We start from the raw sequence: 576,716 nt of genomic DNA, 5'->3' as shown, positions 1-576,716 counted from the left end.
CTTCTTTGGGACACAAGCTATGTTGGGGATTTTCATCGGTTGAAGAAGTATGAAAAAAAAAAGAGCCCAAACAGCCTTCTTCATTTCGTCGACACTTTGTGTATTTTGCCTAATAGCCATTCCATAATAGTTCTGTATTTTGTCAATTACACTGTCAGTTAACCTTCCCTTCCCATCCAACCCTTTACCATCACTGAGTTTTTGTTTTTTGTACGAAGCTTTCAGTCGCCGAAGTCTTGTTCCCATTCGCTTTTGTACGTGTCCAATACACTCAAATTTCTGCACTACAACATCATCACCATAGAGCTTCAGTCCTTGAACATGTTTGAAACTTTTAGAATCACCGCCACCAAGGTAATTAACATATCGCACTTTATCACACGCCTCAGAACCCTGGAATATACTGGCAACACCAGCCACTTCCATTCCTCCACTACTGCCACTATAGTTAGCTTTGCAATTATTTTCATGTGTACCTTTATACTTTTGTGGACATCTACAATACTTTGATATTACTGCTACATCTAAAACTTTCCCTGTATACATACTGGTGGCAGATACTACACCATGAAGAGACGTCTGTCCCCGTTTATGCCAGGTACCATCAAACGCTGCAGTCAAATCTCTGTTACCATTATTTTCCATTACTGCCTCTTCCACAGCGTTCTTCATAGATTCTATACAGACATCTTCTACTTTAGACCCTATTAATTTATTATAGGTCGTAAACTTGGTTGGGGGATTTGGAAGATTCATGATGCCACAGAAAATTGCACCTGCAGTAGCACCCTTACCAACTGAACGCAAGGAATAAACAAATCTAATGTTGTGTTCGTAGATTTTGCTAGCATTTTCTTCAGTTGCAGTTACTGAAACACTGTTCCAAAAGGTGGTCATGCATGAACACTTATCACATTTCAGTTGTATTTCACTAGCAAGTCCTACGTGCTTTATTATGGTGAGTTCCAGACCAACTTCACTACAATGAATACATCTTACACAGTTTGAAAAAATTCCTTTGAGAACCGACATATCAAATACTTCATTCACATCCGATTCGCCCATAAAACATTCATAGTTTTCACTCATTGAACCAAGCTTCTTCTGTGAAGTATTTTCTTTCCCACTTTGACTGCTATGGGCAGGTGTACTTGAGAGGTTAGGTTCACTCACTTGGTTATCGCCTTATTGTTTACAGTAATAACACATACCTTTGGCTTTCCAACATTTCTTCTTTTCTTAAAAGCCTTCAGAGGATTTCTAATAACTTTACTTTTACTCATTATTATACTTCAACAAAACAGAGACTCAAGAAACAGAATTAATTACGAATATTTTCGAGATAATGACAGAGTAAATAAACATGAAACAATCGACAATCACACCAGCGATATATATTGAACCATCACAGGTTAGCCACAACACATACTTTATCTCACATCACTAAAATGTAGCTGATGAACACGGACGTTAATAATAACACCATTTGACAGCAGTTTAACAGCGCCACAGTGGGTCACGCCCATGTAGAACACATTTAAAAAAAAATTTAAAAATAGTTGTAGTCTTCGGAATTGAATAAATTATATATCTATTAAAAGGTAATATTCTGCAGATTCAGAAAACGCAAAAAAGTAAAAATTGAACTTTTCATGATTTTGAGCCTTTCCGGAGCCCCTTAAGTCTTGCCTGATTTGGGTTACATTTACCATTCCGCCAGTGATGACTGTACCACTCGGCTGCGGATACCGATTATGTGTTACAGTTCTATTCCTGCAGATGACACCACTCAACCTAAGATTACAACAAAACTAGAAATTTAATTCAATCCAACATTAACGAAATTCTTCTTCTTATCCTACGAATACGATGTGTAATTTCTCTTTTCTCCGAACTCTGTCGCATGCTATATCGATAAATATGCTTCTTGCCCCCATTTCCCCCAAAACGGGACTAGGTCTCTCCCAATCGACTTTGTTTTCTCTTCAATTTCTCTTTGTTACTGTGGTGAGTATTTTTGACACATGCCAGTTCATTTCCCATCTATCGTTTCTTGCAGGCTTTGGATATGCAGTAATTACATTCTTTTCAAAATCTGCTGGACCTACCACGGATTCATAAATTTCATTCACAAGCTTCTATAGTTCTTGCTCTATCTTGGTATATGTAGGTGCTCCGTCGGCGTATGGTCAATACTTTGATAACCACTGACATACGCTTCATTTGTCAAACGATAAGCTCATGAATCAAAACCTCACTTAAGAAGAAAAACTTAATTGCGGTTCAGAGGCACTTAACACTGAATAAAGGAACGTCGATACGGTTGAACAAAATGTTTCTCGAGAAAGACATAAATCCGAAGAGAATGAGGACTGTTCCTTCTGCTTAACTTTACTGACAGCTATTAAACAACTCAATTAATGGGAGAAAATAAAACTCCGAGTTAATTTCTGGGGAGATGTCATGAATCTCTAGAAGCGCACGTTTCGTTAATGAAACGACATCGTCATGAGTCATACCTTCACCAACTAGTTCTCATTTGTCGTCGCCTCAGTCGTCACTATATTCATCGCAATGTGTATATGATAATGAATTAACTATCTGCGTAGATGAATTAGAGACTTCAAACCCAGCTGACATAATCTGCCTCGCTGAACATCATGTGACCACTGGTATAGAACTTTTAAGTGTTACATGGTTTAGGTTAGCATCTCACGTTTGTAGATCAGAAATGGAGAAAGGAAGAGTTGCCACATTCATCAGGAACTATCATAAATTTAGGAACACAGACATTGATAAATTTTGCTTAGAACGGCACATGGAAGCATGTGCAACAGAAGTAGAATTTCACAAAAAGTCCTTCATTATATTAAGTGTATATCGAGCACCTGCAGGTAACGTTAATCTGTTTGTAAACCAGCTTGAAGCTGTACTGGCCCATTTAACAACCAAAAACAAAGAAATAGTGGTTGCTGGTGATTTAAATGTAGATTTCCTTAAAGACTCACCCAATAAAATCTTATTTGAGTTAGTAACACTATCATTCAACTTAATTCCCACTGTAAAGTTCCCCACCAGGGCAACCAATTACTCATAATCAGCCATTGATAATACCTTTATAGAAAAGTCCAATGAACAAAATTATATTACAAAACAAGTAGTCAATGGCCTCTCAGACCATGACATGCAGTTCCTTCTGTTAAATGTTAATACTGAACAGGATATAAAATCTGTTAAGTCTGAGCTCAAGAGGGTAATAAATAAGCCAAAAATTGATTATTTTAGGACACTCCTCAGAGACATTCACTGGACTGATGTTTACAGTGCTCATGGCATGAATGAAAAATATAACACTTTTGCTAATAAAGTGCTTACCTTATTCTAACACTGTTTTCCCCCAAAACTTATCAAGGTTAGAGCAAAGTCTACAAAGAAGCTATGGATTACTCCAGGAATAGGGGTATCTTGTAAAACAAAAAGAAAACTGTATCTGTCAATCCTAAACAGTTCCGATGTTGATGCTATAGCACATTACAAGAAATTCTGCAAAATATTAAAGACTGTAATACGGACATCAAAGCAAAAGATAGTCATATCAGATAACAAAATAAAGACAATATGGGATATAATGAAGGAGGAGACCAGTAGAACCAGACATGAAGAGGAACAAATAGCATTAAGAGTAAATGATACATTGGTGACAGATGGGTATAGTGTTACAGAACTTTTTAACAAACATTTTATAACTGTTACTGAAAAGATGGGGTTGTCAGATTTGGTAGATGCTGCTATGGAATACCTCAGACCAGACATTTCAAGTAACTTCCATAATATGAATTTGACCCTCGCTACCCCAACAGAAATAATGTCCATCATAAAATCTTTAAAATCAAAAACATCTCTTGGGTATGATGAAATATCAACAAAGTTCATTAAAGAATGTGATTCTGAGCTAAGTAATATATTAAGCTATCTGTGTAACCAGTCGTTTATCATTGGAATATTTCCTGAATGGTTGAAATATGCTGAAGTTAAGCCACTGTTTAAGAAGGGAGATAATGAAATAGCATCAAATTTCCGTCCAATGTCACTGTTGCCAGCATTCTCAAAAAATTTAGAAAAAGTAATGTACAGTCGGCTTTATAACCATCTTATCTCAAATAACACACTGTCAAAGACACAGTTTGGATTTCTAAAAGGTTCTGATACTGAGAAGGCTATCTACACTTACGGTGTAGATGTGCTTAATTCATTAGACCAAAAATTTCAGGCAACTGGTGTTTTTTGTGATCTGTCAAAGGCATTTGTGTAAATCACAATAGCCTTTTAAGTAAATTAGAATATTATAGTGCAACAGGAAATGTTGCAAAATGGTTCAAATCTTATATCTCTTGCAGGAAACAAAGGGTGTTTATTAGGAAAGAGACATATATCAAGCTATCAGGCATCATCCAACTGGACACTAATTACATGTGGGGTCCCACAAGGTTGGAACCCTTACTTGTGTATATCAGTGACCTTTCATCAGTAACATTACCAGATGCCAAGTTCGTTTTGTTTGCCGATGATACAAACATTGCAATAAATAGCAAAAAAAGTGTAGTCTTAGATAGATCAGCTAATAAAATATTTGTGGACATTAATCACTGGTTCCTAGCCAATTCTTTGACACTAAACTTTGGAAAAACACACTACATACAGTTCAGAACTTGTAAAATGGGTGTCCCACGAGTATATGTCTAACATACGATGACAAGAAGGTAGAAGAAGTGGACAGTGTCAAGTTCTTGGGATTACAGCTAGATAATAAATTCAACTTGGAGGAGCACACCACAGAACTGCTGAAGCGTCTTAACAAATGTCTGTTTGCAATGCGAATTTTGTCAGATGTAGGGGATATAAAAATGAAAAAGCTGGCATACTATGCTTACTTTCATTCCATAATGTCATATGGGATTATTTTTGGGTAATTCATTAAGCCAAGCTAAAGTTTTCCAGGCACAAAAACGTACAGTAAGTGTTATGTGGTGTGAACACAAGAACATCCTGCAGAAGCATGTTTAGGGAACTAGGGCTACTAATTAGTGCTTCCCGATATATTTATTCCTTAATGAAATTTGTCATTAAAAATATATCACTTTTTCAAACCAAGAGCTCAACTCATGGAATCATTACTAGAAATAAGAATAATCTTCACAAAGATTTAGTCCTGTACAAAAAGGTGTGCATTATTCAAGAACACACATTTTCAATAACTTGCCAGCAGCTATAAAAAGCTTAACAACCAATGAAATTCACTTTAAGAGAAGCCTAAAGGATTTCTTGGTGGCCAACACCTTCTACTCCATTGATGAATTCCTCAGTAAAATGAACTGATTATATATATATAACTTCTGCACAATTTCAGTGCAGTAATGTGTTCATTGTAAATAAGTATTATAGAAGTTGTATTATATGTTTATTACCTTATAAATAAATAAAAAACTTTTTAATTTTAAATTCAGTGCATTAGTATTTGTAAAATGACTGTTTCATATAGTGTTCATTAAGAAATGACGATCATTCCACTTGGGACCTGTAGAATGGTACATTAGCTTATTTGTTTTAGTTGTAAATATTTATCATGTATTGTTGTTTTTCCGACATTTTCCACATCCTGGAGGACCTCCTCACTATGGATCAATTGGAATGAAAGTAAATCTAATCTAATCTAATCTACAACAGTCGTCTTTCGTTGGCGATGTACAATCAAATGTCTCAGCCTATGATTCGAGCTACTAAACGACCTAACAACTTGGAATTCCATACTGGACTTGTGATTTTACATTCACCTGCAGTTTTACATGGCAAATTACAATTTTCCTTTAATTCATAGTATAATAAACATATTTGTCAATGGATTTCTTTCTTAAAAACCTCAGCTTCTGATATTATGTTCGAAAATTATTTTAGTTTTACACAAAACTGTGTTTTCATTACTATTTCTAGCTCTCAGATAGCTACTAAGTAACAGTTCTTTATTAATAAAATCTGATATTACTATGAAAATGTTACTAAATAAACTTAATAGCATGCACGTACAATGCTGTGGCAGTAAGTTCATCTTCTGGACTGAAGTTAGGCTGACCAGTTAAGTCTTTTATAAGCTTTCAAGAATGTGGTCCATCGTTCCTTTAGTCATAAGGTTGAAAATGGTTATTAGTGGGTGAATGGTTACCTGTAAAGTGATTTGCAAACAGGAACTGGGGGAAATTAGCCAGTGTGGAACTCCGCAGTCTGTTTTAGGCTACGTGTGTCACAACATTTTTCTGGGTCGCCATCCATTTTCATTAAAATTGGAAAAATTAAATATAAGAACTAAATTAATCACTGAACTAATAACTGAAGTGTTGGTTTTAATAAAAAGATCCAAGTGAATGTATGGAATGAGCATATGCGAACAATATATGTACAAACGTTAAATTAAATAATTCAGAACAAGCAGGAGCTTAAGCCTCAACAAAATGTATAAGATAACCAGACAAAAGCTTACAAATACAAGACATACCTTTTGCACTTCACAAACGCCAGCTGCGATGTATTAGAAATAACCTTACGAAAGGGGACGGATTTGTCTGAGAAACAGTCATCACAATTTAACATAGTACATTAAAATAAAATATCGCATTATAAATTCACGAAATAATTCTAAACTATGATCTGCCGTCGCTTATTATTTACTCAATTAACTCACACAGGTTCGAATCCTGCCTCGTGCATAGATATGTGTGATGTCCTTAGGTTAGTTAGGTTTAAGTAGTTCTCAGTTCTAGGGGACTGACAACATTAGATGTTAAGTCCCATAGTGCTCAGAGCCATAACTCACACCTATTGTTATTATATTGAGTGCTGAGATGCATTGCGGTGATAAACGAAAAGTAAATCTTAGTCACACATGGGAAAAGTTCACACAAACATACACGATTCACACATACAAGAACAGAGATAAAAAGAATTTTGCCCATCACAATAAGTCAGAGGTTCAGAGGTTCATCCCTATCGCTGTGATTCAGTTATTGTGAATAATAATACTGTGGAACACTTCCCGACAAAAAAAATTATCTGCATCACCTTCCCCATGAAACTAAGACACGCTGGCGTGAAACGCGCGAAAATGCCGTCAATATTCATGAACAAAGCAAAACTGCTAGGACTCGTGAAAATTTGAAGAACACAGATGTAATCCGTATAGACACAAGTACAAAGAAAATATCACGCGGAATAAAGAATAAAACTTATTTTAAATGGTACTGAAATTACACACGGTGGAATCACAACCACGTGCTACGAAAAAAGCTACAAATTTTAAAATTAAAACTTAATGAAAAGTAGAATAAATGAAACAACTACACGATTAATCTTAGAAAAAAATTAATATCCGGGTCAACATTCGTAAAACGTCAATTCCTCCCTCTCAAACCCCACCCTATGAGGAGAGAGGGGGAATTTTAGTTTAAGGGAATCAAAATTTGCAAAGTAAGTAAGTATTTTTTATTTATCGCTAACCATTTTCCACGCAAAAATGAGAACATGGATTTTCTTCAATTACAGCGCCAACTACCAAGAATCAAAACAAATGTTTGAGACAAAATGTACATAGTTTTTTATGTAGAATCTGATTCTGCAATAAAAATTGGAGTTCCCATTTGAAATTTTAAAGTTGCATCCCGCCCCACCCACAGGGGGCTGGGGTGGCGAGCTAGTTTTAGCACCAGCAGATGTCCCCTTCTAAAATAATCAACTTTGGATTCTACACATTTTTTCGTGTGAAGCCTATTTTGAGAGTGATTCTGGTTTGTCAACTTAAAATTTGGACCCTGTATATTTTCAATTTCGTGACCATTGTCCAATTACTGTTTTTAATTGTGTCATATATGCACGTTGTCACTTCAAGTAATATTATAAAGATATGTGAAGCCATAATGGCACCAACACTAATCAAGAGTATTTCATGGTGTGCATCCTGTAATTGATTCGTGTATATACTCTTCAACCCTGCTACAATATTATGTGCAATTCTGTAAGACTTTTATGTTGCTAACATGAGAAAAAATCTTGTTTTATGTCTTACATCTCAGAAGATGGCTCGGTTGTTAGCCGAAACTAGTTATCAACCCAAATAAATAAGATTTTATGTGCAGACTTGACTTCATGGGTTGTCCGCCCCCGGTAGCCGAATGGTGCCGGCACTGTAGCTCAGGGTGTTCGGTCAGAGGGTTAGTTGCCCTCTGTAATAAAAAAGCTGAGTTTATGGATCAACGACGAACTGAAACGGATGCCTTACGACGTCGGCCCCGAGCAGATACAACGATCGAAAACGAACAAAATGAGATTAAAAAAAAAGTGTTCAGCGCGACAGAATGTCAATCCTAAGGGTTCGGGTTCGATTCCCGGCTTGGTCGGAGATTTTCTCCGCTCAGGGACTCGATGTTGTGTTGTCCTAATCATCATCATTTCATCCCTATCGACGCGGAAGTCACCGAAGTGGCTTCAAATCGAAAGACTTGCACCCGCCGAACGGTCTACCCGACGGGAGGCCCTACTCACACGACTTTTACATTTTACTTCGTGGGTTTTCAGTCCGTAACATAAATAAGAATTTTAGTTGAGCACTACAAGAAAATATTATCAGAGTGCAGTACGAGGTATTAATTAGAGTAGCTGGGTGAAATGTGCAGAAGCTGGTACGGTGAGCGTCGGCGGTGCTGAGGTGAGAGTGGGGCAGGTCCCGCCCAGTTTGCAGTGGCGTGGCCAGCCATTGTTAGCGGCTCCGGCCCAGTGCCTGCTCTCTCGGAGCTGCCCCTGGCGGTGCGTTAATTACCCTCCGCCACTCTGCGGGCAGCCTCTTTGTTTCGCCGCGGGCTCCCGCGGCGCCCCGGCTCAGCTGATGGACGCCGCTGCTCCGTGGAGCTCGTGCGGTCCGAGGCGTCAGCCACTGCGCGAGTTCTCTGGCACACGCTGGGGAAATCAGCAGCAGAGCGGCGGTGGCGCTCATGTGGCCAACTTCCCAGTCCCCGGCGAGCGGGCCAGCTGCCGATCAGGGACAGCAAGTTGCGCGCTTAGTTAACAAAGTTTCTGAATCCCCTAAATTGACCGTGTATGGAGCTCAGAGTACATCATCATCCGTTTGTCAACCATTTCTGGTTAGAGGTCTCTTCCGGAATCATTCATACATCACAATCTCCAGCTTTCGCATCTAATTTTGACTTCCTTCTTTGTCAGCAGTCCATTTCCATCAGCAGTAATTCATTCTTCCATGATTTCCGATCACCCCATGTCCAATCGATTTCTACATCTACATCTACGTGATTACTCTGCTATTCACAATAAAGTGCCTGGCAGATGGTTCAATCAACTACCTTCAAGCTGTCTCTCCACCGTTCCACTCTCGAACGGCACGCGGGAAAAACGACCACTTAAATTTTTCTATGCGAGCCCTGATTTCTCTTATTTTTTCGAGATGATCATTTCTCCCTGTGTAGGTGGGTGCCAACAAAATGTTTTCGCAATCGCCGGAGAAAAGTGGTGATTGAAATTTCATGACAAGATCCCGTAGCAATGAAAAACGCCTTTGTTTTAATGATTGCCACTGCAATTGACGTATCATGTCTGTGACACTATCTCCCCTATTTCGCGATAATAAAATGATTCAAATGGGTCTGAGCACTATGAGACTCGACATCTGAGGTCATCAGTCCCCTAGAACTTAAAACTATTTAAACCTAACTAACCTCAGGACGTCACACACATCCATGCCCGAGGCAGGATACGAACCTGCGACCGTAGCAGTCGCGCGGTTACGGACTGAGGCGCCTAGAACCGCTCGGCCACCGCGGCCGGCTCGCGATAATACAAAACGAGCTGCCGTTCTTTGTACATTTTCGATATTTTCCGTCAGTCCCACTTGATGCGGATCCCACACCGCATAGCAATACTCAAGAATCGGGCGGACAACCGTGGTGTAAGGCGTCTCTTTAGTAAACCTGTTGCACCTTCTAAGTGTTCTGCCAATGAATCACAGTCTTTGGTTTGCTCTACCCACAATATTATCTACGTGATCGTTCCAAATTAGGTTATTTGTAATTGTAATCCCTGAGTATTTAGTTGAACTTACAGCCTTCAGATTTGTGTGGCTCATAGCGTAATGGAAATTTAGCTGATTTCTTTTAGTACTCATGTGAATGACTTCACACTTTTCCTTATTCAGGGTCAATTGCCACTTTTCGCACCATACAGATTTCTTATCTAAATCATTTTGCAAGTCGTTTTGATCATCTGATGACTTTACAAGACGGTAAATGACAGCATCATCTGCAAACAAGACGGCTACTCAGATTGTCTCCTATGTCGTTATTATAGATCAGGAACAATAGAGGGCCTATACAACTTCCTTGGGGACGCCGGATATTACTTCCTTTTTACTGGATGGTTTTCCGTCTTTTACTCCGAACTATGACCTTTCTGACAGGAAATCACGAATCCAGTCGCACAACTGAGGCGATACTCCATAGGCACGCAGTTTGGTTAGAAGACGCTTGTGAGGAACGGTGTCGAAAGCCTTCTGGAAATATAAAAATATGGAATCAATTTGACATCCCCTGTCGATAGCACTTATTACTTCATGAGTATAAAGAGCTAGTTGCGGTTCACAAGAACGATATTTTCTGAAACCGTGCTGACTATGTGTCAATAAATCGTTTTCTTCGAGGTACTTCATAATGTTCGAATACAGTATATGTCCCAAAACCCTACTGCAACTCGACGTCAGTGATATACGCTTGTAATTTCAAATTCCTTACGGTCAATACCATGTCTTCAGCCCCTATCCTGTTGGTTTTTCAGTCCTATTTTGTTACCCCCTTTATCCTAATCCCTGTTGCTCGCTGAGAAAATTTCAGTTATACGATTCCTTGGGTCAGTTAGTAAAAACGGAACCCCTCTACACTGAAGAGCCAAAGAAACTGGTACACCTTCCTAATATAGCGCAGGGCCCCTACGAGGACTAATGTTCAAGCCTGGGAAGTTTGGTGGCCACCACAAGTGTTTAAACTTAGAAGAGTGTTCCTGGAGCCGCTCTGTAGCAATTCTGTACGTGTTGGGTGTCATATCGTCCTGTTGAAATTGTGTAAGTCCGTTGGAACGCAAAATGGACGTGAATGGATGCAGGTGATCAGATAGTATGCTTACGTACGTGTCACCTGTCAAATCCGTATCTAGACGTATCAGGGACCTCATCCCACTCCAACTGCACACGCCCCACACCATTACACAGCCTCCACCAGCTTGAGCAGTCCGCTGCTGACATGCAGGGTCCATGGATTCATGAAGTTGTCTCCATATCCGTACACGTCCATCCGCTCGATACATCGTCCGACTAGGTAATATGTTTCCAGTCCAGTGTCGGTGTTGACAGACCCAGACGAGGCGTAAAGCCTTGTGTCGTGCAGTCATCAAGGGTACACGACTGGGACTTCGACTCCCAAAGACCATAACGATGATGTTTCGTTGAATGGTTCGCACACTGACAATTGTTGATGGCCTAGCATTGAAATCTGCAGCAATTTGCCGAAGGGTTGCACTTCTGTCACGTTGAACGATTCTCTGCAGTCGGCATCGGTCCCTTTCTTGTAGGATCTCTTTCCGGCCGCAGCGATGTCGGAGATTTGTCGTTTTTCATGATTCCTGATATTCACGGTATACTCGTGTAATGGACGTACGGGAAAATCGCCACTTCGCTACCTCGGAGATGCTGTGTCCCATCGCTCGTGCGCCGACTATAACACCACGTTCAAACTCGCTTAAATCTTGTTAACCTGCTATTGTAGCAGCTGTAACCGATCTAATAACTGCGCCAGACAAATGTCTTACATAGGCGTAGCCGACCGCAGCGCCGTGTTGTGCCAGTTTACATATCTCCGTATTTGAACCCAATGCCTACACCAGTTTCTTTGGCGGTTCAGTGTAGGTAGCATCACTTTGTTGTCTGTCTGTTTGTTTGTCTGTCTGTCTGTCCGACTACTAAAAATCCTTTCTCTCATGAACAGAGGGACATATCAAGTCGAAATTTGTGTCACACACTGAGGTGTCTGGTCCCTTCGCGGTGTAAAACATTGAAGCTTGTATAAGTCAATGCAACCAAAAGATACGGTCATTTATGTTACATACTTTCGTATTTCAAACCTAGAAGAATTTTATTGACTGTTGACTCCTATAGGGTAGTTTCTGTTGACCCAGAATCATGAAATTCGGCAAGAGTCGAGGTTTCACAGTACAAGTAAAGGAAAATCCGAAAATTATTAATTTATAATGAAATCACATGAAAAAAATATTTCTTTTGTCATTTCTCATGTGACTTCAGACTTGGAATTAAAATAATCAGTCTGACAGTACTGCAATGTTAAGTCAAACATCATGTTCGGAATGACTTTATAGCTCATATGACGCGCTTCAGAATTTATCCATCATCAGATATCATGGAGCGGTTACTGCACGTAGATATGGTGTTTCTAGTTGTACGTCAAACAAACATTCCCAGACTAGTCTGCGAATGACTTCACCATATTCGAAAATGATTTGTAACCAATCTCCTTTGCAGACTCCCTGACTTTTTCCAGTATTCCGCCAGCAAACCGAAGTCTTCCACTTGCCTTATCTATGACTGACCCTATATGATTATGGAATTTCATATCCGTACATATTGTTTTACAAGGGTACTTGTTTTACAGTTCCGTACATTTGTAGCAACTTGTCAATCACTGCAATCGTATCAGTATCAGACTGAACATTTCTGAAGATATTTTGAGACAGTACTTCACTGTAGTTAAATCTATCATCGAAGAAATATCACAGGCTGCTATTAATATTGTCTTAAAGTTCCTCAATGTACAACATGAACAACAACCGTACCAGTACATTTCTGTGGGGCACGACTAAAGTTACTAAGTACTACCGTCGGTTATTGCCCATCGAAGATAACAAACTGCGTCCTGCCTACCAATAAATCCTCATCCCAGTTACAAACTCTCTCTGACATCCCATCAATCGTCCTTTGATTAGTACAGTTAGGTGTAGCCGGAGTAAAATGGGTTTTGGAAGTCAAGAAATGGTAATGATGAGCCATAAAGGTGCACAGCAAAAGTCAACCAGCTAATATTCCATCAGAGTCTCAAAGTTCTTAAAAGTAAACAGCCACGTCAGGAATCCTGAATTATACAATCCTTCGTAATTCTTAATTTATTGTGGACTGAGGTTGTCCATTTTCTTTTAAGTACTGCTGAGTAGCGTGGTAATTTCGTAGAGGTTAACCACCATCATTGTATCGATGGCCAAAAACGTATATTTCGTATGAAAATTAAAACAACTGCTAAGATTTTTAATTGAATTTATGCAGCCGATGTACTGCTGTAGAAATAACACGACTGATCAGAATGACGTCAAATTGCAAAGGAATATTATCGGAGAAGGGGGGAAACGTAAGGTAGAAGAAAAATAAATATTTACAACATATAGCAACAGATGGTGCTGCAAGCATTATAATTTAATAGTGGTCGACTACAAATGAGAAACGAATCATACACAAACCCCAAGGTTTGACGTTAAATAAACTGTGTACACGTGTGATAATGCTAGTTACATAAGCCTGTCCACCATGGCAACGTCATATCACAGCGGATGGGAACAATTGGTTTTTAATTGTCCTGAGGCCAAAAACCGCATAAAAAGCATTAATCAAAATCAAATCGGATTATTAATTTCCGTGACACTGGCGCAAAATATGTTCAATATGCTGTCCATCATTTCCTGCAACAAGCTGAAATCGAGAAACAGCATATTCCATAGTTTATCGAAGTGTTTCCGGGGCCACGTTCAGAATGTGTTGCGCAATGCGTGCCTTCAGCGCAGCTAAGTTAGCAATCGGAACACTGAACACATCTTTCAGATAGCCCCACAGCCAGAAGTCTCATGGATTAAGGTCAGGTGATCGGGAAGGCCAGGCTGTAAGGAAATGGCGGCTGATAATTCTAGCATTTCCGAAATGGCGCTTCAGCAGCTGCTTAACTGGATTTGCAACGTCTACAGCTGCGCCATCATGCATAAAAATGATCCCATCCACACATCCACGCACTTGGAGAGCTGGAATGACGTGGTTGCGCAAAAGATACTCATAGCGCTTACCAGTGACGGTACAGGTAACAGGGCCGGAAGCACCTGTCTCTTCGAAAAAATATTTCCCAATGATAAATGATGGCGTAAACCCGCACCACACGGTGATCTTTTCACGATGAAGTGGTGCTGGTTGATTTGCGTGTGGATTTTCCGTTGCCTGTATTTGACGATTCTGTGCATCCACATGTGTTGTCAGATAGAAGTGGGCTTCGCCTGTCCGCAAAATATTCCACGGCCAATCATTGTCCACTTTCATGCGAGCAAGAAATTCTAAAGCAAAGGTCTCTCCTGCTGGCAGGTCAACAGGAAGCAACTCGTGCACATGGGTAAGTTTGAATGGATAGCAAAGAAGGATGTTTCGTAGGATTTTACGCACCATGATCACCGGTATTTCCAATGTTCAGGCAATTCTCCGTGCACTAGACGTTTGCACACCACCACTCGTCTCCTCCTGCATTGCGGCGGCCAATGCTTCCACTGAAGTCGAATCAATTTGTTTCCTCCCTCTACCAGGTTGCACACCAAAAGAACTCGTCTTTCCGAATTTCCGAATCATTTTCTCCTGACCAATGGCAGTCATTGAACCTACGCCTTTTTTCAAACCCTTCAGTTCCCGGAACTTCTGCAGAGCGACGTGCGCCCAGTCATCAATCATTCTTGTAATACAACTTTACAAGCAGAGCGCGATCCTGCACTGCGACAGTCATGGTGAACGTCGCAGACGCGAAAAGAGGAAACGCCGTGTACCTGGCGTGTTTATACCAACTTCAATGGGTCGTGCGCGTGACAGGTGCTTTCATTTACGTATTCTGACACACACAGCGCGATCTATTGGTCAATTTTCACACAATTTTTTTCTTCTGCCATATGTTTTCCCCCTGCTCCGATAGTATTCCGTTGCAATTAGACGTCATTCTGGCCAGTGGTGTTATTTCTACAGCGTTTTGAAAATTTTACTTAAATTATAATCACCCTGTACAAAGCCACTACGTTGTGCATGTTGGTTGCTTTTTGACTCGGAAGTGGAGCGAGGGAAAACTACTATCCATGTGCTCCCACACAAGGAATAGTTTCTCGTACCTTGTCTTCGCGGTCGTTACGAGAGGTGTATGGTGGCATGAATAGGAGCGTTGTGTGTGTAGCAAATCCGTTTCTCTGAAATTTCTCAGCGTTGTACCGTGAAAAGAACGTCTTCTTCCTTCTAGGAATCCACATAGAAATACTAGTGTTCTTGTCTAATCTACTGGTAACAAATCTAGAAGCAAGGCACCGATTGCTTCCATGTCTTCCTTTAATCCGATCGGTCTGGGATCCTAGAATTGTGCAGTACGCAATAATAGGTCGCGGGAGCGTTCTGTACGCGGTCTGCTTTACGCACAGTAATCCGAAGAAGACCAATCGCATTCCCCACAGCCGTTCCATTTCATGTTGCCTTCCAACTTACGTCTAGATATTTAACTGACGCGACCATATCAATCGGTACACCACTGATGCAGTATTTGATCATTAATGAACTTGTTTTCCGCACCCGACTTACATTGACTGAAACGCCATACGACATTACTATACATTATTCTGTCCTGTTGCAACTTCCTAGCCTATATACATTCATCTCAACTCAGAACTGCCAGTAATGTAATGATATAAAGCCCTATACATCGACCACAACATACACTCCTGGAAATGGAAAAAAGAACACATTGACACCGGTGTGTCAGACCCACCATACTTGCTCCGGACACTGCGAGAGGGCTGTACAAGCAATGATCACACGCACGGCACAGCGGACACACCAGGAACCGCGGTGTTGGCCGTCGAATGGCGTTAGCTGCGCAGCATTTGTGCACCGCCGCCGTCAGTGTCAGCCAGTTTGCCGTGGCATACGGAGCTCCATCGCAGTCTTTAACACTGGTAGCATGCCGCGACAGCGTGGACGTGAACCGTATGTGCAGTTGACGGACTTTGAGTGAGGGCGTATAGTGGGCATGCGGGAGGCCGGGTGGACGTACCGCCGAATTGCTCAACACGTGGGGCGTGAGGTCTCCACCGTACATCGATGTTGTCGCCAGTGGTCGGCGGAAGGTGCACGTGCCCGTCGACCTGGGACCGGACCGCAACGACGCACGGATGCACGCTAAGACCGTAGGATCCTACGCAGTGCCGTAGGGGACCGCACCGCCACTTCCCAACAAATTAGGGACACTGTTGCTCCTGGGGTATCGGCGAGGACCATTCGCAACCGTCTCCATGAAGCTGGGCTACGGTCCCGCACACCGTTAGGCCGTCTTCCGCTCACGCCCCAACATCGTGCAGCCCGCCTCCAGTGGTGTCGCGACAGGCGTGAATGGAGGGACGAATGGAGACGTGTCGTCTTCAGCGATGAGAGTCGCTTCTGCCTTGGTGCCAATGATGGTCGTATGCGTGTTTGGCGCCGTGCAGGTGAGCGCCACAATCAGGACTGCATACGACCGAGGCACACAGGGCCAACACCCGGCATCATGGTGTGGGGAGCGATCTCCTACACTGGCCGTACACCACTGGTGATCGTCGAGGGGACACTGAATAGTGCACGGTACATCCAAATCGTCATCGAACCCATCATTCTATCATTCCTAGACCGGCAAGGGAACTTGCTGTTCCAACAGGACAATGCACGTCCGCATGTATCCCGTGCCACCCAACGTGCTCTAGAAGGTGTAAGTCAACTACCCTGGCCAGGAAGATCTCCGGATCTGTCCCCCATTGAGCATGTTTGGGACGGGATGAAGCGTCGTCTCACGCGGTCTGCACGTCCAGGACGAACGCTGGTCCAACTGAGGCGCCAGGTGGAAATGGCATGGCAAGCCGTTCCACAGGACTACGTCCAGCATCTCTACGATCGTCTCCATGGGAGAATAGCAGCCTGCATTGCTGCGAAAGGTGGATATACACTGTACTAGTGCCGACATTGTGCATGCTCTGTTGCCTGTGTCTATGTGCCTGTGGTTCTGTCAGTGTGATCATGTGATGTATCTGACCCCAGGAATGTGTCAATAAAGTTTCCCCTTCCTGGGACAATGAATTCACGGTGTTCTTATTTCAATTTCCAGGAGTGTATATGTCGTAGCCAAAGTGTCATTTACGAAGAACACCAAACGACTCAGCAACGTAACGTTAAAATAAAAAGAACAATAATATTCTACAGTTTACAGTGGGATGTGTGAATATTATGAGCCACTTATCGTTTGAAATTCTATGCAATACCAAGACACAGTGGGGACTTTAGGAAATTTTCGCCTAAACCTTTGTAGAAAACTCCGGTCATCAAGAACTGTAAACCACATAATCCTCTGCCATGCTGATAAAATGATGATGATGGAAATCGCGTGCCCCATCATGACTACAACGACTACTTCATGATGGTATACAATAGCGGCCGAGGCTACGAAGGCCAATGGAACCGGCATGAAAGAGACGGAGTATTAACGAGACCCATACGAGTAAATGTCGTGTCATTGGGGTCAATTTCTAATATACCGTACTGGCTCCGGCACTCAAACAATTTTACGAAAGCGATTGGAGTTTAGTGTCAAGTAAGCATCCGTTGCTGCAGCCCGCATTGTGTTCCTCGTTCTCTGGTCATTAGCCCTATTCACAGCGGCGTGTGATAAAGTAGCAAGGCTTGCAGAAACTCAGTCAGTTGCATACGTCTGCCGCGTTGCCTGGTGTGTATGTTAGCTCCTCGTGCTGCAGAGGTAACTTCTGCGAAAAATGGTAGTCGAAGCTTTGCAAAACATCGGGGAGCGTATTTGCTGGAAATTCTGAAAGGTAAGTACGCACGCCCTGTAGTAGTTCTGGTCCTAGACATATGAGTCATTGTAACGTTTCCGTTATCGCAACGTACAGTGTATGTATAGCAGAGGAACGTAACAAGTGACTACGCTCACTTCGCAGCAGAAATGTGGACAACATGAGCGTGAAGCGTGACGTTAACAAAGAACTGCGATGATGGGAGTTTTCAATGTTTATTTTCCAAATCACGTTTTGTGTGAAAAAGGTTTTGTGTTTACTCCTTCGTACATTCGATTCCATGATGATCTACTTTCTTTTAAACATGACAGACAAGCTACTCTTTCGTTATTATTATGAAGAAAAATCTTTTGTAATATTTCCAGTCTTCATTTTTCCATAGTGAGTTTTTCTTCCATTTTAATTGGAACACATGTTTTTATTATTCGCAGTCTTGTTATTCTGGTTGTGGATGGATAAATTTTCGAACGACCCAACAGGTCTTCACCCTACGTTTAGTTCTCCGTCACATTTTCGAAATGTTTACGCTGTTTTGGTATTCAAAATCAACTCTGCTACGAATTCCAATGAATTGAAACTGATGGACGATTCGCACTATGAACACCGTTTACACATTTCCGTTGCCGGTCATTATACTGGAATCGATGGTGTTATCTTAGCGATAATATCCCCGGAGATTCACATATTTTGACTGTACACACTTCCAGCGAGTTCAGTTTCTGCAGAAGAATCTTTAGTATTAAGGCTGTGGAACAGCTTTTCTGGCAGGTTTAGTAAATGCGAAGACTCACTACGGATGATTGCACTTTTATTTTCATCGATAGTTCTCTCGATCGAAGTGTAAATTTGTCATGTAACAAGAATCAGTTCTTAGACTCCCTGTTGGTATGACTGACAATTTCGTTTTTCTACCGTAGAATGGCTCTGTTGCGTAAGTATTCTGATTAGATGTCAGGGTATATTTATGGATAGTTGTTCGGGTCTTTAACTATTTTGAAAAAATAGTATATCAATAAGCGTTTCTCAAAGTATTTCTGTACAAGACTGTTGCCATTCCTAATTTGCAGTAGTTTTTCGACAAATAGGTGCACTCGTTATCTATCCAGACTTGCTGTGTCTCACCTGTTGTGAGACTGATTTTCCCCCTTGCGCTACCAGATTTTCAATTGTTTTACGCACTCATTTATACCTTCGACGTGTTAATCTGGGTATGACTGGCATAATTTGGCGAAAATCACCTAATGATATTAGCAAGAAGCCTTCGATCATAATCGCCTAGTTAGTCGTGGAGCGTTTTTGTCCACTTCATCACACAGATTATTAAACCTCACCCATCTTTATGCATACGTTTATTTGTTGACCTTAAGGACTAACTGCTATAGTTCTTCCAGTGTTAAGGGGGTTGACTAGGGTGACGCTCGCATTTGAAACCGATATTCATAAGTTTTTTTCAGTAAAATAACATATTACAAAACTGGCTTTAGACCTTTATTGTACAGACTCAAGACTGTATTACGTGTTTTTATTAAGGAAAAAAAAACTTGCACCCAGAGGACACAGCACGACATCGAGGTCGTTGGTGAGAGCTCTGAATGCCACAATTTTCAACCTTGAATTAAATTTCAAAAACTGCTTTGAAACTGATATTGTCTAACGTAGTACGTAGCGATGTTTAAAAAATTCTTTTTAATAAAATTACGGCACTGGAATAAAAGTCAATGCTTTCCAATAAAAAAAGGTCATAAAAACGTGCACAATAAATCGCACTGAAATATATTGCAAAACTCGTTGGTACAGCAGTCGTAAAACGCCATGGCACCTGTCAACATGAAGAAATATTGTTGTGGAATAAGAAGCGTGTAAAATTTCAACGTGTGTTTCTATTGAAACTTAACATAACCTTTAATCAGAAATGCTAGCACCGTACAGTTGGCCTTTTATTCGCCGATGTCGGATCACACTTATTTTGACATTCGAAATTACATTGCCAGGAAAAATAGTACACCCTTTCAGAGGTTTTCAATTAACTCAGTTTTGTTATTAGAACAGTGCATATGGAGTACATGAAATGATTACCTTTACCTATCAATAGCGCAAGCTATTCTGTAGTGCGAGGTATCGACCCATCCTGAAGTACCTATAGCCGGCCGGGTGGCCGAGCGGTTCTAGGCGCTACAGTTTGGAACCGCGCGACCGCTACGACCGCAGGTTCGAATCCTACCTCGGGCATGGATGTGTGTGATGTCCTTGGGTTAGTTAGGTTTAAGTAGTTCTACATTCTAGGGGACTGATGACCTTAGAAGTTATGTCCCGTAGTGCTCAGAGCCATTTGAACCATTTTGAAGTACCTATACGTACTAGTACGTGGTGCAGCCTTCATGGGCAGCAATGCAGGCGGTGACTCCGGCATCCAGTCGATGGTACAGACGGCGAATACTGTCCTGGGATACATTACGTTCGATCCGTTCGCATAGTTGTGTAAGTGTTGTTGGTTGCCGAATCGGACGAGTCACTTCTCGTCGTATCACGTCCCACACGCGCTCGATTGGAGCGAAGTCCGGAGATCGTTCTGAACGAGGAAGTTGCTGCACGTCTTGTTGTCTGGCAGTGTGTGTGGGCGAGCATTGTATTTTTGGAACAACACATCGCCTTCCTATTGCAAGAACTGGTCCAACAACATTCTACACGTACCAGTCGCTGGTTAGCGTCCCCTCCAGAAACACCAAATGTGAATGACACTTGTAGCTTATCCAATCCCGTACCACAAGGCCTGTGGTGGGACCAGGGTGTATTGGGCGAATGCACTCTACGAGAGAGCACTCACCTCGTCCACGTCGTATGCGCAGATGAGCATCACTTGCGTGCAGGCAAAATCTGCTTTCACAGCTAAAGACCATGTCGAGTCCTTCGTATCTTCCAAGTGACCCTCTGACGGCCTCAGTCGAGCCGTGCACGTCGATTCTGTGGCGTGGAACACAGTCTAGAGATGTCAGTTCCTGTAGTCCCACTGCTAATAACCGGTTCACAACAGTTGGTGCTGACGTTTGCGCTGTTATTTGTCCTGTGGTAGCTTACGGTCCGACAATAGTACCATTACAAAGCGACGTTCCTAGCGGACGTCCGTTACGTGTGGACGTCCAGAACCTAGTCTACGGGCGTCGGAATGTTCACGTGACCACTGACACCAGCTCATTGCACAACTGACGCAGCTCGTCCAACTTGTGTGCTAATTCTCCGAAAGGACCATCCCGCCACTCGGGTACAATTTGACCCCTTTGGAAGACGCTCAGTTGGCTGTAGGAAGCACGAGTGTGTGTCTGTGGCATGGTTGCCTGCTTGCGTCACACGTTTGCACCACACTGAGCAGAACTCCCGTTATACGAGGGCTAATCGGAAAGTAAGGAACGACAGGTCGCGAAATGGAAACCATAGTGAAAATCAAAACTGTTTTATTTCAAACAGTTAACTACAACTTCCAGCTACTTATCTCCATAGTCACCGATCCGACTTAGATGTTTGTCGTAGCGTTGTACCAACTTTCCAATACCCCCGATATAGAAGGCAGTCGGTAGTGCTTTCCGCCAATTCTCTACGCTGGCCTACAGCTCGTTGTCTGTGCCAAAATGTTGTCTTCATAGCCAGCGGTTCATGTGAGCAGAGGTGAAACTCAGAGGGAGACAATTACGAGCCGTATTGTGGGTAGTCAAACATTTACAACTGAAAACAATGCAGGAGCATCTTAATTGCCCCTGCAGAATGCGGCTGAGAATTGTCTTGAAGAAGAAAACACATGGCAGTTATGTAATGTTGGCTGCAGAGCTTCAGGCGAAGTTTCTCACCAGGGCCTCGGCGGGAGACACTATTGTTCTAGGTATCTTTATGCGCTACCTGTGTGCTCAGAACTAAAAAGAACGGCGTAATGCGATCGACGGGCATACTAGAGACACTACCCAACACACTTGTGCAAAACGTCATCGGATTTTCGCTGTTGCTTCCATTTCGCGACCGATCGTGCATTACTTCCCGATAACCCTAATACTTCATGTAAAAATTAAGTAAGTAACGAGTTAAGCAGACACGAGATGAGCACGTACTTTCAGACTGTTTACTATAAACAAATCAAGTTACTAAGAGAAATCTTGTTGAGAATGGTATTTTAGTTGATACTAATGCCCTCTGTGATTACATCCAAAACTAGAGGGACCTCTGTTCCATCAGTTACTATCATAGTATTATATCGGTTGTATACGAGCCCTCGATTTGTCAGACCCTTCCCCCCCCCCCCCCCCCTCCCCCATGCAGTAAATCGCGGTTTTACATATTTTGAAGTTTATGGAACACTTTCATGAATGAATCTTAAAATCAGACTCTCTAAGAAATAATTTCAACCAATAAAATCTTAGAGTAAAAGAAAATTTGCACACTGTATACCCACTGTATACACTGTACACCCACCGAGCGGGGTGGCGCAGTGGTAAGACACTGGACTCGCATTCGGGAGGACGACGGTTCAATCCCGCGCCCGGCCATCCTGATTTAGGTTTTCCGTGATTTCCCTAAATCACTCCAGGCAAATGCCGGGATGGTTCCTCTGAAAGGGCACGGCCGACTTCCTTCCCCATCCTTCCCTAATCCGATGAGACTGATGACCACGCTGTCTGGTCTTCTTCCCCAAAAACCAACCAACCACTGTACACCCACCAGCTAGAACTTTATGACCGCCTACCTAATAGCTGGTATATTCGCCTTTGGCACAGATAACATTGACGACGTCGTAACTTGGAAGCAATGAGGCCTTTGCAGGTTGCTGCATGGAGCTGGCACCTCATTTCCACACACATATCACCTAATCCCCATAAATTCTGGGGATTGGGGCGATGAGCTCTGACGCCAGCCGATGTGTCCGAGCAATTCTAGGAGCTTCAGTCTGGAACCACGCGACCGCTACGGTCACAGGTTCGAATACTCCCTCGGGCATGGATGTGTGTGATGTCCTTAGGTTAGTTAGATTTAAGTAGTTCTATGTTCTAGGGGACTGATAATCTCAGAAGTTAAATCCCATAGTGCTCAGAGCCATTTGATGAGCTCTGACGTGGCGTTCAATTCAATCCCAGATGTGTTCAATCGGGTTCAGATCTGGCGAGTTGGGGGCCCAGCACATCAACTGCAACTCACCACTGTTTTCCTCGAACCACTCCATCACACTTCTGGCCTTATAAAATAGCGCATTATATTGCTGATAAACGCTACATGATCGTCACGAAGGGGCGTTTGTGGTCTGCATCCAGTGTACGATATTCCTTGGCCTTCATGGTACTTTCTACGAGCTTCGCTGGACCCACAGATGCTCATGTGAATGTTCCCCAGAGCATAATGGAGCCGCCGCCATCTTGTTTCCGTGCCGCAGCACAGATATCAGGGAGCTGTTCCGCTGGAAGACGACAGGTACACGCCACCCTCTCCCCCTCTTCTCCCCCCCAGCCCCCTTCGGCATTATGAAGAAGGTGTCGGGATTCTTTAACCATGCAATGCTCTGTCACTGTGAAAATGTCCAGTCCAAGTGGTCACATGCCCATTTCAGTTGTAGTAGCGTTGTTGCAGAGGCCTGTGGTTAGGAGTGTTCGGTGTACTATGTGTTCACACTTGTACTTCGACAGTATTAATTTCTGATGTTAGTTCTGCCACAGTTCGTCTTCTGTTCTGTCTACCCAGCATACAACGTCCAACATCTGCAATGAGCTGTGACCTCGCAACCCCACGACATCTGGACATGGTTTTATTTTCATCATGGTTTCGCCGCGTCTTGAAGACACGACATGTAATGCTGTTTCCGAAATGCTCGTACTGAGGCTCTGAGTCATCACAATCTGCTCTTGGTCAAACTAAGGTAGATCGTGCGCCTTCCCCATTCTACACACGGGGAGCACGCTCACTGATACTACAAACACTGTGCGTGTGTCAGACGAGCAGTCATTCGTCGTCAGGTGACGCTGGTATCCCATGGACGGGTTTATATCGGTAGTAGCTTTGTGGTCAAAACGTTCTGGCCGATGAGTTTAATGACTGCATGTAGCACGTGTTGGCTGTAGCACTGGGTTCGGCATTTGGATGTGACGACGTCGAGTTTGGAACCGGTTCCAGTGACGAATGAATTGCTTGAACGTGTGCTTTTAGGAGGAACAGTACGTAATGATCGTACTAAAAAGTTTCCAACGTTTGTTTACAGTTAGCCAAAACACCTATTTTATCATGAACGACTAAAACGAGAAAGGAAACGAACAGTAGAATACTCTATGAGTTTACTCGTTTCTTACCGCTGAATTTATCTTCCTGTAAAGTCATCAGATGATCAAAACGACTTGCAAAATGATTTAGATAACATATCTGTATGGTGCAATTGACCCTGACTAAGGAAAAGTGTGAAGCTATTCACATGAGTACTAAAAGAAATCAGCTAAATTTCGATTACACGATAAGTCACACAAAGCTGAAGGCGCCGTGCGGTTAAAGGCGCTGCAGTCTGGAACCGCAAGACCGCTACGGTCGCAGGTTCGAATCCTGCCTCGGGCATGGATGTTTGTGATGTCCTTAGGTTAGTTAGGTTTAACTAGTTCTAAGTTATAGGGGACTAATGACCTCAGCAGTTGAGTCCCATAGTGCTCAGAGCCATTTCAAAGCTGAAGGCTGTAAATTCAACTAAATACTTAGGGATTACAATTACAAATAACCTAAATTGGAACGATGACATAGATAATATTGTGGGTAGAGCAAACCAAAGACTGCAATTCACTGGCAGAACAATTAGAAGGTGCAACAGGTCTACTAAAGAGACTGCTTACACCACGCTTGTCCGCCCTATTCTGGAGTACTCCTGTGCGGTGTGGAGTCCGTATCAGGTGGGACTGACGGATGGCATCGAAAAAGTACCAAGAAGGGCAGCTCGTTTTGTATTATCGCGAAATAGAGGAGATAGTGTCACAGACATGATACGTGAATTGGAGTGGCAATCATTAAAACAAAGGCGTTTTTCGTTGCGACGGGATCTTCGCATGAAATTTCAATCACCAGTTTTCTCCTCCGATTGTGAAAACATTCTGTTGGCACCCACCTACATAGGGAGAAATGATCATCACGATAAAATAAGAGAAAACAGGGCTCGCACAGAATAATTTAAGTGCTCGTTTTTCCCGCATGCCGTTCGAAAGTGGACTGGTAGAGAGTCAGCTTGAAGGTGGTTCATTGTACCTTGTGTCATTTACTTTATTGTGAATAGCAAAAATGGTTCAAATGGCTCTGAGCACTACGCGACTTAACTTCTGAGGTCATCAGTCGCCTAGAACTTAGAACTAATTAAACCTAACTAACCTAAGGACATCACACACATCCATGCCCGAGGCAGGATTCGAACCTGCGACCGTAGCGGTCGCTCGGCTCCAGATTGTAGCGCCTAGAACCGCACGGCCACTCCGGCCGGCTGTGAATAGCAGAGTAATTACGTAGATGTAGGTATATTTATATTCTGTCGATCATAACGTCGTAAACTGCAGCTACATTCAACTTCACAAGTATTTCTACACGAACACCTTGCAGATTTGAATCATACATTTCACGTCCACACGCTTAGTATGGTAGGACATGCATTTCTAGATTTTAGAGAAATCCTCGAATGGCAAAGAAGGCGTGTTTTCTCGCCGCTTGAAGCGCGAGCACCACTTCAGCACTCAAACGGTACCAAATTTCACAGCAGCGTGTGTCACGGCGATACGTGTTACACCGTGAAATTAGATAACTGCGCTAGCTCTGGATTCCGATCAAAATGGACAGCCCACATAAAATATTTACTGTTGCGATTTGCTGCATAGCATCAGCACCATTAGGAATTTTTGCGCAATAGCTCTCAATGAGTATTTTAGTACTTCCTGTTGCATATACATCTTCCTGCTTTGGCTTGCGTTACGGTGTAGACGATAACAGAAGGAGGTGACAGCCTTTAGCTCTGCGGAGGAGAACACGTAAGCATTATATTCAACTGAGCAGCTTAGTTATTATTCTAGTTGGTCTTCGTATAGCTACGTTCCTCCCTCCGCAGCATGCAGCACGCCTTTGTTCCGGAAGAGAGGTGTTGAAATTCCTGTCTGACAATGTGTACTTTAATTTCCCGTACCTTCCCTAAATCGCTTCAAGTGCAGGTCGAGATAACAGTGGAAACATTGGTGAGGGAGCCGCGCGGGATTAGCCGAGCGGTCTAGGGCGCTGCAGCCATGGACTGTCCGGCTGGTCCCGGAGGAGATTCGAGTCCTGCCTCCGGCATGGGTGTGTGTGTGTGTTTGTCCTTAGGATAATTTACGTTAAGTAGTGTGTAAGCTTAGGGGCTGATGACCTTAGCAGTTAAGTCCCATAATATTTCACACACATTTGAACATTGGTGAGTGCAGCTTAGATTTTGGAAGTGCTTCCTGGAAACAAGTTCAGTGGCGCACGAGAACGTATGCTTAAATGTTCGAATTAACGAGCGTGATCGGCGGAGATGCGGACACTGTGAACATAGACATAAAGCCCGCACGCGGACTGCGTCAGATAGTGACTACAGCACATACCATACAGAGACCCACTTGGAGACGCCAAAGTCTTCGTTTGTCAGGCGCAGCGCTTCAATAGTAAACTGCTAGACTTATGTAGCACAAAGTGCTTCTTGATGTACAGAACTATGAATCCCATCTGCCGATCGTTGTAACGTTTCGCGCTTTCACTGTAATGTAAAAGTTTAAATTCTCTCTGCTTGGTACTATAATGACATTTCACAGCATAAGCAGTATCCGCCACTTATGCCAACTGGGAATTCTCGTCCCTCTTTTCCGTCGTTCCCATACGGTTTAAAGGATTCTGACCACAGATTTCTAGGCTGCCACTTTTTGTGTAAACAGCCACTGGATCTGTGAACGTTCTTCATACCAAGAAAAAGTAACGAACGGTTAACAGCGCTGACACCACGATTCTGCCGAACTCAGACAGCTGTACCGACACAAACGCCTCATCGTGATGCTAAATGAAATGTAGCTCTCTTCCGGGTACTTCCGAGAAGTACCGAACAAAGCCGAGTCACAGGCCCGGCCTTTGGCACACTCGCTACACTCGTCGCCGGCCCTGGCCTGTGACAAAGGGATTTTCCAACAGTGAGGGCGTTCTCGCAGCCGTTACCAAATATCTACGACACCAGGGAGTGGATTTACATTGCCGAGAAATTATTCAATTAGTGAAACTTTTCGACCATTGCTTACAAACAAATCGTGATTGTGTTGAAAAATTGTGTCGTGTATCTCTTGTCACCACTGAGTGTGTTGCAGCATTCAATAACAGTTACTTGGCCTACCATAATAATGTGTCGCTTACGTTTTGCAGTTCCCTGATAACACGCAAACAGAAATATATAAAGGTGATTGTTCAAAATTAATGGATGTCTTGTATCGACATCGAGCCAGGCCAGATCGATGAGTTCAAATGGTTCACGTGGCTCTGAGCACTGTGAGACTTAACTTCTAAGGTCATCAGTCCCCTAGAACTTAGAGCTACTTAAACCTAACTAACCTAAGGACATCACACACATCCATCCCCGAAGCAGGATTCGAACCTGCGACCGTAGCAGAAAGAAAAAGCGAGAGAGCGGGTATTTCGATGTCTGATACGGTGCTTAACTATCAGCTACATGCTGAGTATACTGACTTCAGCAACCGGATTTATATCCTGTTGTCTGGCAGGGATTGTCACTTGCGCCTCCTTGAAGTAAGGGCATTAACGGTAGATCGCTGTTGCTTGTTTCCTAGTAACCACAGTGTATGCATGCCAAATATCAGGATATGCGGTTGTAATTAAGATTTACCAATGAACAGAATTCAGTATGGTTTTCAGGATTCATTCTTCATTGTGAGGTATCATCATAACAGACATTAGCGTCTGACATCCTTTGAAGTCGTTTAATAAGGATTGGACTACTTGAATCATTTTCTGGTCATTTTCTCTGACACGTGCATGTTTCTTTCATTACGAATGGCTCAGTATCTACTTACTCGTTCTGATCTACCTTTGGTGTCATTCCTCATCTATAAATACCCTTTTCACTGCAACAAATTTGCTTGTTTTTGGTTTAAACCTTATTTTATTGTTATTCAGTTTCTTTTCATTTCTGTTTTTGTATTCAGATCATCCTAGATTCTTTCTAGTTTCTTCATATCTTCTCTACTTTCCTCGTTCGATCCAATTATTGCTTCAGATTCCAGAACTTCGGTGTAATTCTTCTTGCCAGTCTGGTCTCTGATGTCCCCATCATATGGAAAAAGTATTGCATCTGTAACAGACTCCATTTTGCTGTGGATCACTTCATTTTTAACTGTCCATCTTTTTGATAAGTTTTACACTGGTCAGCCAGAACATTATGACCACCGGCCTGCTACTGATATAAGCCCGTCCAGGCGATAGCAGCATCACCTGCCAAGGAATGACTGCTAGTCAGACACACTTATGGTGCGGGTACATTCAGTGAGCGTGCTGTCCCCGTGTCGAATGGGGAAGGCGTGCAATCTGCCTGGGTCTGACCGATGGCGAACTGTGATGGCCTGGAGGCTGGGCACGAGCATTTCGGAAACTGCACGACTTGTCGGGTGTTCGAGGTGTGCTGTAGCGAGTGTCTTCAACACGTGGCGAAACGAAGGTGAAACCACGTCTAGACGTCGTGGGGTTGGGTAGCCACACCTCATTACCGATGTCGGAAGTCGTAGGCTGGGCAGATTGGTAAAAAAAAAAGGAAAGGCGGCGAATTGTGGGAGAACTAACATCAGAGTTTAATGCTCGGCAGAGTGCAAGTGTGTCTGAACCCACAGTGCACCGAACACTTCAAACGACGGGCCTCCGCGGCCGACAACCCATGTATGTACCAATGTTAACACCGCGACATCGGCAAATACGACTGAAATGAGCACGTGACCTTCGCGTCCAGTGGAGCTCGTGCAAGGCTCTGTGACCTCCAAGCAAAGTCGTACGCTAGTTGCAGGCCACGTACAGTACTTATAACGATCATATTTCCCGACAGCAGTCGCATTTTTGTAGAACATAATGAGCCACGTCACAAGGGCAGGAGTGTGATGGAGAGGCCCAAGGAGCACAGCGGCAAGTTCTAATTGATGTGCTGGCCCTCCAACACACTACATCTGAACCCGATCGAACACATCTGGGAGTTGATTCAACGTGTCGTTAGAAAAATGTTTGCGGTAAGTTACTATGGGACCAAACTGCTGAGGTCATCGGTCCCTAGGGTTACACAGTACTTAATCTAACTTAAACTAACTTACGCTAAGGACAACACACATACCCATGCCCGCGGGAGGACTCGTACCTCCGACGGGGAGAGCCGGGCGATCCGTGTCAAGGGGCCGAAGCCGCTCGGCCATCCCGCGTGGCGTGTCGCCAGAACTCATCGCACTTGTCGCCGGTATTTACTGGAATTAGGTGACTTTTGTGTGCAAAAATGGTGCCAACCCCTCTAGCAACCTACCAAGGCCTTATTGCTTCCATGACACGACACGTCGCCGTTGTTATGCCTGCCAATGGTGGACATGCCGGCTGTTAACTAGGTGATCATAACGTCCTGGCAGATCAGTGTCTTCGTACATGTTCTACCGGTTTTTCGCCCTACTTTTAGGATAATGTCAATTCTGTTACTCAGAGTTTCTTTAAGAAAACTGTCACTTGCGTGTGTTACCTCTGGGTGAACCACCGTCTTGTAGTGTGTTAATTTTCTGTTGCTTGACAACGCTTTTTCAATTGCAAATACACCTTGTTTAGCATATTGTTAGTTTTTTTTTTGCCAAGCAGGGTTTTCATTAAAGTTGTGTGTGATAATTTCTCCAAGGTTTTCAAATCGTTTCACTCTTTTCATTCTTATGTTATTTACTACTATGTGATTTACTTCTAGTGGGTCGCTTAACGTTTCGCTTAACGTTATTCTAGTCTTGTCGAATGGCACCTGGAGTCTTATTTTTGTGCTGTATTTTGTAGGCTCATTATTTGATACCTCTCGTCTTGTATGTTATTACGCAAATTCGTCTGCGAGTCCTGAACAATTTAATTTCACTTGATTTTTCTGGGTTCCAACTTGCATTTTCTTAAGGCTTCCCTCGTGCTATTCTTTCAACAGGTATTCCAGGACTCAGTTGAAGAGTAGTGGTCGCCTGTTTTTGTCCTAAACGGCTCAGACAGTTCTCCAGGATTTTAACTTTTGAGTTTGGATTTTATCATTTCTGTTAATTTTGGCTGATACGGTGCTTAACCTGTTCGATACTGAAGATCCGCGTATACTATCATAAGCTTTTTTGAAGTCTGAAACAGTTACGATTGTTTTTATGTTGTGTTTTGGGCATCCACTACTAATTTTAAAGTGATTATCTGTTCCGAACAGCATCTCCAGGGTCTATATTCTCCCTAGTAGGCGTTCTTTACAGCGACACTACAGAATTCTTGACCGTACTTTACAAGTAAAAACCAACAGGAAAATCCCTCTGTAGTTATCCCAGATTTGGTTTTTCCATTTTTTATGTAACTGGTGTGTTATACCTGTAGTTCTGATAGCATATTATACATTACATACATACATTATATATATTATACCTGTATGTTCTGATAATGCTTCTTAGTTCCAGATTTTCATCATGCAGTTGATCTGTAGATATCTTCTTTGGTTCAACCGCATGTTTCCAGAGATACTCAAATGCCTGATCCTCATCACATTCATTGTGCTTCTTGAACTCTCTGTAACGTTCGTAGACTTCACTGATTGCTGGTGGGTGGTGTGTTTATTGGGGTTCCTGTATTTATTTGAATAAGTTGTGAGAGACGTTCGCAGTTTAGCGGTATGTTAAATATATCCGCTACAATTTATATATTTCCTTTATTGCTGTGGGTTTTCTTATTGTTTTATCTTTCAGCACTAATGTTGAGGATCGTATCTTTGGAGTTGTTTGTTAAATATTTTGTGGCAATATGATGAGTTTGTTTTACCGCTATTTGTGTATCTTGTCAAAAGTACCTCATTTTCGTACCGGCGTTTAACTCTCCCTGTTATTTCTTGGGTTAACTTTCCTTGATTTGTGTGTTCCACTTGCGATTCTTTTGGCTTTTGGTTCTTATATCTTAATCATGCTTTGTGTCTACCTTCCACTATTTCATCACATTCATCGTTCCACCAACCAAGTTGCTTTCTTTGGCTTTATTGGGGCTACTTATTCAACTATTTCTTTCAACTGCGAAATTATTTCTTGTATATTGTTTGTTAATTTTATATTCGTAGCTCGTTCTTCATATTCCTCTTTATTTAGCAGTTTGTGAGGGTCCTAGTTTATCTGCTTTTGAGGTGGGATTCTTTCTTAGTGGGGTGCATTTAATTTTCCTTTAATCACGTAGTGTTGCGAACAAGTGTCTGTTCCTCTCAGGACTTTTACATTGTACATTTCTCTGTGGTAGTTCTTATCCAAGCAAACATGGTCCACCTCCTATTTTACATTTTCCCAGTCTGGATGTTCCCGGGTTTGAGTTTACTTGGTTTTCTCATGACGTACCTAGACTTTGAGATCATGTCATGCTTTATGCACAATTCCATGAGTATTGCGTCAAACTTGGTCGTTATTCCTGGTACTGGCCATTTCCCTATAATATCTCCATATTACATTTCCGTTCCTAACTAAGTATTAAAGTCTCCAAGACAGTTGTTGCTGCCTGATCCAGAAGCATCCAAAACCAACCCTTAGCGTCTCTGTTCAAATGGTTCAAATGCCTCTGAGACCTATGGGACTTAACTTCTGAGGTCATCAGTCCCCTACAGCTTAAAACTACTTAAACCTAACTAACCTAATGAATATACCCGTGGTCTAGGGGTAGCGTCTTTGATTCATAATCAAAACGTCTTCGGTCCCGGGTTCGGTCCTTGCCACTGCCTAAATTTTGATAAATAATCAGCATTGGCGGCCGAAGACTTCTGGCATAAGAAGTCAGCCTCATTCTGCCAACGGCCTTGTCAAAGAGGGCGGAGGAGCGGATAGAGGTTCAGGGCACTCTCTTGTCCTAGGGGTGGGAAATTGCCCCTAAAGGCGGAAGAATCAGCAATGATCAACGACATGAGGATGCAGAAGGCAATGGAAACCACTACATTAAAGACACGTTAGTGTATCCACAGGACATGTGGCCTGTAATTGAAGAAGTGTCATGATGATCTCTCCATTGGCAAAAGATTCTGGAATAGTCCCCCATTCGGATCACCGGGAGGGGACTGCCAAGGGGGAGGTTACCATGAGAAAAAGATTGAATAATCAACGAAAGGATAATGTTCTACGAGTCGGGGCGTGGAATGTCAGAAGCTTGAACGTGGTAGGGAAACTAGAAAATCTGAAAAGGGAAATGCAAAGGCTCACTCTAGATGTAGTAAAGGTCAGTGAAGTGAAGTGGAAGGAAGACAAGGATTTCCGGTCAGATGAGTATCGGGTAATATCAACAGCAGCAGAAAATGGTATAACAGGTGTAGGATTCGTTATGAATAGGAAGGTAGGGCAGAGGGTGTGTTACTGTGAACAGTTCAGTGACCGGGTTGTTCTAATCAGAATCGACAGCAGACCAACACCGACAACGATAGTTCAGGTATACATGCCGACGTCGCAAGCTGAAGATGAACAGATAGAGAAAGTGTATGAGGATATTGAAAGGGTAATGCAGTATGTAAAGGGGGACGAAAATCTAATAGTCATGGGCGACTGGAATGCAGTTGTAGGGGAAGGAGTAGAAGAAAAGGTTACAGGAGAATATGGGCTTGGGACAAGGAATGAAAGAGGAGAAAGACTAATTGAGTTCTGTAACAAGTTTCAGCTAGTAATAGCGAATACCCTGTTCAAGAATCACAAGAGGAGGAGGTATACTTGGAAAAGGCCGGGAGATACGGGAAGATTTCAATTAGATTACATCATGGTCAGACAGAGATTCTGAAATCAGATACTGGATTGTAAGGCGTACCCAGGAGCAGATATAGACTCAGTTCACAATGTAGTAGTGATGAAGAGTAGGCTGAAGTTCAAGACATTAGTCAGGAAGAATCAATACGCAAAGAAGTGGGATACGGAAGTACTAAGGAATGACGAGATACGTTTGAAGTTCTCTAACGCTATAGATACAGCAATAAGGAATAGCGCAGTAGGCAGTACGGTTGAAGAGGAATGGACATCTCTAAAAAGGGCCATCACAGAAGTTGGGAAGGAAAACATAGGTACAAAGAAGGTAGCTGCGAAGAAACCATGGGTAACAGAAGAAATACTTCAGTTGATTGATGAAAGGAGGAAGTACAAACATGTTCCGGGAAAATCAGGAATACAGAAATACAAGTCGCTGAGGAATGAAATAAATAGGAAGTGCAGGGAAGCTAAGACGAAATGGCTGCAGGAAAAATGTGAAGAAATCGAAAAAGATATTGTTGTAGGAAGGACAGACTCAGCATACAGGAAAGTCAAAACATCCTTTAGTGACATTAAAAACAACGGTGGTAACATAAAGAGTGCAACGGAAATTCCACTGTTAAATGCAGAGGAGAGAGCAGATAGGTGGAAAGAATACATTGAAAGCCTCTATGAGGGTGAAGATTTGTCTGATGTGATAGAAGAAGAAACAGGAGTCGATTTAGAAGAGATAGGGGATCCAGTATTAGAATCGGAATTTAAAAGAGCTTTGGAGGACTTACGTTCAAATAAGGCAGAAGGGACAGATAACATTCCATCAGAATTTCTAAAATCGTTGGGGGAAGCGGCAACAAAACGACTATTCACGTTTGTGTGTAGAATATATGAGTCTGGCGACATACCATCTGACTTTCGGAAGAGCATCATCCACACAATTCCGAAGACGGCAAGAGCTGACAAGTGCGAGAATTATCGCACAATCAGCTTAACAGCTCATGCATCGAAGCTGCTTACAAGAATAATATACGGAAGAATGGAAAAGAAAATTGAAAATGCGCTAGGTGACGATCAGTTTGGCTTTGGGAAAAGTAAAGGGACGAGAGAGGCAATTCTGACGTTACGGCTAATAATGGAAGCAAGACTAAAGAAAAATCAAGACACTTTAAAGGATTTCTCGACCTGGAAAAAGCGTTCCACAGTATAAAATGGTGCAAGCTGTTCAAGATTCTGAAAAAAGTAGGGTAAGCTATAGGGAGAGACGGGTCATATACAATATGTACAACAACCAAGAGGGAATAATAAGAGTGGACGATCAAGAACGAAGTGCTCGTATTAAGAAGGGTGTAAGACAAGGCTGCAGCCTTTCGCCCCTACTCTTCAATCTGTACATCGAGGAAGAAATGATGGAAATAAAAGAAAGGTTCAGGAGTGGAAATAAAATACAAGGTGAAAGGATATCAATGATACGATTCACTGATGACATTGCTATCCTGAGTGATAGTGAAGAAGAATTAAATGATCTGCTGAACGGAATGAACAGTCTAATGAGTACACAGTATGGTTTGAGAGTAAATCGGAGACAGACGAAGGTAATGAGAAGTAGTAGAAATGAGAACAGCGAGAAACTTAACATCAGGATTGATGGTCACGAAGTCAATGAAGTTAAGGAATTCTGCTACCTAGGCAGTAAAATAACCAATGACGGACGGAGCAAGGACATCAAAAGCAGACTCGCTATGGCAAAAAAGGCATTTCTGGCCAAGAGAAGTCTACTAATATCAAATACCGGCCTTAATTTGAGGAAGAAATTTCTGAGGATGTACGCCTGGAATACAGCATTGTATGCTAATGAAACAGGGACTGTGGGAAAACCGGAGCAGAAGAGAATCGAAGCATTTGAGATGTGGTGCTATAGACGAATGTTGAAAATTAGGAGGACTGATAAGGTAAAGAATGAGGAGGTTCTACGCAGAATCGGAGAGGAAAGGAATATGTGGAAAACATTGACAAGGAGAAGGGACAGGATGACAGGACATCTGCTAAGACATGAGGGAATGACTTCCATGGCGTTAGAGGGAACTGTAGACGGCAAAAACTGTAGAGGAAGACAGAGATTGGAATACGTCAAGCAAATAATTGAGGACGTAGGTTGCAAGTGCTACTCTGAGATGAAGAGGTTAGCACAGGAAAGGAATTCGTGGTGGGCCGCGTCAAACCAGTCAGTAGACTGATGACCAAAAAAAAAAAAACCTAAGGACATCACAAACATCCATGCTCGAGGCAGGGTTCGCACCTGCGACCGTAGCGGTCGCGCGGTTCCAGACTGTAGCGTGTAGAAGCGGTCGGCCACCCCGGTCGGCAGCGTCTTTGTATTTGTTCCTATTACTGTATATTTCAGCGGGTAAGACAATAGCTGAAGCATCAAAAAAGGCACTCAAAATCGGGATCATCTTGCACGACAGATATAAAACATAGTCAAATTTATATAAATTAAAACCATTGTAAAATAAAGTAAATCACACACCAGTGTATTTAAAACGCTGCATAATCCTCATTGCCATCATCCAAGGAAAGCATCTCCTCAACTACATGCTCACTTCCGTTGTCGAGAACCTCGTGATACGTATCCCATTCTGTACCTTGTGAATCGACTCCCTCTTCTTCATCCGTATCCCATAAGAAATCGTCCTCAGTGCCATCCATAGCATTGTAAATCCCTCACTTCTTGAAGCATTTGCCACTCATCATCCGTTTGTTCCATTCTCCACGCAAAGACTTCTAAAGGTTGCAGCGTCGAGGTCAAATCATCCGTCGTAACGGCAGTCTTCGCGCTATGTGATTTTTGGTAATATCAGTTACGTGACTGTGAAACATGTTGTTTCATCCATATTTTCAATATGAGACAATGTAATGTTGTATTTTTGCCTCATATGAATAACAAACTCATGAAAACTCTTAACTTTGTGGTCAAGATCTTTCTGTAGTTTCTGCGCAGTTTTTTTTTTTCTGCCGTATTACAAGATTTTTTATGCTCGTGAAACGATTGCACAACCTACTATTTGTTCTAAGTCGTGTCTCGCTACCACTTTCGCGCAACGACGCTCTGAACGTGCTTTTTAGGAAATTGACTAGTTTGAACCTGGGACCTGTTGCTGGTAAGGAGACGCCAGATCACACATGACATGTAGAGTTCAGAAGGGTTCAGGGAGACTAGCGATGATATAATCAAATACTTAATGATTTCAGGGTCAGCTCCACTGCACTCCCTGTAAAAGAATCTTAATACTAACTAAATTTAGTGGAAGAGGTTCAAGGCTTTCCTATTTTTCGTTAGCTGGTAAAATAACGTCGAAAAAGCAGTTAAGTTTACCACTGGAATTTTTATTCTACTCACAAAACATTGTTTATAAATTGTTCTATTGATAAAAGGAAATATTTTAATACAGGATGATAAAAACCAACTGCGTTCAACAAAAATGTGAACGAATATTCCCTGAATGGGTTTTCAAGTTCTATAATGGATCGAAGGATGACCTGTGCCATATCACATCTATAATCTAGGTTTAAATTAAGTTTCATAAAAGAGAAAACTATCAAAATGGTCTACAGTGACCCTCAGTTATCTGTAATTACTTAATTAACTTGTCGTAAATTACAGTGGCTGATGTGTCTTCTCAATAATTATATAACAGAAAAATCATCGCGATTCAGATTTTAACTTCAAGTAGCAAATGTGAATTACACGAAGTTTAATTGATGATCGACACTAGTATTACGTAAAAATGGGATGTAACAGATGAGACTTCTGCAGTTCTGAGTGAAGCCTTATGCACCCTTATGCGGCATCGCGTGCATTCATTACCTTGTCAGTGGTTAGGCAGCGTCAGGGGCGGCGGGCGGCCCAGCTCCACGCACCTTGCTGTCTCGGTAATAACTCTCTCAAACTTATCCTTACTACTGTTTACCGAAGTTGGTTTAAGAAAATGGTATCTGGCTGTGTTTTCAACTGACCAATCAGCGTCTCAATGTTAACCTTAAGCTCCGCCTACAAAAATTCTGTCTATCCAATGAGAAACGTTATACTTTTCATGGTGGGGCAATGTTTTTAATGTTTGCTATGTAACAGAGATGCGTATAGTCTCACGCTAAAACTTGCAGCTGGTGTGGCCCTTTTAGTGTTATCATAAGATCTGTACTGTTCTTCTGGAGGGCCCTATCTTTTAACATGGGCTGGGGGATTGACCTCCCGGCAGTCGGCTGGCGATGTGGGTATCCCATTGTCCCGCTCTTATCGTAGGGCCTTCTAGCCTGCTTTCGGCTTCTGTTCTCGTTTCTCCCCTCGGAACTGCGTATGTTTCACAGTGGGAAGTTATGACATGCATTTAGGCGTTCTTGTGTTAGTCCGTGGTATTCCATTTGCTCACTCATTGATCGTATTACTTTGGTTAATTAATGTCAGGATTTATTCGGAGCTATGTGACATATTGCCGGATTTGCTATCATGTCAGGGTTTTCATGGAAGGTGCTGGATTTGCCTGACACATAGTATTTTCATTCTTTCGCCTATCTCTTACCATTATCTCTGTTATATCGAAGGCCCTTGCTGCAGATAGCCCTTGCTTTAGCCATTTTTATGACCTTTAACTTTAATCTTGCGTGGTATTATTTCCTTCTTATTGGTTCCATCATGAGGCACATGCTTTAAAAATTTTACTTCTGCTAAACCTACAGTACACTCTGTTTGAACACACAACACAACCTAAAACAATACATGTTAGCTGTACATATGATTTCGTTATTCAGTAGGTGCTTCTACATGCAAAACCGTAACAATGTTGACAGAGGATTTTGGTTTATGACGTGTGCGATCGTACCAATTGTTCAGTAGCACAGAGTGAAATTTTGCCGGCCGAGCGGTTCTAGGCGCTACAGTCTGGACCGCTACGGTCGCAGCTTCGAATCCTGCCTCGGGCTGATGTCCTTAGGTTAGTTAGGTTTAAGTTGTTTTAAGTTCTAGGGAACTGATGACCTCAGAAGTTAAGTCCCATAGTACTCAGAGCCATTTCAACCATTTGAAGAGCGAAATTTGTCGTCTTGTACTCCCTGTCGAGGACAACATACTGGGTTCCATTATTGAAGAAGTCTTCAAAGCACTCATGTATCTGTGAACTTCTTCCATATGCTCGTACGTTCGTTAACAGCGTGCACTGGGGCACACTGTCAAACGATTTCCGGAAATCTGGAAATACGGAATTTGCTTGTTGCCCTTCATCCATAGTTCTCAGTGTATCATGTGAGAAACGACAAGCTGAGTTTCGCACCTTTTTGGATAGCCTTACCAAGATCCATAAGCTCACGTTTCAAAATGATTGCTTCCACGAGTAATGACGACAGAGCTAAAAGAACAGAAATTCTGGCACAAACTACCCGCTTCTGTACGTGATATGGCAAACTCCTTTCCCTCTGCTAGTGCCGCAGCGCACTTTGATCCACCTCCAGCCGAACCGGTGCTCCTTCACTAATGGATTTCGGTGTCGACGAGACGTTCAACTCAGCCCGCCCTTCCGCGGCGCGCCGTGCAAGAGTTTCGCGTCGGCTCGCCGCCCCCGCCTCCGGTGAGTGGGAGCCAATTCATTACGGACTGTTTAACGCGTCATTCTCGCGCCGCCGCCGCGTTAAATGAGCTGGCGGTAACGCCGCGGCTGTTTCGCCCCGGACCCGCATTACCCGAGGGTGGGGCCGCACCGCCCGCCGGCCCCCGGGTAACGTGACACCGGGGGCGGCGGCGGCGGCGCCGCCTCCACGTCGCCTTATAAACCTGGCCGAGCCCGGCCTCCCCTGTCTGCACAGGGCGGTAATTGTGCTCCGCGCCCCCAGCTAATGGACGCCATTGTTCCTGCACAGCCGCTAAGAGCGCCTAATAGAATGACTCGGAGGCGGTAATGGATTGCAGGGGATCCTCCGACGATTACGGCCACGGCCAGAGCCCCGCGGCGCTTATGAATATTTACCGTGTCCTATGATGTAGCTGCAACGAAATTATACGCCAATGAAGATGTGTAGTAACAGCTCCGCAGCATAACGTGCGAAGGTTCACCCAAAACTATGTACCCATTAAAAGTACTACACCAAGAAGAAATGCAGATGATAAACGGGTATTCATTCGACAAATATATTATACCAGAACTGACATGTGATTACATTTTCACGCAATTTGGGTGCATAGATCCTGGGAAATCAGCACCCAGAATAACCACCTCTGGCCATAATAACAGCCTTGATACGCCTGGGCATTGAGTCAAACAGAGCTCGGATGGCGTGTACAGGTACAGCTGCCCATGCAGCTTCAACACGATACCACAGTTCATCAAGAGTAGTGACTGGCGTATTGTGACGAGCCAATTGCTCGGCCACCATTGACCAGACCTTTTCAATTGGTGAGAGATCTGGCGAATGTGCGGGCCAGGGCAGCAGTCGAACATTTTCTGTACCCAGAAAGGCCCGTACAGGACCTGCAACATGCGGTCGTGCATTATCCTGCTGAAATGTAGGGTTTCGTAGGGATCGAATGTAGGGCAGAGCCACGGGTCGTAACACATCTGAAATGTAACGTCCTCTGTTCAAAGTGCCGTCAGTGCGAACAAGAGGTGACCGAGACGTGTAACCAATGGCACCCCATACCATCACGCCGGGTGATGCGCCAGTATGGCGATGACGAATACACGCTTCCAATGTCCGTTCACCGCGATGTCACCAAACACGGATGCGACCATGATGATGCTGTAAACAGAACCTGGATTCACCCGAAAAAATGACGTTTTGCCATTCGTGCATCCAGGTTCGTCGTTGAGCACTCCATCGCAGGCGCTCCTGTCTGTGCTGCAGCATCAGGGGTAACTGCAGCCATGGTCTCCGAGCTGATAGTCCATGCTGCTGCAAACGTCGTCGAAACGTTCGTGCAGATGGTTGTTGTCTTGCAAGACATGCGGATAAGATGCCTGTCATCTCGACTTTTAGTGATACGAGGCCGTTGGGATCGAGCAGGGCGTTCCGTATCACCCTCCTGAACCCACCGATTCCATATTCTGTTAACAGTAATTGGATCTCAGCCAACGCGAGCAGCAATGTCGCGATACGATAAACCACAATCGCGATAGGCTACAATCCGATCTTTATCAAAGTCGGAAACGTGATGGTACGCATTTCTCCTCGTTACACGAGGCATCACAACAACGTTTCACCAGGCAAGGCCGGTCAACTGCTGTTTGTGTATGAGTAATGGGTTGGAAACTTTCCTCATATCAGCACGTTGTAGGTGTCGCCACCGGTGCCAACCTTGTGTGAATTCTCTGAAAAGCTAATCATTTGCATATCACAGCATCTTCTTCCTGACGGTTAAATTTCGCATCTGTAGCACGTCATCTTCGTGGTGTCGCAATTTTAATGGCCAATAGTGTACAATTTTTGACTTCTGTTATAATTTCGGTGCATGAGTCTGTGGTAGGTACATAAAATGTTTCGACCTTGTCCCTGCAGGACGTTCTCAAAATTGAAACAGTAGCTACCACGTAGAGAAGTTGAGGGACCACGAACTTGTGAGGGCGTTATGGGCTGTTGAGGATTTTGCAGCGCAGTCGTAGGCCGTCAGAACTATCATCATTGGCGATTGTTATCATGTGTGCTAGCTCTGTTCGGTTTTGTATTCGGACCGGCTAGTTTCCAGCTGTACGTGGTGATTTTTTTCCTAATTCTCCTGTATGGCTGGTGGCTGGAGCCGAGCAGGCGGATTACCGGGGCTAGTTATTCCCCAGAACAGCCGGCGTGTCCAGCACTCTTTGCAGAGTAATCTCTAAAGGACATGTCAGAAAGCTGCACCTTGTGGAAGCTTTATTGTTGAGAGCAGAAAATGGGCAACGAAAGCTTACATCCTGTTCCATATTCGTGCTGGCTGGAAAGGGCTAATGCACTGCGTCTTCAGGCCACGAGTGAGCTACCGCGACCATCCGACCGCCGTGTCATCCTCAGTGGAGGATGCGGGTAGGAGGGGCGTGGGGTCAGCACACCCGCTCTCCCGGTCGTAAGATGGTATTCTTGACCGAAGCCGCTACCATTCGGTCGAGTAGCTCCTCAATTGGCATCACGAGGCTTTGTGCAGCCCGAAAGATGGCAACAGCGCATGGCGGCCTGTATGGTCACCCATGCAACTTCCGACCACGCCCGACAGCGCTTAACTTCGGTGATCTCACGGGAACCGGTGTAACGACTGCGGCAAGGCCGTTTCCCCTGTAACGGGCTAAACGCGAAATAATTTCGTCGAGCAGTCTGGTAGCACGGTAGGACATTTTTTGCGACAAACTAAGTTACTGAGTCCAGTACTGAAGGTTCTGGAACGTCTAAGTGGGTTCCCTGGCATGGGAGAGGTGTTCTGCTCAGGCACCCTCCCGTCTCATAAAAAAACAAGGAAGATTGGACATTGTGGTCATTAGACACGGTACGCAAGCCCAGATTGCGAAATGATGGGGAAAGAAATCAGCCATGCCCTTTTCGAAGGAACCACGCCGGCGTTTGTCTGGAGTGATTTGGGGCAACCAGATAAAACCGAAATTTGGATAGCTGGTTGGGGATTTGAATCGTCGACCTCCTGAATCCGACTCCACTGTGCGAGACCTCGTTCAGTTTGTTTGATAAGAAACCGACACATCTGAGCAGAGTGGGGAGCTGGGTACATAGAGATGATGATGGGTGGAAGTGCAAGGTTAAGCAGATACAGTTGATGAAACTTCCTGGAAGATTAAAACTGTGTGCCGGACCGAGACTCGAACTCGGGACCTTTGCCTTTGGCGGGCAAGTGCTCTACCAACTGAGCTACCCAAGCACGATTCACGCCCCGTCCTCAGAGCTTTACTTCCGCCAGTACCTCGTGTCCTACCTTCCAAACTTCACAGAAGCTCTCCTGCGAACTTGCAGAACGGTCCGGCACACAGTTTTAGTCTGCCAGGAAGTCTCATATCAGCGCGCACTCCACTGTAGAGTGAAAATTTCATTCTAGAAACATCCCCCCAGCCTGTGGCTAAGCCATGTCCCCGCAATATCTTTTCTTTCAGGAGTGCTAGTTCTGCAAAGTTCGCAGGAGAGGTTCTTTGAAGTTTGGAATTTAGGAGACGAGGTACTGGCGGAATTAAAGCTGTGAGGACGGTGCGTGAGTCGTGCTTGGGTAGCTCAGTTGGTGGAGCACTTGCCCCCGAAAAGCAAAGGTCCCGAGTTCGAGTGTCGGTGCGGCACACAGTTTTAATCTGCCAGGAAGTTTCATATCAGCGCATACTCCGCTGTAAAGTGAAAATTTAATTCTAGATACAGTTGACGTTCCTCAGAAATATATAGTCTCACCTTTATCTACGCTAAGGATGTAGACTGAAGCAATGAATTAAAATTTGTATCAGTGCCGTGATTCAAGCCCGCATCTCGTGTTTACTACGCAGATGCGCTATCCGTTGCACCATGTTGGCACTCCAGCCCTCACACTTGAACGGAATACCTCAGCACGCCTCCCTCACCGATAAAAATTCCAATTTACACCTCAGACAGTTGCTGTTCCCATTTTAAACTCGCATCAGTGTTGACGAGATCGATATTGGAATAGCACCTTATCAATGAGCAAAATGGGATCAGACCTGCCTGTAGCTCAGGCGTGAATTGGAGTTTACAGAGCACTCCCACTTCGCGCGTCAGGTGACTAGGTAGTGCTATTAGTTGTGCCTCTGGCGTAGCGCTGCGTATTTTCCTGGTGTCCGTTTAGTGTCGTGTTGGTCTCCGTGCGTGTCGCATCGCTGGTCGTCGGCTAGTATTTGGTGTTCGTGCTGCCCTTCCTGTGGGGGCGTCGTCTCGCGGCGTGATGTCCAGCATGGTTCCCACGAAACATCCGCGTACAGCTACTGACAGCTCTACCTTCGACAAATCGACGCGTCACGTCCAGCCCGGTTCTTTTGAGATACATGACTGGTTAGTCGATACCATTAAAGTCACAACTGATCAGGTGCATACCGCATACGTATTTTGACAGCGAATTATATGTGTTTTTTGTTGAGTTTCTTGACCCTCTCCGGGTTGATAGGATGCTTTCTCGTCACGGTTCTTAGGTACCCTTTACGCAACGTGATGGTTGTACTAGTATGGTTCTCTTGGCAAATTCAGAAGTGATATATACAGATTTCTGGGTGTTTAACCTTCCGCCCGAGTTGGACGACTGTTTTCTGAGGCCCGTTTCGCTTCCTTATGGGGAAATACTGCGGCAAGAAAGGAAGAATGAACCGATTGTTGGTGTTAATAACGATCATCCTCGTTTACCTCCTCTGCATTACTCCAGATGACGTCTCACTCTGCACATTTGTTCTGTCCATGCAGTACACGTGAGGCGCCTAGTTGTTTCCACTGCCCTGTGTGGAATACGAAGGTTCTGTTATAGTTCACTAGCCTGCTGTCTTCAAGTTCATGTCCCCAGCGCAGAAAACAACACGTAGGTCGTAGGTTATATATCTTGAGGCTGAACTGACTTTTAGCAAGGTTCTGTTTTGAAATAATGTATCACTTCTTTGGGATGCCATTCGAGTATTTTAATATAGCCACACGAGAAGACTACATGATCTTAATACAGGGCTATTACAAATGATTGAAGCGATTTCATAAATTCACTGCAGCTCCATTCATTGACATATGGTCACGACACACTACAGATACGTAGAAAAACTCATAAAGTTTTGTTCGACTGAAGCCGCACTTCAGGTTTCTGCCGCCAGAGCGCTCGAGAGAGCAGTGAGACAAAATGGCGACAGGAGCCGAGAAAGCGTATGTCGTGCTTGAAATGCGCTCACATCAGTCAGTCATAACAGTGCAACGACACTTCAGGACGAAGTTCAACAATGATCCACCAACTGCTAACTCCATTCGGCGATGGTATGCGCAGTTTAAAGCTTCTGGATGTCTCTGTAAGGGGAAATCAACGGGTCGGCCTGCAGTGAGCGAAGAAACGGTTGAACGCGTGCGGGCAAGTTTCACGCGTAGCCCGCTGAAGTCGACGAATAAAGCAAAAAGGGAGCTACACGTACCACAGCCGACGGTTTGGAAAATCTTACGGAAAAGGCTAAAGCAGAAGCCTTACCGTTTACAACTGCTACAAGCCCTGACACCCGATGACAAAGTCAAACGCTTTGAATTTTCGGCGCGGTTGCAACAGCTCATGGAAGAGGATGCGTTCAGTGCGAAACTTGTTTTCAGTGATGAAGCAACATTTTTTTCTTAATGGTGAAGTAAACAGACACAATGTGCGAATCTGGGCGGTAGAGAATCCTCACGCATTCGTGCAGCAAATTCGCATCTCACCAAAAGTTAACATGTTTTGTGCAATCTCACGGTTTAAAGTTTACGGCCCCTTTTCCTTCTGCGAAAAAAACGTTGCAGGACACGTGTATCTGGACATGCTGGAAAATTGGCTCATGCCACAACTGGAGACCGACAGCGCCGACTTCATCTTTCAACAGGATGGTGCTCCACCGCACTTCCATCATGATGTTCGGCATTTCTTAAACAGGAGATTGGAAAACCGATGGATCGGTCGTGGTGGAGATCATGATCAGCAATTCATGTCATGGCCTCCACGCTCTCCCGACTTAACCCCATGCGATTTCTTTCTGTGGGGTTATGTGAAAGATTCAGTGTTTAAACCTCCTCTACCAAGAAACGCGCCAGAACTGCGAGCTCGCATCAACGATGCTTTCGAACTCATTGATGGGGACATGCTGCGCCGAGTGCGGGAGGAACTTGATTATCGGCTTGATGTCTGCCGAATCACTAAAGGGGCACATATCGAACATTTGTGAATGCCTAAAAACACTGTTTGAGTTTTTGTATGTGTGTGCAAAGCATTGTGAAAATATCTCAAATAATAAAGTTATTGTAGAGCTGTGAAATCACTTCAGTCATTTGTAATAACCCTGTACAGCACCTTCTGATACAGCAAAGTACATGATCAAACACAATGTTTACGAAAATGTATCTTTACACTACTTGTGGCACCTGTGTGTGCCTCGTGACTATCGGAGTGTATCTCTTAATAATGAATACTGGATACTGGCAAACACATCCGAGTGACGAACAGCTCCAAACACTTCGCGCGCCATACCAGAAAAGGCGTGACCCGAGCGCTTCCGAAGTGCTTCGTCTGCAATTTCGTCAGTCTTTTGTTTTTGATTTAAATTGTTCTTAATAATTCTAAAATGACTGATTGATAGTCAGCTGTTCAGAGATATCTATATTAAAAAGTGAAGTCATTCCAATGCGTAGTTTAACCAATAATAATAACTATACTTTAACGTTTTGGCGTCCTTCCTCCGAACACAGCAGCCAATCACAGAGCAGTAGCATTACGCAAGGGGTCTTTCTCACGGGAATGGTACCGAATCTAACATCTGTCACAGGTAACTCACACCACATTTCGTCATTTATATACTTCTTGCATCACCACTGCTCTGGGAACAGCTTCTTGGAGCCTAATATGATGGCTGACTAAGCCAGAAATATCATAATACGTCAGATTCGAAAGGAACGCTGGTCTCCCCAGCACCGCTTACAGGTCTATAGTGGTGTTAGGTCGTTGGAAATGGTGGTCAAAAAACATATTCCTTCTCATCTATAGGTATGTGGTTATGGGATCCATATTACGTACAGTGGCCACGAAGGAACATGCTGTTATTGTAATCAAACCGGTCATTTCCGTACTAATTGTCCGCGGCAAGTGGTGGTGTTAAAATCTACATACGAACAGCGTAATAAATTGCCTTTAGCTGATCTTCTCCCGCAGGGATCTCAGACTGAATCGCTCCCTGTTACTAAGGGACGCAGTGATCCGTTGACCGACAACAGCCGTTACTTCCCTCCGCTGTCTTTGCGGAGGGCTGTTGATGCCTTTACACCAGATGTGCCCGCCATGATTCCTCACAACAAGCATCGCCCAACACAGGATGATTCGGCTGATGAAACTTCCACATTGGCTCACACTTCCGATGGGCCTCCAGTAAAGGACCCTCCTTCTCAGTCTGAAATCTTGGATGAGAACGCCACAGGTGCATTCACGCCTGTGCAGAAGATCCCTGACGCCTTATCTGGCATTGTTCCTGTTGTCGAAGCCGTCCCTTCGGAAGGGGCCCGTGAAGGAACCTGCTTCCGGTTCCCACGCGTCTTTTCCGGTTCTCTCGGACACTTCTCCTGTCGACTCTGTTTCGCATTCCCCGTCTGCGACTTCTATCGCCCCCTCTGGGCCACAGCCTTCTCCCATGAAACAACTGATTGATTTTCAAGAGCCAGTGGAGCCCGTTGTTATTCACCAACCGTCCCTCCGTGAACCCATGTGTGCGGACGAGTGGGATGTAGAGGCCTCTCCCTCGCAATCTGAAACGGAATACCTACATGATGCTCCCACGCGATCGAACGCACCAGCGTCGGCGCCGCGGAGCCGCAGTAGATTCCGTAAACGGCCACAGAGAGCCGCATCACGGCCTAATAAAACGCAGTGGGGAGATGAGGGTTCTGTTTCGTAGTACTTCTTTCCCTGGCTCGGCGATTGATTCTGGTATGGTTACTTGTATGTTGCTCCGTCAACTGACGGATCTCTACCGTTCTTTATTCTTTTTTGGGGGTTTGAGGTTCCATGCAGGCATACACATTTCTTGGAATATTAACAGAATATGTTCTTAGCTTCTCCTCGCCGCTTTGCGGCAGTTCATTTATTTATTTATTTATTTTTGCTGGAAGTCGTATTCGACCAGTTTTCCATTCCTGGGTTCTCCACCTTTTTCTAATGTAGCTTCTGAACTTGTTTTATAGGGAAGACATTTCGTTGATGGATTTCGAAGTACTCGACAGTGGAAGGGGGATCGGGTGCACGTTTTGTGATAGTTTGTGCCCCTTGTGGCACAGGTCGTACTACCGCACGTTCGGGTTTCTATAAAGAAGAAATCATTTACCTGCTACGTAAATCCCCGAAAAAAAATTATCTTAGGTGGGGACTAATTTTAATGTCAGCAAAGAACTCGACGACCTGGTGCGCTCCTTGCGCCTGCGTGACGTGTGGATTTCTCGCTACCCCACACTTTTGCGACATATATACTTTACTCCCATGTCTAACAGTCGCCTCGATCGCTTTAACCTTTCCGATTCCTTTCGTGAGCAACTTCTGGATGTTGATGTGATACCAGCCTGTTTTACTGATCATTGCTCCGTCGCCGTCACGTTTAATTACGTGCAGCAACCGGTGAAATTGTTTCGTCCTCCCTGGATGCTCAATATAGCCTGTTTGCAAGATACCTCTCTTTTTGTCGTCCTGGAGGACGTATGGGTTCATTGTTCTCCTACTATGGACCGGTACTCATCCATTGTCGCATGGTTCACACTGCATGCTAAACCACAAATGCGTAGGGCTTTCATGCGTTTTGGAGCTGCGAATGTGGCAGACGATCGACGAGCGCAAGAATTTTACTACTCAGTCTTACGTCAACTGTACGATAGTGCGAAGCATGAGCGCCTACGAGTTACTGATATGCAGCCAAAGCCAAATTGCTGCAGCTCGAGCGCATTCAAATGGAGGGACTGCAGACGAGGTCTCAACCACGTTCCCTTTTACAAGACGAATTGACGTCACTATACTATCTCACCCGTTTACGGGCGCGCCGGCAACGTGTGCGCCTTGCCTCCCTCACAACCGCTGACGGCCGCATGTTCGCCTCTCACCGTGACACTTCCAACTTCATTTACACCTATTTTACTGATCTGTACGATACCCATGACCCGGCTGAAAACTCTCTTGACGACTTTGCATCCTTGCTGCATCGTGTCGTCACTCCTCAATTAAATGAAGCCTTTCTGCGTCCCTTTCACAAGGATGATATATACACTCCTGGAAATGGAAAAAAGAACACATTGACACCGGTGTGTCAGACCCACCATACTTGCTCCGGACACTGCGAGAGGGCTGTACAAGCAATGATCACACGCACGGCACAGCGGACACACCAGGAACCGCGGTGTTGGCCGTCGAATGGCGCTAGCTGCGCAGCATTTGTGCACCGCCGCCGTCAGTGTCAGCCAGTTTGCCGTGGCATACGGAGCTCCATCGCAGTCTTTAACACTGGTAGCATGCCGCGACAGCGTGGACGTGAACCGTATGTGCAGTTGACGGACTTTGAGCGAGGGCGTATAGTGGGCATGCGCGAGGCCGGGTGGACGTACCGCCGAATTGCTCAACACGTGGGGCGTGAGGTCTCCACAATACATCGATGTTGTCGCCAGTGGTCGGCGGAAGGTGCACGTGCCCGTCGACCTGGGACCGGACCGCAGCGACGCACGGATGCACGCCAAGACCGTAGGATCCTACGCAGTGCCGTAGGGGACCGCACCGCCACTTCCCAGCAAATTAGGGACACTGTTGCTCCTGGGGTATCGGCGAGGACCATTCGCAACCGTCTCCATGAAGCTGGGCTACGGTCCCGCACACCGTTAGGCCGTCTTCCGCTCACGCCCCAACATCGTGCAGCCCGCCTCCAGTGGTGTCGCGACAGGCGTGAATGGAGGGACGAATGGAGACGTGTCGTCTTCAGCGATGAGAGTCGCTTCTGCCTTGGTGCCAATGATGGTCGTATGCGTGTTTGGCGCCGTGCAGGTGAGCGCCACAATCAGGACTGCATACGACCGAGGCACACAGGGCCAACACCCGGCATCATGGTGTGGGGAGCGATCTCCTACACTGACCGTACACCACTGGTGATCGTCGAGGGGACACTGAATAGTGCACGGTACATCCAAACCGTCATCGAACCCATCGTTCTACCATTCCTAGACCGGCAAGGGAACTTGCTGTTCCAACAGGACAATGCACGTCCGCATGTATCCCGTGCCACCCAACGTGCTCTAGAAGGTGTAAGTCAACTACCCTGGCCAGCAAGATCTCCGGATCTGTCCCCCATTGAGCATGTTTGGGACTGGATGAAGCGTCGTCTCACGCGGTCTGCACGTCCAGCACGAACGCTGGTCCAACTGAGGCGCCAGGTGGAAATGGCATGGCAAGCCGTTCCACAGGACTACATCCAGCATCTCTACGATCGTCTCCATGGGAGAATAGCAGCCTGCATTGCTGCGAAAGGTGGATATACACTGTACTAGTGCCGACATTGTGCATGCTCTGTTGCCTGTGTCTATGTGCCTGTGGTTCTGTCAGTGTGATCATGTGATGTATCTGACCCCAGGAATGTGTCAATAAAGTTTCCCCTTCCTGGGACAATGAATTCACGGTGTTCTTATTTCAATTTCCAGGAGTGTAGGATATATAGGATCTCAGTCCCGCAAGACACCTGGTTTAGACGGTATTCCTGCTTTATGTTCAAATTTGGCCACTCATTGGTGACACCTTAACGTCAATGGTAAATGAAGTAATGCGGGGAGTCTCACTTCCTGCTTTTCAGGAAGGTAAACTGGTCCTCCTCCCGAAATCCACAGGTCGCCATGCCATTGACTCCCTCCATCCTATTACTCTCCTTAACTTCCATTATAAAACTGTCACTCGAGCAATTAATATCCGTCTCTCTAAGCTGCTCGATACCATTATTGCCGTCCACCAAAGCCGTATGCCTGGACGCACGATTCTGACTTCTGTTCTCCAATGTCACCATGTAACTTCGGTGGTTGCTGCCGCTAATATCCCATGGGCTGTGCTTTTTATTGATTTCCAAAAAGCGTTTGATAGTGTCAGCCATGATTTGTTTAACGAGAGTGCTCACCGCTGTCAGCTTTAACAATGATGCTCGACAGGTCTTAACTCGCCTTTTTACCGGTATCAGTGTCTCGGAGATTGTGAACGGTCATACTACCCCCCGGATATCAACCGGACGGGGTTTATCCCAGGGAAGCCCCTTATCCAAGTCAGACTTTGTCTTGTTTTTAGAGCGCTTACTTCGCCGCCTCGCCATGCAATTACGTGGCTGGACTATATTGGGGGAACTTTTTTCGGTCCGTGCGTACGCCGATGACGTCATGGTTTTAGCACGACATGTCGAGGACATACCGAGCCTTAAGGGATACCTTGGATTCATTTTGTCGTCTTGCTGGTGCTCGCATTAATGATCGTAAATGGACGTTCCTACCACTGAGAGACTTCGATGATGTCGTCATTCCTTGGGCGACGGTCGTCAATCGCCATAAGACCTTAGGGATCTTAGTGGATCGCAGTCCGATCAAAATGGCGACACTAAATTGGCGTGAGGTTACTAGTCGTGTTCCTTGAACATGAATGCCGTTCCATTAGCCTTCTTCACAAGGTACGGGTGTTACGAGACCTATGTCTTCAGTAAAGTATATTACGTTGCGCAGGTCCTCCCGCTTCCCACGATGATGGCCCGCAGACTGAATCAGCTGTCTGGTCGATTCCCGTGGTGCCGCCATATCTTTCGTGTCCGGTATGAAGTCGCGGCCAGGCCTCGAAAGCTTGGAGGATTGGGTTCAAATGGCTCTGAGCACTATGGGACTTCGCATCTGAGGTCATCAGTCCCCTAGAACTTAGAACTACTTAAACCTAACTAACCTAAGTACATCACACACATCAATGCCCAAGGCAGGATTCGAACCTGCGACAGTAGTGGTCGCGCGGTTCCAGACTGATGTTCCTAGAACCGCTCCGCGGAGGATTGGGTCTTTCCGATATCACAGTGAAGACATCCATCTTATTTGCCCGCCGCAATGTTTTAACCTGTACGCGGGCTCCGCATTCAGTTACCTCTCGTTTACTATCCCGCCTCCGGCCGGTCAGTCTGACCCCTCCTGTTGACGTTGGACGGATTAATCCTAAATTGCGGCACGTTCGTGAATACTGTATAATTATCGATATCCTAGGTGCTGACACACTTTCTAGGACGCGTGTTAATACCAACATGCTATCCCCCCGTTGGGGTGCATCTTTCTTCTGTTGAACTTGCCTCTCCTTCAACGTCTTTGAAAACGGTCTGATCTCATCTTAGTCTTCCTATATTGCCGATCGAAATTGCTTCAACGCTGTGTAAGATCAGTCACCGTCTGATACCTACTGGTGATCGTCTTTTTCGTATTGGCCTTCGTCTGACTGATCAAGTGTGAGGAATATAGCAGGTCAGTAACTGGAAGCAGTTAATTCCATAAATTATCTGGGAGTACGCATTAGGAGTGATTTAAAATGGAATGATGATATAATGTTGATCGTCGGTAAAGCAGATGCCAGACTGAGATTCATTGCAAGAATCCTAAGGAAATGCAATCCGAAATCAAAGGAAGTAAGTTACAGTACGCTTGTTCGCCCACTGCTTGAATACTGCTCAGCAGTGTGGGATCCGTACCAGATAGGGTTCATAGAAGATATAGAGAAGATCCAACGGAGACCAGCGCGCTTCGTTACAGGATCATTTAGTAATCGCGAAAGCGTTACGGAGATGATAGATAAACTCCAGTGGAAAACTCTGCAGGAGAGACACTCAGTAGCTCGGTACGGGCTTTTGTTGAAGTTTCGAGAACATACCCTCACCGAGGAGTCAAGTAGTATATTGATCCCTCCTACGTATATCTCGCGAAGAGACCATGAGGATAAAATCAGAGAGCCGGCCGCGGTGGTCTCGCGGTTCTAGGCGCGCAGTCCGGAACCGTGTGACTGCTACGGTCGCAGGTTCGAATCCTGCCTCGGGCATGGATGTGTGTGATGTCCTTAGGTTAGTTAGGTTTAAGTAGTTCTAAGTTCTAGGGGACTGATAACCACAGCAGTTGAGTCCCATAGTGCTCAGAGCCATTTTTTTTAAAATCAGAGAGATTACAGCCCACACAGATGCATACCGACAATCCTTCTTTCCACGAACAATACGAGATTGGAATAGAAGGGAGAACCGATAGAGGTACTCAAGGTACCCTCCGCCACACACCGTCAGGTGGCTTGCAACCTTACGTCACAGGCCTGCTGCTTGCGGAAGGGATCGTTGGCTCTGGGTCCGCCGTCAATTAGCTTTTCTTTCTGGAGGGCCTGAAACCGTTTTCCCAGACGACATTTTCCTACATCCGTACATATCATTTTTTCCCCAGACGAAAACGAACGCGATTGTTAGCTCTTGGGTACAAGGTGGGAATGACCCAGATCCCCGCGTTTTTGACCATTATCTGACAACTGCGCATTGGAAATGGCAGCGGCTGCCACGATACTGAACACTTTTTGCGAATATGCTTTTTGTTGTATTTAACCGTCAGAGTGTTGGTTAAGTTCCCCTGTGATCCCTGTTGGGACTTAACATCTGTGGTCATCAGTCCCCTAGAACTTAGAACTACTTAAGCCTAACTAACCCATGGACATCACACACATCCATGCTCGAGGCAGGATTCTAACCTGCGACCGGAGCAGGCACGCGGTTCCAGACTGAAGCGCCTAGACCGCACGGCCACACCGGCCGGCCTTTAATAATTGTTTATCAAGAGAAAACAGTGGGGAGGGAGACATGCTAGCGGTGGTCATGCTAGGGTGGTCCATCAATTTTGGTGTGCCAATGCGACACAACGGATAGCGCATCTGCCTAAAAACAGGTGACCCCAGCACTGGTACAAATCATAATTCATTGCTGTAGCATATCGGAGAACCTCACCAATACTGATGAGAGTTTAGAAAAGGAAAAGCAATGGACTGAGACGTCAATTGGATTTTGTATCGGGGAGGAAGACGTACTAGGATAGCCTGTGCAGCTCCGCGCAGGCGACGTGCAAGTGTGGTTTCACGGATAGCGCCTCAGCCTAGGAAGCAGCCGACCCATGTTCGAACCGTGGCACAGTTATAAATTTTAAATCATCCCTTAAGGGTATATCATTATCGCAGGAATGCCAGAGTTGGCTATGGTTAATTGACACAAAACGTATTTCATTTGTTTCTGTGGAAATTGAAGAGTGGTAGTTTTGTGGGAAATTTTTCCTATTCGTACGGGACTGTGTCCCCGTTTTGTTCTTGTGGTATTCAGCGATAGTTTTTAGTTGTCGGTTGAGGGAAGAGTATGAACTGTTAGAGTGCATTTTACAAAAATTTATGCACATAACCAGGTACTGAAGTGTAGAAAAAAAGCATTTTTATTGTGCATGTAGCGTCATAGTTACAGCATTTTTAGCAATAAATCATATTTCGTCCAAATTTTACCGTAATACGTCAAATTTTGATCTACTTTTTGCCAAAAATGCATATTACGTATATGTGTTGTACTTTTAAGGATACGACAATAAAAAACGTGAAATTGTTGCTCACATGACAGTGACTCAGATGATATTGTCACAGTTGTAGAATTTTGGAACACCTATTGTGTTCGAGTATAATGACTTTTCTGGAGACAAGAAATCTACTCTGTAGGAATCAGCATGGGTTTCGAAAAAGACGGTCATGTGAAACCCAGCTCGCACTATTCGTCCACGAGACTCAGAGGGCCATGGACACGGGTTCACGGGTAGATGTCGTGTTTCTTGACTTCCGCAAGGCGTTCGATACAGTTCCCCACAGTCGTTTAATGAACAAAGTAAGAGAATATGGACTATCAGACCAATTGTGTGATTGGATTGAGGAGTTCCTAGATAACAGGACGCGGCATGTCATTCTCAATGGAGAGAAGTCTTCCGAAGTAAGAGTGATTTCAGGTGTGCCGCAGGGGAGTGTCATAGGACCGTTGCTATTCACAATATACATAAATGACCTTGTGGATGACATCGGAAGTTCACTGAGGCTTTTTGCGGATGATGCTGTGGTGTATCGAGAGGTTGTAACAATGGAAAATTGTACTGAAATGCAGGAGGATCTGCAGCGAATTGACGCATGGTGCAGGGAATGGCAATTGAATCTCAATGTAGACAAGTGTAATGTGCTGCGAATACACAGAAAGATAGATCCTTTATCATTTAGCTACAAAATAGCAGGTCAGCAACTGGAAGCAGTTAATACCATAAATTATCTGGGAGTACGCATTAGGAGTGATTTAAAATGGAATGATCATATAATGTTGATCGTCGGCAAAGCAGATGCCAGACTGATATTCATTGGAAGAATCCTAAGGAAATGCAATCCGAAAACAAAGGAAGTAGGTTACAGTACGCTTTTTCGCCCACTGCTTGAATACTGCTCAGCAGTGTGGGATCCGTACCAGATAGGGTTGATAGAAGATATAGAGAAGATCCAACGGAGAGCAGCGCGCTTCGTTACAGGATCAATTAGTAATCGCGAAAGCGTTACGGAGATGATAGATAAACTCCAGTGGAAAACTCTGCAGGAGAGACGCTCAGTAGCTCGGTACGGGCTTTTGTCAAAGTTTCGAGAACATACCTTCACCGAAGAGTCAAGCAGTATATTGCTCCCTCCTACGTATATCTCGCGAAGAGACCATGAGGATAAAATCAGAGAGATTAGAGCCCACACAGATGCATACCGACAATCCTTCTTTCCACGAACAATACGAGATTGGAATAGAAGGGAGAACCGATGGAGGTACTCAAGGTACCCTCCGCCACACACCATCAGGTGGCTTGCGGAGTATGGATGTAGATGTAGATGTAGGCGGTCATTAAAAAGCATTATTTAGCGGAACTATAGTAGACAACAGGGTGCACTCAGTCCTTGTGAGGCAAACTGAGGAGCTGCTTCACTGAGAAGTAGCGGCTCCGGTCTCGTAAACTGACATACGGCCGGGAGAGCAGTGTGCTGACCACATGCGCCCCCCCTCCCCCCCCCCCCCCCCCAATATCCGCATGCAGTGACACCTATGGTCTGAGGATGACACGGCGGCCGGTCAGTACCTTTGGGCCTTCATGGCTTGTGCGGGAGGAGTTTATTTTATTTTTACAATAGGCAAACAGCTTAACACACTAGTCGGTTCGCCGGCCGCGGTGGCCAAGCGGTTCTAGGCGCTTCAGTCCGGAACCGCTTGACTGCTGCGGTCGCAGGTTCGAATCCTGCCCCGGGATGGATGTGTGTGATGTCGTTAGGTTAGTTAGGTTTAAGTAGTTCTAAGTTCTAGGGGATTGATGACCTCAGATGTTAAGTCCCATAGTGCTCAGAGCCATTTTTGAACTAGTCGGTTCGCTGATCTAAGACATTCTTAATCGGGACGACAAAACGCTCTCGAAGCCAACAAAGGAGGCTTCCGATGTGATAAAAGTCACACACTTGGTCACTCTATTCAGCTTGATTACAAAAACAGTCTGGTTCGACGTACCGCCAGTAAGTTGCTCCAACAGCATGAAGTGAGGATTTTGTTCGTGATTTTGGAGTGAAGTTCTTCGGTACTGACGGGGAGATATTATTTTGTAAGCAATGTCAAGCTAAAGTTAGTACAGAATAGTGCTTTAATGTGCAACAGCACTGTAATACCGCCAAACACAGCACGTGTGCAGAGAGGTGCTGGAAATGACAGCAGACATACGCTGTTTTTTGTGCAATCGTTCTTCGCACACTTGTGTGATATTTGCTGTAACATCCCACTTAATAATCTCAGGAACCCACGCTTCAAACAGTTATTGGACAAGGACACAACAAATCCAGCTCCAGATGAAACTACACCGAGAAAGAACTTTATCCCTGTGCTACGAGTAGCTGCCCAACAAAATACTAATTAGTGTTTCTGACAGAAAGATGAAAGCACCGATGTGGGTTGGCCGTTGTGTTGTAAATATTATTGTTGGTGTTCTAAAAGTTGACTGCCTAGAGAAATGTCCCTCCTAACCTGTGAAGCTTTCGAGAGAGTAAGCAACCGTACAACTTCCATTATATCTGACAACTCTTTGAAGCTGCTAAGGCAGGATTGTGTGAACACACTATGTACCTGTTAACGAATAATGCTTCATACATGGCTAAAGCAGTTAACAGGCTTCAAATTCTCTACCCCAGTGTAGTGTGCGTCACTTGCGTTGCACGTGCCTTACAGAGCTGCAAAAGACCTGCAATCACATTGCCGGTCGGTGTGGCCGAGCGGTTCTAGGCGCTTCAGTCTGGAACCGCGCGACCGCTACGGTTGTAGGTTCGAATCCTGCCTCGGGCATGGATGTGTGTAATGTCCTTAGGTTAGTTAGGTTTGAATAGTTCTAAGTTTTAGGGGACTGATGACCTCAGATGTTTAGTCCCATAGTGCTCAGAGTCATTTGAACCACTTTCTTTTTTGCTATCACATTACCTTGACCTGGACAAATTAATTTCCTGTGGCAAGAAAATTATATGAAAGCGCCACAAAGGGGGTAGAAACTCAAGGAACAAGCACCTTTACTGCCCCTTCCCTCTCGTCCCGTTCTTACGCAGTGGGATTCTTGGCTTAATGTTGCACAGTATTACTTCACCAACCACACTAAAACAAAGACAATATTTAGCAAACTTCATAGCGATGAATAAAAGTGCTACCAAAACTGTGAAAGAGGTCTTTACAGAGACAGTGTCTGGAAACATGGCATATATCAACTTCAACTTTTCAGTGATGCCAAAAGCCACCACACGACTAGAAGCTGCTGGTACTCAGCTGTGCGATGCCCTAAATACGGTGCTGAGTCGAGCTCGTGGTCATGTAGCTGAATCCTGGGTATTCTACAATATCCAAATTAGCGACGGTCTTTCTGGAAATAGCACACCATTTGAAGACAATAAACAGAAACTGTGTAGTGAGCTCGCCGCCTCAGATAAATTCCTATGAAGTGGAGAGGAGCTTTTCCAGGTGCAAAACTATCCTTAGCGACAGTTATGGATCTCTGAAAACAGAAAACCTGGAAATCTATCTTCTGATCCAGTGTAACACTACACAAACCGAAGATTGACAGGACGTGCTAACTAATTTTGAATACTTTAAACAAGTAGTGTCCAATAGCAAAACATGGTTTTATTATTTAGATGGGTGTTATTGTTTTCACTACGTCGTGTTCTTTTCAGACAAAAGCAGACATCAAAAAGGTAGTAGTTAGTTTCAACATTGCAATAATTATGGTTGTTCAGACGTGACTTTTGTATTGCACGGCATATACAAAAATGAAAAAGAATGTTTTTAGATAAACTATCATAAAATCATATTTTAGTTATCAACGTCATATTTAGTTTTACGTCTCTAAATGTCTTTATATTTCGCTGTCACAAAATCCAGATCCTAACGATAATTAATTAAGTTTCGCCAGAGACAGGATCTGAAATATAAGGAGTTATCAAAAAGTTTCTCTTCGAAGGACGAACTAACCCCTTGCCTACACGTCTGTGTTTGTAATACCCACATCGGCGTCGCGCTGGGTTGCATACACGTTGCAGCAATGCCCTCAAACGGAAACTTTACGATCACCCCTAATATGTCCACAAAGTTCTTCAGATATTTTTATGATGAAATATCACAAAAATGCAGAAGGACTTTTTGCAATTGGAAGAAGCTCAAAAAGCTTTCCGCTACGGAAGGCCCGTAATGGCTCCTTTAACACGGCTCTGACTGATGTATCTTCTCATTATAACTGAAAAGCGGTAATGTTTCATCCTTAACAACCCTGCTGCCGCTGTAACGTTGAGTTCTTCACAGGAGGAAGAATGAATTCATAAAAGTAGGCGCGTTTCTCAAAGAGGCGAAATACTGAGTGAACCAGAACTATACCGACAAACTTTCAGAGGTTGTACAGGGTGAAGTGTTTTGACCCTCTTCTTGTGTGTTTGAAGCCGTGTCAGAACACAGACGTTTGAGCTGTCACTCGACGTATCGTGTGTTAATTTACGTTTAATGTAGCTCGGTCGCCGTTAATTATCTTCTTTATGCTGAGGTCCACCCCTCTGCGTGGAAATGCGCGGTGGTCGTGGCCACTCTGAAATCCGGCAAGGGGCCTCGCCAGGCATCGAGCAACCGACCCATCAGCCTGATCCCGCCCCTCTCGAAGGTTTTCGAGGGGCTGTACGCGAGAAGACTGATGCGACACGTCACCCAGGAGGGCATCATCCCGGACGAGCAGTTCGGATTCCGAGAGAACATGCCACTTCCCACCAGCTCCTGCGGGTGGTAGAACCGACGATGAGGGCAGTGGGAACAAGGGAATACTTTGGGGCAGTGTTCCTCGACGTCTCCCCAGAGTTTGACTTGGTGTGGCACGACGGTCTCGAGTTCAAACCTTTTGAACAAGGGGTACCGACGTCCCACGTGACGCTGCTGCGGTCGTACCTGTCTGAACGAACCTTCCACGTGAGGGCTGACGACAGTACGTCCACAGATCGGCAGATATGTGCAGGAGTGCCGCAGCGGTCAGTCATCGGCCCCTCGCTGTACTCCCTGTACACTGCTGACGCTCCGAAAGTGGCAGGAGTCGAACTGGCGCTGTACGCTGATGATACGGCCCTGTCCACTTGCAGCATGAACGCCCAAGTGCTGAGAAACCGCCCCCAACGCGGGTGCGACGCCTTGGGCTCATGGACAACAAAGTGGCGGCTGAAATTCAACGCCACGAAGAGCCAGGCAGTTGTCTTCACCCGAAGACGTCTGCCGCCAGGGCTTACGCCAGTCGAAATCCTGGGAGAACCTATCCCATGGAGTGGGACGGCGAAATACCTAGGGGTCACTCCTAGACCGCAGGCTCACCTGGAAGCATCACATCTGTGATGTGAAAGGAAGAGCTATATGACGCCTTCGCGCCCTGTATCCGCTGCTTACCCCCGCAGTCGTCATTGGCACCGCAACACGCCATCACGCTTTACCTAATATTGGTTCGCCCACTGTTAGAGTATGCGGCCGTGGTCTGGGGGAAAGCCGGAGATGCTCGCATTGTGACTCTGCAGCGGATACAGAACCGCGCCCTGAAGACTGCTATGCATCTTGCGAGGCGCTTCTCGACGTGCCAACTCCACGAGAACACCGGGATCCTGCCTCTCCGAGACAGGTTTCGCGCCATCGCCAGGAAGTTTTACGAGAAAGCGGGATACTCGCAACCGACTCATCCGTGGACTGGGCCAACAACCTCTCCACGGGCCAACCAGGCGCTGGCCTGACCTTCTGAGGGATTAAGTTTTACTAATCCCCCATCAGAGTGTGTCTTTCTCTTTTTCAGGCTACACCAGTAAGGACAGATCAGGAAGAGTCATAAGACATTTTTCTCTCTCCCACAGGAACCGCAGGAATGACAAATTTTCGTCCAAATGCACCATCTCGAGCCAAGGATATGCTCGTCTTTCCAGCGTCAGCGTCTTTCAAAGCAACATTTCCGTAGAACTTTGTGTAGCCTTGGAAAGACTTTAACTCTCCTCCTTTGCAGCTATTATTGGTATCTACTCTAATTACGATATGACTTCAACATTTCTTCGTTGGCTGTCTTCTATTTGTTTCATTGGGTATACTTAGTGACTTGGAGCAGATGCAGTATAAGTTAAATACAGCAACCGCCTTGAAGGCTCGACAAGAAGTAAGTGACATTTCACTTTAGAGATTCCTTCGTTCGTTGCTGTTTACATTCTTGGAGAAGATGTCTGCTCCTTGGCAGTAGACACCGCCAAGCCGCGATGTCAAAACATAAAGGGCCCCGTCCACACCAGGTGAAGACGTTTCCTCGCCGTTGCGCCTCGCCGGTTACTCGAACCGCAGACCTATCCGTTCAACTCTGCACAAACGCGAAACAAGTCGACCGCGCACAGTATATGTTTCGCGACTTATTTCCTACCTAATACTAGTTTCCTATTTTGTCACGACCATCTTTCCTTGTCGTAAATAAGGAGTGAGAAATGTCGTTTGCCCGAACGTCAGATAACACTACAGATGCCCCCACTTAAAGGAAAGGCCTGGACAACTCTTTACTCTGTTCGTTACAAGTGAAGTCTCATAACATAAAGTCTAAAACACTTATTGCTAACTGACGTTTTGTTAAGGAGAAAATACTCCCCTCTGTAATAACAAGCCACATGTCTTATATAATCCCATTGATTTACAGTTCTCAACACAATTTTTAGTATTGTCCTTTAAATTTTAACCATTTAAGAAAATGTCAAGTCTTTCATTTAGTTTCAGGTAGATTCGGCTATGCAGCACTAACTTACGAGTATTTTTTTTGTTTTTACTGTATTTCAGTGCCTCATCTGGGTGGGCTGGCAGCACCATATGCGGGGCTCTTCAGCTGAAAGACATTAATCAGACAATAGAAGACATTTAAAGTAACATAAAGGAGAGAATATGGCGTACAGAGATATAAAAAGGGGCAACACCATGGAAGAGAACAGACAAAAGGGTGCCGATTGTAAAAGGGAGATGAAAACCGTAAGAAATTAGCACACACAAAACAAAACCACACATTGGATCATAGAAGTATCAAAAAATGGTTCAAATGGCTCTCAGCACTTTGTGACTTAACATCTGAGGTCATCAGTCCCCAGAACGTAGAACTACTTAAACCTAACCAACCTAAGGACATCACACACATCCATGCCCGAGGCAGGATTCGAACCTGCGACATAGAAGTATCGACGGACAGTGTAGCACGTAACAATCACTGACAATAACACTGTGTACAAGTCCAGCAGACAATTAAAATCACGGCTCTTGACGCACAGGAGAACAGCACCAAACACAACACTGATGTAGTACACTGATGACAGTGAGCAGACAGAGAGGATCTGCCAGTGGCATACAGATGAGGGAGAAGGGAAGAAGAAGGGGAGGAGAGGGAGGCGGAGGGAAGAAAGGGAGGGGAGGAGAGGGGGGAGAAGGAAAGAAGGGAGGGAGGGTAGGAGATGGGGGAGATGGGTGGGGGGGGCGCTGAAGAGAGCCAGAGAGGGAAGCAGTCGAGGAGGGGTTGCAGGAACTCAGGGAGGGAAGAAGAAAGATCTGCTCTGGGAGAAGGAGGGGATCGGAAAAAGGGGTTCCTGGGGAGGGGGGAGGGGAACAAGGCCAGGTTACAGTTGGAAGTAAGGGTAGATGTCACGGCGAAGTTCAACATCTGGGAGTGCGAATTGCTGGAAATTGCCCTGATGAAGGTGATGGAGGGTGTGGAGGTCGAGAGAGGGAGGGATACAGCGATAGAGGTGCGGCAATGGGTGGGGGTGGAGAGGAAAGAGGAAATCAGGGGGTGGGGGGGATCAAGCTTACAGACAGTGTAAAGGATGCAGAGATGTTAAAGGAGGAGGTGGCGGAAGAGGATGAGGTCATACAGGAGCAATGTGGGGGAAGGAAGGATATGGAAGGCAAGGCAGAGTGCATGGTGTTCAAGGATTTGGAGGGCCTTGTAAAAGCGGGTAGGTGCAGAGATCCGGGCAACGCTGGCATAACAGAGGATATTGTGGGGAGGATGGTGGAAGGATGCAATCCCCATGTCCGGCCACACCGGAATTTCAGGAGGTGGAGGTGGGAATGGGCTTTCTGCTGGATGGTCAGGAGGTGAGGGGTTCAGGTGGGGTAATGGTCAAGGGTGAGGCAATATCTCAAGGTGGGGCTCAGCTGGACGGGACAGCCATAAATGGTGAGGTACAAATCATGTAGACAGAAGGAGTGGGTGGTGTGGCCTATGATGATTGCCTGGGTTTTGGAGGGGTTGAGACAAAGGAACAACTGGTTACACCAAGTGATGAAGTGGTCAAAGTGGGTTTGGAGGGTGCATTGGAACTGGTGAAGGGTAGGACAGAGAGCCAGGAAGGTAGTGTCATCAGCATATTGGAGAAGGTGGACAGGTAGGGATGGATTGGGCATATCGGTGGTGTACAGAAGGTAGAGGAAAGGGGAGAGAACGAAGCCCTGGGGAATGCCAACAGTGGGATAAAAGATACAGGAGTTGGTGTTGTTGAGTGTGACATAGGAAGGATGGCGTGAGGGGACGAAAGTGACCAGACAAAAAGAATTGACAGGCAGGGCGTAGGTTTGGAGTTTAAAGAGGAGACTGGGATGCCATACGCGACCATAGGCATTTTGGAGGTCGAGGGAAACAAAAATGGTGTAGCGGTGAGACTTAAGCTGAAGCGAGAGAAGGTGGACGAAGTTAAGCAGATGGTCTTCATTGGAGAAGGAGGATCGGAAGCCATGCTGGGTAAGGGGGAGGAGGTGGTATTGATTAAGGCGCTGATGGATACGAATTCGAAGACGGAGGTGAGGCATATGGGACAATAGGAAGAGGCGACGGAAGGAGGTTTGTTGGGTTTGAGGAATAAGAGGATGCGGGAAGTCTTCCACTGGTCAGTGTAGAAGCCAATAGAGAGGATGACGTTGTAGAGATTTGCATGGATAGTCAGGAAGGAGAAGGGTTTTCTCTAAGGTGGCAGTAGGTGACAGTCGTGACCAGGGGCCATGTTGCGTTTGGACCAGAGGATAAGTTGAATGTCTTGTGCTGTGATTTGAGTGCCCCATGTACTGGAGACTAGGAGCAAGTGGAGCGACTGAGATATTGGCGCGTTCCATGATGGTGGGGAAAAGAGAATAATGAAAGTAGGGATCATCAAGTATGGGGAAGACCTCAGAAAGGTGGGAAGCGAAGTGTTTGGCCTTACTGAGGTTGTCGGGAAGGGGGTGGTCGTTATGGAGGAGAGGGTAATGGGGTGCAGAATGGGAACCAGTAAGGCGATGGAAGGCGGACCAGTAGTTGGAGGAGTTGGTAGGAAGGCGTTAAGTCATGTATAGGTCTGGCGCCAGTTCCTGCGTTTCTTTGCTATAACAAGGTTCCATACGTACCGATGTATTTGCCGGTGGCATTGGAGTGCATCCCTGTGACGAGTGTGCAGGAAGGAGCGAGAGAGGCGGCGGGATTCGTGGAGGAGGAGGACAGCCAATGGACGGAGAGTGGGACGGTGTTGAGGGATGGTTTTAGTAGGAACATGGGCCTCCACGGCGTCAGTAATTACCTTTTGAAGGAAGGACGAGGCGTGGATGATGTCTTCAATATGGTGATAGGTAAGAAGGTGGCTTTCGACCTGGGTGGCGATGGATGGAGTAGGCATCGCAGTTGGCATGATGGTAGTCATGGACAACCTTGGGAGGGTGTCCAGGGCGGGGAGGCAGAGGGGGGTGGTGAGCAGATGTTATGGTGATAAGGATGGGGAAGTGGGCGCTACCTGTGAGGTCAAGGATGTCGACAGCGATATGCCCAAGGAGGTTGGCGGAGGCAATGACAACATCGGCGATGGTGCCGCTTTCGGGATGGGTGTGCTGGAGGATGGGAGCAAGATCATCTTGGATCGTGGAGAGGAACTGTTGCCACCGCAGAAGGGCGGCAGGAGAGCGGCTATGGCTGTTCATATCGGAAGGCAATCACATAGGTGGAGAAGGTATGGTCAATGTGGGGGATGAAGTCATATGGAAGAGGAGCAGTGGAGCGTACATGGATGGTGGCGAACTTACGAGCGTGTTATACACTTTACATTCTGTTTATCTAATACAGTAACTGTTATTTAATTACCAGTCTTTCTAAAAAGATAGATATATCATTTTAATATACAGAGTTATTCTAAACGATGGACCCATTTTCCAAAATTCTTATGTACTCACATACAAATCCAAAATGAACAAGCTTTATAGCAATGAAAACATGAATTTTCAAAGTTCTTGGAGGGCGGTGATGGTTTCACACGCGGCCAGTAGAGCTCGCGCGGCAATAGGGCCGTCATTCCGTTTCACTGTCAGTTGTGAGTGAAAAATGGTTCAAATGACTCTCAGCACTATGGGATTTAACATCGGAGATCATCAGTCCCCTAGAACTTACAACTACTTATACCTAACTAACCTAAGGACATCACACACATACATGCCCGAGGCAGGATTCGAACCTACGACCGTAGCAGTCGCGCGGTTCAGGACTGAAGCGCCTAGAACCGCTCGGCCATCGAGGCCGCCTAGTTGTGAGTGAGATGGCGACTGTGGAGCAGAAGGTTTTTGCGTTCTTGAGTTCGCGAAAAGTTAGTCGCAAATTGTACTGCAGCGGGCATTTCGTATCAAATTAGGTATTCAACCACCAACTCGGAAAAGCATTAGCCGTTGGTTTAAGCAATGTAAACAGACTGGGAGTGTGTGCAAAGGAAAATATACACGTTGACCGCGTGTGTCAGAGGATGATGTCTGACAGATACAAGAAAGTTTTGTGCGCAGTCCCAATAAACCTACCAATAGAGCCAGTGCAGAACTTGGAATACCCCAACCAACTGTATGCAGTTCTGAGACGGCGTTTGCTGTACATGCCCTACCGATTACAACTTGTGCAGGCTCTCAACCCCAAAGACGAAGAGTAGCATCTCGCATTTTGTGGTTATGAGCTAGCAAAGATGGAAGATAACGCATTTCTACAGCGTGTAATTTTTACCGATGAAGCGACGTTCCACTTTAGTGGAAAAGACAACACACATAACGTTCGCGTATGGGGTTACATTCACCGATCCAACCGGAAAGAGACTCACCAAAGATTAACGTGTTCTGTGCGGTATCCCGTAAAGGTTTATGGACCATTTTTCTTTCCGGAAAGAACTTAACGGGAATCACGTACCTGGACATCTTGGAACAATGGCTGTTCTCTCTAGTAATGGAAGATTCTCAGGACTTCATTTTCCAACAAGATGGAGCTCCGCCCTATTGGCACCGCGATGGACGAGGCTTTTTGGGGATGGCTCTGCCCTTCGGGGTACCGGGATCTCCTCACACCCTGCGACTATTTCTTATGGGGTTATATGAAGGAAGCTGTTTACGTCGCATCTCTACTAACCGCGCTGCTGCTGTGGTCGCAGGGTCGAATCCTGCCTCGGGCATGGATGTGTGTGATGTCCTTAAGTTACTTAGGTTTAAGTAGTTCTAAGTCTAGGGGACTGATGACCTCAGCTTTTAAGTCCCCTAGTGCTCAGAGCCATTTGATCCATTTTTTTAAACCTCTACTAACCACTCTGAACTATCTGCGGAACCGGATCACTGCTGCCGAGCACTCAGTAACAGAAGACACGCTTTCGCGTGTGTGGGACGAGTTTGGGTACTGCGTCGATATTTGCCGTGCAGCTAACGGTGAAAACATTGAACATTTATAACGTTTATCGCCTTTCTAATTATTAAATAATTATGAAAAACTAATTGATTACAAATTATTATAGTTATTAAACTGATACCAAGCATTACGAAAAACCTTTGAAACTTCCTCTTTTCATTGGTATACAGCTTGTTCATTTTGGATTTGTACTTGAATAAATACGAAGTTTTGAACATGGGTCCATCATTTACAGTAATCCTAACAGTTCTGGATCTGAATGGTCGTCTGTAACGAGAGAAAAACTTTTCTTGTCTCTTCCTTTAAACTATGATGAAAATCACGAACCAATACCAGATATCTACACTCCTGGAAATTGAAATAAGAACACCGTGAATTCATTGTCCCAGGAAGGGGAAACATTATTGACACATTCCTGGGGTCAGATACATCACATGATCACACTGACAGAACCACAGGCACATAAACACAGGCAACAGAGCATGCACAATGTCGGCACTAGTACAGTGTATATCCACCTTTCGCAGCAATGCAGGCTGCTATTCTCCCATGGAGACGATCGTAGAGATGCTGGATGTAGTCCTGTGGAACGGCTTGCCATGCCATTTCCACCTGGCGCCTCAGTTGGACCAGCGTTCGTGATGGACGTGCAGACCGCGTGAGACGACGCTTCATTCAGTCCCAAACATGCTCAATGGGGGACAGATCCGGAGATCTTGCTGGCCAGGGTAGTTGACTTACACCTTCTAGAGCACGTTGGGTGGCACGGGATACATGCGGACGTGCATTGTCCTGTTGGAACAGCAAGTTCCCTTGCCAGTCTAGGAATGGTAGAACGATGGGTTCGATGACGGTTTGGATGTACCGTGCACTATTCAGTATCCCCTCGACGATCACCAGTGGTGTACGGCCAGTGTAGGAGATCGCTCCCCACACCATGATGCCGGGTGTTGGCCCTGTGTGTCTCGGTCGTATGCAGTCCTGATTGTGGCGCTCACCTGCACGGCGCCAAACACGCACACGACCATCATTGACACCAAGGCAGAAGCGACTCTCATCGCTGAAGACGACACGTCTCCATTCGTCCCTCCATTCACGCCTGTCGCGACACCACTGGAGGCGGGCTGCACGATGTTGGGGCGTGAGCGGAAGACGGCCTAACGGTGTGCGGGACCGTAGCCCAGCTTCATGGAGACGGTTGCGAATGATCCTCGCCGATACCCCAGGAGCAACAGTGTCCCTAATTTGCTGGGAAGTGGCGGTGCGGTCCCCTACGGCACTGCGTAGGATCCTACGGTCTTGGCGTGCATCCGTGCGTCGCTGCGGTCCGGTCCCAGGTCGACGGGCACGTGCACCTTCCGCCGACCACTGGCGACAACATCGATGTACTGTGGAGACCTCACGCCCCACGTGTTGAGCAATTCGGCGGTATGTCCACCCGGCCTCCCGCATGCCCACTATACGCCCTCGCTCAAAGTCCGTCAACTGCACATACGGTTCACGTCCACGCTGTCGCGGCATGCTACCAGTGTTAAAGACTGCGATGGAGCTCCGTATGCCACGGCAAACTGGCTGACACTGACGGCGGCGGTGCACAAATGCTGCGCAGCTAGCGCCATTCGACGGCCAACACCGCGGTTCCTGGTGTGTCCGCTGTGCCGTGCGTGTGATCATTGCTTGTACAGCCCTCTCGCAGTGTCCGGAGCAAGTATGGTGGGTCTGACACACCGGTGTCAATGTGTTCTTTTTTCCATTTCCAGGAGTGTATTTGAAAGCTAGGGGCAACATTTTTATCATTAAATGTCTTGTGTCTTTTCTGTGCCCGTGTACGCAGATTCTCTTGCAGCTTCTCTTGAAGTTTTTATATGTCAGTATCTGGCGTTAATGGCCAGGTAACCATATTCAACAAGGGTTGCCCTATAAATCTTTAATTTTTAATCTCTACCGGAGCTAATCCTGTTGACATATGCAGTAGCTTATTTAGGATTACCTGAACTTCTGGGACTAATAGTGCCCATGTATTATTTTTCGTAAAACAGTAAGTTCTACACAGTCCTCCAGATTCCTTAGTAAGACTTCTTATATGTTAGTTTGTGGATTATGTATGGATATACACCACTGGCCATTAAAATTGCTACACCATGAAGAAATGCATATGATAAACGGGTATTCATTGGACAAATATATTATACTAGAACTGACATGCGATTACATTTTCACGCAGTTTGTGTGCATAGATCCTGAGAAATCAGTACCCAGAACAACCACCTCTGGCCGTAATAACGGCCTTGATACGTCTGGGCACTGAGTCAAACAGAGCTTGGATTCCATGTACAGGTACAGCTGCCCTTGCAGCTTCAACACGATACCACAGTTCATCAAGAGTAGTAACTGGCGTATTGTGACGAGCCAGTTGCTCGGCCACCATTGACCAGACGTTTTCAGTTGGTGAGATATCTGGAGAATGTGCTGGGCAGGGCAGCAGTCGAACATTTTCTGTATCCAGAAAGGCCCGTAAAGGAACTGCAACATACGGTCGTGCATTACCCTGCTGAAATGTAGGGTTTCGCAGGGATCGAATGAAGGATAGAGCCACGGGTCGTAACACATCTGAAATGTAATGTCCACTGTTCAAAGTGCCGTCAATGCGAACAAGAGGTGACCGAGACGTGTAACCAATGGCACCCCATACCATCACGCCGGGTGATACGCCAGTATGGCGATGACGAATACACGCTTCCAATGTGCGTTCACCGCGTTGTCGCCAAACACGGATGCGACCATCATGAAGCTGTAAACAGAACCTGGATTCATCCGAAAAAAAAAAGACATTTTGCCATTCGTGCACGCAGGCTGGCTGGCTCTGAGCACTATGCGACTTAACTTCTGAGGTCATCAGTCGCCTAGAACTTAGAACTAATTAAACCTAACTAACCTAAGGACATCACACACATCCATGCCCGAGGCAGGATTCGAACCTGCGACCGTAGCGGTCGTTCGGTTCCAGACTGTAGCGCCCAGAACCGCACGGCCACTCCCGTGCACCCAGGTTCGTCGTTGAGTACACCATCGCAGGCGCTCCTGTCTGTGATGCAGCGTCAAGGGTAGCCGCAGCCATGGTGTCCGAGCTGATAGTCCATGCTGCTGCAAATGTCGAATTGTTTGTGCAGATGGTTGTCGTCTTGCAAACTCCCCATCTATTGACTCAGGGATCGAGACGTGGCTGCACGATCCGTTACAGCCATGCGGATAAGATGCTTGTCATCTCGACTGCTAGTGATACGAGGCCGTTGAGATCCAGCACGGCGTTCCATATTATCCTCCTAAACCCACCGATTCTATATTCTGCTAACAGTCATTGGATCTTGACCAACGCGAGCAGCAATGTCGCGATACGATAAACCGCAATCGCGATAGGCTACAATTCGACCTTTATCGAAGTCGCAAACGTGATGGTACGCATTTCTCGTCCTTACACGAGGCATCACAACAACGTTTCACCAGGCAACGCCGGTCAACTGATGTTTGTGTATGAGAAATCGGTTGGAAACTCTCCTCATGTCAGCACGTTGTAGGTCTCGCCACCGGTGCCAACCTTGTGTGAATGCTCTGAAAAGCTGATCATTTGCATACCACATAATCGTCTTCCTGTCGGTTAAATTTCGCGTATGTAGCACGTCATCTTCGTGGTGTAGCAATTTTAATGGCCAGTAGTGTAATTACGTGTCTTATCCGTTCCCATCCCAAGAATTCATTAAAATTATATCCGGTATACTGCAGTGAAGTACCCATGGTCTAGGGAGATGAGCGCCGTGGTCCCGTGGTTAGAGTGAGCAACTGCGGAACGAGAGGTCCTTGGGTCGAGTCCTCCCTCGAGTGAAAATTTTGCCGGCATGGTAGCTCAGCGTGTTCGGTCAGAGGGTTAGCAGCCCTCTGTAATAAAAAAACTGAGTTAATCGATCAACAACGAACTTAGACGGATGTCTTAGGACGTCCGCCCCGAGCAGATTCAACGAACGAAAACGAACAAAATGAGATTAAAGGAAAAAAAAGTGGTAGCGTCTGTGATTCATAATCCCAACGTCTTCGGTCCCGGGTTGGATCCCCGCCACTGCCTAAATTTTGATAAATAATCAGCTTTCGCGGCCGAAGACTTCCGGCATAAGAAGTTAGCCTCATTCTGCCAACGGCCTTGTCAAAGAGGGCGGAGGAGCGGATAGAGGTTCAGGGCACTCTCTTGTCCTAGGGGTGGGAAATTGCCCCTAAATGCGGAAGAATCAGCAATGATCAACGACATGAGGATGCAGAAGGCAATAGAAACCACTGCATTAAAGACACGTAACATGGATCCACAGGACATGTGGCCTGTAATTGAAGAAGTGTCATGATGATCTCTCCATTGGCAAAAGATTCCGGAATAGTCCCCCATTCGGATCTCCGGGAGGAAACTGCCAATGGGAAGGTTACCATGAGAAAAAGATTGAATAATCAACGAAAGGATAACGTTCTACGAGTCGGGGCGTGGAATGTCAGAAGCTTGAACGTGGTAGGGAAACTAGAAAATCTGAAAAGGGAAATGCAAACGCTCAATCTAGATATAGTAGGGGTCAGTGAAGTGAAGTGGAAGGAAGACAGATGAGTATCGGGTAATATCAACAGCAGCAGAAAATGGTATAACAGGTGTAGGATTCGTTACGAATAGGAAGGTAGGGCAGAGGTTGTGTTACTGTGAACAGTTCAGTGGCCGGGTTGTTCTAATCAGAATCGACAGCAGACCAACACCGACAACGATAGTTCAGGTATACATGCCGACGTCGCAAGCTGAAGATGAACAGATAGAGAAAGTGTTTGAGGATTTTGAAAGGGTAATGCAGTATGTAAAGGGGGACAAAAATCTAATAGTCATGGGCGACTGGAATGCAGTTGTAGGGGAAGGAGTAGAAGAAAAGGTTACAGGAGAAGATGGGCTTGGGACAAGGAATGAAAGAGGAGAAAGACTAATTGAGTTCTGTAACAGGTTTCAGCTAGTAACAGCGAATACCCTGTTCAAGAATCACAAGAGGAGGAGGTATACTTGGAAAAGGCCGGGAGATACGGGAAGATTTCAATTAGATTACATCATGGTCAGATAGAGATTCCGAAATCAGATACTGGACCGTAAGGCGTACCCAGGAGCAGATATAGACTCAGATCACAATATAGTAGTGATGAACAGTAGGCTGAAGTTCAAGACATTAGTCAGGAAGAACCCATACGCAAAGAAGTGGGATATGGAAGTACTAAGGAATGACGAGATACGTTTGAAGTTCTCTAACGCTATAGATACAGCAATAAGGAATAGCGCAGTAGGCAGTACAGTTGAAGAGGAATGGACATCTCTAAAAAGGGCCATCACAGAAGTTGGGAAGGAAAACATAGGTACAAAGAAAGTAGATGCGAAGAAACCATGGGTAATAGAAGAAATACTTCAGTTGATTGATGATAGGAGGAAGTACAAACATGTTCCGGGAAAATCAGGAATACAGAAATACAAGTCGCTGAGGAATGAAATAAATAGGAAGCACAGGGAAGCTAAGACGAAATGGCTGCAGGAAAAATGTGAAGACATCGAAAAAGATATGATTGTCGGAAGGACAGACTCAGCATACAGGAAAGTCAAAACAACCTTTGGTGACATTAAAAGCAACAGTGGTAACATTAAGAGTGCAACGGGAATTCCACTGTTAAATGCAGAGGAGTGAGCAGATAGGTGGAAAGAATACATTGAAAGCCTCTATGAGGGTGAAGATTTGTCTGGTGTGATAGAAGAAGAAACAGGAGTCGATTTAGAGGAGATAGGGGATCCAGTATTAGAATCGGAATTTAAAAGAGCTTTGGAGGACTTGCGGTCAAATAAGGCAGAAGGGGTAGATAACATTCCATCAGAATTTCTAAAATCATTGTGGGAAGTGGCAACAAAACGACTATTCACGTTGGTGTGTAGAATATATGAGTCTGGCGACATACCATCTGACTCGGAAAAGCGTCATCCACACAATTCCGAAGACGGCAAGAGCTGACAAGTGCAAGAATTATCGCACAATCAGCTTAACAGCTCATACTTCGAAGCTGCTTACGAGAATAATATACAGAAGAATGGAAAAGAAAATTGAGAATGCGCAAGGTGACGATCAGTTTGGCTTTAGGAAAAGTAAAGGGACGAGAGAGGCAATTCTGACGTTACGGCTAATAATGGAAGCAAGGCTAAAGATAAATCATAGGATTTGTCGACCTGGAAAAAGCGTTCGACAATATAAAATGGTGCAAACTGTTCGAGATTCTGAAAAAAGTAGGGGTAAGCTATAGGGAGAGACGGGTCATATACAATATGTACAACAACCAAGTGGGAATGATAAGAGTGGACGATCTAGAACGAAGTGCTCGTATTAAGAAGGGTGTAAGACAAAGCTGTAGCCTTTCGCCCCTACTCTTCAATCTGTACATCGAGGAAGCAATGATGGAAATAAAAGAAAGGTTCAGGAGTGGAATTAAAATACAAGGTGAAAGGATATCAATGATACGATACGCTGATGACATTGCTATCCTGAGTGAAAGTGAAGAAGAATTAAATGATCTGCTGAACGGAATGAACAGTCTAATGAGTACACAGTATGGTTTGAGAGTAAATCGGAGAAAGACGAAGGTAATGAGAAGTAGTAGAAATGAGACCAGCGAGAAACTTAACATCAGGATTGATGGTCACGAAGTCAATGAAGTTAAGGAATTCTGCTACCTAGGCAGTAAAATAACGAATGACGGACGGAACAAGGAGGACATCAAAAGCAGATTCGCTATGGTAAAAAAGGCATTTCTGGCCAAGAGAAGACTATTAATATCAAATACTGGCCTTAATTTGAGGAAGAAATTTCTGAGGATGTACGTCTGGAGTACAGCATTGTATGGTAGTGAAACACGGACTGTGGGAAAACCGGAACAGAAGATAATCGAAGCATTTGAGATGTGGTGCTATAGACGAATGTTGAAAATTAGGTGGACTGATAAGGTAAGGAGTGAGGAGGTTCTACGGAGAATCGGAGAGGAAAGGAATATGTGGAAAACACTGATAAGGAGAAGGGACAGGATGAAAGGACATCTGCTACGACATGAGGGAATGACTCCTACGGTACTAGAGGGAGCTGTAGAGGGCAAAAACTGTAGAGGAAGACAGAGATTGGAATACGTCAAGCAAATAATTGAGGACGTAGGTTGCAAGTGCTACTCTGAGATGAAGAGGTTAGCACAGGAAAGGAATTCGTGGTGGGCCGCATCAAACCAGTCAGTAGACTGATGACCAAAAAAAAAAAAAAAACATACTGCAGGCCATTATCCGTTAATAGGCGTTGTGGTCTTCCTACATCTTGAAAATAGTTTTGTAAACAATACATTTCAGTTGGTATATGGTCATTTAACGGGATGAAGTTTAACATACTTTGATCAACATTCGACTAACACTAATATGAAGCTAACTCCTCCCCTGGCTAGGGGCAACAGGCTAAAGACATCCGCAGCAGTTAGATCATGCAAGCTCTCAGGTATTATGGGATATAGTTTATGGTAGGTATGGGTGTTATACTCTTTGACATGTTGTATATGACCTCAACAAAGCGACAATTTTCCGACTCATATTTTTAAAATAGTAGAATTTACACATTTGTTTAATACACTTTCTACCTGAAAAGTGACCATGTCCTTGGTGTACGAACCATATCAGATTGGTTTCTACACTATGTGGAATACACAACCTCCATCTCGTCTGATCTGACCGTGCTCTCTAAAATAATATATCTTATATTATCACCTACTGAGAAAGAAGGTGTTGACAAATGTGAAAATTACCGAACAATCAGTTTTATAACCCACAGCTGCAAAATACTAACACGAATTCTTTACAGACGAATGGAAAAACTAGTAGAAGCCAACCTCGGGGAAGATCAGTTTGGATTCCGTAGAAACACTGGTACACGTGAGGCAATACTGACCTTACGACTTATCTTAGAAGAAAGATTAAGGAAAGGCAAACCTACGTTTCTAGCATTTGTAGACTTAGAGAAAGCTTTTGACAATGTTGACTGGAATACTCTCTTTCAAATTCTAAAGGTGGCAGAGGTAAAATACAGGGAGCGAAAGGCTATTTACAATTTGTACAGAAACCAGATGGCAGTTATAAGAGTCGAGGGACATGAAAGGGAAGCAGTGGTTGTGAAGGGAGTAAGACATGGCTGTAGTCTCTCCCCGATGTTATTCAATCTGTATATTCAGCAAGCAGTAAAGGAAACAAAAGAAAAATTCGTAGTAGGTATTAAAATCCATGGAGAAGAAATAAAAACTTTGAGGTTCACCGATGACATTGTAATTCTGTCAGAGACAGCAAAGGACTTGGAAGAGCAGTTGAATGGAGTGGACAGTGTCTTGAAAGGAGGGTATAAGATGAACATCAACAAAAGCAAAACGAGGATAATGGAATGTAGTCGAATTAAGTCGAGTGATGCTGAGGGAATTAGATTAGGAAATGAGACAATTAAAGTAGTAAAGGTGTTTTGCTATTTGGGGAGCAAAATAACTAATGATGGTCGAAGTAGAGAGGATATAAAATGTAGACTGGCAATGGCAAGGAAAGCGTTTCTGAAGAAGAGAAATTTGTTAACATCGAGTATAGGTTTAAGTGTCAGGAAATCATTTCTGAAAGTATTTGTATGGAGTGTAGCCATGTACGGAAGTGAAACATGGACAATAAATAGTTTGGACAAGAAGAGAATAGAAGCTTTCGAAATGTGGTGCTACAGAAGAATGCTGAAGATTAGATGGGTAGATCACATAACTAATGAGGAAGTATTGAATAGGATTGGGGAGAAGAGAAGTTTGTGGCACAACGTGACCAGAAGAAGGGATCGGTTGGTAGGACATGTTCTGAGGCATCAAGGGATCACCAATTTAGTATTGGAGGGCAGCGTGGAGGGTAAAAATCGTAGAGGGAGACCAAGAGATGAATACACTAAGCAGATTCAGAAGAAGTTGCAGTAGGTACTGGGAGATGAAGAAGCTTGCACAGGATAGAGTAGCATGGAGAGCTGCATCAAACAAGTCTCAGGACTGAAGACCACAACAACAACAACAACTGAGATTGCTCCGCCTGGGTTAACGGTAGTTCTTTACATCTGTTATACTTATTATTAAAATAATGATCGACCTTCACTTCTTGTTTTGTTATTAAAGCTAAATTTCTTACATCATTGTCGGTGTAGCTTAAACCCAAAAAATGTATTCCAAAAATTACTCCCGGTCCTTCAGATCCTTTTACATTACTCATACCTAGAGTTACTCGTGATAATGCATTGGGTACTACATTCTGTGATCCCTTTATATAATTATTTCGACGTAGTATGCACGTAAGAGTACAGCCCAACGCATGAGTCGTCGATACCATGATCGGCCCTCCATCAACAATGACAATGCTTGCTGTAAACCCCTTATCAGTGTTTGAAATTTTCGGAGACTCCATACAATCTTTAACAAATCTTTCTCTGTGGCCGTGTAATTTATTTTGTACTTCGTTAGGCTTCTACTACCGAAAGCTGTTGGCCTGTGTTCCCCTACTTCGGGATTCCATTCCCTTCGGAATAATTCTGCAGTGATTTCGTTTTCCGACGTATCTGTTGTTAAGTTAAACGGCTCAGTTGTTACAGGATGCTTCAAAATGTTTGCATATATTAGCAACTGTTTAATATTTGGAAGTGCTTCAGCTGTACCTTCATCACATTGCCACATAGACCGTTGTTTTAAGAGATTTAGTGACCGTGGATTGTTTAAGGCTTCCATGTTTCCCAGTCGTAAATAGGGAAGGGAGAGAATGTCGTTTACCTAAACGGCATGTAACACTACATGGGGTGCCTTCTGAGTATTTTCGTATAACGGACCCACAGTCCCCAGCTGCTTGTTATAGAGTTATCACATTTTTTTCGGCCGACATGGGAGTGGTCCTGATAGTCCTATTCCGTGACAAACTCGGTTACCAGACATGTCACCAATGGACTTCCTGTCAGGACATGTAAAGAGCCTAGTTTACAAGACCCCACTCGATACTGGCACGAAACTGGTTGTTAGAATTATAGCAGCTGCGGAAGTAGTACGCCAAACCACTGGAATTCTTGAAGTTATAAGACAATCGGTGGCCTGTAAGCGAACAGTTCTCCATTTGTTGCACGCTGTCCGCTGACCGAACAAACATCCTGTGATAAATTTAAGATCGGGTGTTGCGTCTGGGCGTTGTTGCATTACTCTGTGTTGTGTGTTTCATGTTTCACGTTTTGGTTATTGCATATTACAGGCGTTTTCACAAAAACAAGGGTGAACGCGGTAACAACCCGAATAAATCACAATTACATTATTACGCTGTAACGACCTGCCAGACACTGTTGGTCGCTTACATAAAAATACTCGGAACATATCCCTGAAAAATTAGTGAAAGTTTGTCGGTTAAGTTCTGGTTCACACTACATTACCTGCTTGCTTCGATGCCGAGGTCTGATACAATCTTCGTCTTTTCTCTGTGAGGTGTGACGCAAGACAAAAGTTTCTTGTAGCAGATAAAAATGCGTTCAGCTCGCTACCTTCAGAAATTCACGAACAGTTGAGCATACACGTATATTATTTCCCAAGTCAACATACGTTTTTCTCAACATATGCTAATCGTGCAGGGATGAAAGAGCTATCGTTAGAAAGGTTTTATAAACCGTCCTCTGACATTGCACACCCATTTTCCGTTAAAACTGCTATTTGTCGAAAATTTTAACATAAAAAAGACTTTTAACTATCACAGGGAAAAGGGAATATCGATACACAGCTTCATACGTATATTTTACGAAGATAACTTACTAATCACGAATAAGATACTCGATTTTTACATTATCTTATTACAAATACCATTTTGTTTATTTTAAAATACTTATTAACTAGATAATTTGTGTACAGAATTGTCGTAGATAATAACTGTGACCACTGCAGTGGTCCATCATCTCTGCTCGTCTCGTAAGTTGATTTCTCTACACGAATATAATTTCCGAAACCACTAACATATTTGTCATTATCGCCTTGAATTCTGATTTTCCTATTCCTATTAGGGCCTAACGTGCTTACTGTAATTGGATTTGCCGGACGATGTGGCCGAGCGGTTCTAGGCGCTTCAGTCTGGAACCGCGCTATCGCTACAGTCGCAAGTTCGAATCCTGCCTCGGGCACGGATGTGTGTGATGTCCTTAGGTTAGTTAGGTTTAAGTAGTTCTAAGTTCTAGGGGACTGATGACCTCAGATGTTAAGTCCCATAGTGCTCAGAGCCATTTGAACCATTTGTAATTGGATTTGTTCAGAATTATGTACGTGGAAATGTATATGCAACGCTATATCATAAATTTGTGATCATTATTTCACTTCGTTAAATTCTTTTTTAAAGGTGTTTTCTCTTCATTCCCACAACTGCCCTTACCCCAAAGACTATTCTTATTCCACATACCCTCATTATTTTCAACTATAAAAGGCGAAAATTTCGCACAGGTCACCCGTTTGCAATTAATGATCAGCTGATTTACACCGGGAAAGCTGTTGTAACGGATAACAGCATTTGATCCAAGCATGCATTTGCAGTTGACTATTAAAATTGCATCTGCGATCACTATATAGCCTACACGGCGCAGGGACAAACTATTCAAATAGCAGTACTGTATTTACCAAATCGTGTCTTTACACACGGACAATTTTATGCAACCTTTTCAACGGTAGCTAAATCCATTAACATTTTTGTTTCCCTTGAAGAAAATCAAAAACAAAACGTTTGCGGAGTTACTATATTACGACAAATATCATCCACACTTAGGTACTGCAATACTCAAAATTATGTGCATAGAAACACATATACAAGGCTGTATCATAAATTCATGATTATTATTTCACGTCTTTCGATTTATTTTTAAAGATGTTTTCTCTTCATTCCAAAACCTACACTTATCCTAACGATTACGCTTATTCCAAATACTGTCTTCGTGTAAAACTATTAATGTGCGAAAGTTTCGCGCGGGTCCCCTGGTTCAGATTTGTATTTTCAGTTGCCTCTGTTCTATTTGTGAAATAATATTTAACAGCATTTTGCTTCACTGAGCAAGGATGGCCATGTGAATGCAAAACAGATAATGAAATATCGGAAATTAATTTATGCAATAACTATGTGACTCGAGTGAAGAGTAAATAATTAGTATGTGCCTCTGAACTAAATTACATTAAACAATAATGCAGTCTGCGGCAGTTACAAATGCAGTTGGGAAAATATTGAAATAACATAGTTCCACTTCCACCTTTGTGGCATCCTTGCAAAGGGTAGCAAAAAGTGAAACTGCATTGTTATAACTAGCTGTTCAGGAAAGATGATGTTTGGAACGGATGTCGCTATTATAAAACCAGAAACAATTACCGTAACTATCAAGTTCCACGACCAGCCGCCTCTGTTATTGAGGTTGTCCTCATATGCTATTATTTATCGCATACATTTACGATTGGTATTACATTTTGGAAATTATTTATTTTGCAAGGTCCTGCTACAAATGTATTTTAGCCAGGAGATCTAGGAGATTATCCGGTTGCTCTGCTTCTAGGCTTTACTTATATGCCTTGTGACTGTTCTTAAGCACCAAGCAGAGGGCACGTGTGACTTAAGAACGTCACGGACGCGAACAGTTGTGTTCGGTGGAAGGACATTTACAGCAACTATAGAAAAGACATTAGCTGTTCTGTTCACCCGTTGCCTAAAGCTTCCTCTGAAACTGTAAGCAACATCTGGTTCTTTCAACTTATCCAAGTCCCATCTCCTTAATATCCTACCGTATTCCAATTTCTTCAGTTTCAGTCTACAGTTCATAACCAATAAATTGTGGTCAGAGCCCACATCTACCACTGGAAGAGTCTTACAATTTAAAATGTGGTTCTAAATCTCGTCTAACCATTATATAATCAATTTGAAACCTTTCGGTGTCTTCCATGTAGACAGTCTTCTTTTACGATTCTCCCGGCATTTGCCTGGAGCGATTTAGGGAAATCACGGAAAACGTAAATCAGGATGGCCGTACGCGGGATTGAATAAGACAACAAGTGTCTGGCGCAGTTGTTAGATCGGTTACTGCTGCTAAAATGGCAAGTTATCAAGATTTAAGTGAGTTTGAACATGGTGTCACAGTCGGCGCATAAACGATGGGACACAGCATCTCCGAGGTATCGATGAAGTGAGGATTTTCCCGAACGACCATTTCATGAGTTTCCGTGAATATCAGTAATCCGGTACAACATCAAATCTGCGGGAAAGATCCTGCAGGAACGAGACCAACAACGACTGACGAGATTCGTCCAACTTGACAGAAGTGCAACCCTTTCGCAAATTGCTGCAGATTTCAATGCTGGGCCATCAACACCCGTCAGAGTGCGAAGCATTCAACGAAACATCATCGATATGAGCTTTCGGAGCCGAAGGCCCACTCGCGTACCCTTGATTACTGCACGACACAAAGCCTTACGCCTCGCCTGGACCAGTCAACACCGACATTGAACTGTTGATGACTGGAAACATGTTGCCTGGTCGGACGAGTCTCGTTTCAAGCTGTATCGAGCGGATGGACGTGTGCGGGCATGGATACAACCTCGTGAATGCATGGATCCTGCATGCAGGAGGCTGTTCAAGCTGGCGAAGGCTCTGTAATGGTGTGGGACGTGTGCAGATGGAGTGATATGACACCCCTGATACCTCTAGATACTATTTTGACAGGTCACACGTACCTCACCATCCTGTCTGAACACCTGCATCCATTCGTGTCCACTGTGCATTCCGATAGACTTTGGAAAATCATGCAGGATGACGGGACACCCCCACACGTCCAGAATTTCTACAGAGTGTCTCCAGGAACACTGTTTTGAGTTTAAATACTTCCGCTGGCCACCAGATTCCCTAGACATGAACATTACTGAGCATATCTGGAATGTCTTGCCGTTCAGAAGAGATCGTCAGCCCCCTCGTACTCCTACGGATTTATGGACAGCCCTGCAGGACTCATGGTGTCGTACCCCTTCAACACTACAGCAGACGTTAGCCGAGTCCATGCCACGTCGTGTTGCGGCACTTCTGCGTGCTCGCGGGGGCCCTACACGATGTTAGCCAGGTGTAACAGTTTCTTTGTCTCTTCGGTGTACGTATGCCAAGACGACGCTGATGATGAAGTGCATTACGTTTGTTTAAGCTTACTCATGGGTGGATTGGACCCTCCGTTTCTAGTTTACTCAAGCGTGTGAGAATGAACCTTATGATCGAAACTTGTGTGAAAGTAAAGTGAGTCATCCCAGAAACTGTGTATTTTCGACGTGAGTTTTATGAAGCAGCAGTGGTAATAAAGTGCAACCTTGTAGTATTCTACAATTTATACGCTATAAGTCAGAACATTTTGTGTCATATACGAGGGGCGTTCAGAAAGTAAGCTCCGATCGGTCGCGAAATGGAAACGACTATGAAAATCCGATAAAGCTTTGCACAGATGTGTTGGGTAGTGTCTCTAGTATAACCCCAGTTAGCATCACGTCGCTCTTCTCATTTCTGAGCTCGCAGTGAGTGCGTAAAGATGTCTAGAAAATAGTGTCTACCGCCAAGTACGAGGGCCTGGTGAGAAATTTCGCCTGAGGCTATGCAGCTAACATTACATAACTGTCGTGCTGTTTCTTCTTCAAGACAATTCTCAGCCGCATTCTGCAGGGGCAATGAAGATGCTCCTGCATCGTTTTCAAATGGAAATGTGAGATTACCCACAATACAGTCCGCAATTGTCTCCCCCTGAGTTTCATCTCTGGTCACATGAACCGCTGTCTTTGAAGACAACATTTTGACACAGACAACGAGGTGTAGGCCAGCGTGGAGAATTGGCGGAAAGCACTGGCGGCTGCCTTCTATGATGAGGCTATTGAAAAGTTGGTACAACGCTATGACAAAAGTCTAAGTCAGAACGGCGACTACGTAGAGAAGTAGCTGAAAGGTGTAGCTAATTGTTACAAGTAAAACATTTCTGATGTTCACTGTGGTTTCAATTTGGCAATCAATCGGAGCTTATTTTCTGAACAGGCCTCGTATGATCACAATAGTTCTATAGAACTTTTCCAATCCACACTAAACACCTCTTCGCGCTCTTGGCGTCTATCACTTCCCCTGAACGTGCGACCACACACGTGCAAAAATAAAATAAAATAAAATAAAAACCTGGATAAACCGCTTTCTGATTTATGAAACAGTTTGCAGTGGGTTAACTGGCGTGGCTCGTTCGTTCTCCGCTACGAAAACAGTGGCGTATCGCCTAGGGGCACTGAGTAAATGCTTCTCAGAACAAGTAACTGTTCTCTGGTTCCCTTTCGTGCTCCAAAAGAAAGAGAGAAGAGAAACATATGCATGAAATGATGCAGTTCCGGCTGTTCGTAATGGAACGTACGTAAGCGGGGAAAAGCTTTTCAAGTAAACCCGAAGCATATATCCGAGATAAAAGCTCCGGATATTACTCTGAAGAGCTTTTAGATGTCGGGTACACGGAGTGTATAGCAACTGCTGAACTCGATACCCTCTACTGCTGCCTGCGATGCACACAAGTTTCTGGGTAGTTGAATATGAGCTGCGCTTTGCTTGGTTTCGTCCTTTTGCGACGGGTGCTTTTATTCAGCACACGATACGTACGACTACAGTACCGGCAACTCATTTTATTTATGTTATTCCAACTACTGCGTGTCCTCGATCTGGAAACATCGTTTCCTGGTCAGTGAACGTGCCTGTATCGGATATAAAATATTCTATTTGTAGTATGTTTTATTACTTCGTGAAAAGAGAGTTGTACTGACTGTGTTTGGTCTGTTTTTCTTTGCCGAAGAAAATAACACAAGACACGTGTACTTGGACATGTTGGAGTACACGTTTTTGCCAAATGTGCAGCGAAGGAGAAGGACATTGACCAGTTACTGAACGAGAGGATGAACCGGGACATTCGCGAGTGAATGTTCAACGATTTAGACGTCTGGTTGGTGTACAGACTTAAGTCAGAGATCGCAGTAATCGCCTTGTAACTAAGAGAAACTTATTGTTCTGTGGACCCCTGCGTGTTATTGATTTCAGGGACGCATCTTCAATGGTAAGTTTTTATTATCGCACATGAAGCGACGTTGTGATTTGTGGGTAGGCGTACAACCACATTAAACATTTTTTTAATGTTCGGATAATAAGTTGCCGTCTTTTCATCTAAGAATAGATGATGAATGCAGCTAGCCGCTAACTCTGTGTAATGTCTTGTCTGTATAGACGTGTATCTGTTGCCTTTAAGATCCCTTCACCTTCACACATAAATCTATACAGTAGAGTAAGGGCCTCCCATTTCTTGGCTGATCCGTGATACGACAGGTGAAAAGTTAGACTAATGGTGGATTATTAGTATTATCTATATTTTCATTCGCTCTCTCTCTTTCTCTCCTTTATCTATGTACAGTTTTTAATATAATATTTCATTACGTGAAATCAGCCAAATAGAATCTTTGGTGGAGTCCTTCGTCTTGGTAATCAGCGGCTGGCTTGCTGTAAGAGATCTTTACATTTATTATTACTGTTAAACACTGCATTCAGTCGGGAGAATTAATCGTTTGGACAATTTGCTCCTTTTACGAAAGATTGCGAATTCCAGATGTGTACGAAGCCTTTTTGGACGATTTAACACGGACTCAGTGATTGCAGGCTCTCTTCTACACAGCTGAAACTTCCCCACTAATTACAGGGCCAACGTGATCATCAAATGATTCAGAAAAAACTCATTCGTTCATTCACTCCAGAACAAAAAAGTCACAAACCTTATTTATGAAGGACATTGTGTATTAAATCCATCTCCATTACATGTCCAGATCTCCGGTGATTCCACGTCCTAATTATTTTCCGTTTACAGTCTCTTTCTCTTCAAACAAACTGCTAGCGGCACAAATGTTAATTGGCTCGCTTTAGCGAGAAGAAAAGCAAAGTATGTATCTCTCAGAAACACGTCAAACCCTCAACAGATACTCCAGAAGCTGTCCTAGTTACCACTCTAACAACCATGGAGAATGCATATATGCATCTCTGTTATTTCAAAGAATAAACGCACTAGAAAATACTTTGGCGTCGTCGAGCTGTCGCCGCATATTTTACGAGAAAATCAGATCAGATAACTTTTCCAAAGTGAATGAATGTGGATGGTTTGATTGACAATGATTAATTGGTGCGTGGTAGAGGGTATTTTCTGTGGGGACATTACACACAGCAATCGAAATTACCATACCAGACCATGTCGAGAGGGGTTGGCGGGAACAAGATTACAGCTGGAACATACGTAGTATTGCAGATGAAGATCAGCTACATGTATGCCTACAACCGCAAACCAGCTTACTGTGTGTGTGTGACGGAGAGTACTTCCAGAACCATTACATTTGTCTTTTTCCCTGATCGTTAGCCCGTGTCGCTTGGGAAGAATGATGGCCCCATAATTAGTTTGCATTTATCGCGAATCTCTCACCCAGTGCGTAGTCCCAAGCAACTGAAAAAGAAAAAAAAGGCGCTTATAAACCCTGTATGTAAGAGGGGTAAAAAAACGGAACCGCTACATCACAGACCAATGTCCTCAACATCGATCTGCAGCGGAATTCTTGAAAATGTTCTCAGATCGGATATAATAATTTTCCTTGAGACAGAGAAGTTTCTGTCCACAAAATAGCAAGGTTTTAGAAAGCATCGCTCGTGCGAAACTCAACTTCCCTTTTCTCACATAATATCTTGCAAAGTATGGGTGAAGGGTGAAAGGGAGATTCATTGTTACTACATTTCCGAAATATGTATACTAAGGAACCACACTGGAGTCTGTTACCAAAGGTACGAGCATACGGAGTAATTTCCCAGATAAGTCAGTAACTCGAATATCTCTAAAGTAATAGCACCCAGTACGTTGTCATCAGAAGGTTATCGTCAGGTGTGCCCTATGGAAGTCTGACAAGAGCGCTCCTTTTCTCTGTAAACATAAAGGACCTGACACATTATGAACAACCTGCTGCTGAAACTTCCTGACGGATTAAAACTGTGTGCCGGACCGAGACTCGAACTCGGGACCTATGCCTTTCCCGGGCAAGTGCTCTACCAATTTCATTCTGGAAACATCCTCCAGTCTGTGGCTAAGCCATGTCTCCGCAATATCCTTTCTTCCTGGAGTGCTAGTTCTGCAGGTTCGCAGGAGAGCTTCTGTGAACTTTGGAAGGTAGGAGACAAGGCACTGGCGGAAGTAAAGCTGTGAGGACGGGGCGTGAGTCGTGCTTGGGTAGCTCAGATGGTAGAGCACTTGCTCGCGAAAGGCATAGGTCCCGAGTTCGAGTCTCGGTCCGGCACACAGTTTTAATCTATCAAGGAGTTTCATATCAGCGCACACTCCGCTGCAGAGTGAAAATCTCATTCTGGAACCTGCTGCTGTTTGCTGAAGATGTTGTGGTGTGCGGAGGCGTCATTTTTGAGTGACTGTAGGATGATACGAGATAACTAAAACAAAATTTCTAATGGGTATCATGAATTGCAGCTGAATTGAGAAAAAATGTAAATCATGCAGAAGAGAAGGAGAAAAAAACAGCATTAGTAGTGTGGTGCTTGATACAGTCATATTGGTTGAATATCTACACTTACCGCTGGAATGCGGAATGAAATAGAACCAGCATGTAAGAATTGCACTGGGGAAGGCGAATCGTCAACTGCGGTTTAGTGGGAGAATTTTAGGGAAGTGTGCTTCATCTGTAAAGGAGACCGCATGTAGAACACTAGTGCATCCCGTTCTTGAGCACTGCTCGAGTGTTTGGGATCCCCAAAGGGTCATATTGAAGGAAGACATCTAAGCAGTTCAGAGACGGGTTGCTAGATTTGTTACAGGTAGGTTCGGACAACAAGCAAGTACTGAGGAGACGCTTCGGGAATTCAAGTGGAAATGCCTGGAGGGAAAGCGGCGGCCTTTTCGAGGTATACTGCTGAGAAAATTTAGAGAACCGGAATTTGAAGCTGACTACAGAACGATTCTACTGTCGCCATCGTAGATTTCACGTATCGACCATGAAGGTAAGAGAAATTAGTGCTAGTACGGAGGCATATAGGTAGCTGTTTTTATCTCGCTTTATCTGCGAGTGTAAGAGGAAAAGGAAATGACAAGTGTGGTAAAGGGTACCCTCCTCCAGCGACCAGACTGTGGTTTGCGGAGTATTTATGTAGATGGAGAAACCTCCTTTTGGGCTTTAACTTCTCTCATTTTTTGTCGTGATCACTTAGTGAAACGTATTTTGTGGGAAGTAATATGAAACTAACTGGCAAATTAAAACTCTGTGCCAGAGGAGGACTGGGGCCTGGGAATTTGGTCTGATTTTAATCTGCGAGGAGCTTTCATATCAGATTAATTGAAGAAGTAATTAACATGTTACTCGACTGTTCTGGAGCGTACGCGCTCGGACTGTCAACGGTAAATATTTCCGTCGTGTAAAATGCATTTCATGTAGAGTTTGACACTGGAGTTTGCTGAGAATTCCCGAAACACTCTCTCGCCGACTAAACAATTTTATCCATCCTCCCTGCTAATCAAACCTGGTAAGAGGTCTAGAATAACGAATAATGCTCAAGAACCGGTAGAACACCGTTTTCATATACCAGTTCTTTCGAGTCCCTGCACCAAGCTTCGGCCTTTGCACGCCTTCCTGCATTCGCCGCAGTTTTTTGTATCGAGCCGGCTGGAGTTTCCGAGCGGTTCTAGGCGCTACAGTCTGGAACCGCGCACCACTACGGTCGCAGGTTCGAATCCTGCCTCGGGCATGGATTTGCGTGATGTCCTTATGTTAGTTAGGTTTAAGTAGTTCTAAGTTCTAGGGGACTGATAACCTCAGAAGTTATGTCCCATAGTGCTCAGAGGCATTTGAACCATTTGAACCATTTTCACGATAAGGTACAAGGCAGGCTGCTTCGCTTTCGGTTGCATTCCATTCCATCAGTTCAAATGACCGTGTTACACCAATATTCTTTAGAAGTGGGTGCTTAGCTGAGCGTCTAGCACAGATTGTAATTCCCAAGGAGGTCGCCTTCGATCTTAATGGTGCGATCCCTTGTGGTCACATGGCTCGCCATTTCGCATTGTGTGTTCATGGTGCAAGTTAATAGTTTGTTTTGAACACTTTTTGAATGTTGATGACGTCCATTTTGTGAAGTGTAAATCATAGAAGGGTGATTTCTGCACCTCCTGGACACTCATTTTTTGTCGCCCTGGTGTGCATGGTGAGTCATTAGCAGTTTTTCGTGTCATAACTGTTAACACAACGCCTGTTAACACAACGCTTTCAAATCAGCCTTACTGAGGATTGAACTAGGGACCTCGCATTCAAGGGGCTCCTTTTAAGTGGCTGGCCATCTGACAGTGTGACGGTGCGAAGAGTTCTTTTTTTAATTTTCTGAGGGGTGTGCCCAACCACTTTCGTGAGCGTTCACTGGATTGCAGTTTCTTTAACACCACAGTGTCATGTGGATTTGATTGAACAACACACTTATAAGCTCTAGAATCACGTGTAAAGAGACACATTAGGTCGTTTAGGAGAGACGCGAGTAATATAATAAAATTAAAAATGAAATTATTCTAAATGTCATGAAAACAGAAATTACATACTGCTTTGTGAGGAAAGATTGAAGAATATTGTAAGACTTTGTAATGTCTCTTTCAGCGGTCTCTCCGCGATATTTTCAGAAATTTTATAAATTATATAACTCAGTACATATGTCGAAATATCTCTTTTTATCTTACCGATTCCTAAACTTTAGTATACGATGATTATCAATGCAAAGTAGTTTGAAGCCCTATTATTCCTTGGAGCGTCCATTTACTCCATGGAATAGCATTTCTGCTATCTATGTTTTCTCTTATGAAAAGAATGAAGGAGATCTTGCCGATTAGCCGTGAGAGAACGAACATGTATATGTATGTATTGTTGAGCTAGTCGCCATCTTGATGAGATTCTGTATGAGGAGGAATTTAATACATGAACTAAACGAAAGTAAGTGTGTTCGCGTATTATTTAACTGATTATTATTGACAGTGTCTGCTTACTACACTGTGTTGCACGGGATCAGTGGGGAACGTCTGATTTACACTGGACGAACCTGCCGTTTTGTATGCTCAAGATATCCAGTTTATTACTTCCAATAAATAAGCTAACACGGTCTTACCAGCAGATGTCCGGTCTTCCCCATGTGATCACCGAAAGTTAATAATTATTACAAATGTTTTCAGGAGATCGACTGACAATTTTCGTCGCACCGAGACTTCGAAATTGCTTCACTGCCTTGTGGAATTTAAATTAAGCTCAATTTAATCAGGATAGAACAGTATTGAACTGTGTGAATGTGATAAGCCTGCTTTGTGAATGAAAATTCCCTTAATATACGCATGTTTTTTTTTTACTATTCTGATCAGTGAAGCTAACTCAGGCCTGTGTGAGAGAGGTTTTTAAATTTTAGATCCCACAAAAATATTAAAACATGTTTTGTAAAAATGTCAAATCGTTTTGATTTTTTTGCCTGGAAACTCGCCGTGACTATGAAGAAAATCGATAAGGTCGAGTGAGTGACGTGCCATAGTGATGGGCTGGGTTGCATGGAGCGTACTTGGATTGTGGACGCGATCGGAAGGGACTGCCGCCTGTTAGTGTAACGGAATATTATGGGCGCGCCTGCGCAGTAAGCCGAGGTAGGCAGGGAGGGCGTGGCTTGTGTGCGGTGCTTTGCTGCAGCTGCTAGACTGGGCCTACCGAGCCGCACATACTGCGCCGCCGCTTCAAAGAGCCTCTGTCTGCCTGCCGTGGCTGCGTGTGTGTGTGTGTGTGTGTGTGTGTGTGTGTGTGTGCGCCCGGCGTGTGTGTCTGGCCGATAGGAGGTGCGCGGCTGTTTGTCTGCACAGGGCGCGTATCTGCGCTAATTGCAACCATGTTGCCGCTGACACACGCCGTCCTTCTTTGTTCACTGTGCTGTAGCCGGCACGTCCAGTTATCAGGGTATCGCAGTCGTTAACTGTTCACAAGGCAGAACTTTATCGGAATGAATTCGCCATGTTTCGGATGCTTGGCTCTGTAGATGAAAGCCCCATCTAATTTTGCCAGTTCCGCCAGACCAGGCGCAAATACAGAACGAGGTGTGCGGCGAGAGCGGGTGGGGAGCTTGTGAGGGTCATGACGACATACCCCTCACAAAAAATAATATAACCGTTTGTATTTAAACATATGCCAGTTTAGGAATATAACGGCTTGCTTTTGGAGAATAAATGTTCAAATGTGTGTGAAATCTTGTGGGACTTACTGCTAAGGTCATCAGTCCCTAAGCTTACACACTACTTGACCTAAATTATCCTAAGGACAAACACACACACCCATGCCCGACGGAGGACTAGAACCTCCGCCGGGACCAGCCGCACAGTCCATGACTGCATCGCTGAGACCGCTCGGCTAATCCCGCGCGGCTTTTGGAGAATAAAATGGCATGAAAACTCACGTATCGAAAGTGGCAAGGAATTTTAGAACGTACAAGATAATGTTACTTATAATCCGTCTTGATTGCATAAAAATATTTATTCTCATGACCATGTGACGCAGCATGTGAAGGTTGCTGTGTGTGGAGGGGTTACTCCTGTAACCGAAATTGCAGATATGAAGATGGTTCTAGTGGAACCGAAACCGGTCATGAGAATAAACATTTTATGCAATCAAATGGTTCAAATGGCTCTGAGCACTATGCGACTTAACTTCTGAGGTCATCAGTGACCTAGAACTTAGAACTAATTAAACCTAACTAACCTAAGGACATCACACACATCCATGCCCGAGGCAGGATTCGAACCTGCGACCGGAGCGGCCGCTCGGCTCCAGACTGTAGCGCCTAGAACCGCACGGCACTCCGGCCCGCCTTTTATGCAATCAAGACGGATTGTAAAACCACTGATTGCGGCTATCCCATCAGAAATTATGTCTGTTTTTGCCAACTTACAAGATACTTTCAACCATCAAACGCACTTGTGGGGTCCTTTTCGATACCAATGAACTTGTACACCCCGGCCATTCCCTCTGTTAGTCATTCTGCTGGTGGTTCCATACACCTTGTCGGCAGCTGATAACCGACCTCCAGACAAACTAGAAGCGTTGTCGAGTCGTCAGCTTTTTCAGTGCACAGCAGTAAAATTTGGTTGGTGCCATTATTCACCACACGACACCGCAAGTCTTTGTGTTTTCGATACAGTCAAAATTTACTTAGCAACTAAACATCGATAGTCGGATCCCTCCCCAGTTTAGAACGTTTGGAGTTTTATGGGCAGGACCCTCCAATGAATTCGGGATTTTGACCATCTAACGCGCTAATTGGACAGAATTACTGCTTGCATAAGGGCCAGAAATGGACCAACGCGTCATTGACTTGCTCAGTTTGTGAAGACCGTTTTCCCGCATACATCTGGAACCGCGTGACCACTACGGTCGCAGGTTCGAATCCTGCCTCGGGTATGGATGTGTGTGCTGTCCTTAGGTTAGTTAGGTTTAATTAGTTCTAAGTTCTAGGCGACTGATGACCTCAGAAGTTAAGTCGCATAGTGCTCAGAGCCATTTGAACCATTTTTGAACCCGTATACATTTTTTTTGAAACTGCAATCATTTGTTTGTCTGTCCCTCTACATCACATCTACATCTATATCTACATGTACATGGATACACTGCAAATCACATTTAACTGCCTGGCAGAGAGTTCATCGAACCACCTTCACAATTCTCTATCTCGTACAGCGCGCGGAAAGAATGTACACCTATATCTTTTCCGTACGAGCTCTGATTTCCCTTATTTTATCGTGGTGATAGTTCCTCCCTATGTAGGTGTGTCAACAAAATATTTTCGCAATCGGAGGAGAAAGTTGGTGATTGGAATTTCGTGAGAAGATTCCGTCGCAACGAAAAACGCCTTTCTTTTAATGATTTCCAGCCCAATTCCTGTATCATTTCTGTGACACTCTCTCCCATATTTCGCGATGATAAACAACGTGCTGCCTTTCTTTGAACATTTTCGATGTACTCCGTCAGTCCTATCCGGTAAGGATCCCACACCGCCCAGCAGTATTGTAAAAGAGGACGGACAAGCGTAGTGTAGGCAGTGTCCTTACTAGGTCTCTTACATTCTCTAAGTGTCCTGCCAATAAAAGGCAGCCTTTGGTTAGCCTTCCCCACAACATTTTCTATGAGTTCTTTCCAGTTTAAGTTGTTCGTAATTGTAATACTTAAGTATTTAGTGGAATTTGCGGCTTTTAGATTAGACTGACTTATCGTGTGACCGAAGTTTAACGAGTTCCGTTTAGCACATCTCTCGATTTTCGTCCTATTCGGATAATTCCTTTCTGGTGCGTAGTCCTTTTTTTGTGAGTGTATTTCTATCACACTCTGTATGGGCAGAACACAGTTCGTGGTCATTCCCACTCGCAGTGACTATGAGACCGTACGGAACAAGCAGGCAATCCCTGTGGTTGACGCCAGTGGAGTTCATGATGTGAATAACTAGCCAGTAGCAAGGCCCAGAGTGAAGCGAAAGTCGCAATAATCGTGAGCAAAACAAACCAGCGAACGATCTCAATCTAAAAACATAAACATAGACAAGGTAAGTCACTCCAGTATTAATGGCCCGTATCGAAGTCTTCACAGAACAGGGAGAACTGATCCACGAGTGCGGAGTTGCAGTACCACCATGTCAGTGGGCAGGTCGAAGTGACATGCTCACAGCGGAGATACCCTCCTTGGATGGGGCTGCAACCATGCTACGAAGCTTCGGCATCTTTGACTTTTCGTCCATGTCGGTGCTCAGGCTGGGCGGGAAATCTGAGTCACCATTACGTACTACACAGTCCAGTCACATTAATGTGACCACACCCTATGTCCGACGTCAATGTGTAATAATCACCCACAGACCGCAGGCGGCAGCACTGGCAGTGAATGGTATATGAAGTGTGTTGGACAGGCCAGTCTTCGTCGTAGTGCGGAAATGGAGCGATTTACAATCGCACCAAAAAGTATTGGCACAGTTACATTTTAGTGGTTGTAGGTTAAACGAAACATATATATCAGAGCAGAACCCAGACACGTGCCAACTTACATTACATAGGTTACAAATATGTCCAAAACGCCTATCCGTAAAGTAACACACAGTGTTATGAAAATAAACAACACTCTTCTGCATCCAAAAAAAATTGGCACACGCGTATGAATTGACAGTGTGTTCGTTTTCTTCATTGATGCTCTCCTTCTAATAGCTAGTGTGCATCCCTTGAGCATTTATAACAGCACGTAAACGCCTAGGAATGCTTTGTATTAAATTCCGGGTGATATCAGGAGCACTTTCTCCAGGTCGTTTTTACCGGACGGACGCATTTTTCTGACATGTGTGTCAAGATGAGCCCACAGGTTCTCAATGGGGTTCAAATCAGGGTTCTGAGGTGGTGTTAGAACCCTTCTGTGGGCATTGTACAGTAACCACTCCCGGGTTTTCATGGCGGTATGTTTTGGTTCGCTGTCTTGCTGGTAATGAAACACCTCAGTAAGTCCCAATGTCTGTGCACTAGCGTGTAAATTACCTCATAACACGTCGATGTATCTCGTATGATCCATTGTACCGTGGATTACAACCAGATTTCCAGCGCCGGACACCGCCATACAGCCCCAGACCATGATACCGCCCCCACCGTGTTTCACTGTGGGATGCATGTGTTTCATGTCGAGGTGTGTATTCGGCTTGCGCCAAACTTTCTTTCTTGCGTCAAATCCGAACACATTGAACTTCGATTCGTCTCTAAATATCACCGTGTTCCAAAACTCCATCGGCTTGCTGATGTAGTTCATGGCAAACTGCAGGCGTTTCTGCCGGTTAACTTCCGATATGTATGGCTTTTTCCTGGGAGAACGTTCATGCATGTCGGCCTCATTCAACACATTTCATATAGTTTGAACAGTAACCGTCTTATCGGAAGTTGTCTGAACAACCTCAGCAATAGTTGCTGCACTTGTAGCAGGTTCCTTCCGAGCAGGTGCGATGATACGGTGACGCTCTCGGGTTGTAAGCACTTTTTGGACGTCCAGGACGACACTTATTCACTCTTGTTCCAGTCTCTTTATATTTATGAATGATGGCTCGTACTGTGGTGTAGCTAACAGACACCTCTGCTCCGATTTGTCGACAGCTTCTCCCTTGTGAACGGAGCAATACCACTCTCTCACGCAACGCTAGTGAATGCTCCTTCTTCAGCCCCATGGTAACCACTATCGCGCAATACATCAACATACTAGCTACTGGGCCGTCAACAACACGCAGTGTCCATTGCGTCAGCAGATGGCGTTCCGGTACCTGAAAACCCAGCAGTATACCGAGAAGCCACGCTCTGTGCCAACACTTTTTGTGTGCAGAGGAGATACATGTTTGCCCTTAACACCGCATTTCTTTGTTAATGGTAGGCACTGTGGGCAGAATTGTAATGTCTGGTATGTGAAGTAGCACTTACATGTGCTGTGTACCGGAAAGTGCGGCGTTGTAACCAGCAACGATAAATACGCACGTGTGCCAATACTTTTTGGTGCGATTGTAGGTGACACCCAAAAGGACGTGATCATAGTCTTTCGGACCAAGTGCAGCAGCATTTCCGAAACGGCTACATCTGTAAACTGTTCGTTTGCTGTCGTAAAGTATACCATCCATGGCAAAATCGAGCTATCCTGAACCGGCACCGGTGCAACTGTAGCGCACCGAGCGTCATGTATGAAACAGGGGTCTACCATCACTGCATCTTCAACTACCGTTCAGTGAACGTCGCTGCATGTGGGCGTCCGCAACAGGCTCCTGGTTCATGCACCCATGCTCACTGCTGTTTCATCAGCGGCGAAGGCTGGAATTTGTACGCCAATGCCGCAACTGCACGTCCACTAAGTGGCACAAGTGGTGTTTTCAGATGCATCACGTTTTATGCTCCTTTGGACTGAAGGTAAAGACCATGCAACAATCGTTGGAAGGGTCCAGGCCAGAAGAGGAAGCTTTATGGTCTGGGGAATGTTTTTGTGGGATTCCCGGGATGATCTTGTCATCAATAATTCAAGAACAGTCTTAATCGCAATTATAATTGTTATAATATCGCCAACCGGTTTCAACCCGACGTAGGGGTCATCTTCTCGGCTTTTACACCATTGGTCGACTGCTGGTGGTTTCTCTCCCGTGTACATAACGGCGTACCCAACTGGGAAGAGATCCGACTATCGATGACGGGTTGAAACCGGTTGGCGATATTATAACAATAATAAATGCGATTAAGACTGTTCTTGAATTATTGATTAATCATACTAATCGCTGCTTCTCTCCACAGCCATGTTGTCCAAAAATTTATCTCGTCATTCTGGAAGAAACAGCGGACGAGCACAAGTATGCGTCTTTCGTTGGGCACCATGTACATCCCTACGTGCAGCTGGATTTTGCTCAGCGGCATGGCGTCTACCAGCACGATGACACAACCTGTCACACTGCTCGCTGTTTACGTGTGTTGTTCAAAGAGCACCAGAATGACTTTACCAGACTCCCCTGGCCACCACATTCTCCGGATTTAAACTCAATCGAGAATCAGTGGGACCACCTCGATCGGATCCTTCGCACCGTGGATCCTCAAACGAGACACCTAGCACAGCTCACCATGGCACTGGAGTTTGCGTGGCTCCGCGTGGGACTGGACAGGGCAAAAACTTCTTAGAATTTAGTTATTATTATTATTATTGTTAAAATCGTGCACAAGCTATAATTGGTTTTATTTTTCTGTCATTTGGCGGCGGGCCGGATCGGTCTCTCACTATCCTTTAAACAATCTGTCGGCCGACCTGGATGGGTTTCAGGTTGTCTGCCCCTTCACTCTCCGATGGTAAGTACTCGTTTAGCTGTTAAAAGCAGCGTTGACGAAAATTCAGCGAAATACCTACCACACAATGGCCACAAAACTCCGATCCAAGGGCAGCATCTGAAAGTCAGTTAAACGATCGGGCGTTCGGGAATCTTACAGGAGTCGCTTTACGGCAGTGGCATTTTTCAACATGATAATGCGTCATGTCACAAGGCCAGGAGTGTGATGAAATGGTTCGATTAGCACAGTGGCGAATTGCAATTGATGCGCTGGCCTCCAACTCGCCTTATCTGAACACACCTGAGATGTGATTGAACGTGCAGTCAGAGCTCACCGCCCACTTCCCGGAATTTGCTGGAAATTAGGTCACTTGTGTGTGCAGATGTGGTGCCAACCCCCTCCAGCGACCCACCAAGACCTCATTGCCTCCATGCCACGACAATTAGGTAGGTGGTCATAATGTTATGGCTGCTCAGTGTATATGTTGCGGATGTATCATGCTAATGAAATCATAACTCACTGGTTGGAGATGTGTCGTGAAAATGTAATTGCAGCGCATTGGGTATATAAGTAGAAAAGTTGTGACTGGTGTGTTACGTTACAAAACACGTCGGTGATATCTTATATGCTACAAAGCACAGCGTTTTTGATGTGATCTATACATATCGTCCTTGTTTAAATCTGAATGGCAGACAGACAAGCAAAGCACGCTGAGGTGACAAAAATCTTGGGATAGCGATGTGCACATTTAGACATGGCAGTGATATCACGTACACACACCGTCAGGTGGCTTAAGGAGTATGGATGTAGATGTAGAAGGTATGGAAGGTCAGTGCATTGGTGGGGCTGTCATTTGCGCTCAGGAGATTCATGTGAAAAGGTTTGCGACGTGATTATGGCCGCAATTTGAACGCGGAATAGTAGTTGGGGGCGGACAAATGGCACATTTCATTTCGGAAATAGGGAACTCGATATTCCGAGGTCCACTGTCAACAGTGCGCCGGGAATACCACGTTTCGGGCATCACCTCTCCCCATAGACAAAACAGTGGTCCATGGCCTTCACTTAATGACCGAGATAAACGGCGTTTGCATTGAGTTATCGCCGTCCGGTGTGGCCGTGCGGTTCTAGGCGCTACAGTCTGGAGCCGAGTCACCGTTCCGGTCGCAGGTTCGAATCCTGCCTCGGGCCTGGATGTGTGTGATGTCCTTAGGTTAGTGGGGTTTAATTAGTTCTAAGTTCTAGGCGACTGATGACCTCAGAAGTTAAGTCGCATAGTGCTCAGAGCCATTTTTGAACCATTGAGTTATCAGTACTAACAGACAAGCAACACTGCGTGAAATAGCCGCAGAAATCTATGTGAGGCGTACGACGAACGTATCCGTTAGGACAGTGCGGCAAAATTTGGCTTTATTGGGCTATAGCAGCAGACGACCGACGCGAGTTCCTTTGCTAACAGCACCCTGTAGTGCCCCTTGTCGATTCGTGACCATATCACTCGGACCCTATGACTGGAAAACCTTGCCGTGGTCAGATGAATCCAGATTTAATTCTAAAAGAGCTGATGGTAGGGTGAACCCATGAACCCAAATTGTCAAAATGGCACTGCGCAGCTTGTTGATAGCTCCATAATGGTGTGGGCTGTGTTTACATAGAATTGACTGCGTCCTCTGGTACAGCTGAACCGATCATCGACTGCAAGTTCTTACGCACTCTTCGGCTACTTGGAGGCCGTTTGCAGCAATTCATGGACTTCACCCTCCCAAACAATGATTCGCCATTACACTGGGCCATAACTGTTTGCAACTGATTTGAAGAACAATCTGGACAATTTGAGTGAATGATTTGGCCACCTACATCACCCGACATGAATCCCACCGAACATATATGGGACATAATCGAGAGGTCAGTTCGTGCACAAAATGCTGCACCAGCAACACTTTCGAATTGATGAAGGCTATAGAAGCGGTATGGCTGAATGTTTCTTCAGGGGACTTCCAACAGCTTGTTGAGTCCATGCTTCATCGAGTTGCTGCATTGTTGTTGTTGTGGTCTTCAGTCCTGAGACTGGTTTGATGCAGCTCTCCATGCTACTCTATCCAGTGCGAGCTTCTTCATCTCCCAGCACCTACTGCAACCTACATCCTTCTGAATCTGCTTAGTGTATTCATCTCTTGGTCTCCCTCTACTATTTTTACCCTCCACGCTGCCCTCCAATGCTAAATTTGTGATCCCTTGATGCCTCAAAACATGTCCTACCAACCGATCCCTTCTTCTAGTCAAGTTGTGCCACAAACTTCTCTTCTCCCCAATCCTATTCAATACCTCCTCATTAGTTACGTGATCTACCCACCTTATCTTCAGCATTCTTCTGTAGCACCACATTTCGAAAGCTTCTATTCTCTTCTTGTCAAAACTGGTTATTGTCCATGTCTCACTTCCATACATGGCTACACTCCATACAAATACTTTCAGAAACGACTTCCTGACACTTAAATCTATACTCGATGTTAACAAATTTCTCTTCTTCAGAAACGATTTCCTTGCCATTGCCAGTCTACATTTTATATCCTCTCTACTTCGACCATCATCAGTTATTTTACTCCCTAAATAGCAAAACTCCTTTACTACTTTAAGTGTCTCATTTCCTAATCTAATCCCCTCAGCATCACCCGATTTAATTTGACTACATTCCATTATCCTCGTTTTGCTTTTGTTGCATACACTGGGCAAAAGGAGACCGACACAATATTGCAAGGTATTCTATGCAAACACTTCCGTGTATTTGCCTGTTTCTGTGTGCAAGGTAGACAATTACATAGTTACCATCTCTAGTAGATGAGAATAAAATGTCTCCTCGCATATTCTTGTCACAGGAAGCTGCGTGATTTGCTGTTTCATTTTTATGGCAGTAAAGAGCAGAGGTATGTTGGGGAGATTTAAATTTGTATAATGCAACTGTCTTAGAAATTCTCTGAGTCTACTATATAAAAGAAAGAGGTGTGATTTAAGAAGGAAATGACTATTTCGATTTTATGGCTGTAAAATACTAAGCTCTTATTTAGACAGCATTAGCCTATTTACAAAAGGGGGTTGTGGCTTATGAAATGGAAAGGTGAGGAGACAAAGGGATATGGCTTAGGAGTTCAGGTGGGTGGGGGGGGGGGGGGGGCGGGAGAAGTGGGGAGAAAGGATGAGTGTATGGTGGGAGGGGTTGGGAAGTGGTGGGGTGTAGGAAGGGAGGGGAAAGGGGAGAAGGTGGAAGGAGATTTGTGAGGGAGGGGCAGGCAGAGTGTCTAAGGGGAGTCTCAAGGTCAAATATTATCCAGCATGCCTGTTGTCCACCTACTTAATAATACTGATAACCTCGACGACTTGTTAATCTGCAGTTGACGTAATTCTGATGTGACTATAAGAGTTTACACCCCTGCAGAGTGCAGCATTCCAACATGATGTAATGTGCTTTTGGGAGCATTAATCAATTAATGTGTGAAACAATACGGGATATGCATTCCTCCCTCCATGTAACAACAAAAAGCATCCAACTGGTAGTAGAAATAAAAGAGGAATTCTGTTTCCTCCTCGAGTTTTGCTGCTAGACAGGAAAATAAAGAGAACTGAAATAAGAGGAAGGAAAACAGACTGTGCACTTTATCGTCTGGGATGTCACGGTTAATCTAATAGGTCTCGCCAACTGCTGACCCTTCTTAGATGCACCGACGGGGACATAAAACAGGAGTACAGTCTCCCTAATCTGTTGATGCAACGCTGCGAGCAGTTAAGCTCCTTCCAGACGGAACGACCTGGCAACTGCCCAAACAGCGACGCAGAGTTTTATCGGATCTGCTCTGTGGGCTACACCCGAAGATCTGCAAGCTTTTCATTTGTGGTACGATTAACTAGTACTCTGGTTATCTGAAGAGCAACAGCAAGATGATGAGACGGAATCATATCGTGGGAATTGACTGAACGTTTTTTGCACGCACGGCGAATGTATTTTGGCATACATACGGAGTTTTTGTTAATGATAAGGTAAGTCGAGAGAAGATGCAATAGTTACCAAATTTTCTTTCATAGCGGTTGAACCATTCATTCAAAAATCTTCAAATTACGAGTTAAGAATGATACTGCAAGAACTACACTGAAAATCTAAACAGTAAATGTCTGAATAAATGACAGATACACTTTGATGTTCCAAGCACTATATAGCTGGCGTCTTGCACTGATTACTGGGAGAAGTACTGGGGGCAGAACAACTGCGTGAAAGAAACAAAATTTGTGAATCATTTGGGTATAACAAAACTGAAATAATTTATTTTGACTATGAAAAAACAAATAAGCTTAATCTAACAGTCAGCAGTTGGTTATTGCTAGATTAAGATTTTCTTTTGCTGTTCAATGTTATGTGATTCAAGTTTTATAAATATTGCAATTGTTACTGCCATTTCCACAATCCTCATGCATCCATTTATTACGTCTAATGCGTTGGATCCAGACAAACTGGAGCCTTTTCTTGCCATAAAAGGAGCGCTTACAGGTAAGACGAATATCGTCGTTGCTGTGACTCCCTCAATTTCTGCTATTTAGACGTAAAGATTCCTCACTGCTTGAAGATGAAGTACTTGGTGGTCCCAGTTCCTCCATTAGCAGAGTATGGCGTTTCGAAGCGTTCTTTTGTGCTTTGTCTCTCCTCTGTCTTCATTTAGGGCTGAAATCTGCCTTTTCATCTTGGTTGGCCCAGATGCTGAAGCTTTGGGAGTAGGACATATGTCATCGAAAGAAGAATTGTTAGAATCTTCTCCACGACTACTGCATAGTCCTGCAGCACTTCTGGACGGTGCTACATTGCTTATAGCTGCCGCTGCTTTGGATGTGGATGCTGCTGCCGCAGCAGTACTCGTTGAAGTACGGCTTGTAAAAGATACAGTAGGATTACCAGGTTGTTCTATTTGGGGTATTGCTTTTACTTTTGCTGCATTTCCAGTTCTGTGTCAACTGCATCGCCAATTACTCTGTCGGATATTGCAATATTGCAAATACGTGATCTGAGATTTTTTATGGGTGATATCAATAAATCCCACAGGGTGAAAAATCCAGAAGTGCCATTACACACAGCTGCTGCACGATTCTATGCAGAACTTAACAGTTATCCAGACTGCAGCCGAATAAGTTTGCGGCTTTGATGGTTGTGAACCCAGCTTTTGATACCCTGTTGCCAAAATGTTTTTAAGGGCTTGAAGGCTGCCCGATCTAGAAGTTGCAAGCATTGCGTAATTTCGCTAGGTAGGCAGAGGAGAATAGTCTGATTCTCAGCTTCCAAACCAAGAAGACTGACATCAGAACACTGCAATATTTGCCCAGCCAGAATCAGCAACACTTTGCCAGTTTCCATCATAGGAATGAAGTGATTGTTCATCCAGTTCATACACACTTCTGTATTCACATATGCAGAACCATCATTTCGATGTGGGACAGGGAGGTATACAGTCTTCAAATTCAGGTTCCTCCCTTTTCCCTTTAGTTGTGCTGTAGGGTGGAAGGAATTTCTCTTTGGAATTCAGCAGGCAATTGGAGATACGATTTCACTTTATTTTTACTGACCTTATATGATGGACGTCTTCTGAAACTTTCAAGGCTAGAATTTCCCCAGGTTGATTGTTCAGGTGAAGTCCACATTGCCCATGTCATAAATTATCTCAGGCCGCCGGAACAACTTGTGTTGGCAGGTGGGAGTGCAATATAGTTCTCAACCTTTCCTCTACAAATTCTCAACTCTGTTGGAATGGATATACTCCAGGCATTTCTCATAACAGCAGTGGGATGCCTTTACAAGAACAGATTCAACTAGACATAGCATGCTGTCTTACTTTCGTTAGTGAACCTGTTAAGTTTCCCATTTTTCTCCGGAAATGATTACCCCAACAGCCGAATTGACTTTGGCGATGATGGATATCCAGCTTCTTGTAGTCGTCGTACGTGGTCCACAAGTATGCTTTTATTTTTATAACCAAGGTGTCCTGAAGAAGTTTCCAATATGAATTACGATTAGTATTCTGTAGAATTTAAAATTCCTGCGTCTATAGTACTGACGAAGTTGGCTCCACTATTGGTCATATCCTTACCTGCAGGGCGTGGTCGCCATTTGGTTAAATTTTTGTTTTCCATTCTCTGTTTTAGGGTTCCGTATGGTATTCGGTACAATTTCGATGTATCCCACATACGCAAATTCCCACTATTGACATGTTATGCAACCAAGGGGAGATTATCCTCAGATCTTGAAGCCGGCCGCTGTGGTCGAGCGGTTCTAGGCACTTCAGTCCGGAACCGCGTGGCTGCTTCGGTTGCAGGTTCGAATCCTGCCTCGGGCATGTATGTGTGTGATGTCCTTAGGTTAGTTAGGTTTAAGTAGTTCTAAGTCTAGGGGACTGATGACCTCAGACGTTAGGTCCCATAGTGCTTATTGCCATTTGAACCATCATCTGTTCTATTGACGAGGCATGATAGTTTACTCTGGATGTAAGTTAAAGGTTTACACGTAACGTATTTCATACTGTATAACTAAAGTAAAACTAATTATTATGTCTCAAATTTAAATGTACTAGATACATATGTTAATTTCAGTCATGTGAAATATACACACATCAACAAAAGTTTTGCATCACCTTCGTTCCGAGAGTTCCGAGACCTGTACAGAAAATTGGAATAGAGATGAACATAAAAATCATTTCCACCCTTTTCATTGCTCATGAGAGCCACAGATTGCATGTTATACCACAATACAGTAAAACCTTCAGAGGGGGTAGTCCAAATTGCTGTACACACCGATACCTCTAATACTCAGTAGCACGTCCTCTTGCATTGATGCATGCCTGTATTCGTCGTGGCATACTATCCACAAATTCATCATGTTGGTCCAGATTGTCCTCAACGGCCATTCGGCGTAGATCCGTCAGACTGGTTGGTGGGTCATGTCGTCCATAGCCCTTTCCAATCTAACCCAGGCATGTCCGATAGGTTTCATGTCTGGAGAACATGCTGGCCACTCTATTCGAGCGATGTCGTTATCCTAGAGGAAGTCATTCACAAGGTGTGAACGATGGTAGCGCGAATTGTCGTCCATGAAGACGAATGCCTGGCCAATATGCTACCGATATGGTTGCACTATCGGTCGGGGGATGACATTCACGTATCCTACAGCCGTTACAGCGCCTTCAATAACCACCGGCGGCGTACGTCGGGCCCACATAATGCCACCTCAAACCATCAGGGAACCTCCATCGCCGGCCGGAGTGGCCGTGCGGTTCTAGGCGCTGCAGTCTGAAACCGAGCGAACGCAACGGTCGCAGGTTCGAATCCTGCCTCGTTCATGGATGTGTGTGATGTCCTTAGGTTAGTTAGGTTTAATTAGTTCTAAGTTCTAGGCGACTGATGACCTCAGAAGTTAAGTCGCATAGTGCTCAGAGCCATTTGAACCATTTGAGCCATTGGAACCTCCATTTTGCTGCAGTCGCTGGACAGTGTGTCTAAGGCGTTCAGCCTAACTGGGTTGCCTCTAAACACGTCTCCGACAATTGTCTGGCTGAAAGCATATGCAACACTCATCGGTGAAGAGAACGTGATACCAATCGTGAGCGGTCCATGCGGCATGTTGTTAGTTCCATCTGTACCGCGCTGCATGGTGTCGTGGATGGAAAGATGGGCTTTGCCATGGACATCGGGAGTGAAGTAGCGCGTCATGCAGTCTGTTGCGCACAGTTTGACTCGTAACACAATGTCTTGTGGCTGCATGAAAATCATTATTCAACATGGTGGCATTGCAATCAGGGTTACTCGTAGCCATAATCCTGTGATAGCGGTCATTCACTGCAGTAGTAGCCCTTGGGCGGCCTGAGCGCGGCATGTCATCGACAGTTCCTGCCTCTCTGTATCTCCTCCATGTCCGAACGACATCGCTTTGTTTCACTCCAAGACCCCTGGACAGTTCCCTTGTTGAGTCCTTCCTGGCACAAAGTAACAATGCGTAGGCGATGGAACCGCGGTATTAACCACCTAGGCATGGTTGAACTACAGACAGCACGAGCCGTGTACCTCCTTCCTGGTGTAATGTCTGAAACTGATCGGCTGTCGGACCCCTCCGTCTAATAGGCGCTGCTCATGCACGGTTGTTTACATCTTTGGGCGGGTTTAGAGACATCTCTGAACAGTCAAAGGGACTGTGCCTGTGATACAGTATCAACGTCTGTCTTCAGGAGTTCGGGGACTGCGGTGATGCAAGACAGTCTTTGATGTTTGTATATATAAAATCATAAGCTTTACACCACACAAATCTTTCTAACTTATCTGGCTCACATATGACAACCCTTTAATGACGTGGCATCTTACCCATTACACACTGAAGCGCCAAAGTAACTGGTACAGGGAGCACATTCAAATACAGAGACATGTAAAGAGGAAGAACACGGCGCTGCAGTTGGCAATGCCTATATAATACAAGTGTCTAGCGCAGACGTTAGATGGGTTACTCCTGCTACAGTGGCAGGTTTTCAAAATTTAAGTGAGTTTGAACGTGGTGTTATAGACGGCGCTCGAGCGATGGGACACAGCATCTCCGAGGTAGCGATGAAGTGGGGATTACGACCGTTTCACGAGTGTATCGTGAATATCAGGAATCCGCTAAAACGTAGTATCGCCGACATCGCGTCCGCCGATAAATGATCATCCAGGAACAGGACCAACGACGACTGAAGAGAACCGTTCACCGTGACAGAAGTCCAACCCTTCCGCAAATTGCTGCAGATTCCAATCGTGGGCCATTAACAAGTATCGCCGTGCGGATCATTCAACATCATCGATATGGGCTTTCGGAGCCGGAGGGCCACTCGTGTACACTTGATGACTGCATGACACAAAACGTTGCACCTCGCGTGGGTGCATCAACACTGGAATTGGACTCTTGATGACTGGAAACATGTTGACTTGCTAGACAAGTCTCGTTTCAAATTGTATCTAGCGGATGGACGTGTACGGGTATGGAGACAACCTTGTGAATTCATGGACCTTGCATGTCAGCAGGGGACTGGCGGAGGCTCTGTAATGGTGAGAGTCTTGTGCAGTTGGAGTGATGTGGGACTCCTGATTAGTCTAGACACGACTCTGACAGGAGACACGTACCTGGATCTATTCATGTCCTTTGTGTATTCCGACGGCCTGAACAATGCAACACTCCACACTTCTAAAATTTCTACAGAATGTCTCCAGGAACACTCTTCTGAGTTTAAACACTTCCCCTGACCAGCAAATTTCCCAGACATGAACATTATTCAGCATATCTGGGACACCTTGCAACGCGCCGTTCAGAAGAGATCTCCACCCCCTCGTACTCTTACGGATTTATGGACAGCCCTACAGGATTCATGGTGTCAGTTCCATTAAGCGCTTTAGTCGACTTCATGCCACGTCGTGCTGCAGCACTAGAATCGCATACACGAGTTATCAAAGGGCAGGTGATTCATATGAAAAGGTTACTTACGTGGTTTTGGCTCTACAACGGGAATTAACAGGCTTTCAACCCGGAATGGTAGATGGAGCTAGACGCATGGGACAATCCGTTTCGGAAATCGTTATGGAATTCCATATTCCCAGTCCATAATAAGAGTGTGCCGAAAATACCGAACCTCAGGCATTACCTCTCACTCCAGAGGCCGACGGCTTCCTCAGCGACTGAAAGCAGTGGCGTTTGCGTAGAGCTGTCAGTGCTAACAGACAATCAACATTTCGTGAAATAACTATAGATATCAATGTGGGACAGTGCGGCCAAATCTGGCATTAATGGGCTATGGCATTTATGGATGACATTGCGCCAAAATTGTTTGCGATTAGTTTGAAGGTAATTCTGGACAATTCGAGAGAATGGTTTGATCACCTAGTTCGCCCATTATGAATCCCATCGAACATTTATGGGGCATAGTCGAGAGGTCAGTTCGTGCACAAAACCCTGAACCAGCAGTACATTCGCGATCACGGACTGCTATAGAGGCAACGTGTCTCAATACTTCTGCAGGGGCTTCCAAGGACTCGTTGAGTCCATGCCACGTCGAGTTGCTGCACTGCGCCAGACAAAAGGTGGTCCCACACGATGTAAAGAGGTATCTCATTACTTTGTCAGCTCAGTGTAATGGCGTTAAATTGTGTGGTATGTACAGTGTCTTGTAAAGGGGAGGCAATTAATCAGTAATTGTATTGAAAAGTCTACTTTAAAGACATATGGAAAAATAATAATTATTTTACCAACACATATTTCGGAGAGGAAGCAGAGTTAGTATCACCAACATTACATTTATAACAAAGAAGAAACCCTCTCTTGATGTTCTGCAACAACTTTTTCTAACCTACCCACTGGTTTTCGGAATTTTAGGCCACAATCAGAGAATAAATACCACAGCCGAAAACCTTTAACACAGACCTAAACTAAACTATTTAAATTGCTTGTAACAATAACTGCCACCAAGGCATGTAAGAAGAAGTATTTCTAGTTCCAGAACGTTATTTACTGTCGGATCACATTCGTGAACAGATCTTAACAACGTAATCTTGAAGTTGTCGCGAGTGAAACATGTCATTGTTTAACGCTACTTACGGTATTTCGCTTGGACGCCACCAAGACATCTTCAGGTGAGCCACGCATGCGCCATGGTAGCGTCCTGAATGACTGGACTGTGAACTCAGATGTTCGACGGGTTGCCGCTCGCAGCCGCATTCAGCGTTCTGACGTCTTCGCTGACAAAAAAATGTGGAAATAACTTCTGTGTCATTTCCAATTGACGGGCGCTGTCCCGGATAATATTTTTCGCCGCTCATGTCTCCACAGATTCCTTAATTACAGCAGCCCGAAAACAAAGTTAGCAGCAGGCAAAATTTTTGTTGTATCGTAATCTATTGCAAGCTCGGTGAATATGCAATGTTCAAAACGGTAGTCTTCTTAAGCTGCAAAGATCCAGAGCAGCATCTACGTTCCGCGCAGCATTGGTTCAAATGGCTCTGAGCACTATGGGGCTTAACATCTATGGTCGTCAGTCCCCAAGAACTTAGAACTACTTAAACCTAACTAACCTAAGGACAGCACACAACACCCAGCCATCACGAGGCAGAGAAAATCCCTGACCCCCCGCGCAGCATTCTTATACGGTGCATGTACTATGTTGATTTATTTCGCATGTCTTCCGCCCTTTGAATTTTGATCGTTTAAATATTTGATGGTTTGTATCGGACATGATACTGTAACATGTTTTTGTTACAGTGAAGTTTTGTTTGGACCCTAAGCATTTACAAACGTTAAATAGAAGCAAGATAAGGTACAGATCTTAGCACCAAGTTTGCAGATCTAGAGAAAGTTGATTCAAATAAGCAAAAATTCATTAAAAAGATTATTAAGTTGCAGCTTTAAACGGAATAGCCCTAAATAAAAAACACTGGTTTAATCTTTAGTGAAACAATTGTCACGGGTGTAGTAAAAACTGTTCTTCCTTTTAGTGACACATTTCTCATCGGGCCAACCCTCACACGTGTGGCACTGAATTCACTCACCTTCAAAGGTTTCATTGACCGTAGAATATTATTTCCTCTTCATCACCTACGTTTTCCAGTGGTATACTACTGGGTATTTTTTTAAATTTTTCTGCGTGACTTTACGGTTTTGTCGTGCGCAATTAAGTGGCACCTGAAGATGGGTTCAGCCGACCGTGGTGGCCTAGCGATTCTGGGCACTACAGTCCGGAACCGCGCGACTGCTACGGTGGCAGGTTCGAATCCTGTTGCCTCGGGCATGGATGTGTTGTAAGTAGGCTGTTCATGTTTTCTCTATGTAAGTAGGGTGTTTATGTTTTCTTATTGGTAACGCCACCTCTATATGAAAATCACTGGCTGTACTGTGTGCAGTCTGTGGCTAGTTTGCATTGTTGTCTGCCATTGTAGTGTTGGGCAGCGGCAGCTGGATGTGAACAGCGCATAGCGTTGCGCAGTTGGAGGTGAGCCGCCAGCAGTGGTGGATGTGGAGAGAGAGATGGCGGAGTTTTGTAATTTTTCATGAACTGCTATATTTATATATGATGATATCAAGGTAAATACATTGTTTGTTCTCTATTAATATCTTTCATTTGCTAACTACCCCTATCAGTAGTTAGTGCCTTCAGTAGTTTGAATCTTTTATTTAGCTGGCAGTAGTGGCGCTCGCTGTATTGCAGTAGCTTGAGCAGCGAAGATTTTTGTGAGGTAAGTGATTTGTGAAAGGTATAGTTTAATGTTAGTCAGGGCCATTCTTTTGTAGGGAATTTTGAAAGTCAGATTGCGTTGCGCTAACAAAATATTGTGTGTCAGTTTAAGCACAGTCTTGTATAAATTGTTCAAAGGGAACGTTTCATATGGCGACCCTTAGCCGAGGATACCTCACTGGAATCTTCTGATCTTTTGTTGTAGTTTGTTTAATTAGTGTAGATTTTGTTTATTGCTAGCGCGTAATTGTAGAGAAAATCTCCTTTGTAGTTGCAGTCTTTCATTGTTGTACAGTAAAACAGTTGTGGCATGCATGTAGATTTGCACCAAGTATTTCGCAGCTGCAATTAACTAGATATTATTTTCAGTGCTATTTTAATATGCTTATTTTTGATCTTCAAATTGTGTTTTTCTGTGTTGTCGTGTCAAATACTGTGACAATAATGGCGTGTGAAAAACGTAATACTAGGCTCCAAACTAAACTGAGAAATGACAGTGAAAATGAAAGCAGTGTGTTAGCGCCACCGAGTAATGAATTAACTGATGTTCAAAGTAGTAATTTGGTAATCGTGCATAGGGAAATGGAGCGGGTGGCAAACAATGGCGTGGACAGTGAAACAATTAGTGAAGAGGGACGCATTATCGATCGATCGGTCGGCAATAGCTCGCCTCAGGAAGCCGAAATGACACGACACGATCTCGCAAATACTGTAGATTCAGGTTTTGGATCCTCACCGTTTTCTCAAATAAGTCAAGACACATTTTCTGCTTGTCAAAATGTGAATGTTTCCGGTGTAAATTCACTGCCGAAAAGCACTGAGGAACATGTTTCAGACACCAATGCATTGTTATTACAATTAATACAACAAATGGGACAAACACAGCAAAAGCTTCAAAAGTTAGACACAATGGAACAAAATCTTAAAAAGTTAGACTCATTGGAGCAAACTCTTGAACGAACACGTGAGGATTTAACTGCTGAGTTACATCACATTGAATCGAAATGTCAAAAAGTCTGTAATGACGTAAAAACACAAATTTGTGAGCATTTCCAACCTATTTTTTCGCGTCATGAAAATGCACTACAGAATCACGAAGCAGCCATAAAAGAACTGCAAACTATTGTTCATGAAAATTATGAGACCTTGCTAGCAAAATTTGACTCAGTTGCATCTACCAAAACGGTTATGCAACTTGCAAAAACTCAGGAAAACTTAAAGGTCACAGTAGACACGATTGCAACACAAATGGACACTCTGAAACTTGGTTCAGAAAAACATACAGAGGAAATGATTTCACTATCGGATAAAGTAGCCGAACTTTCAGATCAGTTCACTAACTTATCTACAAAGGTAGATGATGATCTGAATGACACAACACCTGTAGCCTTCATGGACACAGAAGAGTATGAACAAATTAGAAAATTCAAACAAAATCAAAATCAAATCAATACACAGTACAAAAGAGAAATCCGGGAAGTGCAAGATCAGTTGGCACAAGTAGTACAAGAATTACGTATTTCAGAGGACACTCGCGCCCCAATACGGGAAGAGGGACATACAAATACGGAACAGACACAAAATAACAACACAGGGCACTTCGGAAATTGTGAAAGAAGTTGGCAAGGTACGCCGAATTTTGAGACGGAACCGCCGAAACGACGTAACAATGACCGACATGCGCCTTGCCGACATGATTTTGACTATAAGCTGTTCATTACTACACGTAAATTCAAAACATTTAAGAATTCTGGCAACGACATTCATGCACAAGCATGGCTCCATCAATTCTCTCATTGTTTTCCTCCCAACTGGTCGTTAGAACACAGATTAGAATTCATGTGTGGCTATTTAGAGAATGAACCAGCTGTAAGAATGCGATCGGTCATTCACGATTGCCACAGTGAGGGAGAATTTTACCATGCCTTCCTCTCAGCATATTGGTCTCAAGCCACACAAGACCGTGTAAAACATAGCATCATGATGATGAAACACTTTGAACAATCTGAATTTTCCAGTCTTGCCAAATATTTTGAAGACATGTTGCATAAGAATCAGTATCTTTCAAACCCATACAGCCCCTCAGAACTCATCCGCATTTGCTTACTCAAATTGCCTGAACATTTACGGCATATTATTTTAGCAGGACGTTGCAAAGACGACATTGAAGCCTTTCAGGGACTGTTACAAGAATTAGAAATTGACACAGACAGTCGCGGGATGCGAAAACAGGAAAACAATCACTACAGGTCACATCCGTCACAATTCCGTGACGACAGAAACGATAACTGGACGCGACAAGGCTATTCTTACAACGCAAATCGTGACCAAAATAGACACCACCCGTACGACAACCGTTGGCAGAGTAATAATAGTTACAGAGAAAGATCGCATTTCCGTAGTAATGACTATCACAGAGACAATCAGAGAAACAGACAATATGGGAACCAAAACAAGTATTATCAAGGGAGGCAGAATAACTTCAGACGCAACAGTTCGGCGCAGAGTTACGATTCAGGGAGAAATTCTCCACCACATGACCGACAAACAAGAAACTATGTAAACTACGGACAAAACGACAGACGTGAATTTCATCAGAACTGGCGGGATTCTAACAGAGCTGGGCCCTCTCGTCACGGTGAATTTGTAGAAGTTAGGTCTCCTAATCCCAATAACAACGCGCGGCAACAAAGAGACAGACAATGACTCGCGCCGCAGGCACCCACGTGCGCCGGCTGGCTCCGAGAAAAATAACATTGACGCTAATCCTCTGAAAAATTCCAGTATTCTTTACCGACGTATACCGCATGATAATTGCGTTGAAGTTGAAACTCTGCGTACTAGGAAGAGTAAAGGTTTACACCACATTTCACATGTAAAACCGTTTATTGAAAGATAATCTGCTTTTTAACTTTGTCTTTGCCATAAAACTTTTCACTTCACATTTCTAGTATGCTTTGTCAGATTTAGAATCTGTTAACATACAACAATGTTTGAAGTTAAATATCCAGCCAAGAACCAAGAGAACTTATTGAAACAGAAATGACGAATTCATTGTTATAGTGAACAGACGTCACAGTGTTATTGTGTGTGTACATTCTTGCTTGTTAGTTGCATAATTATGGAACGACTATAAGGCTTACATACTTAGAACATTTACCAGTACTGCTAATGAGATTTTAATGCAACATTTTGGTTTACTTGAAAATATATTCTGGATTTAAAGTACTTTCTGTGAGATACCAGATGACACAGTGGTTAGTTTATGTGACAGCTACACGATTTTATCACGACGCTACTAATGAGTGACAATTTACAATGTTGCTTTTGCGGTGTATCTGTTTTATATCTGCACAGTTTTTTTGAATTCTTCTGCAAAGTAAAATATGTTTTAGTAGTAACTTTTTTGGTATAGCTACATGAGACTGCCTTTTCCGTAGCACAACAATACGTTACAGCACAGTACTTTCTTCATCATGGCAATAAGCGTAATAACTAAGATATCTATACGCAAAGCATTTCACTTTTGTTTATCATGAGGTAAGTACATTGACTTCTGCAGAACTTAGCTTTCGGAGGACGATAACTACGATACTTCCACAGAGATTATGTTGCAACAAGACGCACATTTAGCGCTACAGGACACGTATTTGAGTCATTAATTTTGTACTTAAAACATTTATTTTTAAAGATTTTTTAATTACAAAGAAAGTTTTCCGTGATACATTTCATTCCATTGCTGTAATTTGTAACACCTGAGGGTATAATTACATTAATCCTCAGGGGGGTACACGCTTACTTTGTGTACCATGTGTGTGGCAACCACAAGGAACCCTAGCTAATATGGTATTTTGCTTATACAACTTTACACATCGGTACCATATTTCTCTAAAACACAGAATTACACAGCTATCTGATTATTTAACTGAGAGAGACAAACATTTATTTTACTACATCAGTGACACATGTTTACGCAATTATACAGTTGGATAACTTCACACTTATGAAACTGTATTTTGTCTGTACTTTGAAAACTGTTCATATTTTTTCGGAATCATTGTGATACTATGAGAGCTTTGAATGATATATTTGGTATGAGATCATGATTTTTAAAGTACGTTTGAGGCAGCTGACACTTTTGACATGAGCAGAGAAATTTTTAGGCTTAGAAATTATTGGAGGAAGTTACGACGATTTTGAGATTTGACTGAGGTGTTATGATGTTATTATTACAATGACGATGTGTATTATGTTGTTGAGGAATGTTTATTATGCTACGTATTTCTCATGATGAAATATTGAAGAAGTGTCGACGAATATGTATATGTATAATGAGGTAAGGAATAATGAGTAGTGTTTAGGGACTCTGATTTATGAAAAGGATGTTGGAAACCAAGAAACGTACTTTAAGAGTTATGAAATGTGTGTGTATATTCGTGAATGTATTACAATGCAGACGAAAATTTTTTTGGACACTGTTATATCAATAGCATTTTGTTTCTACAGATTTGTAACGCAAATTCTTGACCTGTGAAATATTTTTATATGCGACTGTCACTGTAGCGGAAACTGATGTCGTAAATATTTCTGTAAGAAAGTTAACGGACCACCTACACATAATGCGTCGTGGGCACCCAGCTGTGTCAGACGCCTGGAGAAAAAGCCATTAGCGCGTGCCTTTCAGAGCACAGGAAGAAAAAAAAAAAGGGACGCCATTAACCTCGCTTCTGACATTCCTTTGTAGAAAGCATCGCAAAAACGACACGGTCGAACTTGAAAACATATGATTTTTGTAATGCATTGTGGGCACACAGCTGTGTCAAACACCTGGAGAACAAGCCATTAGGGTGTGCCTTTCATAGCTAATGCGACACCCTCGTTACTTGAAAACATCTGATTACTCGCACTTTGTGCTAATTACTGAAATGCCTATGAATTGATGGGAAATATTCGTACATCTGCACACCTGATTATGACAAGTGTCTTTCTCTGAGAGTTGAGTGCTACTGACTTACGAAATGCCACATGACTATTGAATGATATTTTTATGCTTTGCTTTTCATAGTTGCTTATTTCATTTGACATCTGTTTTCCAGCTGTGTTGCAGCATTGCTTTTATAAAATAAAATGCATTTGCTAATGTGAACACTTTCTGTCAACAGATCTATTAAATAATTATTTTATGATCCACATTCTTTAAAAAAGGAGCACTTGGAAAGGAAAGAACAATAAGAAGGAACTAGTAACTGCATTCATAATTTTCTTTTCAAGTAATTGGTAACTTTTTGGTAGAATAACTTCTTGTGGTGCACCACTTTAATTACTTAGACATTAAGATGTGATTATACATTTCCCTTATCTGCATTTTTATCTCTAGCATACTATTTTTTCTGCTTCAGCTATGTCATGTTTAGGTATAAGTTACTGCCGTTTGCCAGGCATAGTGTTACTGAATTTGACTTTGTGTTACTCTGCTAAGCCAGTTTTACTACTCATTTATTTTTCTTGTTGCTGCAAATTGGCTCATATTAGTTGTAATGTTGCATTGCTTGGTAATTTAGATTTACTGTAGCTTGCTTTGCAATTTTCCATTTTTTTGGTCATTGCTGTTTGTGTTACTTATTTTGTGCTGCTGCATTGCCTCGTCCCTTAGTTTAGCATCTGAGTTCAGTAGATTGAAGTTAGCTTAAGAGGGGGTAGACTATAGAAGAGAATGAGTTGCGATGAATTGGAAGAAATGCATTGAGAATCTATACGAAAAAACGTACAGAAAGCAGGTATAGGTAGGATTTTCTTGGAAATAAATAATGAGGTAAGAAATATGTGAAATAAATACAGAAAGCATGCTTGGATAGGATTTTTTTGGTGGAAACAAAGGATGAAATAAGAGGAAAGATATATGAAGTTTTGGGTTGGACTGCAGTACCAAATGTTACACTGAAAACGAACCCTGTCCTTTCCCATTGGTGTTATCCCACTATGTGTTTGTGTACCCTTGTGTATTTGTTTTCTTCCTGTCTCTGCGTAGTTTCATAGAATTTTTTCTTCTTTTAATATTAAGCTACATTCACTATGATGAGGAATACTGTTATCCTCGAATATAATTGGCATTAATAATATGTTATTTACTTTGTAAAGATGTTAGACATTATTAATTCTGTTCTGTTTCATGCTCATGTGTGAAATTGATGTTTCAAAAGTTATTCTGATCTTTTATGTATTTACTAATGTCACAATTCCTGTAACACTGATGTATATGTTATTTCGATTCTTTTGTAAAGCCCATATTACTACAAATGTTATCTGTATTGTTATGTTTTTAATGATGTATTTTGTACCTTTATTGTATTCTTATGTTAAAAATTGTCATTGTCACCAGTTCATGATATTATTAACTTGTTAGTTACATTTCACTGCACACGTTTCTGTTGGTCGTAGTATATGGACAGTATGTGAGAAGTTGGGACTGATAGTGTTTGCATGTGTGTTAATGATTCAGCAAGGGACTGGATAACAGCATTGCTCGTTCTAAGGACAATTCCAAAAAACTTTGTGAGTGCACAAGTGGTGGTTTATGGACTTGCTATATTCTCCGCAAGACTCTTCGATGGTGAATGTGCACCTGCACAATCGCAACAGATGGCTGCTGGCAATCTCTACAAGGACTACAGTGGGTCTGCACCTCTGGTGGCCCACCAATACCATTATCTCTGCAAGGACTACAGTGGGTCTACATCTTTGATGATCCATCAATACCATTATTTCTACAAGGACTGCAGTGGGTCTGCACCTCTGGTGGCCCACCAATATCGTAATCTCTACCAGGACTACGGTGAGTCTGCTCTGTGATGACCTACCTACCAATATTCGTCAGAACTTCGAATGACACTGCTGTGGGTTTGCTCTGTTGTGGACCATTACCTGTATGCATGTCAAGAGTCAGCACTGTCTTTCCGTTGGAAGGACAACACTACTTCTTTAAGACTGCATGGAAATCCACTACTTCCGTGTGCATTTTCTTCTACTGCTCAGACTTTGAGAAAAACACTATATTTTACCGTAATGAATGATCAGGACTGTCTTTATGGACTGTGAGAAAATTTTAGCTTTTGACCAACATTGTATCAATAAGTGTGTGCATTTGATTTCTTTGTTATTGTAATTATGAAAAATTTTATCAAATCATTATTGGCCACTGCCCAAAAAAAATTTGTAAAATTTTTGTGGGGAGCATGGGGGCTATGTAAGTAGGCTGTTCATGTTTTCTCTATGTAAGTAGGCTGTTTATGTTTTCTTATTGGTAACGCCACCTCTATATGAAAATCACTGGCTGTACTGTGTGCAGTCTGTGGCTAGTTTGCATTGTTGTCTGCCATTGTAGTGTTGGGCAGCGGCAGCTGGATGTGAACAGCGCATAGCGTTGCGCAGCTGGAGGTGAACCGCCAGCAGTGGTGGATGTGGGGAGAGAGATGGCGGAGTTTTGTAATTTTTCATGAACTGCTATATTTATATATGATGATATCAAGGTAAATACATTGTTTGTTCTCTATTAATATCTTTCATTTGCTAACTACCCCTATCAGTAGTTAGTGCCTTCAGTAGTTTGAATCTTTTATTTAGCTGGCAGTAGTGGCGCTCGCTGTATTGCAGTAGCTTGAGCAGCGAAGATTTTTGTGAGGTAAGTGATAAGTGAAAGGTATAGTTTAATGTTAGTCAGGGCCATTCTTTTGTAGGGAATTTTGAAAGTCAGATTGCGTTGCGCTAACAAAATATTGTGTGTCAGTTTAAGCACAGTCTTGTATAAATTGTTCAAAGGGGACGTTTCAGTGTGTGATGTCCTTAGGTTAGTTAGGTTTAAGTAGTTCTGCGCTCTAGGCGACTGATGAATTCAGATGTTAAGTCCCATAGTGCTCAGAGCCATTTGAACCATTTGAAGATGGGATCAGTAGCTTGAAATCCGGGTAGTGTACATGCCTTTATCCAAACAAAGAAACTTTGAAACAGCAAATACACCGGATTTTATCCGCCATTAGCTACCCAAGTAACAGTTGTGTCCCTTTGTTTAATTATCGTTCATTTATGTCGTGACTTCCCCATATTTGCCTTTAAAGAAAACCAATTCAATGATATCTGTTTTTTTTTCTTTTTTTCTGGAGCAACCCGAAACTGCAATATCACACACAAACTATATGTGCCACTGTGGAAGTTGTTGGCAGTCGTAATTTAACATTCCCAGAGTTATTACTTTAGGTAGACAACGTCACATCGTACAGTACAGTACAGTACAGTACAGTACAGTACAGTTGTCCCCCAAGATACAATAAAAAAATGCATTACTTGCAAACAAAATACAGCACCCCCAAGTTAAGTTCGTGCACCAAAAATCTCACTAGAAACAAATATCTTGTTGCCACTCCGAAACGCAGTATTGTTTTGATTCAGAAACGCGAGCCCGATCTTGTTCCTACGTAACTCATACTGAAGTGGCGCTCTAGATGCTTCCATTAGCGACAGTGGTGAGAAACAGCTCTTGTCCGATAAAATCGGCTGTCCGGTACTATCCGAGCTTCCCCCACTTGCCGTGGTAGCGCCCACCAGTTACCTTTTTATGTTGACAATACAACACAACAACCGGCCGGAGTGGCCGAACGGTTCTGAGCGCTACAGTCTGGAACCGCGCGACCGCTACTGTCGCAGGTTCGAATCCTGCCTCGGGCATGGATGTGTGTGATGTCTTTAGGTTAGTTAGGTTTAAGTAGTTCTAAGTTCTAGGGGACTTATGACCACAGCAGTTGAGTCCCATATTGCTCAGAGCCATTTGAACCATTTGAACAACACAACAATACAAAAGTTACTTAATGTCTGCAGTGCCTGAGGATGAGGTATCATAGCATGGAAAGTACTGCCAGTGAATAAGTAGAACAGAAATCTTTGACACAGATAAATACTACGTGACCAAAGAAGTATTTATACTTTACTTTACTTTACATGTGGCAGCCGGCCGCGGTGGCCGTGCGGTTCTGGGCGCTTCAGTCCGGAATCGCGGGACTGCTACGGTCGCAGGTTCGAATCCTGTCTCGGGCATGGATGTGTGTGATGTCCTTAGGTTAGTTAAGTTTAAGTAGTTCTAAGTTCTAGGGGACTGATGACCTAAGATGTTAAGTCCCATAGTGCTCAGAGCCATTTGAACCATTTTTATATGTGGCAAGGGCCTTATCGACTATACGCCTGCTCTCTGAGCCTCTTCCACTTCTGCCTGTCCATTGGGCTGTTTGTCCAGTTGCTGTTGCTGTTCATCCTAGTTGTGTCCTACCGAATGTTATCCCGCCATGAGATTCAGGATCTCCCTCTTCCTCTCGTTCCATCTATTGTTCTGCTGATTGCCATTCTAGGTAGTCTCTTCTCTGTCATTCTTTCCATATGGCCTGTCCAATTCAACCGTCTCCTCTTGAGCACTTCAACGATGTTACGGTGTTTGTACAGCCCTCTTAATTATCCATTTCTTATTATCTCCATTCCATGTTATTTTCGTCGTATACAGGTCCAAAAATTTTCCTTGGTACTTTTCTTTCGGATATTAACAGTTTTTCTTCATCTTTCTTTCTAGATATTAATGTTTCACATCCATATAACATCACAGGTATAATGGTCGATTGACATAAGCGGATTTTGAAGCTACTGCTAAGTGATCCTTTTCTTAGAATTTTGATGAAAGTAAAAAGTGTCTTGTTTGCTGTTGCTAAGCGGGCATCTGTTTCTATATCTGTTCTGTTGTTATTACTAAAAAGACTTCCTAGGTACTTCAAGTGGTCAACAGTCTTGAAATTGAATCCATCTACAGTCAACCTTTTCTGGTTTTCTTACTTATGGACAGGCACTCTGTCTTTTCTTCATTAACATGTAATCCTGTTCATCCAGCAATTTTGTAGTAATTTTGCATCATTCTGATTAATTCTGTTTTGGAACTACTTATTAGTGCTACATCATCTGCATAGGCAAGTCTTGTAATGTTCACTTCCCGTAGCCGGATTCCTTGTGGTCTGGTTTTAGAAAATACTCTGTCCATCTTCTCTAAGACAAGGTTAAATGAAATAAGTGAAATGACATCCCCCTTGTCTCAGTCCAGTGTACACTTTAAAATCTTCAGTTTCTCCTGCCAGTGTCTTTATGCGACATAAAGTTTCGTCTATACACATTTTAACTAATCTGATTAATTTTGATGGTATTTTAAATTCCTTCATTATACTTAGGAGTGTCTGTCGGTGTATGCTATCATTGGCCTTTTTAAGATCCACGAATAATATGTGGACGTCTACACTGAATTCCCACGCATTCTCTGTTACTTGTCTTAAGGTGTGTAAGTGATCTAGTGTGGACCTGTTCCTGCGGAAACAGCATTGGTAGCCCCCAATCAGTTCTTCTGTTATTGGTATCAGTATTTATACTAGAATTTTTTGATTTTGGTTTACTAGTTTTCTTCCAGTGGTGACTTCCGATACAGTTACGATAGCAAATCTTGTTGTTTTACAAAGCACTTAACTTCACGAAATTAATCTCGTGTAAAATGTTCTGCTAGCAGCCAGTAAGAGCTCTTATTGAGAAACAGACCGGGAGGCACTGTTGTTTCGACGCTTTTTTTTCGAGTAGCCGTTATCGCTAAGCCGTTGGGAGGTAGAAATTCCGCGGCCAGCTGCAGGTGTTTCCCACAGTCACAATTTATGGAACGAAAGTGGCCTCCTGTAGCACCGTTCTACGATAAATCATAAAAAGGGGCTGAGGTGGTGGGAGCTACGTACCAAAGTTGTATTGGGCGGAAGATATATGGCCCTGTGCTTCCGCAGCGTCAGGCATGAACAATGCGGCGGCGAAGCTCATCACTATGTCTGCGGAAATGAACTCGGAAAAGCGTACAGAGGTGGCTCCCGTCAGATACATATCAAACCGTAAGATTCGTCATGCAGCGGATTATGAGGAGACACGGTAATTTTTTGTTTGAGAAGAGCGCGTTTCTCACTTTATCCCGTTGTCTTCCCAGACAGTAAACGACATTTGATTCTGTTAGATTAAGAACTGGTTATCACTTCAGCGGAATAGGACAAGTTGTTGAATACTTATTCTATGTTTATACCTGTAGGACAACATTAATGTATCCATAACGTTAGCATTAGAGCTCTGTGGGTGAAGACTAATTTCCCTTAAAAGGTTCACGCACTTTTAGTTTCATTCCAGGCAACTGGAATGTTTATCTGATGTTTCACGTCATAATGGTAAGCGTATTTCAGTTCATATCTCGTGCAAAGTTAATAATAGTGCTTTGATGACCTTCTGAGATAATGTTCAGGCTCCAAATCCAGTTCATCTCACTAGACCTGGTGAGATTTTTTTGTGTTCATCTTTAGGCACAGTCGGATTTGCGTTTGCTAGGAGAAATAATATGATGCTTCATTAGCTTGTCTATTAAATGATGGTACGAGCCTATACAAATATTGTAAATAAGTCATTTACATATGAAACACTGTGTTTGTTGTGGATGACAGCAATAATTTTGGAAATTTTTTCACGTTATAAAGTTCAACTCTATTATTTTCATATAAAATATTGTTATCTTAACTGATTAAACTGTAAAATTATGTTGGACTATAAATAATAATACCAGCAGACACAATTTTTATACTTCTCTTTAACCACATTGCTGTCATAAACAATTTTCGTTGGCTGCTAGCGGCCTTATTCAGTGAAGAACAATCCACTATTTTTTACCATCTGACAGTATGTTTCGTTCTGCGTTATTCCTACGTTTCTCTTACTTCTGTAACTTCTGTTGCCTTCACAAAGAAATTGCACATGACACGTGGCAGGTTGTTACATTATAACAACCAGCCCAACCGAAATTGTAAGAAGTTGCCCCATGCGTTGCCATTTTGTATTCAGGAGTAGATAAGCATCAACTTTCATTTGTAGAGAAACTTTAACATTTTATCGCTCTCCTAGGTTTCGAACTTCGCATGATAAGGGGCTTACACTAATACAAAGGAAGGCTAAGATTTCAAATGTAACTTTAAGAAAAACACAAAAGATATGTACAGTTCATTGCAAAATATCTCTAACAGCACAAAGTAAGACACAATGACACTGAGGTTTGAAAGATAATAGGAAGGGATACATGCTTTATATATGAATACACATCAAAAAAAGTTTTGCATCACCCCGGTTCCCAGAACTCCTGAAGATAGACGTTAACTGTGGATATTGTATCACAGACACAGTCCCTTTGACTGCTCAGAGATGTCACTAAACCCGCCCAAAGATGTAAACAACCATGCATGAACAGTGCCTATTAGACGGAGGGGGTCCGACAGCCGACAGCCAGTCATTCCACCAGGAAGGAGGTACACGGCTCGTGTTGTCTGTACTTCAACCATGCCTAGTCGGTCAATACCGCGGTTCCATCACGACCGCATTGTTACTTTGAGCCAGGAATGGCTCTGACCAAAGGAACTGTCCAGGCGTCTCGGAGTGAACCAAAGCGTTGTCGTTCGGACATGGAGGAGATACAGAGAGACAGTAACTGTCGATGACATGCCTCGCTCAGGCCGCCCAAGGGCCACTACTGCAGTGGATGACCGCTACCAACCGATTGTGGCTCTGGGGGGGGGGGGGGGGGGGGGACCACAACAGCAATGCCACCATGTTGAATAATGCTTTTCGTGCAGCCACTGGACGTCGTGTTACGACTCAAACTGTGCGCAGTAGGCTGCATGAGGCGCAACTTCACTCCCGATGTCCATGGCGAGGTCCATCTTTGCAACCACGACACCATGCAGCGCGGTACAGATGGGCCGAACAACATGCCAAATGGACCGCTCAGAATTGGCATCACGTTCTCTTTACCAATGAGTGTCGCGTATGCCGTCAACCAGGCAATCGTCGGAGACGTAGTTGGAGGCAACCCGGTCAGGCTGAACGCCTTAGACACACTGTCCAGCGAGGTTCAGTGCTGTTTGGGTGTGGCATTAAGTGCGGCCGACGTACGCCGCTGGTGGTCATGGAAGGTGCTGTATCGGCTGTACGATACGTGAATGCCATCCTCCGACCGACAGTGCAACCATATCGGCAGCGTATTGGCGAGGCATTCGTCTTCATGGACGGCAATTCGCGTCCCCATCGTGCACAACTTGTGAATGATCTCCTTCAGGATAACGACATCGCTCGACTGGAGAGGCCAGCTGGGGTAGATTGAAAAGGGCTGTTTGTGGACGACGTGACCCACCCACCACTCTGAGGGATCTACGCCAATTCGCCGTTGTGGAGTGGGACAATCTGGACCAACAGTACCTTGATGGCCTTGTGGATAGTATGCCACGAAGAATACAGGCATGCATTAGTGCAAGAGGACGTGACACTGGGTATGAGAGGTACCGGTGTGTACAGCAATCTGGCCCACCACCTCAGAAGGTGTTGCTGTATGGTGGTACAGCATGCAGTGTATGGTTTTCATAAGCAATAAAAAGGGCGGAAATGATTTTTATGTTGAACTATATTCCAATTTTCTGCGGAATTCGGAACCGAGATGATGCAGAACATTTTTTGTTTATATATATATATATATATATATATATATATATATATATATATATATATATATATATATACAGGGTGAGTCACCTAACGTTACCGCTGGATATATTTCGTAAACCACATCAAATACTGACGAACCGATTCCACAGGCCGAACGTGAGCAGAGGGGCTAGTGTAATTGTTTAATACAAACCATACAAAAATGCACGGAAGTATGTTTTTTAACACAAACCTACGTTTTTTTAAATGGAACCACGTTAGTTTTGTTAGCACATCTGAACATATAAACAAATACGTAATCAGTGCCGTTTGTTGCATTGTAAAATGTTAATTACATTCGGAGATATTGTAACCTAAAGTTGACGCTTGAAACCTCCGACGTTCAGTTGCGTGTTGTAACAAACACGGGCCACGGTCGGCGAGCAGCATCTGCAGGGACATGTTTACGATGACGACCGTGTTTACGAGTGTGGCTGTAGTGCACTGTTGTGGTCTGGTCTAGCTGTCGCAGTGTCCGCATCTAGCGCTTGCTGCTATTGTTATTCTGCATTCGTCTCCGCACGCAGACCAACTGTAGTACACCATGTTACCAGACGTCTGTGATAGTGTAGTGTTGTAGGAACTGTGACCATGGTGGATTCGAACTCATAAAAGGCGGAGATGATACTCATCTATGGCGAGTGTCGACGAAATGCAGCTGAAGCCTTCAGGGTGTATGCAGAACGGTACCCGGACAGAGAGCATCCAACGTGCCGAACATTGCAAAACATCTACCGCCAACTGTATGCAATAGGTATGGTCGTAGCACGCAAACGGGTCCGTAACAGGCCCGTCACAGGAGAAGCGGGTGCAGTTGGTGTGTTATCTGCTGTTGCCATGAACCCACACATGAGTACACGGGACATTGCGATAGCCGGTGGACTGAGTCAAAGTAGTGTCATGCGCATACTGCATCGTCACCGCTTTCACACGTTTCATGTGTCGCTACATCAGCAATTACATGGTGATGACTTTAATCATCGAGTGGAATTCTGTCAATGGGCATTAACAGAGAATGCGTTGCAGTTCTACCTGTTTACCGATGAAGCGGGTTTCACAAACCACGGGGCAGTGAATCTACGGAACATGCATTACTGGTCCGTGGACAATCCTCGCTGGCTCGGACAGGTAGAGCGACAGCGACCGTGGACTGTAAATGTATGGTGCGGAATCATTGGCGACCACCTCATTGGTCCTCACTTCATTGCAGGGGCCCAAACAGCTGCAACATACATCGCGTTTCTATAGAATGATCTGCCAACGTTGCTCGAAAATGTCCCACTGGAAACGCGTCGAGTTATGTGGTATCAGCATGATGGTGCACCTGCATATTCCCCAATTAACACTAGGCTGACTCTTGACAGGATGTTCGACGGGCGTTTCATAGGACGTGGAGGACGCATAAATTGGCCAGCCCGTTCTCCTGATATTACACCTCTGGACTTCTTTCTGTGGGGTACGTTAAAGGAGAATGTGTACAGTGATGTGTCTACAACCTCAGAGGATATGAAACAACGTATTGTGGCAGCCTGCGGCGACATTACACCAAATGTACTGCGGCGTGTACGACATTCATTACGCCAGAGATTGCAATTGTGTGCATCAAATGATGGCCACCACATTGAACATCTATTGGCCTGACATGTCGGGACAAACTCTATTCCACTGCGTAATTGAAAACGGAAACCACGTGTGTACGTGTACCTCGCCCCTCATGGTTGGTTGGCTGGTCGGTTTGGGGAAGGAGACCAGACAGCGTGGTCATCGGTCTCATCGGAATAGGGAAGGATGGGGAAGGAAGTCGGCCGTGCCCTTTCAGAGGAACCATCCCGGCATTTGCCTGGAGTGATTTAGGGAAATCACGGAAAACATAAATCAGGATGGCCGGACGCGGGATTGAACCGTCGTCACCCCTCATGGTAATGTACGTCAGTGAAAAAGACCAATAAAAAGGTGTTAGCATGTGGACGTAATGTGCTGTTCCAGTCTCTTCTGTACCTAAGGTCCATCACCGTTCCCTTTGGATCCCTACGCAATTCGGTGCTCTCCGATACACACGACCCAACAGCGGAGGAGTGGTACTCAAGCGTAAACTTTAGGTTACAATATCTCCGGATGTAATTAACATTTTACAATGCAATAAACAGCAATTATTACGTATTTGTTTATATGTTCAGATGTGCTAACAAAACTAACGGGGTTCCATTTACAAAAAACGTAGGTTTGTGTTAAAAAACATACTTCCGTGCATTTTTTTATGGTTTGTAATAACCAATTACACTAGCCCCTCTCCTCACGTTCGGTCTGTGGAATCGATTCGTCAGTATTTGATGTGGTTTACGAAATATATGTTAGGTGACTCACCCTGTATATAATGGAAATGAAAAAAAATCACAAACGTCCGGTGAAACAACGGTTTCTGTGTAGTACGTGAAGGTGTAGTTGGAGAAAAATATCGTAACACGACGGGATGTGCATGACTGAGCATAAATGACTATAGTAACCAAACCTGTAGGTGGCGCTGTTGCATTTGATCACAGACGGCACGTGTGCGATGTCCTTACTTATTTGCAGGTGTAGGACGTAGTGCGAACAGTGTTGTGTGTAGTTGTGAGTACGTTACGTCGCAGCTATGTGAATACCAACGTGGGCAAACTGCTTGTGCTCATATGGTTCAAATGGCTCTGAGCACTATGCGACTTAACTCCTGAGGTCATCAGTCGCCTGGAACTTAGAACTAATTAAACCTAACTAACCTAAGGACATCACACACATCCATGCCCGAGGCAGGATTCGAACTTGCGACCGTAGCGGTCGCTCGGTTCCAGACTGCAGCGCCTAGAACCGCCATGCCACTCCGGCCGGCTGCTCATATGGTGGATGCTGCTGTATCCAAGGTAGCCAAAGTGTTTGGTATTCCAAGAGGAACCGTATCAAAGTTATATACCGCATACAAGGAAAGAGAAAAAATATCGACCGTTAAGTGACAACGCAGACGAAAGAGCGTTTGCGGTGATCGCGGCGGACAGTCATTGAAGGGTACTGTGGTGAAAATGAAGAGGATGACCGATACAAAAATCATTACAGAACTGAATGTCACACTAGCGAACCCTGTCAGCACCAAAACAACACGAGTCAGCCGGCCGGTGTGGCCGTGCGGTTCTAGGCGCTTCAGTGTGGAACCGCGTGACCGCTACGGTCGCAGGTTCGAATCCTGTCTCGGGCATGGATGTGTGTGATGTCCTTAGGTTAGGTTTAAGTAGTTCTAAGTTCTAGGGGACTGATGACCACAGATGTTAAGTCCCATAGTGCTCAGAGCCATTTTTTGAACGCGAGTCAGCACCAAAACAACACGAAGAGGGCTCCACAAACAGGGAATCGCAGAGCGAGCTAGAATTCCGAATGCCTAAAGCAGGAAAATGTGATCTCGAAACCATAAGACCAAGACTGTGGAGCGAAGGCACAATGTCATTTGGTCAGATGTCTCTTGTATCAAACTGTTCCCAATTTCCGGCCGAGCTTGCGGCCCAAAGGTGAAACACAGCAGGGGTTCGGTGGTAATTTGGACAGCATTGTTGGGGTATTTCATGAGCCCCGTGGTTGCTCTGCAAAGGCGCAGTATTGCAAAGGATTATGTAACCATTTTCGCTGATCAGGTCGATCCAATGGCACAATTTTTGTTCCTCACTGGTGATGCTGTGTAAGACGGAGGGCCTCTATTATCACAGCTCACATCGTCCAAGATTAGTTTTGTGAGCACGAGGATGAATTTTCACATCCCTCCCGCCGCCACGGTCACCAGATCTCAATATTATTGAGGTTTTGTGGTGTACTTTGGAGAGGATGGCCAGCGATCGCTATCATTATTATCTAAATTTGCCACTATTTCGCTGGAAGAGTGGTACAAGCGTCCCTTCAAAACAATAAAGGACCTATATTTATCCATTCTGAGACGGCTGGAAGCTATTTGGTTGTCCTACACTGTATCAAGCATGATAATGTGTCGTGTTTCCTGGTGTTTCAATATTATTGTCCACCCACTGTGTTAGTGTCTGTTGGAAGGGAAGTACATTACTACCAGCGATTTCATCATAGTGAGCAGTGTGGTCGGTATCGGATCTGAAGGATGACGATGTCGTAATATACAGCCGACGGTACGAAATCCTAACGGCATCAGCTAATGATCAGAGGACGCTGTGAGAGCCATATTAAAACGTCAGAAAGGTGGGGAGTCTTTACTGTTACATTACAATTTGTGGATAAAGAAGTCCTAGGTCAAGATCGCTAAAACTCCTTTATTTGGTAAGTAATTTCCGCTCATTTATGAGCCATCTTCAAATCAATAAAAATGGTATTATTTGATTCCGTGTAACACCAGCCACCAGGCATTACACATCGCCATAATCTGTTCAGCTGACTCGCCCTTATTGTCATGTAAAAGCTAAAGCAGGTCGTCAAGGCTACAATACAGTGTAACAACTGCTGTTATGAAGATGTGCAATGTCTAGTGGTTGGTATATACACAATCAAATAAATTTTTCATTGAGCGGGAGGTGGCTCGTTAATGAGGTGAATTATCAAATAAAGAAGTTTTAGCAACACTGACCAAGAATATTTTAGCCACTTATTTTAACATAACAGATCGCATAACTCCAAATTTGAGAATGTCAAATAACAAGGTCTTTATGTTACGTATTTGTTATTCTCTACTCCTGGCAATACCATATACTTCGTTTCCATGCCTTATTGTGTTCGTTAAACAACGACAATTAAAGTACATACCATAGGTAAAATACAGAATTTGAGTTCACCCCACATCGAGTAGCAGTGTGCCCAGAAAATAGCTTTGCCCGTACCTACGCAGACGGCACTGTAAGGAGGAGACAAGGCTCTTTCCTTCGTGCCACAACACACTGGGAGAGGTGGAGATCAACACCTGATGTCTACACATAAGCAGAGCTTCCAAACTACGGCTAGCGAGTGTGCAAGCGATGGTATCAACCGCTACGGCCAATAGTTCGACAAGTCAGACCATAACGGTATTATTTTCTTACAGCGCTGAAAAGTTTGTGATTTTCAGTCGCAATGCTCACATTTTCAAAAATGAGAGAAAGAATAACGGTGCTTACATTTCTCTAATTTTAGATGTGATGTATAGCTTGCTTAAGTGTAATATTTGTAGGTAACAGTGTTCCTTCAGTACCTTTTTCATTATTGTAGCACCTTTCACCCCTTGAAATAATGTGCTCTAACCACAAAAATTTACTTCATGTATGACATCTTGTTTTTTTTTTTACTAGTTTTGGACTAGGATATATCGTGCACTTACTTTGTGTGAATGTATTCTTGGGGACAGTTCCACTGGAATTGGTATTACACTTACATTTCAGCCGAAGCTGAGGGTGTAGGTAAAAATTCATTAAACCAGAGAAATTTGCTACATCACAACTTATCAGAGTTGTTAGCTGCTGATAACGAGTTACTGGGCACCTGAGTTACAATCAACTCGTAGACTATATATAATACAGTTTATATTACAATTTCAGCTTATCAGATACGAGAAGAAAGGGAGACTCCACTACGGTGGTACGGTTTGATAAACCATAGTGACGTAAGACGCGTCGTATTCCTTCACAGACAAAGCGAAACTAGTGTTAACTACAATAGCTCGATCTGCAGCTTGAAAAAGTAAGCTGCCGAAGTGTTCAAGTACAAAATTAGGCGCCATATCATGAGAACGTTAAGAAATAGATCCACTGGGGTGTGTGAAACTCCAGCATAGTAACGAAGGATTTACAGGGGAAGCACGTGGCTCGGTAGGCGGCACCTAAGAATGCTACCCCTTCGGAAAAAAAGGGTAGACTCTTGCAGCGTCTAGAAGAGGAATGCGTTTCTGCGCAGGTGCATAGGCGTCCGCAAAGGATCGGATGGTTGGGGCAATAGGGGGCAACTGCTCCCTCCTGGAATATGGAATACAGGCTTCTCACAGAGGTTCTTCTCGCGAAATTATGCCTCTTCTTTGGCAGAGGGGCTATTTCATCATTGTCTTGCATGCAAAGCAAGATTTACAGAATATTACCAAAACAGTCCCCAATCATTTTCTATCCCTTCCTCGTACACCTCTTATTGAGCTCCAGAAAGTGAGTAATCCAACACTCAGGCTTGTGAATTCCGGCGCGTGTTCCCAAAAATATGGTTACAGTACGAGGGGCATTCAAGTTCTAAGGCCTCCGATTTTTTTTCTCCGGACTGCAAAGAGATAGATATATGCGCATTGTTTTAAAATGAGGCCGCGTTCATTGTCAATACACCCCAGAGATGGCAGCACCGTACGCAGATGGAATTTTACCGCCAGCGGCGAGAATGAGAACTGTTTTAAATACTTAAAATGGCGACGTTTTCCTTACTTGAACAGCGGGCAATCATTCGTTTTCTGAATTTGCGTGGTGTGAAACCAATTGAAATTCATCGACAGTTGAAGGAGACATGTGCTGATGGAGTTATGGACGTGTCAAAAGTGCGTTCATAGGTGCGACAGTTTAATGAAGCCAGAACATCGTGTGACAACAAACCGAAACAACCTCGGGCTCGCACAAGCCTGTCTGACGACATGATCGAGAAAGTGGAGAGAATTGTTTTGGGGGATCACTGAATGACTGTTGAACAGATCGCCTCCAGAGTTGGCATTTCTGTGCACACAATCCTGCATGACGACCTGAAAATGGGAAAAGTGTCATCCAGGTCGGTGCCACGAATGCTGACGGACGACCACATGGCTGCCCGTGTGGTATGTTGCCAAGCAATGTTGATGCGCAATGACAGCATGAATGGGACTTTCTTTTAATCGGTTGTGACAATGGATGAGACGTGGATGCCATTTTTCAATCCAGAAACAAAGCGCCAGTCAGCTCAATGGAAGCACACAGATTCACCGCCACCAAAAAAATTTCGGGTAACCGCCAGTGCTGAAAAAATGATGGTGTCCATGTTCTGGGACAGCGAGGGCATAATCCTTACCCATTGCGTTCCAAAGGGCACTACGGTAACAGGTGCATCCTACGAAAATGTTTTGAAGAACAAATTCCTTCCTGCACTGCAACAAAAACGTCCGGGAAGGGCTGCGCGTGTGCTGTTTCACCGAGACAACGCACCCGCACATCGAGCTAACGCTACGCAACAGTTTCTTCGTGATAACAACTTTGAAGTGATTCCTCACGCTCCCTACTCACCTGACCTGGCTCCTAGTGACTTTTGGCTTTTTCCAACAATGAAAGACACTCTCCATGGCCGCACTTTCACCAGCCGTGCTGCTATTGCCTCAGCGATTTTCCAGTGGTCAAAACAGACTCCTAAAGAAGCCTTGGCCGCTGCAATGGAATCATGGCGTCAGCGTTGTGAAAAATGTGTACGTCTGTAGGGCGATTACGTGGAGAAGTAACGCCAGTTTCATCGATTTCGGGTGAGTAGTTAATTACAAAAAAAAATCGGAGGCCTTAGAACTTGAATGCACCTCGTATAGCTGTCCAAACATCCCTACCCTGTCTCCGAAAGGACACATGCTCTTGCCATCAAATGAAATGCAGTTTTACAATCGCAGAATGATTGTAGCAGACTTTGAAGAACAGAGTTTTGCTGTTCCTTAGGTGTTTTCATCTGTGCCCCGTCACTGCATCAGTTAGGAACAGGAAATACCATTTCCTGTGCTAGAGGACTGTGGAAAAAGTGTGAAAACATACGATGGAGGAATTGTTTTCAAACACCAACAGAGCACAAGATGCTGTCATCTTGGTTCAATTGCAGGCTGTATAGAGTCGACCCTTGACGACTGAGAAACTGTGGTCTGGTCAGATGAATCCAGATTTCAGTTGGTAAAAACTGATGGAACAGTTAGAGTGTGGCGGAGATCCCACGAAGCCGTTGTCAACAAAGCATTGCGCAAGCTGGTGGAGGCTCCATAATGGTACGGGCCGTGTTTACTTGGAATGGACTGGTCCAACTGAGCCGGTTCTTGACTGGAAATGGTTATGTTCGGCTACTTGGAGACTATTTGCAGCTATTCGTGGACTTCACGTTCTCAAACAACTGTGGATTTTTACGGATAACAGTGCACCGTGTCACCTGGCCACAACTGTTCGCGAATGGTTTGAAGAACATTCTGGACAATTAGAGCGAATGGACTGGCCACCCAGATTGTCCACCGTGAATCCCATCGAACGTCTATGGGACATAATCAAGAAGTCACTTCGTGAACAAAATCCAGCCCCGGCAACACTTTCGCAATTGTGAACGTCTATAGGGGCAGTACGGCTCAATAATTCTGCAGGGGACTGCCAACGACTCGTTGAGTCCATGGCACGTCAAGTTGCTGCACTACACCAGGCTGAAGGAGAACAGATACGATGTTAGGAGTATCCCACGACTTCAGTCACCTCAGTGTATTTAGCGTTACCTGCTTTTATTAACTGACGTTTATGACGATGCACCTTATCAAATTTTCTGTTACCCGAAATCTTTATTGGTGCATTTTACGTCGTATACACCACTGCTCATTAAAATTGCTACACCACGAAAATAGCGTGCTACGGATGCGAAATTTAACCGACAGGAAGAAGACGCTGTGATATGCAAATGATTAGCAGTTCAGAGCATTCACACAAGGTTGGCGCCGCTGGCGACACCTACAACGTACTGACATGAGGAAAGTTTCCAACCGATTTCTCATACACAAACAGCAGTAGACCGGCGTTGTTGTGATGCCTCGCTTAAGGAGGAGAAATGCGTACCATCACGTTTCCGACTTAAATAAAGGTCGGATTGTAGCCTATCGCGATTGCGGTTTATCGTATCGCGACATTGCTGCTCGCGTTGGTCGAGATCCAATGACTGTTAGCAGGATATGGAATCGGTGGGTTCAGGAAGGTAATACGGAACGTCTTGCTGGATCCCAACGGCGTAGTATCACTAGCAGTCGAGATAACAGGCATCTTATCCGCCTGGCTGTAACGGATCGTGTAGCCACGACTCGATCCATGAGTCAACAGATGCGGACGTTTGCAAGACAACAACCGTCTGCCCGAACAGTTCGACGACGTTTGCAGCAGCATGGACTATCAGCTCGGAGACCGTCGCTGCGGTTACCCCTGACGCTCCATCACAGACAGGAGCGCCTGCGATGGTGTACTCAACGACGAACCTGGGTGCACGAATGGCAACACGTGATTTTTTTCGGATGAATCCAGGTTCTGTTTACAGCATCATGATGGTCGAATCCGTGTTTGGTGACATCGCGGTGAACGCACAGTGGAAGCGTGTATTCGTCATCGCCATACTGGCGTATCACCCGGCGTGATGGTATGGGGTGCCATTGGTTACACGTATCTGTCACCTCTTGTTCCCATTGACGGCACTTTGAACAGTGGACGTTACATTTCAAATGTGTTATGACCCGTGGCTCTACCCTTCATTCGATCCCTGCGAAACCCTACATTTCAGCAAGATAATGCACGACAGCATGTTGCAGGTCCTGTACGGGCCTTTCTGGATACAGAATATGTTCGACTGCTCCCATGGCCAGCACATTCTCCAGATCTCTCACCAAATGAAAACGGCCGGTCAATGATGGCCGAGCAACTGGCTCATCACAATACGCCAGTCACTACTCTTGATGAACTGTGGTATCGTGTTGAAGCTGCATTGGCAGCTGTACCTGTACGTGCCATCCAAGCTCTGTTTGACTCAATGCCCAGGCGTATAAAGACCGTTATTACGGCCAGAGGTGGTTGTTCTGGGTACTGATGTGTCTGGATCTATGCACCCAAATTGCGTGAAAATGTCAGTTGTAGTATAATATATTTGTCCAATGAATACCCGTTTATCATCTGCATTTCTCCTTGGTGCAGCAATTTTAATGGCCGGTAGTGTAGATATAATTTTACTGGTTTCATGATTTTTATCTTACAAATACGTCATAAGCTTTTAAATATTTACGATTCTGTGCTATATTTAGGCGTGCAGTAGACAATGGTCTTTAGTACAGATGTGTGACTTGGGAGTTTTAGTTTCACGATGGCAGCTGTAACGACCGTCATGCTATACCATGCTATCCATTCTGCGGATCCTCAAAGCGTTGTTAATACCGATGGCCCTTAGAGACCACCAACAGTGCATTCTGGTTAGCAGTATATCGCCTATGTGAATAAATTTCTGCTTCGGAATATGAAACGTGCTTGTACTGGAATTTAAGGGTGCGACAATGAAAGCTGAGAGTTCGTGCAGCGAGCACGTGGACGTGTATTTTACAGGTCGTGGTTGTTAGCGTCTCAGAATCTCATAGGAAAAACCAGCAATGCAATGAATCGTTGGAAGCAAATTTAAGCGGGCTTAGTTTGAATTATGCGATGCTACACGACCTTGGATGGTTGATCTTGAAAGCGCACGCAAAAAGCAGTGTCATGCGCGTACCATAGTATCATAATTTTATTATGCGCCGTTTTTATGGACGAGCATAGAGACGTTTCTCTGCAAATACAGCACTTTTGTAGTGTCACATGGATAAAACTTCCGCAGATAAAGCATTCTACAGATATCGATGTTTCACTGTTAAAATCTTCATCGGGTCTCATGCTGTTGTTGACTGCGTTGCTAAACTGTTCAGAGATAACTTCTAACTAATATCTAAGTTATTAATGAATTAAATTGTTTTCACTTTCAGGTATGCTTCTGTTCAGATTAATTACTGATACTTGACGTCCTATTTCTTGTAACGTAAATCTCACACGCTCTTATAGCTCACAACACATGTAATTTTTGTTTCAGAAACTCAGTCATTGTAAGTTTATAAGGCCACATATGCGATTGTAGTAACATTTCTGTGACATATTTCCACTTCAGCTTTAGGTATGGTATATTAAAGTTGCAAGAAGCATTTCGTCCTTAGGTAATCGTTACTGAGTTCCGATAAAATCTTCAACTAGAATTCAACACAAGACCACTGAACAGTGTTTAACACTCCATAAAGATTTATTCCATCATCGCAACGTACAAACTACTGCCATGGTCCCACGTTAATCTACAAAATATATGTGATCAGTCGTGGCTAAAGTCTTACTGAACTCAACTCATACGCCATTTTAGCAAAACGATGCTTATTTCTTAAAACAGTCAGAAATGGTGTCTTGAAATAGTTGGAGGCGTCATCTCGCGGTGCATGGTAGTCGTCTCTCGGTCGGAAATTGGTCCAGCTCTCAGTGTTCACAAATCATCGCAAGAAGACCCATTAACGTCAAGGCTGTGGGTGGTATACGAAACACATCTATAAAGCCAACACATTTCGTAGCATTTTCAAATGTATGTAATGCAATATTTTAAAAAAATTATAGCCTTCTGTAAAATGTAGTGTGAAGGTGGCATAATTTGTAGTGAAACAGCTTCAGAATTAAAGGACCTCTAAAGGTCACTCCTTCTACGAAGCAACCTTGAGGCCGTAATTATCGCTTGGTACTCATATTATTAACAGCTGTTTCAATAACTTTTACTAATTTTAATTAGCGCGTTAGTTCTTTTTGTGTGCGCATCATAGAAAAAATAACAGGGGCTATTAATAATTACGAGAAACATCGAACGGACAAAAAAGTATTAATAACCGCTAGCAATATGTATAGTTTTTTCATTTTCTGCGAAACGGTAAACATTCGCACAATCAAGTTTTGTGTATTAGTTCTTGCAAATTCATAATGTGCAGGAAGTGTGCTCGGTGTCGATACGGAGGGACAACAGTATCGTAACAAAGAGCCAGCGGTATGAAATTCAAACGGTCTCGTCTAAAGGTCAGGGGACGCTGCGCCGGCCATGTTAAAACGTCTGACAGTCGAGAGCTGTAAATAAATGTCCGCGTGGCGGCAGCACTGTCTCGCTGCTTTTATTTTCGCACACATAAATCCCAATAGCGGCCCGTTTCATATTCCACGGCAGGAATTTATTCCCGCCAGAGAGCTTCTGCCAACCGCAGCGCAACGTCGCTAATCTCTAAAAGCCGCCGGTATTAACAATGCTTATAATTGAGTCCTCTTCTGCTTCCTGATCCGACAAAATTTATAGCCTAATGGATATTAGGACTGTCGCCCTGGAAGTAAATCTCCAAGCTACATAGCAATACGAGAGGGAAAAATAATAATTGTTGTCCGCGAACGTGGCAAACGTATCGCTGGGTTTGCTGTAACGGATGGAAATGCACAAGCGGAAGAATAGGCGCATAGAATTCATCATTTAAGGAAGAGAACCACAATTGTAACTTTTTTATATCATAAGATGCCATTGTCTTGTATATGTGTACAATTTGTTTAAATAAAACTTTCTTAAACTTTGCATGTGACTTGATTATTTTTTATTACGCTAAAAGTAAAGGTAGCTCAAGATATCTATGACGTTCCCTCCTTGAGGTTCTTTCTGTATCCGACACTGGGTTTGCTTCAACCGACGTGTAGGTCAAATAATTCTAACATAAACTTAAAATTTTGTTCACGGTTGTCAATCAGCAGCTGTGAAGTATGTTTTAAGAAGAGATATAATCAGCCATCAGCTGCACAATTTTTTTATTAATCATCTTCTAAGGTAATTAATAATAAATTTGTACAGCTGGCAACTGATTGTTTCTATTATTAAAATAATAGAAACTTCGTGTTCTGTGAACCAAGTGCGTGACAAACTTGAAGGCTGTTAGTGACACACTATCGAGGCAGTCCAGAACCTTCTTCGTGCAGAAATCACTACCGATGAATTTTATTATTTTATCTCCAGAGTATTGTCTTTCAGCCAAATTCTAAGGTTTCATACGGGGTGATCAGTAATTTCTTTCACTGACAGAACGGAATATACTGTCGGACACAGGGGAACATCATTACCGCTTTGTAGTAACTCATGTCGAGAAACATTTGTCAAAGTCTCGCCAACAAACTATGTGTAGAATGGGTCTCGGTATGGGTCTGTGAAGGAGACCCCATGTCGAATGCCAACGACCGATGGTGTTGTTATTGTATTTGACACTGAACTTAGGTTGTGACAAAAAAGATTTAATGGCACATATAAAATAAAAATAACTGAAACAAACTTCCTTTCCTAAACTGTTATTTCCACGATTTCACTAGCTACTGAAATAGCACAGAATACGGAAAGACAGAGTCATTTATTCACGAAGGTTCGTTGAACTACAGTTTTAAAAAACCACTTAAAAAGAATACGATTTCTTTCCGCCCACCGTTCTAATCTGTTTTCAACATTTCTTTCAAACGTGTCCCACAGACATTAGGATGGTGCTATCAGTCTGTATGTCGATAGGATCTTTGTTTGGTTTAAGAATAGGAATTAAAGTTTGCGTCGTCCAATCTTGCAAGGTGGACCACTCGTGTACACTTAGAAGTGCACCAGAAATTTCGGAACGTAGTGAAACTGTGTTGAGTGAACGTGTCAAGCTGTTAATCAGTTATCGTTCTGTAGAAGGAGTACAAATTTCATTCTTTGTTTCATCCCCATGTAAATGAGCGATTTCGTGAACGGTAAAACCCACACGACGCGTCAAATTAAAAATGGTGATATAACACACCTGCTAACTGTGTGCAGCGATTTTTATACGCCTGCAGGGCTACATCCGCTTTCCACCTCAACTGTACAGTGCAGAAAAACCTAAAGGACAACATACTGTGTGCCGTGTAGGAATTAGAATCTCTTCCGTGACTGCTAGTTCTCCCGAGGAATGCAGGAGAACTGCTGTGAAGTTTGGAAGATGATAGAGGAGTACTGGAGCAAGTGAAACTGTGCGGGAGGGTCATGAATCGAGCCTCGAAATTCAGACGTCAGAACACTTGCCAGCGAAATTCACAGTTCCTGTGTTCGAGTACCGGTCCAGCACAGAGATTCAATACGCCAGGAAGTTTATAATTAGTATACACTCCGCCACACTATCACACTATGATAATTGATTTTGGAAGGAACACACTTTTTACCGACGTGTGTCTCAGCTCCGGAGAATGGCACTGTGTTGGGCGAAATGGCACCCAGCCACACCACCAAATGTCAGCTCCGGAAAGAAAGACCTGAACTTACTAATTTTACTCCGGAAAGTCACAGGAAATGTTTTTAGTTTGAAAAATTTGCAAGAGGTCACGATGGAACTACGTAGTTGTGCACGTTCCCAAAAAATGTCTTTGGGCGCAAGTGCATACCTATCTGAATACGTCATTTACGTAAATACGAGGGTAATCCCAAAAGTAAGGTCTCCTATTTTTTTATATGTACATATATCTGTTTATTTCTTCAATGGTTTACATCAGTTTACAGCTTGAACATTTAGCTATTTTTCGACATAATCACCAGTTCTCCCGATGCATTTTTGTAGACGCTGTGGCAATTTTTGTATGACCATGTCATAGCAGCTCGCCGCCATGCTGTTCAGAAAGTTACGAACCTCTTCTTCCACCTCGTCGTCGGAGCTAAATCGCTGGGACCACAATTAACGCTGACAGGTACTGTGACACACTGAAAAAACTCAAATAGGCAATTCAGAACCGGAGAAGAGAAATGTTGAAGGAAGGGCATACACATTCTACATGACAACGCTCACCCACACATCGCTCGGCAAACCGTTGCTCTCCTGCAACAGTTTCAGTGGAACATAATCACCCACCCACACTATAGTCCTGACTTGGCTCCCAGTGACTATCACCTGTTCCCTAGGTTGAAAGAACATTTGGCCGCAAAGCGATTCAGCTCTGACGACGAGGTGAAAGAAGGGGTTCATAACTTTCTGAACAGCATGGCGGCGAGCTGGTATGACATGGGCATACAAAAACTGCCACAGCGTCTACAAAAATGCATCGGGAGAAATGGTGATTATGTCGAAAAATATCTAAATGCTCAAGCTGTAACTGATGTAAACTATTGTAGAAATAAACAGGTCTATGTACTTATAAAAAATAGGAGAACTTAATTTTGGGATTATCTTCGTTGCATTATGGCACATGTTTTAGGGTAGCCTGTTACGAGGTCTTGGAGACTGAAAATCTCACGTGGGGCAATAGACCTAGAGTTACTCGTCCCCCATCGTTCGACCACGTGGTGCAGAGGACGCCCAGGACAAAGTTTTCCTTGACATTCGGAATTCATCCGATACGACTAAGGTTGGATTTAGGAATCGAGTTAGGATCTTCCGTGCTGACTAATTTTGGAAGAGCGGACTGAGTATTTCGACCTTCTCTGTACAGTCTTTCGTTTCCGTGATCACTAAGTCGTGGGATAGATGATTTTGACCTGTTCCCTGATTTTACGAACGACCAAAATCTCTTCCGATTGTTTGTAAGATCGGTCAGCAGAATTTTACCTTCGATTTCATTATACGGTCCTCGTCCAACTGTCCTTTTTGCATAAAGGTACTAATGGTTCCCCTACACTCAGATCTACAAGAGACAGTGCGCCATAATTTTAAATGTAACGTCCGTAGCAACATCTCCGGTAGAGGTATCGAACCTGTAATCAATGCGCTTTTTGCACAGTGTATAGGTAAACAGTGCGACAGCTGAATGTTTCGTTTTGTCGGTTGCAGTTTAAAATGAGTGCAAAATATCTGAAGCGTCACTTATTTATATTTATATATTTATCAAAAATGCCTTCAGAGGTCGGTTAAGAAGCTATTTGGTTCGAACTAACTGAACTGGGTGGAAACAAGACAATGTGGTGTCGATGATGGATGGGCCTTCCATGTCTCCGGATGCAAATCCGATCGCAAATTTTTGGTCGCATATTAAGATGAAGCCTAAAGGATAGCCAATATATGATTTGAAGCAGCTGTAATATCAAATCAAGATGATATGGAAATCGTTACGGAGAGGATATGCAGAAAAGCTAGGAAAGCACGCCAAAAAGGTGCCAAGCTATTATCGATAATGACGGCGATTGGATAAACTAGTAGGTAATTGTGCAATTAGTAATAACATGTACCGAGTGGTCTCAGGCGCTGTAGTCATGGACTGTGCGGCTAGTCCCGGCTGATGTTCGATTCCTCCCTCGGGCACGCGTGTGTGTGTGTGTGTGTGTGTGTGTGTGTGTTTGTCCTTAGGATAATTTAGGTACAGTAGTGTGTAAGCTTAGGGACTGATGACCTTAGCAGTTAAGTCCCATAAGATTTCACACACATTTGAACATTGGAATAACATGTATTTTCATGTAAATATATATTTATAACACCGTCTTTTATTTCATACAGATAAAGGCGTACACTTTCTTGCGGAACTGACAGTATGTGGCATTTGTGCCTAACAAGTCATTCACTACAGTGTTATCAATTATACGAGTAAGTAGAGTATGTGTGGTGTCACCGCCAGACACCACACTTGCTAGGTGGTAGCCTTTAAATCGGCCGCGGTCCGGTAGTATACGTCGGACCCGCGTGTCGCCACTGTCAGTGATTGCAGACCGAGCGCCGCCACACGGCAGGTCTAGAGAGACGTCCTAGCACTCGCCCCAGTTGTACAGCCGACTTTGCTAGCGATGGTTCACTGACAAATTACGCTCTCATTTGCCGAGACGATAGTTAGCATAGCCTTCAGCTACGTCATTTGCTACGACCTAGCAAGGCGCCATTATCATTTGCTATTTATCTTGTGATGCATGTACCGTCAGACCGATGTTCACCAATTATGGATTAAAGTTAAGTATTCCAGCAGCTACGTACTTTTCTTGCTAGTATAACTCCTTTAACTGTTCCAGACCTCACGCCAGCCTGCGTGAGCTTAAACGCGTGCCTTTCGGCTTCCTCTCATAGTGACTTGGCTGTCTTGTCAAGTCACAACAGTATGACTTTGAAATTGTGATTGGGACGGCAAAAAGAGTTGGAAAAACAGTCGAACGGAATGGATGGTGCGTGGAATACAGGTTATAAGATGAGCATCAACAAAAATAAAGAGAAGGCGATGGAATGCTGTCGAATTAAACCAACGATGCTGAGAGAGTTACATTGGGATATGGAATACTGAAAGTAGTACATGAATTTTGCTATCTCGGCAACAAAATAACTAATGATGGCTGAAGTAAAGAAGATATAAAGCGCATGCTATCAACAGCAAGAAAACTGTTTCTGAAACGCATAATTTGTTACAATATAATATAAATTTAAGTCAAAATGAATTTCATTTCAGCGCGCACCCCGCTGCAGAGCGTATCGAATCGAGATTTGAAATCGGGACCATTTCCTTTCGCTGGAAAGTCCTCTACTAACTTCTCTTAACTAGTTCTACAAATCCTTAAATACATATGCCCAATGTACTGCAAATAAAAGTAAGTCTGATCAACATCAGGGAACTGACAAAAGCCAACTGCAGTATATAAATGTATCGATGGAATAAACATAATGTACAAAAATAAATTCAAACACTTATTTGGAGCACTCCCTGCATAATTAATGTCTCCCTGCAGTATTACATGACTTTCGGATATCTATGAAGGGGGAAACTAGTTTTCTTTCGTTTTTATATGAATAACAAATGGCTACGGTAGCAGCACACATGGCAAAGAGAAGCAAATAAGTCTGCAGATGCAAAGTCTTCCGCGAATAAACATGTGTAAGGTAAGATGTTTAGGAGATGAAGAGAAATCATAGGAAGGGGAAAGTTAAGGTCTGCCGTTGGACTGGGGGAGGGGGGGGGGGGGCGCCCTGTCTTAGTTGGCGCATTTCGTCGACATTCCAGTTCCTGAGCGGGTTGGCGAAAATACTCTGTAAATAGTGTTCAAACAAATTTCGGGCTTGCAGCCGGTCGTCGTTCAATACTTCGCACGATATTTCAACTGGGCACCTGCCAGTCATCTTCAGGTGAGCCGTCGCAGACGCAGTTTGTAAAAGTGGCACGTTAGTGTCAGTGTCGGTGTAGGGTGTGGTGGTGTACTTGGAGAAGTGTCCATCAGTCCGCCGGATCGACGATGTCGTCCCTGAAGGGTTGGTTACTTAGCCGAGCCATTAATTTGTGCCATGACGTGCCACTTAGAGGATGGAAAATAGATCGCGTCAGGATATATCAGCGCAGTGTGAGAGGCGTGATGTGGTAGTATCTTATTTTATGCAAGGATCCAGACGGCCGCTGCTGTCCCACGCTAGAAACTGAGTGAACACGTATCTTCGACATGCACTTCAAACACAGAGGCGAGTCCTCTAGCACGGTGCACTACGGTTTCCGTCTTGCATTATCTTTGCCGTTGACGAGACAGCACCACGTGGCGGTGGTGTCAGTTCTGAGATACGTTTGATGGATGGTTTTCCAAATTGCAAGCCATGAAATCTGAAGGTGACGTTTTCGACGGGCTCTCAGTGTGGAGACAGACAGAGAAGACGACAGATGTTGCGAGTGTTCCTCTTTCTGGTCCTGGGGAGCTCGGCGCATTTTACAATGTATCTTTAACCTGTAATCTTGAAATGTTAATCACTGAACTATATTACCTAGAAGAATCTATTCCCGAAATTTCGTTACTATACATTGGTGTTGCGATTTTTTTTCCGTCAATGCGTATCACAATGACGACTCACTTAATGCCTTGCAGCCAGTAACAGTGAAATAAAAAATCTGTACCATCACAAAAGGCGTCTGGTTACAGTTATTTCTGTAAACCTTAGTTTATCACAGGCGCACAGCGCGATATACATACTGGATAAAAGTTTAGGACCTAGCTGGGAAAGGTGTGTGATTCTCTTTCATCTCGTCTTCTGGATAGGTGAAGATGCATTTCCTTGATCCCACGACTGTAAACTCACGCTGTTGTCACCGTCAATTCTAGGGTGTCGTTTCGTCCACGTAGCATCATTAATGACCAATACTGAAGAGACATCTAACGCTATCACGATTTACTGGGCAACAGTTCGCTTGCTTCACAGAGCTTTCACCTACACACGTTGCTCACGTTCAAGATTGGAGTTCTTGTTGCTGCCTGGTTATGATATTCATCGATCTCATAGGTCGTGGAGCGGAAGCTGAAACAAGCACAGTATCTGACGAAAGGTTTCAGATTTTTGCCAATTTCTGCCGACTAAGGAGTGCAGGGCGACGAGACGCTGGAGGTAAGAAACAAAAGAGGCGGAAGGTCATATAATTTTCACAGCTTCCGCTGCTGCCAGGGTTTGGTTGAAACGATCTGCTGAATCACACGCCAAAGCATCGAGACGCTTTTAAGTTTCTTCGCCAAGCACTGTGCTAAAGGTATAAACGGTATAGTTCTTGGCAAAAAGACGAAGTGTTTAATATAGAGCCTCAGCGAAGAGCACTCCAATCACATGCGACGGATAGCTACAAACCAATTACGAGAAATATTCTCTCACAAGACACTGATTCTGCAATTACATCTACCGTACTGTCAGTATAAAGAAAATCAAATGGTGAAGTTAATATTTAGCACAAAATGCTGTAACTCCCACTTTTACCACAGAGAGGAATTCGCCTTCTGTGGAAATATAGGGAACGATTATTTGGTACATCTTCAAATTTTTTTTGTGGGCGAGCCTGTTCCTGAAATGATATTTTATTGGTTGTACTTACAACAATTTGAAATACTATTCCTTTGTGCTAAACTTGAACTACACTACTGACCATTAAAATTGCTACACCAAAAAGAAATGCAGATGATAAACGGGTATTCATTGGACAAATATATTATACTAGAACTGACATGTGATTACATTTTCACGCAGTTTGGGTACATAGATCCTGAGAAATCAGTACCCAGAACAACCACCTCTGGCCGTAATAACGACCTTGACACGCCTGGGCATTGAGTCAAACAGAGCTTGAATGGCGTGTACATGTACAGCTCCCCATGCAGCTTCAGCACTATACCACGGTTCATCAAGAGTAGTGACTCAAGTATTGAGCCAGTTGCTCGGCCACCATTGACCAGACGTTTTCAATTGCTGAGAGATCTGGAGAATGTGCTGGCCAGGGCAGCAGTAGAACACTTTCTGTATCCAGAAAGGCCCGTACAGGACCTGCAACATGCGGTCGTGCATTATCCTGCTGAAATGTAGGGTTTCGCAGGAACCGAATGAAGGGTAGAGCCAAGGGTCGTAACACATCTGAAATCTAACGTTCGCTGTTCAAAGTGCCGTCAGTGCGAACAAGAGGTGACCGAGACGTGTAACCAATGGCACCCCATACCATCACGCTGGGTGATACACCAGTATGGCAATGACGAATACACGCTTCCAATGTGCGTTCACCGCGATGTCGCCAAACACGGAAGCGACCATCATGACGCCGTAAACAGAACCTTGATTCATCCGAAAAAACGACGTTTTGTCATTCGTGCACCCAGGTTCGTCGTTGAGCACCTGCACGATTTGTTACAGCCATGCGGATAAGATGCCTGTCATCTCGACTCCTAGTGATACGAGGCCGTTGGGATCCAGAACGGCGTTCCGTATTACCCACCGATTCCATATTCTGCTAACAGTCATTGGATCTCGACCAACGCGAGCAGCAATGTCGCGATACGATAAAGCGCAATCGCGATAGGCAACAATTCGACATTTATCAAAATCGGAAACGTGATGGTACGCATTTCTCCTCCTTACACGAGGCAGCACAACAACGTTTCACCACAGTTCGCTTGCAGACGCGGAAGTGTTAAGACGTGCTACGCGGTCGCTCGTCCGTGTAATGCTTGTGTTTACCTACTAGTGCACGCGCGTAACAGTTTTCGTTTGGTACGGTTTTCTGTTAGGCACATTAACACCTGACACTACTATCGGTGACGGCAAGCCCCGCCATGTATGGTGGGGTGTATGGAGAAGGGGGTGGTGACTTCGACTCCCCTATGGGACAACATCAACAACAACCACCTGCCCAGCGGCTGCACCCTGATGCAGCACCTTCACCAGCTCCTCCAGGAACTACATTGGACAACACGACGGCTGTGATCAGCCACTCGTTAGCAGTTGTTCGGGGAGAATCTGGAATACAGCCGGCAGAAGAGCATATGGATTTATCGGAACAGGATTCCTCCAGCTTCTCCGCTACGAGAAACAAGCGACAAAGTGAGATCAGTCTGGATCTAAGAAATTCCAAAACCTTCATAGCAGACGCTAATTAACTCTTGCCTGTAACTGACGTTTCAAATGTAGCTGACCCCCTGTAGCAACTGCTTCTGGGCTCACTCCTAACCAACATGCTGCAACTAACACCCATCCTGTGGGACATGCACCTACTCCGAGGTCTCTCAACTTCTACAAACGTACAGATAGGGGACCATTCGTACTTTTCATGGAATGTTTGGACAAAAACTTAGGCCGCTTGCACCCTATGGCACTAGGGAAATTATTGCATATTTCCTTGCCAGAAGTGAAGTATTCCATACTTAACATCCCTTCAGCAGGAAAAACAAAAAAGGTGGAACTGAAAACCCCAGACAGGGCTAATTTCCTAGTTACCAGTGAGGTATTAAAGACAAAAAATATAGAAGCTTATATTCCTTCCTTTGTTGTCCATAAGCTGGGAGTAATCAGGAAAGTGGACACCAACCTTGAAGTCGTACAATCTCCCTTCCCTGTTGTAGGCGTTCGGAGGTTTACGAAGAGATATGGTAAAGACCAAATCGTTAAATTGCAGACCTGTTTGTTAACCTTCGACTCTCAAACCTTACCGGAAGCCGTGTCTATTCACGGAACAAGATGTCCCGTAGACCTTTATGCACCAACTGTCAGGCAGTACTTTAATTGTCTTCTTTACGGGCACGTCAGTAAACAATGTCGATCTCAGATGAGATGCATTAAATGTAGTGGTCTACATAATGTTGAATCCTGTGTCTCACCTATCACTATTTGCACTCATTGCTGGGGACAACACGCATCCACGGACCGTTCCAGCCCGGAATACCATATACGGCGACGAGCTCAAGAATTAGCTACGTTCAACAACATTGACTTCAGGGATGCGCTGTCTATTGCTCGTATGCCAACCTATGCATTTATTTATTTATTTATTTATTGTTCCGTGGGACCACATTTAGGAGAAGTCTCCATGGTCATGGAACGAGTCAATACATGAAATTATAACACGATTGCAGAAACAGATAAAATGAAATATAAGAAACATATTCGGGCGACAAGTCGTTAGTTTAAATAAAGAAAATCAAAAATGTAACACTGGAATTTGCTTAATTTTTTATCTCTTCCAGGAGCTCCTCGACAGAATAGAAGGAGTGAGCCATGAGGAAACTCTTTAGTTTGGACTTAAAAGTGTTTGGGCTACTGCTAAGATTTTTGAGTTCTTGTGGTAGCTTGTTGAAAATGGATGCAGCAGAATACTGCACTCCTTTCTGCACAAGAGTCAAGGAAGTGCATTCCACATGCAGATTTGATTTCTGCCTAGTATTAACTGAGTGAAAGCTGCTAACTCTTGGGAATAAGCTAATATTGCTAACAACAAACGACATTAAAGAAAATACATACTGTGAGGGCAATGTCAAAATTCCCAGACTATTGAATAGGGGTCGACAAGAGGTTTTCGAACTTACACCATACATAGCTCGAACAGCCCGTTTTTGAGCCAAAAATACCCTTTTTGAATCAGAAAAATTACCCCAAAAAATAATACCATATGACATAAGCGTATGAAAATATGCGAAGTATACTACTTTTCGTGTTGAAATGTCACTTATTTCAGATACTGTTCTAATGGTAAATAAAGCGGCATTTAGTTTCTGAACAAGATCCTGAACATGGGCTTTCCACAACAGCTTACTATCTATCCATACGCCTAGGAACTTGAACTGTTCCGTCTCGCTTATAACATGCCCATTCTGTCTGATTAAAATGTCAGTTCTTGTTGAATTGTGGGTTAGAAACTGTAAAAACTGAGTCTTACTGTGATTTAGCATCAAATTATTTTCCACAAGCCACGAACTTATATCATGAACTACATTATTTGATAATGTTTCAATATTACACACAAGATCCTTCACTACCAAGGTGGTGTCATCAGCAAACAGAAATATTTTTGAATCACCTGTAATACTAGAAGGCATATCATTTACATAAATAAGGAACAGCAGTGGCCCCAGCACCGACCCTTGGGGAACGCCCCATTTAACAGTGCCCTATTTGGACTGAACATCATTACCACTCTCAATATTGCGGAGGATTACCTTCTGCTTTCTGTTCTTAAAGTAGGAGGCGAACCAATTGTAAGCTACTCCCCTTACTCCATAATGTTCCAACTTCTGCAGTAATATTTTGTGGTCAACACAGTCAAAAGCCTTCGTTAAATCAAAGAAAACACCTAACGTTCGCAACCTTTTATTTAATCCGTCCAAAACCTCACAGAGAAAAAAGACTATAGCATTTTCAGTTGTTAAGCCATTTCTAAAACCAAACTGTACATTTGACAGCAAATTATGTGAATTTAAGTGCTGCAGTAACCTTGTATATACAACCCTCTCGATAACTTTAGCAAACACCGATGGCATAGAAATAGGTCTATAATTGTCAACATTATCCCTGTCTCCCTTTTTATAAAGTGGCTTCACTACCGAGTACTTTAATCGGTCAGGAAACCGACCACTCCTAAAGGAATAGTTACAGATATGGCTAAGTACTGAGCTAACATACGTGGAACAATACTTCAGTATTCTGCTAGATACCCCGTCATATCCATGAGAGTTCTTGGTCTTTAGTGATTTAATTATTAACTCAATCTCCCTCTTGTCAGTATCATGGAGGAGCATTTCAGGTAACAGTCTCGGAACACTTTTTTCTAAGAGCGCTATATGATTCCCTGTTGGGACTAGGTTTCTATTTAGTTCACCTGCTATATTCAGAAAGTGATTATTAAGTACTGTACATATATGCGACTTATCAGTAACACGGACATCCCCACTACGCACTGATTCTATATTCTCGACCTGTCTCTGCAGACCAGCCACTTCCTTTACGACTGACCATATGGTTTTAATTTTATCCTGAGACTTAGCTATTCTATCTGCATACCACATACTCTTTGCCTTCCTAATAACTTTTTTAAGCACCTTACAATACTGTTTGTAATGGGCTGCTGCATTTAGATTTTGACTGTTTCTAACGTTTTGATATAATTGCCACTTTGTTCTAAAAGATATTCTTATCCCTTTAGTCAGCCACCCAGGCTGCCTGTTTGTGCTAGTACCCTGTTTTGAACGTTCTAACGGAAAGCAACTTTCAAAGAGCACGAGAAAAGTCTTGAGAAAAGCATTATATTTATCGTCTACTGTATCAGCACTATAAACATCTTGCCACTCTTGTTCCTTGATAAGGTTTACAAAAGTCTGTACAGCAACTGGATCAGCTTTCCTAAAAAGTTGGTAACTATATTTAACATGTGTTGCAGCACAAAAATCTTTTAGACTTAAAATTTGTGCATCATGATCTGAAAGGCCATTCACCTTTTTGCTAACAGAATGCCCTTCTAATAATGACGAATGAACAAAAATATTGTCTATGGTTGTTCTACTTTTCCCTTGCACTCTCGTTGGAAAGAATACGGTTTGCATAAGATCATATGAATTAAGGAGGTCTACCAGCATCCTTTTCCTTGCACAATCACTTATACAATTAATATTGAAGTCACCACATATATCTAACTTTTTGTATTTCCTATAAAGTGAACCAAGAACCTCCTCTAGCTTTAGCAAAAATGTTGTGAAATCGGAGTCTGGGGATCTATAAATAACAACAGTAAGAAGTTTAGCTCCACTAAATTTAACCACACCTGCACAACATTCAAACACCTTTTCAGTGCAGTACTTTGAAACATCAATTGACTCAAATGGGATACCGTTTTTCACATACATGGCTACTCCCCCACACCGAAAAGAGCTCCTAGAAAAGCTGCCAACCAACCTGTATCCTGGTAAAGGAAGCCTCTGAATTATCTCCTTATTTAAGAAGTGTTCAGATATATCAATAATTTCAGAGTCAACATCTATAAGCAGTTCACTAACTTTATCTCTAATACCTTGTATATTTTGATGAAATATACTAATTCCCTCATTAATCGGATACCCAAGCTTTGTAGAAAGTGGTTTCTTTGTTAGAGAGACTTCCCTTAAGCAGGAATACCTATCACCTGACTTCAATCTAAAAAAGGTACAGCTCTAACACCCACAACTACCGGAATTTTCCCATGAGTGATCCCACCACCCCCACCTATGCTGTCACCTATAAGTTTTGCCAACCTCCCCTTCCCATACCTGTTGAGGTGCAGGCCATGTCTAGTGAAACCCGTCCTACTGATAGACTCCACCGACACCACTGAAATGTGACTCATGCCTTCTGTCATGAGCGCACCCCCAAGTCTCATGTTATTACGCCTGACGGCTGTATCAAGATGAGGCCGATCGTGACGCTGAAACAGTTCCACGAAATGCACATTCGTGTTGCCAGTCTGAGTGGCTATCTTTTCCAGGTCACCATCTATGTCATACTCCCCATCCCTATCAATACTATTACCAGCCCCACCCACAATCACTACCTGATCCTCTTTAGTAAAATCCCTACATAACCCCCCTATGTTAAAAGTCACCTGAGCCATTCCTGCATTAGGCTTCACAATGCTGGTGACCTGGTACTCACTCCCCAAAACTTCCTGCAACTGCTGGCCTACACCTCTACCATGAGAACTACCTAACAGCAGAACCTTCTTCTTTCTCTTAGACTTGGCAACTGTCCTAGCCACCGTAACTGCTGAGGTCTGCTGCATACTTCCTACATCTACAGCTACTAGAGATTCCTCTCCACTAGACTCTGACAGTTGGTCATATCTATTACAAACACCAATAGTAAAACTATCTGAAAATCTCCTCCTAGCAGATCTCTTGCCAACAGCCAGCTCCCATTCCCCAACCCCCTTCTCCCTCCTCATCCTATCTAGCTCCTCCTGTGCGTTTTTCAACTGCACCTGAAGGGCACAGATCTTACGCTCCTGCTCCTCTATCAACTTACTCTTGCTACATAACCTGCAGTTCCAGGAGAGGATCTCACCAGAATGCCCACTGGCTTCCCCACTGCATTCCCCCCAGTGAAAATACTTCGAACAAGTCTCACACCGCAATCCACTACTCACGAACCTACGGCAAAGCCCACACTTCTCACTCATGGTAAAATTTTACAATTATTGAAACAAGAAAACAACTTTATCTAAGTTCCGCTACTACAATAAGAAGATGTTAAAAACTGACTACAATTATCACAAACTTGCTCTACAAGGGAAGTAACTACTATTATTGACAGTATTAATCAACAACAAATGAGAATATAACAAAATACTAACACAGAAAGAAAATCAAACGTCTAATGACAGTAACGAAACTGAAAGCAGTTCACCGGGGTTCAACAACATCTCTTACCGGCTCCGATCATTCCTGCTCCAACAAATTTGAGCTCTCCGGACTTTCAAAACCCACAACTCTTCCCGCGGCTGCCCGCCGCAAGCATGCAGAGTCAACAACGCGGAAGTGGGGACGCAACTCAGTGTGCAACTGTGCCCCAGCAGACATACGTCGCTTACCGGCCTCCCCGGCGGCAGGCGCAAGTAAACAACCAAAGTAACGTTCGTGAGTGGTCTCAGTACCGCAGCCTGTTATATCCCATGCAACATTCATTCACTCCTATCAGCCAAAATCCATGCCAGCCCGCTGCTCACAGATTAGCAACCCCACAAGCGCCGAATCAACGACAGCCTCAAGGTCATGCTGAACTTATAGATAAGATAATAAATGTGATTGATATTGTCATGCAAAACATAAGACAAAACAGTGCTATGAACAATTCCGATATCCGGCACCTCGTTATTGGCATATTTCAATCTCTCTCTCCCTAAATTATGGCGGCTTTAAAAGTATTGCAGTGGAATGCGAGATCGGCTAATTCTAATAGAGAAAGCTTGCAACGAGAGCTGTTCGTAAGTCAGCCTGATATCGTTCTGTTATGTGAAACTTGGTTCAAATTCGAACTAACTGTTCGCTTTCAAAATTATTCTATAGTAAGGGAAGACCGTCTCGATGGGTGGGGCGGCGTAGCTATACTGGTAAAAACTTCGCTGCCGCATAGACCACACCCGTTACACGTACGTGTCACCAACCTTGAATTAGTTGCTGTGGAGATACGAACTGCCCACAAAACCTTTACAGTAGTCTCGTTGTATAACGCTCCCCACCACAGTATCTTGGAAGATGACTGGAGACAATTAATAAGTCAGCTTCGTCCTCCCTTTATCGTAGCTGGAGACGTGAATGCCCACCATGTAGCGCGGGGAGGAGACGTTACAGACAGGAACGGCAGGACCTTGATAAGCGTTATCGAAGATAATAACCTAGTGATACTCAACGATGGCTCTCCTACTATGATAACTTCACCTCTCCGTAGACCCTCCGCAGTTGATGTAACTCTTTGCACCCCCTGCTTTACTGAAATATCTAACTGGTGAGTTAAAAAGGATTCAATGGGATCCGATCATCTCCCAATAGAGTTTCAAATTAACATCAACGTCGATACTACGCACATCTGTTACTCTAATAGTACGTGGAAAATCAAGAAGGCCAATTGGGCCTCTTATAAGGAAACGGTTCGGCGGGCACTCGCAAATACGAGACGTGACTTACGGGACGAAGACGCATACCCAGTTTTACTCAATGCGATGAACGTCGCAGCTGGCATCAGCATCCCTAAGAAAAAAGAGTTTACAGTAATGAAGCACCGTTCTCCTCCTTGGTGGAATTCTGAATGCTCTCGGGAAGTTGCGAAGCGACGACTCGCCTTCAAAACCTATCGTCAGAATCCTTCATTGGACAACTTCTTGGCTGTGCAAAAAGTGAATGCGCGAGTTAACAAATTCCTGAAGAAAACCAAGAAGGACAGTTGTAAACAATTTTGCCTGTCCCTAAATACGCTACTCTATACTTGCACACCTGCCTATAGAAGCGAAAGACTTTCTCTTGAACATTTTTAATCAGTACTGGATGAAGGAAGACCTCATATCAACATGGAAGACGCAAGTAATAATTCCAAAAGTGGTAAAGATCCAAATCTCGGTACCAATTATAGACCTATTGCCTTGTCGTCGTGTGTTGCAAGAACACTGGAACGAATGGTAAAAAGGAGACTAGAATGGTGGCTTGAAAAAAGTAATTTGTTGCCTTGGAGTCAATACGGCTTCATAAAAGGCAAAGGGACCATGGATAACCTGTTTTTGCTGAATATGGATATCACGCCAGCCTTTCAAACGAAAGAGACAGTAGTGGCAGCTTTTCTTGACGTTAAGGGTGCATGTAATCACGTACAAATACCGATACTCTTGGACAAGCTGGCAGTATTCAGAATTCCTTCACCGATGATCTACCCTGATTACTCAAAGAACGATCTACGTCCGTTTCAAGGTACCATGATCGGATCTTTTTATGTCTCCCAGGGTTTGCCGCAAGGTGCAATTTTAAGTCCTTTCCTGTATACTCTATATACGCACGACCTAGAACGCATGCTTACTCCCCCCACAAAAATCATACAGTATGCTGATGATATATGTGTTTATTCTACTGCTGCTTCATATCTTCAGGCCAAAACGGCATTAACCACAACCATCGCCCTCATGGATGAGTGGCTCTCTATCAATGGGCTGGAGATCTCGGCTGAGAAATCAGCAGTCGTTCCCTTCTGCAAGTCGACGACAGCTCGCACTGAAGATCACATTGCCTGTGGCAAGTACGCCTTCCAAATAAAATCTCACGTTCTATTTCTGGGGATGATTTTTGACTCTCGGTTAAGCTGGGCGCCCCACATCCGATCCACCGTTACCAAGTGTGAAGAAGGTTTAAATGTAATCAGATCACTCACTGGTGTCTGGTGGGGAGCGCACCAGAGTGTTTTACTCACCATGTACCGAGGGATAATTCGATCTCGATTAGACTATGGCTGTCAATTCTACCACACTGTGTCAAAGATTCATCTCTCCAAATTAGATACTCTTCGATATAAAGCCATTCGTACCTGTCTTGGAGCCATGCGATCGACGCCCTCCAACGCCCTTTTAATAGAAGCAGGGGAGATGCCCTTGAGCATTAGGCGCCAAATGTTATCGGACAAATTCTACATTCAAGGCATGACCATTATGGACAGTTCCGTCTATCAAAGTAGAGACTGCATTTATCGACTGTGGATTGCATCCCACAGAAGGAATAAAGTGCCAGCCGTTTGTGCCAGCTTTGACACTTGGTCAACTGTCATACATTCTATACGGCGTTCAGCGCATCTACCTGTTTTTGAATATGATCAAACGCTCTGCTCCCAGATCCCAGTCCATTGTTTAAGTTCGACCTGGCTGGACAGTACTAGTGTCAACATTGGCTTCAATCGTCTCGTTCAAGCACAATGGCCGGGTTTTCTCTGTGTATAAACTGATGGCTCCAAAATTCCGCAAGAAGAGTGTACAGGATACGCTTTTTTCTGCCCTCAGATCCAGATCCACAAAACCTTCAAACTGCCTACTTGCACTTCTATTTTTACGGCGGAGACAGTGGCAGTTTTGGAAGCACTTAAGTTTGTCTCTAGCACTTCCTTCCCCAAGATATTGATAGTATCTGACTCGCAAAGTGTTCTTAAAACATTCAATACAGTCGATTGAACAAAAGAACCAACAGTTATATCTTGGATGTGATATCTGAATTTATTCGCAGCACACGCACGGGCCGGACGATCCATTTGTTGTGGGTACCTTCCCACTCTGATATCCTTTATAATGATGAAGTTGATGCATTAGCCAAACAAACAACAACCTTAGGCACCGTCCTGGATCTGCACCTTCCTTATGCAGACTACTTACGTGAAGTCAAGGATCACGCAAGACAACAATGGCAGGAAATGTGGAACGTTTCTCAACAGACAAAAGGCGGTTATTACGCAGTGCTACAACCTCGGATTCCTTCACAGCCGTGGTTCATGAGGACACATCTGGACCGATCCACGATTTCTACCATCATAACACTCCGCTTCAATCTTTCCCACAACATCTACATCGGATCAACGTTTACAGTTCACCTGCATGTGAGTGTGATCCTGTGTCGGAAGCTGATGTCAACCACATCTTATTTTTGTGCCCCAAATTTGACCGTGAACGGTTGGTCTTTCTGAAGACATTGCTGAGTATGGGCTACCATCTTCCTCAATCAGCTTCTTCTCTTTTGTGGACTAAGGACGTTCGTCTACATAAAGTGATAGTTAACTTCATCAAGAGTACTGGTTACAATCTGTAGGTTTTAATGGTGTACGTAAATTATAAATATGTCTTGCTGATGAAGATATTTCAAAATTGGTGTGAATTGTAAGCAAGACATTTTTAATTATTTTCCAATTCAATTCAATTCAATTTTTAAAACATTATGTACAAAACTGTAACAGTTAAGCTTTTTATTCTTGTAAATATGCATTTCTGTATTTAATAAGATTAAAAACAGCCGACCAGTTGCAATGGATAAAGTAATCTTTACCTAGGTTTCGACAGATTTAAATCTATCTTCTTCAGAAGGCGGCAGTATTACATTAATATGGAATGACATGTCATTGTCGTTTTTACAAATATCACTTGTGAGCTCTGCAACTTCCATGCACTAATTTTTATTTACTTGACAAACCCTATTTTCAGGGCTATATTTTATTTCGACTAATGGATCTATGCAGATATTTGTAAAAACGACAATGACATATCATTCCATATTAATGTAATACTGCCGCCTTCTGAAGAAGATAGATTTAAATCTGTCGAAACCTAGGTAAAGATTACTTTATCCATTGCAACTGGTCGGCTGTTTTTAATCTTATTACGTGGAACCGTTGCTGTTGCGCAGCTATGTTTAAAATACTGAATTTCTGTATTTGTTTATTCAATTATGTGTACATTGTCACTATGTGTTGCCGATGGCTAAATTGAGTAAAAAAAAAAAAGAAAAAAGTTTCACCGGGCAGCGCCGGAACATTGCTGTTTGTGTATGAGAAATCGGTTGGAAACTTTCCTCTTGTCAGCACGTTGTAGGTGTTGCCACCGGTGCCAACCTTGTGTGAATGCTCTGAAAAGCTAATCAATTGCAGATCACAGCCTCTTCTTCCTGTCGGTTAAATTTCGCGTATGTAGCACGTAATATTCGTGGTGTAGCAATTTTAATGGCCAGTAGTGTAAGATGCTAAATAGAAGTTGAAAATGTTAATATTGTTGGTTCCCTGATACCTTTTTTGTCATTTGAGAGGAGCCATTATCTGTCTGATATCTCTACCAGTAAATGGTTAAAACAGTCTCCCAATCCCAGCTGCAAGTTGCCAATCTAATGGCTTCCAAAGGCAACAAACATATGATTTTCAGTTTTTCCTATAATTAATAACCAAGTATGAAAATTAAAATGCTCTAATAATCTAGTCAATAATAGGTATGATTGTGGTGTCACATACCAATTCCATCCTACGGGAGGCAATGTTATTAACGGAACTGCAAGATTCCGTCTAACGCCGATAGCGGTATGCGGGATACGGTGGACTCAATGGTACACGCACACTGAGCCACATTACCAGCAGCTCTGTACTACGACCGCCCTCTGCTGCCGCAGTATAGGACAGCTGGTGACAGCGAAAATGGACTCATTTGCATACTGCATTGTGTATAATGAGCCTTCATACACATAGAGAAATACAATTTAAGTAAATCTTATTGTTACTGTGATCCCTGTGCGCAAATCATTTCTTCTCCTGACCAGCTTTTCTGCACCACTCTGTAACCTACCTCTCCTTACCAATGTATATCAATTCATACATTAGACGCTTAACACAGTAAGTGAAGTGTTTTTTTTTTTTAAGTTAGCAACTGTGTGCATATTTTGAGGCATCGTAATGCAAGGTACTCCGACGTATTCATCAATTATTTGAGACAACAAGAGCACTTAGTGGCTTTCAGCACACTCTATACATAATTTCAAACTTTTCCGAAATTTCGTGACATCCTCCGCAAGATAATGAAAGGGAAAAAAATTATCGCTTACTACCTTTTCGGTGTTCGTGCAGTAAAACTGAAGCATCAGTTAAATTTATTACTTCTTCACTACTGAGCCGTCCGCGGCTCGTTTTCGTGCCATTTATTACTTGACATCTTGTCCTTGTGGTACTGCCGCCCCGTTTCTTATTCGATGTACTGGCGTCACTAAGGTGCTGGCTTGCCTGACCATGAGTGGCAGCAGCAGCAGCGCTTATTGATAAGAGCACTGTCATACTATCTTTGGAGCGACCGCTAGCATTTCCGGGTCGTCGTGTGTCGGGAGTTCAGTCGGGATGGAGCTCCAGGAAGGTATGCACAGCCAGTACTCACCGACCCTGCTGGCGACACACCTGCACTGTCCGACCGAAGGAGACTTGAACGGGGACGACCGTTGGTTGGTCGTTCGGTCCTGACCGCTTCTGGGCCCCTTCAATTGGTCATCATGCGGGACTTGTGTCGGTTCCTTCCTTGTACAGAGATGCCGGGTGGCCAATGGGCCGGTGTTCCCTCTGCATGGTTGGGTCCGAGCCACTGTCTCCGGGTCGTCTTGTGTCCGAGTTGCGAACGGACATCAATGGAGTCGGGGACGGAGCAGCAGTGAGTTCCAGACAGCCATGACTTGGCCGACTGTTGCCGACACTCATGACTTGAGCGGGGACGACCGTTGGTTCGTCGTTCGGTCGGTCGCCTCATCGGACGACGTGTATTTGGTCGCTGACGACTTCTGGGTTCTCTGTGTCACTTGTGATTTGTCCTTGTTGTTGTTCCACAGTGACCGTTTCAATATTGTTCGAGTTGTTTGTGGAAGTGTTTCTTGGAACCGTGTGTAGCTTGCGTCGTTTGACTGAGCAGCTACTTCAATGCGTGCTGGAGGCGGTCGGTCGGTTGGGACGGAGCAGTGAGGAAGTCTCCACGGCGGGAGGTCAGGACGGGACCGCTGGCGGCGGGCACGCGCTGTCGGATCGTGAGGCGCCAGCTGCGAGAGAGACGAAGTTCATTGCCCACCGAACCTGGACGCTGAAGTTAATGTGTTAACCTGTTATGAAACCTCAACTATAGTGACACTTGTTGTTGCTCCCTGGGCTGTTTTTAGATACCAATATTCGAAGACGTAATGCTGTTCGTATCCTCGTTCTCGGCCGATATTTTTCTTCGCTGTGCCGTTGGTCAGACGGAACGGAATTGGTTAAATTGTTGGTCGGTCCTTGGGACGTCCCTAGTTTGGGTTGCCATTCCACTATATAACTTCATTGTTGGCTGCCTGTCTCACCTCACCTTACGTTTGAACTACCTCCTCAGGCCGACCCTTGGAACACTTTGGAGCACCACTGTTCTGTTGGTTTTAGTTTGTGATTTTCATGTTAGTCCCAAGTACTGTGCGAGGCGCTCAGCCGTCTTTGTTATTCAGGATTTAAGCCTCCAGTTCTTCAGTGCAGTAAGTGGCCTTCAGCCGAGTTTTTACGTGAGATATTTTTTAGATAAAGCCTTCACCCATCTTAAATTAAAACTTTGAAAATTCTCGCTTAAATTAATTTTATTAAGAAAGAGGTTTTTGCTCTATTGGAAATCATTATCTAGGCCTTAAGCCTTGAGTCATTCTACGTTCAGTATGTGGCCTTCAGCCGAACTTTTACGTGAAATATTTTAAGTAAGGCCTTGAGCCGCGTGTAATCCTTAAAGCAATTGTAATAACTTGTGTTCTGGCTTTTAGCCGTATTGTTTTGAATCCTTTAAGGGCATGTGTGATTAAGTCTTTTTAGGAAAATAAAGTTTGTGTGTTTGAGCAACTAACAGTAACTCATTACGGCCACTTTCCACAACCATGAGCTGATCCGATCTGCCTGTGAACCCAGATTACAACTACTAACTCTATTCGCAACACATTTTGCAGACAATATTCACGTATACCACTGAACGTACATGCATAATTTCGTCGTTGTAAGGACACATACATTACCATAAAAAATAGTACTCCTAGAAACACGACGTTGATCTTGATCCGATGATGGCATATGTCACCTCGGGATATTAGATGTACTGATAGTGGCTTCAGCACCATCCGCCAATAGACAGCGTATTGGCATACGTACCAGAGCGCCATCTTTGTCAACGCTTTGATAGGGAATGCTCTCAATCAGAAGGCCCAGTGTGAAGCAAGCTGATGACTGGGTGTTGTGTGATGTCCTTTGGTTAGTTAGGTTTAAGTAGTTCTAAGTTCTAGGGGACTGATGACCATAGATGTTAAGTCCCATAGTGCTCAGAGCCATTTGAACCATTGTTTTTGAAGCAAGCAGGCAACCACAGCATGGAGTTGCACCCGTGCTTCCTACAGCCAACTGAGCGAGTTTAGAAGGTGTCAAATTGTGAGCATCCGAGTGGTGACACGGTACCTCCAGAGAAGTGTCACACAAGTTGGATGTGCTGCGCCGGATGAGCAACTGTTCTGGTATCAGTGGTCATTTGAATATTCTCACACCTGTAGACGTGGTTCTGAACGTCCACACAGCACGGATTCTGGACGATAACGCTCGCCGAGGTCGTCGCATAGGAAGGACAGCAGTGGCTGATCGTACACCTACCACAGCACAGAGAAAAGGGCTTGTGAGCCCAAACGTGTCAACGCGAACTCTTGCGAACCGGTTATTTGGGATTATGGGCAGGCACACCTCTATCCCGCCTTGCACTCGCGACTCAGCATCGACGTGCACGGCTCGACTCCAACACGCAGTAGTGGGCAGTGATGAAAGAGGATTCTGTCTGCAGACAAGTGATGGTCGTTTCTGCTTACGGCATGGACCTGGTGAGCACTGTTTCGCTCAGTGCATTCGCTCAAGACAAATGGCCCCACTCCAGAGCTTATGGTCTGGGAAGCGATAAACAACTGCTCTCGTTCACCTTCGGATTTTCTGGAATGGACGCTAACCAGACATCGGTATATGCAGAATGTTGTTAAACTCTTTTTCTTTTGCCGCTCTTGCAACAGCAAGTTGAGGTGTTGCTCAAATATGATAATGCTCGCCTACACATTGACTGTGAAACACAACGTGCTCTACGATATGTGTAGCAACTTCTCTGGTCAGCACGATCTCAAGACTTCGCTCCATTCGAGCACGTGTGGGACATGATGGGACGAGAAGTGACTCCCCGACTCGTCAACCAACAAACTCGTACAAAACTACTTGTACATGTCGAGCAGGTGTGGAATGACGTATCCCAGGAGACTATTCCCCATTTGTACGATCGACTGGATGACAGAGTCAACATCTGCATTGCTGCCGGCCGGCCAGAGTGGCCGAGCGGTTCTAGGCGCTTCAGTCTGGAAAAACGCGACCGCTACGGTCGCAGGTTCGAATATTGCTTCGGGCATGGATGTGTGTGACGTACTTAGGTTAGTTAGGTTTAACTAGTTCTAAGTTCTAGGGGACTGATGACCTACGATGTTAAGTCCCATAGCGCTCAGAGCAATTTGAAGCATTTTTGCATTGCTGCCCGTGGAAGCTATACCACGTACTAATATGGAAGTTTCGACATGGGTGGCTACCTGATACGTCAGGACCGCTTGTGCTACTTATCTGTAACCGTAAGTATTTCATGCACTGTTGTAACAATAAATCTTGGGTCAATTGGAAAACCGTAAAAGAGTGTATTCATCTTTTTTTCCGGCAGCGTAACTCAAGACAAATAACGTCTTAAACATAGAAGTGCGTGTAAAACTTGCTTTTCTTGAAATGTATACGTTTTACTCGTGGCAGTTAGTGTTTAAAGAATCGGGGAGCGGTGGGAGAGGGGTTACTAGTCTCTAGTAATGTACACTACTGGCCATTAAAATTGCTACACCACGAAGATGACGTGCTAAGGACGCGAAATTTAACCGACAGGAAGAAGATGCTGTGATATGCAAATGATTAGCTTCTCAGAGCATTCAGACAAGGTTGGCGCTGGTGGCGACACCTACAACGTGCTGACTTGAGGAAAGATTCCAACCGATGTCTCATACACAAACAGCAGTTGACCGGCGTTGCCTGGTGAAACGTTATTGTGATGCCTCGTGTAAGGAGGAGAAATTCGTACCATCACGTTTCCGACTTTGATAAAGGTCGGATTGTAGCCTATCGCGATTGCGGTTTGTCGTATCGCGACATTGCTGCTCGCATTGGTCGAGATCCAATGACTGTTAGTACAATATGGAATCGCTGGGTTCAGGAGAGTAATACGGAACGCCGTACTGGATCCCAACGGCCTCGTATCACTAGCAGTCGAGATGACAGGCATCTTATCCGCATGGCTGTAACGGATCGTGCAGCCACGTCTCGATCCCTGAGTCAACAGATGGGGACGTTTACAAGACAACAACCATCTGCACGAACAGTTCGACGACGTTTGCAACAGCATGGACTATCAGGTCGGAGACCATGGCTGCGGTTACCGTTGACGCTGCCTCACAGACAGGAGCGCCTACGATGGGGTACTCAACGACGAACCTGGGTGCACGAAAGGCAAAAGGTTATTGTTTCGGATGAATCCAGGTTCTGTTTACAGCATCATGATGGTCGCATCCGTGTTTGGCGACATCGCGGTGAACGCACATTGGAAGCGTGTGTTCGTCATCGCCATACTGGCGTATCACCCGGCGTGATGGTATGGGGTGCCATTGGTTACACGTCTCTGTCACCTCTTGTTCGCATTGACGGCACTTTGAACAGTGGACGTTACATTTCAGATGTGTTGCGACCCGTGGCTCTACCCTTCATTTGATCCCTGCGAAACCCTACATTTTAGCAGGATAACGCACGACCGCATGTTGCAGGTCCTGTACGGGCCTTTCTGGATACAGAAAGTGTTCGACTGCTGCCCTGGCCAGCACATTCTCCAGATCTCTCAGCAACTGAAAACGTCTGGTGATGATGATGATGATGTTTGGTTTGTGGGGCGCTCAACTGCGTGGTTATCAGCGCCCGTACAATTATCCAATCTTTGCTCAGTCCAATTTCGCCACGTTCCTGGATGATGATGAAATGATGAGGACAACACAAACACCCAGTCATCTCGAGGCAGGTGAAAATCCCTGACCCTGCCGGGAATCGAACCCGGGACAACGTCTGGTAGCCGAGCAACTGGCTCAATACGCCAATCACTACTCTTGATGAACTGTGGTATCGTGTTGAAGCTGCATGGGCAGCTGTACCTGTACACGCCATCCAAGCTGTGTTTGACTCAATGCCCAGGCGTATCAAGGCCGTTATTACGGTCAGAGGTGGTTGTTCTGGGTACTGATTTCTCAAGATCTATTGCGTGAAAATGTAATCTCATGTCAGTGCTAGTAAATATATTTGTCCAATGAATACCCGTTTATCATCTGCATTTCTTCTTGATGTAGCAATTGTAATGGCCAGTAGTATAGGTTTGTAATAAGTAATTTTTTCATTAAATATTTGTAATTTAAAAGCAACGAAGATGTCAATATGATGTTCATAAAAATGAAACAATATCTTGAGAAAATGTGTGTATGTTTGTATTTAAACTGACAGACTTCTCTTGCAAAATAATAAAAGGCTTCTGCCTCACACCCAGTAACGTTCTTCACACTACAAACCCTGTTTCTCTAACAACAAATTTGATACATCGAAGAAATCTGTATTTTAATTGTCGTTAGCATCTATATCATCCAGATGATTTATCGAAAGAAAATGAGTGAAAAGCAGCCAGCCAGTTGCAACGAAAGGAGATTTTATTCAACCTCTTACAATGATTTAGACGGCTGTAAGACCGTCTTCTTCACAAAGAAACGTAACAAAATTTCAAATTGCAAATCCAATTAATGAAGTGATCTGATATTTGTCCAATGAAAATATGCGATCAGCGCGCATCACTGTATACATTATAAAAAATGCTTCCCTCTGTGATCAGGGCTTATCAAGTAAAAGTAGTCAGAAACAATACTGTCACGTCATAATAGCCATATACACGTGCTCTTTTTGTCCGAACAACAGCGAGATCAACGCGAGGTACAGCCTGCCGACAACGCGTGGGAGCTGTGACACGCACGTGCGCCCAGCACGCTTTCATTCAGAGCTTATACAACCATCAATTGAATGCATTCGCGTTGGGAGTGACGGAACAAAAGGAGCATCCTGATGTTGGCTATTGTACCTCCTCTTCCAGCGACCTCTCTCAAAGTGCAGGGTAGGGTATCAAAGTCATTTCCAGCTGCATCCGTCACGTTATGTAATCGACTCTTTGGTGACCACGCTTTTTAAACTCCCATTACTCGCCGCCTTGCGCCTGCGATACCCACTTTACAGTTGGAGTCGTTTCCCATATTCATAGTTAAATTACTTACCTTAGAACAACTCCGAATGTTTAAAGATTCGAACTCTTGTGTGTAAAACAGCTCGTTGTGTAAGTTTTACCGCATGAAAGAGAATTTAGCTAGCGATTTATTGTTCGTCGTCATGTTCTTGGGCTGTAAACGAGAAAAAGTATAGAAAACGTGTGAAATTCATATCTGTATGTAAAAGAATCGTGTGTGTACGTACTGACAGAGTTACCTCCATGGCTACCCACTGCCATCCATTCGTGGTTGTGGTGGTTGATAGCCCTGGGTCTCATGCTGCTAGTAAGGGAGTTTGGTCGCGGTGTGTGGCACTGAGTGAGTGTGGCGAGCAAAAATTCGCGAAATATGGAGCAATAAATACTCTTAGGGAAATCATATTCTCTGTGACTTACGAACTTAACCGTAGATGTGAAAATTCGTTTATTGTTTCACTAGCAACGCCCACGGTGTTATCCGCACTTAAACATAAAAAGAACTGTTAATGTCTACACTAACTATCCACGCGTATGTGCCATTACAAAAGTTATCCCCTAGAGGTATTGTGGTGCGAGTCACTTGCGCCTCTGAAAAGAAAAACGAAAAAAAAGAGAAAAGACTGAGTCGACGTGGGAAACTGAAAAAAATACATGTCACTTACAACTCACTCGTTTACTTGAGGAAAAAACTCATCTCTACGCTAACCTTAATGCATTCATTCAATAGTTAACATTCCTGGGTGATTTTTTTAGTCACGTTACTTATCTAACGGGAATAGTAGTCACGATGACCCTCCGAAGGAAGTGCTGATTTTTTTTTTGTCGAAATAAATGGTAGCCTCTGCATTAATTCACGTTGTAGGGTGCCCCCATTCTAAAGTTCATACAAATCCATCCAGCTGCTTCATCGTGAAGAAAGGAAATAAGCAGCTTCTAGTTCGGTGCAGAGCAAATTTTGTAATACACACGTCAAAAAAAGTCTTGCATAATCCCGGTTCCGAGAAACCCTGCAGACAGACGTTGACTGTGGATATGGTATCACAGACACAATCCCTTTGACTGTTCAGAGATGTCACTAAACTCGCCCGAAGATGTAAACAACCATGCATGAACAACTCCTATTAGACGGAGGGGGTCCAACAGCCTATCAGTTCCGGTCATTCCAACAGGAAGGAGGTACACAGGGACCCAACCATCCAACCAACTCGCGCACGCGCGCCCTGACCGTGACATCGCTGGCCACAGTTCCTGTCGCGGCCGTCGGCGTCTCAGGGCGTTACCGCCGACGGAAGAGGTCTCGCCATGGCCGAGCTCGGGTCCGCAGCGCCCTCTGCCTTTCGCATATAAGGAGGAGCGCTGACCCCGAGACGGACAGTCCATTGTAGATTGTCTATTGCCAGCCTTTCGTGGAGTTTATAGCGGAGCCATTGCAGTGTGATATTTGCTGTTGTTTTCGTTTAGGCTCAGTACACGAATTACTCTTGGATATTACTTGGACTTGTATTGCTGGTGCCCGTTTCGTCAGAAATAAAGATCTCTTCATTCTAGCTGGCGCAATTCTTGTCATTAATTATTTTTCGGCCAACAGACATAGCTACATCCTGGTCACTACCCACGCTTTATACAATTTGTGGTGGCTGCCCCAAAAGTACCGCCGAGGACCTTGGGTTTTGGAGCCGTCACAAAACACGGCTTGTGTTGTCTGTAGTTCGACCATGCCTAGACCGTCAGTACCGCGGTTAGATCGCGTCCGCATTGTTACTTTACACCAGGAAGGGCTCTGAACAAGGGAACTGTAAAGGGGTCTCGGAGTGAACCAAAGCGATGTTGTTCAGACATGGAGGAGATACAGAGAGACAAGAACTGTCGATGACATGCCTCGCTCAGGCCGCCCAAGGGCTACTTCTGTAGTGGATGACCGCTGTCTACGGATTATGGCTCGGAGAAACCCTAACAGCAATGCCACAATGTTGAATAATGCTTTTCGTGCAACCACAGGACGTCGTGTTACGACTCAAATTGTTTGCAATAGGCTGCATGATGCGCAGTTTCACTCCCGACGTCCATAGTGAGGTCCATCTTCGCAACCAAGACACCATGCAGCGCGGTACAGATGGGCCCAACAACATGCCGAATAGACCGCTCAGGATTGGCATCACGTTTTCTTCACCGATGAGTGTTGACTATGCCCTCAACCAGACAATCGTCGTTGACGTGTTTGCAAGCAACCCGGTCAGGCTGAACACCTTAGACACACTGTCCTGCGAGTGCAGCAAGATGGAGGTTCCCTGCTGTCTTGGGTGGCATTATGTGGGGCCGACGTACGCCACTGGTGGTCATGGAAGGCGCCGTAACGGCTGTACGATACGTGAATGCCGTCTTCCGATCGACAGTGCAACCATATCGGCAGCATATTATCGAGGCAATAGTCTTCATGGACGAGAATTTGCGCCCCCATCGTGCACATCTTGTGAATGACTTTCTTCAGGATAACGACATCGCTCGACTAGAGAGGCCAGCTGGGATAGGCTGAAAAGGGCTATTTGTGGACGAGGTGACCACTCTCACGGATCTACGCCAATTCGCCGCTGTGGAGTGGGACAATCTGGACCTACAGTGCCTTGATGACGTTGTGGATAGCATGCCACGACGAGTACAGGCACGCATCAGTGCAAGAGGACGTGATACTGGGTATTAGAGGTACCGGTGTGTACAGCAATCTGGAACACCACCTCTGAAGGTCTCGCTGTATGGTGGTACAACATGTAATGTGTGGGTTTCACGAGCAATTAAAAGCGCGGAAATGATGTTTATGTTGATCTCTATTTTAATTTCGCGTACAGGTTCCGGAACTCTCGAAATAGAGGTGATGCAAATTTTTGTTTGTTGTGTATATTTGTTTGTGCAACAAAGTGATCTGCCCCTCACGTGTCTACTATTACCAGGTAATATGGTCGCAATTCATAATCAAATCCAGCCTCACTAAAAGCCTACCAGATCCCACACGTTAAGTCACGACGTCTCTCTGACGGACAGCATTGAAACGACACCGTCGTTGCAAGTCTCTGAAACTGTAAAACACGTCTGGCGCTAAGCGGCTAAAATGCAGCGGGCTTGTATGGAAGTATGGATTAAATACTTTGATGACTGTATAAGCATCGTATATACTACGCTGAATCGTATAATGTAGAACATATTAAACAATAAAAGCATTTTCACAAATACGACACAGTTCAGGAGTCAAAGAGTAAATAGCTTTCTTTAAGAGTAATTTTTGTCCACATTTCGTTTTATATTATTCTAATCAATAAATATCTTGCACTACACACTGTGTGTTAGGGTATAAGCCAATTTCTTTCAAAATTTCTTCCAAATACATTCAGCCGTTACAGCGTGAAGCACGGCATACAAAGCAACGTTCACATTTATAATATATATATGATTCGTCCGACACAATCCGATGCTTGGCCCGTTTCGTCTTTCAGACTTTGATAACGACTTTAATATCAAACATCAGTTTTTAATATTTCAGCGCCATTTCGTTTCACCAACGCTGAACAGACACAGAAAGAAAAAAATCCAGATAGACTCAAAGATCTGCATGGGTACTCTGCAGATCACATTTAGGTGTCTGGCAGAGGGTTCATCGAACCATCTTCACAATAATTCTCTATTATTCCAATCTCGTACAGCGCGCGGGAAAAAGCGAACACCTATATCTTTCCGTGCGAGCTCTGGTTTCCCTTATTTTATTACGATGGTCGTTTCTCCCTATGTAGGTCGGCGTCAACAAAATATTCCACCGAAACGAAAAACGTCTTTGTTTTAATGGTGTCCACCCCAAATCCTGTATCATTTCTGAGACACTCTCTCCCCTATTTCGCGACAATACAAAACGTGCTCCCCTTCTTTGAATTTTCTCGACGTACTCCGTCAATTCCATGTGGTAAGGCTCCCACACCGCGCAGCAGTGTTCTGAAAGAGGACGGGCAAGCCTAGTCTATGCAGTCTACTTAGTAGATCTGTTACATTCACTAACTGTCCTGCCAATAAAACGCAGTCTTGGGTTAGCCTTCTCCCCAACATTTTCTATGCATTCCTCCTAATTTAAGTTGTCCGTAATTGTAATTCCTAGATATTTAGTTGAATTTACGGCCTTTAGATTTGAATGATTTATTGTGTAACGGAGGTTTAGCGGGTTCCTTTTAGCACTCATGTGTATGATCTCACACTTTTCGTTATTTAGGATCAATTTCCAATTTTCGCACCATACAGATATCTTTTCTGAATCGTTCCGCAATTTGTTTTGATCTTCGTAACTAACAAATGAAGAATCCAACGGTACACTACAGTGAGTTCGGATATACATTTGAGTTATTCTTCGTGAGTGTAATCCTTTTAAGCCCGCCCGGTTATCCGTGCGGTCTAACACACTGCTTTCTGGGTGGGAAGGAATGCCGGTCGCCGGTACGAATCCGCCCGGCGGATTAGTGTCGAAGTCCGGTGTGCCGGCTAGACTGTGGATGGATTTTAAGGCCGTTTTCCATCTGCCTCGGCAAATGCGGGCTCGTTCCCCTTATTCCCTCAGTTACACCGTATCGGCAATTGCGGCGCAAACACTTTCACCACGTACGCGTACACCATAATTACTCTACCATGCACACATTAGGGCTACACTCGTCTGGTGTCCGACGTTCCCGGGGGGGGGGGGGGGGGGGGGGGGGGGGTTCCACTGGGGGCCGAACCGCACAATAACCCTGGGTTGGGTTGGGGCGGCTGTGGGGTGAGTGGACTGCTGTAGCCTGCTGTGGGGTTGTGAACCACTGAGGGCTACGGCGGGGGCGAAGCCTCTCCTTCGTTTCTAGGTCCCCTGTTCCATACGATACAATACATTAATCCTTCTCATAATTTAGCATGTTTTCGTCAATCACTTCGCTAATACTTCTTTTGCGTATTGATCACGTGGTAGTATTACTAAATTTGCATTAGCCTCTTTGTGTTACCAGCGGTTAAATATGTCTGCATAACCTAATCTTAATGCCAGTATGGATGGAACAGGGCCAGGATTGCTTAAGCGAGTTTATTCACTAATGTGGAAAAGTTCAAAAATCACAGAGAAAATAGCATTTTCTAAAGAATTTAGTTTTGCACATCGTGCATTATATTGTGATATTCAGAGTATGGATGAAACACATTGAGGACTCTATGACCATTACATTGCATCGTGAATGAGACAATGAAAACATTTTCACATATACGGTAAAGTTCGTAAGTTGTATATAATTTAGCTTTCGTTAGCAACATTTATTGCTCCATATTTCGTTGATCACACTCAGCCACTGACACGCACCGCGACCAAACAGTCTTACTAACAGAATAAATGCAGTCATAATATCCTTAATGAGATAAACGTCTGTATGCATCTCATATCTAGACTGGTACTCATACCTTCTCCCATGACATATATTCTGACCCAGCCAACGCCGTATTTCTCAGCTAAGTATGCGTAAATTTTACTGGAAGTCGCTAAGTGCTCTTATTATGAAACACCTGATCAATATAGACCCAATAAGTAGCACTCCACACCGTTATGGATTCACGTCTTCTGAACTATTGTGTCGTTCTGTGTTACAATTTTTCAAGTACATTCGGTGGTATAAGGAGATACTGTCTGCAGAGCTTGTCGAATAGAATTAGTAGTAGGGGAGTAATAAACTGAAACTTTATGACTTATGTTGACGTTTCATTGCATTAGCAGCGAAAATGTAGTAAGCGATAAATTTGTTTCCTTCATTGTTGCGTGCCGGCGGGGGGATGTTGAAAAGATTTGAAATTACGTCTAAAGTTTGTTGCAATCACTAAGCGCTCTGGTTCTCAGATACTGGATGAATATTCGCGTACCATAGTGGGCCAATTGAGACCGACCGACCGCCGTGTCATCCGCTGCCACTTGCGTCACTGAAGGCAGAATGGAGGGTCGTGCGGGCGGCGCACCGCTGCCCCGCTATTATCGGCTTTCATCACCCAGGACTCGCTACTTCTCACTCAAGTGGCTCCTCAGTTGGCATCAAGAGGCTGAGTGCATCCTGTTCAAGTCCTCACACCAAGGAAAAGTTCCGCGCAGTATCGGGAATCGAACTCGGATCCATCGCATAGCAGCCGACACGCTGACCCCTTAAATACAGAGGCAGTCGGTGGATAAATATCGTCTGGCTAAATTGGGCGACGTGAATTACTCTACGACAGGACATACAATACACAGTTTATAATTTTTTTTAACTTACTGTGTTAAACCTTTAAAGTAAGAAGTCATGATTTTGCGCCAAGAGCTGCTGTTATAAAATTTCTTCATCGAACAAGCAGTTTCCGTCCATGGACCACTACCGTGTTCCTGCATGCCACTGTAAGAACATACACTGACAGAAAAAAAAATCGTAGCACCAAAAAATAATTAATGCAAAGTAATGAAAGTTTGGGAATATACAGGATAAGGCAGCTAAGTCATAAAACCCCTTGCATCTCCCCAATCGTAACGGGTACAAAGATGCCGTTTGGACAGTGAATTGCGGGGTAAATTGTCGGGTAAATGGGCGTGATGGTGTAAGGACGGACTCGCGTCGTTTACCATGTACTCTACAAAACAGGAAGGGACGCATTGGACAACGCCGCTTTGAAGGACGAACGCGATAGAAGAACAGATCTGTGTCTCAAAAGCTATTCGACCAAATTTTATGATACACACATATTTGAAACCATCTTTTTTAAGCCCATCATGTTTCGCTAAAATTTAACATAGGGTTCCATTTAAAAAAACCAAAGGTGGCTTCATATCGCTGTAATAAAACATACCACAAACATGAAATGCGATGTATTCAAGTAGCCTCTGTCCCTGCAATTCACTGTCCAAACGGCATCTTTGTATCTATTAAGGCCGAGGAGATACAAGGGGTGTTATGACTTAGAAGCCTCACCCTGTATTTGTCTAGGTGACATTGCAAGATCGTAGGTTAATGTAAGTGCAAGATAAGCCATCGAAAATGGGAAATATTGGAACATTACCAACCGGTGTGTTGTGTTGTACAGGTGCCGGATGTCAGTCTGTGGGATGGACTTCGATGCCTGTTGCACTTGGTCAGTCAGTACAAGGACGGTTAATCCGGTTTGTGGATGACGCTCGAGTTATAGTCCGATGACGTTCCGTATGTGATCGATTGGAGAGAGATCTGGCGATGAAGCAGACCAAGGCAACCTGTCGACACACTGTAGAGCCCGATGGGTTACAACAGCGGCATGTGGGCGAACATTATCCTGTTGGAAAACTGGAATGCTGTCCATGACTGGCAGCAGAACAGGTCGAATAACCAGTCAAGGTTTGTGGAAAAACCACGACATTTCTCCTGCTGTCATAAGAAATCGTACCCCAGACCATAATTATTGGTGTAGGTCCCCTGTGTCTAGCACGCAGACAGTTTGAGTGCACTTCATCAACTGGCTTCATTCTGACAACTACACGGCCTCGACTGCGACTGAGGCAGAACCATCTTTCACGAGAAAACGGAATACGCTTCCACCCTGTCCTCCAATGAGCTCACCATTGATACCGCTGAAGTCACAAATGGCGGGGGCTGGCGGTCAGAGGAATGCACGCTGCAGTGCGTCTGTCTCCGAGCTGTCCTTGATGTTACCGTTTTGTAACAGTTCGTTGTATCACTGTGTGCGAACTGCTGCTCATATTGCCGCTGCAGATGCAGTACGATGCGTCAGAGCCATTCGCGGAACGCGATGGTCTTTCCACTATGTAGTGCCACGTTGCCAGTTGGACCCTGCTCTTGTTGCGACGGTACATTGTTGCGACCACCGCTGCCAGCAGTCATGTACAGCGCCTCTCTGGAGTATCGGACAAGGTACGTCCAGCTTCTCGTAGCCCTATTACACGACCTCGTTCTAACTTAGTAAAGCGTTGGTAATGGTGTCTTTGTCGCCTTAAAGGCATTCTTGACTAACATCAACTCACCAGATCCGGTCTCTGAGGTAACTAACCCTCCCGATTCTTGCAACGTACATTTGAAACAAACCTGATTTGTATCCTTGCTGTTACGCGACTGGAAAGAAATCTGAACAGATATCGTCTTTCAGATGTGCACTACTGGCCATTAAAATTGCGACACCAAGAACAAATGCAGATGATAAACGGGTATTTATTGGACAACTATATTAATCAAGAACTGACATGTCATTACATTTTCACGCAATTTGGGTGCATAGATCCTGAGAAATCAGTACCCAGAACATCCACTTCTGGCCGTAATAACGGCCTTGATACGCCTGGGCATTGAGTCAGAGCTTGGATGGTGTGTAGAGGTACAGCTGCCTATGCAGCTTCAACACGATACCACAGTTCATCAAGAGTAGTGACTGCCATATTGTGAGGAGCCAGTTGCTCGGCCAACATTGACCAGACGTTTTCTATTGGTGGGATATCTGGACAATGTGCTGGCCGGGGCAGCAGTCGAACATTTTCTGTATCCAGAAAGGCCCGCACAGGACCTGCAACATGCGGTCGTGCATTATCCTGCTGAAATGTAGGGCTGCGCAGGGATCGAATGAAGGGTAGAGCCACGGGTCGTAATACATATGAAATGTAACGTCCACTATTCAAAGTGCCGTCAATGCAAGAGGTGACCGAGACGTGTAACTAATGGCACCCCATACCATCACGCCGGGTGATACGCCAGTATGGCGATGACGAATACACGCTTCCAATGTGAGTTCACCGCAATGTCGCCAAACACGGATGCGACCATCATGATGCTGTAAACAAAACCTGGATTCATCCGAAAAAATGACGTTTTGCCATTCGTGTACCCAGGTTTGTCGTTGAGTACACCATCGCTGGCGCTCCTGTCTGTGATGCAGCGTCAACGGTAACCGCAGATCATGGTCTCCGAGCTGAGAGTCCATGCTACTGCAAACGTCGTCAAACTGTTCGTGCAGATGGTTGTTGTCTTGCAAACGTCCCCATCTGTTGACTCAGGGATCGAGACGTGGCTGCACGATCCGTTACAGCCATGCGGATAAGATGCCTGTCATCTCGACTGCTAGTGATACGAGGCCGTTGGGATCTAGCATGGCGTTCCGTATTACGCTCCTGAACGAACCAATTCCATATTCTGCTAACAGTCATTGGATCTCGACCAACGCGAGCAGCAATGTCGCGATACGATAAACCGCAATTGGGATAGGGTACAATCCGACCTTTATCAAAGTCAGAAACGTGATGGTACGCATTTCTCCTTCTTACACGAGGCATAACAACAACGTTTCACCAGACAACGCCGGTCAACTGCTGTTTGTGTATGAGAAATCGGTTGGAAGCTTTCCTCATGTCAGCACGTTGAAGGTGTCGCCACCGCTGCGTGTGAATGCTCTTAAAAGCTTATCATTTGCACATCAGAGCATCTTCTTCATGTCGGTAAAATTTCGCGTCTGTAGCACGTCATCTTCGTGGTGTAGCAATTTTAATGGGCAGTAGTGTAGAAACAGCCCTACCAACTTTCGTTTATGTCGAACAACTCCTCCTTTGTGTTGCGATTTTTTTTCCGTCAGTCTATAAATAACATTTAAAAATGAACTGACACTGTACGGTGACTAATGTATATGTTAAAAAAATGACTATCGAAATAAAGTTTCACATAGTTTCTTTAAATATTTATAGCGTCCTAGTAAAACGTAAGTCCTCCCGAACAGGCCATGAAGTCCCAACGGTACCGACCAGCCGCTGTGTCATCCTCAGCCCACAGCCGTCAATGGACGAGGATGTGGATGGGCATGTAGTCAGCACACTGCTCTCCCGGCCGTATGTCAGTTTCCGAGACCAGAGCCGCTACTTCTCACTCAAGTAGCTCCTCAGTTTGCCTCACAAGGGCTGAGTGCACCCCGCTTGCCAACAGCGCTCGGCAGACCGGATGATTATCCATCCAAGTGCTACCCCAGTCCTACAGCGCGTAACTTCGGTGATCTGACGGGAACTGGTGTTATCACTGAGCCAAGGCCGTTGGCTTACAACGTTTACTAGGTGCTAAAAACAATAGCGTCCAGTAATAAAATCCATGAATTCGTCACTAGAAATATAAATACAACACATAGAATAATGTAATCAGAGCATATCATGAAATCATAGGTACATCACATTTATTCATAGTTTCCTATTCTGAAATAGTAACACAAATTATATCGTCCGTCACAAAGATGTGCCAAACAGTGCAGTCGCTTGTGTTATATTAGCAGTCAGCATTAACGTTACGAGCGGATGCTTTCTGTATAACATACTGTCGACTACACACACTTTTCTGTTTACCAATTGAATAAAAGTTGATCTGCAGTTCTATATACATCGACGGTTCCAGTAAGATTCCAGTGGCAATAGTATGTCATATTTTACTATGAGTACCTTTGACAGTTATAATAGTTTAATGTTCTACAAGCTGCATGGAACAGCAAACTACGCGTGTTCACAAGAACAGTTGCGTTATGTAAAACAGTCTAGACTTACATTTGCTTCGCGCATTGTTTTTGTCTAAGAGCAATCTTGTACTTAAGTTAAGACTAGGTGGGGTAAAAAAGAAACAAATTTGAGTATGAGATATCCATTGCTCTGTCTAATATGAAACTACAATAAATATCGGTTCTAATTCCGTAACAGAAATAGTAACATACTGAACCTACACAGAGTAAGGTGACACTACTTAAGGATTTAGTTACATTATAAGTACGTTATCAATGGCTCAAGGCACATCCGGTGGAAACTATTGTAGTAAGTAATAGGACAAACACATGACTTTGCCACTGATTAAAACAACAACTGCATACAGTGTGTGGCTAATGTGATGTGACAGAATATTTAACACGGTAAGCACATAGACTCATTAACAACAGATACATAGAAAGTACGCCTAAGTGAAGAACATGGCTAAATTAAAATACAACAGAATGCAAAGCGCTCAATAGACACATAGTTTAAACCAATCTCACACAACTGATCAGAAGAACAGTTATATCTAGTGTATGACTTGTATAAAGAAACAAAAAACACGCTGATTAAAACTACGTTGTATATAGTATAAATTCACTTAATGTTTTACACTATAACAGTTGCAGTGTGGTATCTTAGACAGATAGACTTGGCACTAGAACGAACTACAGCAGTGGCAAATTAGACTCAGATAACATGGAAGCTGTGTTAAACGTGTTTAAAATCGAGGTAACATGATGATATACGTATTGCAGTTATTTTAACTGTCGTTTTAAAATGAATGAAAATAAAAATTTCATTCCTTTTAAGAGATCAGATATCTCTAGCGAAACTACTGCACCGTATTGGGTATGTATCAGCAATTTTCGATAAAGATCACCTTTTTAGACCAGTATTTCGCATTTAAAACAGTGCTGGAGTTCTTTTATAAATGTATTTAGATTTCCAGTTCTTCTAAAATGTCTAGGAGATGGCCTTCGCCGATTATATGCACAAATTTTAAGTTGCCTTCCCTGCTTTAAACAGAATGGTTTTTCTTTCTAAGGAGGAGAAAGAATCTGAACTGACTGTTCTCCGAAATTTGAAAAATTTTATTTGTGTTTTACACGTGTTTTTCCGTCCAGTCCGTCCTATACAGACTTTGTCACTATCACAGTAATTAATAATTTATAGTCCCAACTGCCGTATGCTCTCGACGGTGTTTAAAACAATATTTCCGATACTGTTGTTCGTATTAAAAGCTGCTGCGTCATAGTATTCCGAAAAGTACATCCAATTTTATCGAATAGCCGGCCGTTGTGGCCGAGCGGTTCTAGCCGCTTCAGTCTGGAACCGCGCTACCGCTACGGTCGCAGGTTCGAATCCTGCTTCGGGCAAGGATGTGTGTGATATCCTTAGGTTAGTTTGGTTTAAGTAGTTCTAAGTTCTAGGGGACTGATAACCTCAGAATTTAAGTCCCATAGTGCTCAGAGCCATTTGAACCATTTTATCGGGTATCTTCCCCATATTGCAACAAACTTGTTTTCCTTTTTCATCTTTACACTTTTTACAGTAACTTTCTTCCGTTTTAGGTTTTCATTAGCCTTCAGTTTTCTGTTAAACAACCTATGTACTATGTCAGAAGTACGTCCGTTACGGTGCCGGCCGATGTGGCCGAGCGGTTCTAGGCGCTTCAGTCCGGAACCACGCGGCTGCTACTGTAGCAGGTTCGAATCCTGCCTCGGGCATGAGTATGTGTGATGTCCTTAGGTAGGTTTACGTAGTTCTATGTCTAGGGGACTGATGACAGATATTAAGTCCCATAGTGCTTAGAGCCATTTGAACCATTTGAATGTCCATTACATATTATTATATACCGTAGTGCATGTAACTCATTTCGAATGTTTTCGTCGATCATTGCTTTCAAAAATAAATGTGTGTGTCTCTGTGGGTGGTAAAAAGACTGATGTATGATACCATCAGTGGTCGTTCCTTTTTGAAATATACTGAATTCTTGTTGGCTACCGAATGAGTGAAGTGTTCCACATATTTCTGTGAATGACGCTGTAATTTGTATACCTATTTAACAACAGGTAGGTACGTATAAATATAATGAATCTATGTTTTTCGTGATTCTTTGACATAGTGTGTCACATTCTACGTATTATTTCCAGTCACGAATGTATCTATTTTATCGTTGGATGTTGTTTTCGCCATCTAGTATGATGTAAATATTTTACGTAATTATGCGACATTTCATTACGCGACTTTTTTTCGCAAGCGTATGGAGACAGTTCAGTTTTATAACGCTTTTCATATGTTCTTTCAATTATGTACAGGAATTGGATGATGCTCTATGGGCCGAAACTGGTTGCTTAATAAAGAAATTTTAACAGCAGCTCATGGCGGTAATTCACCTCCTTCTTGAAACATATTTCAACATACGTTTGTACTTGTTAATAAGTCGATTTTTAGCACTTTTATTTTCACAAGTCCGTCTTGATCACATTAATTTCTTTACACTTTATGACCGGTTTCGGCTTATCGCCATCATCAGATCGTTAAAATATTCTGACATAAATCATCGTAAATTACACATCTGAGTGTACCATTCACTCAGATGTGTAATTGACGATGATTTATGTCAGAATATTTTAACGATCTTAGGATGGCGATAAGCCGAAACCGGTCATAAAGTGTAAAGAAATTAATGTGATCAAGACGGACTTGCGAAAATTAAAATAAAAATGATCGCGGACTCGTATACAGACTTCGTGTCTTAAATTGATATGCTAAGTGATTATGTGAGTAATTTTAAATTTTTCCAATATCTAAATGAAATTCTGAAAATCGGATTTTTGTTGCTCCTGGAGGTCATTAGACAGGCAACTTACAACTATTTTGGGTGAGAAATTTATCCGTATAATAATACAGATACTACTTTACATGGGATAACTTTTCACTGTGCACGGAATACGCTTATGTACGATATCGCACGTAAGTCAGTTTTTACGGAGCTATGCTTCACTTTTTTTGTGGCGCACAACGATGTGTTGGCAGAACATTAAACATTGTGACTCTCTCGTAAAATCAACACATCACAGAGATTTTGTCTAGCTCCTTCTTCTAAATGATACGCGTCTTTCGCAGAATGCACAGCCGATTTCAGAGGTGAACTAAGTAACAGAGTATCATAGCTTTGGAGATACTGCACTTCATGAAAGTTCTACTTCATGATTGTTGTCGGTCGATTGTGGCACACGTTTTGTTGTATGCATCAACCGCATACTGTCGGCGTGAACGAAAAGGTTACTATGAATGTCAAGAAACCGACCACAGCCGGCTGTTATTTTAGGTCCATTTTTTGAGCCCCGATCGATTTCATTCTGTACAAACATCATCAGGACACGAGCAACTCAGCATGGCGTGTATAATGTTAAAAGCTAGTAAAAGTTAAGTTACTAAAACAAAATATTTTATGTATATGTTTTAGTAGCTTTCAGCTAAATCTCTGTGTTGTTCAGCCGCAGGTCACCTGGGGATGTTCGTGCAGAATGAAACCAATCGTGGCTCAATAAATTCTCCTAAAATAACAACTGTTGTAGTTTTTTTTCTTAATACATATTGTTCAGCCGCAGGTCACCTGGGGATGTTCGTGCAGAATGAAACCAATCGTGGCTCAATAAATTCTCCTAAAATAACAACTGTTGTAGTTTTTTTTCTTAATATATATTCCTCAGTTTGTCTCACGGTAACTAATAAGCCGAACATACTGATCCCGACATTGCAACTACCATAATGGGCTTATTATTGTTTCTTCTTATTGGTGGTGTTGGATGGAATAAGTTAATTGCATCATAATAACTTTTCCAAGTGGTAACTGCAATTAATCTAAGCATAATCTAAAACACATATATTCTGGGTACAAAAGATTGTAATATGCTATGTTTATTTGCCAGCAGCAAGTACAGCGTTCCATTTATTTGTTATTAACTTAAAATACCACAATAAAGTGCAAATTTTACTGGTAATAATTCTAAATTATGCAAATTAATCTCTTTATGTGAAGATATTAATCACATAGCGTTAATGACTCAGTGCGGGGTTAACTATATTCGGCATTGCATAAGTGACTCCCTACATGTGGCTTAAAAAGATACCCATAATCACATAAAACAGCTGCATAACAAAGGTCCTACCAAATTGGTTATCAAATTAATATTAGTTTCCAACTTATGATGTAGTGGTCTTATTACGTGGACAACTAGGGGGTGCTTCTTGCATTCAATGAATGGGGAAGAATGCCAAAGATACAGATTTAATGTAGCTTATGAAGTTCAGGCCTGGTACAATATACAACATCAGTCAGATCAGTCAGATGAGAGATGGCCGATGTGAGATTGATTGTTGGAAATCAGGAGGCTGTAGTCATTACACACATTTCCAGAGAAAATAGAAATATAAATAAAAAAACAAGAATAAAAATAAAAAAGATAGTAGAGATATGTCACTAGTCAATAATTAGATCAGAACCGAGTGGAACACATAGAGCGCTTAAATTTCCCAGTTTTGAAAGAATGAATATTTTTTCTACAGATTTGAAAGGTATCAGTGAAGAAAATCAAAACTTTTTAAAAGAGGAGAAAGGAACAATGATATTAGCAGAAGATATACGTCATAATGTTACACAGGAAACGCCTAGTGTGTAATGTAAAGCAAGGGCAGCAACAGCATAATGATCGGGTAGTAATGACAGACATAAAGGCAAACTTGAAAGAGCAAAATGTTAATGGTATCTATGGAGAAGTTGTGAGTTGTACAGGACAAGATGAGGAGTTGTCTATATAAATTGTCGTGGAAGGTAAAGAGATTAATATGACGTGACGCAATGTGAGGCTGTGAATTAAATTATCAGTGAACAAAGTAATCATGACTTCCCACGAATTGGCAGTAGCGAGACGTATAGTCGTGACTGGCGTGCTACAATAGCGCTGCATGTCGTGACACGAATGCTACTTGGATTTTTGGTTCCATATTCGGAAAAGGTATGTTTCCCATAGATGGTTCGTTTGATGATACTGCACAGAAAGGTGATCGGAGGTCATGAAAGTACGCGAGTGCTGTAGCGCGTTTCATTACCAGGCAGCTATCGTGTGCATTGCCACCCTGCATGCATGCGCGATGGATATCAGCCTTAGTGTGCGAGTATGGCTGCTGCTTAGGGATGGACCCCGTACAGCATTAGCCACAACGGCTTCCTGTGCCTGTTATGGCCTGCATCCCGCGACCAGTGTCAAGGGGGCAGCAGGCGTCGACAGAAAGCGCCTTACCCTGCAGGGTTTGCCCTCTACAATTATTCACTGGCAACATAATGTCTTTTGTAGTTGTCACTTCTGACTGTCCCCTAGCGTTCTGCAAAATTAGTCCAAAATGCGTCCGCATATCTGACTGTTCAGCTTGTATTTTTCATCCTGTCAATCGAATTATTTTTTAATAAGTTACATTTCTGTTGTGTAACACTCTCTTTCGTTTCTTCACTACGCCTCGGACATGCAAAACAGCAATCCGTTTAACTACATACACAGTCCCTCATGAATACGTGGAGTCAATAGGATCATTGCCCAAGGGTATGGCTCACATTACATAAATGAAAAATGGAAGTTACAAAGCAGTTAGATTGAAGGAAATCATAGCTGCCGGAAACTGCAGAACACACACTTACGCTTTGGACATTATTATTTAAAAACAGAAACGTAAATATTTCACAGATGCAGAAATATTGTTTCTTGGACGTAGAGAACACATACTTTCAATAACAATTTGTCCATTATATTTGGACTGTTGAGCTCCGTGGCCGTGGATAATGATATTTCATTGTAAAAATACAGCAACCAGCCACTTTTTAATGCGTTTTATTTATGCCAATATGCATTTCGGGTTTGCACCCATCTTCAGCTGGCAAATTACATGGATCTTCAGTTACTACAGTAGTACAATCTCGACAGCAGTTTGGATGCTGCAGCAGACCTGTGCAAAAGCAACGATTCTAATCATTTAAAGTAACTTTAAACTCGCGAAATTGAAGAAAATGATTAGAATCGTTGCTTTTGCACAGGTCTGCTGCAGCATCCAAACTGCTGTCGAGATTGTACTACTGTAGTAACTGAAGATCCATGTAATTTGCCAGCTGAAGATGGGTGCAAACCCGAAATGCATATTGGCATAAATAAAACGCATTAAAAAGTGGCTGGTTGCTGTATTTTTACAATGAAACATACTTTCAAGAATTGAAATTTGGAATTAAAAACCATCATAAGAACCACCCATAACTCTTACAAATCCATGAAAGAGAATTTGCTTTCTCACCATTGATGATACTGCCGAAATGCCAGAAAGAATCTGGTTGATCTCTGTATCTCTCTCCCTCCCCCTCTTCCCTCCCTCCCTATCTCTCTCTCTCTCTCTCTCTCTCTCTTTCTCTTTCTCTTCCTGTTGTTCCTCCTCCTCTGCCCTTACTGCGTTATTCAGTGACGTAACTGGTACCACCAGTTACGTCGCTTGTGAAAATTACTGAAACTAAGTTCACTCTCTGTGGTAAGTATAGTACCATTCTCAAACTTTTGTATTCAGAAACTCTAAATATAAAGCGTAATGTATTTAAGTCATGATTAATATTATGAAGTGAGGAACCACAATATGTAATCGACAATGTATTACATTATTAATGGATCATATCGTCATTTCATTTCCTTGTCGTATATTGTCACATGTTGATGTATTTTGGACCCAACTTAATTTCTTTGTTCGTTGTAAATATTTTATTTTGCGTTAAAATGCAGGAAAATAGATTCACTGAAGTAGTTAAACAGCAAGCAAGAATCGTAGTTGCCAAAGGCACATCGAATTCCACAAGGGACTGCTTCAGTGCTACTGGTCGGACGCAGAATCGTATTAAGCTCTGAGATTCGCCGTGAGCGACGCAATCACCCAGGCGGGCTCTCCGCTAAGTGGATTTGAACACAATAGCGGGCGCTGTCCAATGCCTAAGACCGACCAACAGCTAACAGGTTTAGCAAAAGACAAGAGGACCAATTACAAGTTTTGAACGCATGAGAACTGGGAAGGCAAGAAAGTTCATGATTCCCTTCCACACTGTACAAGAATAGAAATATTTGGAAATGAAAGTTTGGCAGTAGAAGAATGAACGCAGAGTGGAATGTCACAGAGTTGGATGAGACCAGATGATATGTAACGAGGTTTGCAATTGGAGCAAAAAGTACCAGAGCCACTTTCTCGGATTCAGGATAAGACTGGCGTCGTGAACGTGCTTCTCCAGAGTTGGGAAGCAACTTAGATGCTCTTCAAATGCATTCGAAGGAACAATCTCATTCAGGTGCAAAGACGCATCGTCCGTTTAATATCTCGAAGAAGGTTGCTCGTCTTACGTTTAAAGGTGACTGTGGCGTTGCACAGTACAAACACCACAACTCTGAACTCATACAGTTGCTCAGAAAGAAATTATCTTCCGATCGGGTTGGTGAACCTCGATTTACCAGTAATCTGTGCATATCCGTAGAGGACAAATACATCCCTCCCTACAGAGAGTCAAAAGTGTTATCAATGCATTATGATGGGTTTACATCATTTTACATGAACCATGGACCTTGCGTTGGGTGGGGAGGCTTGCGTGCCCCAGCGATAGAGATAGCCGTACCGTAGGTGCAACCACAACGGAGAGGCCAGACAAACGTGTGGTTCCTGAAGAGGGGCAGCAGCCTTTTCAGTAGTTGCAGGGGCAACAGTCTGGATGATTGACTGATCTGGCCTTGTAACACTAACCAAAACGGCCTTGCTGTGCTGGTACTGCGAACGGTTGAAAGAAAGGGGAAACTACAGCCGTAATTTTTCCCGAGGGCATGCAGCTTTACTGTATGGTTAATGATGATGGCGTCCTCTTGGGTAAAATATTCCGGAGGTAAAATAGTCCCCCATTCGGACTACTCAGGAGGACGTCGTTATCAGGAGAAAGAAAACTGGCGTTCTACGGATCGGAGCGTGGAATCTCAGATCCCTTAATCGGGCAGGTAGGTTAGAAACTTTAAAAAGGGAAATAGATAGGTTTAAGTTAGATATAGTGGGAATTAGTGAAATTCGGTGGCAGAAGGAACAAGATTTCTGGTTAGGTGACTACAGGGTTATAAATACAAAATCAAATAGGGGTAATGCAGGAGTAGGTTTAATAATGAATAAAAAAAGAGGAGGGTGGGTAAGCTACAGCATAGTGAACGCATTATTGTGGCCAAGATAGATACTAAGCCCACGCCTACTACAGTAGCACAAGCTTATATGCCAACTAGCTCTGCAGATGATGAAGAAATTGATGAAATGTATAATGAAATAAAAGAAATTATTCAGATAGTGAAGGGAGACGAAAATTTAATAGTCATGGGTGACTGGAATTCGGTAGTAGGAAAAGGGAAAGGAGGAAACGTAGTAGGTGAATATGGATTGGGGGTAAGATATGAAAGAGGAAGCCACCTGGTAGAATTTTGCACAGAACATAACTTAATCATAGCTAACACTTGGTTCAAGAATCATAAAATAAGGTTGTATACATGGAAGAAGCCTGGAGATACTGACAGGTTTCAGATAGATTATATAATGGTAAGACAGAGATTTAGGAACCAGGTTTTCAATTGTAAGACATTTCCAGGGGCAGATGAGGACTCTGACCACAATCTATTGGTTATGAACTGTAGATTAAAACTGAAGAAACTACAAAAAAGTGGGAATTTATGGAGATGAGACCTGGATGAACTGACTATACCAGAGGTTGTACAGAGTTTCAGGGAGAGCATAAGTGAACAATTGACAGAAATGGGGAAAAGAAATACAGTAGAAGAAGAATGGGTAGCTTTGAGGGATGAAGTAGTGGAGGCAGCAGAGGATCAAGCAGGTAAAAAGATGAGGGCTAGTAGAAAACCGTGGGTAACAGAAGAGATACTGAATTTAATTGATGAAAGGAGAAAATATAAAAATGCAGTAAATGAAGCAGGCAAAAAGGAATACAAACGTCTGAAAAATGATATCGACAGGAAGTGCAAAATGGCTAAGCAGGGATGGCTAGAGGACAAATGTAAGGATGTAGAGGCTTATCTGACGAGGGGCAAGATAGATACTGCCTTCAGGAAAATTAAAGACAAGAGAACCACTTACATGAATATAAAGAGCTCAGATGGAAACCCAGTTCTAAGCAAAGGAGGGAAAGCAGAAAGGTGGAAGGAGTATGTAGAGGGTCTATACAGGGGCGATGTTCTTGAGGACAATATTATGGAAATGGTAGGAGGTAGACGAAGATGAAATGGGAGATACGATACTGTGTGAAGAGTTTGACAGCGCACTGAAAGACCCGAGTCGAAACAAGGCCCCGGGAGCGGATAACATTCCATTAGAACTACTGACAGCCTTGGGAGAGCCAGTCCTGACAAAACAATTCCATCTGGTGAGCAAGATGTATGAGACAGGTGAAATACCCTGACTTCAAGAAGAATATAATAATTCCAATCCCAAAGAAAGCAGGTGTTGACAGATGTGAAAATTACCAAATTATCATTTTAATAAGTCACTGCTGCAAAATACTAACGCGAATTCTTTACAGACTTGGAAGAGCAGTTGAACGGAATGGACAGTGTCTTGAAAGGAGGATATAAGATGAACATCAACAAAAGCAAAACGAGGATAATGGAATGTAGTCGAATTAAGTCGGGTGATGCTGAGGATACTAGATTAGGAAATGAGACACTTAAAGTAGTAAAGGAGTTTTGGTATTTGGGGAGCAAAATAACTGATGATGGTCGAAGTAGAGAGGATATAAAATATAGACTGGCAATGGCAAGGAAATCGTTTCTGAAAAAGAGAAATTTGTTAACATCGAGTATAGATTTAAGTGTCAGGAAGTCGTTTCTGAAAGTATTTGTATGGAGTGTAGCCATGTATGGAAGTGAAACATGGACGATAAATAGTTTAGACAAGAAGAGAATAGAAGCTTTTGAAATGTGGTGCTACAGAAGAATGCTGTAGATGGGTAGATCACATAACTAATGAAGAGGTATTGAATAGGATTGGGGAGAAGAGGAGTTTGTGGCACAACTTGACAAGAAGAAGGGATCGGTTGGTAGGACATGTTCTGAGGCACCAAGGGATCACCAATTTAGAATTGGAGGGCAGCGTGGAGGGTAAAAATCGTAGAGGGAGACCAAGAGAAGAATACACCAAGCAAATTCAGAAGGATGTAGGTTGCAGTAGGTACTGGGAGATTAGGAAGCTTGCGCAGGATAGAGTAGCATGGAGAGTTGCATCAAACCAGTCTCAGGACTGAAGACCACAACAATAACAACATCATTTTTAGTGATTTTCTTCAGTCGGTGATAACTGACGAAGGACGTCATGCATCATATTTCTTCTTCAGCAATATCCTGGGGGCTGAATGATGGATAAACTGTGTCGCCTCCCAACATCTTCTCGACTACCTTCTTAAGTATCAGTTCTTCGGGTAGAAAGGCCGCTTATGAGCGTTGAAATATTGAAGGATGATCCCTACTATTTTTATAATGTTTCACATTTGTACATCTAGGCTGACCTGCCTACTCCAGATATGAATGCGTCCGATAACTGACGCATAGTGACCGACACTCTCCGACTTGTTCTTCTGCCAAGATTTAACCTATTGTGCCTAGATTAGATTCGTCCAATTAGCACTCGGCAAACGTATTATGACTCTCCATCGATGGCACTGACCTCAACTTCCTTCACTGGTTCGGCTGTCTGTGCACTCACTGTTACATACGAGTTGGAGTTGTTCATTGAAGACAATGATCCATAGCTCTCTTTTTCCATTTGTGATCCTTATGACTGTCACTAGCTGGCTGAACATTTCGTTTGTGAGGGTAATTATTTGCACTTGGCTAGGCTTCATTACTTAACCAAGCATCCAGACCGTTAACTGAAACTCCAGTCATTGTTGATGATGGGATAAGTCTTCAATGGCCGGCAGTCGTCCTGGATAATCATTGTTGTGTGGTCATGTCGCACTAGCTTCGTCTGTCTGGAGCTCCGCTCATCCACAATCAGACATTTCTCTTGATGCATGAAAAAAGTCCCTTCCAAGGATAACCTTATGGCTGCATTCTGGTAAAATGAGAAGGGTTGCCATTTATCATTGATTCTCAGATGTACCTGTACATTCAGAGGCGTGTCGAGCATCTTTCTGTTTTTATTTTCTGGTGTGTTGCCTCGATGCGCTGAAGACCTCTATTGTGGTAACTTGCTTGAAAAAGAACATTTCATAGATGTTCTGTGCCAAGCCCTTCACCAAACGTGAAACTTAGTAGGTTCCATCATATTCAGGTTCACAGTGTGTGACACTGCCAAAATACTATTTATGCAAAAGTTTGTTGTCTTCCCCTGGTGCTAAGCTTTGCTCTTCAGCTACTGGTTGTCTCCAAATTATCTCCTAATTTCCACCAGAAATTTATGCCAGGTTTTTAGCTCTTCCTCTTCGCGTCTAATAATTACCATCCAAATAAAAGATGTTGGAATAAACACGATGTCATTTCAGGTTTTGTTTGAAGAGGGCAAAATGAAACTGGTTTTGAAAATATATACATGCACTTCAAGATAAGCAATCCAGCTTACATCATCCGCCTAGGGGTGTGGGTTGTCTGATCCCAGCTTGAGTCTCCAACAAACAATGATGGAGGCCTGATGTGTGATTGACTCACCGATGATTTTGTGTCTACTGGTGCCCTGACAATGTCGACTCTAGGAAGAATGTACTGCTTGTACTCCTATCTGCTGCCCATGAAGGCTAGGGGTTTTCCATAGTTTTATTGTAACCACACCATTGTGTATACTAGGATTACGTGGAGTCTCCATCAAATATGACACTCATACTCCGACATCGACTACCAGTTACGATATCAGGGCCGTCAACAAGAAATAACATTTCACACTGGAAGCAAATTTATTGAATGTACACGAAAGCTGAGCTGCCGGCTTACATAGAACCTTTTAGCAGACTTTAATAATCCATAATGAATACACTCTAGAAAAGGGCGGAAATTATAAATAATGAATTATTAATTCAGAGACAGGAATCGAACCCGTGACCTTGCACGTCACCAGCAAGCGACTGTAATTGCCACAGCACGGCGAAACATGCATACATGATTGTTTACAAAAGGATGTGGGATTTATATGGAAGTGGATGTGGGATTTATATGGAGGAAGTGCCTAACAGTTGGAAACGTATGACGAAAGTGACTAAGGTTTTAGTTGAGCAAAAGGAAGATGAGTTGGAAGCTGAATCCGGTTGGAGACCTGTGAAATAGGATACAGTTGATAGAGCGGATAGATATCAGATTCGTCACATCAGCGAGAAGACAACTAAAATTACCCTTATGTCGTATGATCTTATATAGGGCGAAAAGTATTCAAACCGACAGACTTTGGGAGGTTGTAGGGGACATGAAAACAAATATTTTTCTCTAATGTCATTTTTTCCTACGAGGAGTATTAAAACCGGTAGAGGAAGATTTCTCTGGCGGCAAATTAATTAAACCATCAAACACTTTACCATTTTTTTATGACCAAGAGACAACACATTAACACAACCCAATTTCAATGACAGTAGATTTTCAAAAATGCCTCCATTGACACGTTAACAAAGTTTACACCGTCGGATCATGTTCTGCCTGACACGAGCAAAAACCCCGGGAGTATCCTGAATTGTTCCTGCTGCTGTTACTATCCGGGCAACCAGATCCTCTTCTGATGCAACAGTAGTTGCGTAAACAAGGTTGCGCATCTCTCCCTACACAAAAAAGTCCAGAGGGGACATATCTGGGGATCGAGCAGACCATGGTACAGGACCACCTCTGCCAATCCACGTTCCTGGGAACCGTCGGTCCAGGAATCGGCGCACACGACAACTGAAATGTGCCGGCTCCCCGCCATGTTGGAACCACATGCGTTGTCTTGTAGGGCGGCGCGGGACGTCTTCCAGCAATTCTGACAATGTTCTGGTGAGAAAATTGTAATAGCGCCTGCCCTTTAATGGCCTCGGTAGCAGATACGGCCCAATTAAACAGCCCCAACAACACCGACCCACAAATGGCTCTGAGCACTATGCGACTTACTTCTGAGGTCATCAGTCGCCTAGAACGTAGAACTAATTAAACCTAACTAACCTAAGGACATCACACACATCCATGCCCGAGGAAGGATTTGAACGTGCGACCGTAGCGGTCGCTCGGCTCCAGACTGTAGCGCCCAGAACCGCATGGCCACTCCGGCCGGCCACCGACCCACACATTAACGAAGAAGCGCACTTGATGAGCGCTAGTAACTGTGGCATGTGGGTTATCCTCACTCCAAACATGCAAATTGTGCATGTTGAAGACTCTATCAAGTCCGAACGTTGCTTCATCGGTAAACAACACAGAGGATGGAAATGTAGGATCCATTTCACAGCTACGGTCGCAGGTTCGAATCTTGTCTCGGGCATGGACGTGTGAGATGTCCTTAGGTTAGTTAGGTTTAATTAGTTCTAAGTTCCAGGCGACTGATGACCTCAGAAGTTAAGTCACATAGTGCTCAGAGCCATTTGAACCATTTTTGCATTTCACACTGTTCCAGGTACCACTGCGAAAACTGTGCTCTGGGTGGATAATCAACTGGTTCCGGGTTGTGGACGCGCTGCAAGTGAAATGGGCGTAACAATTGCTCTCGAAGGACTGTTCTTACATTCGTCTGATTCGTCCGCATGTTACGTGCAATTGCACCAGTGCTGATTGAAGGATCCCGCTCCACAGACTGCAAAACAGCGTCCTCAAATTGCAGAGTTCTTACCGTGCGACGGCTTCCCTGTCCTGGTAATCTGCTAAATGACCCGGTCTCACGCAGACGTTGGTACACAGCAGCAAAGGTCCTATGATGCGGGATAGGGCGACTAGGATATTGTTGATAAAGCCGCTAACAACTGAAGATCGTAATACGGCCTCTATCAACTGAAGAGCGTAATACGGCCTAAACCGATTTAAATAATCCCCATAGGAAAAAATGACATTAGGGAAAAATATTTGTTTTAATGTCCCCTACAACCTCCTAGAGTTTGTCGGTTTAAATAATTTTCACCCTGTATTTTGGGGTAACTTTTCTCATTCTAAAAGGATATTTTTGGCTCAGAAACTGGCGGTTCGAGCAATAAGTGGTGTAAGTACGCGAACCTCCCGTCGCCCGCTGTTCACTAGTTTCGGTGTTTTGACATTGGTCTCTCAAAATACATATTCTTTTGTGTCCTTCCTTGTTAACAATATCAGCTTATTCTCAAGAATCAGTAGCTTTCACTCAGTTAATACTCGGTAGAAATACAATCTGTATTTGGATCGCATTTCCTTAACTCTTGTGCAGAAAGGTCTTCAGTATACCGCTGCATCCATTTTCAATAAGCTACCACAAGAATTCAAAAATCTTAACAGTAATCCACGATGTTTCAAATATCTAAACTGAAGAGTTTCCTCATGGATCACTCCTTCTACTCTGCTGACCAGTTCCTTGAAAAATTAAGCTGATTCTTGTATTATATTGTTGATTGCGTTTACTTAAACTTATGGCTTCACGTTTTTTGGGTTCATAAACATTTTGTTCTATCTGTTATTACTTTTATGTTGTAATTTCATGTACTGAAACGTTCCATGACCTTGGTGATTTGTTCCTCAGTTTGGTCCTACGGAACTAGACTTGTGAATAAAATAATAAAGACAGGACACGAAGTATTTAGAGATGGAGATAGGATGGGATCATGAATGGCTGTAGTGCCCAATTTCTACGCTAGAACGTGTGCATGAAATCCTTATAGCAATAACACCGTTAACACTGAAACAAGATATTTCCTGGCAAACTTCTGGAGGTACTTCCGGTGTTTATGAGCTGTTACTCAACATAAACTCCTGCGTTAGCGTAACTTTTATTTGGTAATGCTTATGGTTCAAATGGCTCTGAGCACTACGGGACTCAACATCTGAGGTCATCAGTCCCCTAGAACTTAGAACTACTTAAACCTAACTAACGTAAGGACATCACACACATCCATGCCCGAGGCAGGATTCGAGCCTGCGATCGTAGCTGTCGCGCGGTACCAAACTGTAGCGCCTAGAACCGCTTGGCCACACCGGCCGGCGGTACAGCTTATGAAATGACTGTTACCTTGAGCGTTTTTTGGGACCACATATTAGTGATATTGATCCAGGACAATCAATTTTGTTGTGCAAGTACGACCTTTCAGCTGAAAAGAGTTTCACCAGCATCGCTACTCTTTACATCAAGCACGTAATCCGTATTTGGAAACTTCAACGTTCAACACTGTTGCCAAAGAATAACTCAAAGCATGTAACGAATTCCCATCACAGACTTCATCCAATGTGTATCTGAATATTTCCAAACTCGTCAACATTCGGTAACCATCTAGTGAATTAGTCTCGTTTGCAGATACTAATCGCAGTCATCTTACACGCACGATTGGTGAAATGTAATAACGATTACGGAAAGAAGGGATATCTCAAAAAGCGAATTTTCCCTTTATTGATTTGCTCCAGCATCACGACAAAAAAAGATATTTTCGTCAGAATTCATTGGAAAACCAAATCTTCTACGACGGTCATTCAATAATTAAAGAGACAAATTGGTCTGGAGAAAAAAGCGTTTATTTTTACAAAACAATACTTTTTCTACTTTTCAACATACTCCCCTTCAACATTTATGCACTTGTTCCAACGGGATATAAGCTTTTTAATTTCAGCTGCAAAGAACTCTTTATCTTCATGTTTGAGCCAATTTCCCACAAACTTTTTGACGCCCTCGTTGTCCTGGAACCTCCAGTGCACCAAACAAATTCAAAATACTAGGTGCTAAATCAGGACTGTAAGGGGGATAAGACAATTGTTCCCAGCCCATTTTGTCGATGGTTTCACGGGTTAGTTGAGCAATATGAAGACGTGCGTTGTCTTCCTGGAGAATCACACATCTCCTCTGAGATCCACGACGTCTCTCTCTCATGGCTGGCTTCACCTTGTTTGAAAGAAAGTGTAGTATTGGCTGTTCGATGTACACTGCGCTTTGAGATATTCATAAAAACTGGACCTTCAGCATCCCAAAACACCGTCAACATGACTTTTCCTGCTGATGCTTCGGTTTTGAATTTTTTATTGACAAGTGGGTTGGTGTGCTTCCACTTCATACTTTGTCTTTTTGATACTGGCTCATGATAGTGAACCCAAATTACATCAGAAGTTAAAATCTTGTTGAGGAAGTGCTCATATTCTTTTTCATAATGTTCCTTTAGCTCTATCCACACTCTCAACCTTGTTTCCTAGCCGCGTCAACTCCTTTGGAACCCATCTTGCGGTACTTTAAATGTTTCAGATAATGTTATGAACTATACCAGCACTAACTTGTACCTTACCAACTATCATTTCCACAGTCACACGCCAGTCGGTACGAAAATGTCATCAATTCGACTTGCAAGTGAGGGAGTTGAAACTGCATCTGGTCGGCCAGAACTGTGTTCGTAAGTCACCGAGTCGCGACAGTTTTTGAACTGCTCTACCTACTTGTAAAAATTTGAACGATTCATACAACCTTTGCCATAAACTTTAGACATTATACAGTATATATTGACTGGTTTCTCGCCTTCAGCAAATAAAAAACGAATAACAAAACGTTGTTCAACTAACGTGGACGTTTCAAGCGGGCTAGCCATCTTGAAATATATTTTTGAGGTTATAAAAAAAAGAATGTTGATACATCAGCTGACCAGGGCTCGTCATAGTGATGCCAACTTAAAGCCATAAAAGTACCAAACTTGCCCTACTAACCGTTTTTTCCCCAGACCAATTTGTCTCTTTAATTAGGAGCTTAGGGTGTGTATCAAAACGATATATATAACCGTAATTTTTTAAGTAACTGTAGTTATTTAGGGTGTAACTCATCCTATGAAAAACTATTCGTGTAGAAGGTTTCACTACTGTGAAATACAGGCTTCAGATCTCTTGTAGTTTAGCATTTTATGATATTCAGTAGTCTTTAAACCACTGTCAAAAGCACAACTCATTAATTGTATAATGACTTTTCTTTTACAATTTTAAGGGAGCAGTGTACTTAAATTGTTAGATTAAAGCAATGGTCTCGCGTCCATCGGGATATGGATAACATGAAATGATTTACCAGACTGCAGGGAGAGTTACGGCTTTAGAAATGTGTGTGACGCAGGAGGCTGTCGGGGACACAGGGGGGATGTAATGGGAACCCATCAATCATGCTGGAAAGCCCACTCGTGCATCTGTTTACGTATTCGGTTTGTATGGAAATGCAGAGGCGCGTAAATACGCGGTACTTGAATAGGCAGTGCTGCTCGTGCTGTGACAAAGTTTCACCGACTCGTTTTCTGCCAGTGGCAGGCAGTACCACCCCCACTAGCCTACAGCAAAACTAATGATGTGAACCGAGTGTAAACTTTCAGTTTCAGACACTTTCAGGTTAGTAGCCATTTTCACTGTTTATTTTGCGGCTCATCCAAGGATAAAAACCTTTACTCACCATCAATAAAGATTTTAGAAAGACGGCAGGTAAATGCTTTGGCACTTCGCATTTTTGAAGCAGCATTTTGAGATAATGAAATTAGAGCCAAAGTACGGTTCTTGGTATCTGCCAAGGCAACACACTAAAACAGATTTGGATAAATCAGGATTTGCATTATTATGGTGAACGGTCAGGATAGTATTCGTTATCATTTTTTGAAATCTTATATCTCAGCTCACAAGCGTGAAGGCAGAACTTAGACTATGCAAGCGATGATTGAAACTGAAGAAGCACTTGTGATGTATACTTGAACTCCCCATCGTGATGAGGCGGGATCATTTCTAAATCGAGTCATGTTTGTTCTTCTATCACATCAGACAAATCATCCTTCTCATAGAGGCCTTCAATGTACTCTTTCTACCTATCCGCTCTCTCCTCTGCATTTAACAGTGGAATTCCGGTTGCACTCTTAATATTACCACCCTTGCTTTTAATTTCACCGAAGGTTGTTTTGACATTCCTGTATGCTGAGTCTGTCCTTTCGGCAACCATTTATGTTTCGATTTCTTCACATTTTTTATGCAGCCATTACGTCTTAGCTTCCCTCCACTTCATATTTATATCATTCCCAAGGGACTTGTATTTCCGTATTCCTGAATTTCCTTGAGCATTTTTGTTCTTCCTTCTTTCATTGATCAAGTGAAGTATTTCTTCTGTTACCCATGGTTTTTTCGTAGTTACCTTCTATGTACCTTAATTTGTTTTTCCCAACTTTTTAGATAAGTCCATTCCTCTTCAACCGAACGGCCTACTGAGCTAATCCTTATCGCAGGTTCTACACCCTTAGAGAATTTCAATCGTATCTCTTTATTCGTTAGTACTTCCGTATCCCACTTCTTTGCGTATTGACTCTTCCTGACTTATCTCTTAAATTTCAGCATACTGTTCATCATTACTACATTGTGATTTGGTGCTCTATCTACTCCTGGGCAGGACTTACAAATATCTGTTTTCGCAATATTTGTGTGGCCATGACGTAATCCAACTGGAATCTTCCCGTATTACCTGTTTTTTTTTGTTTTTTTTTTCAAGTATACCTCATTCTCTTGTGATTATATTACTAGCTGAAATTTATAGCAGAACTCAGTTAGTCTTTCTCCTCTCTCATTCCTAGTACCAAGCCCATATTGTTACGTAACCATTTCATCTACTCCTTCCCATCCCACTGTTTTCTAGTCCCCCATGATTATTAGCTTTTCATCTTCCGTTACGTACTGAATTTCCCCTTCAATATCCTCATATGCTTTCTTTATCTCTTCATCGTCTACTTGTACCGTCGGCGTTTATGTATGAACTATCGTTGTCGGTTTTGGTTTGCTGTCGATTCTGAGGAGAACAGCCCGATCGTTGAAATGTTCGCTGTAACACACTCTCTTTCCCACGCTCCTATTCATAACGAAACCCATTTTGACTTTTGTACATGCTGAGTCAGTCGTTCTGACAATAATTTCTTTTTCGATTTCTTCGCATTTTTAACTCAACCATTTCGTCTTAGCTTCCCTGCGCTTCCTATTTGTTTCATTCCTGACTTGTATTTCTATATACTTGAATTTCCCTAAAAATTTTTGTACTTCCTTCTTTCATTGATCAACTGAAGAATTTCCTCTGTAACCCACGGTTTCTTTGGAGTTACTTTCTTTGTATGTATGTTTTCCTTTCCAACTTCTACGATTGCCATATTTAGAGATGTCCATTCCACTTCAACTGTACTGCCTAATTAGCCATTCCTTATTGCTTTATGTACAGCCTTAGAGAACTTCAAGCATATCTCATCATTCAAATGGTTCAAATGGCTCTGAGAACTATGGGACTTAACTTCCGAGGTCATCAGTCCCCTAGAACTTAGAACTACTTAAACCTAACTAACCTAAGGACATCTCACACATCCATGCCCGAGGCAGCATTCGAACCTGCGACCGTAGCGGTCGCACGGTTCCAGACTGTAGCACCTAGAACCGCTCGGCCACCCCGGCCGACATCTCATTATTCCTTACTACTTTTGTATCCCACTTTGTGTATTGATTCTTCCTGACTAATCTCCTGAACTTCAATCGACTCTTCATTACTACATTGTTATCTGTGTCTAAATCTGCTGCTGGGCATACCATACAATCCAGTATCTGATTTCGGAATCTCTGTCTGTGCATGATGTAATCTAACTGAAATCTCCCCATATCATCTGGCTTTTTCCAAGTATATCTCCTCCTTTTGTGATTCTTGGACAGAGTATTCGCTATAACCAGCTGCAGTTTATTACAGAACTCTTCCCAAACGTGATATAATCCAAGTTTCTACAATCCGATTTAAATGTCGTTAATTTGATTGTACATTCTCCATGTGTCTGTTATCCAGTGCTTTCTGTGTAGGAAATCAGAGTGGTATCATTTTCACCCCAGCGAGGCTTCACACATTCGAAAATTCAAATATAAAAGTTGCAGACTCCAGTCCTCCTCGTAATATCTGACTCGAATCAGCTGTCTGAACAGGAAGTTTATCGACTGCTATTAACAGTTGGAGTGACGAGGTTCTCCAAGCTGCAGCTGCAGCGAGCTGACCCTGGCCGTTGCACTTATTGTTCAGGGCCACCCATTACCTACATTTGCACAGTCCCTAGAAGAACTGCATCGAGCAGGCTATACACCAGCTGACAGGACAGTGATAGGAACATGCAACAAGTGTGTGTAGCTCGTTGGAGGACACAAACAGTCGGGTCGTAGAGTAAGGGCAGGCGAAAAACATTGAACATCATTTGTTATTAAGTACCTCCTCCGAAAACTTGTTAACGAACAAGAAATTCCTTTCTAAAACAGTAAAAAACAGCAACAAGGTATAAGCATCGATGCTTCCTTTTCTATTAAAAAATTCAAGATCAGCTTTAAGAAAAATTATTGAACTCCAAATACCAGACGTTAAACAATTTAGACACGCTTCACATCATTTAAAGGATTACCATCAACCGAACACATTAAATCTTAATGATTTATAACTGATCTCAGATAGGGGCACAAGCCCACTGGCAGAGCAGTGGTGACAACAGGGCAAGCGACGAGAATAACTTGACCACGGCAACACGTACAGCAAACATACTCTTAAACTGTGAGGGAGTAAAACATAACTTAGCTTTTGGCCCAGCTCTGAAAGTTGTAACACTTAGAGCGCAACCCAGAATGAGAGGTTATTTATACTGTAATGTAAAACAAGTATTTGAGTATCATATAGAATATTTCACTTATTTCGCTAAAGAATAAGGAGGGAGATACACTACTGGCTGTGGGAATCAAGTCACTGCCACTTATTAAAGTGGATACCGTTTCTTAAGTTCAAACTGAGCTAGGTAGCGCAGTGGTTAGCACACTGGACTCGCATTCGGGAGGACGGCGGTTCAATCCCGCGTCCGGACATCCTGATTTAGATTTTCCGTGATTTCCCTAAATCGCTGCAGGCAAATGCCGGGATGGTTCCTTTGACAGGGCACGGCCGACTTCCTTCCCCATCCTTCCCTAATCCAATGAGACTGATGGCCTCACTGTTTGGTCTCTTTCCCCCAAATCAATTCAATCCAATCCAATCCAATCTTAAGTTCAACAAAGTGGCAAGATGAAATCTAAACGTAAAGTTAAGCACAGGTTGCAAGGTCTTAAGATCACAAGAGAACAACAGCTTGAACTTTTACTTAAAATCAGGCACCTGAAATTTAAAAAAGTACTCTAAATAAATAAGCCAATTTCCAAAAAAATGGTTCAAATGGCTCTGAGCACTATGGGACTTAACATCTGAGGTCATCAGTCCTAACTAACCTAAGGACATCACACACACCCATGCCCGAGGCAGGATTCGAACCTGCGACCGTAGCAGCAGCGCGGTTCCGGACTGAAGCGCCTAGAACCGCACGGCCACAACGGCAGGCGCCAATTTCCATGTGGGAGAGAGTAGAGCACATGCCAGCGGCCCCTTCAAATGATCACGAATGAAACAAATAATTGCGGGAACGCAGCACAAATGAAGTTGCAAACCAAACGGAAGGCAAGAGCCAAGCCTCTTCAAAGAAACTGCAGATAACTTTGACACGTTTCTCGTGAACATTACAAATCACGCTCACCTATAAACAGGAGGAGGCCTAACATGGCCCTGTTCTAGATCGGAAAACCAGAGTAGGCGCTTAATCGGTATCTTGCAGAGTCCCACATTTGAGACGTTCCGAGCAACAAAGGCAGCCCGGGGCTCCATCCGTACGCTTCGCCGATGCGCCGACTTCCGCAGGAGGAACCCCGAAGCCATTCTAACCCGGGCAGCCAGGAGAGGGTTGTAGGTTTGCCAAGCACGGGACGTCAACAGCCGAACCGTCCAATACGGTAAACGCCGGTTCAGGACACTCGCACCATAAATCCGTGCGCCAGCAGTATTGGCCAGTTGCTCCCCAAGAAGCACGAACTCTACGCCGGACACCGTTAACAGCACACTCCAGCTTCGACCACGAAAGACCCTCGAACCGGCAAAGAAAGTGCCCAACTCACCGGTTGCGAGCTCTCGATTTCGCAGCGGAGCGAAGCTACATTATGTGATCAAAAGTATCCGGACACCCCCAAGAACACACTTTTTCACATTAGGTGCATTGTGCTGCCATCTATCGCCAGGTGCTCAATACCAGCGACCTCAGTAGTCATTAGATGTCGTGAGGGAGCAGAATGGGGCGCCCCGCAGAACTCACGGACTTCGAACGTTGTCAGGTGACAGGGTGTCACTTGTGTCAAATGTCTGTACGTGAAGTTTCCACACTCCTAAACATCCCTAGGTCCACTGTATCCGATGTGATAGCTTACAGGCCGACCTCGTGTGTTGACTGTCCGAGACCGCCGACAGTTGAAGACGGCCGTAATGTGTACTAGGCAGACATCTATCGCAGGAATTCCAAACTGCATCAGGATACACAGCAATTACCATGACAGTTGGGCGGGAGATGAGAAAAACTTGGATTTCGTGGTTGAGTGGCAGCTCACAAGCGACACATCAAACCAGTAAATGCCAAATGCCTCGCTTGGTGTAAGGAGCGTAAACATTGGGCGACTGAAGTGTGGAAATACGTTGTGTGGAGTGACGACTCACGGTACACAGTGTGGCGATCCGATGGCAGGGTGTCCGTATGGTGAATGCCCAGTGAACGTCATCTGCCAGCGTGTGTACTGCCAACAGTAAAATTCGGAGGAGGTTGTGCTATGGTGTGGTCGTGTTTTTCATGGAGGGGGCTTTCACCTTTTGTTTTGCGGGGCACGATTACAGTACAGGCATACATTGATGCTTTAAGCATCTTCTTGCTTGCCACTGTTGAAGAGCAATTCGGGCATGGCGATTGCATCTTTCAACACGATCGAGCAACTGTTTATAATGCACGGCCTGTGGCGGAGTGGTTACGCGACAATAACATCCCTGTAATGGACTGACCTGCACAAAATCCTGACCTGAATCCTACAGAACACCTTTGGGATGTTTTGGAACGCAGACTTCGGAACAGGCCTCACCGACCGACATCGATACCTTTCCTCAGTGCAGCACTCCTTGAAGAATGGGCTGCCATTCCCCAAGACACCTTCCAGCACCTGACTGAACGTATGCCTGCGAGAGTGGAAGATGTCATCAAGGCTGAGGGTGGGCCAACACCATACTGAATTTCAGCGTTACCGATGGAGGGCGCCACGAACGTGTAAGTCATTTTTAGCCAGGTGTCCGGATACTTTTGATCACATAGTGTATGTTGGATTTTCTCTTTTTCTTTATTTAAGTGGTTGTCTGCTGTTCTACTTTTGTAACTATTAAAGTACATGTCACTGGATAAGAGCATCAGACTCTGAATAAATAAATCCGCGCGTCGCTTCGCAGTTGGGATGAGGGGTGTAACAGGCCGTCTCAGCGGAGTATCGCAGGCAAGACGGGCGGTCGGGACCCCTGCGCAGAAGTCTGCCCCCGGTCCTGCTGGGAACAACCCTGCCGCTGACAGGCAAAGCAGCTAATTACGTGGCGGCGTCAGGGGCAGCGCGCCGAGGGTAGCGGGGACGGGGTTGGCGAGAAAGGCTGTCTCTGACGTCAACGTCATCAAGGCGCGCGCGGGAAGGGCCGTCTTGGCCACCATCACTTGCCGAGTGCCTTAAAACCGCCGTTACATAATGGGTTCACTCACACAGTGATCTACCCAAGCGGTGTACCACAAGAAACCCTTTTCTAGTTGTGAACGAAGATACAGAACTGATTCGTGCCTACGAATTATCGCATTGCCTGGCGTTCAGATAGTTATCAAGTCGTTTTAATCAATCTCAATAAATATACGCTGTGTGTTGTGCCCGAGGACGCCCCTAAATTGAGAAATAGAGCGGCAGTGGGGTATGGAGGGTACTGTGGCTAATTTTTGCGTGGTGGCACAAAGGGGACAGCACTTTCCATACTGCCGGCTTTACAAAGTGATGTTCACTCAGCGAGCAGATCGTACGAAGGTCACTCCAAAAGAAATGCACACTATTTTTGTAAAAATACAGTTTTCATTCTGCATGAGTGAAAGTTTTACAGTGTGTAGATACATCCTTCCCACTCGTTTTCAAACTTAGTTCAACCTGTTCCTGTGAGTGGCGCCGTCACAGCACGTCCTCAAGATGGCAGCTACACTTGACGTTCGTCAGAAGCAACGTGCTGTCATAGAATTCCTGTGCTGTGAAAAGGAGACACTGGGAAACATCCACAAGAGGTTGAAAAAGGTGTACGAAGATGCTGATGTCGATCGCATTACAGTTAGACAGTGGGGAAGCAGGTTACGTGATGAAAGCGGGCACGGCAATATTGAGGATTGTCCTCGCAGCGGCAGGCCTCGTACTGCACACACTCCAGACAGAGCAGAGAGTTAACGAATTGGTGACTGCTGACAGAGGCATCACAGTGAACGAATTGACACGCTACGTTGGGATAGGGAAAGGAAGTGTTTGCAGAATACTGAAAGTGTTGGCGTTAAAAAAGGCTTGTGTCAGGTGGGTTCCCAGATTGTTGACAGTGGCTCACACAGAAACAAGAAAAACGGTATGCAGCGAACTTTTGGAACAGTACGAGAATGGTGGAGATGAATTTCTTCGAGGAATTGTGACAGGTGATGAAATATGGCTCCATCATTTTTCACCAGAGACGAAGGCGCAATCAATGGAGTGGCATCTTGCAAATTCACCCAAGAAGAAAAAAAAAATTCAGAACCACACCTTCTGCTGGAAAAGTTATGGCTACGGTGTTTTTCGATTCCGAAGGACTCTTGCTTGTGGACATCGTGCCAAGTGGAACCACCATAAATTCTGATGCGTATGTGACGACACTGAAGAAACTTCAAGTTCGACTGAGTCGTGTTCGACCACATCGGCAAAAGCAGGATGTTTTGCTGTTGCACGACAATGCACGGCCACATGTCAGTTAAAAAAACCATGGAAGCGATCACAAAACTCCGATGGACAACACTGAAACACCCGCCTTACAGTCCTGACATGGTTCCATGTGACTATCATCTCTTTGGGAAACTGAAAGACTCTCTTCGTGGAACAAGGTTGGAAGATGATGACTCCCTTGTGCACGCTGCCAAACAATGGCTCCAACAGGTTGGTCCAGAATTTCACCGTGCTGGTATATAGGCGCTGGTTCCAAGATGGCTGAAGGCAGCTGAGAGGGATGGAAATTATGTGGAGAAATGAAAGTATTGGTCCTAAAGGATGTATCTACACACTGTAAAACTTTCAAACATGTAGAATAAAAGAAGGATTTAAAAAAAGAATAGTGTGCATTTCTTTTGGAGTGACCCAAGTATCTTTACTAAGGTATGGCAACCTGACCACAGTGGGCACTTACGATGAGTCGAAAAATATGTACAGTGGGGAAAATAAAATTGATCCAGAAAATATAATATCGGAAAAATAACAACAACAGGAAGTTGTTCCGTGACATAAACGAAAGTTGATCAGTGTGTTTCTACATCTCAAAGATGATGTCTGTCGAAATTTCCCTCCAGTCGCATAAAAGAGGCGCTAGTTGCGCCACTATGAGAATGGAAATCGGGTTTGCCGTCAGCTTTAGTTACCTTTGAGATTCAACGTGACGAATTGATATTAGTCGAGAATGCCTTTATCAACGCGTCACTGAGTTTGAACAAGGCCGTGTCATTGGGCAACGAGATACTGGACGTTCCGTCTCCGATATTGCAGAAAGGCTTGACAGGAATGTAGCCACTGTACATTAATACTGACAGCGGCCGTCACGAAAATATACGGTCGCAAGAAAACCGGAGTCAGGACTGCCACGTGGCTTTAACGAGAAGGAAGACCACCGTGTTCGGCCTGGGGCTCTAACGCATCGTACTGCATCTGCAACAACAAATTGTCCGCCCCCGGTAGCTGAGTGGTCAGCGCGACAGAATGTCAATCCTAAGGGCCCCGGTTCGATTGCCGGCTGGGTCGGCATACCCTCGACGTGCAAGTCGCCGAAGTGGCGTCACATCGAAAGACTTGCACCCGGCGAATGGTCTACCCGGCGGGACGCCTTAGTCACACGACGACACTACAACAAATTGTTATATATCGGTTACTTCAAGGACAGCTCCGAGCCAGACACACTGCAGCGTGCTTTCCACTGGCCCCGAACTACTTTCAGTTGCGACTTCAGTGATGTTAAGGAATGACTCATTGGAGGGCAGGGTTGAGATATATTGTGTGTTTCAGATTTTAGCCTCTGGGCAAAGAATGACATAGTTTCCAAAGTTTTTTCACTATACATTCACAGGGTGAGAAAAATAAAACTTATGCGGAGTATGTTTCATTGACCGCAACCCAACTTACAATACCTGTCCTGAGAACATATGAACTCACTGGACGGCGGGGTTGAAGTGTGTTGTGTTTTAGTTGGTTGTGCCTCCATGCCAATGACGGTCGTGTGTTGGTTAGAACGAGGTCAGTTGAGAGCTTCCCAACAACCTGTCTCCGTGCTAGCCACACTGGACCTACACCTGGAATTATGGCCTTGAGTGCGATTTCATATGACAGCAGGAGCACTCTCGTGGTTATCCGACGCATCCTGACTACAAATCTGCCCGTTAATCTAGTGATTCGACCGGCTGAGTTGTCATTCATGACCAGCATTGCAGAGTCTGTTTTCCAACAGGATAACGCTCGCTAACATACTACTATTGTAACCCAACATGTTCTACGGAGTGTCAATATGTTACTTTGACATGATTGGCAGCGTGGGACCACAACTCCAACGTGATCTACAACCAGCATTAAATTTTCCTGTGTTGACCGACTAAGTGCAACAGGCCTGGAACTCCAGCCAACAAACTGACATCCGGCACATGTACAACAATGCATGCACGTTTGCATGCTTGCATCCATCATTCTGCCTATTATACTGGTTATTAATTTACCAGCAGTTTCCATTTCCAACGGCTTATCTTGCTCTTACATTAACCTGTGATCTTCCAATGTTAATCACTTAAATGTATTCCCGAAATTTCATTTCGCTACGTTATTTTCTGGTGTTAAGATTTTTTTCCGTCAGTTTATGTCGTTCATCTTAATGTAGGGAATCCAACCTACTTCATATGCTCCCGGGGCAGATGTTTTAAGTGCACTGTCTATTTAAAAGTGAATGAAACATACTTCACAAAAGTTTTATTTTGCTCACACTGTGTACAGGGATAAAAACTTTGATAATTATGTAATTCTTTACCCAGAGGCTAAAATCTGAAATATTTCTTTTTATAAATCAGTACACCATTATTTGCTAAATATACTTAGAGTATCAGCTTAAGAACTTATAAATTTCCTCAAACTAGTAATCAGAGGTAATTGGATTATACAATAGTATAAGTTACCCAAGTATAAAGGGAGATATTATGACAATATTAACACAGTGGTAATCATTGTATGCTATGAAGGGAAACATCAATTCTTCAGAAGATCTAATAACACTTCAATACGCCTCTCACAAAGCCACAACCGCTATAGTAAGTACATCATCGCCTCAGCTTGATGATTGTCCCGCAGTGCTAAAAACTGGTTCAAATGGCTCTGAGCACTATGGGATTTAACATCAGAGGTCATCAGTCCCCTAGAACTTAGAACTACTTAAACATAACTAACCTAAGGACATCACACACATCCATGCCCGAGGCAGGATTCGAACGCGCGACCGTAGCGGTCGCGCGGTTCCAGACTGAAGCGCCTAGAACCGCTCAGCCACAACGGCCGGCTCCCGCAGTGCGATTGCAGTGGTGAAGAGGATACCAACCACACCTTCTTCGCCTGTCTGAACAGATACGATACTACAGGATGGCCCAAAAGTCCCGAAACACCCTCACAAAATTCAAATGGAGTAGCAAACAAGGAAACAAAGTCCCTACCCACGAGGAACTGGAAGGGGGAAACTTTATAGGCTATGCCACCAACATGGCGGCCATCTTGAAAGCCGCCATCTTGGATTCAACTCCAAAATTTCAAATTGGAATGTGGTCATGTGACATATCAAACAGATAGAGAATTTCACCAGAAAAACAATGCCATTGTTATTATAAACATAGCTTTATTCATTGTCGGGTTATAGCCAGTTACATGTGGCAGCGGTGGGACGCTCGGCAGCATGTGTGTTATGTGCCGAAGAGACATTACGTCAATGTTACACAGTCCCGAGAGACCACCAAAAGTCTTAGGAATGGCTCGATATATTGCCCATTATGTTGGATTGTTAATGATATCCTCCGAACCCAGTCCTGATGAACTTTGATCATCTGGCTGAAATTGACGACACCCATGATCAATGCGCTGCTTTAGATGATGCAAATCCCGTATTTTCACAGAATAAACCCATCCTTTGACATGACCCCAAAGATAAAAATCGAAAGGAGTCAAATCTGGTAAATGTGGTGGCCACTGTATAGCACCCCTACGACCAATCAACTTTTGAGGGAACTGCACATCCAGGTATGCTCGCACATTGTGCCCATAATGTGGTGGGGCTCCATCATGCTGGAAGAATTCCGGAAATGTCCCGTCCGCCGTTAACAACGAGGGAAACACTTCTTCATCCAATAATTTCAGATAACCATTGGCTGTTAACGTACCATCAATAAAAAAAGGTCCAACGACTTTGGTACCCCACACACCACACCAGATCATCACTTTTTGTGAGTCGACCGTTTTGGAAGCATCAATCCAGTGCGGATTTGTGTCGGACCAGTATCTGTGATTCTGCTTGTTCACTTCACCATTGATAAAGAAATTGGCTTCATCGCTGAACAGCACCTGATAGGGGAAACGTGGGTTTTTCTGCAGCTGCTGTGTCACCCATTCTGCGAATTGTACCCGACGGTCTGGGTCATGCTCGTTCAGCTGTTGGAGCAGCTGAATTTTGTACAGGTGCCATTTGTGGTGCCCTAAAATTCGCAGTTTGGAGGTACGGCTAACCCCACATTCTTGTGACAGGCGACGAGTACTCCGTTGTGGATTCTTCCTCAGTGATGCCAACACGCTCACTGTTGTTGCTCCATCGGTGGCAGATTTTGGTCTTCCAGCCTTAGGTTTATCTGCGACAGAACCTGTTGCTCTGAATTTGGGCAAAAGCTTGGCAACTGCGCTGTCCGTGATGGGCTGTCTGGTTGGGTGACGACTGTTGAAATCGTCAGGTATGACCCGTGTGCTTCTTTCTACTGATATCAAGATGATTTCAATGCGTTATTCATGTGTTAAGGACATTTTGTAACCTGTAAACTAGGAAACAATGATTTAAACGTTAGCATGAGTAAATGATACCCAACAGTTAAACGTATGTAACATATCAGGCATGGGATAGTCACTTTGCACCGTTTCAAACTCCATTCTATGACATCTCAGTACGTAATACTCACGCTGCCGAGTGTCTCACTGCTGCCGCAAGTAATTGGCTATAACCCGACAATGAATAAAGCTATGTTTAAAATAACAATGGCATTGTTTTTCTGGTGAAATTCTCTGTCTGTTTGATATGTCACATGACCACATTCCAATTTGAAATTTTGGAGTTGAATACAAGATGGCGGCTTTCAAGATGGCCGCCAAGTTGGTGGCATAGCCTATAAAGTTTCCCCCTTCCAGTTCCTCGTGTGTAGGGACTCTGTTACCTTGTTTGCTTGTCCATTTGCATTTTATCAGGGTGTTTCCGGGCTTTTGGACCACCCTGTATAAGTCCTCTACTGCAACGTCTGGTCCACAAGGGCTCCCCTCTGCAGATTTGAATAACTGTGCTATTGTGCTAAAAGACTTTGGATTATACCTTCTGTTATATTTTTTTCATTGAAAGACAAGCGGTTTTTCAATGTCATGCCACCGGTTTTTTATTTGACGTTCGTCATTGATAAACAGCTGAAAATTGTGTGTGTGTGTGTGTGTGTGTGTGTGTGTGTGTGTGTGTGTGTGTGTGTGTGTTTACGAGAGCTATTCGGAAAGTAGTGCTCGATAGGTCGTGAAGTAGAAACAACAGAGAAAATTTGATGGAGGTTTGAACAAATCTATTGAGCAGTGCCTCTAGCATGCCAACCTAGCACGTCACATCAATCTTTGAAGTCCAGAGTGCACATGAGCACGTAAAGACGGCTAGAAAATAGTGTCTCCCATGAATTAAGGGTACCTGTTGAAAGGTTGGGCCTTATTTTATGTAACCTCACGTAACGCGAGTGTAATGCATTTCCTTCAGCATAACAATTCGCGGCCGCACATTGGAGGGCCAATGAGGATGCAGCTCCAGTGTTTTCGACGGAAAGTGTTTGATCCCGCACCATACAGGCTGGACTTGGCTTGCTCACTTGAATACACTGGCGGAACGCACAGGTGGTTGACTTGTGTTGACTTCTGTGACGAGGGTACTGGAAAGTTGGTAAAACGCTACGACAAATGTCTAAGTGGGGGCGGTGACAACACAGAGTAGTGGCTCGAAGGTGTAGCTAACTGTTGCAAATAAAACATTTTTGGTTTGTACTTTATATTTTGTGAGCAATCGGACCTTACTTTCCGAATAACTCTTGTATATGTGTGTATATTTCTGTGCGTGTATGTGTGTATGGGGGGGGGGGGGGGAGGGGTTAAATACGCAACACAAACAGTAGTTGTAAATTTGTGCGTTTACCTTACGCACATTAGTCCAAGTGCATGTATGTATGTTGTTGGCTCTACTCAGATGGACAGAAAAAAAAGAAAGGTACGCCAAATGTGGCTGCCTGGAGCAGAGAAATTATCCCCATATAGCGTCATTCACGCCAAGAGGTGCATAGAAAGCTGAAATTTTACTATCTGTTGGCGATCAGTAGACGTGTAGTACACGCAACATAATTGAGCAGACGGTTTAGTGGGTGCAGAAGATTACGGTAGTGGCGAAGGCTCCATTCTGAACGGTTTCCGGGCATTAGGAGTGGAGCGGTTTGTTGTTCGACAGCTGAAGCCTATACATAAATATGTGTCTAACTTTTAAGTTACAGCTAGCAAGTCCGCAAACGATTGTATTAACACGTTATATCACGACCAATAATTAAACAAATAAAGACATAGAAAGACAATAGTCTGGGGAGTCAGAAAAAGAAGTAGTCACATAACAAAGAGTCGTAGTAAACTAAGGTCGATCACATGCTGACACAAGGCATGCTCCGAATCAGTACGTTGTACTCCACAACAAACTGACTTCGGGGCAGGTGCAGGAACAGGAGAGGTGCTTGTAGCACATGTACGAGTGTGTCAACCTGAGCCCGGAGCAATGAGCCGGCTGGAGGAGTTGGGGAGGACTGCTGGGAGCGGACGGAGGAATGGCAGGGGGAGGGGGGGGGGGAGGCGGCGAGATTAAAGTTCCGCGCCAGCTCCCAAGCTGCCAGTTCATCATCGCACCTGATGTCGGAAACGTGATCGTTTACTGGAATATTGTGGCCGTGCACCCATGAAGTACTTGAATAATAATAATAATAATAATAATACGTACCACCGAACGTGTGCTTTTGAAATAGTGATGGAAAACTGGCATTGACGGATAATGAGAACTGCAAGGTGCTGGTACAGTACTTCTCAGAACTTCTTAATTGCCCAGAACCCATAGAAATGAAATGAAGTGATCTTATGGCAGTTATTGGCCGGAATATCCCCTTCGGGGTTCGGCCGCCGTATGGCAAGTCTTGTCGGTTGACGCCACTTCGGCGACTTGCGTGTCAGTGATGATGAAAGACACACAGCACCCAGTCCCCTGCCGGGAATCGAACCCGGGCCCCATTGCGTGGTAGGGGGCAACAATAGCGCTGCTCTACGGAGGCGGACAGAACCCACAGAGAGATTCCCAGACGAATAACGTACAGACAGACACACAGACTCACTACCCCCGACAGAAGAGTAAGTCCACAGGCAGATCCTCAGCCTCAAAAACAACAGGACATCTGGTGAAGACGGCACAGTGGCCGAACTACTGCAAAACCTCGGACCAGACACTCATATGAGTCAAACAGATCATCGCAGACATATGGACGTCAGAAAAGTTGCCAGACGACTGGGAATGTGCGCTGATCCACCCTCTGCACAAAAAGGGTAACCCCAGAGATGTGAAAAATTACGGGGTCATCTCATTAATACAAGTCACATACAAGGTATTCTCAGTGTCCCGACTCTAAAGAACACTGAAGCAACTGGAACATAAGAACGACGAGTACCAGGACGGCTTCCGACATGGTCACTCTTGAGCAGAACAAATCTCCGGTCTGAAGACTACCCTGAAAATCAAAGCCCTCAGGAAGAGTCCAGTCTTATGGACCTTCGTTGACTTCAAGAAGGCACATGACTCCATCGACCACCAGTCATTGTCCAACATTCTACATGAACAAGGTTTGTATGGCAAGACACTGTGACTGATCAGACAGACACTGTCATACACGACATCTAAGGTGAAGTTCAAGAGGGAAATCTTTGAACCCTTTGAGATCAAGACAGGCGTTCGCCAAGGTGACGGACTATCACCGATTCTCTTCAACTTAGTGCTGGATAAGGTCGTCAAGGAATGGGAGAAAGAGCTGCAAATACAAGGCGATTGGAAGCCAGTTCGACTTGGACGACCCAAGGACAAGCTGGAGGTCGGTTGTTTAGCCTTCGCAGACGGTCTGGCACTTATCACAGATAACGAAACTACAGCAATCAGACAGATAGAAGTGCGCAGAAAAAGTAGGGCTACAGTGATCTCCTTTCCGGAAACTCAGTTCTTCTGCACGAAATTAATCATACCAAATTTGAACACAAAGTATGACAAGATCAACAGGGTCACACACTTTAAGTACCTAGGTGAAGGGCTCGTACCGACAGGAACACTAGGTTCTTGAAAATGAAGGGAGCCTTATGCGAAACACAGGGTATTTACAACAAGAAATGTCTGTCCACCTGCACCAAAATTCGTCACTACAACACTGTAATCAAACCTGACTCGCTATAGGCCAGTGAGACACTGATGTTACACACAAAGTCTGACCTTGAGAACATTCTCACACAGGAAAGAAAAAAAAAATAGGAAAAATTATTGAACCAAAAGTCAAGGACGATGGATATAGGCTTCACTCCAGGGACACTGCAGAGAAGTTCTCCAACATCGCAGCGGACATTAGAAAGAGACGACTAAAATTTTATGGACACCTCAGCAGACTCCCACAGACCAGACTCACCAACAGAATCCTCAGGTACATCCAGGGACTCAAGGACTCAAGACCACTACACCCTGGAGGACGCAAATCAAAATTGATCTGGAAAGGACGTCATGGACAAAGGCGTCTATAGACGCAAGGCGTACAAGTGAGAAGTGATTTCAGAGAAAACAGCACCTAAAGCCCAAAGGCCAAAGTGGACTGAATAAAGGAAGAGAGCCTTTAGTGAACGAATGGAGGGGTGCTCGAATAACAGAAAGAACAAGTATTCATGAATGTTTCGCGTGGTCTGATAAAAGGCCTGTAACGTCTGCAATAATAATAATAATAATAATAATAATAATAATAATAATAATGATGATGATGATGATGATGATGATGATAATGTGATGAATAACAATTACGTGGAACTTAAGATGTTTCAGCCTTCTGACCATTAAGGAATTATTGATCGAATGTCGTGGTGACTTGTTACAGAACTGAATGAAAACAGTAAAGAATGGAGTACTAGGTAGAAGAAGTTGACTGGTGGGATTAAGAGCGAGAAATAATAGGGCAATAGTGGCAGATGGGATGGAAAGAAGATAACAGAAATTGAAATCGATCAGAAAAGCATTGATAATATCCAGTGCCGCAGTGGTTTCTTTTTCACAAAAAAAAAAAAGCAGCTGGTATAGGCAGAGAGGGAAGTTTCAACGATAAAAGACAAGGTTTTAATTTCGAACGAAAAACGGCTTTGGATAATGCGCAGGTTGCAATCAAATTTTACCCACCGTCGTATGGCTCAAATGGATAAGGAGACAGATTTAGTGTTATGCAAAAGTACACGCTCACGTGTCCGATCTGGTATAACCTCATAAGGATATTGGGACATTAAAAACTGAGGGAGGAGTCATGCAAATTGTTGATCTGTGAATGGTTCTTGGCCGACCGCTGTGGCCGAACGGTTCTAGGCGCGTTCAGTCTGGAACCGCGCTGCTGCTACGGTCGCAGGTTCGAATTCTGCCTCGGGCTTGGCTGTGTGTGATGTCGTTAGGTTAGTTAGGTTTAAATAGTTCTAAGTTCTATGGGACTGATGACCTCAGCTCCCATAGTGCTTAGAGCCATTTTTGAATGGTTCTTGCTCCGTATTAAAATAATTTTCATTTTATTTAAACAAGTTCTGAATATTAATTTTCTCGTATAAAACAGTACGATTTAGAAATGTAAAGAAACAGTTATTTTTCCTGATCAGAACTATTACAATATAACTACGTACTACAAATCAGCTTTGTAGCTACTCAACAAGAAGAATTGTTAGTTTCAATGTATACCTTACCGCACGCAAGCGGAATTTAGTAATCACCTCAAGCCGAGAGAGGAGAGAGTTTACAGATATGAGGGCTTTGATATACAGGGATATACAAATGGCGTTTTATGCAACCTGCAATGCCTTATATGGGCTTCAAAAACCACGTACGAGATTCTCGTATTCTCTCGCTTGCTGCGCGCAAACTGTTAGTCTTACAGAAAAAAATGAGCAGTACCTCTTTGTAGGAAATGTAATACAGTTCAATCTTGTAATCACTTACATTTTCACTAGAAGCTGTAGTCCTCGAGTTATTCAAGAAAAACTTACAGAAGTGATCTTCAAACGCACCCACACTCCCACACTCTGTCTCATCGGTCAGAATTTCTAGTATGTTGTTCAGGGCTCTCCTCCCTCCACTGTACAAAAGTTTTTTACCAAAGTCGTTTTCCTTTTAGTATTCTCACGGGCGTGTTTAAATTAATAATTTTAACGAAATATCTGATTAAGCTGGAGACGTAATATCCCAATCAATAGAGACCGAAAAAGGTCGAATATCGGGAATGCTTCGTGCAGTAGGAAATTATTTTGCGGTGGTATGGGGGAGTGCCACGAACTACGTACTACAAATCGTTCTGGTGAGGGATGAGTGTGGGGACAGAAGTGCGTTTAAAGGTCACTTTTGTGGTTTTATCTTGAATAACACGAAAAACATGGCGTCCAACGAAAAAACAAGATTTAACTGCATTAAATTTACTACAAAAAAATCCAGTTCATTTTTTCTGTGGCACTAATACTTTCCGCGTAGCGAGCGAGAGAATATGAAAATCTCGCTCGTGGTGTCTGAATGTCAAATATAACATAGCGGGTAACATAAAACGACGTCGGTAGGGGCAGCTGATTACCCTGCATTTTCGTCGCATTTTGTCTCTGGCAAGGAGCTTCCCTTGATGAATTCTTCTCGGGTTAACAGCCGAGTGATGGCGTCGTCTTGTCGCAACGTTTCGATGAGTTTCGTACCCATCATCCTGTGGCAAAGTGTCGGGATTTTGTCTCTCTCACCTTTTACTTTCCCCTCCTTAGGGAATTGTATAGAGGAGTTTGTAGCCTGCAGTCTTTTACTCCACTATGTGGGTTGTGGGTGTATGATTGTCTTTGACTGTTTTGGCTGTCTGTGCGTTGTGTTGGTGTTCTGGTGGTGTCTAGTACTTGCCTGAGGTTGGCGAGATGTTGGGTATTTTTAAGGATTAAGGATTGGTGTTAGAATTTGGAGATTTTTTTTGGGGATTTTTCTCTTTGGATTAGTCGTCGAAGATCGTCATTGGGCGTTTGTGCTAATCGCGGGACATGTCATACCGACCTAAGGAGTGGATGAGGTTATTTCCAGATCTGGCTCTCATAGAAAGCCCTTGCCAGATACTGGAATCTTTCTTTGAGGAGTGGGATTTCAGCAGTGGCGTGGAGATCGTCAGTGGGGAATCTCATGGGTACGTGCAGTGCCCTCCTGAGGGCGCGGTTCTGCAGCCTCTGGAGTTTGTCCAGGTGCTGCTTTGCCGCGTATCCCCAGACAGGGCCTGATAGACGTTTAGTCCTACAGAGCAGGGAAGGGAGCTGGTTATGTTGAGGACTGGGTATAGGCTGGACATTCTGGCGCAGACCTTCCTGTGGATCTCGTCCATATGGGGTTTACATATTAGTCTCGATTCCAAGTATATGCCGAGATACTTGGCGGATCGGGATCCATGTAGGTACAGGTGAAAAGGGGGTGGGGGGGGGGGGGGCGGGGGCGTTGAAGGGGTCCGCGTCTCCCGAGTCTCCGGGTGATCAGCACAGCCTGTGTCATTTCACGATTGATGGTGATGCACTAGCAAGAGACCCAGGTTTCTTTGTTATCTAAAACCCTTTGTAACCTACGAATGACCAGGTCCTTATTCGCATTACGAGTGTAAAAGGCGGTGTCGTCAGTGTACTGTGTGTTGTGAACCAGGGGGGGTCGTTGGAGTGTCCCGCAGTGTACAGTCTGTACAAAATGGGGTCCAGGACAGATCCCTGTGGCACCCCAGAACGAATATGCGTTTTGGTAAAGGTGGCTGGGTTGTGCATATCTATACAGCTGCTTGGCTGTCGTCCGCTTCCGTAGGCTGGCCAATCACGTTCCTCCGGAAGGGGGTACCGCGTCGGAAGCGGTGGGGTGGGGTGGGGGGGGGGGGGGGGTCGCTGCCCGGCGTCGAGACCCGGTGGCTGTCCAATCTGTTTGCGGACGCCGCTGCCTTCAGATCGGAGCGTTCCTGACGCATTTTGTCAGTTGCGGGATTCCACGCTGCACTGAGCTGAAAATCGCTATCCTTGTTTACTAAATTGTTGTGCAGACGTATCTCCACTGCCTCTTTGAAGGTCAAGTCCCAGAATCCGTTGGCGCTTCACAGCTTCTTAGTTTTTTTAAAATTCGAAGGTGTGTCCCTCGATAATGCTATGTTCTGCTACAGCGGCCTTGTTTGTCAGTCCTAGTCGTACGTTCGTGATGTGTTCAGTACAGCGGTGGGAGGTACATCGTTGTGTCTGCCCGATACATTCCATCCCACAATCGCACTCGGCACTGTAAATGCCCGGCGTTTGCAGTCCCAGTTGGTCTTTGGTTGAGCCGAGTATATGTTTGACTTTTTGCGGTGCGCGAAATGTGGTCGTTATTTCGTGTTTCTTTAATATTCTTGCGCTCATGGCTGTCGGCGGTCCAGCAAACGGCAGAAACGCCTCACGTTCTGCTTCGTCTTCTTATGGCTTCTCCTCCCGCCTCTTGTCTGCACGCAAGGCACGTCTTATTTGTGTCTCGGTACAGCCGTTCTTTCGGAAGGTTTCCCGCAGATGTGCTAACTCACGCGGCAAACTCTCGCTGTCACAGATCGACCTGGCTCTTTGTACTAAGGTGTTTAGTGCCGAGTTACGTTATGTTGGATGGTGGCAGCTCTGAGCATTGACGTATAACTCCTTGTGAGTCTACTTCCTGCAGACCGAATGTCCAAACGTACCGTCCAGATTTTTCTTGATCAAAATATCCAAGAAGGGAAGACAGCCATTCTCTTCTACCTCCATGGTGAATTTTATGCTGTCACGTATGCCACTGAGATGGCGTAGGAACTCCTGTAGTTATTCCATGCCATGGAGCCACAGGGGAACATGATTGCCCGTTCTACGGAAGCGGACGACGGCCAAGCACCTATATAGATATGCAGAACACAGCATCCCGACACTTCGCCAGAAGATGATGGGTACGAAACTCATCGAAACGTTGCTACAAGACGAGGCCACCCCTCGGCTGATAACCCGAGAAGAATTCATCATTGGAATACGCCGAGAAAGACTGCAATTGCATAAAGGAACTTCCCTGCCGATGACGGGCGAACTTATACCAAGCTTCTTTGTCACAGTATTTATGTCGCTCTCTGACGTCCTACCCGTCACTCAGAAGGCTCTTGGAATCACTGGCATCTCTGAAGATGTGTAACCCAGTTCTGGACGAAACGTTACGTACGAGAAAGATTCATAACAAACCGTCACAAAACACAGAAGCTAAGACATACGGTAGTGAGAGCCTTCAACTAGCTTCGTACATGTTATTCTTTGCCTGAACTTACGACATTACGTACACTACTGGCCATTAAAATTGCTACACCACGAAGATAACGTGCTACAGATGCGAAATTTGACCGACAGGAAGAAGATGCTTTGATATGTAAATTATTAGCTTTTCAGAGCATTCACAGAAGGTTGGCGCCGGTGGCGACACCTTCAACGTGCTGACATGAGGAAAGTTTCCAACCGATTTCTCATACACAAACAGCAGTTGACCGGCGTTGCCTGGTGAAAGGTTGTTGTGATGACTCGTGTAAGGAGGAGAGATGCTTACGATCAGGTTTCCGACTTTGATGAAGGTCGGATTGTAGCCTATCGCGATTGCGGTTTATCGTATCGCGACATTGCTGCTCGCGTTGGTCGAGATCCAATGACTGTTAGCAGAATATGGAATCGGTGGATTCAGGAGGGTACTACGGAACGCCGTGCTGGATCCCAACGGCCTCGTATCACTAGCAGTCGAGATGACAGACATCTTATCGGCATGGCTGTAACGGATCGTGCAGCCACGTCTCTGTCCCTGAGGCAACACATGGGGACGTTTGCAAGACAAACAACCATCTGCACGAACAGTTCGATGACGAGTGCTGCAGCATGGACTATCAGCTCGGAGACCATGGCTGCGGTTACCCTTGACGCTGCATCACAGACAGGGTCGCCTGCGATGGTGCACTCAACGACGAACCTGGGTGCACGAGTGGAAAAACGTCATTTTTTCGGATGAATCCAGGTTCTGTTTACAGCATCAAGATGGTTGCATTCGTGTTTGGTGACATCGTGGTGAGCGCACATTGGAAGCGTGTATTCGTCATCACCCGGCGTGTTGGTATGGGGTGCCACTGGTTACACGTCTCGATCACCTCTTGTTTGCATTGGCGGCACTTCGAACAGTGGACATTACATTTCAGATGTGTTACGACCCGTGGCTCTACCCTTCATTCGATCCCTTTGAAACCCTACATTTCAGTAGGATAATGCATGACCGCATGTTTCAGGTCCTTTACGGGCCTTTCTGGATACAGAAAATGTTCGACTGCTGCCGTGGCCAGCACATTCTTCAGATCTCTCACCAATTGAAAACGTCTTGTCAATGGTGGCCGAGCAACTGGCTCGTCACAATACGCCAGTCACTATTCTTGATGAACTGTGGTATCATGTTGAAGCTGCATGGGCAGCTGTACCTGTACGCGCCATCCAAGGTCTGTTTGACTCAATGCCCAGGCGTATCAAGGCCGTTATTACGGCCAGAGATGGTTGTTCTGGATACTGATTTCTCAGGATCTATGCACCCAAATTGCGTGAAATTGTAATCACATGTCAGTTCTACTATAGTATATTTGTCCAATGAATACCCGTTGATCATCTGCATTTCGTCTTGGTGTAGCAATTTTAATGGCCAGTAGTGTAGTATTACGGTCGGTAATGAGCGTGGGCACGGAAGTGTAACGTGACTGCCATGTCTGAAGCTGGTGAAGATACGGATTACTGAGCTTCTTTTCGGGAAACACTAGCACTCTGTGCATGAGCAACGACGGTTCGACAGCATCTGTTTCCATGCGGAACAGACTGCCAAACACCTTGCTCTACGATCTGGGAATGGGCTGCCATTGGCCGGTAGTGACGCGACGGAGACGGCGGAGTTCCGTGCCGCGGCGGACTTATCACGGAGCCAGCTGCTAGCTGGCAGCTGCTAGCTGGCAGCTGCTAGCTGCAGGTAATGAACTGCCGGGCCGTTTATCTCGCGGAGAAATTCGCCAAGAATTTACGACTAGCGCGTGACGAGAATACCGGCCGCGGGAGATACCGCAGCCAGCGGGTCTCGCACCCCATGCACAGTGGGCCTGTAGAGGGAGCTACCTGTTCGCCGCCGCTCTGCTCGGCGCTCATTTTGCCCCACATGTCGGTCTCAAAATGTACCAGCAAGGCGATGGCCGTTATCAACGCGGGAACGGGCTAAAAAGTATGCGGCCTGGCTGAGAGAGCCCTAGGTAGAAAAACACGTAGCCCGCGTCTAGACAGCGAGGTGCGTCTAACACGTTTTTCTAGAGAACGGATTGCATCTATGAGATGTGAGTCTGGGTGGCGTGGATATTCATGAGCGTTCGTTACGCTGCAAAGGTTGCGCAGCCACAAGTTTCTTTACGCACACGCATATGACGCTTGTAAAATTCTATGCTTGTGGACTCCTATCATCATCATCATCACATCATCAGCCAATTCAATCATTAAATGATGTGACCTCTTCGAGTCGTGGATCGACTCCCATCAACTAGCACTTAAATAAAATTTTACTGTAAGCATTTGAATTTTTTACATCCATCAATTTCCGAATTTTTCGACTAGCTTCCAAGGAATAATGCAGCATGGAACCTTAATTGCCTACCGAAGATCTAGTTGACGTAACGGGGTTGCAGCCTGACCTGTTGCAGAAAATATGCCAGCCACCAAAATGCTGACCACACCTGATGCCAACAACAAAGAAGACACGGTTGCAGAGTCCTCAAGTACAGTCAGAAAGGTACAAGAAATTGCGCAAGGCTGAACAGAATCGAAAAAGAGAAATAACAGAAGTACTGACCTGACCCATAAGTAGGTGGAGGCAACGTTCCACCACCACGCCTCATGTGCATATTATAGCCACAGCCTGCAGACGTGTACTCACGATCGTAGTGCTGGTTGAAAGGCTCAGGTATGGGATCAAAATTAAGGGTGAGAAGATACAAGTGATAATTTACGTTGATGACATTGGTAACCTCATTGAAAGTTGAACCGCAGGGTCTGTTGAATGAAATGAACAGTATATTGAATACACTCTATGTATTCAGAGTAAACTGAAGAAAGACAAAAGTATGAAGGAGTAGCAGAAATGACATTAAAGATAAACTTGAGATAAAAATCTGGTTGCCACAAAGCAAACGAAGAAAGAAGAAATTCTGCTACCTTGAAAGCAAAATAACGCTTGACGAACAAGACAAGGGAGACGTAAAAAGCAGACTAGCGGAGGCAAAGAGGGCATTCCTTGCCAAAAATGTCTACTACTTTCAAACGCCGGACTTAATTTGAAGAACAAATTTGTGAGGATGTACGTTTGGAGCTCAGTATTGCATGAAAGTGAACCATGGAGTGTGTGAAACAGTACAACAAGAGAATAGAAAGGTTGGATACGCATTGTTATAGAAGGAGGTGAAAAATTAGATGGGCTGATGGGGTAATGACTGAAAAGTCACTCAACAGCATGGCGTGGAAATATTTACGAGATGAGGGGAAGAGTGGCAGGACACGGGTTAAGACATAAAGGAATAACATCCATGGTACTGGAGGGATTTGTAGAGGGTAAAACGTTTATGGAGTTGGAATACCAAAATATAATATAGGACGCTGGATGTGTTGCGTTCCGAGAGAGTACAGGAATGGAAGGTTAAAAAAATTTCTGTCCCCACAGCCGAGCATGGCATCAACGCTGGAAAGTGTCAACACAAGCCAGCCGCAAGGGGTAAACGTTCTAACGTGGCTAGCCAGTCACCAAGAGTACGGCATCGACACTTCTGTGTGGGAGTGCAGCTGAGCTCAGTGGAAAAGTGTAAGACATGTGCACACCAAACTGCCTTCATTGCGCTAGACAGGACGTAGCAACGACTATCGGAGACCTGTTGGAGCAGCTGACACAAACTGGTTAAGCAAATTTAGCGGGACTAGACATCACTGACCACTCGTAACAAACTGGACTGGCTTGGCCATTACTGATAGTGTCTAACAGTAAACTTCTCCATAGTTGAATCTGAATACCCCGAATAGCTAGCTTAGACGCAGTCGATCAGTAGTATTGATGGTGTCCATGTCATCCGCACTCGATTATCTGATTCTTGTGCTGTAACATCCTGTGTAAGATTGTTCCGGTATTGTCGCACACTGTGTCAGTCACACTTTAGCTGCCTGGCATAATGACAATAGTTCCATAACGGCGGACAACTGACGCCGGAGTCGAGGGCTGAAGCTGCCGCTGATGAGTAGACCAATTGTCCACCAACACCGTTCCAGATCAGGGCCTGGGCTGCTCTGGTACGTAGGCACTTCATCGACTAGAGGAACTACCAAACCGGTGGTTCAGGATCAGCGTACATCGTGACATCAGACATAACGGCTCTCAACACCGTGGTCAATCTCTTGCTTGCGACAATGTGGGGAGTGACAGAGAAGGACAGAGCATTCTCAGAGAAGCGTGTGAATCAATCACCCACGCACCGCAGCCTCGCCTCTGTTACAGCGGATCTGCTGAAAAGAAAGCGCCTACGGATCGGCGTGCGGGCAACCCGCCAGACAAAGAGTCGCAGGCCTGTCCTGTCGACTGACGCAGCACCCTACGGCAGCCTCAAGCCTGCCACTGATGTCAGCAGATTCCACTACAGCCTGTATAGCAACTGGTGGTCGCCGAGGCCACAGCTGTGAGATGTCTACGAGACCCAGGTAGATGTCGTGTTTCTTGACTTCCGCAAGGCGTTTGATACAGTTCCCCACAGTCGTTTAATGAACAAAGTAGGAGAATATGGACTATCAGACCAATTGTGTAATTGGATTGAAGTGGTCCTAGACTACAGAACCCAGCATGTCATTCGCAATGGAGAGAAGTCTTGCGAAGTAAGGAAGGTGTGCCGCAGGGGAGTGTCGTAGGACCGTTGCTATTCACAATATATGTAAATGACCTTGTGGATAACATCAGAAGTTCACTGAGGCTTTTTGCGGATGATGCTGTAGTATATGGAGAGGTTTTAACAATGGAAAATTGTACTGAAGTGCAGGAGGATCTGCAACGAATTGACGCATGGTGCAGGGAATGGCAATTGAATCTCAACGTAGACAAGTGTAATGTGCTGCGAATACATAGAAAGAAAGATCCTTTATCATTTAGCTACAATATAGCAGGTCAGCAACTGGAAGCAGTTAATTCCATAAATTATCTGGGATTAGGCATTAGGAGTGATTTAAAATGGAATGACCATATAAAATTAATCGTCGGTAAAGGAGAGGCCAGACTGAGATTCATCGGAAGAATCCTAAGGAAATGCAGTCCAAAAACAAAGGAAGTAGGTTACAGTACACTTGTTCGTCTACTGCGTGAATACTTCTCACCGGTGTGGGATCCGTACCAGATACGGTTGACAGAAGAGATAGAGAAGATCCAACGGAGAGCAGCGCGCTTCGTTACAGGATCATTTGGTAATCGCGAAAGTGTTACGGAGATTATAGATAAACTACAGTGGAAGATTCTGCAGGAGAGACGCTCAGTAGCTCGGTACAGGCTTTTGTTGAAGTTTCGACAACATACCTTCACCGAGGAGTCAAGCAGTATATTGCTCCCTCCTACGTATATCTCGCGAAGAGACCATGAGGATAAAATCAGAGAGATTAGAGCCCACACAGAGGCATACCGACAATCTTTCTTTCCAAGAACAATATGAGACTGGAATAGAAGGGAGAGCCGATAGAGCTACTCACCCTCCGCCACACACCAGCGGGTGGCTTGCGGAGTATATACGTAGATGTGGATGTAAATATATATTGAACAACTAAATGATAACTAATCCCACAGGTCTTCAGGCCACAAATCCTAGCAAAATAGTAGGAGTTCCGGCCCGGGACTTGGCGTCTCCTAAAAATGCTGAGATGAAAAGATTATCACAGGAGCGGAATTAGTGGTGGGTCACCTCAAACTAGTCAGTATGATGGGAAAAAAGACTTACTGATAACCGTGGGTGCACATTTCGAGTTTATATTACCAAATTAGAACGTTGTCGAAGTTGTCAGAGTTTGTTGCTATTATAGCTCTTAAATCAATGTCATGCCGAATGTCCTTCTCAAATTTGTGGTGGAATGCTCTGCAAATAATGTCTTCTATGAAGCGAACATTGTAGTACGTTATGCTAAAGCCACGTATCAAACACTGATGTACAGAAATTACTGTTATCATGTAAAAAAACATATTACGGTTAAGGTAATTATTGTCAATGTAGACTTCCCGATGTATGCACTTCATGAAAAGCTCTCGCATTTGCAGCAGGCGAGTCACATACAATGTTCTGGCGGCTGGGAACCCGAGAGCTTTTCTTCAGCGTTATTATTACTAAAACACTGTGGTGAATGCCAAGCAAAACGATTTTAGAACAGTGTCACACAAACCAAAATGTTAATGAGCAAATCAGGTACAGTGGTTATTTGATACGAGTAATGTGACTCATTTTGTGAGTCCCACGCGTTTTTACGAACGTCACATATTTCCATTTGGTAGGCATACTGACCACACACCTTTGCAAATGGCCGCACGCCTTAGCACGCGGATACCGGTAGTCAGGGAGAAGCACCAGCTCCGAATCGATTCGGCACCGACTGAACAACGACGAGGGCCGGTGTGCTGGGCAGCATGGATGTGGTTTTTGTGCGGTTTCCAAATCCCCACTAGGTGAAAACCGGGCTGGTACCCACACCAAACATCAGTTAGACGATTCGCAAACACTTCGAGTACGTTCTCAGATTTTCACACAGCATAATACAAGATGCACACAGATGGGGTAGACAAATTCTATCCCAGTGAGGGAGGAAGGTAGAGGGAAGTGGAGCGACAGATGGGTATCTTGCCACTATCTACCACCATCATTGTCATATACAGATTAATAAACCCATCTTGTGAGTATACGGGATAAGGCCGGGTAAAAAAAAAAAAAAAGGACGAAGTGACACATTTGCTAAGGAGTACACGATATCCGTCTTATAAATAGAATTATTCACAGGGGAACAGAATGATCGTCTTCTAAATAAAATTATTTCATTATATTTGCTCACCTCGAGTTCCGCATAACTTTATAGACAGACCACAGCAAGTGATTCTTAACGTAGTGGGAACTTCAGATGTAAAAATTGCTTCTGACGTAACCCATTGGTGTATTACAGGGCAATTACTTTTGACAATGTATATTAAAGACCTAGTAGGTAATGTTGGAACTTGGAAGTTCCATTAGGTCTCCACGGATGATGTTGTTCATTGAGAAAGATAACGGTGGTAGGGGATATACCCGTGGTCTAGGGGTAGCGACTTCGATTCATAATCAAAACGTCTTCGGTCCCGTGTTAGATCCCCGCCACTGCCCAAATTTTGATAAATAATCAGCATTGGTGGCCGAAGACTTCCGGCATAAGAAGTCAGCCTCATTCTGCCAACGGCCTTGTCAAAGAGTGCGGAGGAGCGGATAGAGGTTCAGGGCACTCTCTTGTCCTAGGGGTGGGAAATTGCCCCTAAAGGCGGAAGAATCAGCAATGATCAACAACATGAGGATGCAGAAGGCACGGAAACCACTGCATTAAAGACACGTAACGTGTATCCACAGGACATGTGGCCTGTAATTGAAGAAGTGTCACGATCATCTCTCCATTGGCAAAAGATTCCGGAATAGTCCCCCATTCGGATCTCCGGGAGGGGACTGCCAAGGGGGAGGTTACCATGAGAAGAAGATTGAATAGTCAACGAAAGGATAACGTTCTACGAGTCGGGGCGTGGAATGTCAGAAGCTTGAACGTGGTAGGGAAACTAGAAAATCTGAAAAGGGAAATGCAAAGGCTCAATCTATATATAGTAGGGGTCACTGAAGTGAAGTGGAAGGAAGACAAGGATTACTGGTCAGATGAGTATCGGGTAATATCAGCAGCAGCATAAAATGGTATAACAGGTGTAGGATTCGTTATGAATAGGAAGGTAGGGCAGAGGGTGTGTTACTGTGAACAGTTCAGTGACCGGGTTGTTCTAATCAGAATCGACAGCAGACCAACACCGACAACGATAGTTCAGGTATACATGCCGACGTCGCAAGCTGAAGATGAACAGGTAGAGAAAGTGTGTGAGGATATTGAAAGGGTAATGCAGTATGTAAAGGGGGACTAAAATCTAATAGTCATGGGCGACTGGAATGCAGTTGTAGGGGAAGGAGTAGAAGAAAAGGTTACAGGAGAATATGGGCTTGGGACGAGGAATGAAAGAGAAGAAAGACTAATTGAGTTCTGTAACAAGTTTCAGCTAGTAATAGCGAATACCCTGTTCAAAAATCACAAGAGGACGAGGTATACTTGGAAAAGGCCGGGAGATACGGGAAGATTTCAATTAGATTACATCATGGTCAGACAGAGATTCCGAAATCAGATACTGGATTGTAAGGCGTACCCAGGATCAGATATAGACTCAGATCACAATATAGTAGTGATGAAGAGTAGGCTGAAGTTCAAGACATTAGTCAGGAAGAATCAATACGCAAAGAAGTGGGATACGGAAGTACTAAGAAATGACGAGATACGTTTGAAGTTCTCTAACGCTATAGATACAGCAATAAGGAACAGCACAGTAGGCAGTACAGTTGAAGAGGAATGGACATCTCTAAAAGGGGCCATCACAGAAGTTGGGAAGGAAAACCTAGGTACAAAGAAGGTAGCTGCGAAGAAACCATGGGTAACAGAAGAAATACTTCAGTTTATTGATGAAAGGAGGAAGTACAAACATGTTCCGGGAAAATCAGGAATACAGAAATACAAGTCGCTGAGGAATGAAATAAATAGGAAGTGCAGGGAAGCTGAGACGAAATGACTGCAGGAAAAATGTGAAGACATCGAAAAAGATATGATTGTCTGAAGGACAGACTCAGCATACAGGAAAATCAAAACAACCTTTTGTGACATTAAAAGCAACGGTGGTAAACGTTAAGAGTGCAACGGGAATTCCACTGTTAAATGCAGAGGGGAGAGCAGATAGGTGGAAAGAATACATTGAAAGCCTCTACGAAGGGGAAGATTTCTCTGATGTGATAGAAGAAGAAACAGGAGTCGATTTAGAAGAGATATCGGATCCAGTATTAGAATCGGAATTTAAAAGAGCTTTGGAGGACTTACGGTCAAATAAGGCAGAAGGGATAAATAACATTCCATCAGAATTTCTAAAATCATTGGGGGAAGTGGCAACAAAACGACTATTCACGTTGGTGTGTAGAATATATGAGTCTGGCGATATACCATCTGACTTTCGGAAAAGCATCATCCACACAATTCCGAAGTCGGTAAGAGCTGACAAGTGCAAGAATTATCGCACAATCAGCTTAATAGCTCATGCATCGAAGCTGCTTACAAGAATATACAGAAGAATGCAAAAGAAAATTGAGAATGCGCTAGGTGACGATCAGTTTGGCTTTAGGAAAAGTAAAGGGACGAGAGGCAATTCTGACGTTACGGCTAATAATGGAAGCAAGGCTAAAGAAAAATCAAGACACTTTCATAGGTTTTGTCGACCTGGAAAAAGCGTTCGACAATATAAAATGGTGCAAGCTGTTCGAGATTCTGAAAAACGTAGGGGTAAGCTATAGGGAGAAACGGGTCATATACAATATGTACAACAACCAAGAGGGAATAATAAGAGTGGACGATCAAGAACGAAGTGCTCGTATTAAGAAGGGTGTAAGCAAGGCTGCAGCCTTTTGCCCCTACTCTTCAGTCTGTACATCGAGGAAGCAATGATGGAAATAAAAGAAAGGTTTAGGAGTGGAATTAAAATACAAGGTGAAAGGATATCAATGATACGATTCGCTGATGACATTGCTATCCTGAGTGAAAGTGAAGAAGAATTAAGTGATCTGCTGAACGGAATGAACAGTCTAATGAGTACACAGTATGGTTTGAGAGTAAATCGGCGAAAGACGAAGGTAATGAGAAGCAGTAGAAATGAGAACAGCGAGAAGCTTATCATCAGGATAGATGGTCACGAAGTCAATGAAGTTAAGGAATTCTGCTACCTAGGCAGTAAAATAACCAATGACGGACGGAGCAAGGAGGACATCAAAAGCAGACTCGCTATGGCAAAAAAGGCATTTCTGGCCAAGAGAAGTCTATTAATATCAAATACTGGCCTTAATTTGAGGAAGAAATTTCTGAGGATGTACGTCTGGAGTACAGCATTGTATGGTAGTGAAACATGGACTGTGGGAAAACCGGAAGAGAAGAGAATCGAAGCATTTGAGATGTGGTGCTATAGACGAATGTTGAAAATTAGGTGGACTGATAAGGTAAGGAATGAGGAGGTTCTACGCAGAATCGGAGAGGAAAGGAATATGTGGAAAACACTGATAAGGAGAAGGGTCAGGATGATAGGACATCTGCTAAGACATGAGGGAATGACTTCCATGGTACTAGAGGGAGCTGTAGAGGCCAAAAACTGTAGAGGAAGACAGAGATTGGAATACGTCAAGCAAATAATTGAGGACGTAGGTTGCAAGTGCTACTCTGAGTGAAGAGGTTAGCACAGGAAAGGAATTCGTAGCGGGCCGCATCAAACCAGTCAGTAGGACAAAAAAAAAAAAAAGAAAACGGTGGTAGAAAATTGTGCCGAAATGCAGGAAGACTTGGGGAGGATAAATGCTTGGTTCAGGGTTTGGCAGCTGACCATCATCATAAACAAATGTAACATACTGTGATTAATAAACCTAAACATGTTCCGTAGTAGGCTATAGTGCGATGGTTATTTAATCTCGCGATTACCTAATTTCGATTCTCATTGTCAAGCACATTTGTAACACTTGTATTTCATGTGATTTTCAAATCACTCTTAATTAGAAATAAAAAGTAGCCGTATTTCGTCATTTTACGAAAGGATACACACTACAGTGACACCTTTTAAGATCGTTGGTGTGGGGGTGTTGGTATGGGGTGCGTGTTGGTATGGGGTGCCACTGGTTACACGTCTCGATCACCTCTTGTTTGCATTGGCGGCACTTTGAACAGTGGACGTTACATTTCAGATGTGTTACGATCCGTGGCTTTACCATTCACTCGATCCCTTTGAAACCCTACATTTCAGTAGGATAATGCATGACCGCATGTTTCAGCTCCTTTACGGGCCTTTCTGGATACAGAAAATGTTCGACTGCTGCCCTGGCCAGCACGTTCTCCAGATCTCTCCCCAATTGAAAACGTCTTGTCAATGGTGGCCGAGCAACTGGCTCGTCACAATACGCCAGTCACTATTCTTGATGAACTGTGGTATCATGTTGAAGCTGCATGGGCAGCTGTACCTGTACGCGCCTTCCAAGGTCTGACTCAATGCCCAGGCGTATCAAGGCCGTTATTACGGCCAGAGGTGGTTGTTCTGGATACTGATTTCTCAGGATCTATGCACCCAAATTGCGTGAAATTGTAATCACATATCAGTTCTAGTATAGTATATTTGTCCAATGAATACCCGTTGATCATCTGCATTTCGTCTTGGTGTAGCAATTTTAATGGCCAGTAGTGTAGTATTACAGTCGGTAATGAACGTGGGCACGGAAATGTAACGTGACTGCCATGTCTGAAGCTGGTGAAGATACGGATTACAGAGCTTCTTTTCGGGAAACACCAGCACTCTGTGTATGAGCAACGACGGTTCGACAGCATCTGTTTCCATGCGGAACAGACTGCCAAACACCTTGCTGTACGATCTGGGAATGGGCTGCCATTGGCCGGTAGTGACGCGATGGAGACGGCGGAGTTCCGTGCCGCGGCGGACTTATCACGGAGCCAGCTGCTAGCTGGCAGCTGCTAGCTGGCAGCTGCTAGCTGCAGGTAATGAACTGCCGGGCCGTTTATCTCGCGGAGAAATTCGCCAAGAATTTACGACTAGCGCGTGACGAGAATACCGGCCGCGGGAGATACCGCAGCCAGCGGGTCTCGCACCCCATGCACAGTGGGCCTGTAGAGGGAGCTACCTGTTCGCCGCCGCTCTGCTCGGCGCTCATTTTGCCCCACATGTCGGTCTCAAAATGTACCAGCAAGGCGATGGCCGTTATCAACGCGGGAACGGGCTAAAAAGTATGCGGCCTGGCTGAGAGAGCCCTAGGTAGAAAAACACGTAGCCCGCGTCTAGACAGCGAGGTGCGTCTAACACGTTTTTCTAGAGAACGGATTGCATCTATGAGATGTGAGTCTGGGTGGCTTGGATATTCATGAGCGTTCGTTACGCTGCAAAGGTTACGCACCCACAAGTTTCTTTACGCACACGCATATGACGCTTGTAAAATTCTATGCTTGTGGACTCCTATCATCATCATCATCATCATCATCATCATCACATCATCAGCCAATTCAATCATTAAATGATGTGACCTCTTCGAGTCGTGGATCGACTCCCATCAACTAGCACTTAAATAAAAATTTACTGTAAGCATTTGAATTTTTTACGTCCATCAATTTCCGAATTTTTCGACTAACTTCCCAGGAATAATGCAGCATGGAAACTTAGTTGCCTACCGAATATCTAGTTGACGTAACGGGGTTGCAGCCTGACCTGTTGCAGAAAATATGCCAGCCACCAAAATGCTGACCACACCTGATGCCAACAACAAAGAAGACACGGTTGCAGAGTCCTCAAGTACAGTCAGTAAGATACAAGAAATTGCGCAAGGCTGAACAGAATCGAAAAAGAGAAATAACAGAAGTACTGACCTGACCCATAAGTAGGTGGAGGCAACGTTCCACCACCACGCCTCATGTGCATATTATTGCCACAACCTGCAGACGTGTACTCACGATCGTAGTGCTGGTTGAAAGGCTCAGGTATGGGATCAAAATTAAGGGTGAGAAGATGCAAGTGATAATTTACGTTGATGACATTGGTAACCTCATTGAAAGTTGAACCGGAGGGTCTGTTGAATGAAATGAACAGTATGTTGAATACACTCTATGTATTCAGAGTAAACTGAAGAAAGACAAAAGTAGGAAGGAGTAGCAGAAATGAGATTAAAGATAAACTTGAGATAAAAATCTGGGTGCCACAAAGCAAACGAAGAAAGAAGAAATTCTGCTACCTTGAAAGCAAAATAACGCCTGACGAACAAGACAAGGGAGACGTAAAAAGCAGACTAGCAGAGGCAAAGAGGGCATTCCTTGCCAAAAATGTCTACTACTATCAAACGCCGGACTTAATTTGAAGAACAAATTTGTGAGGATGTACGTTTGCAGCTCAGTATTGCATGAAAGTGAACCATGGAGTGTGTGAAACAGGACAAGAAGAAAATAGAAATGTTGGATATGCATTGTTATAGAAGGAGGTGAAAAATTAGATGGGCTGATGGGGTAATGACTGAAAAGTCACTCAACAGCATGGCGTGGAAATATTTACGAGAAGAGGGGAAGAGTGGTAGCACACGGGTTAAGACATAAAGGAATAACATCCATGGTACTGGAGGGATTTGTAGAGGGTAAAACGTTTATGGAGTTGGAATACCGATATATGATATAGGACGCTGGATGTGTTGCGTTCCGAGATAGTACAGGAATAGAAGGTTAAAAAAATTTCTGTCCTCACAGCCGAGCATGGCACCAACGCTGGAAAGTGTCAACACAAGCCAGCCGCAAGGGGTAAACGTTCTAACGTGGCTAGTCAGTCACCAAGAGTACGGCATCGACACTTCTGTGTGGGAGTGCAACTGAGCTCAGTGGAAAAGTGTGAGACATGTGCACACCAAACTGCCTTCATTGCGCTAGATAGGACGTAGCAACGACTATCGGAGACCTGTTGGAGCAGCTGACACAAACTGGTTAAGCAAATTTAGCGGGACTAGACATCACTGACCACTCGTAACAAACTGGACTGGTTTGGTCATTACTGATAGTGTCTAACAGTAAACCTCTCCATAGTTGAATCTGAATACCCCGAATAGCTAGCTTAGACGCAGTCGATCAGTAGGATTGATGGTGTCCATGTCATTCGCATTCGATTCTCTGATTCTTGTGCTGTAACATCCTGTGTAAGATTGTTCCGGTATTGTCGCACACTGTGTCAGTCACACTTTAGCTGCCTGGCATAATGACAGTAGTTCCATAATGGCGGACAACTGACGCCGGAGTCGAGGGCTGAAGCTGCCGCTGATGAGTAGACCAATTGTCCACCAACACCGTTCCAGATCAGGGCCTGGGCTGCTCTGGTACGTAGGCACTTCATCGACTAGAGGAACTGCCAAATCGGTGGTTCAGGATCAGCGTACATCGTGACATCAGACATAACGGCTCTCAACACCGTGGTCAATCTCTTCCTTGCGACAATGTGGGGAGTGACAGAGAAGTACAGAGCATTCTCAGAGAAACGTGTGAATCAATCACCCACGCACCGCAGCCTCGCCTCTGTTACAGCGGATCTGCTGAAAAGAAAGCGCCTACGGATCGGCGTGCGGGCAACCCGCCAGACAAAGAGTCGCAGGCCTGTGCTGTCGACTGACGCAGCACCCTACGGCAGCCTCAAGCCTGCCACTGATGTCAGCAGATTCCACTACAGCCTGTATAGCAACTGGTGGTCGCCGAGGCCACAGCTGTGAGATGTCTACGAGACCCAGGTAGATGCCGTGTTTCTTGACTTCCGCAAGGCGTTTGATACAGTTCCCCGCAGTCGTTTAATGAACAAAGTAAGAGAATATGGACTATCAGACCAATTGTGTGATTGGATTGAAGTGGTCCTAGACTACAGAACCCAGCACGTCATTCGCAATGGAGAGAAGTCTTCCGAAGTAAGGAAGGTGTGCTGCAGGGGAGTGTCGTAGGACCGTTGCTATTCACAATATATGTAAATGACCTTGTGGATAACATCAGAAGTTCACTGAGGCTTTTTGCGGATGATGCTGTAGTATATGGAGAGGTTTTAACAATGGAAAATTGTACTGAAGTGCAGGAGGATCTGCAACGAATTGACGCATGGTGCAGGGAATGGCAATTGAATCTCAATGTAGACAAGTGTAATGTGCTGCGAATACATAGAAAGAAAGATCCTTTATCATTTAGCTACAATATAGCAGGTCAGCAACTGGGAGCAGTAAATTCCATAAATTATCTGGGATTAGGCATTAGGAGTGATTTAAAATGGAATGACCATATAAAATTAATCGTCGGTAAAGGAGAGGCCAGACTGAGATTCATCGGAAGAATCCTAAGGAAATGCAGTCCAAAAACAAAGGAAGTAGGTTACAGTACACTTGTTCGTCTACTGCGTGAATACTTCTCACCGGTGTGGGATCCGTACCAGATACGGTTGACAGAAGAGATAGAGAAGATCCAACGGAGAGCAGCGCGCTTCGTTACAGGATCATTTGGTAATCGCGAAAGTGTTACGGAGATTATAGATAAACTCCAGTGGAAGATTCTGCAGGAGAGACGCTCAATAGCTCGGTACAGGCTTTTGTTGAAGTTTCGAGAACATACCTTCACCGAAGAGTCAAGCAGTATATTGCTCCCTCCTACGTATATCTCGCGAAGAGACCATGAGGATAAAATCAGAGAGATTAGAGCCCACACAGAGGCATACCGACAATCTTTCCTTCCAAGAACAATACGAGACTGGAATAGAAGGGAGAGCCGATAGAGCTACTCACCCTCCGCCACACACCAGCGGGTGGCTTGCGGAGTATATACGTAGATGTGGATGTAAATATATATTGAACAACTAAATGATAACTAATCCCACAGGTCTTCAGGCCACAAATCCTAGCAAAATAGTAGGAGTTCCGGCCCGGGACTTGGCGTCTCCTAAAAATGCTGAGATGAAAAGATTATCACAGGAGCGGAATTAGTGGTGGGTCACCTCAAACTAGTCAGTATGATGGGAAAAAAGACTTACTGATAACCGTGGGTGCACATTTCGAGTTTATATTACCAAATTAGAACGTTGTCGAAGTTGTCAGAGTTTGTTGCTATTATAGCTCTTAAATCAATGTCATGCCGAATGTCCTTCTCAAATTTGTGGTGGAATGCTCTGCAAATAATGTCTTCTATGAAGCGAACATTCTAGTACGTTATGCTAAAGCCACGTATCAAACACTGATGTACAGAAATTACTGTTATCATGTAAAAAAAACATATTACGGTTAAGGTAATTATTGTCAATGTAGACTTCCCGATGTATGCACTTCATGAAAAGCTCTCGCATTTGCAGCAGGCGAGTCACATACAATGTTCTGGCGGCTGGGAACCCGAGAGCTTTTCTTCAGCGTTATTATTACTAAAACACTGTGGTGAATGCCAAGCAAAACGATTTTAGAACAGTGTCACACAAACCAAAATGTTAATGAGCAAATCAGGTACAGTAGTTATTTGATACGAATAATCTGACTCATTTTATGAGTCCCACGCGTTTTTACGAACGTCACATATTTCCATTTGGTAGGCATACTGACCACACACCTTTGCAAATGGCCGCACGCCTTAGCACGCGGATACCGGTAGTCAGGGAGAAGCACCAGCTCCGAATCGATTCGGCACCGACTGAACAACGACGAGGGCCGGTGTGCTGGGCAGCATGGATGTGGTTTTTGTGCGGTTTCCAAATCCCCACTAGGTGAAAACCGGGCTGCTACCCACACCAAACATCAGTTAGACGATTCGCAAACACTTCGAGTACGTTCTCAGATTTTCACACAGCATAATACAAGATGTACACAGATGGGGTAGACAAATTCTATCCCAGAGAGGGAGGAAGGTAGAGGGAAGTGGAGCGACAGATGGGTATCTTGCCACTATCTACCACCATCATTGTCATATACAGATTAATAAACCCATCTTGTGAGTACACGGGATAAGGCCGGGTAAAAAAAAAAAAGAAAAAAAAAAAAAGGACAAAGTGACACATTTGCTAAGGAGTACACGATATCCGTCTTATAAATAGAATTATTCACAGGGGTACAGAATGATCGTCTTCTAAATAAAATTATTTCATTATATTTGCTCACCTCGAGTTCCGCATAACTTTATAGACAGACCACAGCAAGTGTTTCTTAACGTAGTGAGAACTTCAGATGTGAAAATTGCTTCTGACGTAACCCATTGGTGTATTACAGGGCAATTACTTTTGACAATGTATATTAAAGACCTAGTAGGTAATGTTGGAACTTGGAAGTTCCATTAGGTCTCCACGGATGATGTTGTTCATTGAGAAAGATAACGGTGGTAGGGGATATACCCGTGGTCTAGGGGTAGCGACTCTGATTCATAATCAAAACGTCTTTGGTCCCGGGTTCCATCCCCGCCACTGCCCGAATTTTGATAAATAATCAGCATTGGCGGCCGAAGACTTCCGGGATAAGAAGTCAGCCTCATTCCGCCAACGGCCTTGTCAAAGAGGGCGGAGGAGCGGATAGAGGTTCAGGGCACTCTCTTGTCCTAGGGGTGGGAAATTGCCCCTAAAGGCGGAAGAATCAGCAATGATCAACAACATGAGGATGCAAAAGGCAATGGAAACCACTGCATTAAATACACGTAACGTGTATCCACAGGACATGTGGCCTGTAATTGAAGAAGTGTCATGATGATCTCTCCATTGGCAAAAAATTCCGGAATAATCCCCCATTCGGATCTCCGGGAGGGGACTGCCAAGGGGGAGGTTACCATGAGAAGAAGATTGAATAGTCAACGAAAGGATAACGTTCTACGAGTCGGGGCGTGGAATGTCAGAAGCTTGAACGTGGTAGGGAAACTAGAAAATCTGAAAAGGGAAATGCAAAGGCTCAATCTATATATAGTAGGGGTCACTGAAGTGAAGTGGAAGGAAGACAAGGATTACTGGTCAGATGAGTATCGGGTAATATCAGCAGCAGCATAAAATGGTATAACAGGTGTAAGATTCGTTATGAATAGGAAGGTAGGGCAGAGGGTGTGTTACTGTGAACAGTTCAGTGACCGGGTTGTTCTAATCAGAATCGACAGCAGACCAACACCGACAACGATAGTTCAGGTATACATGCCGACGTCGCAAGCTGAAGATGAACAGATAGAGAAAGTGTGTGAGGATATTGAAAGGGTAATGCAGTATGTAAAGGGGGACTAAAATCTAATAGTCATGGGCGACTGGAATGCAGTTGTAGGGGAAGGAGTAGAAGAAAAGGTTACAGGAGAATATGGGCTTGGGACGAGGAATGAAAGAGAAGAAAGACTAATTGAGTTCTGTAACAAGTTTCAGCTAGTAATAGCGAATACCGTGTTCAAAAATCACAAGAGGACGAGGTATACTTGGAAAAGGCCGGGAGATACGGGAAGATTTCAATTAGATTACATCATGGTCAGACAGAGATTCCGAAATCAGATACTGGATTGTAAGGCGTACCCAGGAGCAGATATAGACTCAGATCACAATATAGTAGTGATGAAGAGTAGGCTGAAGTTCACGACATTAGTCAGGAAGAATCAATACGCAAAGAAGTGGGATACGGAAGTACTAAGGAATGACGAGATACGTTTGAAGTTCTCTAACGCTATAGATACAGGAATAAGGAATAGCGCAGTAGGCAGTACAGTTGAAGAGGAATGGACATCTCTAAAAGGGGCCATCACAGAAGTTGGGAAGGAAAACATAGGTACAAAGAAGGTAGCTGCGAAGAAACCATGGGTAACAGAAGAAATACTTCAGTTTATTGATGAAAGGAGGAAGTACAAACTTGTTCCGGGAAAATCAGGAATACATAAATACAAGTCGCTGAGGAATGAAATAAATAGGAAGTGCAGGGAAGCTAAGACGAAATGACTGCAGGAAAAATGTGAAGACATCGAAAAAGATATGATTGACGGAAAGACAGACTCAGCATTCAGGAAAGTCAAAACAACCTTTGGTGACATTAAAAGCAACGGTGGTAACATTAAGAGTGCAACGGGAATTCCACTGTTAAATACAGAGTGGAAAGCAGATAGGTGGAAAGAATACATTGTAAGCCTCTATGAGGGTGAAGATATGTCTGGTGTGATAGAAGAAGAAACAGGAGTCGATTTAGAAGAGATAGGGGATCCAGTATTGGAATCGGAATTTAAAAGAGCTTTGGAGGACTTACGGTCAAATAAGGCAGAAGGGATAGATAACATTCCATCAGAATTTCTAAAATCATTGGGAGAAGTGGCAACAAAACGACTATTCACGTTGATGTGTAGAATATATGAGTCTGGCGATATACCATCTGACTTTCGGAAAAGCATCATCCACACAATTCCAAAGACGGCAAGAGCTGACAAGTGCAAGAATTATCGCACAATCAGCTTAACAGCTCATGCATCGAAGCTGCTTACAAGAAGAATATACAGAAGAACGGAAAAGAAAATTGAGAATGTGCTAGGTGACGATCAGTTTGGCTTTAGGAAAAGTAAAGAGATGAGAGAGGCAATTCTGACGTTACGGCTAATAATGGAAGCAAAGCTAAAGAAAAATCAAGACACTTTCATAGGTTTTGTCGACCTGGAAAAAGCGTTCGACAATATAAAATCGTGCAAGCTGTTCGAGATTCTGAAAAAAGTAGGGGTAAGCTATAGGGAGAAACGGGTCATATACAATATGTACAACAACCAAGAGGGAATAATAAGAGTGAACGATCAAGAACGAAGTGCTCGTATTAAGAAGGGTGTAAGACAAGGCTGCAGCCTTTCGCCCCTACTCTTCAATCTGTACATCGAGGAAGCAATGATGGAAATAAAAGAAAGGTTCAGGAGTGGAATTAAAATATAAGGTGAAAGGATATCAATGATGCGATTCACTGATGACATTGCTATCCTGAGTGAAAGTGAAGAAGAATTAAATGATCTGCTGAACGGAATGAACAGTCTAATGAGTATACAGTATGGTTTGAGATTAAATCGGAGAAAGACGAAGGTAATGAGAAGTAGTAGAAATGAGAACAGCGAGAAGCTTAACATCAGGATAGATGGTCACGAAGTCAATGAAGTTAAGGAATTCTGCTACCTAGGCAGTAAAATAACCAATGACGGACAGAGCTAGGAGGACATCAAAAGCAGACTCGCTGTGGCAAAAAAGGCATTTCTGGCCAAGAGAAGTCTATTAATATCAAATACTGGCCTTAATTTGAGGAAGAAATTTCTGAGGATGTACGTCTGGAGTACAACATTGTATGGTAGTGAAACATAGACTGTGGAAAAACCGGAACAGAAGAGAATCGTAGTATTTGAGATGTGGTGCTAGAGACGAATGTTGAAAATTAGGTGGACTGATAAGGTAAGGAATGAGGAGGTTCTACGCAGAATCGGAGAGGAAAGGAATATGTGGAAAACACTGATAAGGAGAAGTTACAGAATGATAGGACATCTGCTAAGACATGAGGGAATGACTTCCATGGTACTAGAGGGAGCTGTAGAGGCCAAAAACTGTAGAGGAAGACATAGATTGGAATACGTCAAGCAAATAATTGAGGACGTAGGTTGCAAGTGCTACTCTGAGATGAAGAGGTTAGCACAGGAAAGGAATTCGTGGCGGGCCGCATCAAACCAGTCAGTAGGCTGATGACCAAAAAAAAAAAAACAGTGGTAGAAAATTGTGCCGAAATGCAGGAAGACATGGGGAGGATAGATGCTTGGTTCAGGGTTTGGCAGCTGACCATCATCATAAACAAATGTAACATACTGTGATTAATAAACCTAAACATGTTCCTTAGTAGGCTATAGTGCGATGTTTATTTAATCGCGCGATTAAGTGTCATTGTCAAGCACATTTGTAACACTTGTATTTCATGTGATTTTCAAATCACTCTTAATTAGAAATAAAAAGTAGCCATATTTCGTCATTTTACGAAAGGATACACACTACAGTGACACCTTTTAAGATCGTATTCGGAACTTTGTTTATGTACAACAGCATCGTAACAGTAATTAAGATGTTTTGAAAATGACATGAAATACAGATGTTACAAATGTGCCTGACAATGGCGGTTAGTCGAAATTAGCTAATCGCACGGTTAAATAAATATCGCATTACAGCCCACTACGGACCATGTTAACGTTTATTAAGCATATGGAGGCTGTGGATCCCTACAAATATAAAATTTTAAGTAGTGTGATTAAGTAGGAAAAAATATCTGTTATTACACGATTGCAGAAGAATCATTGGAGGCAGTCACATCTACTAGTACAAATCTTGGAGTATGCGCCCGGAACTGTTTACAGTGAAACGACCGCGTAACACAGACACGCAGATGCCAAACTACGATTCATCTGAAGATTTTCAAAGAAGAATAATCCACGCACAAAGGAGGCAGCTTGCAAAACACTAACTGGGCTAATGTTTGAATACCATTCGTCATTCTGATGGAGAAAATGGAAGACATCCAAACAAGTGCGGAGCGTTCCGCCACAAGTTCATTTACTAAGCGCGTAAGCGTCGCGGAAATGCTCAGCCAACTCCAGTTCAAAGTGGTTCAAATGGCTCTGAGCACTATGGGACTTTACTTCTAAGGTCATCAATTCCCTAGAACTTAGAACTACTTAAACCTAACTAACCTAAGGACATCACACACACCCTTGCCCGAGGCAGGATTCGAACCTGCGACTGTGCCACAAGCCGCTAGAGATGCGTTCTGAATCACATCGTTGTTTAATATTAATGCTGTGGAAACGTTCGTCCGTAAAAGAGTCAGCCAGTGTATATTGTATCCTCCCACGTACATTTGGCGAAAGGCCCTTGAAGATAAAATCAGAAATTTGAGCTCTAACTAAGGCTTACGAAAAATTATCCGCGAGTGAGTGAAATAGGGAAGGAGGTATGAGACAGTGAAACATTAAGTACCTACCGACACACACCATATAGTAGTTTTCGGCGTATAGATGTTGATTTACAATGACGGAAAACAAATTCGCAATAGGAGGAAGGAGTTATGCCACTAAAGTGAAAGTTTGCAGACTTGTTTCTACCTCTGAAAGATGACGTCTACTCAGATTTCTTACCATTCTCATTAGAGAATGCCTCTGTGTGGAAACAAATGAGGATTGCTACAAATACACACCTAAAGTTCGCGAACGTTATTTACCTTTGAGATTACGCTTGGTGAGCTGATGTTTGGCAACAATGCCCTTAACGCGACAAAGAAGGCATTATCAGCACCTCACTGCGATTTGACACGTTTTTGTAGTAGGACTACAGGAAGCTGGATGCTCCCTCTGAGATATTGTAGGAAGGCTTGGCAGCAATGCAGCCACTGTACGATGATTGCCGGCAGCGGCGGACACGTGTTCGTCCTGGTGTTGTGGCGCATCAGCAGCAATATGGGCAACAATTTGCACCACAATGACGCGACGAATTGTTACAAATCGATTACTTCAACGACAGCTCTGAACCAGACTCGCTTTACCGCCCATTCCACCAACCCCTAAGCTCTTCCATTTGCTACTTCAGCAGTGTGAAGCGAATTGGAGGACAGGGTGGAGGTCTGTTGTGTTTTCTGATGAAGGCTGGTTCTGCCTCGGTCTCAGTGATAGCCATGTGTTGGTTAGGTGAAGGCGAGTTGAAGGCCTGCAACCAACCCGTCTGCATGCTAGACCAGTGGACCTACACTGAAGCTACGGTCTGGGGTGCTATTTCGTATGATTTTGCACACACACTACAAATGTGTACGCTATTCCGGTGATTCGACCTGTTGTGTTGCCTTCTATGAAAATCATATCAGGGGGTGTTTTCAACAGGATAACGTCCGCCCACATATCGCTGATGTAATCCAATAGGCTCTAGAGTTGCCTTGACCTACTCGATGCCCAGATCTGCCTTCAATCGAGTACGTATGGGATATCATCGGACAACAACTTCAGCGTCATCTCTAAACAGCACTGACCGCCCTTTAGTGACTGACCAAGAGCAACAAGCATGCAACTCCATCCCACAAACTGAAAACCGGCACCTGTACAACACAATGCTTGCACGTTTGCAGACTCTTTCAACGTTCTGGAGGTCACACCGATTATTAATGTATCAGCACTCCACATATGCAATGTCTTATTTCATGCTTACAGAAATATGTGATCTTGCAATGTTCACCATTTAAATGTGTTACGTAGGCAATTGTACTGTCGAAATTTCATTACTCTACATCAATTATTTTTTGTCGTAGCGATTTTTTTACATCAGTATAGATAGAAAGGCATTTACAGTTGATCGGTTTAACAGAGTGAATGATAGGTAACAGTAATGTACGCGTATCAGCTACGAAATTGAAATAAAGTAGGAGAAGGGACAACTTATACTTCATTGTCGATTTTATTTCTCGACAACAGAGCGTGAGAGGTCGATGGAAGGCGTCGCAGCCTTTCCGCAGTGCTTTTAATAAAAGTTAGTCCTGCAGTTTTCCCGAGACAATTTACCTTCACGGACTGTACGTCCGGCTCAGCGCAGCAGTATCTCGGCCATAATGCAGAGTAGCGGAGAAGACTTCTCTCCACTGTTATTCTGTGCCGAGACACCAACTTTGTCTCTACCTTATGCACAAAAGAGAGCCACAAACTCCCTGGGAAATTACAGACGTTCTGGCCCGTTTTTGCTTTAAATGATGTTTCCTGCTTAAAGAGAAAGGGCTCATAGAAAAAAAGGGGCGGAAGTTTCTCCGCCTGACGCAAAATTGCACTGACGTCATTAAAGTTTTTATTGTTTTCTGCACAATACGTCAAATGACTAAATGGTATTCAGAATAGTTTGTCAACACACTGTCATCATAACTGCATAGCATCTGTATCACAAATTACAGCAATATGAGACCAATTAATGCAATGTTACAGATGATGTTGGATTATATATGAAGCCTTGAATTTTTTTAAAGATCGCAATCTGTGTGGAACAGCCTGTGAATAGCCAGTTATACGCCCACCTAGCGCCTATATCCACTATCTATTCAATGTACCTGCACAGTTATTAGTGCACATTGATACGCAGTATGTCCACTCTTCTACATCTACATCTACATGGATACTCTACAAATCACATTTAAGAGCCTGGCAGAGGGTTCATCGAACCACCTTCACAATTCTCTATTATTCCAATCTCGTATAGCGCGCGGAAAGAATGAACACCTATATCTTTCCGTACGAGCTCTGTAGGTCGGTGTCAACAAAATAGACTACTAGCCATTAAAATTGCTACACCACGAAGGGACGTGCTACAGACTCGAAATTTAACCGACAGGAAGAAGATGCTGTGATATGCAAATGATTAGCTTTTCAAAGCATTCACACAAGTTGACGCCGGTGGCGACACCTACAACGTGCTGACATGAGGAAAGTTGCCAACCGATTTTTTATACACAAACAGCAGTTGAGCGGCGCTGCCTGGTGAAACGTAGTTGTGATGCCTCGTGTAAGGAGGAGAAATGCGTACCATCACGTTTCCGATAAAGGTGGGATTGTAGCCTATCGCGACATTGCTGCTCGCTTTGGTCGAGATCCAATGACTACTAGCAGAATATGGAATCAGTGGGTTCAGCAGGGTAATACGGAACGCTGAGCTGGATCCCAACGGCCTCGTATCACTAGCAGTCGAGATGACAGGCATCGTATGAGCATGGCTGTAACGGATCGTGCAGCCACATCTCGATCCCTGAGTCAACAGATGGGGATGTTTGCAAGATAGCAACCATCTGCACGAACAGTTCGACGACGTTTGCAGCAGCATGGACTATCAGCTCGGAGACCATGGCTGCGGTTACCCATGACGCTGCATCAGATACAGGAGCGCCTGCGATGGTGCACTCAACGACGAACCTGGATGCACGAATGGCAAAACGTCATTTTTTCGGATGAATCCAGGCTCAGTTTACAGCATCATGATGGTGGCATCCGTGTTTGACGACATCGAGGTGAACGCACATTGGAAGCGAATATTCGTCATCGCCATATTGGCGTATGACCCGGCGAGATGGTGTGGGGTGCCATTGGTTAAACGCCTCGGTCACCTCTTGTTCGCATTGACGGCACTTTGAACAGTCGACGTTACATTTCAGATGTGTTACGACCCGTGGCTCTACCCTTCATTCGATCCCTGCAGGATAATGCACCGCCGCATGTTGCAGTTCGTGTACGGACCTTTCTGGATACAGAAAATGTTCGTCTGCTGCCCTGGCCAGCACATTCTCCAGATCTCTCACCAATTGAAAGCACGAGGTCCGTGTTCAGATCTCCTTGTCCGTCCGGAGTCATTGACGTATGTATTCTCCTTATGTAGGCTTGGAAATTATCATACTGTACATTGGTTGTACAACAGAGTCATCTGGTAAGAAAATATTAATCGTCCCAAGTAAATGTGATGAATAGTCAGACCAGACGAGAAATGAAAACAACGAATAAGCTGGTGTGAACTACGTTACAACAAAGGAATTCAAAAGTGAAAACTTCCAAAACGGAACAGAAAAGCCATAACATCTGGTACTTTTGTAGAACAAATAGGAGATACGTATGTCTGGAGGTCCGTTCCTTAAACCTCGTTGTTGCAAACGGACGTTACACCACGACACAGACAAAAATTTGAATACTGCGAACAGTGACCGGATGGATAATTCGTAATTTTGTGGAAAGAAAAGAGCACGAGCGTCATTTGAACACGGGTCCACTCCTTCACAGTCCAACACCGTCACCACATGCACACGACGCTGTGCCAATGTAAATTCGCTCGATATTCCACATCTTGAGCTTGGACTGTTCGCTGTTTTATTTTGCTTCTGTTTTCATATTTCCGTACACCTTCTTTCCTTTTTCATGCTTGATCTGTGTTCAGTTTTTGACGGTCTGTCCACTGGACCATCTTACTACTAAATCTGAGAGGTTTGCGATGGGCAGTTTCCCTGTAACTACAGGAGCAAGTGGCAGCCTAGTCTCGTGTTCGTTGTTGGTTTCATCAGTGTTCTGAATACAACTAGCCTAACACCTTACACCCTGGCGGCGCATACCGCAATATGAAATTACCTTATTTTGTCAAAACGTTAGAAATGTTAACGATAAGCTTCGGCTTTTGCATCGTGTGAAGGTTTCTGCCTGTTCCTCAAGTTTCTTGCCTTCCGTCTTCTTGGTTACTTGCGCCTTGTGCTGTCCGTACATAGCGGGTGGCCGCTTGAGTTGTTGAATGCGTTTACTGCCGTAGTTGTAGAAACCACGCATTGTGAGTCATTGTGTGGCTGTGCAAATGAATTGTCAGGGTAAGAGCACCAAATAATCGGTTATCACGATTTATGTTCGATGTTTTTTTTTTTTTCGGGATTATTTGTATGATATGTCCACTGATAGCAAGTTGTATTTCCGTGGTTATACCGTATGGCAGGTCTGTTGTTCAGCGTGTAGCAAGTTGTCTTCTTTCTCTTGGTGTGTTGTTCTGATTAGAGATTAGATTAGATTAGTACTTGTTCCATAGATCATGAATACGACACTTCGTAATGATGTGGGACGTGTCAGGTTAATAAGAAGTGTCTATCCAAAATATTACATTACACAAAATATTACATGACACATAATATTTTTAATTTTTTTTTGGGTGGGGGGTGGGGAAATCACCCACTTACTATATCCAAAAATTCAACTGATTAGTAGAAGGAGTTGCCATTCAGAAATTCTTTTAATTTCCTATTAAGTGCTATATGGCTATCTGTCAGACTTTTGATGCTATTAAGTAAGTGACCAAAGACTTTTGTGGCAGCATAATTTACCTCCTTCTGAGCCAAAGTTAGATTTAACCTTGAGTAGTGAAGATCATCAAAAATATGCTTCAAATGGCTCTGAGCACTATGGGACTTAACTTCTGAGGTCATCAGTCCCCTAGAACTACTTAAACGTAACTAACCTAAGGTCATCTCACACATCCATGCCCGAGGCAGGATTCGAACCTGCGAGCGTAGCGGTCGCGCGGTTCCAGACTGTAGAGCCTAGTACCGCTCGGCCACTCCGGCTGGCAGTGAAGATCATCCTTTCTTCTAGTGTTGTAGCCATGTACACTGCTATTACTTTTGAATTCGTTTGGATTGTTAATAACAAATTTCATAAGTGAATATGTGTACTGTGAAGCTACAGTGAAGATCCCTAACTCTTTAAATAAGTGTCTGCAGGATGATCTTGGATGAGCTCTAGCAATTATTCTGATTACATGCTTTTGTGCAATGAACACTCTTTTACTGAATGATGAGTTACCCCAGAATATGATCCATACGAAAGCAGAGAATGAAAATAGGCGCGGTAAGCTAATTCACTGAGACTTATATCGCCAAAATTTGCAGTGACCCTAACAGCATAAGCAGCTGAACTCAAACGTTTCAGTATATCTTCAGAGTGTTTTTTCTAGTTCAACCCCTCATCAATGTATACACCTATATATTTTGAGTATTCTACCTTAGCTACTGATTTCTGATCGAGGTTTATATTTATTAATGGTGTCATTCCATTTACTGTGTTCAATTAGAGCCCATTTGCAGAGAACCACTTAATGATTTTCTGAAAAACATCCTTTACAATTTCATCAGTTAATTCTTGTCTGTTGAGTGTGATAGCTATACTTGCATCATCGACAAAAAGTACCAGCTTTGCATCGCCGTGAATATAGAGTGACAAGTCATTAATATATATTAAGAACATCAGAGGACCCAAGACTGAACCTTGCGGCACCCCATTTTTGATTGTTCCCCAGTTTGAGAAATCACCAGTTTTTTGCATATTACGTGAACTGCTTATTCCAACTTTCTGCACTCTTCCAGTTAGGTGTGATTCAACCCATTTGACCGCTGTCCCATTCATACCACAGTACTTTAGCTTATCTAGAAGTATTCTATGATTTACACAATCAAAAGCCGTTGAGAGGCCACAAAAAATCCCCACGGGTGACTTCTGGTTACTCAGAGCAATTAATATTTCATTAGTGAAAGAATATATAACACTTTCCGTTGAAAAACCTTTCTGGAAACCAAACTGACATTTTGTTAAAACTTTGTTTTTACAAAGGTGTGAAGCTACTGTACAATACATTACTTTTTCAAGAATTTTGGATGAGGCAGTCAGGAGAGAGACTGGGCGATAGTTGTTGACATTAGACGTATCCCCTATTTTATGAAGTGGTTTAACAATGGCATACTGTTGTTTAATGTCCGTCAGTAGTACCTTATAGGCGGCTGTCATTTCCTGTTTCAGGGGCGTCGCCAAGCTGGTACTTGCGCTGTTTGCGCGTGTGACGTGTTGATGTTGTATTGGTATTGTTCTGTTCAATTTAATGCTTCTACAGAGCAGTTGTTACTACCTGTGTCGGGTATGTCGATCGCTGGTGCTTATTTATCAAAATTTAACTAGAAAAATTTGCTTCGTTTGGTTTTCACTTTCTTTTTATAGGCTCTTTAAGTTAGGTGATACGCAAACTTATGTGAGTCACGAGTGTTTTCATGGATTCTGTTACGTTGAAGACAATATCTAGAATCAGTATCTCGAGTGGATTGTAAAATGTATGATATCGTATCCTATGGCCAGTCAGTCCTATTCATGTTCACGACCCATTCTGATGGCCTAAAGCCACTGAATCATTAGGTAGACTACATTCGTTCATTGATTTGTGTAAATGAGTAAAATGAGTAAAATGATGTCTTACTATAATTTGCTGAGTGCTTCTTTTACTTCATTCATTTTGATGTAATTGGTACTTGCGCTGTTAATTTTCCATGTTCGTCTGCTAAGTTTGTTTTTGGTGCAAGCTTCTGGCTTTCCTTTGTGTAATATTCTAAACTTCCTCGCCTTTAAAACTGTAATTTGAGTTTTACTTATCGACCAAGTAGAACCTCTTGTGGTCGAGTACCACATAACCTTTCCACTAAATTATTACGAAATGTTGTCCTTCACCACGTCTAATTATGTTACCAATGTTTCCCGAATTTTACTTTTCACAGGTGTTTTCTTTTTAATCACACATTATTGCATTTTACGAGTGAAATATTGCATTCAGATTGGGATCTACTAATTTAAAGAAAAAATGGCTCAAATGGCTCTGAGCACTATGGGACTTAACTTCTGAGGTCATCAGTCCCCTAGAACGTAGAACTACGTAAACCTAACTAACCTAAGGACATCATACACATCCATGCCCGAGGCAGGATTCGAACCTGCGACCGTGATTTAAAGATTTTGTACGTGGATTTCGTTGTGGTTAATTGTGCCAACATTAACCGATTTTTCTAACGGTGTCTGAAGTGTATATTATGCAAATGCGTAAACTGAGGAAGTGTTGGTAACATGTACAGTCAAGTCATCTGTGTTGGGAGCTATTCATTTTAATCTCGCAAGTTATTTCTGATGCCTTTTACGCTACAGATAAAGTCAAAGCTGCAAATCAAAACAATTGTAATTGCATTTGTCATTTGGTACAAATAGCTCTTAAATGTTAGGTGACTCGCCTCACTTGCTTTAGTTGATGGTTAATAAGTTTGTCAGACTGTATTGTCATTTACTGCGTTGTCACTAAAGTGGATATTCGAGTGCTGGGATTATGCTGAAATGTTTTCTTCTCTGTACCTGACTAAATAATAGGTATTTGCAATACCGACCTATAACTGAAGGTCTTATTCGTTACCTACACTGCGTTTGTATATCTTACCACTTACTAAATCGTGTTGTAATAAATTCTGTTTATGTAAAAAAAATTATATTCTCTGGTCCTGTAACTGTCGTTTCACACCACATACTTCGTAATGTGCTGTTGGCATTGAGTATGACAGCGAGTAACGATCTCCGTGTGTTCGCCAAACCCAAACCCTCTCATCAGAATGCCACAGGAAGGAAGGAAGATTAACCTCCAGTCGACAGCGAGGTCATTAGAGACGGAACACAAACTCGGGTTACGAAAGGATCGAGAAGGAACTCGGTCGTGCCCTGTTCAACGGAACGATTCGGGCGTATGCCTGGAGTGATATAGGGAAGCCACAGAAAACTTAAATACGGATGGCTGGACGGATAATGTCCCAGGATATAGTATGATTCATCACTTCAAATCCTATCCAGTCATCCATTACCCACCGACGTCGTTTTTATATCACCTAAAGCACTCCTTAGCACCGACTACAGAAGTTTGTGGCTTGTAAGGAGCTGGTGGGTCACTGCACTCCATTGTTAACCCCCTTGGCACAGCCGTTATGTTATCTGGACCGCTGGTAGAACTTTGGAACTTACTACTGAGTTCTCTCGATTTTTTTGCGATTTTTTACACCCACCCTTCGCAATGATCGACGGTCCCTCTCCGTCAGTTTATCAGGTCAGCCTGGTCTTGCTTTAACCAATTCCACTTGACAGCAGCAACTGTCCACTTGGACAGCTTTAGACGGTTTTAAATGTCCCTGATGGATCTGGCACTCAGATGACATCCGACAATTAGTCCACTTCCGAGGTCACTGAGCTCCTCTGACAGAACGATTCCAGTGTTGTTACCACTTCACTTTCGATAAGGCAATATCCCTCACCTCCTTTCATACTGGCGGGCTGCCCTCTCGCGACACCTAGTGGTCAAGTCCGCGTTGGATAAGTGTATCCGGATAGTTTAAGCGGTATGTACGTGAGACTCTTCACTCTTATCCATTGACAATGTGTTTTTTTTTAATATACTTGGGAGCTTTCTCTTATAGTACATCACTTAGATTTACGATTTTTTTGGCGTAATCTGTGCATCTTTATTTTGAACATTTATGTATATTTCAAGTAGGTCTGAAGATGATTAGTGACGAACGAAAGAGGTAATTTCTTTTTGAAAGCATTAGTGATTGTGTCGGAAAATAAACTTTTATTAAGAACTGGTTTAACGATCCTTTACTGTAAGGGAACCTCACTGACTGTCGCTGTGTCGTATTCTACCGAAAAGATAGCTAAATTTAAGAGTCTGTTATCACTAGTACTTGACATTAATTGGTTTTTTAACATCTTCAGTGTGTTAGAACTAGATTCACCTACATATTCATCTACGTGAGTACTCTGCTATTCACAATAAAGTGCCTGGGAGAGGGTTCAATGAACTACCTTCAAGCTGTCTCTCTACCGTTCCACTCTCGAACGGCACGCGGGAAAAACGAACACTTAAATTTTTCTGTGCGAGCCCTGATTTCTCTTATTTTATCGTGATGATCATTTCTCCATATGTAGGTGGGTGCCAACAGAATGTTTTCACAATCGGCGGAGAAAACTGGTGATTGAAATTTCACAAGAAGATCCCGTCGCAAGAAAAAACGCCTTTGTTTTCATGATTGCCACTCCAATTCACGTATCATGTCTGTGATACTATCTCCCCTACTTCGCGATAATACAAAACGAGCTGCCCTTCTTTGTACTTTTTCGATACCATCCGTCAGTCCCATCAAATGCGGATCCCACACAGCACAGCAATACTCCAGAATAGGGCGGACGAGCGTAGTGTAAGCAGTCTCTTTAGTAGATCTGTTGCACCTTCTAAGTGTTCTGCCAATGAATCGCAATCTTTGGTTTGTTCTACCCACAATGTTATCTACGTGGTCGTTCCAATTTAGGTTATTTTTAATTGTAATTCCTAAGTATTTAGTTGAATTTACAGCCTTCAGATTTGTGTGACTTATCGCGTATTCGGAATTTAGCTGATTTCTTTTAGTACTCATATGAATAACTTCACACTTTTCCTTATTGAGGGTCAATTTCCACTTTTCGCACCATGCAGATGTCTTATATAAATCATCTTGCAAGTCGTTTTGATCATCTGATGACTTTACAAGACAGTAAATGACAGCATCATCTGTAAACAATCTAAGACGGCTATCAGATTGTCTCCAATGCCATTAATATAGATCAGGAACAATAGAGGGCCTATAACATTTCCTTGAGGAACGCCGGATATTACTTCTGTTTTACTCGATGACTTTCCGTCTATTACCACGAACTGTGACCTTTGACATGTTTGTGCTCTGACTGCCATTCTCTTCAATACCTTCGAAACTATTTAGATGCTTGCTTAGGCATGCCTTAACCACAACTTAAATCGTAAACCCTTTCTTACTGTGGAATTTTTGGGGGAGTCTTCGCACCCCTCCAGTGACTGCACCCTTGTAGGAGCCTTAGCTCGCCACACCCTCGGTATATACATTTGGTCACTGAGTCGTCTTTCTATGTAGCTTTAAGATGAAATTTATGCATGGAAAGAACAATAGTCCTGGCGTCGTAATCAGTCACACAGTTTGAAACATAAAATGTGAATGGACGCCACCTCATCGCTGTTTGCATGGTGCAGTAAATGCGTGGCCACATGTTAACTTTACACTGTGCTTTCCGGAAGCTTACTTTGTTCAGAAGCTCGAAACAAATGCACAGTTCTGTGTACAGCTTGTAATGCCAGAAGGTATGAAGGTAATTTGGGTTGGGGGTTCTTTGGGGGTGGAGACCAGACAGCGAGGTCTTCGGCCTCATCATGTTAGGGAAGTTCGGGGAAGGAAGTCGGCCGTACCCTTTCTAAGGAACCATCCCGGCGTTTGCCTGGAGCGATTTAGGGGAATCACGGAAAACCTAAATCAGGATGGCCGGACGCGGGATTGAACCGTTGTCCTCCCGAATGCGAGTCCAGTGTGCTAGCCACTGCGCCACCTCGCTTGGTAAAAGGTCGTTTGGTTTCGGTTCGAAACAGTGTACTGTACCTAGCCGATAACAGCTCTGAATAACCAATTCAGCGCCAGCTTAAATACAGAATGGCCCCCGCTAATCACCTGTGCTCTATCTCCTCGCGGTTCTCTACAGCTGCAGTTGTCGTGTTGCTGTTTTAGCCACAGATGCGCCATCAGAGAAATCCCGAAATGACATTTATGGCGGCCTTCTGCTGCGTGCTCTGCGAAAGGCAGATTACCTCGTTCTTTGTTTTCCGCAGTTGGAACTCAGCAGCCGTTTCGGCGTATGTATCGAGACTCATGACGAAGCCACCGATAGGACGGCCGCAATGCTGAAATTACGTATTGTGCATATATTGTAAGTTTGAATCTTTATCTACCTATAGAGATAACATTCTAGAGGTTTATACGAAAGCTAGGCATAAAGGTTTAGTTGTTACTGTTGTAATCTTCAATCTGAGGACGTGTTCGATTCAGCTCTCCACGCTACTGCACGCCTCATCATGTCCAAATAACTACTAAACCCACATACTTTTGAATCTGCTGACTGTATTCATATCTTGGTCTCCCTCTACAATTTTTGCCTCGCACGCTTCCCTCCAATTCTATACTGATCCCTTGATGTCTCAGAATCCGTCCTATCAATTGCGCCCTTCTTTTAGTCAAGTTCTGGCACAAATCGCATTTGTCTCCAATTTTATTCGGTACCTGTTCATTAGTTACATGATCTACCCATATGATCTTCTACAGTCTTCAGTAGCACCACATTTCAGAACTTCTATTCTCTTTTTGTCAGAACTCTATCGTCCAAGTCTCCACACAAGGCGACGCTCAACACAAATAGCCCAGAAAAACGTCAGTTACAACCGCCTTTTCTTGTTGCAGTGTATTTTATTCCTCGCGGACGCGTTTCTGCGTTTTCACTTTAAGACATCATGAGTGGGTTCTAGATTGATGTAGTTTTGTTGTGATATGTATTATTTGTAGATTATAAAATAGCTCACGTTTCGTGTTTTATGTCAGATAGTGATTACTTACAGTTCTTCGCGTTGTTGGCTGTTCTGCGTTTCCTCTCGTCTGGTCATATGCCAGAGGTCGCTCCACAGCTCTGTTTATGAACTAAAAGCATGTTTTTGTGTTCAGAATTTTTCATCTTGGTTGCCCTTATTGTTGTGATGCAGTGTCAAATATTTGATCGAAAACTGTGATTTCAAGACGTAACTACTACGAGTTCACTGTGTGTCTCATCCTGTTTGGCTCGTTTAATTACATGTCGCCAATGTAACGAAGTATATGTTGAAAAACTAGTGTCTATAAACTTTTGTTACGTTTGTACCTGTGTGTGCGTGTGTGTGTGTGTGTGTGTGTGTGTGTGTGTGAGAGAGAGAGAGAGAGAGACAGAGAGAGAGAGAGAGAGACAACAGAGAGGGATAGTATATACATGTATTTCTTTTTTTGTTGGGTGGGGTTGTTGGTGGTTATTCAAAGCAAGATGTAGAAAATTTAATATGAATCTAATAACTTTTAGAGAATGGTTGAAAGTTTCGGTGTTCAGCTGATGTTAGTTTTGTTTTAAATGTTTTATGGAGAGGTTCACGGAAAGTGAGTGGAAAGAGGTTGTATGGTATTATTATTATTATGATAATACTCCTCGGTTGTATAGTTATGCTATTATTTTATCTATTAGTGTAAACCATGATTTGTTTGGGATGTGTACTTGATCATTCAACAGGGTTTTCTTTTCTGGTTTGGTTTTGCGTGTGTGGTAATTTTCTTGCAGGATAGAGTTTGGTCCTGTCCATTGACAACCTCACGACAGAAACAAACACAATCACAAACACCCAGTACCATAACAATTGCACATAATAATCATGAAACTATAAGACAAAACACAAGATCAATAAAATTTTCTAGGGCTTCTAGCGGCGTCAGGTGGTTAAAATCCCACGAGCTTTCGACGGAGCTCTCCCCAGTCATTGTCAAGTGGTAAGACTGACTGCTGTGTCGCCGTGTCCGCGTCGTTATATAGCCTCACTGCTGACTGTGACGTCACTAGTGCTCTCTACCTCGACATATATGGTAATGTTTTCATCCCGCGTCCGTCGCGCCCGTTTTAGGTGAGCTGCAAACCGCCGTCCTTGTTGATGGTGTTTTGCGAGGTTTTTATTTCAATAGCTTCTTTTGTGACGCTATCCCAAAATCCCTTCGTCCTCATAAAGACAGATGTTTCCTCGAACAGGATTCGGTGTCCATTTTCTAAGGCGTGTGCTGCCACACACACACACACACACACACACACACACACACACACACACACACACACATATATATATATATATATATATGTGTGTGTGTGTGTGTGGCAGCATATATATATATATATATATATATATATATATATATATATATATATATATATATCAGTTCATGGCTTTAGATCAAATATTTATAACTAGTGACAGAAGACCGATAGTGCGTCACAACAATAAGGGGAAACAAGACGAAAAGTAGGAAGAAAAGAGTTCTGATTACAAAAACACGCTTATGTTTCGTAAGCAGATCTGCAGAGCGACGTCCAGCGTGTGACCAGGTGAGAGGAAATGCAAATGCCAATCAAAAACGTGAAGAACTGTAAGTAACAACATATCTACATAAAAAACGAAATGTGAAATGTTTCATAATCTACAAATAACACATGACAAAACAAAATTCTATCATTCTATATACCACTGACGATGCCTTAAAGTGGAAAAGAAGAAACGAATCTGGGAGAAATAAAATACAGTACTGTACCATAAAAAGGCGGTTTTTATTTACAAAACAAATATTTCTGTGCTTGCTGCGGAGGACAGACAAGCCAAAGAACTCGTTAACCTCGAAAGACTTCCTAACACTTAAACCTGTATTGGATTTTGACAAATTTATTTCCTTCAGAAACGTATTTCTTGCCATTGGCAGTCTATACGTGGAAAAACCGTTTTGAGTGTCGTACCCGACGACAAGAAACTTGTTCAGATCTTGTTCTGTTGAATGATTATGATGTGAATTTCCACCTTAGAAACAGTATAATCAAGCTTCAGTCTCTGGCACAAAATGACTTCTCTTCACTAAGCCTTACCAATGCGCTGAAATATGACTGATGCAAATCAGGGTATTTAGAGGATCACCTGTGACAACTTGAAAACCTACTGATTTTTCGTTTATTTTATGTGCATGGCGTAAGAGTAGTTCTGTTTTAAGTATTTTCTTACAGATTGTCATTATTTTAATTATTTTCTGCCATAGTAATGAGTTACTTATTATTTATAGTTAACAAAATACACATACGTAAAGCGATTAACTACGAAAACATGAATGTAGAACGTAAAATAAGAATTTAAAACATGAAACAAATATAAGTAAAATAAATAATTAGAAATTTAATGAATGTTCAGATATTTTAATCAGGTGTATTGAAAATACTTCAACACCACATTGTTTACAGCTTATTTTCGAAAAATGGTATCTCAGGAACCTTCATTGCACATGGATGTATGTGGCTTTAAAGATTCTATAATTTATGTCGTAACAAAAGTTTTCATTTATTTAAGTTAATTAATGGGGGTGGGGTAGTTCGCAAAATTTCAAGTTATTACAAAAGTTGATTATAAAGTTTTCAAGAACGTTAATTACACATCAACTTCTTTGTAAAAATCATTTTTATTATTATTTCGAAGATATTCGTTCCAAACCTAATATACAAAATTACCTTTCGGGGTGTCTTTTACTCTTAAAAGGTAAACTGGGCACAAACTAAAAATACATATTGCATTATTTTGTCCCTTCTGCACACCTGGAAAGTTTCACCAAGATCGTTTATTTGCACTTGGGAACGTTCCCTTGTAAGTCATCTTGGTTCTCATTACTGATCACCTCAGGAAAACGTTGGGAGCTGGCTTTCCATGTTTCGCCTGCCGCGAAATTGTCGCCCTTTGGAAAATTCATTCTACGCAGTCCAGTTCCCATCGACTCACTACTTTCCAATGAAGTTGTCACCAGCCCTGTCGAAGTTTTTCTACAGCTGTGGATGGCCTTTGAGTCCACCAAAAGGGACTAGGGCTTAGGAGCAAGTCATCTGCCGACAAAAAGCAAAAGTGCAGTGTAGAGGACGACTTCTTTACTTAGCGGTAAAATTTCCCACAGGGAAGTTTTAACGCGTGCCTCATGCACCCACATTGCTTGGTAAGAGGTACTCCGGCCGCCAAATCTCTTGCCTACACGTCCTTATCAGGCAAACAATTCAACTTCTCAACCGGCGTTCACACCATCCTTGAGAACAACAGCAATACTTGACAGTAAAAGATATCCTTTGATTTGCACAAGATGGTATCCTGAAGTCCCCCCAAATATATTATTTGAAATGATTATGTCTCAGCTAGATCTTATTCTGTATCAGCGCCTTAAAAGTATTCTCTGTGGTTATGAATTCACCAGCGCAACGCTTCCGCAACTTTTGAAACGCTACATGGGCATGCTGTGTGTATTCCGCGTCACTATCCGTGGCCGACCGATCCTCGTTTGTTTTGTCCAGACGGACCTGCCTTTTACACGGCAGTGTAAGGATATATTCTACAATCAAACCGAATAAGACTTCAAACAGAACATCGACGAAGCTTGTCGTTCTTTCGCACCAGCAACAGTAGCTGTCTGCTGCAGGTCTTTTATACGATAAGTTTTGTTATGCATTCAGGAAACAGGACACTGGTCTGAAGACTTCTAAATGAAGGTCCTTCCACTAAAACATCCATGTGAATACAGCCTATTATGTACGGCATCTTCCACCCACCTCTAAGACTGAATGTTTCTAGCTCCCTAAATAAAACAAATCGAAATTTGAGCTAAAATAATCTTTACGCAGCTGGTTTAAATACATAAGCTACATAAAAAAAGTTCTGTTTATAAAAAATCTTACTCTTCGTTGTAACTTGCTCTATCTAAATAAACTATTTTCACAATAGTGCAGGAAGAATGACATTTCTTGTGATTACGCATCTAAATAGATATTCCTTTCATATTAGATTGTAACTTCCAGAGAAAAGCATCATACATTATTTACACCCTGCTCTGTCAGGTCAGACACAGAAAAACTGTAAACTTAGGGAAACACGCCTAAGGAAATACTCACCAACAACTATTCAAACTACTGACAAAGGGACTGGCCTACATGTCATCTCCAATTTCATCCAGACTTATGGTGTATGCATGGCTTGGCCAAAATTGAGTGTCAAAAGTGGGATCTCTAGATAGCCAAGCAGTTAGAAAAAACAGCATTTTTGGCGCGGTTTGGTGAGGTATGAGCAGTTAATGATAGCATAGTTTCCAGACAACAGGTTCGAGACCTGCCTCGGGCAAAGATGTGTGTGATATCCTTAGGTTAGTCAGGTTTAAGTAGTTCTAAGTCTAGGAGACTTAATTACCATAGTTCTTAGTCATTTGAACTATTTTTTCCAGACAGCATTTGGCGCTGTGGTCACAGTACAGAGCGGTAATCCGAGGTATATATGCAGACTAAGGCGACGAATGAAAATTCGTACTCCGGTCGGGATTCGAACCGGGGTCACCCGCTCACTAGCAGAGTGCGAACCACTACGCCACCATGACACAGTAGCTCTGCGCAGCTGCGTGGACTACCCGACTACGCCTACCTCGTCAATCGAAAACCACATTCGCCCTCATCCCACTTGGTATCCCCTAAACTTGAAGAGCGCTGCAGAAGCTCTCCAACTATAGCTGGAATGCCATCTCAGCTTCGAACGAAATGAGGAATCCTACCTGCAACCCAGAAGTAAGTGCGTTAAACATCTGATACTATATGGTTACAGAAATCTTTTCAAATTTCAAATATCACTGTTTCTACATCTACATCGACATTGTCTGGCAAAAGGTTCATTGAACCACCTTCACAGTAATTCCCTATTACTCAACTCTCGTACAGCCCGCGGAACAAACGAATACCTATATCTTTCCGCAAGAGCTCTGATGTGCCTTATCTTATAGTGATTATCGTTTCTCCCTATGTAGGTCGACGCCAACAAAATATTTTCGTAATCTGAGGAGAAAGTTGGCGATTGAAGCTTCATGAGAAAATCCCGCCACAACGAAAAACGCCTTCGTTTTAACGATGTCCACCCTAAATCCTGTATCATGTTCGTAACACTCTCTTCCCTATTTCTCGATAATACAAAACCCGCTGCTCTTCTTTGAACTTTCTCGATGTACTCTGTTAATCGTATCTGGTAAGGACCGCACACCGTGCAGCAGCTCTCCAAAAGAGGACAGACATGCATACTGTACGCAGTCTCTTTAATGGATCTTACAGCTGTCCCGCCAATAGATCGAAGTCTTTGGTTCGCCTTTTCCACAACATTTTCTGTGTGTTTTTTTCCAAATTTAAGTTGTTCGTAACTGTAATACGTAGGTACTTAGTTGAATTTTCGTCCTTTAGATTTGACTAATTTATCGTGTAACCGAAGCACTGATGTGAATGACCTCAAACTTTTCATTATTGAGGGACAATTGTCAATTTTCGCACCATTCAGGCATCATTTTCCAATTTCTTTTGATCTTCTGATGATTTTACTAGACGGTAAAACTAAACATCACCTGCAAACAACCTAAGACGGGTGCTAAGTTTATGTCCTAAATCGTTTATATAGACAAGGAATAGCACGCGGCCTTTAACACTACTTCGGGCAACGCCAGAAGCTACGTCTGTTTTACTCGATGACTTTCCTTCAGTTACTACAAACTGTGACCTCTCTGACAGGAAACCACGAATCCAGTCATGTAACTGACAAAATATTCCATAAGAACCCAATTTCACTACAAGCCGCTTGTGAGGTAAGGTGTCAAAAGCCTTGTGGAAATCTAGAAACACTGAATCAATTTGAAACCCCTTGTCATTAGCACTCAAAACTTCATGTCAGTAAAGAGCTAATTGTGTTTCACAAGAACGACGTTTTCTAAATCCGCGTTGACCGTGTTAATAGACCGTTCTATCAAGGTATTTCGTAATGTTCGAACACAATATATATATTCCAAATGCTGCTGTATATCGACGTTAATGATATGAGACTTTAATTTAGTGGATTACTACTACTGCCTTTCATGGATATTGGTGTGACCTGTGAAAGTTTTCAGTCTTTTGCTACGGATCTTTCGTCGAGGGAGCGGTTGTGTATGATAGTTAATTATGGAATTATTACATCAATATACTCTAAAAGGACTCTAATTGGTATAAAGTCTGAACTGGAAGACTTGCTTTTATTAAGTGAGACTTGAAACTGGGCTCTGGTACCGTACGGTATCACTTCAGTTATCCGAAGGTCTTCGGGTCGAGTCCCTATGAGGAAACATATTTTTATTTAAAATTTTTACGTCATATACACCGCAAATAAACGGAAATAACGCTCGGTATGTTGTATTTACTAATGTTTTCATAGAGGTAACGAAAAGAAAAGTAAAATATGGAATTGCAAATAAACTTCCAGGAACGGATTGTAAGGGGTACACGAGAACTTCGTATATAGAACAAGATAGTTTTATTATTTTGTAGTTGAGGCTCTACACTTGCTGGGTAATATTCATCGTCAAGAAAGGGGAAACAGTAATTGTGTTGGCGTCTAGCAACGCAACCTAACTGTTCGTGTGCATATGCCGAGAGCTGCTCGAAGGACAAATGAAACTAGCGGAACACAATGTCCTGTATGCATTAATTACAATCCCTTCCTGAAAAGATGTTTGGAGAAACGTCGTGAGCGTCGTGGTAGCTGTTCTTACGGTCCTCTTTTTATATTTATTTGGCTTCCCATACATTGCTTGGCCTTTCCTTTTCATCCCTTTTATGAAAACGTTAATAATTTCAGTATAGTGAGCATCATTTCGATTTATTTCCAGTGTACGTAATGTAAAAATTCAAAATATGCGTTTCCGTGTAGGTGGATTCAACCCTATGACCCTTGGAATACCGTTCTGTACACCTTCTGCTGCGCCAATAGCTGGCTGCAAGGAAAGATAACATAACTAGCTTATGTCTCCTCCGACCCGTGCCAAAAATACTTTTTTTCCCTAAATGCTTAGCACTCTGAAGCTCCTATTTCTTTCACTTTCATTTGTGGCCAAGCCTTGCACATACCACAAATGTGACGAAATGTCTGATGAGGAAGAGTTGGCGTGGACCTCCAGCCAGCTGTCAGCCAATCACCACGCTGAATCGAAAAGGACGTCTGGGAAGACACGTAACTGTATTTCAATGTACTTGCCGGCCGGAGTGGCCGAGCGGTTAAAGGCGCTGCAGTCTGGAACCGCACGACCTCTACGGTCGCAGGTTCGAATCCTGCCTCGGGAATGGATGTGTGTGATGTCCTTAGGTTAGTTAGGTTTAAGTAGTTCTAAGTTCTAGGTGACTTATGACCACAGCAGTTGAGTCCCACAGTGCTCAGAGCCATTTGAACCATTTTCAATGTACTCGTGATAACATGCGTGCAAATATATATATATATATATATATATATATATATATATATATATATATATATATATATATATATTTTGCGCTCAGACAATAAGTGTCTGGCGAAGTTGTTAGATCGGTTACTGCTGCCACAATGGCAGGTTATCAAGATTCAAGTGACATTGAACGTGGTGTTACAGTCGGCGCAAGAGCGATGGGACGCGGCATCTCAGAGGCAGTAGTAAAACGGGGATTTTCCCGTACGACCATTTCACGAGTGTACCGTGAATATCAGGAATCCGGTAAAACATCAAATCTCCGACATCGCTGCAGCCGGAAAAGATCCTGCAAGAACGGGAAGACCGACAACTGAAGAGAATCGTTCAACGTCGTAGAAGTGCAACCCTTCCGCAAATTGCTGCAGATTTCAATGCTGGGTCGTCAACAAGTGTCAGCGTACGAACCATTCAACAAAACATCACCGATAAGGGCTTTTGGAGCCTAAGGTCCGCTCGTGTACCCTTGATCGCTACACGACAAAAGCTTTACGCCGCTCATTGGCCCGTCAACACCGACATTGGACTCTCAGACGAGTTTCAGATTGCATCTAGCAGATGAAAGTGTACGCTGATGGAGACAGCCTCATGAACCCATGGACCCTGCATGTCAGCAGGGGACTGTTCAAGCTGGTGGAGGCTCTGCAGTGCTATGGGGCCTATGCAGCTGGAGTGATATGGGACCCCTGATATGGTATGTAAGCATCCTGTCTGATCACCTGCGTTCATTCGTTTCCCTTTTGCATTCCGACGGGCAATTCCAGCAGCGCCATGCGGCACCTCACACGTCCAGAATGACTACAGACTGGCTGAAGGAACACTCTCCTGAGTTTAAACACTCCCCAGACATGAACATTATTGAGCATATTTGCGATATCTTGCTATGTGTTGTTCAGAAGAGATCTCCACCCCCTCGTACTCTTACGGATTTATGAACATCCCTACGGGATTCATGGTGACCGTTCCCTCTAGAACTACTTCAGACATTATTCGAGCCCATGCCACGTCGTGCTGCGGCACTTCTGCACGGTCGTGGGGGCCCTATACGATATTAGGTGGATGTACCAGTTTCTTTGTCTCTTCAGTGTGTGATATATATATGTGTGTGTCATAAACATACATAGATGCATAGTTTACGTGTCATGTGACCAAAATGTGGCCACTTTCAGTCCATTTTTTGACGCTTGCGCTTGATGGAGTCTTCTGCAATACAGGAGGCTGGACACAGTTGACACTGAAGCATGTGCTGGGCAGTCTGGACTTCTCCACAATCACGCTTAATCCATATTTATTACAGTATAACCTCGTTAGCGTGAACTCGCAAAAGACCAACTCGCAGTTAACGCGAAAAAAATATTGGTCCCACCAGGAATACATTAGTTCTTATGTTATGTTTTATCGGCTACCACGAATTTCGGTTAAAGCGAATTACGAACTCTGTTTCAGTTCCTAGTGTAATTAAATTTCTCTGTAACACGAACTTCGGACCTTAGAGTATTCTAAAGCGTAATTCTTTTCCGAAACGAATGTAGGAAATGTAGCTACAAAGCTAATTATACTTATTGTTGACTCGTTTTTAACGTATTGTAGGTCGGTAGCCGCGATTATCACCTCAACAATCAGCGTATGCTGTACATTGTAAGACATTGAATAATGTGTGCAGCAGCATTTAGGAACGTACTCAGTGCCAGATTTGACAGTTGTTCTGTTAGTCGCAGCCGTATCGAGTTGGAATACTGAATAAAAACTACAGTTACAACCGGTACCGTAGCACGCGAAAACGGCACAGGGGAAACAGACAGCTCTAAATGTATATGGTAGTTAAAGCTTAATATTCTAGATAAAGTGGACCGTGGTACCAAGAAAACAGCAACTGCAGTGCAGTTGGGAATACCTAAATCTACTTTATCTACGATTATTAAGAATTGAGAAAAAGTTATTAATGCTGCGACATCAGGTTCTGGAAACAAATCTAAACGACTTCGTACCGCCAAGTATGAAGACATCGAGACGTTACTGCTAGAATGGTTCAATCATATGTGTGCATCTAACATACCTTTAACTGGCCCTGTGACTCACTCAAAAGTAAAAGATATTGGTAAAGATGTGGGCATCGAAGACTTCTGTTGTTCTGCTGGTTGGTTGTATCGGTTCCAAAAGACACATTCAATTTCATCTGTACAAATTTGTGGTGAAGCAAATAAAGTTGATGAAGAAAGTGCGAACAGCTGGTTGCATGAATTCAACCGAGTGAGGGAAAAGTATGCCTCGTGTGATGTGTTTAACATGGATGAAACTGTATTTTTCTACAATCTTTTTCCAAATCATACCCTGGGGATAAAAGGTGATAGGTGCCACGGTGGAGCACGAAGCAAACAACATGTGACTGTTGTACTGTGCTGTAATGCTGACGGCAGTGAGAAGTTTCGTCCCTGGGTTATCGGTAAATCCGAGAAACCATTTTGTTTTAAAAACATAAATATGGACACTTTACCTTGCCTCTACTCTAACCACAAGAAAGCTTGGATCGATGGCACTTCATTTCGCAAGTGGCTTCTTCGTTTCAACAGTCGAATGGTTGCTCAAAATGGACATGTTCTTCTTACATTGGAAAGATGTACTGCCCATAACGTTCATGATCTGAACCTATCCAACATATAGGTTCAGTTTTTTCCACCCAACGGCACAAGCCGCATTCAGCCTTTGGTCCAAGGCATGATCTCTCTCATAAAGAGAGCTTATCCTAAGCTACTTGTAAGAGCTGCAATTCGTGCTGCTGAAAACAGTAGTGCAAACCCCAAATTGGAATCTGCTTGACGCAATAAAAGCCATCTCAGCAGCCTGGAACTCAGTATCGCCACATCATATAAGGAAGTGCTTTAACAGAGCTTAGAGACATAGCAGTACTGAAGATGTCCACGAGTTAGAAGATTCCACTTCACCTGATGAATGGACAGATCTGCAGGACGTTGCGAACCCTGGGATTAGTTTCGAAGAATTCATTAGTGTAGACGACGATGTTGCCGTATGTGCTTCTGTGGAATCGGATGTGCCAAAAGCTGTGAACGAGGTGTAAGAAGAGGCATCAGAAGAAAGTGAAGAGGATGAGAATGCAGATACCATTCCATATACCCGTTAGGAGATGTTTGCAGTCTTGGACTGTTTAGAACGGTTTGCTTCAACATTCGACGTCACTGCTGGGTTTAAGGACGCTATCATTACAATTGGTAGTGAAATTACAAAATATTATCGTTCCCATCTACGTCAGCGAACCATGACCGAATTTTTTTCCAAGAATGTAATGTACATAACTTGTGAGTATTTGTAATTTTACAATCACTTTATAGTGTTATAAGTCTACAATAACGTGATTGATAGTGTAGTGTATTACACATTAGTGTACTGCTTTACATGTATACTTATTAAAATCTGTGTTTTTCACTTAACACGAAATTTTTTTAACACGAACTCCTGATTTTTCGGTCCCTTCGGATTCGTGTTAACGACATTTTACTGTGTATGGTCTTTAAATCGTCAGGCGCATTCCGTTTATTTTTGGACTCCGCTTGTCGCAACTTATTGGTATCTGATGTACACACAGTTCTTTTGGCACTGGTGTTGACTGCATACAACTTGTAGCAGTTCTTCTTTAGCTGTTTTTTGTCTTCCATGTTAACAGATATAACGATTGACTGTGTCCCTGAAAAGGGTTCGGCCGGCCGGTGTAGCCAAGCGGTTCTAGGCACTTCAGTCTGGAACCACGCGACCGCTACGGTCGCAGGTTCGAATCCTGCCTCGGGCATGGGTGTGTGTGATGTCCTTCGGTTAGGTTTCAGTAGTTCTAAGTTCTAGGGAACTCATGACCTCAGATGTTAAGTCCCATAGAGCTCAGAGCCATTTGAACCATTTGAAAAGGGCTGAGATTCCGAATAAAGATAGCATAATGCAATGAAATGACTATAACTAACGTACAGGGTGTTTCGTAAGACACAAAAGCTCGCTTTAGAAGGACCAGCCAAGAGGGCAGAAGTGCGTTCCCACAGCGCGCAGCCGCTGTCCCACTGCTGCCGGACTTTTTAACGACTGCCGAGCGCGCGCTTTCTCACCCCTCGCTGCCTTCTGCCGCCTGCTGTTAGCCACGACTTTGGCAGAGAGGGATGGCGTGCGAGCTCCATCCGGTGCCAGCCGCCGCCACGGGGAAGCCGCCCCCACCCCTCCTGCTCCTGGCATTATCCCTGTCTCTGGTCACTGCCGGCGGACACGACACGCATTCACCCTTGACCTTAGCACGCCGCCCATACCGCTCTGAAATCAATGAGCGTCGCAACCCTAGTGTGAAACAGTCCACAGATCATAGAACACCGCCAGCAAGTCGCTGATTTATAATATGTAAGGTGGCACTCTACCCACATTCATCTAACGCGCAACAATCACTGCAAACCTCTCGGAGGTCGTAATCTGCAGTACTTCAGTTCCAAATATAGTACACCCGCACCAGCAACTCCCAGCCCATCTCCCCCCTCCCCCCCCTCATCAAAAGAAGAGTATTTCGCAAAAAACCAACTAGTTTTAAACGTTGAAAAAAAATGAAAAATGTTGTCGAAACTGCTCCAACCATTACTAAAGTAGTTGAACAACAGAAATGTGTAATTCCATAGATTTCCGCAGGAAGAGTCAGTTTATAGATAAGTTTTCTGTGTGTTGTAGCGTGCCGTATTGTAAAGAACTATTACATGGTGAGGTATCATACCCAGAAAACTTTTATGTCAAAAAGCATAATACTGAACAGGTTAAAAAAATTTCTATGTATTTCGGTGTGCATATAGGTTAAAACTTAAACTGGAAAGATCAGCTAAAACGTTTGGATTCAGCTACATAAGTAGTAGGAATAATTGTGCAATTTGGTGGCACAAACATCAGTAATTTGACATATTATGCAGCTGGTATCAGTCTCATTAAAATCTTTCTTGGTGTACTGCCAAGTCATCTACCAACTTACCTGAAATACTTTGCAACAGCTTTTCCCCAGGCTTTTCTTTTATTCACTGATGTCCTTTGCTCTTGTGTGCCTGTTTCCTTAGGTAAGAAGTAAAGTATTAATTGCACATAAGAAATTAATTACTGTTACATATCAAGTTCACACGTTCTTCTTACAGCCATCTATTTAAACAATTAAACACAGCCTCGCAGAATATTTATTGACTCTTTTCTGTTAACAATCCATTGGATTTTAAGACTGACAGAAATATTCATCTGCATAATTCTGGAAGAGAGAGATGAGTTTAACTTCTATCCCCATTAAATTAAAGTTAAATTTATATGACTGAATAATTTCTGGTTACTTGAATGGAAACTTTTAGGCGAGAGAAGTTGCTCCCCAATATTTTTAACGTAAGCATCCCCCACACTCCCAGATATTAATTTAATCCCAATTTCAATTCTCAAGTCTATAAAGCAAAATGATGAATAATATCTAAAGGGAAGTTACAGTTCGTAATAATACTCTGTCTGCCTCTCGATGTCAAAGTCAGCACCTGGAATAAAATTTCTGTAGCTCTTCATAATTACGGCGATCGTCAACTCTAAAAGTTCTTAAAACAGTCAAACGCACAATGGTATGCCTTGGGGAAGCCGATTTTACAGTACTATCACAAACAGCAAAGGACTTAAGTAGGTCAGACGGAATGAACAACTTGTCCGAAAGAGGTCATAATATGTACGTCAAAAGCGGAACAATTGTAATGCAGGGTAGTCGAATTAAGGTAGCCGGTGCTAAGCAAATTAGATTGAGAGATCTGCTGAAAACAGTAGACCAGATCTGTCATTTTGGTAGCAAAATAACTGTAAAGGATAGAAGTAGAGAAGATTTCAAACGCAGACTGGGAACTGCAAGAAAAGCTATTCCGAAAAAGGGATATTTGTCAAGTTCTAAAGTAAATTTAATTATTAACTCGTCTTTTCTCTCAGTATTTATCTGGAGTGTAGCATGGTATAAAGTAAAACGGGGACAATAGACAGCGCAGACAAGTAGAGAATGTAAGCCTCTGAAATATCGTGACTCAGAAGAATGTTTAAGATTAAATCGGTAGACCGAGTAATTAATGAAGGGGCAGTGAATGGAATCGGGGACAAAAGAGCTTTGAGGCTCAAATCGACTGAAACAATGGACAGTTCACTACATACATCCCGACACATCAAGGAGAAGTTCATTTAGGAACTGATGTAAGTCGAGGGAATATTGTGAAGGGAGACAAAGTTTCAGCTACAACAATTCTTTTTATGGTCTTCAGTTCGGAGTCTACTCTGATGCGGCTGTCCAAACAATATCCTGTGCATGCCTCTTCATCTTTGCATAACTCCTGTAACTTACATCTCTTTGAACCTGCCATCTGCAGTGAAGCCCCTGAAAGTCTAATCCCCCCCCCCCCCCCTCCCACATACACACTTCTCTCCATTGGTCTAACTGACTGCTGTTAGATGCCATAGGATATGTCACACGAACCCATCCGTTCTTTCAGTCAGGTTGTGCTATACGCTTTTCTCCATCCTTCTTTAGGTATTAAATCAACCCGTCTCATCCCCGAAGTTATTGTGTAGCATAACATTCCAAAACATTATTTCTCGTCTACAGTGTTTGATGACCATGTTTGACTTCCATCGACTTGAACTGCGAAGTTTAAGTTTGTGCTGTCTGTAGTAGCTTTATGGGGATGCAGAATCTTGCTTAGGGTAGACTACAGTAGAGATCTGCACCAAACCAGTTTTCTGACTGAAGACCATGTCGTTGTTATATCTTATGACGTGATGCAGCACACTGACGTAAATGCTACCGCACTGCCTTGTTATAACGGATCATCTTTCTCACCAAGTCTTAACGGCAAGTGTGATCTTCGCACGCGCATTCATTCTGGGACGCGTGGTGCAAAGCAACTGAACTCGTCATGGAGATTAGTCGCAAACCTTACAGATCTAGCGGTAACTTCAGAGTGGGTGCAAGATTCTAATTTCAAATAATTTAGAACTCTTTCAATCATGGAACACAGTATTACACACTCCACTTCCTTGTGCTACTGCCTAATGGTGTCAATTGTTCTCCATCGAGCTGGGTACAGGTACATTCATACTATCATTCGATTATGTACGTATGTCCATGGGTTGTGTGTGTGTGTGTGTGTGTGTGTGTGTGTGTGTGTGTGTGCGTGCGTGCTTGAGATGATAAGGCTACGAGCCTACTAAGTCTGTGTGAATGTTATATGTTCATATGCACGGTAACTCCGTTTGTTCCCAGTGCGTTTTCTGAATAAATCACTTGCAGGTTCGCGTAGACAGACACACACACACACACACACACACACACACACACACTCACACACACCAACGACTAATTAGAGAGAGAAATTACATCGTTGCAGTGATAAAAACCATAGTTTACGTTCTGTCGCAATAGCGCCGATAGCATTATTAAAAACCATTCATAACCCACGATAAGTGGATAAAACTCAGCACATGATAAACATTTGACATCTTGCACATGAAGTTCAGCGTAAAATGAACATGTCTTACTACAAAAATATTTTGTGCGACCTTGGCTTTTGAATGGATTTACGACTAAAGCACATCGCCCTTCAATGCACTCCTAATGGGAAAATTCTGTCCGATAGCATTAATTTTGTACAGAAAATTGCGCCAAACTGTTGCCCATATCAATGTTTACTAAATGCTTCGTTAGATCTAAAATGGTTCCAAGCAAACTATCGAGTCATTTCACTAAATGCTTCTCGCTAACCATCTGCGTTGATGCTACATCATAGGTAAGCTACCAGCATGATATAAAAACTTTCGAAGAAGTTAAATATTTCACAGATTTTAAAGCAGCTTAGTCTTCACTAAATCGTCTTTCGTTGATCTGTAATTCAGAATGTCACCAGCTGCTTTTAGTTATGAACAACAATTAGCGATTGGAGCTCAGTTGTATACACCAAACTAAGCCACACGAACGTGAATTAACCAATAAACCAACAAAAAACTTGTCTGATTCATAGTATTTGAACGAGCTATAATCATAGGAAAACTTGTCGTCACCTAACTGAATATCTTCAGATTGACATGCAATTCATTTCAGTGGCTTCTACGAGGGCTATCCGGAGAGTAAGGAAGGATTGGTCACGAAATGGAAACCGCAGTGAAGATCGAACTGTTTTATTTGCCACAGTTAGCTATACGTTCCAGCCACTTCTCTACTTTGTCGCCGCTCCCACTAAGGTATCTTTTGTAGCGTTGTACCAACTTTGCAATACTCTCGTCACAGAAGACGGCCTCCTGTGCTTTACGACAATTTACGCTGGTCTGTAGCTAGTTGTCTGTGCTTCCTACAAAGCGGTTCATCTGAGCAGAAATGAAAATCAGAAGCAGCCTAGTCTCGGCTCTATGGTGAGATATCAAAAACTTACCATCGAAAACGCTGCAGGAGTTTCCTCAAGCCTTTGCAGTGTGCGATAGAGAACTGTCATGAAGAAGGAAATGCATGGCAGTTACGCAATGAGCGGTTTCATGAAAACAGGCAAAATCTCAAGCCAGGCACGCATACTTGGCGGGAGATAATATTTTCTAGGCGTCTTTACGCGCTCACTTTGCGCTCAGAACTGAAAATAGCAACGTGACGTTATCTACGGGCGTGCTAGAGACACTGCCCAAAACATCTGTGCAATGCTTCATGGGATTTTCACTGCTGTTTCCATTTCGCTATCGATTGTTCCTTGCTTTCCGAATAGCCTTCGTATAGGCTATGAAATACAACGAATGGTCATTTTAACAGGCCATCCGTATGCTAATACAAACCAATCACTTGTTATTATAAACTCCCCAACTGAGAGATTAGAATATTTTTAAGAGATTAGAATTGAGTGGCTCTTGTTAGCCAGAGAATCGTAGCAACGTATTTCAAGATTGTTGATTGTGACCTTTGTATGATTGACAACTGACAAAGTGAGAGCGTTCCTATGTGCTCAGTAAAGGTATGACGATGCCAAGTGATGTTCTAGACCTTAAAATCAAATCCTAATATACAAAGACGAGCCAAAACGTCATGACCACCTGCTTCACAGCTTGTTTGTCCTTCTTTTTGAACGAATACATCACTGATTCTGCGTGTCAGTGCTAGGTTTCTGGAGGTATGTGGCGTCAGATGTCTACGCTCAACTCTTGTAATTCGCGTAAATAACGGGCTGCTGATCTGTGTACTCGGTGATGGCTCCATGGGATTCACATCAGGCGAATTTGGTAGCCGAGACATCAACGTGAGTTCACTACAATGCTTCTCAAATCATAGTAGCACGGTTCTGGCTCTGAGACACGGACAGTTATACTGCTGAAAGATGAGATCACCATCAGGGAAGACTTCAAGTATGAAAGGATGCAGGTGGTTGGCAACTGTCAACGTGCCTTCGACTACTACCAGAGGTCCCATGAGAGCAGGAGAATATCTCCCATAGCATAATACTGCTCCCACCGGCCTGCGTCCGTGGAGCGCTGCGTGTTTCCAGCAGCCGTTCACCTCGAACTAGTGTAGCAAAAATGTGATTCGCCCGAAGAACCAACACTTTTCCATTAGGGGAGGTAGGACGTCAAACGGGCCGACTTGGAGCAGGAGAGCCACCACAGGACATTTTAATTTACACTGTCTATACTTTCACAAATAAATTCATAAAACTTTGAAAGCATTATCAGGAAGGATTCAGTATTCATACTCATAGCATTTGAAGCTCCAAATCATAACAAAATACATTTTTTACATGTGAAGCTCCAGCACTTTTTCATTTACTACTGGCTGCATTTGTTACTATAGGTACACTTTTCTTCCTAAGTAAGAGAGATTCTTCGATGAATTTTGCACAGATTACAAACTATAGTTTCATATGTATGAAACTCTAGAGTTTATTTAATTTATGAAAAAAAAAGAATGAACTGTGACGTTTTAAACTTCATGTTTAGAAAAAACTCAAATTTTATAGTTAATGATATCAATATGAATTTATTTGTAAAAGTATAGACAGTAGAAATTAAAATGTCCTGTGCTGCCTCTCCTGCTCCAAGTCGGCACGTTTGACGTCCTACCCCCGTTAACCGACTGTCGAATCCCGACGATTCCGTACTCACTGTAATCCTAATTAATTATGTCGATGGGTCAACATGTGAACATGTAAGTGTGATCTGCTACGGAGCTCCATGTTCAACAATGTACGATAAACGGTGTGCTCCGAAATACTTGTGCGTGCACGAGCATTATGCTCTTTCGGTAGTGAAGCCATAGTTCACCGTCTATCCTACTTTGCAGGGCAGACAGGCGTCCGAACCCAACCATTTAGCGCCTAGTGGTAGTTTCACTGTCCCACCTCTTTCCGAGATGCTCAAGACAGTAACACGTGAACATTCGAGCACCTTCACTGCTTTCTGGATGTTAGTCGACTGGCTCTGCGGGATAATAATCTGCCCTTTGCCAAAGTCGCTTATCTGAACGGATTTCCACATTTGCAACCCAAATCTTCTCTAGGGTGATCGCCCGTCCATGCCTGCTCAGCCTACATTCTTTTGTTACAGCGTCACGTGCCCGCAACGCTACCAGACGTTTTGGCTTATCAATGTACGCGAACTTACATCGAGAATATCTGCGTTGTATCTCGTCTATATTTCCATCTCGGATAACTGCAGGCTAGAAGGGAGATATAGGCAGCCCTATACGGTATCTCAAAAGAGTGGTTAAGCGTGAAACGAAAGTGAAAGACGCCGGAGTTTACCTCCGGTACACGAGCCAATATAGAGGCGGGCGGTGCTCTCCCGGACGAGGGTATAAAGAGGCTGGCGAGTTATTCTCTGGCGCAGCCTCTCCGCCCACACAAAGGCGCCCGCACCGCATCGCGCGCTGACTCCGCTCCCCGTCAGCTCAATTTTCCGCGCGCCTTGCTGGCTGTGGTCGCCTGCGCCACGTCCTGCTGTGCCCCTGATTGCGGCGGCCGGGCACGCGCCGCGGTCGGTTGGGATGCCTGAACTGCAGGCGCACAGCTTCCTCGCTATAGGAATATTCCACGAAGGCAATGGGGCATGGTCGCGGCGTCTCGTCGCAGCGATAAGGTTCCTCGGTCTCGGGAAACTGTTCCATGTCACGTATCTTGCTTTTTTACAGATGCTTCGGAGTAAACTCTTTTATTTTCTCATGACTACCACAGTGGTGAGTTCTGGAGCCACTACTGTTCTCCCTCTATGTCAATAAGGTCTCGTCGATTATATCCTCCAGTGAATATCATTTCTATGCCGACAACCTTCAGACTTACTCATAAGCCAAACCTGCCATCAAGACCTGTCTTCAGTGGTTGCATAGGCGCGAAACCTGGGGATTAAGGCAAATGCAAAGAATGCAGGTACTTACAATTTTTTTGGGAGTCATTACAGGGTTATTACAAATGATTGAAGCGATTTCACAGCTCTACAATAACTTTATTATTTGAGATATTTTCACAATGCTTTGCACACACATACAAAAACTCAAAAAGTTTTTTAGGCATTCACAAATGTTCGATATGTGCCTCTTCAGTGATTCGGCAGACATCAAGCCGATAATCAAGTTCCTCCCACACTCGGCGCAGCATGTCCCCATCAATGAGTTCGAAAGCATCGTTGATGCGAGCTCGCAGTTCTGGCACGTTTCTTGGTAGAGGAGGTTTAAACACTGAATCTTTCACATAACCCCACAGAAAGAAATCGCATGGGGTTAAGTCGGGAGAGCGTGGAGGCCATGACATGAATTGCTGATCGTGATCTCCACCACGACCGATCCATCGGTTTTCCAATCTCCTGTTTAAGAGATGCCGAACATCATGATGGAAGTGCGGTGGAGCACCATCCTGTTGAAAGACGAAGTCGGCGCTGTCGGTCTCCAGTTGTGGCATGAGCCAATTTTCCAGCATGTCCAGATACACGTGTCCTGTAACGTTTTTTTCGCAGTAGAAAAAGGGGCCGTAAACTTTAAACCGTGAGATTGCACAAAACACGTTAACTTTTGGTGAATTGCGAATTTGCTGCACGAATACGTGAGGATTCTCTACCGCCCAGATTCGCACATTGTGTCTGTTCACTTCACCATTAAGCAAAAATGTTGCTTCATCACTGAGAACAAGTTTCGCACTGAACGCATCCTCTTCCATGAGCTGTTGCATCCGCGCTGAAAATTCAAAGCGTTTGACTTTGTCATCGGGTGTCAGGGCTTGTAGCAATTGTAAACGGTAAGACTTCTGCTTTAGCCTTTTCCGTAAGATTTTCCAAACCGTCGGCTGTGGTACGTTTAGCTCCCTGCTTGCTTTATTCGTCGACTTCCGCGGGCTACGCGTGAAACTTGCCCGCACGCGTTCAACCGTTTCTTCGCTCACTGCAGGCCGACCCGTTGATTTCCTCTTACAGAGGCATCCAGAAGCTTTAAACTGCGCATACCATCGCCGAATGGAGTTAGCAGTTGGTGGATCTTTGTTGAGCTTCGTCCTGAAGTGTCGTTGCACTGTTATGACTGACTGATGTGAGTGCATTTCAAGCACGACATACGCTTTCTCGGCTCCTGTCGCCGTTTTGTCTCACTGCGCTCTCGAGCGCTCTGGCGGCAGAAACCTGAAGCCGAACAAAACTTTATGAGTTTTTCTACGTATCTGTAGTGTGTCGTGACCATATGTCAATGAATGGAGCTACAGTGAATTTATGAAATCGCTTCAATCATTTGTAATAGCCCTGTAGTTCTTTGACAGTTTTGGTGCAGCACGCCACGAATTTCTCTCTCGTGCCAAACTCTTCATCCTGAAGTAGCACCTGCACCTCATCTCTTGAAACATTTCTTGGATGTATTCCAATCTCAGTCTTCCACTACAGATTTTACCCTCTTCAGCTCGCTCTAGTGCCATGGAGATTACTCTTTGATCTATTAATACACGTCTTATTATCCTGTACGCTCTTCTTGTCAATGTTTTCCACAGCTCTTCTCCTCCCCGTTCCCGTGGAGAAACTCCTCATTTCTTATCACCCTACCTAACTTTCATCAAACCGTACGCGTCGATTCTCTTCTTTTCTCTTTTCCCACAGTCCATGGTTCTCTTCCTTTCAATGCTGTGCTACAAGCATACATTCTCATAAATCTGTTCCTCAAATCATGGCTCATATTTGATACTAGGAAACTTCTTTCTCCCTGCAGTGCCCTCTTTGCCTGAGCTATCCCTTTTTTGTGTCATTTTTGATTTCCTTGTCTTTATCTACTTAGTGGTCCCCAATTTTCATGTAAAGTTTGTCGGCAACCTCATTCTATTTACTGTCAATACCTTCGAATTTGTTCAGTTTACCTCAGATGGTTCAAATGGCTCTAAGCACTATGGGATTTAACATCTGACGCCATCAATCCCCTAGACTTGGAACTAATTAAACCTAACTAACCTAAGGACATCACACACACCAATGCTCGAGGCAGTATTCGAACCTGCGACCGTAGCAGCAGCGCGGTTTCGGTCTGAAGTGCCTAGAACCGCCCAGCCACAGCGGCCGGCTTCGATTCACTCACAGTCCATCTTCTGTGCCCGGTAGCCTGTTCATGCCATTCAACAGATCTTGTTATTCTTCTCCACTTCCTCTGAGGACAGCAATGTTACCAGTAAGTTCTTACTGTAGATATTCTTTCGCCATGAATTTTAAACCGATTCCGTGTGTGCTTTGAAGTCAGATTGAACTACAACGGAGAAAGGCTGCATAACTGTCTTACACCCTTTTTAATCCAAGCACTTCATCCTTCATCATTCATACTTATTGCTTCTTTTCGTTCTTACACATAACGTGTATTACCCGTCTTTCCCTATTGGTCATTCCTATCTTTTTAGGAAAAGTTGCACAATTTTAGACTATGAAACACTCTTTCTAAATCCTATGAGTGTGTGTCGGTCTTTCTTTATTCTTGCATCCATTATCAGGCGCTAGTCAGAACTACGTCTCTGATGCCTTGACTTTTTCTAAAGTTATATTTATCGTCACCTAATGCACCCTCAATTTCATTTTCCATTCTCCTGTGTATTATTCTTCTCAGCAACTTGGATAGGCTGTTAAGCTGACTGTACAATAATCTCTCAGTCATATATGTCTTTACTACCTTTGCAGTTGTGTCGCTGATATTCTTCCGAAAGTTTAGTGATACGCCTCTAGTTCGCTTAGATTATGAACACCAACTTGAATAGTAGTTTGGCTGGCACTCCCTCCAATGATTTTATACATTACGAAGAAATTTTATCTACGGCTTTGGCCTTCTTTGATCGCAAGTCGTTCAAAGCTCTGTCAGACAGTGACTGTAGTACTTGGTCCTCTATGTCTCCCGTATTTCGTTTCATTTCTTTTACCGTACTGTCAGCAGACAGTTCTTCATTGTAGAGTCCTGCAGTGTATTTTAATACCCTTGTTTGTCGTTTCTACGAAGTTGTTTCGACTTTTCTCTGTGCTGAATGATTCCTTCCGATGATCACTTCCTTTTCGATATCTTCACATTTATCCTGTAGGCATTTCGCTTTGGCTTCCCTGCACTTACCATTTTTATTTCATTCCTAAGGCACTTATATCGCTGTGTTGCTATATTTTCCTGAACAGTTTTCAGCTTCCTTGTTCTATCAACTAACTGAAGTATCTGTTTTGTTGCCCTAGGTCCCTTAGCCGCTATTTTTTGTACTTACGTCTGTCTGTTCAAATACTATGATTTCCCTGTCTAGAGATGTCCACGGCTCTTCAACTGATTTGCCAATTGTGATATTCATCTTCTCAGTATCTAGAACGTTAGAGAACCACCGACACACAGCATTTCTCAGTACTTCAGAACCTCACTTCATTCCACACTGATTCTTCTGGACGATTTTGTTAACCTCGATCTAACTTTCAACATGGCTAAATTGTTATCTGTGCGTGTTACTTCTCCTGGGAACGAATCACTATCCAATATATGATCTCAGAATGGCCGTCTGGCCTTGATGGTAATCTAGCTGGTATCTTCGCGTCTCTCTACGTTTTTCGAAATACACCTCCTCGTCTTATGATTTCTGAGCTGAGCAATTGCTGTTACCAGGTGAAATTTATTGCGAAACTCAATTTTTCTCGTCTTTCATTACTATTAACAATCTCAAATTCTTCCATAACCCTTCCTCTTTTCCTTCCCATACTACCGCATTCCACGCCTCTTAATCATCTCCTTTTAGATACTGAATAGCGCATCCAATATTCACATACACATTCTGTATCTCTTTATCTTCTGCTTGTGACGTCGACATGTATATCTGGAGTATTGTTGTTGACGTTTGTCTGCCGTCGATTCTGACTGGAAGAAACCCTATCACTGAACTGTTCATGGATCACTCCTTCTATTCATAACGAACGCTGCTCCTTTTATACCATTTTATGTTGCTGTTGATATTTAGCAATTCCAGAAATGGTTTAGTTTAGGTAACCTTTTATCTGGTTTAGGGTGGCGATAATATGGTAAGAGAAATCAGGAACTGTACAGAGTTACGTAGGTAATTAATTCTTCCTTCGTGTATATATGAATCCGAATGAATATTGGTAAGACACTTTCCAAAGAACTATGCATATTACTAGAAAGACGTTATTACCAAGAGATGACAGACAGAAGCGATGTGATATATTTTTAATAATTTTATAAAATAAAAATCTAAAAGTTTTTTAAAAATTTTCTGTTTCGCAGAATACTTTACATGCGCAAACAGAGGTCAATGTTCTGATGGTTTCAAACGGTGACCATATCCTTTAACTTTTATCTTTCCCGCATTGACATGTTACAGTTCTTAACGAGAATATGTCGACACTATAGTCACTAACGAGGATATTTCAGCACTGTAGTCGGTTACACCTGTTAACACGGCATCTTTTTGTTAGATGTTACATTTTTCATGTTCTAATGCTTTTAAAAATAATTTACGTTTCAGTTGGTTTAACGACTTACCTTTACTGAAAGCTAATTTTTCGTTCGTCTCCATAGGTTCAGAATTGCATTTTGTAATCGCGTGAGTAAAGCCAACTGAACTCCGAACAGACCTTGAACGCCCAACGGCACCGGCCGACCGCCATGTCATCCGCAACCTATAGGCGTCACTGGATGTGGATGTGGATGTGGAGGGGCATGTGGTCAGCACATGATACTACCGGCTGGTGTTACTTTTCGTGACCGGAACCGCTCATTCTCAGTCAAGTACCCCCTCAATAGGCATCACCGGACGTGAGTGCACTCCAATTACCAACAGCGCTCGGCAGATCTGGACATTCATCCAAGTATGTGCTGGTCTAGCAGCACTTACTCTTGGTGACCTGACCACTGAAGCAGTGCCTTTGGCTTGGTAAAACCGACAGTATACTGAAAGCTTGGTTCATTAGTGAGCATCTTATGTTTCTATATTTTTTTGCTCTTTTTATTTTTCCCTTCTACCACATATTTAAACAATGTAAGTGTTAAAAATGTTGTCTGTTGATATTAAACAATAGGTATTTTTCATTTTTTAGTGTGCCGTCAAGATACACTTTCAGACGGTAGCGTATCGTAGCCTACAGTGTATCTAGACACAGAATCTCTAACACGAGTGGTACGTTTCCATTACTTAACGGTAACTACTCTGCAATAATGTATGTTCTTAATGAGAGTAAAGTTCATGTAAACCTAAAGAGAAATTTCTCTTTGTTCGTTATACAGATCTAAATCAGGCTGCATAGCAACCGAAACTCTTAAGCAGTTGAAAATTAATGCATTACTGCCAACAAGACAACTAAAAAATTTTCTAAGAAACTTGGTTTATTGAAGTTCAAGATTTGTGTATATGTATATAAGTAGATGTGTTTGGGAAGGGATAGAGGGGGTGATCTCTGGAGTGTAGACGTTGAATATAGCGTTTAATGACGTGTTCTCAGAGGAAGTATGGTCAATATTGGAATGCGTTATGGATCATCTAAATTCTAAGCTGAAGTTTATGTAACTACACATCTGAGCAAGTGAAGTCTACAGAATTGAGACTTCTTAACAATTTAGAACTGCAGGTGAGAGCAATAATCATACCCTGAACCGGTGAATGGGAAGGTTCCTGGTTAGATCCAGGGTCTGCCACTCAACTTTAATCCAGCATCAATCCTTTTGTTGCTGTGGCCATGTACACATGTCCTGTTACGCCGTTCTGCAGAAGCCGCGGACGTGTACACGAGCGCTGATTCGGTATCCCTAAAGTGGTATGAACGTCTGAATTCGTCCTGAACCGACAACCTCTCACTGCTATGGACGAATTACTTCCATATCTCGATGAATAAGAGTGTTTCAAGTGATTATCATCCGATATATGTGCTTCATTTCGTGCTATCACTGCAGAAAACCTCGTTTCGTTACCTTGAATCGTTTATGAGATTGGTTGGTTGATTTGGGAGAGGAAAGCAAACTGCGAGGTCATCAGTCCCTACGTATTAGGGAAGGATGGAGAAGGAAGTCGGCCGTGACCTTTCAAAGGAACGATCCCGACATTTTGCATGAAGCGATTTGGGGGAATCACGGACAACCTAAATCGGGATGGCCGGACGCGTGTTTGAACCATCGTCCTCCCGAATGCGAGTGTTTATAAGGTATGATGATTTTTATGATCACACGATTCGCGATCCGTAAGGACGTAAATGGCGCGTCGCACACAAACATCCATCAGATATAAAGCTCAATAACTCGGGAAGGAAATGAGATATCCTTTTGCTCTCATTGGAAATAAAATTTAAATCTTATACACTCCAATGTAGGAGCTGAAATCAACCGTGCGCAAAGTTTATGCAATGCCTTTTTTACCTCTGTGATCTCTTTAGAATTTCGTGCAATGTTTTACTTAATTTGTTGTGGCACAGTAAGTATGACAGACAACGAAAAAAAATTCAAGTCTTTATCGAGTAAAGATAGACTGTAAGACGTACAAAAATCACATTTTGTCATTGAGACGTGGTACCTAGGGAAAGGCAGGGTTCAGTGTCGACGGGGCCGTACTCAGCTACCATTGGTTGCTCAGTTATTCTTTTTTAAAATCACGTACACTTAATTTGAAAAGAATTTCAAATAAGGTTGACAATAAGGTACAATTATCAAATTTGACTGCTAAGACACAATGTCTAATAAAAAATTTCCTAAGCAAGTTGCACTCACGCCTGAAGACCTTATTGACCAGAAATTCAACGTATTTCTCGGCTGAAGACCGCAATAATAATAACTTAAAAAACAATTTGACGGCTGAAGGCCTGGACAGGAAATTCTTAACAACGAGTTAACTTCTCCAAGAGGTACTAAAATTTTATAAAAAATGGACACTTATGAAATTTTCACTATTAAGAGACAATATCTAATTAAAAATTCTTAAGACAAATTGCACTCACGGCTGAAGGCTTCATTGACAAGAAAAACGGTTCAAATGGCTCTGAGCACTATGGGTCTCAACTGCTGTGGTCATAAGTCCCCTAGAACTTAGAACTACTTAAACCTAACCAACCTAAGGACATCACACACATCCATGCCCGAGGCAGGATTCGAAACTGCGACCGTAGCGGTCGCGCGGTACCAAACTAAAGCGCCTAGAACCGCTCAGCCACAGCGGCCGGCTATTGACAAGAAATTCAGTTTATTTGTCGGCTGAAGTCCCCAATAGTAATAATTCAAAATTAAAATAGTTTTTTTTTTAAATAATGACAATCATCGCAATCTGACCAATTCAACAGAGTGTAAGTAGGCTGTTTAGGTTTTTATATTGGTAACGCCACGTAGCGCTCTGTATGAAAATCACTGGCTGTGCTGTGTGCAGTCTGTGCCTGGTTAGCATTGTTGTAATATTCACTATTGTAGTGTTGGGCTGTTGGCTGTTAACAGCGCGTGGCATTGCGCAGTTGGAGGTGAGCCGCCAGCAGTGGTGGATGTGGGGAAGTGAGATGGCGGATTTTTGAGAGCGGATGATTTGGACGTGTGTCCATCAGAAACAGTACATTTGTAAGAATGGATGTCATGAACTGCTATATATATTATGACTTTTGAACACTATTAAGGTAAATACATCGACATATGAAGCGTCCCATTAGAAAAATTATTGAATTACTGTGCTGATAAATCTCTTACATTATATGATTTTCAAACAGGTGAGCAAAACTGAACGTACTCAGTCATTTCGCTCTGTACCTATTCTGATCAACACTAAACTGACACACAATATTTTTTAGCTCAACGCAATGTGACTTTTAATAATCCCTACAAAAGAATGGCCCTGACTGACATTAACCTATACCTTTCACAAATCACTTACCTCACAAAAATCTTCGTTACTCGAACTACTGCAATACGGCGAGCGCCACTACTGCCAGCTAAATAAAAGATTCAAACTACTGAAGGCACTAACTACTGGTAGGCATAGTTAGCAAATGAAAGATTTCGATAGAGAACAAACAATGTATTTACCTTAATAGTGTTCAAAAGTCATAATATCTATATCAGTCCATGATATCCAATATTACAAATTTACTGTCTCTGTCCAGATCATCCGCTCTCAAAACTCCGCCATCTCACTCCCCACATCCAGCACTGCTGGCGGCTCACCTCCAACTGCGCAACGCTACGCGATGTTAACAGCCAACTGCCCAACGCTACAATAGCGACTATTACAACAATGCCACCCCGCTACAGACTGCGCACAGCACAGCCAGTGATTTTCGTACAGAGCGCTACGTGGCGTTACCAATATAAAAACCTAAACAGCCTACTTACAAGAGAAGTGGGCCTCAGACAGTGCTCCAAGGGTCGACCTGGGAAAGTCGCTCAATTTCGTAAACGATGAGACAGGCAGCCAAGAGTTGTATTCACTTAACCAGATGGCAACTCAAACTAGTGACAGTTTAAACGCAGACCAACACTCTTGCAAAATCTACCTAACGTGTGGTAACCAACACAAAGATGTAATAGCCCAGGCAAAGCGGAACCAGCGGACAGCACTGCGTCTTCAGAATCTGGTGTTTAGAATATCCAGAAGCAGAAGGACCCACTACGACCAAAGTAGTCCAAAAGAAAGAAATATTCGAACTTTAAACATAGCTGCGCAACAGCAACGGTTCCACGTAATCAGATTAAGAGCAGCCGACCAGTTGCAAAGGATAAAGTAATCTTTACCTAGGTTTCAATAGATATAAATCTATCTTCTTCAGAAGACGGCAGTATTACATTAACATGAAGCGATATGTCCTTATCGTTTTTACAAACATCTGCATAGTTTCAATAGTCAGGGCTATATTTTATTTGACTAATGAAACTATGCAGATATTTGTAAAAACGATAAGGACATATCGCTTCATGTTAATGTAATACTGCCGTCTTCTGAAGAAGATAGATTTATATCTATTGAAACCTAGGTAAAGATAACTTTATCCTTTGCAACTGGTCGGCTGTTCAAATATTCGAACAATAATCAAAGAGGCTGTCGAACTACACGTCTTACCGGACAGCAGCAGCAAGGCGGGGAGGGGACACTGCCGCGAAAATACGCTAACCTTCAGGGCAGGTAACTTGGGCGTTAGCGGACACTAGGCAGAAAAATACCGCTGGTCGAACTTCGTCAATAAACACAAGCAATTCAATGATTAATAATAAAAGGTGGAGGACAGCTAATTAATTTCGCCAACTCCAAACACTCCACTCATTGCTTTTCGTCTCAGCGACCCTGCGAGCAGAATGGTCTCAAAATAGTACAGGTTCCACTACTGGCTTAATGTTCACTCAACACAAACGTCCTGGGTCCGGTGGAGAACGAGGTTGCTGCCCTCGCAGCTGCAGCCCCTCGACCCGGCAGTGCCTGCGCTCCGCCAGCGGTCCCGGCGTGTCCTCAGGCTGCCGGACCTCACTGCTGCTCCGTCCCAATCGAAATCCCGACACACTCCAACCCGGAAAACACTTGACGCCCTTCCAAAGACACTACTACGGTACCAGATATCGATAACCGTTGCTGCTGCCACTCGCAGACAGACAACGCTAGCAAAGGTAGTGGCGCCAGTAAACACGAGAAGAAAACGAGACGCCACTATCCCCATTACACGATGCCAGCCTACCAACGGCACCAATGCGAGCCGTAACACGGCTCTGTCACCTAATAGAAAAATCGGATGCTAAGTGTTTCATGTCGGTTGGAAAGTCCTTGGCAAGGCAGTAACATCTTGCGAGCTGTACATCTATAACTAAAGGAACCTCAGCACGGAATGCAAAGAGTTCGTCTCGAGCAGCGAAAGGGTTCAGCTTCGATGTAGCGAGCACTCTGCTGTGGAGTGAAAAATACACTACTGGCCATTAAAATTGCTACACCACGAAGATGACGTGCTACAGACGCGAAATGTAACGGACAGCAAGAGGATGCTGTGATATGCAAATGATTAGCTATTCAGAGCATTCACACAAGGTTGACGCCGGTGGCGACACCTACAGCGTGCTGACATGAGGAAAGTTTCCAATCGTTTTCTCATACACAAACAGCAATTGACCGGCGTTACCTGGTGAAATGGTGTTGTCATGCCTCGTGTAAGGAGGAGAAATGCGTACCATCTCGTTTACGACTTTGATAAAGGTCGGACTGTAGCCTATCGCGATTGCGGTTTATCGTATCGCGACATTGCCAATGACTGTTAGCAGAATATGGAATCGGTGGGTTCAGGAGGGTGATACGGAACGCCGTGCTGGATGCCAACAGCCTCGTATCACTAGCAGTCGTGATGACAGGCATCTTATCCGCATGGCTGTAACGAATCGTGCAGCGACGTCTCGATCCCTGAGTCAACCGGTGTGGACGTTTGCAAGACAACAACCATCTGCACGAAGAGCTCGACGACGTTTGCACCAGCATGGACTATCAGCTCGGAGACCATGGCTGCGGTTACCCTTGACGCTGCATGACAGACAGGAGCGCCTGTGATGGTGTAGTCAACGACGAACCTGGGTGCACGAATGGCAAAACATCATTTTGTCGGATGAATCCAGGTTCTGTTTACATCTTCATGATGGTCGCTTCCGTGTTTGGCGACATCGCGGTGAACACACATTGAAAGCGTGTATTAGTCATCGCCATACTGGCGTATACCCGGCGTGATGGTATGGGGTGCCATTGGTTACACGTCTCGTTCACCTCTTGTTCGCATTGACAGCACTCTCAACAGTGGACGTTACATTTCAGATGTGTTACGACCCGTGGCTCTACCCTTCATTCGATCCCTCCGAAACCCTACATTTCAGGAGGATAATGCACGACCGCATGTTGCAGGTCCTGAACTGGCCTTTTGGGATACAGATAATGTTCGATTGTTGCCCTGGTCAGGACATTCTCCAGATCTCTCACCAATTGAAAGCGTCTGGTGCATGGTGGCCGAGCAACTGACTCGTCAGAATACACCAGTCACTACTATTGATGAACTATGGTATCGTGTTGAAGCTGCATGGGCAGCTGTACCTGTACACGCCATCCAAGCTCTGTTTGACTCAATGCCCAAGCGTATCAAGGCCGTTATTACGACCAGAGGTGGTTGTTCTGGGTACTGATTTCTCAGGATCTATGCACCCAAAATGAGTGAAAATGTAATCACATGTCAGTTCTAGTATAATATATTTGTCCAATGACTGCATTTCTACTTGGTGTAGAAATTTTAATGGCCAGTAGTGTACATTCCGAAATCGTTAGCATTGCTCAATGTACTAGTAATTATGAGTCCCTCAGTTGACGATGTATTATCGCTACTGCAAGAGCATCAGCGGTGACAGCATTAATCCCCACGTATGCGCTAAGTGGACGTCAGTGCGGTGAACCGCTGCCAGCCATCCGCGCCGCGCCGTGGTTCGTGCCACGCCCGCACCGCCGCCGCGGCTGCTGGTAAATTGTGTTTGCACACCTGCCAACGACACGCCGGGGCGCGCTTTCCATCACGCCGGGCGGCCCTCTGCGTTATCGTGTTTCCTCTCGCAGCAGCCTCCGCCGCCACCCCTCCCTTCTTTACGGCCACTTACCGACACCAGCCGCGATGTCGATACCTGATATGCGGCGACACGGAGTGCCCCCCACCCCCACCTCACCACCCCCACCCACATCCCCTTCCACCCCGCTCCCCCTCCCACTCGTGCTGCAACTGGAGCGGCTTGATGTGTGCGTCGCGTCTGACGGACGCCCACACACTCACACACACACACACACACGCTGCCAAACTGGCTCTGTGACCGCCGCTGGAAAGGCCGGGTTTTATTTACAGCCAGCTTCAATTCCGTTTTTAGTACGCGCGATGAGAAAAATGGGACGGCTGTAAAGGAATTGTACAACTGTTTCCTGCCGTTATGACGATTCTTTGTAGTCTGGCTAAATCAGTTTATAAGAATTATGGGGTTTTACATGAAGCAGATTCCTACACGATCTTTTTGAATCACAAAACGCATATAGCTACTTAGTCAGCAGTACAGACTGTATCATAATCAACGGCGAAAACTGACAGCGCCAAAAAACCATTTTTTCTACAGGGCTAATGTGGTCACCGTCTCAGTCAGTCCTGTCCCAGTGCAGATTGTCACTCTAACTTTCAGGGGCTACAAAAATTTAATTATCAGCATTTTGTGTAATAATAATTTAAATTTAAAAACTGAAAGTACTTTCGTAATTTACTCTCTACGAGGTATAACCTTACGTTTAATATTTAAGGTAATAAGTAAAGTATTAAAAGCTCTCCGTCTTCAGGCAACGAGTGGCCTACCGGGACCATCCGACCGCCGTGTCATCCTCATTGGAAGATACGGATAGGAGGGGCGTGGCATCAGCACACCGCTCTCCCGGTCGTTATGGTGGTATTCTTGACCGAAGCCGCTATTATTCGATCGAGTAGCTCCTCAATTGGCATCGTGAGACTGTGTGCACCCCGAAAAATGGCAACAGCGCATGGCAGCCTGGATGGTCACCCATACAAGTGCCGACCAGGCCCGACAGCGCTTAACTTCAGTGATCTCACGGGAACCGCTGTAGCGACTGCGGCAAGGCCGTTGCCAAGTCAAGTTCAAATGGTTCAAATGGCTTTGAGCACTATGGGACTTAACATCTGTGGTCATCAGCCCCTAGAACTTAGAACTACTTAAACCTAACTAACCTAAGGACATCACACACATCCATGCTCGAGGCAGGATTCGAACCTGCGACCGTAGCGGTCTCGCGGTTCCAGATTGAAGCGCCTAGAACCGCACGGCCACAACGGCCGGCGCCAAGGCAAGTATTAAAGTTACTGTATATATAGGTTCTAACGACTATAAGTACAGATGTTTTTATATGTGGTACATACATCAGTGTGTTCGTTGTTTTTTTTTCTCTGTGTCGAAAATTCTCCACAAACACGTCATAAACTTCCTGAGCTGACGTTTTGTGCACTGCTTTAACTTCACCACTAACGAGGGGACTGAGAGAACTCCCCCTCACAGATCTGATTTATACTGACATGCTGTATAGGAAACGACTAGGACTTTTAACATACGTAAACAGGAAGACGCAACTGTGAACCCTTTTCGAGAAAAAAGAGTTTCAATATTACAGACCAGCTTCTGCTGTATGTTTTGTAGCCTCCTTGTGTTCACCGATTCAGCAACCGAGCGAGCAAGTACTTAGTTTTATAACGACAGTGTCTCTGAATCGAATCTCGCTGTCGGTAGTCTTGTTTTCGTTCTCACGTAATCCTAACAACAGATTCACTATCACCGTTCACACTATTAATATTTAATCATTCATTTACTATGTTCCTAATCTTTAACATGAAAAAGGGGAGAAAGATCTGTTTCTTAAAGAGATTCGAAAGGATGTGGTCGATTTCTCTGTTTGTGATCCATGATTCTAGTGTTAACAGATACATAGATTTATTTATGTAATACAGATCGTACCGCCATTTGGATATACTTTTGCCTGCAAACGCATGGCATTTGGTAAATACACTCCTGGAAATGGAAAAAAGAACACATTGACACCGGTGTGTCAGACCCACCATACTTGCTCCGGACACTGCGAGAGGGCTGTACAAGCAATGATCACACGCACGGCACAGCGGACACACCAGGAACCGCGGTGTTGGCCGTCGAATGGCGCTAGCTGCGCAGCATTTGTGCACCGCCGCCGTCAGTGTCAGCCAGTTTGCCGTGGCATACGGAGCTCCATCGCAGTCTTTAACACTGGTAGCATGCCGCGACAGCGTGGACGTGAACCGTATGTGCAGTTGACGGACTTTGAGCGAGGGCGTATAGTGGGCATGCGGGAGGCCGGGTGGACATACCGCCGAATTGCTCAACACGTGGGGCGTGAGGTCTCCACAGTACATCGATGTTGTCGCCAGTGGTCGGCGGAAGGTGCACATGCCCGTCGACCTGGGACCGGACCGCAGCGACGCACGGATGCACGCCAAGACCGTAGGATCCTACGCAGTGCCGTAGGGGACCGCACCGCCACTTCCCAGCAAATTAGGGACACTGTTGCTCCTGGGGTATCGGCGAGGACCATTCGCAACCGTCTCCATGAAGCTGGGCTACGGTCCCGCACACCGTTAGGCCGTCTTCCGCTCACGCCCCTACAGCGTGCAGCCCGCCTCCAGTGGTGTCGGGACAGGCGTGAATGGAGGGACGAATGGAGACGTGTCGTCTTCAGCGATGAGAGTCGCTTCTGCCTTGGTGCCAATGATGGTCGTATACGTGTTTGGCGCCGTGCAGGTGAGCGCCACAATCAGGACTGCATACGACCGAGGCACACAGGGCCAACACCCGGCATCATGGTGTGGGGAGCGATCTCCTACACTGGCCGTACACCACTGGTGATCGTCGAGGGGACACTGAATAGTGCACGGTACATCCAAACCGTCATCGAACCCATCGTTCTACCATTCCTAGACCGGCAAGGGAACTTGCTGTTCCAACAGGACAATGCACGTCCGCATGTATCCCGTGCCACCCAACGTGCTCTAGAAGGTGTAAGTCAACTACCCTGATCAGCAAGATCTCCGGATCTGTCCCCCATTGAGCATGTTTGGGACTGGATGAAGCGTCGTCTCACGCGGTCTGCACGTCCAGCACGAACGCTGGTCCAACTGAGGCGCCAGGTGGAAATGGCATGGCAAGCCGTTCCACAGGACTACATCCAGCATCTCTACGATCGTCTCCATGGGAGAATAGCAGCCTGCATTGCTGCGAAAGGTGGATATACACTGTACTCGTCTCCATGGGAGAATAGCAGCCTGCATTGCTGCGAAAGGTGAATGTACACTGTACTAGTGCCGACATTGTGCATGCTCTGTTGCCTGTGTCTATGTGCCTGTGGTTCTGTCAGTGTGATCATGTGATGTATCTGACCCCAGGAATGTGTCAGTAAAGTTTCCCCTTCCTGGGACAATGAATTCACGGTGTTCTTATTTCAATTTCCAGGAGTGTATGTGAGTCCTGCTTGTCTTTGACCAATGTGAGCTCACGTAATTTGTTGGTCGGTCTGAATAATTTTGTCTCCTTGGTGATGTATTTGCAGAAAGACCGTGCTGTAATTTCCTTCGTTACTTGCGTCTTTTCACCGGTGTTGATCTTGTCGCACTTCGACGTGTCACGTTTCGCATTGTTCTGGAACATGCTGAAAGGGTATTTCTCATGTACCATTCCGTATGCCATACATGTTACATCGTTAGTTTCCACCATTGCTCGTGATTATCAAGTCAAGGAAGACTTTTTATCTTTCTATACTTCCATGGTAATCTTAATGGTGCATGCAGACTCTTTTGTTGTTTCAGATGTTACTAAACCCTTCCTTAGTACGTTTCCACACGATGGAAGTATCATCCACGTAGCGGTGACTCCAGGGTACTGGAGTCGTGCCTGCTTTTTGTAATGTTTTGCAGTGCTTTCTGCAACAATCGGACTTAATGGACTTCCCATGGTCAATAATTCCCACTGTTCGTAGAGTTCGCCGTTCCACGTATTGTCATCCCGTACGCATGAAGAACTTGGTTCTGTCACCTGGAGAATTGAGACTAGCGAGTTGATTCGCAAACAATTTAACTGTATTGAAACAGTATGGAGCGGAGAACATAGAATAGGAGAACTGCATAACTAACGATGCTAGCTGAATAAACGGCTAACTCTCAGTGTGGGATTGTATCCGAATTTCATAATCGTAAATACTGCAAATGGCGTAGAGCAAGTGATGTTTTCCAGTTGTGTGGCAATCGATGTCCACAGAGGGTACAGATACACATAGTCGCTGCGTGGCTCATTACCCGCATGTGAATCGTTTCCACTACCAACAAAAGGTAATTGAACATTTGTTTAAGCTCTTAGGCACTTGTTTCACCTCTGTCTTAATCGAATGAACAATTGGTAGTTTCGACTTGTCAGGAAACTGAAGCGAAATAATTTGCATGACAGGAGAAATATGCACTTAATCAAGGAGTGTAACCAGATAGAACAGGAATTTTCGTCAGTTTCAGGTTTATATCTATAGAAATTTCGGGTAGATAACGCTTCCTTCAGCGTGCAGAATATTCTGCTCTACGATTCGTAACAGAAGCGGCAAAAAGTCCGATGTGGGAGCATATTTGTTGTTATTAGTGTCGTTTTATTGTTAATGTTACTATAATTAAACTATAATTTTGTAATATCCAGGATTTACTGAAACTTTAGGATATCTTACCCGCATGAAATCAGATTAAAAGAAATATTATAAAGCGGGAAAAATGAGAATCTATATCTCATACTGCAGCGGATGATGCACATTTTCAAAACGTCCTAAAAGATTCACACCACGGCGCACCAGGACCATAATGCAGTACATTACATTTCGCAGGAAATGCTTCTACCGGTTAAGCACTGCCTACAGAAGGCAAAGATCCGCAGTCAGCCACGATCTGGCAGACATTTAAAAATGTCAGCAGTTTTGCGGTCACTGTGCTGTTAGGCGCTTTAAGTACGGATAAATGTCACCTAGTTTGATGGGTGGATTTTGCTTCCCGCTAGCACAAGTCGGTGGCAGGAGACTGAAAACCACAATGAGACAACGAATGCCGCTTGTCAAGGCAAGTGGTGAACCTTGTCTAGCAATGAAACAGGATCCGTGATGGTTCTGTCAACCGCAGACATTACGGTGATGTGGATTCCGATCATTTAAATACGTTTTTTTTTACTTAGCGCATTCTTAGCCGAGATCTACGACGTGACATTAAAGGTTTACGAGGATTCACACTCGTTTATATGACAGAAACGTATTAGTGACATGGTTTTCTTGCTAGAAATCCTCGGAATAATTGTCCGACAGTTTTCTTTTCCACAGCAGACTACGTGGACAAAATCGTCTTGTATATATGAAACGTCACCTTTGAAAAATTGTGAATGACAGTGCTGGAAAAACTCTTATGTTATCTGATACAGAGCCAGCTGAGTAAAACTGAACGTACTCAGACAGTTCTCTCTTTACTTTATTTGATTATCACTAAACTGACACAAAATACTTTTAGCGCAACACAATCTGACTTTCAATAATCCCTACGAAAGAATGGCCCTGACCTGTAATAACCTATACCTTTCATGAATCACTTACTTCACAAAAATATTCGTTACTCGAACTACTGCAATACAGCGAGCGCCAATACTGCCAGATAAATAAAAGATTCTAACTACTGAAGGCACTGACTACTGATAGACGTAGTTAGTAAATGGAAGATTTTGATAGAGGACAAACAATGTATTTACTTTTATAGCGTTCAAAATTCATAGTATATAAATAATTCTGTGAGATCCAGCTAAACAAATTTGCTTTTACTGACGGACACACGTCTAGATCGTGCTCACATAGTAATCTATCTCCCGACATCCACCACTGCTGGCGGCTCACCTGCAACTAACCAACGCTACGCACTGTTGACTTCCATCTGTCCAACACTACAATAGCGAATATTCCAGCGGCGTCAACCAGCCACAGACTGCACACAGCACAGTCAGTGATTTTCATACAGAGAGCTACGTGGCGTTACCAACAAAAAAATCTAAACAGCGTACTTACACATTGAGCCGTGGCGCTCGTTACTGGCACGCCAGTCTCTTGGATGTCCATTATCGATCCTTCGATTTTTCTTATCTTTGCTTGCGAGTGGCAGTTGACGTTTGCTCGGGCTACCTGCTGAGACGCCGCGAGGTAGGAGGTGGGGAGCAACTACGTATATGTGAATTTGGTTGTACACGGTCTGCCGGTTCAGGATGGAGGATGTGTGTTGGCTGTCTGCCTGTCTGCTTTCCTGATTTTGCTCGCCTAGCTTGGGTTGCTGCCTGGTGTATCCTATACGAGCCATACCGGACGTCCAGCAAAAGTTAAGCAGCTTTGTGTTTCTTTTAAAGAAAAGGAGCAAATGTAGAGGACTCTTTGTAACCAATTTTGGTGGCCTCTTAAGTATGGCCTTAGCGTTTACACTGCCTTTGGGGAGAGCTAATTCCTTTAAATAGTTGGGGTTCCCTGTCCTTTATAATCTTTTGGGGGTTTTCTTTGAATTTTATCTTTGGGGTTCCTTCCTTGTGCTTGATTAAACGTTTACTTGTATAGCGGGAAGTGACTCCGGATTAAAACTCGGAGAAAGTGTTTGATGTTACTGCCAACTCCGGCATTCGTCTTTTCAATTAAGTGTTGTCATCCCTTCTAGCGACTTGATGTCGCTCCTTGTTAATTAATGCTGGTTTATGTATACTTAATTTTGAATTGGCCATTTGAATTAATATTTTGGAGGCAGTATAGCACTAAGGCAACCTCATTGTATACCACCTTGTGCCCCGGTCTAGTACATTAATTTTCAGTGACACAAGTTAGCTCCACTACCGGTTTTACTGATGTGCTCCCTTCAAAATCTTGTCTTGTATAAGTTTGCCCCATGTGTGTCTGGGAACACAGAGATGAGCTTTAGTGTGACTTCAGTGCTAGTTAGTTAATCTTCATTTTGGCTTGGCTTCCCTACTACTTATTCAATGGCAAGGCTGTTGATTAGTTGGTTACTGTAAGTACAAATTCACGCTATTTATTTGTTGCCGAAATTGTTAAAGTGTCTGTGTCGTGATTCAATCACTAGCTACGTGTTTGAGCTAAACTGATATGAACCTTACATTGCCTCCATAAAATTTGTTGCCAGCAGAAACCTTTAAGAGAACTAAGTTTTGTCACTGCTTATGTTAACCTTTACTGGGAACAAAATTCCATGTAGTTAAATTTTGTCTTAAAATGTGTATTTCTCTGATGTAATAAACGAGTGATAAAAGAAAATAGCGAAGGAGCCAGGTCCTTCCTATTGTGTCCGGTTTGTAACAAGTATCACATATATTTCGTGGTAATGTTGAAGGAACTGTGATCAGAATACAGGGTACGAGAGTTAATATACGGGTCGGCAAGCACTAGCAGGAACAATTGCTCTATACGGAGTAGACATCGAGTCGAACTGTGCTGGGATGACAGATAAGAGTAAGTCGTTCCATGCTGCTTCAGCCATATGTCGGAGGCTATCAAAAGTAGACGTTAGAGAGTAATGGAATTCCACTCTCGCCGGCCGAAGTGGCCGTGTGGTTCTAGGCGCTGCAGTCTGGAACCGCGAGACCGCTACGGTCGCAGGTTCGAATCCTGTCTCGGGCATGGATGTGTGTGATGTCCTTAGGTTAGTTAGGTTTAACTAGTTCTAAGTTCTAGGGGACTAATGACGTCAGAAGTTGAGTCCCATAGTGCTCAGAGCCATTTGAACCAGCCAATTCCACTCTCTCGCCAACCCATTGTAAAATATTTTCAGCGGATGCAGTATCCGGAGAACGTATCACCTAGTGTGACAGTGGAGGAATCTCTTCATTGAAGCAGGTCAGAACAGCATAGATATATCTTGGCGAGAGATAAACGTCACAGGGACCGCGTAGTTAGGGCACGGTCACCGCCTTAACACGACAGAAATATAAAGGCTCCTATCAGTATCACGGGGTATGTGAATGGTGACCCTTACCATAGCTTGAGATGCTGCGCCCATACAACGATTAAGGTTGAAATCTGGCAACGTGTGTCCTCCAGGGAGCCTTCACACACTGATGTGTCCACCGTGGTGCCGTACGCGGAGTCTTTTCAGATTCACGTGTCACCCAGTGTTGTACTTTCGTGGACCATTGTCGAAGCACCGCTCTCTACTGCCGCGTCAGTGAAGCCGCGACTATGGTAGCCGTCCTGACGACCCTTGGCAGCTCCAGATGATGTACCACTGTCAGTGTGGCTACTTGTTTTGCGGTAAATGCCAGTTCCTGATTGAAGGAACAGAACGCGGCTATACGACGCTGCACCACCGAGCAAAAACTGTGTCTGTTCTCTCGGCCGCTAGTCCTGTTGGACCGTTGAGAACGGGCATGGTCATGAGTGGACTCCTCCTGAACCAATCGGCTACATGTTCGCATACGCAGTCTTGAATGAAAACCAGAGCGAGCAGCAATAACGCGAAATAGTGATCTGCAGTCTAGATAGACTCATGATCTAACCGCTGTGGAATTACGACATGTTCTGGAAGACGTTTCCACATCTTTCACGAGGCGTAAAATAGTCTTCTCACAAACAATCAACAGTTAACTGCGATATCTGAGAACCTCGCTATGTAATCTTTCCTCTTATATGCGCTCCTGGAAATGGAAAAAAGAACACATTGACACCGGTGTGTCAGACCCACCATACTTGCTCCGGACACTGCGAGAGGGCTGTACAATCAATGATCACACGCACGGCACAGCGGACACACCAGGAACCGCGGTGTTGGCCGTCGAATGGCGCTAGCTGCGCAGCATTTGTGCACCGCCGCCGTCAGTGTCAGCCAGTTTGCCGTGGCATACGGAGCTCCATCACAGTCTTTAACACTGGTAGCATGCCGCGACAGCGTGGACGTGAACCGTATGTGCAGTTGACGGACTTTGAGCGAGGGCGTATAGTGGGCATGCGGGAGGCCGGGTGGACGTACCGCCGAATTGCTCAACACGTGGGGCGTGAGGTCTCCACAGTACATCGATGTTGTCGCCAGTGGTCGGCGGAAGGTGCACGTGCCCGTAGACCTGGGACCGGACCGCAGCGACGCACGGATGCACGCCAAGACCTTAGGATCCTACGCAGTGCCGTAGGGGACCGCACCGCCACTTCCCAGCAAATTAGGGACACTGTTGCTCCTGGGGTATCGGCGAGGACCATTCGCAACCGTCTCCATGAAGCTGGGCTACGGTCCCACACACCGTTAGGCCGTCTTCCGCTCACGCCCCAACATCGTGCAGCCCGCCTCCAGTGGTGTCGCGACAGGCGTGAATGGAGGGACGAATGGAGACGTGTCGTCTTCAGCGATGAGAGTCGCTTCTGCCTTGGTGCCAATGATGGTCGTATGCGTGTTTGGCGCCGTGCAGGTGAGCGCCACAATCAGGACTGCATACGACCGAGGCACACAGGGCCAACACCCGGCATCATGGTGTGGGGAGCAATCTCCGACACTGGGCGTACGCCACTGGTGATCGTCGAGTGGACACTGAATAGTGCACGGTATATCCAAACCGTCATCGAACCCATCGTTCTACCATTCCTAGACTGGCAAGGGAACTTGCTGTTCCAACAGGACAATGCACGTCCGCATGTATCCCGTGCCACCCAACGTGCTTTAGAAGGTGTAAGTCAACTACCCTGGCCAGCAAGATCTCCGGATCTGTCCCCCATTGAGCATGTTTGGGACTGGATGAAGCGTCGTCTCACGCGGTCTGCACGTCCAGCACGAACGCTGGTCCAACTGAGGCGCCAGGTGGAAATGGCATGGCAAGCCCTTCCACAGGACTACATCCAGCATCTCTACGATCGTCTCCATAGGAGAATAGCAGCCTGCATTGCTGCGAAAGGTGGATATACACTGTACTAGTGCCGACATTGTGCATGCTCTGTTGCGTGTGTCTATGTGCCTGTGGTTCTGTCAGTGTGATCATGTGATGTATCTGACCCCAGGAATGTGTCAATAAAGTTTCCCCTTCCTGGGACAATGAATTCACGGTGTTCTTATTTCAATTTCCAGGAGTGTAGATTGCATCATACATAAGTATTAGGACGACGATATGCGAAGGCAGTGACATCGCGTACACAAGATATAAGATGGCAATACCTTGTCGGAGCTGTCATTTGTACTCACGTGATTCGTATGAAAAGGTTTCCGAAGTAATTATGGCCGCACGACCGGAATCAGCATACTTTGAAAGTGGAAGAGTAGTTGGAGGTAGACGTATTTGACACTCCATTTCGGAAACCGTTAGGGAATTCTATATTCCGAGTTCCACAATGTGAAGTGTATGTCAAGAATACCAAATTTCAGGCATTACCTCTCACCTTGGAAAGCAAGGTGGCCTATGGCATTCACTTAACGACCGAGAGCAACGGCGTTTGTGTAGTCCACGCCCGCACCAACGTGGTGACCAGACCAAAAGTTCTACTGTCATCTCCGTCAACATGTTAGCTATCTAACAGGTGGATCACAGGATCTGGGCTGTCATGTTATCCGTGCGTCTGGGTAAGACTACGCATTAACACGGTCCATCAGGTGATGGATAGTGGACGAAACACGAGTGAGGGTAGCAATTTGAAGAGCTGAGGGAAAAAAGTGCCAAGGCTCGTGGCGTGGTAAAAAAAACATCTGCGACAGTGGGATGGGTAGTAAGAGCAGCAGTGGCTTACTAGCTGCAATAGTTCATGCAAGGTTAGGTTTGTTAGTATGGGTATCATGCATCATTACCATGGAAAGCGATAGCGATGTAGCCCAGTTTGCTGCAGCCGCTGCATTCCTGGAACAATCAAGATCGTTATGTAGTAGTGGGAGATCGGTCATAGATCATCTCACTGTGTGTGTGTGTGTGTGTGTGTGTGTGTGTGTGTGTGTGTGGGTGGGTGGGGGGGGGGTGGAGCTTGTCTGCGTGCAGTGTACGGTACCGCTTCCCTGCGTGCTACCAGTTATTTGGCAAGTGTGTTCCAGCTGAATATTCAGTAATGGCGTCTGATTAACAGGGGCTGACCTGTACCGTTGTGTTTGCGTGTGCTTGGCCATAGATATTAGGTCCTTACAAGTGTGTCTTTTGGTCTTTTATGTTTCCATCTATGGTTGTGGTCGTAGTTCCCCAGATTCAGAATGAACGGGTTCTGCGAATATCTGGAGTTTCTGTATAGTCTTGTGGTGAGTTTGTGGATTACCTCCGTGAGAGTCTCAAGTCGGTATTCCCGGTGAAGGTCCGCGATGCGTGTGTATCGTGGAGCATTGCTTATGATTTTGAGTACTTTGTTTTGTATGAGCTGCAGACGGCGCAGGCGTGTGGGCGCAGAGTATCCCCAGACAGGAGCTGCGTACGTCATCAGGGGTCGGATAAGTGTCATGCACATGGACCTCGACACCCTTCTGCTCACAAGGGGACCTCCCCATCGCACCCCCCTCAGATTTAGCTATAAATTGACACAGTGGATAGGCCTTGAAAAACTGAACACAGATCAATCGAGAAAACAGGAAGAAGTTGTGTGGAACTATGAAAAAATAAGCAAAATATACAAACTGAGAAGTCCATGTGCATGATAAGCAACATCAAGGAGAAGGTGAGCTCAGGAGCGCCGTGGTCCCGTGGTTAGAATGAGCAGCTGCGGAATTAGAGGTTCTTGGTTCGAGTCTTCCCTCGAGTGAAAATTTTACTTTCTTTATCTTCGCAAAGTTACGATCTGTCCGTTCATTCATTAACGTCTCTGTTCACTGTAATAAGTTTAGTGTCTGTGTTTTGCAACCGCACGGCAAAACCGTGCGATTAGTAGACGAAAGGACGTGCCTCTCCAACAGGAACCGAAAACATTTGATCGCAAGGTCATAGGTCAACCGATTCCTCCATAGAAAAACACGTCTGATATATTCTATACGACACTGGTGACGGCATGTGCGTCACATGACAGGAATATGTTGTTGACCCACTTAACTTGCACACCTGGCGAATGGCTAAAGAGATTCTTCTACCTTGCCCGATTTAGGTTTTCTTGTGGATGTGATAATCACTTTCAAAAAAGTGATGAAAACATAAGAGTTTGTCACATAAACTGCAACAAATGAATGCAACAGTTTCGCAGTCGTACAGTTTTCCCTGTGCTCTGTCAAAACATACGTTTTTAACGTTTTCAAATGTTTCCTTGTGTAGACCGTCAAATCCTGCATATGTCCAAGCAAATCTGAACGTGTCCTGGAATTTTGGAGAGCGAAGTTGATTATGTGTGAGTGCCTGAACTTTGATAATTGTCTGAAAATAAAAAATTAAACTTTTCACTCGAGAGAAGACTTGAACCCAGGACCTCTCGTTCCGCAGCTCCTCACGCTAACCACGGGACCACGGCGCTCGCAAGCTCGCATCTTCCTTGATATTGCCTACCTTACGCATGGACTACTCAGTTTGTATATTTTGCTCATTTTTTTCATAGTTTCACACAACTTCTTCCTGTTTTCTCGATTGATCTGTGTTCAATTTTTCAAGGCCTATCCACTGTGCCAACTTATAACTAAATCTGAGGGGGGTGCGATGGGGAGGTTCACTTGTCAGTGTGCTACGCCTGTTGAGCATAGGGTAGAGCCGTTTGAGCCTCGCGCTTGCTCGGTTGGTCATGCGTTGTATGTGGTCCCCCCAGAGTAATTTCCGGTCCAGCCAGACACCGAGGTATTTGACTTCCTCACGTAACGTATTGGGCGTGCATGTAGAGTTATTGGTCTGCAGTGTTGGTGTTTGCCCAGTTGCTTCGGTCTTCTAGTGAAGAGAACGGCTTCGCACTTGTCGACGTTTACTCTAACACGCCATTTCTCCAACCAAGGCTCAGTCACTGTGAGTGCAGTCTGTAAGCGTGACGTAATGTTTGATGGTTACCAATCTTGCGCGAGGATCCGCGTAGATTGCCATCGCTGTGTGTGGTTGAGAGATCGTTTAAGTAGAGGTTAAACAGTAGGGGCCCTATGATGATTCTCTGGGGTACTCCCGCGTGTATACCGTGTCGTGTTGATTGTTTTTCCTGCACGTCAGTGTTGAAACTCCTGTCTGTGAGGTATGAGTGTATGAGACGCACCCAGCCCGTCGGGGAATCCCGCGTCTTCGCTAACAGCACAGACACGGCCTGCAGCGCCTCTCTTGGGCTCGTGACCATCTAGGTTCGGCTTTAGACGACTGGAAAATCGTGGCCTGGTCAGGTGAGTCCAGATTTCAGTTGGTAAGACATGATGGTAGCTCTTGAATGTTGCACAGACCCCACGAAGCAATAGACCCAAGGGCAGTCAACAAGTGACTGTGCGAGCTGGTGGTGGCTCCAATATGGGTTGGGCTGTGTTTACGTGTGTGTCTGCTGGTCCAACTGTACCGATCGTTGACTGGAAATGGTTAAACTCGTCTACTGGCGAACCGTTTGCAGCCATCATGAAGTTCATGTCCCTAAACAACGATGGAATTTTTATGGATGACAATGCACCATGTCACTGGGCCACAATTGTTCGCGCCTAGTTTGGAGAACTTTCTGGACAATTTGAGAGAATGATTTGGTCACCCAAATTGCCAATCTTGTCCCATCGAACATTTACGGGACATGATCGAGGGGTCAGTTCGTACACAAAATCCTGCACCGGCAACACTTTCGCAATTATGGACGGCTATACAGGTAGCATGGGTCAATATTTCTGCAGGGGGCTTCTAACGACTTGTTGAGTCCATGCCAAGGCGATTTTCTGCACTACGCCGGGCAAAAGGAAATCCTGCACAATATTACGAGGTACCCACGTCAGTGTATGTTCTAACTACTTTTGCGGTTGCTTTGAAATGGTAAGCACTTATATATGTAAAGATTTAGTTCAATTCGCGCCAGTATGAAGTTGGTCGCATGCCTTTTTCATGGTGTTACGTTCTCAACGGCCAGGATTTCTTTTTCGGTCCGATACTCTCTCCAGAATAGTTATTTAAAGGTGCAGCAATATTAAGTGGATGCGTTGGTAATTTTGAGTGAATTAGTCAGTTATAATGGAGAATCGAAGAATGTGCTTGTGTGATCAAAGGAAAGCTTGACTATTGTTTTAAGAGAGCAGACAGTACACCATAACACACACCGGAAGAAAGTGAAGAAATGAATGTTACTTCACCATTCCCACCAGCACTGGAAAATTATGATCTTACATCTCAGACACACTGTCGGCGCCAAAACCATACCGGAGCGCTTGTAGGACAAAGCACAATAGTAAAATACACCTTCGATCCTTAGCTTTATATGGTACTGAGCTAACGACTTGTTTAATTTATCGCTGAGAGAAATGGAAGAATTGTCGCTGCGGGAGAAAAAACATCCAGTAAGTCAGATTGAGATAGCGGGCGGGCGTTTTTACGACACAACGAGCTTCTAATTGCTTGGAACTCCGGAAGCAAGAAATGAGGGGACGAGCCTTTGTGTAGGCCAATAGTCTTTGTAATCCCCGTAATTACATTCCACTGGTAACTCGTCTAGAGAGATAAGGGCGGGATAAGTGCTACTGCCCAAGTGAACAGTTGCGATGTACGAAAGAACTTCGCGGAATGGTGGAAGTACTCTTTAGAAAAATCTTCTTGACAGAAAGCGTTGAAAGGGAAAGAATAATCCACAGGGAAGTTCAGTATTTGTGACAAAAAGCAGCAACGTACGCGGTAAACCGCTGTGCGATTTGTCACGACACAAGACCCATCCTTTCCCTTAGATTAGATAGCTTAATTGTACTGTGAGTCTGCTGCTACCATTTTCAAGTTCCCTTAATGAATCCTCTTCTCCAAAAAGGCTATGAGGAAGCCTGTCGCTGCCATGTCCTTCCTCCCCAGGGAGCCATTTAGCAGTTACTGGAGCAGGGACTATTTTAATTAATCGAGAAATATTTCTGTAGGCCGGCCACTGTGGCCGATCGGTTCTAGGCACTTCAGTCCGGAACGGCGCTGCTGCTACGGTCGCAGTTTCGAATCCTCCCTCGGCTCGGGCATGGATGTGTGTGATGTCCTTAGGTTAGTTAAGTTTCAGTAGTTCTAAGTGTAGGGGACTGATGACCTCAGATGTTAAGTCCCATAGTGCTTAGAGCAATTTGAACCATTTTTTTTAAATATTTCTGTTCCAATACAACGCTTGTGTGGTGGCAAATATACTAATGACGTGCACAGACACCAGAAATCTAATCACATTCGATTGTTCACGTCCTATTATTAGAAACGATTATAGTTACCTATTTAGTTCTCGCCCTTTCCAGCAGCTGCTCACTGGAACAGTTTCTTCTTTTAGGCATGGATCACATGAAACGTAAATACTTTTGGGGTTTCATATTCTCCTCTAAATCCTACTTCCCCTTTTTTACTTCTAATTACTCATGCATCATGGCCTAGCAATTTGTTAGCCGTTAAATGAATCATTTTTGATACATTTATTCCAGCGTCGTGGTCCTGAGTCATCACTAAAGCGTAGTCACGTTACTACAATTGTTTTCATTATCATCTTCGTCATCTTTAAGGTTTACGCACATGAGTCTGTTCCTTTTCGAGAGAAGCTAACCTCCTATCTGATGGGTGTCATGATACACTCTGTCACCTTACTGGCTTACACTGCAGAAAACCCTTCTGAATTCCATTACGGTCCATGCCTTTAATATGCGCTGTCCATTGTTTTATTGTACCGTATTCTATCAGTAATATTAAAAATTTCAGATTCCCTCCATACATCATTAATTCTTTTAATTTCCAGATGCATATAGCCACCACGTGTTGGCATACATTTCAAAAATGGTTCAAATGGCTCTGAGCACTATGGGACTTAACTTCTGAAGTCATCAGTCCCCTAGAACTTAGAACTACTTAAACCTAACTAACCTAAGGACATCACACACATCGATGCTCGAGGCAGTATTCGAACCTGCGACCGTATCGGTCGCGCGGTTCCAGGCTGTAGCGCCTAGAACCTCTCGGCCACTCCGGCCGGCGCCATACATTTCTGTGTGGCATGTGTTAACATGGGGACTTACATCACTTTTGAGAACTTTATGCGAGGTTGATTTCTAGATTTTCTCGCTTAGTGTCCTGTTAGCTGTAGTGAAAATTCTTTAAATTTTGCTTATTTTACTAGTACTCTAAACCCTATACTTCATCCTAACTAGTTAAAACTATTTAGCTCCATTATAATTTTGTTATTTACAGCTGTTGCAATTCTCAATTGCCGTTCCCCTCGGGAGACCATTGTCTAAGATTTTTTTAGTGATATCTTCAGATTAAAATCTTTGTCTTTTTCATGTCATTCAATGCTAACTGCCAGTTCATAGGAGATACAGTTAACATTGTACACTTAGCATTCAACACTTTAATATTAAATATTACAGTCAGAATAATATTGAGTAACTAAGCACGTATGTGTGTCACAATTCGAACTGGCAGACTGAAACTTTGAAGTGGATTGTGAGGTACGCTTGAACTGTTCGGTCCGTAAGAGACTAATCATCATTCATCATTTGGCATCCAATATTGGATAAAAGCCTCTTCTAGACTGTTTCACAAATTACGGTGTTCGGCTGCGTGTATGCGTATTGCTACGACTTGGTTCCTCTGTCCTCCATCAACGTTCCACTCGGTCCTCTTGCCGTTCTTTTTTTCTATCTCTTCAAGTGCTTGGTTGGTCAGTATGCCATCAATGCGTTAGGTATCATGTCCGTCTCTAAAAGTTAATTTTCATTGGGCTCACAATTACATCTTCCACACGGGTTTCTCCCTGTTCCATTAACTGATTTTACTGTCTACTAGAAATCCCTCAGTTTTTAATGGTTACCGCGACAAAAATCGACATCTCTATGCGCTGTATGACAGCTGGTAATGCTTACGGAATTTGAACGTTTCGTTCGATAGAAGTTAGTGCCTTTGATTTGATGTAGTTTATCAAAAGCTGTCATATTTAATTCTTTTGCGGACCACGTGTTCATTTTCTTCAAATACTCTAAGTACCAAAACTAAGCAATGTTAATGTATATGTAGAGATCTCCTCCATACTTCTGGCATCACTGTCCTCATTTCTGTATTAACAATGCTTAGTATATATTTTAATGGTCGTTCCAGACAACAGCACTAAAAATCGGTATCATCTCAAAGTGAGATAGACCAACTGGATTTTGAAACGTTCTCTTTCAAGTATTGTGCTTGTCCTCATATCAAAAGCAAGTGTCAATATTATCTGCTAAAAGTTAATGCTACATCACTGGGCACAGCTTTGAACGTCACCTACAACAACCTGCCATTTTCTTCTTCTTCTTCTTCTCACTGGTTAGATGCGGGTCGCCAAGAATTCCTGTACTATGTCATCTTCTTCATCTCAGAGTAGCACATGTAACCCACGTCCTCAGTTATTTGCTGACTGTATTCCAATCTCCGACTTTCTCTGAAGTTTTTATGCTCTATAGTACCCTCCACTACCTGACGTCTTAACGGATATCCTATCATCCTGTCCCTTTTTGTCGTCAGTGTTTTCCATATATTCCTTTCTTGGCCGATTCTTAAGAGAACCTCATCATTCTTTACCTTCTCACTCTATCCAGTTTTCAACATTTTTCTGTAGCACCACATTTCAAATGCTTCGGTTCCCCTTCTTTTCCAGTTTTCACACAGTCCATGTATCACTACCATACAAAGCTGTCCTTCAAACCTACATTCTCAGAAATTTCTTCCTCAAATTAAGGCCTATGTCAGATATTAGTCGACTTCTCTTGGCCCAGACTGCTCTTTTTGTCAGTGTTAGTCTGGTTTTTATGTCGTCCTTGCTACGTCCATTCTTGGCTATTTTGCTGGCTAGGTAGTAGAATCGTTAATTTCATCTACTTCGTGAACACCAGTCTTGATATTGAAGTTTCTCGCTGTTCTCATTCCTGCCGGGCGAAGTGGCCGTGCGGTTAAAGGCGCTGCAGTCTGGAACCGCAAGACCGCTACGGTCGCAGGTTCGAATCCTGCCTCGGGCATGGATGTTTGTGATGTCCTTAGGTTAGTTAGGTTTAACTAGTTCCAAGTTCTAGGGGACTAATGACCTCAGCAGTTGAGTCCCATAGTGCTCAGAGCCATTTGAACCATTTTTTTCTCATTCCTGCTGCTTCTCGTTACTTTCGTCTTTCTTCGATTTACTCTCAGTCCATGTTCTGTACTCCTTACACTGTCCATTCCATTCAGCAGATCTTGTAATTCTCCTTCACTGAGAATAGAAGTGTCATCAGCGAATCTTACCATTCACATGCTCTCACTTTGAATTTTAATTTCACTGTTTAACGTCTTCTCTTATTACTTCTTCGATATATACGTTGAACAGTAGCGGCAAAAGAATGCGTCCCTGTATTACACACTTTTTAATTCGAGCACTTCGTTCTTGCTCTTACACCCTTATTATTCCCCCTTGGATCTTGCACATATTATACAGTACTTCTCTTTCCCTATAGCTTACCCCTATTTTCTCAGGATTTCGAATATCTTGGATTATTTTACAATATCTAACGCTTTTTTCAGGTCTTAATCTTTCTTTAGTATTGCTCCCATTATCAACCGCAATGTCACAACTGCCTCTCTGGTACCTTTGCCTTTCTTGTCAGTAACGTCAGCTGTTTAGCTGATTGTGCTATAATTGTCACACTTGTCGGCTCTTGAAATCTTTGGAACAATTTGTGTGAGATTTTTCCCAGGGTCAGATGGTATATCGCAAGACTCATATATTATACGTACCAACGTGAATAGTCGTCTTTTTGCTACCACCCTCAACGATATCAGAAATTCCGGTGGAATCTCATCTATCCTTTCTGCCCTACTCGATCATAAGGCGTCCAAAGCTCCTTCAAATTCTGATTGTAATACTGGATCACCTATCTCTTCTATATCGACTCCTGTTTCTTCTTCAATCACCTCAGGCAAGTCTTCCTCATGTTGGAGGCCATTATGCTCTTTCCATCCGTCTATTCACCCCCTTGCATTTAACAGTGGACTTTAATATTACCATTCTTGCTTTTAATTTCACCGATGGTTGTCTTGACTTTTCTATATGCTGAGTCAGTCCTTCCAACAATCATATGTTTTTCGACTTCTTCACATTTTTCATGCAGCCAATTCACCTTAGCTTCCATGCACTTCCTATTTATTTCATTGCTAAGTGACTTGTATTCCTGTATTCCTGAATTTCCCTGGCATTTGTATACTTCCTTCTATGATCGATCGGATGAAGCATTCTTTCTGTAGCCCGTGGGTTTCTTCGCAGTCATCTTCTTCCTACCTATGTTTTTCTTTCCAACTTCCGTGACTGTTCTTCTTAGAGATTTCCATTCCTCTTCAACTGAACTGCGTACTGAGCTGTTCCTTATTTCGATATCTACAGTCTGAGAAAATTCCAAACTTATCTCTTCATTCCTTAATACTTCTGTATGCCACTTCTTTGTGCATTTATTCTTCGTGACTACACTCTTAAACGTCAGCCCATTCATCACCTCTACTAAATTGTGATCCGAATCTATATCTGCTTCTGGGAACGTCTTACACTCCAGTATCTGGTTTCGGAATCTCTGCCTGACCAGGACGTAATCTAACTGACATGATGCAATCTTCCCGTATCTCTCGGTCTTTTCCAAGCGTACCTCTTCCTCTTGTGATTCTTCAACAGTGTATTCGGTAGTACTAGCTGCAATGTATTGCAGAACTCAATTAGTCTATCTCCTCTCTCCTTCCTACTACCAAGCCCGCTTTCTACCATAACTCTTTCTTCTACTCATCCTACAACCGCAACCTAATCCCCCATGACTGTTAGGCTTTCGTCTCCTATTACATATTGAATTACCCGTCCAATATCCTCATGTACTTTCTCTATCTGTCCATCTTCTGCTTGCGACGTCGACATGTAAACGCGAACTATCGTTATCCGTGTTGTTTATGTCGATTACGATGAACAACCCTATCACTGAACTGTTCACAATCACTCACACTCTGTCCTACCTTCCTACTCATGACGAATGCTATTCCTATTATACCATTTTCTGCTGTTACTGATATTGCTCTTTTCTCATCTGCCCTGGAATCCCTGTCTTCTTTCCAGTTTGCTTCACTGACCGCCACTATACATTTATTGAACCTTAGCATTTCCTTTTACTACTTAATAGTACGCAAATACTCACACACACACACACACACAAACACAAACACACACACACACACACACACACACACACACACACACACACACAAACACAAACACACATACAGACGGCCGGTGAGGCAGAGTCGTTCTAGGAGCTTCAGTCTGTAACCACGCGACCCATACGGTCGCAGGTTGGAATCCTGCTTCGGGCATGGATGTGTGTGATATCCTTAGGTTGGTTAGGTTTAAGTAGTTCTAAGTCTAGGGGACTGATGACCTCAGATGTGAAGTCCCATAGAGCTCAGAACCAACACACACACATACAGCGATGTCTCTCCAGTGGATCGCCAGGCACATTTGTAGCTGGAGTCAGTCCAGACAAATCCTGCTGAGCACGTTTCACATACGACGCCCAGCCTGGCAGAAAGCTTCGGTTTGTTTATCGTTACAAACAAAATGGTTAATCAGTATTTCAACAACGACAGAGCAGCGCTTTTGCACGGCGGTAATTGCTATGGTACTGTTTATATTTGTGTTTTTCTGTCCATGTTAATATCGATAGAACGAATACCGCACAGGACTAATTCAGGTTCGCTCTGTCGAACAGGCACGTCAAATTGTACTTCAAAAGTAACCATGCGTGTGTGTTTGACGTTGACGATTGTTCAACAAGGAAACAGATTGAAGGTGCCTTCTGCAGGGCGACGTGTCAAACAGTGTGTACTGGAGAGTGTGCTCCGTAACACGTCCGCCTGCAACGGCACTGTACTCTGTCGTCATATATGCAACAGAACGCCGCTTATCCTATTTCACACAACGCGAAGCCCAGCGATCACCAGGTTCTATTTTGAGGCTAGGATATGCTAAACCCTATCGCCTGCTCGTGGTTACACTATGTTTCACCCATAGACTCCCACGATATTAACACTTAAACAGACCATCAATTTCACAGTTTCGGAAATGCCTTTTCCTATGTGCCGTGTAACAACGACCTCCCCTTTTGGAGAGTTGTGACAGTGGATTTCTCATTTGTGGGCCATACCGCCGCTGGAGTGATTTCTCATTCGCCTGTGCTCCGGTTACACGAGGTGCAAGAATAAACTAATGAACGTGACGTCGCTAGCAAAGCTGTGTGTCGCTGATGGCTTGCCAGCTACACATCCTTCGCACGCAATCGAGGCAGTGATATGTGGCTGGTAATTCTCCTACCTTTGTCCAGGTTCAGTTTATTAATGCTAGTCATTACCTGTAGCAAACTCAAGCACTTCACTTGAACATGCAAAACTTGTAACAAACAGAACGTATTGTTTCGACAAACTCATTGAAATTCTCAAAGTCTATGATGAACTAGCTACGACAGGAATACCAGATTTCGCCTTGATATAGGAGGTGCGACAATAAAGTAATGTGATTTTCTTTGCAAGATGTGGCAACCCTGCAGGCTTGTGTAGGCACAATATCTTTGACCTTGCTCTTTAAGCTGCTTCTAGTCCAAGAGGCACATCGATGCAACTACTAAGTCGTGAGTTGTGCTGTAATAAGTTAACACGTGTTTGTGTCTCTCGTCACGGAAATGGAACCGCATAATATTGCGCAACAGTATGCTAATTCTTTTTGCGTTAAATCGGGTGGAAACGCGACGACAAATTACGATAAGCTTCAGGAGGCTTTTCGAGACGAGGTTATGTCAAGAGCTCAAGTTTTTCGTTGGCATACAATGTTTAGTGAAGGCAGAACGAATGTTGAACATGAAGACCGCAGCGGACGACCATCAACCTCACGGGCGGATGTCAACTTGGTCAGGGTGCGTCAACTCGTACGATCTGATCGAAGATCATCCGTGAAAATGATTGCAGACGAACTGAACATCAATCGAGAAACGGTTCGTCTAATAATAACTGAAGATCTGGATCACCGTAATGCGCCATCCCATACTGCTCTGCCAGTACAGCAATTTTTAACCTCAAAACAAATTTCACTACTACCACAGCCACCTTATTCACCAGATATCGCTCCATGCGACTTTTTTCTGTTTCCAAGAGTCAAAACGGCGGTCAAGGGATACCATTTTCAAACAACACAAGATGTCCAAAAATCTGTGCCGAGGGTGTTGGAGGATATTGCAGAAGATGAGTTCCAGAAATGTTACCATCAATGGCAGAAGCGCTGGAAAAAGTGTGTTCAATCAGAAGGGAACTATGAAGGAGACAACACTAAACTTGACTAAAACGGTAAGCAACATTTTTTTTCACATCAGTCTCATTACTTTATTATCGCACCTGTTATGGTGATCTTATCGCATCATGTGCCCTCAGTAGCACAAAGCGGCAGTCAAACTAGTTTTGGGCAGTGGTCATAATGTTTTTATTCATCGCTGTGTGTGTGTGTGTGTGTGTGTGTGTGTGTGTGTGTGTGTGTGTGTGTGTGTGTGCGTGAGAGAGAGAGAAAGAGAGAGAGAGAGACTGAGTACTTGCAGGTACAAAACACATGACCGAAGGCGGCCGTCATAGCTCTGGCGGTGTCTTCGGTAGTGGTGTTGCCTGCGCTGGCCAAGAGGGCGTGTCCGTGGGGTAGCCGTCGGCTTGCGGCCGCGGGGCTGCGTAGCTGCCTATGTCAGCAATACTCAGAATGTCCGGTGTCAACCTGTGAATTAGGAAGTATCACCTCTGCCGTGGTGCCTATGACAAACGAAAACACAAGCAGTTTAAGCGGTACATACTCATTCTGTGAAGAAAAACTCCAAAACGTTTGATAAATATCGGACTAGTGCTTGATGTTGCAACACTCCCCGTTAACATCACTGTATTTCAGTAATTTTAAATACACTACTGGCCATTAAAATTGCTACACGAAGAAGAAATGTAGATGATAAACGGGTATTCATTGGACAAATATATTATACTAGAAGTGAAATGTGATTACATTTTCACGCAATTTGGGTGCATAGATCCTGAGAAATCAGTACCCAGAACAACCACCTCTGGTCATAATAACGGCCTTGATACGCCTGGGCATTGAGTCAAACAGAGCTTGGATGGCGTGTACAGGTACAACTGCCCATGCAGCTTCAACACGATACCACAGTTCATCAAGAGTAGTGACTGGCGTAATGTGACGAGCCAGTTGCTCGGCCACCATTGACCAGCCGTTTTCAATCGGTGAGAGATCTGGAGAATGTGCTGGCCAGGGCAGCAGTCGAACATTTTCTGCATCCTGAAAGGTCCGTACAGGACCTGCAACATGCGGTCGTGTATTATCCTGCTGAGATGTAGGGTTTCACAGGGCTCGAGTGAAGGGTAGAGCCACGGGTCGTAACACATCTAAAATGTAAGGTCCACTGTTCACAGTGCCATCAATGCGAACAAGAGGTGACCAAGACGTGTAACCAATGGAACGCCGTACCATCACGCTGGGTGATACGCCAGTATTGGCATGACGAATACACGTTTCCATTGTACGTTCACCGCGATGTCGCCGAACACGGATGAGACCATCATGATGCTGTAAACAGAACCTGGATTCATCCGAAAAAATTACATTTTGCCATTCGTGGACCCAGGTTTGTCGTTGAGTACACCATCGGAGGCGCTCCTGTCTGTGATGCAGCGTCAAGGGTAACCGCAGCCGTGGTCTCCGAGCTGCTGCAAACGTCGTCGAACTGTTGGTGCAGATGGTTGTTGTCTTGCAAGCGTCCCCCTCTGTTGACTCAGGGATCGAGACGTGGCTGCACGACCCGTTACAGCCATGCGGATAAGATACCTGTCATCTCCACTTCTAGCGATACGAGGCCGTTGGGATCCAGCACGGCGTACCGTATTACCCTCCTGAACCCAGCAATTCCATATTTTGCTAACAGTCATTGGATCTCGACCAACGCGAGCAGCAATGTCGCGATACGATAAACCGCAATCGCGATAGGCTACAATCCGACCTGTATCAAAGTCGGAAACGTGATGGTACGCATTTCTCCTCCTTACACGAGGCATCACAACAACGTTTCACCAGGCAATGCCGGTCAACTGCTGTTTGTGCATGAGAAATCGGTTGGAAACTTTCCTCATGTCAGCACGTTGTAGGTGTCGCCACCTGCGCCAACCTTGTGTGAATGCTCTGAAAAGCAAATCATTTGCATATCACAGCATCTTCTTCCTGTCGGTTAAATTTCGCGTAGCACGTCATCTTCGTGGTGTAGCAATTTTTAATGGCCAGTAGTGTAATAGTGTCAAGAGCGCCTTAGCTGACAGCCACAGTTCTTACAACTCTGATTCCGTGCATAAGAATGTGTGTTTTCCACAAGTTTTGCCTGTCGAGCTGAGTTTCGGCAGTCCACAGTGTTCGGTGACCAGCGCGTGCGCCCATATTTAGAGAATTCCTGGAAGGCGGCCTGCTTTGGACAGCGGATTAGGCGGTAAGCAGCACTCACGCGGCCGCGGAGTTTGAAGCGGCCGGAATGAGGGGCTGGCAGGCCGGGCTGATCCACGGCGGGCCCAGGGTGCCCAGAGCACCGGCAGCGGCAGCAGCAGCCGTAGCCGCGTAATGAGTTCCCGGACCGCCGCCCCGCCTGTGACCGGCGCCGGCGCCGGCATATTGTGTTGACTCTGCGCTTCCTGGTGGCCCGCTGCGGTACAGGCGCCCCGCCTCCCAGCCTGCCATGCCCTCAACTGTGCTGCACCGGCCGTCTCACGCGGCCGCCGAAATCACTGTGCCCAGGCTGGCCACACGCGTGGAGAACGAGGCAGACTAAACGGACAGAACAGCCCCATCCCAATTCTTCATACAATGGAACTAACTTTAAACGTCTGATTACTTTACAAATGAGTCAATGTGTCAACTGTTTAACGTCGAGCATATAAAACCTTCAGGTAGGAAGCTCCAAAAGCCTTAATTGTGTGGCTTCAATTAGTTCCGTACTATTCACTGGATGAGTAGGACTGGCGGAGGGTTTTTGTTTTTACTTTTTTTTTTTGGTAAGATTTTCACACATCCCAATTTATGACGTCATATCACGTAAAAGGGGTGTAAGACAAGGATGTAGTCTGTCGTCCCTGCTATTCAGTCTACACATCGAAGAAGCAATGACGGAAATACCAGGGTTGACCAGAAAGTAATGCACCGCATTTCTTTCCTTCAGAAGTTCTTTATTGAACATAATGAGCACTAGATGCACGAAAGAATGCTGTTTTATCTACTTACTTACTTACTCACTGGTCATACCGGACTCGAGAGTCCACTATCGCAGCAACGTATTTTCGCCACCTGTCCCTGTCTTGGGCTATTTCCTTCCATTCCCTTTCAATACCTAGGCTCCTCAAATCAGCCTTCACATTGTCCTCCTCGGTCTCCCCACGGGACGTTTTCCCTCTAGGTGCCCAACCAGTACCCTGCGCGCTGCCCTCCCCTCATCCATTCGAGCTACGTGACCCGCCCATCGCAGCCTACCTGATTTAATAATACTGATTATGTCAGGGCTTGAATAGAGTTCTTGAACCTCTTCGTTATGCAGTTTTCGCCACTCTCCGCTAATGTCATCCCTTTTTGCTCCGAAATTTTACTCAAAATTTTGTTTTCAAATATTCGAAACGGCTTTTCATTTTGCACAGTGAGAGACCAAGTCTCACACGCATACAGCATAACTGGTAGAATAATAGTTTTGTATATTGTAATCTTTAAATTCCTGGACAATATCCGTGATGAAAGTACTCTATTCAGTGAGAAGTAGCACGCATTTCCCGCCCGTAATCTCTTCTTCAGTTCGGATTCAATCTCATTTCTCGAAGTAATGTCCACGCTTAGATACTTAAATGTGTTCACTTTTTGAAACTGCATGTCTCCAACTCTTAACATTTCCTGATCTACTGCTGTTGGCATTCTAGTCGTAACCAGGTATGTAGTTTTGTCTTCACTTATCCTTAGACCTACATCTTCACTAGCCTTGATTAACGCATTCGCATTTGGTGTTACAGATTCTTTCCTATCGCTAAAACCTAATGATGTTTAGATCATCTGCATACCCTAATATTTCCATTTAACTCCACACCCTCTCAATTATCTGCCGCCATTCGTACAATATATTCTAGGACTAAATTAAAAAGTAGCGGAGACAGGGCATCTCCCTGCTTAAGTCCGTTCTTTATTACAAATTCTTCTGACTCCAATTTCCCCACGCTTCTATAAGTCTAACATACTTTTTTGGTATTCCAAGTTCCAAAAGAATTCTGTACAATTTTGACTGCAATACTGAACCATATGCTTTTTTAAAATCTATGAAAAGATTATGAACCTGGTTTATTGTATTCCCATTTCTTTTCCAAAATTTGATGCAGGGTGAATATTTGGTCTGTAGTTGATCTGTTCCTCCCCCACAAGTTCATCTGCATATGGCGTAAGCCTGCTTAGCAGAATATTCGAGAACATTTTGGAACATACTGGTAATAGCGATATCCCACTATAATTACTACAATCCATTTTGTCACCTTTCTTAAAAATTGGGATCAGAATCGACTCCTGCCACTCTTCAGGTATCATCTCTGACTTCCATACTTTAGTTATCACTTTGTGAACTACTTCCACCAATTTCTGTCGCCAATTTGTAACTAATTCTGCAGTTATGCAATCTACTCCTGGTGATTTATGGTTTTTCAATTTGTTGATTGCATCTCTTACTTCCTTTAACGTTGGCTCAGGTATCTGGGGTTCTGCTGTATGTATTTCTTACGCCTTCTCATTTCCTGCTTCCTGGTGTACATTTATTAGATGCTCAAAATACGCCCTCCATTTACTTAATATAGCACTGGGGTCTGTCAGCATTCCCCCAGCATCCCCTCGAAGTGCATTTGTCCTAGCATTGAAGCCCTTCCTATACCCATTTATGTCTTGGTAAAGTTCCCTAATGTTTTTTCTTATACTCTTTGTTTCCATTTTTGTAATTTGATTGTTCAAATAATCACTCTCCTTTGCCCGTAGCCTACGATCGACTTCCCTTCTCAAGTTCAAGAACTCCTCTCGCTTTCTGTCTCCCATTCTATCCCAGACTAATCGCGCTCTTCTCCTTTACCAATTTCTTGCATTCCTCATCAAACCACTGTTTCCTCCTGTTCTTCTTAATTGTACCTATTGTGGCCTTCGCTACCTCTTTGATATTATTCCTCACAGTGATCCACTGTTTATTTACATCCTCTTCTTGATCTTCGTGTATCCTGAGAGCATCAAACCTATTTGAAATATCTATCATGTACCTTCTTCTAAAGTTTTCATCATTTAGCTTGTCAGTGTCGAACCTAACAAGTTCTGCATTGTGACACCTTGATGTTGCTATAGATAGCCGTTGGTGAACTTTGGCAACAACAAGAAAATGATCACAATCGCAGTCTGCTCCCCTGAAAGTCCTATTGTGCCATCTCAGATCTACAAGAACATGATGAATTTGGTTTCGGGTGTGTCCATCCGGCGAGACCCAAGTTGTTTTATGAATGTCCTTCCTTTTGAAATATGTGCTCTCAACAATCATGTCTTTTGAAACAGCAAAATTGACCACCCCTGTGCCATTATCATTCGAAATGTTATGCAAACTTTCTTTCCCGATTGTAGGCCGGAATGCTTCCTCCTTCCTATCATCGCATTAAAATCACCTATGATTAATTTTGTATCATACGAGGAGAACTCATCCCACAGTTGATCTAGTTCTTCATAAAAGCCGTCTTTAACAACCTCTTCAGTGTCCTCAGTTGGTGCGTGTACATTAATTACTACTGGTCCATTCCACTCGCCAAACAACACTATAACTGATAATCGGTCACTAATGAACCTTATATATCTGATTGCGTGAAGCACTTTTCTCTGTACTGCGAAACCTGTTCCGAAACTGTGAGCTTCCGCACCTCTATTGAAAAATGTATAGTTACCCCTCTTTATGCTACCCTCCCCCTGTCACCGTGTTTCTTGAATAGCTGTAATGTCTACATAGTATCTATCTAATTCGTCTAATAGTGTCTGGAATGTTCCTGGCCTGTTCGAACTTTTAACGTTCCATGTTCCCAACCTGAAAGTCCCTTTTGTCCTGAATCTCTTCGAAGTAGGTTTCGCCCGGAGATCCGAATGGGAACCTAGTTTACCTCCGGAATATTTTACTTCAAAGGGACCCATGCCTATTAATGTATTAATGTTGCTGATTCTTGATGAGTAGATTTGATAGTAAGAGAAGAAGAAACAGGGATGGTTCATCACGCCATCGCCTGCTCCCCACCGGCTGTCCGCGCCTGTTTATTTTTTGTATTCGCAGCTACCCTTCATATCTGAAGGCCGTATCCGCTATCCGCAATCTGGGGACGCGCTGTGCCGTGGTGGTACAGTCCCACGCGACAGATTCGCTGTTTTATCTACACACCCAGTTTTTCCACGTAATCTCCATCCCGATCTATGGCCTTCCTCCAGCGCGAAACAAGGTCGTCTATACCGTCTCGGTACCAGTCTTTGTCCTGGTGACGGAGCCAGTGCGTCACTGTGTGAAGGCATTCTTTAATGGCCTAAACAAGTGGAAGTCCGAGGTCAGGCCTGTCAGGTGTGGCCACCGTGGATGGTCTCCCTGACCGCTGCAAATCGTGGAACTCCGCCTAACAGCCTTCTGATGACCTCGCCCTCCATGTCCAGTGACTAACTGTACTTCTCTCGACAGCGGATGCTCCATAGACTTTGCACAAGCGTTTGTGAATATTACTCACAGTTTCTTTCCATGAAGGCACGTTTCTTATAACGTATATCACCTGCACATACCATTTTGAAACTGTCCCACAGCTACGCTATCTGTCGGAAGTGACGGAAACTTGGCGTGCTCACTCCGGACACTTCAAATACACTCATGCTCATAAATGAAGGATAATGCTGATACATCGTGAAACAACGCTCTGGTGGGAGGTTTGCGGGTTTAAATTACCTCTGGGTATGGCCATGCGGTGCATTTGACGTGTGGTCGTCGCCCGGTGGCACTGACATCAGTCCACACACGCAGAGGTGTGTTGGTGCATGTCAGAGTACGGTGCAGCGAGTAAGTGTGCAGACGTTTTCAGACGTGCTAATGGCGACTGTGTGTTGAAAATGGCTCAAAGAACACATACTGATGACGTTATGACGGGTAGAACACTAGGGCGACTGGTGACTGGTCGAACACAGCAGGTCGTAGCACGAGCCCTCCGTGTGCCACAAAGTGTGATCTCGAGATTATGGCACGATTCCAGCAGACAGGAAACCTGTCCAGGTGCTACAGTACGGGACGTCCACAGTGTACAACACCACTAGAAGACCGATATCTCACCATCAGTGCCCGCAGACGGCCACGGTTCAAAATGGTTCAAATGGCTCTGAGCACTGTGGACTTAACATCTATGGTCATCAGTACCCTAGATCTTAGAACTACTTAAACCTAACTAACCTAAGGACACCACACAACACCCAGTCATCACGAGGCAGAGAAAATCCCTGACCCTGCCGGTAATCGAACCCGGAACCCGGGCGCGGGAAGCGAGAACGCTACCGCACGACCACGAGCTGCGGACAGACGACCACGGAATACTGCAGGTAGCCTTGCTCTGGACCTCACCGCAGCCACTGGAACAGTTGTCTCCAGACACACAGTCTACAGAAGACTGAAGAGTTTTCGAAGTTTATTCGCCGAGAGACCTGCAAGATGCATTCCACTGACCCTGCTCACAGGAGAACCCGTAAAGCCTGGTGTCAAGAACACAGTACATGGTCATTGGAGCAGTGGTCCCAGGTTGTGTTCACGGATGAGTCAAGGTATAGTCGGAACAGTGATTCTCGCCGGGTTTTCCTCTGGCGTGAACCAGGAACCGGATACCAACCCCTTAATGTCCTTGAAAGGGACCTGTATGGAGGTCGTGGTTTGATGGTGTGGGGTGGGATTATGATTGGTGCACATACACCCCTGCATGTCTTTGACAGAGGAACTGTAACAGGTCAGGTGTATTGGGACGTCATTTTGCACCAGTATGTCCGCCTTTTCAGGGGTGCAGTGGATCCCACCTTTCTCCTGATGGATGATAACACAGGGCCCCACCGAGCTGCCATCGTGGAGGAGTACCTTGAAACAGAAGATATCAGGCGAATGGAGTGGCCTGCCTATTGTCCAGACCTAAACCTCATCGAGCATGTCTGGGATGCTCTCAGTCGACGTATCGCTGCACGTCTTCAAACCCTTATGACGCTTCAGGAGTTCCGACAGGCACTGGTGCAAGAATGGGAGGCTATATTCCAGCAGCTGCTCGACCACCTGATACAGAGAATGTCAACCCGTTGTGCGGCCTGTGTACGTGTGCATGGTGATCATATCCCATATTGATGTCGGGGTACATGGGCAGGAAACTGGCGTTTTGTAGCACATGTGTTTCGGGACGGTTTTCTCAACTTATTATCAATACCGTGGTCTTACAGATCTGTGTCGTGTGTTCTCCCTATGTTCCTATACGATTAGCGCCAGTTTTGTGTAGTGCCACGTTGTGTGGCACCACATTCTGCAGTTGTCCTTTATTTATGAGCATGAGTGTAATACACAAGTAACGTTTCGTATTCGTAGCATTGCTTTCGGCTGAGAGAAAAAATGCGGTGCGTTACTTTGTGGGTAAACCTTGTAAAAGATAAGTTCAAGAGTGAGATTAAAATTCGCGGTGGAAGGATATCAATGATAAGATGAGGTGATGATGTTGCTATCCTCACTGAAAGTGAAGAAGAGTTACAGAACCTGTTGAATGGAATGGACGGTCTAGTGAGTACAGAATATGGATTGACAGTAAATAAAAAAAAAAGATGAAAGTAATGAGGAGTAACAGAAATGAGAACAGCGAGAAACTTAATATCAAGACTGGTAGCTGAAGTTGGAATTCTCATACCTAGGCCTCAAAAAATCTCATGACGTACTACGGAAGGAGGATATAAAAAGCAGACTAGCACTATCAAAAACGGCATACCTGGCCAAGAGGATTGTACTCGTATGAAGCATAGGTTTAGATTCGAGGAAGAAATTTCTGACAACGTACGGTTGGAGCACAGCACTATATGCTAGTGAAAAATGGACTGTGGGAAAACCAGAAGAGATGAGAATCAAAGCATTTGAGATGTGGTGCAACAGAAGACTGTCGAAAATTTTGTCGAGTGATAAGGTAACGAATGAAGAGGTTCTCCGCAGAATCGTCGATGAAAGGAATGTATGACATCTGTTAAGACGTCAGGGAATATCTTTCATGGTACTGGGGGAGCTGTAGAGGATACAAACTGTAGAGAAAGACAGAGAAAATACTTGAGGACGTACGTGGCAAGTGCTACTCTGAGGCGAAAAGGTTGCCACAGAAGAGGACTTCGGTGCTTGGCGAGCCGCGTTAAACTAGACAGAAGACCGATGACTCAAAATAAAAAATCTCCTGACCTACTGAGATTTATTTAAAGCCACCGTCTAAATATTTGGTAGCCACATTTTCGATGAGACATACTTCTGCCATATAACAGACTGTTTCGCAGTCGAGTGTTTTCTGATTAACATAGTGTTTATCATACTCCAACTTCATCCGAAAGTCAACCCGTCTGAAATCACATACACATTAACTGAAATTGGTGCTATGTTCTATCACAAAAAAACAGTGCAATGAAATCTAACTCCGACGCTTCACATCGACTGAACAGCGAAACAACTTCACGAAATACTTCCTAGTGTCTCTCTCTTACATGGTAAATCAGATTACTTGCCAGATGAGGTGGAATGGCGCGCTGGTATTCACGTTAGGGAAACGTCCAACGATCTAAGTTGATTCTAAATTTATTCTTATTCACATTATAGAGAGTGCTTCTCTAAAATACAAATCCTAATACTATGATTCGTGAAGGGGAAGCTATTTGTCATTATATTAATCATAATTATTCAGGGAGGATTAGTTTAATTAAGGGAAGCAACATAGGCACTCATGTGCTCACACACACAAATTCAAACATTAAAAAAAAAACCAAACACAGAATTCACCACTTTCTAGTAAATGCTGTGTCCTCAAAATTGGCTTGTAACTCACAGCGAAAAGAAGGATGAAACTTAATCGGTGTTACGATGGCTGAGGTGAAACGTGACTGCATGAAGAGCAATGTTGGCTCCGTCAGTATGTAGTTAAACAATAACAAACTTATCACTCACATGAACCCCATTATTTTTGTGACAAACGACTTTAAAAATTACAGCGAGTTCCTAACACGAAAAACCGAACAAACTCCCATCCAAAATCACCTTCTAAGTGTGTACAGAAGCGGCGCCTCATATTCAACAGATCCCAGAACAAAAACAGACTGACCCTGCACAAAACCCAACCCGCCCCACTTCCGTGAAAAGAGACAGACAGAAACGTGAAGGGGGCGAACTGAGTAATCGACAAGACGAATTTTTCAGTGGTACTAGCTGTCTTGTCCAATCAGAAGACAGGAGAAACAACGTCTAGTTCCTTTCCTCAAAATTTTTCGTCAAGATGGATTGACTGCCACTTTTCACTATGTGTCGTGCAATTACTTAATTTTGCAGGTACATTCAGTGATGTATGCGGATTCTGTCTCCAAAACGTGTTGCGAATAGGGCTAGTAATAAAAAAGTAATAAATTGGAAAGCCATACCTGATGCTAAAGTTACACTGGATAGATAGTAAAAACGTAGTAGGCGATAAACTTTTTTTGTCTTTTATTATTTTCTGTGGGGCGTCAGCGGGAAAATTTGCTATAGTTTTTAAATAAATCTAAAGTTGTTGAAAGTCGCTAGGTGCTCTCACTCTCAAATTTTGGATGAATGTAGTGTGGATAATTTGTACACTGTGGGCTGCTGTACCAGAAGTCATAGATACTGGTTCCAGTTTGACTTACTGTGATAAATGTTTAGCGTAAGGTTATACCTCTTAATTAGCAGATTTTTGAGACCATCTTAAATTTTTAAATTATATCAGTAATTATATAAAATAGTAAGTTAAAAAATGATGAAATTTTCCATGTAAAAACAATTATTTTCTTATGTTTTTGAACTTCCACTGCTATGAGTGTAAATCCTGAATAATTCCTGGTCATGCTGACAGAGTTTTATGAATTTATTTGTAAAAGTATAAACAGTGGAATTTAAAATGTCCTGTGGTGCCTCTCGTGCTCTAAGTCGGCCCGTTTGACGTCCAAACCCCCTTAATTCCCCGTAACTCATTATTCCTACTGTCTGTGCCTGCCTGTCTAGCTGTAACAGCTGAATGAAGTACAGTAGTTAGGTGAACGTTATTCAACACACTTTCTCGAAGAGCAATAGCGCATTTTAATGCAAATAGGAGTGGTCTTCACCTAAAGGTCATCGCTTCGATCCTACCTGCAGTGTTGGACACCAGTACTGTGACCGTGTATCGATTCCCGACCAGCAAAATGGATGATGATAGGAACACACAATCTGGAAGTTTGGCTGCGTGTGCAGAACTCTTTATAAACACAGGAACCCTGATAAAATTTAGATGAGAACCGATTTGAGAGTGAACGGATATGAAGCTAAACTACCTACAAAGGCATTTTGTTTGGTATCATGATTCAGTTCTGAAATTTTTCTTTTCTTTTAAACAGCTTCCAATGTTTTCATCCTTAGTGTTTAGCGTACGTTCTCATGAGTTTCATATTTAGTTTAGCAGATGTTGTGGGAATGGGTTAAACCTGAAATACTTCGAATACAAAACTTTTAACAGCAATGGATCTGTTGCTTTTAAGCGACCTATTGCAGCAACGTATAAGAAATGTTGAAAATTTGATCATTAGATACCAACATGTCCTACACAAAAATAATTCTTTAATCGAACCGTACGTTGTTACGCTCGTCACTCACGTGTAATTCTAAACACTGTGAAAACTGTATAAAACCGAATACCAATTTTCGTAGTTCTAGCTTGAAAACAGCCTTAATATCGGTGTGTTTTCAAAAGTTTTTCATTCCCTATTTCACCACCTTAGGGATGAATTTCGAAAAATTCCTTCTTAAATGGTGCCTTCTATATAAGATAAAGTCTCTATCCTTAGCGGTTTGGGCTGGATGATAATGTCAGTGAATCACTGAGGCCCTATTTCACCACCTTAGGTGTGGAATTTCCGAAAACACTGAAAACAAATATTTTTTTCACTGTCAATCGAGAAATCAGGTACTAGTTTTTATAGATGCACCTTTAAAAACGCATTAGTAATTTTTTAACAATTATTCGTTAAAAAATACCTTCACCCACTTCTTCATCCCCTCAGGGGTTGAATTTCCAGAAATGCTGAAACAAGTATTCTTTCATTTCTGACCAAGAAACCAAACATCATTTGTTGTAGTAACTGTTTCAAAATTGACGTAATAGTGACATATCTCCAAAAACCTTTCATCCCCTATTTCAGCCCCTTATTAAACGATTAGTACAGTACGAGATCAAGACCCTCTAGAAATTTCAAGTTCCTACCCTTAGCATTTGGGCTGATCGATGATGAGTCGGTCAGTCGGTCGATCAGGATATTTCAGTTTAAATGTAGGGATTGGGAATAGGTTGTTGCAGTCTGTTACATGATTATATGTTGAGATGTTGCAAAATATCCTACAAATGACTAAAAAATCTATCATCACAAAAAACTCAATGCTCATTTAGCATAGAATGACTTATTTGCTCATGTGTAGACATTATTCTGTTAGGTACGGCATGTGTAGAGTCGTACTATAACGCTCAGCTAGTTCCGGTGTATGGTACGTGTATTATAGTATTGTGTTTAATGTGTAGCATACCTGTAACAACCGCAGATTTTCAAAAATAAATTTACACAATGGCATTCAAAAAGGAGAAACCGAACGTTTCGTGGCGTAAAAGTATCTGCGTTTTGTAGATTAAAAATATTGTTGTTGGTCGAGGCAGTACCGTTCCAGCTTAATACGCTACCTCAGGGCTTCCCAACGTGTGGTCCGCGGACCCCTTAGGGGTCCGCCGACTCTTTCTAGGAGGTCCGCAGCCACCCTTCACCAAATCGTGTAAAATAATAAGTAAAATTATTGAATAAAAATGTGAAAATCAAATTCATCACTATTTTTTTAATGTGAAAACCATGTGTACTTTTTCTTCAGGTCGTATTCGCAGGCAGCCTTAGCGGTTCCTAAGTGAGAACGCATACACAGCTTCGTGCCGGAGAATGCAGCTTCTCTGATCGACTGTTTCGCAACAATACGCGGGTCGTTTGTGCGCCGGCTCACGGCGCTAGATGCGCTGAAACCTTTTACGAAAGCGCGGAGCGAGCTTTGTCGACCAATCACAGCGCTCGCTAACATGTACGCGGCCCCAGGCATCATTAAATGGTGAACTTGCTTTGTCAGTGCACCACCTATTTCATAAGCCGATTTTTGACCTTCAAGTTGTTTTCATTCATGTCTAAACCAAAGACTATTGATACTACGGGGTGGTGGGGGGGTGGGGGGGGTGTCATGGGACTGGCATTAAAAAGCATTCAGTTCCCATGGGTTTCACTCTGAAGTTTAAAGTTCCTGTGCTCTTGACTGACTAGGGGTCCGCCATGGATTTTCGACTGAAGAAGGGGTCCACCAACTGAAAAGATTGGGAAGCCCTGCGCTATCTCACACGTCTGGGAGAGCTTTGAGTAGCAAAATGGGCAATGAAACTAATTTTGAATCTTTTTTAAATTTTCAGAATATTGCCGGTAAATTCATTTTACCTTTGCTTTTCTGTCAATATTCAGTAAATATAGCACCCAATTAGCACAAAGCATTCTCATAGTTAATACGCCCTCAAATATGCTACACTCATACTTTTATAAATCTATTCCGTGTCGGTACATTTCTATATGTGCCCACTTCTTCCGTGAGACTTTGCCCTTCATTATTAGCTGGTGATGGTTTTAGTTTGTGGTACAAAAATGTGGCGGATGTTTGCAGTCTCGTCACGCCCTGACAGCTCGCATTAAGTTAATGAGCCGCGTTATGCATTCACGTAATTTGGACGTGCGCTATCCGGGCCACACCCGCCGGCCTGCATAGCTCCTGACGTCACCAGGCTTCTGCCAGTGTTGTCGTACTGCGCAGATCCGTGAGCTGTTGAAGGTCACCGCTCAGTTTTATATACGTTATGCATGTTAAATGTGTTACGCATCAGGCATCAATCGTTCCTCTACGGATATAACTGCCCCACTGTAATAGTACTGAGATGGAGAGAACAATGATATAAAATCAATGCTACCCAGGACATTCTAAAATTTTATTCTAATACACATTGCTGTCCTTGTATCAGATACATGTTCTCTTACTAAAATGTTTATGCGTTCTCTGTTTTATTTTAGCAATTGAACTGCATCTATTTTTACTGTCTCTTAGTGTCTCAAAATCTCACACTGGTTATATTATTGTTTCATGTACAGTCTGTTAAGTAAGGGCGCCGCCAGCATTACAAATAGATAGTGAAAGATATCACTGTAGTTCTTTTACAGCCCCATAGAGGGAACCTTCCTCCTTCACGCAATGTCCATAACTCATTAATTTAATTTGATTTCTTGACTGATATACGGAAGATGAGACATGTGTGCAGTTTACCTGTCGCGTTTTGAGGCTGTTTTCCTCTGTGGACACCACGAAGGTCCGAAAATGGGTCGTGCTGCGGTTTCTAAATATATGGGGAAGTCAAATTCATTTGTACAAAAGTGGATAACATGCTATAAGTTATTTATAAACGTGGATGACTTTGAAGAACGTCGCTCAATTGTTAAAGTGACTGCAGAAGTAGAAAAAGTGAGTATTAACCTCTCTTCGGGAAATTCATTCTTACCACTGCGTCAAACGCAAGCAAGATTCACTTTGAAACGCAAATTCGACACATTTGGAGGTATCTTCCTCGTGAATACGCGGAAAACTTGTTTTCAGTCTTGCCTCGGAGATACAAAGCAATTATCTATGCCTCGGGTGACTGGACGTACTATTAATTGTAACGTCATTTTTCTTTTCTTCATATATAATGTATGCATGTGTTTTCGTTTGTAGTCAAATATCAAATACATTTTTGTACCGATTAACACGACCACGATCTTACTTAACAGACTGTAGGTGAAAAGTGTAATGTACTCCGAATACATAGAAAGAAAGGATCCCTTATCATTTAGCTACAACATAGCAGGCCAGCAACTGGAAGCAGTTAATTCCATAAATTATCTGGGAGTAGGCATTAGGAGTGATTTAAAATGGAATTACCATGTAAAATTAATCATCGGTAAAGCAGATGCCAGACTGAAATTCATTAGAAGAATCCTAAGGAAATGCAATCCGAAAACAAAGGAAGTAGGTTACAGTACACTTGCTCGCCCACTGCTTGAATAGTGCTCATCGGTGTGGTATCTGTACCAGATAGGGTTGATAGAGATCCAAAGGAGAGCAGCGCGCTTCGTTACAGGTTCATTTAGTAATCGCGAAAGCGTTACGGAGATGATACATAAACTCCAGTGGAAGACTCTGCAGGAGAGACGCTCAGTAGCTCGGTACGGGCTTTTGCTGAAGTTTCGAGAACATACTTTCACCGAGGAGTCAAGCAGTATATTGCTCCCTCCTACGTATATCTCGCTAAGACATCATGAGGATAAAATCAGAGAGATTAGAGCCCACACAGAGGCATACCGACAATCTTTCTTTTCACGAACAATACGAGACTGGAATAGAAGGGAGAACCGGTAGAGGTACTCAGGGTACCCTCCGCCACACACCGTCAGGTCGTTTGGGGAGTATGGATGTAGATGTACACTACTGGGCATTAAAATTGCTACACCACGAAGATGACGTGCTACAGACGCAAAATTTCACCGACAGGAAGAAGATGCTGTGGTATGCATATGATTGCTTTTCAGAGCATTCACACAAGGTTTCCGCCGGTGGCGACACCTACAACGTGCTGACATAAGGAAAGATTCCAACCGATTACTCACACACAAACAGCAGTTGACGGGCGATGCCTGGTGAAACGTTGTTGTGATGCCTCGTATAAGGAGGAGAAATGCGTACCATCACGTTTCCGACTTTGATAAAGGTCGGATTGTAGCCTATCGCGATTACGGTTTATCGTATCGCGACAATGCTGCTGGCGTTGGTCGAGATCCAATGACTGCTAGCAGAACATGGAATCGGTGGGTTCAGGAGGGTAATACGGAACGTCGTGCTGGATCCCAACGGCCTTGTATCACTAGCTGTCGAGATGACAGGTATCTCATCCACATGGCTGTAACGGATCGTGCAGCCACGTCTCGATCCCTGAGTCAACAGATGGGGACGTTTGCAAGACAACAACCATCTGCACGAACAGTTCGACGACGTGTGCTGCAGCATGGACTATCAGCTCGGAGACCATGGTTGCGGTTACCCTTGACGCTGCATCACAGACAGGAGTGCCTGCGATGGTATAGTCAACGATGAACCTGGGTGCACGAAAGGCAGAATGTCATTTTTCGGGTGAATCCAGATTCTGTTTATAGCATCATAATGGTCGCATCCGTGTTTGGCGACATCACGGTGAACGCACATTGGAAGCGTGTATTCGTCATCGCCATACTGGTGCATCACCTGGCGTGATGGTGAGGGGTGCCATTGGTTACGCGTCTCGGTCACCTCTTGTTCGCATTGACGGCACTTTGATCAGTGGATGTTACATTTCAGATGTGTTACGACACGTGGCTCTACCCATCATTCGATCCCTGCGAAACCCTTCATTTCAGCAGGATAATGCACGACCGCATGTTGCAGGTCCTGTACGGGCCTTTCTGGATACAGAAAATGTTCGACTGCTGCTCTGGCCAGCGGATTCTCCAGATCTCTTACCAATTGAAAACTTCAGGTCAATGGTGGCCGAGCAACTGGCTCGTCAGAATACGGCAGTCACTACTCTTGATGAACTGTGGTATCGTGTTGAAGCTGCATGGGCAGCTGTACCTGTACACGCCATCCAAGCTCTGTTTGACTCAATGCCCAGGTGTATCAAGGCCGTTATTATGGCCTGAGGTGGTTGTTCTGGGTACTAATTTCTCAGGACCTATGCAGCCAAATTGCGTGAATGGCCATTTGTGTAGAAGTAGATTTCACACACATTTGAACATTTTTTTAATTAGTTTTGTTTGGTCGGCCGCCCCGGCGTGCGGGTGGGGCCATTGATGTCGTGCGCACCGATTGATGTAGGAGAATCCCAAACGTCCGTGTCCGCCAGTACGATAGCAGGTGTTGTCACTAAAGTACCACCTAAATACCCACCATGCCCAGGCGTCACGTTTGACAGCAGATTGTTCAGTTTGGCGCGGTCGAAATGAGTTGGGGAAGACTGGGTGTTCCTATCATCATACTGCTCATCGCGCCTTTGGCATGGACACCACTGTTGCCCTTTGTTGGCTGCAATGGATACAGGACGGCACACATCAACGACGTGTAGGATCTGGACGCCCGACACGCACCACGAGCAGGGAAGGCCTAAAGACCGTCTGCCACGCAAGAGCAGATCCTACAGCGCTGACAGGAACGTTGCCTTCTACACAGCATCGTGTGGGTGCTATTATTACTGACATGCGGCTGGACGATCTGGGCTAACCGCGCGTCGGCGACGCCTGCCACTCACACCCACGCAGTGTCGTGCCCGACTCGCCTGCTGTCAGCAATTAGGACACGAGGCCTTGCAGACTGGTACCGGGTCGTCTTGCGGACGAGTCTCGCTTCTACGGTGGAGGTGTGACAAGCACCAGGTCCGTGTCTGGAGGGGCAGTGCGGAGCGCCATAGACGTCCCACCACCCTGGTGTGGGGGTGTGTAGCCCGTTATCCTATGGTCCCCATTCGCCGTTAGTGGTTCTAACGGCCTCGTGACAGCCGCACAGTACATGGATGCCGTCCTGCAACCGATAGCTCTGCTGTTCACGAACTCCTGTGCCCACAGCCTGTTCCAACAGGACAACTCTTATCCTCATATTGCTACCTCTCGAGCGTGCCTTACATTTGCGGATACTCTGCTTTGGCCCAGCCTTTCCCCGATCGAGAATGTGTTTCCTGCCATGGAGCGTGTCGTCTGGTCTGCACCTCAAACTGACAATCTGTAGGATCTGTGCAAACGGCATGGAGTAGAGTATAACAGGACTACATCCGAGACTTGTACAACTGCACTATACACGTGTTGGCGTTTGCATTCACAAGTACGGTTGCCCGCACCATACTAATACGTACGTTTTGTGGACGTGCACTTAACACATGTTGGTTCTTACAAGTGCATAGCGTAACCATTTCATATGTGGGGTGCCATCTATCTATCTACAAACAATGATCACCTTCTGGCTGCAGGTACATTTCATGACATTGCATGTAGGAGGATGGAATAATTAACAACATTAAAAGTATTCTAGGGCACGGTTTTCTCATAAATGCAAAGGAAAACGGAAGTATTTTCCTTGCGGCTCCCCCCGCAGGAGGTTCGAGTCCTCCCCCGGGTATGGGTGTGTGTGTTGTCCATAGTTCTTAGTTTAAGTTAGATTAAGTGGTGTGTAGGCTTAGGGACCGATGACTTAAGTAGTTTGGTCACACAAGACCTTACCACAAATTTCCAAATTTTTTTCCTTATTTTACGTAAACGTGAAATCTTATTCTCATTAAAACGTCCGCAGCCGGTTGCGTGTTCGCAGTGTTAGCCTGTTCCCTGACTTTTCGTTACAGTCTGTGGTAGATATCCTCAGAGATTAAACGATGACAGTTACGTCAAAAGCTGGGATTATGCGTTCTGAGCCTCCTTTCTAAAAGAATTGTGTCTCTGATCGTACAATGAAGGTTTTCACGAACGGATGTTTTTGCTGTTGGTGAGCCTTCTAGGTTGTGTGGTCATCGTCAATGAAACTTTTCCGTTCCTAACGTTTCGTCCAGAACTGCGCTGGAAATCTTCGGAGGTGCTATTTCTTCCACTGGGTCTTGTTGACTATCGGGCTGGAAGTGGCAGAGAGATATAAACACCGTGAAAAAGGGTCGTGTTAGAAGTTTACACGGGACTGGTAAAGATAATCCTCGACAGAGATAAAACATAACGATCGATTGTCACTTGTCTATGGATTCTGTAAAGCTACTGTCCATACATCATTAAGTTTCAGGGCTTCTTCTTTTTGTGTTAAAATTATCTGCACGGTTATATATTTCGATGACTGCCCTATAAGTGGTTGTCGCTGCTGCGGTCTTCAGTCTGAACACTTGTCTCATGCAGCTTCAGACGTAAGCAGTTATTCCACCTCATTATCTTGTCACGAGCGCCTAAAGTTTCGTTGTCTTAGTTACGAAAATAGTCATTGCATTTTCTTTCGTATTATTTTTGTGAACCTTCCGTGATGCAAGGGACATGACAGAGTATCTTTATTATACATCTTCAGGGAAAGCAGAGCGATCGTTGGGTTTGGTGTCCATCTTTTGATTATTCGTTTTCAGGACTGCAGGGAAGATTCGTAGACAATAGGGTCGTAACCCGAATAACTTAGATGATTCACAGAACTCGTGTGCAGATATTTATTAAAAACCAGTGATCTGTGTGAAATATTTAAAAAAAATATCAGCGTATGAAATAATTTTCTATTTAATAGACTTTCCTATAGTCGGTCATTGCCTCCACTCTGTCCTCATCGGAAGCCGTAGCGAGAGAACTGTCCGGCAGCCTCAGAATTTCAGTAAGCATATGTGAATCGTGTGAAATTTTGTATTTAATGTACCCTAAGATCGATCACTGAGGGTGAGTATAGCATGGATTTTGATGCAGTCCAAGGGCGTGCCATCAACATGGTGAAAATGACTGACACCAACCAAACTGGTGATGAGCACATAAAACTGCAAGATGTTACACGCTATTGTTGAAATTAAGACTAGGAATTAACGTGTGCGCATGTGAACCAATCAGTAGGATGTATTAGAGTATAACGTGCCTTTAATACTGTTAATGTTCATGTCTGCTTGCCACTTTTCCCGTCCCAATTACTTTGCGTTTGCGTGAACAGAATTTTGATTTCCCTTCCCAAGAAATGTAATTCTCAATAGCGTTGCACGGCCAGTCACGTAGGTTAACGGGGGACAAGATGTTCGTGCTTGAATTGCACATCGAAATCCAGTTTTGATAGAGATTTGATTGTCTCCTGGTATAGCGACATAGATCCCACCACTATCCATGACCATATCATATCTAAGAGACCAGTGGTTAGGTAGTAAACGCTATCAGCGCAAGGACATAGTTAACACATACATTTCCGTAGTTTCATGTGTACTATAGCTGTAATAAATAACTTTGCGAAAGAGAAAAACCTCTCGCATTATGTGTGATCATTTGGACCACAATCCCCATTATTTTAACTATCCTTGCGAGAATGTAAACATTATAATGAGCAAAACCCAGGTAGTACAAAAATTTAATGAGATGAAAAATATGTATCGTGCCAGAGTGTATGGTTTAGATGGCTCGGTTACCGGAGCCTTCACTAGAGGTATCCGTTGTACTAATGCGAATCATATTTGCAAAATAATTAATTATAGGGGAACTCTTTTTACTTCATTATCCCGGTACTGGATTGAGGAAGGTAGCGATAGCAGAGAAAGGATTGTAGCACAGTCCGGCAGTGATATGCAAGAACGTTAGTTACGCAATCCAAGCGTACTTGAATTAATAAAAAGGCAACTAAAGGCGAGTAGGAAGCTTTCAAGCTCTCCACTGCTACTCTGTCCTGTGCAAGCCAATTCATCTCCGTATGATTACTGCAACCGACATCCTTGTGACTCTGCGTACTGTATTCATCTCTTGGTCTCCCTCTACAATTTTTGCCCAGCACGCTTCCCTCCAGTACTCAACTGGTCATCCCTTGATGTCTCGCAATGTGTGCTGTCAAGGGATCCCTTCTTCTAGTCAGGTTGCGCCACAGATTTCTTTTCTCCACAGTTTTATTCAGTATCTCCTCATTAGCTACGCTATCTACGCATCTGATCCTCAGCATTCTTCTGTAGCGCCACTTTTGAAAAGCTTCTATTCTCTTCTTGTCATCGTTGACATTTCACTGCTATATATATATCCGTAGTTCATTACTGTAGATAAAATTTTGACTACAGAAAACTTCATTTCATTACCTCCGAACTGACGAGAATTCTAACGTTTCCTATCTTCTCCAGTCGACAAAGGGTTTACGTTCCTGCGGTTTTGTATACACGCTTTACTTGGTATTTCCAAAGTAAAACTTAAAAAGACGTACACGGATTTTTTTATATCCCGCACGCCGACGGAAGAAGGTGTTTGTATACCTATTTCGTACGTCAGATGACCACCTTTCCACTTGAAAATAACAGCTTTCATCCAAGATCTCGGATACAAAATTGGTCGCCATGTTGTTAATAAACTCTCACAGGTTTTTCCTCATCTCTCGTCTTACGGAATTTGACTTCAAATATCTGTTTATGTACCTGGTTTCGTACTGGAACTGTGGACCCACATTTATCACTAACCTTGAGCGTCGATCACGGCCCCAAGGCTTCGGTTTAATATGAAAAATGCTATGCTGGCTGCGTATTGTTAGTTTCATGATCCGTGGAGCAGATACTCCAAGATATTTATTCAGATTTGCTGGTTCGAATAATTTTGACTGATTTTGGTTTCATTTTTTCACCATATTTCTGATAGCGCCATTGTCTTTATTTGATCCTTTTCAAATCCTCTTGGAACCTGAGCTCACAGCTTAAATTGACAAGAGTGAAACGATTAGCAGTCGTATTTGTAATCTTGGTTGTCGCAAATGTTTGGCTATTTCTTCTAATACGGTGCGATTTCCAAGGGTGAGGTTAGGTCAATTCAAGTTCTGCATTCCACGTTCCGTTATTTCTCCGTTAAGTGTGTATTGTTTGTTTTTAAGATTTTTTTTTCTGTATCCGTGGCCGGCCGTGGTGGCCAAGCGGTTCTAGGCGCTACAGTCTGGAACCGCGCGACCGCTACGGTCGCAGGTTCGAATCCTGCCACGGGAATGGATGTGTGTGATGTCCTTAGGTTAGTTAGGTTTAAGTAGTTCTAAGTTCTAGGGGACTGATGACCTCAGACGTTAGGTCCCATGGTGCTCAGAGCCATCTGTATCCGTACTTAGGTATTGGGGTCAAACCTAGATGTCGATTACGAGATTTATTATTTATTACGTCATTGTAGTACAGAAAGCGATATCAGAAAGTTAACTCCTCAAAGAATTAACAACACACACCTAGTAACAGTCACGAAAAATAACGGATGTGGAATCGACTACTAGAATTGACTGAAGTACACTGAAGCGCCGAAGAAACTGGTGTATCATGCGTATTAAAATACAGAGATATGTAAAGAGGCAGAATACAGCGCAGGTTATCATGATTTAAGTGAGTTTGAACGTTGTGTTATAGTCGGCTCACGAGCGATTGGACACAGCATCTCCGAAGTAGCGATGAAGTGGGGATTTGGCGTACGACCATTTCACGAGAGTGCCGTGAATATAAGGAATCCGGTAAAACATCAAATCTCCGACATCGCTGCGGCTGGAAAAAGATCCTACAAGGACTGGACCAACGACGACTGAAGAGATTCGTTCAACGTGAAAAGTGCAACCCTTCCACAAACTGCTACAGATTTCAGTGGTGGGCCATGAGCAAGTGTCAGCCTCCGAAGCATTCAACGAAACATCATCGATATGGGCTTTCGGAACAGAGGGCCCACTCGTGTACCCTTGATGACTGCACGTCCCAAAGCTTTACGCCTCGCCTGGGCCTGTCAACACCGACATTGGTCTGTTGACGACTGGAAGCCTGGTCGGACGAGTCTCGTTTCAAATTGCATCGAGTGGATGGATATGTACTGGTATGGAGACAACCACATTAATCCATGGACCTTGCATGTCAGAAGGGAACTGTTCAAGATGGTGGAGGCTTTGTAATGTTGTGGGGCGTGTGTAGTCGGAGTGATATGGGACACCTGATACGACTACATACACGGCTCTGACATGCACGTAAGCATCCAGTCTGATCACCTGCATCCATTCATGTTCATTGTGCATTCCGGGGGACTTGGGCAATTCCGGCAGGACAATGCGACAAACCATACGTCCAGTATTGCTACAGAGTGGTTCCATGAACACTCTTCAGAGATGTAATACATGCGCTGGCTACAAGACATGAACGTTATTGAGCATATCTGGGATGCCTTGCAGCCTCCTCCTATTCTTACGGATTTATGGGCAGCCCTGCAGGATTCATGGTGTCAGTTCCCTCCAGCACTACTTCCGACCTTAGTCGAGTCCATGCCACGTCATGTTGCGGCACTTTGTGTGCTTGCGGGGCTCCTACACGATATTAAGCAGGTTCACCAGTTTGGTTGGCTCTTCATTGTAGATCGGGCGACTCCAAAAACGATAATTTCAGAAGAAAGCGAAAATTAACAAACCTCGGAATAGGCAGGTCGAACTAATACAGGTGAATTCTACATGTCGATTATACGTTTCGTTGTTTTTCTGGAATATACATATGCGTGCAGTGAGTTTTCTGTTATGATTTCTGTGTTGTTTTTCTACTGTTTCCTGTCTCTGACGTTTCTGCGTTTTGTATATGTCTCTCTTTTATTTATTTTGCTGTTGCTATGTTAGATTTTACTTTATCCGCCGGCCAGTGTGGCCGAGCGGTTCTAGGCGCTTCAGTCTGGAACCGCGCGACCCCTACGGTCGCAGGTTCGAATCCTGCCTCGGCCATGGATGTGTGTGATGTCTATAGGTTAGTTAGGTTTCAGTAGTTCTAAGTTCTAGGGGACTGATGACCTCAGAAGTTAAGTCCCATAGCGCTCAGAGCCATATGAACCATTTTTTAAGAAATTCAATGACGGCACGTTGCTCGTAACGTACATCACCTACAGACGACGTTTCGTAACTGTCCTGCAGCTACGCTGTATGTCGGAAATGACGGTAACTTGGGACGCTCACTCAGGGGTCTTGTAACGTTTCGCATTCCTAGCATTGTTTTCGGCCGAGAAGAAAAAATGAGGTGCCTTACTTTCTGTGCAACCCTTGTATGTTTCATCTAAGTAAACCACTGACCGCTGTGATTCCTTTGCCTTCGTTTCTTCTGTAAAAACGTAACGTAGTATATTCTCTTTTTACAACTATGCCCTCTCTTTCTCTCCTAACACCCTGGGTTTGGCTCTCTAGTTTTAAAAACTAAATCGCTTGGACAGAAAACTTTTCTAAGACTTTCCTTGCTAGACATGAATTTGAGTTCTGTGTGACAGAAGATGTCTAGTTTTCGCAAAGTTGGTATTTGTTTATATGTTCGTAACAGTATATAAATTGCTGCCGGATAATTCGTTTATATTTATCGCCACTGGAATACTTATTGTGAGCACCTCGCTTCACCTTCTTTGGCGTAGAAACTTGAGTTCCATTCTGTTCGGCTCACCATTATCAATTTGGCAGCATGTTTCGTCGGCTTCTCTGCCGACGCGTCCGCCCCGGTAGCTGAATGGTCAGCGTGACGATCTGCTGTCCTAAGGGGCCCGGGTTCGATTCCCGGCTGGGTCGGGGATTTTCTCCGCTCAGGGACTGGGTGTTTTGTTGCCTTCATCATAATTTCATCTCCATCCGGCGCGCAGGTCGCTCAATGTGGCGTCGAATGTAATAAGACCTACACCAAGGCGGCCGGTGCTCCCACGTATAGGGCCTCCCGGCCAATTATGCCTAACGCTCATTCCCATTTTTTCTGCCGACACAATAAATAGCTTCTGTTTCTCATCGTCAACGAATCTGATCACGTTACCACAAGCCGTCGCGCCTGCCCTCGAAGATATTCCTGGCGCTCTCCTCCTATGCCTGCACTGCTATGTAGCGCACTATTTTAATCGGATTGTGACTGTACCAAGTCAGGTGACCATGCTAGTTCCCACTATTGCCGCAGTACCACTTCGCCTTCCCAGGTAATATGTTTCAAATATTTATGCAAGTATTGCCTCTCTACAACATCTTTGCGTTACGTCACTGGTCAGATCTTACGTGCGGATCCGGACACTAGACATCATCCTGAACGCCTATTTATGTATGAATTAAGTTTTTCGTTCTTAAATTCTTGTCCATTGTCCTTGTTGCAGTGATCCACGAATGAATAAACCTACGGAACTACTTTTATTACTACCGTTAAATACACAACAGTGTGCGAGTAGTGTGCACTACGTAGCTACTGACAGTTGGGGACGTTGGATAGTCGTGGCAGCTACGGCGACGGGAGCTAACAAGGAGACGTGTGTTGCAGGTAACGGTGCCAAACAGGGCTACGACCGGCTGCCGGCAGACGAGGGTCACGTGACAGCCGCGTCATCCGACAGCGGCTCCGACGTGTCTGAAGACAGCGACTACGGTAAGGGCGAAATCTGCTCATTTGTGAACTCTCCAATCACTCCTGTGATTCTCAAACCGCTCGTGAATTCTGAATGTATTTTTGCACCAACGGCCTTAATTTACATGTGAACAGTGTGCTGTATATTATCCCTTCCTTTGTGTGGTTATTAATTATTATTATTATTAAGTGAAACACAAGAAAGGGATTATATATATATATATATATATATATATATATATATATATATATATATATATATTAATTTGTAGGCGGCCAAAGATAAATATTAAATTATGTTTCAAATGAGCGCCAGGCTCCCTACAAATTGTTTCAAATGCTTTCGGCGAAATGTAATACAGGCTAAGTTCACTGACCTAGAATAAGTGGTATCTTTGAAAGTATGCATTTTTTGACGAAATAAAACTATTGAAGCTTTGCACTTTAGTTAATTGAATAACTTGAAGTCATTCTTTCTGCTCCGGCTGTGGTGATATGTTACACAACAAAATAAATTTAAATACGCCGCGTAATGGCAGCCAATTGTTGCCAGTCAAAGTTCACCGCTGCTCGCTTCGCAGAGACTGAAAAAATGCTGTATAACTTCTTGCGATCATTAATTCAGCAAGAATTGTTGGCATGGGTTCTTTAAGTAACACAACGCACTCACTTTTTGTAAATATATTTCCACTACGCACAGAATACACACTTTAATTATTGGCTATGTACGAGAACAAATAGAACAAAAGCTACCGCTTTACAATAGCAAGCGTACCTTACATACGGCAGAAGAAAGTATCTGACTCGAAGTGATTTTAAATATCTTTTTTCTTTTATATGTAATAACAAAGATAATAATGTTAGTTTCGAGAACGTTATGCACTACGACCTCATCTAATATAAATAATGTCTGTTTATTACATTGCAATCGATATAGTCTTTCTTTGAAGCTAATTTAATACATTTTCATAATTAATTTGTCGTTTATGTCCATATAATATTATTCAGAGTCCTTTTATTATTTACTTCAAATATATCGGCTTGAATATTTCAAAAGGGACACTATAGCTGTAACAAGAACAACACCACAGCGCAACCTAACAGCTCGCTGATTGGCACACACTTTTCCCGTTCCTTGAACTGCATCGTGTGTGGGGCTAATTTGGCGCTAGTCACGTTGATCTTACACCATGCGACACCGAACTTTGTGTCTGCAACTAACCTCATAGTCGGAAAGAATTTTCTTGTATCCATACAGCTGCGGTTTTCCTTGCGGTGAACGAATGTCTCACGTGTATCTGGTATGTCTAGGTAACTGAAATGCATGTGAGCGTAGTGTAATACAGTGTGAGTGTTGTACGAGGATGACGAAAACGGGAGAGGTTGAAGCCCAGTGCTTGAGGTCTTTTTTATTTTCTTTTGCTTTTTATTTTTGTCTCATCAGTCATTTGCCTGGTTTGATGCGACCCTCCACGACATCGTCTCCATTGCCTACCTCCTCATGTTCGTGTGGCACCGGCACCCAATGTCCTTAATTGTTTGTTGCTCATATTACAATCTCCGCCTTCCCCTGCAGTTTTGACCCTTTACTGTTCCCTCTAATATCTTGGAAGTTATTACCTGATATCTTACCACCTGTCCTGTTATCCTGTCTCTTCTTCTAGTCAGCGATTTGCAAGTGTCCCTTCCTCGACCTTTCTTTGCAGATTATCATAATTTATTGCCTTATCGGTTCGCATTAATTTTCAACAACCTTCTATAGCACAATATCTCATAACTTCCCGCTTTCGTCTTTCATGTGTAAGTTTGGTTCCAAGCTACCAGGCGTTCTTCACTTCACCTACTTCGTGGTATTCTATTCTGATGTTAAATTTATCGCTTATTTCATATGTGATCTTCATAATTTCTTTCTTATTTCTTTGGTTTATTTTTAGTCCGTGTTCTTCATTAGACTGTTGAGTCCATAAAATAGTCCCTTCAATTCTTCTTCATTTTCAATGGGGAGAACAATGTCATCAGTAAATACCACCAGTGATATCCTTTCATCCTGAGTTGTACCTTTATTTTAATTCTGTCGTTGCTTCGTCACTGCAGACACTGACAAGTGGGTCAAAAATTACATCCCTGTCTGCAAACGTTTTGATCCTATCTCTTTCTTCTTGCACTTCCATTTTTATCATTCTATCTTCATTGCTGTACATACTGTATTCATCCGCCTTTAGTAATGGGTGACACTTCTTTTACTTCCAATTCAGTCGTCTTACATCTTTTTACGTTGTAGAGTGATGTACTCAAGTCGAAAAATCCAATCATGCTCTCCTAATTTTTCTTAAGTCTTTCTTCCATTATCTAGCGAAACATCAGAGCTCTCTTTCTGGCGTCTCTATATTTCCTAATCCAAACAGGTCTTCTATCAAATCCTCAATTTTATTTTCCATTTATCTGTTTACAATTATTGTCAGCAATTTTGATCTGAAAACTGTTAAGCTTATTATGCTGTAGATATCGCATCCGTCTGCCGTAACTATCTTTGAGATTGTGGAATGACATTATTTTTCAAAAATCTGATGATATGTCTACAGTTTCATATGCTGTACACACCAACTTGAGTAGTTCTTAGTTTGCCACATTCCAAATTACTTCAGAAATTCCAGAGGAACGTTATGTCTCACTTCTTGCTAGTCCATCTCTAATTAATATTGTACCTACCACGTATTTCAATCCGACGCACTCTGTTCCTTGTATGGCGTCAGCAAATTCCTCGCTCACGTAGGCGCCTTCAGTGCACTATTTCCACCTTTCAGTTGTACTCTCTGCTGTTATCAGCCGAAATTCCTTTTGCACTCGTAATTATGACGCCTTCAATTTTAATTTCACCGAGGGCTGTTTTGACTTATATAAAATGAATTTGTCCATCTGACGACCATTTAACTTTCCATTTCTTCACGTTTTTCTGAAGCTGTATCGTTTTAGGCTCTCTGCTTTTCCCTTTTGTTTGTACCTTTCTGACTTGCATTACTGTCTATTCCTGGAAATTTTCGTACTTCCTTCTTTCATTGATCAGTTTAACTATTCCCTTCATAACCCGCTGTTTCTTCGCAGTTATCTTCCTTCTACCGACAATTGTCTAACTTCTGTGGTTGTCCTTTTCTAAAGATGTCCATTCCCCTGCCTCTAAACTCTCTAAATTAATATTCATGTTTGCATTACGTACAGCCTCAGACAACTTCAAAACTATACCATCATTTCTCAGTATATCGGTATCCAAATTCTTTACTCAATGATCCTGTCTCACGATTGACTTCAGCCTTTTCTTCATCATTACTTACTGTGGAATCAATACCTGATCCTGAATGCGACTTACATTCCCCTATCTAATACCGGATTCTCTGTTTCACTTAGATTTAGTATGGCTCGTATCTTCCTGTGCCCAAAAAGTTTTTCAAATTTATATTCTCCTGTAATGATTTCTGATAAATATTTTCTATTAAAAGGTGAAAGTTGTACTATAAATCCGGAGCATTTTCTATTACAATCTGAAAGTTATTGTATAATTCCGGAGCTTTTGTCCTCTCTTTTTCCTGCTACAAAGCCGGTACTCCCCTATCGCTGTGTGTTCTGTTGCATCCCCTATTCTTTGGCCCAGTCTTTTTAAATAGCACCAAGCCGATCGCCGAGGTTAAAGTTCTCAACAGACGGATGGGAACACAGCCAAAATTGTCACACGGTTTCAGGCACTGAAAATCAATGGGGAGGCTTGTAATTTAAGCCAAGACATTGGCGATAGGTCTGGTGATTAGGAACTTCACGCCACCACATCACCTTCTCTTGCTAGCCAAACAACGATAGTGAAAATTTCTTTCTCCACCAGGACTCGAACTGGATGCCTCAGCAATGGAACGCGTTATAGACCTCGGCTACGGATGAGGCTTAACCAGTAAAATCTGCGAAACTTGAAAAAAATATTCAAGAGTTAATTTAGAATTGATGAGGAACATTGTCATAGTACAAATAAAAATCAGTAAATAATATGAAACAGAAGACCAATAATGAGAGCTTTCAGTGAGCCACCCTTTCAGGATCAGAAATAGAGACAAGGGAAAAAAAGAAAAAAAGCACCACTGTAGTTTCACAGTACGTTCTAAGTACAGACATTGAACGTATCAGAATTGCCTTTTACGGAACTAGAAGAAGAGAGCTTAACAAAGCCAATGCGGAGTCCATAAGCCTGTTGAACAGCTAGAAAGTTTTTTTTTTCCTATGGAAAAAAGATATTGTTACTGAGTGTATGAAATAATACGAAGAAACGAAATTTCAGAACAATTTTAATCATATTTATGTTTATCGGATAGATGAGAGCAATTCCGCCTTTTGCTACAGAATGTATCGTATAGGCACGCGAGGCATAGTCAGTGGTTTTCATTGTTACATTCTCGTCATGTGTCCATTGGTCTTTCTGTAGTAACTAGATGCACGTAGTACTGCTTTCCAGTCGATAGCACGTCACATTTACATATTTCACTGTAATTAATCTTACTTGCTGCCCACTAAACATGGCCTTTCTTACTTGGTGTAGGGTTGAATCTACAGTTCGATTTGATACTTTAGCGCCAGAATAAAAAGATCGCTTACATAACCAACTGAGCGGCATACCTACGATCGATGTTAGTCAGCATATAAGTTCAGTATTTGCAGAATACTAGTTACTTGTCTTTTCTTTCAGATGATGCAATGACAACATAGACGCTTACTTATTTTCAGGTCTAAAATAATATCAGAAAACTAGACAAACCAGAACTAAATTTTTGCAGACATGAAGCGAGAACTGTTAAGAAAGACTGTATAACAAAAAAGGAACAAAAGTTTCTGTATTTTACAGAGACCAGAGTTATAAAACTTATTCATCTTAAATTAGTAAACTGACAACAACAAGAGCTTAAAGTACTGCGCAAGATAATTAGGACTGGAAGTATTTTTGGAGCCGCCTGGAACAGAATTATCGTCCCAAGATTTAGGTCACTGTTCCGCTGTGTTATAATTGTGCCTTTTAGCTCGCTGTTTGCTCCTCATATGCCACGCGCCTTCGGAATTTTTCCAGTTATAGAACTTGCCGAGATTTCCATATTAATAGCTACATTTGTGGAGTTTCTACCATAATCAAGTGTTTGCCTTAAATTGGTCGTTTAAAATAATTTAGTGGCCTGTAACAACAGGCAGCGGCGATATTTAAAGGCATAAAATACTTGATTTACAGATTAAACGTGCAGTGACCACGAACTTCTCTGAACTTTTCACGCTGCATTCATTTCCAACTGTCAACATGAAACGTGAGGGCGACGTATGTACTCGTATATATTTCAGTTAATTAAGAGCACTCATTGTGCACAAGAGATCCAGTAAATATCATTGAAATGTCGCAGCAATAAAATTATTGCTGCTCATGAACTCTGATATTTAAAAGGGTGAACGCCCTGAATATCGTAACTACTCAATCTTGTACGATCTCATTAACATTTTTATGTTCTACGTTCAAAGAAACGTATTTCCATTTGCAAACATTTTACTGAGTTTTATGAATGTTCTAAGGAAACGTTTATTTGAAGTCATTTTGACGTTTATTGCTGAGAGCTTTAGCAACCTTGTGAATGCCATTTATGTGTTAGTTTTCTTTCACTATCAATATTTCCGTTCCTGTACAGTTCTGATTCCCATGTTAAAGCACTTCTGTGATGTGTAATTTTAAATTCAAAATAACACTGCAAGTTCAGTTTCAATTTCACAATTTTAAGTGCATGTCCAGAAGTTCCGTCGTGGTTTATACTGGTGTTTGACAACAATTTCTTATTACCTAACTGACTGAATTTTGTCAACAATTAAAGCGAGACGCTTGAAATTGTTTTGCTACGCTTTTTTATCCTAAAATGTTCTTTATCAGCCTATACAACTTGATAGAAATGTCACCAAGCAACATGTGTGACCCGAAAAATTGGTTCCAGTCTAAATGCGGGCTCTGCTTTATATTTCCTGTACGCGCTCGTTTTATGAGAAGCATTTTCCATCAGGAGTCAAATTTCATTGTCGATATCGGAAAATATAATAAACGTGCATAAAATATTTCTTTCATACGGGTGCTCAGAAATGATCGTCGGGTCAGGGATTTTCTCTGCCTCGTGATGACTGGGTGTTGTGTGATCTCCTTAGGTTAGTTAGGTTTAAGTAGTTCTCAGTTCTAGGGGACTGATGACCATAGATGTTAAGGCCCATATTGCTCGGAGTCATTTGAAACATTTGAACCAAATGATCGTCCAGCGTTGGTCGGTTATCGAATTATTGCGTAAACAGGATGAAAAGTAGGCCAACGGTTGTAGTATTTTGCTGTAGGGACATTTTCCTGGGTCTTCCGAGCACCTGTAATGCTTACATAACACACAAATAAACTGTTGTCCATGTGTTGAAACTGACCGCTCACATCCCTTCAGGCCTTATGACTTATTGACGGGAAATTGCATTCTAGAAGACGGAATATTTGCGCACAAGTCCACAACCGTGGTAAGAAGATTGTTTAGCAAATATCAGCTGATGTAAAGCCCCAGCAGTTGGGGAATATAGAGACTAAACATGACGAACAATGTGATATTTCGTATGTCACGTTATAATTCACATTCCACAGCGGTGGTACGTCGTAGGGAGCATGGGAACGCATGGTTGTATGATGCTATCTTTTGTAAACCCTCGTCGACAGTCTCGTAAAGGCCTCGTCGCTACTGCTTTGGAGGCCGAGTTGCCTCTGTTGTTGCAGTAGGCCTAGTTTGTGAAACGGCTTCTGGTGCAGTATGCTGCTAAAACAATTTCTCCCTGCCACTATTACACGGCTATGCTCAGGGTCAGGTAACAGGATAGGAGAAAGAAGGTTGTACAACACACCAACAAATTAGTAACGAAGTCACACAAATGAGTTAAAAAAAGTTTACTTGTCTTCGTGACTACTTGAATAAAGAAGTCTGTAACACAAAAGAGGCTCTCAATGTCAAGTCCAAGTAATCATAGGTAAACTTCACAGTGCATTGCAAACGCAATTTACAACAATTGTCTGTTCACTTCTAAGAGTCCACTAAGCGACATTCCCTGTCTAAGTCACCATGGACGATGATCTCTAAGCAAGTCGGCGACAGTTGCTTTTCTATCTAATCCATGTCATATATCATACAACATCAGATTCATTACTCGTTATGCTCCAACCATATGTACATGACGTTACGCAGATTTATGGCTTCCACTGTCCGAGATAGCGTTAGATCACTGAGCTGCAAATTAATGTAAACTCCTCAGGATTCCAGTCGAGTGCTTTCATCGAAATAGCGCGAAGACGATAGGATGAACATTCATCGGCATTTCGCCGTTTCGGCGAATTCACTGCCTGCAACCCACAGAACTTTATACTAGTTCAGCTTGCCGTGGAAGACAACAAGGTCACATCAAGCAGTAACTATCGTGTAGTATGATTTTCGATTTTTAATATTTCTTTCTAGTCAGTCCTCAGTGTCTTCGGCATCCGTGCACCCAGTGAAATCGCATAATATCCGCTGTCCCCGTTACATAAATGGAGATCTGTGCTTCGTCTGTAACTGATCCGACAAATAACTAGAAATTAGACTTAGTGTTTGCTTAGCAAAACTAACATATACTTAAACTATCGCGATGCATTCTGGTAGCACACTATCTCTACCATGTGTTATTATTGCCTTACATTAACGTTCAACTTATAGGATAGCACTACTCAACCTCTGTTACATCATGTTGTTTACTATAACATGAAACGACTGGGCATATGAGGCTGCGTGTTCTTGAAAAGTGTACCTCTCTAATTTACACTCCTGGAAATGGAAAAAAGAACACATTGACACCGGTGTGTCAGACCCACCATACTTGCTCCTGACACTGCGAGAGGGCTGTACAAGCAATGATCACACGCACGGCACAGCGGACACACCAGGAACCGCGGTGTTGGCCGTCGAATGGCGCTAGCTGCGCAGCATTTGTGCACCGCCGCCGTCAGTGTCAGTCAGTTTGCCGTGGCATACGGAGCTCCATCGCAGTCTTTAACACTGGTAGCATGCCGCGACAGCGTGGACGTGAACCGTATGTGCAGTTGACGGACTTTGAGCGAGGGCGTATAGTGGGCATGCGGGAGGCCGGGTGGACGTACCGCCGAATTGCTCAACACGTGGGGCGTGAGGTCTCCACAGTACATCGATGTTGTCGCCAGTGGTCGGCGGAAGGTGCACGTGCCCGTCGACCTGGGACCGGACCGCAGCGACGCACGGATGCACGCCAAGACCGTAGGATCCTACGCAGTGCCGTAGGGGACCGCACCGCCACTTCCCAGCAAATTAGGGACACTGTTGCTCCTGGGGTATCGGCGAGGACCATTCGCAACCGTCTCCATGAAGCTGGGCTACGGTCCCGCACACCGTTAGGCCGTCTTCCGCTCACGCCCCAACATCGTGCAGCCCGCCTCCAGTGGTGTCGCGACAGGCGTGAATGGAAGGACGAATGGAGACGTGTCGTCTTCAGCGATGAGAGTCGCTTCTGCCTTGGTGCCAATGATGGTCGTATGCGTGTTTGGCGCCGTGCAGGTGAGCGCCACAATCAGGACTGCATACGACCGAGGCACACAGGGCCAACACCCGGCATCATGGTGTGGGGAGCGATCTCCTACACTGGCCGTACACCACTGGTGATCGTCGAGGGGACACTGAATAGTGCACGGTACATCCAAACCGTCATCGAACCCATCGTTCTACCATTCCTAGACCGGCAAGGGAACTTGCTGTTCCAACAGGACAATGCACGTCCGCATGTATCCCGTGCCACCCAACGTGCTCTAGAAGGTATAAGTCAACTATCCTGACCAGCAAGATCTCCGGATCTGTCCCCCATTGAGCATGTTTGGGACTGGATGAAGCGTCGTCTCACGCGGTCTGCACGTCCAGCACGAACGCTGGTCCAACTGAGGCGCCAGGTGGAAATGGCATGGCAAGCCGTTCCACAGGACTACATCCAGCATCTCTACGATCGTCTCCATGGGAGAATAGCAGCCTGCATTCCTGCGAAAGGTGGATATACACTGTACTAGTGCCGACATTGTGCATGCTCTGTTGCCTGTGTCTATGTGCCTGTGGTTCTGTCAGTGTGATCATGTGATGTATCTGACCCCAGGAATGTGTCAATAAAGTTTCCCCTTCCTGGGACAATGAATTCACGGTGTTCTTATTTCAATTTCCAGGAGTGTAATAACAATTAAAATACTAATATTAGTACATCGAAATATTCTCCTAGACATCGTAGTGTCATAACTGATGTAGTATTACTGGTTGATCCCTATAAATTACCAGTCAGTACTATGAATTCATAATTATCTCCGTGAAAATACCTTGTCATTTCCAAATCCTCGAAGTTGGGAGCCAACATTCTTTGTTCATATTAAACTATTCAAAGTCGTAAATTTAAAACGGTGACTGATATACACTGAAGAGCCAAAGAAACTGGTACACTTGCCTAATGTCTGTTGGGCCCCTGCGAGCATCCAGAAGTGCCGCAACACGACGTCGCATGGACTCGACGCATGTCTGAAGTAGTGCTGGAGGGAACTGACAACCATGAATCCTGCAGAGCTGTCCATGAATCCGTAACAGTACGAGGGAGTGGAGATCTCTTCTGAACAGCACGTTGCGAGGAATCCCAGATATGCTAAATGATGTTCGTGTCTGGAGAGACTGGTGGAGAGCGGAAGTGTTTAAATTCAGTAGAGTGTTCCTGGAGCCACTCTGCAGAAATTCTGGACGTGTGGGGCGTCGCATTGTCCTGCTGGATTTGCCCAAGTCCCTCGGAATGCACAATGGACCTGAATAGATGCAGGTCATCATACAGGATGCTTCCGTACGTGTCATCTGTCAGAGGCGTATCTAGACTTATCAGGGGTCCCATATAACTCCAACTGTATACGCTCCACACCATTACAACGCCTCCACCAGCTAGAACTGTCCCCTGCTCACATGCAGAGTCCATGGAGTCATGATGTTGTCTTCACATCCTTACACCTCCATCAACTCGGTACAATTTGAAACAACACTCGTCCGACCAGGCAACATGTTTCCAGTCATCAACAGTCCAATGTCGGTGTTGACTGGCCGAGGCGAGGCGTAAACCTTTGTGTCGTGCAGTGATCAAGTGTACATGAGTGGGCCTGCCGCTCGGGAAGCACATATCGATGATGTTTCTTTGAATAGTTCGCACTCTAGCACTTGTTGATGGTCCAGCGTTTACATCTGCAGCAATTTGCGGAAGGGTAGCACTTGCGCCACGTTGAACGATTCTCCTCAGTCGTCGTTGGTCCCGTGCTTGCAGGATGTTTTTTCGGCTGTAGTGATGTTAGAGATATGATGTTTTACCGGATACCTGATATTCACGGTACACTCGTGAAATAATTGTACAGGAAAATCCCCACTTCATCGCTACCTCGGAGATGCTGTTTCCCATCGTTCGTGCGCGAACTATAACACCACGTTCAAATTCACTTAAATCTTGATAAACCGGCAATGTAGCAGCAGTAGCCGATCTAACAACTGCGCAGGACACTTTTTGTCTTATATAGGCGTTCCTGACCCCAGTGCCGTATTCTGAGTAATTACATATCTCTGTTGTTGAATGCTTATGCCTATACCAGTTTCTTTGCGCTTCAGTGTATAAACAAACATATCACTACGAAACACCGTCTTTGTACATGGCTTTTTGTTCTTTACCTTGTAACTGTTCTCAAGATTATAATAACTGGATATAGTGTACCTCCCCTTATCACAGGATCCCTATTGTGTCGTACCATTCCTTAGACTCCTCGTGTCCTTCAGTTATTTTTCTAGTAATAACAAACTGATGACATTACCTCATTTCTTTGGAAAGTGGAACACCTTCAGAAGAATGTCTCTTAGAGCTTCAGGTAAACTAATGTAGGTAGTTTGGGATAACTTTCTTTTTGCAGCGTAAGTTCTGTGGGTTGAAAAGCTTCCGTTAAGAAGATAAAAGCTCCCGAGACGTTCTGCGAAATCAGGTACTTTTGAATTTTCTTTTAATAATTGTACTCCGTATAAGGTCACGAGGTTGAAGGGTCATTGGAAGCGTAGGATGTAGCAAAAAAGAAGTGAAAAACCTTGTATCTCAGTTCCAGTTTTTACGCGTTTCGTGTAGCTAGCTAATTTCAAGACATTGTCTTCTGCGATCTCTAACTGGACAACGATAAATTTTTTACCCTCTGGACGTTCAGTTGCTTCCTCTTTACGGAAACGCAGACAGTGCCAGCGAGACAAGTTTGCTTTCTGTGGTTCCATGCATTTCGCGTTCTTCTGTCGGGGTTCGCCATATGTCTCACAGTAAGCTACATTAGAGGAGGCATTATTATCTGAATAATATTACAAAAAAAATATTCCAAACTAAAACTTCTTTTGTGTTGCATATGAGCCCATATCTGGGACTCCGGAAATTTACGTTAGCAGAATAAGATATAAAGGAAACGAAATTATTCTTTCATTATTTCTCTGTATGAGACAATCAACCAAGAGATTTATGTGCGCAGATTAATATACTACATAGCAATAGGAGCAAATAATTAATGTAGTCATATTTCAAATTTTTCACCATGCAAATACGCCAGACGGTAAAGAGTTTCTAGGAGAGCTCACTCACTGACTTTTCATACACATTTATCTTTTTTTGATGTGAGAATCTTAACTGCCATTGTAACCGTTAAATATGGAATAAAGTTAACTGAGCACGTCATGGTGAGTAAAAAGGCACTGCAGACTCTGTCAAGATGCATTCTTTTCCGTTAATAAACGACAGTTGATCTTGAAGACGATTCTAAACTCAGTTAATTGGAACATCTGAGCCCACTTAAGAAGTTTTAATGTGGCTTCCCCCCGCTGTAAGCGGCATTTCTTATTACAATATAAGTCCCAAGTTACGAGGTTCGTAAATAGCTGTAAAACTGAATAATTACTTGATGCAGTTCTTAATTCTAAAGAGAGAGGCCAAATGTCTTTAAAACTTTCTCTTCTGTTGTCACCTAATATGAATTGCTAACCGCCGTAAAAGTTAGGAAGTGGAATAGTCTGGTAGCGACAATAAAACATTTTCTGCCAGAGAGAAAAGCAGAGAGCGTTGAGCCAACTTTTGACCTTTCGTCTGTTGAAAGTTCGACCTCACCCAGACGGCCGGCAATCTTTCAGTGGCAAAACACAAACCATGGTGTCTCAAATATTAGTCAGATTTCCAAGTTTATCTGAGCTGTAGATATGAATTATCGCACTAGATTTCTAACACCAGTTCTTTCTGGTGAGATATGGAAATGTGTCAATAGGGATTTTCAGTTTCCTCTCAATAAAAAAGAAAAAATATTACTTTGATACGGTTCCCCATAACTATGGGGAAGTATTATAATATTAAATGAGTTACTCACAAAAATTCTGTTTATTTCGAGTAAAAATTGATAAGTTTAACAAGCTAACTGCCAATGAATTCACGAAAGACATAGTAGTTTCGAAACACCTCTGGATATGAAATCTACATCTATATCTACACCTTCGTCTACATACGAACTCCGAAAGTGACTGTGCGGTGCGTGGCGGAGTGTACCACGTACTTGTAAAAGTTATTTCTTTTCCTGTTCCTTTCGCAAACAAAGCGAGGGAAAACAACTGTCTCCATACGAGGACTAACCTCTCGCATCTTCGTAGTCATTATTCGAATTTGACGTTGGCGGCACCAGAATCGTTCTGCATTCGACGTGAACTGACGGTCCTCCAGATTTCCGGAAGTGCCTCGCGAAGAGATCGTCGTCTTCCTCCCAGGGATTCACATCTGAGTTCACGAAGGTTCTCCACAGTGCTTGCGTACTGAGCGAACCTATCGGTAACAAATTTAGCAGCACACATCGGAATTGCTTCGACATCTTCCTTTAATCCAACCCTCTGGGAATCCCAAACACACGAACACCATGCAGGAATGGGTCACCGTCTCCTTTACAGACGAACTACATATTGCCCAAATTCTCCCAACAAAAGGGAGTCGAGCACTTGCCTTCCCTACTGCTAATATGACGTACCCGTTCTATTTCATACCACTCTGCGACATTACGCCTAGATATTTAATTGAAGTGACCGTGCCAAGCACCATCTTCTTAATGCTGTATTCGGATGTTACAGCATTGTTTTCCCAACTCATCCTCATGAACTTGCATTTTTCTAATTTTAAAGGAAGCTAACATTCATCACATCAACTAGAAATTCTGTCTAAATCGTTTTGTATACTCCTACAGTGGCTCAACGATGACTCATTCCCGCACGCCACAGCGTCATCAGCAAACAGCCGTAAATTGGTACTCACTATGACCGCTGTTCTGCCACACTTCCCAGTGGCACCCTTGAAGATACCCATATGTCTGATGAACACACGCAGTCGATGACAACGAATTGGGTTCTGTTACTTAAAAAGTGTTCGAGCTAGTCATGTATCTGGTCAACCTATATGGTATGCTCGGATTTCCTTCAACAGCCTGCAGTGGGAAAACGTATCAAATGCTTTCCGGAAATGTACGACTATAGAATCTGCCTGTTGTTCTCCATCCATACTAAGTGGGATATTAACTGGGTTTCTCAGCAGCAATGCTTTCTAAATCCGTGATGGCAGGTGGTAACAAGCTTTCCTGTCTCATGGAAAGTTATTATATCCGAACTCGCCGTGTAATTACGCTAATGTTTACGAGTGAGTCTGCTGTACGTAGCACATGTCTGGTGTACGCTTATCACTCCACGTCGATAAAATCTTTCAATTTGGACTTCCATTAAGTTATGTGAAAAGGCTTGTGAGTGTCAATGAGAGAAGGTTAAAGCGGAATATGATAATCTTACGGGACAGGTCATTTGCAAACGGTATGTTTTAAATGCTTTATTTTCAAGAATGTGTTCCCACTAATAAAATGTGACTCCCACGGACATTATCTATTGCCAGGTTCTGCGAGGTATGTTCTACAATGAAGCGCCAAGGAACCTGGTATAGGCATGCGTATTCAAATACAATGTAAACAGGCACAATACGGCGCTGCGGTCTGCGACGTCTATATTCACCAAGTGTCTGGCGCAGTTCTTAGATTGGTTACTGCTGGTACAATGGCAGGTTAAGATTTAAGTGACTTTGAACGTGGTGGTACACTCAGCGGACGAGCGATGGGACACAGGATCTCCGAGGTAGCGATGAAGTGGTGATTTTCCCGGTTGACCGGTTCACGAATGTAACGCGCGTATCAGAAATCTGGTAAACTATCAAATCTCCGAAATCGTTGCGGGCGGAAAAAGATCCTGCAAGAACGGGACCAACGACGAGAGAAGTGCAACTCTTCCGCAAACTGCTGCAGATTTCAATGCTGGGCCATCAACAAGTGTCGGCGTGCGAGCCATTCAATGAAATATCATCGAGATGGGCTTTCGTAGCCGAAGGCTCGCTCGTGTACCCTTGATGACTGCACGACACAAAGCTTTACGCCTCGCCTGCGCCCGTCAACAGCGACATTGGTCTGTTGATGACTGGAAACATGGTGCCTGGTCGGACGAGTCTCGTTTCAAATTATATCGAGCGTATAGACGTGTACGGGTATGGAGACAACCTTAATGAATCAATGGTCCTTGCATGTCAACAGGGGACTGCTCAAGCTGGTGATATGGGACCCCTGATACGTCTAGATACGACTCTAGCATGCTGTCTGATCACCTGCATCCATTCATGTCCATTGTGCATTCGGACGGACTTCGGGAATTCCAGAAGGACAATGCGACTCCCCACACGTGCGTAATTCCGATCTCCACCCCCTCGTACACTTACTGCAGGATTTATGGTGTCAGTCCCCTCCAGTACTACTTCAGACATTAGTCGAGTCCACGACACGTCGCGATGCGGCACTTGTGCGTGCTCGCGTGGGCCCTTCACGATATTAGGTAGGTGTGACAGTTTCTTTAGCTCTTCAGTGTATTTGATTCTGTATCCTCCTATCTGAATCCAGATGAAACTTGAGGACGGAAGAAACTTCAGCATGCTATGTCACTGGCAAGTGACTCAACTTGATGAACCTTCGACCATACATAGAAAAATCTGCTACAGTATAGTATAGAAGGCAAGTGAAAGAAACGCACAGTGAGACGAACAAAAATCACGCTTTCATTTAAAGACAATGATTACACAGAAGTCACCGCGATTTATGAAGCTCTCCCGGGCAAGACAAAAGTCGGGGCATGGTTCTTACTAGGATCTGTGATTACCAAGGATGGCAATGTACGCTCTCGAACCAGCTCCAGTGCTGGTCACAACGTTCGTAAGGTCATCTTGTCGTAAGGCGTTCCATCCCGCCACTAGTGCCGTTAGCAACTGCTGGACCGTAGTTGTGCGTGTGGAGCCGCTACAATGCATTTCGCCAAAGCATCCTACACGTCCTCAGACGTACGTCCCATCGTGATGGAATACGACCAGAACAGGAACTATCGCCAGGAAACAGCCTACTTTGGTTGACATGGATATTTGTTAACAGTCTTCTTGTAGGAACTGGTTACGTTAAAATGGAGACACGGGGGCAGAAAGGACTGACCTGTGCATGTGGTGTTAAGCAGACCATGAACCATTTCCTTCACTGCCCGTTTCATACTATCTCGTCTGGCAATATTGACTTAAGAGCACCAGGTATCAGCATATTAACTGTGTACCTCACTGAGGTACTACCGCCCATTTAAATGCCTTCCAAAAGATTGTTATCGACTCACTAAAAAGAAAAATCCCAATAAATTCAGAATTTCAGTGTGTGTATTCCAACCAATGCTTGCAAATTTCATATGAAATGTCATAAAAAATGATGTGCATTCAGTCGGGCAAACATAACGTCTGTAAAAAATGACCTAGAGTTTAGCGAGAGTTTGTATCATTCTACACTATGCAGATATGAAAACGGAAACAATTATGGCAGCAGAGAATGGACCGCAGAAACGTAGTTTTAGAGAAAGAAACCGTTTACTCCTCCGCTACAACTGTCATATAACAGGTGCCTACTGGACGCTTTCTATTTTTCTGTTCTGTGCCTCCTCCTTAACGTGCTGCTAACTCCATCAAGTTTTACTGCCATCCAGCATACCGACTTTTACCTCTCTCTCTGCCGCTATAAACTTTCCTTCAATCACGTTTCGCTGCAGTAGATTTGTTCGCAGTTTATGACCCAACGAATACGCTTTCCTTATCCTATTCATTTACACTACATATCTTTCCTCTCTTATTCTTAGAAGAACTTTTTCATTCGTCATTATGTCAGTCCATTTAACTTTTAGAATTTCTATGTAAAACCACATTTCTTAACTATTCTTCCTCTATCTTGTCATCTGCTAATGAGTCGCTGCTATTCAGGTTTACATCCTACATGATACACTTCGAGAATTTCTTTTTTAATTCTATCACAGTTTTTTTTCTGTTAAGAAACATATCATCTTTTCTAAAGCTATTTTAGCCATAGTTATTCAGCTTCTTATATCGTCCACACAACTCCATTTCCTGTTACCAAAACTCCTAACTGCATACATTTTTACTTACCAAAACTCCTAACTGCATACATTTTTACTTCTTCAAAGTTTTACCTTCCGATGAAATTTAGAAGGGGCTTCATCTTTGCTGATTCTCATCACTACGGAATTTCCTACTCAAAGTATTCCACTTACGAGCTCATAACAGATTATGATACCCGTTTTTAAGTCCTGAAACGCAACCTATATCCGATAATCAGATGCATATGTGAATAAACACAAATTATTAGGTGTCCATATTGATGAGAATTTAAATTAAAAAAACACATTTTGGAGCCCCTAAAACAATTTATTTCAGCCACAACTGCACTTAGAATCATAGCAAATTTTGGGGACCGAGAAATCAGCAAGTTGACATATTTTTCTTATTTTTATTCAGTAATGTCATACGGAATAAAGTTCTGGAGTAACTCATCTTTAAAAAATAAGGTCTTCATTGCCCAAAAACGAGCTGTAAGAATACTATGCGGTACTCACCCGCGATCATCTTGTAGACATCTCTTTAAGGAGTTGGGCATTCTGACTACTGCTTTACAATATATTTATTTCCTCATTATGTTTGTTGTAAATAATCCACTACAGTTCAAAAGGAACAATGGGGTATATAATTACAATACTAGACGGAAAAAAATGACATTCATTATTCAACATCAAGGTTGTCTTTAGCTCAGAATGGGGTGCACAACGCTGCAACAGAAATGTTTGACCATTTACCCAGTGACATAAAATATCTAACAGACAGCAAGGTAAAATTTCAAAATGTTATGATGACGACGGACGAGTCGTCTCCAATGTTGACTGGTGGCCAATGCTAAATAGAAACATATAAATAACAGCAGGTTTGTCAGTAACGTCGATAAGGTGCTGGCTGCATGGTCTGGAACTGCAACGACTAAAATAATTACAAGTCGTTGGTAAAAAATAATATATAGTGTACTTAACTGGCTGTACAGGATTCTTCTTGGCTGCACACATATAATTATAAACAGATAACTATTGAGACCTCACTTAGGCCATGCGTTACTAAGCTCCTTGTTAGAGGAAGGATATGCTACTTTTCTACTTGACGTCCTTAGCAAGAGTGGACGAGAGCTCACTGGAAACTTGATACAAGCCGTGGAGCGGCGCTGGTCGCGACTCGCGGGTCCAGCGATGCTAATACGGACCGCGGTCGGCAACCGCAACCCCTAACAAGTGTGTTATCGAACGTTGATACCACAGAAACAAATTGAAAAAGTTTCTCCTTGACAACTCCTTCCATTCGGTGAAAGAATTTCTATGTCTGTAATGTGTAAAAGGTGGTGGGTAGCAATTGCTAACTCAATCTGTATATCTTGTTTTCATTTCGGGGGAAAAATAATTATACTTTGATGTTAAGAGTGCAAATGGATGTATAAATCAATGTGCAATATGAATGTATAGTGACACGTTCCGCATCATGAAGATTTATCGTGCAAAAAGATGCATGAAACGAACTTCATAAATACGTGAGACTAACTCGCGAGTAGTGTGACAGGTCGCCGCATCGTATTGAAAGATAACATATGTACGTTCATAGGGGGTCAATTGTGCGTAAAATACCTAAAAGATTCGCATACACACAGCAGTGTTTATTGTTGTTTCAAAAAATGTAGACACTGCCCACCACTCTCAGATTTTTTTAATGTGATGGAGTTCCTCTTTGATTGTATACGGATTGTATGTTGACCAGCGTCTAGTGTTCTGGGGGGTCAAATGTCTCCTCAGATATAACCAGGCTTCATCATTCATGAAATACAGCAGCGAGTCCTACATTCCACTCTAAACTAGTTGGCATAGCCACTTACAGCAATTCACTCGTTTTGCTTCATCTTCCTCCTTCAGTTCTTAGACGTCATTATGTAACGCTACATCCCTATGTGGTGTTAAATACGTTGGCAAAACCTGCGCAAAACATTCGCTTGTTGCGACATTTGCTTGTACCCTTTTTCGGACTCTGGATCATTCGTCCTCGAATATACACGTTCACAGCAGATGTATGAACGAGCGGGGCAACGATTTTCTTTTGCGTTTGCAACCACTGCTGTAGTACATCTCTTTATCTGCAAATCCTCTTTACTGCTCTATGCTGGTACGGAAACACGAGGAAACTGCTTTGCAAAAATGTGTCACGGTTCCTTAAATGAACTGCTATACAAGTAGGCCTCCGCTATTTAGATTCTTTCTCGAAGAGGATGCACCTCACTGAGATATCTACATCTATATCTACATACATACTCCGCAATCCACCATACGGTGCGTGGCGGAGGGTACCTCGTACCACAACTAGCATCTTCTCTCCCTGTTCCACTCCCAATCAGAACGAAAGAAAAATTACTGCCTATATGCCTCTGTACGAGCCCTGATCTCTCTTATCTTATCTTTGTGGTCATTCCGCGAAATGTAAGTTGGCGGCAGTAAAATTGTACTGCAGTCAGCCTCAAATGCTGGTTCTCTAAATTTCCTCAGTAGCGATTCACGAAAAGAATGCCTTCTTTCCTCTAGAGACTCCCACCCGAGTTCCTGAAGCATTTCCGTAACACTTGCGTGATGATGAAACCTCTGAATTGCTTCTATATCCTCCCTCAATCCGACCTGATAGGGATCCCAAACGCTCGAGCAGTACTCAAGAATAGGTCGTATTAGTGTTTTACAAGCGGTCTCCTTTACAGATGAACCACATCTTCCCAAAATTCTACGAATGAACCGAAGACGACTATCCGCCTTTTCCACAACTGCCATTACATGCTTGTCCCACTTCATATCGCTCTGCAATATTACGCCCAAATATTTAATCGACGTGACTGTGTAAAGCGCTACACTACTAATGGAGTATTCAAACATTACAGGATTCTTTTTCCTATTCATCTGCATTAATTTACATTTATTTTTATTTAGAGTTAGCTGCCATTCTTTACACCAATCACAAATCCTGTCCAAGTCATCTTGTATTCTCCTACAGTCACTCAACGACGACACCTTCCCGTACACCGCAGCATCATCAGGAAACAGCCGCACATTCTATCCGCCCTATCCAAAATATCATTTATGTAGATAGAAAACAACATCCGACCTATCACACTTCCCTGGGGCACTCCAGATGATATTCTCATCTCCGATGAACACTCACCATCGAGGACAACGTACTGGGTTCTATTATTTAAGAAGTCTTCGAGCCACTTACATACTTGTGAACCAATCCCATATGCTCGTACCTTAGTTAGAAGTCTGCAGTGGGGCACCGAGTCAATCGCTTTCCGGAAGTCAAGGAATATGGCTTCCGTCTGATACCCTTCATCAATGGTTCGCAAGATATCATGTGAAAAAAGGACGAGTTGCGTTTCGCAGGAGCGATGCTTTCTAAAGCCGTGCCCCTGATGCATGGACAGCAACTTCTCTGTCTCAAGGAAATTCATTATATTCGAACTGAGAATATGTTCAAGAATCCTGCAACAAACCGGCGCTAACGATATTTATTGGTCTGTAATTTTGAGGATCCGTCCTTCTGCCCTTCTTATATACAGGCGTCACCTGCGCTTTTTTCCAGTCGCTCGGGACTTTACGTTGGGCAAGAGATTCGCGATAAATGCAAGCTAAGTAAGGAGCCAATGCAGTAGAGTACTCTCTGTAAAACCGAACCACAGGCCTTAACCAAGTCGAAACAACAGATGACAACTGGCGGGCGACAATGAGCAATCTAGTACTCGTGAGAGGTTCTCCGTGCGCCAACCTGTGTGTGTTAGAGAATGATTGAGTCGTAGTACGTTTTCATTGAGACGATAGTGGCAGTTTAATGTCATGCCCACTGGAGTGGAGGATGATTCACGGATGGGTTGGTCTGGACAGGGCCGTTATTTCCGGCCTCCTGTTCTCTCGCTTCTTTCCAGTTTGCACGCGATCACCTTGTTCTGCGGGCCAGCCTACCTGCCACCGTGCTGGCGCCGGCGAGGGATTTGTCATGTAACGGCCCATTGACACGGCACTAAAAGCGACGTTCGCGATGGATAGGCCCGGGGGGACCGCCCATTACGGGAAATGGCACAGAAAGTCGTTCCCCGTTTAACCCCCGCCTTCCCCTCCCTGCCAATCTCTCTGCCCAATAGGATGCTGCCGCACGAATTGCTGCCGTGCCAGAACGGCAGCGCAAAACTTTCCGATGGCGGTAATGACTCCACTTCCCACTCCCGTGCTTTCTCTGGGCACAGCTTGGCTCGAGGTCTAACCCGTTAACGGGTCGATTTAATTACGCGCGAGAGAAAAGGGTGTTTCCGAGTGATGGCTCGCTTGACGCAGCGGTTTCAGAGGCTGTACAGGTAACATGGTCATAGAAGAAGTTGATTTTGGGAACAATGCACTTGGATCGTGGGTACTAGATTGTCACGGGTCATATTCGTTTCCGTCGTAGTCATTCTGTGGTGTGTTATCAAGCCCCCTTGTTACAAGATAGATGCAACGGAACTTGAATAGCGTATTTGCCTCTATTGGTTGAGGTAGAGAGCTCGATCTTTCGGTCCTGTCTGTATATTTATATATAATATTGGATGAATAAAGGCTGGGCGAGTGTAAAACATCGTTAAAAACGCACGCCGCGCGATTTGTTACGATTTGGTCGGTCACAATAATAATAACATGCTTTTGAATACAATTAAAATGTAATGGCTATACCTGTTTAGTGTTATTGGAAATAATATGTAGTAAATTAATGAGTAAGGTAACCGATCCTATACGAAGAGGTAAAATTGGGCATACTGAGGTGTTTTGCTTTATATCGACGAAGCCGATGATGCCGCGTCATTTTTTCCGTTTACTCCTTAGAAAAAAAAAAAACAAGAAGTGCTAATTGTGCGTTGTAAAAAAATATAGGGGAGAGTTTTAAATAACTACGGTATACGATCAGAGTAACAAAAGGACATTTAGGTACACGAAACCGCGGATAGCGAAGTGTGGTCATTAAACTGAGTACACGCGGTCAATTCCGGGATAAATCTATACGCATCTCACGAGGGACGCGGTATTGAGACAGTTTTTTTTTGTGAAAAGGAGAAAAACGTTAACTTTTACGCGAACTCTTAATAATCGGAGAGAAAAGTGTGTAATTGTCTTACGCCTAACAAACATTCGTGGAGGCGGTGGCTAAACTGGAAGAGTCAATTACAAAGCAATGTATCATTATCATTGACTGTTGGTGTCGAGCAACCAAAACTGTTTATCAAAGGGTTTCGATGAAACTTGGGTTAGGGTTCAGGAACTCGCATATACTCCACATCAGAGTGTGAATGAGTGGTGAATGCGAAATAAAACTGTGAACTAAGTTACGTTAAATAAAACAGAAGAAACAAGGCAGTTTGGTCGTATCTGTTATTATTCCATAAACTGAAACATTTCTTATTGTTGTACGAAGCCTTTACAGACGATCGTTATGACAATTTGCTTAGAAGGGATCTCGTTACGAGTTAAGTTTTGGGGACCTGTTCAAGAGGGGGTAGTTCGCAGATCCTAACTACTGCAGCTATTCTGGAATCAGGTGCTACCGTGACCGTTGTGTGTTGTCAATGACTTAACGTTACCATATCTCATGCTCTAACATCGACACACCTTTCCACTTGGTATAACGGTGCCTCATGCAACGACAACGCCGACGACGAAGGAAGATACGGTAGACCCTGACGAAACAGTACACTATTCCCAGGTTATATGAAGGTGGTTTGACGTCTGGCAAAAAGTCAAGAAAAAATATTTGTTTTGTAAACAACTCACCTTATTTCTTGACATAGTCTGTTTCAAGGAACAGTCATTCGGACCAGCGAACCTCCTGCTTTTTTATTCCATCGGACAGAAGAAGTCACTTGGGTCTAAGTCGCGTGAATAGGGTGAATGAGGAACCATTTCAAAGCCCATTTCATGCACTTTCGCCATTGTTATCTCTGGTGTGCGGGAGGGTGCATTATCCAGGTCAACGAGAACAATTTTTGCGTATGTACTTTGGCCTTTTTTCAGCCAACTCAGGTTTCAAATAATCCAGCAATGGAGCATAATAGGGTCTAGTAACGGTTCTGCCAGTTTCCAGTCTACTGACTGGTTTGAGGGGCCCGCCACGAATTTCTTTCCTGTGCTAACCTCTTCATCTCAGAGTACCACTTGCAACCTACGTCCTCAATTATTTGCTTGACGTATTCCAGTCTCTGTCTTGCTCTACAGTTTTTACCCTCTACAGCTCCCTCTAGTACCATGGAAGTCATTCCCTCATGTCTTAGCAGATGTCCTATCATCCTGTCCCTTTTCCTTATCAGTGTTTTCCACATATTCCTTTCCTCTCCGATTCTGCGTAGAACCTCCTCATTCCTTACCTTATCAGTCCACCTAATTTTCAACATTCGTCTATAGCACCACATCTCAAATGCTTCGATTCTCTTCTGCTCCGGTTTTCCCACAGCCCATGTTTCACTACCATACAATGTTGTACTCCAGACGTACATCCTCAGAAATTTCTTCCTCAAATTAAGGCCGGTATTTGATATTAGTAGACATCTCTTGGCCAGAAATGCCTTCTTTGCCATAGCGAGTCTGCTTTTGATGTCCTCCTTGCTCCGTCCGTCATTGGTTATTTTACTGCCTAGGTAGCAGAATTCCTTAACTTCATTGACTTCGTGACCATCAATCCTGATGTTAAGTTTCTCGCTGTTCTCATTTCTACTACTTCTCATTACCTTCGTCTTTCTCCGATTTACTCTCAAACCATACTGTGTACTCATTAGACTGTTCATTCCGTTTAGCAGATCATTGAATTCTTCTTCACTTTCACTCAGGATAGCAATGTCATCAGCGAATCGTATCATTGATATCCTTTCACCTAGTATTTTAATTCCACTCCTACCTTTCTTTTATTTTCATCATTGCTTCCTCGATGTACAGATTGAAGAGTAGGGGCGAAAGGCTACAGCCTTGTCTTACACCCTTCTTAATACGAGCACTTCGTTCTTGGGCGTCCACTCTTATTATTCCCTCTTGGTTGTTGTACATATTGTATATGACCCGACTTTCCCTATAGCTTACCCCTAGTTTTTTCAGAATCTCGAACAGCTTGCACCATTTTATATTGTCGAATGCTTTTTCCAGGTCGATAAATCCTATGAAAGTGTCTTGATTTTTCTTTAGCCTTGCTTCCATTATGAACCGTAACGTCAGAATTGCCTCTCTCGTCCCTTTACTTTTCCTAAAGCCAAACTGATCGTCACCTGGCGCATTCTCAATTTTCTTTTCCATTCTTCTGTATATTATTCTTGTAAGCAGCTTCGATGCATGAGCTGTTAAGCTGATTGTGCGATAATTCTTGCCGTCTTCGGAATTGTGTGGATGATGCTTTTCCGAAAGTCAGATGGTATGTCACCAGACTCATATATTCTACACACCAACGTGAATAGTCGTTTTGTTGCCACTTCCCCCAATGATTTTAGAAATTCTGATGGAATGTTATCTATCCCTTCTGCCTTATTTGACCGTAAGTCCTCCAAAGCTCTTTTAAATTCCGATTCTAACACTGGATGCCCTTTCTCTTCTAAATCGACTCCTGTTTCTTCTTCTATCAAATCAGACAAATTTTCACCCTCATAGAGGCTTTCAATGTATTCTTTCCACCTATCTGCTCTCTCCTCTGCATTTAACAGTGGAATTCCCGTTGCACTCTTAATGTTACCACCGTTGCTTTTAATGTCACAAAAGGTTGTTTTGACTTCCCTGTATGCTGAGTCTGTCCTTCCGACAATCATATCTTTTTCGATGTCTTCACATTTTTCCTGCAACTATTTCGTCTTAGCTTCCCTGTGCTTCCTATTTATTTCATTCCTCAGCGACTTGTATTTCTGTATTCCTGATTTTCCCGGAACATGTTTGTACTTCCTCCTTTCATCAATCAACTGAAGTATTTCTTCTGTTACCCATGGTTTCTTCGCAGCCACCTTCTTTGTACCTGTTTTCCTTCCAAATTTCTGTGATGGCCCTATTTATAGATGTCCATTCCTCTTCAACTGTACTGCCTACTGCGCTATTCCTTATTGCTGTATCTATAGCGTTAGAGAACTTCAAACGTATCTGCATTCCAGTCGCCCATGACTATTAGGTTTTCGTCCACCTTTACATACTGCATTACCCTTTCAATATCCTCATACACTTTCTCTATCTGTTCATCTTCAGCTTGCGACGTCAGCATGTACACCTGAACTATGGTTGTCGGTGTTGGTCTGCTGTCGATTCTGATTAGGACAACCCGGTCACTGAACTGTTCACAGTAACAGACCCTCTGACCTACCTTCCTATTCATAACGAATCCTACACCTGTTATACCATTTTCTGCTGCTGTTGATATTACCCGATACTCATCTGACCAGAAATCCTTGTCTTCCTTCCACTTCACTTCACTGACCCCTACTACATCTAGATTGAGCCTTTGCATTTCCCTTTTCAGATTTTCTATTTTCCCTACCACGTTCAAGTTTCTGACATACCACGCCCCGACTCGTAGAACGTTATCCTTTCGTTGATTATTCAATCTGTTTCTCATGGTAACTGTGGTGTCACCGCCAGACACCACACTTGCTAGGTGGTAGCCTTTAAATCGGCCGCGGTCCGTTAGTATACGTCGGACCCGCGTGTCGCCACTATCAGTGATTGCAGACCGAGCGCCGCCACACGGCAGGTCTAGAGAGACTTCCTAGCACACGCCCCAGTTGTACAGCCGACTTTGCTAGCGATGGTTCACTGACAACTTACTCTCTCATTTGCCGAGACGATAGTTAGCATAGCCTTCAGCTACGTCATTTGCTACGACCTAGCAAGGCGCCATTACCAGTTACTATTGATGCTGTAAAACATGTACCGTCAAGAGCGATGTTCACCAATTATGGATTAAAGTTAAGTATTCCAGCAGCTACGTACGTTTTTTGTTAGTCTCATTTCCATGTCCTGTTCCAGACCTCACGCCAGCCTGCGTGAGCTAAAACGCGTGCCTTTCGGCTTCCTCTCATAGTGGGTTGGCTCGCTTGCCAATCCACAACAGTAACCAGCCCCTTGGCAGTCCCCTCCCGGAGATCCGAATGGGGGACTATTCCGGAATCTTTTGCCAATGGAGAGATCATCATGACACTTCTTCAATTACAGGACACATGTCCTGTGGATACACGTTACGTGTCTTTAATGCAGTGGTTTCCATTGCCTTCTGCATCCTCATGTCGTTGACCATTGCTGATACTTCCGCCTTTAGGGGCAATTTCCCACCCCTAGGACAAGAGAGTGCCCTGAACCTCTATCCGCTCCTCCGCCCTCTTTGACAAGGCCGTTGGCAGAATGAGGCTGACTTCTTATGCCGGAAGTCTTCGGCCGCCAATGCGGATTATTTATCAAAATTTAAGCAGTGGCGGGGATCGAACACGGGCCTGAAGACGTTTTGATTAAGAATCAAAGACGTTACCCCTAGACCACGGGTCAATCTCTCTGCCATCACCTTACCAAGTGACAAAATGGTCTGACTTTGCGATGCACTTTCTCCATTGTTTTAACTACCGTTATGACGGTGGTGTATGATGACCCAGATTTCATTAAAAGTCACAAATCTCTGCAAAAGTCTCGCGGGTTGCAATTAAACATCGCCAGACATTGTGTTGAAATGTTGTGCCAGATGTGAAATTGGTCAACTGTGAGCAATCGCGGTACCCATCTCGCACACAGTTTCTTCATAGAGGTTTATGCATGCAGGATATTATGCACTCGCTCAGTTGAGATGCCTACAGTCTCAGGAATGTCGCAACTTATATTCGCAGCATTGCATTACCATATCATAGATTTTGTCAGTGGTTTCCTTTGTGGTGACGTCAACTTGAGAGCTGAAGTGAGCTTCGTCTTCCAGTTTTGGTGTTTGCCCAATGACGTTTGAATTAACAAATCCAAAAGTAAATAGTCTTCAATGATGGTACATAGTCTGCGTGAACTTCATCTAATTATGTTTTACTTTGTGTGGCAGATCAACCCTACCAATGAAAATGTTTAATAATAGCATGAAGCTCGGTATTGTCCATTTTCAATCGCAGTGTACACATTGAGCAATTCAGGTGTCTCTCAAGAATGAATTTTACGCTGTTGAAATTCTTTATACTATCCTTGGAATAATGAAGCTTACCAACCACGAAGGCCCAACAAAATCGTTTTATTCTTTCATGGAAATTACGAGACTCACAAAACCACCCTCGTATATTACTCAGCGTACTAAAACCGTATAATCTGCGTTAGTTTTGTTTGTGTGACGTAGTAAAGTCAATTAATTTTCTGAATTTATGCACACGCACAAGAAATGAAATAAATGATCGTGTGGCATTGATCCCCATCCGGCGAAGTTTGGGCGACGGGTTGCAAGCCTTATTTTAGTCGACGCCACACCAGTGGTGTACATGTTACGCTTTTAACCCGCCCATGCTTGCCCGGTGGCCAGGCGGGCAGGCTGCCGAGCGTTGTCAACAGAACGAGCAGGCTGCTTCACTCTCAGCCAAACCAAGCAGAACACAACCCGAGCAGGCTGCGGGAAACTTGCTTGCCTGCCCATATTACTGCTGATCTGCGCTACGGAGCCGTTTAGTCTGCGGGCGTCATTGTCGTATTATGAACGTTAATTAAATGTTTTTATTTTACCTAAGCACCAAAAGACAAACCCATATATATATATATATATATATATATATATATATATATATATATATATATATTTATTCTCAGGACAAAGTTTTTATGAAATAAAATTTTTGGAAAATCGACTGAAAAATGGGAAAATTTGAGGAAAACTGAAAGTTCGTTTTCATTGTGTCCGTTTGTTTGTATTGCATACAATCTTGATGAAATTTTGCACACTATGCCTTGAAACCAAGAGGAAGGTCACAGTCTGCATAAAATTTCGTAGGGTGCATGGCAAAGGTTACTTTACCTAACGGAATTCAACAAATTGTACGTTTTTATTCCTATGTTGATGAAATTTGGCACACTTGATATTCAAAGCAGGATGAAGGGCGCTGTCTGTTTAAAATTCTGAACGGTGCATGGCGGAGGGTACTTTACTTACCCACTTCTACACCAACCCATAGTTTTATTCCGATCTTGAAGAAATTTTGCACACTTGACCATCAAGAGGAACATCATTGTCTACGTAATTTTTCGGACAGTGCATGGAATAGAGTTCCTTACAAAAGATTTTGACATCGTTTGCGGGTTACTATGAAAGTTGGTTCATTTACGCATGTTTCCATGGAGAAGGTTTTTGAATATTTCCATGTGCATCTTTATATCTATGATCTTTTTGAAATTTGAGAGATGTCTGACACATTCACAGTCATCGTGTTTGACAATTCGCTCACAGCAAATGTCGCTTAACATTTGCAAACCATTTTTGGTTGAGCGAACGCTGTTATATTGGCTGCAAAAATCCTTGATGTTAACGAAATGAATTTTCAGAATCAAAATATGATACCTGGCGAATTGATGACATACAAGTCGGTTTATTCCGTTACTAACCAAGGTGATGTAGTCAAATCCTACGGAATTTTTAGATTCGCTGGATTTGCCCGGATTACCGCCCCCCAGTCTGCAATTAAGTCGGATCGGCAATCATTATGTTGCGAAAGGTAAACCAGCCACGTCTTTGTAATGGAACCTGGATTGCGTTTCGAATATTCGAGCCAGTTTTTGGGCAGTCAGGAAACGCAGAGCACATCAGTACATATTTATTCAAACGCCAGTCTGAATTTATGTAATGCATTGTCACGCATATGTAATGCACCCCTTTGTAATTGTCTCTCCATAGATCAATTGTATTGGCACATATACCAGAACGAATCGCATGCACTATATCTGGGAGCATTTTGCTGCGCACTTTATCAGCTAAGGTTTGAACTTCCCTAGCTACTGTCACTAGGGAAGGCATAATATTTTTACTATCAACTGAGCCATATTTTTTACCTATGTATATCAGTGTCTGCCCTAAATCAAGAAATCCTTGTGCCTCTATACTGCTAAATGGTCTCAGGTCCTTAGCACACATTCCGACGCACTTTTCGGACACTAAATCTTTGTCATCTTTCAAGATATTTACGGATTGAGGGAACTGCTTGTCAAATTTGCACACATGTCGTAACATAATCGAGGATAAACAATTTTTTCAGCCTTCAGTTGCAAGGTAATTTTACTCGTTTACCTAGGTTTCGATTCCAGTAATGGAATCTTCTTCAGAACAAAAACTGGAATCGAAACCTAGGTAAAAGAGTAAAATTACCTTGCAACTGAAGGCTGAAAAAATTGTTTATTTGCTGTACATTTCACAGTTGCTGACACGCTGCAATATGTTAAAGATTTGTATAACCGAGGTTCCCGAATAAGTACTTAAGAGCCTTTTACGTAGTTTGCATTGAGACACATCTACCGATTTATTTGAAGCGCCATCATAAACACACGAAAACGTTTCCCATGTGGCACTTGTGCACTGTTTCGTTACCAGCATTTATTCGCCAGTTGGCAATTTTTTTTCAATTTCACTAAAGTTCGACCTATTCATTGTGCTGCCCCCACGGTTGCGATAAATGAACTACGGGATAACTATATGGCTACTCTAGTCACGGTAGCTTGACAGCGCAACCTGTCAGGCGCAGCAAGATGGGCGGGTTCCGTGAAGCTTGGCAGGCCTGCGGGAACCCAGGTAGCCCGGGCTTGCGGGAGCCCAAGTCGGCCGCATTACCCACTATGCCTCAGTACACGCGCACTCTTGTGTTTACGTCGCGGCAGGCTGAACTGCATGAATGGTTGCAGAGGAGCTAGGGGCAAGCAGGCTGCAAGGGGAATTTGTACACCTATGCCGGCCACACTGGGCGACTTGCGCGTCGGTGGTGGTGACGAGGAGATGGTCAAACACCCACACACACCCACACACACACAAGCGCGCGCGCGCACCCAATTACTTGAGTGGGGGGAGAGGAGGTGATTCCGTTTATAATGCACTACGAGACGTATTTGCTATACATTTGGGCCGTCTCGCGGCATGTAAACTGTGTTCTCACTTGTAGGATGACCGCTAAAATGGTGGAACGTTTTCCACTGGGAGGTCACGTACTGAGAGGAATAAGAGGAGCGTCACGTGAAGAATGTGACGTTTACTGTTCGTGAGCCGTAAATTATCTTCATAACGTACTTGGACAGAAGATGAACAGCCACCTGTTAGTATATACTGTTAACTATGTAACACGGTGTCATGTTCCAGCGTAGCACCCATCTCTTCCTCTTATCAATCCTTTAACTCCCTTATAAATATCTGGAGGTATTTTTGTAGGTTATGTTTTTATTTTTGTATTTGTTGACCAGTGAACAGAAGGATACTGAAGACCAGATTGGCAGATCCAATAACTGATGATACAGTACTCCATGGAATGTTAAATGTGGAAAATAAGAAATTTGTGGCACAGCTTACCGAAAAGGAGTAGAGGAGGAGAGGCTATGTAGCGGGAGATATATACACTCCTGGAAATTGAAATAAGAACGCCGTAAATTCATTGTCCCAGGAAGGGGAAACTTTATTGACACATTCCTGGGGTCAGATACATCACATGATCACACTGACAGAACCACAGGCACATAGGCACAGGCAACAGAGCATGCACAATGTCGGCACTAGTACAGTGTATATCCACCTTTCGCAGCAATGCAGGCTGCTATTCTCCCATGGAGACGATCCTAGAGATGCTGGATGTAGTCCTGTGGAACGGCTTGCCATGCCATTTCCAGCTGGCGCCTCAGTTGGACCAGCGTTCGTGCTGGACGTGCAGACCGCGGGAGACGACGCTTCATCCAGTCCCAAACATGCTCAGTGGGGGCAGATCCGGAGATCTTGCTGGCCAGGGTAGTTGACTTACACCTTCTAGAGCACGTTGGGTGGCACGGGATACATGCGGACGTGCATTGTCCTGTTGGAACAGCAAGTTCCCTTGCCGGTCTAGGAATGGTAGGACGATGGGTTCGATGACGGTTTGGATGTACCGTGCACTATTCAGTGTCCCCTCGACGATCACCAGTGGTGTACGGCCAGTGTAGGAGATCGCTCCCCACACCATGATGCCGGGTGTTGGCCCTGTGTGCCTCGGTCGTATGCAGTCCTGATTGTGGCGCTCACCTGCACGGCGCCAAACACGCATACGACCATCATTGGCACCAAGGCAGAAGCGACTCTCATCGCTGAAGACGACACGTCTCCATTCGTCCCTGCATTCACGCCTGTCGCACCACCACTGGAGGCGGGCTGCACGATGTTGGGGCGTGAGCGGAAGACGGCCTAACGGTGTGCGGGACCGTAGCCCAGCTTCATGGAGACGGTTGCGAATGGTCCTCGCCGATACCCCAGGAGCAACAGTGTCCCTAATTTGCTGGGAAGTGGCGGTGCGGTCCCCTACGGCACTGCGTAGGATCCTACGGTCTTGGCGTGCATCCGTGCGTCGCTGCGGTCCGGTCCCAGGTCGACGGGCAGGTGCACCTTCCGCCGACCACTGGCGACAACATTTATGTACTGTGGAGACCTCACGCCCCACGTGTTGAGCAATTCGGCGGTACGTCCACCCGGCCTCCCGCATGCCCACTATACGCCCTCGCTCAAAGTCCGTCAACTGCACATACGGTTCACGTCCACGCTGTCGCGGCATGCTACCAGTGTTAAAGACTGCGATGGAGCTCCGTATGCCACGGCAAACTGGCTGACACTGACGGCGGCGGTGCACAAATGCTGCGCAGCTAGCGCCATTCGACGGCCAACACCGCGGTTCCTGGTGTGTCCACTGTGCCGTGCGTGTGATCATTGCTTGTACAGCCCTCTCGCAGTGTCCGGAGCAAGTATGGTGGGTCTGACACACCGGTGTCAATGTGTTCTTTTTTCCATTTCCAGGAGTGTACTTAAGTAGCAAGTTGAGCTTTATGTAGGTTGCAGTACATATATAGGAATGAAATGTCTACACAGAATTAACCAGCACGGAAAGCTGCATCAAACTGCCCTTGAGACTGAAGGCCACAGCAATCAGTAGTAGTGCAGCCTTTTCCACACTTCAGAATACTTGTTACCTAACAGTAAACCTGTGGTGAATTATATATATCAACTATCGAGCTCTTCCCATTGTTAGGTTTGTTGTGTGTCCTCTTCATACTTCCCCACATCGCTATGATTACTCTTGATTAATCAGTTAACACCTGTAATTAGTGTACAGTATGAGGCTTTCGAGGCTATAGAGAACTGAATCTATTTCCTAGGTATCAGTTATTTAGAGGAACTGGCTGTCAAGCTAGGGACTTGGGGACACAAACTCGGACTGGAACGACGATGAGTTACAGAATCTGCAGTGTACTTGTTTAAGGAATCAAACCCTCATGTGTTTTGGGCTGAGAGAGGGAAACCACAGAATGTTCAAACAGGATGCAATCTGAATAATAACCCCTCTAAAATATATGTTTCGACCACTGTGTCACCTCACATAATGATTGGTGTTCTGGTTGCGTCCTTGCACGTCTATGAATAACTAGAACGGAAAATTCACCTCTGTTTTCCAGTAAACTTCGTTAAATGGGAACTCCTGGATATATACATTGAAATACCTCTAATAATCTGTTTAGCCCCATTTGATAGTCTTCTTTATCACTTCTTTGTCCTCATTCATTTTGCTGTTGCTTCTCTTACTTCTTGATTCCACAAGGACTTCTGCAGCTGCTATTTCAGTTATGTTTCTTATATTCCTTCATGCCTTTTATCTCATTGGCTAAAAAGTAGTGCATAATGATTATCTGATCGTGTCACTTTGTCTCAGCTTACTCTTATAATATATGGTAATTGTCCACCTGTAATCTGCTAGGAAGTCACGCAAAAGCCTCCCACCTATGCATCGCATATCTTCGTCATGGGTCCTGCCTAGATCTTCTAGTGGTTGATTATTACTTCTGACATTAAAACCTCCCACAGTGATGATATGTTCTTTTCCATTACCTAGATGTAATGAATTCCGTAAATCTATTCTAAAAAGTGTCTGCTTAGTTTTTTCTAACACTTTTTCGTTCATATGCACCTATTATAAAGTGGTTTCCTCTATCCATTTTATATCTTGTAAATACCAAGCTAGCATATATCATATTCAAAATATAAGACTTCTGTTCATTCAGATCTGAAGATGGTCATTATGGTATGAAGTTGATAATCTGGTGACTGTGTTTGGTTACTGATCGGAATTAAAGAAAGAAATTCTCGTTTATCCAGCTCTAATTGAGTCTATATACCAATTCGTTTTTCGTCAATTTCCCCACCACTGTTGTTGTTCTATTTTGTTGTGTAGTTCTACTACACATCACACTGTTGTTGCTATCAAATATTTATTCCAAGTACTTTCTCCCGTTTTATGGAATTACCACAACACCTATTTTCCTTATAGCTTCTATATCTATTGTTGTTCTTTTCCTTTTAAAGATGTAACATTCGGTATGGATCTAGTAAGATACTCCGTTTCGCTTGCCGTTGATCATCATAGGGTAGGGGCAATCCGCCTGTCTCTACTTTTAGTAATAGGACTCTTGACATGTCCCTGTACAGGGGACGAGTCCAGAGCAGTTAAGCCTGGTGATGGCTTCCATTTTAAAATACCTTCCATTTTAAAATACCTCGCCTTGAGGAGTGGTACATATTTCCCTGCACTAGATTCATCAGAACTAGATCGCCAGGGTTTTTAACTTTCTTAGGTCACACTTCCAATAGGTGAGGTTAGTATTTGAGTGGGGAAGGGCTTCATATCTTATCATCACTCTATTAGTAGCCTACTCTGATAATTAACCTCGTAATACATGAACGTGCTTTCGTCGACATAAACACTTGAACGTAATCCGAAACTAAGTCGCCTCTGTTGACCACTGGTTAGGTTTGAAGACTCTTTCAGTGATTCACACATGATATTCCATTGTTTCAGAGTCAAACTGACTCATCGGAAGTTTGTTAAAACCGTCACGCAATATGCCGCTATGGTGGTGAATATTATGGCGTGCACGTTATATAAATTGTCCAGTTGCCCACAGTCCACTATATTACTGAAAAAGTTGGAATTAAAAGTAACCAGTGTGACCAAATGTGTCAGGACATATTGCAGTAAGAGTGCACGATGGCATTAGGTGATAAAAATAATGGCAGCGTAGATGATCCATTCGCAGCAAGCAGCGAAGAGCTGTGTTCTCCCAGAGCACTTGAGCGTTCGTAATCACGATCATGCGAAGTCAACTACGGCACGAGTTCTCACCTGTTCCAGAAAAAAAAAAGTCTGAACCGAAGTCCCCTTAGCACCCATAAATAACCAAAATTGAACAGTCGTTTAGTAGTTATGCAGGCATTCATCCACCTCTAGCAGGTATGACAGCAGCTCATGAAAATACGAAGAGCCTCAATGTTCCCTTGATACTTCGGCTAGGAGCTAGCTCCATGTCCCTGATTGTGCGCAAAACAACCACACATATTCTTAGACAGTGCGGGCAGACTCGTATCATAGGTTATAGACGACAAACGTTTGTGTTTCTTACACTCGAAATGCTCATGGATGCTTATTTCCTTTTTTCTTTGTCCAGCAGATAGATGTTCTAATTGGATATCATGAGCAGGACCGCTGTCCTGTTGTGCACACCTCTTACCGTCAAATGAAAATGATAGTAAAGGACTATCACATGTTCATGAGCTGGTGTCATGCCTACTAGATTTGGATAACTGTCTGTATAAACACCAATGGACGCTAAAGCTTTGGTTGCCTGGAATATGTGGAAATCATTGACGCAATTGACTTTACAGTATTAGACCACTGTCCCTTTCTCTCTCTTTTCTGCCCCTTTAAAAAATTGATACTTGTGGTCATAATTAGTACCATTTGGAAATTAAAAACGAACAATTTCAGTAGCTGATGATACAAAAGCACGAAACCAATAAAAATTCATGAAAAGTTTGCAATATTTAGCAAGGTGATACCAATTGAATCTGATCTGACTGACAACTAAACTTAAATCATGATATGGCGAGCCTCAGTTAGGCAAGTGCATCTTCTTACATTTTTGAATTTTTTGTTGTACTCTGAACAATAATTCCAAGGACACATGCTTATGACTTAGAGCGCCTGTTACCACCCTTTCAATGTGCTTAAATAATAGTCATCTCAAGTTTGGTATCCCCCACCGTCGTCGCAATTATGTGTCAGTTTTTTTCTATAACTGTTACTTATATTGAAAATCGACCTGTGTAAATGTGGAGCTGTCTTCTTGTTCTGTCCTCGGATGTTGAATTCTCTTCATAGGGGCCGGTGACACCCATATTAGCATCAATCGACAGACATGACTCATGTGGGAACGCCGTCTTGGTCGTAAAGATGCAGCTCTGCCTGTCACCCCCCAGTGAAGCTTTTCACAGTTCAGCAATATCTCATACCCAAATAAAAAGATTCTCGTTGGATGTGACCAGTTCCCAGTACCTAGTCGTGCTGCCTAAAATGAGTAGATAAAACGCCATTTCATCAGATGCAGTCAACTCAATAATTTCTCAACGCCTTGAAAACTTGTTCTAACCGATATTTCAGGAACTCTCCGATCACGTTTGACGAATGCTACGTCATACAGCAGGGATAATTATATTCGTAAAGAACTCATATCGTTTGTGACTCCGTGGTTTGAATCTTAACGCACATGAGACGCACTGACCGCTAAGTGTAACGAACTGCAGCCACCTCACAGTAAATTGCTGTTCTGGACTTAAGAATTCAATGTGCATGGCCAGTTGTTCCTTAAATTGTGAAGTCTTGGGTTCGGAAAATCTCTACACTGTTTGGGGTCACAGACGTGATTGCGTGTTAAAGCGAGGTAAGGGCAGTTTGACAGACGTTCACTGTACATTCTTCTCCTAACATAAGTCATACACGTCACAGCGTCTTAGTTGCCCTTTACCACCTCCTTCCAGATACGTGGGAGTTTCGTTCTAAACATAAGGGAACTGGTGTTGCAACGGAATTTTTTTTTTTTTTTACATGCGTGCGTGCTATGCACCAATTGCGACGTATTATACGTTGCTGCTGCAATGCAATTTCTTTTATAATTTTTGTTCATCTACCTCTTTACAGCGGTAGATCTTCGCACGCAAACTCCTGACTACACCTACTTACGAGATCACAGAAAAGCAGGAAACTGTAACCTCATAGCTACACGCCGGAGGCCGCTATAAGTAAAATTTGCTGAAAATTGTCTATGTACTTTAAAGAAATGAATCGGAAAGGGGATGTCACTCGTGCTTTGAACATGAAGTTCAAATTTAAACCTTCAGTTGATCTTTATTGCCGTTAAGCGAGATCATCAGCCCACATTTACGAAAATTACTAAAGTTTCTGCTCACAGTTATCACCATACCTAAAACAGCCAGAACTTTTACCTTCCCAAATTCCGAAACCAATTACTTGTAACACAGTCAATGATCGGCCAATTACTTCTGCACACGACGTTCAGTGGTTCTCTTTAGTAAAAGTTTATGCTCGCCATAAAATACTCAGTACCGCCACGCTATATAATTCAAAGTTCACTCGAGATTTTCGTCGGAACGAATTACCACAACACTCTAAAGTCTTGATAAACAGTTTCTGGTCACTACCAGATACCATTAACAGTGGACCATAACGCGGAAGTAATCCCAAGACTTCATCTTACACATAATGCGAAAAGTCACATGCAGCATAACCGCCTCCAATCAAATCTAGCTCGCGACTCTCCTCTCCCTCTCCCACTACTCAAAAATATATCTCCTCGCTAGGCGGCCAACCGTCTCGCTTCTCATTGGCTGTCCGCACTTACGACCAATGAGAACTCACTTCTAGGGCGGGGCTCGCGCCAAAATCTAGCAAGCACCAACCACTTCCCTAGGCTCATTGACGTCATCAAATTAAGTAATACAAAACTCTCTAATTAAATAAACAAAACAAAATGAACTATAAGCTTTACTCTACATCTGGAAATTTATTATGTAGTTGCGAGTGTTCTGGCAGTGTTATACATAAGCATACATACTTGGACATCCGACATTCACTAGTAGGGGAACCACTAGTGGATTCGTTCCCACGTTACAGAGTTGGAACACTTGCCATTTCCTGTAGAGAAATACATGAAAGATTTTTAATAATGCCGAACGTCCCACATACTGTCACGCATGCATTCTCATTCACACGCACCCTAACACGCAATACACATATTTACTTAGAGTCCTTGAAATTATTATTATAGAAAAGTTACAGAGGTTTTCTGAAACTAAAAACTTTCCAAATTTATATATGAACACTGAAAGTGTTATCAGATCATCGTACATAGTCACTGAAGGTGAACTGTTACATCACTGTATTTATTTAAATTCTTGACTGTCGGAAAATTCCTTTTTTTTTGGAATTTTACTAACTTCCAAAATAGAACTATTTTTGATCTCAGACTTTGACATATTGTTTGTTTTCACAACAGAAGGTTGTACATCAAATATGACGTTCTTCAGGTTATTCCTTTATTAGTTATTATTATTTTTAGTTTCGTATAATGTAAGTGGCCTGCCAGCGCTACTCCACTGCTTTCACACGCGCAGGTGCAACAGATGGTCGTGACGTCAGTCTGCAGGACACAACTCGTCCGTTACTGACCGTATAATACTCTACCGGCTTACATTGCAGCCCACATACATTCTGAAGTAAAACTTTTAATAGACAAATGGGCGATCGCGCACTAGTTGCGACGCCACAGTGTGCGTGATATCAAAATCTTGAGAGTGCCGAGATCGACAATTTTAGTAATGCACATTCAACTGTCATATCACATGCGGCTTTTGATATAGTCGCTAGTTATGGTACCGCATCGTGGGTACTCTAGGAGTACAATTTACGTGCGCAGTAACTTCAGAATGTGCGTCATCCATTTTTGTAAATCAGGTAGAATTTTGCAGTGGTTCCTGAACTAATATCTTAATGAAGCCCCATTTGTGCAACATTCTTGTGAAACTACTAGGCTCAGTGCGCTTGTACTGTACAGTGATCTCTGTGATTATCAGAATGCAGCCACAGCACAATTCAGGAGCCGACCTTAGGGAACATTGGATGGGTCGAGCAGGGCCTGCCAGGTGGACAGAGCATCACCGAGCTGATTGTCTGACTAAATGAAACATTTCAAGGAATGAAACAGAATTCTGTTATGCACGACGTACTCGTGCGGCCCAGCTGCATAGGTGTCAAATACGAAATCAGCCTCGCGGCAGAATGTCTGTTACAATTTATTTGGTCATGTTTTTACCTAAACGTAATTTGCATTGAACTGTAGTTATTACGTCTCAGGATCTTGCCGACGTATCGGTTATGTAAGGCGCAAACGACAGATAAAAACATTGTATCCCTGGAGAAACGATTATCTTCAATGGAGAACACATAGTTCCTCAAATTTGTCAGTGAAGTCATAAAACACACTGTACTCCTTTCGTATCGCGATCTGTGATCGTCAGGTGACAATTGGTATGAGAGAAAGTTACTCCTGTTCGGTTGTCATGGGCCAACTTCAAGTCTTTTCAGCTTAGTTACAATATAAATAGTACTTTAATGCAAAGGCCGCTACAGGTGGTGACGAAACTGAAAAGCTCCAAAGATGGCTTAAAAGACCGCACAGTAATCGCATGCATTAAACAGCATCTGTGACTAAAATCAAGGATCAGTTATATAGTAGTATAAAGATGTAATGAAAAAGCGATTTGTTTGTAGAAACTGTCATTCTTCATTTTTCCCTGTCGTCTACACTTCTCTTGAGCTGTGGTATGTTTAAACTTCAGATCTTTTTTTGTTTCCTTGATATACTGAAATCTTATTCTTTCTCTCGATTTACCGCAGGTATTTTTCCTTCTATTAATTTCACAGTGAAGTGGCAATGTCTGTATAGGAGTCCGAAACACCAATCCCTCTTTACGTTCATATTCCTTCTCAACGATCTTTTGTCTCCTGTTTTGTGGAAGACTTCTTCACTTGCCCCTCCCTCTGCCCATGAAATCTTAAGAAGTCTTCTCCAACACCACGCCTCAGATATCTGTACTCTTATCCATTATGGATCCCCTACTATCTATGTCTCTGACCTAAAATTTAAAAAAATCGTGGAGCTCATTCTTACTCGTTATTTCCTTTAGAGATTGTGTGTTCTTTACTTTGGTTACTGAAGCGGTCTTCTCATTCCAACCTCTTTTTAAACCTTACGAACATTTTTGCATATTTCAGTTTTCTGAGGCATTTGTTGTTTCTGGCAGTCAGAAACTCTTCACTTGGGGTTCTGCATCGTACAAGAAAAAAATAGATATATTTTTTTTATTTTCCAGAGCAGTGCTAATGAACGGATTTCAGTGAAATTCACCAGTAGATCTGGATGTTAGGGTAGAAACAGGCAGATTTACATAACACCGAACAGAATGATGTCTAGCAAAAGCATAATCATTTCAAAAATAATCTCGGATTTAACTTTCATGTTGGTTTGTTAACATCTTAAGTAGGATGGAAAACAATATCACCCTTTTTTAAAGTAATATTTGAAGAAAGGCCCTTTTTGTGACCAATACTACAGTGCGAGATCCTTACAGCCCTTACGCTGCACGAGGTGTAGTGTCGTACTCTCCACGAACCACACGTCGCAAAGCTGTAATTGAATTCCACCTGTTGAAACGGAGAACACAAAACGCCTCTTGTTGCTGTGTCACCGCTACCAAGACTCGGCGCACGTTTAGTAATGAACGAGTGAACTAGCCCTAAAGCTAGGCCGCCACATCATCCTGCGCCTAGGTACACGTTTAGTTGCGATACTTAATTTGAAATTCACACCAGGTTCGTTCATGTAAAGGACGTAGTCTTGTGAAATCTGATTAATCAGTTTGAAACTCTCTGTGACTAATGTCTGATATGACCAGAATTTGCAACGCTACTGGAACACTGCCTAGAGGTTATGAGAGATCAACGTCAGCCTCCACGACCCACCCTTCTCCTTCCCTCACCTCATTCATTGAAGTATCGAAGTTGTACGTATGAGATAGATTTAAAGTCTGATTACAATAGAATTGATTTGTTAAATATTTGACGTTAAGCATGTAAAAGCCTTATAGATGAAGGCATCGTAATTTTCTACGAATCTGAGTGTTTATGACAAAGATTCTCTTGAAGTACGCACCTTACAGTGCAGTGATATAGTTTAGTAGGTACGTTCAGTGATAGATGTGAGAACTGTCTGTGAAGATATGTTGCGAATAGATTTTGCAGCAGAGATGTAGTAAACTGAAATGTAATGCCTGACACTAAACTTTTACTGCATAAACAACGAAAATGAAAATGAGCGATAAACGTTTTTCCTTTCATTATTTTGTGGATGGGCGAGGGGGGGGGGGGGGTCTGTCAGCAAGAAAATGTTTGGGAAACGTTTGAAATCATGCGTAAACTTTGTTGAAAGCCGCAAAGTGTTTTCATTTTGCAATACTCGATGAATATGTTCTGGGTAATAAGCCTCAAGACATAACAGGGAATCCGTCCTAACACCCATGAATTCAGCCGCACCCCCCCCCCCCCCCCGCCCAAAAAAGTGTCGTTTTGTTTTACTTTAAGAACATAATTATTTTTAGAGTCGAATTTTACGTGCTCACTCGATAGAGCATCCCAAAATTAATCTGGTGCGATATTTATTTTATGGCTATGTATAACAGAGACCGTAAAACACGAATAACCAGTACTCCCTCAGTATGTGAAGTATGCTAGCGGCAAGACACCATCAATGCCTTTTCTGTGCTATATCAATGGTAATACTATAGACGACAATGCTGACAGAGCAGAATTACTAAACACAGCCTTCCGAAATTCGTTCACCAAAGAATACAAAGTAAGTATTGCAGAATTCTAATCAAGGACAGCTGCCAACATGAGTCACGTAGAAGTGGATGGTGCAAAATTTGGCAATTGACGCTAAATAACGAAAAGTATGAGATCATCCACATGAGTGCAACAAGGAATCCGTTAAACTTCGGTTACACGATAAATCAGTCAGATCTAAAGGACGCAAACTCAACTTCATACCTAGGAAATACAGTTACGAACAACATAATTTGGAAGGTACACGTGGGAAATGTTGTGGGGAAGGCAGGACGCTTGGAAAATGTAACAGATCTACTAAAGAGACTGCGTGCACTACATTTGTCCGTCCTCTTTTAGAATACTACTGCGCTGTGTGGGATCCTTACCAGATAGAATTGACGGAGTACATCGAGAAAGTTCAAAGAAGGACAGCACGTTTTGTGTTATCACTCAAATGATACAGGGTTTGTGGTGGACATCGTTAAAACAAAGGCTTTTTTCGTCGCGGAAGAATCTTATCACGTAATTTCAATCACCAATTTTCATCTTCGAAAGCGAAAATATTGTGTTGACGCCGACCTAAATAGGGAGGAACGATCATAATAACAAAATAAGGAAAATCAGAGGTCGCTCGGAAAGATATAGGTGTTCATTTTTTCCGCGTGCTGTACGAGATGGGAATTATAGAGAGTTAAACTTCCTAGCAGATTGAAACTGTGTTCCAGACTGAGACCAGAAGTCGGGACCTTTGCCTTTCGCGGGCAAGTACTCTACTATCTTAGCTACCCAACCACTACTCACGACCCGTCCTCACAGCTTCAATTCCGCGAGAACCCCGTCTCCTACTTTCCAAAGTCTCGGCCCGGCACGCAGTTTTAATTTGCCAGGAAGTTTCATATCAGCGCACACTCCGCTGCAGGGGGAAGATTTTATTCTAATCGAGAGTTATTGTGAAGTTGATTGGATGAACCCTCTGCCAGGCGCTTAAATGTGATTTGCAGAGTATCCATGTAGAAGTAGACGAAATCCTCTGGCCAACACTAACACGAGCGCTGCTCGGTCACTGGTTATACTGCGTGTTTTACTGACCCTGTTCACGAACATTTATAAACATCACACGAGACTAGCTCTGGACTGCTCTTTAGAATGGGCACCCAGAATTGCGCATTTAAAATAATTTTATTAGTAAAGGGGAAGCAAACCGACGTTTTCTGTTGGTACTGGGCATCGCATGAAAGATGTGGGGAGCAATAGTTTTATGTTTTTTTGGTTTGAGTCATCATTCTTCTGGCTTGTTTCATGTGGCCCGTACGAATTCCTGCCTTGTGCCAGCCTCTTCATTTCAGAACAGCATTACAATCTGCATCCTGAATTATTTGCTGGACGTGTTCGAGTCTCAGTATTCCTCTACAGTTTTTAGCCTCTGCAGCTCCTTATAGTACCAAGGGGATTAATTCCTGGTGCCTTAACAATTGTCTTACAATCCTGTCCACTCTTCTCGTCAGTGTGTCCCATATGCTCCTTTCTTTTCCGATCCTGCAGAGAGCCTCACCATTCGTTACCATATCAGCCCACCACCTAACTTTAAACATTCTTATGTAGGACCACATATCAAATGCTTCGATTCCCTTCTGCTCCTGTTTTCTCACGGTCCATGTTTCACTCTAGCTACGCATTGCGGAAACGAAATAGCACATATCTACATCTACATCTACATGGATACTCTACAAATCACATTTAATTGCCTGGCAGAGGGTTCATCGTACCACCTTCACAATTTTCGATTGTTCTAATCTCGTATAGCGCAAGGAAAGAACTAACACCTATATCTTTCCGTACGAGTTCCGATTTCCCTTATTTTATCGTGGTCATCGTTTCTCCCTATGTAGGTCGATGTCAAAGAAATATTTTCGTTTTCCGAGGAGAAAGTTGGTGATTGGAATTTCGTAAGAAGATTCCGACGCAACGAAAAACTCCTTTCTTTTAATGATTTCCAGCCCAAATCCCGTATCATTTCTGTGACACTCTCTTCCATATTTCGCGATTATACAAAACGTGCTGCCCATCTTTGAACTTTTTCGATGAACTCCGTCAGTCCTATCTGGTAAGGATCCCACACCGCGCAGCAGTATTCTAAACGAGGACGTACAAGCGTAGTGTAGGCAGTCTCCATAGTAGCTCTGTTACATTTTCTAAGTGTCCTGCCAATGAAACGCAGTCTTTGGTTAGCCTTCCTCACAACATTTTCTGTGTGTTCCTTCCAATTTAAGTTGTTCGTAATTTTAATGCCGAGGTATTTAGCTGAATGTACGGCTTTTAGATTAGACTGATTTATCGTGTAACCGAAGTTCAACGAATTCCTTTTAGCACTCATGTGGATGACCTGACACTTTTCGTTATTTACGGTCAACTGCCAATTTTCGCATCATTCAGATATCTTTTCTAAATCGTTTCGTAATTTTTTTTGATCTTCTGACGACTTTACTAGTCGACAAACGACAGCGTCGTCTGCAAACAACCTAAGACAGCTGCTCGGATAGTCTCCCAAATAGTTTATATAAATAAGGAACAGCAAAGGAAGACTACCTTGGGGAACGCCAGAAGTCACTTCTGTTTCACTCGATGACTTTCCGTCAGTTACATAACTGAGACGATATTCCATAAACACGCAATTTCACTACAAGCCGCTTTTGTGGTACAGTGTCAAAAGCATTTCGGAAATCCAGAAATACGGAATCGATCCGAAATCCCTTGTTAATAGCACGTTTATGTCGGAATACAAGAGGATATGCGCCTGACAACTGGCAGGAGCAACACCTAGTATGCATAGTTTCTTTCTTTCACACTTGTCTCATTCTGTTAAATCTTAAATTTAAGAGCATACCTCTTAACGAGTACATTATGAGTAACTTAAAGTAACTCAAAAAGTCAGTATGAATTTGAAAACTGAATAAATCACAGAATAACGTAGATAGAGAGGTACAAATTGACAAGCATGCTTGGAATGACATGGGGTTTTATTAGAACCAAAAAAATACAAACTTTCAAAAAATGTCCGACAGATGGCGCTTCATCTGATCAGAATAGCAATAATTAGCATAACGAAGTAAGACAAAGCGAAGATGATGTTCTTTACAGGAAATGCTCAATATGTCCACCATCATTCCTCAACAATAGCTGTAGTCGAGGAATAATGTTGTGAACATCACTGTAAAGCATGTCCGCACAAGAGATAGCAGTATGGGGTGTTTTTTTTTCTAGTAAAACCCCATGTCATTCCGAGCATGTGTGTCAATTTTTACCTCTCTATCTACATTATTCCGTGGTTTATAAGTTTTCAAATTTATACTGACATATTGTTCACCCGGTATATCATATATTCAAAATGGAATTTTTCTTGGTCTTGGAAGCCTGACCATCTTAACTTTTTATTAGTATACTTTACACTGTGGTAAACAGTGTCCACTTATATGAAAAACATGAACAAGTATTTTGGGAAACAATCATAATTCATGAAGGCTTCTAATAACTTTCGCTGCAGTTTTCCCCTGCAGGTTGTGGTGGAGCACTGCTCTTGTCATGGCCTCGCGCCGGTGCTGGTATGACACGAGGGAGGAAAAAGACTCGGGAGAGTTGCTTTTACGAGCAATAACGCCAGCGGCGGCTGACAGGAAGCGGCTGCCGCAGCACTGTTTGTCTTGGACAGCGATGTGAGCAGTGAGGCCGAGTTTGAAAAGGCTCAGCTGAGGCAGTGCCTTTGTCCTCCCAGAATGGAAGGCGAGGCGAAGGAGCTAGCAGCAGCGCCTCCAGCGTCTCTCCCCGGTGACCTGTGTGCGGTCGGCCGACTGAGGGCCGGCGGGGGAGAGGGGGGGGGGGGGGGTAAGGGAGTGGGGGCACAACCTGTTGCAGCGGATCGAAGCCTGGCTGGGTCAGCCCTACCCGCACCGCCGTTGCCGAGGGACCTGCTCACGGGCAAAGTGATTGTGTCTCCGCGCCATACGGACGCGTTCCTAGTCGAAGACTGAACGGCAATTACTCATGGAGTTGAACAACACTCAGTTCCGCTATGTATTGTCCTACTGGAATTACCGTGTCATTATACGAGGGCTATTCGGAATACAGGGTGTTACAAAAAAGTACGGACAAACTTTCAGAAACACTCCTCACACACAAGGAAAGAAAATATGTTATGTGGACATGTGTCCGGAAACGCTTACTTTCCATGTTAGAGCTCATTTTATTACTTCTCTTCAAATCACATTAATCATGGAATGGATACACACAGCAACAGAACGTACCAGCGTGACTTCAAACACTTTGTTATAGGAAATGTTCAAAATGTTCTCCTTTAGCGAGGATACATGCACCAACCCTCCGTCGCATGGAATCCCTGATGCGCTGATGCAGCCCTGGATAATGACGTATTGTATCACAGCCGTCCACAATACGAGCACGAAGAGTCTCTACATTTGGTACCGGGGTTGCGTAGACAAGAACTTTCAAATGCCCCCATAAATGAAAATCAAGAGGATTGAGGTCAGGAGAGCGTGGAGGCCATGGAATTGGTCCGCATCTACCAATCCATCGGTCACCGAATCTGTTGTTGAGAAGCGTACGAACACTTCGACTGAAATGTGCAGGAGCTCCATCGTGCATGAACCACATGTTGTGTCGTACTTGTAAAGGCACATGTTCTAGCAACACAGGTAGGGTATCCCGTATGAAATCATGATAACGTGCTCCATTGAGCGTAGGTGGAAGAACATGGGGCCCAATCAAGACATCACCAACAATGCCTGCCCAAACGTTCACAGAAAGTCTGTGTTGATGACGTGATTGCACAATTACGTGCGGATTCTCGTCAGCCCACACATGTTGATTGTGAAAATTTACAATTTGATCACGTTGGAATGAAGCCTCATCCGTAAAGAGAACATTTGCGCTGAAATGAGGATTGACACATTGTTGGATGAACCATTCGCAGAAGTGTAGCGGTGGAGGCCAATCAGCTGCTGATAGTGCCTGCACACGCTGTACACGGTACGGAAACATCTGGTTCTCCCGTAGCACTCTCCATACAGTGACGTGGTCAACGTTACCTTGTACAGCAGCAACTTCTCTGACGCTGACATTAGGGCTATCGTCAACTGCACGAAAAATTGCCTCGTCCATTTCAGGCGTCCTCGTCGCTCTAGGTCTGCCCCAATCGCGAGTCATAGGCTGGAATGTTCCGTGCTCCCTAAGACGCCGATCAATTGCTTCGAACGTCTTCCTGTCGGGACACCTTCGTTCTTGAAATCTGTCTCGATACAAACGTACCGCGCCACGGCTATTTCCCCGTGCTAATCCATACATCAAATGGGCATCTACCAACTCCGCATTTGTAAACATTGCACTGACTGCAAAACCACGTTCGTGATGAACACTAACCTGTTGATGCTACGTACTGATGTGCATGTTGCTAGTTCTGTAGAGTAATGAGTCACATGTCAACACAAGCACCGAAGTCAACATTACCTTCATTCAATTGGGCCAACTGGCGGTGAATCGAGGAAGTACAGTACAAACTGACGAAACTAAAATGAGCTCTAACATGGAAATTAAGCGTTTCCGGACACATGTCCACGTAACATCTTTTCTTTATTTGTGTGTGATAAATGTTTCCTGAAAGTTTGGGCGTACATTTTTGGAAGACCCTGTATAAGGACCGATAGGACGCGAAATGGAAACCACTGTGAAAATCGATACTGTTTTATTTGCAGTGGTTAGCTACACCTTCCATCTACTTCTCTGCACAGTCGCCGCTCAGACTTAGACATCTGTCGTAGCGTTGTACCAACTTTTCAATTCCCTCGTTAGAGAAGACAGCCACCAGAGCTTTTCGACAATTTTCTACTCTGGACTGGAGCTCGTCGTCTGTATCGAAATATTGTCCTCATAGCCAGTGGTTCATCTGAGCAGGCATCAATCTCAGGGGTAGCTAATTACGGGCTGTATTGAGGGTGATCAAACACTTCCCAACAGAAACGCTGCAGGAGCATCTTCATTGCCCCTGCAGAGTGCGGCCGAGAATTGTCTTGTAGAACGAACCGCATGACAGTTATGCTATGTGGATTGCATAGCTTCAGGCGAAATCTTTCACCTGACCCTCATACTTGGCGGGAGACGCTAATTTCTAGCCATCTTTACGTTCTGTGAGTTCTGAACTGAAAAGAGCAATATGATACGATCTAGACACAGTGTCCAATGCATCTATGCAAAGCTTCATCAGATTCTCACTGTATTTTCCAATTCGCGACCGACTGTTCCTTACTTTCGGAATAACCCTCGTAATTACAGTGCATCTACTCACGTAGGTCCAGTATGTGCTGTTATTATAGTCTGGCAGCGAAACTTGGTAGATATGCTAGTGCATTAATGAGCAACTGATTTACGCTGAAAAAAAAAATTAGCTCCAACTGTAGCCACCAGGTGCAAATCTGGCACCGCACGCTCTTTGTATTACGCTCTCATTTGACATGCCATGACGAGAGTGAACAGTATGGCTATCGAGAAGAGAGGCCGTATGCTGTTAACGAAACTGTTTTACGTGAACTGCAACAATTATAGTGCTGCATTGAGAGAGTATCGGTGACTGAAATGTCTGAGGAGATGCCCAATGTCATTAAATAGTGTGAAGAAGACGATAATGAAACACTAAAACTGGATGATCTTGGTTGGCACTGGAAGTTATTGACGAGGTTGCTGTTGCCGTAACTGAACATGCAGCACGTCGCCTGGATAGTGCTAGTGCTTGAATAGTGTCACGATTATTGTCCATCCCACGGCCAACAGCATGGTAATTTTTGCAGTCTATCTTACACTGGTACCTGTACAATTTCGTATGGTGTAGAAAATGAAATCTCGTTATATGCAGCGACATTATGAAGCTGCTCTTCTGTTTCTGGCATGGATCGGAGTTGATGACTTGTACACAGGCAATATTCTAAGGATTGACGAAGCACACTTCACACTTCAGGATGCAGTGAATTCACATTACTGCTGAATCTGTGCTACTGCTGAACAGCATGTTGTGCACCAGGAGACTATGTGGTGTGGATTGATTGACAAGTACATTTATTCTCAGTCTGTCCATCTTTGAAGAGAATACACCTGGAAGGCCTATTGGGTGTACCACGACGTCAACACATTATCCACTCCGTCAGCGTGTGACTCTTACTTTGGAAGAGCGCGACTGTTTGGAAACCGCCATTTTCGTGCAAGTTGGGGCGACAGCTCATGTTGCTCGCCCAGAGAAAGATCTGCTTAATTCAGCCTTCCACGAATGTGTTTTCTCCAGGCATTTTTCAAGATCCATGGTCAGCAGATCACCTGTCTGAATACATACGACTTTTGGCTCTGGGAATATCTAAAAGAAGGAGTTTACCAGGGATACATCCGATCTTAACCTGAATTGAAGGCCAGTATACACGAACACGATGCTCAATTACAATGCAACAGCTGTTAGCCACTGTTGATCACGTCGTTTTACGGATGAATCGAAGACACTGGTGCTCATACTGAACTAATTGTGTAAGCGGTGGTTAATAATAGAATAAACTTTATGCCTTTCTCCCTTATCTGACCTTTCTGCCCACGTCCCGTCCATAACCTATTATGTATGTAAATATTTCTATACGTATTTCTCACATTCACAGCGACAGATTTGCACCTGGTCGCCAAAATTGGAGCGAAATTTTTCTCACCGCAAATATGTTCTGCACTAAAGCATCACAGTACTTACCAATTTCCGCTCCCATTTGATAATTACCGCCCATACTGGACCTTTGCGAATAGCTGTACTTTAATTATATTCACCCAGTAGTATGCTCTTGCAATCCTTTGACATTTGAACTTGAACTGATTTATTCTGCCAGTAGCATTGTTACTTTCATAGTAGTCTGGAGAACTTACCTTCACCGAGGAGTCAAGCAGTATATTGCTCCCTCCTACGTATATCTCGCGAAGAGACCATGAGGATGAAATCGGAGAGATTAGAGCCCACACGGAGGCATACCGACGCTCTTTCTTTCCACGAACAATACGAGACTGGAATAGAAGGGAGAACCGATACAGGTACTCAATGTACACTCCGCCACACGCAGTCAGGTGGCTTGCGGAGTATGGATGTAGATGTAGATCTAGATCTAGATTTCAAAGTGAACTATGAACTACGATATTTAAAAATCATCGCATGAATTGCGCGACACAATAATTTTTAAGAAAGAGTGAAAAATGAGCCTTGAAGTTCTGTATTTTTAGTAGGACACTTAAGTGCTTACTTACCAAGTCACAAAACTCATTTCTAAATGCTACCCCAATTTCGTTCGTATTTCCTTCACCTACATCACGCTGCATCGTTTCTTCCCGCGATGTTCTAAAACATTTCCTCTCAGATCCTGCCATCTGATGGGTGACACCACCATAGCATCAGCATATCAGTATTGGTAAATTGCAGCGGGAAAGACTTATGAAACCCATACTAAGAAACGGTTCAGACTCAGTCATGTTACAATTTGTATTCTTACTGTTACGTCATTATCTTATAAGTCTCTTAATTCGGTAAATGGCACGTCACAATAGAACGAATTTAAAGATGTCTGAATATAGGTGTCATAATTTTTAGAAAATCTATTTCTTAATTACAATTGAAAATGTCTCATGATTATCTCCCCATTGGCAAAAGATTCAAGGGCCCTACTGGGGGAGAAGTGACCATGAGAAAAAGATTGAATAACCAACAGTAGGATAATTTTCTACGGGTCGGTATGTGGAATGTCAGAAGCTTGAACGTGGTACGGAAGCTAGAAAATCTGAATAGTGAAATGCAGAGGCTAAATCTAGATATAGTAGCGGTAAGTGGAGTGAAATGGAAACAAGACAAGGGTTTCTGACCACATGAGTGTAGCATAATATCAACAGCACCAGGATATGGTATAACGGGAGTAGGATACGTTATGAATAGGAAAGTAGAGCAGAGAGTGTGTTACTGTGAACAGTTCAGTGATAGGGTTGTTCTTATCACAATCTACAGCAAACCAACACCGACAGCGATTGTTCAGGTATACACACCGACGTCGCAAGTTGAAGATGAAGATATAGAGAAAGTACATGAGGATACTGAGAGGGTAATACAGTACGTAAAGGGGGACGAGAGTGACTCGAATACAGTTGTAGGGGAGGGAGTAGAAGAAATGGTTACAGGAGAATATAAGCTTGGGGCAAGGAATGAGAGAGCAGAAAGACTGAGTTCTCCAATAAATTTCAACTAGTAACGGCGAATACTTCGTTCAAGAATCGGAGGTGGAGGAGATATTCTTAGAAAAGGCCAGGTAATACGGGAATATTTCAGTTAGGTCACATCATGGTCAGACAGAGATTCCGAAATCAGGTACTAAATTGTATGGCGTATCCAGGAGCAAATACAGACTCAGATCACAATGTAGTAGTAATGAAGAATAGACTGAAGTTAGGAGGTTACTCAGGGAGAATCATACGCAAAGGAACGCGACACGGAAGTACTGAGGAATAACGAGAAACACCTGAAGGTCTTTAAAGCTAAAGATACAACAATAAGGAATAGCTCAGTGGGCAGAGGAATGAAGATCTCTAAAGGGCATTCACAGAAGCTGGAAAGAAAAACGTAGGTACAGAGAAGGTAACAGCGAAGAAACCATGGATAACAGATGAAATAGTTCAGTTGATCGTTGAAAGGCTGAAGTACAAAAACGTTCAGGGAAATTCAGGAATGCAGAAATGCAAGTCGCTGAGGAATGAAATAAATGGGAAATGAAGGGAAGCTAAGACAAAATGGCCGCAGCGTACAGGAAAGTCTAGACAACCTTTAGTGAAATTGAAATCATGGGTGGTATCGTCAAGAGCGCTACGAGAGTTCCTTTGTTAAATGCGTAGCAGAGTGGGGATAGGGGAAAGAGTACATTGAGGGCCTCTATGAGGGGAAGATTTGTCTGATGTGATAGAAGAAGAAACAGGAATCGATTTTGATGAGATATTGGATCTAGTATTAGAATCAGAATTTAAAAGAGCTTTGGAGATCAAATAAGGCAGAAGGGATAGATAACATTATAACAGTCCATCAGAATTTCAAAATCATTGGGGGAAGTGACTATTCAAGTTCATGTGTAGAACGTGTGAGTTTGGCGGCATATCATCTGACTTTCGGAATAACATCATCCACACAATTCCGAAGACGGCAAGAGCTGACAAGTGCGAGAATTATCGCACAATCAACTTAACAGCTCATGCGTCCATGTTGTTGACAAGAATAATGAACAGAAGAATGGAAAAGAAAACTGTGGATGTGTTAGAAAGCGATCAGTTTGGCTTTAGGAAAGGTAAAGGCACGAGAGAGGCAATTCTGACGTTGCGGTTGATAATGAAAGCCAGACTAAAGAAAAATCAAGACACATTCATAGGATACGTCGACCTGGAAAAAGCGTTCGACAACGCAGAATGCGCAAGATGTTCGAAATTCTGAGAAAAATAGGGGTAAAATATAGGGAGAGACGGGTAATATACAATATGAAGAAGAGCCAAGAGGAAATAATAAGAGTGGACGACCAAAAACAATGTGCTTGGATTAAAAAAGGTGTAAGACAGGGATGTTGTCTTTCGCCCCTAATGTTCAATCTGTATATCGGAGAAACATTGTTAGAAATAAAAGATAGGTTCTGGTATGGAATTAAAATTAAAGGAGAAAGAATACCAATGATACGATTCGTTGATGATACTGCTGTGCTGGCTAGAAATAAAGAAAAAATACATTATCTTCTGAATGGAATGACAATCTAATGAGTACAGAATATGGATTGAGGCTAAATTGAAGAAAGACTGAAGTAATGAGAAGTAGTAGAAATGAGAAAAGCAAGAAACTTTAACATCAGGATTGATGGTGACAAAGTATTTGAAGTTAAGGAATTCTGCTACTTAAGCCTCAAAATAACCAATGAGGGACGGAGCAAGAAGGAGATCAAAAGTAGACTATAACTGGCAAAAAGGGCATTTCTGGCCAAGAAAAATCTAGTAGTATGAGACGTAGGTTTTAATTTGAGGAAGAAATCTCTGACAATGTACGTTCGAGCACAGCATTTTATGGTAATGAAACATGTACTGTGGAAAAACTGGAACAGAAGAGAATTGAAGCATCTGAGATGTGGTTCTACAGACGAGTGTAGAAAATTAGGTGGACTGATAAGGTAAGGAAGCAGGAGTTTCTGTGCAGAATTGGTGAGGAAAGGAATATGTGGAAAACACTGACAAGTAGAAGGGACATGATGATAGGACATCTGTTAAAACATGAGGGAATGACTTCCACGGTACTAGATGGAGCTGTAGAGGGCAAAAACTGTTGACGGAGACAGAGTTTGGAATACATCCAGCAAATAACTGAAGACGTAGGTTGCAAGTGAAATCCGAGGTGAAGAGGTTGGCACGGGAGAGGAATTCGTGGCGGGCCGCATCAGTCAGAAGACTAATGACTCACAAGAAAAGACAGGTGTTCTAGGTTACATCTAAGAAGTTTTCCTGTCCGATATAACGCTTTTGCCACATTTTAAGCAGACAGTTTCAGTCATAAATCAGTTTTACTTGCACCATTTTCCATTATTGATAACAGAAGAGCCGACATCTTTTGGTGTTCATATATTTTAGGTGAATTTGAATACCGTGTAAACGATCCAAATTGTATCTTCTTTGTAAGGCACGGTTTCCCCAATTATCTATTTGAATGAATCAAACAAAACTACTGGTCGGAAAACCCGTATAAACAGCAATATTCCGCCGCACAAATGGCCACTTGACTTCCAGTAAAAAGTAAGATGGATCAGTAGTTACAAACATCATTGATATCAGCGCCAACATTTTCCCCCTAAGGGCTTTTTAAACATGCTGTCGTAAATATATACTGAGGTTACAAAAGTCATAGGATACCTCCTAATATCCTGTCGGACCTCCTCGACATGGCATAGACTCAAAAGTAGTTGGAAGTCCACTGCAGAAATATTGTGCCATGTTGCCTCTTTATTCGTCTATAACCACGAAAGTGTTGCCGGTACAAGACATTGTGCATGAACTAACCTCTAGATTATGTCCCATAAATGTTGGGTGGAATCCACTTCGGAGCATCTGGGTGGCCAAATCATTTGCTCGAACCGTCCAGAATGTTCTTCAAACCATTCGCGATCATTTCTGGCCTGGAGACACGAGATCGTTGTTTGGGAACATGAAGTCCATGAATGGCTGAAAATGGTCCTCAAACAGCCGAAAAAAGCCGTTTCCAATCAATGATCGGTTCATTAGGACCGGAGAACGCAATCGATTCCATGTAAATACAGCCCACTTCGTATTGGTCCCACCGTCAAATTGCAAAGTCCCTCGTTAACAACTTGGGTCCATGGCGTCGTGGGATCAGCACCTAACTCAAATCTTACCAGCAGAGCTTACCAACTAAAATAAGGGCTCGTCTGACCAGACCACAGTTTTCCGATTGTCTAGGGCCCAAAGGATATTGGGACGAGCCCATTAGAGCCACTGCAGGCGTTGTCGTACAGTTAGCAAAGGTACTCGCATCGGTCACCTGCAGTCATAGCACATTAACGCCTAATTTCGCAGTGCTGTCCTAATAGGTAATTTTGTCGTACGTCCCACATTGATTTCTGCGGTTAATTCACGCAGTGCTGTTTGTCTGTAAGCACTGACAACGCGATGAAAATATTGCTGCTCTCGGTCGTTAAGTGAAGGGCGTCGGCCACAGCGCCGTTTGTTCTGAGAAGTAATGCCTGAAGTTTGCTATCCTCGGCAAACTATCGACACTGTTGATCTCTGAATACTGAACTGCCTAACGATTTCCAAAATGCAGTGTCCCATGCCTCTAGCTCCACCTATTATTCCCCATCCGAAGTCTGCTTATTCCTCTCGTGCGGCCATAATCACGTGAAAAACATTTTCAAATGACTCACTTGAGTACGAGACCATTAGGGGATGGAGCGCAGACTCTCACTAGACAGGAATGGGCAGTAAATCGAACGAGACCTGTTCAGGTTAAGCCAGCCGGAGTGGCCGAGCGGTTCTAGGCGCTTCAGTCTGGAACCGCGTGACCGCTACGGTCGCAAGTTCGAGTCCTGCCTCGGGTATGGATGTGTGTGATGTCATTAGGTTAGTTAGGTTTAAGTAGTTCTAAGTTCTAGGGAACTGATGTCCTCTGCTGTTAAGTCCCATAGTGCTCAGAGCCATTTGAACCATTTTGTTCAGTTTAACCTTACCGACGTTCGCCTTAAGTGATCTGGCGAAATCAATAGAGACCTAAATCTCTGTGGCCCCAAAGGATTTTATCCTCGTTCTTCCCAACTAGAAGAAGGAATAAAAAGTTAAGAGCACAGTGTCCCGTCGATGTTAATGGCTTCAGATACACAAGAGAAGAAATGCAGGTGTTGCAATATGAGGCAAGGCACTGTGAGCGTGAAACAAGACTTGAATTAGAGACCCAAACATTCTGATTACAACTCCAGCGTCTCTAGTCCAGCGCTACACCGGCATGTTCGAACACAGAAAGTATAAGCTGATATTAAAAATGAATTTGAACAATGAGGTAGAATCAGTCTTTTAATTACGGCATGTTGCCAGTTAACTACATTCACGGAAAAAGTGGCCACACAAAAATAGGTTAATGTAGAGTACTGATATTCCGAGAATACGTTTGTCTAGACAACATATTTAAGCGATTAACATTGCAAGATCAGAGGTTAACGTAAGCCATTGGAAATGTGAAATACTGGTACATTAATAACAGGTGTAACCGTAAGAATGTTGAATGCACATATGCAGATGCACATGCATTGAGTTGTACAGGCGCCGGATGTCAGTTTGTGGGATGGAGATCCACGTACACGGTCGCTTAACGCTCGTACAAGGACGTTAATGCTGTTTATGGATGATGCTGGAGCGATGGTCCGATGACGCCCAATATGTGACCTTTCGGAGACAGAGCTGGTGAACGAGCAGGCCTGGGTAACATGACATCACTCTGTAGAGCGTGTTAGATTACAACAGAGGTGTGTGGGCGAGCGTTATTATGTTGGAAAACAACCCCTGGAATGCAGTTCATGAATGGCAGGACAACAGGTCGAATCGCCAGATTGACGTACAGATTTGCAGTCTGGGTGTGTGTGATAACCACGAGAGTGCTCCTGCTGTCATACGAAGTCACACTCGAGACCATAACTCCAGGTGTAGGTCCAGTGTGTCTAGCACGCATACAGGTAGGTTTCAAGCCCTCACATGGGCTCCTCCTAACCAACTCACGAGTATCACTGGCACCGATGCAGATCCAGCTTTCATCAGAAAAACACAACACAAATCCACTCCACCCTCCAATGACCTCTTGCTTGACCCCACTGAACTCGCAAACGGAGGTGGTTTAGGGTCAGTGGAATCCACGTTACAGGGCGTCTGCCTCGAACTGTCCTCAAAGTAACCCATTCGTAAAAAGTTCGTTGAGTGTCTGTGGTGCGAACTGCTGCTCAAATTTGTGCTAGAGATGCTGTACGATGCAGCTGGAGCTATGAAAACTATGACCTTCCCTCTAGGTAGTGCTACATGGCCCTCTGGAGCCCGTTCTTCTTGCGACCGAACATTCTCGTGAGCACCACTGTCAGCGGTCACATACGGTGGCTACACTCCTGCTAAGTCTTTCTGCATCATCACAGAAGGGACATCCAGCTTCTCATAGCCCTATTACACGACCCCATTCGAACTCAGTGAGGTGTTGATAATGTAGTTTTTATCGCCTTAAAGACATTCTAGATTAACATCAACTCACCATGTCAAATCTCAAACGTAACCAAAGCCCACGACTGTTACAGTGAGTATTTAAAGCAAACTTAATTTGCATCCTCATAGAAGTGCTGCTGACGCCACTTTTATGCAAGTGGCGCGAAAGTGGAACACACATCATCTTCCAAACGTAGAAACGCGTCTACCAACTTCCGTCCTATCGTACAACTTCTTCCCGGCGTTGCGACTTTCTGTTTCTTTAAAATTATAATGTGAGGCAGCTTCCTGTATTGTAATTTTATTCCCTTGCTATTTTTATAGTTTTAAAATTATCTGGACCTAGATACAAACTTTTTGTCTTGATTTGTTGACAGTTACTCATGATTTGTATGCTAGATACGGCATGTTGACACGTAACCATATAACACAGCTACCCTGCCATGTAATATTAACGCCCTTGTTATTTTCACAAATTTAAAAGTTACTTCTATTTAATTATAAGCTTTTAAAGAATTTCTAGCTTTAAACTCTCCCGCAGGTTGACGACCTGGCTCGCTCCTGATGAAGTTTTTAACTGTGTACTGTCGTAGTCTTATTGGCCCACCATACGAAAGCATTTCAGTGCATGGCGACTATTCGTGATGATGTTATTCAATGTGTCCTTTTATAAGATTTAAATGGTATGTCATCTTAAAAGCAATAACTTTTTAGACATTACTGTTAAGTGGATCGCTTACATGTTTACTTTTCCTATTAGAGCTAGCTCTACTTATACACTACTGGCCATTAAAATTGCTACACCAAGAAGTAATGCAGATGATAAACGAGTATTCATTGGACAAATATATTATACTAGAACTGACATGGGATTACATTTTCACAAAATTTGGGTGCATAGATCCTGAGAAATCAGTACCCAGAACAACCACCTCTGGCCGTAATAACGGACTTTATACGCCTGGGCATTGAGTCAAACAGAGATTGGATGGCGTGTACAGGTACAGCTGCCCATGCAGCTTCAACACGATACCACAGTTCATCAAGAGTAGTGACTGGCGTATTGTGACGGGCCAGTTGCTCGACCACCATTGACCATACGTTTTCAATTGGTGAGAGATCTGGAGAAAGTGCTGGCCAGGGCAGCAGTCGAACATTTTCTGTATCGAGAAAGGCCCGTACAGGACCTGCAACATGCGGTCGTGCATTATCAAGCTGAAATGTAGGGTTTCGCAGGGATCGAATGAAGGGTAGAGCCACGGGTCGTAACACATCTGAAATGTAACGTCCACTGTTCAAAGCGCCGTCAGTGCGAATAAGAGGTGACCGAGACGTGTAACCAATGGCACCCCATACCATCACGCCGGGTTATACGCCAGTATGGCGATAACGAATACACGCTTCCAATGTGCGTTCACCGCGATGTCTCCAAACACCGATGCGACCATCATGATTCTGTAAACAGAACCTGGATTCATCCGAAAAAATGACGTTGTGCCATTCGTGCACCCAGGTTCGTCGTTGAGTACACCATCGCAGGCGCTCCTGTCTGTGATGCAGCGTCAAGGGTAACCACAGCCATGGTGTCCGAGCTGATAGTCCATGCTGCTGCAAACGTCGTCGAATTGTTCGTGCAGATGGTTGTCGTCTTGCAAACGTCCCCATCTGTTGACTCAGGCATCGAGACGTGGCTGCACGATTCCTTACAGCCATGTGGATAAGATGCCTGTCATCTCGACTGCTAGTGATACGAGGCCGTTGGGATCCAGCACGGCGTTTCGTATAATCCTCCTGAACCCACCGATTCCATATTTTGCTAACAGTCTCGACCAAACGAGCAGCAATGTCGTGATACGATAAACCGCAATCGCGATGGGCTACAATCCGACCTTTATCAAAGTCTTAAACGTGATGGTAGGCATTTCTCCTGCTTACACGAAGCATCACATCAATGCATCACCAGGCAACGCCGGTCAATTGCTGTTTGTGTATGAGAAACCGGTTGGAAACTTTCCTCATGTCAGCACGTTGTAGGTGTCGCCACCGGCGCCAACCTTGTGTGAATGCTCTGAAAAGCTAATCATTTGCATATAACAGCATCTTCTTCCTGTCGGTTAAATTTCGCGCCTGTAGCACGTCATCTTCGTGGTGTAGTAATTTTAATGGCCAGTAGTGTATAATTTTTTCAGTGGTTATTCATTGTTTGGCATTCTACTTTATTCTACGATATTTTCTTAGACTACTTCTCCTCCATTTGTTTACAGATCTGGAGATAGTTTTAAAAAATACCCGAAACTAGTAGTAGTGTTGTAATTTTTTTACTGAAAATTGCGGTTTTACATTAAAAAAAAATTGTCCAATAAATAAAAATGGATTCATTCATTTTCACATAGAAGGACTTGGCGGTACCTTTTGGGAAAGAGAACAAAGAGACAATAATAATGATTTCCTCCGCTCTTGTACTGTGAGAAAAGTTTTTGGAGCAGTGTTACGTGAAATGTATGTAACAGTAGCATTATTTGCTTCGTATCTCTGTAAAATGCAGGATGGACCTGGATTACATATAAACTGCTACGAAGTTGGCTCGATAGAGGGACTATAGCATTGAAGAAGGAGGGGGAGAACGTTTCGTGGAAAGTTATGGCCAGAATAATAGGCACATTGCAGGAAGTCAGCATTCATTTACTGCCTTTGCTGTTACCCAACTTCGAAATATGTGGCGTTTGCTTCATGTTAAGCACAGCCGTGACGTATATGTGGAATTGATGACGGTCTTTATTGTCACTGTTTAGAATGTTAAAAAAAGGGGGACAGCGGAGTGACGAAAGGCGGACAATGAAACAACCCTCGGCGTGGCTCGTGAGGTCGTTGTTATTGCATCCAGCTCCCGGTTGTCGGTTGCTGGTTGTACCAGACAGGGAGGCAGTCAGAGAGCACAGAGTCCCGCCGTGTTTTGTTACGGGATAATGGCGCCGCCCCTGGACGGTGAGTGATGAACGCACTGCGTGCTCGCCGGGGCCATTCAAAGCCATTACGCGCGCGTTCGATACGGCGAGCTGCAGGCAAGGCGGATGGCGTAATATTACATCCCGGCGGGCGCTCGCTACGGGCCCAAAGCTCGCCGCCTATGTCTGCAGCTTTAATCCACTCTCGCCGAAATGAACCGTCCCGAGCGCGTGCACGTTTCAAATGCGCGTATTGAGACTACGACTCCCCCTGTCTCTGTCTGAGTCTTTTATGTGAGCGAATGTGTGTGTGTGTGTGTGTGTGTGTGTGTGGGAGGGGGGGGCGCCCGCGCTGGAATTAATGCTCGGAGATGAACGCGTCTCATTCTCGAAAACTCTCCAAACGTTTTACCATCTTCTTCTATTTTTGTACACTATTAACTATTCCCAGTAAAAGAAAAAAGAAATACGAATGAAGTATACTTTTAACAATTACAAAAAAGACAATACTGTCTTAGCTATAATTTCAACTTCATCTTCTCTTTCAAATATTAGTGATGAAAGTATAGGATGCCTCAAAAGTCCGTTAACGTAAGTAGTAGGAGAAAGCTTGGGTCACCCCACATTGCTGGTTGCCTACATCAGGGGCAAGTATACATTCAGGGGCAAACCCTTTGTTCTCATCTGATTGACAGGTCCTTAACCTATCGTTCTGCTAAGAGGATTAAGACCCCCCTGGGGATAATCCATCCTTTTTATTGACAGGTCCTTAATGCATTGTTCTGCTAAGAGGATTTAGACTCTCACATCTCAAATGAGAACAATAGGTTTGTCCCCTGTATGTATACATGACCCTGATGTACGCAACCCGCATTGTGGGGTTACACAAAGTTTGTCCCACTACCAACATATTCACGGAATAATGTAGGTGGAGATGTAAAACCTGACACACATGCCTGAAAACCGCGAGGGATTTTAGTGAAAAGAAAAATGGTTGCAAAAACCTGCCAACAGATAGGGTTGCACAGCATGTCAGTGACGTGCACGGAAACATGCACAACTATGGAATTTGAGCTACCGAAAATCCTATAACTGTCATAGAAACCCCATTGCATGTCGAGAAAGTCACAGTGTGGTATAGATTTACCACATCAATTGTGATCGGATCCTTTTTCTTGGATGAAATATGAGGTGATGCCTTTCGAACTGTCAGGATGAGACGTGCAAGGTACGCCGATATGTTACAGAATCTCATCACCCCCAGGCCTGGTTGATAAACATGTGGTGGAAGGCACGACTTTTGTACATGATGGCACTCAACGCCATATTGCTACATGTGCGAAACGAGGAATGCAGCGGCTTTTGGAACAACAGAAGTGAAAATATTATACATTTAGTTTGTACCAAGGATGTGATTTTTCATAGTATGCTGACCTTACTTTTCCTCAGTTTCTCACTTAATAAACTTAATCAACCACTGTTTCAGAATTATTTCAGGCTGCATCTACACAACATGTCAGTGAGGTGACACTGTGTAAAATTGGCTGTGTTTTCGGAAAAGAATCAACTTTTAATGTGGCAACATTAGAATTGAGTAAGTTCTTCTCAAAATTCGCCACTCGTGATCCTCCTCTGAAAGTTAAAAATAATTAACAAGCCAGGTGTAAGCAAATTGCTGCATTTTCGGCGGAATTCCTTTTAGATGCTAATCAAATCAGATCACCTTGCAAGGTGGAGGGGCTCCACTTAATATTTACAAGAAATGTGGATGTAGGTTTCAGTTTGGAGCAGCACTTCCCCTCTAGCGCTTGGCATTTCCCCTACATTGCCTGCTCATAACCCCACTACTACCGCTCTCCCCACGCATACCCTGCCGCCTGTGCATCTGCTGGCCACGGTGTTTTGTGTGCTCTCTAACTCTCTTCCTACATTATTTCGTGAAGTATTAAATTTCCGAATGTTAGCGGACTTTTGGGTCACCTTGTATACTTCGCTGCCCTTATTGATAGAAACTGTACTCTTTGGGCTTTTATTGTGATGACAACGTACCATTCAGTTGATTTAGCTAGCGCCTCTTTCCTGAGCAAATCAGAAATCACAAAAAAAAACAAAAAAAAAACGTTTGTTAACATCAAATACACAACGCTCCTTTAGCCACCTAATCACCACGAAAGAACGCTGGGCCTATTACCATGAACCCAAGGCAAGGGAGTAAATCAAGCAGTAGAAACATGTAACTGATGATGATAAACAGGAGGCCGAAATTCTAAACCTATCTTTCAAAAACTCATTTACGATAGAGGACTGCAGCACCATTCCCACTTTCAACTATCGAACAAACGAAAGGATGGCTGACATAGTGTTTAGCGTATCTAGAATTGTAAAACAGTTAAGATCCTTAGACGCCAGAAAGGCGTCTGCCTCAGACGATACACCCATAAGATTTTATGTTGGCTATGTTACAAATATAGCACCATTCTTATCCGTCATCTCTCAGAGATCATTGGAACGGCGGGAAGTTCCGCGGGACTGGAAGAAGGCCCAGGTCATAGAAATCTATAAAAAGGGTAGAAAATCGGATGCACGTAATTACTGGTCAATTTCACTGACATCCATTTGTTGTAGAATCGTGAAACATATTTTGTGTTCAGACATAATGACCTTTCTAGACTCTGAGAAGCTCATCTGCAGAAACCAGCTCGGTTTTAGGAAACAGCGGTCATGCGAGACACAGCTGGCCCTCTTTGTGCATGATATACAACAGGCTCTAGATACCGGCTCCCAGGTTGATGCCATATTTCTCGACTTTCGAAAGGCGTTCGACTCAGTTCCGCACTGTCGCTTGCTACAAAAAAAGCGCGCTTAAGGTCTATCCAATGACATATGCGGTTGGCTAAAAAGTTTTCCAACAGACAGGGAGCAGTATGTCGTCCTGAACGGGGTAACTTCAACAGAAAGAAGATTAAATTCAGGAGTGCCCCAGGGCAGCGTCATAGGTCCTCTGCTTTTTACGATTTACATAAATGATCTGGTTGATGGTACTGACAGCGGCCTTAGACTGTTTACCGATGATGCTGTAGTCTACAGGAAAGTAGTATCACACGAAAGTTGTGAACAAATCAATGAGGATTTGCAGACAATAAATGCGTGGTGTAATGACTGGCAGTTATCTCTCAATATTAGTAAGTGTAATCTACTGCGTATAACAAGGCGAAAATCCCCATTAATGTATGAGTACAAAATAAATGATCAGCCTTTGGAAGCGGTAACATCTGTCAAGTATCTGGGTGTGACTATTCGAAATGATCTCAAATGGAATGATCAGATTACACAAGTAACGGGTAAGTCGAACTTTAGATTGCGGTTTATTGGTAGAATCTTGAAGCGATACAGTCGTTCAACAAAGGAAATAGCGTACAATACGTTGGTTCGTCTGTATGGGACCCTTACCAGTTGGGTCTGATTCAAGAGATTGAGAAGGTCCAAATAACAGCGACAAAATTCGTGACTGGTACATTTAGCCATCGCGAGAGCGTTACAAATCTCATAGAAAGTTTGGACACACTTGCAGACAGACGACGCGCTAAACAGAAGGGGCTGCTCTCTAAATTCCGAAATCCAATCTTCACCGAGGATGTAGAGCATATATTATTACCACCAACTTTCAAATCGCGTAATGATCATCATTCAAAGATAAGGGAAATAAGAGCTTGTACTGAGGCGTTCAGACAGTCGTTTTCCCTCCCGCGATCCGCGAGTGGAACAGAGGGGGGTTTAATAAGACTTTGGCGCGAATTGTGCCCTCCGCCACATACCGCTTGATGGCTAGAGGAGTATATATGTAGATATGTAGATGTAGATCTGGATTCACCACCTCCGAAAGAACCGAAGGCGCAACCGACAACGACCAAGGTAACGCAGGAAGTTTTTTTGGGACTCCCGTAGTGTGCTAACAGGACATGTGATGTAAAGGACATACCGTCGAAATGTACTGTCAAAGTTATGGCAAGCTGACAAGACAAAGCTTAGCGAGAAACTATCTAAAGCCATCCACTGACAGGGTGTCAAAAGGCACGTGGACGAGTAACTGGTGACATCACAGCGTGGAGAGCCACGTTCCACTACACTGTGTGCTGTGTAATGAAGAGTCCAGTCTGTCAGATTTCTGTCTGTTGGAGAGCAACTTGGGCAATGAAATGTGACATCATTTTATGTTACAAGCAGAATATAGGAGCCGCCGTACTGTACGGCGTTACACACCAAATACGGTTTGTTTTCTTTCTCGTAGAGTACATGCCTTGAATATAATCTGTCTCAGGGCATCATCAAATTGAGCTCTCGAAAACTCATCATGTTATTTACGACTTGTTACAATACATTCCAGTGAACTACATATCTGTTGGGGAAGACTTCTTGTAGTTGATGTTTTTAGTGTTAAAACTTGTGTGCTACGAATATCGTTTCACTGCTTCAGCAACGCCTTTGTGGTACAGTGTGCATATTAAATACCAAATAATGACAACTGCAGATGCAGTCTTTAGACATTGTATGCAGTACACGAAGACGCGATCGTCAGCTTGTGGTTTTAATGCAGTGGATTGTGTCGCGGGCTCTGAGTTATGGAAACCGAGATAGCTCTTTCGCGTTCGCTATCTTCCAAACATTTTTTTACTAAACTTTTTTTTCTAAGAGCTTCTCGGTCTGTCTTATTCATTTCATAGAAGTAGTATCTCAAAAATCGATGGAATTTATTGTAAATAACGTATTTTCGGTAGTTTTGTTGCAAAGGCCAACGACCGGAATTTTTCCTCAGTGATCAGAAATCTTGTCGTGACTGCCAGTCTACGTCTGAAATAAACACAAGCTACACACTGGAAGTTTTTGCTGTTGTGAAACTTGCTGTAAAATATATGTACCTATCTCGGGGTCAATGGGCTGGCTAATGTTTGCATCTTGCCGGTAAATATCTGTTTCAATGTGGTGAGCAACTTCGAAAAAATCTCTTCTATTGGAATGAAATTACGAAATGAATCTTGAAACCTATGTGATGAAACACATTATTTCAGAGTGTTGGTAGTAAATGCAACGTCGAGAATACGAGGTGCGGCTAGAAAAAACCGGACTGATGCTGGAAAAAACATTTATTTACAATTATTTACAATTTCATATTATCTCCTTCAATGTACTCTCCTACTCGGTCTCTACACCGCTCCAAACGAATTTTCCACTGTTCATAGCAATGCTGCAGATCATTTTCGGTAAGTCCATACATTACTTCCGTCGCTTTTTCTTTTATTGTTTCAACAGTCACAAATCTAGTTCCTTTCAAAGCTGACTTGACTTTAGGGAAAAGAAAAAAGTCACAGGGGGCCAAATCAGGTGAGTAGGGTGGATGATCTAAGATGGGAATGTTGTGTTTTGCCAAAAACGTCTTCACTGACAACGCACTGTGAGCTGGGGCATTGTCTTGGTGAAGGACCATGACTTTTTTCTCCACAAATCGTTCCGTTTTCTCCGTACTCGCTCACGTAGGGTAGCCAGGACGCTAATATAGTAATGCTGATTCACTGTTTGTCCCTCTGGTACCCAATCAATGTGCACAATCCCTTTGATGTCAAAAAAAAAAACAATCATCATTGCCTTGAATTTCGATTTTGACATTCGTGCTTTTTTTTGTCGTGGAGAACCAGGAGTTTTCCAATGCATCGATTGGCGTTTAGTTTCGGGATCGTAAGTAAAAAACCATGATTCATCGCAAGTAATAACATTTTGTAAGAAGGTGGGATCACTTTCAATGTTTTCCAGGATGTCAGAACAAATAATTCTTCGGCGTTCCTTCTGTTCAATTGTGAGACACTTTGGAACCATTTTTGAACACACTTTGTTCATGTTGAAACTTTCATGAAGAATCTGCCTAACACTTTCCTTGTCAACTCCTGTTAACTCAGACACTGCTCTGATTGTTAAACGGCGATCTTGTCGAACAAGTTTACCGATTTTTTCAATGTTTGCATCAGTTTTTGCTGACAATGGTCTGCCAGTGCGAGTGTCATCACTGGTATCTTCGCGGCCATCTTTAAATCGTTTAAACCACTCAAACACTTGTGTTCGCGATAAACAATCATCGCCGTACACTTGTTGCAACATTACAAACGTTTCACTTGCAGATTTTCCTAGTTTGAAACAAAATTTGATGTTAACACGCTGTTCTTTCTGTACGCTCAACATTTTCCGACGCACAGACAAAACGTCAACTACTTAAAACAGACGCCACGGGCAGACTGAGGGCAGGAGGCAGATGAAACTCGAGCAGTAGGCGGAGCGAGAGTCACGTGACAGGCCACGCGACTTTCAGCCTTATTGCATTCGTTTTATTGTTTCAGCAGTACTAGTCCGGTTTTTTTCTACCCACACCTCGTATGAATACTATCCACGCGCTTACTGACATTAGACTCTGTATCTAACTCCAGGTTAGAGAAAAATTGAGTCACGAAATTTTAACCCTGGATAGCTGATTCCAGTAAGAACCAAAATTACTAACGCTGTCTAGGTGGACAACGCACAGTTTTTAAACCACGGAAACTTGGCGCCACGCGCTTTAATTGGCCGTGGGATTGGCCTGTTGCCGTTCGTCGGTTGACGGACAGCGCTATGGTTGTGAGTTCACAAATACAGACGTCCCTCGCCCCGTCACTGCCCCAACATGATACGCACACGTGTCGAACTGGTCTTGCTGTTTGTTTCCACCTCACGTCAGAGGCGTTTACACGTAAGCTTCGCTTCGGAGCACACACGCGTCACCAGCGATTTGGTCATACAGTAAGCATGGCGACACAGTTTTCGTTTGAAGAACAACGAGATGAGGTTGTTGTTTACGGACTGGCCGACGGTAATGCGCAAGAAGGTCGACGGTTTTATGGAGAACGGTACCCAGCAAGACGCTACCCACACCCGCAAACGTTTACAGCAATTCACCAGCGGTGGTGGTGGTGGTGGTGGTTAGTGTTTAACGTCCCGTCGACAACGAGGTCATTAGAGACGGAGCGCAAGCTCGGGTTAGGGAAGGATTGGGAAGGAAATCGGCCGTGCCCTTTCAAAGGAACCATCCCGGCGGGAAGGAAATCGGCCGTGCCCTTTCAAAGGAACCATCCCGGCATTTGCCTGAAACGATTTAGGGAAATCACGGAAAATCTAAATCAGGATGGCCGGAGACGGGATTGAACCGTCGTCCTCCCGAATGCGAGTCCAGTGTGCTAACCACTGCGCCACCTCGCTCGGTTATTCACTAGCGATTTGGCGAAACAGGCTCGTTAGCGCCATATCATGGACATGCCGAAAGACACGACGAGATGCTGCATTTGAAGAGACAGTTCTCGAGCGCTTCGAGGAAGCACCTTCGACAAGTACTCCAGCGGTTGGACAAGACATTGGGGTGATTCATCGGTTAGTCTGCTGCGTGGAGTGGCCGTGCTGTTTCAGGCTCCATGTAACGGAATGCGCAGCCCTTCCCACCGGAAGCTGGAATCTTCCCTCGGGTATGGGTGTGTGTGTTGTTGTTAGCATAAGTTAGTTTAAGTAGTGTGTAAGTCTAGTGACCGATGACCTCAGCAGTTTGGTACCTTAGGAATTCACACACCTTTGAACATTTGAACATCGGTTACTCTGTAAGGTTTTGAGGGATGACCTCCAGCGTCCATTTACTTTCCACTCTGTCAAAGACCTAAATCCTGTGGGGGACAATGAACACAGGCTAGGGTTTTGCTGGTGGTTTCTGCGACGTGTTGCATGATCAGTTTACTCAAGTAACGGATAAGGCGAACTTTAGATTGCGGTTTATTGGTAGAATCCTGAAACGATGCAGTCCTTCAACAAAGGAAATAGCGTACAGTACGTTGGTTTGTCTGTATGGGACCCTTACCGGTTGGGTCTGATTCAAGAGATTGGTTCATCTCTGCCATTGTGTTGTTAACCGATGAGTACACCTACCATCATGATGGCCTTTACGTTCATTACTGGGCAAGGGGAAATCTTCAAGTCACGTACTTCCATGGAGACCAGGAACGACTTACGTTCAACGTATGGGCAGGCATTGTGGGTGACCATCTGACTGGGCCGATCCGTCTACCTCCTCGACTTATCGGGGGAAATTACCTTCGCTTTTTGCAAGAAACCTGCCTGCTGGAAGATGTTCCCTTGGACATACGGCTATGCATGTGCTTACAGCATGATGGGGCGCCCGCACGTAGCAGTCGTGCTGTGGGCGGATATTTGAATGAACTCTTCGACGGCCGGGTAATTGGCAAAGACGCTCGTCTGGCATGGCCCCCGCGATCACCAGACCTCACGCCACCGGACTTTTTCCTGTGGGAATTCTTCAAGTTTCTAGTTCACGCACGTGGACGCGAAGCGCCTAGAAACTTGGAGGAATTAATGGATCGCATTCAACATGACGCCAGTCACATGAGGGTAATGCCAAGAATCTTTGAAAGAGTTCGGAAAAACACCGTTCGACGTTACCAAGCTTGTGTCGCTTCAGATGGTCGCCAGTTCGAGCAGCTGCTTTAGGTCAACAATGTCCTAGCTACAAAAAAGGCCCTTTTCAGGGCCGACACAATTTGTAAAAGACTATCTGTGAGCGATCTAATAGATGTTGACAGATTTGTTCCCTGTATGTCTTATCATGAAACTACAATGGATGTGTGGGGACCCCGGCGGATTCGCCCCCAGAGTGGAAGGCTGGCGCGCTACCACCGAGCGAGCGGGCCGCCTTGTATACATCGCGATCTCTGGCAGGCAAACGCATTCGCAGTCATGCGTTGTCCAGAGTATCCGGCAAATGGGCAATCCCGCGGCCAATCGGAGCTCGTGGCACCAAGTTCCCGTAGTTTAAAAATTGTGCTTTGTCAAAGTACACAACATTAGTAATTTTGATTCCAACTGGCATCAGCTATCCAGCGTTAAAAATCCGTGACACAGTTTTTCTCTACTCTGTATATAAAATTTAAAATCGAAAAGGAATGAAAATCCAACTGAGTCAACGAACAAATTCTACTAGTATGTATTGCAGATCGCTATACGGCATTATGTCATGTTCCTCTACCAGCAATTTGCTGTTGAAGCCACCGGCGAGTCAAGAATCTCATTTGCGATTTTCTACGTCCTTCTTCGACAGTAGCTAACAGAGTTAACACGTGATTTTTTTTTTCATTACGCGTGTCCATTTTTGTAAGGAAACTGTGTGGTCTGCGAGCCAATTAAACACAGCAACGGCCGCTGGAGGCCACTATGGACAAACGGTAGTTACTGTTATTCTAAAGAAGCCTGGGTTATCGCGACTGAAACCTAGGTAAATTCTAGATAAAAGGTGCAACTGAGGCAGTTCATTATTAAAATTAAAATTAATAAAAAGTGAGGATCATCTATGCGTACAGCATTAATACCTTCACTATGTTCCACTGGAGTAGTTTAATTATTCGAGGTGGTGGGAAAAACTGTATGATGAACTGTCTTAGTACCGAAAACTGCTCAACGAACAACAAACACAAAGACCATTCGGAAGCAACAGAAATGAGGAGTCCCATGAAAGTAGCGAAATGCCTCTGGACATTCAGAAATCCAGTGTAGAAACCTGTAAACAGACAGGAGAAAAAAAAGGAGCAGAGCAGTACAAAACTGATAGGCCATGCTGTCAAACCCAAAATCATCCATTCAGGCATATTATGTACAAAACATCAGGAAGATGATGGAATTGAGGATATACCAGGAAATGAAGTTTCAGTCAAAAGACAGAAGACAATGACTCACTTTTGGAACATATTATGGCAAGTTGATTTTATTAATGTTTAAATTTTCCCATTTAGTTAATGGTACTTGTAGATGAATGATGCAGTCAGCCGTTTTGTAACATACGGTCTACTTCTACATCTACGTTTACAAATATGTACATACTCCGCAAGTCATGGCGCGTGGAGGAGGTTACCCTGCACGAATACTGATCATTTCCTTCCCTGATCCACACGCAAGTGCGGCTGGCCCCGGCGGAGGTTCGAGTCCTCCCTCGGGCATGGGTGTGTGGGTTTGTCCTTAGGATAATTGAGGATAAGTAGTGTGTAAGCTTAGGGGCTGATGACGTTAGCAGTTAAGTCCCATAAGATTTCACACAGATATGAACTTTTTTTTCCACACGCAAATAGAGCTAGGGAAAAACAAGTATCTGTATGCCTCTGTATGAGCCCTAATTTCTCATATATCATCTTCGTGGTCCTTATGTGAAATGTACGTTGGTGACAGCAGAATCGTCCTGCAGTCAGCTTCAAATGCATGTTCTCTGAATTTTTTCAATACTCTTATTAAAATACAACTTCGCCTTTCTTCCAGCGATTCAGATTTGTGTTCTGCGAGCATCTACATGATACTTGCCCGGTGTTCGAACCAACTGGTAACAGACCTGGCTGCCCGCATCTGAATTGCTTCGATGTCTTCCTTTAATCCGACCTGGTGCGGATGCCAAACACTCGAACGGTACTCAAGAACAAGCCGCAAAAGCGTCCTGTATGCGGTCTTCTTTATAGATGAACCACACTCTCCCGAAATTCTCCCAGTAATCCGAACTACACCATTCGCCTTTCCTGTCACAATCCTCACATGCGTGTTCCATTTCATATTGCTTTGCAACGTTCCGCCAATATATGTAGCCAACGTGACTGTGTGAAGCAGGACATTACTAATTCTGCATCTTACCTTTATGGGATTGTTTTTCCTATTCATCCGCGTTACGTCACATTAAGAGCTAGCTGCCATTCATCACTCCAATTAGAAATTTTAACTAAGTCATCTATCTTCCTACAGTCACTCAATTTAGACGCCTTCCCGCATACCACAGCATCATCAGCTAAAAGTCGCAATTTCTGCCCATCCTAACTGCCAGATCATGTCGGTCCTGCCACACTTCCCTCATGGCCTTCTCATGATACTCTTGTCTCTGATGAACACTCGCCGTCGAGGACAACATACTGGCTTCTATCGCTTAAGAAGTCTTTGAGCCACTCACATTTCTCACACCCTGTTCCATACTCTCGTACCGTAACAGCCTGCAGTGAGACACCGTGTCGCTTTTAGGAAATCTAAAAATATGGAACCTGCCTGTTACCCTTCATGCGTAGCTCGCAGTATATCATGTGAGATAAGGGCAAGCTGAGTGAATGGTGAATACCGGGTTGGTTGACCTTTGGAACGATTTACAGCAGCAATTCTGCACGGCACAAATGCGACAAGCCCTTAGTTAATTTCCGGAGGTGTTTTTTACCACGTCTATACACAAGTCACTCAGTTCCCGTAAATTACGGGCAGGTGTTTTGCAGGCGCGGAGCTGTGCGCCTGATATCGTCCCTGATGTGTTGTATCGGCCTCACATCAGGCCGATTTTGTATCCAAACTGTCACATTCACCAAAACACCGTAGCACTGTTCCGGCCATGACACAAGGGCAGTTATCCTCATAGACGGCGCCATCGTCGTTGGGGAAGATTTCAAGCATCAAGCAATGTAGGTAGTCCACAGTTATAATCGTGTAGTCGATAAATGTCGTAGTGCCTCATATTACTAACATAGGTCCGACGAAAGCTAAGGTGAATGTTCCTGTACCATAATACTGCCTCCACAGAACGACGACGTATCTGGACATAACTATCGACCTAGTGTAACAAGAAACGTGGTTCATCCGACCAGGCGATATGATTCACTGGTCTGCAGTCCAGTCTCCACGATCTAATGTCCGTAGAAATCAGAATGGACAGTGTCGTTGGGTCAACATAGGAATAGATTTCGAGTGTTATGCCATCAAAACTTGTGCCAAAGACAGGGAATCGTGTGGCATTGATCTGGATGTCATGCCCGAAAATTACCTTGAGCAGATAGTTAGAGAACCAACTCGTGAGGGTAACGTCTTAGACCTCCTGTCAACAAACAGACCTGAACTTATCGAATCAGTTAACGTAGAGGAAGGTATCAGTGATCATAAGGCTGTGACAGCACCTATGACGAGAGGTCCTACAAGGAATGTTAAGAAAGGTAGGAAGATATATTTGCTCAGCAAGGGTGACAGGATACAAATTTTCAGAATATTTAGCAGTCAGTATCAAATATTCGGTGATGAGGACGAAGATGTGGAGAACAAATGGAAAAAATTCAAAGGCATCGTTCAATATGCCCTGGGCAAGTATGTTCCGAGTAAGGTCTAAAGGGATGGGAAAGATCCAGCATGGTTTAATAGCCATTTTAGAAAAGCGCTACATAAACAAAGAGCACTACATCTCAGATTCAAGAGAAGTAAAAACCTAGCTGGCAAACAAAAGCTGAAGGAAGTGAAAATGAGCTTAAGGAGAGCAATGAGACAAGCATTCAATGATTTTGAAAGTAAGACGTTGTCAAACGACCTGAGTAAAAACCCTAAGAGATTGTGGTCGTATGTAAAATCAGTAAGTGGGTCAAAATCATCTATTCACTCTCTCAGCATCCACACCGGCACCGAAACGGAAGATAACAGAGAGAAGGCCGAAATGCTGAATTCGGTCTTCCGAAGTTGTTTCACTGCGGAAGATCGTAACACTGTCCCTCCTCCCAATCGTTGCGCAAACGTCGAAATGGCAGATATTGAGATAATCGATCGTGGAACTGAAAAGCAGCTACAATCGCTTAATAGTGGAAAGGCTTCAGGACCGGATGAGATACTTGTAAGATTCTATAAAGATTATGCGAAAGCACTTGATTCCATTCTAGCAGTAATTTATCGTAGATCGCTTGAGCAACGAAAGGCACCTAATGACTGCAAAAGAGCGCAGATTATTCCCGTTTTTAAGAAAGGCCGTAAGACAGATCCACACAATTATAGACCTTTATCGTTGACGTCAATCTGTTGTAAAATTATGGAACATGTTCTATGCTCAAGAACTATGACGTTCTTGGCAAAATGAACAGCTCCTATATAAAAATCAACATGAATTCCATAAACAGAGATCGTGCGAAATTCAGCTCGTTCTGTTCCTCTACGAGATCCACAGTGCAGTGGACAACGGCGCTCAGACTGATACCGTGTTCCTTGATTTCAGTGAGGCGTTTGACACCGTCCTGCATTGCCGTTTAATGAAAAAAATTCGAGCTTACGAGTATCGGAGCAGACCTGGGATTGGATTCAAGACTTTCTTGCAGATAGAACTCAACATGTCACTCTTAACGGAACTAAATCGACAGATGTAAGGGCAATATCAGTAGTACCACAGGGAAGTGTGATAGGACCGATGCTGTTTACAATATATATAATTCATCTGGTAGAAAGCGTCGGATGTTCTTTAAGGCTATTCGCAGATGATACAGCTGTTTATACCAAAGTAGCAACGCCAGAAGGTAGTAAGAATTTGCAGAACGTCCCGCAGAGATTCGATGAATGGTGCACACTGTGGTAGTCGACGCTGAACGTAAATAAATGTAACATATTGCGCATACACAGGAAAAGAAATCCACTTCTGTACAGCTACACTATTGACGACAAACAGCTGGAGACAGCGTCCGACGTAACTATCCAGAGAGACCTTGAGTGGAATGACCGTATAAAACAGATAGTGCGAACAACAGACACCAGACTCAGATTCATCGGAAGAATTTTAAGAAAATGTTACTCATCCACGAAAGAAGTGGCTTATAAGATGCTTGTTCGCCCGATTCTTGAGTATCTTTCATCTATCTGGGATTCCTATCAGGTAGGACTGATAGAGGAGATACAGAAGATTCAACGAAGAGCGGCGCGTTTCGTCACGGAATAGTTTAGCTAGCGAGATAATGTTACGGAGATGCTAAATAAACTCCGCTGGCAGACGTTACAAGAGAGGCGTTGTGCATCACGGAGAGATTTAGTATTGAAATTTCGGGGCAGCACTTTTCAGGAGGAGTCGGAAAACATATTACTTCTCCCCACGTACATCTCTCGTATTGACCACGAGGAGAAAATTCGAGAAACTAGAGCCACTACAGAGGCTTACCGACAATCATTCTTCCCACGCACTATTCGCGAGTGAAACATGGTTGGAGGGATCAGATAGTGATACTGAATGTACCCTCCTCCACACACCATTAGATGGCTTGCGGAGTATGATGTAGATGAACCCGTAGGGGGTACCAGCTGCTGAGTCCCATGTTCAACATTGTGCTCGGAACAGCGAGCGACGGAACGTTTGTGCGTTAACTGCAATTGTATTCTGACGTCACATCTGCTACAAATCACAGCCTATCCTGGTTCACTAGTAGACTTCTACGTTTAGTGACCTACCACAGCTTTCCACATATATTTAGGCCACTAGCTCGCGAACACCCACCAGCTTCTACGTTCGCTAGATGCTAGTTGCGTGGCCACAGCAATCTGCCCTTTGTCAAAGTCGCTTACGCCAGTGAATTTCGCATTTTAGACTTTCCTTACTAGGATGCTTGCCCAAAGCGCCACCATGTTGCTCCCAATCTCGCAGCGGGCTGTGGTTGTATTGTTTTGGCTCGATGGTAAATTTTGAGATGGAGTGACGAAACTTCTGTAGCCTAGAAACGATCTGCTTGATGGCTTGTATGCTCCCTGCACTCAGACGATAGTTACATTGTTCTAGATACAGCCTCTCGAATTTCCATTGTCATTTCTATTTCCATTCCAAAATAGTTTAACGGCTTGGATGAGCAAATCAGTGGACTAAAAAAACTGTCAGGATTCGCATAACTAGATTGAGATCGTAACCCAAGTTTCTCTACAATTCCGAAATTAAGGGCAGTACCAGATGAAGAACTTCGTCCTGAAAAACTTCGTTCGGAAGCCGCTTTGAACATATTAACTTTTTGTACAGGTCCCCCAATAGTGGGACCCAACCAAGTGAAGCATGTAGGTTTTAGAGCCTTAAATCAGAAAGGATCACAGTATTACCACATACACCTTAAGACACAAAAGACAGGCATCACGAAGAATGGTCAATGGGTTAATAATCCCATTTGCACATGCACGATTTTTTCGCTAACCTGACCCTAGGATTTTATTCGCTTCTTGTAATTTTTCCTAACAGCTTCTGGCTCTCTGCTCTTTCGTCACCCCATTGTTGATATGGATATAACCATTCCGCTCTGCCATACCTTTGCCCTTTTTCCTCGTTTCATTTAGGGCTGGTATGTCCGTATTACATTTCATGAAATACGTTCTAAGACAAAAATGATGTACGACGAAGGAATTATCTGATTGGAACGGAAATCGTTACATACGATGTACATGTACAGACCAACAAATGATTACAGTTTTAGAAAAATTGGATGTTTTGTTCAAGAGAAAGAGCTTCACAAATTTAGCAAGTTAATAACGCGTTGGTCCACCTCTGGTGCTTATTCAGTCCTCCCTACGGCACCGTGCCAAATATTGTACAATTGGCGCGTAAGATCGTCAGAATCCCGAGCTGGTTTGAAGGCTCTGCTCATAAAGCTCCTAATGTTGTTCAAATGGGGAGAGATCCGGCGTCCCTGTTGGCCATGGAAGGTTTTGGCAAGCACAAAGACAAACAGCATAAACTGTCGCCGTATATAGGTGGGCATTATCTTGCTGAAATTTAAGTCCAGAATGGCTAGCCATGCTGGTAAACATAACGGGGTGTACAGTTTCGTCGCCGCACCATTGTGTTGTGAGAGTGTCGTGGACGACAACCAAAGTAGACCTCGTATGCGATAAAAGGACACCACAGACAATCACACTTGGCTGTCGGGCAGTATAGCGGACGACAGTCAAGTTCGTATCCCACAGCCGTCTAGAGCGTCTTCATATACGTCTTTGGCCTGTAATCTCACTGAGTGGAGTATAATACTCTCAATGGAGAGTTCGACTTCGAACTGAACCCTTTGACCAGCAGACATGTTTGAAGCTATCCTGGAGAGTGTTTGGATACCAGCCTGTCACCCTCCATACTGTCCATCAACCAGGAATAGTCTGGAGTGCCATAGCAGGACTCCTATGGTTTCGGAGGAAGACAATGACAAACGACCTCCACTAGGACCTTGCCTAGTACAGCGGTGCAGGTCTGCCGCATCGTCCCCTACGCCCCTCGGAGTATGGGACCTCACCATCATCATCACTCCTTTGGCTATCATACGCGGCACTCTTACGATAGAGCGGTGCGTCGATGATACTCTACGCCCCGTTTTGTTGCCCTTCATGGCAAGTCATTTTGGGCTTACTTTTCAGCAAGGTAATTCCCGCTCGCACACGGTGAGAGTTTCTACTGCTTGCCTTCGTGTTTGCCAAAACCTATCATAGCCATCAGGGTTGCCAGCTATCTTCCCAATTGAGGAAGTTTTGGAAGATTGAGGGCAGGGCGCCTCAACAAGGTCAGGATTTTGACGATCTAGCGCACCAGTCGAACAGAATATGGCAAGATATCCCTGAGCAGGACATCCAATAACTCTTTCATTATACGAATCTGAATAACTGCTTTAATAGGGGCTGAAGGTGATCACATATTGTAATCATTTGTCTCTACATGTACATCGCATCCATCAATTTCCGTCCCATTCGCATAATTCCTTCGTGGTTCGTCTTTGTTTCTGTCTTAGACTGTGTGTATATAGTTTCCTTACCATAAGAAAGCCTTATGGTTAAAGCAACAGGTCACGATAAAAAGGAGAGTCAGGTTCGAACTTGCTCTGTCAGAAACATATTTACATTTATTCTGGTTTAAGAACTCCCGTTGTGCTCTTTTTTCCGGTAATCCGTTCAGCAAATTTTCATTTCATACTTTACATACCTATTTCAGTTTGGCCGGCCGGGGTGGCCGATCGGATCTAGGCGCTACAGTCTGGAACCGCGCGACCGCTACGGCGCAGGTTCGAATCCTCCCTCATCATGGATCTGTGTGGTGTCCTTATGGTAGTTAGGTTTAAGTAGTTCTAAGTTCTAGGGGACTGATGACCTCAGCAGTTAAGCCCCATAGTGCTCAGAGCCATTTGAACCATTTGATCCTATTTCAGTTTTCATGTCTTCTTTACCATTTATTCAAAAAAAAAAAAAGGTTCAAATGGCTCTGAGCACTATGGGACTCAACATCTTAGGTCATAAGTCCCCTAGGACTTAGAACTACTTAAACCTAACTGACCTAAGGACATCACACACACCCATGCCCGAGGCAGGATTCGAACCTGCGACCGTAGCAGTCCCGCGGTTCCGGACTGTAGCGCCAGAACCGCACGGCCACCGTGGCCGACACCATTTATTCCATCTCACACAATAATATACAAATAATTCGGACTTAGTTCAAGCAATCTACTCCAAAAATGCAGACCAATGTTGTTAGATTATTATCTCTTAAACTGCTCACTTCTCTGCACTAGCCAACATTCTACACATTTTCTCTTGTATGTCATTTCGCTTGGTTCTCTTTCTAAATCTAAGTTTAATTTATACTATATGCTAGTCTTCTTGCTGCTGTTGTAATTATTATTATTTTTTTAAATTCCATGCGTAATCGTAATTTTGGGGCTTCGAAACACACTTTTAACGTTAATATTCATGTCCATGTACCTTAAAATTCCATTGTTACTTAGTATGTTGTTTTTTTTTTTAAAAAAAATGCTTATAGTTGCTTGAACGTCAGATTAGATGATTTAAAAACTATCCATTTCACACACCAGCTCCAATATAAATGAATATTTGAAGGGTAACCCTGGTGGGAATATTTAAATAAATGTGAATGTAGACAAAAGTTAGTGTACTAACAACATTTATTTTTCCAAAACAGATATAAATTATGCTGAACAAGTTATTGATTGAATACTGTAAACAACTAACAGGTGATTTAAGACTACACTGGACAAGGATCCTGGGTGGCAGAGACAGTTTAACTAGGTGATCAGTGAGTCAAGTACTCTGGCCCTAAAAATGTGGATCACCCACGCTGAATTGATCGGACGCCGAGAAGACTTTGATTGATCAAATCTACTGAAGTTTTTCTACGTAGGTGCAGCTGGGAGCAAGTGGTGATTGAGATCTGTACGGTCTGACAATCCCAGAGCGGCAGTACGTTACCCTGTCTGCTTCATGGGTACGACGTGACTTGCAGCTGGCGAGAAGTGTGCGGCGGAGGAGGTGAGACATGGAGGCGGCACCTGTGAATCGATCTGGGCCACGAAATAAATGCAAAAATCTCATGGTATAGCGATCAGTCAAACAGATCGCAATTTACTACCAGAGCCCTAAAATTGCAGTACATTTCAATGTGTGATACACCCATTTTCTAGTCATATCGCCGGCCGGGTGGCCGAGCGGTTCTACGCGCTACAGTCTGGAACCGCACGACCGCTACGGACGCAGGTTCGAATCCTGCCTCGGGCATGGATGAAGCGTGACGTCCTTAGGTTAGTTAGGTTTAAGTAGTTCTAAGTTCTAGGGGACTGATGACCTCAGCAGTTAAGTCCCATAGTGCTCAGAGGCATTTGAGCCTAGTCATATCAAGGACCAATATGGCTCACATATACGACAGAGCGCACAAGGATACCAAACGTCAAGACTGGTAAACCAAAAATGAATAAGTGTGCCCTCGGCAAACGAGTAGTCTGAGACGTTTGAAGCCACACTGTCGGTAGAGTAAGAACTTCACCACAGGCTCCCCAGTCTAAACTACTCACAAGTGAAGTCAGTCTCAGGACAGGCCCCACATAGCAACCAGACATGCCATAGCTTCGAACAGAAGTGCTTACCAGACCAAAGCCCCACACCTGAGTGCTTCGCACCTCCCCAGGAAAAAAAGCCACCATCCTGCAAAGTACACCAACGACACTGACTTCACGCCGTCTTGAGCCAATCACAGAGCTCTAGAGGCGCTAAATCTCCCCTCGCACACGACAGCACAAACTCATGTCAAACCAGGGCAAGAGTTAAGAAACCTGCATCTCTGACAAAAAAGAAAAAAAGGCTCTTTTGAGCTTTTACTGAGGGGGATGAGATGATGTTCTTCCAAAGTCGTATCTCTTCCCATGGCAACAAGCAAACAGTTAACAATCTCAAAGATCTTTATATAAATCGCCTCTGACTTGGAGCTTGTTAGTCCTAGCTATGAGGTGTAATAAGATTCTGTCTCTAAACCTTTCTCAGACGCCGGATTTTTCTTATACAACTGAGGCAGCTGGGCGAAGTGGTTCACTGGCCTATTTGCAGTATTGGCGAACACAAACACTTGTGAATTTTTATTAGCCGTGGCTCTGCACACAATGCCCAGTTTACTACTCCACTGTGTAGACCCGTTCCTTTAGACTGTCGCCCCCAGCCCAGGCCTCTTCTGGGGCTGTGACAGGTAGTGGGGCATTGTTCTGCTGGAATTCTGCCTCAACAACGGGCTGCCCTGTCTGCCCTGTATGGTTGTTGGCGTGTCCAGCAAGATTTACTAAGGGATGGGCTCGCTGCCAGTTGCTTTCAACTCCCAACATCCCGTTTCTATGAGCTAAGAATCATAAAAATACCTGACGCTTTTAGCGCGCTACCAGGCTCCATTAACGTCTGCTCGGGCTGTTAACTTTCTAGAGTCTCGCTCAAGGTGCGTCAAGTTGTAATGAAATCTCTAGTAATTGTCCATGTGCGAAAAATAGGTGAGAGAGTAATTTGTTCTCTCTCACATTGGCTGATTGTACATTAGTATTGCACCCTTGTTTTTATAAATGATTTAAAATAGTCACCTCAATTTATTTTTGGATTTGTCCTTTACCATTAGTCAGCATAACGTGTTATCCTGTGCACCTTTATTTTTATTAATGTATCAATGGTAATTCAGCTCAAGAGTACCATGTAACAACGGAAGGCCGACGATCAAATGCGTAATTTAAGTTAAGGTCTGGCTGGTAAATTTTTTAACTGGCATACCATGAAAACGTCTACAGTTTACACAATCGCAGCACAGTTAGGTTGAGCTCAGTGGATGTGAACGAAAGAAAGAACATTTTCAGGAATGTAAAATGCACAGGTGTAAAAATCAAATATCGAATATTCTCAATGAATGGTACTACAAGAATTAAATTTTGTTCACATACTATAAGTACAGTAAAGTATATGTTATTCGGGCAACAGGGTCACACAACGACAAATTATTTTCGACAAGAAGTCTGTGCCTTGTTGGGTGACCAGGAGCAACATTGTGCTTCTTTAGTAGGGCACGAAGATGGTCTAACGTGTCGCGAATACCAGCCCGTTAGCACTCGCCAAGAGCAGAGGTCACATCCTCCGCTGGCCATCAAAATTTAGATATTCCGTGATTTTCCGAAACTGCTTAAGACGAACGGTTTCTTTCAACAAAAAACGAGACAGATTTACTTCTCAATAGTTCACCTGCCATGGTCTGTGCTATATGTCTAATGACACATTTGATATCGACCAGTCATGAACCTTTAATCTTGCTTCATTTCTCGAGTTATCAAACAGATATACTCGTTTTTCCCTCACAATTTTTGCACTTGCTGAGCTACACGGTCACGTTCCGCGACTTACCTCACAGTCTTGATCTGCCAGTATCCTACAGCTTGGATGGAAGTATTGGAAGATGTGAGGTGTACATGACGCTCACTGAGCAGATCAGTAGCTAGAGCCTTGTCTGCAGAAGACGATGGCTTGACTTCGAGTTCCGACCTGGCACATCATATGATCTTTCTGTTAGTTTCATTACTTAGTAAGCCCAACTTCAGCTACAGAGTGAAAGATTTTGATTCTGAAAAGAATGCCAGACTGAGAAGGCAATACCTTATTCGTTCACCAATGCTCAAAAATGTTCAAATGTGTGTGAAACCTTATGGGACTTAACTGCTAAGGTCATCAGTCCCTAAGCTTACACACTACTTAACCTAAATTATCCTAAGGACAAACACACACACCCATGCCCGAGGGAGGACTCGAACCTCCGCCGGGACCAGCCGTACAGTCTATGACTGCAGTGCCTTAGACCGCTCGGCTAACGTTCACGAATCGAGCAACTTTACACTATTGGATAATTCGTTTCGTATTTATGTTTTAGAATGGATGCACACTGAAGTGACAAAAGTCATGTGGTACCTCCTAATATCTTGTTGGACCTCCTCTTGCCCGGCGTAGTGCAGCAACTCGACGTCCATTGTACCCAAAAAGTCTTTGGAAGTCCCCTGCACAAATACTTATCCACGCTTCCTCTGTAGCCGTTCACATTTGCGACAGTATTGTCAGTGCAGGCTTGTGTGCACGAACTGACATCTAGACTGAGTAAAATGGTCTCGGGTTTCCAACAGTGCCAATTGCTTAAAACTACACGAGCTTTCGGCCAAACAGTCCTTGGCAATTGTCAAGTGGTATGACGGCCAGTGGGCTGTTAGTGCGCCCTTATATACGCTAGCTGCCGGCTGTGACGTCACTAGCGCCCGTGACATTGCCATATATGGGCATGTTTTGAATCGGCGTTCGATGTACCCCCTTCAATCGCGCGATCGCTGGATCCCACGCAGCGCTGAGCTGCAAGCCACCGTCTCTATTCAGGGTATTTGCGGTAATCTTCAGGCCTCCAACGAAAATCCGTCAATTACTGAAACCAATTAAAGACGCGGTATGTCTCAGAACACCTGGAGTCTACGAAATACCTTGTGAGTGTGGCCAGAAGTACATCGGACAAACATTGCGCACTGCGGAACAACGCAGAAAAGAACATGAGTGGTATTATCGTCTACGCCATCCAGAGAAATCTGCGTTAGCTGAGCATGCGTTAGAATACGGTTACCACATAAAATTTGACGATACCTCTGTCATGGCTCGCACTAACGGCTTCTGGGACAGTTTAATAAAGGAAGCTATTGAAATAAAACTTACCACAAACAGCCTTGCATAGAGACGGTGGCTTGCAGCTCAGCGCTGCGTGGGATCCAGCGATCGCGCGGTTGAAGAGGGCACATCGAACGCCGACTCAAAACATGCCCATATATGGCAATGTCACGGGCGCCAGTGACGTCAGAGCCGGCAGCTAGCGTATATAAGGGTGCACCAACAGCCCACTGGCATTCATCCCACTTGTCAATGGCCAAGGAGTGCTTGGCCGAAAGCTCGTGTAGTTCTAAGCAACTGACACGGTTGGAAACCCGAGAACATTTCATTCAATGTTATCGCCGCGAGACTCTACATTCATACATGACATATAGATTATGTCCTACAAATGTTCGATGGAATTCACGTCGAGCGATGTGGGTGGCGAAATCATTCGCTCGAATTGCCCAGAATGTGCTTCAAACCGGTCGCAAACAGTTGTCGCCCGGTGACATGGTGCATTGTCATCCATAAGCATTCCATAGTCGTTTGGGAACATGACGGCCAAGAATGGCTGCAAATGGTCTCCAAGTAGCCGAACATGCAGAGGACCCAGACAGTACATGTAAACAGAGAAGACACCATTATGAAGCCACCACCAGTTTGCACAGTACTGCCGCGCGCGATTAGCCGAGCGGTCTAGGGTCGCTGAAGTCATGGACAGTGCGGCTGGTCCCGGCGGAGGTTCGTGTCCTCCCTAAATTGTCCTTAGGATAATTTAGGTTAAGTAGTGTGTAAGCTTAGGGACTGATGACCTTAGCAGTTAAGTCCCATAAGATTTCACACACATTTGAACATTTTTTGCACAGTACTTTGTTGACAACTTGTGTCTGTGGCGTCGTGGGGTCTCCGTCACCCTCGAACACTATCATCAGCTCTTACCAACTGAAATCGTAACTCATTTGACCAGACCACAGTTTTCCAATCGTCTAGGTTCCAACCGATATGGTCGCGAACCCGGGAGAGGCGCTGCATGCGATATCGTGTTGTTAGCAAAGGCACTCCCGTCGGTCGTCTGCTGCCATAGACCATTAACGCCAAATTTCGCCGCTCTCTCAAACGGATACTCTCCTCATTCGGCCGACATTCATTTCTAGCCGCATGGATTGGTCGCGCGGTTTGAGGCGGCATATCACGGATTGCGCGATCCCTCTCGCCCGAGGTTCCGGTCCTCCCTCGGGCATGGGTGTGTGTGTTGTTCTTAGCATTAGTTAGTTTTAAGTTGTATGTTGTATGTTGACTGGGGACCTAGAAACGACGGATAGGCTCCGTACTCGCTGCAGTCGCAGCGGTCCACAACCCCAGAACGACTACAGCAGTCCACTCCCCCCCCCCCCCCCCCCTCCATCGCCGCCCCACACCGAACCCATGGTTATTGTGCGGTCCCCCCCCCCCTTTCCAGGGAACATCTCACATCAGACGAGTGTTTGCATGGTAGAGTATTGGTGGTGTACGCGTGCGTGGAGAACTTGTTTGCGCAGCAATCGCCGACATAGTGTAGCTGAGGCGGAATAAGGGGAACTAGCCCGCATTCGCCGAGGCAGATGGAAAACCGCCTAAAAACTATCCACAGACTGGCCGGCTCACCGGACTTCGACACAAGTCCGCCGGGCGGATTCCTGCCGGGGACCAAGCACTCCTTCCCGCTCTGGAAAGCCGTGCGTCAGACCGCTCGGCTAACCGGGCGACCGATGACCTCAGCAGTTTGGTCCCTTAGGAATTCCCACACACTTTTTCATTCCTACTGTTATTTCACTTGGTGTTGGTTGTCTGTTAGCACTGACAACTTTACGCAAAAGCCGCTGCTCTCGGTCATTACTTGAAACGATCCGACCGCTGCTTTGTCCCAGGTGAGAGGCAATGCCTGAAATGGGGTATGCTTGGCACACTCTTGACATCGTGGATCGGCGGAATATTAAGTTCTACGATGATTTCCGAAATGAAATTCCCATGTGCCCACCTGCAGTTGCCAACCCGCGTTCAAAGTCTGTTAAATTCCCGTCGTGCGGCCGTATCACGCCGTCCGCCTTCCCATGTGAATCAGCCGCCTACATATGATAGCTCCGCCAATATACTGCTTCTTCATACCCTGTGTACGCGATACCTAGCACAATCTGTATATGTGCATATCGTTATCCCACGGCTTTTAAAAATGGTTCAGATGGCTCTGAGCACTATGGGACTTAACTTCTGAGGTCATCAGTCCCCTAGAACTTAGAACTACTTACACCTAAGGACATCACACACATCCATGCCCGAGGCAGGATTCGAACCTGCGACCGTAGCGGTCGCGCCCTTCCAGACTGAAACGCCTAGAACCGCTCGGCCACCACGGCCGGCCCCACGGCTTTTATCACCACCTAGAAAATGACCTGTTATAAATCAGCACAATATGCGTAAGTGCTCATCGTTGCGGTATAGGGAAAAAATTATACAACAGTTTCTTTAGAGCTTTCCAGGAAGCTATTCGTTAATACAGGATACTTTAAGTAGTATCATCAAGGGACTGACTACTGATAAGTGAGAAGCGTCAAGTATAGTTACGGCATAACTGATTTCGTGCGCAGACATCTATCCAGACCTTCACCCAGGAATTCCAAACTGCATCAGGATCCACTCCAAGTACTATGACAGTTAGGCGGGAGTTGAGAAAACTTTGATTTCATATTGAGTTGCAAAATAACCGATTTAGGACGCCACTAACTTCTAACACTTACACTTACACTTACACTAGAGAGACGTAAACAATGTGATCAAAAGTATCCGGACACCTGGCTGAAAACGACTTAGAAGTTAGTGGCGTCCTAAAACGGTTATTTTGCAACTCAATATGAAATCAAAGTTTTCTCAACTCCCGCCTAACTGTCATAGTACTTGGAGTGGATCCTGATGCAGTTTGGAATTCCTGGGTGAAGGTCTGTATAGATGTCTGCCTATTAGACATTACGACTCTCTTCAACTGTCGGCGGTGTCTGTCAGTCAACAGACGAGGTCGGCCTGTACGCTTTTGTGCTGTACGTGTCCCTTCACGCTTCCACTTCACTATCACATCGGAAACAGTAGACCTAGGGATGTTTAGGAGTGTGGAAATCAGAAGTATGACACAGGTAACACCCAATGACCTGACCACATTCGAAGACCGTGAGATCCGCGGAGCGCCCAATTCTGCTCTCTCACGACGTCTATTGACATCTGAATTCATTGATATGGAGTACCTGCAGTAGGTGTCAGTAAAATCAACCTAACATGAAAAACGTATGTTTTGGCGGTGTCCGGATACTTTTGATCACATAGTGTAGCTACAGTGTGGCTAAAATAAAACTGCAAGCAATTAACTTTACATCGTCGAACGGCTGTTCATTATATTGGCGATGTTTGCAGCAGGAAAATAAAGTCCACCATGTTATAAGCACTCCGTCTTCAGACCACAAGTGGCCCATCGGGACCATCCGACCGCCATGTCATCGTGAGTTGAGGATGCGGGTAGGAGGGGCGTGTGGTCAGCATACCTCTCTCCCGTTCGTGATGATAGGTTTCGTCGACCGGAGCCGCTACCATTCGGTCGACTAGATCCTCAATTGGGATCACGAAGATGAGTGCACCTCGAAAGATCGCAACAGCCCATGGCGGCTGGATGGTCACCCATCCAAGTGTCGGCCACGCCCGACAGCGCTTAACTTCGCTGATCTCACGGGAACTCGTGTATCCACTGCGGCAAGGCTGTTGCCATGTTATAAACTAGTTTCAAAATATTATACGGTCATTTGATGTGCAATAAATTCATATATTCTTCTATCAAAATCATATTGGCAGCCTTTAGCGGACAGTAATAAGGAATGATGAGATACGTTTGAAGTTCTCTAACGCTATAGGTACAGCAATAAGGAATAGCGCAGTAGGCAGTACGGTTGAAGAGGAATGGACATCTCTAAAAAGGGCCATCACAGAAGTTGGGAAGGAAAACATAGGTACAAAGAAGGTAGCTGCGAAGAAACCATGGGTAACAGAAGAAATACTTCAGTTAATTGATGAAAGGAGGAAGTACAAACATGTTCCGGGAAAATCAGGAATACAGAAATACAAGTCGCTGAGGAATGAAATAAATGGGAAGTGCAGGGAAGCTAAGACGAAATGGCTGCAGGAAACATGTGAAGGCATCAAAAAAGATATGATTGTCGGAAGAACAGACTCAGCATACAGGGAAGTCAAAACATCCTTTGATGACATTAAAAGCAACGGTAGTAACATTAAGAGTGCAACGGGAATTCCACTGTTAAATGCAGAGGAGAGAGTAGATAGGTGGAAAGAATACATTGAAAGCCTCTATGAGGGTGAAGATTTGTCTGATGTGATAGAAGAAGAAATAGGAATCGATTTAGAAGAGATAGGGGATCCAGTATTAGAATCGGAATTTAAAAGAGCTTTGGAGGACTTACGGTCAAATAAGGCAGAATGGATAGACAACATTCCATCAGAATTTCTAAAATCGTTGGGGGAAGTGGCACCAAAACGACTATTCACGTTTGTGTGTAGAACATATGAGTCTGGCGATATACCATCTGACTTTCGGAAAAGCATCATCCACGCAACTCCGAAGACGGCAAGAGCTGACAAGTGCGAGAATTATTGCACAATCAGCTTAACAGCTCATGCATCGAAGCTGCTTACAAGAATAATATACAGAAGAATGGAAAAAAATTAAGAATGCGCTAGGTGACGCTCAGTTTGGCTTTAGGAAAAGTAAAGGGACGAGAGAGGCAATTCTGACGTTACGGCTAATAATGGAAGCAAGGCTAAAGAAAAGTCAAGACACTTTCATAGGATTTGTCGACCTGGAAAAAGCTTTCGACAATATAAAATGGTGCAAGCTGTTCGAGATTCTGAAAAAAGTAGGGGTAAGCTATAGGGAGAGACGGGTCATATACAATATGTACAACAACCAAGAGGGAATAATAAGAGTGGACCATCAAGAACTAAGTGCTCGTATTAAGAAGGGTGTAAGACAAGGCTGCAGCCTTTCGCCCCTACTCTTCAATCTGTACATCGAGGAAGCAATGATGGAAATAAAAGAAAGGTTCAGGAGTGGAATTAAAATACAGGGTGAAAGGATATCAATGATACGATTCGCTGATGACATTGCTATCCTGAGTGAAAGTGAAAAGAATTAAATGATCTGCTGAACGGAATGAACAGTCTAATGAGTACACAGTATGGTTTGAGAGTAAATCGGAGAAAGACGAAGGTAATGAGAAGTAGTAGAAATGAGAACAGCGAGAAGCTTAACATCAGGATTGATGGTCACGAAGTCAATGAAGTTAAGGAATTCTGCTACCTAGGCAGTAAAATAACCAATGACGGACAGAGCAAGGAGGACATCAAAAGAAGACTCGCTATGGCAAAAAAAGGCATTTCTGGCCAAGAGAAGTCTACTAATATCAAATACCGACCTTAATTTGAGGAAGAAATTTCTGAGGATGTATGTCTGGAGTACAGCATTGTATGGTAGTGAAACATGGACTGTGAGAAAACCGGAACAGAAGAGAATTGATGCATTTGAGATGTGGTGCTATAGACAAATGTTGAAAATTAGGTGGAGGAGGAGGTTCTACGCAGAATCGGAGAGGAAAGGAATATGTGGAAAACACCGATAAGGAGAAGGGACAGGATGATAGGACATCTGCTAAGACATGAGGGAATGACTTCCATGGTACTAGAGGGAGCTGTAGAGGGCAAAAACTGTAGAGGAAGACAGAGATTGGAATACGTCAAGCAAATAATTGAGGACGTAGGTTGCAAGTGCTACTCTGAGTTGAAGAGGTTAGCACAGGAAAGGAATTCGTGGCGGGCCGCATCAAACCAGTCAGTAGACTGATGACCAAAAAAAAAATAGGGGGTTTATTCACTCTTCGCCTTTATAACGGCTTGAACTGTGTTCGGTACACTTTTAATGAGGTGTCTGAGTGTCTGTGAAAGGACGGCAGCCCTTTATTCCTCAATAGCGCAAGCTAAAGAGGGTTTTGAGGGAGGACGTCGGGATCTGAAGGAAAGTCGGCATTCTAACTCACCCCAAAGGTGTTCCGTTGTGTCCAGTTTAATACTCTTGGCAGAACAGTCCATTTCACAGATGTTACTGTCCACAAAGGATTGTCTAAACAGCTGCTTTATGGCGGAATGCTTGTCATTTGCATGCAGTAATTGTTTCCAAACTGTTCGTCTGCTGCACGCAGTGCACTATGTCGTGAAATGTGATTATATCCTTCTACATTTTGTATATCCTGAAGCGCAGTAAGCGGGCCACCGAAAACGCCCGCATATCGTAAAACCACCTCATCTGCACTGCACCTGATGACACGTAACGTTCTCGAGGCACAGGACAAACCCAAAAACTTCCATTCGATTGTCTTAGGGTACAACTTGACTCACCACTCCAAGCCATTCGTTTCTAATCATCCGCTGTCCATTGGCGTCACTCAGCCTGATTACAGAAATGTTTGGCGTATGATAGACTGCTCAACCGTTGTACTCCAATCATTTTAACTCCGTTAAGCACAATCATTGTTCCAGCTGGAGTGCTGGTAACAATTTGGAACTCACGAGGAACATCTTCCGCTCACTTCATGCTATTTATTACAACCACCCTCTGCATTGCTCGATTGTCCTTGTCCGTCAGTATACGAGGTTCGATTTCCTTTAATTTAGCTATGGTTGTTCCTTCGCGTCTCCACTTGGCAGTCACAACATTCGGCTTGGGAAGCTTTAGAAGGTTGAAATGTCGCTGATGGATTTGTAACTCTGGATCCTTTTACCGACCTCCCAATTCAGATACTACCACTGCTGAAAGGTTCAAAGGAAACTTGAGTTTAATCTCAAACATGAGCCCGACTCGTACAGTTGTAGTTGGTGGTTACTTTAATTTACCCTCGATATTTTGTCGAAAATACATGTTTAAATGCGAAGGTACGCATAAAACATCATCCGAAAGTCTGCTAAATACATTCTCTGTAAATTATTTAGAGCAGTTAGTCCATGAGCCCACACGAATAGTAATCGGTTCTGAAAACACACTTGACCTCTTAGCAACAAATAATCCTGAGCTAATAACAAGCATCAAAACGGATGCAAGGATTAGTGTGTATGTATGTGTGTGTGTGTGTGTGTGAAATCTTATGGGATTTAACTGCTAAGGTCATCAGTCCCTGCAGGGATTATTGAACACACGGTTGTCGTAGCGAGATTGAATACTGTAACCCCCAAATCCTCCAAAAATAAACGAAAAGTATATCTATTCAAAAAAGCAGATAAAAATTCACTTGACGCCTTTCACAAAGACAATCTGCGCTCCTTCCAAATTCATAATATAAGTGTAGACCAGATGTGGCTTGAATTCAAAGAAACAGTATAGGCAGCAATTGAGTGACTTTCGCCAAATAAATTAACAAACGACGGAGCTGATCTTCCTTGGTACACTAAGCGGGTCAGAACACTCTTGGACCAACAATGAAAAAAGCATCCCAAGTTTAAATGAACGCAGAATCTCCACTATTGCTCGAATTTTAGGGCGGACTTCATGCGAGATACTTATAATACTTTTCGCAACGAAACTTAGCATCAAAACTTGTCAGAAAATCCAGATTCTGGTTGTACGCGACATATGCTAGCGGCTAGACACAATCAGTGTCATATCTGCACGACACCAATGGAATTACTACCGACGACAGTGCTACCAAAGCAGAGTTACTAAGCATAGCCTTCCGAAATTCCTTCACCAAAGAAGACGAAGTAAATATTCCAGAATTCTAATAAAGAAAAACTGCCAACATGAGTCACGTAGAAGTAGATATCCTCGGAATAGTGAAGAAACTTAAATCACTTAAAGAAAGCAAGTCTTCCGGTCCAGACTGTATACCAATTGGGTTCCTTTCGGAGTGTGCTGATGCAATAGCTCCATACTTAACAATCATATACAACCGTTCGCTCGACGAAAGATCCGTACCCAAAAACTGGAAAGTTGCACAGGTCACACCAACATTTAAGAAAGGTAGTAAGAGTGATCCAATTAATTACAAGCCCATATCGTTAACGTCGGTATGCAGCAGAATTTTGGAACATATATTGTGTTCAAACATTATGAATTACCTAGAAGATGCCGGTTTATTGACAAACAGTCAACACGGCTTTAGAAAACACCGTTCTTGTGTTGAGTGCTGTTGACAAGGGATTTCAGATCGATTCCGTATTTCTAGGTCTCCAGATGGCTATTGACGCTGTACCACACAAGCGGTTTGTAGTGAAATTGCATTCGTATGGAACATCGTCTCAGTTATCGGACTGGATTCGTGATTTCCTGTCAGAGAAGTCATAGTTCGTAGTAATTGACGGAAAGTCGTCGAGTAAAACAGAAGCGCTTTCTGGCGTTCCCCAAGGTAGACTTATAGGCCTTTTCGTGTTTCTCATCTACATAAATGATTACAGAAACAATCTGAGCAGTCGTCTTCGGTTGTTTGCAGATAACGCTGTCGTTTATCGACTAGTAAAGTCATCAGAAGATCAAAACGAATTGCAAAACGGTTTAGGAAAGATATCTGATGGTGCAAAAACTAGCAATTGATCCTAAATAACGAAAAGCGTGAGGTCATAAGCGCTAAAAGAAATCTGTTAAGCTTTAGTTACACATTTAAAGAGATTCCGATTGGCCGTGTGTATAACCTTAATCTTCATTCTGCGACAGATGCTATCAGATAAACTGGGCGAAGAACACACGTGAGTGCCCGCATCTCGTGGTCGTGTGGTAGCGTTCTCGCTTCCCACGCCCAGGTTCCCGGGTTCGATTCCCGGCGGGGTCAGGGATTTTCTCTGCCTCGTGATGGCTGGGTGTTGTGTGCTGTCCTTAGGTTAGTTAGGTTTAAGTAGTTCTAAGTTCTAGGGGACTGATGACCATAGATGTTAAGTCCCATAGTGCTCAGAGCCTTGTAACACACGTGAGTAAATTTCAAGGATTCCGCTTTCTGATCCTAGTTTGTGTCTCGGTTCTATTCTGCCAAGTTTCATTCAGGCATTATGCGAAAAATTTGAACTAATGGGTGCGTAACAACCTATAACTCATATATAAATTTTTTCTTTCCTTCCGGCTGTCAGTGTATGTGCATTAATAACTGTGAGAAACTGGCACAATATGATTTATCAGTTTTCATGCTTCATCTTGTTTACTCTTACATATTTGTCAGGGATAGGGGATCTATTAACGGCTCAGTTCTTCTAGTAATAGATACACCTTAGCGGTGTTCTTCTCTAACGTTTGTTCTGTTTGTCGTTCAAGAAGTAAATGATGAGGAAAGAACAGTCCTTGGTGCTGGGGAGGAAGCAATGACGGTTCTTGATGGGAAATCTAAAGCATGCTGCGCCGAGAGTATAATGAACCTAAAGCGGTCTTAATTAGTCAGCCTTCTAACTGACCACCACGATTTTTGCCAGATAGTTTAAGACGCTTTGATGAAAGTTTGTGGAGCCTGTAGCTCTTTGATGTTCTCCACAACACCTTCGATTTTAGCCAACAATCATGAGGCAAACCAATATCCTTCCCCAGTGTATATTTAAACTCTGACAGCAGAACTCTCGCAAAAACGCAATGACTTCGAATACAACGCGGCCACAACGACACCTAGATGACTAAATATAACTTAGGGTGCCAAGCTATTTCTGTCAAAATCCACTTAACAGGGAAAGCTTGCAATCTGAACGAATGAATGAAAATATCTGGCAGTTAGGTTGTTTCTTACTTCTGACTGAAGTGATCAACACTGCACACATTCACACCCAAATCACGGTTACATAACGATGAATACAACGAAACACATAAATAGTAATAATTGAATAAATACAGGTATAATAGGTGCTGATGTAGTGGTATTTGCTGTCAGATAACTGTTAGCTATGGAAAGTGGATATCTGGGCAACTTTCTCAAATAAGTGTTGCACAGGATAAGTGAATAGAGTAGATTTTCTAACACTTGTTAACAGACCAGTGTAGCAAAAGCTAGATCGATCGTAAAAAGCAAATGTCGCTCTCAGCATGCGAACCGTAACTGACTAGTACGTGCATAGAATGTTTAACAATGACACTACTGTATGAAGTCTCTTATGATTGTAGCTGAATGCAGACTACTGTAATGGTTCACAACAGACGCTCTTTTTAACTTACAAGTTACAGTAGATTAATATCGTTTGTAGTCATGTTTACAAATTCATTCAAAAGAAACACCTAACAAACTGTAATCCCGTGACGATTAACGTCGCTACAAGTGAGCAAACAGAAGTTACTCAAAGTATAAATTCTAGTGCTCAAAACGTTCTGTTATGCCTTCTTATTACAGAATTACCACTGAGAGAGAATGCTAATTACAGTTATCGTAGTTAACGTTCTGCACAATAGTTGTAAGTTATTTGTCGCAATACACATTATGAAAGTGAATTAATGACCATGGGAATCGTTATCTTTGCTCTTTGAATGTGTCCACGTTAACATAATACTAGGTCTGCTGTTTGTTCACAGAGCATTCAGATGCGCAAAATTGATTTTCTGTTCTCATCATACATTACCACTAAGATCACGTAATCTCGGGGCAGCATATGGTTGCCCCTAATGCCTCTATAAATTTTGAATGTCGTCATATCGCTAATACAGGCAGATTCCCTTCGTAGATGCAGCGGATTTGGTATGGGCCTTTTGTAAACGTCGTAACAATTTGCATTTGATACCTGGAATAAACTGAGCTCTTATCTTTGATGTGCAAAATGAACGGGCATCACATCAGGCTCCGTTACGTCGGCGTGTATAGGCACTATAACTCGCGTTATGTCACGTCCGTTCGCTCGACCTATGTCACAGCATAGTATCTGAGTGGAATAATTAAAACTAAAAAGGTTATTAATGGCCATAGCAACTTCACGGAGAATGTTCATCAGTGTTTTTGGTAAAGTTCTGAGAAATGAAACAACATTTCAAAACGTAAATATCTATTGCTAGGGGAAAAATATATGTAGAAACACGTCAAATCATAGCTACAAGGTTGAACAATAGCTATAAGGGAATAAATGGAGCTTGTTTATCTTAGCCATTATTGTTTCCTTATGTAACTAATAACGACATAAATAACTGTATTTTTCTCCTTCATTAAAGTGGACCTTTTCACTTAAAATGCTACATAATGGAAATAGCATTGTCTATTTATATTCCTATTTATGTACATTGGAGGCATCAACTCTTCTCAGTTACTGTCAAACATAAATAATTTTTCTATTTCATATATCTGAACTCACAAAAGTCATCATGGAACATTTACAGCTTGCCACAAAAACAGAACATAATAAAAATAATTAAGATTATGAAGACTGATAAGCACAAAATCCACTACTATAACACGAGCGAGCGCTGCAAAAGTACGTTAACTTACAGTGTTAGCAGGCGACGATACCGACAAAACTTTGATTTCAAGAAACGTTGACGTGGCGTGGCGAAGCGTGGCCTGGTGTGATGGTCCGTTGACGACCTGTGTCAATGCCGCCTTTTGAAATGCATTGTGGAATTTTTGATGTGACGTGACGACCAATGTGAATTGTCCATAAACAGACAGTGTCGTCCCGAGATCACGAGATCACGTGACGAATTCCAACTTAATATTCACAACATGCACAAAATGCAGTACTCAGTCCAGAGATATTTTTACTCTATAAGTTTCTTTCAAGATGGCGTAAAAGGAAATCACAGGTTCTGATTGATAGTTGATTGCTGGGTCACAGAAGTGGGGTACCTCTTGATGTCTGTGGTGTGGTTCTCTGGTACCGATACACTGCTGTTTCGAAATATTGCAGACCTAGAGTAAGAGGACGATGCGTATCTCGTTAATTAAGGAAGATAAACTATAACTGAAATAAAAAATCTTAAGCTGCTCTGACGCGTCACAATATGGATACTTGCACTGTAAAGAAATTTAACACGTTCCAAATGGTGTTGGATGGGATACGTCTGATTAATATGGCCAACACGGATTTTTCACCTTCAACAATGACGACGGCTTAACTGCGTATTTGAAAAGCAAGTCGACGATATTTTACTCTCATTAAAAAATGACAGCCGAAAGTTAGGTTCTCAAATACTATTAAACACAGTTTAGAAACAAATCAATTCACAGTTCGATGCCTGAAACATCATTAGGCACTTAACACTCTAAATTCTGTAGAATCATAAAATTTACAGTCCCCCCCCTACCTCAAATATCACATTAGTTAGTTTGATCGGCTGCTTGGAATACGTCCCGATATAACAACACCCTCGTAGCTTGTTCGACAAGGTTCTATGGCTCAATAATATCTTCTGCTTAGCGTCTTCTGCGATAATATTCTAAATTTTCTTAATTGTGAATTCTTCTTTCTTCTCAGGACGTCTTTTAGTCTTGCGCTTCCTCTTCTGTGTCGACTCAAAAATACATTCTTTCTCCTTAAAGTTTTAGCAAATGTAGCAATAATAATGCAGAAGTTTTCTTCTACAACGTTCCAAGGCTGACTCTCATATGCTCTCAGATAACGAAATTCTCCGCTCTCCTTAACGTTGCTAGTTCCTTCCATGAAGTAAGTCGATCGCCAATTCTCCTTCTCCCGTTCGTAAAACTCTTACACAGATAGCATTTTGCCTACTGCGTCAAAGCTTCCAGAAATACATAGAGAACACATACAGGTACACTGAAATAATATTACACTCAAAATAACATACTAACTTACATGATAATTTCTCATACATGTTCGCCTACACAAGATCACAAAATCACTGCAGGAAATTTAAAAGAAAGAAGACATGTACAGCTTTATAATGATTCCTATGACATAAAATTAGTGGGGAGGGATAAACATCAAAGGGAACTAAAATATCTCCGTCTCAAGTCCACTCACGTCTCGGAGGAAATTGTGCAACTCTATTCTTTACACGACTGTCAAAGATACAGTATTTTTTCTTTAAAATTAATAAAATAATCGCGCTAACGTTAATACTTTTACAATTTAAATAAATCAGAACAATAATGGTTTCTAAACTGAAAGTTTGCCAGAATTTCGTCACTCTGTCTTTACAAATATGAGACTCAGCAATGCTCTATACGTATTAAGCATTTCAGAAATATTTTGTATGAAGTCTGATAATAAACCGTAACAATCAATCGCGTTTTTCAAGCAGCAGACAAAAGCAGCACATGCCGTTTATTTGTGAAAACTTGTGACGTTTCTTAAACATCTACTTCTGGATAATTCGAGTTTCTTTAAGCTACAAATGAATCAAATAAAGGGGATAACTCATTTCTCTCTATACTTTAACGAAAGACCTCTTATATCAGAGTGCCAAAATGGTGCCAAAACTGGCTTAACTGACAGTCACAAAACTATGCTACACATATACGTACCAGAAATGCAGCAAAGTGGTGCTGTAATTGCTAAAATATGTATACTACGGTACCTGATTGTAGGCGACAAGCAGTGAGTTGAACCAGGATCGAAGGCAGATACCTCTCTGTCATGGGTAGCGAGCTATCAGTTATGTCTGTGGAATGATTTATCTTTGAGTTGGTAGCTCTGCGTCCGAAAGAAGAGACCTGAGCTTGAACCTCAGTCCAGCATACAGTTGTATCTTTTTTTAAATACGATCATAGAAGTAAATGTTCTGTTTATTCGGAAATAATTACTTGCCAAGGCATACAAGAGACCATGAAAAGTTTCAGTACGAAGGCACTATAGTCCAGAATCGGTTTGCTAATCAGGCAAAATCGCCGTGAGCATAGATGCAATCATCTCAGCGATGTATCAGGTAGAAAATACACTGTGTCCTGCTGCGTAAAGGAGTCCGTAACTGCCTGCTGGACATCTTTGTCCGACAGGATTCGTCGACCCTTCGAGGCCTTTTTCAAGGGACCGAAGGCGTGATAATTGCGAGGCGAGAGCTCAAGACTGTTGGGCGGTTGCTCGAGTGCCTCCCACTTTGACCTGGCATACCTTTCATGTTATATTTGAGATATGGGCACGCCCGTTATCAAGAAGCAGTTTTCCTGACATTTCGGCTCAGCTGCACGCCTCATACACATTCTCCGATGGATGTTTACTGCTGTTTCTCCTCCGTCACCGAAGAATGCAATAACATCACGTTCGTTCTCCGTGGACGCATTTAGTAATAACGTCGCCATATTTCACACTTTCACATTTATCATACGCACGTCAGAAAGACACGAATGCTACACTAATCCCTTTCCTTCATGTCGGTGCTTACATTCTCACGCTGCGTCGCATATACTCTGCAGCAACGCACTCAGACCGAAATTGTCTTGTTGTCCCTTATATTTATGATCTATGCAAGGCAAGATGTATTGATGTGGCCGTACCAAATTACTAACTCTGAACTGTTCGTATTGCTTAAGGGGCTCTGGAACGCCCTATACTTGCAATGTTAAAATAACGCTTATAAATTACATCTTTCCTCACAAAGTATTTGAGGTAGGAAGTTGAACTTTTTACAGATTATTTATTGGAATATGGGCTACAACTTAACACAGGGATTTTACAAAATTTTAGTTCAGTTATTAAAGATGATTTTTTTTAAATTGTAATGAAAATTTACAACATTTTTTTGCAATTTTTTATTTATATATTCAAAAATATACAGTTTTTTGGAAAAAGGCTGTGTTAAATTATGCAGAAGGTACTGTGTAACATTTACTGAAAATTTGAAACAAATATGTTTGGAAGATCCTTAGAAAACATGTAATTAGTATGAGAAAATAAAAGTTTTGGGAATCGAGCGACAAAGATTGGATTAACTTTTTAGTGCATTCCAGGTCCATAGGATGGATTATCTTCATCCTCTGCAAACTCCTCCTCCAGCTTCCTCTTGTTCCTCCTCCTGTTTACTCTTGCTTGTATTTCTAGACTCTTTACAGCCCTGTCTGCAGCCCGAAGGCGTTCCTTGTCTAAAGCAAGCATCGCTCGTTGTTGTGTTCGTAAATTTTGCTACCATTTTCTTCAGTTGCAGTTACTGCAACACTGTTCCAAAAGGTGGTCATGTATGAACACTTATACATTTCAGTTGTATTTCACTAGCAAGTCCTCCGTGCTTTATTATGGAGAGTTCCAGACCAACTTCACTACAATGAATACATCTTACACAGTTTGAAAAAATTCCTTTGAGAACCGACATATCAAATATTTCATTCACATCCGATTCGCCCGTAAAACATTCATAGTTTTCACTCATTGAACCAAGCTTCTTCTGTGAAGTATTTTCTTTCCCACTTTGACTGCTATGGGCAGGTGTACTTGAGAGGTTAGTTTCACTCACTTGGTTATCGTCTTTATTGTTTACAGTAATAGCACATACCTTTGGCTTTCCAACATTTCTCCTTTTCTTAAAACCCTTCAGAGGATTTCTAATAACTTTACTTTTACTCATTATTATACTTCAACAAAACAGAGACTCAAGAAACAGAATTAATTACGAATATTTTCGAGATAACGACAGAGTAAATAAACATGAAACAATAGACAATCACACCAGCGATATATATTGAACCATCACAGGTTAGCCACAACACATACTTTATCTCACATCACTAAAATGTACCTGATGAACACGGACGTTAATAATAACACCATTTGACAGCAGTTTAACAGCGCCACAGTGTGTCACGCCCATGTAGAACACATTTCAAAAAAAAATTTAAAAATAGTTGTAGTCTTCGGAATTGAATAAATTATATATCTATTAAAAGGTAATAGTCTGCAGATTCAGAAAACGCAAAAAAGTAAAAATTGAACTTTTCATGATTTTGAGCCTTTCCGGAGCCCCTTAACGCATGGCGGGACGCGGAGAGGGGTCATGTCCAGATTCAGACCGCGCCCCAAATAAACGAACGATCGTCTGGTACAGTGGTCAGACCAAGTATAGTCTTCAGAAAGTAGCAGAGAAGTACTGAGATAGTAAAGCCTCCGAGTGTTTGTCGTGTGTGGATAGCCCAGCCGGGTTGAGCATCCTCCGGCAATCGCTGGGTGACTATATCGAATTTTTTCCTGTCCCACAGATCTGATTTGCCAGAAAGTTTTTAGTTTTTTAATTTTTTTATTTTGGGATATTTCGACGCTTTTGTAGGCAATTACTAGACAGGTACACAATCTCTGTCTCGAAAATAGTGATAGACAGTCTGTTAAAACGAAATTAGACGCAAGTTTACGTGACTCACAGATAGATCCACCGCTTCCCACGCCCGGGTTCCCGGGTTCGATTCCCGGCGGGGTCAGGGATTTTCTCTCTGCCTCGTGATGGCTGGGTGTTGTGTGCTGTCCTTAGGTTAGTTAGGTTTAAGTAGTTCTAAGTTCTAGGGGACTGATGACCACAGCAGTTGAGTCCCATAGTGCTCAGAGCCATTTGAACCATTTTTTTGATAGATCCACCGACTACCTTTGGCTGGCTCTCTTTGCTTTGTTTTATTATTGCTCGCGTAACAACTAATATATGAGATAAAATATGTTGCTACGAAAAGAGCCCCGAAATATCTTTTAGTGATGCTGTGCTGTGACTTTCTTTGGATCATAAATTTTCAACAAAACAAAATATATTTATGTTCTTATTATTCTGGATCTGGCTTTCTATTAAAGGAACATTTTTTTTCGTTACTGCAACTCGCCATAAAGTTCAACATATCTTCCTTACTTTACAGTTGGTTGGTTGGTTGTTTTGGGGAGGGAGACCAGACAGCGAGGTCATCGGTGTAATCGGATTGGGGAAGGATGGGGAAGGAAGTCGGCCGTGCCCTTTCAAAGGAACCGTCCCGGCATTTGCCTGGAGCGATTTAAAGAAATCACGGAAAACCTAAATCAGGATGGCCGGATGCGGGATTGAACCGCCGTCCTCCCGAATGCGAATACAGTGTCTAACCACTGCGCCACCTCGCTCGGTACCTTACAGTTATTGAAAAGGTTAATGAAAATTATTTCGTTATCAATACTGATGTTACAGTACGCAATGATTGTTCAACATCAAAAATTTGCAGTGGATTTTTGTTAAAACAGCAATAACTACCACGACTAACACGAGAACATGAGACTATTATCATAGAAAAAGATGTTTTTACTATAATGTTTGCCAGACCAGAACTACGCACAGCAGGATTCCTTTTATGTTATGAAGGTAAATTATCTTTTTGCACTGTTAATAATATATTATCAGCAGCCCGCGTCCACCTGTAAAACAAATCATAAAATCTGCTGCTCTGCCCTGCAATTCCGAAAGCTGAACGAAATAATTTTAGTTCACTATTACCTGTCCGTTTCTTTGCGGTATGATTGGTTTCATTTAATGGAGTTTGAATGCGCCGCGGCAGCGGCTCGTTCGTTCGTAGCGCAGCTCTTTACAATGAGTACGTAATGGCGTACGTCTTTCAATCTTGACAAAAGAATGCTACGCAAGCGTACAATACAACGTCACAGGCCCTGCCTACTCACGTAACTCCAAGAAGACGACAGAGAACTTAATGTTCGGCCACTACTATTTATACTTGTCACATATTTTCATCTTTGTTTGATATTTAATATGTATCGTCTGTGGCGGTTTCAGTACTCGCCGACACAGATATTATCTTTTTAAAAAATTGGCACATAATTCTATACAAGAACAAAACATGACACATAATGCTTTCTCTTTAATACATAAAGTTCACACAATCGTTGTCCACGCAATTACAATCATCCAGTTGAATTATTCTTTTCTCCTTTTTTTACCACATATAATATGTGTTTTGCTAAGAGACGTTACATACCATTGCGCCAAATTATGTACAAAAGGCGAACTCGATAACACAAGGAACAACACCATGGAGAAGAAAATGAATTATTAGGTCTCTTGCATTGCCTATGCAGCTTCCATGTGGAAGTTCACAAATTTATTTTCATAATACATTACAAACATGTTTTCTAAACCATTCCAACTGGATATTTTGAATAAAATAGGAACATATAACTATCGAACACTAGCAAGTTCGATGCGAAAAACGTAATGGAAATGTCAAAGGCTGTCTCTTCTCTCTCTCTCTCTCTCTCTCTCTCTCTCTCTCTCTTTCTCTCTCTATCTCTCTCTCTCACACACATACACAGTTGAGTAGTAATTTGATATCCGTATCTCCGAGTAATGTTACGGTACGAGATGGAATAATCTACCATGGCTGTTTATCTGTGACGTGTTGCTCTCTGTATTACACCTAATAGAGTATCAGAAAGGGGGGGGGGGGGGGGGCTGATGAAGTTGGATACTGGTGTAGCCCTCTCGTCGGGCCACTAACGCAATTTATATGGCTGAAAACAGTGATATTTGTAATTACATGTACATCTGCGTTTCATAGGCCGGCGTACTGCCTGGGTGCTAGCGCATTAGTACCATTAGCTACTGCTACAGTTCCATTTGCGACTTGTTCACTCTGCAGCAAATACCTACACGCCTCTGAATGAGCAAGTATGTCTCAGAGTTTGCTGTATTGTTTATTAGCCAGTGTGCGGAGAGGAAGTTATGGAAATTCCTATGAAACGGCCTGTAACAGAATACCGAAAAATGGTTCAAATGGCTCTGAGCACTATGGGACTAAACTTCTGAGGTCATCAATCCCCTAGAACTTAGAAGTACTTAAACCTAACTAACCTAAGGACGTCACACACATCCATGCCCGAGGCAGGATTCGAACCTGCGACCGTAGCGGTCGCGCGGTTCCAGACTGTAGCGCCTAGAACCGCTCGGCCACCCCGGCCGGCAGGATATAGAAATTCTTAATTATTCTGAATGATTTAGCCATAATTACAAAACACGTTTAGCTCGTTAAGTATACAGGGTACTTTTCCTGCTCAATATTATATAAAAATCAACGTCTATTTCTTTCAGACACTGTTTATAATGGATATGTTTTAGAGATTTTTTGTTGATATTAAGTAATGCAGCACACCTTCTAAACAAATTAGAATTATTTTGAATGTTTTTGAACCTGCTCAGGGTTATTTTAAAAAATTACAAAGAAATTGGTGCAATTTTTTTTTTTCCAAAATGCTTCCTCCAATTGAGGTACCATTTAATCCAATGTTATACATTTGAAGGAGACCAAAATTTTACCATATATGCATGACATGATGGCTGAGATACTAGGCCTATTTAATTCCACCTATTATGTATAGTACAAGAATAAAAAAATATCACATCTTACATTTTAATTTTTATAATTTTTTCCTAATAAAAATAATAAATTCTGCAGTAAAGCTTACATCTACTAAATAAGTATGGATTATTGCAAGTTCAGAAAAAAATGAGAGCAATGCTTTATAAACTTAAGGAAATATTTGTACCTGAATTCTGAAAAATACCAATTGCGGGAAATTGCGAATGGAGATATGAGTCCAATCAAAGTGGGCTTCAGAACATTCCTGAAGCACAGTCTTCATCCTGCAGCATTTCTTCATCTTCAAGCTTCCTCTTGTCATTCCTATTAGCACTTCTTGCTTCATTGGTAACTCGAAGAGCGAATCTTTCAGCTTCATGTACCCATTGTTTGTCACACGCAAGCAATTGATATTCCATATTAGAGCCACATTTTGTGCCTAAATTTCTCAGTACTTCCAACCTTCCTATTACCCCATCATTGAAACATATCACTGCATCTAGTACGACAACTTTTACTGTCTTCAGTCCTACAAAAACATTCTTGGGTAATCTTTCCCATATGCAATGATTGAAACTTTCATTTGTATTCTGAATACCCCCATGACACAACAGGGTCACCCAGGTCTCTAAAAATTGGTTTTATTTTATTCATAACAGGCTCAGGAAGAAAATGCTTATGATGGTTTACTTGACCACTTTCTTTTGCTTTTTGGTAACCACACCAAGAATCTTCTCATTTAGGGCAAAGTCCATGAACAGTGTGGGTTGCTTTGTTTGTGTGCCGGCCGGAGTGGCCGTGCGGTTCTAGGCGCTACAGTCTGGAGCCGAGCGACCGCAACGGTCGCAGGTTGGAATCCTGCCTCGGGCATGGATGTGTGTGATGTCCTTAGGTTAGTTAGGTTTAATTAGTTCTAAGTTCTAGGCGGCTGATGACCTCAGAAGTTAAGTCGCATAGTGCTCAGAGCCATTTTGTTTGTGAACTGGTTACCACGGAGTTTCCTTTTATTGAATTTCTTAATACGTCGCATAGTTCGTATTTATTGCACGCTACAGGATATATTCTTCCACAAATATATGTAGCACTTGGGCAACAAACATTCAGTAACACGTGAACAAACTGCCTCAGCGAAACAGAAGTAAATACTAGCAAAGATAATCATTTACAGACACTAGAAACCTGCAAAGTTACCAACATATTCAATTTATCATACGTATAGTCGCTGGAAACTGAAAGTTCGCAGTTATTTTCGAAATACTACTAGTTTCTGTAACAGAAATGAAGGAGGGGTGGCGCGATACATGCCCTAACTTTAAAATTTGGTGTATATAGGTCATTTTTCATTTGAAACCCTATAATGTATATATCAATGTAACCAGGAAATACAATAGAATTTAATAAAGTCATAAAAATTTCTATTTTTTCCACCATTTATAAGTATCGTATATCCTTAAGAGGTAGGTTTGCCATACAGCAGTCGAGATAATTTATATGGACGATGCTATCCAAGTGATACTGTGAATGCTTTTTATTGCTAGACGCGTCTAGAAGCAAGAGCTGTCCTTACACGTTCACAAGAATTGCAGTCACGCCGCAAATCACTGCAGGATGATCGGTGCTTTTCTGCTCACGACCACAAATTTATTCTAATATCTAACAATGTAGACTTTCTCAGCGCATTAATAGATCAAGTTCTTGTCGGGTCTTCAGTCGGATCAAAGTGTCATCTGCACACAATATTTTCGCAGTCCACCTGGCCGCCATCATCAGGTGAGAAGGGCTAAGCTGCTCTCGCCAATAACTGATTCATACCGTGACCGACGGAACCTTTATATGCTGCAAAAATTCGAAAGCGCAGGCGCTAAAGCAAAATGCGCAAGACCTTTATCATTGTTGATGCCCCCTTGCGCAAAAAGAGTTGCAGCGCGTCCAGTGGTGAATACCGTCGGAAAACGATATATCGTTAAAGATCATTACTCATAGCCCATCGATTCAGAAGCCGTTGTTTCTTCACATCTTACAAGACAGGAGTCCAAGTTTTTTAGCGGGTGTCCATTATCAAGGTTAATGATATTATCTGTTTGTCCAATATCTACAGATTCTTTTAAAACACAATCCCAGTAACGCGAGGCGTTTGCAACCACATGTATCTCATTGCGTAGCATCCTATGTCGCTCTGTAAGACAGTGCTCAGACACCACGAATAGTCTGGCGAATGAATATTTTACCGCACTCGCATGGTACTTGCGCAGGCTTCATAAAACCTAAATCGTCTTCAGCAGGGCCAAGAACTGCTCGAATCTTACTTGGTGGACGGAATACACATCTGATTTCACGTTTCTTCAAAAACCTAAATATCTAGGTAGTCTCGTTCTCAGTATATGGAAGGAAAGCCGCAGAACTAAAAGTGTCTTCAGCTGATTTAGGTAGTGATGCAAACTGAAAATCATGTCGAACCTGCCTGCCCGTATGCCGTTATGATTAAACACGTCCTTAACATGTTGCAGCTCTTGCGGTAAATTCTCAGCATCCAAGAAAGAATATCCTCTTTTAGCCAAGGTCAGTAGGACTACTGTTCCTCGAAAGGGTGGATGACAGCTGATAGCATGTAAATACCCATCAGTATGTGTCGGTTTCCTATGAACTCTGTGCCCAAGAGTTCCGTCATCTCTTTTATTAACCAGTACATCCAAACTGGGTAAAGCACACCTTTTCACTTTCCATTGTGAATTTGATGTTAGGAAGAAGACAATTAAAATGGTCCAATAGCCGGTGCAAAGAATCTTTTCCATGTGGCCAAACAAGAAACATGTCGTCAGCATACCTCAAAAAATATGAAGGACTCAAAAAAGATGTGTTCAGGGCCATATCCTCAAAGTGTTCTTGTGTAACGACAAGCGCCGGCACGAAGATCAAGAACGATACAGCAGAGAGAGTTGTGAGACGCCGTCAGCCGATAGCTCGCTGACTAGGACGTCACCACGACAGGAGCGGCCTCTGCACGAATAAAAACGACGCGCCGCATAGCCTCGCCCTCACTAGAAGAGAGCCACTAGAAGAGTGCGCTAGAAGACCCGCTGTGATACTAACGACAGCAGTGACTTATGAACTTGTGTGACTATCTCACATGGAAATTGCGTATATCAAAGAACACTGATTGTTTGCACGTCGCCAATTGCTTGCGACACATCATATAGAAACTAAAGTTAATTACTGTCAGTTCAATTACTGTAATAAATTCCATTAGAATGATTTGCTTGTATGTTGTCTAGCTATACGAGAAAACAGCTTCCTAGGCACCCTATAAGAGACGAGAGTGCAGGATCTCACGCAAAATCATCCATAAAAATATTATTCCCTATGGTTGCTAATCTTATCATGGAGGGCTTTGAGGATATGTGCCTGAAAGCATCTTTATTGAAATTTTCTCAATGCAGGAGACATATAGCGACTTTGTTGGCCAAGTAGGGTTTTGCAAGCACGAAGATGTGTAGTTGAAACACTCGCCGTGTGCGGGCGGGCATTATCTTGCTGAAATGTGCACCCCAGGTTGGCTTGAACATCGTCGATGAACCGCCATGGTGCAACGGCGCCGCATGTAACAACCAGAGGGGTCATGCTATGAAAAGAAGTGGTGCCACTGATAATTATACTCTAGTGATTGAGATTCCAGACAGCTGACGTGTTGGGAGACGCTTGTGACAATGGTGGGAAAGTAACCCGAGTGTCGCCCACTATACACCCTGAGAATCGGAAGCGATGGTGAGGGTGCCATTTCATTTCATTTCGTTGTGGGACCCCTTTCGTTGTCATCTGTGGGACCCTCACAGTAAAGCGGTACGAGGACGATATTCCACGACTATTTTGTTGCCCTTCGTGTTAAGCCAACCTGGGCTTACATCTCAGCAAGATAATACCCGCCCGCACTGTTACTTGTCTCCATGCTTGCCAAATCCTACCTCGGCCAGCAAGTTGGTCCTTTTCCTTATAGTAACAGTATTGTATCTGGCAGCGTTTCCTGCTTATGGCTGATTATTACACTAGTTTGTAACATCTATCTGAGTTCTCCCTTTCCCTCTGCTGAGCAATTATCGCTGGTCACAGCTTTTTCTTTTTTCTTTTTTTTTCTTGTTTGTTTTTTACCGTTGCTGCCGACTTCAAGTCAGCGTGGAGAAACTAAGCTATAAAGCAGAGGTTTCCAGATTTCTGCTGTGGCTGAACACTTTGAGAATCCCGGTCATTTTATGAAACACCCTCCTTATTTTTAAATTTAACGACTTTACTAAAAAAATGAGAAAAATTGTATTATTCAGTGATTACTTCAATTTTAAATCATAATAACAAAGAATTCGTAATAGGGTTTTGAAAGAAGTAGTATGGCCAAATCCTCGGAAAAAAAACCGCCATGTTATTAATAGCTTTTCTCTGGGCCCTTACTCACTTCCCGCAGAACGCTAGTGTGTTTCGTGGAACACAGTTTGGGAAACCATGCTGTGGAGGTATGTGTCAGGCTATGGAGCCTCTGGCCCTCGCCCTTGGAAAGATAAGGGCTCTGATCGTCGCCACACCCCACCACGCCAGGCGTTCACATTCGCAGAGGACCATATTTTTACAATCTATTGTAGAGACAAACCCACGTGATAACAATTAACCTCCAAATTTTCAAATAAATAAAAAGGTTCATGTGTCGTATTTCTCGTACTAGCATACTGTATCAACGATTGTAAGCTGCAAATAAATGAAACAGTTATAACAAATTATTTCGTTAAGTTAAAATACTGCGAACGTTTAATATTTTCACAAGCTGCAGCATTGTCCGACATAGTCAACACTTAACATACTCCCACCGCATTTTTTCAACATACGATTCCAGTAGTCACTCCGCTGATTAATTCATGTCGGTAAATGTATAATTGCATAAAGTGAAATAAACGAGGCAAGATAGAGAAAGTCAGAAACCAGTGCAAGTTACGGGTCTTTTTACAAATTCTAAAATTCATCTAAGTTTCCGCCGGAGGCATTCAGCCGAAAATTAGTAACGTATAGAAATTTATTGGTAAAACGGAGAACCCACTCGTTTTCGGGCAATTAGTCCATTGTCAAGCATTACGTAACTGACCAATAACCCGAAAACTCGATCGCAAAAGTAAATAATTAATGAAACAAGTGGTGAATCATGCAATCCATTTCATTTACTACCAACAGTGGTCAACGGGGATTACCTGCATTTTTTTCTCTGATTCCAGAAGTATTAGTAGCTTAACACTTGTCGATGCAGATGCTCTAAAATTAACTCATTTTTTGCGGGAGCCTACAAAAATAGTCACCCGGCGGAATAAAACTTCGACTGATATTTTTTTTCCTTCGACATCTCTTCCCGCGCGTGCTTAAACCTTCTTGTAATTCTGCAGAAACAATAAAGGCTGAAAGGCTGATTCTACCAAATAAATGAAAGCTTTCACAGCAGAAAGGAACCATTTACATAATTGCTTTACGCAGCACATTTAGCAGAACAGCGGTCCCTCGCCAATTAAATTTAATCCGCGGCCGCAATTAAGATTCCAGGGCGGCTTCTCGGATGGATCTCTCCTGTCTTGCTTTCGCTCATTCAACAAGTTCACTTTCTGTGTAAAATGAGCTCAGAAATAACGAAAAATTTGGCATCTGTTCTTGTCGTACAAGTAAGCCACAAACGGATTCAAAATGAAACGAAATCGACTCTCTTTGTTTAGTTACTAATCACTCTTGCAATATTGGTTATATTATTATTATCCGTCCCATGACGAGGCTTACAGGATTGCTCGTGTTTTTTTTTATTATTATTATTAGTGGTTTGGCCATAACACGTAACATTTCACTAGTAGCGAAAATTTAAACATAACTGATAAATAAGACACTTTTTCCGAGTATAATGCTGCAAGCATTACGTAGACAGGCGAAGTTCGTTCAATTCATGAGACCAGCCCAGACTAACATAGACAAATGTAATGTATTGCGAATACATAGAAAGAAGGATCCTTTATTGTATGATTATATGATAGCGGAACAAACACTGGTAGCAGTTACTTCTGTAAAATATCTGGGAGTATGCGTGCGGAACGATTTGAAGTGGAATGATCATATAAAATTAATTGTTGGTAAGGCGGATACCAGGTTGAGATTCATTGGGAGAGTGCTTAGAAAATGTAGTCCATCAACAAAGGAGGTGGCTTACAAAACACTCGTTCGACCTATACTTGAGTATTGCTCATCAGTGTGGGATCCGTATCAGATCGGTTTGACGGAGGAGATAGAGAAGATCCAAAGAAGAGCGGCGCGTTTCGTCACAGGGTTATTTGGTAACCGTGATAGCGTTACGGAGATGTTTGATAGGCTCAGGTGGCAGACTCTGCAAGAGAGGCGCTCTGCATCGCGGTATAGATTGCTCGCCAGGTTTCGAGAGGGTGCGTTTCTGGATGAGGTATCGAATATATTGCTTCCCCCTACTTATACCTCCCGAGGAGATCACGAATGTAAAATTAGAGAGATTAGAGCGCGCACGGAGGCTTTCAGACAGTCGTTCTTCCCGCGAACCATACGCGACTGGAACAGGAAAGGGAGGTAATGACAGTGGCACGTAAAGTGCCCTCCGCCACACACCGTTGGGTGGCTTGCGGAGTATAAATGTAGATGTAGATGTAGGTGTACTGCCTTACGGCAAGACAGTGACAGTCTTGGAATATATATATATATATATATATATCCGAAACATCCCAAAAAAAAAAAAAAAAAAAACTTTGCGATCGCCGAATCATCATTCGGGAGGATTTCGGATTGGTCATGTTGCAATATCATACGACTACCATAAGAAATTCACAATATGCAGGTACGCAGAGGTGAGCCCCGGTCTAACGCGCAGCTTCCTGAGCGGGAAGATGTGCCGATCCCCGGCACGAATCTGCACGGCGGATTAGTGTCGAGGTCCCGTGTTTTTACGGCGATTTTCCACCTGCATTGACGAATGCGGTCTCGTTCCCCTTATTCCGCCTCAGTTACACCATGTCTGCGGTTGCTGTGCAAACACTGTCGCCACGTACGCGTACACCATAATTACTCTACCACGAAAGCATTTGATGTTACACTCGTTTCGTATGAGATGTTCCCACGGGGGTCCAATGGGGGCCGAATCGCACAATAACCCTGGGATCGGTGTGGGGCGGCGGTGGGGTGAGTAGACTGCTGTAGCCTGTTGTGGGGTTGTAAACCACTGAGGGTGTAACGTTGCTCTTGGGGGGCGACAATAAAAAGAACTGTTTTTTTTTTAATGTCGGATAAGTGAATATTTTGGTGGGCCACTTGCCAACAGAATCAGGGATTGATTACACTATTATAGTAACATAGGTTGAGCATTAAATACCTGAATAAGAGCAGCATATTGATATATTTGAGATCGTTCGGAAGAAACATTATCATTTCTGTGCTTTTTTATAGTCGCGACAGACATACCCGGATTAACACTAAGGGACCAGAAGATTTATAAACTTTTAAAGAAATGCAACACTACACAATTAAAAAAGAGCTGATTCAGAAATAATAGGAAAACGATAATGTTCCTTCTGCCTCATGCTGCGTTCGGCCCATCAGCGTGATCGTAATTTCTGGGGATGAAGTAACACAAAATAATTATCATGCAGGTAAATAACGAGTTGGAAATCATCAAGGTTAATTTACTAAAATAGCACACTTACCTTTAACACATGTTTTTTTCAATGCTACGTACCTTTTCATATTAAATTACAATAGATGACCATTGTGGTTAAATACTTTATATATAACAGTCAAAATGTCCTCTTGATGCTGTCTGTTCGTAATCAGTTACAAGAAACTACATGTTTTCTGATTGGAAAAATAACAATTAGCATATTCACTCAATATTTTCACATAAAATATAAAATACAGTTGCGGAACGCAGCAAGTCCGCGTCCGCTTTTCATGAAATACCAACGTAAAAGGTGAGGCGCCAAATGCCTCATTTGTTTTGAAACAACAGAATTCTTTTTTATACCATTAATCGGTACATGTACATAGAGATTTACAGGTACCGCGCAAGAACGGCAAAGATAAAGAATAATAGACTCTGTCGCTGCTATGCGATGGTTCATTTCTTTTACTTTATAACTGTTCGATAGCTTTAGGCGATCAGGCGTTTACTATTGAGTGTATATTAATGTTTGTGAAGCGAAAATTACTAATATTACAAGGGCTATGGCAGGGACGAAGCCTCTCCGTCGTTTCTAGCTCCCCAGTTCAATACATACAATACACACACATACGCTGAGATGCAAATATCGATTCCGATCACAATTTAACCAGAATAAATGGTTGTAATGGCTCTGAGCACTATGAGACTTAACTTCTTAGGTCATCAGTCCCCTATAACTTAGAACTACTTAAACCTAACTAACCTAAGGACATCACACACATCCATGCCCGAGGTAGGATTCGAACCTGCGCCCGTAGCGGTCGCGCGGTTCCAGACTGTAGCGCCTAGAACCGCTCGGCCACTCCGGCCGGCCCAGAATAAAGATGAGAAAATGAGAAAATTCAAAAGAAAAACACCGCTGATTCCAAAATTTGATCTACACAAAATGAAAGACCAAAAACACTGAAAAGTGGGAACAACAACACGCAGAGGATTGGGAGAATTTTCAAACTGAAATCATCAGGACAGCGAAAGATCTGACCCTCTTCACAAAAAACCAAAACACCCTTGGTGGAATCAAGACTGTGAGAACGCACTAGAAGAAAGAAGAAAGGCATTTCAAAATTAGAGTTGCAACAAATCCGAAGAAACACAGAAGAAATTTTTCGAAATGCGCAAACAGGATTTCACGATTTTAAGGCTAGTTAAACGAAAATATATCGGTGAAGCAACTGCAGTCAATCGAAGAAAACTTCAAAACCTACAATACACATGATTCCTATAAGAGGTTCGCAACTCACCACAAAACCTTTGCTTTCGAAAACAAGATGGTAAATTGGCCCTGACAAAGAAAATTGCCAAAAACTAGCCACATATTTTTCACAGCTTTCAAATTGTTCACGACTCAAAGAGAGATTCCCGAAAGTGCAGCCAGAAATCTCACCACAGAACTCGTCACTGCCAACACAAGAAAAAATTTATGCGCACATCAGGGGATTACGGCATTGTATCAGAACAAATTCACTCACTGGCAAACCGAAAACATCCTGGATGACTGGAAATTTCTCTTTCATCCACTACATAAAAAAGATAATAAATCACGTGTAACTATAGGGGGATCTCTCTATTACCAGTCACCTACAAAATTCTATCAGATTATCTCTTGAACAGAACAAAACCAGTTATAACCCAAAGTAGCAGAATATCAAGCAGGAATCTGACCGAACAGATCATGTCCGGAGAAAATTTTCAACCTCAGAATCATACTCAAAAGGCGAGCTCTCAGACAAAATCCTGTCGTATGTACATTTGTAGATTTCAAAAAAGCACGCGATTCAATAGATAGGCCCTCACTATTCCAAATTTTAGAAGAGTGGATTACATCCCAAAACACGAGAAATCATAAAACAAACACTAATTGGCTCGAAATCTAAAGTAATATTTATGGGGGAGATCTCAGAACCCTTCAAAAAGGTGTGAGACAAAGTGATGAAGTCTCTCTTATTCTGTTCAACGCAGTTCTAGACAAAGTTACGGAAGAATGGAAAAAAGAACTCAAGAAATGTGGAGTTTGGAAGCCAATCCGACTGCACGTTGCCAAAAACAGCCTCTACATACCATACCTTGCATTTGCGGACGACCTGGCGTTACTAACAGATGGTGAACAGGCTGCAGTCAAACAGCTCAATACTCAAAGAATGTGCGGAAAAAGTAGGTTTAAAAATATCATTTGAGAAAACTGAATTCTTTTGTTCAAACAGAAATTTCAAGTTTGAAAAGAAAATATGGTAAAATTAACAGGGTCCCATAATTTAAATACTTTGGATAATTCAACAGACTGACAGGTATTTAAAAAATGTCACAGTAACATCGCCTCTCAAAAATTAAAAAAAAAGGATTAGGGTTAACGCAAAATCAATGTCAAGAGGGACAAAAATTCTACACTACAAGGCTGTCATAAAACCAGCAACCCTTTGTCGAAGTAAAAACTAACCCTTATGAGAAGACAACAACTTGAAGACATCAAAAAAGAAGAGAGAAAGATCATCATGAAAATACCCAAGACGGTTATAGGTAACAGTCAATTAAAACAACACAGAAGTTTTCAAACACCGAAATTGATAGTAGGAAAAGGCGAATGAAATTCTTTGTACATCTAAGCCGATTACCAGAAAATCAATTGACGAAGAGAATAATAGATCATGTAATCTCACTTAAGAATTCCAAGCCTTGGCTAGATGAAAGTCGAAAGGACCGAAATAATGCAAACGTAAGACCAGACGAAATTCTAGAAAGAGACACCTTCAGACATTGAGGAGGCAAATGGGACGTTATATCAAAGCAACCAAAAGAAAAACAGTACAGACGAAAGTGGTCGGATGAGCGTAAACAAGCCTTTCCGGGAAGACTGAAAGCATATTGGAAGAACAAGAAGAACTCAAAGAAAATTGATCGAGTTACTTGCTTAACGACTTCCATTTCTCGGGAGAATACGCCAATATATATATACGGCCAAACTTTCAGGAAACATTCCCCACACACAAAGAAAGAAAATATGTTATGTGGTCATGTGTCCGGAAACGCTTACTTTCCATGTTAGAGCTCATTTTATTATTTCTCTTCGAATCACATTAATCATGGAATGGAAACACACAGCAACAGAACGTACCAGCGTGACTTCAAACACTTTGTTACAGGAAATGTTCAAAATGTCCTCCGTTAGCGAGGATACATGCATCCACCCTCCGTCGCATGGAATCCCTGATGCGCTGATGCAGCCCTGGAGAATGGCGTATTGCATCACAGTCGTCCACAATACGTGCACGAAGAGTCTCTACATTTGGTACCGGGGTTGCGTAGACAAGAGCTTTCAAATGCCCCCATAAATTAAAGTCATGAGGGTTGAGGTCAGGAGAGCGTGGAGGCCATGGAATTAGTCCGCCTCTACCAATCCATCGTTCACCGAATCTGTTGTTGAAAAGCGTACGAACACTTCGACTGAAATGTGCAGGAGCTCCATCGCGCATGAACCACATGTTGTGTCGTACTTGTAAAGGCACATGTTCTAGCAGCACAGGTAGAGTATCCCGTATGAAATCATGATAACGTGCTCCATTGAGCGTAGGTGGAAGAACATGGGGCCCAATCAAGACATCGCACAATGCCTGCCCAAACGTTCACAGAAAATCTGTGTTAGTGACGTGATTGCACAATTGCGTGCGGATTCTCGTCAGCCCACACATGTTGATTGTGAACATTTACAATTTGATCACGTTGGAATTAAGCCTCATCCGTAAAGAGAACATTTGCACTGAAATGAGGATTGACACATTGTTGGATGAACCAATCGCAGAAGTGTACCCGTGGAGGCCAATCAGCTGCTGATAGTGCCTGCACACGCTGTACATAGTACGGAAACATTTGGTTCTCCCGTAGCACACTCCATACAGTGACGTGGTCAACGTTACCTTGTACAGCAGCAACTGCACGAAGAATTGCCTCGTCGATTGCAGGTGTCCTCGTCGTTCTAGGTCTTCCCCAGTCGCGAGTCATAGGCTGGAATGTTCCGTGCTCCCTAAAACGCCGATCAATTGCTTCGAACGTCTTCCTGTCGGGACACCTTCGTTCTGGAAATCTGTCTCGATACAAACGTACCGCGCCACGGCTATTGCCCCGTGCTAATCCATACATCAAATGGGCATCTGCCAACTCCGCATTTGTAAAAATTACACTGACTGCAAAACCACGTTAGTGATGAACACTAACCTGTTGATGCTACGTACTGATGCGCTTGATGCTAGTACTGTAGAGTAATGAGTCGCATGTCGACACAAGCATTACCTTCCTTCAATTGGGCCAACTGGCGGTGAATCGAGGAAGTACAGTACATACTGACGAAACTAGAATGAGCTCTAACATGGAAATTAAGCGTTTCCGGACACTTGTCCACGTTACATCTTTTCTTTATTTGTGTGTGAGGAATGTTTCCTGAAAGTCTGGCCGTACCTTTTTGTAACAGCCTGAGTTCACCCCATAAGTATAATTAACAATTTCCACTTTATGCCAGGTCAACTTCAGGCTATTTACTGAAAAAATAAAGAAAAGGTAATCCAAATTAGTAATAAAAATAACTTCAATACAGAAGCATACCTACTTCAGTAGGTAAACGAGCAAACTCCCCAATTGACGCTTCGCGACAGTTTGGGTAGTCGGCCGATCCAGTCACTTGTCAGGGTACGACTTCCTGCGCTTTTAAATAGAAAATAACAAGTATCTAGACGGGCTTGATCAGTCTTCGCAGTTAGCTAGTCTTCTTGATAAATATTCAAAAACCGTAAAAACGTCCTGCAGTCTAAGTAATGGCAAGATTTATGTGTCCGACAGTCAAAGAGCCCTGAAGAGGCTCGCAGAATGCGATTACACCTGTGCCCTCTGTTGAGCGTAGGCCTACGCTCGCCTTCGCCAGCTACCTGTTGACGAGTCGCGGGCCGCGTAAACAGGCAGATGGCAGCTATCCTGGTGCTAGTGCGCATTTAACGTATCTACACCATCAGTTAATAAACTGTACAAAAAATTGGAATATAGATCAACATAAACATCGTTTCCACCCTTTTTATTGCTCATGAAACCCACACATTGCATGTTGTTCCCCATACAGCGATACTGTCAGACGTGGTGGTCCAGATTGCTGTACACATCGGTACCTCTAATACCCAGTAGCACGTCCTCTTGCATTGATGCATGCCTGTATTCGTCGTGGCATCCTATCCACAAGTTCATCAAGGCACTGTTGTTCCAGATTGTCCCACTCCTCGACGGAGATACTGCGTAGATCCCTCAAAGTGGTTGCTGCGTCACGTCGTCCATAAACAGCCCTTTTCAGTCTATCTCAGGCATGTCCGATAGAGTTCATGTCTGGAGAACATGCTGACCACTATAGTCGAGCGATGTCGTTATCCTGAAAGAAGTCATGCACAAGATGCGCGAGATGGGAGCGCGAATGGTCGTCAATGAAGACGAATGCCTCCCCAATTTGCTGCCGATCGAAGGATGGCCTAATGGTCGGAGGATGGCATTCACGTATCGTACATCCGTTATTGCGTCTTCCATGACCACCAGCGGCGTACGTCGGCCCCACATAATTCCGCCCCAAAACAGCAGGGAAACTCCTCCTTGCTGCACTCGCTGGATAGTGTGTCTAAGGCGTTCAGCCTGACTGGGTTGCCTCCAAACACGTCTCCGACGATTGTATGGTTGAAGGCACATGCGACACTCATCGGTGAATAGAACGTGATGCTAAACCTGAGCGGTCCATTCGTCATGTTGTTGGGCCCATCTGCACCACGCTGCATGGTGTCGTGGATGCAGAGATGGACCTCGCCATGGACGTCGGGAGTGAAGTTCCGCATCATGCAGCCTATTGTGCACAATTTGATTCGTACGACGACATCTTGTGGCTGCACTAAAAGCATTATTCAACGTGGTGGCGTTGCTTCAGGTCTCCTCCGAGCCATAATTCGTAGGTAGCGGTCATCCACTGCAGTAGTAATCCTTGGGCGGCCTGAGCGAGACATGTCATCGACAGTTCCTGCCTCTCTGTATCTCCTCCATGTCCGAAAAACATCAATTTGATTCACTCCGAGACGCCTGGACACTTCCCTTGTTGAGAGCCCTTGCTGGCAGACAGTAACAACGTGGACGTGATCGAACCGCGGTACCGACCGTCTAGGCGTGTTTGAACTACAGACAACACGAGCCGTGTACTTTCTTCCTGGTGGAATGACTGGAACTGATCGGCTGTCGGACCCCCACCGTCTAATAGGCGCTGCTCATGCATGGTGGTTTACGTCTTTGGGCGGGTTTAGTGACATCTCTGAACAGTCAGTCTGCGATACAATACCCACAGGCAACGGCATCTTGAGGAGTCCTGGTACCGAGGTGATGCATAACGTTTTTTGACGTGTGTAATTCGCAACCTCTTCAAGGTTATTCTTATATATACGAATATGTGGAAGTGCCTCGGATCGTGGACTGATACAGATGGACTACCTGACTAATCACAAACTTTAGAACTGAATATAATGTGCAAAGATCTTACCTGTCGCCTTGCATGTGATATAGATTGTACAAAACCATGGCTCCATAGCTTAACACTTCAAGGCATTGTACCATGAATTTAATGGCTGACTTCATTGTAACAAGGAAGAACATGGCATTCCCCACAGATCAAATCATGCTACCGACTGCTGGCTATCGGCTCACCAAAGATTAAATTTCGATTCAGTGGGTGAGCTAATAGTTCGCGGAAGTATTTCAGAGAATTGTAAAATAAATAATACAGATTAGGTTACCTTCCATTAGGAAAGCGAGTGCACTCAGCGTCTGTTATGTGATATATAAATTATAGAGAAATCAATCTTCTTTTTTTTTGCAGTTTTTATTAAGCAAATCCAGATTTCGGCTAGTGCCTAACCATTACCAATGCACTATTTGCTAGTCTCGATACATGTCAGTCCCCTGTTGTTCGGGCGTCACTCACAGATCTTTTAATACTAGCAAATATTGCACAGATAATGGCTAGGTACTAGCCGAAATCTGGATTTGGGTAGTAAAACCTGAAAAAAAAACAACCAGAACGACTGATTGCTGCGCCTGTAATTTATAACCATGTACATATCTTGAAAAAGTTAAGATAAGTGGTGAGCAAATCCCGGCCGCTGTGGCCGAGCGGTTTTAGTCGCTTCAGTCCGGAACCGTGTTGCTAATATGGTCGCAGTTTCGAATGCTGCCTCGGACATAGATCTGTGTGATGTCCTTAGGATTGTTAGGTTTAAGTACGAGGGCAGTTCAATAAGTAATGCAACACTTTTTTTTCTGAAACAGGGGTTGTTTTATTCAGCATTGAAATACACCAGGTTATTCCCCAATCTTTTAGCTACACAACACTATTTTTCAACGTAATCTCCATTCAATGCTACGGCCTTATGCCACCTTGAAATGAGGGCCCGTATGCCTGCACGGTACCATTCCACTGGTCGATGTCGGAGCCAACGTCGTACTGCATCAATAACTTCTTAGTCATCCGCGTAGTGCCTCCCACGGATTGCGTCCTTCATTGGGCCAAACATATGGAAATCCGACGGTGCGAGATCGGGGCTGTAGGGTGCATGTGGAAGAACAGTTCACTGAAGTTTTGTGAGCTCCTCTCGGGTGCGAAGACTTGTGTGAGGTCTTGCGTTGTCATGAAGAAGGAGAAGTTCGTTCAGATTTTTGTGCCTACGAACACGCTGAAGTCGTTTCTTCAATTTCTAAAGAGTAGAACAATACACTTCAGAGTTGATAGTTTAACCATGGGGAAGGACATCGAACAGAATAACCCCTTCAGCGTCCCAGAAGACTGTAACCATGACTTTACCGGCTGAGGGTATGGCTTTAAACTTTTTCTTGGTAGGAGAGTGGGTGTGGCGCCACTCCATTGATTGCCGTTTTGTTTCAGGTTCGAGGTGATGAACCCATGTTTCATCGCCTGTAACAATCTTTGACAAGAAATTGTCACCCTCAGCCACATGACGAGCAAGCAATTCCGCACAGATGGTTCTCCTTTGCTCTTTATGGTGTTCGGTTAGACAACGAGGGACCCAGCGGGAACAAACCTTTGAATATCCCAATTGGTGAACAATTGTGACAGCACTACCAACAGAGATGTCAAGTTGAGCACTGAGTTGTTTGATGGTGATCCGTCGATCATCTCGAACGAGTGTGTTCGCACGCTCCGCCATTGCAGGAGTCACAGCTGTGCACGGCCGGCCCGCACGCGGGAGATCAGACAGTCTTGCTTGACCTTGCGGCGATGATGACACACGCTTTGCCCAACGACTCACCGTGCTTTTGTCCACTGCCAGATCACCGTAGACATTCTGCAAGCGCCTATGAATATCTGAGATGCCCTGGTTTTCCGCCAAAAGAAACTCGATCACTGCCCGTTGTTTGAAAATATTCCACAAGAAATTTCCGGTTGTTTCAACCAAAATTGGCCGAGAAAAAAAATGTGTTGCATTACTTATCTCGTAAGTCTGGGAGACTGATGACCTCAGACAATAAGTCCCATGTTGCTTGGAGCCATTTGGATTTGGTGAGCAAATGAAAGACCAAACAAACAGGCACCTTTCAAGTGTAAATATGGTGCTGATTAGTTCCGTATATGTAGTTATGACCGCCAGATTTTCAGTCTACCTTACCATCTTTAAAAATATGATGCGCATAATAATTAGGACGGTTCTTACTGTCATGCTTTCGTGCGAGTTATTCATACCAATAAAACGAATCCATCGCTTGTTGTCGACCCACGCATTACTTTTGGCCAGAATGGTGAAGTAGCGTGAGTTGGAGCGCTGGATTGCCGTACTCTACTCGCTCTCTACTACACTGTGCAGTCCGGGTTCGATTCCCGGCGGGGTCAGGGATTTTCTCTGCCTCGTGATGGCTGGGTGTTGTGTGCTGTCCTTAGGTTAGTTAGGTTTAAGTAGTTCTAAGTTCTAGGGGACTGATGACCATAGATGTTAAGTCCCATAGTCCTCAGAGGCATTTGAACCATTTTTGAACACTGTGCAGTAAGAAATCAGTACCGGCGCCAGGCACTGCAGCGCACTGCCACCAGTGTTCGCCGGGAGGCTGCGTTTAGCACCGTGATTTTTGGACATGTGAGTTTAAGTGTGCCGTGACGTTCTGTTTCAGACGAACTGGCGTGCAACGTGTGCGACCGCACCTTCTGCAACGCCCGCCAGCTGGCGCACCACCAGGAGAAGAAGCGCCACTTCGCGTGAGTACAGATCAACTGCGCTCCTCTGGCACTGTGCCACGACAGAGCCAATAACTGTGTACTTGGTGCATGTCCGACATTAGCACCCTCACATGCAGCTGCGCCGTTCATTCCGAAATAAACTTAGGTTCGTAAAAAAGCAGAACACCTTGAACGACTAGGGATGGGACGTTCATGTTTACAGGACATGTACATTAGTATATTCTGCAGAAATAATTAGAGTTTCTGTCACCTTGGTTAAGCAAGTTTCCTGTTGGCTAATAGGCACAACGTCCGTCATGGGCCCTGATAACTTGTCCCACGCGTGATGGCTTCGGCGCTTATAAGGCGCAAATGGCGTCCTGTGGTGTGCCGACATATTTCCGAGTGGCGACAAGTCTGGTGAGGTGGCGGGCCAGGGCAAAAGGCTGACATACTGACACCAAGAAGGCATGTGTTCATGCAGCACCATGGGGTCCTGCGTTATCTTGCTGAAAAATGGCGTGTTGGGTGTTGTGCAGAAAGGGTGTGGCTACTGGTCGCAGGATGTCATTGATGTAGGTCACACTGGCCACAGTGCTCTGCGCGCGTATCAACCGTGATTTGTGGTTGTACCCTATAACACCGCGTACCATAAGGCCTTGAGTTGGAACTTTTCGTCTTTGTCGAATGGAGTCACTGTGATGTCGCTCCCCCCTGTCTGCGGCGAACCAAAATGCGGCCATCATTTTCAAACAAACAGAGCCTGGATTCGTCCAAAAACACTATCTGATGCCATTCCTGTCCTCGGCGACGTCGTTCCATGCACTGTTGCCGTCTAGCCTGTTTCTGCACACTCATCAAAGGTAGGAGGAGAAGTGGAGGACGCGCGCGTAACCCAAGTCGTAACAAACGGCGACAGACTGTCAAATCTGATACTGTACGATGCGTTCCACTGTTGCGACAGAGCTGAGGAGGATGCAGATCTGACCTGCAATGCCATTCCCATGAGGTGCCGATTTTCTCTTATCTTGGGGGGGGGGGGGGGGGAGACTGATGTGGGTGGTACAATGGTACATCCTGACCTATTTTGTCGTGTTCTATGGGCTTCCGTGAACCATTCTGCCGACACTTGTTGCACCGCCGAAACAATTTGCCCCACACTAGCAGCAATTTTGTAGATGGAAGCATCACATTGTATCATGCGCCCTCTTTGAAACTCACTGATTTGACGGTACGGTTCGCACAGACGTCTGCAAGGTATCCTGCGCGTCTGCACAAGTCACACTGTTCCCTTACCTTCGGTTTTTAGCGACAACGAGAGGGGCAGGCACATTTTACCAGTACGTGGTGGTGCGCCGAGGTATCAGTGTTGACGTCGAACCCACGGGCCCATGTGCCTCAGGTGCTAATCATTTCTCCAGAGTATACTAATGTACATGTCCTGTTATCGTGAACATCCTATCTCTAGTTGTTCGAGGTGTTCTTTTTTTTCTGAAGACGACTGTGGGTGACAATATCACGTTGTCATGGTGAGCGTTGTGTACAAGTGTCTGATTCTGGTATTTTGGGGTCCGCAAGGGATTAGCCGAGCGGTCTAAGGCGCTGCAGTCATGGACTGTGCGGCTGGTCCCGGCGGAGGTTCGAGTTCTCCCTCGGGAATGGGTCTATGTTCTTAGGATAATTTAGGTTAAGTACTGTGTAAGCTTAGGGACTGATGACGTTAGCAGTTAAGTGCCATAAGATTTCACATACATTTGAAGATTTTTTGCTATTTGGTCGTTCCACATGCAGTGATAATCATATAAAGTTAAATTACTTACAGCTAAAGAAGTTTCTTTCACCTAAGGGATCTTACCTGAGCTTCAGACTCTTGTTGCCTCTCTACAGTCAAGAGCGCGGCAGCAGTATCTTAATATGATTTGGGTTTTAGGGGAAAGATTGGTACCGCCTACAGGAAAATTAAAGAGATCCTCGGAGAAAAGGGAGGTAGATGACGTAGATGAGACACGATAATGCGAGAAGAAACAAGACCCTAGGAGCAGACGACGTTCCGTCAGGACTACTGATAGCCTTGAGAGAGCCAGCCATAACAAAACTCTTCCGTCAGGTGTGCAACATGTGTGAGACAGGTGATTTCAGGAAGAATATCGATGAAAAGAACAATCCATTAGAACTACTGATAGCCTTGGGAGAGCCAGCGCTGACAAAACTCTACCATCAGGTGAGCAAGATGTATGACACAGGCGAAATACCCTCAGACTTCAAGAAGAATATAGTAATTCCAATCCCAACAGACGAATGGAAAAACCGGTAAAGCCGACCTCGGGGAAGATTTGTTAGGATTCCGTAGAAACGATGGAACACGTGAGGCCATACTGACCCTACGACCTATCTTAGAACATAGATTAAGGAAGGGCAAACATACTTTTGTAACATTTGTAGACTTAGAAAAAGCTTTTGACAATGTTTACTGGAATACTCTCTTTCAAATTCTGAAGGTTGCAGGGGTAAAACACAGGGAGCGAAAGGTTATTTACAATTTGTACAGAAACCAGATGGCAGTTATAAGAGTTGAGGGGATTGAAAAGGAAGCAGTGGTTGGGAAGGGAGTGAGACAGGGTTGTATCCTAACCCTGATGAGGGATCACCAGTTTAGTATTGGAGGGCAGAGTGGAGGGTAAAAATCGCAGAGGGATACCAAGAGATGAATACACTAAGCAGATTCAGAAGGATGTAGGTTGCAGTAGGTACTGGGAGATGAAGAAGCTTGCACAGGATAGAGTAGCTTGGAGAGCTGCATCAAACCAGTCTCTGGACTGAAGGACACAACAACAACAACATCGATGAAAACCTCGTGACCCCATTTGTCTTTGAAAACCTCGTAGTTTCAGTGGTCATAAATTCCATTACCAAAGAGACATTTAATAGTGCATGGATTTTTATAATCTGTCAATAACTAGGCTTCTAGTATATGGTTACACTTGTAGCAAATTTGTCTGTATCCGTTTATATTATTTTTAAGAAGCTGTTTTTGTTTCTCCCGTAAAATTCAACAAAGAGGACTTGTGAGGTTTTCATTGCCTATCATAGATATAAAAACTCAAATCCGAAAGAAAGGAGGTGCTTACAGGTGTTAATGTTACCGAACTATCTGTTTAATAAGTCATGCTTGCAAAATACTGAGACGAATTCCTTGTACAAGAATGGAAAAGCTGGTAGAAGCCGATCTCGGGAAAGATCAGTTTGGATTCCGCAGAAATTTAGGAACATGTAAGATAATACTGATCCTACGTCTGCTTTTCGAAGATAGGTTAAGGAAAGGCAAACCTACGTTTATGGCATTTGTAGACTTAGAGAAAGCTTGTGACAATGTTGACTGAAATTCTGAAGATAGCAGGGGTAAAATACAGGGAGCGAAAAGCTATTTGCAACTTGTACAAAAGCCAAAAGAGTCGAGGGGCATGAAAAGGAACCACTGGTTGAGAAGGGATGAAACAGAGTGGTAGCCAATCCCCCATGTTGCTCAATCTGTAGAGTAAGCAAGCAGTAAAGAAAACCATAGAAAAATTTGCAGTAGAAATTAAAGTCCGGGGAGAGGAAATAAAAAGTTTGAGGTCTGCCGATGACATTGTAAATCTGTCAGAGACAGCAAAGGACTTGTAACAGTAGTTGAACGGAATGAAGAGGGTCTTGAAAGCGGGATATAAGATAAACTTCAACAAAAGCAAAACAAGGATAATGGAATGTAGTCGAATTAAATCTACTGTGCTGAAGGAATTAGATTAGTAAACGAGACACTTAAAGTAGTAGATGAGGTTTGCTATTTGGGCAGCAAAATAACTGATTACGGCCGAAGTGGAGATGATGTAAATGTATACTGTAAATGGGCAGAAAAGTGTTTCAGAAGATGAGAAGTTTGTTAATATCGAATATAGGATTAAGTCCGCCCTGGTTAGCTGAGTGGGTCTGCAGCTTGTGGTCCTGCGGTAGCGTTCTCGCTTCCCGCGCTCGGGTTCCCGGGTTCGATTCCCGGCGGGGTCAGGGATTTTCTCTACCTCGTGATGACTGGGTGTTCCGTGATGTCCTTAGGTTAGATAGGTTTAAGTAGTTCTAGGGGACTGATGACCATAGATGTTAAGTCCCATAGTGCTCAGAGCCATTTGAACCATTTTTTTTTAGCTGAGTGGTTACATGCTTGCCTACCACGCAGCTTGCCCGGGTTGGAGATTTTTTCCGCTCGTAGACTGCGTGTTGTGTTGTCCTCATCATCATCGACGTGCAAATCGTCCAGTGTGGCGTCACTCGAAATAAGACTTACACCCGGCTGCCGAACTTCCCCAGACGGGGCCTCCCGGCCAACAATGCCACACGATTATTCTTTTCATGGATTTAAATGTCAAAAAGACTTTTCTGAATGTATTTGTATGGAGTGCTGCCACGTATGAAAGTGAAACATGGACTATATAATTTAGACTATAAGAGAATAGAAGCTTTTGAAATATGGTGTTGCAGATGAACACTGAACATTAGTTGGGTAGATCACGTAACTAATCGGCAGGTACTGTACGGAATTGGGGAGAATAGAAACTTGGCTCACAGCCTTACTAGAAGAAGGGACCGGTCGACAGGTCACATTGTGAGACATCAAGGGATCAACACTTTAGTGCTGGAGGGAAGGGTAAGAGGATAAGAACGTAGAAGGAGATCAAAAGATGAATACAGCAACAGATTCAGAAGGATGTACGTTGCAGTAGTTATTCGGAGGCTTGGACAATACAGAGTAGCAGTCTTCGGACAGAAAGCGACAACAGCAACATTGGGTTTACAAATATGTGGCAGATAATGGATGTGAGACATAAATATGAAACCTGCGAATACTGATCAAGGCAAATACTTCTGTCAATCATGTAAGTAGTGTTCAGTTTACGTGGAAAGGTACCCTATTCACAGGACAATGTGAACGCTAACTGCTCCATAAGGGTGCGTTCTCGAGTATATAAGCCTTTATGTTCTCCAAATGACCTTTATATTTTTCTCGCTTTACGAACTTCCAAATTGCTGGAGAAATTACAGACCGGCAACCTGTGTTATTCAGTAAAACGGGAAAACAACCAAAGTTGCAAATTTCAGTTTCTATTTACTTGATAACTGGTTTTAGGTCGGACCACATTTCAAGTCATCCCTCAAGAGAGAAAACTAAAATTACAATCATCTACAATACAACTATTTGCAAATTATTAAGCACATACAAAAAAAGGAGAGAACGTTTCGCCTCAAGATATAAGTACCAGATAATCAAACTGATATTTCCCAGAATATAAGAGGCATATTTAGATAACAAGCATACACGCATAACAGAGTGCAAATGAACAGTTACAGTGCATACAGATAACTGGCAGTCCACTCTTCCCACTGCCGTAAGGAACCCGCAGGGAGGAGACGCCCTATCAGGATATAGGAAATATCTTTTTATTTATTACAGTATTCTCAAAACATCAAAAATACAACAATTAATACAATAAAAGTTCAAATCAACAATAAAATTAATACTCTTAAAATTTTACCAAAAATAGTTAAATACGTAACATCACGCCGCGATGATACGTAAGAATCATTAAAGAGAACTAGAACATTAGTATTAAAAGAAAACAAATAACAGGACATTAAAAGACTTCATCACTTCCAACCCTTTACAGCCATAAAAACATTACCATAACCTTACAGAATTATATGAAAATGAAACAATTTTTGACATTTCCCATGTCATGTACGTATATGTTGTTATCTTGACATGGTCCTCGTATTTTTGTGAATACCATTTTCACTATCTGGTACGTATATATTGAAATGATACGCTCTGTATTTTTTTACGTGCGCTTAATAATTTGGTAACAGCTGTACTGTACAAGACTAAGTTTGGTTTTCTGTCTTGTGGGATTATCTGAAAATGAGTTCCTACCCGAAACTAGTGATCATGTAAATGAACTTTGGCTGTTTTTCTGTTTTAGTGGGTTCTCATTTTCCCCAAATGCTTTTCATTGCATTGTATTTTACCCTTTCCTTATATTTCCTCTCTTTTGTCACTAATATTTTGGCGTAGATGATTCTATGTCAATGTTGATAACGACTGCCACCATGAATACGTTTTGTTGTTGGTGTGCGTGGTGACTGAGATATCTCACATGTTTTGGAAAAGCTTTAGTAAGTTGTTTTTGCATTACTTCTTCCCATCTGTCACCTGTGCCTTTTTGGTAAACTTCTGTGTGTAAGTCTGTGCTGAATGTATGTTTTTTATAATACTGTGCTCGTGTCATAATGGAGACTTTTAAATGTTGGGAGAAGGTAAACTTGTTGGCTATTCCTCTTCCACAGCAGCAGAGTGAAACATAGCTCAGCTTCCCAACCGACTTATCCACCACCATCAACCGTGTCGCGCTCAATAAGAAAAATCGTTCAAATGGATCTAAGCACTATGGGAGTTAACATCTGAGGTCATCAGTCCCCTAGACTTAGAACTACTTAAACCTAACTAACCTAAGGACATCACACACATCCAGGATTCGAACCTGCGACCGTAGCAGCAGTACTGTGCCGGACTGAGGGGCCTAGAACCGTTCGGCCATGCGGCCGGCTGCTCAATAAGACACCGCAGGAAACCATCGGATTTAAATCTGAAAACAGTCTGGTAAACAGAAACTGTGTACCACCACCAGCATTCTTTCCTGAAGTTCCTTCCAGCATATGGACTCGTACTCCCTATCTTACTTTCCGGCCTTATGTCATTAGCCTGTCTTCGCAGCCTCAGCTGTAGAGAGAACTACAATAGTAACTGTAATAATAATCTTTTATAATAAATAAATGTAACGCACCAGCATCCACATCTGGCTGCCTGTGAGTGAAAGTTCCTCTGCGTTTTCTGTTATGCGAAGGGAGTTTTATTGGGACAGATTTAGATACTCTGGTTGTTAGGAGGTTGAGAAGCAGAGAAGCCGCCGCTGTGTCGTTCACTCCTTCTGTATTTAAATGTTGGCTTCGCGCATTTCATTCAGCAACATGTTGAAATTTTCAGCGTCTGTTCAGAAACGTTTGGCAAAAATTCAGGATTGCTTTCAGAAGTTCTTGAGTGTTTTGCTAATTCCTGCACGGTTCTCGCACCTCTGGAATCAGGAATCTAATGTCCTGTTAAAAAGAAGTTAAAGAGTAGAATGTTACGAACTTTCTTTGTCAACGAGTTTATAAGACGAAGTTGAAAACTGAAATCGAACTTACTAGTGAAGACTTTCAGTGATCAGTGCCTGAACGTAAATGGATATTTATCCTACAGCGAGAGAAAGCATAGGTTTGGAGAAGTCGGCACAGAACAAATAAAAGAAAAACTTCAGTAGTGGTAGATAATGAAAGAAATAAAATAGTAGCCGTTTCTCCCTTCCCTTATGATATAAAAGCTAGATGACCCGTTGAGAGGGGTCAGTGGCAAGTAATCATATTTGTGAAATAAAATACACGTACGTCCGAAAGCTGGCTAATGATTCAGATACATTCTTTGGACAATGAGGAGAACAAGAGCTTAGGTAATGGGGAGGTGAAGTTTCCAAACTTTTGGTCTCAGAAAATATAATGTAAAGCGCTTCCTACCAGTATAGGGAAAACAGTACATCAAGAACTTGGCAAGTACCTGGCAGAGTTCCATAGAGGTAGATCGTACTCTGAACTTATCTTCGGCGTTACGAAGACCTTATAGTGCTAGATGATAGGAGTAAGGAACTATATACACGTTTTCTTAAATTCCACGCCTGATTTTAATGGAACTCTTCACACTAGTTTATTCTGTGTCTCTTGGTCTCTACAACCTATCATACATCCATTAAGACCTTTGGTTTGTTTGTTAGCTGGTGATAGTATAATAAGCGGCAAAACGGTTTATAATAAGAAAAAATTTACGGAACAAAATTTAATGTGTTCGATTTCCCCATTAAGTAAGAAATAGTTCTATCAATGGTGGGTAAGTACGCTTGCCCTTGTGAAAAATATTGCATCAGTGAGGATGCAAGGGAATCAAACGAAATATATCACACGTATTAAAATATTGATAACAAACAATTGCAATAAGGAAACAGTGCTCGATCTCTGACTCTGAGAGTCCTATATGGCTTGGAAACCCTAGTGTGCTAAATGCTGCTGTTGGTGATCTCATGTATCCGCCATTTGTTTCTGGAGAATCTCCTCCTACGGCATGATTACGGTTTTCCATGATCATCGCGCCACGCAAACGTGTAACTAGGTACCAGTGATTTCTGTCGTTGCTCGAAGAAGGCTTGCCTCTTGCTCACATGTGGTCAGGTTTTGTTGAGCTGAAAGGTGACCTTTGGAGATGCCTGAAAGAGGTACTGTTCCTCGCGCTCTAACGCTTTCTTGATACACTTCACACTCTTTAGAGTGACTACAATTAGCAGTGTAATGATGTGGATACAACACAATTTACTTCCATAGTTCTCACAATACAAGAAACTGATGAGGAGAGCACGATACATTCCGTAACCCGATTTTTCGAAACTTCGCTCAGTGGAAGAAGAGCCAAAATAAGCGAACATGTGTCTAAGTTTATCCGTAGAAACTCTTCTGAGAAAACAAGCGCCAAAGTTTACGACGTACGTATGTAGATGCCTTTAATCGTAGGATAAGCCCAGATCAGCTGGTGTCGTAAAGGTTACGTTCGTGGTCCTCTCAGTTCTGCGTCTAGTGTTCGAAACACGATCATTGTTTTTGTTTATTTTTTCTTATTTTTTCGTTTATCTACGCATGTCCGTAGTAGATTACTACAACAATGTTTCCTGTAAATTAGGAGATACAACGGCGTTATATTAATCATAAAATTACAACTGGGTTTCACAATAAATGTCATACCTTTATTATGGAGTACATATGCACATGGTTTTTTCAGGGGTTGCATCTTTCTAAATTTCCGTATTGGCACAGATCTTATATTTTAGTCTTATGTTTATTCTTCAGGAACAGTTAGTGCGTTCCCTAGGATGATACCGATCGTAGAAATATTCTAAACATAGTAATTCCGAGCACGACAAACATCATGCAAGACCAGTTTAGCCACAGTGATATTTCTTCGTATAAGTCTCATTCGGGAAAGAAGCGTCCTTAACGTTGCTGGAGACTTCACGCGTTAACAATTTCTCGTCAAACCACGCATAACGGATTACTTTTCGGAAAACTGGCACTTTCAGTTGATTATGAGTCAATATACACTACAGGAATTTTACCGAAAACAATTTCAAATATTTTTCACAATTGTTTATTATTTTTCTATGGTTTATTCATCACACATTCAATTAGCAGACGAATAAGGACAACGTAATTTCAATATACAGAGGAAAACTATCATACAGTAATCTTCTACGGACATGGATAGATAACTGGAAAAAAAAATAATCATCGGGTTTCGAACACGAAGAGCAAAACTGAGCAACTGTGACGGTAGCCACGTTGCCACTACTTCGAGTGAATTGTTTCCTGACTAAAATGCACATAAAGTACCAAGAAAACTTTGAGTGTCGTTTTCTCAGAACGGTCAGACGTCTGCGGATAAGCCGAGACGCATGTACGCTTATTCTGACTACTCTTCTATTGTGCGGAGTTTCTGGGAAATCAGGTTATAGCATTTGTCGTGTTCTCATGAGTTTCAAGACCGAAATGGTAATCAAGTGCAGTCCAAACGCCACGTGCACAGAGTAACACGAAAAACACTTATAACCCAAGTCCGGCGCAACATCTGTTGTCTTACAGGCGACAGGAAGTAGACGCACACACACACACACACACACACATACACACACGCATACTGTCGTTATGATGGTGTCTCTTTCTCTTATACACCCCAAGAAACCAGAGGGACAAGCCTTGTGAATAACGCCGCGGCCTGAGGAATATGTGTTGGTTGCAGCACCGCGTCTGTGGGAAGCTGCCTACTTAAATGTCGACGGCGGTTGAGAAAGGCAGATCATCTTTCCCTCGCTGGCGACCGTTTCGCTGTGGGTTGCAACATGTACACTCGCATCTTGTGCCGATGGAACTGCAAACGATCACATTTTGCATTTATCCACTAGGTTGTCGATCAACGGAAGTACCGATATTACAGACACTACAATAAGGACCGACACGAATAATGCAGACTCGGTGGGACAGGGTGAAGTAGGACTCGTTCGATATCACTACAATCCACTCAGCAAGCGAAAAACTGCGTCTCCAGGTCCATTATAGTCTCTGGCGTTTGTAATTTGTGGGGAACTGCAAAATGGAAATTTGTGGTAAGGTCTCTTGGGACCAAACCGCTGAGGTCATCGATCCCTAAACCTACACACTATTTAATCTAACTTAAATCAACCTACGCTAAGGACGACACACACGCCTTTGCCCGAGGGAGGACTCTAACCTCCGACGGGGGGAGACACGCGGACCGTGACAAGATGCCTAAGACCGCACGGCTACCCGGTGCGGCAACTTGTGGGGAATAGAATCCGATACTATGTAATGCCACGCCAAACTGATTTGGGAGAAGATTATATTTAACTTAGTTTGGTCCTTTTTTATATTGTAAAAACGTTGAAATTTTCGACGAGTGCAGCACGATGTTGTGCGCGTCATATTAAATCCTACAAAATATGTTTGCTTTTCAATTTTTTTATTATTTTGAAACGATATGTTTAACATGCATTAGCAGTCTTTCGTACGAAATTAAGTGTGTAGAATAACTACCACTGTTACGAAAATATTGGATATTTAGCATTATTAAATCCACTGTAAAAGATGAAAAAGCATTACGAATACAAATTTAAATGGAAGATTTTAAAAAGTTAAACGAAGAGCCTGTTAAGGACAGAACACACCTACTTTCACTTGTATAATGGAATGGAAACTCGGACAAGTTACACATGAAACTTGTAGCTTTCGCAATTAACAGCTTTACCAACGACTGTGCGAAAGCATGGAAACGCCCTTAGGCGTGGGTGTATGGTATATTATAATACAAACCTGTTTTTCACGGCAAATGGCCGTGACAGAACGAGGAAGCTTTAGAACTGCCTCACGCGTTCTATGCGCTGCACTGTATGGTAACAGCGCTATTGCATTAACCTTTCTATAACCAGCAGCTGCGTTCGAAGTTTTGAGAAACTGTCACGTCACGCTCCAGCTCAGATGTGGAGTTTCACCTCACGAAATCTCACCTCACTTACCAACGAGCTGTCATTATAAAGATCACCTCGTGTTGGTTGCTGGATAGTGACTAAGCAATATTTTGACAAACTTATCCATTCTTCGATCAGAAAGTTCGAAAATTTTAGGCCCTTCCCACACTACCTAAAAATCGCATTGTCAGTCGTCCTGATGGTCTTCTTCGTTCTGGGGATTCTTCTGTCACGATCTTGATGAATGTCTTTCGTTCTGATTCTGTTGCATGAACAATACACATTGTTAAAATATCAGCTTCTTTAAATGTCTCATATAGCTCTGCACATCGAAGAAGCAATGATGGAAATAAAAGAAAGGTTCCGGAGTGGAAATAAAATTCAAGAAGAAAGGGTATCAATGATGCGATTCGCTGATGACATTGTTGTCCTGACTGAAAGTGAAGAAGAATTACATGATGCGCTGAACGGAGTGAACAATCTAATGAGTACGGAATATGGATTGAGAGTAAATTGAATAAGGGGAAAGTAATGAGTAGTAGTAGAAATGAGAAAAGCAAGAAACTTCAACATCAGGATTGATGGTCAAGAAGTATTTGAAGTTAAGGAATTCTGCTACCTAGGCACCAAAATAACCAATGAAGGACGGAGCAAGGAGGAGATCAAAAGTAGGCTAGCACTGGCAGAAAGGGCATTTCTGGCCAAGGAAAATCTACTAATATCAAACATAGGTTTTAATTTGAGGAACAAATTTGTGAGAATGTACGTTCGAGCATCGCATTGTATGGTAGTGAAACATAGACTGTGGGAAAACCGGAACAGAAGACAATTGAAGCATTTGAGATGTGGTTCTACAGAGGAGTGTTCTGTGCGGAGTCGGAGAGGAAAGGAGTATGTGGAAAACACTGATAAGGAGGAGGATGATAGGACATCTGTCAAAACATCAGGGAATGACTTCCATGGTACTAGAGGGAGCTGTAGAGGGCAAAAACTGTAGAGGAAGACAGAGATTGGAATACCTCCAGCAAATAAGAGGGGATGTAGGCTGCAAGTGCTACTCTGATATGAAGAGGTTGGCACAGGAGAGGAATTCGTGGCAGGTCGCATCAAACATCAAACCAGTCAGAAGACTGAAGAGAAGAAAAAAAGTTCTGCGTTCTTTTAGGATTCGCCACGATCCACTACGGAGGCTTTTACTGATTTAAAAATGTTGAATAGTATATGGCTGCTATAAATGATGCATTCGTTTTCAAAGTTCTACATTTTCCAAAGCGTTGCATGTACAAAAATGAATATAACCGTAAACACCCTGAGTTTTCAGTGTACACACGTACAGGCGATAAGAGGGCAGTATCTTAACAAATTGACGACAAAGGAAGGAAAGAGCTTTTTGTATCGGATTATGCGAGGTCTTTAAAATTGCTACACCAAGATGAAATATAGATGGTAACGGGTATTCATTGGACAAATATATTATGCTAGAGCTGACATGTGATTACATTTTCACGCAGTTTGGGTGCATAGATCCTGAGAAATCAGTACCCAGAACAACCACCTCTGGCCGTAATAACGGCCTTGATACGCCTGGGCATTGAGTCAAACAGAGCTTGGATGGCGTGTACAGGTACAGCTGCCCACGCAGCTTCAACCTGATACTACAGTTCATCAAGATCTGGAGAATGTGCTGGCCAGGGCAGCAGTCGAACATTTTCTGTATCCAGAAAGGCCCGTACAAGACCTGCAACATGCGGTCGTGCATTATCCTGCTGAAATGTAGGGTTTCGCAGGGATCGAATGAAGGGAAGAGCCACGGGTCGTAACACATCTGAAACGTAACGTACACTGTTCAAAGTGCCGTCAATGCGGACAAGAGGTGACCGAGACATGTAACCAATGGCACCCCATACCATCACGCAGGGTGATACGCCAGTATGGCGATGACGAATACACCCTTCCAATTTGTGTTCACCGCGATGTCGCCAAACACGGATGCGACCATCATGGTGCTGTAAACAGAACCTGGATTCATCCGAAGAAATGACGTTTTGCCATTCGTGCACCCAGATTCGTCGTTGAGTACACCATCGCAGGCGCTCCTGTCTGTCATGCAGCGTCAAGGATAGCTGCAGCCATGGTCTCCGAGCTGATAGGTCATGCTGCTGCAAACGTCGTCGAGCTGTTTGTGCAGATGGTTGTTGTCTTGCAAACGTCCCCATCTGTTGACTCAGGGATCGAGACGTGGCTGCACAATCCGTTACAGCGATGCGGATAAGATCCCTGTCATCTCTACTGCTAGTGATACGAGGCCGATGGAATCCAGCACGGCGTTCCGTATTACCCTCCTGAACCCACCGATTCCATATCCTGCTACCAGTCATTGGATCTAGACCAACGCGAGCAGCAATGTCGCGATACGATAAACCGCAATTGCGATAGGCTACAATCCGACCTTTATCAAAGTCGGAAACGTGATGGGACGCATTTCTCCTCCTTACAAGAGGCATCACAACGTTTCACCAGGCAACGCCGGTCAACTGGTGTTCGTGTATGAGTAATCGGTTGGAAAGTTGTCAGCACGTTGTAAGTGTCGCCACCGGCGCCAACCTTGTGTGAAAGCTCTGAAAAGCTAATAATTTGCATATCACACAATCTTCTTCCTGTCGGTTAAATTTCGCTGTAGCGCGTCATCTTCGTGGTGTAGCAATTTTAATGGCCAGTAGTGTATATCTGTTACAACAGTGCAGCAATGTAAACTGTACAGTTCTCAAGCATCGACTGCACACCGAACAGCGCAGCGCCGCGAAGCGGCATCGAGAAGGCGGTGACCCGCCCGTTAATGGAAAGTGCAGGCAGCACCACACCTCCGGGAAGACAGAATTCAGCGCCCCCTGTCAGCGCTGACTTAGCCAGCCGCCCAGCACTGGTCAGCGAGTCGCAGTCTTCGAGAGCATCAGTAGTGAATAGTAGGAAGACGTTAATTGGCCTACGATCTGCGAATAGTAACATACTGTCAATGTACATGTATGTACGAGGCACAGGAAGAACACGAATCAAGAGAAGTCTATTTTCTTTTTTGAAATAAAGAGTTCAATTAATCTTCATGTGATAGTTAACAGATCATAAGAGGTTCCTGCTACTGGCCATCGTAACTTCTTTCCTTCCTTGTTTGTACCGGTTCTCATTCCCAGAGGGGCCGATATAACATAAACAAATCATTGTGCCATGGGATCGACAGTTTAAAGCACACTGGTTGTTTCTGTGGAGTTTCGATGAAGTGTGACAGATACAACAGTGGAGATGGTGGAGGGAAGTCTGGAGCGCAGCCCGAAATAAATAAACGGTCCGCAGAAGCCGCGAACTTCCAATATTGCAACAAACTGTGTAGAAGATTTTGCGACGGTGGTTACATTTAAACAGTGCTGTCTGCAGCCCATGCAACAATTAAAATCGGAAGATTAAGGTCTGTTGTGTACATAGCTCGGCATAGTCAGCGCGTACACACCTTTCCCACTAGAGCGCGCCCCGCTAAGCACAACAGCGCAGGCGCAGTGCTCGTCCGTCTCCGCACTACGAGATGGCGCTGCCATAGAGACGGACGAAATTCTGCTTCCGCCGACCCGCGTATTAATATGTAACGCAGCCAATAAGATTGCTGCTAACGTAGAACCTTTTCTCCTCGCGGATCACACTCGCGCAGTGATACATGAACGCGCGAGGTACTATAACAAGTGTACAGACCTCCGATTAGTCAGTCTGCACCAGTCTGCATTTGTCTGTACCAGTCTATAGTTAAGTTTCAGTACATAGCCATGAAGATAAATGTATAGACACTTTTGTCAAGTATTAGAGACATGTGTGAGGATAAGATTAACGTACCAATACCAAAGGAACTTAGATTGTCAATTGTAAAAAGCATCCAGAACCAAGCTGTAATATTTATGCTTATTATTTTAATAAATGTGTGTGAAAATTAATCAAGTTCTGTTTAAAGTTGGTCACCGTTAATCTGCTACTCTGAGCGTGCAAGTGGCATTTCTATCGTCTGACCTAATGGCAGAAGATAAACACGCCACGATAACACCATGAAACATATTGCTGACACTCGCCTACTTCGTTAGAGCGACAAGTCCAATTATCTGATGGTGTGTGTACTGAAGGTCTTACAGTACGCACACCACAAGGTCGGTACCTGAAGTTTTGCATCACAATGCACGAAGAGCTTGAGTAAGGAAATTTCAGCTCTAGCTTCATATTCAAAGGCAAAGCAACCTTCCATTTGTCCGGAAAGATCAATCGCCGAACTGTATGAGTGTGGGACACTGAACGTCCTCATGAAGCTGTGGCGCCTGAATGAAATTCGCTAAGGTTAACGTTTTCAGTGCGATGTCACAAACGGAAACTCTACAGGCCATATTCCTTCTGTGAGAAGACTGTCAGGTACCTCTTACATTGATATGTTGAAGTTCTGGTTATTTCCACAGCTGAATGCCGACTGCCGACTGCGAGAAGTGTAGTGTTGAAAGTGATATGGCTCTGTTCCCTTTGCCCCACAGGTCATCTGACCTAAGGCTTTGTTACTATTTCCTTTGGGGATACATTAAGGAACGTGTGTACATACTCCCACAGCCAGGAATACCGGAACAGCTCAGAGAACGCTTCAATTCCGATGTGACGACCATTGACAAGACGCCGCTACGTGAGTTATGGAACGGACTTGAATACCGCTTTGACGTGTGTCGCGTGTCCAGACACACACTCATAGAATATGTGAGGAGTGCAAAATACAAACCTGGAGGACTCACAGTTCTCATCGTATTCAATTATTTTCGTGTATGTCATACGTTGGAAAATATAGTGATCTTCATAGTTTTAACCAAGTGTCTGTGTCAGATCGTTTAACATTAGCTTCCTGTTACAAACATTATCAACGAAATTGTGACTGAATGGAAAACAGCTATTTTCTATGGATGTCGGGCCATAAAAGATGAATGTGGGATTTAAACTACTTCATTTGCTATTATTCCGAGATGCAGTAATGTCTCGATTACCCGACCTAAACCGGCAACGATAAGGTCAGATAACATGGAAAATAATACAAAAAAATACAAAAATGAAAAGCCACTGGCCCAACGCTGTATTATGTGCGTCTTTGTATTATCTTGACAAAAAAACCAGAGTAGTAGATAACTCATGACACGTCCCAAGACATGCAAAAAAGCGTCTAAGAAGATGTGTAACTGCCGGGCTGTTAACGTAATTCTGGCTACTGCGAGGCCGTACGGACGGACTATAAGCGGAAGGAGACAATAGGAAATAATATTGGAGCCGAAAAGTGCAGTTATATTGCAAATGGATGTGTCTTGGTAACATATTTACGATAAAGCAGGTTTTAAAAGAGAGGAAAACACAGAATGGAGGTATCAATCTAACTTTTATTGGTGCAGAGATAAAGGAGAGATATTTATGGTAAAGCAGGTTTTAAAAGAGAAGAAAACACAGAATGGAGGTATCCATCTAACTTTTATTGGTGCAGAGACATCTTATGTCTATTTCCCTACCATAATTTGAGGTAAGTTTTAAATGTGTGCCTAGTAAAAATATGCATTTATTTATTTATTGTTCAGCATATTCAGTCTTTACAATGTATACCGTCTTAAGCTAACAAATATAATTTCGTGTACGAGGTGTGGCAAGGTAGAATCCGGACCGGTTGTTGTGTGCATTTCCGGCTTCATCGATGACAAAGCGAAGAGTGGCGGAATAACCTTGCGACTTTCCCAAATACACGTACAAAATTTCCATCCGCTGTGGTGGTTGAAATGGTTCAAAGGGCTCTAAGCACTATGGTACTTAACGTCTGAGGTCATCAGTCCCCTAGACTTAGAACTACGTAAACCTAACTAACCTAAGGAAATCACACACATCCACGCACGAGGCAGGATTCGAACCTGCAACCTTAGCAGCAGCGGGATTCCGGACTGAGGCGCCTGGAACCGCTCGGCCACGCTGTGGTGGTAAGTCTAGCTGTGAGACTTCGCAGAAACGGGTCGTTCGTCTGAGCTCCGTCGGGACTATGTTACGATCTTAAGTGGAACAACATGTTAACTTCCAAGTTCTCACCAAACTTGGAAAATCCACCACAGAAACTTACGATTTAGTACAACAAGTTTATGGTGACCAGTGTCTATCTCGTACGCGACTTTTCGAGTGAGTTAAGGGGTTCAAGGACGATAGGGAAGACGCTGAAGACGATCCGAAATCGCGCCGTCATTCTAGTTCGGAAACAAGAGAATGTTGAGTAAGGCAGTAGCATTGTTCGAGAAGACCGCCGCCTGAGCAATTTCAGAACGTGCCTGCATCAATAAGGAAACCGTTTGACACATTTTGTACGATGATCTGGGCATGACAAAGGTTAGTGCTAAAGTGGTGTCAAGAATTCTCGCAAACGAACCAAAGTAACATCGAGTGAACAGCTGTGCTGTGCTGACGGGAGGAGGGTGATGTGAGGAGATCTTTGGCAATATGGGGATGCTTGTCAAAGAGCATATTCGAGGAACATAAGGTAACAAGGATATCCGGAGAGAACGATAGAGGAGTTCGCAAATTATTACCTGAAGAAACTCACATAGCTACTAAGTCTTGTCATTACGACTCCGTTGTATTCTACTGGGAGGCCGGGTGTGTAAGTTACCGCCAGGTGTAAGCCTCCCACGGTGGGTCCTTCCTTCCGCCACCCACAGCAGGTGGAGGCGGCTTGGGACGGGAGACAGCGGCACAACACGGCGCAGCACTCGCCACTCAGCGTAATGAGCTCAGCTGAGGCTGCCGCCGCCGCCACCGACTCGCACCACCCTGGAGGGACGCGTCGGGATGGCAGGCAACCCGCAACGAACTGCCGCAGTCCCAGTTCCACTCTCTCCCATTAAGCTGTGGGTGTTCCTGCTACCTGCCGGCACTGCGCTGCGGCATGTCGATAGCAATATCAGGCACAAACTCGCAAACAGCCCAGTGGACTAATAACTCGCTTGTGGTCGCACTGCCCAGAAACGTTGTATTACCGTTACTCATAATAAAAATTACTGTTCCTATTATACAGGGAGGTCCATCTGAAGTTTCGGATTAGACAATCTCGGAAACTATGCACCGGGTGAAATTAGTGGGTAAGACAAGTTCGTAAGCTCAAAGGGGGCCATCAAATGATACTACACGCGAACTCCAGGCGCCGCCCCCTTGGGTGTGGCGGGGGGAAACTTTCAAATCTTACATGGAAACACCCATTTTTATTGCAGATTCGGATTGTCCATAAAAAGTTATCAAGTGTTGTCTGAAACATTTTTTTAAACCATTGACAGATGGCGCTGAAATCGAGAAAAATGTAAAATGGGGAAGAACTCTGATTTATTTAGAATTATCCGAGAAAGTCGCATCAAATCGATAAAAAATGTGCACCAATTCTTTCGTTGCGCCAAATTAAGCTATTTTTGTACAAAACTTACTGTATCCTACTTTTAGCGTTACCCAGGAACAACGACATGGACGTAGTAGAATGATGTTCCCATGGGGTGCTTCATTAGTGTGAGTCCCCTTGCCTCTCACAATTTGGGATGCTTAAATAATGAAATTAGCCACGAAGAAATTGTTCTAAATTATCGCCATTTGCTTCAATGCATACAGTCAATCTGTGAAAGTTGTCCACAGTTTTGAGCAGCACATCCCGTGGTATGGCTGCACATGCTCTTCAAATGCGTTGCTCCATATCGTTTCTGGTTGTGAGCTGTCTTTCATAGACAATATTTTTTTAAATAACCCCACAAGAAAAATTCTGGAGATGTTAGGTCTGGTGAACGTGGAGGCCACTGAATTGGTCCACTTCGTCCTATCCACTAACGAGGGTAACGTAAATTTAAAACGTTCCGCACATTTTTAGCATAAGGGGGAACTTCTTCGTCCTGTTGGAACCACATTCGTTGCCTAGTTTCTAAATCAACATCTTCCCATAGCTCCAACAAATCATCGCGGAGAAGTTGTAAATAAGACTCCCCAGTAACATTTCGGTCAAAAAAAAAATACGGTCCTATCAAGTAACCGTTTAAAATTCCACACCAGACCATTAACGACCATTTGCGTTGATTGTCAACAGGTTTGTGCCAGTGTGGATTTACAGAGGACCAACAATGACAATCATGACGACTTAATTGGCCATTGTTTTTGAATGTGGCTCCATCGGTGAACATAACGTATCTAAAAAAAAATCATAGTCACCTCTTATCATTTCCAAGGCCCATTGGCAGAAATGCACGCGTATTTGCACATCTTTCGGAATTAATACCTGTGTCAGTGTGATATGATACGCATGATATTTATGTGCCTTCGAAATCCTCAAAACAGTTGATTTCGGTATTCCAGTTTGTCTTTGAATCGCACAACTATTCATTTCGGGATCCAGTTGAACACAGGCGGGAACGGTAAGGGTAGAAGCGTCATTTTCGTTGTGTTCGCGATGACGAGGTGGACGGCGCATGTATCCATTCCGAGCTCGATGAATGCAATTTCGAATAATGTTTTCGCTTGGTTGTCGTCTGTTTGGGAAACGATCCGCATACAATTGCGCAGCTGCAGCGTAATTGTTATGGCATTCACCTAAAATTAACATCATATCAACAATATCTGTAGGAGGATAGTGAGCCATGTTTCGCTAAAGAATAACTAACTTTCGTCAGTTGATGTTTACGGTTCACAATCTGAGAGTGAAGTGATGTCTGATCGCATTGCACCGACCCTAATACTGGGCAATAGTTCGCAGTTTGGCCACGGTAGCGCCACAGTCGGCTGAGTAATGCAGTAGTGAAGAGTTCCCTAACGAGATTTTAATACCATTACGCCTCCCTCCATCAAAAACTGTGGCGGGTATAATACATTTTGTAAAAAAAAGCATAATTTGGAGTAATGAAAGAATTGGTGTACATTTTGTATCAATCTGATGCGCTCTTCTCGGATCATTCTAAATAAATCGGAGTTCTTCCCCAATTTTAATTTTTCCCGATTTCAGCGCCATCTGTCAACGGTTTAAAAAAATGATTCAGACAAAACTTGATTACTTTTTTATGTAGAATCCGAATCTGTAATAAAAATCGGGTTTTCCATTTAAGATTTAAAAGTTTCCCCCCACCACACCGCAGTCCTCAGACTGTACTGTCAGTCTAGAGATTATTGAAACTATTTATCTGATATTTAGATCATTTCTTAAGAAACCTGTTGATTTACCAGTATCCTCACAAAAAATTACAGTACCCACTTGCTCTATGGGGTGTCCCATTTATCTTGTTCACCCCAACCAACTTTCTGCCCCAAACGAAATTTAAAAGAAAAAATGTGCCAAGGAAACGTCGTTTAGCTACCAGTTCCACATCAGCCATCATGAATGCCTTCCTTTTAACTTCGTTTGTTACGAAGACGTGAAGACCAGCACCTGTTTCTTTTTCCTTTTTTTTATCTATGGTTTTTGTTACATAACTCACTTCCTCTCCTCGAGTCTTGTTCAGAAACAAATCCCACTGACCCTTCCGGTAAACATAACTTTGTTAAAAATGAAACACAAAAATAACTTTGAAGAATACAAGCTTTCTTGGCCGTTGACGTTCAAGATGAAATGTTGGAATCCAGCACGGCGTTCCGTATTACCCTTCTGAAGCAGGTTATACGCGGCTGTTGGGATCCAGCACAGCGTTCCGTATTACCCTTCTGAACCCACCGATTCCATATTCTGCAGACAGTCATTGGATGTCGACCAACGCGAGCAGCAATTTCGCGATACGATAAGCCGCAATCGCGACAGGGTACAATGCGACCTTTATCAAAGTCGGAAACGTGATGGTATGCATTTCACCTCCTTACACGAGGCATCACAACAACGTTTCACCAGGCAACGCCGATCATCTGCTGTTTGCGTATGAGAAATCGGTTGGAAACTTTCCTCATGTCAGCACGTTGTAGGTGTCGCCACCGGCGCCAACCTTGTGTGAATGCTCTGAAAAGCTAAGTAGTGTATTTTATTCATTGCTACCTGTGTCGAGAGATGGATCATTCTCGGGCGGTACCTAAATACAGACAAGCAACTGTCAGCACATGTATGTGTATAATTATCTGCCTGAGCTACTTTTTTATATTTCATTTAATGGTACTGATTTTGGGCAGTGGCTCATTATTACGTACTGATAATAGCTTGATTGTCTCCGGGTACTGCTATCTCTCGAAACAGGTACCATTAAAGTGACATAAATGAAAAGCTCTGGTGCATTATTATTATAATCGTATGAAATTCATACAATGTGTTGAGGCTGCAAAATAGCATACGCCGTTGTATACAGGGAATTCAACCGATTGGGAAAATTTACGTTTTCCTAACGTATAGAAATTTGAAGGTCATCATCTGGCAGCAGCCTCTTGAAATAAGTAAGCTGGCACTGAAACCGAGCGGTTGTAGGCACTTCAGTCCGGAACCGCGCTGCTGCTAAGGTCGCAGGTTCGAATCCTGCCTCGGGGATGGATGTGTGTTAGTTAGGTTTAAGTAGTTCTAAATCTAGAGAACTGATGACCTCAAATGTTGCCGACCGCGGTGGCCACGCGGTTCTAGGCGCTACAGTCTGGAACCGCGCAACTGCTACGGTCACAGGTTGGAATCCTGCCTCGGGAATGGATGTGTGTGGTCCTTAGGTTAGTTAGGTTTAACTAGTTCTAAGTTCTAGTGGACTGATGACCTCAGATGTTAAGTCCCATAGTACTTAGAGCCATTTGCACCATTACTATATTTTGAGATAAGTAAACGCTACGTAACGCACCTACACTCCTGGAAATGGAAAAAAGAACACATTGACACCGGTGTGTCAGACCCACCATACTTCCTCCGGACACTGCGAGAGGGCTGTACAAGCAATGATCACACGCATGGCACAGCGGACACACCAGGAACCGCGGTGTTGGCCGTCGAATGGCGCTAGCTGCGCAGCATTTGTGCACCGCCGCCGTCAGTGTCAGCCAGTTTGCCGTGGCATGCGGAGCTCCATCGCAGTCTTTAACTCTGGTAGCATGCCGCGACAGCGTGGACGTGAACCGTATGTGCAGTTGACGGACTTTGAGCGAGGGCGTATAGTGGGCATGTGGGAGGCCGGGTGGACGTACCGCCGAATTGCTCAACACGTGGGGCGTGAGGTCTCCACAGTACATCGATGTTGTCGCCAGTGGTCGGCGGAAGGTGCACGTGCCCGTCGACCTGGGACCGGACCGCAGCGACGCACGGATGCACGCCAAGACCGTAGGATCCTACGCAGTGCCGTAGGGGACCGCACCGCCACTTCCCAGCAAATTAGGGACACTGTTGCTCCTGGGGTATCGGCGAGGACCATTCGCAACCGTCTCCATGAAGCTGGGCTACGGTCCCGCACACCGTTAGGCCGTCTTCCGCTCACGCCCCAACATCGTGCAGCCCGCCTCCAGTGGTGTCGCGACAGGCGTGAATGGAGGGACGAATGGAGACGTGTCGTCTTCAGCGATGAGAGTCGCTTCTGCCTTGGTGCCAATGATAGTCGTATGCGTGTTTGGCGCCGTGCAGGTGAGCGCCACAATCAGGACTGCATACGACCGAGGCACACAGGGCCAACACCCGGCATCATGGTGTGGGGAGCGATCTCCTACACTGGCCGTACACCACTGGTGATCGTCGAGGGGACACTGAATAGTGCATGGTACATCCAGACCGTCATCGAACCCATCGTTCTACCATTCCTAGACCAGCAAGGGAACTTGCTGTTCCAACAGGACAATGCACGTCCGCATGTATCCCGTGCCACCCAACGTGCTCTAGAAGGTGTAAGTCAACTACCCTGGCCAGCAAGATCTCCGGATCTGTCCCCCATTGAGCATGTTTGGGACTGGATGAAGCGTCGTCTCACGCGGTCTGCACGTCCAGCACGAACGCTGGTCCAACTGAGGCGCCAGGTGGAAATGGCATGGCAAGCCGTTCCACAGGACTACATCCAGCATCTCTATGGGAGAATAGCAGCCTGCATTGCTGCGAAAGGTGGATATACACTGTACTAGTGACGACATTGTGCATGCTCTGTTGCCTGTGTCTGTGTGCCTGTGGTTCTGTCAGTGTGATCATGTGATGTATCTGACCCCAGGAATGTGTCAATAAAGTTTCCCCTTCCTGGGACAATGAATTCACGGTGTTCTTATTTCAATTTCCAGGAGTGTATATAGAGAGGGAAAGTTAGCAATTGACGACCAGTCATTGGACTGATCTCCAGCCGTCAACTGTTCAAATGGCTCTGAGCACTATGGAACTTAACTGCTGAGGTCATCAGTCATCAGTCATCAGTCCCCTAGAACTAACCTAAGGACATCACACACGTCCACGCCCGAGGCAGGATTCGAACCTGCGACCGTAGCGTTCGCGCAGTTCCAGACTGAAGCACCTAGAACCTCTCGGCCACAACGGCCGGCGCCGTCAGCTGTCTGCGAGTGTGTGTCCAGAGGTATGTAACGGGCGATCAAAAAGTTTCCAGTCGAAGGCCACTATAACCCCTTGCAACACTGACCAGCCAGAACATAATGACAAACTACCTAACAGCCGGTATGTCCTCCTTTCGTAAGGATACCAACGGCGACGCGTCGTGGCATGGAAGCAGTGATGCTTGGTAGGTTGATGGTGTGCGTTGGCATCACATCTGCACACACAAGTTACCTAATTACCCTAAATTCTGGGAAGGGTGAGTATGAGCCATCATTTCGTGTTCAATCACATTCCCGATGGGTTCAAATGTGCCTAGTTGGGGGGGCCAGCACATTAATTGGAACTCACCAATGTTCCTCAAACCATCCCATCACACTCCTGGCCTTGTTACAGGGCACATTATCTCACTGAAAAATCGTACTGCCATCGGGAAACATGATCATCATTCAGGGTTGTGTAGTCCGCCACTGTTGCTGAGTGGTCAGCGCTCCGGCTTGTCGTGCCCAGAGGGAAGGGGGGGAGGGGCGGGGGGGCTTCGATTACCGGCTGGGTTGGAGATTTTCTCTGCTCAGGGGGTGGATGTACGTGTCGTCTTCATCATCACCACTCCATCCTCATCGACGCGCAAGTCGCCGCAGTCTCGTCACCTCAGAAGACTTTCTGAAGGTGATCCGGTCTACCCGCCAGGAGGCCCGCGCCACATGACATTTCATTTCAGGGGTGTATATGGTCTATGATACTCCTTGGAAATCATGGTGCCTTGCACGAGCTCCACTAGAGCCATGGATGCCCACATTAATGTTCCCCAGAACATAGCTGAGCCACCGTCAGCTTGTCTCCGTCGACAGTACAGGTGTCAAGGAGTTGTTCCCTGGAGACGACGGATTCACGCCCTTCCACCAGCATGATGGAAAAGGTATCGAGGATCATCAGACAATGAAACGCTCTGACACTGTGACAACGTCCAGTGCCGATGGTCACGTGTCCATTTCAGTCCTAATTGCAAACGTCGTGATCTTAACATTGGCACATACATCGCTCGTTGGCTGCGGAGGCCCATCGTTGGAGTGCTCGGTGCACTGTGTGTTCAGACACAGTTGTACTCTGCCCGTAATAAAGTCTGACGGCAATTCCGCCATAGTTCGCCGCCTGTCTGTTTTACCAGTGTGCTCGGCCTACAACGACCGACATCTGTCGTGAGGGGTGGCCGCCCAACACCATGACGTCTGGATACGGTTTCACATGGTTGTACCACAAGTTGAAAGACTCAGCACAGCACTCCTCGAATACCCGACAAGTCGTGCAGTTTTGGAAATGCCGAGCCTCCGGGCCATCACAATGTGCCTTCAGATAGATCGCGGGGCTTCCCCGTTCTACACACGCTCACTGATGCTATTTGCACCGTGCATGGGTCTGACTAGCAATAATTCCTCGCAAGGTGACGCTGTTGCCGCCTGCACGGGTTTATATGGTCATATATATCCGTATTGGAGTCGTGCTGGGTTCAATAAGTTGCAACAAAGCACCCAAACGGAGATTTTTGATCGCCCTTTATATATGGTGGAGCAACCATATAAAAACTGTGAAGAAGGCAGGTGGCACACTCACATATATTACAAACATCGTAAGGAAGCGCAATTCAGTCACGAAAAAGACAGTTTGCAAAATCTTTAAACGGCCGATTCTTAAGAGTAATTTCAAGACGTGGGGCCCCTAGAAATTTGGATTTCTGGAAGAAATACGGAAGTTATGAAGACGAGCTGCGAGATTCGTTTCGAGTTGATTCATGGAGCTTGATAGTGCCACAGACTTGCGTCGCATAAATGATTTAGTAACTGCAGAGACAGACGTTGCAAAAAAAAAAAAAAAAAAAAAAAAAAAAAAAGAAAAAAAAAAAAAACTTTATACTTCGTGGAAACACAAAAGTCCGAGAGCACAGGATTGAAAATGCGTCGGGAAACATATTCGTGGTTAAGAAAACAGTGATAAAGGAAGAAGGAATACTGAGGCTTAAGCTTTTTATGGTGGGGCTTAGTTACGCATAATTTTTTGCCTGACATCATACTCGCCTAGGACACAGAAACACAATTTACTCACAAAATCTAATAATGCAGTTTTGACGTTGTTGCCATGGGTGGAGTACTACGAAAATTTTACAATATCTTACGTAAATATCAACTTACTGGTATGATGATGACATACGTACTCCGCAGTTGAGTACGGATGACTGATGACATATCGAAAATCTGTTCGCGAGGGATATCTTCCTCGTATCGGCCGGATCTCGCTTTTATTTGCATAGCTCGCCCCGACCGCGCCTCCGGAAGTGTGCCGAATATCGCATTGTCGTTTCCTCCAGGGCGCCTGCGAGCTGCACGCGGAACTCCACGCAATATCGCCCTGCGTCGCGCTTCCGCGCCGTCAGATGAAATCAAATGCCGCAGATATTCAGCTGCGTCGTGCGGGCGGCTGGCATTCCAGGCGTATCCGAAACGTCTTATTCCCCCCCAATTAACGTTGCCTTGAGGGTATCGCGTAATTTAGCCTTATTACTGATATCTCAGTATGTTTAATTTTGCACAGTGTTAAATGGTCTCATAAGTATTTCCTAGTACTGCGGAGCATCTTCATTTGCTCTGATAACGACAACGATTCGTCGAGCATGAATTACACGACACACCGAAAGGACGGGGGCAACATTAAGAGTGCAATGGGAATTCCACCTTTAAACGAAGAGCTGTGAACGATAGATGGAAGGACTCTTTGATGGGGGTGAACTGTCTTACGACTTGGTGAAGAAGAAGAGTCAGGGGTCCAGTATTAGAGTGATGGTGAAAGGATATAATCATCAGATTCATTGATGACGTCACAATCCTCGGTGAATCTGAGGGAGACTCACAGGATCTGTGGAATGGAATGAATAGGGTAGTGAGTACAGAATATGGATTGCGTGTAAATCTAGGAAACATCAAAAATAATGACAAGCACCAGAAATGATACTAACTCTAAGCATATCGTCAGAATTGGTGACCACGAAGTAAATGAAGTGAAGGAATTCTGCTATCTCGGAAGTCAGACGGACGAAAAAAGGAGGGTATAAAAAGCAGTCTAGCATAGGCAAAGAGGGCATTACTGGTGAAAATAAGTTTTCTATCAGAGATAGGCCTTAATTTGAGGAAGAACTTACTGTAAATGTACATTTGGACTACAGCATTGTACGTGAGTGAATTACGGACCGTGGAAAAACCGGACGAGAAAGGAATCGAAGGATTTGAGATATGGTACCATAGAAGAGCGTTGAAAATCAGGTGGACTGACATAGTGAGGAATAAAGAAGTTCTCCGCAGAATCGGTGGAAAAAGGAGCATACGGGAAACAGTGAGAAGAAGAAGGGACAGGATGATAGGATATAGGTTAAAACATCAGGGAATAGCTTCCAGAGTACTAGAGGGAGCTGCAGAGGAAAAAAACTGTAGAGGAAGACAGAGATTGGAATACATCCAGCCACAAAATGAGGACTTGGGTTGCAAGTGCCCAACATGGGGCCAATCTCGCGTCCGTCGGCCGTCGTAATTTAATGTATATATTATTATTGTTATTATTATTTTTTGATTGTTGCCGACTTACGTGGTGGGCCTTAATAAAAATGATATTTAAGTTGAACAATGTAATAAACTTTTCATATAAATTTCCTCGGCTAGTCAGTTGACGTTAAAGCAAAAGATCTTTAGTTATTAATTACAATTGCGGCCCACACACGCGCGAGAGTATTTTCTTACCTCCGTTAACCATTGTATTGTAGTCAGAGTCCTGGCTCTGGGTCTCGGCTATGGTACTGAAAATAAGAATCTTAAAGCTAAGTATTTCTGCAACTTCGTGCGGCTGTGGAGAAAAATTGATATTATGCTAATAGCGGGCGAGTTTTCAGCTTCCGTTAAATTTTCATAAGTTAATATCGCCACGTAATGGCGTCGTTGGCTGCATCGGCCGCTGCGATTGTTGAGCTGTAAATTACTTGAATGCAGGTTAATTCAAGGAAGGCGGACATGAAATCGGGATCACCTCTTACAAATTAAAAGTGCACAATAATATAAAATCAGTATATTATATGCTTAACTCATACAAATATGCTTACATTCGTCAGCACACGCAAGATGTCCCTCTAGACACATTCAAGACAAAAGAGGAAGTGAAGTCGACTAAAAAATTAACAAAAGAGCGTATCTTGTCGTCTCTTTAGATCATTCTGTCATAAATTATTTCTTTGCAATCTAAACCTACACAGAGAAATTATTATTTTACGGCTACATGATAAAAAAAATCTCTTACAAATTATGAATGTCTTCTTTATAAGTATTGTCTTTTCGTAATATGGCACTGGGGACGCTATATTGCCCCCCGAAATGTTTATGTCATAAAAAAATGTTCGTGTTTTTTGACATAAATATTTCCTCTTTCATGTCCACAGTGTCCACATGCAGATTTTTCTTTCACAGTTTACATATGTCACATCGTATGTTGTAATTACTGAGGTGCGTTGCACACAAAGTGTAATACAGATGAAGTTCAAGGTATACAACCACGAGTTAGTCCGGAATATTTGAAGTCCCAGGGGTGTCAACTGTTCGCTCCCCATTTGGCGCGGCCGTAGGGAAACCTGGGGAAAACCTCGGCGGAGCGACAGACTAACTGCTTTGGTCACTTTCACTTAATTGTTTCTGGAATGTCATTGGAGTACAGGATGTGCATACAAATATTTTTGTTGCACTATGCAAAAAAATGAGGTCATTAAAACAATTGATTGCGGTGTCGTTGATGATCTACGCCGCGACGTTTGGCTCGCGACGGCGTCGGTTGGTGTGTTCGGTGCTCGGCGTTCGCGGCGGCTGCGGAGAGGTCAACGCCCGCTCGACGTCAGCGTGTGTCTCGCCGTCGCGGAACGTCAGAATCAGCTGATCGGCTGCACCGTTGGCGATGCGCTTCTGTCTCGGCCGGGCGTGGCGGAGTGGGATGATATCCGCCCCCCGCTCTTGTTGGCAGGAGTCAGCTCTGCTACGCATCTCCGACGTAGTACATGAAACACACACACAACCAACGTAATATTTGTTTCCCGCTTCAGATGGTTACGCTAGTGGGAAAGGAGCATTTATTAGTGCGGCAGTTGTTAAGTTTTCGCCAGTTTCCGAGTGTCAAGCTAGCACTGTCTTGCAGAAAACATGACATGGACCTTCTCCCGTGAATGCAGTTTTGATGCAATACTGTTTCCATTACACGTCAGTTTTTGTCTTGATAAAATTATTTATGTTTTCGCCGCACTCGCAGGCACTGGTGAGTGTCCCAATACGAGCTTAGCACAAACATTCGCCGTTTCTGCGGTCGCTGTTTTGCAACAGTCCACGCATCGCATTCCAATCTCGCATTATTGTGCTCACTGAAACTACAGTCTGTCCCAAAAATATTGACTGTGGGTTCACTTCACGTAAACAGTTCACATTTATAGTAAATTCACAGATTTTCGTGCGTAATATTGGCGTTTGGCGTCCTCACCGCTGTTGAACGTTCAATACTAGCACTTCACTGTCCATATCACAGTTTCACCTTCACAGTTTTTCACACTGTTTAAAGTAACTGTTTCGATTAGTTCACAAACACTAATGTATTTCATTCAGTCTGAACTGGATTTTGGCTCGTGCTGGATTTTACCAGTCTCTCGCACTAATTATCTCTTTTTATTTTCCACTTAGAGTCGTACTTGCCTTCAGATTTTTTGACTATACAATTGTATTTCCGTCTCATCTGAGGTAAGTCCCCATGTCATGTCTGCCCACTCATTGCGTACTTGCTCTCCAGAGCCAGGCTCGACTTTACAAAACCTTGTCTCTCGCATTATTGTACACATTTTATAATCTAGGCCTAGCGTGCAAGTTCCTAGATTAATGTTAGATTTGTGACTTTTGTTTGCACTACAAATTCGTGCAAATCTCTGCCTTAGCAGATGGCAATATATTTTAACAGTGCTTAGCGGTAGTCGCGTTTATTGATTTGCTTTGTACCTTGTCCACAACACATGAGGTACCTTGGGTGATGTACACCCTGCACTCATGTTGTTTAGTAAATTATGATTGAGCATATTTCAAGATCGGTATAGACATAAATACATGAAACGACTTATACACTATAATATTGAATTTCATAAGTTGCATTACTACTACAGTTCAAAAATATTCATGACACACTAATGAAAAATTCTTTCATCATTACATGCTATTGAATTTTTTAAAAATATTTTTAAAGCATTTTTCAACATGAAATTTTTGACATATTCTTAAACCTACGTTCATTTTTTTCTTCAAAATGCAATTGCTTAAAAATACTATTATTCCTTAACATCTACAAAATTGAATCGCACTAATCTTGTGTGCCTCATTGTCTTTAAATATTACACTAAAATCGGAACATTTACACACAGAAAAAATACGCTATAAACTTAACCTACTACACACAAAGGTAAACGTTGCTCTACTGAGCGAACTTCTTTAAGTCTTTGTATGGATAGAGTCCTTTAATCTCTCCAGATTCTACGTCACCCAACAAATAGCTACATCCATGTGGTATGTCTATGATTTTGTAGGGCCCGGCATACACCAGTTGCCATTTTTTATTCTTTTTCGCTAACAGAGATGACTTGGGATGAGTCCTTATTAGAACCAAGTCACCTGGTTGATACACTGTTACCTTCTTTATTTTCTTGTCATGCTTTTCCTTTCGGCGCTCCGCGCACCTCGTTAAGTTATTTAGAGTCTCAGCTATAATTTGTTCGTGAGGTACAACTTGTCGTGGTACAGTTGGTAATGGTGACAGCCAGCTGTCGGTTTCATTCTTTCCAAACATGACTTCTAGTGGAGTATAACCGGTGGCTGAATGTGGCAATCTATTATGGAGTTCCTCAAAAGTCGAAACGTATTCTGCCCACTTGGTGTGGCGGTTCGGAATGTAAGTTCTCATGAACCTGTTCAACTCTTTAAAGGTACGCTCTACAAGACTGCTCTCCGGGTGAAATCGAGCTACAAAAATGTGTTTAACACCTTGCTCTTGTAGAAACGTTTTCCATTTGAGACCAGTAAAATAGGTGGCATTATCGGATAATATAATCTGTGGTTTGCCAACATTAACAAAATAATCTGTTCGTAATTTTTGAATGAGGGGTGTGGCCGTTGAAGCTTTTACAGGATACAATTTTAGAAATTTGGAAAAGGCATCATATACAGCAAATACATATTTCACACCACCTCTGCCAGTGGGTAGTGGCCCTAGAATGTCAACAGAAACTAGTCGTAATGGTTTGTTAGGAACAACAGGATGCAATTCACTTACAGTGGGCAGATTTGTAGGTTTCGTCCTTTGACAAACTACACATGTCCTTACAACATTCTGAATTATTCTTTTCATATTCTTAAAATGACATTGTCTTGCGAGAAGTGCTCTACATTTTTCAATACCCACGTGTCCCCACGAAAGGTGCACGTGCCAGATTAAATCACTAATACATACTTCCGGTACACAGATACACCACAAGTCCTTGTTAACCTCCTTCCGGTAACATAATACCCCATTTTGCACAGAATAATGGCTACCTATCTGATTTCCACCCGAAGATAGGAGTTCTTGTTTGACTTTTCCCCAAGCTGCATCTTCGTCCTGTAAACTAGGCAGTTGCTTGCACGTCTGCAGGAACTTTTTTCGACAAGTAGGGTCTTTCATAACTAAAATTTTGTACTCTGTTGCCTGTTCTAGTATTGTTGTTAACTCAGGCAGACCTTGCGGCAACCGTGACAAAGCATCAGGCACTACGTTGTCACAACCTTTTATATACATTATTTGAAATTGATATTCCTGCAGAGCAAGCACCCACCTAGTCAACCTGTCGTGCATTAACTTGCATGTCAGCAAAAAACTTAAGGCCTGATGATCACAGAAAATTTTTACATTTTTTCCGTACACATAGTATCTGAACTTCTTCATGGCCCATACTACTGCTAGTGTTTCGAGTTCGGTGGCTGTATATGATCGTTCACAACTTGACAACACTCGGCTTGCGAAACCGATTATTCTTACGTTCTTGTTTCCACCATCCTCATCGATTTGAAATAAACACGCGCCTAGTCCGACAGTGGAGGCGTCTGTAGCAAGGCAAAATTCCTTTGACATGTCAGGATGTGCCAGTAGATTAGCATTTAGAAGGGCTTGTCGTATTTGCTCAAATGACTGCTGGCACAGTTCATTCCATATCCAGGGTGTATTCTTTCTCAACAAGTTTAACAGGGTATTATCATTTAAAAGCTGGTCAGGTATGAATCGTCTGAAAAATGACACTAGACCCAGAAATGCCTTTAACTGTTTCTTGGTTCTAGGAGGAGGGAAGTTCTCAATTGCTGCCATTTTCTTCGGATCGGGCACAATACCTGTAGGTGATATTACATGACCAAGAAATTTTATTCTCTCCCTGCCAAATTTGGATTTTGCGAGGTTTGCTGTTACGCCTACCTCAGAAAATCTTTTTAGTACGCATCTCAGCGTGTCCATGTGGCTTTCCCAATCGGGAGTAGCTATTAATAAGTCATCGACATACAACGTTACTCGGTCCAACAAATCTGGTCCTAATACTTTATCGAGCGCTGCAATGAAGACACCTGCACTAACATTTAATCCAAATGGTAAAACTTTAAATTGGTAACTTCTGCCGGCAAACACAAAGGCAGTGTACTTTCTTGATGATTCAGTTAGTGGGATTTGCCAATACGACGAACGCATATCGACAGAGGTCAGATATTTAACTCCATAAAACTTCTGTATCTGTTCATCCAGGTTTTCTGGTCGCGTTCTGACAGGTACAATTATTTTGTTAATATCGCGCGCATCAAGCACGAGACGTATACTGCCGTCCGCTTTCGCTACGGCCACGAGCGGACTGCTGTACGGAGATAGAGATGGTTCAATTATCCCCCAATCAAGCATTTTTCTTATTTCCTCTGTAACTGCCTCCTTCTTTGACCACGGGATGGTGTAGTTTGCGTGACAGAAAGTATCGTGAGGTACCACTTCGATGTTATAGGTGTAGCCCTCGATAACACCGGGTTTTTCCGAAAACACATTCTCATAATCTGTAAGTAGCTGAGTCAATTCGTTTTGTTGTGCTTCAGTCAAATGTTCTGACTCCCTAACTTTCATGGCTATCAGTTTCCTTTTTTCCTCTCTGTCTTCAGTAATAAACTCCTTATAACATGCTTGTCTTGTACTTAAGTCAGAATATAAATTCATTACCTGTATTCCTTCGAATCTCGTTTGAAAGCTCCGGCAATATTTACCGTGCACTTCCCGTGTCCTCAACAACGGCAAAATTACACGTCTATCCTCATTCATAAGGCTTACTTCCCCGCACAAGAGGTCGATTTTTGCGTCCCTCTGGCGTAAAAATTCCATCCCCAGGATGCAAGCAACACCTAATCCCTTAACTACTAGGAACGAGCTTTTCATTGCTTCATTTCCTACCGTAAACTCGACTTGCACCTGGTGCTTTATGATATGAGATTGTGCACCTATTGCACCTGTAACACGACAATTCTTCACTGGCAATACTGGTATTCTATTATTTTGACTCAAGTACTTGTAAAAATTTGTGCTCATGACATTGGTTGACGCACCGGTATCGACTATTATGTGTATTGGTGCTCCATACATATCTGCTTGCAATATAGCCTGCACAACACTTTTGTCGGTTCGGTTACATGTCTGCGGTATGTCTACAAGTTCCTTTTCTATTTTTGTTCCTTCATTGTATCTCAGCATACAAAGTTTATGGCTGTCATCTGTGAATGTGCCCTCACTACACCATCCTGCAGCCAACAACGGAGAGCGTATTGTGGCTGTCTTTAGTTTAACGGATGAGCATCAGTGGGTTGACAGTTGTCTGTCACTTCCACTAACCTCACATTGTGGTTCTGGTTGTTGTTGTTGCTACTGTTGGGTTGGCCGCCCTGCCTCCCCGATGGTGTATTTTGATATTGTGTATGGCTCTGGTTTTGTGGTGGTCGGTTGTAACTCCCTGACATGTTCTGTGACGGACCTGGGTTGGCGTTCCATTGTGGCGCTGTGTTTTGTTGCCACTGTGGTGTCGGTTCGTTACGACCACGCCACTGGTTTCGGTTGTTCCGCCATTGCGGATTGCCGTTACCATTATGTCCATTACTCATGCGTCCATCATGATGTCTCTTTCGATTTTCACGATTATAACCGTTGCCGTTATAACCATTGCCATTGTTTGTGCCTTGATTCTGTTGCCGGTGCTCTTGCCTATTCCCGTTACCATTTGGTACTAAGTTACTACCGTTACTGTGGCTGCTATTGTAATCGGCTTTGTGTTGATTATAGCCTGCATGGTTCCACTTGTTTTCGGTTTTCATATCTTCGATCAATAGGTCAACAGAATCCACTATTTCCATGAATTGTTCTATATCGTATTCCGGCACATTGATGAAATATCTTTTAATTTCACTGGGCAACTTCATTTTTATTAATCTGATTATATCACGATCGGACATTGGCTCGTCCCAGTACCTGGTTTTGTTTATATACTTTTCGAAATATTTGCGTAACGTTCCCATCTTAGGATTGTACATTTCTGGACTGTACAACTCCTTTCGTAGTCTTTCTTGGACGCTATCGGACCAGAATTTTTGCAAGAATGCACCTTCAAACTGTTGTATCGTTAGACATTTTTCGGACACGTCGGTGGCCCACAGTGCCGCGTCACCTTGAATAAAGGAGACCACGAACTGTATTCTTTGTCTTTCCGTCCATGTCCTGGGAAACACATTCCTGAAGCTCTTAATAAATACAACAGGGTGGACATTTCGTTTTTCGCTATTGAAGGGTTGGAATGTCCTGTGTTTTATTACATTGTCCTCTTTTTTGCATGTCTGATTGCTACATTCTGGGACATTCATCACTTCGTGATGTGCGCTGCACGGTATCGCATGTTGTTCGTGCTCATAATTCGCATTAGGTTGCGGTTGCGCACTCGCACCCTGGCTACCGTCAGCGTTATTATAGTAATCAGTGCGCGAAGTCGGATTCATGATCTGTCCGCCACTGTTTACATTGCTTTCCAACGCAGACAGTCTCCGCGCGACCTCCTGTTGCCAATTTGGCAACTCCGCTGTCACACGGGATTTGATCTGTGTTAATTCGGCACGTAGTGCGGCAGCGCTAGCGTCAATATTTACACTCGCGGCCGCAGTCGCTTGTTCTACAGCTGTTTTTACATCGCTTTCAATCTTTGCAGATATCTCGCGATCCTTTACTTCTAGCCATTCATTTAATTCTTTTTCTACTTTTTGAGCTTGCACTTCCAAATATGCGTCAATACTTTTCCGTGCATCTATCTCCACATTATCCACGCGGTTGGTTAAAGTCTGGACATTGTCTTCAAGCCTAGCCTGCGATATCTGTAATTTTTGCATCTCTCCGGCTAAGCTTTGCACAAGATCGGGTATTTCTTTGCACGCGTCCCGCATCTCGGCAAGTTCGCTTTGGATACTGTCGAGTTTTGCTTGACTGCGCTGCTCTTGCTCAATGAGCTTTTGCGTTAATTTTTTCTCCTGCTCATGGAACATCTGAGCCAGTTTTTCGTCTCTTTGTTTTTCCCTCTGTTCTGACATTCTTTCCTTTTCCCTTTCTTTCAGTTCTCTTTGTTGCTCTTGCTCATGGAGCATCTGAGCCAGTTTCTGATCTCTTTCCCTATCTCTTTCTTCTAACCTGCGCAGAAATTCTGCAAATGGGTCTGCAATCGGTGAGCATACTGGTGCCCCACTTAATCTAGCACTCGATTGGCCCCCCTGCCCAGGCAGTGGAGTTGTTACTCTATTCCCATTCTGCTGTGGAGCGTCATTCACCGTCCACAGATCCTCGCCCCCCGCTCCGGAAATTATGTTATCCGAGGCGGTGGCTTGGGATTCGTTTACGTATTGCAAATGATCCTCACTTTCCATATTAACAGAATTTTGTTCTTCTGGTACGGATGCTTTAGGTTGTCCTATCTTACCCATACTAAATTCACTTTAAGCCACTGACGAATCTTTAACACTGATACACACACGATTAATTATCCCCTCCAAAAATAAACACATAAATACACAAAACGAATAATTATCCCTCCAAAAATAAACACATAAATACACGAAACACCGAAGGTATCTCATGTGCACATGTGTTCGATATTCCGCACAGAGCTACACAGGATGCTTGCACAATAGGCCTTACCTTACTTATTTTTCTTTCTCGCAATCCTTTTTCTTTTCTACACTTTTTCCTCTCCAGATCTCCTCAGGGTGTGGTTTTGTTGTTGTACATGTAAAAGAATTCATACAAGCATTAATATTTTACAACAATTAGACACATACATAATTACATTCATTACAATAGAATCATATTAATCGGGCCCCAAAGTTGCGGCGCCAATCTCGCGTCCGTCGGCCGTCGTAATTTAATGTATATATTATTATTGTTATTATTATTTTTTGATTGTTGCCGACTTACGTGGTGGGCCTTAATAAAAATGATATTTAAGTTGAACAATGTAATAAACTTTTCATATAAATTTCCTCGGCTAGTCAGTTGACGTTAAAGCAAAAGATCTTTAGTTATTAATTACAATTGCGGCCCACACACGCGCGAGAGTATTTTCTTACCTCCGTTAACCATTGTATTGTAGTCAGAGTCCTGGCTCTGGGTCTCGGCTATGGTACTGAAAATAAGAATCTTAAAGCTAAGTATTTCTGCAACTTCGTGCGGCTGTGGAGAAAAATTGATATTATGCTAATAGCGGGCGAGTTTTCAGCTTCCGTTAAATTTTCATAAGTTAATATCGCCACGTAATGGCGTCGTTGGCTGCATCGGCCGCTGCGATTGTTGAGCTGTAAATTACTTGAATGCAGGTTAATTCAAGGAAGGCGGACATGAAATCGGGATCACCTCTTACAAATTAAAAGTGCACAATAATATAAAATCAGTATATTATATGCTTAACTCATACAAATATGCTTACATTCGTCAGCACACGCAAGATGTCCCTCTAGACACATTCAAGACAAAAGAGGAAGTGAAGTCGACTAAAAAAAATTAACAAAAGAGTGTAACTTGTGGTCTCTTTAGATCATTCTGTCATAAATTATTTCTTTGCAATCTAAACCTACACAGAGAAATTATTATTTTACGGCTACATGATAAAAAAAAATCTCTTACAAATTATGAATGTCTTCTTTATAAGTATTGTCTTTTCGTAATATGGCACTGGGGACGCTATAGTTTCTACTGTTTGTTCATCCTTCTCTGTTCGCGATTGCGTTTTCTCCCTCATTAGCACGGGCGGCTGTTGTCCCAGATCACGACTAACGGTCTTATTTTGATTTAGGTGTTCCACTGCTGTGCCAAATTCTTCTCACAACTCTTATTAGCAACTAAAAAATAATCCAGATGTGTCTATGTGCAAACCACTCTCTTTGTCTTGGTATAAGGAGCGTCTCCCCCCCCCCCCTTTTCCCAACATTTGATTGAGTAGTTTTTGATACACCTTAAACGTAGACGTGTGTAATTTTCGGTGCTGCTGATGGTCGAAAATCCGTCTTGGCTTGGAAAACCCACGCTCCTGGCAGTACCGAACAAAGTGACACATCCGCCATCGGCGTTGACGAGGAACAACCTGAAAATAGTACATGTGTAACAAATATTCGTAAGGTGTTTGGACTTGATACCGACCAAGTAAGAATGTTAGAACTCTTAGCGTTAATTATGTGTTGTGGAATGACAGCTAAATAGCTTGTATAAGCGTCAGTACTACTGACAGAAAGTAGCCATTCTGAATTTTCCGTTGATTATTTAGTTTTCTTTGAGGGAACATTGTATGTAAACGCAGATTTCTGATGAACACTCGAAACGCAACTCCTGTTTCCGCCTTTTCTTTTCTGCTTGTGTCCCTGTTTTACAGTCTAATTTTTTATTACAATTTTTTGTTACAATTGCAGTAGCAGTCTTTTCACATGGCTTCAAACGTTTTTTTCTTATTCTAAATAAAAAGCTGCGATACGTGAAACGCACTTCATTTCCTCTTACACCGTTCAGCCCTCTCTTATTTTCATTACCACGCGTTTACCCTTTACTTTGTTTAGAATTTTCCTTAACAGATCTCTTTCGTTATATTTACACTTGTCAGTCGTCAAGAACCACCTGAACTTATCAAAAATGGTTCAAATGGCTCTGAGCATCATGGGATTTAACATCTGAGGTCATAAGTCCCCTAGAACTTAGAACTACGTAAACCTAAATAACCTAAGGACATCACACGCATCCATACCCGAGGCAGGATTCGAACCTACGACCTTAGCTGTCACGAGATTCCGGACTGAAGCGCCTAGAACCGCTCGGTCACCGCGGCCGGGTGAACTTATCACCAGGTAAATTAGACTTCCTATGGTCGCTAAACGATTCTTTACTCGAATACCTTAACACATACCGCGGACGGTTTGCTGTAAGAGTCTTCATTAATCTGTAAATAATTCTCTCAACACAGAGCAAGGGACAGTGTCAGATTTAAGTTAAGATATCTAAATAGAGTAATCGCTTATTACATCATAGCCTCTTCAGTGAGTTAAGAATTTCGTTGATGTAACAAGACTTCAGCAAGGAATAGTCAATAAAATTACGACTTTAGTGTCTGTGATGAGAAGAACATTAGTGTCGGAAATTAAATTTTGAAACGTCATGATGTCACGCCAAATACTGGCCTTGAAGACGAACCGTCCGCAACCGTGGGGCAACAAGAAATGTAACACAAGCTTATCGCTGGCACCTCAAAAATCAAGTTCCAGCCTAGGGGCAAGAGACGGTAAACTATGTTGTTGTTGTTGTTGTTGTTGTCTTCAGTCCTGGTTTGATGCAGCTCTCCATGCTACTCTATCTTGTGCAAGCTTCTTCATCTCCCAGTACCTACTGCAACCTACATCCTCCTGAATCTGCTAGGTGTAATCATCTCTTGGTCTCCCTATACGATTTTTACCCTCCACGCTGCCTTCCAACATAAATTGGTGATCCATTGATGCCTCAAAACATGTCCTACCAACCGATCCCTTCTTCTAGTCAAGTTGTGCCACAAACTTATCTTCTCCCCAATCCTATTCAATACCTCCTCATTAGTTATGTGATCTACCCATCTAATCTTCAGCATTGTTCTGTAGCACCACATTTCGAAAGCTTCTATTCTCTTCTTGTCTAAACTATTTCGTCCACGTTTCACTTCCATACATGGCTACACTCCATACAAATATTTTCAGAAACGACTTCCTGACACTTAAATCTATACTTTATGTTAACAAATTTCTCTTCTTCAGAAACTCTTTCCCTGCCATTGCCAGTCTACATTTTATATCTTCTCTACTTCGACAATTATCGGTTATTTTGCTCCCCAAATAACAAAAGTCTTTTACTACTTTAAGTGTCTCATTTCCTAATCTAATTCCCTCAGCATCACCCGACTTAATTCGACTACATTCGATTATCCTCGTTTTGTTTTTGTTGATGTTCATCTTATATCCTCCTTTCAAGACACTATCCATTCCGTTCAACTGCTCTTCCAAGTCCTTTGCTGTCTCTGACAGAATTACAACGTCATCAGCGAACCTCTAAGTTTTTATTTCTTCTCCATGGATTTTAATACCTATTCCGAATTTTTCTTTTGTTTCCTTCACTGCTTGCTCAATATACAGATTGAATAACATCGGGGACAGGCCACAACCCTGTCTCATTTCCTTCCCAACCACTGCTTCCATTTCGTGCCCCTCGACTCTTATAACTGTCATCTGGTTTCTGTACAAACTGATAATAGCCTTTCGCTCCCTGTGTTTTACCCCTGTCACCTTCAGAATGTAAAAGAGAGTATTCCAGTCAACGTTGTGAAAAGCTTTCTGTAAGTCTACAAATGCTAGAACGTAGGTTTGCCTTTCCTTAATCTATTTTCTAAGATAAATCGTAGTGCCAGTATTGCCTCAGGTGTTCCAATATTTCTACGGAATCCAAACTGATCATCCCCGAGGTTAGCTACTACTAGTTTTTCCGTTCGTCTGTAAAGAATTCTCGTTAGTATTTTGCAGACGTGACTTATTAAACTGATAGTTCGGTAATTTTCACATCTGTCAACGCCCGCTTTCTTTGGAATTGGAATTATTATATTCTTCCTGAAGCCTGAGGGTATTTCGCCTGTCTCATACATCTTGCCCACTAGATGGCAGATTTTGTCAGGACTGGCTCTCCCAAGGCTGTCAGTAGTCCTAATGGAATTTTCTCTACTCCAGGGGCCTTGTTTCGACTTAGGTCTTTCAGTGCTCGGTCAAACTCTTCACGCAGTATCATATCTCCCATTTCATCTTCATCTACATCCTCTTCCATTTTCATAATATTGTCCTCAAATACATCGCCCTTGTATAGACCCTCTATACACGCCTTCCACATTTCTGCTTTCCCTTCTTTGCTTAGAAGTGGGTTTACATCTGAGCTTTTGATATTCGTACAAGTGGTTCTCTTTTCTCCAAAGGCCTCTTTAATTTTCCTGAAGACAGTATCTATCTTACCCCTAGTGAGATAAGCCTCTACATCCTTACATTTGTCCTCTAGCCATTCCTGCTTAGCCTTTTTGCACTCCATGTCGATCTCATTTTTGAGAAGTTTGTATTCCTTTTTGCCTGCTTCATTTACTGCATTTTTAAATTTTCTCCTTTCATCAATTAAATTCAACATTTCTTCTGTTACCCAAGGATTTCTGCTTGCCCTCGTCTTTTTACCTACTTGATCCTCCGCTGCCTTCACTACTTCATCTCTCAGAGCTACCCATTCTTCTTCTACTGTATTTTCCCCCCATTCCTGTCAATTGTTCCCTTATGCTCTCCCTGAAACTCTATATAGCCTCTGGTTTAGAGAGTTTATCCAGGTCACATCTCCTCAAATTTCCACATTTTTGCAATTTCTTCAGTTTTAATCTACATTTCATAACCAATACGTTGTCTATGGTCATCAGTCCCCTAGAAAGAACTACTTAAAACTAACTAACCTAAGGACAGCACACAACACCCAGTCTAAAGACTGGTTTGGTGCAGCTCTACAAGGTACCCCATCCTGTGCAGGCCTCTTCATCTCCGAGTAACTGCTCTAATCTACGTCCTTCTAAATCTAATTACTGTATAAATCTCGTGGTCTTCCTCTACGAGTTTTACTCCCCACTCTTCCCTCCAGTACCAAATTGGTGATCTCTTGATCTCTCCGAATGTATCCTACCAACAGATCCCTTCTTCTAATCAGGTTGTGCAACAAATTTTTTTGCTCCCCACTTGTGTACAGTACTTCTTCATTAGTTACTTTCTCTAAGCACCTAATCTTCACCATTCTTCTTTGGGACCGAATTTCAAAAGCCTCTATTCTCTTTTTGTCTAAACTGTTTGTCGCCCATGTTTCACTTCTGTACATTGCTACCCTCCAGACAAGTACTTTCAGACAAGACTTCCTGACGAATCTATATTAGATATTAACAAATTTCCCTTCTTCAGAAATGCTTTTCTTGCAATTCCTAGTAAACATTTTATATCATCTCTAATTCGGCCATCATTAGTTATTCTGCTGCCCAAACAGCAAAACTCATTTACTACTTTTCTTCGTTCCCTAATCTACTTCCCTTAGCATCACCTGATTTAGTTCGCCAACATTCCGGAATTAACATGTTTTATTTCACCTGCGACACAAAATATGCCTGAGAAAAAAGTGTGACCCCAGAAGCTGTGGTTCATACTGCAAATTGTTCGCAACAGTTTTGCTAAAGATGATAAGAATTACAATGGCTTACAACTCTTATTCTTTGAGCTACACTATTTAAGAAAACGACAAATTTTTCATGGTTTCCCCATGAGTTGACAAACCAGTCCCTTAAGGTCGGTGGCTGTGCCTTATCTTGGAGGTCTCCATGACGTTCTCCTCCAACAAAATAACGCAAGACCTCATGCTGCCCAAGCTGTCCTAACGCATCTCCATATAGAGGGTGTTCCTTAGCCAGGGTGTTCTCCAGATCTCTCATCCACTGAGAGCATCTGCCAATGGTTGTCTAGAGACTGCGTCCGCTACGATCGATGACCTCTGGCATAGGGGTGAAGCAGCATTGAATGATGTTCTGTGCCTGTCATCCGAGCTCAGATTCCTTCTATTTTTATCCGGGTTAGGGCTCTTTTTGCTGCCATAGGTACTGGGTGTATTTAGTAAATTTCGAACTTTGTATACCACCATTTCACCTACAAATTTGATCATGTATTTTTCCTACTATAAAATGTAAGCAATGTTCAAATGGTTCAAATGGCTCTGAGCTCTCTGGGACTTAACTGCTGAGGTCATCAGTCCCCTAGAACTTAGAACTACTTAAATCTAACTTACCTAAGAACATCACACACATCCATGCCCGAGGTAGGATTCGAACCTGCGACCGTAGCGGTCGCGCCGATCCAGACTGTGGCACCTAGAACCGATCGGCCACTCCATTCGGCTATAAGCACTGTAAGTACTATTTTGTTAATTACTGTCGTTTTCGGTGATGCTGTTTTAATGTTCAGCAGTGTGTATACTCGTACATGCGCCGCAGAATTCCTGTTGGTCATGCCAAGATAGGGAGAAAAATCAGTGCCGCTCATTACCAGAGGACAGACTGCCTGAGCCCGGCAGAGCATCCACATTATGTCGCGTAAATGATGTTTATCCCTAATCATCCATTATTCTAGTGTAAGCCCGAGGCTCATCTGTGTATTGTATCATACAGACATGGAGAACGTCTCCACAGCTGATTTGTCCAGCCCTAGCGAAGAACAAATACGTAACTATCCGATTAATAACAGTTTCAATCATGCAAGCATACATGTGGAAAAATTAGAAATCCAGTGACCGCAATCGTGGGCCAATTGGGTGAATATTTAACGAGTCTAAAAAATCACCCTGGACACACAGAAACACAACCACAGAGGAAGAATCTTTTTTCGTCGTGGTGTTGACATGGCACCACTTGACAGTGGTCGAAATAGGCACTAGGGGGCCCCTCCTGCCACTCCGACTAAGAAGTCGGAGGAGTGGTCAGTTCAGCATCCCTGGTAAAGGGGGCCACTTAAATTAACTTTTTACCAATGTAGGCACTTCACTGTGTTTTCTTCGGGGTCATACCTGAAACTATTTTCGATGCGACTGCATTGGTTCCGGTTGGCGACTGCGGCAGTAGGAGTAACGTGGAAGTTTCCACAATCTTTATTTCACATGTACTGGTATCCATTACTTTGGAGTAAGTCATGTGTACAATCACTTCGGTACGAATCCGGTCGCGCCACGAACGTATGCAGATGCCTGCCACAATCGCCGTAATTATGCTAACATGCAGCTTGCTCTGCGGTCTGACAGCACTCCACTAAATGAAGCAGACTGGCTAGGTAGGAGTTGTCGCTTGTGCCACCCTTTTCATTCGAATCTCATTTCTCTTATAGTCAACAAACCTCCCAACACCCACGTTTTAAGGGTTACGACTCTCTAGAGACTGGATTATTTCTAGTTTCATTTTTTTTTCTCTTGTGACTTCTAATTTGATTATTTTTCTCTTGTAACTTTTAATCCCCTTCCAAGACTGACCATACTACCAGTTATATGGAACTCTTTGTTGGTGTCGTCCAATAATGTTTTAAATGGTAGATACACATTCTAAGACCCAAAACTCGACGCACCACGGATAAATTATCCGAATGGAACTGAAATCGGTAGATGTGACGAACATGTACAGACAATCAAATGATTACAATGCGCATTTTCAACTTTTCTTGGCGTAATGAATAGTCCATTAAATTTCGGGCATGCAGCCACGCAAATAAAATTTTCTCCACTGATATTTCGGCCGCGTATCGTCCGGCCATCCTCAGAGTGAGACACAGGACTGACGACAAGATGCCAAGCGCGGCCTTATATGCTCCACCGCGGCGGTACTGCGCATGCGGGTCACAGATGCTGGTCGGAGGCAGAGAAATACGCTTACACATGCGCCACCTGTGGCGAAGGCGTACAGACATTCGATTCGCTTATCGGTGTATGATCGGCAGCGGTGACACCATGACGACTTTTCTGCAGTTTAATTACCTCAAGAGCCGTATTCCATGCTTTGTCCAAATTAAAACCATTATCTCTATTAGGTAAATTACTAGCTAATCTAATCTCTATAGCTTCCTTGAAGATAGATTTCCAAAAAGGTGGACGTTAAAATCTTCACATCACTGTAATTCATGGAATGCCCTGTATCAATACAATGTTCGCCCACAGCTGACTTGTCTGGCTGTAATAAGCGTGTGTATCTTCGATGCTCCACACGCAAGTCGTACATAGGTCAGACAACAGGCACCGTTCACTAGAGGTGTGTGGAGCATCGAAGATACACACGCCACAGGCGGCGCATGTGTAAGCGTATTTCTCTGCCGCCGACCAGCATCGGTGACCCGCATGCGCAGTACCGCCGCGGTGGAACAACAAAAGGCCGCGCTTGGCATCTTGTCGTCAGTCTTGTGACTCACTCTGAGGATGGCCGGACGATACGTGGCCGAAATATCTGTGGAGGAAATTTTATTTGCGCGGCTGCATGCCCGAAATTTAATGGACTACAGATGATTACAATTTCAGAAAAATTTAATTGTTTATTCAAGAGAAAGTGCTTCACAAAGTAAGCAAATCAATAACGCTCTGGCCCATCTCTGGCTGTTACGCAAGCAGTTATTCGGCTTTCCATTCATTAATACAGTGATTGGATATCCTCCTGTCCAAATTTTCTCCAACTGGCGCGTTAGATCGTCAAAATCCCGATCTGGTTGGAGGGCTCCACCCATAATGCTCCATATATTCTGAATTGGGGAGACATTCGTCGACCCTACTGGCCTAGGTAGGTTTTGGTAAACATGAAGACAAGCAGTGAGAACTCTCGTCGTCTGAACGCGAGCATTATCTTGCTGAAATGAGAGCCCAGGATGTCTTGCCATGAAGTCCAGTAAAACGGCTCGTAGAATATCGTTGACGTAAGGCTGAGCTGTTAGGATGTCACAGCTGACAACCGAAGAGGTCTTGTCGAATTGAGCCCCAATAGCCAGTGAAGACGTGTCTGGAGACACGCCGCACAGCGATGAGACACCAGCATGACTGCCGCCCGCCATGCGGCCCAAAACAGGAGTGGTGGTCTGGCGCGGCAGGTTTGTCATCATAGCAGGACTCCTCTGTTTTCACCCTTACAGAATAATGATACGTCGCCGATGTTCAACGCCCGGTTATGTTGCCTCCCCCCCCCTCCCCCTCCGCCCTCTCTGGTAATCGATTCTGGACGTAGATTTGGTTCCCAAACTTCTTAAGTAATAAAACCCAGTACGTTGTCCTCGATGGTGAGTGTTCATCGGAGGTGAGGGTATCATCTGGAGTGCCCCAGGGAAGTGTCGTAGGTCCACTGTTGTTTTCTATCTACAAAATGATCTTTTCGATAGGGTGGATAGCAATGTGCGGCTGTTTGCTGATGATGCTGTGGTGTACGGGAAGGTGTCGTCGTTGAGTGACTGTAGGAGGATACAAGATGACTTGGACAGGATTTGTGACTGGCGTGAAGAATGGCAGCTAACTCTAAATATAGATAAAAGTAAATTAATGCAGATGAATAGGAAAAAGAATCCCGTAATGTTTGAATACTCCATTAGTAGTATAGCGCTTGACACAGTCACGTCGATTAAACATTTGGGCGTAACATTGCAGAGCGATATGAAGTGGGACAAGTATGTAATGGCAGTTGTGAGGAAGGCGGATAGTCGTCTTCGTTTCATTGGTAGAATTTTGTGAGGATGTGGTTCATCTGTAAAGGAGACCGCTTATAAAATACTAATACGCCCTTTTCTTTTGTGCTGATCGAGCGTTTTGGATCCCTATCAGGTCGGATTGAGGGAGGACATAGAAGCAATTCAGAGGCGGGCTGCTAGATTTGTTACTGGTAGGTTTGATCATCAGGCGAGTGTTACGGAAATGCTTCAGGAACTCGGGTGGGAGTCTTTGGAGGAAAGGAGGTGTTCTTTTCGTGAGTCGCTACTGAGGAAATTTAGAGGACCAGCATTTGAGGCTGACTGCAGTACAATTTTAGTGCCGCCAACTTATATTTCGCGGAAAGACCACAAAGAGAAGATAAGAGAGATTAGGGCTCGTACAGAGGCATATAGACAGTCCTTTTTGCCTCGTTCTGTTTGGGAGTGGAACAGGGAGAGAAGATGCTAGTTGTGGTACGAGGTACCCTCTGCCACGCACCGTATGGTGGATTGCGGAATATGTATAAAGATGTAGATGTGGATGTAGATTCCAGCAAGATAATGTCGGGCCACACACGCCGAGAGTTTCTAATGTTCGTCTTCGTGCCCGCCAAATCCTACCTTGGTCAGCAAAATCGGGCGCATTATGAGCAGGTCCCGCCTACCAGATCGGCAATTCCACGATCTAATTAATTGGGTAAAATTTGAGATGATATCCGCCTGGACATCCAACGACGCTACCAGTTAGTCCCAGATCGAACTACAGCTTGCACAAGGGCCAGAGGTAGACCAATTCGTTATTGAATCGCTCAATTTGTGAAGCTCCTTCTCCTGAATAAATTATCCAGTTTTCCTGAATTTGTAATATACATCACTGCTTTTCTGTTATAAATTTGTGGCCTTCCCCCCAATCCCTAATTCTTCTGCTTCACATAGCTGAAACATCCGGTTTAGATTCGATCTCAAATGCTGCCGCGGTCAGGAGACGGAAGAGCGTTTGAAAACTAGCTTTTGCTGGCCGGAGTGGCCGTGCGGTTCTAGGCGCTGCAGTCTGGAGCCGAGCGACCGCTACGGTCGCAGGTTCGAATCCTACCTCGGGCATGGATGTGTGTGATGTCCTTGGGTTAGTTAGGTATAAGTAGTTCTAAGTTCTAGGCGACTGATGACCTCAGAAGTTAAGTCGCTTAGTTCTCAGAGCCATTTGAACCATTTGAACCAAAACTAGCTTTTATGTGGGGATAGGAAAACAGAAGCCGAGAGCTGAGCAATTTTAATTGATTCCGCATTTAATGTGGTTGGGGCTCGTAGCGCTTCGTGTGACATTTTTTGATTTTATATATTTGTCATCGCCACATCAGGACAATAACAATGTGACCCAACAGTGACTCAATTAATAAAATGTTACTGGCTAACATGCCGTGGTCGAGTGGACTTCACTTTAAAGCCCGACGTTTCGCCCCATCTGCTGAGGACATTTTCAAGTGGGATCGTAGCTTTGTTGTATGTCCGCTTCACAACTTGGCTCGCTACTGACTACAGCAATATTCCGCATCGGCGAGCTTCGGCGCAGTGACGTGACGTCACATGTTTTGAATACGCGAGAGAAATTGGCCGTTATCGACTGCCGTCGTCCGCTGTTACTACCATCCCATGGTGGAAGACTGGTACACATAGTTTTCAGCACCGGTATCTAAATGACGTTCAATTTCACGCCCTCCTCCTTCCTACTGAAATTGCTGTGGTGTTTTGCAATCTCTATGGCCTCTCTATATATCTTTTCTTGGTATCCGCTTGTAGCTGCCAGTACTTGAGTCGTATCAAAATGTACGTGGTGGACTCCTGACTGTAAAATATGTTCCGCAACAGCTGATCTGTCAGTCTCCCCTCTTCTGCAATTGCCCTTTTTCTCTTCGAGTCATTTTTTGACAGTTCGTTTTATAGTACCCATCGTAAACCTCCCCACAACTACACGGAATCCTATAAATTCCAGTTTTTTCCAGCTATTGACGAGCATCATTGGCCGATTTTTAGGTGATCTTGTATGTTCCATGTAGACGTGTAGATTACCGCCATCATCTGCTTCTTCAAGATTTTTCCCAATGCAGCCAGTCACGTCCTTAATGAATGGCAGGAAAACTTTCGATTTCACCGGCGCTTGAGCACCGTTATAATTTATACGCGGTGATCTTAACGCTCTTTTCACCAGAGTGAACGAATAACCATTCTTGAGCAATGCATTGGTGAGACGTTTTAATTCCATGTCAAGCAACTCTCGTTCGCAGATTTTCCTTTCTCTACCAGCAAACCTTTTTATGATGCCTCGCTTTTTTGTGGGTTGTGGTTCGAATCCCTGTGTAGGTAACGGTCTGTGTGCGTGAAAACCAGCACATCAAGAAAATTTTAATCTTTGGCCTGCCTCCTCTTCAGTCGTAAAGTGTATATCCCAATTGATCCTGTTCAGAAGTTTGTGAAAACATTCCGCCACAGACCAAACGTATCGGCCACGTAACGGAACAAGATATTACGTTTCTTGTTTGCAGTTTCCAGTGCCTCTTACTCGAATTTTTCAATAAGAAAATTCGCTATAATTGGGCTTCAGGGGCTCCCCATAGCGTCACCATCCGTCTGTTCATAGAACTCTTCGTTCCATTTGAAATACGTGTTTGTGAGGCAGTATTTAAACAGTTCGGTATGATTGGGAGGAGAAATCCGATTCAGCTGTTGCAACATTTCATTGACTGGGACCTTAGTGAACAGTGACACCCCATCAAAACTAAAATGTCCTCCGGCTGCACCACTATGCCGCTTACTTTACTGATAAAATGTGCCGAATTCTTGATAGACGAATCCGATCGGCCCACATACAGTCGTAATAATGTTTTCAAGAACTTGGCAATCGAAAAGGTACGGGAACCAATAGGACTCACTATAGGCCTTAGAGGACTATGATTTTTGTGCACCTTCGGCAAGTCTTAGTGCTAGAGCAACTCAATTGAACAGACTTCTCTGAACCCCCTCTTCGACAGAGGTCTTCTTTATCAACAGCGTAACAACTCTAAGAACTTTGTCAGCGGGGTTTGTACTTAGAAACAGTGACTACATGATACTCGGCGTCACACGTGCGCCAGGTATTCAGTCTTGACTAGAGAGGGGAAGTCGCAGCATCCCGGTTGACAGGTGCGTTTAGGCGGGCAGCAGAATTCCACCTGCGGCGCTGAATCGCTGCGTGATTAATTACTACAGGCGGTGGGCGGGGCGGCAGCGGAGGCCGTGCCACAGGCGACGTAATTACTGTCTGCAGCGGCGGAGGCGGCGGGGGCGGCGGCACACTGTGTGAACAGCGCGGCGGCGCACATACTGCCGGCCGTGTGCTCTGCCGCCAGGACGGGGGCCACCGCCACCGCCCCCGCAGCTCTTGTTTACGCAGCGGACTCGATACAACGCTGCTGCCTCAGTACGCCATCGTCCGTGCCTCCCAGGGTGATCGAGTAGCCGCAGAATGGTCAACAGTGCACGGCGTGTGTCCACACACCGTTGCTTTTTATCTATGTATTTTGGCATAACTGTGCTGTCCTGCTGTCAGAAATTTATTCAGAAATTGTAATGACTGTTTTGTACGCAGATCACAAAGTGACTCACACGGAAACGATTCATAGATAGGCAAAATACAGGGTATCAACGAGGGTGGTATCAATGCAGCGCTGCAATCTTCTTATCATGGACTGAGTGGTATTCCTTATCACTCCGGCACTTATCGAAGCACATCCTCTGACAGTTCTCTCTCGTATATCGTGTAAATGGCAAATATCCGCCGAATAATGTGTATGCATCTAATGTGCCATTGACATGTAAACACAATTTGACGTTATCGGAATACGTAATTACTATCTGCAGCTGCGGCGGCGGGGGCAGCGGCACGCTGTGTGAACAGAAACGGTAAGACTAGTATCGTCGAATCAAGAGAATGTGAATGATGTATTCCTTCGAAGAACAAGTCGATATGCTTCTCATTTACGTAGAATGCCAACGAAATTCAGTGAGAGATAGAGACTTACACTCTGAAAGATATCCTCAACGTACTCACCCTGCACGTCGTACATTTAAATATGTGTACGCTAAATTGAGAACAACGTCTTTTTAACTCATGTCAAATATATCCGGCAAAGGCAAGTTACTAACGAGGAAACGGAAACTGGTACTCTTGGCTCTGTGGTTCGAGATCCTAGTGTTAGTTCGCTTCAAAAAAAACAAGGGAATCTGGCATGAGTTCGAGTAGTGTTGTTCGTGTTTTGTTGTTGTCGTTGTGGTCTTCAGTCCTCAGACTGGTTTGATGCAGCTCTCCATGCTACTCAATCCTGTGCAAGCCTCTTCATCTCCTAGTACATATTGCAACCTACATCCTTCTGTATCTGCTTAGTGTATTCATCTCTTGATCTCGAGGACATGTCCTACCAACCGGTCCCTTCTTATTGTCAAGTTGTGCCTCAAACTCCTCTTCCCACCATTCCTATTCAATACCTCCTCATTAATTATGTGATCTATCCATCTAATCCTCTGCAGTCTTCTGTAGCACCACATTTCGAAAGCTTTTATTCTCTTATCGTCCAAACTATTTATCGTCCATGTTTCACTTCCATACATGGCTACACTCCATACAAATACTTTCAGAAACGACTTCCTGACACTTAAATCTATACTCAATGTCAACAAATTTCTCTTCTTCAGAAACGCTTTCCTTGCCATTGCCAGTCTACATTTTATATCCTCCCTACTTCGACCATCATCAGTTATTTTGCTCCGCAAATAGCAAAACTCCTTTACTACCTTAAGTGTCTCATTTCCTAATCAAATTCCCTCAGCATCACCCGACTCAATTCGACTACATTCCATTCTCCTCGTTTTACTTTTGTTGATGTTCATCTTATATCCAGCTTTCAAGACGCTGTCCATTCCGTTCAACTGCTCTTTCAAGTCCTATGCTGTCTCTGACAGAATTACAATGTCATCGGTGAACCTCAAAGTGTTTATTTCTTCTCCATGGATTTTAATACCTACACCGAATTTTTCTTTTGTTTCCTTTACTGCTTGCTCAATATACAGATTGTATAACATCGGGGAGAGGCTACAACCCTGTCTCACTCCCTTCCCAACCACTGCTTCCCTTTCACGCCCCTAGACTCTTATAACAGCCATGTGGTTTCTGTACCAATTGTAAATAGCATTTCGCTCCCTGTATTTTACACTTGCCACCTTTAGAATTTTGAAAGAGGGTATTCCAGTTAACATTGTCAAAAGCTTTCTCTAAGTCTACAAATGCTAGAAATGTAGGTTTGCCTTTCCTTAATCTTTCTTGTAAGATAAGTCTTAGGGGCAGTATTTCCTCACGTGTTCCTATATTTCTACGGAATCCAAACTGATCTTCCTCGAGGTCGGCTTCTACCAGTTTTTCCATTTGTCTGTAAAGAATTCGTGTTAGTATTTTGCAGCTGTGACTTATCAACTTGATAGTTCGGTAATTTTCACATCTATCAATACCTGCTGTTCTTTATCGCCATAAATATTATCCTCTCCACGTCAGTCTCCACCAAGAATAAACTGGTACGGATTTTATGCACCGCATTGAATTCTGCGGATGGGCTAAACTTCAGATTCAGAGGGATGACACATTTATTACTTACATTTTATTTATTGACGAGGCTACATTCACGAACCATGGAAATGTTAATTTGCATAAAATGCATTACTGCGCAACTGAAATTCCATACTGGCTGTGGCAAGTTGCACACCAAAAACCGTGGTCGGTGAATCTATGGTGTGGGATTCTGGAGGAAAGAATTATAAGCCCTATTTCATCGAAGGAAATCTTAATGGCAGGAAGTACACCACATTCCTGCAACATACATTGTTGTTGGAAGAAATGTATTTAGGAACAGAATGTGGTATCAACACGATGGGTGTCCGGCACTTTTGCGGTGGTGGCTACAACTGAGTTGCAGAGACAATTCCCAAATCGTTGGGTTGGACACGGAGGAGATGTGTCGCGGCCGGCTCGTTCGCCAGACTTGACGCCTCTAGATTTTTTCTTGTGGGGTTTCGTAAAAGACATTGTTTATAAAGACGTTTCAACTACACCTGAAGATATGGGAGAGAGAGAGTTGTCAGAGCATGTGCTTCGATAAGTGCCCGTGTGATAAGAAATACTACTCAATCCATGGTAAGAAGATTGCAGCACTGCATTGATACCAATGGTCGAACACGTTCTGTAAATGGACCTTCGTTGACCTTCAAATATCTTACTGTTACACATCATTGGATTCGTCTCGATAGCCGCTATCAGAAAATAAGTGCCAAACTATAGCATCCCTTTTAGAAGAACAAAGCTGACCTTCATATCTCTGACACGACACCACCTAGCAACAAAAAACCATCGTCATATTATGACCCCCGTTGTCGCATGCAACATTTGTCCCACAAGCTTTTCAGCTACTATCATACTTTCGGATTTATTCTAGGTGGAAATAGTTAGTGACTCAACCTGTTTAATAAAAAGATTATTTACGCACGTAAACCTGTTTTTATTCAATATGACGTGCTCCAACTGTTATTTACTGATCTGTTAGAAGACGGTGATTTTACATCTGGCATTCCGCAGGGTGCCAATATTTTTCAGCATTTATGGCCAACTTTAAGCTTGACAAAATGTTAAGTGTCCTGCAATATACGTTAACGACATAAAATCCTTTGAAAAAGATATAAAATCCTTAATAAAATATTCTACGACTCTTGCTCAGCAACATCAGAAGCTGTTTGTAACAAAAAGGTTTTGATCGTGACAGTAGTCTTAATTAATCGCGTAGACCGAGGTCTATTTTTCTTTTTCTTTTTTTGTGGGGTAGCTTGTTCGAATCTTGCTGGTTGAAGGAGTTATTAGTGCCCGTAACTGTCTGTCAATCGAAGAAGCGGTAGTGACACACGATACGTGGTGACCATAATTCGTAACACTGTCTTGGGTTCAGATCCAGACATCTCTACTGTGTCTAACGGAATGAAGGCAAATGACAGTATTGCTGATGATTGTCTCACCGTATGTGGATATATGTTCTCCTCATCCACAAGAACAGAAGCACAAAGCTCCCCTGTACAGTCACTCATTTAGTCTTTCACACGATACATACACACGCTTAACACTACGTGCGTAATGGCAGTGGCAAACCACTACATTTAAACCTTGTCCAGAACGAGAATTTGTCCCCCGAGCTCATTCCCGTGTGTGAGGCCATCTTTTTCTTGTACTAAGCCATGCCCTCGAGAAGAAATTTCGACAAGAACACATGAAGTCTTTTACCGTGTGTGCAACCATTTTCAACAGTTCAGGGCGTAGACTAGGGTAACGCTCCATTTTGGAACCGATATTCATGATTTTTTTAAATAATGTAACAAAAAAATTACAAAACTCGCTACTGACCTTTATTGTACAACTCTAAGATCGTAATACATATTTTTTAAGAAAAACTTACATCTTGAGGACACTGCAAGACATCGTCGTAAGGCCATCGCGGAGAGCGAGGCCGTTAGGCGAATGCTCTGATCGCCACATTTCAACATAGACCAAAATTTTAAAAAGTTCTTTCAAACGGATGGTATTGTCTAACGTAGTACGTAGGGATATTATTAAAACCATGTTTTCAACAGTATGGTGGCACTCTGAAATAAGTCAATTTTTTCGTCAAAAATAGTCGAAAGTGAACCAAATATCGAAACTAAAAATATCGCAAAAATGTACTGCAGTAGAGTAAATGCCGACACACGTAACAAAACTGCATAATCAAATTGCGTGTACAATTCATGAGTTATAGCTCCCACCGACGCGAAAAATGTTGTTTCGATAAAACCGATGTTTAAAATTTCAACTTGTGTTTTTTGATATTGAAAATGAGAATACCTTCAGTGGACAATGTACAGATGGCGTTGTTTCATCGATGTCGTAACGCTCTCATTTTGACGAAACTGCATGAATTAAATGGCTTCCGCTTACTAATCGAAGCATTTTTTTTTTTTTTGCACGATTTGGATTACCTTTGTTTGTCATTTTCAAGCATTCACTTTTCACTTCGTAGAAAAAACGTACGAAATGATACCCAGACGCGAGACAAGCACGTGCTTTCAGACTAAAAAAATATACTGTGTCCAACGACGACGAAAGGTCCAAACCATTTGCAGGAAAACATAGTTTAATTTACTATGCACTCTTGTTAAGGCTTCAGTCTGAAGACTGGTCTGATGCAGCTTTCCACGCCAATATATCCTGTGCAAGTCCTTTTATTTCTGTATAAAAGCTGCACAACCTACACAATGTGATCAAAAGTATCCGGACACCTGACTGAAAATGACTTACAAGTTCGTGGCGACATCCATCGGTAATGCTCGAATTCAGTATGGTGTTGGCCCACCCTTAGCCCTGAGGGCAGCTTCCACTCTCGCAGGCATGCGGTCAATGGGGTACTAGAAGGTTTCTAGCGGGATGGCATTCTTCATGGAGTGCTGCACTGAGGAGAGGTATCGATGTCACTCGGTGAGGTCTGGCACGAAGTCGACGTTCCAAAACATCCCAAAGGTGTTCTATAGGATTGAGGTCAGGAATCCGTGCAGCAAAGTCTATTACACGGATGTTACTGTCGTGTAACCGCTCCGCCTCAGGCCGTGCATTATGAACAGGTGCTCGATCGTGTTGAAAGATGCAATCGCCATCACCGAATTGGTCTTCAACACTGGGAAGCAAGAAGGTGCTCAAAACATCAATGTAGGCCTGTACTGTACTAGTGCCATGCAAAGCAACAAGGGGTGCAAGCCACCTCCATGAGAAACACCACCACACCATAACACCACCGCCTCCGAATTTTACTGTTGGCACTACACACGCTGGCAGATGACGTTCACCAGGCATTCGCCACACCCACACCCTGACATCGGATCGCCACATTGCGTATCGTGACTCACCACTCCACACAGCGTTTTCCCACTGTTCAGTCGTCCAATATTTACGCTCCTTACACCAAGCGAGGTGTCGTTTGGCAATTACCGGCCTGATGTGTGGCTTATGAACAGCTGCTCGACCACGAAATCCAAGTTTTCTCACCTCCCTCCTGTCATAGTACTTGCAGTGGATCCTGATGCAGTTTGGAATTGCTGTGTGATGGTGTGGATTGATGTCTGCCTATTACACTTTACGACCCTCTTCAACTGTCGGCGGTCTCTGTCAGTCAACAGACGAGGTCTGCCTGCACACTTTTGTGCTGTATATGTCCCTCACGTTTCCAATTCACTATCACGTTGGAAACTGTGGACCTAGGGATGTTTAGCAGTGTGTAAATCTCGCGTACAGACGTATGACACAAGTGACACCCACTCACCTGACCACGTTGGAAGTCCGTGACTTCAGCGGAGGGTCGCATTCTGCTTTCTCACGATGTCTAATGACTGCTGAGGTCGCTGATACAGAGTACCTCGCAGTAGGTGCCAGCACAATGCACCTAGTATGAAAAACGTATCTTTTGGGGGTGTCCGTATAGTTTTGATCACATAAAATTAAAAAAAAAAGGAACTGAACAGTATCCTTATTATCAAAGCTGATAGGAAGTGACGTTATTACTATACTCTTCTAGCGATTATACAATACATCGCTTACAGAACCGTGGGCGTGTTCGTACAAGAAAAACTTTCTTCCATTGTTTCGTATCGCAGTTCTGGAAATCTGACGAAACGTGTTGCAATCTAGAAGAAATAAAATTTATAAAAAATGCTGCGTTTGAGGTCGAAGAACCCAAACATTCTTTGTTTCACAAATAATCAACACCTGTTCTTCTCATGTTGCTGAAGTTTGAGAATATTCCGTCGGGTGATGACGATAAAAGTTTTATGATTTCTAGACGCTTGATCGATATTTTCAGGCGGCGATGTCCATTGATCGAGGAAGACCACAGCGACGCGATAGAAATCGTTAAGGGGCACGAGTGTCTTCATACTGTCGTCACTCTGACGCCGCATTGATAGGCAGTGTGGTAAATTCCGCAAAAGCAACAGAATACTTCTCAAATACAACGTCAAGGGCGCTTTCCGCCCAAAAACCGTGATTTAGGTTCTGTTAGGGAGTGTAAAGGATGATATGGGTCCACAGAAAACGGGGATTTGTCGCATAACACGTCAATGTGGTATGTTCAGACCGTCAGGACCGATAACATTAGGCATCTATGGCACGTGAGACTCAAACAGGCTTCCAGATCAGGTATCGAGGAACACTGTTAAGAACGACATCATTCGATGAATTACTGTAATGTCTAAATTCTGACACAGACACCCAGGTACTGGGATAGCGAAATTTTACACTGAAGAGCCAAACGGCCCTGGTACACCTACCTAATATCGTGTAAGGCCCCCACCGGCACGCAGAAGTGCCGCAACACGCCGAGGCATTGACTCGGCTAATGTCTGAAGTAGCGCTGGAGGGAACTGACATCAGGAATCCTGCGCGGCTGCCCATAAATCCATAAGAGTACGAGGGGGTGGAGATCTCTTCTGAATAGCACTTTGCAAGGAATCCCAAATATGCTCAATATTTTTCATGCCAGCCGCAGAGTTTAAATTGAGAAGAGTGTTCCTAGAGCCACTTCTGGACATCTGAGGTGTCATATTGTCCTGCTCGAATCGCACAAGTTCGTCGGAATACACAATGGACATGAACGGATGTAGATGATCAGACAGGATGCTTACATACTTGTCACTTGTCAGAGTCGTATCTAGACACATATTACTCTACCTGCACACGCCCCACACCATTACAGAGCCTTCACCCGCTCGAACAGTCCCCTGCTGATATGCAGGGGACATTCTCCATACCCGTACATCTCCTTCCACTCGATACAATTTAAAACGAGACTTTTCCGACCAGGCAACGTGTTTCCATTCATTAGCACTCCAATGTGTGTGTAAAGCTTTGTGTCATGCAGACAAGGGTACACGATTGGGCCTTCGGCTCCAAAAGTCCATATCCTATTTCGTTTAATGGTTCGTACGCTGAAGCTTGTTGATGGCCCAGCATTGAAATCTACAGCAATTTGCGAAGGGTTGCACTTACGACACGTTAAACGATTCGTTGCAGACTTCGTTGGTCCTGTTCTTGGAGCATCTTTTTCTGGTCGCAGCGATGTCGGAGATTTGATGTTTTACTGGATTCCTGGTATTCGCGGTGTACTCGTGAAATGCTCGTATGGGAAAATCCCCACTTCATCGCTACCTCGGAGACGCTGTGTCCCATCGCTCGTGCGCCGACTGTAACACCACGTTCAAACTCAATTAAATCTTGATAACCTGACGTTGTAGCAGCAGTAACCGATGCATCAACAGCGACAGACACTTGCTGTCTACTATAGTCGCTGCCTACCGCAGGGCCATATTCTGCTTGTTTACACATCTCTGTATTTGAATACGCATGCCTATACCAGTTTCTTTGCCGCTTCAGTGTAGAATCCATCGAAAGAAACATCACACGGAATCTTAGCAACCGTGATACGGGATATCAGCTTAGCTCCGCCTCTAAACCGGCACTTGATCTCCTAAAGACTGAATGGAGGCCACATCCATCTCCGGCGGAAATAACTTCGGAAATGGTGACAGAGTAAATAACCGAGCACAACAAACACTGGGCATACAGACGGTGATATCTGAGACAGAAAATGGGGTCCCTAAGGACGTTCGTTTCGAGAACGAGTTCGCGGCTTGCTGCGGTAACAGATCGACACAGTCGACAGCAAAGCTTAAATTACGGCAATCAGAAGACTGAATGCCAATTGCAACCTTGGGGTGGAACATAACGTCAGATGGCAAAATTATTAACTGACAAGGACCAAAAAGTTTTTCGGAACAGCTATGGCTAGGAAATATGGTTGCTGTTGCTGACCGGCGTGTACGTCGGACTGAGCGCCTGATGCGGCGCGGACAGAGCGCCTAGCCTAGCCCCACGTAAGTACGAATACTGGACCCGTTCCACGATGGATTCAGCCTCCGGGAGCACCTGACGAAGCCTGCGAGTTATCGATCGAGATGTCGCGCTAGTACGACACAGGTTACCGGCAGAAAACCCGACTTTCCAAGGTGACAACGCCTTGTCGGTAGAGACTGAAGAGCTACATATTTTTAATCTGACTATATGTGGAGTATGTTCACCAAAGGCTGCCTGTTTAGACCTTTTCGGAGGTGCAAACTGTGGGTTGCGCTTTTTGAAACAATATATCCCTAACAGAAACTTTTGTATTGCACTCTTCACTGATTTCTCTGCACATCATTACATCCATTTCTCTTAATATAATTCTTGCTTCCTTCAAATTCACTCTGATACAAAACTTTTGACTTTTTTTCGTATTTTTTACAACTCCCTGATGTAAGCATCATTCGCACATCTTCAATTGTTGATTGAATTCAAATGTCTCTCAGTTTGCATTACAAATTACATAAGTGTTTGGCCTGTGGTTATTATTGTATACACAAATTTGAAAGAATTGTTCTATACACTCTCATTCGTGTTTCTGCTTGCGATCATCAACTACACAGGTACACCACACGTGTTTAGTATGTCATCGACTTTGTACACACTCACAAAACAATACACTTTCGTACAGACAGCTTAAAATTTATGTCTGAGACGTATTTCCCCAGAATTACAAATAGTTCTCCCTGCCCGGTTCTGACCCTCTTTTAGGTGTTTACATTCATTATAAAGCAAATGCCGCAACTTGGAATCCTACTCAGATATTCCCGACTGGGACTCATTATGGCCCATTACCACGTAGCCTCGGATTTCACTGGAACGCTCCCGACTACAAGGGCCGCCCGAAAAGTGGAGAGCAACCCGTTGTTAAAATACTAGCTGCAACAATGTAACAAAAACGGCTATAGGATCGTAATCTGTCGACTTTATACCACGTGGTATCATATTGTGACGTTATTATCGTCTGCCAGGTGACCACAGAGAGTACTTCCAAAGTGGTCGACATCAAAGTTTCGTTTCGACAGTGTGACGTCATTGATTCTTTGAGATAAGGAGGAAACTGTGCAACTGACATCATTCCCAGACGTCAGCGTGCCTATGAAGATGTCTGCATAGGCACCTACAGTATTAGGGGATGTGTAAAACAGTTCGAAGATGGAAACATAAGTATCCAAGACGCTGCCCTCTATACAGGGTAAAAGTCATTTAAACTGAAGAACTCTGGGAGGATGCACGGGACACAGAAACAAATATTCTTCTCTAATGCCATCTTCTCCTGTCAGGATTTATTAAACTGGTAGAAGGAGTTTACTCTGGATGAAAATTTATTAACCTAGCAAATTCTGGGAGGTTGCGTGGGACAAAGAATTTTTCTAATGAGTTTTCCTGCGAGAACCAAAAGTAATGCAAATATGTTTTAATTCTTTATTCCCAACAGACAACAACATTAACACAATGCACTTATTTCATTTCCGGTGGAAGTTCAAAAATCCCTCCACTGACTTGTAAACACAGACTACGCCGGTGGGTGATGTTTTGTCTAACACGGTCAAAGACTGCAGGAGTGTCCTTAATTCCCACTGCTGCTGCTACTATCCCGACAACCACATCCCCTTCTGATTTAGCAGTGGTTTTGTAAACAAGGCTCCACATCTCGCGTCAAACAAATATGGGGATCGAGTAGGCCATAGTACAGGACCTCAACTTCCAATCCACTTTTCTGGAACTATCGGTTCAAGAATCGACGCACAGGACTACTGAAATGTGGCCGACGGCCTGTCGCACTGGAACCACATACGCCGCCTTGTAGCGAATGGCACGTCATCCAGCAGCTCTGGCAATGCTCTGGCGAGGAAACTGTAACTATTCCTGCCATTTAATGGCCCTATCAAACAATCACCAACAACATCGGCCCACACATTCACGTAGAACCGCAACTGATCAACGCGACTGGATGTGGCATATGAATTAACCTTACTCAAAATTTGCGAACTGTGGATATTGAAGCCCGCTTCACACCCGAATGTTTCTTTATTTGTAAACAGCACGGAGGACAGTGTTCGACACTGTTCCTTGTACCACTGTGCTCTGGATGAATAATCACATGGTTCCAGATTGTGCACAAGCTGTGAGTGAAATGGATTAACAACTTCTCACGCAGTACATTTCTTACATTCGTCTGATTCGTGCCGATATTATGCTCAGTTGCACGGGTCCTGAGACCGATTACACCTCCTATCGGATTAAAAATAAACGCTCACAGGTAATTATGATATTACAGAAAAATGTTTTGTTTTGGTGTCAAGAGCAATCTCTCAGAGTATGTCGGTTTGAATAATTTCCACCCTGTCTGCAGACAGTTTTGAAGCTCCGCCGTTCACTGCCCGATAGATGCACTAGGAATAAGATCGTCCTACAAAGGGACAACAGTCGTACTTACACTTCTTGCATCACTGTGGAGAATATCCGCACAAATGGATGGAAAACTCCCACATCTGTTGTCCAATGATGGGCTCGATTGGAGACAGAGCCTTCGGTCGAGCAGGACAAAGCAATGTGTCGACACTTTGCAGAGCACGTTGGCCTGCAACAGCGGTATGTGGCCGAGCTATATCCCGTTGGATAACGCCCCTGGAATCTGCGCGTGAATGGCAGCACAACGGGTCGAATCATTAGAACCACAAACAAACTTGGTATCGGGGTTTATTGGATAACCTCTAGAGTGTCCATGCTGTCACACGATGCCGCTCCCCAGATGATAAGTCCGGGTTCAAAATGGGTTCAAAAAATGGTTCAAATGGCTCTGAGCACTATGGGACTTTACATCTGTGGTCATCAGTCCCCTAGAACTTAGAACTACTTGAACCTAACTAACCTAAGGACATCACACACATCCATGCCCGAGGCAGGATTCGAACCTGCGACCGTAGCAGTCGCGTGGTTCCAGACTGTAGCGCCTAGAACCGCATGGCCACTCAGGCCAGCTAACTCCAGGTGTAGCTCCAGTGTGTCAAGCACGCAGACAGATTGGTTGCAGGACTTCTACTGGCCTTCCTTTAACCAACACACTGCGATCACTAGCATCAAGTCAGAACCATCTTTCATTGCAAAACAGAAAAGACTTTGCCACTCGAAGAGTGATTTGGGAGTCAGTGAAATGCACGCTACAGGGCGTCTGGCTCGGAGATGTCCTTGAAGTAACAGATTTGTAACAGTTTTTTGCGTCATAGTGGTTGCAACTGCTGTTCAAATTACTGCTGCAGATGCAGAAAGATGGACCAGAGCCGTACGCCTACCAGGTAGTGCCATGTAGCCATCCTGAGCCCGGTCTCCTTGCGACTGTACTTGTAGTACAGTGGCTACATTGCTGCCAATTCTTTCTGTGATATCGCAGAAGGAACATCGAGCTTCTCGCAGCCTTATTCCACGACCCCATTGTAACGCAGTGATGTGCTGATAATGGGTTTTTGTCGCCTTAAAGTCATTCTTGACTAACATCAACGCACCACGTCCAATCTCAAAGGTAACTAACGCCTTGACCGTGACATTGTATATTTAAAGCGAACTTAATCCGCATCCTCATAGTGGCAGTACATGCGCCACTCTTATGGGGCTGGGCAGAAATTTGAGTAGACATAATCTTTCAGGTGTAGAAACATGCCTATCAACACCATTTATGTCGCGCAGCTTGTTCGTGTTGCTATTTTTTCTCCATCAGTGTATATCTGGTGAAATCTGGTATTCCCGTAATAGCTAGTTCATAATACATCTGCATCTAAATGGATAATCTACAAATCACATTTAAGTGCCTGGTAGAGGATTCATCGAACCACCTTCACAATTCTCTATTATTCCAATCTCGTATAGCGCGCGGGAAGAATGAACACCTATATCTTTTCCGTAAGAGCTCTAATTTCTCTTACTTTATCTTGGTGATCGTTCCTTCCTATGTAAGTCGGTATCAACAAAATATTTTCGCATTCGGAGGAAAAAGTTGGCGATTGGAATTTCGTGAGAAGATTCCGTCGCTAAGAAAAACGCTTTTCTTTTAATGATGTCCACCCCAAATCCTGTATCATTTCTGTGGCACTCTCTCCCATATTTCGCGATAATACAAAACGTGCTGCCTTTCTTTGAACTTTTTCGATGTACTCAGTCCGACCTGTGTGGTAAGGATCCCACACCGCGCAACAATATTCTAAAAGCGGACGACAAGCGTAGTGTAGCCAGTCTCCTTAGTAGGTCTGTTACATTTTCTAAGTGCCCTGCCAATAAAACGCAATCTTTGGTTAGCCTTCCCCACAACATTTTCTGTGTGTTCCTTCCAATTTAAGTTGTTCGTAATTGTAATACCTAGGTATTTAGTTGAATTTACCGCTTTTAGATTAGACTGATTTATTGTGTAACCGACGTTTAACGAGTTCCTTTTAGCACTCATGTGGATGACGTCACACTTTTCGTTATTTAAGGTCAACTGCCACTTTTCACACCATTCCGATATTTCTTGTAAATCGTTTTGCAGTTTGTTTTGATCACCTGATGACTTTATTAGTCGATAATCAACAGCGTCATTGCAAACAAGCGAAGACGGCTCCTCAGATTGTGTCCCAAATCGTTTATATAATAAGGAACAGAAAAGGGCCTATAACACTGAGGAACGCCAGAAATCACTTCTGTTTTACTCGAGTACTTTCCGTCAATTACACAACGAACTGTGACCTCTCTGACAGGAAATCACAGATCCAGTTACATAACTGAGACGAGACGAGAATTTCAGTAAGTTTATCGAAACAGTACGTCGTGTTTGTTACAAGCTTTGTATGTTCAGGTGAAGTGCTTGAGTTTGCTGCAGGTAATGACTGGCATTAATAAACTGAATCTGGACAAAAGTAGGAGAGTTACCAGCCACATATCGCTGCCTCGATTACGTGCGAAGGACGTGTAGCCGGCAAGCCATCAGCGACACACGGCTTTGCTAGCGATGTCACGTTCGTGCCGCGGAGCACGTTCCCCACAGATAGTGCCAGCCGCAGCTCGATCCTGCGAAACGACAGACGGATGGCGCCCCAGGGGCTTCGCGAGATAAGTCGCGCCGCGCTGGAGACCGCATAACGCAGCGCGTGGGAGGTTCCCAGGAAACGGGCCTGCGGGAAGTGGGCTGCCCGAGAAATATCGCCGAACGGAGGGCGTCGCACGCAATTCAGAGCGTTCCATAACAGCAGGGGGAAGAGTTCGTGATCACTGTAACGCACAACAACGACGACGAGGGGAATTGAGAATTCCGGTTCACTACTTTATTGGTGGTAATAAAATCTCGGTAGAATTTTCTTTCAAATAACGCGCCTTCTTAAAGTAACGAGCAAAGAACGCAGATATTGCGGATTCCTAGAAATCGGAAGCGTATGGTACAGAATACGTTGAAACGTATGGCACAGCACTACGAGGTGACAGAAAAAATAGACGAAAAAATTATCCAGGTGCGAATAGTAGAGGCTGCCTACAGACATAATTACGCATATACACAGTTCCTACATTCCGTAAATAGAGACCCCGACGATTGTTGCCTGTTATCGACACTGATACTCCCAAGATATCTGTCCCAGAGACTCCAAAACGTTCGAGAGCGCAGCATGCCATTCTCAATGGAGAGAAGTCTTCCGACGTAAGAGTGATTTCAGGTGTGCCGCAGGGGAGTGTCTTGGGACCGTTGCTGTTCACAATATATATAAATGACCTTGTGGATAACATCGGAAGTTCACTGAGGCTTTTATGCGGATGTTGCTGTAGTATATCGAGAGGTTGTAACAACGGAAAATTGTATTGAAATGCAGGAGCATCTGCAACGAATTGACGCATAGTGCAGCGACTGGCAAATAAATCTCAATGTAGACAAGAGTAATGTGCTGCAAATACATAGAACGAAAGATCCTTTATCATTTAGCTACAATATAGCAGGTCAGCAACTGGAAGCAGTTAATTCCATAAATTATCTGGGAGTAGGCATTAGGAGTGATTTAAATTGGAATGACCATATAAAGTTGATCGTCGGTAAAGCAGATGCCAGACTGAGATTCATTGGAAGAATCCTAAGGAAATGCAACGCCAAAACCAAGGAAGTTCTTTACAGTACACTTGTTCGCCCACTGCTTGAATACTGCTCACCGGTGTGGTATCCATACCAGATATGGTTGATAGAAGAGATAGAAAAGATCAAACGGAGAGCAGCGCGCTTCGTTACAGGATCATTTAGTAATCGCGAAAGCCAGTGGAAGACTCTGCAAATGAGACGCTCAGTAGCTCGGCACGGGCTTTTGTTGAAGTTCCGAGAACATACCTTCACCGAGGAGTCGTAGTATATTGCTCCCTCCTACGTATATCTCGCGAAGAGACCTTGAGGATAAAATGAGAGAGATTAGAGTCCACACAGAGGCATACCGACAATCTTCCTTTTCACTAACAATACGAGACTGGAATAGAAGAGAGAACCGATAGAGGTACTCAAAGTACCCTCCGCCACACACCGTCAGGAGCCTTGCGGAGTATGGATGTAGATGTAGATGTAGATGTAGAATTTCAAGTCTGAAGTCGGATAACAAATACAAAAGAAAAAGTTTTTTCGTGTCGTAGAACTATACTTAAACAACTTTCTTATCTTGATACTACGTGAGCGGGAAGAATCCCATACGTTTCAACGAGTGCTTTGGCGACAGTCAAAATATGGGACTTAAATGGCCGTATCTTTTGATTATGCTGCCTTAGCAATTTAACTTTTGTTGTGGCGTAACAAGACAGCTACGCCACACTGAAGTAGCCGAAAGGCACGCGTAATCTCACGTAGGCTAGATAGAAGTCTGAAACAAGATTAGTAATGAATGTGATAAAGAAAAGAACGTAGCTACTAGAACACTTAACTTTTATATCGTCCTTTGGTATACAGCATTCTTGATGATACAAGTGAGACTCTATCTTGAGGTACATGCAATGTTACAAATGGCGCCTTGCTAGGTCGTAGCTATTGACTAAGCTGAAGGCTATTCTAACTGTCTCTCGGCAAATGAGAGAAAGGCTTCGTCATTGTAGTCGCTAGCAAAGTCGTCGTACAACTGGGGCGAGTGCTAGTCCGTATCTCGAGACCTGCCTTGTGGTGGCGCTCGGTCTGCGATCACACAGTGGCGACACGCGGGTCCGACATGTACTAAATGGACCGCGGCCGATTTAAGCTACCACCTAGCAAGTGTGGTGTCTGGCGGTGACACCACAACTTTTCTTCATCACCAAAGGATGTTCAAATGTATGTGAAATCTTATGGGACTTAACTGTTAAGGTCATCTGCCCCTAAGCTTACACACTACTTAACCTAAATTATCCTAATGACAAACACACACACACCTATACCCGAGGGAAGACTCGAACCTCCGCCGGGACTACAGCGCCTGAGACCGCTCGGATAATCCCGCGTGGCATCACCAAAGGATCGTTGACCTCAGTAGTCATAAATTTTGACTTGATGCGTATACCCGTTCCTGAGAAAGACGGGGCGTAACAGGCATACGGACAAACAGTCAGTCAGATAACAAATACCATTGTTTCGCGTGATGTAACTACATATTAACAATTTTCCGATTTTTTTGCTTTACTTGTATTGTGAAGCCTTGCTACTTGCCAAATTTCATGATTCCACGTCAACGGGAAGTATCCTATAGTTTTCGATGAGTGGATTTTCGAGTATCAAAATATGTGACGTTAATGCCAGTACCTCTCCATTGCGTTGACTTAGAAGCTTACTTTTATTGCCCCGCCAAGGAACCATAGACCTCAGTATGAAACATAAATTTCAGTTTGTTATGTATACCCGTCCGGAGAAGAAAGGAGTCTTAGCAGATGGACGGACAGAAAGACAGTCTGATAGTACGTAACAACATTTTTTTTTTCCGTCCGATATAATTACAAATGAATAGTTTTCAGATTTCTTCCTTTGGTTGTACTATGACGCCTTACTTATTGGTAAATTTTATGATTTTAGGTTAACGGGAAGTGCCCTACAGGTTTTGATGAGTAACTTTCCGTGTGTAAAAATATTTGACATAAATGGCCGTGTCTCTTGATTGCATTCACTTTTTACACCGCCAAGAGACCACAGATCTTAGTAAGTGACCTAAACTTCAACTGGGTACGTCTACCTGTTCCCGATAAAAAGTCTTGTTAACAGTCAGACAGACGGACACACAGACAGACAGACAGACAGACAGACAGCAAATTCATCCTGTAAGGGTTCCGATTTTAACGATTCAGGTATCGAACCCTAACTCTCGGGGAATCAGCCGAGCTATATTTGTTTCGGAGAGACATTTCGGCAAGTTTCGCACTTGTCGTCTTCTGAGGAAGATGCAGGAACGAACATATAACTAGGCTGGGTGACCGAGCGGAATTTATCTGCGCATTTCGGCGAGACAGCCTGTATTCATAGAGATTCAATTGGTTCAAATGGCTCTGAGCACTATGGGACTCAACTTCTGAGGTCATCAGTCCCGTAGAACTTGGAACTACTTAAACCTAACTAACCTAAGGACATCACACACAGCCATGCCCGAGGAAGGATTCGAACCTGCGACCGTTGCGGTCACGCGGTTCCAGACTGAAGCGCCTTTAACCGCACGGCCACACCGGCCGGCCATTCATAGAGCAAGGAGTTGCTTTATACTACATACGTTTCAACTACAGTATATAGTATCTCAGTTTTATTTCGCATCTCCGAAGCAACAGGATTCATATATAAACGTAACATTTTACAGAGTTTGTTGTGTGCGATATACAGAGCAAAGACTTCAATTGCCTCCGTCTTTACGAAGAAAGTTTGTTAACGTTCAGTAGTAGAAAGAAACAAACACTATTGTAAAGAGCTCCACCATTTATTGTTATCCGCCATTATATGCACGAAAATTATTGCTAAACTACGTGGCGCAAATACTTGGAATCATAGAGGAGTGTATGAAGAATACATAGTTGAAGTAATAGTTGTTATGCTCGAAACAAAATGAACAGCAAAGGTTAAAAAATCTGCTTTGTGTTCTTTGTGTTTTACTAGTGAAAACACATTTTTATGTTGGGAGAATCCGGTCCATAGAGAACCGAAAATAAAAGCAAAGTTCTCGCTCATGAAAGAAGGCGATGCGGTCAATTGTTAAAAAATTCAATTTGGAACTTCAGACAAAAATATAAATAATCCAGTTCAAAGAGCTAATAAAATTTGCCGAAAGAGGAGGCATGTTACAAGTACTAATTGTGCAAGCACTGATTCAGGTTCTGCCACAAGGATTATAGGCGGGCAGTACTGAAATTATTGAAAGTCAGTAAATCGCATTTCCAGTCATTAATGTCGTCTTAAGTCGCCTTGCACCAACAACTTCGCTCATAGAAGACGTAAACTTTGACGTCCGTCAGTCTCAATGCATACATTACATTGGAGCATAAAAATTGTCTCACGCGCCGTAATATCATGGTGGCCCGTCGTCCAGTGAAAGCAATGATCCTAACAGCCCGCACTCCTCAGTTTCTTTCATGTTATTAAAATGGCTCTGAGCACTATGGGACTTAACATCTGAGGTAATCAGTCCTCTAGACTTAGAACTACTTAAACCTAACTAACCTAAGGACATCACACACATCCATGCCCGAGGCAGGATTCGAACCTGCGACCGTAGCAGCCGCGTGGTTCCGGACTGAAGCGCCTAAAACCGCTCGGCCACTGCGGCCGACTGTTCTTCAAAGTGTGCGTTCCACGAGCAGTTTGATCGGGGGAGGGCGGGGGGGGGGGGGGGCTTTACCGATGAACCCTCTCCACAAGGTCGCACAACACTTCCTAGAGTTGTGCCACATGAACAATTCTTAGTCGAGAACCATCACAACTGTCTGCGAGTTGAAACACGCAGTTTCTCGCACGCCCTGTTTTTGTACTGGGGCTGACACGTGTTTCAGTGGCAATAATTTTCTTACACTTGAGGTGACACAGGTAGCGAAAATTCTCTCAGACTACCCGTTCGACTCTCATGGAACTAGGGCTATTTCTTCCTGCACTAAGCATTAAATGCTACTCTAAATATTCTTATTGCTCCATTTTCGGTAAACATCAATGAGCAATAGAAGGTGAACACGTCAACGACAAATGCCTAGTGTTTTTCAAAGTGGCACAAGTTATATCGTACCATTACTTCCGCTATCCCTCAGTATTCAGGTTAGAGCACCTTTTATCGTCTCTACAATCTTAACTTAAAAATAACGTAACGGCTCAAGTAACTTGTCTGTTACCTACGGCTTAGAATTTTTGTTGCATAATATACTGAGTACAACCATTCTATAAAGATATACACTAATCAGTCAAAACATTATGAACAGTGAATAGCTTGTCGGCCCACATTTACATAACAGTACAGCAGCCCTTGTGAGTGTAATGGATTCTAAATTCCTTTAGAGATTGCTGAAGGTATGTGGCGCTGTATGTTTACACACAGGTCAGGCAATTCCACGAAACTACGAACCGGTGGTCTGTGGACGCAGAGCCGATGCACAAAAGCATTACAGATGTGTCCGAAGGGTTTCAGATCAGGCGAGTTTGGTGCCAAGACATCAAGGTGAGTTCCCTGTCATGATTGTCAAACCAAAGTAGCACGATTCTGACCTCGTTACGGGTAATAGCACGGATGTGGGCTCATATTTATGCAGCAATTTTGAATATGTATGATACGAGATGTGTAAAAAAGTAATGAAGACTGGCTTTTTATCTCCGTTTTCAGGCCACGAGTGGCCTACCGGGACCATCCGACCGCCGTGTCATTATCAGTGCAGGATGCGGATAGGAGGGGCGTGGGGTCAGCACACCGCTCTCTTGGTCGTTACGACGGTATTCGTGACTGAAGCCGCTACTATTCGGTCGAGTAGTTCCTCAGTTGGCATCACGAGGCTGAGTGCACCCCGAAAAATGGCAAAAGCGCATGGCAGCCTTGATGGTCACCGATCCAAGTGCCGACCACGCCCGACAGCGCTTAACTTCTGTGATCTCACGGAAACCGGTGTATCCACTGCGGCAAGACCGTTGGGATTTTTAATCTACCAAAGTTTTTATGCTTTACAAACAACAATATTTTCCCCTTCAAAATAGTTCCCGTAAACAGTTATATCACGGTGGAGTAGTCATTCCCAGTCGTCCTAGCAGCACTGAAAGGTTTCAACTGGTAGGGACTTTAACATGTCGGTCACATTCTCATGATTGTTCTTCAGAGCCCCAAAATGACGTCCTTCTACCTTCTGAGGTCAAAAATTCCGTGATGGAAGTAGCGTGTGACATGGAGCGTTGTCATGGTGAAGCGTCCACTTGTCTGCAACGTCCGGCCTCATTCGATTCACCTTTTTCCTGAGCCTTTGAAGGACATCTTTGTAAATAATTGGCTGGCAGTTTATCCTGAAGGAACAAACGTTTATTCACGATACGCCTGCTGTCAAAAAAGGAAATCAGCATTGTTTTTATCTTTGATTTGCTCATTCGAGGTTTTTTTCGGTCGACAATGTCTCAGTGTGACACTGCTCGATTTACCGCTTTGACTCAGGATCGTACTCAAAAATACAGGATTCTTCATCACCCGAGATCACACGTTGAACCATTCGCGATCATTGGCAATCCTCTCAAGATCACCACACACGCTGCTTCGATTGTCCTTCTGCTCAGTTGTGACGTTTCTCGGCACCATGTTGGCCCAAACTTCTCTCATGTGAAAAACTTCGGTCGAAAATTGATGTACGATGAAAGTGTTCAAGTTGAAAAGGTCACCCATCATCCTTACTGTTGAACGTCGGTTTGATCTCACAAGAGCACGCACACGTTTTCGTCAGTTTTTGAAGTTGAAGATCTTCCTGAGCGAAGTACATCTTCAACAGGATCTGGGCATTCAGAAAATGATTTGTGCCCGCGATAAACGTGAGCTCTTGGTAAGGAATGTCCCCCAAAGGCCTGTTCCAGCTTTTCAAAGCTCACCCTCGCGGATTCCCCAAATTTAACACAAAACCTGATGGCATCGCTATGCTACAAATTCTGCCGTTCCATTTTCGTAACACACAAAAAAAACCACTAATTTACTGATTTTCCTCTCAGATATCACCTGTTGACTGTACGGATCTGAAACTCGGACTGAGCATGTGGAAGGAATGAACACACCAGTCTACGAAAGTAGAACAACACAGCTTTGTCTAATAGAATGTAGCACTATACTAGTACATGGGAAAACAATGGGAATTAAGCCTAACATTTAGTAAATTACATATAATCAGTGCTGAACATCAACAGAAGTAAATCAAAGGCAATGCAGTGCACTCCGATAATTTCGGTTGATGATAAGGTAATTAGATTAAGGAATGACTCACTAAAAGTAATAGCTGAGTTTTGCTATTAAAGCAGCAACGTAACTGATGGTAGCAGAAGTAAAGAGTATGCTATAATGCAGGCTGTAAGTTGCAAGAAATGATTTTCTGGAAAACGTGACTATATCGATCTTTCATATAAATTTTAAGTGCTAGGAAATCTTCGCTCAAAGTATATATATGGAGTGTAGCATTATGTGGAAGTGAAAAGTGGGCGATAAGTTCCGACAAGAAGAGAACTAAATTTATTACTTTAGAATACTGAAGATAAGATGGATGACCAGAATTAATTATGTAATGTTACTGGATCAAACCGGAGGCAGGCGAAATTGATGAAATAATTGGAGTAAAAGGACAGTGAGGTCGAGGGGACACATGAGAAGCGCTAAGGAAGAGTCAGTTTGCAAATGGAGACGTTATGGGAGAAACAATTTAAGAACAATGGTGACTGAAGTAATCGGATTCAAACATAGGTAATTTGCAGTAGTTGTGTGGAGATTAAGCAAAAAATGGTTCAAATGGCTCTGAGCACTATGGGACTCAACTGCTGTGGTCATCAGTCGCCTAGAACTTAGAACTACTTAAACCTAACTAACCTAAGAACATCACACACATCCATGCCCGAGGCAGGATTCGAACCTGCGACCGTAGCAGTCGCACGGTTCCGGAATGCGCGCCTATAACCGCGAGACCACCGCGGCCGGCAGATTAAGCAACTTGCAGACAAGAGGCTAGGGTGGTGAGCTACATCAAATCTGTCTTCAGACTGATGAAAACAGCAATAACAGCAACTACAACAGCAAGAAACTAAAATTAAGTAGTTGTTATATGACCTGCGACTGATGCCAAAAAGCGGAACGAGGACTTCTCTAATACCTACACAACCGCTGCCCAGACTCATTGGTAATCTTTCTTTTTGTTTTAATTGTGTGTGTGTGTGTGTGTGTGTGTGTGTGTGTGTGTGTGTGTGTGTGTATTAAACTGTTAGAATTCGTAACAATGAAATGCAGAGCGACGGAACAGCCTGTAACATCCTCTAAAATGTTCGGCTTTTCATCAACTATCAACCCAACAAAAGCCGTCCCTACATTGCTACAGCAGCCTCAGAATCTTTCTCAATCCTTCCGCACTCCAACCGCGCCTCCCAAAACTATACGTCAGCCTTGAATGCGCTCCCAGAAAATTCGTCCCCCGCCATATCGCTCGGGGCCCCGGCGCGTTCAAAAGAACGGCGCGCCCTGGAGGCTGCCAGTAAATTCCTCTTTTATTAATTCTGCTGCAGAGGTATGCCTCCTCATCGATTTATTTTCTCACTCAACTCCTCTCGTGGCATCCCATACGCTCCATGCCTCCAAGCGTGCTTCCAGCTTCCTCCTGCGATAGTGGCCGGTGTGCCCAAGGCGTTCGTTGATATTCTTCTATTTGAACTACTTCCTACAGTAGGTTTCCGTCAGTAACTAGCCAGTAGAATTCAGTTATCTCCAAGTTTTCCAGTGTCTCCCATAGCTGGGTGTAACTGGTATAAGCGAAGATAGCACAGTGTACTAAACAACATCACATCAGTATTTACGTCATCTGCAGACTAGCAATTATGGCTATTAAAAGCCAGGATAATTTAGGGAGGATAATACCTCCAAGTGCATGTGGCAAAAGCAAATCATTAATGATTGCATCCCCGTGGGCAGCAGGTCACTTGTTGAGGTCTGGATGTGTGGATGCACAACGGTTAGTGTATACTGAAAGGTGTCGTCCACTTAGTCGGGCCGTTATGACCACACAGAAAACATCAAGTCGTAATGTTTGTGATATGTTTTAGGGGAAAATGTTAGAAACAGTGATGCGTGTACGTTTTGAAGTACCACAAATAAAAATATCTCCACTTATACCCGTTATATCGTGTATGCTAGTCACTCAGAACATACATGCACTGAGCAACATGCGGTCGAGCTTCTTATAAACTGAAGCTCCAAAAAAAAAAAAAAAAAAAAAAAAACTGGTATAGGCTTGCGTATTCAAATACAGACATATGTAAACAGGCAGAATACGGCGATGCGGGCGGTAGCGCCTATATAAAACAAGTGTCTGTTGCAGTTGTTAGATCGGTTGCTGCTGCTACAATGGCACGTTATCAAGATTTAAGTGAGTTTGAACATGGCGTTATAGTCGGCACACGAGCGATGGGACATAGCATATCCCAGGTATTCATTAAGTGGGGCTTTTCCCGTAAAACCACTTCTCAAGTGTACCGTGAATATCAGGAATCCAGTAAATTATCAGATCTCCAACATCTTACAAGAACGAGTCAAACGACGACTGAAGAGACTTGTTGAACGTGACAGAAGTGTAACCATTCCACAAATTGCTGCGGATTTCAATGCTGGGCCATCAACTAGTGTCAGCGTGCGAACCGTTCAATGAAGCATCATCGATGTGCGCTTTTGGAACCGAAGGCCCACTCGTGTACCCTTGATGACTGCGCGACACAAAGCTTTACGCCTCACCTGGGCCCGTCAAAACCGACATTGCACTGTTGATGACTGGAAACATGTTGCCTATTCGGATGAGTCTCGTTTCAAATGGTATCGAGAGCACGGATTTGTACGGGTATGGAGACAACCTGATGAATCCATTGACCCAGCATGTTAGCAGGGGACTGTTCAAGCTGGCGGAGGCTCTATAATGGTGAGTGCCGTGTGCAGTTGGAGTGATATGGGACCCCTGATATGTCTAGATACGACTCTGACAGGTGACAAGGACGTGAACATTTTACATGATCACCTGCATCAATTCATGTCCATTGTGCATTCCGACGCACTTGGGCAATTCTAACAGGACAATGCGACACCCCACACTTCCAGAATTGCTACATAGTGGCTCCAGAGACGTTATTGTGAGTTTAAACACTTCATTTGGCCGCCAAACTCCACAGACATGAACATAACTGAGAATATCTGGTATGCCTTGCAATGAACTGTTCAGAAGAGATCTTCACCCCTTCGTACTCTTACGGATTTACGGACAGAAGTGCAGGATTCATAGCGTCTATTCTCTCCAGCGCTATTTCAGACATTAGTCGAGTCCATGGCGCGTCGTGTTGCGGCACATCTGTGTGCTCGCGTGAGCTCCACACGATATTAGGCAGGTCTACCAGTTCCTTTGGCTCTTCAGTGTAGCATTCCACTGCAGAGATTCCATGCTTTTATTATGTTGTTTTGCGTGGAGTGAAATAAATTGCAGTCAGCCTTGGATGTCTGCTTTGTCTGAATGCTGATGCACATCGCCCACGCTCTTCAGTGGACGAAATTTTCCCTTGCTGTTTATTCGGATCTGTACCATCCCCGTATTGTTCAGAATTACCGTATTATTCCGCTCTACTGCAATGGCGTAGCTATATGGAATTAATCTGTGGCCTGATTCTTTACACACAGGTTTACAGAATTTTAAGGAAGAAAGTAGCTTTCGGTTGATGTGTTACAGCTAAATAATATAGCTCAATGAAACTATGACAATAGATAGAAAGAACTCGTACAGCAGGGTACAGAAGGTCATTGAAAGAAATATGCAATGAGACAAACAGAAACGACACTTTCATACACCACTGGCCATTAATATTGCTACACCAAGAAGAAATGCAGATGATAAACGGGTATTCATTGGACAAATATATTATGCTAGAACTGACATGTGATTACATTTTCACGCAATTTGGGTACATAGATCCTGAGAAATCAGTACCCAGAACAACCACCTCTGGACATAATAACGGCCTTGATACGCCTGGGCATTGAGTCAAACAGAGTTTGGATGGTATGTACAGGTACAGCTGCCCATGCAGCTTCAACACGATACCACAGTTCATCAAGAGTAGTGATTGGCGTATTGTGACGAGCCAGTTGCTCTGCCACCATTGACCAGACGTTTTCAATTGGTCAGAGATCTGGAGAATGTGCTGGCCAGGACAGCAGTCGAACATTTTCTGTATCCAGAAAGGCCCGTACAGGAGTTGCAACGTGCGGTCGTTCATTATCCTGCTGAAATGTAGGGTTTCGCAGCGATCTAATGAAGGGTAGAGCCACGGGTCGTAACACATCTGAAATGTCACGTCCACTGTTCAAAGTGCCGTCAAAGCGAGCAAGAGGGTGACCGAGACGTGTAACCATTGGCACCCCATACTATCACGCCGGGTGATACGCCAGTATGGCGATGACGCTTCCACTATGCGTTCACCGCGATGTCGCCAAACACGGATGCGACCATCATGATGCTGTAAACTGAACCTGGATTCATCCGAAAACATGTTTTACCATTCGTGCACCCTGGTTCGTCGTAGAGTATACCATCACAGGCGCTCCTGTCTGTGATGCAGCGTCAAGGGTAACCGCAGCCATGGTCTCGGAGCTGATATTCCATGGTGCTGCAAACGTCGTCGAACTGTTCGTGCAGATGGTTCTTCTCTTGCAAACGTCCCCATCTGTTGACTCAGGGATGTGGCTGCACGATCCGATACAGCCATGCAGATAAGATGCCTGTCATGTCGACTGCTAGTGATACGAGGCTGTTGGGATCCAGCACGGCGTTCCGTATTACCCTCCTGAACCCACCGATTCCATATTCTGCTAACAGTTATTGGATCTCGACCAACGCGAACAGTAATGTCGCGATACGATAAACCGCAATCGCGGAAGGTACAATCCGACCTTTATAAAAGTCGGAAACGTGAAGGTACCTATTTCTTCTCCTTACAAGGGGCATCACAACAACGTTTCATCAGACAACGCCGGTCAACTGCTGTTTGTGTATGAATAATCGGTTGGAAACTTTGCTCATGTCAATGCTCTGAAAAACTAATAATTTGAATATCACAGCATCTTCTTCCTGTCGGTTAAATTTCGCTTCTGTAGCACGTCATCTTCGTGGTGTAGTAATTTTAATGGCCAGTAGTGTATCTCTGAAAAGACGCAGGTGGGAGAGGAGTATAGTGGCACAGTAACTTTGACCCCTGAGTGTCCCATTTTCAAAGATTTGCAGGTCAGTAGGCCCATGCAACATTGTACTTTCCCACACCATAAAACGCGGCGTACCAAAACCATCGTTTCCGACAATGACCCTGGGTGCATTACGAGTTCCCACCTCTCATCACACGAGGGTAATCGAGCCCCGCTCAACGTGATCGTTTCGGTGGTCCAGATGCTATGGTGTGAGGTGGCATAGTGTTGCAAGGGGGTACTGTTATCCAGGTCTTTGAAGACGGTTCACTTATCGCTCAGTGTTAATTTGACACAGCACTCCTTGCCCACGTGCGTCATTTTAGCTGTGCATTCGGCTCTCAGTTCGTTTTTATAGATGACAATGAGTTGCTGCATCGACTGCGCAGGTGAAGGAGCTCCTGCAACGAGAAGGTATTCGGCGAATGGACTGGCCTGCCCGATACCTCGACTTGTCCCGTCGAGGCACGTGTGGGATTCTATGGGGAGGCGTATTGCGGCACGTCCACATGCACGAATGGAACTCCATACCACAAGAACTCTTCACCAACATTGTGGCCAGGATGGAAGCACGTCGGAGAACATACATTGCCTTTGGTGGTGACCGCACACCCTATTAAAAACCACGTCCCGCTTTTTGTAATGTACAGGGGACCATCTTGAATCGCAGTAACTTTAGCCTAATGAGTCATTCTTCATCATCTCGTTGGGTATTTCTCTCAGTTACATAGCCGGCCGAAGTGGCCGTGCGGTTAAAGGCGCTGCAGTCTGGAACCGCAGGACCGCTACGGTCGCAGGTTCGAATCCTGCCTCGGGCATGGATGTTTGTGATGTCCTTAGGTTAGTTAGGTTTAACTAGTTCTAAGTTCTAGGGGGCTAATGACCTCAGCAGTTGAGTCCCATAGTGCTCAGAGCCATCCCATCTCAGTTACAGTACTATAGTATAGCAATTTTCTCCATGTACGGTCCAAGTGTCTTTGGGCAATGTTATTTGGCAGTGACACATCATGTGAATATTAATTTCGTCCTTAAGTCTTGCAGACCAGTGTGTATTAGTGTAGCTATCTATTCGTATTTGTTTTCTTACGGCACTTTCAGGGCGTCTATTATCTGTGGTTAAGACATTTCGTGGCAGATAATTAGTACAGTGCACAGAGATGGTCATATAAGTGATATGTGTTGCCCAGCGGTTCTTTCACATACTGTTTGGCGATTGCAGTGGTTTACATTCTGCATGTAGTGTAAAATTTGTAACATTGTGTCAAAGGAGGTATTTGCGATTCTCCAGAGCACCTCATTTCGCAATTAGGGTGGTAAAGATTGTGTGCCGAATGTTAAGAAAGAAGTCTGAAGTTTCCTGGCAGTTTCTAATTCATTCTGCTGTCTCGTTTCGAAAACATCCATATCTTTGCACCTTTATACTCACCAACAATTACGTGTCTCATATCCTTTCAGCTAACGAAATTTCAACGTTCCTGGTAACAATTTATTTATTCACCATATGTGTGGTAATATTGAGGACCAATTCATTTTCCTTAGAGAAATTTTTTAGTATTGACTTTCTCCCCCCCCCCCTCTCCCTACCCCCCTCCCCCTCCCCCGATTCCATACGGTTCTTGACAATAGCAAATACATTCAAAATGCTAGTATCTACAACCGGCCTAGTGTACACCACGTACTTTTCCAGATCTAACTGGTTGCATCCATATCTCGATGTTCGTCGTGCTGAGGTTGCCTCGGATATCTGTTTGTGTGTTCGCTTTGTTAATTTGCCCCAGGTGTCCCTTATTCGTTGTAGTCTTTTACCTGTATTTATCTTTTATAAAATCTGAATTCCAATTTCCACTTGCTTCTTTTCCGCAGGTACTTCAGCAGGTCTTCGATTCGTTGATCGTTGAAGAGCATCCGGCCCCGTATCATAATCAATTCCGACCGGACATCGCGGTAATATGGAAGAACGGTACCAACTACTAAGAGTGAAATACTACTTGCTAGCTAACCTGAACATTTAAAGCTATAGCGCACTACCTCACAGTCCCTCGACTCTCTACGTGTCCCGAGCGCACATGAAAAACCACTTACACGCTGAAACATATCACGACACTGATACACTGTATAGTGCACTAATGATCATCACAATTGCGACCGTAGGAAGAACAGCAAATAATATGGAGTATACTAGGAAGAATACAAGATTAAATGTGCAGGTGACTTGGAGGTTCGCATAGTTTGAAAGTTAGTATTCACTACTAGCCCTCCGGCAGGAAAATCATCTCTGACCTGAGTGGGTATCGAGTCGAACTGGGCTTGGATGAACAACACGAGAATGTCACTGTATGCTGTTTCAGCTATATGCTAGAGTTCATTAATCATAGTGGATAGCGAGTAGTGGCTTTACAACCTCTAGGCAACCAAAGAACTGATACTTTCAGTGGGTGGCAGACAGTGAAAGTGCTGGTCGGGGTAACATTGTATAGCCTATGTATCGAGGTATGTTAAGACAACGCGGGCGATATGTGGTCTTGGGTTATCTACACTCATCAAAGAAAGTTAAGCGTACTTCCAAATTACACACCAATGGACGTTCATTTTGTGTTTATGTAGGACTGTAGTTGTGTAGATAATGCTTGTCGTTCCCACTCTGCCTCATGAGGGGCCCAGCGGGTCACGGCTTGTTCAAACGCAATACACAGCAGCTCAGTTCTTGTAAAAGCACAGTGGTCCGTGGGTCTGGTAGTGCAGCACAATGCCTCGGAACGCGCTCTCCATGGAAGACCGTATCAAAATCATCACACTGATGAGACAAAACATGAGACGTTGCGAATATTGTTCACGCTAATCAAAGTTTTGTCTCCATACTGTGGGAAAAATTCCAGAAAATGCGTTCAGTATCGCATCGACATCATGAAGAAGGTTCATACAAAACTACAGCCGCTCAGGAGCGGTAAGTAACGGTATCTGTAAGGTGGCTAGTCTGCGCAGAGGTCTTCTAGAAGCGATAGGGGTTGCCGTAAGTATCCAAACTGTTCGCAACAGACTTCATGACGGGGGGTTGTACAGTCGAAGACCTCTCAGTACTCCACTCCACCACTCCGTCCACATCACACAGGTGTAAGATGGGCTAGAGCACATGGACACTGGACAACAGACCAGTGGACAAAAACGCTGCTGAAGGAGGAAGTGGGAATAAGCTCGCATCCTGACGACAACCCTGTTCAGTATGGAAGCGAACAAGGGACCGCAATCATCCCCCAAAGATCCTGGAACGTCACCACCAATGCAGTGGCTCAGTCGTATTCTGGGCAGGTATAATGTATGACTGCCGCACACCCCACTCGTTCCAGTTGAAGGCACCATGGCTGCTACAGTGTTTGAAAACAACTTTCTCCGACCAATAGTCAGTGGTTATGCAGAGACTGTAGGGGAAGGATTGTGTTTATTTGTGTATTGAACCAGGGACCTAGAAACGACGGAGAGGCTTCGTCCCGCCATAGTCCTCAGTGCTTTACAACCCCACGACAGGACACAGCAGTCCACCCACATCACCGCCGCCCCACACCAAACCCAGGGTTATTGTGCGCTTAGGCCCCCAGTGGAACCCCCCCCCCCCCCTTCCACCCACCACCCACCCCTGCCACCCCCACTCCACCCCCTGGAACGTCTCATACCAGACGAGTGTAGTCCCAATGCTTGCGTGGTAATTATGGTGTACGCGTATGTGGAGACAGTGTTTGTGCAGCAATCGCCGGCATAGCGTAACTGAGGCGGAATAAGGGCAACCAGCCCCAATTCGTCGACGCAGACGGAAAACCGTCTTAGAAACCATCCACAGGCTGGCCAGAACACCAGACCTCCAGATTAATAGACCAGGCGGATTCGTGCCGGGGACCGGCACGCCTTGCCGCTCGGGAAGCAGCGCGTTAGACTGCGCGGCTTAGTGGGCGGGCTAGGGGAGGGATTCACTCTACAGGATAATAATGCCCAACCCTATCATGCTCGCAGTGTGTGTCGCTATCTGACAGTACAGGGGATTAGAAGAATGGATTGGCCAGCAGGCTCACTGTATACGAATTACATAGAGCATGCAAGATCCCCCATTATCGATTGAAACTCATAGAAATGCTGCCATTGAGGAGTGGGACAATACGTCTCAAGAGGACTGCAATGAATTGGTCTAAACATGGCGTGTCTCATTCTAGAGTGACTGAGGGTTCGTGGAGGACCTACAGGTTATTGAACAGTGTACTAAATACATCATTTTATGTTTTTGATGTTGTTGGACATTGCAACTTTTTTTTCTCAAATCCATTTTCATTTCACAATCGGTTCAATGTGAACATGTGGTGTAGTTTTCCTTTGCGTAACGTTGAGTCTTATCAAAAAATGTAGTATAAGACCTCTATCTCATGTAAAGGTACGAGAACCAATAGCTTAACTTTTTTAGATTGCTGTAATTGAACGTAACGACATGGAGAATTTGAAAGTCGGGCACAGTCGCCGACCTTGACACGTCAGAACTGTAATGCCTGCTGTCTGAAACAGCAGCTATGAGTGCCAGAGGTGATTGTGTTGTTCATCCAAAGGCACCCTGTGCCAACAAACCACGTGCTAGGGCCACATGACGATGACTTTATTCACTCTGACAACGTGCTGACAGTCCATGCTGCACGAGATGTCGCCGCTATCTCGTTTTGGATGCTTGTACATATTACTGCAAACAAGCCCATTTTCACAGGTAAATTATACAGTTTCTCAGTCCTACATGGCCGAGCCAACAATATGTCTGTCCTATCGGAGCTAGACGCGCGAGGCTTTTGAGATACTACATGGCATTGAGTGTGACCACCTTGAAACCATCAGCTGCGCCTCTTCACTACAGTCGTGAGACTCCCACCAACACGAGTAGTAATGTCGGAGAACGATAACCTGCAGTTTCGACAGGAAACGACACTGCCGCTAAAAAACTCCGTCACCTACTGGTAGACGTTTCCCCTTCTCAATGAGGCTTTGGCTGCATACTCTTTTCTTGTACACAACATGTACAGGGTGTTTCAAAAATGACCGGTATATTTGAAACGGCAATAAAAGCTAAACGAGCGGCGATAGAAATACACCGTTTGTTGCAATATGCTTGGGACAACAGTACATTTTCAGGCAGACAGACTTTCGAAATTACAGTAGTTACAATTTTCAACAACAGATGGGGCTGCGGTCTGGGAAACTCTATAGTACGATATTTTCCACATATCCACTATGCGTAGCAATAATATGGCGTAGTCTCTGAATGAAATTACCCGAAACCTTTGACAACGTGTCTGGCGGAATGGCTTCACATGCAGATGAGATGTACTGCTTCAGCTGTTCAATTGTTTCTGGATTCTGGCGGTACACCTGGTCTTTCACGTGTCCACACAGAAAGAAATCACAGGGGTTCATGTCTGGCGAATAGGGAGGCCAATCCACGCCGCCTCCTGTATGTTTCGGATAGCCCAAAGCAATCACACGATCATCGAAATATTCATTCAGGAAATTAAAGACGTCGGCCGTGCGATCTGGCCGGGCACCATCTTGCATAAACCACGAGGTGTTCGCAGTGTCGTCTAAGGCAGTTTGTACCGCCACAAATTCACGAAGAATGTCCAGATAGCGTGATGCAGTAATCGTTTCGGATCTGAAAAATGGGCCAATGATTCCTTTGCAAGAAATGGCGGCCGAGACCAGTACTTTTTGAGGATGCAGGGACGATGGGACTGCAACATGGGGCTTTTCGGTTCCCCATATGCGCCAGTTCTGTTTATTGACGAAGCCGTCCAGGTAAAAATATGCTTCGTCAGTAAACCAAATGCTGCACACATGCATATCGCCGTCATCAATCCTGTGCACTATATCGTTAGCGAATGTCTGTCGTGCAGCAATGGTAGCGGCGCTGAGGGGTTGCCGCGTTTGAATTTTGTATGGATAGAGGTGTAAACTATGGCGCATGAGACGATACGTGGACGTTGGCGTCATTTGGACCGCAGCTGCAACACGGCGAACGGAAACCCGAGGCCACTGTTGGATCACCTGCTGCACTAGCTGCGCGTTGCCCTCTGTGGTTGCTGTATGCGGTCGCCCTACCTTTCCAGCATGTTCATCCGTCACGTTCCCAGTCCGTTGAAATTTTTCAAACAGATCCTTTATTGTATCGCTTTTCGGTCCTTTGGTTACATTAAACCTCCGTTGAAAACTTCGTCTTGTTGCAACAACACTGTGTTCTAGGCGGTGGAATTCCAACACCAGAAAAATCCTCTGTTCTAAGGAATAAACGATGTTGTCTACAGCACACTTGCACGTTGTGAACAGCACACGCTTACAGCAGAAAGACGACGTACAGAATGGCGCACCCACAGACTGCGTTGTCTTCTATATCTTTCACATCACTTGCAGCGCCATCTGTTGTTGAAAATTGTAACTACTGTAATTTCGAAAGTTTGTCCGCCTGAAAATGTACTGTAGTCCCAAGCATATTGCAACAAACGGTGTATTTCTATCGCTGCTCGTTTAGTTTTTATTGCCGTTTCAAATATACCGGTCATTTTTGAAACACCCTGTACATGGAGTTACTTGTAGTGACTTTTTCCATTTGCGACGAAATGCTAATCACTTCTGCATATTGGTTTTACTTAGAACATCAATACCCCATATTATTCCCAACTCTTTTGGCTGCGAAACTCTATTTTTCAACATAATCTTCATTGAATGCGACGGCCTTACACCACATTAGTGGGAGAGCCTGAATGCCCACGCGGTACCACTCTACTAGTCGATGTCGGACCCAACGTATTGCACCCTTCATTAGGTCAAACAGATGGAAGTCGGAAGCTGAGATATGCGGGCTGCAGTGTGGATGAGGAAGAACTCCAATGAAGTTTTGCGAGCTACTGTCGGGCGCGCAGACTTGTCCGAGGCCTTGGATTGTCATGGAGAAGGAGAACTTTGTGGCAACGAACACGCTGAAGTTTCATCAGTTTCCTGAGGGTAGCACAGTACATTTCAGAGTTGACTGCTGCACCCTGAGAGAGGATATCAAACAGAATAACCCCTTAAGTGTCCCAGGAATCCGTCGCCATGACTTTACTGGCTGAGGCGGCAGCTCTGAGCTTTTTCTTAGGAGGATAGGTGGTGTGGCGCCAGTTAATAAATTGTCGTTGTGTTTCCGTTTCGGAGTGATTAACCCATGTTTCATCGCCTCTGACCATGTTCGACAAGAAATTGTCACGATCAGCGTCTTAAAGTGGAAACAATTACGCCCATACGGTGCTTCGTTGATCTTTATGGTCTTCTGTTCGGCGGCGAAGAATCCAGTGGGCACACACCACTGAATACCCCAACTGGTGGACGAGTGTGCCAGCACTACCAACAGTGACGTCCAGTTGAGCAGCGAGGTATCTCATTGTGATTTGTCGATCATTTCGAATGAGACTGTCCGCACGCTCCGAAAAGCATGAGTCACAGCCGTGCGCGACCGGCCGGCAAGCGGGAAATTGGACGTTTCCACGGGACCTTGTTGTGCTGATGAAAAACGCCTCGCCCAACGACTCACTGTGCTTTTGTTCACTGCAAGGTCTCCGTAGACATACTGCAAGCGCCAATGAACATCTGCGATAGTCTGGTTTTCCGCCGAAAGCAACTCAGTGACAGCTCTCTGCTTGAAACACACCTCCGTGACAAACGCCATTTTGAAGGATACTTATGAGGCCGCCACTTATCGGAACTTCATGAAACAATAGGGGTTGAAGCAGGAATATTCCACTAGGTACTACAACAATTTTCGCGTTTTTTCAACGGAAAGTTGCTGATATAAAAATGCATAGTTTTACTTATTGAACAGCCCTCGTAAGTTTAATTGCTACCTGTGTAGCTTTTCAAAAATGAATATGAACAGTGACAACCACAAGACTGTTCTGACTGTTCATATTTATTTTAAAATAATAAATAAAGGACTGTACTCCAGAGAGACATATTCTCTAAAATTACCTGTGCAACTGTTTCACTGGAATATTTGAAGCTGGAACGGACTGCTTTGAAATTCAGCTGACGCGGTAGTCGTTGCAAGGTGTCTAAGGAAAAAGTGTGTGCGCGGTAGAACGACTCACAGTAAACTGTTACACTGCCTTCTCTGCATACGTGTGTGTGTGTGTGTGTGTGTGTGTGTGTTTGTGAGTGTGTACGTGTGTTTATTCTTTAAGTGAGAATGCATGTGTTCTACTAAATGTAATGTAAATATGGATGCCGAACAATGATGGATGCACTCGTTTTGAAGTAGCACATTCACTGAGAATATGTGTTGTGTTTGTAAACAAGCTGGCACGCACCACATTATAGAGACACGTGGCGAACATGATCCAAAGAGAGAGGAAATAACTAACTAGCTCTTGGGGTCCCAAACACGCATCTGGAATTTGACAGTTTCGAAAGATCCGTTTGTTTGGTTTTGTCGGTTTTCAGCTCACTCATATGTGTGCGGTTGGCTGAGATGACATATGTCAGAACCAGAAAATGTCGTATCTGAAAGTATTGTGAGTGTGCACCAAGTATTTAGTTTATTGCAGAGAATGAAAGGAAAAAAAATTAGGCCTCATTATTCCGATTAAATAAATGTACTGGTAAGAACAAATAGTACCATGATGACCACCGACTGGGAAGTTTGTCAGTTTGTTGACATCAAAGAACTTAACGCGAAATTAATAAATGAGATACTACATGACACCTGATTTGCGTCAGGCATTTTCTCAAATACATATCGGCTGTTGGAAGTGACCCGAAAAAATAGTAGATGAGATATAGCACCCCAGAAAGAACAGTCACACAACTCAAAAAATTATTACTTGGCAAAAAGCTATTTAAAGATGTCTGTTAAAACTGATGCCGAAAGAGAATAAGCGTCCTTTAAATTTAAGGTAATTTTGACAGTGAAGTCCACCATAATCTACACAATAATAATATGGACACGTACTGCTGTTTTCGTCGAGTATGGTGTGCTACCAGGTGATTATTAATTAATTTTTTGAGTTGTGTCACTTATCTTTATTTTCTAAAACCAATTTTTTTTTGGTATGAACCTACATGCAATATGTTGGCTAATTTGCCACCCCAAATAATATATTTCTTTTCACTGCTGTAATATGATACGATGTTCGAATCTCCGTCATGCAAAATTAGTACATATGTTAAATTAAACTAGTTGAGATTGTTGTATTAGAAAAATACAATATACAGAATTGTAATATATGAAAATTAATACAGTTTAATCAGGAACATAAAACAGGCACAATTCAACGACACACAGTTCATTAACATATAGAACCTAAATGGCATTCAGTATGAACTTTGTTTACAGCAGAAATTTGCGTTTTCTCTTGTACGCAGCAATGCACGAAATTTCTTAATATTTAAAACATTTGTAATCATCAAAACGGTGTCTGTTGCTTCAGACATGCATGCATCTCTGAAGTACGTTCTGATGTTCGATACAGACAATGTGTAAACACAGACACCGTAATAATCAGTGATATTAAAAATTACATTCAATTTACCCTACACATGAAAAGTTTCAAAACTCAGAATGTGCCGCTCTCCTTCATTGAGCCACACACACTTGCCAGTAGAACGCTGAAGTAACGCTGTGTCGGATCATCATACAACAAAACTGAAGTAACTGCCCTGAAGACGACAAATTTCAAGACAGAGATGTGACATCTTTCACTCATATTTTTCAATGACAACATCTAAAAATGAAATTACAATGAAATCCAGACCATTAGCTGCCTACAGGCGTTGATAAATATCAATGGGGACAGTTGAAAATGTGTGCCCCGACCGGACTCGAACCCAGGATCTCCTTCTTTCGGAACAGATACCATCTTCATATAGCTAAGGCTTACGGTCCAATGATCTTCTTCAATGCAGATGCACTCACATTGCTCAAACTCTTACGGGAATCGATAGATTGACTGCCGCGAGTAATGAGTATATTTGGCAGGGGCAATACAGATGGCGTGTGTTGACATTAATTTGGAAGTGTTGGTCTCACGGGGAGCGCGGCAGAGATAAGTGCCTGCAGTCGCTCTATCCTCTGTGTCCTCGATGGCTCAGGCGAACAGAGCCGGCACGGTAGCTAAGAGAGTTCAGTCAGGGAGTACGCTGGTCTCTGTAATTAAAAAAAAAAAAACTGAGTGAAAGAATTATCAACGAAATTCAATGGTTGTGACAGCCGCAATGACCAACTAGAACGAAAAAAAAATTTTAAAATTAAAAAAAAGTTGAAAAAGATGGCTCAGTCGTATAGAGCGTCTACCAGGAGATCCCGGATTCGAGTCTCGGTCGGGGCATACATTTTCAACTGCCCTGCTGATATTTATCAACGCCTGTAAGCAGCTAATGGTCTGGATTCCACTGTAATTTCATTCTTCGAGAGCTGTAAAATCACCAATGGTATCTGTTCTTTCGGACAGGATGGTATCTGTTCTTTCGGGGCCGGCCCGGATGACCAAGCGGTTCTAGGCGCTACAGTCTGGAACCGCGCGACCGCTACGGTCGCAGGTTGGAATTCTGCATCGGGCATGGATGTGTGTGATGTCCATAGGTTAGTTAGGTTTAGGTAGTTCTAAGTTCTAGGGAACTGATGACCTATGACCTTAGAAGTTAAGTCCCATAGTGCTCAGAGTCATTTCAACCGATTTTTTTTGTTTTTTTTGTTCTTTCGTGCATGTCCGAAAGAACAGATACCACCTTCATACATCTATAAATTGCCGTTTTTTTAACGTGTGTGACTTTGCTTCGCAGGGTGCCATATAGGTAAATTGTATAGAGGAAAGCATTACTTCGCCGCGCGGGAGTAGCTGAGCGGTCTGAGGCGTTGCATTCATGGACTGTGCGGCTGGTCCCGGCGGAGGTTCGAGTCCTCCCTCGGGCATGGGTGTGTGTTCTTGTCCTTAGGATAATTTAGGTTGAGTACTGTGTAAGCTTAGGGACTGATGACCTTAGCAGTTAAGTCCCATAATATTTCACAAACACACACATTTGAAAGCATTACTTCCTAAACACCGGCAATATTATAAGTGAAGCGATGAGTCCAATTCCAAATCTGAATCAGAAATTGAGCTAGCTGTAATTTAGCTTCATGCTGCAGGTTTATTGACAATCGCCGCCTTTACAGAGGCTGACAGTTTCATTACTTACAGAAGTTATAGTCAGCCTATTCGTATTCGCGCGTTCGCACCCTTCAGGGATTTACGACCAGTGCTTCCAGAGGGTTGTAACCCTGCGTCCAATGCACACAGCCGGCAGCTGGCAGCTCTGACGAGGCTGGGAGCGGAAACGTGAAGCGCGGCTTTTACGGGACTCGTAGGAACAGCCGCACGTGCACAACGAAGACGTTCAGGAAAGCGGGAGAAGTTTGGAAACGAAAAGTGCCGTAACGCTTGTACTCTTTCTTTCTTGTTTTTTACATTCGACCTTCTAGAAAACCTGAATGGTGGCCGGCAAACTGAAATTTTTTCTGAGGTACGTTTCAACAGTCCGACTGACTGCCAAGAAAACCCCTGAAAGCAAGCTCACAAGTTCAATCTTCAGTAAGGCTCACTGGAAAGCGTTGTGTTGACAGTTACGACAGCAAAAATGTTACCTGCTGATTACTCACTATGTACATTAGTAGGGCGACAGATGACGAGTGTCTGGAAGATGCAGAGATCAACCATCTACCGGATGCATGTATTACACATCACAAAATGGACATCGTCGACATTCAAGAAATGAAACCATTAACGTGCACCATGAACACTAAATGAGAAGTGGCACACCACAGTGATTGCAAGGGTTCGCACCATCAAGATCGAAAGCGAACTCATTGAGAGTTACAAAGCTTGCAGGACATTCCTCTAGGTATCCACTCTTAAAGAATGCAAATACACTGAAGAGCCGAAGAAACTGCTACACCTGCCTAATATCGTGTAGGGCACCCGCGAGCACGCAGAAGTGCCGCAACTCGAAGGAGGACGGACTCGACTAATGTCTGAAGTAGTGCCGCAGGGAACTGACACTATGAATCCTGCAGGGCTGTCCACAAACCCGTAAGAGTACGAGATATCTTCTGAACAACAAATTGCAAGGAATTCCAGACATGCTCATTAATTCTCATGTCTGGGGAGTTTCATGGTCAGCGGAAGTGTTTAAACTCAGAAGAATGTTTCTGCAGCCACTCTTTAGCAATTCTGCCGTGTGGAATGTCGCATTGTCCTGCTGGAATTCCTCAAGTCCTTTGGAATGCACAATCGACATGAATGCATGCAGTTGAATATGAATCGATGCAGATGATCAGACGGGTTGGTTGCGTACGTGTCACCTGTCAGAGTCGTATCAAGACGTATCAGGGATCCCATGTCACTTCAACTGCACACACCCCACAACACTATAGAGCTTCCACCAGCTTCAACAATCCCCTCCTGGCATGCAGGGTCCACGGATTCATGAGGTTCTCTCCATTCTCGCACTCATCCATCCGCTCGATACAATTTGAAACGAGACTCGTCCGATCAGGCAACATGTTTCCAATCATCTACATTCCAATGTGGGTGTCGACGGGCCCAGGTGAGGCGCAAAGCTTTGTGTCGTGCTGTCATCAAGGGTACACGAGTGGGCCTTCGGCTCCGAAAGCCCTTATCGATGATTGTTCGTTGAATGGTTCGCACGCTTACATTTGTTGATGACCCAGCACTGAAATCTACAGCAATTTGCGGAAGGGTTGCACTTCTGTGACGTTGAACGATTCTCTTCAGTCGTCGTTGGTCCCGTTCTTGCAGGATCTTTTTCCGGCCACAGCGATGTCGGAGAGTTGATGTTTTGCCGGATTCCTGCTACTCACGGTACAGTCGTGAAATGTTCGTACGGGAATATGCCCACTTCATCGATACCTCGGGGATGCTGTGTCTCATCGCTCGTGCGCCGACTATAACACCACATTCGAACTGTAACCTGACATAGTAGCAGCAGTAACCGATCTAACAACTGTGCCATACACTTGTTGTGTTATACAGGCGTTGCCGATCGCAGCGCCGTATTCTGCCTGTTTACATATCTCTCTGTATTTGAACACGCGTGCCTTTACCGATTTCTTTCCCGCTTGAGTGTAAAATCACATTGGAGTAACGGGTTGATGAGAACTGGTAGAGCCGGCCGCTGTGGGCCAGCGGTTCTAAGCGCTTCAGTCCGGAGTCGCACTGCTGCTACGGTCGCAAGTTCGAATCCTGCCTCGGGCATGGATGTGTGTGATGTCCTTAGGTTAGTTAGGCTTAATTAGTTCTAAGTTCTAGGCGAATGATGACCTCAGAAGATAAGTCGCATAGTGCTCAGAGCCATTTGAACCATTTTATTGGTCCCGATCCCTGTTCCGGTTGTTGTTGTTGTTGTTGTTGTGGTCTTCAGTCCTGAAACTGGTTTGATGCAGCTCTCCATGCTACTCTATTCTGTGCAAGCTTCTTCATCTCCCAGTACCTACTGCAACCTACATCCTTCTGAATCTGCTTAGTGTATTCATCTCTTGGTCTCCCTCTACGATTTTTACCCTCCACGCTGCCCTCCAGTACTAAATTGGTGATCCCTTGATGCCTCAGAACATGTCCTACCAACCGATCCTGTTGTGTCTAGGCAAGACAGCCTAGACACAATGAGAGGAAGCCGAAAGGCACGCGCTTAAACTCACGCAGGCTGGCGTGAGGTCTGAAACAAGATACGTAATGAATGCTATAAAGAAAAGAACGTAGCTTCTGGAATACTTAACTTTAATCCATAATTGGTGAACATTGGTCTTGTTGATACAGTATTATCATCTCCATTTCACGACGTTTTGAGATTCCAGATTCTCACGAAATTTGTCTGCTACTGATGTGCGGATTAGCCGCGACAGCAGTTAAAACACTTACTTGGACATCATTATTTGTTGCAGGTCATGGTTGACGTTTCACATGTGGCTGAACACTTCCTGTTTCCTTAAATAACTTAACTATCCGGCGAACGGTCCGGACACTTGGATGATGTCGTCCAGGATACCGAGCAGCATACATAGCAAACGCCCGTTGGGCATTTTGATCACAATTGCCATACATCAACACGATGTCGATCTTTTCCGGAATTGGTAAACGGTCCATTTTAACACGGGTAATGTGTCACGAAGCAAATACCGCCCGCACTGGCGGAATGTTACGTGATACCACGTACTTACACGTTTGTGAGTCTTACAGCGCTAGCTATTACAAAGCGTAAAAGGTGGTCCAATTACAAGATTCATATTTCTTTACGTACTACACGAATATGTAATAAAAATGGGGGTTCCTATTTAAGAAAACGCAGCTGATAATCATTTGACCCATGGCAGCGCCATCTAGCGGGCCAACCATAGAGCCATCTGGTTTCCCCCTACAAGATAGACGAGTTTCGTTCTTTGTAGTTTTTTCGTTTGATGCTTATTTCGTGAGATATTTGGCCCGGTAACTATATATGGACCACCCTGTATACTCTTTCTCGGTGAAACGGCTAGACGGACTTGCATGAAATTTTGAATGGAGATAGGTTACAACCTGAATTAACACATAGGGTATCTTACATATACTCGTACCTATCAAAGGAGTGAGGCTAGAAAAGCATTGTGGGCTACGACTCGGGATTACGAGTACTTAAATGGTTTAGTCATCCAGTATTTGAGAATGAGAGCCCTTAGAGACTTACAATAAACTTTAGACATAATCTCAAATCTTAAACAAATTTCTTCTCGCTAACGACCCACACAAAATAATGAAAAGAAAAAGCTTATGCCTAACTACTTTCTTGCTGCTTATGTGGTAAAACTGCATTCACGACATTTTTAGTAGACGGTATCTATATCTTCCGTCGAATGTACCAACAAAAACATCATTGCACAACATATAGTTCGGAAGATGTGCCTCATGAACATTTAGATGCGTGAATATCTTCTGCATCATGTATCACATTTTAATTTACTACTATTTTACTTCTGAATGGACTATGGGAACAGCAGTGATCAATGTCTTATAAATATTTACTATTAAAAACAGTCTTGATCACGATTTATTTATCACGATTTATTTATCAAGGTGACCAGTTTCGACCACTCTTTCTGTTGGAGAAAGAGGTTCCTTCTCAATAGTCTGAAGATGACCACAGTAGTGGTCGAAACTGGTCACCTTGATAAATAAATCGTGATCAAGACTGTTTTTAATAGTAAATACTACTTTTTTGCTAGTAACTCTACCCAAAATTTCTCATACAGTAGTCACACATAACACTGGATGTACCTGCAAAATCGCTCTGAGCACTATGGGACTTAACTTCTGAGGTCATCAGTCCCCCAGAACTTAGAACTACTTAAACCTAACTAACCTAAGGACAAAACACACACACACACACACACACACACACACACACACACACACACATGCCCGAGGCAGGATTCCAACCTGCGACTAAAGCGGGCACGCGGTTCCAGAGTGTAGCGCCTAGAACCGCTCGGTCACGCCGGCCTGCGTACCTGCAAAATTATGTTGTTACACAGCACGTAGTTCAGAATGTACGAGGTCATAAACATTGAGCTGCAGACATACAGGTCAAAGATATGTGAAATAAGTTTGACGTGGGCGTTTTCGCAAAGCCACTGTTAAAAAGCTGATCCTAAACGCTGGTACACATATTAGCTACGACCTGAAAAGAAATGCTATGGGGGTATAAACTACCAGCATTCTATTAGGGTGGGAGCGATAACGGGGAAAGAAACGGGGGGAAGGGTGGGAAAGAAGAGGAAGGAGGAGATGGAGAGAGGTAGAGGGGACGAGATGGGTAGGTAGAGGGGTAGGAGGGGATGGACGGTGAGGAGGAAGAGGAGGAGGAGGAAACCGCCAGAGAGAGGGAAGAGCAGAAAATCGAGAGGTAGAAAATGGTGGAGATTGACAGAGTAGAGATGGAGATATAGGTAGAAGGAGGATGACTTGAGGGGCGGGAGGGGGGGGGGGGGAGAGAAGAGAGAGAGAGAGAGAGAGAGAGAGAGAGAGACAGAGAGAGAGAGAGGTGGGAGAAGGACAGGAAGAGGGCGAGGATGATCTCGGTATAGAGGTGGGGGTCGTCGAGGACGTGGACAGAGAGGCGGACAGGGAGGCGGGAAGGAGGAGAAGGACAGGTTAACCATGGGTAACAGTCTCAAGTGGAATGACTTTATTTAAAAGGACGCCATTGTGGTATGACAGCGTTTCTTCAGAGTTCTATTGAAATCATGCTGACCAATTTGTGATTATACAGTCTTCCACATCATCACCTGATATAGGAGAGGCGCTTTTAAAGGATGTACCGTCTACAGCTACATCTACATCTACATACATACTACGCAATCCACCAAAAGGTGCGTGGCGGAGGGTACCTCGTACGACAGCTAGCATCTTCTCTCCCGGTTCCACTCCCAAACAGAACGAGGGAGAAATGACTGCCTATATGCCACTGTACGAGCCCTAATCTCTCTTATCTTATCTTATCTTTGTGGTCTTTCCGCGAAACGTAAGTTGGCGGCAGTAAAATTGCACTGCAGTCAGCCTCAAATGCTGCTTCTCTAAATTTCCTCAGTAGCGATTCACGAAAAGAACACCTCCTTTCCTCCAAATACTCCCACCCGAGTTCCTGAAGCATTTCCGTAACGCGTGATTATCAAACCTACCAGAAACAAATCTAGCAGCCCGCCTCTGAATTGCTTCCGTGTCCTCCCTCAATCCGACCTGACAGGGATCCTAAACGCTCGAGCAGTACTCAAGAATAGGTCGTATTAGTGTTTTATAAACGCTCTCCTTTACAGGTAAACCACATCTTTCCAAAATTCTAGGATTGAACCGAAGACGACTAGCTGCCATTCTTTACACCAATCACAAATCCTTTCCAAGTCATCTTGTAACCTCTTACTCAACGACGACACCATCCTGTACGCCACAGCATCATCAGAAAACAGCCGCACATTGCTATCCACCCTATCCAAAAGATCATTTATGTAGATAGAAAACAACAGCGGACCTACCACACTTCCGTGGGGCACTCCAGATGATACCCTCGCCTCCGCTGAACACTCACCATCGAGGACAACGTACTGGGTTCTATTACTTAAGAAGTCTTCGAGCCACTCACATACTTGGGAACCAATCCCATATGCTCGTACCTTAGTTAGGAGTCTGCAGTGGGGCACCGAGTCAAACGCTTTCCGGAAGTCAAGGAACACGGCATCCGTCTGATACCCTTCATCCATGGTTCGCAAGATACCATGTGAAAAAAGAGCGAGTTGCGTTTCGCAGGACGCGATGCTTTCTAAAGCCGTGCTGATGCATGGACAGCAACTTCTCTGTCTCAAGGAAATTCATTATATTCGAACTGAGAATATGTTCGAGAATCCTGCAACAAACCGATGTTAAGGATATTGGTCTATAATTTTGAGGATCCGTCCTTCTACCCTTCTTATATACAGGCGTCACCTGGGCTTTTTTTCCAGTCACTCGGGTCTTTGCGCTGGGCGAGAGATTCGCGATAAATGTAAACTAAGTAAGGAGCCAGTGCAGTAGAGTACGCTTTGTAAAACTGGATTGGAATAATATGACTACGAGAAGCCTGATGTTCTTCTGCGATACTGCGGAAGGGCTGGAATGTATCCACTGCACATGTCTGCTGGCAGCGGTGGTCACGAGAATGTACGGTCGCAAGAAGACCGGGCTCTGGACGGCCACCTGGTGCTACTGGGAGGGGAGACCGTTGGGTTCGACGTATGGTTCTGGCGAACCGTACTGCGTGTGCAGTAACAGTTTCAGCAGCAGTTGGCACCACAGTGACACAATTAACTTTCACGATTCGGTTACTTTAAAGACAGCTCCGAGCCAGACGCCCTGTAGCATGCATTCCACTGACCCCAAATCACCACAATTTACGACTTGTGTCAAGCGAGAGCTAATTGGAGAGCGAGGGTGGAGGTCCCAGTGAGGACCGTGTGTAATCCAATTGAGGGCGTGCAGTCAACTTGTTTGCGTGCTAGACACACTGGATCCACACCTGGAGTTATAGTCTGAGGTGCGATTTTGCATGGCAGCAGGAGCACTCTCGTAGTTATCCTACACTCCCTGGCTGCAAATCTGTATGTGATTCGACCTGTTGTGCTGCCATTCGTGAACAGCACTCCAAGGTTGTTTTCCAAGAGGATAACGCTCGTCCGCATACCGCTCTTGTAACCCAATATGCTCTACAGAGAGTCGACATGTTGCCTTGGCCTGTTCGATCACCAGATCTGTCTCCAGTAGAGCACATATGGGACATCATTGGACGATGACTCCAGTGTCATCCACAATCAACGTCAACTGTCCCTCTATTGAACGACAAAGTGCAACAGGACTGGAACTCCATCCCACAGACTAACATTCGGTACCTGCATAACACAAGACATGCATGTTTTCATGCTTGCATTCCACATTATAGCGGTTCACGGGTTACTAATTCATTTCGCATTTGCGCCGGCCGAGATGGCCGAGCGGTTCTAGGTGCTTTAGTCTGGAACCGCGTGACCGCTACGGTCGCAGGTTCGTATCCTGCCACGGGCATGGATGTGTGTGATGTCCATAGGTTTAAGTAGTTCTAACTTCTAGAGGACTGATGACCTCAGATGTTAAGTCCCATAGTGCTCAGAGCCATTTGAACCATTCGCATTTGCAAAGCCTTATCTCGCGCTTACATTAACCTGTGATCTTGCAATGTTAATCTCTTAAATATGTTACCTAGAAAAATCTGTTCCCGAAATTTCATTACTCTACAGTAATTATTTTTGGTGTTGCTATTTCCTTAGCGTGAAAAAAAAAAAGGAAAAGAAAATTCACAACAACTTTATGTTTGCTTGAAATCGTAGACCTTACCTTACATTTTGACATAATTTCCGCCTGTAGTAGTGCACTTACTGTTTCGTGTGACCAGCTTCTGAAATCTTCATAGAAACTTACCTGTTTCTTTAACTAGTCATCTACTGACGTAGCGACAACTATACCTTCGTCATAACGCTGACCGGCAAAGTGCTTTTTCACGTGCAAGACCAAGTGACAGGCACTAATTCATGGATGTACGGAGGGTGATCAATATGTTCCAAGCCATATGTCGCGATGAGATTATGTGTGTGATGGACCATATGGGATGGGCGCTGTAGTACAGTCGAAACCACCACTCTACTGAGCGAGCCACGCCTTTGATTTTGGATTTCCAGGTGCGGTACCTTCGATATTTCACAACGATAATTTGTCTGCCTTGACTGTGCTATCCCGAGGAAAAACATTTACACGAAAAACACCCTGCCTATCCCAGACCTTGTGTACAACATTTTTCGGACTGACATCGTTTACTTGAATTTCAGTTTCATAGGAACGTTTGATGATACCATTCCAAGGCCTGTTGTTTTGATTATGGCGTAACGTGAACAAGTCAAGTTGAAACGTCCCCTTTGAAAAATTAACAATGACACTGCTGGAAAAACTCTTACGTTATTGGATACAGAAACAGCTAAGTAAAACCTAACGTACTCAAACAGTTTTCTCTTTACTTATTCTGATCATCACTAAACCGACACACAATATTTTTAGCGCAACGCAACCTGACTTTCAATAATCCCTACAAAAGAATGGCCCTGACTAACAATAACCTATACCTTTCATGAATCACTTACAAAAATCTTCGTTACTCGAAAAACTGCAATACAGCGAGCCAGCTGAATAAAAGATTCTAACTACTGAACGCGTAGTTAGCAAATGAAAGATTTTTATAGAGAACGAACAATGTATTTACCTTTATATATATATATATATATATATATATATATATATATATATATGTATGTATATATATACAGGGTGTTTCAAAAATGACCGGTATATTTGAAACGGGAATAAAAACTAAACGAGCAGCGATAGAAATACACCGTTTGTTGCAATATGCTTGGGACAACAGTACATTTTCAGGCAGACAAACTTTCGAAATTACAGTAGTTACAATTTTCAATAACAGATGGCGCTGCGGTCTGGGAAACTCTATAGTACGATATTTTCCACATATCCACCATGGGTAGCAATAATATGGCGTAGTCTCTGAATGAAATTACCCGAAACCTTTGACAACGTGTCTGGCGGAATGGCTTCACATGCAGATGAGATGTACTGCTTCAGCTGTTCAATTGTTTCTGGATTCTGGCGGTACACCTGGTCTTTCAAGTGTCCCCACAGAAAGAAGTCACAGGGGTTCATGTCTGGCGAATAGGGAGGCCAATCCACGCCGCCTCCTGTATGTTTCGGATAGTCCAAAGCAATCACACGATCATCGAAATATTCATTCAGGAAATTAAAGACGTCGGCCGTGCGATGTGGCCGGGCACCATCTTGCATAAACCACGAAGTGTTCGCAGTGTCGTCTAAGGCAGTTTGTACCGCCACAAATTCACGAAGAATGTCCAGATAGCGTGATGCAGTAATCGTTTCGGATCTGAAAAATGGGCCAATGATTCCTTTGGAAGAAATGGCGGCCCAGACCAGTACTTTTTGAGGATGCAGGGACGATGGGACTGCAACATGGGGCTTTTTGGTTCCCCATATGCGCTAGTTCTGTTTATTGACGAAGCCATCCAGGTAAAAATAAGCTTCGTCAGTAAACCAAATGCTGCCCACATGCATATCGCCGTCATCAATCCTGTGCACTATATTGTTAGCGAATGTCTGTCGTGCAGCAATGGTAGCGGCGCTGAGGGGTTGTCGCGTTTGAATTTTGTATGGATAGAGGTGTAAACTCTTGCGCATGAGACGATACGTGGACGTTGGCGTCATTTGGACCGCAGCTGCAACACGGCGAACGGAAACCCGAGGCCGCTGTTGGATCACCTGTTGCACTAGCTGCGCGTTGCCCTCTGTGGTTGCCGTACGCGGTCGCCCTACCTTTCCAGCAGTTCATCCGTCTCGTTCCCAGTCTGTTGAAATTTTTCAAACAGATCCTTTATTGTATCGCTTTTCGGTCCTTTGGTTACATTAAACCTCCGTTGAAAACTTCGTCTTGTTGCAACAACACTGTGTTCTAGGCGGTGGAATTCCAGCACCAGAAAAATCCTCTGTTCTAAGGAATAAACGATGTTGTCTACAGCACACTTGCACGTTGTGAACAGCACACGCTTACAGCAGAAAGACGACATACAGAATGGCACATGAACAGACTGCGTTGTCTTCTATATCTTTCACATCACTTGCAGCGCCATCTGTTGTTGAAAATTGTAACTACTGTAATTTCGAAAGTTTGTCCGCCTGAAAATGTACTGTAGTCCCAAGCATATTGCAACAAACGGTGTATTTCAATCGCTGCTCGTTTAATTTTTATTGCCGTTTCAAATATACCGGTCATTTTTGAAACACCCTGTATATATATATATATATATATATATATGACATCCATCTTGACAAACTTCCTTTTTCTGGTGGACACATATCCAGATCGTCCGCTTATAGTAACTTCTCAAAACTCTGCCATCTCTCTCTCTCTGCATCCACCACTGCTGGCGGCTCACCACCATCTGTCCAACGCTACGCGCTGTTCACATCCAACTGCCCAACACTACACAAGTAAATATTCCAACAGTAAGTCCAACCAGCCACAGACTGGACACAGCGCAGTCATCGATTTTCATACAGAGCACTACGTGGCATTAGCAACATAAAAACCTAAACAGCCTACTTCCAAGGTTTCATCAGCACAAACAATTTGTCTTACAAACATGTTCCCTTCGGCACAGTGTGTCTGGAATATCATCTTTGCGCTGGTTGAATGATTTCTTTTGTGTTAAACTGTCAGCATTTTTAGAATCCAGCGTGAACGCAGCTAGTGACACTGTAGGCGTCCTGTAACATTTCACACGGACCATCTCCTGATGTGTGACGAAGGGCATGAGATAACGGTGAAATAATGTCGCATCTCCCTTACCGATTTTCTTATCGACTTACAACACCAGGCCATTAGTAATGACGGAGAGTCGCTTACTTCGTTTCTCATCGTGTACATTTCTGCAGTCATCTTCAACTGCTCTACACCATTTCTATCTGTTCACATAGCGTTGTTTTCTCACGCACTTCACTAATCTGTAGATGAATTTCGACACTTCTCACGTCTCGTACAGTTAAGAAACGAGTAACAGCGGCGGCATTTTCAGTCGGCTGAGCCATTTTAAAACCGTATAAATTAGTGTTCATACAAGCGAAAGCTACAGAAATGTTGTTTGTGGATACCCAGAACTGATAGCACTTACCGAACATATGTAGTGTTGTGACCACAAAGCTCCAGTGACCGTATTTCAAAACGGTGCTCACTTTAAAAACGCGCCTCGTACCATTGCCAGTGAGATTCATTTGGAAACACTGTCGCACCAAACGATATTACTCACATTCTGTTGTCTCTATAGCTCCCACGACTTTTGCAGACAAGCTGAATGAGGTAAGAAATGGCGACAACAGTGCTTATACAGCTGTCTATTTCTGAAAGGTTTCGTTTATTCACACCTTTCCAGTGCCAAGTGTGTGTTGCATCTTACGTGTATTCCTTTCGACTATGTTACTGTGATTCGTGCACAGATAATGTAGAGTCACGTTTATTTTGCCTGTGATGAGATATAGGGATTGAGGAGAGGTGGTCACACGTACGCTACTGCTTTTGGATAGTACGAATGAGACGAAATGATCACAGTTGACAGCATCTTTCAAGTCTACCTTTGCATTACTTTCGGGAAAGATTTGGGATTTACACAGAATAACAAAATATGTTATAATTAATCATCCATCAGGCGTTATAGGTGATGAGATTAACGCTAAGTGATGAGAAATTCTAAATCTCAGAATACTGTCCATTCTGAATCCTCACCCACATTTCTGGCGTAGTAAACAGGTATTGTCTTCCTGTTAGGTTAAATCTGTGTGTTGCACCGGAACTGGAAACTCGGACCTTTGCCTTTCGCGGGAAAATGCTCTATGACTGAGTTATCCACGGCCACCCCTCGCAGCTTTACTCCTGCCAGTACTTCGTCTTCTACCTTCCAAACGCAAAAGGTCCCAGGCTGAAGCCCCCAGTCCGGTACAAATTTTTAATCTTACAGAAAATCCCAGATCAGCACACACTCCGCTGTAGAGCGAAAATTCATTCTGGAAACAATCCTCCTAGCTGTGGTTAGGCCCTGTCTCCGCAATATCCTTTCTTCCAGGAGTGTTAGTCCAGCAAGTTTCGCAGGAGGACTTCTGTGAAGTATGGAAGGTTGGAGATGAAGCACTGGTGTAAATAAAGTTGGGAGAGTGGCTCGTGAGTCGTGCTTGGGTGGATCAATCGGTAGATCACATGTCCGCGATAGGCGAAGGTCGCAGTTTCGCTTCCGCAGCCCAGCATGCTGTTTTAATCTACCAGGACGATTCAGATCATCGCACTGTCTGATGCAGATTAAAAATTCATTCTGGAAACCAGTATGGTGCTCGAAACAACACATCGGCTGTTGTTCATGTCAAAATATAGTTTTTATGAACGATTCGACGGGCGTACGTGTTGTCCATATGGTTTACTGTTTGGTGCTTTGCATCGCTGCCTTCATCGCCCATTAATTGTGCAACATGACGACTTGATTTCTCTGTGACACATTTTAGAGAAGTTCAGTTGTCATTTCACACTCCGGTGAAAATTAATAGCCCTCTCAACAACACTTAGTTTTTACCGTGTGCCTTGTAACCAGTCACAAACATTAGCAACTGCTTATTTCGCCGCGTGTTGACAAACATTTGCCGTTTTTCAGCCTTAGCTCTGGTAATTTGAGATGAGGACTTCTGGTCCCACAGTTCTTAAGCAGACAATGAACCGTAACTCACGAAGTTGAGGATCGTGAAACTAACTTTAGTGGCTGAACTGTTTAGACGATAATTTATGTCTTTTTTTTTCTTTTTCGCCATTTTTCAACACCTCTGTCGAAATAATAGTGATAAATTCGCCATGCTTCACAGTTCCTTTCTCCATCCCAACCAAATAATACTAACCCTCATTTTGCACTACTATCGTTTTCTTCCTGAAACGTTTCTGATTATCCACTGTTATTCTTGTTGCGTAAACGTTAAACAATAATTAATTTTTTGCGTATATAACGTCATGTAAATGATTTACTTCGCAGGTCATTTGCGTAATGAGTTTAGAGTGGCTCGAAATAGTTATCGCTGAATTAGAAAATTTCGGTATCCTCGAATAGGGAACACAAGTGGACGAATATGAATGCGTCGGAAGCAGGATCGCTATTTTTAATCTGCTCCACGCAATACCGGGTAATTGGTGCGGTGACAGATGTAAACGTCAGCGCTCGGAGCCCTCGTAAAAACGGACTAATTTATTCCTAATGGGTCGCGCGAAATGACGGAGCACGTGTGATTAAGGGGGCGGTCTGTCAACACCACAACGCACCGTCCCGCTCTGCGTTACCTGCGACACAGCAGTAGACATAAAAAACAGCAGCATAGATATAAGTTCCTGTCTGGCCTTCAGAGGAGTGATATGCCGTACAACGGGCGACACCTCACCTTCTGGCAGCAGTACGTATTTATTACCGGCAATTTTGCTACACGTTAATGAAACCATGAAATGGTCGGTAATGCGATTGTTTGTTTCATCAGATATATTGTCATATTTATCAAGCAGAATCAAACACTTTGGTTTGTGACGCTGTGAAGTAGGTGCCCTTGCAAGTCGTGAGTACACCTGTTTAGGAACACTTACACGGGAACTATCATGAAACTTTTTTATTTTTTATTTATTACTAGAACTCAGGGACAATAAGTTGCCAAAGTTTCAATGATGAATTCGATCCGAAGCGCCTCGAAAATAATTAAATACGGACGTGACCTCCCTGCCACGCCCACAACACTTCAGTACTAGCATGGTGAACAACGATTCCGTGGATTACTTTCAAGCAAACTTTCAGGGGGTACATTTAGAAGAAGGAGACTTATACTGTATATTTTTATAGATCTATGACTCTGTTGCGTGTGTTAGAAACAGTAACAAACCAGTCACTTTCTTCGTGAAGAAGCAATTCTTGTTTTGACTTATTTTAATCTGCTACAGTTGCCAGAACGTATGATGCAGTTCTTGTATTTGATGATGGAAACCTAGGAAGGATGAAGGTACTAAGCAGAATGGGGCTTTAAGACATCTTGAGAATAATAGATTTGCAGCGCCTCTCTGCAGCTGAAAAGTCAGGTGAAGAGGGCAGGAAACAAGACACCAGAAGAGGAGGCTTGAAGGGAAGAGATGACTCTCAGTACAAATCTGGGGTCTTCTGAGGAGGTGACAAGAAAAAACATGAGGCTTCATTTTAAATGCATACCCTGAAAATTATCTTTTTAAAGTTCATGTACCACTTACTCAGGATATACGAAAACTGTAATTAAGAAATTTGTACACTTAATTTCACAAATAGAACAAGTGTTTTCTCAAAGGTAAATTTTGAAATTCTGAGTGAAAGCTGACGTCTGTGGCTAAATGCTTAGAATTCTGCATGACTTTTATATTATACTTACAGAATTGTAGTTAAAAATATTAAAATGCTCCTGATAGATATATTCAAAATGTGAGAGAAGCTTACTATGTGCAAATAGATTACACAGAGAAAATTTCCTAGAAATATCTTGAATAGTTTCGGAGATAAAGGGACATACATTGCTTTCAAAGAATTTTAAATTCCATAAAAGAAATTAAGTACATGTAACCCAGGAAATCTAACAGTAAACGTGTTGATTTTTTGTAAAACATGGTAGAAATCATAACCGTATCTTCAAAATTGCGGATCTGGAACATCTTTAATGTTGTTGTTGTTTTGGTCTTCAGTCCTGAGACTGGTTTGATGCAGCTCTCCATACTACTCTATCCTGTGTAAGCTGCTTCATCTCCAAGTACGTACTGCAGCCTACATACTTCAGAATCTGCTTGGTGTATTCATCTCTTGGTCTCCCTCTACGATTTTTGCCCTCCACGCTGCCATCCATTACTAAATTGGTGATCCCTTGATGTCTCAGAACATGTCCTGCCAACCGATCCCTAGTTCTACGCGAGTTGCACCATAAACTCCTCTTCTCCCCAGTTGTATTCAATACCTCCTCATTAGTTATGTGATCTACTCATCTAATCTTCAGCATTCTTCTGTAGCACCACATTTCGAAAGCTTCTATTCTCTTCTTGTCCAAACCATTTATCGTCCATCTTTGGCTTCCATACATGGCTACACTCCGTACAAATACTTTCAGAAACGACTTCTTGACACTTAAATCTATACCTAAGGCAATTACTAATTTGTTTGCTTTTTAAAAAATCGTTAGTTCTGACGGAATACCCTGTTATACATATTCTTTCGGTTTTATATTCTGCAACCGTAGGTATGAGTACACTAGAAAAGACTGGTAGACACCGACCTGGACAAAGATCAGTTTGTGTTACTAAGACTGTAGGAACTGGCAAAGCAAACAGACCCTACTGCGTATCTTACATAGAAGAAAGGGAAACTTACGTTTAGAGCATTAGTAAATTTAGAGAAAAGTCCTAACAGTGTTGAGGAAAATACAGTCTTTGAAGTTCTGAAGAGAGAGAGAATAAAATATGCTGGTCGAAGAGTTATATACAGAACAGGTTGCAGTTACAAGTGCCGAATGACATGAAAGGAAAGCAGTAGTCGTCATGGGTGTGAAACAGGACTGCGGCCAATCCCTAATGATATTCACTCTGTACACTGAGCAAGAATAAACGAAACGAACAGGAAATTTCGAGAATAAATTAAAGTTCAGCGAAATAAAGCAAAAGTTAAAGCTTTGTTACTGACTTAAGTCTGTAGGAGACAGCGAGGGACTTGGGAGAATAGCTGAACTGAATGGAGAGTGTTCTAATAAGAGGTTCTAAGGTGATCATCAATAAAAGAATAACAATGCTCATGGATTGATGGAGAATTAAACTAAATAATGCTGAAGGACTTAGATGAGGAGACACTAAAAGTGGTATACCACTTTTGTTGTTTGGGCACCAAAGTAACTGACAGTGGGCACAGGAGAGAGGATGTAAAACGCAGACTGTCAATACAAAGGAAAGCGTTTCTCATGACAAAGAGGTATTGTGATACCTAATATGCCGTATACTCTATTTATTGTAGATCAGTAGTTAATTGTCAGACTACTGATCCGAAGTCTGGGGTTTGATGCTTGCTCAGTTCAAGGAGTTCTGTGTGTCACTTGTCATTCCTTTCACCTCTGCCAACGTTCGTTAATGTTAGAAATCGCGAGCGGTAAGCGTGATTTGGAGTTCACGTTAAAGTGTAGGCTACCTCGAACTGGTTGGGTAAAACAGCTCCAATGTCCGACCAAAGCACCTGTCTACAGCTGATAGCACCATGCGTACCTAGACACTGTGGTTTTCAAACCATTCTTATTATTAACGACTGCTTTACCGTACCATGAATTTAAGAGCTAGGAAATCTTTTCCGAAAGTATTTCTTCTCCGTAAGGAACAGAAACGCGCACGATAAATAACACACGCAAGAGGAAGTAAAAGCTTCATTTTATCCATTGATTGCAGTGTTTCTTCCGTGTCTGTATTACTGTCGTAATAATAATGAACAAGCACCTTCGGCCAGAAATCGTCATTTTGTTAAAACGTCCCATGCATTTCGAGCCCCGCGGGCTCACCTTCAGCATACAGAAAAGAATTGTGAAAAACTTGATCTGTTAGAGACATTATAAATAATGTTACATAAAGAAAAAGCTTCTGAAAACTTGTTGAATGAACAAACAGAGTTTAGTATTAACAATTTTGTCAGGAATTTTATAAGTTTATTTTTTCCTTCAGAAATAATGCAATCATTTCATTCACAACAGCCACATACATTTTTCTTACGAAGGGCATCTTTATAAATAATACTGTAACACCTTGTTAATAATAACTGTGTATTTGCAGAAATGCAGCATTTTCACAGTCGAAATTCTTTGAACTCTTTGGGTTGCGTTCGAAAAGGTACTGTGTCAAAATGTTCCTGCAAATGTGCTTTTTAATGGGAAGTGTGTATTTGTACATAGAAATTCTCCAGAACCATACAGCTACCATTAGAAACATTTCGATTTATCATAGTTATATAAATATATATTTCATAATGTGGCATTTTGTAATATAAGAATATTATATATAAAAAAGCGCTCCGTCTTCAGGCCACTAGTGGCTTACCGGGACGATCCAATCGCCGTGTCATCCTCAGAGGAGGATGTGGATAGGAGGGGCGTGGGATCAGCACACCGCTTTCCCGGCCGCCATGATGGTATCCTTGACCGAAGCCGCTACTATTCGGTCCTCAATTGGCATCACGCGGCTGAGTGCACCCCGAAAAATGGCAATAGCGCATGGCGGCTGGATGGTCGGTCACCCATCCAAGTGCCGGCCACTCCCAACAGCGCTTAACTTCGGTGATCTCACGGGAACCGGTATATCCACTGCGGCAAGGCCGTTGCCCTAACAATGTTATATAAGTGAATGAAATTTAAAGTTGCTGAAGGCGGTTGTTCTTTATTAATACGGGACTAGAATCTTTTGAAATTTCATGCTACAGACGAATATTTGGGATTCCAGTGGTAGATTGGGTATTTAATGAAGATAGAGTGAACAGAATCGAGGAGGGACTATAAAATTTTGTAATGGGAAAAAAAAGAAAACGGTTCCTAAAGCCCGTCTACGATAAATAGACTCCATTAGATGTAAGATACAGTGGTTACGGAGAGGTGAAGAGGTTTGCACAAGACGGACTAGCCAGTCTTTGGGCTGAAAGCAAAACAACAGTTTGTCCATTGTATCAGCGTCACTAGTGGCTACATGTAGATTTGGAGGTTTAGGTTGAGTAGGTACATAATGCAATTTGATCAAAAGTATCCGGACATCGCTATGTAACGTGCAATTGAGCTCTAGCGAGTTCCGGCCAGTATAAAATATGACGGGGAGTTGCGTGATGACAGTAGCGGAGGAGTAGCACCGGAATGGATCGACCAGTCATTGAACGTCACATGAGTAACAAATCCAACATATTTCAACCCTTCCGAAGCTGCCCAAGTCGACTGCTTGTGATGTGGTGGTGAAATGGAAGCTCGAAGGAACACTCACAACTAAACCAAAAGAGGGTGGATTCACGTACTGACGGACACGATCGTCAAGCGTTGTGGAAGGTGGTTACAGAAAGTCTTATGAATTCAGCGGAAGGCCTCACTTGTAGGTTCCATTGTGCTACGAGCAGTCCAGCTAACAGGGTGACCGTACGAAGGGAGTTCAAAAGGATAAGGTACAATGGTCAAGCAGCTCCGCGTAAGCCACAAATTTCTGCAATCAGTGGTAAGCGACAGTTGAGATGCAGCAAAGAGCGATGACACTGAACAGTGGATGGCTGGAAACGAGTGATCTGGAGTGATGGAGCACGCTATACCACGTGGCAATCCGATGGAAGGGTTTGGGTTTGACGAATGCGTGGAGAACGTTACCTGCCATCATGTTTAGGGCGAACGGTGAAGCGCAGAGGGGGCAGAGTTACGCTGTGGGTGAATTCTTCGTGGTTAAGTGTTGTCCACATATTCCGCTTGATTAAAAACTAAATGCGGAAGTGTACTAACACATTTTACAGCATTGTGTACACCGAACGGTAGAGGAAGATGATGGTGTGTCCGTACATGGTAATGCACACTGCCACAAAGCAACATCTTTGAAGCAATGGTTTGTGGACAGTAACGTTCCTGATTGGACTGGCTTGCCTGGAGTCGTGGCTTAAACCCACTGTAATACCCTTAGGATGAATTAAAACTTCGTCTTCTCTCCAGACCACCACTATTAACATCATTACCTGCTCAGGTTTTGGCTCTTGACGAAGAACAGGCTAACACTCCTCCACAGAGTTTAGAGCATTTCGTTGAAAGTGCCCCTTGCAGAGTTCCGACGGTCATAAAAGCGAAGGTAGTCACATTCCATATTAGTGTCAGCTGTTAGGTGTCCGAATATTTTTCATCACTCATCTGGAAAAATCGCCCAGGCTGTGGCTAAGTCATGTCTCCGCAATATCTTTTCTTCCAGGAGTGCTAGTTCTGCAAGGTTCGCAGAAAAGCTTCTATGAAGTTTGGAAGGTAGGAGAGGAGGTAGTGGCGGAACTGAAGCTGTGAGGAAGGGTCGTAAGTCGTGCTTGGGTAGATCAGTTGGTAGAGCACTTGCCCGAGAAAGGCAAAGGTCCCGAGTTCGAGTCTCGGTCCTGCACACAGATTTAATCTGCCAGGAAGTTTCATTTTTGATCAGATAGTACACCTTGTAGCTCTTACGTGATGTAGGGGAGGTGCTGAAGTATCTTGAAAGAGGCCTTATCGACTTTCAAGTGTGCAATAGTAGTTATGAAGCATCAGTATCAGCAGTTATCTTACCAGTGGTGCACTATTTCTGTAAAAGTCCTTCGTTTCTTCTGTCACACTTTTGTAGATGAAGGGTTATCTCGTCGTATGAATAGGCTGATTCCACGATGACTAATACGTCTGAAGGATGTGCAATAACGTTGCGCTATGTTGAGCGAAACTGGGTGGTTAGAGCTTCCATCGTATAAATGCTTCGGGAGAGAATGCGCTAATGCGAAATCCAATAATAGCGGGAACGGTGTTAATCGGACTTCATTACATACGACCACATGGCTCTGTATTGCGGGATCGTTCCGATGATAAACTGCCTGAATAGCAACGGTGAAATACAGTATGATCATGACTGTTTGGACTACATTAGCGGGAAGATGGCTTAATAAAATGAAAATGTGAGTTCGTCATAGGATTATTTTCTTCGCACATGTGTGTCAAGTGAAGTTCACAAGACTAACCCCAAAACTACACCGAAGACGACTCATAGTCATTACCAAAAGCTGTAATAGCCTAGATATGTCGTTACCAGTGACACGATAATAAAACAGACCTACAGACTCGTGTCACCGTTTTAAAATGTTTCTTCTGGCCTCGATCTAGTGGCGTTGGGCGCCTATAGACAGCGGTGACGCTGGAGTCAGCGTCTTGGACAGGGCGCAGTGAGTGTAAACGCATAACCTTTACTGATGTTCACCTTATTGGTGTTATGGATGTTTTATTTAGCAAGTTCTACATAAGTGGCTAACCACTGTGGAGCTGTATTATTGTGATTAGACCATGTCCTCTGAATGTCGATGAGACTGATGTGTAACTACACACATCCAAAAAAAGTTTTGTATCACCCCGGTCCCAGAACTCCTGAAGATAGACGTTGACTGTGGGTACTGTATCACAGACACAGTCCCTTTGACTGTTCAGAGATGTCAAGAAACCCGCTCAAAGATGTAAAAAACCATGCACAAGTAGTGCCTATTAGACGTAGGGGGTCCGACAGCCGATCAGTTCCACTAACTCCACCAGGAAGGAGGTACACGGCTCGTGTTGTCTGTAGTTCAACCACGCCTAGACCGTCAATACAGCGGTTCGATCGCGTCCGCATTGTTACTTTCTGCCAGGAAGGGCTCTCAACAAGGCGTCTCGGAGTGAACCAAAGTGATGATCGGACATGGTGGAGATACAGGGAGACAGGAACTGCCGATGACATGCCTCGCTCAAGACGCCCAAGGGCTACTACTGCAGTGGATGACCGCTACCTACGGATTATGACTCGAAGGAACCCTGACAGCAACGCCACGATGTTGCATAATGCTTTTCGTGCAGCCATAGGACGTCGTGTTACGACTCAAACTGTGCGCAATAGGCTGCATGATGCGCAACTTCACTCCTGATGTCCATGGCAAGGTCCACCTTTGCGACCACGTCACCAAGCATCGCGGTACAGTTGGACCCAAGAACACGCCGAATGGACCGCTGAGGATTGGCATCAAGTTCTCTTGACCGATGAGTGTCGCATATGCCTTCAACCAGACAATCGTCGGAGACGTGTTTGGAGGCAACCCGGTCAGACTGGACGCCTTAGGCACACTGTCGAGCGAGTGCAGCAATGTGGAGGTTCCCTGCTGTTTTGGGGTGGCATTATGTGGGGCCGACGTACACCGCTGGTGCTCATGGAAGGCTCTGTAACGGCTGTATGGTACGTGAATGCCATCCTCCGACCAACAGTGCAACCAAATGGTTCAAATGGCTCTGAGCACTATGGGACTCAACTGCTGAGGTCATTAGTCCCCTAGAACTTAAAACTACTTAAACCTAACTAACCTAAGGACATCACAAACATCCATGCCCGAGGCAGGATTCGAACCTGCGACCGTAGCGGTCTTGCGGTTGCAGACTGCAGCGCCTTTAACCGCACGGCCACTTCGGCCGGCCAGTGCAACCATATCGGCAGCATACTGGCGAGTCATTCGTCATCATGGACGACAATTCGCGCCCCCATCATGCACGTGAATGACTTCCTTCGGGATAAAATCACTTGACTAGAGTGGCCATCACGTTCTCCAGAGATGAACCCTGTCGCACATGTCTGAGATAGATTGAAAAGGGCTGTTTATGGACGAAGTGACCCACCAACCACTCTAAGGGATCTTCGCCGAGGAGTGGGACATCTGGACCAACAGTGCCTTGATGAACTTGTGGATAGTATGCCACGACGAATACAGGCATGCATCAAATCAAGAGGACGTGCTACTGGGTATTAGAGGTACCGGTGTGTACAGCAGTATGGACCACCACCTCTGAATGTCTCGCTGTATGGTGGTACAACATGCAATGTGTGGTTTTCATAAGCAATAAAAATGGCAGAAATGATGTTTATGTTGATCTCTATTCTAATTTTCTGTACAGGTTCCGGAACTCTCGGAAGCGAGGTGATGCAAAACTTTTATTTCTCTGGGACATCTGAGAATGACACCTATTTACTGTCGAAATTGATCATGAAATAAACTATTTAACATCACGTGGTATTGGCTTCTAGTGTTATAAATTATAACTAGTAAGTAAATAGTGACTTGCGAAATATAAATATTTTCATAAAAGTGGAAACAAAAACAGCGAACTCATGTCGTTTAGTGTTAAAATTTGAATTCAGCCGCGCCGGCTGATGTGGTCGAGTGGTTCTAGGCGCTTCAATCTGGAACCGCGTGTCCGCTACGGTCGCAGGTTCGAATCCTGCCTCGGGCATGGATATATGAGTTGTCCTTAGGTTAGTTACGTTTAAGTGGTTTTAAGTTCTAGGGGACTGATGACCTCAGATGTTAAGTCCCATAGTGCTCAGAGCCATTTGATCCATTTTTTGAATACAGTCAATAACAACAAGTAGCAGATTAAGATATGTTAAGACGCACGTCGTATAACGGCACACTTACCTCAAATTCGCAAAATATTTTTTAAAGTCAATGTTGCAACCTGGCGATTTTGCAGTTTGCCCTGAATAATAGAATTTGTGTGAACTATTGTAGAAATTACGAGAAATATGGTAGGCTTAATAACTAATTGCTTTTAAAACTGGGCATTGGGAAAGGTTTGTTGGCGCAGTATTTAACAGCAGAGGCTATTCATATAACTGAGTGTAATTTTATCAAAGGCAGTTTGGCTTGACTTGTATTTTTTCTTCAAAATTTTATTTCCTCGCTCCCGCATTTTTTGACGCTGTCTAATAGCAATCTGGATTAGTCTCCGAGTTGTGTACTCACCCTTAAGATCAATTTTCTTCTCAAGGCGTATGTTGAACTGCTCACGCAGCGAAGAAACTGCTAGGGCTCAGGCCCGTCGTACCAGCTGTCAAGGCAAGGTTCCCTTCTTGTATTCAAATGATTCTCGCCGTGGTTTTGTCGAGAATTGATTCCTCGTACTATTGTGATCCTGAAGTCTCGTTCCCTCTTCTCATCAGAGCCAACAAACCTTCAACACTCGGCAAGATCGTTCGACTGTTAATACCTTTCACTGCGATCAGCATTGAGGTGGTAACTACGGAAAGTAAGAACAGTTATAAGAAATATTAATATTGAGATTGGCCGAGGGGCGCAACATAGTGGTGTGACACTGGGCCGGTGATCGGGAAAACTGGGTTTCGAACCACCGCTGTATAAACTCACCTTAAGATGACTGAATGGTGGCCAGGCGAAATATCGACGCTGTATATCAATCTCATACGGCTGCAAGCACGAAACCTCTCATTACGTCGGCATAATTTCAAGCATCACATCCCCCACTTGACCATCCAGATTCATTTTCCATGGTCTCCCTAAATCGCTTGAGGCAAACGGGCCATATTTCACTTCCCATGGTTCCCTGATCTGAATTTGTGCTCTACTCCCGTGACCTCGTCGTCGATACGGTCTTAAAGGCTGATGTTTCGTCCTTGTTTTGCAAACTAAAGTTCTTACGTAACTCGATTACTAATGAAATTTCAGTGGTCAAACATCAGCTGTATACGGGACGTAGATAGAAACCGACGGGAAGAGTTGAAAATTTGTGCCCGACTGGGATTCGAACTCGAGATCTCCTGCTTACTAAGCAAGCGGTCTAACACCAAACTACCGAGGACACAGGAATTTGCTCGGCTGCACGGACTTGTCTCAATCACGCCAACCACCCCCCCCCCCCCCTCGCCCCCAGTAGACAAACATTCTCAACTCACTCCACACACTACCACACTACAAAAGTAGAGCTCCCTGCCCATCAGTCTCAATGCTCGTGGAAAGCTCTATTTCCGCATGAGTTCGTGCGTATGTGTGCATCCGCACAGAAATGATCATTGGCTTGTGACCGCCATAACTGTATGTGTATGGTGTCTGTTCTTTCGGACACATATAGATTACTAATGCCTATCCAACAAGTTCTGTGAGACATTTACGAGGGTAATTCCAAAAGTAAGGCCTCCTATTTTTTTTATTAGTCCATAGACCTGTTTATTCCTACAATGGTTTACATCAGTTTACAGCTTGAACATTTCGCTATTTTTCGACATAATCACTATTTCTGTCGATGCATTTTGTAGACGTTTTGGCAGTTTTTGTATGCCCATGTCATACCAGCTTGCCGCCATGCTGTTCAGAAAGTTATGAACCTCTTCTTTCACCTCGTCGTCGGAGATGAATCGCTGGGACCACAATTAATGCTGACAGGTACTGTGAGACTCTGAAAAAACTCAAACGGGCAATTCAGAACCGGAGAAGAGCAAGGGCGTACACATTCTCCATGACAACACTCGCCCACACATCGCTCGGCAAACCGTTGCTCTCCTGCAACAGTTTCAGTGCGACATAGTTCGCCCCCGGTAGCTGAGTGGTCAGCGGGACAGTCATTCCTAAGGGCCCAGGTTCGATTCCCTGCTGGGTCCAAGATTTTCTCCGCTCAGGGACTGGGTGTTGCGTTGTCCTAATCATCATAATTTCATCCCCATCGCCGCGTAAGTCGCCGAAGTGGTGTCAAGTCGAAAGACTTGCACCAGGCGTGCGGTCTACTCGACGGAAGGCCCTCGTCACACGCCATTTAAGGTGGAACATAAACACACATCCGCCCTATAGTCCTGACTTGGCGCCCAGTGGCTATTACCTGTTCCCTAGGTTAAAAGAACATTTGGCCGGAAAGCGATTCAGCTCCGACGACGAGGTGAAAGAAGAGGTTCATAACTTTCTGAACAGCGTGGCGGCGAGCTGGTATGACATGAGCATACAAAAACTGCCACAAAGTCTACAAAAATTCATCGACAGAAATAGTGAGCATGTCGAAAAATAGCTAAATGTTCAAGCTGTAAACTGATGTAAACCATTGTAGAAATAAACAGGTCTATGTACTTATAAAAAAATAGGAGACATTACTTTCGGGATTACCGTCGTACATTGCGAATTCGTGTACAGTATCGTATGCAGACCACGTTAATTCGTTGGCAGTTTTTCAATGTTGCTGGTGATTCGTCTGCATACTATGGTTGTGATCCATGAAATATTTTAGTTACATTTTGACCATACCTATGCTCCTGTTTCCGCTGAGTCTAACCGACTGATGGGTCGGACATCGGAGAGCGACATAAGAAGCTATATTTTATCTATGACAAGAATTAGTTTCATTAATCTTACGTAAACTTCTGCCACGCCCCCTTTTCAGGGCACTTATGTCTCTCTCCAGCGTCCGACTTATGAGTAACCAAGACTGAGTGGTACCCCGAGCACCTACGAATATATCCAGCGCAGCTCCGGACGAAAGTTAAGGGGCGATAAACTGTCAAGAACCACGGCCATATACCCCGAAAGATTGACAAGCAACTGAGACAACCGGTCGTGAAAATCTTGATTGTACCAAGTCGCCAAGAAGTGACTGGTAACCACGCCTCGGCACCTGCCAATTATTTTAGCAGATGCGAGCACCTGGACCCGTGTCATCCACCGCACCTCGGCGGAGGCACTGCGGCTCGTAGGAGACCTCAGACACTCTGCGATCCTAGAATTTCCCAACACATGCTCGTTTACAACTCTCGGGCACTCGATCTGGTGGCTTCGTCCAGATGCTGCAATGTTTAGGCACACGTGAATTCCTCGCTGTGGGTGCTGTCTCATACACCAGCGCGATGCAGCCGCTGGCCCTGGGCTCAGACGCCGAGCCGCTTCTGTGTTCAGAACACTACTGCAGCGGAGGAAGTACTGTACCCAGGTCACCAGGTGGCGCAGAGCAAGTGGATACCCTAGATGGCCGGCGTTGACTTTTGGGCACATTAAAGACTCGTATCCAAGCTTTGAAAAGCATTAAATACGGTCTGAATACTAGCTAGATATCCAGCGATTTCTTTACGATACACTGACAGAGTGCATTGGCCTTGGTTCGGTGGTCACACTTCACGAGTTGTGCTTTGGACTGGCAGTACGCTGTGACAGCTGACAGTTTTGGCTCTTTCTTGTTAGCGTCGCCGAAATACTGCGCGATCTAGAAGAAGGTGTTAGCGACCATAATGTCGTTGTGGCTTCTATGTCAGTGGGAGCTCGCAAAAAAAAAAAAAAAAAAAAAAGCGTAGAGTATTTTCGTTTGCGAAAGCAAATAAAAGTTTCATGAATGAATAATGAATAACTGCATAGTCAGCTCCAACCATTCAATGCATCTTTGGTCGGAATTTAAAGGTATTGTCCACCATGTGATAGAGAAGTATGTGCCTAGTAAGAGTATAGGGGAGGGAAAGGATCCACCTTGGTACAGCGAACATATTAGGAAGTTGCTGAGAAAGCAGAGAATTTTGCACAGTCGTTTTAAACGTAGTCACTGCCCCGTTCACAAACAGAAATTATGCGAAATGAAAGCAGCTGTCAGAAGGGCAATGAGAGATTCTTATAACGAATTTGAAAGCAATATTTTATCTGCAGATTCTAAAAATAGACCCTAAAAATTTTGGTCGTCGGTAAAATCTATCAACGCTACAAATACACTCCTGGAAATTGAAATAAGAACACCGTGAATTCATTGTCCCAGGAAGGGGAAACTTTATTGACACATTCCTGGGGTCAGATACATCACATGATCACACTGACAGAACCACAGGCACATAGACACAGGCAACAGAGCATGCACAATGTCGGCACTAGTACAGTGTATATCCACCTTTCGCAGCAATGCAGGCTGCTGTTCTCCCATGGAGACGATCGTAGAGATGCTGGATGTAGTCCTGTGGAACGGCTTGCCATGCCATTTCCACCTGGCGCCTCAGTTGGACCAGCGTTCGTGCTGGACGTGCAGACCGCGTGAGACGACGCTTCATCCAGTCCCAAACATGCTCAATGGGGGACAGATCCGAAGATCTTGCTGGCCAGGGTAGTTGACTTACACCTTCTAGAGCACGTTGGGTGGCACAGGATACATGCGGACGTGCATTGTCCTGTTGGAACAGCAAGTTCCCTTGCCGGTCTAGGAATGGTAGAACGATGGGTTCGATGACGGTTTGGATGTACCGTGCACTATTCAGTGTCCCCTCGACGATCACCAGTGGTGTACGGCCAGTGTAGGAGATCGCTCCCCACACCATGATGCCGGGTGTTGGCCCTGTGTGCCTCGGTCGTATGCAGTCCTGATTGTGGCGCTCACCTGCACGGCGCCAGACACGCATACGACCATCATTGGCACCAAGGCAGAAGCGACTCTCATCGCTGAAGACGACACGTCTCCATTCGTCCCTCCATTCACGCCTGTCGCGACACCACTGGAGGCGGGTTGCACGATGTTGGGGCGTGAGCGGAAGACGGCCTAACAGTGTGCGGGACCATAGCCCAGCTTCACGGAGACGGTTGCGAATGGTCCTCGCCGATACCCCAGGAGCAACAGTGTCCCTAATTTGCTGGGAAGTGGCGGTGCGGTCCCCTACGGCACTGCGTAGGATCCTACGGTCTTGGCGTGCATCCGTGCGTCGCTGCGGTCCGGTCCCAGGTCGACGGGCACGTGCACCTTCCGCCGACCACTGGCGACAACATCGATGTACTGTGGAGACCTCACGCCCCACGTGTTGAGCAATTCGGCGGTACGTCCACCCGGCCTCCCGCATGCCCACTATACGCCCTCGCTCAAAGTCCGTCAACTGCACATACGGTTCACGTCCACGCTGTCGTGGCATGCTACCAGTGTTAAAGACTGCGATGGAGCTCCGTATGCCACGGCAAACTGGCTGACACTGACGGCGGCGGTGCACAAATGCTGCGCAGCTAGCGCCATTTGACGGCCAACACCGCGGTTCCTGGTGTGTCCGCTGTGCCGTGCGTGTGATCATTGCTTGTACAGCCCTCTCGCAGCGTCCGGAGCAAGTATGGTGGGTCTGACACACCGGTGTCAATGTGTTCTTCTTTCCATTTCCAGGAGTGTAATTCAATACTTTCTCTTGCTGACAGTACGGGTAATGCAACTGATGATGATAAACAGAAGGCCGAAATTCTAAACCTAGCTTTCAAAAACTCGTTTACGGTAGAGGACTGCAGTACCATTCCTCCTTTCAATTATGGAACAAACGAAACGATGGCTGACTTGGTGTTTAGTGTTGGCTCTGAGCACTATGGGACTTAGCATCTGAGGTCATCAGTCCCCTAGTACTTTGAACTACTTAAACCTAACTAACCTAAGGACATCACACACATCCATGCCCGAGGCAGGATTCGAACCTGCGACCGTAGCGGTCGCGCGGTTCCAGACTGAAGCGCCTAAAACCGCTCGGTCACAGCGGCCGGCGGTGTTTAGTGTATCTGGGATTGTAAAACAGTTAAGATCCTTAGACGCCAGGAAGACATCTAGGTACGTTCTAGGTACGTTTACTTGTACGAGGGTGAGTCAAATGAAAACCTTAAAATTGTAATAACAAATCGAAATTTCGCGCCGGTATCCCGTAAGTTGGTAAGCGTGCTACAAACAGCGTGCAGAATGACCCATAGGTGGCATGATAATGCAGATGCACACATACCGTCCCAGTATCAGTATAAAGATGGCCGCCCAACTTGCGACTTGCACCAAGGAAGAACAGCGTTCTGTTATTCAGTTTTTGCGTAGTGAAGGTGTGAAACCTATTGAAATTCATCGAAGAATGAAGGTTCAGTACAGTGATGCATGTTTGTCACAGCAGCAAGTCTACGAATGGAGTACGAAGTTCGCAAATGGTGTGACTTCAGTGGAGGATCCTCCTAGTCCAGGTCAGGCACAACGAGTTGTGACTCAACAGAACATTGCAGCAGTTGAAGTCACAGTGAAGAAGAACCGCCGAGTGACACTGAATGACACTGCAGCATGTTTACAGATTAGTCATGGGTCAGCACACGACATTGTGCATGATGTGCTCCAGTTTCACAAAGTTTCTGCAAGATGGGTGCCACGGCAGCTGACTCCTGAAATGAGAGAACGACGTGATGATGCTTGTGAATAACTTCTTCGGCGCTTTGAACGAGAAGGTGATGGCTTCCTTGCAAGAATCGTTACTGGGGATGAAACCTGGGTTCACTTCCACCAACCGGAAACCAAGAGAACGAGCAAGGAATGGCGCCATTCGTCATCATCAAAACCCAAAGAAGTTTCGAGCAGAACCGTCAGTGGGGAAGGTTATGCTGACTCTCTTTTGGGACGAAAAAGGCATCATTTTCAAGCATTACATGTCTAGAGGGACCACTGTCACCAGTGCATCATACACAGATCTCCTAAAAAGTCATCTCCCGCTTGCAATCAAATCAAAGCGATATAGATTGCTGTCAGCAGGTGTCCTTTTGAAACATGACAGTGCAAGGCCCCACACTGCCCGTACAACAGTTGCAACAATCACAGACCTGCAATTTGAGTGGCTTCCTCACCCAACATACCATACCCCAAGTGATTTCCGTATGTTTGGACCACTCAGAGACGCAATGGGAGGAAAGAAGTTCCGTTCTGATGAAGAGGTACGCCACGCGGTGCATGAGTGGTTGCGCGGACTACCGAAAAAAAAATTTCTAAAGGAAAAGCGCAGGAGGACTTGCATTGAGCGTGAGGAAGATTATGTTGAAAAGTGAAACAGCTTTGTACCACTTCTGCACAATAAATAATATTTAAAAATGTATTTAAGGTTTTCATTTGACTCACCCTCGTACATATATAACGTAAACACCGTCTACAGCCCCTAGCGGGACCATCGGTACCGAACGACCGCCGTATCCTCCTCAGCCAACGACATCAATAGAGGAACGTGGAGCCAGCATACTGCACTCCCAGTCGTTATCAGCTTTTGTGTCCTGGAACCGCTACTACACAGTCCAGTACATCCTTAATGGCCAACACGAGGCTGCGTGTAGCTCGTTCCAGTCCTCTCACTCACCAGCGAAAATTCGCTGTCATTACTAGGAATCGAATCCGGCTCCTCTGCATGGCAATCATCCGTCCTGAGCACTCACTTACGGAGGTGGAAGATGTTTGCGTATACTGTTTGCAAAATGTGAATGGAGTTAGTATAAAAAAAAAGTGAAATATCGTGCCTGTTACTGAAGTTTTACTACATGACCAGCGAAGATGTGGTAAGAGACAAACTTGTTTCGTTTCACGATTTTGTAAGGGGTGTTAGCGAGAAAACTTTCAAAAACATCAGAAATTATGTATAAAGTTTGTTGTAAGTCCCATTCTGAAACAGTGAATGAACTATGTCTGCGTAATTTCGCGCCGTCAGTTGCTCTGTCTAAAGACATACACTGTTTCCAAAAAAATGTTCAAATGTGTGTGAAATCTTATGGGACATAACTGCTAAGGTCATCAGTTCTTAATCTTACACACTACATAACCTAAATTATCCCAAGGACAAACACAGACACCCATGCCCTCGGGGGGGGGGGGGGGGGGGGGGGGGGGACTCGAACCTCCGCCAGTAACAGCTGCACAGTCCATGGCTGCGGCGCCTGAGACCGCTCGGCTAATCCCGCGCGGCCATTGTCGCTAACTGTAATGATTATCTTATTGTGTTTAACGCAAGATTATACCTCACAATGAGTACATTATGACAGCATTTTAAATTTTCAAATTTGGTCAGTAATTACACGAAATACCGAAAGCCAAATTTTTCTTTCCCTTGGAAGATGTTAGATATGCAACCTGCAGCTGTTAATGAGTTCCAGGTTCCGTGATAATCATTTAGTAGTATATGGAGATAGTTCAATAAGTAATGCCCAACATTTTTTTCTCAGAACATATTTATGGTTAAGAGTCAGATTTTGGTGGCAATATACATCAACATGTCTCGTCCCATCTCCTGTTTTTCTACGTAGTCTCCATCACGTTCTATGGCCATACGCCAGTTTTGTGAAAGAGCATGTATTCCCTGGTGGTAAAAGCTCTTGTCCTGTAGGCGTAGCAATGTTTCTACTCTCGTCATCTTCAAAGTGTGTTCCCCCTAGAGAATCTTTAAGCGGCCCAAAGAGATGGAAGTCCGAGGGTGCCAGGTCTGGACTGTAGGGTGGATGTCCAACTCAATTTGGCGATGTGTTCCCGGGTTCCCAGGCTTGTGTGTGGGCGTGCATTATGGTGTTGGACCAAGATTTCTGCTGGATTCTTGCCCGATTGAACTAGTCGGAAACGGTTATTCAGAGTCTTCACGTATGCCTCTGAATTGATGGTTGCTCCTCTTGGTATCACATCCGTGAGAATGACGCCGTCACACTCCCAGAATACTGTCACCGGGTCTTTTCTGGCAGACGTCTTGAATTTCTTCTTTTGTGCTGAATGAGGATGATGCCACTCCATGGACCGCCTTTTTGTTTCCGGCGCAGAGTGGCGCACCCAGCTTTCGTTCCCCGTAACAATTCGTGACAGGAAGGTCACTCCGTCGGTCTCAGAACGCTCCAACAATAATTCAGATGTTCAAATGTGTGTGAATTCCTAAGGAATCAAACTGCTTAGGTCTTCGGTCCGTAGACTTACAAACTACTTGAACTAGATTATGCTAAGAACAACACACGCACCGATGCCCGACTGAGGACTCGAACCTTCGGTGAGAGGAGCCGCGCAGTCCGTGACATGACGCCTCTAACCGCGTGGCCACACCGTGCGGCAACTTCAGATAAAATGGCCGTTCCTTGAATATTGTGGTCCGTTGTGAGCATTAGTGGAACACATAGCGAGCACCTCTTTCAATATCCGAGAGTCTCTATCATTGCAGAGGCACTTCCAATGCTGGCCGACAACTGTAGAGACAATTATAGGGTTGTGATGCGCCGGTCGACACGAATAATAGCATCCGCACGATTCGTCATGTCTGTGACGGGACGTCCCGAGCATGACTGATCGTGGAGCTATGTTTCTGTAACTTTCTTTACCCATCGCCCAACTGTACTGCTATCAACTGTACTGCTGCACACGAACTTTCATTTTCTGTACACAAGAATTCAATAACAGCACGATGCTTGTAAAGTGAGTCCTATGTAGACGCCAATTTGACACTTCACTACGGCTCTGCCATCTGCCAAAACGAATCGAAACTTCACCGGGGTACAGAACAAACATCAAATGTGAAGCGTTTTAAAAAATGTGGGGCATTAGTTATTGAACGACCCTCGTAAATTCCTCGAGTGGCCATCCTTCTTACACTACTGGCCGTTAAAATTGCTACACCAAGAAGAAATGCAGACGATAAGGGGATATTCATTGGACAAATATATTATACTAGAACTAACATGTCATTACATTTTCACGCAATTTCGGTGCATAGATCCTGAGAAGTTAGTACCCACAACAACGACCTTTGGCCGTAATAACGGCCTTGATACACCTGGGCATTGAGTCAGACAGAGCTTGGATGGCGTGTACATGTACAGCTGCCATTCAGCTTCAACACGATACCACAGTTCATCAAGAGTAGTGACTGTCGTATTGTGACTAGCCAGTTACGCGGCCGCCATTGACCAGATGTTTTCAGTTGGTGAGAGATCTGAAGAATGTGCTGGCCAGGGCAGCAGTCTAACATTTTCTGTATCCAGAAAGGCCCGTACAGGACCTGCAACATATGGTCGAGCATTATCCTGCTGAAATGTAGGGTTCCGCAGGGATTGAATGAAGGGCAGAGCCATGGGTCGTAACACATCTGAAATGCAACGTCCACTGTTCATAGTGCCGTCAATGCGAACAAGAGCTGACCGAGACTTGTAAACAATGGCACCCAATATCAGGACGCCGGGTGATACGCCAGCATGGCGATGACGAATACACGCTTCCAATGTGCGTTCACCGCGATGTCGCCAAACACGGATGCGACTATCATGATGCTGTAAATATAAATGACGTTTTGCCATTCGTGCATCCAGGTTCGTCGTTGAGTACACCATCGCAGGCGCTCCTATCTGTGATGCAGCGTAAAGGGTAACCGCAGCCATGGTCTCCGAGCTGATAGTCCATGCTGCTGCAAACGTCGTCGAACTGTTCGTGCAGATGGTTGTTGTCTTGCAAACGTCCCCATCTGTTGACTCAGGGATCGAGACGTGGCTGCACGATCCGTTACAGTCATGCGGATAAGATGCCTGTCAGCTCGACTGCTAGTGGTACGTGGCCGTTGGGATCCAGCACGGCGTTCCGTATTACCCTGCTGATGCCACCGATTATATCCTGCTAACAGTCATTGGATCTCGACCAGTGCGAGCAGCAATGTCGCGATACGATAAACCGCAATCGCGATAGGCTACAATCCGACCTTTATCAAAGTCGGAAACGTTATGGTACGAATTTCTTCTCCTTACACGAGGCATCACAACAACGTTTCACCAGGCAACGCCGGTCAACTGCTGTTTGTGTATGAGAAATCGGTTGGAAACTTTCCGCATGTCAGCACGTTGTAGGTGTCGCCACCGGCTCCAACCTTGTGTGAATGCTCTGAAAAGCTAATCATTTGCATACCACAGCATCTTCATCCTGTTGGTTAAATTTCGCATATGTAGCACGTCGTCTTCGTGGTGTAGCAATTTTAATGGCCAGTAGTGTATAATCGCATCTTGGTGAGTAATTAAAGCTGTAGTAAAGCGTAGATGGGCTTTCGGAAGTACAGCAAGACAGACTACTTCTGCGTCTGGTTCTATTGTTTGCACGATCTTGAGCATGAATGAAGTTTCACTAGTGTGGTTTTCGTTTGAATCGAAAAAGCATGTTGTGTCTCTATAGCTTCAAGTCTCAATTTACATCAGAGCGAATGGTAGCGAACACAAGTGAATGAACATTCGCAGACAATTCGCCACTGTTCACTACCATTCGCTTGTAACTATTCTAGCACGCCCGGGAGTATAAATGGGGGTGGGGGACCTTTAAACTGGTTGTCGCTTCTGGTTTTCTAGACCGTGCGCCCTGTCCACACCAGGTACCTGATAATCCCGCGGCGATCGTACTGTTCTGCTGCACACTGCTGCTGGCTTACATGAAATTATCGCCGGCCGGTGTGGCTGAGCCGTTCTAGGCGCTTCAGTCTGGAACCGAGCGACCGCTAAGGTCGCAGGTTCAAATCCTGCGTCGGGCATGGATGTGTCTCATGTCCTTAGGTTAGTTAGGTTTTTAAGTAGTTCTCAGTTCTAGGGGGCTGATGACCTCAGATGTTAAGTGCCATAGTGCTCAGAGCCATTTGAACCTGGAATTATCTATCGAAATATGCAAGCGAGTCAGGGGAGCCAGTCATTGTCGGAACACAACACTGTTCTACGTCTGGTATGAGCGACTATATTCTGAGACGATTAAAGGAACTCGCGGGTTGCACTGTTTACATTCTAGTTCATAAATGCTTATCTCAATTAACAATCTTGATGATTATCTCTCCACAATATCACTCAGACGAGCGTACACGTAACCGACACGACGCGGGTGATTGTTGATGACGCCGAAACCGAATTATCGAACGAAAGTTCTTACGCTCGTCACGCATACAGATATCTGGTAATAGTTCTCCTTGACACTAGTTCATAAAGTTAATTTTTCAGTTCTCAGTTCTCATTTGTACAAGCGTGCTCGTAATCGTCGCGGCGCGGCTGATTGTTGATCATGCGGAAACGCGATGGTCGAACTCACGTTCTCACGCTCGTTACAAGACAATGGCACTTGACTGCACTCTTTTATGGTGACTAATTTCTACTGATTCACATTAGTTCATTCTGGGAGACCGAACACGGCGCGGATGATTGATACTGTGCGACACGCAACGAGAGGGTACACAAATACGTTATCAGCAGCACTGCTCATTTTTAAATTACTTCTTGACGCACTTTCCTCTGAATTATTTACTTATTTGATCACATTACTGCAATAGCACTTGTAGCAACACTTCAACTTCCATGGTAACAATGCCTCTCACATGCAGAGCTACACGCTCGACAGACGCGGCTGCCCGCAAAGATACTCCGCAACAAAGCCAGCGATATGACAATATGCTTACACTATGAACAAGCGTTAACACTCGAGGGTCCAGAAGAGAACACGAGGGCGAGAGCATAACGTGCTACCCATACGATAGCTGTATTACTTTCCTTCTGGCGCTAATAATCATAACACAGGATTCACTCGTTATGGAGTGGAGAGCGGTGACTACTGGTAACCCCTTGTAGACGCCACCAGCGTGTAGTGTCGGTAACTGAGTCTGGTTCGACGGAAGCATGGTGGCGACAGAGAAACAGTCTGCAAATACTCAGTGCTCTTTTAATAAAGCAGTGACTCGGCCAAGGAATTCCGCTGCGTTAGGTATTGTTGACGATCAGGAGTGCTGACGGAGTGCGTGGTCGCCAGGTCTTGGCCTTCGTGACGCAATTTTTTCTCCAGCAGACCTTCGCAGTGCGCAGCAACCTCAGCAAGAGCCACGTGCGTTGTCGGAAGGCGGCAGACCGGTGACATAGGCGGTAGCGACCAGCTGCCCCCGAACGGGTGGTCTGTCAGTTGCTACGCTGGGCCAGCGTTGACTCACTGTAGCAGCGGCTGCTTACAGAATAGCCTCGTCTGCTGCCCCAGCGTAGATGCAAACTCCAGGGGCCCTATTCTGTATCTTTCCGCCACTGTGCCGGTCGTTTCGGTACTCAAGAGCACCGAACGGTCTAGTACTCGAATTAGAGTCCCATCTTTATTCAGTATGCATTTCGGTAGCGATACCGTTCGGGTCTAGAGAACCGAAGCGCTGTTGTCGGTTCGCGTCGCGGAAGCCAATGAAAAGCAAGCGGCCGCACATTCGCGCATGCGCACTGCAGCGCGCACAGCGCCACGAACACAAAGCGGCTAACAGACGACACAGGTGTGCTACTCTTCACAGTACCGAAGTTGTGTTTTCGCAGTACGAAGTGGTGCTAGAATACCAGCAGAAATGTCAGACGAAAATGAGGTTAGTAGGTTCACAGTTCAGTGACACTCGAAGAGTGTTTAGGATTGCTGTTGTGATTGTCGTTTATGGGTATTTTATTTGAAACAAAAACAGCAACCCTGGTTATGGAGAGGCACTTATTATTGAACAGTTTTGGTCAGTATTTACAGCCTCTGCTAAAAGAATAAGAAGATAAACAGAATGTGGTTATAACTTGCCCTTAGATATCCAAATGATTAAATAGCCCATTTCCCTATATGCTGCGTCAACGGTATCCGTTGAGGATGTAAAATGTAGAAGGAAAGCTTTTCTGAAGAAGAGAAATTTGTTAACATCGAGTATTGATTTAAGTGTCAGGAAGTCGTTTCTGAAAGTATTTGTATGGAGTGTAGTCCTATATGGAAGTGAAACATGGACGATAAATAGTGTGGACAAGAAGAGAATAGAAGCTTTCGAAATGTGGTGCTACAGAAGAATGCTGAAGATTAGATGGGTAGATCACATAACTAACGTGCAGGTATTGAACAGAATTGGGCAGAACAGGGGTTTGTGACAACTTGACAAGAAGAAGGGATCGGTTGGTAGGACACGTTCTGAGGCTTCAAAAAGGGCTCTGAGCACTATGGGACTTAACATCTATGGTCATCAGTCCCCTAAAAACTTAGAACAACTTAAACCTAACTAACTTAAGGACATCACACAACACCCAGTCATCACGAGGCAGAGAAAATCCCTAACCCTGTCGGGAATCGAACCCGGAAACCCGGGCGCGGGAAGCGAGGACGCTACCGCACGACCACGAGCTGCGGACTCTGAGGCATCAAGAGATCACAAATTTAACATTGGAGGCCAGCGTGGAGGGTATAAATCGTAAAGGGAGACCAAGAGATAAATACACTAAGCAGATTCAGAAGGATGTAGGTTGCAGTTAGTACTGGGAGATGAAGAAGCTTGCACAGGATAGAGTAGCATGGAGAGCTGCATCAAACGAGTCACTGGACTGAAGACCACAACAACATTTTAAACACACAGAAATCACGAAATCATTACAGGAAGTGCGCCCTTACATGTAAGTAATATTGCAGAAAAATCTTAACTTACACGAATAACATTGTCTCAGAACGTGTTGCATATATTAAGAAGAAAAAAATAATTTTTGCACCCATCCGTGCGCGAAGCCGTGTCCTTACGTGTAGCAATCCCGCGCGCTAACCACTTGGCTACGCTAAACAACTAAGCGTGGCAGAATTCTTGTATTATTTCGGAGGAACGCACACTGACTTCGTTGCCAAACGATGCTGCGTAAGTCAGAAATACGTAATAGTTTGGAAGGTTTCTAGTATCAGGCTTCACATAATTGCTTTCCATTGTTACTTGAAAGTTGTAAAAACGTTTCTACAATTACTAACTGAACCATTTGTGGGAAAAAGTACATAAAGTCACTAGTAACGTCAGTTCACACTCATGTAATATACGTAAGCAGAGCCGATGTCTTGCTATTTAATGATCTTTAAACTCTTATTTGCATTAAAATAACACGTGTTTTGAGAGAATATTAACCGAAAACGTTTTCTGTTTGTATGTAATCATTCACAGTGACAACCTAACCTAACCATATTTCTAACAAAAGAAAATAGTCTATTATGAACTCACTTTTCAACCGGATGCGTCCAAAGCTAAAACAGCTAAATATGTTTAAAATAAAAAATTATAGGTGTACATAAACCTCAGCTCACCGATCGACAGGCCCGCACTGAAATCCAAAACCTCTCGGTACAATTGTCGTAAAATCGGTGGGAGGACCGTTCGCTAACACGTCTCAGATGCTTACTTTTATTTTTTATTTTATTTATTTATTTATTGTTCCGTGGGACCACATTTAGGAGAAGTCTCCATGGTCATGGAACGAGTCAATACATGAAATTATAACACGATTGTAGAAACAGATAAAATGAAATATAAGAAACAATTCAGGCGACAAGTCGTTAGTTTAAATAAAGAAAATCAAAAATGTACACTGGAATTTGCTTAATTTTGTATCTCTTCCAGGAGCTCCTCGACAGAATAGAAGGAGTGAGCCATGAGGAAACTCTTCAGTTTAGACTTAAAAGTGTTTGGGCTACTGCTAAGATTTTTGAGTTCTTGTGGTAGCTTATTGAAAATGGATGCAGCAGAATACTGCACTCCTTTCTGCACAAGAGTCAAGGAAGTGCATTCCACATGCAGATTTGATTTCTGCCTAGTATTAACTGAGTGAAAGCTGCTAACTCTTGGGAATAAGCTAATATTGCTAACAACAAACGACATTAAAGAAAATACATACTGTGAGGGCAATGTCAAAATTCCCAGACTATTGAATAGGGGTCGACAAGAGGTTTTCGAACTTACACCATACATAGCTCGAACAGCCCGTTTTTGAGCCAAAAATACCCTTTTTGAATCAGAAGAATTACCCCAAAAAATAATACAATATGACATAAGCGTATGAAAATATGCGAAGTATACTACTTTTCGTGTTGAAATGTCACTTATTTCAGATACTGTTCTAATGGTAAATAAAGCGGCATTTAGTTTCTGAACAAGATCCTGAACATGGGCTTTCCACAACAGCTTACTATCTATCTGTACGCCTAGGAACTTGAACTGTTCCGTCTCGCTTATAACATGCCCATCCTGTCTGATTAAAATGTCAGTTCTTGTTGAATTGTGGGTTAGAAACTGTAAAAACTGAGTCTTACTGTGATTTAGCATCAAATTATTTTCCACAAGCCATGAACTTATATCATGAACTACATTATTTGATAATGTTTCAATATTACACACAAGATCCTTCACTACCAAGGTGGTGTCATCAGCAAACAGAAATATTTTTGAATCACCTGTAATACTAGAAGGCATATCATTTACATAAATAAGGAACAGCAGTGGCCCCAGCACCGACCCTTGGGGAACGCCCCATTTAACAGTGCCCCATTGGGACTGAACATCATTACCACTCTCAATATTGCGGAGGATTACCTTCTGCTTTCTGTTCTTAAAGTAAGAGGCAAACCAATTGTAAGCTACTCCCCTTACTCCATAATGTTCCAACTTCTGCAGTAATATTTTGTGGTCAACACAGTCAAAAGCCTTCGTTAAATCAAAGAAAACACCTAACGTTCGCAACCTTTTATTTAATCCGTCCAAAACCTCACAGAGAAAAGAGACTATAGCATTTTCAATTGTTAAGCCATTTCTAAAACCAAACTGTACATTTGACAGCAAATTATGTGAATTTAAATGCTGCAGTAACCTTGTATATACAACCCTCTCAATAACTTTAGCAAACACCGATGGCATAGAAATAGGTCTATAATTGTCAACATTATCCCTGTCTCCCTTTTTATAAAGTGGCTTCACTACCGAGTACTTTAATCGGTCAGGAAACCGACCACTCCTAAAGGAAAAGTTGCAGATATGGCTAAGTACTGAGCTAACAAACGTGGAACAACACTTCAGTATTCTGCTAGATACCCCGTCATATCCATGAGAGTTCTTGGTCTTTAGTGATTTAATTATTAACTCAATCTCCCTCTTGTCAGTATCATGGAGGAGCATTTCAGGTGACAGTCTCGGAACACTTTTTTCTAAGAGCGCTATATGATTCCCTGTTGGGACTAGGTTTCTATTTAGTTCACCTGCTATATTCAGAAAGTGATTATTAAGTACTGTACATATATGCGACTTATCAGTAACAAGGACATCTCCACTACGCACTGATTCTATATTCTCGACCTGTCTCTGCAGACCAGCCACTTCCTTTACGACTGACCATATGGTTTTAATTTTATCCTGAGACTTAGCTATTCTATCTGCATACCACATACTTTTTGCCTTCCTAATAACTTTTTTAAGCACCTTACAATACTGTTTGTAATGGGCTGCTGCATTTAGATTTTGACTGATTCTAACGTTTTGATATAATTGCCACTTTGTTCTACAAGATATTCTTATCCCTTTAGTCAGCCACCCAGGCTGCCTGTTTGTGCTAGTACCCTGTTTTGAACGTTTTAACGGAAAGCAACTTTCAAAGAGCACGAGAAAAGTCTTGAGGAAAGCATTATATTTATCGTCTACTGTATCAGCACTATAAACATCTTGCCACTCTTGTTCCTTGATAAGGTTTACAAAAGTCTGTACAGCAACTGGATCAGCTTTCCTAAAACGTTGGTAACTATATTTAACATGTGTTGCAGCACAAAAAACTGAATAGGATATTTCGATAACCGAAAATGACGTCACTACCGAAACGAACCAACTACACTGATCGATATGAACGATACAGAATAGGGCCGCAGGCCTACATCAGCATCCCATATAGTGGCGAGGCGACACAGTCCCGTCGTGGTGGAGCTGTGTGGCTTGGGCATATATGCTCTTCCAAGCTGCTCGTTTCTGGCCTCTTCTACGCCTCTTGGGAAGTACATTAAACACTTCGGTGGCCGCCAGGAAAGGCTTACGACTTCTTGTTGCCTGTGTGCTGCTGCGTTGACTATCTCCACACAGTACGAGGCTGGCCTTCTTGCAACAGTGCCATGGCTATCATACATTTCGGAAAACACAACACCAACAATCCTCTGTGGGTGGAGTTGCTGCAATCCCTTTCAGCATCGTGCATTTACGGCCAAATATGGTTGGTGAACTACGCTACCCTCTCCCACAGGAAGACCCAATCCCTCGGATCGCCTTAAAACTAGCTTACGTTTGTGTATTATTTGGCAGCATCTAGGGCAGTTGGCTCACATCCGCGTTCAGTTCGGTACTGGTATTACCACTACAACACACTGCTTACCCTAAGCCGCGACGGTACATTCTTGGTCTCCATTAGCTCATCCGAAGTTCCACTTAACATGCATTTACGATTTCTTCAAAAATGGTTCAAATGGCTCTGAGCACTATGAGACTTAATGTTGTGGCGTAACAAGCTTGCTACGCCACACTGAGAAGGGAGCCGAAAGGCACGCGTACACACACGCCGACTGGCGTCAAGTCTGGAACAGGATACGTTATGACTGCTATAAAGAAAATACGTAGCTTTGGAATATACTTAACTTTTAATCACTCCTTGTGATACATCTCTCTTGACTATACAAATGAGACTCGTAAGATACATGCACTGTTACAATTGGCGCCTTGCTAGGTCGTAGCCATGGACTTAGCAGAAGGCTATTCTAACTGTCTCTCGGCAAATGAGAGGAAGGCTTCGTCCGTATTGTCGCTAGCAATGTCGTCCGTACAACTGGGGCGAGTGCTCTCTCGTATCTCGAGACCTGCCGTGTGGTGGCGCTCGGTCTGCGATCACACAGTGGCGACACGCGGGTCCGACACGTACTAAATGGACCGCGACCGATTTAAGCTACCACCTAGCAAGTGTGGTGTCTGGCGGTGACACCACACTTAACGTCTGAGGTCATCAGTCCCCTAGAGCTTAAAACTACTTAAACTTAACTAACCTAAGGACATCATACACATACATGTCCGAGGCAGGATTCGAACCTGCAACCGTAGTGGTCGCGCGGTTCCAGACTGAAGCGCCTAGAACCGCTCGGCCACATCGGCCAGCTACGATTTCTTTCTTTCTCTTCTAGGATTTGGGAATCCAGTCCACTGGGATTTGAACGGTAGCTGATTTGGTCCTTCGTTTCGTGTTCCGCTTCTTGTAAAGATCGTTTTGCCACTTGACTTGAAAATAGGCAGCGTGGTTCTATTCTGGTACTGGTCCTCCTTGTACCGACTCTGCGCGCCGCATTAGCATCTCCATGGAGATTCACGTCTCTTGCTCGTCAATAAGCTTGCCTATGGAAGGAATTAACTCTGGTCCCGAAGTCTGATTTAGGAAAGTCCAATTCACATTTTCTAGAGGCTCCCCTGGTCAATATAACTGACATTGTGTCAGTCGGAAAATAGGTCCAGCTACTTCACATGACGTCTCATTTATCAACAAACCTCTTCCATTCAGTTCTACCGTTTTTGCTGTCGTAAGTTTTCCCAGCTCGAAGTAGACGGCTGCTGGCATTACCTCATCGCAGGTGGAGTGCAGCCAGTGCGTGTCAACCTCCTAGAAGTACAATTCTGGCCCGTATACTACTTTCATAGAGTCGTTTATTCCATTCTGCCCCAAGAATAAGCTGCTTCCTTCATTTCTGCTTGCGTGCTTTTGTCCTCCGAAATTAGCAACCGCTGAACCCTTACCCAAACAAACTTCTTCAGCATTACCCACTTGACTGGGTACGCATGGATTGCGTTGCATTGATACTGTCGCTGCTCCCTCGGTTCTCGCTTCTGCTGTTGCTGTACTGAAACAGGAAAGTAAGGTTACATAACTAGGTTTCAAGATCAGATTCCTTCCTTAGTGTTATTCCAAAACATTTCAGTTGATGCTCTTCATTGGCTTCTCAGTACTACTAAGGAGGATATTTAAAGGCGGAACACTAATTACCGACTATCAACATAACTGATGAAAGGCAACCATCCACAATCTACAGGGGTTGGACAACGTGTATACCGCATACGGGATAAGAAGGAAAATAGCATCAGATAAGTCACAAACCAGACGATGTGTGTTTAGTGATCTTGACAGATGGTCACTGAAGAGCATCGTGACGAAAGGTAAGACGACGACGACTCCAAAAGTCACTGACAGCACCAAACAACACGAAGGGATCTCCATAAGAATTGGAATTCAAAACCACACACCAATGATGCAAATACCCGCGACAGGAAAACACGATACCGAAGCTATAAAACCTGGACTATGGAAGAATGGAAAAAATCTCATTTGGTTGGGTGAGTCTTGTTTCCCCTCCTCTGCAAATTCCGGACGACTTTACGTCAGGAGAGTGAAACACGGCGGGAGTTCGGTGATGATTTGAGCAGCCATAATATGGTATTCCATGGGCGCCATGGTTATTCTGTATGATCGCATTACTCACAAGGATTACGAGATCAAACTGGCTGATCAGATCCATCCAGTGGTACAATGTTTGTTCTCCGATGGTGATGATGTGTTCCCAGAAGACAGGACACCTGTTTACGCAGCTGGCATCGTCGAGAACTGGTTTGTGGGCATGAGCATTAATTATAGCATGTTGCACTGTCCACCACTGTCATCAGACCTCAATATCATTAAGCGTTTGCGGTCTACTTTGGTGAGAAGGGTGCGTGCTCCCTATCACCCTCCATCATCGTTATCACATCTAACCACAACTTTGCAGGAAGAATGGTATAAGATCCCTTTGAATCCAGGACCCGTATTTACCCGTTCAGAGACGAATGGAAGATATTTTGAATGCCGACGGCTTTCCTACAACGTTTTAGGCCTGGAAATGTGTTTTTGGGGTTTCCAAATTTTTGTTAATCTCCTGTACTTATTGGCAACTGAAGAAATTTACTTGATTGCTTCGCATTTCAGTAGCTGCTGCATGTAAAACTGTCCCTAATGTCTACAGTGCTGCGAAACACTTCGAGGATATTATTAAAGTAAGTGTATGGAATATAATATCAATGAAAGATGGTTAATGAAATGTAAAATAAACATACATCGTGTCACGTAGTTCACTTTTTAAAATCAGCTATACAGTTTGTTTGAAGGTAGATAGTATCACCACAAGAAAGTATTTTTATTTATCAGGTAATTAAATCAATAATCTCTAAAATTACGATGATCATCTGGCTTGTAATTACAGCTGCCATGTACGTACGCGACGTTAGTAATCATGTCTTCCACATATTTCTGATTTCAATCATTGTAATACATCGAACTTGTTTAATTTGAAGGAACTTTATAGTTTTCTTTCTTTTTAGTGGAAATAAATACAAAGTCTGTGCTGATTCACTATGCTCCGGTTGGAAGGTAGCATGCAGTGAATTTACTGTCTTTGTCACATCGCCTGTTTGACCTCTGAGTGCTACGGTATATTTCTGCCAATCATATTTCTTATACTTCGATATTAGAGCTGTTGATCTCTTGAACCCCACAACCACGAATGATAAAGTAGCCAAAATAAATGTTCCATTTTGCCGAAAGTTTTACACTGAACATTGCGATACGGAAATACTTAATGATATCTATACACTGATTTTTTTAATGTAATTATAGCGCGAGCAGTTCATGTTTCCATCGTAAGGAGGCAGTATGTGCAATCTGTGACAATCGCGTTACCTGTAAACATTGCAGTACTTGGGCTGCGTGTCAATACGACACTTGTGTTGTTGCACCAGGATGGTTCCGACAAAAGTAATGTGTGATTAGTGGCTCCGTATAGCTACTGTTATGGAGCAGGGAATGAAATATTTGGATATCGCAGCGAATGTCGCTCTGAGTCATAGTGATGTGTCTACAGTCTGGGAAAAGTTTCTAGTTACAGGATCAGTTCAGGGTCGTCTCAGAAGTGGCCGCTGAATAAAAACAACATGCTTGCAGCATCGACATCTGCGTGCAACAGTAATCAAAAACACTCAACAAAATGCTGCAATTCTGCTTCGGCGCTTCCAAACAGCCACAGGAGTGCAGGTATCAACACAAACGATTCGAAATGGGTTCCATGAGCAGGGGTTACGTGGCACAAGATCTGTCACGGGTTCCACTCTAAATCGGGTTCGGAGAGGGGCCCATGTCGCAAGGACACAAAAGCACTCTTTGTGGATTAGGGAACAGCGGGACACAACGCTCTTTTCTGATGAGATCGTCGTAGTTCCCACGCTGACAATACTGATATTCGTATCTGGAAGCAATGAGGACAATATTCCCCCCCCCGAACTGTATCGTAGGCAGCCGCCTTTATCAAGACAGTTCAGTCATGGTTTGGGGTGGACACATGTATGGCCGCACGCCACCCATTGTGCCAATACAGAGTACATGGCAGCGTGAAGTATCGGGACGTCGTCCTTGCACGAGTTTTGGTTCTGTCTGGTGAACATAATGGAGTAGGATTCACTCTGACAAACGACCATAAGCACTCCATCATCACAATTTTGCAAAGCATAGAATCATTCGAATGGAATGGCATACATATTCAGATCTTATTGTATTGATAATGTAAGAGCAATTGTAAATCGTGCGGTTTGGAATCGTCCTATCCCACCACTGATCTTTCAGACTGTGGACGAAGGGGACAAATCCCACACGCTCGCCTGGTTATCTTGTCTTAATCGTATTGAAAAGTGCCTAGATTTAGGAGGAGGACAACTGGTTCATAAATAACGTGGTTTGCAGGATGACAGTGTATTTTTGTTTTGTTTGTGTTTATCAAGTAAAAATGTGTTTATCTTCTTAATTCTTTTGTTATGAATGTACGTTACGGAACAGAATCGGCTTTGTTTCCTATTACGTCCAGTATTAACAAGAAAGCAACGCGTAACATTTATTTTGACCACTGCATTTATTGTTTCGGTCTGAGGTGTCTTGTCACGTTTCGTGCGGCTTCCCTCGTCGGAGGTTCGAGTCCCCTCTCGGGCATGGGTGTGAGTTAGTTTAAGTTAATTACTTTTGAATACATTATGGGAGAGACAGTGATCAATATGTTACAAATATTTACTATTAAAAACAGTCTTGATCACAATTTATTTATTATGGTGACTGGTTTCGACCACTACTGAGGTCATCTTCAGACCAATGAGTAAGAACCTCCTTCTGCTGGAGAGTAGTGATTCTCCAGCAGAAGGAGGTTCTTACTCATTCGTCCAAGGATGACCACACTAGTGGTCGAAACCGGTCACCGTAATAAATAAATTGTGATCAAGACTGTTTTTAATAGTAAATAGTTAATTTAGACTAAGCAGTGTGTAAGTCTAGGGACCGATGACCTCAGGAGTTTGGTCCCATGAAAGCTTACCACAAATTTTCAAATTTATTGTTTGTATGTACAGTAACATGTGTTAAGCAGATTGATGGAGAAAACAGCCAAAGCTACGAAATTCAGTTTTTTTTATTTAACTGATGACCGGCTTCCGGTATCGGAGCCAACTCTCAAATCATTCAGACAGAGACATTTTTTTTCTGTTTGGCTGATTTGAGAACAATTTCTGATTTCTGAAACCCGTCATCGATTAAATAAAAAGAACTGAAATTCGCAACTTTGGCTCTTTTCTGCATCAAACTTTTATCTCATTCCTTTATCACCAGTATTACAATCTCTTCACACCACTCCACCAGTCACTCATCTCGTATCAACAACAAAAGCTGTTGCGCACACAAAATAGCAGAGGTTTGCGAACGTCCTTTGATGGATCGCTAAAAGCCCGCCCAATAGTGAAACACAAGCGAGTACTAGCGAATGCGAACGGAACACGGACGAATGCTGTTCGCTCGCGCTCTCCTACCGCTTACATCAGAGAGAATTCTTGTCCACTAGTAGTCGTTCGCTACTGTTCGCTCCAGTGTAAAGCAGGCTCCACAATATTGTAACTGTGCATTTTCCAGCCTCATCTTCCGCTTCCAGCGGCCATGTAGACTGGATGGGGAGCTGAATAACCTGACCGCCCCACTCGGTGTGCTGTGTTTCAGGTGCTCCTCGTGCGACAGCCTGTTCCCCTCGCTGGAGGCGCTGCACCACCACCGGCAGCAGTTCCAGCACTGGACCAACCACAGCCCCATCGAGCCCTCCTGCTCCAGCTCCAGCTCTGCGGACGAGACATCTGACGACACCGTGTCCAGCGAGGAGCTGGAGCGCCTGCTATGATCCTCGTCCTCCGCCCCCGCACAGTCCACCCCTCCTCACCCCCTGTCCCCCAACCCTCACAGCCCGAGCACCGCCGCCACATATCACACACCTCTGTGAATTGTACGTGTCTCTTCCTTCTGTCTCCCTGTCCATCTCACTCTGTCTGTCCAGCGTCCCCGTCATCGAAACTGGAGGACTGCACTCGATGGAAGGAAAAGAAGGATGAAGGGTTACCTAAATGGGGCCCTCTTCGGCAGAAAGTTGTGGAATTCTTCGCGAACTAATAGCGAGACTAATGTCCATTTGCCACTAACTTACGAACAGTCGTGTGTCAACTGCGACACTGTCAATGCTGTTGGCACCCGAAATGCGGCACGACTAATAGTTTGTGAAAAATTTCACTGCCGCCCAGGCCAGTGTGTTTTAAGTTTCCATCAGTCCTGCAGCGATATGGTCTTTTTTGCTGCATGTATCTGTGGTATTATTTTTAAAATCTATGTCGGTTACCAACCACAACGATAATTGCAGACATTTGTACCTTGTAAAATATATATATTTATAGTTATGTGATCTGTAAATTATTATTGTATAGTAAACTATATATCAAAGATGTTTCATGTGACGAAATAAAAGAGAAAGGAAGTGAAAATACTTTGAAACTGTATTGTTTAGTGAGTAATATGTGAGTATTCTTTTCGGTTCCCCGGAAAATCTCTAAAACTGTAAAACGCAAAACGTATTTGCTCTGAGTTTCATAAAATACTTAGTGTTTTTCTCTACCGTGTGAACCACACATTTCACTTACAGATGTCTCAAGACTAATTATAATAAAACCTGATTTATATTCAACCATACTATTATATGACAAGAAATATTGGAGAAGTTACAGAAAACGTATATGGTCAACATGAGGCATTTTCTTCACCAAAAAAGGCATTAATTTCGAGATTTGTGATTATAGAAAAAGCCAAATAGTAAATTTAAATTGAATACATTTATGGTTTCGTTTTTTTTTTTGTGGATAGAAGAATAGATTCGTTTATCCTTATCAGATTAGGATCTTAAGACCCTCTCTTACAACGGATCAGTGTTTTAACAAAGGCGAATGGTGGTAAATGAGAGAAGCGAAGTTTCAGAGGCAGTTCAATACAGTGAAATTCGTGTAAGGTGGTTACCCAAATTGTTGTACGACACAGCCGAGCGGTCTAAGGCGCTGCAGTCATGGACTGTGCGGCTGGTCCCGGGGGAGGTTCGAGTCCTCCCTCGGGCATGGGTGTGTGTGTGTTTATCCTTAGGATAATTTAGGTTAAGTTGTGTGTAAGCTTAGGGACTGATGACCTTAGCAGTTAAGTCCCATAAGATTTTCCACACATTTTTTGTTGTTGGGTGAGACATACACGATGAAGCATTCTTCAACTAATATGTATCACTCGATTTAGGGTCACATAGGGGACAATCATGAACATTATTTCTCAACAAAATTGATATTTTTCCCACGCTGCGATGGATATACATTACCAACACTGTCAGCTTCAGTAAACTATAATGATCGTCAAACGACCGAGTTACACTTTCGATTGCAATTACGCGTTACTGTGCATCCACATGTCATGCTGTGACAACTGCGGAGTTAAATCAGTGTATAATCAACACAGCAAATTACTAGTACATTTTGATAACTTATTGGAGATAATGTTTCCCTGATGAATTCAGTTCAACCATCGCTGCAACCGACCATGGGAACACCTAATTCCTGTGGCATGTCTTTCAAGGAATGCCCCAAATGTGAGGTCCTCACATTCATCTCTTGTTTGAGCTCAATTTAATAAGTGTAGGCAGGAGTTACATCTTTCATGTTCACGGGTTATGTGTGCACTTACGTACTAAAAGAGACCCACTGTTTGGATTAGCAAGCATTTAAATATTGATAACTGGCTCTACTGTGGGACGAGCTTCCTTTTGAAGAAAACAGTGCTCATCATCCTCTATCTTCCAACGAATACCGTCTAAAGTCCCAAGAATATTAACTGAATATCGCCCTAGGTTCTACAATCAAAATCTTGAGGACTTCAGACCGGCAGATGAGAGACTGAACCTTAGTAAATGCTTCCTAGTAAGTTTCTCGTATTAGTTAGTTATCACTGGAGGAGGGAAGATGTGCCCTTATGCACACTGAAAAAAAGTTTAATGAAATGGACTGTTGCTTAAAGCGAATTCATTCACGAAGTAGAGCTTAGTCTTGAACTTAATTAAGCATGGAAGATGTGTAAAGACCTTACACAGTAATTCCCTAATGGTAAACTGTATTATCACCATTACTCAGCAAGGTAGGTTGGCTCAGGGATGCAACATGGACCCTCATGTGCTCACTCGCAAAGACTCAAACATTCACAGAATAATTGAAGATGATATTCACCGTTTTCCAGCAAAAGCCTAATCGTCAAAAGTGACTGACTCGCAGTGGAAAGAAGAAAGTCAGTCGGAATCTTAATGCATGAACTTAATCATGCCCAGATGAAGAACGAGGTAGATTTCAACTGACTCTAGCTAAATGACATCAAATTTAATGTTCGCGAGAACCTCATAATGCTTGTAACAGAAGACTTCAAAACTGCAGAAGAAATCTCGAGAAATCTGAATTAACTCACATCGAAAATCATCATCTAAGACTGCAAGGAGGTGGCAGATCATACTCACCTCACAGCAACTCATCGGCCCTTCTACGATTGACTGTCCGACTGACCCAGAACGAAATCAAACCTGCCTCGCCTCCGTGCCGAAGGACAGAAAACACTGGGAGGGTGCAAAATGACCAATGAACGAGACGAACTTCTTAGTGGTAACGAGCACCTCCTCCAATTAGAAGACAGTAGGGACAACGTCTATTTTCTCCTGCTCAAAATCTTCAATCTGCTCAAAGTCTAAAATTTCAGCACACCTGTTCGTTCTGCATGGGTCTGAAGGAACCAGTTGCGTGGCTACCCGTTAAGAAAGCCCGCGCAGATGACGCAAAAGTGGCGCTTCCAGGGAATTTCGACAATTAAGCAAAGTAGCCATTTTAAAGCCGCTGCTGCAAAGCTGAACCAAAAAGTCCATCTGAATTCACGAAGTTGCACGCCTTTACAATTACACACACTTCAGAATGAGATTTTCACTCTGCAGCGGAGTGTGCGCTGAGAATGAAACTTCCTGGCAGATTAAAACTGTGTGCCCGACCGAAACTCGAACTCGGGACATTTGCCTTTCGCGGGCAAGTGCTCTACCATCTGAACTACCGAAGCGCGACTCACGCCCGGTACTCACAGCTTCATATCAGCGCACACTCGGCTGCAGAGTGAAAATCTCATTCCGGAAACATCCTCCAGGCTGTGGCTAAGCCATGTCTCCGCTGTATCCTTTCTTTCAGGAGTGCTAGTTCTGCAAGGTTCGCAGGAGAGCTTCTGTAAAGTTTGGAAGGTAGGAGACGAGATACTGGCAGAAGTAAAGCTGTGAGTACCGGGCGTGAGTCGTGCTTCGGTAGCTCAGATGGTAGAACACTTGCCCGCGAAATGCAAAGGCCCGAGTTCGAGTCTCGGTCGGGCACAAAGTTTTAATCTGCCAGGAAGTTTTACACACACTTCATTCAATGTAGCCATAATCTATGTTTACCACACCTGTACCTGGTGTACTGAACATAAAATGTGATAAAAATGACAACAAAACACATTCGATTTCGGTTCCCAACATGGTCTTTCTTCCTTGCATGGTAAAAATTTGAGAAAACGTAAACAGAGGAAGGACACACTACAGTAGTTCACAAAACCACAAATTGTATGAGAGGTGGACTGACTGCCGCCTTTCAGTACCTTCGGATGTATATCTTGACGTCACGTCGAGAGTGATTCGTGAAACAGTATAATTCATTATTGTAGTCATCACCCGTAAATGACTAATCCATACACTGATATTATACAGCCTAAGGATTAACAGTGGTTGAGTTTCTAGAACTGTAGTCAAGTACTGCGTTTCAGCTCTACGACATAGACAGTGTCCCTGTTTGTCTGACATGCGAACACAACTTTTGTGAACAGGTCGAAAAATTTCGTCTCAGAAACTGTATCCAGAACAGCCGTGACGCCAACATAGAGGGTGTTTCACTAAATGTGTTTGTCTCTGTAAGTTACGAAGTAATAGGCGACGAAAATATTTATTGCGGTAGGGCACCATAAGAAACGGTACATTGTCTGCGGAGCTATGAACATAGTTTATTGTGTTATTATCCAAAGAGTTACAGCAAAAAGATAAAAATTTTAAATGGTTCAATAGTTGTTTCAATCATGCACGGAATCAGTAACACCAGCTGTGTATAGATCAATTTAAATTACATTCCTATCACTTTTAGTTTGGGAGCTACAACCCTTCAAAGTTTCAGGGGCAGATGCCACACACGCTGCGCACAACGCAATGCGCCTTCTAAATATGGTGCGGCCGAGTTGTAACGTCGCCGGTGTCACGGAGCAAGAAGCTTCTTCGATGCGCTGTTAGATTGCCGACTGTCGCCGCACACCCGTATACCCGACAGTTCGAACCACACAAACAAACGGGGCTCAATATACCACAGTTACTGACATCGGATGAAGATGGCATACACGAACAACGAGAACGTTGACATGTTGCTGATGCTTAGCGAGTCCGACTCGATGCCACTGAAGCAGCCATGGCGTACGCAGTTAGATATCCTAGGCGAAGAGCTCCTGCAGCCATTACGTTCTTACGTGCCGGACGACTTCGGGAAACTGGCAGCTTGGTAATGCGCCGCAGTAACAGACGAAGAACTGCAAGAAGTGAGGAGACGGAGGTGTTTGTTTTAGCTGCAGTACACCACGATCCTCATGTCAGCTTACGAGCTGTTGCTGCAGTCGCTGGTGTCAGTCTCACATCTATGCAACGTATAGTACAAATAGTTCAAATGGCTCTGAGCACTATGCGACTTAACTTCTGAGGTCATCAGTCCCCTAGAACGTAGAACTACTTAAACCTAACTAACCTAAGGACATTACACACATCCATGCCCGAGGCAGGATTCGAACCTGCGACCGTAGCGGTCGCGTGGTTCCAGACAGTAGCGCCTAGAACCGCACGGCCACAGTGGCCGGCTATAGTACATGGTCATAGGTTTCACCCGTACCGCCTGTCACTGATCCAGCAGCTGCGACCGGCCGGTGTGGCCGGGCGGTTCTAGACGCTTCAGTCTGGAACCACGCGGCCGCTATGGTCGCAGGTTAGAATCCTGCCTCGGGCATGGATATGGGTGATGTCCCTAGGTTAGTTAAAGTAGTTCTAAGTTCTAGGGGACTAATGACCTCAGATGTTAAGTCCCATAGTGCTCAGAGCCATTTTAACCAGGAGCTGCATGAGAACGATTTCAGTGCGAGAGTTAGATTCTGTGTATGGGGCATGCGTAATTTCACGCTGGAGTCTTTACAAGGTGTTATGTTCTCTGATGAATCCACGTTCACAAATTATGGTGCAGTGAATGGCCGTAACATTCACTACTGGGCCGCAGACAATCCTCAGTAGGTACGTACGGCCTTCAATGTAGGTGGTCTATTAATGTGTGGTGTGGAATCTTTAGGGATGAAATCATCGGTCCACACTACTTCCCAGGTACAATGACAGGTAAGTTATATCACGCGTTTATAGTCGACAGTTTGGGTGGTCTCCTTGACCACGTGTTTATGCAGCACGATGGTCACCCATCCCATTCTGCACGTGCTGTTGTCGAAAAACGAAACAACAGGTTTGTAAGAAGGTGGTTGGGGCACCATGGTCCTCATTTATGGACCGCAAGGTCGTCCGGTTTAACACCATTAGAGATTTCATTTTGTGGGGATATCCAAAGGATCGTGTTTATGTCACTGAGCCCACGTCCCCACATGATCTAAAACGGCCCATCGAGGACGCATGTTGCTCCGTGACACCGACGATGTTACATCTCGTCCGCAGATTCTTTAGAAGGCGCATTGCATTATGCATTCAGCAACATGGAGACACATTTGAACCTCTCATTTAAATCAACTTCCCACCGCCAGAACATCAATCACCCATCACAGAGGCAGGTATTATGTACGGCGTGTGGTATCTGCCCCTGAAACTTTGAAGCGTTGTAGCTCCCAAACTAAAAGCGGTAGGAATGTAATTTAAATTGATGTATACACAGCCAGTGTTTCGGATTCCAGTGCATGATAGAAACAACTATTGTTCCATTTAAAAAAATTGTATCTTTTTGATGTAACTCTTTGGATAATAACACAATAAAATATGTTCACAGTTACGCAGACAGTGTAACGTTTCTTATGGTGACCTACCGCAGTAAATATTACCGTCGCCTATTACTTCGTAACTTACAGAGGCAAACTCGTTTGTGAAACACCCTGTATGTTCGATTAAGTCAGGCCGAGTGATATTTCTGTATCCATTGTTTTAAAATCCAACTGATGGTGCAGTTAACGGCAGCGGTGTCTCCACAACCCACCACATTTATACAGCTTACATGCAACGAGTTCAAAAGAAATTAGATCAGACAAGGAATTGTAGGGAACATTAGGGAAACCAAGGTACCTTAAATTTTAATTCACACAGATCGTTATCAGTGATCAATGAGATGCAAATAAAGGTTATTCAGATCTCTTACATATTTAGCAACATGTTACTAATCCTGTTTCAGTTTAAAAATACAATTGCAGCAGTTTTAATCTGCCAGGAAGTTACATATCAGCGCACACTCCGCTGTAGAGTGAAAATTTCATTCTAGTAACGAACGTAGTTGGATACAGAAAACGGGTTTTACCCCACCCAGGAGATGAAACAGGCTACCTAATAAAATTCAATGGAAAACATTGGAAACTAGAAAAATGTTTTATTTTATTGCAAAAAATATATGAAGACATACATAAATCCTTAAGTATACTACCAAGAGCTACGATAAATCTTTTTTGACTACGAAAACTGGTCTTTAACAAATCTGAATTTTTGAATAACTCTATAAACTTCACTGATATAGGAAAAGTTCTCAATAACTGGTCATAAAAAACTGAAAACACACTTGCCTACGAACAGAAATCACAGATGAAGTAGCTGTCTTTTTTTCTCAGCACTGGAACATGGTTGATGAGACCAGACACGACAAGACAGACAGCACTCCATCTGTCCTTTGATAACGGATGTGAATATAACCCATTACAAGATATCAATTCTTCGTCTGGGTCTTCTTCGCCTGATGAAGTACGAGAATATTGTTTTTTTTTTCCTTCAACTTTTTTGTAAGCTGGTCTAGTCTTCCCATCTGTCGTTTTCTGCTTCTTCGCCTTTTGTTTCTTCACCATACAAAACTTCCGTTTGCATTTTCCCTTTTGTTCTTCATGTTTTGTACCATATCTGCTCAGCTTGCAAGTGATTTTTTGCATAACAGGAGGTCAATATTATTGTTTTGTCGTTTCGCTTCTCGATGAGTTTCTTTGCACTTTGTACCAAGTCAACCTTCTGAGGCTGCACTACAAGGCTTCCCGAACCCGGTTCTGCCCCACGCAGTATCTCTGATTTTGTCCCACAGTGCAAGACGGAACTAAACATAGCGTTGGAAAGCCAGCGTTCACATAGTGTGCGTCGTGCAAACACAGAAATACGCTGAAAAAATGCTGAGTCGAAATAGTTACTTACCTATGTACAAGTAACGTTGCTCGTCAAAACTGCTCCAACAAGACCAACACTGAAGGAAATGTGAACGAAAACTTTAAAAAAATGTGTAGAAGTAAAAGCAACAGGCGACCGCTAGTGGTGGTTACGTACAGTTCTCAGAATGTCGGCGCACCTCAGTATGTTATTAGACTGATGCCAGCACTTGTCACGGAAACCTGAAGCTATCCCGTTTGACCCGTATACTCACTCACACCAGATTTTAGCGACGTATCATCCAAAGTGTGTGCAACGTTTGTAAACTCTGAAATGGCGTTTAGTGACGTGAATTGTGTTCCCTCGACTGTGATCTATTAGAAAAAAAGTCACATACGAGGAAACCCACAAGAATTCGTCAGCTTGCGCCGTGAAATGCTATACAACATTATTAACTTTTTCGAATCAACAACAGGTATGCTGCAAAAACACGTTCCAAATAGATAAGTCACCACTCATGCATGGAAATAGCACGCCGACGGTAATACTGCACAGTCTGCGTGGGACGTTGTATGTCGTTTCAGGGAGACGCATTTTAATGTCATTCATATTGCTGCCACCATTTAACACTACCCCTCACACAACGCAGGTATGTACCAGGCGTTCTTGAGTATTGTACAAGGTTTTTCAAAAGGAGAGACCTGACTTCAAAAGTCCATATTTATTGATAAAAATATACGGTAAACATGGGGTCAATTGCAAAACACTCGTAAAATCTTAAAATTTCAGCTATGGCATTAGAAATGCTCCATGTGTCCACCCGCATCTGTTGCACGAACAGCATCTATTCGATAGCTAAATTCGTTATAATCTTCACACAATATATCTGTTTTTACAAGGTTATGGTGGCTGATATTCTGTTCTTCATTTCTTCTATCTCACGAATTAAAGGGGACATGAACGCAATTTTCTTCACATATCCGCACAAGAGAATATAACATAATGTCATGTCTGTCGACCTTTGAGGCCAATGCAGGGCAGTGCCTCGCGGTCCAGCGCACCCTATACAGCGTGTGACAGTGTGTGATTGAGAAGCTGGCGTACGTTGTTGGGAACGTGTGGTGTGCTGGAGGTCCATTATGTTGGAAAATGAAGTCAGCTGAATCCTCCTGAAGTTGGGAAAAAAGCCATTTCGAGTTACCGTGTTATCCTATCAAAAGAAGGGACCATCCTTTTTCTCACGAGAAATTACACAAATAACGTTCGCTTTAGGCGAGTCTCTTTCATGCTTAATAATTTCGTGAGGGTTCTGGAGTCCCCATATCCGTCGGTCTAATTTACAGCTAACATGAAATGTTGCTTCATCACTGAAAATCAAGCGAGGTAAAAATGTGTCGTCATCCATGTCCTCAAGCAGAGAATTACTGAAGTCAATACGTTTTATTCTATCACAACCCGATGAGCTTTCACTAATTGTAGTCCGTGTGATTTATAGACCAAAAAACGCCTTAATACTCGCCAGACAGTCACATGAGGCATTTCCAGTTTTCTCCATGGGCGGCGAGTAGACTTTCGTGGACTCCGCTCAAACGTTTGCCGGATTCTCTCCGTCATGTCATCAGAAATGCGAGTTAGAGCTGAATTCCCACTTTGTACAAGCATCCTGTCTCTTCAAATTGGCGATACCAACGACAAATGTTTTTCGGTGCAGGCGGATCACAGCCGAAACGCCGACGAAAACCACGCTGGACCGAAACTACTTGACTCATTGTTTGCAAACTGCAGCACACAAAACGCCTTCTGTTGAGTGGACGCCATCTTGCTTCTGACTGACTGCAGACTGAAAACACTCATTGACTGACATCTAATGGCGATTTTCTGAAACTCTAGGCCACGCCCTTTCAAATTCGTTGCCGGCACGTCCCAAGGTTCGTAATTATTACCGTCCAAAGTCAGATCATTCATTTTGAAAAACCCTGTATATCCCAACACGTCCAATGACAAAGTATAGTTCATTTACCAGGTTATCATATTCCATTCCTTCATGACGTCATACCGTATTTATTGTAACCAAGACAATTAAGACTGACGGTATCAGTAACTTAAACATCCCTTAGCTGCGATAAGGTGAGACGAAATGTGTGCACTTTCTCTAACACCATAGGCTGCAGCCACGAACGTCGACTTCTTCTCGCCTCTTAGATATGCCACGAAACACCCGTTATACGCTTCTTGGATCAGTGTCAGTCGCTCCTTATTTTACACCGACGTTTCCAGTCCACTGTTAGAGTGGCGGTAA

At 43.7% G+C, this 576,716-nt stretch overlaps 1 protein-coding gene and 1 non-coding gene across 2 annotated transcripts; one reads left to right on the top strand and one right to left on the bottom strand.

Annotated features, from left to right (window-relative positions):
* Positions 1-41,776: 41,776 nt before the first annotated feature.
* Positions 41,777-41,851, bottom strand: Trnaw-cca. The gene has a single exon. It is a non-coding gene; the product is annotated as a tRNA-Trp (tRNA).
* Positions 41,852-317,458: 275,607 nt separating this feature from the next.
* Positions 317,459-567,396, top strand: LOC124605922. The gene is made up of 3 exons (XM_047137876.1): positions 317,459-317,714; positions 434,076-434,160; positions 566,611-567,396. The coding sequence occupies exons 1-3, from the start codon at positions 317,459-317,461 to the stop codon at positions 566,783-566,785; spliced, it is 516 nt and encodes a 171-aa protein (XP_046993832.1). The 3' UTR covers positions 566,786-567,396.
* The last annotated feature ends 9,320 nt before the right edge of the window (positions 567,397-576,716 follow it).

This window comes from Schistocerca americana, chromosome 3 (genome assembly GCF_021461395.2).
Source record: "Schistocerca americana isolate TAMUIC-IGC-003095 chromosome 3, iqSchAmer2.1, whole genome shotgun sequence".
Classification (NCBI taxonomy): domain Eukaryota; kingdom Metazoa; phylum Arthropoda; class Insecta; order Orthoptera; family Acrididae; genus Schistocerca; species Schistocerca americana.
Note: the sequence above shows the minus strand (reverse complement) of the source record. Positions and strands in the feature narration are given on the sequence as shown.

Excerpts from the sequence above, each read along its gene's own strand:
- LOC124605922 (XM_047137876.1), top strand. The coding sequence starts at position 317,459 with ATGAATAAACCTACGGAACTACTTTTATTACTACCGTTAAATACACAA. Across the intron at positions 317,715-434,075 it reads GTCTGAAGACAGCGACTACG|ACGAACTGGCGTGCAACGTG; the intron begins GTAAGGGCGAAA and ends GTTCTGTTTCAG. Across the intron at positions 434,161-566,610 it reads GAGAAGAAGCGCCACTTCGC|GTGCTCCTCGTGCGACAGCC; the intron begins GTGAGTACAGAT and ends GCTGTGTTTCAG.